The following is a 574046-nucleotide window of genomic DNA, read 5'->3' as shown; positions in this document are numbered from 1 at the left end:
AAAAAAAAAAGATATGCGAACCAAACTTTCCAGGTATCCAAAGTTGCAAAGAGCGAGATGCCTACAACTGCATATCCAGGCCTAATCACAGGAGGCTGGGGGGCCGGGGGAGGGGAGGTACTTGGGGTTTTGAACAGACCTAGAGTTTGATGACATGTCTGCTTGTGCAGAGCCCTGAGCAGGCCAAGCTGAGGGCTGGGCCCTTGCCCTGGGGCCTTACAATCTATGGGATGATAGGAATCAGCCCTGAGGATGCCAGCTACACCTCCGTTATTTGCACAGCTTGAGAACCCACAAAGGGCCTTGGGACAGCCTGTCACCACCACCCCCATCCCGCGCCTGTAGTGGTCAGCACCTTGGCATGCATGTGGGCACCCCAGGACAGCCCCCACCATGTCAGCTGGATTCTGTGTGCTGCTCTAAGAGCCTCGCCCAGGCTGGGCTGGGCCCCTACTGAGCTGGGACAAGTTAACCATTGACTGGGGCGGAGGTGGAAGAGTGGAAGGGGGTTGAGGGAGCAAGTCAGCTTCTATGTCGTAAGACAAAACCCAGGACCCCCATCTCTCTGCAGGGTCCCTGTGGTGCTTCTTCACTCTGCATAAGACTGCGGTACCCTGGATAGGACAGGGAGATGTTCCTACCAGACAGCCAGAAATGTCCTCCAGGCTGGAGGGGGAGGAGGTGGAAGGCCCCAGTTCAGCAAGAGTTAATAGTGAACTGCTCTGGAGTGAAACTTTCCCAGAAGGAGCTCTGCTGGAGGCCTGGATTGACTCCAAGAAGCCAGTGGGATGAGTTGAGCTCTGCCTGCCCACCTAGGGGGAGATGGGGGCCGGCAAGCATGCCTGGTTCCCCCTTCCAGCTGGGCTTGTCAGCCATGGAGGCAGAACTGGGTGCCCTGACAAGTCTGTGCTTTCTTTGGTTTCCCCACCTGCCCACCCTCCGCCTGTACCTGTAATCCCGACTGCTCCGGGCTGGAGGCGAGAGCTTCCCTAGAGAAGGAGCTGAGTGTAGGAGCTGCCCTGGAGGGAGACTTGGGAGGTGGCAGTGCCTCCGGGGTGCCGCGCCAGGCAAGACTCAGGCCAGGACAGCTGGGTAGGAGCAGCTGTGTGGCAGGTGCAGGAGAAACAGGTGCAGGAGCGGTACCTGCTCTGTTGCAGCTCCAGGAGTCAAGGTGAACCTGAAACCCAGCCCCTCCCGGCTAAGTAAACAGAAGCAGGAGCCGTCTTGGCTGATGAATATTCATCACCCCAGAAATCCAATCCCAGCGCCCCGTACCCACCCAGAAGCCAGGGTCCTCCAGGGACCGCCTAGCCTGGAGGAGGAAATCCCAGGGGAAGTCTGGGGTGGGAGGGGGTTGCGGGGGGAGAGACGTGGGAGCCTCTCTCCTCAGTTTCCCCCCTCTCAGGTGCCTGGTTGCACCCCACCGCTACAGCCAAGGTCAGCCCCACCCATTTCATGCCCCAAGGAGGCCAGACCCCTTTCCAGCATGAACTGCCACCTGGACTTTGCCCCAGGCACAATTTGGAAAGGGTTAAGGGCCGCTGCTCCCGCTGGCCCGGGAAGGATGGGGTGCACTCAGTTCCTTTGAACTCTGGAGTCGAAACCGGTCCCTGGTTAAACTGGTTGGCAGACCGGTTCCCAAGCTGTCTGCTCCCACCCTAAGCCTCAGGCGGGTGCTGGGTGGGGGGCTGTGGTTCTCCTGACCTGAAGGGCTTTCCTCAAGATCTCCCGAGGGGCAGGGGCGGGGGCATCAGCCCCTCCTTAGGCCAGGCTCTCCAGACCCAGTACAACCTCAAGCACCCTCATCCCCTTCTTCTCTCTCGGAGAGGTAGGCATCGGGGGCCTTGAAATCTTACCTTCCTCCACGGACTGGGTATGTGTGTACGTGAACTGTGTCATGTGCCAAGCTCGGAGCAAGGCACTGGGGAGAGAAAAGACATATAATTCCCTTTCCCTGGCTCTCCCTCCAAGTTACATTTTAAATTCTAACTAACCAAGTCTCAAACCTGCCCCATCATCACCAAGCCTGCTTCTACCTGGCTCAGTTTCTCATGGCCTCTTAGGTTGTGTTTGCCTCCATCTTATTTAGGGCCCCCTGCCCCCCAGCCTCAGGTGGACAGTCCTTCAAAGGCTCCCCATGGTCCATACAGGGATCCACTTGGCCTGGCCTTTCTGGGATGGGGCCCCTCCAGCCTCTGCAGCCTCCTCTCCCAGCCCTCCCTGAATGCGCACATTAGGCCTTTCTCTGCCTTCCATCCTGGGTACAGAGGCTGCTGGAGAAGGTGAGATTAGGAATGGCTTCCCTACTCCCTGTGTAAATCAAGACAAACTCCTATTCATCCCTCAAAGCCTGAATCAATATGCCCCCTAATCCACCAGGAATTTTCTTGTTCCTACAGGGCTTATTCACATGCTTCTATTAACCATGCTATACACCATGACTGATGATATATGTACACACACACACATATATGTACATAGATAGTACTGCAATGATATAGTTGTGTATTTGCCTTCCTTATAGAATTTTAGCTCCTTGAGCCCAGAATTATCTATCAATGATTCAGACCTTACATAGTAAGCACTTAATGCAAGCTTTAAAACGCAAGTGAGAAACAACAGTATTGTCTTTAAGAAATTCTTAATGTAGCCAGTTGCCTTTGTCCCACTCTCCCTGGGGCAGGCAAATGTGAGAGAAAACCCATTTATTTCACTTCCTGTGGTTTTAGCTGCAGCAGACTTGCTATGAGGTTATCACCTCCCCGGGGGTCTATGTGAATTGAAGATACTGTTTTGTAAGTTTCCCCTGCCACTCTGAGAGGTATACACAGTTGTCCCAGGAAGGCACCCACAGCTTTCTAGATCTGTCACTTTCTCTGAAAGCCTGGTCTATCTGAGAGTGGAATGTCCAGCCCAGAAGACATCAGGAGAGGCTGAAAACTTACAGCTCAGGTCTTGGGAAGCTCCTGGAAGGACATTGGGAGAAGCACTAGCCCAAGGGACAGTAACCAAGGGCCAGCTCACCATTTCCATCTGTACAGGAGGGGGCTTGTGCGGGAAGCACTCATTCTGCCCACTCCAAAATGTAGGCCTCTCTGATGTCCACGACCCAGGGAGGGGCAGAATCCTGCTATCTCAGCTCCACACTTGAGAAGGAGCCCCAGTGGGCAGGATTCAGTGGACACCCATGTGGCCAGCCCTTCCAAGAACGTCACCAGGTCCAGGTGTGGTTGTGGAGGCGCCAACCCCCTCCCCGTCCTGGGAGGGACCAGCCTGGAAAGTCAGGCCCAACCCCTGACCTTTGGGAGATTTATTTCCTGGAGGAGCAGGGTTGGGAGGGGAGTTTGAGATAAGGCTAGAAACTATGATTATCCCTGAAACAGATTACCCCCACAAGGATGATTTATTGCTTTATAGTACTCTCCCCCTTTTAATGCACCTTCTTAAAACCAGCTCAAGTATGATATTCCATATACAAAGATGCAATGTGTGCATTTTCAGAAATTTGTCCTTGTTGAGTCAAGCAAGTAAAATACACCTGCGGGAGCCCCCAGGGACCTTGGTGCCCTGTTGGGGAACGTGGCCATGGGGCCACATTGGATTACAGGTCTAATCTGACCTGACAAATCTTTCCTATTTTACTGATCTCAGCTCAGGGATTAGATCTAATCTCCAGGGATATTTATTTCCCAAAGCAGGGGGAAGAGGGGGGCTGCCATTCTCCTCAGCACTCCCCCTTCTCTGGGAGGCCAGGCAATAGGAGATCCTGGGGGTCCCCCAGCCGGGTCGGTGATAAGCGAGGCAAGGCCAAAGATTGGTTTGTGGGGGCTACACCAGGTGCAGCTGGAAGGCAGGCAGAGGTGGGTCTGAGGTGGGTGTTGAGGCTGCCATTGGAGAGGTTGCCACTCGTCCCTTCAGGGAGCCCTCAGTGGGCAGTGGGAGTATAAACAGCCAATATTCATGGGAACTGGGTTCCAGAATCTGCTCCAAATGTTCCACACGTGAGAACTCAGATCCTCTGAGTGTGTTCACCACATTGCAGCCCGATTAGCAATCGTCCATTACTCTTTGTGTTAGTTACCTGTGGCCACTGTAACAAACTACCACAAACTCGAAGGCTTTAAACAACAGAAATGTATTCTCTCACAGTTCTGGAGGTCAGAAGTCCCAAATCAGTTTCACTGGCTAAGGCCAAGTTGTTAGAGGGGCCATGATCCCTCAGGGACACTCAGTTCCTTGCTACCTTCCTTGACTTGTGGCCACATCATTCCAATCTCTTCCTCCTCCATCTTCACATCACCATCTCCTCTTCCATGTGTCTAATCTCCCTCTGCCTCTCTCTTACAAGAACACTTGTGATAGTATTTAGGGTCCACTCGGATAACCCAGGGTGGTCCCCCCTCATGGCAAGATCCTTCCTTAATTACATCTGCAAAGACCCTTTTTCCAAATAAGGTCACATTCACAGTTTCCAGGGATGTGATGTGGACATCCTGGGGGGTGGCGGGGAGCATTTTTGGCCTGCCACACTCTTTGTTTTGACCATCTCTGTATTGTCAGAGTGTGGTAGACAATGAGTGTGCCAACCAGATCCCCTTTGAGGAGGGACTTGCTGCCTTCCTCAGCTGTCAGCCTCCAGCTGTCAGCAACTTCAGGGCCTGCCTCAGCTGCAGAGAGCCCCTCTCCCCAAAGCCTGCCCTTCTAGGGCAGCCTGCAGCCGGGATATGAAGTCCAGCCATTTCAGCCCCAGGAAGGGCACTTGGAGGGCCAATACTCAATCCAGATCTCCCCAGTAAACTCCCTGGCACTTTCTCAGGCCTGCATTACAGGTGGGTTTCTCCCTCTGCCCAATCCTACTTCTGTCTGCTTCCTCTCGTAGGAAGTGATCCCTAGTCAGCATCTTGCCCCCAGACCTTCACCTACCTCTGGTGAACATGACCTGAGGCACAGACAGGCATTTTAATACTTGCCAATATGATGGGAGCGAAGTCGTAATCTTTGTGCCTTTGTATTTGCATTTCCCTGGATTGAATAGTGTCCCCCCTAAATTCATGTCCACCCAGAACCCCAGAATGTGACCTTATTTGGAAATAGGATCTTGGCAGGTGTAATTAGTTCAGCTGAGGTTAGGTTAGGGTGGGCCCTCAATCCACGGACTAATGTCCTTATAGGAGGAGAGATACAGAGACACGCAGGGAGGACGCCATGTGACGACAGAGCGGAGGCTGGGGCGATGAAGCCACAATAGCAAGGGATTGTCTGCAACCACCAGAGGCCAAGCGAGAGGCACACAACAGACTGTCTCTCAGAGCCTTTGGAGGGACTCAACCTTGCTGACCCCTTGCTTTTAGACTCCTGGCCTCCAGAACTGTGAGAGAACACGGTTCTGATATTTTAAGGCACCTAGTTGGTGGGCATCTGTCCCAGCAGCCCTAGTTAATGACACACCTAATTTCTAATAACACTGATCATCTTTTCATACATGTATTGGCCGTCTGGGCTTCCTGTTCTCTGAAAGGATCCTTTCTCAATGTAGAAAGACTTCTCCACCTGCCCATAGGACGCAGTAAAACAACACAACTGCATTTATGGGTTCCTGGACTCTCTGCACAATTCTCTATCTTTCCAGGCATCTGCTGCCTATGGGTTGGGAACCCTGGTCTATTGTATTAAATTTCAACCCTTTGTCATGGACCTGAGGGTTTTTCATTGTCTCACCTTGCCAATCTCTTCAATCTAATTTCTCTCCACTCTTCCCATAAACATCTCAGACTCCCACAATAAACTTCTTCTGGAACAGCCATGCTCTCTCTCTTATCTATGTGCTTTGTGGTGTTATTTACTCCCTGTTTCTAGAATGACATCCATCACTTACACTCCGCCCCTCTCTCCTCTCCCTTCTACTGCAATCCCCTTCCATCCTACAAGAATCAGTTCAAGTGGTACTTCCCTCAGGAGCCTGCTCTGATGGTTTTCCACCCCCTTCCCACGCCTTTGCCCTGAAATTGAGTTGGCTACTCCTTCCTTCTGTTCCCTGAGCACTCTGAGCATACCTCGTGTTTTGTTTGTACTGATTTTTTTAAGCACTGACTTTGCATGAGCACAGTGCTGGGCTCTGGGCGAGCTGTCATGGGACTTAGAATGTGGTGAGCCCTTCACAAATCATACTGTCACTTGCTTTGAGGGCTGGGACTATGTTTTCATGTTAAGGTCCCCAGCATCTTGGCAAATAGTGCCTGGCAAGTGGAGAGTACCTAACATTGAGCCATATGGGAAAGGAGCTGATAGATGGAGCATTGGGCTGTGGACTTGGTTTCCCTCCCCTTGGAAGAGCAGATTCCCTCCACCTGCCATGATGGGAAGGATGAAACAATAAAATGCAGTGGCATCCTGAGAAGATGACATCTTGGACCCAATTCACAAGGCCACCCAGTGAGTTGTTTTCCCCAAAAGACTAACAAAGGTGAAGGGATGAGGAGAGCATGGCTGGCCAGGGTTTATGGGGCAATTATTGGCCCCAGAGCACAACCCAGCTGACTGGCCCCTCATGGGCTTTCTGGCCTGTGCTTAACTCATGAAGCCAACCAGCTCTAATGTCTTCACCTTGAACTCTCCCCTCTAGTTCAAGTGACTCCAAGTCCTGAGCTGTAGAGGGAAGGGTGAGGAAAAGAGCGGGGAATACATAGCCCTCTTCCCAGACCGAGTGATCATGGTCCTCACTCACCACTAAGTGCCTTCCTGCACCTGCTGCACCTTCACTCCTTCCTTCCTTTACAAGCATCCACCAAGCACCTGACACTCCATGTCAGGTGTCACGCCAGGTGCTGGAGTTACAGAGATGAACTCTGCCCTCAAGATGCTCACTGACTAGTTGGGGAGATAGACTGAAAAAAAACCACCCAGAGGTCACACTGCTAGCAGAAAGAGCCCCAGATGAGAATGCTGAGTTTCCAGAGCTTTCAGAGTCTCCAGCAGGCAGATAGATACACACACACACACACACACACACACACACACACACACACACACCCTACAGTCAGTGTGGCTGTCAGCAAACACACAGAAGACGTGGACCATAAAGTAATAAACATATGGATTATCTGAATGTCAAGAGGAAACTTCTTTTTTATGGCCATGCCAGGAACATAAGCCATGGGCCTTCTTGCCCTGAATGGGGCGTGGTAATAAAGAACTTTGGAAAAGGGCAGGGACTACAAGGGTGGGGGTTCTAAGTGCCTGGCCCAACAACACGGAGAAAGTGGGAATCAGGCTGAAGAGGAGGGAGGAAGAGGCCCTCGGGCGGGAGGCTGTGGTGGCTGAGCTGTGTGAATGGAGGAGGTGGGTCTGCAGGGGAAATCACATCCCTCGGAGAAGAGCGCAGGCTGGGGAGCCAGGCAGGCCTGAATTTGAATCCCAGCCTCAGCAACCACCAGCTATGATCTTGGACAAGTTAGTTAACTACCTAAGCTTTGGTTCCCTTGCCTTTAAAATGTGGCTAATAACAGTACCCACATTTCAAGGTTGTTGGAAGGATCAAATTAGATAAGGCTTGTAAAACATTTAGATCTACCCTGGCACGCGACGCATGACTATCACTTAATAAGCAAGTTAACAAGCACCACAAAGGATGGCGAGGCAGCCTGAACACATAGTACCCTGGGGCTCTGTACTTTCCTGTCCAAAGCTGCCACAGGCCTGCTCGCTCCTCCCCATCTGCCTCTGTGCTGCCTGCCCCTCCCCCAGACAGCATCCCACCTGCTAAATCAGCAGAGAATTGAGAGATTCCCAATTGGAAGCCCCCTACATCCTCTCCTTGCCACCTTCCAGATGATGGTGGCCCCAGGGACCTCGATGCCCTGGATGCCAGACCACTTGTGTGCTTATCTGCCCATCAGCCTTGAGGTGCTCTATGGCCTTGGAAAAGGACAAACGGTGCAGATACTGTGCAAAAACCACACTCCTATGCTCTCTGAGGCCACCACCCTCAGGCCAGCAGCTGGGCAGAACTGTTCTCAAACAGCCTTCTGTTCCACGTGAGTCACCCGGGGCACTGCCGGCTGGGGAGGTGGGTGGAGGTGAAGTGCCCGTGGTCTGCCTCCACCAACTCACCAGGGCTGGGCCTCCAGACTCACCCTGCCCTGCCCTGCCTGTTGGTTCAAGGAGGAGAGATGCACCTTGAGGGTGGGGCAGGGCCATGCTTCTTGGGATGTCCCAGGGAGCCAGGAGCACATAGTTGGAGCCCAGAAAGTGTTTGTTTAATCATGGGGGAGCCCCAGCAATTCCTACAGCCTGAGTCAGGACTCTTAAGATCGGAGCCAAATTCCCATGAGAGAGTCCTGAGGAGGCCCTTAGTTCTGCTCTATGAGCCATTTTTAGGGAAGTCTTTCAACCATTCTGTAACAATAATGATTAATGTTTCATACACAAACACAGAGTTTGCAAACAATGAGAAAATGTATGAAGGGAGGAGGGTATAGCTCAGTGGTAGAGCACATGCTTAGCACGCACAAAGTCCTGAGTTCAATCCCCGGCACCTCCATTAAAAAATAAATAAAAATGAATAAACCTAATTACCTCTCCCCCAAAAAACAAAAATAAACAAACAAAAAAGAAAATGTATGAAAGCATGCCATAAACTATAAAGAGTTATGTACATCTAGTATGTTTATTTATTTAAGCCTGTAAATAGGAATACTCTAAGATAGTCAGGGAGGAAACTGTGGCTGGCAGAGAGGTTATGGAAATGGTCCAAGATCTCACTAGGCAGGAATCTAGGTCTTCTCACTGTCCTATCACACCATGCAGCTCAATAAAAATTTATTGAGTCCCAAGTAATGCACTAAGGCAGAGGTGGAGGGGTCATTTGGAAAGAACCAGGCAGAGCCTCCTGGGGGAGCTAACAGCCTGGAAGGGGAGAGGTGCACACTGGCACACCCAGCCCTGGAGTTCCCCAGCCCATCTTCTCTCTTCACCCTACCAACTTCTTGCCCAATCTCACTTGCTCCCTCAGCTTCAGCCAGCACCTGGACCACAGATCAGTCAGCCCGTGCTCTCCAAAGCTGTATCCCCAACTCCATGGCTTCCCTGAACTCCAGAGCTATAGACCCAAGTGCCTCCTGCACACTTTTCACCTGAGGGAGGTCTCCCAGCACCACCAACCCTACAAGTTCAAAGCTGACATACCGTCCCCCTCAACCTTTGGCTCAGCACCCTGCATCCCTGTCTTAGATGGGGGTACTCCCATCTAACCACTTAGGTGTCATCCTTGCTGTCCCTCTCCCCCACCCACACAGCCGATTGCCAAGTCCTGTCCATTTTCCTCCAAAACATCTTTCAAATCCGGAACTTCTCTTCCTTCTCGTGCCTCTGTCCCAGGTCAGGCCCTAATCTAGCATAAAAACCTCCTGATAGTCTTCCTGTCTCCAGTCTTATCTCCCACACTTCCATCTTCTTTGCAGCCAATCTGTACAGGTCCCTCCCTACCTCAAGCCTCAAACCCTTAAACCTCTCCAGTGGTTCCTCTCTGTCTGCCAGTGTGAAGTCCAAGTTCCTTAATGAGGATATAAGATACGACCCTTCTGCCTTTAAATCTCTTCTCCAGTCACTCCCTACCTCATACTTTCCACTGGACAGAGGCTGGCCTTTCCCTGCAGGGTTGGCATCATGAGTGCCAGACCTATGCGTGCCCTCTTGAAATCGTTCATATTTATAAACAAGGGGCCCTGCATTTTCATTTGGCACTGGACCCTGCCAATTATGTTGTCAGTTCCGGCTGCTTGTTCCCTGCACCTCTCTTGCAGTCTGTGGTCTGCAAAGCTTTGTCTGTACTCTCCTCCACCCGGAACACCCCTCTCACATCGCCCACTTTCTGCAGCTCTTCCTTTAACACTCAATTTAGGTGTTATCTTTGAGTCGCCTCCCTTGACCCTCCTCCCTCCCGTTCCCTTCCCTAATCACACAACACGTAGCAGGTGCTCAACACTTGTCTATTAGATAAACCGAATGAGATGGCAATGTGTGACAAGAGCGACAAGAGACCTCCAAACTAAGATCGATGGACTGTAAAGCAAGGCTAGACAAGAAGGCGTTTCTAAAGACCTGCAGGTCGCCCAGCGAGGCGCCAAGACCCTGTCCGCAAACGCGCTAATCCTTGGCGCAGAGGGCTCAGTGCCTGCCAGGCTGGAAGCGGCAGGGATCGGCTCTCGGGCGCCGCCTGCCGCGAACACGCCGTCACTGCAAGCCTTTCCTGGCGCCCCTGCCCCTCCCAAGCCCTGAGCCCGCCTCGCGTCTCCCATTGGCTGTCTCCTTTTCTCCCGCCCCTCCAGGGCTCAGCCACTAGGAGCCCCGTGGTGGGTGGGGCTTGAGTCCAGGGGTGGAGCTCGCGCCCCGATTGGCTCTGAGGAAGCCGGTGACGTGGCTCAAAAAGGCCAGTCTGTGCCTGAAGTGAGGCTCAGCCACACAATCGCTGAATTGGTGATAGGCGGGGCAGGTCTGGGTCTCTGGCCGGAAGCGGAAGTGGAGGGACGATGCAGGTCGGGGGACAGGAGCTGGGGAAATGGGGGGCTGGTCTGGGACCCTCTGGACTGAGTTCAACCCGTCCGTCTTTGACCTGCTTTTCGGGGCTCCCTCCCGGGCTCAGCCTTCCCCGGCCGGTCTTGCTGGCCCCGCAGGGTGGCTGTTGGGTCGGTGAAATGAGCGCGCGAGTGGCACGTCCCTTCCCAGCGCTCAAGCCCTGTTCCCCGCCGTCTTTCCTGCCAGGACCATCAGCACGTGCCCATCGACATCCAGACCAACAAGCTGCTCGGTAGGAAGGGGCGCCCCCGCTCAGCCGACTGAAGGGGGAGGCCCGGTCCTTTGCCCCCTGTCACCAACAGCTGGAGCCCAGACATCCCAAGGTCTCTGTTGAGGCGCTGACCACTTGCCCTGTTCTATGCCCCCATCTGTGGCCCGACCTGCCTCTCTAAGAGGAGCGGGTCTGTACCTGACCTGCGTTTTCAGCTTCAACATTTATAACATGTGTTGTCAGTCATATCGTTCAGGCGCAGAGAGGGTAAGGGCTTACCTTAAAAATGGTCAGCTGTTGAATGATCTGAAATTAGAATCTAAGTCAGGCTCCAGCATCTTATGCTTTTTTGTTGTTGTTTAATGCCAGAAAGAAACCTCTTTTTTAAAACTTCCATCTCCTCTTGATTTTAGGAAGAAGAGGGACATAAAACCAGTTGGAAATAAAAGACTTTTTTTTTTTTAAAATAAAAAAAACTTAGTGGCCAGGCCATCTCCCTGCTGTCTCTATCTGGTTTTACATACCTCCTTCCCAGTTCAGAGCCAGGGAAGGACTGCTTGATTCTGACCCGTCCAGGGCAAGTACACAGCTCCTGGATTTTTAAATCATCATTGGATTAATTGATTTGATGCCGGGTTTGTCATTAAGGTTACATATGTTTAACTGCCTCATGTCTTTGCTTCTTCTGTGACATCTACGGAATTTTTCTTGGTGAAGATTTTAGAGGAATACAGCAGAGGGAGTAAACTGGTAGCTAGAGTGGGACCCCGGTGTTTGGCCAGTTGGCAGATTTATTAAGATGGCCCCTTAGTGAGCTCCTTTAGCTTCATTTCGAATTTGTCCCAGCCCTTCAGCAGATGTACATTCTTGATGTATGTGCTTGTTATTGGTCATGAAAAGGACCAATGGAACCATAATCATGCACTGAGGGTCTCCTCTGTACCAGGTGCTGTTTTATGTAGATGGCATTGTGAAAATGAGGATCACTTATAACTTCTTGAGCCCTTGCATGTGCCAGGCACAGTGCCCAGTATTTTACCTTCATTCCCTCTAGTACTCAGTATCTTTATCATACCCATCTTACACGTAGGGAAACTGAGGCACAGGGAGGTTGAGAGACTTGCCAAAGAAAGTTGATAATTAGAAGCCAGGATCTTCTGACCACAAAGTCTAGCTCTTAGCTCTCTCCTACTGAGGAAATGTGCAGGGTTCTCATCCACCCACACCCTCTACTAAAAACACAAATCTGGGCCCAGAATCCAGGAGGTCAGTCACGTTGGTATACATGTGTGCAGGATGGTGTTTCACTGGTAAGAACAGACCAGTGTTACCTAGTCTTTAGGGCGCTGAAGGTATTAGGGGCTTTGCAGGCGTTCATTCATCTGGTCCTTGGCATAATCATCTTGTATTTTCCATTGTCATGGTTAATCCCAGCCCTGAGGAAGTGGAAGTTGAATAGCATTCTCTGTCAGTAAGAAAGATATAATTACTCATAGAAGCAAAAATACTGTGGAGAATTTAGAGTGGTCAAAAGTGGCACTTTGATGTCAGGACGAATTTAAAGTTTTTTTTTATCCCGGTGTCGAGGGAGTTGCTCTATAAAAGTCACACGGCGGATGAAGTCAGGTTGCCAGAGTCTGTTTAGCCCCAGGCATCCCTTTGGGTCTGTCTTCATTCCCATCCTCCTGTGACCCCCCGACACCTTACCGGATATGAATATAACTCTTAGCCAATGTCTTAGCCTATTTCACTTGAATCAGTGATGAAATTTTGGTCACGTGAATGGGAATGCGGTGATTTGGGTGTTTCTCATGCAGACTGGCTGGTGGACAGAAGGCACTGCAACCTGAAGTGGCAGAGTCTGGTGTTAACCATCCGAGAGAAGATCAATGCTGCCATCCAGGACATGCCGGAGAGCGAGGAGATCGCCCAGCTGCTCTCTGGGTCCTGTGAGTGTTTAGGGGCTACATTACTGGAACCCCCCTCTTTCCTGGGGTAGTATGTATCAGCTGGGCTGCTTCCTTTTGTTTAGCCACAGGACTAACCCCTAAAGAAAGAGGGATTTTTACTTGGGGGTATACGCGCTGGTTTCCAACACAAAGTAAGGAAGGGGAGGGCTGTGCCTGCCAGAGTTACTGGCATATTCACGAGTCAGCCATGTGTGTTGGCCAGAGTGGGTGGGGAAGAGACTGTAATCCCCAAAGTCTTTGCTCTTCCTTGCTTTCCAGACATTCACTACTTCCACTGCCTAAGAATCGTGGAGCTTCTCAAAGGCACTGAAGCCTCCACAAAAAATATTTTTGGCCGGTACTCCTCACAGCGAATGAAGGCAAGTGTGGGCGACAGTGGTAATGTGTAGCTGGAGACGTCTGGACCACGGGGTCAGAGCCCAGTCTGGTCTCTCTGAAGATCCACTGGAGATGCCAACGTGGAATATTTCCTGAACTTTCTCTGTTTCTCCATAGTTTATGCCAAAAGCAGGTCCTGCCCCTGGGTGTACATTTTCAGACCTGCTGCTTTGGGGAATCGCTCATTGGTGCCACACTCTTAAAATAAAGTGGGTGGTCCAGCCAGAATTATGAAGAAGGGCAAGGAGTTTGTGCCTGATGTGATGCAAAGAGTGGGAGAGCCTCCCCAGTTGGGGGATGGAGCTGGGATGCGGCTGCTGAGTGCTGTTCCGGCTCACTTCCCCTTTCTTTTCTTAGGACTGGCAGGAGATTGTAGCCCTGTATGAGAAGGACAACACCTACCTAGGTAAAGTGGCCCCACCTGGGAGGCCCAGCATCCATGGGGAAACCCACTCCCTGAGTTCTGAGACCCTGGGCTTCTGGGAGGCACAGTCCATGTCGGGGAAGAGGCTGGGGTGTAGATGATTGTGAGGTGGGAAAAATAAATCCCATGAAGAGTGCTGGGAGGAGGACCGCCACCGGGCAGGTGGCATTTGCCGAGCCTGACCGAGCAGGTGTAGGGGGGTCTTCCACCGCTCACCTCTTGATGACTCACTCCCTCTGCTACCCTGAGCCGAAGAGGCACGGGTTGTCCTGGGGGCCATGTCAGATGCCTGAGAAAGTAACTAAAGGGCCAGCTGCAGTTTGGGTTGTTTTATAATAGTATAAATAATTATAGTAGTTAATATTTACTGAGCACCTACTAAATGCAAGGAATTGTACTTGTGTTTTATAAGGATTCTCTTCCTTAATCCTCATGATACACACTATTGTCCCTGTTTTATAGAAGAGGATTGGGCCAGAGAGGTTAAATGACTGTCCTGGGATGCACAGGCAGGAAGGGGAGGAGCTGGGAGGCCAACCCTGTGCACTTTGTCACCACGCTGGGGAATATTTGTGTGAGTCCTTGGGGCATGCCTGCCTTATGATGTGGGAGCCTGGGGTGAACTTCCTGGGCCCTTCTCAGTTGAACTCTCCAGCCTCCTGGTTCGGAATGTCAACTACGAGATCCCCTCACTGAAGAAGCAGATCGCCAAGTGCCAGCAGCTGCAGCAAGAATACAGCCGCAAGGAGGAGGAGGGCCAGGCGGGGGCCGCTGAGATGCGGGAGCAGTTCTACCACTCGTGCAAGCAGTACGGCATCACGGTGAGCCCCCGGCATCATGGTGCGGGCATCGCGGTGAGGGCGTCCCAGTGAGCTGGCATCATGGTGAGCCAGTGTCACGGTAAGCCGGCATCACCGTGAGCTACCGCCGGGGAGGACAGACACCCGGGGCCTCTGTCTGTCTTCCTGGGCCCAACTCCTTTGCTTCTGGAAAGGGCTTCCCTCTCAGCCCGGTTGTGCCCTTCCTGGGCCAGTTTCTTGCCGATTGCTAGTCTTCAGGCGTTTTCTTTAATCTATTGGTCTCTGCTTCCCACCACCTGTGTCTGAGCCCACCTCTTCGGTCCTCTCTAGGGGGACAACGTCCGGAGAGAACTGCTGGCCCTGGTGAAGGACCTGCCGAGTCAGCTGGCCGAGATCGGGGCGGGGGCCCAGTCCCTAGGGGAAGCCATTGATCTGTACCAGGCCTGCGTGGGGTTTGTGTGTGAAAGGTAATGAGGGCTTCAGTTTCTCCTGAGCCAGGGGAGAGTTCACCTCCTCCCCCTGTCTGTGCTCTCTTCTCCACTTGAACCTGTGGCAGCCTTGCCCACTTGCCCTGATGGCCCAGGCTGAGCCCAGCGCTGGCTTCACATGTGGGCGGCAGGAGGGTCACTCGTGTGCTCTGTTGCAGCCCCGCAGAGCAGGTGTTGCCAATGCTGCGGTATGTGCAGACGCGGGGCAACTCCACGGTGTATGAGTGGAGGACCGGCTCGGAGCCCTCGGTGGTGGAGCGGCCGCACCTTGAGAAGCCTCCTGAGCAGGTGGAGGACGACGCGGTAAGACAGGCCGAGTGAGAGCCGCTTCCTCCCCTCAGACGTGGTCCAGGTCCAGTTTGAATCCAGAGTCCAGAGAGAAGAAAGGGGTATTCCTGTGAGAAGGCCCTACTTCTTTATTTTTCTGGCTTTCTTGAGACCAGGGAATAGATGAGCATTGAGGAGGGCCAGCAGGCGGGTGGGCTCTGAACTGGGATCGCTTCAGTCCCGTGAGCTCTCTGAAGATGGGCTATCCTTTGGGAAGCTTGGAGGCCGTTCCGTTTCCACAGTGTGCTGGTGCTCCCTGCTGAGGCGGCCGAGGCCTAGGGGAAGGCCTCGGGGAATTGTTTTCTGTGAGCTAACACTTCTTTCCCCTTCTAGATTGACTGGGGCGACTTCGGGGTGGAGGCGGCGTCTGAAGGGGCTGACTCTGGCATCTCTGCCCAGGCTGTGGGAATTGACTGGGGCATCTCCCTGGAGTCCGACTCAAAGGTTAGCATGCCCTCTTGGTCCACCTCTCTGAGGACTTCCTGTGGTTGCTGCTTTGGTGATAAGAAAAGTATTATCTGTCTTTAAAGGCATCACTTGAAGTTCATAGCTCTCAGACCAGGTGTAGTCCAGAGGGAGACAGAGTTTCCATAGTGACAGATCAGTGTTTTGACCTTTCTTCCAGTGTTTGGGGCAGGTGTGGGAGGATCGGCAGTTGGTACCCACAAAGCAGGGATGAGGGTAGCAACTTGCGTGGGCCCACACTGCCATCTTTGCCACTTCCGTCAGGGCTGCAAGTCCTTCATATGGTTGAAATGTGCCATCACTGAACTTATTATTGAGGGCTTTGGTTTATTCCAGCTCCCTTTGCTGGGAGTAAGTTCTCCCTGCACCGCTGGGGTCCTTTGCTCTTTACCTAGGAAACAGGGGGTGATGAGATAGAATGGGGAGATGATGCCGCTGCTCTGCAGATCACAGTGCTGGAAGCCGGAACCCAGGGTGAGTGCACGGTCCCTGCAGCCCTGGCAGGGAGTGCCCCTGTGTCTCTAGAAACAAAAAATGCACTGCTAAGATTGGACTTCTTGAACATTTACCTGTTTTTTTCAAACTCTCGTTGATGATGGGATGGAGGGGGATGGAGAGAAGGATGGAGAGAAGTTCTTAAAATTAAGTCTATAAACCCTCAACTTTTTGGACACTGAATGAGGGTCTGCTGTTCTCTGCCGGGGGCGGGAGGCGGGGGCAGTTTGCGGGAGGTGTTTCCAAGTGCGCTGACCGACCCCTCTCCCAAGCTGAGAGGCTGTAGCCATGATCGCAGCCACTAGAGGGCAGTGCAGGACGGGACTTCACGCTCACCAGAGGGGAGGAACTTGCCATTCTTTGGAGCTCAGCTCTGTGGTCCTCCTCACAGATTGGGGTCAACTCTAGTGCCTGATTAGGGCTGAGACATGTGGGAAAGGGTAACCCCTCCGACTTGGGTTGGAACAGGAAGTGGCTTTAGTGCAGTCTGTGCCCATGTTCACCCACCAGGACTTCTCAAACTTAAGGGTCTTCTCCAGCCCTCAGCAACTTGATCACTTCTCTCTCCTCCTGGCAGCTCCAGAAGGTGTTGCTAGGGGCCCAGATGCTCTGACGCTTCTTGAATACCCCGAGACCCGGAATCAGTTCATTGATGAGCTCATGGAGGTACCTTTGTCCCCTGGGTGACGTGGGGGGAGGCCTGGCACCAGCATAGGCAGCATCACTCCAGACACCTGGCCTGACCCTTCCTGTATGCATGAAGGACGCTGAATGCTTTCCTTGTTCTGGAGCAAGGGCTCACATATCAGGATGCCCCCCTTCCCCGTTTGTCCAACAGTGTTAATCACGTACCTCCTAAGCCCCTGGTACCATCTGTAGGGGCTGAGCAGCGAACAAGACAGTTAGAGTCCTTGGCCTCATGGAGCTTATACTCTAGTGGGGAAGGCAGACAAGAAACAACACAAATAAGTAAAATATGTAGTATGTTAGGTGTTAACATCAGTGCTACGGAGAAAAAGAGAGCCAGGGAGGGAAATGGGGAGTGCTGGGAAGGGCTGTGGTTTTCTCTTGGTGGTCAGAGAAGGCTTTATTGTGAAGGTGATCCATAAGTTGAGACCTGCAGGGGTGCATAGAGAGCCAGGCCCATGTCAGGCAGAAGAGCTTTCCAGGCAGGGGGCCTAGCTGCAGGGGCATTGAGGTGGCAGTCTGCCCTGCATGTGTGACGAATAAGGAGGTGGCCGTGGCTGAGCAGGGGGCTGGGGGAAGGAGAAGAGCTCAGAGAGATGAAGGGAGTCGGAACTGTGGCTTTTACTCTGAGGGAACTAGGAGGTTTGGAGTGATGTGTTCTCGTTTGTGTATCATCCCTATGGCTAAGATGTCCTAGAGTAAGAGGCCAGTGTTCTTGGACCTTCTTTGTGGGACTGGGAAGCTGGGGGCCTTTGTTAATCTCTGGGTCTTCTCACTCTTGGTGGCCTGCTGGCTGGGGAGGCCTCATGAAAGGCCTTGTCCTCACCAATCCAGTCCAGTTCCCTCTCTTTCTGCCCAGCACCCCCACTGCCAGCAAGGGGCTAGGACGATAAAAGGGATCAAGTTTCTATGGTCGAATAAGAGTGACAAGACATGTGGCTGGTTCTGATTCTTCCTAGCCTTTTCTTAATCCAGGGCTTCTCAAACATGGACTCCTGTTCCCTAAATCTCATTCTTCCTGTGGAGAGAAAATATCTTCACTGGGGCAGAGACAACCCTTTGAATCTCTGCATTGTAGTTATCTGACCCACAGGCTGGGAGGAAGGAGAGGGGTCTGTGGTGTGGTCAGGCCTGAGATAGCAATGGGGGACTGAAAGGTGGCAGGGGAGGCTGCCCCAAACTCCCATGTGATAATTGGTGAGTTTCCAGCAATAAAAGTGTTCAGAGAAAGTAACTCCACAACTAGAGGCTAACACTCAGCTTATTCTTCATTTTGAGCAGTCTGAGGGCCTAGCTTCTGAGTTCTTTTCTCGGTTTGAATCAAATCCTCTTCTGTCCTCAGCTCGAGATCTTCTTGTCCCAGAGAGCAGTGGAGATGAGTGAGGAGGCAGACATCCTGTCCGTGAGCCAGTTCCAGCTGGCTCCAGCCATCCTGCAGGGCCAGACCAAAGCGAAGATGGTCACCATGGTGTCGGCGCTGCAGGATCTCATTGGCCGGCTCACCAGTCTTCGAATGCAGCACCTGTTTATGATCCTGGCCTCACCGAGGTCTGGCTTTCCCCTTGATACTGGGCTGTTTGAGGGCAGGACCCTGCCATCTTGGGCATCCCTGACCTTGTCTCCTCCTCTCCATGACCCCTTAGACCTCATCCCTGCCTCCCATAATGGCATCATCCCAACCGGGGATGGGGGTTCTCTTTGGGGCAAGGTGGGATGGTTTGATGTAGGCAGACAGAACCTGCTTCCCAGGTAGGATAGGGAACCGGAAGTGGTTTTCCTTACAAGAAAAGATTGAAGGATGCGGAGGCTGAGAGCCAATTAGACACTTGGTTTCCTGGGGCTCACCTTTTCTAACAGTTGGACAGGGACGCTCAGGTTGCACAGTGACACCAAACACTTACCTGAGTGCCACGCCCAGGTATGTGGACCGAGTGACTGAGCTCCTCCAGCAGAAGCTGAAGCAGTCCCAGCTGCTGGCTCTGAAGAAGGAGCTGATGGTGCAGAAGCAACAGGAAGCGCTTCGGGAGCAGGCAGCCCTGGAGCCCAAGCTGGACCTGCTGCTGGAGAAGACCAGGGAGCTGCAGAAGCTGGTGAGCAGAAAGGCAGACCTGCCCGGTCCCCACAGAGCGAGGCCCCCTGCCTCTGCCTCCCGCCCACTCGGTATCACTGTCTTTCAGATTGAGGCGGACATTTCCAAGAGGTACAACGGGCGCCCCGTGAACCTGATGGGAACCTCTCTGTGACATGATCCCCGTTCTTCCTGCCAGTCTTCTCAGCCTTCAGGACAGAGGAGGGACTGACAGCCAGGGACCCCTCCCGACAAGAGGCCAGGCCAGCTGGAGGATGGAAAGCCCCTTGATGGAACCATCACCCAGATGGTGACCTTGGCACTCGCTGTAGTCTCTGCAAGAAGCTGTCTTGGTTGGTCCTGTGGCCCATCAGCCTGAAACCACAGCTTCTGCTCCTTCTCGTTATCTAGTTGGACTTAATAAAAGAGGAAAGGACCCTTGCTTCACTACTGATAGTGACCTTCGCTGGGCCTGGAATTGAGGCCGTGCCCACATTTCATGGGGTTCTTGATCCTGTGGAGTCTCAGGTTGGAGACTTTTCCTCTCTGCTCCTGGTGACAGGGAGGACCCCAGATTAGAATCTACAAATGGCTCAGCGAGGGACTCTGGGGTAGCTGAGTCAGCTGGGCCTCATTCTTTCCATAGCCAGGCCCAGACTGCCCCACTCAGGCCGGAAACCCAAGGGGAGCAGTCAAGTGGCAGCCTCGTTGGAGCCAGCAAAGCTGTATTTTCCTTTTAATCACAGCTTACCTCCAGGCAGAGGGAAAATGCGGTTTGGGGAGGAAGGGTCTGATAAACAAGGTGGAGACACGGGTTGTCACCTTCGCTAGCTGCCTGTCCACTTCCTCCCCGTAACTGCCTGCTCTGTGATTGGGTCGAGCCCACCCCAAGCTAGCACCCCTCTCTCCGGCCACCTACCCATCCCCATTTCCCAGGAAGGGTAGGGGTTGGGGGTGGCCGGCAATTCGATTTTAATTTCATAGCAGAGCAGTTGATTCATGGCTCTTTGTCGCTGGCGTTGACTCCCGTAATGACTTTCCATCAAAATGAAAAGTGGAGTGACACCACTCATTATTCCTGCTGCTTGTTATCTCAGTTCTGGGGAGGGCTGCCCCCTCCCTGCTGCCTTTCAGCCGTCCCGGACAGTGAGTGATGGCCCCTATTAATCACCGACCCCGCGGACTCTGGCGGACACACGCTATCCAGAGGAGAGAGAGATAAGGCAGCATGAACTGCTCGGAGCTGCTCCTATCAATTAATGTCAGCCCATCGCTTCCCCCCAATCTCTGCCCGTTCACCTCCTTTTGGGGGCATTGGAAGTCTAGGAATTGAAAGAGGAAAAATATTGGTGTGGAATGTCGAGGTAAAAGTGTCCTTGGAATAGAAGGGCATAAAGGGGCCTGAGTGGGTCGCATCCGGCCCTCAGCCGCCGTGAAGGCTCCTGGCCAGGGGAGCTGTTCCCGTCTCTGAGAGAATGTCTGCTACCTCCTGCCCCACCTGTTCGGCTGCTGACTCCACTGGCCTTCTGGCCTGCCTCTTGGAGCCACCATCCGCTCACCGAGGCATGCTGCCCTTGCCCGCTCGAAGGTCCCTCATCCAATCACCAGCTGTTACACAGGCTCTTTGCTCACTGGCTCAGGCTTTGGGGAGAAGCCCCGTGGTCATGTGACCATGGCAGGCTGGGTTCGGGCCTCCAAAGCTCTTGCTCCTGCCATTTCAGAGGAGCACCTTCCCTGCCTTCTCTGCCCTTCCTGGGGCCGACGGGTGACGTCAGGTGCGCTGAAGTTTGGCCATCTTCATAGGATGAGGAGTGGTTTATATAGCAGGTTTTCTCAGCAGATTTTGGCCACCTTGGGAAGGATGTGGCTAGAGGGCTATTCTTCAGAGGGATTAGGCCCATTTCACTGCTTATTTGGTGCGATGAAGGCCCACCCGGCCCCTAGGTTCACATAACTAGTTTCAGTCTTTTTGACTCTATATAACATTGGGTTTGTTCTCCAGAAACTTTAGTCCCATTTGCCTTTGACCCCGTGCTTCGCTTCCTGGGTCCCCCTCTCCTGACCACCCTAACACACTGAAGATCCCGACTGGCTGTTTGACCCCAAAGGAGGGCAGCTGTCTATTTCCCGTTTGCTCCTGGATTTCCACGAATGTCACTCTGATTAGGTAGGTTCCTGCTTGCTTTTCTCAGAATTGCCTCAGAGGTCGTTGTGAGAATTAAATGAGTTAATAGACACAGAGCTCTCAGCACCTGGCACAGAGTAAGCGCTCACTGGACAAATGTGAGCCATTATTTTTGGTTTGTGAAACAGCGATAAGGACTCTCCATCCTGGTCTAACTTCCCTTCTTGGAAGAGGGAGGCGAGAGGCTCCTTGTGGAGCTTGAAGACCAAATTATGAGCAGTCATGTTTCTGGAATGGAAAAAAATAATTCAGGGAGAGAGAGAGAGAGAGAGAGAGAAGATGGGCCCAGATTATACCCTCAGAAGCTGTAGCTTGATGCAAGCTGTACTGCCAAGAGCACACTCTACTTTTATGTTAACTTCTATTTCACCTCTTTCCAAAGAAGATTTAAGGCTCTCACTACTTAACTGAGTCATTACCTGCTTCAGGTAAGCAAAGAGTCACCTTTCCAAAATCCTCTCACCCAGCTAAATCCAGCTGCTGGCCACGCCCCCTCTCCACGTCTCTGCTCAAATGAAGCCTTCCTGCGTAGACTCTACCCTGTCCTTCCGAAGTGTGCTTCTCAAAGTGTAGGATTCCTTTGCGCTGCAGCCTGCAACAGCTGACCATGAATGTGGGCTCGGAGTGCTAATGATTGCTCTTCTGGGTTCTGGCCACCCACTAAGGGTTTGCCTGGGAATGTGGGGTCCTGGACATCTAGGACTAGTCTCCCAATGCCAGTGCAGGGCAGGGAATTATCCACATCATTCAGACTGAAAATCTCACTCATCCAAAGAATTATCTGCTCCAATCATACTAAGTGAAGTAAATCAGACAAATATATGACATCAGTTATATGTGGAATCTTAAAAAATGATACAAGTGAACTTATTTACAAAACAGAAAAAAAACTCACAGACATAGAAAACAAACTTATGGTTACTAAAGGGGAAAGGGTGGGGGAGAGATAAATTAGGAGCTTGCCATTAACAGATACACACTACTATACATAAAATAGATAAACAAGGACCTACTAGATAGCACAGGGAACTATATTCAATATCTTGTAATAACCTATATTGGAAAAGAATCTGAAAAAGAATACATATATGTATCTGAATCACTTTGCTGTACACCTGAAACTAACACAACATTGTAAATCAACTAAACTTAAAAAGGAAAGAAACAAAAAGAAGTTAAAAGGAATTATCTGCTCCAGAGAACTGGCTTGAAGCTAAGACCAAAAGAAAACACTGAATCCCAGGCCTTCAGGAACAGGAGCTAATCCTGCTGGTTCGTGTCTCTCTGTCTCCTCATTAATTCCCCAGGTCCTGCTCAGTTTCTCTAGAAACACGGATCCTGTGGTTCTTCCCTGCCTTTTTTTCTTTGCGTGGCAGGGGAGGTTATTAGGTTTGTTTACTTAGTTTTAATGGAGGTACTGGGGATTGAACCCAGGACCTTGTGCATGCTAAGCACACACTCTACCACTGAGCTACATACCCTCTCCTGCCTTTCTCTGCCTTTTTATCCACACCTGCCTGTCCTGTTACTAATTCCTGTTTCATCTTTTAATTGCCACATGTTCACTTGTTTATTCTGCTCTCCTCCCCATTCCCATCCCCTCCTCCCACCCCCACCCCCACCCCGCCCCTGCCCAATTTAATCACAATAACCAGAAGACCACAGGCAAAGCAATGTGGTTGTGATTAGCATGTTCTCTAGGTCTGGACTGCCTGGGTCAAATCCAGGCTCCACTCTTGTGCCTTTGTGATCTTGGGTGAGTCCCTGGAACTCTCTGCACCTCATTTCCTTCACCTTGAAATGGGGCCCAAAATGCTGCCGACCTCAGGGGAGGTAGCTGTGGTGAGCATGTATAGCCCCTAGGTGATGCCTGGCACAGGAAGACTCAGCTGTCAGTTAGTGAGAGGGTGGAGGACTGGAAATATCCTGAGGTTAGAACCTTGTGTTCGGGTCCTGGTTCTGTATGTCCTAGACATCCCAACATGTCCCAAACCAACTCCATTGTCATCCACATCCCACACTGCATACCTCTCCGATACCTCCTGTCTCTGCCCCCAAACTGAGCTGCTTAAGGGCAGGGAATGGGTCTTACTCATTTTTGTGTCCCCTTTGGAAAATCTCAGACTTAACTCTTCTGAACTTGAGTTGTCTAAATGATCTCTCAGTTGCTTTTGACCCCTAAAACATTATGATCACATGGCTTACAACTTAGCAAAAAAGGGAAGAGTCCCATAAAGCACTAAAACTTTGGGAAGAAAACTGGGTTTCTTTTTCTTTTTTATTTTAATTGAAGTATAGTCAGCTTACAATATTGTGTTAGTTTCTGGTGTACAGCATAGAGATTCAGTTTTATATATATATATATACATATATATGTATATATATATATATATATACACACTCCTTTTCGTATTTTTTTCATTATAGGCCATTACAAGGTATTGAATATAGTTCCCTGTGCTATACAGTAGGAACCTGTTGTTTATCAGAAAATGGGGTTTAAATAGGCTTTTTAAGTGAACCCGTGGTCAGACTAAAATCCGATCCACAGCTGTTCAGCGAGAGCGCCTGCTCTGAGGACCTTCTGGGCCTGTCTGTCCTCTCTGCCTGTTTGGGTGAGGGCTCTTCCAGGGGGGAGAGGACTGCCACCCCCTCCTCTTGCAGATTTCATTGCTACATAGACCCAGGTCTGTTGCCGAAACTGGGGTCATCCCCGCTTACTGACGGGCACCCACATGCCAGGCTCTGTGAACAAGCTTGTTCTGCACCAGGAGGAGTAATCAGGCCCTGGAGCTGCCATGCTGCCTGGCAGATCCCGGGGCCCCGCAGGAGGGTGTCGAGCCTGCCCCAGGGCTGTGGAGCCCGGGGTGCCAGCTGACCGCAGGCAGATAGATCTCCGTGTCCTCCAGATGCCCTTCTTCTCATCAGTGGGCAGGGCCCCTCTGGGTACATCGGCCCTGAGTAAACTCTTACCTACCCTGCCTGCCACCCTCCTCTCATTCCCCAGGCTCCAAAGAAAACCAGTTTGAATATTTAAACTTCTCCTGTGTGTCTAATAAAAAGTTCTGCACTATTTAACGCCCCAGCTATCCATTACTGTCGGGAGCTGCCCTCTCCCTCCCAGCCTTCCCCTCCCTTCCTCTCGCCCAAACCGTGCACAGCAAAGCCATTTGTCAAAGCGCTCGCCGCAGGCTGCGCTTGGCTGTGTCTGAAAGGACAAGCGCCCCACAGGGGGAGGCGGGGATGAATAAAGGGGCTATGCAAATTGCTGCTTAATCTGCAGAGAAACACCCAGGCTTTGGGGAGATGCTCATTACTTCTTTTAACTGTGATTAACGGGCAAATTAAACTCAAGCCCTTAACTCTCTCCTGGCAGAGGACTCGAACGCAGAGCCCTGGGCCGGAGCTGGTGGAGGGAGGCTCTTGTCTGTAGCTGCAGCCCCGGGGACTGGGATCCAGAAGCATAAGTCCTGTCTGTTCCTTATCCATGGTCCTCGTCATCATCAGTGGGGCAGGAGGGAGGGGAGCCCCAAATGAGTGGAAGCAGATCCAGCACAACTTAACACGTAAGGATGGGAGAACTCTGTGCCCTTTTGCTTTTCTTTCAGCCACTCGAGAAAGAGCAAGGTCATGGCCCTGGATTTGCTTCCCTTCTTTGCCCAATCGAAAAAAAAAGTGAGAGAACCCCTAGACCTCACCTACTGATGAGAACCCCAAGACTTACTGATGGTTTGGCCAAAGTGGCTTTAGCCCCAATTCTGGGGCTGGAAATGTGTGTCTAAGGAAACTCCAGGTGTTCAACTCCAAAACTGACAGTGGGCCCTGGGAGGCAGGAAGAGGCAAAGAAGCAGGAGGTGGGCAGTGGACTGTTTTTATGGGAGTAGAGACCCTGGGAAGAGTCTTGCTACAGGTTATACAGGTTATAGGTCTACACGGTCGAATACCCAGGTTAGAAGGGATCAAAGATCCAAGGAATTGCTCTCTGTTTCTTACTCAATCCATGTGTTTGCACCTGTGTGTGTGTATGTGTGTGTGTGTGTGTGTGTGTGTGTGTGTGTGTGTGTTAAGACATCTGACCCAGCTCATAACTTAAAGTTTACCACTTTAACACTTTTTGTGGGTACAATTCAGTGGCATTAAGTGCCTTCATGTCGTAGTGCCACCGTCCCCACCACTCATCCCATCTGACTTTGCAGATTATCCAGCCATCCTTCCAGACCTATAATCACCTCTAACGAACAGCAACAAGTCTACTGACGCAGAACTCAGTAGGTAGAAGAGTTCTGTTTGAAATCAAGAAAATCGGAGAACACCAGCCGGAGTGCCAGGCTGTTGAAATGGAGGAGGGTTGGGTGGAAATCCTGTAGGGACTCCCCGTTAAACACAGGTCCCCCAAGCCTGAGTGATTAGGAGGTAAAAGATGTCATACAATGGTGACAGGCTGTCCGTCAACCTGACGGGGCCGAGGAGAGACACGGCCTCGTATTTTATTTTGTCGTTGAGTGGATCAGTAGGTCTGTCATAGAAACCAGGTCTGACAGCTCGCTCGGCGACCAGCTCTCTTCTCTTAACTCCCGCAGCCCAGCTCCACCATCTATTAAAACATTCTGGGCTGTCAGGGATATTAAAAGGCTCTGTCACTCCTTCTTAAAACAGTCATAAATACAATCTGGACACGAGCATTTGGGCAGGAGCCCCAGTGCTGAATGGGAAGAGACAACAGTGGGTATGCCTGCCTTTCTTGACAGCCGAGGCTTTGGTGCGGCTCAAACAGGGAGCCGTGGCCTCATCTCCCTTCTCTCTTGAATGCAAGAATCAGGGCCGTCTCCAATATCTGCTGAGGCCTGGTATTTGGAAACAACTGTTCTTGAGTGTAGGATGTGGCCTTGGGTAGCAACACCCCAGCCTCAGCTTACCTCTGGTTCCTGGTGCACGAGACCACACCTGTTCTGTCTGCCTGTGCAGCTGCTCCCTAGGCCTCCCCATGTGGTATAAGGATGGGGGTGGACAACAAGGTAATGACAGGGCCCCAAGTTCCTCCTCTATGATAGAGTTTGCCTCCTGTCCCTCTTCCCCCCTCCCCCCTCCATGCAGCCTCGTGACTGACCCACGTTGGTAGGCAGAGTCTTCAAGGGGCCAGAGGTGTCCCAGGTGGGCTCCTCAGAGTGCAGGCTGGAACTTGTAATGTTACCAGTTGGAGAACCCCGGTCCGCCCCAGATCCTTGAGTCTCTCCAAACTATGGGATCACAAATCTTCCTGCCTGGGAATCTCTAGCTCTCAAAGAGGCTGTTCCTTTCTACATCTCTGATAAGAACACAAGGTCTCTGGCTGCTGGCTAGGAGCTGGCCCCTTTTCAAGAGCATCCTCTTTGGGATAAAGGACGTTTCTCCAGCTTGCAGCAGGGATGCTGAGGCTTAGAGCCAAACACCAGCCACAATCTGACAGCAAATTCTGACTCTGGGTTCTACCTGTGTCCATTGGTCTGGGTATTCACCAGGTGCCTAGTTTACTGGAACATACAAAGGCCCTTTGTTGACATCAGGGCAGTGTGACATCGTGAACTGTCCTGTGTTCTGCCAACTCAGTGTTCAGTGGCTGAAATCACTTCCCACCCCAGCACTTCCAGTTAGCTTTGGGTATTTTTAAAACTACAGGCTACATTTTTTTTCTCGACAAGATTAACTTCTTAGCAGGTTTTTCCAAATATTTCATGTCAAGAAGTATCAGATTTTTATCCTTTCTTTCTACAATATTTATTAAATGCCTACCTTATTCTGTTGTGCAGCCACAAAGGGCAGAACTAGGCCTGTGTGTGGAGGGAGGGGGGAGGCTAGTTTCTCCCTAATATAAGGAAGCCCTCTCTGACAAAGGCGCCCCACGGGGCTCAGGTGAGGCAGCTCCCATCACTGGGAACCTTAGGCTGACACTGGCTGGACATGGGTGGGGACACTGCAGGGGATGGGAGATTGGGAGGAATGACTGAGAGTCAATGACTGGGGGCACTTGGTCTGTCCAGAGGCTGGACAAGGCCTAGCAGCTGTTTACCAGCTGCCTTCCATGTGGCCATCTCACAATTTAGTCCCAGATGGTCAGACCCCTCACCCTCAAAGGTCACAGGGCCAGCTGCAGGGTAGTGGGCAAACCCTTCTTTGCCCTGGTATCCCCCAGGCAGTGTCTGTGACCCCGCAGGCAGGATGTGGAGAGGAAGCCATGAGAGCGAGCCCAGCAGCCACACAGGTAGAGAAAGGCTCAGAGCTCTTCCCTTTGGCCCGCTCCCCTCTTCCTCCTGCTGACTTCCACTCCCACCCCCTCCTGCCGCCATCTCCTCCCATCTTCACCTGCCTTGCGTTCCCCCTCCCTCCTTTGCTCTCTTAACCCCCTCCCCTCCCCCACAGCCTCCCTCGTCTCCATGGCGATAAAAGGGGAGGTGGGGTGGGCTGTGCCCTGTATTTTGAGTCGCTCCATAATAGCCCCTTTCTCTGGAGACACAGGGGCTGCCTGTGGAACTAATCTCCCCCTGCCTATCAGCTCACAAAGGGCCAGGGAAGCCCCTCCCTCAGCCCGGCCGCCCTCGGTGACCCCGAGCTCGTTTCCGGGTGCGCTTCCAGCCCTCCGGGGCCTGCAGCTGGGCCTCTCTCACGGGATCCTGCACACAGGCAGGGTCACCCCGGCTGACCTCCCCCGAGGACAGAGGTCAAGCCCCCTCTGGGGTCTCTGATGTGATTGGAAGGGAGCTGAGGCGGAGGGAGGGGGAGGGGCGCGGGTGGGGAGGGAACCTTCTCTTTTAATGTAAAATTAAAAGACTCCCTATGCCTTCCTGTCTGTGCCTGTCTCAGGCTGGGTCCCCTGGCCTAGGACCCCACCCTTGGGAATCTGGGCATCTTAGACATGAATTCAACCTCTGGCAATGGGACTTTATCAAACCTGATCCAGGAGTATTAGAATCATAAAAATCCTGGCGTGGCCAGTGGGAGAAGCTGTTTGTATAGGGCAGCCGGGGTGCAGAGTCAGCCCTGGTTTTGACTCTGGCATTTGCTTGCTACAGTCTGCCTTTAGCTGCCTCTGGGCCTTGATATGCTTATTTGCAGAATGGAAACGTTTATAGCACCAACCTCATGGGTAACATCATAAGTGAGATCACGCACACAACATGTTTCTTAGCACAGTGCCGGGCTCAGAGGAGGTACTCTGGGTACCATAGCTGTGACTGTGTTAGGCAGGAAGGAGTTTTCAGGCTTTGGGAATCATCCACTTAGCTTAGGCCAGGAGATCCCCGTCTTGGACAGTTAAAGATGGAGGAGGCACCATCCCCAGAGAAGAATATTCAAGGCAGCGTAGCAGGTGGAAACAGACTGGGAAGTTAAAATGGCTGGGGCTGAGTCCCAGCTCCACCACCTATCAGCTACAAGACCTGACTTTCCTTATATGTAGAATGGGATAATAATAATAGTACCCATCGCCCAGGGTTATTATGAAGATCAAATGGTTTAACATATGCCAAGTGCTCAGAAGGGAACCTAGCTCGTCCACGCTACATAAATGTTAGTTATGAGAGTTATTGATGTTACTATTATTAGGTCTCCATGGACCTGATTTTCCAGAACAGTGCTTATTTCAAATATTCTAAGCCTTTGGCCCTACAAGTCCCCTCTCTTCCATGTCACACAGCATGTTCTGATTTCTGGCAAGGAATAATATATAGTCCCTCTCACTTGCTCAGCTGATGAAAAAAAAAACGCATATTTTGCCTATATAGACAGCAGCTCTAAACAAGGGACACAGCTAACCCAGAAGGGAGTAATTGGCCCCTTATAAAACAAAGCCAAATGAAAGATAGGAGTTCAGAAAGGTCGAAGGAGGTCTGGTGGGAGATCCTGACAGCTCTCCTAACCTGCCCAACTTATTACTGGAATCATTTCAAGAGATAATTTAATGTTTCCCCTCGGTGGCCCTGTTTGCTCCTGCAGGGAAAAATAAATAAATAAACATACCCAACCATCTCAACCAACACATGCTTTATGAGAACATCACTTGCTAGTTTTTAATGACACAGTTATTAATATAACTGTCCCGGCACCTCCCCTACATCTGATCACTGGTGAATTATGGGCCTTGAATTCTGATGGCTGCTCCCATGATTGCAAACAGTTCCACCGGGTCCTGACAAGAAGGAAGAATCAGCCTTTCCCACGCAGGGGGAATTCCGAGGTTGGAGCAGGGGCCTGCTGCCCCAATGTTGGGAGCAGGGAAACTTGGGGAGCGTGGCTGAGGGTTGCGGCAGGTGGGTGGGAAAGAACTCCCCCAGGCGGGGCAGGAAGGCACCTGTCGGGTGTGGTGGTGGAGAGAGCCCTTGACTGAGGGTTCGGAGACCTCACTTGAGCACTGTCCTCTGATCTGGGATCAAGCCCAGTCTCCCACTATCCAGGACTTCATTTCTTCACCTATGAAATAGGGATTTTAAAAAATTCTTTTTTCCCTTTGCCATTTTAAGCCATTTATAATGTGCCAGGCGCCGTGCTAAGTGCTTTAGGTTAGTATTACCTTTTTTTTTTTTTTTTAACAAATCTTCATAATCAACGTATATGATAATACTAGTTTAACACCCATGTAGCAGATAAGGACACTCAAGCTCCCAGAAATTCAAAAGCTTGCCCGAGGTCACACAGTTGGAAAGCAGGAATGCTGGTTTGCAACCTCAGTTTGTCTGAGTCTAAGGCCCAAGCCCCTAATGGTCGGCTACCCTGCCTTCCTGGAACAGTAATGCCTGTCCTCCCTCCTGGCAGGGCGAGGAGAGTCAGAAGCACCCATGGGAGTGGCAAGGCGCTGTCAAGCGCACAGGTGGTGGTGTGAAAGTCTTCCTCAACAGAAGGCAGGAGAAGAGGCTGGGGTGGGATGAACTGAGACTGGAGGCACGGACAACCAGAGGAAGCTGGCAACATCCCCAGGAGACTGAATTTAGCAACGAGCAGGCCACATCATAGCAATACTCACTTTGGAAGAAAGTGTGAGAGTTGATTTCATTTGACAGTTGCGGATAGGCAATGGAAGGGGAGGATATTCTCATGTTCTGAGTCTTCCCACCCTTATCAAGGGATTTTTTATCCTGGCCTTGCTGGGTCATCCTCAGAGGCTCTGCACTGCGCAGGGCTCTGGTCCAGTTGAGCGGGGCAGATGCTGCGGTTTCCTGCTACCCAGGACTCTGGCACCACAAAGAGCTGAGAAGCCTGGAGAAAGTGAGGCCCCCAAGGAGAAGCCCCCCACCCTTAGGCCCTGGGAGTTCAACCACAGTAGGGAGTTGGTGGAGCTGGGATGAGGGCACAGAGGTGGCCAGGGGCTGTGGAGAGTGGGGACAGACTATCCCCCCCATGCCCTTTCTGGCCTGGCCTAGGTTTGCCAGCCAGGAGGGGCAGCTTCAGGCCAAGACCAGCTGCTTAGTATTCTGCTCAGGCCCCTGCCTGGCCTCCTGGCTCCCTCTCTGCCGGAGGGGCCTCCTCCCCCAGCCCAGTCCAGGCCATGCATTATCCTTGCAAGATTGAGGGCCTAATGGAGGCTATCAGCACGGGGGAGCCACTCCATCCAGGCTTAGGAAGGAGGACAGAGACGTGCTGGTTGGTTCCTTTGCCCACCCTGAGATCAGGGTGCACTTGAGGGGGCCCCTGGAACTAAGGAGGGGCTCCAGGCGCCTGGTCTGGGCAGGCGCTGGACAACTTCAGCCCAGGAGGAGGCACTGCAAAATCCCTCTCCTCCTTTCCATAGGATACCCTCGACATCCGACATCCGGGGCCCTGTGGGGAGACCCCAGCCACTGCCAGCTCTCCTGAAGGACTTTCTGCATGCTTTCGGGAGGGGAGGGCATGCTCCCACCCCGATCCCACCCCCTCGCCTGACTGCCAGCTGGCGGGCGTTGGAGCCAGCCTTCCACTGCCCATTGTTCCTCAGCTCTCCTCCCACAGTGGGAGGTGGGGGGCTGAGCCTGCCCCCCCCCCCAGGTCAGGAGCTCAGGGCAGCCCCTCCCCTCCCTGGGCTTCAAAGGCCCAGAGCGACTAACCCTTGCCACAGTGGGGCCTCTCCTCTGGGAGCTGTGGAGGAGGCAGCTGCCCCCAAAGCAGCAGTCAGCAGCTCCTGGGAGTGAGTAGAGCAGGCCAGGAGGTGATCTTGGGCATGTAGGAGGTCAAATGAGGAGAGGTCCCAAGGCAGAGGACTGCGAAAAGCCTGGGGATGGAGGAGAGGCTGCAGAGGTGATAGCAATACTGTAACAATACATCTGCTATCAAGAGCAGCTAAAACTTTGTGAACACTCCTGGTGGACCAGTTCCTGTGTTTCCCATGCGTCATGTCCTTTCATCCCAACAGGAGCTGGTACTACTAGATCTACTTTGCATAGAGGGAGAAAATCAGGCTCAGAGAGGTTGAGTAACTTACCCAGGCTCACACAGGGAGGATCTAAACAAGATTTGGACTTACGTTGTTTGAATCTGGGACCTCGCTGCTAACCAGTGCTGGGCCACTGTCATAGGCAGCTGGGAGGGAAAACGGAGTGGGTCACAGGCATCCACCACAGAACACATTCCTGACTTCATATCAGCAAAATATGTGTTTCTTGCCAATCCAGGGATCCAAGAGGCAATTTTTTTCACTGAGCCAAATAGGTAGGGACTCTTTTCCTTCATTTTCCAGCCCTTCTCCTCCTTCTAAGCTTCTTTATTCCTCCTCTACTATCCTTTACTCTCAGGCTAACAGTCTCTCCTCCCACCATCTGCTCCCAAGATGGCCGACACTGCCCACCTTGCTTCCCCGGGAATGGATGGGTCCAGGACTCATCCCTCCCCCAGGTGCTGTAATTTGAGGGGCTGCCCAGCTGGAATGGACGCAAGGCCTCCCCAGTCTGCCCTCCCGCCACTGTGAGTTAGCTGGCCTCTGCCCTCTGCCCTCTTCTGCCATTAACCCTGTCACCTGCCGGACATCAGCCCCCAGGCCCAGTCTGTCAACCGTGGCCAAAGATGGATGGGGGGCGGCTGGGAAGCATAAGCAGCGACCCCTTAATGAGATCTGGTGGGGGAGGGCTGGGCTCTGTCGGGCAGCAGCAGGGCCAGGTTGGCGATAGGGGCCCTTGCTGGGTGTGACTCATGTTCCTTCAGTTGAGGGAACAGTGGAGTGGGAAGCGGCAGGACAGGCTTGCGGGCCACAGGATTCTGTTGCCACCTCCCCCCACCCTCCCTCCACCTCCACTGGCAACCAGACGGGAGCGGGAGAGACTGGCAGAGGCTGGGAAAAAAGATGATCCCTCCACCTCTCATTCCTTCTCCTTGGCACCGTGACCCCAGCTCCTCAGGAAGAAACACAGACACAAAGAATCGCTAGGAAACAGGAGACCAGCTGCCTGGCTGGGCGGCCCCAAGGCAATCCTGGGAGACTTCACAGCTCCTATCCATATACAGGGATATCGGCAGGAGGGAGCCTTTGTGGGGTGTTGTCTATAGAGTGGGGAGCATCTTCAGGTGTACAAGGAAAGGGCCCTTTTGAAGCAAGCAAAAGAGTGGGACAACGGGGAGGGGAGGAGAAGCAGCGCCATTGAGTGGTGTCCTACACGTTTTCCCCTTAGTGATTCATGGAATTTTAAAAGAAAAAAATGCTAGAAAGCGTTGATCCTAACCGTTCATCATACAGACGGGGAAACTGACACCTAGAGAGGCGTAGAGACCCACCCAAATGAGTAGCAGAGCCAGAGCTGGAACCCGGGTTCTAGAAGACCAAGCCCCTTTGCTTGGCCTCGCACCACTCCTTCCGTGCTTCTTACCCAGTAAGAACATAAAGCAGCTGCTAAAATGCTCATCCCCGGGCTTGTCTGAAAGGGCCACTTCTCCCCCAGTTCCTCCCCCACCTCCCTCACCACACACAATACGTTGCCCAAGGGCTTTCAGCAGGTGTGGGAGGTAGACTGACTTGGAGAAAGGGGGTGAGGGTGCTCCCCTCGTCAGTCACCCCAGGTAGGAGTGAGGAGTAATTCATTCCCTTGAGGATGTGAATGAGGTTGGTTGAAAATAGGGCTCTTTGAGTTTGAGGGGCTTTTGATTTTGTTTTTTTTGTTTTTTTTTTCCCCACCTCCATGAAGACTAAGAGGAAGTTTAGTCTTTGCTGGGTACCCAGCAAAGGTTGGCCGCAAAACCCTCTGGCCACTATTTTGACATTTTCCGTCCCAAGAGCCACAGTGCCTTGGTGCTGCCTGTGATGATTTCTGGTTTCCCTCCCAGCTGCGTAGTTCAGGCTGCGTGGGACTTGTGGTGCGGCATCAGGAGGCTTGGATTCGGGTCCTGGTTAGCTGTATGACCCTCAGCAACTCCTTGAATATTTCTGGGCCTCAATCACCTCATCTTTAAAAAGTTTTGCTAGACAACGGTGTTCACACTTCTTTGAATAGAAGGACCAGAGCTTGTGCTGTGACTTGCTGACTTGAACTGGCTCCCTAGAGCTCCCCAACCTGTTATGTGCATTTCCCAACTTTGCACTAGGTGACTTCCAGTTAGTAGCTTGAAATGGGCTTTGGTGGGAGTATTTACACCACAGAAATTGACAAATGCTACAAACTGGAGCTTCTCCATCCCACCCCAGTGAGAGCCAGCTGTTAAACTTTTACCAGCACGCTAGAATTCTAAGATGTTAGGTATTAAAAAAGAGAAAAGAAGAACTGCTTTGGCTGAAGCCGAAGTACTCCATCCCCACCAAACTTTGCCCCAATCCAGTACTTGAAAAAACTGTCATACCAGAAGGCTGAGATTTGTTCCAGCTCTAAATTCTGCAGGTAGAAGTAACAGGTCACAGAGGGAGAATGAAGAACAATCAAGAAGTTTGGGTTTTAGGACTGTATTTAGCTAATCAAGACCTGACTGTTTGGGCAAGTCAGCCTTGACGAGTCAGGAAGCCACTCCTGGAATCGCTTAACCCTGCAGGTCCTAGGCCTTTGGTGGCCTCTGGAGCAGTCTGGCACCAGATCTCTCACTGGGAGGCTGCAGGATGAGACTGCTATAGGGGAGGGCACGGCACCCATCCCCTCTCCCTGCCTCATCTCCCCACCGCTGTCCCCCTGACCTCCTGGGTGAAAGGAAGTGACGTGCCACTTGGGTGCATCCAGGTGCAGGGAGAGCTGGAGCCTCTGGGGGCTGCCAACCAGGAGAGGTGGAGACCAGAATTCAAACGGGTCTCAACCCTTGGCTCCTGCCGTCCTGATCTTGACAAGTTTTGCATTTCACTACCATTTTGTGGAATGGGGCTGCTCAATTAAACATTACAATCATATTCATTTAAAATTTGGTCTTTCCAATGGGGCAAGTAGAGGGTGGTCAGCAGGGACCTGAGCCTCATTCAGCCTGTGGTGAGAGGGGCCCACTTGACCAGCGGGCTTCACGCCTGCATTTGCCGAGGCTCTGTGAAGAATGCAGAAGTAATATTCCCAAAGCTTGCTTTCTTTCAGGCCTCTTGGAATCAGCCAGACTGATTCATTCTTGCGGGGGTAGAGAAGCAAAAGAAAAGAAAAACAAATGTTTGTAGCTGAAGGAATCCTGGCATTTAATCTAGTGGTTCCTAAATCTACCAATCATCAGAATTACCTGGGAAGACTTTTAAAATACAGTTTCTTACCCCTGCCCCTAGGCTTACTGATTTAAAAGTCTCCAGCGGGGGAGAGGTTCTGGTGTTTGGTTCACTCTCAAGAGGGTCACTCTCTTGGCTGCCTGCAGTGGAGACAGAAGGCTGCAATCAGTGCTGACCATCAATTAGACTTTGTGTCTTTCTATTTCTAAAGGAGGTTTCCTCATTTTCCCTTAGCAAATACAGAAAGATTTTTAAGGTTCTTCCCTACAGCTAACCTAAATCTTCACTGTGTTTCTAGCTCTCTCATCTGTGTAACAGCTTTACTGATGACTTTTGGAGTTGGCCTGCATGCAAAATGTTCTGGATTTATTTCTTCATTCCACAAAAATTAATTCAGCACCTACTAAATGCCAAGTCCTATGTTTGGTGCTGGGGAGACAGTGATGAGTGAAATGGACTTGATCCTTGGTCTTTGAGCTTACAGCCTTGTGAGGGAGTCAGAATTAAACTAGCAATGTTGGGATGCGGGGTAGGAGATGTTGGGTCTGGGGAGACGGGGTGGAGGAGAGCATCCTGAAGAAATGAGAGGGGCTGTGGCCTTAGGATAGTCTGAGAAGGAGGATGGAAGGTTGGGGAGCATAGTTCCTGGCAGAGAACAGCATGTGCGGGGCTGAAGGTAGGACAGCAGCGTGGGCCTCCAAGAACCATACAGCTGAACCTTTCCGTCATTTCTATGGTGCTTCCCAGAAACCTCTCCAAAGCTCCTCCATGACTCTCTGGGCTCCATGGAGTCCAGAGCAAGACAAAGAACTTTTGTCTCATCAGCTGAGCTATAATGAGAGACTGACCCCCAGGTTCTTTATTTATGCATCCGGCTCGGAGCTGGCTTTTGTAAGAGCGGCACTGTATTACCCGCTCACAGTCAGCCATGCATTTTACAATAATTCCACATTGTCTGCCTTGGATTTTATTTGTGCCTAACTTCCCTTTCAGCTTTCTTTTTAAAAGCCTTGCCTCTTTGCTCCCTTTTACTCATCTCTTTCTTTGAAGTGGAACACATCGAGAACATGTGGGTTTCAGGGAAATCTGCCATCCCCAGGGTCCTTCTCCAATGAAATGCAGGTCAGACTGAGATTTGGAGTTGAAAGCTGATTAGTCTAAATGCTCACATCTTAGAAAGTCTAACCAATCTGCCTATCAAGGCTGCTGATCCCATCCTGTCTTATTTGCTGCTGAGGAGCTGGGGAGGTGGGGGCGAGGCAGGGGAGGCGCGGATGGGCGCAGAGTCAGCGTCAGACAATGATGTGCCAGGCAGAATAGCATCTTTGCATAGTGCCTCCTGGAAGGAGGGTGGTGGGGAGGGGGCATGGGAGCCATGCCAACAGACGGGTCCGCCTGGGTCCCTGACTAAACCAACTAACCCTTCCCAAGCCGATCTGCCTGCACGAGGGGCCAGAGCCCATTATTCTTCCCTGAGATCTTAGTGAAGCAATAGGGGCCACGAAGGAATTCACTGGTCAGTATTAGTTTGGTGGGTGGGAGCAGGGAGGTCAGGAGGGGCAGGCTCGGGGGTGGGTTTGCTTGGATGAGCCCGTGGGATCTGAGCCAGCCCAGGCGGGAAGAAGGGTGGTTTGGCATTCTCCTGCAGTTACCAGGCCTCCGCTCCTGCCAGGCTGCTGGTGTGCAGAGCCCAGCCCCCTCCCCAAAGAGCCCCAGAGAGGGGCCAGGAGAGGGGGGAAGGCCACCCGTGGCCTTGTGAGGCTGAAGCACAGGCTCCTTCCTCAGCTGCCAGGGAAGAATTTAATTACCAATTAAAGCCCCCTCCATCTGTTTCGGGCCTGCCAGAGAGCTCTCTCTACCCTTTAATTACATCTCTGACAACAATTTAACTCAATTAGCTGGTAAACACAGCAGAATGCAGGCAACCCAGGGCACCCTCTCGTCCCTGCCATCTGTCTGTCCGTCTCATGCTTTCCCCCCTCGCTCTCAGTCTGTCTGTCCTGTCCCTGCATCCGTATCTCATTTTGATTCCCCCCTTCAGTTTTCTCTTTTCCTTCTGTCTATCTTCTCCAGCACCTCTTGTCTGGCTTACACCAGCTGGGTTTTTTCCCTGATCTTTGTCATTCCATCTTCCTTTCCCATCTTTTTGTCCGTCCCTTTCCCCTACTCTGTCTTGCTGCATTCATTCCAACTTTCTCCCCTTCTCTGCAGGCCAGTCTCCTTGAGCCCTCTTTTTCTGTTCCTTCTCCCAAGCTTCTTTCTCTTGCTCGGCTATCCCTTCAGCAATTAAGTGAATCCATCCCTTTCAAAGTCTCTTCTTTGAGTCTCCCTCCTGGTTGGTTTCCCTACCCTTTACCATCTCCTTTTGTTTTGTCCACTTAACGCAGACAAATGTCAGCTGGAGGATTTAGCCAGTCACTGGCTCAGAGCTTTATGTGTATTATTTGGTCGAATCTTTACAAAAATTCTGTGAAGTAGGTATAATTATTCCCATTTTACAAGTGGTATAATTGATGCTCTGAGAGATTTTACAACTTGCCCAAGGTCACCAAGCTTGCAATGGATAGAACAAGGATTCAAACCCAGGTCTGTTAACTCCAGTGCTGAATAAGAGAGATGGCCCCTGTGAGGGGGGCAGCTTTGTGGATACCAGGGGGAGCCTGAATATTGGGGGAAAGGCCCTGTGTTGCTGAAATGAAGGGCAAAGCAATTAGGTTCCCAGTTAACTTTGGGTGAAAATTAGGGATGATTTCTGAGAATCTAACTTCACTATGTCTGCGGAGGGAAATTTCCAGATTCTAATTTGCCACTGTATTGAAGTTTTCCAGTCCCCTAAGAAAGTTAAAAATGTCTAGGACCCGAAGGAGTAGGAGAGAAGGAGAGAGAGAAACCAGTAGGCTATAATTATCCTAGCAACCCTCTCCTGGAATGAGGCAGGGGGAGGGCGGAGGAAGGGCAGCCTGATCCGTCTTGTGGACAGGCAGGGACATGATGGAGACCCCAGGTCAGCCAGGTAGTCACATGGCTGCGGTTCAGGCAGACCCCAGCCAGATAAAACTCATCTGCTTTCTTCCCCCGTCCTTCCTCAGCTGACTAATCATTCTTCCTGTGATTAAAACAGAAAAGAATTGGGGGGAGACTACAGCAGAGAAGGGGAGCCTATTTCTTATCTCTGTTTTTTACCTTCCTTTGGTTTTAAGATGTGCAGTCCATCCGCAGGGGTTAGGGTCACTTGGGGTTTAGAACTCACACACCTCTACCCATTTTCTGCCACCTGAAGCAGGAGGGCTGGGATCTCAACTAAACTCCTGAAATGTAGGACGTGTACTCTGAAAGCAATTGGAAATACGGGTTAGAGTCAGCCATGGTAGGGAGACTGGTACATCACCTAAAATTTCGTTACAGATCTCTCAAGGGAGGTCCCATTCTGTAGGCAGACATGAAAAATTCTGGGCAGAGGCAACCAAGGCATAGATGGGGGACTGGAATAGAGGCAGGGGTAGAGAAGCAGAACTCAGAATGTGGGGTTCCTTATCCAAGCTTCCCAAGCCTTATACAAACAGTGGGTTTGTAGGCAGATTATGTAAACATGGTATAATAAAGACCACAGAGTAATGAGGTTGGTGGATTGTTTTTTTCTAAACAGACACATGATTCCCTAGAATTTCAGAGTTCAAAGTACTACAGAGGTCTGTCTAACCCAGAGTCCTTCCTGTTGCAAGAATTCTTATTACAGTAGCCATGATAATATCTGTCTTTGAATACTTCCAATGACAGGGAACTCACTACCTCACAAGGTAATCCTTTTCCATTTTCAGACTATTGTAACGTTTAGACAATTCTTTCTCATATTAAGTCTCCCTGTAATCCCCATCCTTCTGTCCTATTTTAACCTTGTGAAGTAATGGGGAACATGTAAACTTTTCCTCCTCAGTTCAGTGCCAATCCAATGTCTAGAAGGCAACTGATAGGAACCTCAGTTCCTTCAGCTATTCCTCAAATGCTCTCATTTCAAAATCTCACTATTCTCTTTCTCTGTCTACCCCTTTTCATTAGCAAGTTCTTTATAAATACTGCCGCAGGCCTAAACTGAATGCTCTAGATTAAGTCCAATGGGCACATGACAGAGAAATACTATTACCTCCCTTAATCTAGATATTGTATTTTTCATTAATGCAGCTCAGAATCTACAACTTTTTATGGCGACCACAGATCATAGGAGCCTCTGTCACTATCAGCATTTTGAGGTTGCAGTCAACTAAACTTGTTTGTTTTGGTAAATGCCACCCTTTGGGCTATGTTGTCCCCATCTCTACTGAGTTAATGCTTTTAGTGATAAACATATAACTTATTTAACCCTTTTATCATATTTTGGGGGAGGAGGTAATTAGGTTTATTTATTTATTTATTGAAGTATAGTCAGTTACAATATGTCAGTTTCTGGTGCACAGCACAATGTTCCACCCACACATATACATATGTATATTCCTTTTCATATTTATTTATTTTAATGGAGGTACTGGGGATTGAATCCAGGACCTTGGGTATCACTCTACCTCTCTACTCGCCCCCACTTCATTTAATCCTTTTAAATTTCACCCGCTCAGTTCAATTTAACTAACACTGATGGAACATTACCATGTTAAACTAGGTTCAATTTGGGCCAGGGTTTCCATCCTACTGAGGTCTAAGACCCTGAGCCTGTCACCCAGAATATTAACCAGTCCTGTATCCTCCACAGATCTGATGAGCTTGTCTTTCATATCTTCATCCAACTTCCCATAAAGCTGGAAGAGGTGTGCCTCCTAAGAGGACTATTTTGAAAGGATCAATGTCTAAATGAGTCTCTCCTTCAAATGGAGGATAGAGTTGGTTTTTTGGCTTTAATTTTGGTAAATTTCAAATAGAGAAGAATATCAAAAATAGTACAAAGAACTCCCATTTGCCCTTTATCCAGATTCATTCACTGTTTACATTTACCTCCATTTGCTTTATCCCTTTCTATCCACATGTTTACAAATGCATATTTTTTCCGAGCTTTTTGAGAGTAAGTTGGAGACCCCATGTCCCTTTACCCCTAAATACTTAAGTATGTATTTCCTTAGAACAAAGGCATTCTTTTTTTTAAACATTTTTTTATTGAGTTATAGTCAGTTTACAATGTTGTGTCAATTTCCAGCATAGAGCACAATTTTTCAGTTATACATGAACATGCATATATTATTGTCGCATTCTTTTTCGCTGTGAGCTACCACAAGATCTTGTATAAATTTCCCTGTGCTGTGCAGTATAATCTTGTTTATTCTACATATGCCTGTCAGTATCTACAAATTTCGAACTCCCAGTCTATCCCTTCCCACCCCCCTCAAAGGCATTCTCTTATACAAACAACCTCAGTATAGTTATCAAAATCCAGAAATTTCACATTGCTGCAAGACTATTATGTAATTCACACTCCATATTCAAATTCCAGCAGCTTTCTCTGTAATGTCCTTTATAGCTATTTCCACCCCCACCTCCCTCCACCCCCAGTTGAAGAGCCAGTCTAGGATCCCGCATGGCATTCAGTAGTCAAGCTCTTTATAGGAGGCTGTGGTTTTATTTCAACACTTCGCTAAAAGCAGTTTGGAAACTTTTTTGAAAAATGCCAACCTAAGAAAAACAAAGCATCCCACCTTCCAAGGATGAAGATCTAGTACCTCTGAGGACAGCAAAACAAATGTGCCGCAGACTCTGAAGGTAATTCCCATGAAGCCTTTTGCAAATGTTTTAAGCAATGGAAGCATTTGTAACAAGTGCAGCCACCTGGTGAGATGACTTTGGAGGGAACAGCCTCAAAGAGAGGAATGACTCCTAGAGCGTTTGCTTATAAATTTGCCTCATGATTTGATAGTCAAACTGCACACAACTTTAGAGTTGCAGCTCCCAGAGAACAGGGTCCACACATTCTTCCTGGCCCATTTGTTAAAAGTACTGGGCTGCTGTAGCTGAGCCCCAGGCTTTGCCCCCCAAAAGGGCTATTTATACTTGCCAGAGGATGAACCCTTAACCTCTAAGGTCAGTCATGAGGGAGGTAGGTGGGCAAACGAAGATGTACAGGGTAATCAATTCCCAACAACTCAAAACACATGTCACACTGATGGAGGATGGATAACACTGACTTCCCACCTACTCACTCCATAATGGACACACAGTAAATATGAAAAGCACATCAATGAGCCCGTGGCAGCAGGCTGTACAGTGATCTGCTGAATTAAGGCAACTTGGCTCCAACCAGAATTCAAGGTAATGCTGACCAAACAATGTTTCTGTCGATTTCCTCCCCTGCGCCCATGTTCAAAGCCTTAGAGCTTAGTGCTTAATGAATCTCCTTCTCCCTGTCTGTCTTTCTAACATCCAGTCAGTTACCAAACTTTTTCACATTTTTCATATTTACTCTTTCCTCTCCATTCTGGTCCAGGTCCTACTTTACCAGCTCCTTGGTCTCCAGTCTCTCTCCTATTGATTCATTCTATGCACCATCACTAGATTAATCTTCTCTTAAATATATATATATATATTACACACACACACACACTCACACATATATACACATATCTCCCCATATCTCCTCAAGTTTCCATTTCAGATCCAACCAAACTCACTCATCAATGAGCAAGCCTTCTTCTTGGCCTTTGCTCTTGCCATCCATTCCCCTCTCTACCCCATTCCATCCTCACTTCCTTAGAGACTGGGCTCCATGGCTCTTTTTGCGGGGGAGGGGGGGTCCCAAGCTCCAAGTCCTGCGACCCTTCTCTCAGAGCTGAGTGTTGAAAGCATCTGGCATTTATACTACTTTTTTGGCACTTGGCACGAGTGTAAACTCTTCAAGAGCAGACATCATATTTATCTCTCTTCCCATCTTCGAGTTCATGTAATGCTGCCATTTGCATAATTGGAACACAATGCATGTTCAGTGTTGGTGATCATGGAATTTGTTTGAAAAGGGTCAATAACCAAATAATATAACAGCCAACATGTATTGAACACATAATAACCATCAGTCACAGTACTATACACTTTGTGTGGATTATCTAATTTATCCCTTCCACAACCCAGTGATCCAGGGACAATTATAATCCTCCTTTAAACTGGGGATGAGGAAACTGGGGCTCAGAGAAGCTAAGGAAGTTACCCATGGTCATCCAATTAGTGAGAGGAAAAACCAGGATCCAATCCAGATGGTCTAATTTCAGAGCCATGGCTCTAAACCACCATCCTTCAGCCACCAAAATGGTTACACCCTCACCCCAAGACTTTAAATAATAATAATTGTGATGTTGATAAGAAATAAAAATCTTCCAAGGAAATTGAGGCTCTGATCTGCTCACACAGCTTTTTTAAGTTTAATAACTTTACTCTTGCAAAGCTCTTTAGGCATATAAATTCAATCCTATCTTATAAAAGAAAATGAAATGAGCTGCTAAGTCACATTTAAATTTGGCCTGGGCTTTAAAGGACTACATTCTTCTTTTTATTTTGCTTTTTTTAGGCAAAGAATAATAAAGAGAAAGTCTACATTTTCGGACCCGCTCCTGTGTTTCTGAATCTATAATTTTCAACTTCCCCCCACATTCCCAGTGGGCTGGGGCTGAGGAGGATTTGGTGGGGAGGATGGAAAAGGAGTAGGGCTGTGTTTTCTCACAATTCAGGTCAAGTTTGGGGTTCCAAAGGGGCTCTCAGTTCCCTCCACAGAAGAGACAAAACAGAACGCATTGTATGTGTTCAGACTATTCAAAGAAGACATCTCAGCAAGGCAGATCCTATCACAGACAGCTGATGTCACCAAGAGAGGAGGGGAAGATGGAGGAAAGAAACAACAGAAGAGACAAAGAGAAAGGAGGGAAGATGGAGCAAAAAGAGAAGATGGGAAATAGGGCAGAGAAGGTGAGAGCAAAGAGAGAACAGTGGAGGAAAGAAAGAAGGATTTGGAGCCATGCTCCTTTCTCCCATCCCTGAACCCTCTGGTGAAAGCTTCTCGGCCCTCCCTGTAACCCAGAGGGGACATACACCCTCACCCTCCACCCTCCGGTACTGTCCCGGGGCCCCCAGTTTGCAAACAGGGAAGACTTGTAAACAGTTTGCAAAAATTTCCTCCGGTTTCTCCAGGAGTTGCCTGTTTCTTGGGGCCATTCCTTTCCCTGCAGCCCTCCGGGAGTTTCCTCCCCGCAGACCCCAGCCAGACTCCAGCAGCCCCCCCACCTCTCCTCCATTCCCCCAGCTCTCCGGAGGGGCTTGCGTCTCCCTGATGCGCTCCGGTCTCTGTCTGAGCCATCCATCAAGGGTGGCAGGCTGAGGGAAACATGAAAAAGAGCCTATTTGGCTATTAACATCCCCTCCCGCTTTGTTGTCTCTCTCCTCCCCACTCCCCTTCCAGCCCCCCACCCCACCCCTCCCTTTTCCCTTTTGCGGGAAACAAAACCAGACTGACAAGCTGAAGACTCAAACATTAATCAAACTGCGCTCCGGAACAACCTTTCCCTCGCATTAATAAATACATTTGCGGCCCCTCATTGGACAGTTGGCCTAATTTGTTTCTTTTTTGCGGGGTAGGGGGAGCAGCCGCGCCCGCGCCCCCTGGCTCCCAGCAGCCCAGTGCAAAGCAGATGTTCCGCCGCGGACGCGGAGCAGCGCCGAGCCGCGCGCCCCGGAGGCCGCGGTTGCCATGGCGACGGTCGGGCCGCCTGCTGTCGCCGAGCACGCTGTCTCGCCCGCTCAGTGATTACCTCCATCTCCGCAGCGTTCGCCATACGGCCCGGATTCTAATCAGATCCCCTCCCCCTCCTCCCTGCCGCCTGGCGGCGCCCACCCTCCTCTGCCCAGCCCTCTAGCCCGCCGGCTCCCACATCCTTGGGACTCATTAAGAACTGCGGGTGCATCCCTCATAGTGCTGAAGCAAGGGGGGTGAGAGTGGGCGAGCGGCCGTGCACGCCCGTGTTTAGGAATGACTGGCCCCCCTTGGGAAGAGGTTCTGTGCACCTGAGGCCATCTTTGGTGGCACTGGAACCCCAGGGTCCAGCTCCTAGTACTGTCCCCTGGAGATTCCTCCTCCTTCTCCTTCTTGGTTATGTTGAGGCAGGTCACCCGAGGTCCCCAAGAGAGAGGTGAGGCAGGCAACCCTAGTCCCTCTCCACCTGGGCAGGACCCTTCCATTCTGATTCTGAAAAGTGCTAGGAGTGATTTCTTCTGCACAGACTGTAGGTGAGGAAGTTTCTGGAGCAATCAGAGCATCAGTCCAAGCTGCGCTCCTGTGTTAAACCCAGTGGTTTCTCAGACTAACAGGAGTGGATACGCACAAGTCTGTTACTCAAATATTGCAGGCCTGGCCTGACATAGGTCCATGTTACTTTGACTCTCTCTCCATCACATACACAGTGTGCTCTCCAGGCTGCCAGGCCTGGTGGTCTGTAGGTCTATAGGTGGTCTCAGCTACACTCCCAGCCCACAGCCTTACAAGCAGTACACGTGTACCTTCTCCAGGCTTGGCAGTGGTCAAGAGGCAGTTGTGAGGCCTCAGGGCCTTGGGGTACTTGGAGATCTCTCTGTTGGGGGAGGAGGGTCCTCTTCCTCAGACTTTGAGACTTTATTCCAAAACCCCAAACATAGCCCCCTTTCCAAGCATCACTGGCTTCAGGAGAAATAGGGTATTAACAGAGGCCACAGGCAAAGGTGGACACACGTGGGCACAGGGGCTGGGGATGAGGCCAGCATGGAATCAAAGCAAAACATGTGGGACAGAGGGCAGAGTCCACATTCCAGGCTAAACCACAAGCCAGGAAATGCAAGGTGGTTAGAGCAAAGACAATTTTCCTTAAAGGAGGGAAACTCTCAGAGTGTCAAGAAGTGTTAAAGTTCTCAACCACGCTAGGGAAAGCTCGCTTAAACACTCCCACGATGTTCAAAACGCCAGTGTCCCCCCAGGGTTTGCCTGCAAAGTCCTGAACAATATCAGCGAATAAGAAGAAATGCTACTTGAGGCCCTGTCTCCTGAGTCGACCAGGAATCCTCATGTTAGAGCCGGAGGACTTTTAGAGATCTAGAACAATCTTTATCTGTCAAAGGATGAGAAGACATAGACAGAGAGGGGTCATAACTGGCCCAAGATCCCACAGTTAGCCAAGAGTGGAAGCAGTCTCTGCTGTTTGCCATGGGGGCCCCTGGTGCCCCCCCCCACTTCCTCTCTCAGAGGCAACTGGCTGGGAAACTGGTTTCCAAGAGGCACAGAGAGAATCCCAAAAATCTCAGGCCCTTCCAAGCCCCACGTCACCCTGTCTCCTGAAGGCTTGTCACCTGAAGGCAGCACTACTGGAGTGACAGCTCCCATTGGCTGGCTAGCCCAGGGCCCCTCTGGGGGTGGTGGGTGGGGAGGGAGCTTTTGTGGGGCCTCCCTCAGTCGATTGTCTGCAGCTCTGTCTTTGTCTGTCACTCAGAAGTGAACCGGTTGGGGGAGAGGTCAGGCTGGTTGGTGGATGGGGAGAAAGAGACCTGTCCCTCTCAGAGAGGGCTGGGGAAGAAGAGGGTGATGGGGGGCAATGCAGTTCCATCAACCTCCTCATCCCCACGCCCTCCAACACCCCCTGCCCCCAATCCCCTAGGGAACTCCAGACTGCTCATTTTAGGACCAGGGCAGCAACTGCCCACAAAGACTCTTCTTGCCATGTGAAATCTTGGGTCCCCATTGGAGATCTACTCCCTTACTCTGCCCTGTCTAGAAGAAGGGGCTGTGAGGGAGTCTAACTCAAACCTACTAGGAGGGGGGTTCCACTGTGCCCCCCATTCCACACAACTGCCTTTCAGACCACTCTTGTGCTTGCCTGCCTGCCTGCCCCTGTTTGCCTCATCATGTTCCCCAGGTTCCCCCATCCCGGCGCTGTAATTCTGCACCGATTCATCCCCTGAGAGCCCGTTTTCAGACTGCCCTAGCTTCCACTGTACACTGCCCCATCTCCCCAGATTGTGCGGTTTCCAGGCTTCCCTTGTCCCCCCTGCACATGAATCTGTCTCCCCAGATTCGATTGTTTTCAGGCTTCTCTCTCTGCCCCCCTGTACACGAACTGTCTCCCCAGATCCTACTGTTTCCAGGTTCCCCCATGTTTCCCAGGTACACAAATTGGCCTCCCTGGGTCCAGCAGTTTCCAGAACCCCCTTGCTCTCTCACTAGGCAGTTCCATCTCCCTAGATTCAGCCGTTTTCAGGCTCCCCTCATTTGCCCTGTACACGGATTCCTCTCCCAGGTTCTGCTGTTTCCAGGCTCCCCTATTTCCCTTGTACACGGATCAGCCTCTAGCTTATGTTGATCCCAGCTGCCTAAGGGATTCAGTAGGTTTAAGAAGAGTGGAAGGAAGAAGAGTCAGAAAGAGGAGGAGAAAGATTGTCATCAGGGAGGCTCCTTATTTCTCTTGCCAGCCAGAGATCTAAGCAGCTTGTACACAGCAGCCTCTGAGCCTCTGACTCTACAAATAGCTCCAATGAGCTGATCTGCCCTGGGACACCCCAGTTCCCCCCTCCCTGCTGCTGCCCAGGGTCTGAGCTTTAATCTAAGCATCCTCTGGAGGGGATGTTGGAGGGGATGCTTGTGCGTGCACGCAGCAGGGCAGGCAAGAGGCTTCCCAAGCCCTGGGCTGTCTCTAGCCTCCCACCCCATCTCTCCCCTGCCACTTCCTCCTTGCCTTCCTAGCCCCTCTTTGTCTCTTTCCTACCAGCTGCATCTTATCTCCTCTCAATTTATTCAGCTAGAACTTAAAGGAGACTCCAAATGCAACCCTAGGACAAAGGAGATACAGAGCTAGAGACACACACTTTTTCCCCCCCAGCTTTTCAGGATGGAGTAGTATTAATCTCAGGTCCAAAAATTCATTCTGTGCCTGGATTAGCATCCTGGCATGCTTCTGCAGCCTCCATAAACACTTGTTTCATCCTTGTTGCTTGGAGACAGATGCCCTGCATCCTAATTCTTCTTGAGAGGGAAGGTGGGAAGGGGGGTTGGCACAGTGTTCTCCAAGGCTTTCCAGGATTCTTACCTTCTCTGATTCATTTCAGTATTGCCCCCAAAGCTTCTACTGGAATCTAGGGAAGTGTGTCTGATTCTCCATATCTTTCCTCCGCTCACATACCCATCCACATACCCGTAAGCCTAATCCCAGCCATTTTGTCAGTCATGGTGCTCCATCTTGCTGGTTCCAGCAAACATTCTGGGTTTACTGGGAACAAACAGGAAGGCAGGCCTGCTGGGTCCAGGGCAGTGCCCTAACAGAAGAAAGATATTTCTTCAAAGTAAAGCCCGTGGGACTTCAGACCTCACTGCTTTTGCTTCCAGGACCAGAAAGCAGCTTCAGTTTTCCCACCTGTCAAGTGGGGATGACATACCAGCCTACCTCACAGTGGTAGGGAGTTTAAATACAATTACAAATGTGGAGGAAACAGAATTCTTTTACAGAACTTGACAAGTGTGAGTTATTTATATTAATCCTATTTAAAGAAACCTGTGCATATTCTGCCTTTTGTGTATAAGTTCTCCTTTCTTTGTTTGAAAATAAATGCAGTCAATGACATTCATTTATTAATTTCATTATTTAAAAAAAAACACAATTGAGTTGCTGCACCTTGAAACTGTATGAACCTATAGACAGGTGTTAATACTCACTGAAATGTAGGTTTAAAATACATGGATTTTAATGTATGTAAATTGTACCTCAATAAATCCGATTGAAAACATGAAAAGAAAATGTGAATTGGGGTTTTGAATGAGTAAGCCCCATTTTTTAAAAAATTGCCCAAGAAGGCACTCCTTGTCCTGAGAATTCTATGTATAAATGTTAGGTTCTGATGCTCTGCAGAGAGCATGGGGTCAGTGGGGCATACGGAAGTGAGCAGGGTTTCAGAAACCCTCATTGCTGTCCCAGCTCTGTCACTTGTTAGCTGTGTGACACCTGGTAAGTCATCCTTTAAGCTTCACTTTCCTTGTCTGAGGGTCTTTAGCTTGTTCTCCCAGGATCACCCAACTTCCAAATCTGAAGTGTTCAAAAGGGTGGGGGTGGGGTCTGGCTTTCTTGACAGTGTACTCATCGGAGGCCCTGTGTTCTCAGCACAATTGCCCCTGCCCAGCTCCTAGAGAAGGTGCCCCACTTCTCCCCAAACCCTCCCCCCAACACCACCAATCCCCCACTTCCCTGGCAAGGTTCTGCTCTGTGGTCTAGGGGATCTCTAGGAATGGACTCCAATACTCAGCCCTGTGGGAATAACTGCCTCCCGTAGGTGGTAGAGATGCCTGCTAGAGCGAGTTCTTGCACACCCTTCCACAGCCCCATCCTGATCCCAGCTTGGCCAGGAAGGAAGTGGGCTTGTCTTCTGGCGCCATCTCCTGGGCAGACCTGTGAGAGCCCATTCTATTTACAGTCATTCAAAGAATGCTGATATTTCTTGGTTTTGGAAGTTTTGTTTTGTTTTGAATCTCATTTGCTTCCCCATAACCAAGAGTTCTGAATTCTGGACTTTCCCAGCCACTTCTTAGGAGAGAATGTTCCAGGTGCCCTCTAACCATCCACAGGGCTGGACCCTCCCGCGTGGTAGGGATGATCCCTAATCCATGGAGACCTAGGAGCAGCTGGGTCCAGTCTCTTTCAATCATTCCATCAGTGAACCCATGTCTCCACATATGTCCCCATATGCCCCCAACATACCCACCCTAGGAACCCCTGTCAATCACTAAGAAGCTGTTGCCTGGAAGCAGGGGCATAGCCTCCATGACTTTCAGAGCTTTCTTCCATCCCCAAGTTTTCCTGGGTGAGGGCCCATTGCAGCCATGAGAATAAGATACATATTTTCAATGCCTTAAAAATCAGGTGTCTCGATAAAGAGAAATTGTGGGTCTGGTCAAATGGAATCAGATCTCTCTTGTTATTTCTTTTTCCTTTATTTGATCTGTGTGTGTGTGTGTGTGTGTGTGTGTGTGTGTGTGTGTGTGTGTGTCTATTTTTAGAATGAGCATAAGTGAGGGTGATAAGAGGTCACCAAATATATAAACTGTAAAGTGGATTTATTACTTAAAATATTTTTATTGAGGTGTAGGTGATGTATAATATTATAGGAGTTTCAGGTGTACAACATAGTGATTCACAATTTTTAAAGGTTATGCTCCATTATAGTTATAAAATGTTGGTTATATTCCCTGTGCGGTACAATATATCCTTGTAGTTTACTTATTTTACACGTAGTAGTTTGTACTTCTTAATCCTCTAACCCTATTTTGCCCCTCCCCCTTCTCTTTCCCCACTGGTATGTCACTGATTTATTACTTTTTAACATACTTTCAGAATGTAAATGTCAAATCATCTTCCCTAACAAAGTGGTCTCTTTTTTTGTTGTTGCTGTTTTTTGGAGGGGAGCAATAATTAGATTTATTTGTTTATTTGTTTGTTTGTCTATGGAGGTACTGGGGATTGAACCCAGGACCTCGTGCATGCTAAGTATGTGCTCTACCACTGAGCTATGCCCTCCCTCCAAAATGGTCCCTTTGGAAGCCCTGTTGTGGAATGATTGCCTGAAACTATCTGAATGAATTCAAAAGCACTAACTCTTCAAACTCTGAGTGGACTTGATTTTTGCAAGCTGTTTGGTGACAAGATGCACAATCAAGCTGGATGGCACTGTTTAGATAAAGAACGAGAAGTGATTATAATGAAAATGATTGTCTTCTGTGTGTCTTGCCCTGACCCTAAATTCTTATTTCCTTCTTCAATCCACATTCCACGTTGCTGGCAGAGTTCTTTGCAAAACGCAGAATCGATATCATGTAACTGCTTGAAAATCTTTAATGCTCCCTATCACCTCCAGAATACAAACCAAGCTCTGTGGTTGGGGCAAAGAGCAGTAGGCAATGAAGACAGACCAGTTTGGGTTTAAAAATCTCACCTGGGCCCTGAGGCAAATTATCCAAATTCTTGGGCCCTCAATTGTAAAAACAGGGCTAACAGAGTCCATTTAGTTAGGTTGTTTTGAAGACAACAGTATTTCTAAGGTGCACAGAGTAGTCAACTCAGTAAACAGCAGATTCTTTAGCATGGCATTCAGTGCTCACATTGATCCAGTCACTACTTGTTGAGGGAGAAGCTTTATGTCTCAACACACCCCAGCCTCCCACAGAGACACACATCCTCCATTTGGGCTGCCTGCGCCTGCCTGCAATTCCTGATGGAGATTCTCTCCCTCTTTGCTTTGCTTATACTATCTCTCCCTTTGTAGTGTCTCTTTCCCCAACTTCCTTCTATCAAATACTACGTAACACACCATCTCTTCTGTCAATGCTTATGATTTCTGCATATACAACTTTGTTCCCAGTCAAGTTGTGACCTTGTTGGGTCAGGAACTGTGTCTTCCAATTTACCTTAGAAGCTCCCACCAACCCCCAGCAAGGTGTCTGGCTCAGAACAGCCAGTTAGTAAATGTCTATTGAAATAATTTATTCCAAAAGAAACTTTATTTTACTACTACTATTATTGTTTTTATCAACACTGCTTTTCTTTACCGGAGAGTCCATTTTGAGGGGCAGCACTCGTCTGTATGTACAGTATAAAGTCTACATGTATTTCATAATCACTCATTTCTTTGGATCCTCATCTGATATTTTCTGGTTTTAGTTGATAGAGATAAAGAAGAGATTAGGAAACAGATGAAGACCATACAAATGTTGACCGTCGAGTAAAATTGGTGGCAATTTGATTACTTTTTTCTTTTTTTTAATTGAAGTAATGACTTACCTACAGGAAAGAACATATGTCTTAAGTGTAAGCTCTGTGAATTTTTACCACCACTTAGAGCAAGACAAAGAACACCATTTGATTTTTAGAAGGTATTTCTACCTTGAAATAGTCCTTGAATCTCTCTCCTTTCAACCTTCTACCCCTACCCCACTGCCACATTTGGGCCCAGTCACTTGCTGATCCATCTCCCTCCCTTTCTTTCCCTAATGCCTGGCTCCTGGCAAAAACTCGAATATTTGAATAAGTGAATGAATGAATGAACAAACGGAGCACACGAATATTGTTACACGAATGATATCCAGTTAAGAGGGAAAGGGAGGTCCATAGAGTTGTGCCCAAACTACTTTGGGTAAATTATTCACCTTTGCCTACATCAGGTTCCGGAGTTGAAGGATGTCTATTAGGCATCAGGGGTAAGATTTTTTTCTCAGTAGCGTTCAAAGGGAGATTGAGAGCACAGAAGTTTGAGCCTTAGGCCAGCCTCCAGCTCATCCTCCACCCGCTCTCAGGCCTGGTTGGTCCCGCTTTAGCCAAAGCAGACGCCCTCTCGGTCGCGGTCCGTTCAGCGGGGAGCCATCCATCACTGTCCGGATGCAGGCCAATCCGACCAGCTCTGCCTTCCTGCCAGCCAATGGCCGTTAAGCAGGGGGCGTGTGGAGTCAGAGAGGGGGCCAAGGGCTCAGGGTGGTAAAAAGGGGGTTCGAGGGCTTGACGTTACTACCTTTCTGTCCCCAGCCCGGTCTAGGTGTGGCTAGCGTTCCCCGTGCACCCGAGCCCCGGCCAGTGCTTCGGTGTACGCCCTCTGTCTGGGCCTGAGCCTCTGGGGCTCTTTCTGAAGTTCCCTGATGCCAATTCAGCAGGAGGAAAGGGGGCGCCCTTAAGCCCTATTCCCCACAGATACTCGAGACCCACTGAGTCGTCCACTAGAGCAGAAAGGCGGGGAGGGGCCCCGGGGTTGAGAGCAGACGGGAAGGCAGGCCCCGGGGGCCTCTCCGGCCCGGAACCGCCAACTGCCCTTCCCGAAAACCGGTCGCGGGCAGACGGCGCCCCCGCCGGCGCCAGCTCCACGCTACCCTCCGCGCCCGCAGGCTCGCGCCCGAGGCCGCGCTCATCAGACGTCGGAGGGGCGAGGGGATGGCCGGGACCAGCGGACAGAGCTCGAGGCAGACTGCCAGGCCCTCCTTTCTGGCGGCTCTGCGGGGCTGCGGGCGCCGAGGAGGGGCCAGGGGCGCGTGGGCCCTTCGCCTCAGTCCCGGGAAAGCCGGGCCTGTAAACTTGGCATCCCCGGGAAGGGGCGGCACCCCTGCCCTTCCAGGCTCTCTGGGTCTCCCCGCGATTCTGCGCAGCCCTCTGCGCTGCCCTCTCCCCGCCTCCCGGCGTGGGTTGGCTGCTTCGCTGCGGCCACCTTCCCCGAAATCCTTGGCCACAGCTGGCGGGGACAGCTCTCTGGTTGCCTCTCCCCACTGCCACGCCCCCTCGGCTCATTCCTCTTAAGCCGGTACAGTCCCTGTGTGGGCGAGGGGTTCGGACAGCCCTAGGGCAGAAAGTGCGGGAAACCCACCCCTCTCAGCAATTCCCCCTCCCAAGCCCGGCTCTGAGAAAACTGTTGGAAATACTTTAACCTTTCAGAGCCTCGTGTGCCCCTCCATAAAATGGGGATAGCATCGCATAATCCATAGGATTCGGTGAACCATTTTGTGCAAAGCGCCAGGCCTTGCCAGTCTAGTCCCTGCACAATTGGAATTGCAGAACCCGGGTGGGCGCGGCCGGGTTCCTAGGAACTGAATTTGCCCCTCCGGTTCTCGCAGTTGTTTACAGGAGGTGGATGGAGCCGGGCACCGGATGAGGCCGCACTTTTGCCAAAGTATTTCTGGAAAATTTCTCATTTCCCGTCGCTACACTGGCTCCTGAACTCTACAGCATTTAATTGCATACTTTTTTTCCCCCTTTTGGAGTTGCCTTTTTACATTATTTACTGGAATGGTTATGTACGCAGTATTTACAATCTATTTGTTTACATAACTATATCTTTTTCATTTCCTCTAATTACAGAAGTAGTCATGCCCATTATAAATATCCAATCCTGGAGAGTTTTATAATGTAGGATGTGATAACCCGCAGTGACTGCCTCTATTAACACCCAGGGTTCGCCGATTTTTTTCTGCAACCGCTGGCGGAAATTCGTGAGCCCGAGCTGGCTGGGAGCTAGCAGGGCGGGTTCAGCGTGCTGGTTGCTGGGACAACGCCCTGCCACGCGGGTGGGAGACCAGCGATTAACTCGCTGGAGCTAGGGTCGGTCCCGCCCTGGGGGCGGAGTTAGTAGGGGGAGAGGGACCTGAGGGAGCGCTTTTCCCTCTAGGTGGCGCTATAGGATCGCGGATACGGTCCTGGGACGGCGCTCCCCTTGGCGGTGGGCAACATCGAGGGGCGGAGCCGGGGGCGGGACGTGGACCCGCGGCTGCAGAGATGGAGGGAACCGAGCTGAATGGGGCGGAACGTTAAGACACTCTTGCGGACTTCTGTACAGGATGCATAAAGTGTACGTGTCAGAGAAAGGGAGAGGTTCTGGGATGGAGAGAGAAGGGGAGTCGTGTCGCCCCGAAAGTCACTCCATTCTTCGCATTTGCCCCTAGGATCCTCCTCCGCCCGTCTCTCCCTCTGAACCTGCAATTCTTCACACCCTCGGGCGCACCGGGTGCTCTGGACACAAATGCACGGTGGACCTGGCCATTGCTTCCTCGCCCCTAGCATCCGGGCCTAGCCATGGCGAGCTTGCAGGGTAATTGCCAGCATAGGAATTCCGCGGTCCCGAGAATGCCAAGAAAAACAGGCGTGCTGTTTCTCAGTTTTTCTGGAGGAAGCCTTCCGCCCTTCCCTTCTGGAGGCTGATAATGGAAAAAGTGACTCAAAGAATCCCTAGCGGGGCCACCATGTCTGTACCATCTTCTGTTCTCCTTTTCCCCCCAAATACACATTCCTCCCACCATAACTCTTTTATCATGTCACACAATCATACCCAGCCCTCCCCACCACATATTGGGTCCGAGTATCAGTGTCATACCCCCTCACTATGTTAAATTGTTCCCTTTTCATTGACCCACCCCTCTCCCCAATCACACAACCACAAGGATGCATGGTGCTGGGCATTCTGAAGACAAGCCACGCAGAGTGCAGAAGCCCTTATCGGAACACGCACACACACTCTTCCCAGGCCAAGAGAGAAGGAGACCACTGGCAGGAGATAAAAGCAGGTTTATTTGTGCTCTGGGGCCAGGGATGCCTAAGGTCTGAGTAAAGGCAGCTCAGCTGGTTCTCACGGCAGAAAGGGCAGGCCAGGGCAGTGAGAAGGCGTGACTCAATGCTGAAGCCAAATCTTTGCATCTCAGAGTCCCTGGCCAGAGACCTCTGGAGTCAGTTCTGGGAGGGCCCGGGGATATAGAGGGGTCTCCAGTGTCCCCTGGGGTCTTTGTGCTTTTGCCAGGATTTGGGGGGGAATGATCTGGGGGTAGGGAGCCTTGAATGCACAGCCTTCATTTCAGTAACGACCATTTAATTTGTTCCTTGGCAGACTGAAGAACCTGGGTGGGGTGGGGTGTGGAAGGTTGAGAGAATTACTAGGGGGAATGTCAAGTATGTTAACAACTGCAGTGAGGGGGAGGTCTACAGCCACCTTCTCTAAGTGTCCCTGCAATCCCCGGTCACTAGGTGGCAGCAGCTCACCTCTGCCTGGTTTCAGTGGGGACAGGCCATCAAGACTGAATGAGCAGCTCACACTGGCTGCAGCCAACCACCAGTCCAGGCCAGAACCTGCCCAGCCCTCCAGTTCCTGCATCTGCAGCCAGGGTGTGGCAGCAGCCCTGTCTCCCCCGCACCAGGCCATGCGAGCTCCCGCCCACAATGCCACATCCGGGCAGAGACGCCCTGGCCTGACGCTTCCTGAGCCCAGACACCTCAGCAAACCCCTAGCTCTGGACTGGGCTGGCAGTGTATCCTCAACACCCCACCCAACCTGCTGCTGATGTGGCACAGCTGGCAAAGGGTTCCTGGCCAGAGTCTGCCGGGGGACACCTGCGCTCAAATGTGTTCACTCTCACATCCTGCTGAAATGGCCTCAGTCCCATGTTTATACAAATCCATGACAACATGGTGGGGACCCCAGGTATGTCCCTCAGATGGCTCCTCCAGCCATCAAGCCTCATTCCTTTCTGAAGAAGGCCCATCCCACACTGTGTGTCCCTTCCTCCTGCCCTCTCTTAGGGACAGCTTAGCCCTGGGGTTCTCCTTCTCCCAGCTGGAATCTAACTTTCTCTTCTTTCCATCTCCCATTCACTACCTGCAACTTCCTTGGTTTTTACTCAAGAATTTCATTTAAAGTGCTATGTCTTCATTCTTTCTCCCTTTGGAAAATAGGATCTGTGCTAAGAGCTTTCCATGTATTAGCTCATCTAATTCTCATAATAACTCTGTGAGGAATGTCGTGTGATTATGTGAGGCCCAGAGAGGTTGAGGAACTTGCCCTCAGTGACCCAGCATGTAGGTGATAAGGTCGAACATATATCCTGGGATGACTCACGCCAGCAGCCCTGTTCTTAACTGCCCTGCTCTTTGCTCCTTAACCTCCTTGGCCTGAGAATTGCCACAGGGCTGCATTCACCTCAGTGGGGTAGGAGGAGGCATGGGGAACCGGGAAGGGGAGAGGCAGAGTAGGCACAAAGGGCAGTCACCGGACAGTGGGCACCACTCCTGGGGCTCCACACGGGACGGCACAGGCCCATCTCGGCCTGGGCCACCACAGCAGGAGGAAGTTAGTGCCAGGGCAGGAAGCTCCATAAAAGCAGGGTTAGTCTGGGCAGAGAGACCTGCGGGCAGACAGAATGGAGGCCAAGCCTGACAAGCAGGAAGTCTGCACACTGGGAAACCAGTCAGGCCACAGATCCGGAAACCTCCCCCCTGCCCCACATGCACCCCTCAGACAGGACCACGGCGGGGACTGGCAGGGGTAGACTTTTCCACAGTCAGGTCACTCGGGACAAGGTGGCAAGTGGTGAGGATTAGACCCTGTCATGGGTCTAAGGGTCTCTTAACAATCTCAGTGTTCACCTTAAACAGCTAGGGGTGAGGGTTTGGAGGAAAACTCTCTTTGGTATCTTCTCCGGTCTGGAGGAAGCATCAGAAGCCTGAGCTCCCAGACTGCCTTGGGGAACAAGTGACCCAGCTCTCTCCAGGGTGGGCTCATCCTGGGTTTCAATCCAACTACATCAAGCCAGAGATGAGGTGAGCTGCTGGGAAGTCATCCATCATTTATTAATACCCAGCTCCACATCACCTCGGGGACCCTAGAAGCCTCCAATGACTGTCTCTAAGAGGTGGCCTGTCACTGCCTCATCCCTCCCCCCCTGCACCCCTGATTTCTCAGCTTTGACAGCCCCCTGGGTCCCCTCTGGGATGCTCTGCTCTCCTCTCTCTAACCCATTTCTGACCAAGGCAGACAGAGGGGGCCTACCTGGGCCACGCTGTGTTCAGTCAAGCCGCTGTCATCTGCCTGCAGGGAAGCAGAGTCAAAGGTGGTCAAGCCAGGGCAAGGGTATTGGATGAAGAAAGAGAGGCGAAGGAAAGAGGCTTGTGGGGGGCAGCGGTGAGGGGAGGCAGTGATTAGAGGATCACAAACTGGATGTGTATCACACTTAGTGGAAGTCCTAGGGCCTGTCATTTAGAAGCCAGGACCCCCAAGGCCGTCTATGGTGTAAGGTGGGCAAGAGATTGATGGGGGAATAAAGATGAGAGGAAAGGTTTCATCCAAACATGAGAAGCCAAACTAGGCAGGGAGATTCCATCTATACCCCAACTCCAGCTCCAAGCCCAAGGCAGCCACCTGGTGTCTCTGAGGACTGATTTATTTCCCCAGTCGGTGCTTTCCACCAGGGAGGATGGTGAGGTGTTTGTCTCTCTCTACAGGGGGAGAGGACAGAGATCTCTTTTACTAACCAATACCCCCCAGACTGCCACTCCCCCTACAAATGCATCTGCTTACTGGTTTCTTCTGCTGGAGGAGCTTGTACTCCCACCATCCGGGTCCTGCAGCCCAGACACAGGGAAGACAGGAGGTGGGGAGGATGGGAAGGGCAGCCTGGGGGAGGTGGGAGTGAGGGGGGATACAGCGTGACTCTTACCCTAAAATTCACTTTCTGGATCACTTGCTGGGGGTCACTCTCCAGAATCACACTACAAGATGAGAGAAACCAAGAGGAAAATTAACCACATGCTTCGCCCCTCTGCCTCCTTTCCTTGCTAAGCCCTTCCCTCCCTTGCCATATCCTGCAACATCCTCCCCTCAAGGTACCTTACTGCTGCTATTGCTCAAGTTAGAACTCCCTCACCACGGAAAGCCTTCAGCCCAGATTCTCACACACTTGAGCAAACACTTAGAGGTCAGGTGAGGGCAGTCCAGTCTAGAATGATCAGGTTGTCAAAAGCAGGGGTTCAAAAACTCAAGAGCTCTAGAAAATTCACTTCACCTCTGGGTCTAGGGATGGATTCAGGTACAGTGAAGGGGGGGAGGCCCCTCTGAGGTCTCTATCTTGTTTCACTATTATTTTATACCATGGAACTCCCAAAATCAGAACCTACCTTCCCTTTTGATAGACCCAAACGTGGAGGCTTTTCTCAGCTAGTTGGCAACTCTCTCATGCCCTGGGGGTGCTCTGGGGCCATGTGTGGGTATGTGCAGGGGTGAGGGCTGGTCACTGTGGGGTAGGGCCCATGGGGACTGAGTGAGGCTCCTCCAGGGCAGAAGGAAGTGAACAAACACTTCTTGAGAGCCTCTTCCAGGCTCCTCACAGGGGCACTTGCAGCCCCAGGTCCCTCACCAGAGGTCCTTTACACAGACATCCCAGGCCGAGGCTCCAGTTCAGCTATTACCTCCACTAACACTTCCCTGATTTTTTTTTTCCATTTAGTAATTTTTTATCTACTATTTTTATGTATGTGTGTATATATATATACACACACACACATATGTGTGTGTATATGTGTGTGTGTGTCTGTGTATATATACACATACACATTTTTATTGAGGTATAGCTCCTGATTTTCACTGGGGGGAAACTGTGAGTCCCTCAGCAGGCAGAAACTGGGCCTACTAGGGTTACAGACCAGAAGCTGATAAAGTTTACAACCTCTCTTGCAAGGAAGGGCCCCTTTTAAGGCCCTGCACCTCATTTTGTATCTGTAATTGCGTGTATGTGAGTTTTACTTAAAGAGGTTCCACGGAAGTGTATTCACAAATCGTATATTCCACAAGACCTGGTCTTATTCCCCTCACTGTTCAGTCCTAGCAGTTAGCACAAGGCCTTGCAGTAGCAGGGGGTCAACAGCTACAGAGCGAAGGAGGGAGGATTCCACAGTACCCCAGCCCCAGAGCCTCTGCCCCCCCGCAGTGTGGTATAGGGCCATGGAAAGAGCAGTCTCTCAAAACACGTACATGGCTTTAAATCTCGGCCCTGCCACTCCCTCGCCACGTAATCTTGGGCAAGTCACTTGAATCTCTGAGCCTGTTTCCTCATCAGTAAAATGGATGTAATGATAAGAGGCATGTGGATGTCTTCAAGATGAGCAGTTTCCATTATCCTTTGCCCCAGAGCCAGAACTTTTTTTTCTCCCTGAATATTGCCCCCCAAGGAAATTCACTAACCAACCCTTCTCATAAGAGCTCCCAGCTTCCTAAGGATATAATTGTATACCAACAGGAGGAAACGTTTATAGAAAGAGAACCATGAGCTTCACCTGCATAACCTCATTTAACCCCACACCCTTTGAGGTGGTTCCTTTATCATCACCATTTGAAAGATGGAGAAAATATGGAAAATAAGGAACTGGCCCAGGTCATGCATCTAGCCAGTGTTGGAAAGGTCATCTAAGAGCGGGAGGTGTGGTGGTAGCAGGGCTCTGCCTGAGTGAAGTCTTTCCAGGAAGGGGCAAGTTTCTGTGCTGCCTGCTTTTCCTGGGCACTGGAGAGCAAACCGTTCCCCCCAGACCCTGCCTAGTCAACAACCAGCCATAGTTTGACATCAGATTACTTTCTTGTGTGCTTGACTTTGGCCTACACTGAAGTCAGTCTCCAAACTCATGAGTGGCATGGGGGGATGGGATCACCGGGAATATGCTGCAGGAAGGGAGGGAGAAGTTGGCCAGAGAGCCAACAATGTGCTGGGTGCAATCGAGAGCTGATGACCCCCAAAGGCACCTCCTGCTGTGAGTGTCCCTGACCAGCCCCTCTCTCCCCACTCCTCACCCGCCATCCACGATCTCATCCAGCACCAGGAAGGCTCCGTCCATGTTCTCCAGCAACCAGCGCTTCTCCACGTTCTTCCTGAAGGCAGACACAGCTTCAGAACCTCCCCGCAGTCAGGAGGAGCTGGGTCCCCGCCTAGGTGGGCAGACCCTCTCTCTCCAAAGATTGCCTCACTTCCCACCCTGCCACAACAAGCACAGGAAGGAGAATGTCAAGGGCAGTGAAGGCAGCACCTGTGCAAGGGATTCCAGCACAAAGGCTCTGCTTCTGTCAGCTCCCCCTACCCAACCTCCCACACTTTGGTCACTGACCCTATGCCCACCCTAAGGTATTTCATAGCAGTTCAGTTCAGCTCTACCATAGTTAATTGTGTCGACTGCGGACATTTATCGTTGGGTTATCCGAGTTCGGCTTGCCCAGGCTAGATCACTGAATCGGGGTGGAGGGAAAACCACCCTGAGCTTCAAGTCAAACCTGAATTTGAATCTCTGCTCTGACATAAATAGCTTGTAACCTCAGGCAAATCACTTAGCTTCTTTAGGTCTCATTTTCTGGCTATAGCCACGTGTGATCAGGTAAAAGGCAGGGGCCTTGCAGTAGGATGCTCTGGCTCCAGCCTTAGTCTTGTGGGGACCTCAGGAGAAAACCAGGTAGGAAGGGCCCTGCCTCTGTGATGTATCAAGGCCTAAGGGGATGGGGGCCTTGGAGGACAGAGGACATCACTTACATCACTCACCTTAACACGTGGTTCAGGGACTCAAACAGGCAAGTGAGCACAGACATGAGCATCAGCTGGGGGTGGGCCGACACAGGAGGAGGAAAACAAGAGACTTGAGTTTGAGAAGGCCGAAAGGGAACCTCAGAGCCTATCTGTGTGGGCAGTGGTGGGCAGCTGTCCCTTTTCCCATAGGACAGGGCTGGAGCCTGAATGCAGCCTGACCTGAGAGGGCGCCTCCCCGTGTTTGGGTTGGGAAGCACTGGAGTGCCCACTGTGGGAAACTGAGTACATCCTTCTCCAGTGATGTTTAAGAAACAAAGTGAGGTCCTGGGTTCAGTCCCCAGTACCTCCATTAAAAAAAAAAAAAAAGAAAGAAAAATAAAAAGACAGAAACAAAGGGTCCCTACAGAGGACTTCATTTCTGGTACCCAAGGAATCTAAGGGGCATCATGGGTATGAATTATTCCAAAAAGAACCATTCTGGCTGCTCCCAGTCCCCCAAAGCCTAGAAGGAGAGGTACCAACAGTGAGCCTTCAGAGCCCAGCTTCTACCCCAGACTCTAAGCCATTCCCCCACAGACAGACCCTCCTTGTCACCCCAACCTCCTGAATTCACCTCATTCTCGGAGGATGAGCCCACCACATACAGGAAGAGGTCAATGCTGCTCTTGTAGACGATGGTCATGCCCCCCAAAAACGCAATCTCACCTGGAAGTGAAGGGAACTTTCAGTCTGGTCACCTCTGCCTGATCCCTTGTCCCCATCTCCAGCTCTGCACCTCTCCCTCTATTTCTTTCTTCCCTTTCCAAAGAAACTTTAGAAAGCCTAGAACCTTTGGAAAGACGAGCACTAGGGACACCACCATTAGGCTACTCTGTGTCCCTTCCCCCAAGACTCCACTCCTTTTCTAGCAACTGACTGCCTCATTCCGAGGAGTCAACAAACCCCGTTCAAGGTCAACCTTCCACCCCCATATGCAATGCCTTGCACCAGCCCCAGGCTGGTGGGGGACCCACAACACAGTTGTCCTCTTCCACTGAGGGAGAGGTTCAGGTGTGCTGGAAGGTGGGGGGGGTTGGTTTGAGAAGAAGGGGAGTGAAGGCACACTGGAGGAAGGGAGAAAAGAACAGCTGGGAAGGAGAGAAAAAGCACCTCTGAAGAAGAAAGAATGCCCTGTGGGTGTGTGAGGCCGATGGGGACAGATGTGTCCAGATGGAGAAGATGACGTTGTGCATCTGAGGGTTCTGGGCGAGGAAGAGGCGGACACTTACTGTCAGTCCGGCTGGTCTTGTTGAAGACATTTTTCTCGAAGGCCATCTGCTCCTTCATGGAGGGGAATGTGTCATCATAATACTATGAGAAAGGGAAGGAGAAAAGGTGACAGCTGTTCCACAGGGCCTGGATGGATGGCAGGGAGTGGTGGGTGCTAGCCAAGCGGGACTCTGTTGCCGTTCCCCGTCTCCTCTTTACTGCCCTCTTGGTCCATCTGCTCATTGTTTCCCCATAAATACAAATTCTGAGCAAAGAAAGTCATAGAAAAGAGAAGAATTCTGAGGCCTGCTTTTGGAGTTCTCTCCTGATTTCTTGGAGGCCTCTGAACATTCAGCAGATGTGCAGTGAGCTAAAGACTGGCATGGTCACTTGGTCACAGTTTCTACACTAACCGGAGTTTGCAGGAAAGATGGCAGAGCCAGGGGCCCTTTAACACAATAACAATCACAACAGCAACTTTATTATCCACATTATAGAGATGGGGAAACTGAGATGTGAAGAAGTCAGGTAGCTCCCCTGACATCTCACAGTTGTAAGGGGCAGAGCTGGGTTTCAACAGCAACGATGGTCTGACCTCAGACAGGGTTATGGTGAAGATTAAATGTCTAAGGAAAAGTTCCCAGCACACACCGCCTAAGTTAATCAATGCCGTTTTGTTTGGGTTTGCTGACTCTCTGACTCAGCTTCTGCATCTGAACATGGATGTGAGCTGCTGGGAGGAAGCCCTGGTATTGGTACTGCTGAGCTACCTCGGACCATCTGCTGGGGCAAGGGATGCTCAGCTCAGCTTTCAATCTCCTGCATGTGGATTTTGCCACTTAGGACCCCATCTGCAAAATAGTAGTCTCCCTGCCAGCCACTGCTGTGGTGAACAAGTTCATTTGAATGCCATGAAGACAAAAAGTTTCAGCCTCAAACAAATGAAAAATCTATAATGCATTTCATAACTAGTTTAGGTACTACAGCTCTACTCTACTTAATTGTGTTGATGGTAAACATTTATTTTTGGATTATTCTAGTTTGGTTTATCCTGGCCACGTTCACTAGGATAGAAGCAAAATAACTGTGCAGTGAACTGCAGTGAAAAACCGCCCTACTAAGCCTCAAGTCAAAATACCTGAGTTTGGACCTCTGTTCTCATATTAGTATCTGTGACCACCTCAGGCAACTCACTGAGCTTCCCTACACCGCATTTTCCTCATTTGTGAAATGAAAGTTGGATTACATAGTCTCTAAAGTCCTGTCTGGTTCTAAAGGTTTAGTGGTAACCGAGCTGTAGAAGAAAAGTGGAGGTTGCTTGTTTAGAATTTGGGGACTAGAACTCCTGGGTCCCAGGCCAGTGGAAAGGATGGGGAGAAGACATGGTAGGGAACATGAGTAGAAAGAGACTAGACAGGCTTCCCCTTCAGGGACCAGCAGTCTGACAAGGCAGGAGGATGGACAGGATGACCTTTGGAAGGGTCTCAGCTGAGATGCTCTGAGTCACAGAGTCTACAGTGGGGTCTCTGTGACAGGAGACAGAAGAGTCCCTTCTGTGCTTGGGGCTGTGGCACAGGGTCTTCAGGGGCCCTCCGGTGAGGGCGGGAGGTTACCTTGGCCAGCAGGCGGTGTCCGTCATTATCTAGGATGAAAACAGCCTTGATGGTGTAGAGGGAAGGTTCCTGCAACTGACATGGGGGAAGAGAAGAGCTCCGTTGGCCCCTGACTCAAGGCAGACTCCCTGTCATTGGCTCTATGGGATCTGCTGGCACCAGGAGTCCATCCTCAGGCACCAGCAACCCCAGCCACAAAGGTCCACAGCTGGTTCCGGCCCAACCCTGTGCCACGTGGGCCACTTGGGTGCCCTGCTCCTCTCCCAGGCAGATGTTCCACTGCAGGCCCGGATTGGGCGCTGTGCCCATGGGGTGCAGAAGGTCCTTCCGGGCCCAAGTTCTGTCATGCACTGACTGCTCCAGAGCCCGAGTCGGAGTGTATCACAGAACCTGGGCCGGGGGGGACAGCGGCGCCGAGCCTCCTCCTCCTCCAGCGGCCCTCGGCCGAAGCTGGACCCGCGCTCTCCGCGCGCCCCCAGCCCCCCGGCCCAGGTGGCCTCCAGAAGCACGCCCGACAGCCCACGGCCCGGGACGGCCCCTCTGCTCCCGGGACCTCCGGGAGAAGCGCAATCCAGCTCGGCCGAGCCGTGCCCCAGCCCGCTCCGACTGCGGCAGAACGTCGCCCGCGCGGACGCAGACCGGCCTCCTCGAGAACTTTTCTGCCTGTGCGGGCGCCGCCCCTCCCCGGCCCGTCCTGGCGGCACCAAGTTCCCTGGCGTCCGGCGAGCGGCTCGCGAGCTGGCGCACCACCCCCCCCACGCCCCCAGCCTCTCTGGCTCCCGCCGCCCGCTCCGTACCCGCAGCCCCGCGGGATCCCCGGCTCGGACGGGCGGCGCCGGGCCCCCGGCCCGGGCAGCCGCGGCCCCCTCCCCCGGGTGCGGACGTGGCCAGGCCTCCGGCCGCTGCATTCCGCTCGCCGCCTCGCGCTGACAGCGCCGCCCCGCCCCGCGCCCGCCGCCCCCCGAGGCCGCCGCCCGCTCCCTCCCCGGCGGCCGCCGGCCTCGCGCCCGCCCCCCTCTGCCCCTCCGCGCGGGTGCTTCCTTTCCCCGCGGCCTTTTCCTCCTCGCCCCCTCTTCCCGCCCTCTCCGCCTGCGCCCACACCCCAGCCCTCCTCCCCCCACCTCTCCTTTCCCTCGCCCTCCGCCCCTCAAAGCCCAGAGCTCTCGGCATCCTCCGTGTCCCAGGACCGGCCCCTCTTTCCCCTCCTAACTTCTCTCTGGCTTGTGGGTTTGGTTTGCATCGACGTCCGCAGGCTGTCGTGAGGCCAGCAGAAAACACGGGCGAAGTCCAGTCTGTCTTTTGACTCCTGGTAGGTACCGTGGGGACAGATGTATCAGGTCATCCTTTGGGTCTCAGAGACAGCTTCTAGCAGTGGGAGCCGATGAGGACAGTTCTAGAGGAACCCCTCTGTGCAGAAGAAGTTCTCCCACTCCTCTCACACGACCTGGGCAAGGGAGCCATGGTGCCCGGACACCTCAGCAGAATTCTCCCAAGACACAGGCACGACAGGACACAATCTGAAACGAGACAGATGCCTAGCAGCATAAATGCTCCACCAGTGAATGGCGTCAGGCTTTCCCATGTTTGGGTGCCTTTGGTCTGAGTATACCAGAGGACAAGCTTTCCCTTCAGGATCCTCGAGGCCAGTGGCAGATTCACACTTGAAGGGTACGGAGTTCACAGTACTTACCCATTTACCCATCACAACACCAGGCGTGCATTTTACACTTCAACACTATCCCATACATTATCTAAGAGGGCTCACACCTGTGAAGTAGGTGGTCTCACCCCCATTTTAAGGAAAGGGAGGCTCCAGGTTTATGTGACCTTTTCAAGACTGTTTAGCTAATAAATAGTTGCATGGAGGTGGAACCCAGGTTTCAGACTAAAAATTTCCTCCCTCTTCTTCTCTTCAGGTCCTCTTATGCTGGGTGCCACACTCCCTCATCCCAGATGGCTGGGGGATGGGGTTTTCCTCTGCTGACTAGTACCAAGTCTTCTCATTCTTCATCTCAACTTCAGTGTCATCTCTAAAAGGCCCTCTCTGACAAGCACCGAATCTAACTTCGTAGGTCTCTGCTGTCCCAGTTTCTAGCTCAGCACCCTACATATTTCTTTTATTGTACTTTTCTTAATCTCTAAATATCATTTTTACTAATTTGCCCCAGACAGAGCCTGGCACGTAATAGGTCCGACGAAACCATATTTTATATGCTGGACAAAGTCTGAGTGCCGTGTAGCAGGTACGTTTTTAGCCACTGTGATGGAACAGTAGCCAACATAAGATCTTTGCTCGCATGGAGCTTATTCAAGTGTTTGTGTGTGCACGAATTTCTGTGCAAGACAGAAAATACACAGGTAAATGAATAAAATAGATATGTGAGCTGGTGATAAGTGCTATGAAGAAAAATAGAGCAGGAATGGGTATCAGGAATGTAAGGGGTGGGGAGAGGCTGGACAGTATGCCAGTTTCATGAGGGTCATTTGAGAAAGCCTTCAAGAAGGTGACATTTGAACAAAGAGCCGAAGGAGGTGAGGGAGCGAGCCACACAGACATCTGAGGAAACATCTATCGCACCTCCTTTTGTGATGACTTAGAAGGCATCTGAATCTTCCCTGCAGGCTACCAGAGCTATAATAATGAACATTAATCAGCGCTACTTGGTATAATGAGGGGAGAAGACACAGTACTTTATTTGTTTGGATTCCAGATCATCAGAAGTGATGTCAGTGGTCATGTCAGCTCAATATGTTATTAAAAATACTGATTTGATTATTTTGATGCTTTAATATTTCTGTGAGCTAGTCCATTATTAGCTCATATTTACAAAGACAGCACCAGAAAGCTTCCAGTGGCATTTCCTAGCCTCTGTGTGGCATATGGTACCCACAGTGGGAGAGGGTCAGCTTGTAGAAGAAGGGAGGAGGAAGACAGGGGACCTAGAGAGCTGGTGTGCTCTGCAGAGAGAGGTAGGTGGGTAGTTAGTTACAGGAGAGTGGTTGACAAGACACTGGAGAGAGGTAGAGGGGTGGGGGGTGAGAGAAGGCTGGGAAGGAAGTTGAGGACCTACAAATCCTCAGCACCACCACCTGCACCACCTGGGTTGCTATTGTTAAAGTCACCAGGATCTCTTTACAGCTTAAGTGCAGTGGTGACTAAGTAAATTCAGTGTGCTCAAGTAGAACTTTTCAAGGAAGAGATTTTTCCCCAATGATGGCTCCTCCCCAGTCTCCCTCAACAGAGACCCCAGAACTCCTTTCCCTCCTCTGGGCCCCACTTTGATGGGATTCTGTGTAAAAGCACAAGGTCCATGTGTAGTGTCAGGACAGTGTCTCCCATGGAGCATCACCCCAAAAGGACTTAAGTGTAAGCCTGGCAGCCCTTGAGAAGCGTGTAAGTGCAGCAGAAGAGAAGACCCTGGAGAGCCTCCCGGAATGAGGAAGCCAGAGCTGGGTTCAAAAGCAGTTTCCTTGCTGTTTCTCAGCTCTCAGCTTCCTTGGGTTGGGGTGGGGGAGCCCAGGGGGGAGGTGCTGTGTGCAACTCTACCAGCTGGGGTCTATGGAGGAGCTGGACTCAGAATGTTGCCAAGTCCAAACTTGTTCTGCTCGCTGCATGCCAGGCCAATAAATCGGGAGACAAGGTGTTGGGGCAAGGAATAATGACTTTATTCGGAAAGCCGGCAGACCGAGAGGATGGCAGACGAGTGTCATGGAGAACAATCCGACTCCAGTCAGAATACAGGCTCCTTTTATACAAACAAAAACTGGGGAGGAGGTGTGGTTCGTTGTTGCAAACTTCTTGCTGCAGGAATTCTTTGTTCTTGTAGGTGTCCCTGTGGGTCAGGCCATGGTGTCCCTGTAAACCTCCAACAAGCAAAGGTTATTCTCTATTTTGCAACTTGCCAACTCTACATAAATGTAGAAGTGCTAACATCCTTAAAAGGTCAGAGCCCCTAGAATAGGCTCTCCTGTATATTTCAGGCTAAAGGCAACATTGTTTTACAAAAGGTGCACAGCTAGCAAAACAGCCTAGAAAGCAGGGCACAGTGGTTAAAACTAAAGGAACAGACCCAATATAGTCAGATTTGTTCTCCTTTATTACAAGAATTGGTAGTAAAAACACATACACATATGTCTCTGCCCTTTGGCGTCTCTAGGAGCCTAGTGATTCAAAAGTGTCCCCTCTGGGCCTTGGTGTATCTTGGAGGTGAGACCATCCCATTTCCTCTGACTCACCCGCCTGCTGCCGTATTCTGTGCTGTCTGTCCTAGGATTTTAGCATCTGTTCTTGTGTGAGAAGAAGAAACAGCTCCCTCGGGTAACAGCCTCTCTCTATCCTTCCTGCTATAATGTCAAGAGGGGGAGGTGTGTGTGTAGTGTGAGGTGTGTGCTTGTGGAATCCTCCAGAGAGAAAACAAAAGCTTCCCTGCTCTGTCGGCAGGATGTTTCCAGTTGACCATTCTAAGGACAGCTCTCATTTCTGCAACATGTTTGGCTTTCTCTGGGATAACGTTGTAGAGAGTTGAGTGAGAAAGGGACCTCACACTTAGCTCTACCCATGCATGAATGGCTTTATACACAGGATCTGATTTTTAAATGTGAATATGTACATTGTCATCTCCATTTTAGTTTAGGAGGGCCCAAATAATACGTGGCAGAGCCAGACTTGAACGCAACTCTGAATCCAAAATATCCACTCCTCCCCCCAGTAGTACCTTGCTGATTATGACATGCCGCACTGAGAGCTATACAAAGCAAATTACCCAACATTGTTTGGGACAGTGTGGTGAGACGTACGGGATGGCCGAACCCAGCTTCATGAGATGTTACACCAAGGCATGAGTGACCAATGAGGCGTTTTCATTGGATAGGTCCAGGAAGACAACATGTTACGACTGAGAAGGAGGACATCCTAAAGTCAGGTGGTGATTCTAGTCTGTGCTTGTGCATTATCGCTGCTGTTCTTTTTTACCCAACTTGGATTCCTGCTCCAAGCTAGTGATTCTCTACTCTGGCTGCACATAAGAATCACCTGAGGAGCTTTTACAAAATCCTGACGCCCCAGGCTGCTCTGAGAGACTGTGATTTAATTGGTTGGGGGTGGGACCTGGGCACTGATAGCTTTTACAAGTCCCCCAGGTGATTCTAATGTGCAGCCAGGGTTGAGAAGCAATCTTCTAAGACAGCCATGGGAAGAGTGTACAGGGAAGAGGCTAGCTTGCAGAAGAGCTTTACCTCTTTTGATGGTTTAATGGTAACAAGCTTGCTAATGATGTTTACCATGTAAGAAAGGGGGCCAGATGTCTGAATTAGTTGGAAAACTAATTGATTTCCTTGCAAAACAGGGTAACGTTTAGTATTGACAGGATGTAATCCTAGAATCTCTCAGAAGGGCGGTAAGGAAATCTCAGGCAGCCATTTCATCCATTCTGTTGGAATACTTGCAAATTGGAGAGTGAGAGTATTTATATAGACTAGGGACATTTAAAAACATGTTTATGCCGTCTGAGATGGCCTGCACTCTATGGAGTGTGCAATCTCCCTGAATAGATCTACTTTCATCTTAAAAAAATAAAAATAATTTTAAAGAAAGGAAAACTAATGGGCAACCAGAATAGCAGAAAGATTGGGTTTGCCCTTGGGGAAAAAGCAATTTCTGCCATTCCACAAGAACTCTGAGCCGCAGCCAGCCTGCCTTCCCACGTTCCCTCCTCTGAGGGTTTCCTGGCAGGTGTCATTCTCTCAGGATGACTGGAGGATGGATGTGCCTGCTGGTGGCAGCAAAAGCTTTTCCTGAGGAGGAAGGTGGGTCAACATATCAGATTTCAGTGTAGTTAACTGGCTCTTTTTATGACCCTAAATCCCTGTGTATTAGAACTAACCCTCTTTCTGGCTTCCCACTGCCTTCTCTCCTCTCCTGAGCAGCCTGGAGTCTCCCCGTCAAGGCCTGGTTCTACTGATGGCTCTCAGCCTCTCCCTTAGGGAGCAAGTGCATGCGCTCACTTTTTCCAGTGGTCTTCTCCCTCTGACTTAATGGATAAACCAGGACTGATGACACATCAGCACGGGATCTTTCTTTTGCTTCTTGGGTAATTGTCCTATTAACAGCTGTCCCAGGCAAAGAGGGGGGAGGAGGAGTGTTGTGGGGGAGGGAGGCGGGTAGCTTCCCCGGTGAAGATGGATACACCCTGGATTTCACAAGGTTAATCAGTGGGTTCTGCGAAGGAGGTTTGCACCTGCTCAGTTCAGACTTGACCTGGAACTCTAGACAGAGTAGAAGACAGTATTTCAATCTCCACCCTCCAAGGAAAATATTAAATATCCTGGACACCCACACCGTGCCAGGCCTAACCACCTGCTGCTGAGACTTTATTTGCACCTACATTCTCCTCAGCCCTTGCAATGGGCCAGAAATTGTTTTCCCCTTTTTCTTCCCATCTTTCTGTAACTGCTGAGCAGGAAATTTTTTCAAACTACCCTGTCGTTCTTTAATCCAATAATACAGTTTCTGATCCATCTCTCTCCCAGTTTACACTCACTTATTATACACATTTAAACACAGTCCCTGAAGCTGGGAGGCAAAAGAAAAGGAACAGGATAGTGTGGGCAAAAACAAAAGACTCTACACCTCTCCCAGCCCCTTCTCTAAGGATTAACATGGAGCCCCTCCTATTCTCAGAGCCTGCTGCTCTCTCCACAGCCAGGACCCCAGAAAGGAGAGAAAGGAAAGGAGAGGATGGACAAGAGCGCTATCTCAACAAAGCTATAAGCCATTAAAGTGACCAAATGAATTTAGGCTTTCAAAGTGTCATGAGAGTATCACATGTTATCTCCCCAGTGTGGCAGTCCCACCCACAAATGCCATTTCAGTGAATATTTATCTTGATTCTTGTAAGTCTTATATACACTACATGACTTTATTTCTTATCCCAGGCAGCTGGTACCCAGCTATGTAGCTCAAAAGAAACTTGGAAAATACAAATGGACTGTCCCACTGTTGGTGCTAAGGTTCCCTGACTCCCCATATAGGATTGCCCAGTTGTTGCTTTTTCAAAACTATGACAGGGTTTAAAATTGTTCTGTATTTGCTGTGTCAAACAGGTGGCCACTTTTAGTATGCAATTTTTCCTTCTGTCTTCTTAAAATAGTCTTGTATTTAAGCCTGGTAACTTTAGTCTACTCTTGATATCTTTTAATGCTGTGGTTTTAAAATATTTCCTTTTCAATCCCGTTGATACATTTTTAGTTACCAATCACACCTTAACTTCTTTCTTATCCAATGGTAGTATTTACCTTTGTGGTCTTATTCAGGGGCTGAATGATCAACCATTTTCTTGATAACATGCCATATTCTTCAAAATCACACTTCCTCCAAGTATTAGTTTCTGATTTTAACAGGAACTTAATTTTTTTAAAAGTTTACTTTTATTGTAGTGTAGCTGAGTTACAATGTTAGCTTCAGGTGTGCAGCAAAGTGATTCAGTTATACATATTTTTCAGATTCTTTTCCATTATGTTATTATAAGAAATTGAATATAGTTCCCTGTGCTATACAGTAGGTCCTTGTTGTTTATATATGGTAATATAATAGGAAATTTAAATCACAGGCCTACCTGCTTGAGTTCCCCTTCAATTAGTCAGCAAGTATTTATTGTGTCTACTAAGTTGCAGGCACTGTTCTAGGTGTTGAAAACTAAATAGCTGATGCACAAAACTCTAGTCCTTATGGAGTTTATATTCTAGCACTCCCTGGGAGACAAATAGTAAAATGAAAAAAATGAAGCACATTCTCTCTGAAAGGGTAACTGGCTCAGTTTTCTGACGATTCAATTAATGAATGCTGCTGTATACTTCTACATGGTGAAAGTCCTTAGTCTGTGAACTAACCCAAATGAAGCTGCCTAACTCTCCAGACACGTGATGGGCTCGATGTTCTCATCAAATGAGTTACCAGCTGGCCTTGTCCTTGGTTGTACAAGGACCAATGACTTGCCCGCTAGATTACGAGAGAGTCAAGAATTTGAGCCAATGCCTCCTTGTCCCACAGCTGGGAACAACAGCAGATTCAACATACTAAACTCAGTGACTGCCTAAAAGTGATCTCCGCACCAGCAGCATTAAAACTACCCTTGTGGTTTAATAAACAGTCAAGTTTATCATGCTGCCACCCCAAAATAAGGGTATCAGAATCTCTGGAGCAGTGCCTCAAAATTTGCCAGCTTCCCCAAGTGATGTTGGGGGTGAAATAATACTTGAAAAATCACAAAAGATGTTGCCGAGGTGAAACTGGAGAACACTAGAAACTGAGGAAATTTCCTGAAAAGCAAAACTAAGCTCCATGGGAGCTTGGCAGGGGAGACTAGAGAGAGGAAGAGCTCTTCCGGGTGTTTCTATCGTGACAAAAACACTGATTATGCCGTATCTCTTACACTCCCAATGTCCCACTACTGTCGTGGCAACCTGCCCGCAGGGCTGCTGCCACGATGCGACCCTTGCTCCAGACAAATAGTGCAACGGTCCCTGCCTGGCGAGGGGCGATATGCCAGGCCCGCATGGAGCGGAAGCTGGGGGAGCGGGTTCCGCTGCCAGCACCCAAGATGGCGGCACGGGCGTCCCCACATGCGAAACACATGCTCTGTGCCCCACCTCAGCCGCTCAGGTCTCACAGGACTTTTGCAAGTCATCGTGGGAACCCTCAAGGGGGGATTCCGCGCTCCGACGGCGATACCACCTCTTATTACTGGCCGTAAGCCCTTATACCCCCGCCAAACGATGCACTGGAAGCGCTCAGCTTGTTTCCTTTACTACGCGCCCAGCCTGTAATACCTCCTGCGGCCGGCGGACGGAGGAAGTCCAGAACGCCGGGAGACAGGCCCTTCGCCCCTTTTATTGGCCGGCCTACGCCGCGGGGTGGGCCTATATGTCCATTGGGCCGTGGACCTTGTCAGTCTTGGGAAATTGGTATAGGAAGGAGGAGGCACACTCAGCCCATTGGGCTCTCTCTGCTGTCAATCAAAGCGACATCCGGCGATGGCCGCGGTCTCGCCTCGTCGATTGGAGGAACGTGTTCCTGGGACGCGGAGGGCGGGCTTCCGAGTGAGGTGGAAAGAGGGGGCGGGAGGGAAGCAGAGGCTGGCGAGCTCTAGGCCGGCCGGCTGTGGCGGCGGCAAGGCCTGGACTCGGGTTGAGGGCCTGCTGTGGCGGCAGCGGCGGACGCCGAGCTCAGCAGCGGGTATCAGGCACATTCTTTTCCCTGACGGGAGGGGCGCAGCACCGTGGGGCAGAGGCTTATGGGGTGAAGGGCGGCGGGGTGGAGCTGAGGGGCAGGAGGCGGGAGCGGGCGGCCAAACCGAGTTCGTGTCGAGGCCAGGCCCTGGCCCTGGCGGGGAGGGGCCCAGAGGCCGCGGAGAAAGCCGGCTCCGGCGTGGGTTGGACTGGGGAGGGCTGAGGGCCTGAGAAGGCGTGGTGTTAGGCCCGGGCTTGGGAGCGGGGTGGGGCCACAGGGGCGGAGGGTGGGGTGGGGTTTGGCTGTAAGGGAGGGTCAAGGCCAGGAAAGTAGCACTTGTTCGCTGCTGTTCCAGAAGGCTAGAAGCCGAGGCGCCAGGAGCGGCATGGCGACTTGGTCCCAGCCGGACTCGGGTATCCGGGGCAGGGTGGGACCGGGCTCAGACCTGGCCTTACTCGGTCTTTAAGAGACCTTGTCCGGTTTCTTGTACTTAATTAGCTCTTGGGAGGTTTTAGTAATAAATTGTGTGAGAACTGGAGGGTAGCGTAAGCAGGAATTCTGGGTCGCAGTTGTGTTTACTCTAACCAGATAAGGGTGTGTGTGTGTGTGTGTGTGTGTGTGTGTGTGTAGATCCCACTTTAAGGGGGCGTGTGTGTGTGTATGTGTGTGGGTAGACCCCTCTTTTCCCTTTAGGGTTAAGTTGGTACATGGGTCACAACAGTGAAGACGAGAGAGCTATGTCTTAGTTTCTGAGGGTAATGGAAGCTCAAAAGTAGAGGCTAGAAACTGAAAGGCAGATTTACTCCCTCCCCACTTGGCTATCTGGGTTGAGGACTGGGTCATATCCTTCTGCTTTGGCTCAGAAGGTCAAGTGAATAAAAATAAAATTTGTCTATTCCAATTCAGGACCAAATAATCCTGCCTTAGGGCCCCCTCATCCCTGTTAGTACCCCTCATTTTTTTTTTTAATGTGAGTGATCGGAAAGGGAAATCAGATTTCAAAGTTGGGAAAACAAAAAGGCTTACTGTGATGTGGTGGTTGTCCTCTTGTCCTTTTACACTCTCACCCATTAATCTCCCTCCCCTTTAGAACTTAAAGGGACAAGAATTGTAGGCAGTTTTCTCGCGAGAGATGGGAAACTTTCTTTCAAGATAGGAAATGGACTTCTCAAGCTAAAAATAGAAGTGGGTAGTGTGTGTATGGGGTTGGGGGAGGGTTAGTAAATCAGACATGTAAAATATTTTGGATGCTCTGGGCATTATCAGCTTATCCAAAATGAGCTACCTTTTAAGATGTTGCAAGATTAATATCTAGAAACTAAGACCCTTTGTGAGCAATATCTTCCTTTCATAGTTGTCTGTAACAGGTTTTTGTTTTTGTTTCTCTGGGAGTATAATAATTGACTTATTTTTTAATAAAAAATAAAAGTGGCCTTTTAATGTGTTTTCTACCTTTTGCCTTGATCATGGCATGAAAATTATGGAATCTTATTCTCTTGCTTTTTTGATTGCTATTGCAGGTTTCTCTGGAAACCCCCCTGGTAAGTGTGGAGGAGGCGGGACACTCTGACCCAAGACAAAAGGCCTGTAGCTCCAGCCAAAGAAAATAAACCTTAGGAGGGAGAAGGAAAAAAAAAATCCATCAGCTGTTCCTGAGAACAGCCTGCATTGGAATCTACAGAGAGAGGCCAGCTAACGTGAGTGAGGAAGTGACTGTATGTGGACTGTGGAGACAGTGAGTCACGTGGGCCCTGAGGGCCTGGACTGGGTTAGGAACAGTTGTACTTTCAGAGGTGAGGTATCAAGAAGGGAAAAGTGAATGTGGTCTGGAGTGTGGCCTTGGATCCAAGGGGTGTGCTTTCATCTGAGGCCATCAAGGAGCTGCCAGGGTGGGGTACAGAGTTTGGCACTGAGGCGGGTAACTTGCTGGCTGGAGCAGCAGAGCAGTGGCCTTGATTTATCTTTTGGAAGATTTAAAAACCAAAAAGCATAAACATTCTGGTCCTTCAGCAATGCTTTCTCTGAAGAAATACTTTACGGAAGGACTCCTCCAGTTCACCATTCTGCTCAGTTTGATTGGGGTGCGGGTGGACGTGGATACTTACCTGACCTCACAGCTCCCCCCGCTCCGGGAGATCATCCTGGGGCCCAGTTCTGCCTATACTCAGACCCAGTTCCACAACCTGAGGAATACCTTGGATGGCTATGGTATCCACCCCAAGAGCATAGACCTGGACAATTACTTCACTGCCCGGCGGCTCCTCAGTCAGGTGAGGGCCCTGGACAGGTTCCAGGTGCCGACCACTGAGGTTAACGCCTGGCTGGTCCACCGGGATCCGGAGGGGTCTGTCTCTGGCAGCCAGCCTAGCTCAGGCCTCACCCTCGAGAGTTCCAGTGGTCTCCAAGATGTGACCGGCCCAGACAACGGGGTGCGAGAAAGCGAAACGGAGCAGGGATTCAGTGAAGATTTGGAGGATTTGGGGGCTGTGGCCCCTCCAGTCAGTGGAGACTTAACCAAAGAGGTTAGTGGCTACATGGAGGGATGGGTGGGAAGGATCTGTGGTTGGGGGGATGGGCTGGTCCTGAAGGAGTGTGGTCATAATACTAACCCCTGTAAAGAACCAGAGAGGTTGCAGGGGGATTTCAGGCGTTGTTCTTTAATAAGAATGGGCTGAATTGTCTGATGGATTGGGGGCTGGGAGCATTTTCCTTGTGTTGAACCATTGACCTACCTCTAAATGTACTGTCAGGGCAGTAGGAGGTTCCTAGAACATGCCTGTGTGTTTACTGCTTAGATTTCAACATGACTCCTGGAGGCCTGGTGTGGGGGAGGGAATCATGTTGTGATGGGCTTTGATGCAGTGTGTATCTGTTGCTAAGACACAAATATTTTGTGGACTGTTGCCTTGTACCTCCCCCCATATCAAAACACACATATGTATCCTGACGTTCTCCTCCTTTGTGGTCAGGCCTGTTGTTGTAAGGTCCTGATAAGTCGGCTCTCCTGGGCCTGAGCCAAGGGGTAGATTTAGATAGTTATTCTTGGCCAGGAGAGGGCCAAAGCTCCCTTTTTTTGCTAAAGGCTCACTGCAGGGCATAGGGATGGGAGCTAGAAGAGAAGCTGCGTTCTGCTGCTGAAGTCAGCTTGCTTTGAGCTGTTAGACATCTTAACTCCTTACATGTGGCTGGCATACTGTTTTGGGCAGAAGGTGATGCATTTGTCTTTAATGATGTTAAATGGCGTCTGCTTTCCCTGCCCCACCAATGTAATAAGACTGCTATGAGCTCTGTGTTTGGCCTTGGCTTGCGACTCAGTGTTAAGAAACTTCAAAAAAGGTCCACTGTTCTTGCCTGTCTGTTAGGGAAAGAGGAGGCTGGATTGCACTGGGCTGGGTTTTCCAAAGCTGAGTCTTGTGTGGGGATGGGGTAGATGTTTGGGAAGAGGGGATGTGGAGGTATTTAAAAAGTTTTACAGATGCTGTAGAACTTGGCTTTTTCTGCCTACCAGTCAGACCAGATTTTGCCCTTCATCCTGTGTTCGAGCCCATTCCTGAGCTCAGTTCTCAGAATGTTAGTGACTGTCAGTGTGTGACTTCTCTGGGCCAGTGGTCCTTAACTGGAGGTGACTTTTGCCCCTTACGGGACATGTGGCAGTATCTAGAGACGGTTTTGGTTGTCACAACTGGAGAAGGTGCTGTTGGCATCTAGTGGGGAGAGGCATGGGATGCCACTAAATTTCCTAAAAAGCATAGGACAGCCCCCAGATGAGAGACTGATCTGGCCCCAAGTGTCAGTAGTGCCAGGGTTGCTTTATGCTCAGCTGGCTTATACTGGAATTACTTTGAGAGAGACTAGAATCACCTGAGTATGGGAGCCATTAACAGTCCTTACCTTTCAGTGTGTCTATTCTGAGATTCTAACAGTGCCCCTGGGAACTTTACATCTCTTCTGCTTCCTCTGTTCTTTTTCCTTCAAATGGGCCCCAGTCTTGGTACAGTGATCTGAAGAAGTATGCCTTCCAGCCTCCTCTTCCATCCTCCTGCCCCATGGTAGCTCCTTGAGGGGCAGGTATGACTGGGCTTGGGAATCCTACTTGTGGACCTTCATTCCTCTTCCTGCAGGGACCTCTCCTGGGATAGGATGGGATGTTGTGAATATAATTGTTTGGGGTGGAGTCGGATGGGATGGTACTTCGACCTTGCTTCCCTCTGTTTGTTGGCCTTTTTGAAGGTTGTGCTTTGACTGACCCCAAGTCTTCATTGCTCCCTGTGAGGGCTGGAGGTAGGTCAGCATTAGGGGCCCAGGCTAGGTATGGGGGAAGGGAGGATTATTATGTGTCTGGAACAACATTTCCTCAGCAACTCAGGGATAAAAATACCCAGGTCCAGAGCATGTGACAGGCACTGCTGGAGCTGGTATTATCCCCAGGGTGGCAGCTCTCCCCTGCTGCCAGGCCTGTTCGATGGACAGCTATAGCCCAGGCCCTTGTCAGGGATAGGATTCCCCTCGAGGTTGGCACTCTGCCCAGAGCAGGGGGGTGGCCTGTGTACAGCTCTTTGCAGGCGAGGGGGAGCGCTCTGCGACCGAGAACATACTGTCCCTGACCTGACCTTAGGCTCAAGGGGAGCAGCAGTGAGGATGGGAGCTGGAATTGTGACCTTGCATCTGTCAGGGGCTTCTTTCCTGCTTTAGAGATGTGAGCCAGGGCTCAGGTAGAGAGTGCTCATGAACAAAGCGTGGGGTAAGGAGAGTGGGGGACACATTTGTGTCCAGGACGTTGTGGAGCACCTGTCTCCTTCAGTGCTGGCCTTCAGGCCTGTGTCGCCTTCTTCTTGCCTGGGGCTAGACCTGGCCGGCACTGTCACATCGCTGCATGTGGAAAGATGGCTTTCCCTCTTCCTCTCTTCTGGCCTGTTGTAGGGTGACAAATCCCCTGGCTCCTAGTGGATCTGGGTGCACTGGGTTCCTGCCCAGCTTAGCTTTGATCCTTGGGCTTGAGGACAACTGGCCACAGCCCTCCTGAGGACTGGGAAAACTACTTCCACTTCCAGGGAAGAACTTAGATTCCCGGAGAAGCTGTGGGGAGGAGTGTCTGCCCAGTCCTGAGTGGGCTGGGTAAGCAGGATGCGACAGGAGGGAGAGTGGCACCCCTTCCCCCCAGGGCTCTCTCACTGCGCCACCCCGGCTGGCTGACTGGGCTGGGTGGGGCTGCCCGCCCCTGGGTGCGTCTCCTTGAGGAGACGGAGGCGGCCCAGGGATGGGCTGGTTCCTTGCGGCAGCTTCTCCAGCTGCCCTGGTGCAGAGATTGGCTCCCGGCGGCAGCTAGGTAACAGGCGGTGGGAGGGGATTGGCTCCTTCCGCATCTCCAGCGGAGACTTGGGGGAGGAGATTGGCTCTCGTCGCAGCCTAGGTAACGACAGTGGGAGGGGATTGGCTCTTTCCGCAGCCCAGCTGCTGACCTGGGGGAGGGGATTGGCTCTCTGCAGCCTCAGCAGTGACCTGCGGGGTGGGAGGGGGAGGGGATTGGCTCCTTGCTGCAGCCTAGGTAACAAGTTTGGGGGGCGTGGGGAGGGGGAGAGAGGGAGGAGCGGGAGGATAGGCCCAGGAGGGAGCTTGCTTTCCTCTGCAGCTTGAGCACGGAGCATGGGGTGGGAGTCCCATCTCACTGCAGCCTCTGCGGTGAGCTCAGGGTGGGGGCTGCCGGGCGCCTGAGTGGAACTGGGGTTGTGAGGTGGGAGGGGGCTGCTTCAGGATGGAGGAAGGGGGCTGGGCTGGGCCGCCCAGGCAGCAGCACGGGTGGGGCACCCTCCTCAGGCCCCTCGGAGCTAGCAAGGGGCCACCCTTCCAGCCTGGTGCGCTCCCTGCAAGCCAAGAGCTACTTGCAGCCCCCTGTTCGGCTGCCCGGCACCGGCTGCCCTGGGGCTCACCTCGCAGACCATGACCCGCCTGGACCGAAGCTCTCACAGTGGTGGGGACCATGCCAAAGGGAGCCGGCCCCTTAACTCTTTGGTGGCTGGTCACCGGGTGGCCCAGCCCCCCTCTGCTCCTGGGTCCAGGGCTTCTGTTCAGGTTGGTGTATGTGGGGAGACTACAGGGAGAGGTACATCTGGGAGGTCTCAGGATCAGGGAGGGTTATGGTGGGAAAGGGATACCTGGGCAGGGCTAGGGAGGTGGGGCTAAGCTAAGGATTTTGCTTTCTGGAAAGTATGTCTTTTAACCTCTGAATGGAAGGCAGCAGTTTACGGTTTCTTCAGCCACAGCGGGCAGCATGTATAGGAAGCCCAAATGTCTCTTACTTATTGGGGTTCTAGGCTGGTGGTAGTGGGGGTGGCAGTTGGAGCAGGAACTGATCAGGAGCTGCCAGGGTAGAGTAGGAGGAAGGCATTTTGGTGCCCATGGTGGCAGTTGTGGCTGGGCGGTGATGGGGGCTATGTCCTTGAGTGGGTTGACTGATGGGAGTCAGTGAGTCCTGGGGTGTGGTAAGGGAGTGAGCACTGGTGTGAGGGGACACTGTGGGGCTGGCCTTGGCAGGGGTGGGGTGCCCAGTGAGGATCATCTGACTGCCTGAGGCTCTCCTGGGATTGAGGCAGCTTGCTGGCATCAGCTGAGAGTGGGCATTCTGGCAGGGATGGATCTTGAGGTGAGCCTGGGCTTTAGTAGTTGTGGGTGTTCAGCCTTACTCCTGCCTCAGCCAGGGAGTAGGGAATGGCTGTAGGAAGGGCTGGAGACAGCCTGTGGTTGTCATTGGTTGCATCAGGTGGTTGCAAATGCAGGGATTTTCCTCTCCAGTCCACCCCACCCCTTTATGCAAATGAAATGGCACCATAGGCTGATGCAAGCCTGGCCACCACGAAGCAATTCTGCGTGACAGTTCCCCCTTGCTTGCCATGGCCAGCTTCCTACAAATCAAGTTTTAAGGGATTCCCGTTCCTGAAATGAGAAGTGTCTCCTGATTCTCCCTTCCTTCTTGAGCAGTGGTGAGATGGCCCTGCCTTTTGGCCTGGCTGTGTCTCTGGTCCAGATCTTAAGCCCACAGACCTGTATAGTGGTGGTCATACTAGTGGTTTTGCTAGCTCTTTTTTTTTCTTTTTTGGAGGCTGGTCTCTGGAAATGGATGAATGAAGCCTTGCTAGTATGGAGGGGCCAGGGGCTAGAGGCTGGCAGGTATAGAATGGGAGGGGCCTCACCCCGGAGTAATCAGAGTGATGCTAGGAGGGACCTCTGAGGGAAAGGACAGGGAGGAGTCCCTAGACCCCAGAGCTAAAGTCGCGGTCATCTGTCTTTCAGGACATAGATCTGATTGACATCCTTTGGCGGCAGGATATTGACCTGGGGGCTGGGCGTGAGATTTTTGACTACAGTCATCGCCAGAAGGAGCAAGATGTGGATAAGGAACTGCAAGATGGAGCAGAGCAGGAGGACACTTGGCCAAGCGAGGGTGCAGAAGCTCTGGCACGAAATCTGCTAGTGGATGGAGAGACTGGGGAGAGCTTCCCTGCACAGGTACTCCCAGCTCTGCTCACTTCTAGAAACTTCTTTTTAGAGAAAAGTTGTGTCTGTGAGATGGGCCTGAATGTATACGTTGGGTTGGGTCTCTAAATCACAGTGAGTGGACTGAGGAATCGGGCAGGGAAGAGCAGCAGAAGCACAGGGGCCACGCCTCGTAACGAACTGCACGCTGGAGGCAGAGTGCCTAGCAGCTTTCTGCTTGCATCAGGACTCTTCCTCTCACTCTGTTCTCTCCTGAAGTTTGGGACTCAGGGCTAGCTGATAGCCTAGGAACAGAGAGAGAGTGTAGGCCTGCGACCACGCAGGTCCTCCTTTAAGCTTCCCTTTGGAAAGGCTGGGAAAGAGGCTTCAGCCCACAGGCAGTCAAGGCCCAGGTCAGTCAGACTTACAGTTGCTGTTGCCACAGGTGCCTGGTGGGGAGGACCAGACAGCCCTGTCCCTGAAAGAGTGCCTTAGGCTGGTGGAGGCCACCTGCCCCTTTGGGGAGAATGCTGAGGTGAGCAGGACTCCAGGGAGAGCCCACTGAGCCAGCAGGGCAGCCTGCACATGGTGTGTCTCTCTGTGACTGTCTAAGGGGCCAGCTCTTGGTGCTGGCCTCCTCCTGGCTGCTGGGGGTGAGTTCAGAGGAAGGAAGGATCAGGACCTTAAGTAGTCTCTGGGAGGTGAGCAGAAAGTAGTCTTTCCTTCTCCCCTGTTAAACCCTCTGTGTTTTGCCTTAGTTTCCAGCAGACATTTCCAGCATAACAGAAGCAGTGCCTAGTGAGAGTGAGCCCCCAGGTCTTCAGAACAACCTTTTGTCTCCTCTCCTGACTGAGACTGAGTCGCCGTTTGATTTGGAACAGCAGTGGCAAGATCTCATGTCCATCATGGAAATGCAGGTAGGATTATCAGGACTGGGCACAAATCTAACTCCATGTGGGGTATCTTTATACTCAGTTGCTTTTTCACTTTTATGAAAAGAGGAGCCTCTCTGATGCATAGGAAAGTAGGGACTCTGGTAACTGTCCAGGCGTCTCCTTGGGGCAGTAGGGCCTGGGGTCAGGATTGGGGTCTGGGTTAAAGCCCCAGGGCTGAGCTTCTAAAGCAGGTGCACCTTCTTCCTTTCCCTTCAGGCAGATTATCACTTGGCCGGGTGCTTCCAAGGTTTAGCATTAATAAGAGCTGACATGCCTGCAGTGCCTTACAGTACAACCCTTGTCATCTCACTTGGCCCTCACAATCATCTAGTCAGCCCTTTATTATTTTAAAGGTGAGGACATTGAATTTCAAAGAGAGGTTGAGTGAAATGCTCCTGGTCACACAGCAAGTGGTGCAGCTAGGCTTTCTCACTCCAAGGCTGCGTGTTCCTTTCACTGTGCTGATTTTGTAGTAAAGAGGTAGTCAGTATTAGGTGTTTTCTTCTTCTCCCTCCGTTATGGGGGAATCTGGCCAAACATGACCTGGAACTGATCAGTCGTGTGTTAGGGTAGGATCTGCAGGGAGGAACCCGACTCTGCCAGGCCTGACGGATCAAGTGGGGCCAGGAGCTGATGCCATGGGCTCTGGTTTCCAGTCTCCTGCCTTTACTCCCATGCAGCCATGCCAGTGTTGGGTGCCTGCTAGTGTGAGCCCCCAGCCACACCTGAGTGAATGGTGATGCTCTTCTCCCCTCCCAGGCCATGGAAGTGAACACATCAACAAGTGAAATCCTGTATAATGCCCCTCCTGGAGACCCACTGAGCACCAACTACAGCCTTGCCCCCAACACTCCCATCAATCAGAATGTCAGCCTGCATCAGGCATCCCTGGGGGGCTGCAGCCAGGACTTCTCACTCTTCAGCCCCGAGGTGGAGAGCCTGCCTGTGGCCAGCAGCTCCACACTGCTCCCTCTGGTCCCCAGCAATTCCACCAGCCTCAACTCCACCTTTGGCTCCACCAACCTGGCAGGGCTCTTCTTTCCGGCCCAGCTCAACAGCACAGCCAACGACACAGCAGTCCCTGAGCTGCCTGACCCGCTGGGGGGTCTTTTAGATGAAGCCATGCTGGATGAGATCAGCCTGATGGACCTGGCCATTGAAGAAGGCTTTAACCCCGTGCAGGCCTCCCAGCTTGAAGAAGAATTTGACTCTGACTCAGGCCTTTCCTTGGACTCCAGCCATAGCCCTTCCTCCCTGAGCAGCTCTGAAGGCAGCTCTTCCTCCTCCTCTTCCTCTTCCTCCTCCTCCTCCTCCACTTCTTCCTCAGCCTCTTCCTCCTTTTCTGAGGAGGGTGCCGTTGGCTACAGCTCTGACTCTGAGACCTTGGATCTGGAAGAGGCCGAGGGCGCTGTGGGCTACCAGCCCGAGTATTCCAAGTTCTGCCGCATGAGCTACCAGGATCCGTCTCAGCTCTCCTGCCTGCCCTACTTGGAGCACGTGGGCCACAATCACACGTACAACATGGCGCCCAGTGCCCTCGACTCTGCTGACCTGCCACCACCCAGTGCCCTCAAGAAAGGCAGCAAGGAGAAGCAGGCTGACTTCCTGGACAAGCAGATGAGCCGGGATGAGCATCGAGCCCGAGCCATGAAGATCCCCTTCACCAATGACAAGATCATCAACCTGCCGGTGGAGGAATTCAACGAGCTGCTGTCCAAATACCAGTTGAGTGAGGCCCAGCTGAGCCTCATCCGTGACATCCGGCGCCGCGGCAAGAACAAGATGGCGGCGCAGAACTGCCGCAAGCGCAAGCTGGACACCATCCTGAACCTGGAGCGCGACGTGGAGGACCTGCAGCGCGACAAAGCCCGACTGCTGCGGGAGAAGGTGGAGTTTCTCCGCTCCCTGCGGCAGATGAAGCAGAAGGTCCAGAGCCTGTACCAGGAGGTGTTTGGGCGGCTTCGGGATGAGAACGGGCGGCCCTACTCGCCCAGCCAGTACGCGCTCCAGTACGCCGGGGACGGCAGCGTCCTCCTCATTCCCCGCACCTTGGCCGACCAGCAGGCCCGGCGGCAGGAGAGGAAGCCAAAGGACCGGAGAAAGTGAGCCTGGGGAGGAAGGGGGGTTGACGCTCACCAAGATGGAAACTGGAGAAGGGCTGGGCCTGGACCTGGACCTACAGCGGGGACTTTAATGCCTTCTTATCCAATAGATCTTCTCAGATGGGATGACTGCGGGTCAGCGGACAGGAAGAGGCAGGCGCAGGCGCTGTCTGGCTCAGCTTCCCCCACTGTGGGAGGGGGTGGAAGTGGCCAGACCATTTGGGTGGACAGGGTCCTCGCCCCTACCCGTTTCCTTTGAGGGAAGGGTGGTGCTGGCATTGCTGGAGGCCAACAAAAGGGAAGGAAGGGACTTGGGAGAGGAGAGGAGGAAAGTAGTAGAAAGTCTCATTCCTGGAAGGAAGGAATAAAAAAAAAAAAAAAAAACCCAAAAAATCAAAGCGGGAGGAAAATCACAGGGCAGGTTAAGGTTGGCTCTCGCCAGGATTCCAGGCTGCAGGTTTTAAGTGGGACTAAGTCATTGATGTGAGTAAACCCCACTTAACCCCAGCGGAGGGTGGAACACGGTGGGTTCTGGGAGGTGGCGGGGCTGTGAACTCTTTCTGTTCCTGCACTTTGGTAAACCTGAAGGGAGTTCTTGGATATCTCCTGTGAGGTTACAGTCATAGGGGAGCCACTGGGACCCAACACTGGCTTGGAGGGTTAGGGTCAAAGGTTAGAGTGAACAGGAAAGGGTCATGAGGCCCCGTGTTGCAGCAGCCCCAACACCAAGCATGTCACTCACTGCCCTGCCGTCCGTCTTACGTGCCCAGTCAGCCCCGAGCTGAGGCTCCCGCGTCTCCATCAGAGCCTGCATGCGAACGCTGTTCCTTCCCGCCCACGTGCCCCCACTCCTCACTGGCTGCCTGGAGCTCTTCTGCAGCTGGGTTGCTGGCAGAGCCCCTAGTGCTGGGCCTGCAGCCTCTTGGGGGCTGCTCTGAGGCAGGGGGATGTGGAGAAGCCAGGCAGTATTCAGCACAACACTGGGGAGTGACCCTGCCCTCAGGCCTCCCCTACCAACAACTGGGCTTGTCACTGGAAAAAAGAAACTATGAAACCCAGCAGCAACAACAAAAACTAATTCTCTTAGAGTTTCTTGCGCTTTGATTTTTTTAGGGCTTGAGCCCTGTTTCACTTATAGGGTCTAGAATGCTTGTGTTGAGTAAAAAGGAGATACCCCAATATTCAAAGCTGCTAAATGTTCTCTTTGCCATAAAGACTCCGTGTAACCATGTGAACACTTGGGATTTTTCTCCTCTGTCCCGAGGTCTCCGTCTGCTTTCTTTTTTGGGTTTCTTTCTAGGAAAATGAGAAGTGCATGTAATGGGGGCTGAGGGTACCCCTCCCGTAGGCTCTTGGCCACAGGCAGTTTCTCGGCACCCCCAGCTTAGTAAGGGCTCCTGGAGGACTGCCTAGGGGAGGCAGAGAGGGGAGTGCCAAGATGGCCAGGTGGTTCCAGGACCACAGTGTCTTTATTTCTGTTTGCCACTGCTGCCCCTACTCGTGCCTGGCTCTGGAGCATTGTCTGCCCAGATCAGCAGGAGTGAGTTGAAGTGGGGGAAGCACTGATTCTTCTCCCCACTGCGGGGGTGGGGGGAATTCTAAATGAGCAGTAGGGATAGAAGGCATGAGCCTGGAAAGTGCTTTTATAAATTATTTTCCTTGTAGATTTTATTTTTAATTTATCTCTGTGACCTGCCAGGGAGAGGAGAGAGAGAGATGCTGTGAGCACATGACAAAATAAAATAAAATAAAATGGATGATTCATTCTCAAGTGCAGTTTTTCCCTACTTTGAATTTAAGTTGAGAGTAAAGGAAACAGGCCCCATGAGGGACAGGACTGGTCATTGTGTGGCTAAGGCAGAGCTCTCTTGGGAAGGTGGGTGGAGAGCAGGGGAGGTTGGCAATGAAGAATTTAGAAAGGCAAAAGAAAAGGTTTAAATAGTGTCAAACCTTCCAATCAGGTGTTACGTACCTTTTTGCAGGGTTTGCCAGCTGAATCCTTTTAGAGGAAGGATTCAGAATCTTTTTGGCCTTTCTGATAGGACTAGGTGAGGTGGGTGTTATCACCCAGCCCAGTTCCTTACTTGTCCACCCGCGGCACACTGCATTTTTAATATTGATTGTGCAGTTATTTCGCTGGTGGCCGCACCTCCCAAGGGGGTGCATAGCATTGGAGTATAGTCACACTGAACAACTGTGATGGTGAAAACCTGAGATATCTACAGAACCAGCATATGACAAGCACTTCATGGTAACAGCAGGACCATGAACTAGAGAAGCAGAAAGCCAGACCTCAGGGTTTAAGGCAGTGGAAAGCTACCCTAGCTGAGCTGACCAGAATCTGTTCTCCCTCAAAAAATGAAAAGCCTGTGAAAGTTGAATGCTTTAAGGTACTGGGTGGTTGCTGGAACCTGCCACATGCCCACCTAGGGGTAGATGCTTAACAAACGCCCAAGTACTGAACACTCACCTGACGGTCTCTGAGATTGGACGAAGTTTAGGACCAGAAGCTGTGAATCCCCATCATGGAACCTATGATCTTGAACTCCCATGTACCACTGTGTGACCTGGCTCAGCCTAGTCCTTTAATGATGCTACTAGAGTATATCCTAAGGGCTGGAATAGAATTCTAGGAATAATATCAAGCTCTTAACTTGTTTCAGTTTATAATGGCTTCCCCCCCTCCATCTAGTTAGAAGGGGTTGGTCCTATCAAACGAGATCTTTCTTAATTAGTACTTAACTTATGACTGCAAGCCAAATAAAACTAAGATTCTTAAAGGAGGGGGAAAAATGGCTAAAAGTTAAGTTGCAAAAACTTAATTCATGCTGTTAAGAAATATTATTTATAGAAGAGTAAACTGACAAGTAAAATCCAGAGTAATGTTTTTGTATCCCTTCTAGAAATGTGTATATGTATTTTTGTTTACTACACAATTAGGCTATAACTTTTCTCTTGCAACTTTTAAAACAGATTTTAAAGATTTTAAAAGAAAAATTCCTCTTACCCCTCTTTGCTAGTGTTGCCTCTGATCTGAGAGTCTATTTTGTTCACCCCCCCCTTCCCCCATGTCCCCTTATGGAGGGATGTACAGTTGTGTCTGGGAGCATGCTGATTAGCTGGGGCTTGGGGCCAAGTTGGTCAACACTGTCGTGGGACTGACCTCTTTTTGCTGTTGGCAGGTGGAGTGGGTGTTCTAGCTCAAGGCTTTTTCTGGCAGTAAGATATGAGGACTCAAGTAAGGTCTGTGAAAGCTGCTGCACCTGGAACAGGAAGTGAGGGAGGGTGATGCTTATCACAAGATGAGCAGGCCTCAGGTTTAAGTAAGAACCAAACTTCAGGGTGACCTGACCTGCTTGTGTGGGGGTTGAAGGCTTGTTTTGTCTTGACTTTAGTCAAGACAAACTGATTTCCCTACACATCTTAAATCATGTAAGGCAACGGAAACAGACCCATTTGTTTCAAGCTCTGCCCTGCACACATCTCACTAATGAAGCCAGGCCTATTTCAGTATCAAAATTAGAATCTAGAACTGGGGGTGGGGGGAATAGTAATCTAGAGACATGCTCAGTGTTATCAAGACCTGGCCTCCACAGCTGACTCCTCACCCTTAATAGGAAAAGCTGAACAGCAAAGAAAAAGCCAGTGAACGGGAAGTACTTTCCATGAGTCCTGCCTTCGTCAGGCTGCCTTCATCCCTGCTTTTACTACCCGCAGCAATTACCAGACCTTGCTGCTCTTCAGGTTTGTTTGGCAAATAACTGGGAAAACAAGTGCCTTGCAGAAAAAAACCCTTCTTCCACTTTTATTTCTCACACACAGGTTGGGCATCCTCCTTGCCTCTAGTTCTGAACTTTGTAGTAGAGAATAAGCATGTGGGGACTCTGGGATACATGTGAAACTTAACACCTTATTTGGGTTCTAGTCCTTTTTCTGTCCAGGACATATTTGAAGTTCATGTCTGCCTGAATTAGCTGAGAAACAGAATCTAGTGTACAAGTTGTCTCCAGTGGAGGGAGAGTAGGGGACCTTGCTGAACAGGTGTGTTTTCATCAGTTGGACAGAAACCCTTGTCTTCTTTATTGAGTGTGCAGAAACACCAAAGAGAGTCTTAAAGCTGGTTCCTTTCTAATCTAACTGCAGAGTGCAGTAGGTTGCATAGTATTTACTTAATTCCAGATGCTATTTCTACCAAGAAAACTTCTAAATCACTTGGGGAGAGGTGGAGAAAAGATCAAGAGTTAGTGTTCTGCCTTTTGTTTTAAACACAAATGTAATGAGGCTAATTGAGTTGCCTTTAGCCTTCTAGACCTCACTAGGGGCTGACGCAGCAACGGAAACTGGGCCCATGTCCCAGAGCCAGGCCCCAAAGTTGCCCAGCCTGACCTGTGGCTGTGCAAACAGTAAACAGGGCAGGAGTGGTCAAAGTCAACTAGGATTTAAAAATCCACGTGGGGTAAACAGTGACTCTGGTACTACCACAAACCACCATGTAAACCAACAAGGTCACAATGCAGACTCAGACCTGCTGGTGAATTAACACAAGTTATTGAATGTAAGCAAAAACTGGTCAGCACATATTATAAACTTCGCGTTTCAGCCATGCCTCAAGAGTCCTGCCACCTCATGGCCTAAGCAAAAGTCTTAGAAACAGACTCCTTGCTCTACTTGCCCCACAGAGCAGGGCTAACTATGCTTTTCATCCCAGGATGATTTTATTTCAGATTTACTTTCAGTATTCAGCAGTTTTCAATGGGAAGCTCTGAAGGCCAAGGTCGATTAAATGTCCTGAGCAACTCTGAACACACTGGCCAGGAAAGCAGTAACTTTGGGAGAAAACCTCATTGCTGGACAGTCAAGCCACAACTGTGCAGATCAGAGACTGACAGTTGTCTGAGGATCTTAAGCTCCCTTATCAGACGTCCTTAACTACCCACCAGAACACGAGGATGTCTCTACCTACTGCTAAAAGGCAAGGTGAAGCCAAGACTCCTTCCTCTACTAAGCTGAATGCTGGCCTGGTTGCAGTAATTTGTTATTTCAATCAAATTCTACCGAAGGGAAAACACTGAGCCTGGACTTAGTTCAGCCCTATCATTTCTAAGTTTTAAATGAGACTGTCCTCATGAGATGATCCAACTTGCACATCAGATTAATATGAATACCAATCAGATGACTTGATCAGATAAATTTGATCTCAAACAGAACCCAGCTCCATACATAGTTCAGGATTTGGAAGCCACTGCAGAAATTAGGATTTCAGAGTTTCAATTCCACCAAATTATTTTGGAGTAGCAATTTCTTCTATAATTTCTCTTTCTCTAGAGGGAAAATAATCACTTTATAACACAGATTCCCAGTGCCACAGGCCATAAAGATGTGCTGTGTACATGTGGTCCCAGTGGCTATGGGTTAAAATCAAATTGAGCTGAGCCTTAATCAGTTCTAGAATGTCAGATTTTATTTGAAAGTAAGTACTTAAAAACTTAACTATTAAAAATTCAGAATTGAGAGTCAAAACTTTCAAATGCCATTGAAAAGAAAGTTATTCCTGAGCATTGTCAGTTGACAGTATTTCTGTGGTCATTATACTGTGTCCATTTACTGACTTGAAACTCAACTGAAGGCAGTGAAGGAGCAAGGTATTTTCTTTGGCTTTGCCACTTCTGATGATTCTGTCACCAAATTAGTAAACTCTTGTTCTTTTGTAATGGTAACAAAGATAACCCATCTCCTCTTCAACTCCTGGTCTACAATAATGCAATTTCATTGAAGCCGTCCAACGAACATTTTTTGCACTGCCTGAAGAAATGCTCTCCAAATACTTTCTGAAGCAGACTTAAGATGTGTTGTGCCTATTATATATAGAGAGTATTATTTTTGCATGCACTTGTGGCTTCAACAATCACTCAAGAAAAATTTGTCCTTAAACTTTGAATCTAGAAATGTGAATATCAGCTTTTAAAGATAACAAAATTGTGTATCATCTTCACTTCCATTTTCATTGCATGCATTCAAATTCGGTGTCTTCCCTGGGGAAGAATGATACGGTTTTACAAGGGCTCCAGAATGCCAGCAGTGATAGTGAAGTCGGTTCCAAGGGTTAAGGCTAAGGCTGAATAGCAGCCCATTCTGGACATACACTAAAGCTGAATGAAGGCTGATTTCAGTCTATCTGATGCAGAACAGAACCAGAACATATCTGTCCACCCCAACTCTCTAAACTGGCTATAAGATTGCTCTGCCGCTGGACACACTCAGACCTCTACATAAAAAGGTCTCCCCAGTTCCACTTTACTTATGTCTCCCAAAACTCCTAGCAGGCTTTTTGAAAAAACCTATGTATCTACACATCAGTTTATCTGGAACAAATGCTTTGCACTAGTGAGCAGAGCTGAACTAATCTTAATGGAAATCCCATTTCCCCTTTTATAAGTGACAAGAATCTAGTCCCATTTTGGCTCTAGAATTAAAGGCAGAAAACAATGTTAAGAAAATGGATGATATTTCAATTCATTGATCAAACATGGGACCAATTTCTGAAAAATTTGGAGAAGTAGACGTTCCCTAAGGCCACACAAATCTATGAAATACAAGAACCAGGATCTAAACCTAACTCAAAATGACATGTTTCCAAACATCACAGTTTGGAAGTGCTGTCAGGTCACAGAGTGCAAAACAAACTTTGAACAATATGGACACAATGATATGACAATCTTTATAAATCTCTGTAGCAACTATAAATGCCCAATGAGCATTTACTAAATTAATATGGTAGACCACTCAAAGATTCACACCAGGCACCAGATTTTCAAGCCTATAGCATTTAAGAAATAAGACCATCCCAAGTGTCAACGTTGTTCCCAAACAGACCAAATCTATAAGGTAATAAAAGGCAAGGAGGATTTCTGGCAAGACAAGACAAAATCAAGGATTATAAATCTATAGTTTTATTAAGACAAAAACTGACAGTGTTGGTATGAAGTTTACATTTAAACAAAGTTTTCACAGAAACCTAACAACATGCCTAAAAAGATTTAAAACAGAGTTCTAAATGCAGGTCTAGATGATGTCAAGAACCGATGGATCTCATAATGAGACAGCATTTTGGGTATTAATTCTTAGGATTAAAAAAAATTTTTTTTTTGTTTTGTTTTAAAGTGAACCACTGCCCCAGTATGAAAGTTTAATCTCCTCCTGAGACTAGGGCTTTTGAAATCATTCAACTCTTGAAGTGTGATTCAGTGAACTTGTGCTGTCAGTGACTAAACTCTGCAACCAATGGTTTCAGAGTTTAAAGTTCAAAAAACAGAGGGTGTAATAGTTTTTCACCCTAAGAGCCCAGGCCCTTGTCTTTTTCCTACTCTCCCACCTCCTTACTACCCTCTGCTCCTCCCCAAATACCTCAGCCAGTGGCTTGGATGGACAAGCTAGTATTTGTAACTTCATAACTGGAAAATAAAGGATCTTCTTGTCAATTTCAAGAATTAGCACCTCTAAGACAGAATGATCTCCCTGTGTATACGCTCCAATAGGACATTTCCTCCTCAGTTTCCATCCCCCAAATGGCAGCTTTGGTAACTTCTTAACTGGCTTAGTCTTTTGCTGGGAATAGCATTAAGCTCAGGCAGGGAACACCTTGGCTTATAGGTTTCAAGCATTCACAGCTTTTAAATAGTCTCTCACAGTCCTCATTTAGGTTGCCAATGACATTTTTGGAAAAGATAAAATATTTGGGACACAGAACCGAATCATTGTTAGTTGCTCCTTCTTTCCTTTGTTTCACCATTTCCCCAATCAAGCCCCAAATTTTAACAAAAATGATCCTACTCATCTCCCTTCCTTCCCCCCCCAGCCCTCCCACCCCCAAATAATACACCAGTAATAGCCAAAAACTACACACATGCTACGCTGTAAAAATGCAGTTAACACTATTGGGAAGAAGGCTGTGGGTTGTGGAGATGCTCTTTGAAGATCTACAGTTATCTTTTGCTCTCCCACACCTCATTCTGCAAGTTTTGTCCTTCATAGAAGGCCCTCTGCTTTTCTCAGCAAAGTGCAGAACAGGTTGCCTTAAAACACTGACCCTCCTTCCCCTCCACCGGGATGGGTGTGCAAACTATACAGCATGGAACGGCTTAAAGCACTTGGGCTGCTGTAGGGCACAGAAACTATACTGGCTCTTCAAAGGACATCTTCTCAAGCCACCTCTATGGTGTCAAGACAAGTAGAACTCCTTCTTTCCCCGCTTGAAACCCACAGTCAGATGTGACAGGGGCTGGTACTGAGGAGAGTTAATTCTTGTCATCTTTTTTGTCATCATCCTCTGAGGGGTAGGAATGCCACGTCAGCCTTTCCTCATAGAAGGATATGACAACCTGTGGGCACTTGACATTGGCTTCCTTGGCAGGGACCAGGTCAGCCTCATCAGAGTTTTTCCTGTAGAACAAAGCAGAGAGACTTTGAGAGCAGGTGCTGGTGGTCTCCTAACTTGGATCACCCAAGGGATTAGACTTTAAAAAAATTTATTCCAGAAGAGCAGGCCAGGGAAGGATAACAACATGGCCCAAGCAGCATTTAGTCAAGTGGCATCCTCAGAGCTCGCATTGAAAATGCCCTCTGGATGTCTTTGTTTTTTAAAAGTTAACTCTTATCTATAACATCTGGAACCTCTAGGAAAGGCAAAAACAAAAACAAAGCAAAGCATGACTCTCAGGTTCTCTGAGAGAATAAGAGAGGCTACAATGCTCTTTTCAAAGCCATATCCCAGCTGCTAAAAGCCCATGAGAGATGCTGGCTTTGTAATAGGATTTAATATCATGTTAGATAATAAGATTTATTACCAATCTGGCATTGACCATAGCCAATGCAGGTGGACACTTTCTTGCTGACTCATAATCATACTGTTTAACATCACCAAACACCATGCTCACACAGATATGCTACCACTCCCAGGTGCTTTGAAATGGTGCTTCAACACGGGAGGCAGAAATAAAGGGATTGTCACATAATTCTCTTATTTTTCTGAATTTTAAAATCCTCTCAAAAATTGAAAACCACATACATACTACAAGGATTTAGGAGTAAGATCTATCTTCAGATCATTGGAAATACCCTAGCCAGAAGCAGTAGGATAGGGCAGGCAGCAGACATGCAAGATGGGATCTCTGACGAGGCACTACCCCAAACTTGGAACCCCAGCAACAGGTAACCCAAAGCCACACAGCCCCATGGAACCAGAGAAGAATAAGCCAGTAAGGTATGTTTTCGAACAATGGATTCAACAGAATGGGAGGGAAAGGAGTATAATAGTATGGGAACCTGAAGCAGGCTGCCCCTTGCTGACAATTCAGCAACACCCTTCTGAGGTCATTCAGTCATTTCACTACAGAGAAATATTAGTTACTTTGGGAAATGAACAAGTATCTCCACTCTCCAAGAAAATCACTTTAAAAATGAACTTGGTTTTATAATCAACATCCAATCTTAACTTGCAGAATTACATTCATCTATAACCTTCACACACACTAGTCAGTCAACCAAAGGAGTGTAATCTTATGCAATGTGGAGATACTACTGTTGTTCAGACTAGTCACAAACACAGAGAAAGTGTATTCTAATTGGAATGAATTAACTCCTGGTATTAATTCTTTTCCCCCAAATGCAGCTCCTTAAAAATGAACTTTTCTCATACAGGCTAGCAATAAATCAGCTAAAAGAAAGTCAGATTCAGTAAACACCTAAGGAATGTATGGGAAGAAAACAGAGGTTTAGCCAGTTGTGACATAAGACTTAAGTGTTAAGTTAGGTCTCTCCCGCTAGAGAGGAGAAGAATTAGTACAGAGTTTCAGAGAAGGTCCTAGACTGACAAAGGATGAAGCCCTCAGAATGCTGCCTTCCTTAGCAAAGGCTTAGAATTATTCACTCCTAATTTATATTTTAAGGATAATGATTGAGCTCCACTTTGGAGCAGGGGTGGGGGGAACACAGGCATTTCCAAAAAGCAAGAAAAAGGGAAGCCCTCCTTTTGGATAGACAGAGAATTTGGGGTTAATTAGAGTTCTTAAGATTCTCAAGACAACTGGTTTGATTATGAGGTTTCATGAAGTATTACTACCATTGGTATCTACACTTAAATGGAAAAAAGTAGGCTTCTCTATGCTCATTAGAGTAAAAGGGCCTTGCTGACCCCTGCTGGCAGATCCTGCAACTGTAGAATGTGCACAAACTGGAAAGGATGTAACAGTCAAGGACAAAGGAAGAGCTACAGAAATTCTTTCCTAACCCTGAGAAGTTGACAGAATTTTTGATCCTGGGGCCAGCCAGATCTTTATTAAGGAGGTGACAGAAGGGAAGGGTAGTTCAATCACATTTCTTCATGTACAGAAGGGAAATGTGATTCTTCCCCATACCATTTACATTCTAGATTTTCTCCCACCTCCTAAAATAATGGGCAAAGATCTGAGAATCCTAAGGGCCCCTACCTATAACTCATGAGTCCAGGCTGGCAGAGAGGCCAAGGGTCACTATCGAAGGACTATGCCATCTTAAAGATTCCACACCTGGGCAACTGGAATTTCAAACGTCCAGCCCTTTTTTCCTCTGGCGTGGAACAGATGGGGAGAAGAAAAAGACAACCACACAGAGCCACTGGCAGCCACTCACCATTTCATCAGGAACATGAGTTCTCCACTGGAGTCTGTAGCTCCAATAATCCGCTCCGGCTCCAAACCCCGGGCAAAGCCTCGTGGCTTTTCAGACTGTAAAAACCAAACAGATGGAATAATTTTAACTATATGGGACTGTTCCCCAGACTGGAGCCACTCCTGTTTCTCTGATAATGTAATCAAACCCTTTTGCCAATATTTCACCATTCTTTTGGCTCTAAGTCACAGGTCTTTTAGAATCCTGAGTGATTATGCCATCAAGGTCTGAAGTACTTGAGGTTTCCTCATATGTAAAAAGGGACATACATCTCAAGCAAAATGTATGTTCACCACTGTCTCTTCACCTTCAAAAGATAACTTACTTTAAGGTATTGAATTGATTAAAACAGCAACCTCAAACCTGTAATGATTAAAACATTGAAAGCAATCTACTCAGGAATGAATTCCCTTGCACTTATTGTTCTTAAACCTCGGATAAAATAAAAGTAGATTATGTGGCTTCACGAGAGTGAGCTCCCAAACACATTTTAAGCATTAGCCTATCCAAGAATCCAAAAGGACTAAGATGGCTGCTGAGATCCAAAAAGCAGCAGAACAAAAGTGCTTAAACTATCTGGCTCTCAGCTTCTTTGACAGCAGCATGAATTTTGGGGTAGTAAGAATTCTTACTTCTAGCCTTACCTCTTCTTTCTTCTTCTTTGGTTTGCTCTCCTCCCCCTTATCTTCAGAATCAGAATCGGCTTTGCGCTTGCCTGCCTCTGATTTATCTGTCTCGTGTGCTGTTTTCTGTGACTGCAGAAACTCCGCAATGAGGTCAGGGCAATCCAGGTTCTCTTCTGGCTCCCATGTGTTGTCCTCACTGAAACCAGAGGCACACGAGTCACACTTTCCGCTCAAAGTTACACATTCAGAGTAACGGTAAGCACAGGAGGGCAAGAGCTGGTGTCCTTGGAATAGAGGAGCTAATGATAACAAATAACTAGATCCTGTCCAAGACCAAGAACCTGACAAAGCTGAAATTTCTTGGGAGATGGTAGGGACATTTTAGTACAAACTGAAATCTTAGAATCTTGCCTCCTTCAAAAGAAAGTTATTTTCTCTTCGCAAACTTGGATCAATCTAAAGCCACAAACAAAACTGCTTCTCAGAAATCACCGTCTTGTGTAAATAGCACTTTGTATATGTAGGTCATTTTCCTAATTAGACTAGAAGCCGTGAAGGCCAGGCCTGAGTAACACTGTACCCATCAGAGCACCCGAGCTCTTACACGTTACCAGTCTCCTGAGAAATAGTTGGTGACCAAATGAATGGCTTTTCCTGGGGCAATGAAACTCACTCTGAGAATCCCTTCCACTTTAGGAGGTACTCCACTTTGCCCTTCACCACTCGACGGTCAAGAACTTTCTCCACCACATATTCTTCTTCCTCCTCTTCTAGCACCTCCTCCACTTTCTTCTTGTTTTGTTTTTTCCCCATAGTGCCCGCCAGCTTTCTGGTATAAAGGGTGACACTGCTAAAATGATAAAAGGAAATAAAAAGGACACTAAGGCACACTTTTCTTAGGTGAATATTTGGATGGTAAGAAAAGCAAGGATACCAGAGATGACTTTAATAGTGCATGCTGCTATGTTTTGGCTATTCATCTTCAATACACAATAATTTTGATATGTTCAGCTAGAAAGTTTCCTACAACAGCTCCAACTAATCTGACAGCAAAACTTTATTCCTGCATATCCACTTGAAACTTTTACACCCATTCTAAGTCATAAAATCTCACAATACCTTTACTTATGGTATCTAAAATGTTACATTAATTCAAAAGAAAAGCAATCCTCCTAAAAATCAGGTAGGTACATACATCAAACCTATATACATATAACCTCAGATCCATATGTTCTCCTGTTCTCTGAATGTTTTCCAGTTTCATCATAATATTGGATTTGGTTTTTTACTGTGTGAAATGGCACATCCTATTTATTAAACATCTAGTTTAATTTTCTCTTTTGTATACGCACATATATAATCCAGTCTTCTGCATTGTTAAAACATCATCTCTTTTGAGTCCCTTTAAGGTTCTGTATGCAGTCTTCCTGAATGCCACCATTAATTTATAATTTGCTAGTTTCTTGTTAACTTTTTACCCTACTTTTTACTTCTAAGGCTGAGAAAGATCCATAAAAATGCCAGAATGACCATGAAATTCTCTAAACTGGAGCACCAAAAGAATTTGGAAGTAAGTAGGGAGAAAAAAAAGGTAGTTACCACAGATAACAGAACCTGAATTTATTCTTCTGTAAAATACATCATCAGGCTGGGAACTTTCAACCTTCAAGGGTTTTTCCAGTGCTAAAATTCCAGTCTCCTATAAATCTATTTTCTTTAGTCCTTCATATAACTATTTTGACTGCTGGGAGGCATAAAGCCTTATGATTACAGATGTGTCAATAGGTGGCGCCATAAGATATCAATACAACAAAATTGATCTAAAAAACTGGCTGAAATCTACAAATTGATGAATCAGTTCCCAAGAATGAAATACAAAGAATCAAGAGTAAGGCAGATGATCCAAGACAAAAAAGTAGTTACTATTATGTTTCATGTCTGAATTTAAGGCAATGCCAATTTGGGATTAAACTGGTTATCCCTAGCATCCTTAAGAAAAGAAATCTTACTTAGTGAAAGTAGAAACTCTTCTAAATATTTTTAAACTGACATGTGTAGACACAATGTATTTTAGAAAGAGTTCATCTACAGACTATACGAAATATAACAAATCTTTCATAAAAGTCAGGCTCACTGTTATCTACAGATAACAGTATCTACAGATGCTTAGGTTTATATTCTTGAGATTTTTCTTACATCTGCATATATAAGCAATACTGACTTACAGAAACAAACATTTGTTTGGCTACTAAAAAATCCTAGATATTGCTGAACACTGGAGATTCAAGAGAATAAGCAATGGTCCCTGCCTTCCTGAAAAAAAGAAAAATTGGTAAGAAAAAACGTAGATACCTCTTCCACTAACGGTATTCCAAACTTCTGCTGAGTGGCACAAACAGATGTTTTCTGAGGTGATTTTAGTGTGGCCTAAGGCAACACCCAAGGCCCCACACACTTCAAAACCAATTCTGTGCTAAGATTCTTTCTCTCCATTTGCATACCAAAGACTGCTTTCCTTCCTCCCCAGCCCCTCTGTCTTTTAGAGAAAGTACCCCATGAGTTTTCCTTCCCTTCTGTTACTGAACAGACTAATCAGTGGATTGAATGGTAACTCTGGCTAATTATTGGCTAGCTTCACTGTTCTCTGACTCAGAGGCCGTTGTTTCTTCCTGGAGGGAGATGCTTTCAGGTTTTCAGAATTCTGATTGCCATGACAAGTGTTATTTAATGAGAAGAAAAAAAAATCTAATTTTCCTTTTGGATAAATGCAGTAGTGCCTGCTGCCAAGAACAAGCGCTACTCCCTGCTTGCTTCTTTCACTGTCAGTTGAAGGGGTAGCAAGATTCATCAAGAGTCTGGTTACAGTGCAAAGAAAAATAAACTGACACCTTTAGATAACAAAGGGTACCACAACTCCCCACATTAATTTGGACTTGGAAATTTGAAGATACTCCCTTTCTCAACAGCCAGAGGGAAACAATGGGTTACAGACAATCCAAAACCAACAACTGTCCCCTAGTAACCCCTTTTCCAAGTAATTAAATTTAAGAAAGTAAAGGAAAGGCATTCTATCACTCTGGCTTCAGAACTGAGACCTATTTAAGGCTCTGTGTTGTCTACATTAATAGCTATATTTGTCTTACAAAAAGAAACCACATTGAATACTGCCCATCTGATCCTGCTACTGTGGACCTAAAAGGTCAGGACAGCTCCTAGCTTATCTCTATCTACTGCAGGCCTCTCCTCCCCTTACTAAGGAGGAAGAGTCACAGAAAAGAGTAAGAATATGATTTAATCCTCTAGTTTAGGCAAAGAAAACCCCCAAATAAGGGAAATCTAAAGTAAGGCCTCTTGATTTTCATCTTTACTCACTTAAACTTACTGTCTTAAGGGAAACTCAAATGAGAAGTGAAGAATGCAGAAAACAGACTCCAATTTCTCTGAGTCTTCTTAACTGGTCAAGCACCTGTCTCCAGAGGTTGGATTCTTTATATTGGATATTCCGAAATCAATGTGAGTTTTTTCCATATTCATAGGTACTTCTTTGGGGTCCTAAACAAACCATTTGTCAAACTCAGTAGAGGATGGGATTAAATACAAACCCCATTCTTCCTATAGAATCTAGCACCTTCAAATGAGCCAAGAGCCCCCTTAAATATTATGACAGGCCAATTATTTGCATATAGTTTCCAAATGGATTATTTCAAGAGAAACTCCCTCTCCCCAAATATGACAATCTCGAGATATCAGGAGGGACATCTGGAAGGAGGGCTCTCAATTGGAATTGTTTGACAAGGATATTTTAAAGTAACTCAGATCAGCACACTAGCATAATGGAGAAATGCCTTTAGTCAATGCTATTTGCCACTCCCCCTAAGCATCCTTGCAACCAAATTATGGCATAGAAGTGCCATGATCATTGAATAAAGGGTCGGGATATATGCTAGAACATCACAAGGTGTACAAAAAGGCAAACAGTTCTAGATTAGCTCAGACATACTACATCCTTCTTCTTAAGGCTCATCATGATGATGCAGACAAAAAACCTGGTTAGTTGAGCTGCTACACTTTTTATCTAAATACTGAGTCTGCCACATTTTAAGATGCCTAGAAAAATAATACTTTACATTTGTATTGCACTTTACAGTTTACTACCATGTTATCTCATTTGATCCTCAAAACCATCCTGTAAAACAAACCATTCAGATGTTACTGACACCTCAGATGTAGATGAAATAATTCTTCTAAGGTCACACAATCAACAAAAAGTACAGCACTTCAGTATGGACGTCTCCTGGCAGGGCTGGGCTAATGGCCCTGCTGCATACACAGAACTAGGAGCGAGCTACACACTTACATGGAAATTTCCCTCCAGCCTGTACAAGGAAAGGACAGAGAGGTCTCTTAACTTGGCTTCTCCCTACAATTTGTTATCAGTAAATGACAAGTGACTGATAATTTCTTTCAGAAAAGACCTTGGAAAGTATATTAAAAAAATACTGATTTTTCGTTACTGGAACGTGAAGGTTTTCTTTGCTAATTAAATCAGCAGGCAGTAACAAAGCTTTGGTTTTTAGGGTCCCAGCAGTCGGCAGTAACAAAGCTTTGGTTTTTAGGGTCCCAGCAGTCTTCTGAGTCTTTTAAATTGACAAGTGCTAGATGGTGTGGAATTTTTTAAGTTAAGCACCTAGCAAGTAGGCCAGAGAGAACTACTGAGAAAATGCCAATTTTAAGAACCCCAAATTCTTCTACAGTGTCAGTGTCATGAAGAGCAAGAATCATGAACTCATAGCTCTTTTAAGAGAAAAAAAAAAAAAAAAAAAAAAGCAGTTGCGATTCTCCTGGACACCTCCACTCCTGCAGTTAGGAGCCTGAAAATGAAAAAGAGGAACAGTGCTACTTTGCAGGCAGAAGGTAGTGAAGTATTAGACACAAGATTAGGCATTGCGCTTCTAAATACAGGCATACTTCCAGACCACTTTGATAAAGCAAGTCTCACAATTTTTTGGTTTCCCAGGGCAAATAAAAGTTTACACTATACTGTAGTCTATTAAGTGTGCAATAGCATTATGTCTGAAAAAACAATATACATACCTTAATGAAAAAATACTTCCAGAGGGAGGATATAGCTCAGTGGTAGATTGCATGCCTAGCATGCAGGAGGTCCTGTGTTCAATCCCCAGTACCTCCACTAAAAAAACAAATAAGTAAACCTAATTCCCAACCCCCCCCCAAAAAAAGTAAGTTAAAAAACATTTAAAAAAATACTGGTAAAAATGCTAACCATCCATCTGAACCTTCAGCAAGTCATCATCTTCTTGCTAATGACTGGTCTTGCGTTGATACTGATGGCTGCTAATTGATTAGGGTTATGGTCTCTGAAAGTTTGGGGTGGCTGTGGCAGTTTTTAAAAATAAGACAATGAAGTTCTGCCATATCAACTGACTCTTCCTTTCACGAATGATTTCTCTGTAGCATTCAGTGCTGTTTGATAGCATTTTACCCACAGAACTTCTTTCAAAATTGGAGTCAGTCCTCAAATCCGCTGCTGCTTTATCGAATTAGTTTATGTAAGATTCTAAATCCTTTGTTGTCATTTCAACAATCTTTACATCTTCGCCAGGAGTAGACTCCATCTTAAGAAACCACTTTTTTTTTTTTTTTTTGCTCAACAGTAAGAAGCAACTCCTCATCCGCTGAAGTTTTATCATGAGGCTGCAGCAATTCAGTCACCTCTTCAGGCTCCACTTCTAATTCTACTTCTCTTGCTATTTCCACCACCTGTGCACTTCCTTCACTTGAGGTCTTGAACCTCTCAAAGTCATCCATGAAGGCTGGGAATTAACTTTTTCCAAACTCTTATTACTTTTGCTATTTTGACCTCTTCCCATGAATCACAAATGTTATGGCATCTAGAATGGTGAATCCTTTCCAGAAGGTTTTCAATTTACTTTGCCCGGATCCAACAGAGGAATCACTATCTATGGCAGCTATAGCGTTACAAAATGTATTTCTTAAATAATAAGACCTGAAAGTCAAAATGACTCCTTGACCCAAGAGCTGCGGAATGATGTGTTCACAGGCACATGATTTAGCACATTTATCTTGTTGTACATCTCCATCAGGGCTCCTGGGTGACCTAGTGTGTTGCCAATGAACAGTAATATTTTGAAAGAAATCTTTTGTTCTGAGTAGTAGGCCTTAACAGTGGGCTTACAGCAATATAACTTTATTGTGTGCAACCTGTTTCACACCAAGTACTAGTTTTTCCATGTGAAATAAGTTAAGATTTAAAATAATAAAGTTAGAGTTAAGGACTGTTGTTCTATTGTTAAGCAACAAAAAAGGCTGAAGAGAGTTTTTGTCTGAAACTGGAAGACAGAACAGTCTGGAAAAAAGATACGAGGAAAGGACCACATGTTGCTAAAACTGAAAAAGCAGTTTTGGGAACCATGCTGTAAACTTCATGTGCTGTCATCCAGGCTTTGTTGTTACATTTACAGAGCACAAGAGTAGATTGAGCATAATTTGTAAGGACTCCAGGATTTTCAGAATGGTAAATGAGCAGTGGCTTCAACTTAAAGCCACCAGTTGCATTAGCCCTTAACAAGAGAATCAGCCTGTTCTTTCAAGACAGGCACTGACTTTTCCTCCCTAGCTATGAAAGTCCTAGCTGGAATCTTTTCCCAGTGGGAGGCTGTTTCATCTACATTGAAAATCTGTTTGTTTAGTATAGCCAAACCCATTAATTGTCTCAGCTAGATCTTCTGGGTAACTTTCTACAGCTTCTACCTCAGCACTTGTTACTTCAGTTGCACTTTTATGTTATAGGGACAGTTTCTTTCCTTAAACCTTATGAACCAACCTCTGCTGGCTTCAAACTCTTCTGCAGCTACCTCACCTTTCTAGGCCTCCACAGAATCGAAGAGAGTTAGGCCTTTTCTGGATTACACCTTGGCTTAAGGGAATGTTGTGGCTGATTTGATCTTCTATCCAGACCACTCAAACTTTCTACATAGGAGCAAGAAGGCGGTTTTGTTTTCTTACCATGTGAGGCTCACTGGAGTAGCACTTCTAATTTCCTTCAGTAACTTTTCCTTTGCATTCAAAACTTCGCTAACTGGCGCAAGAGGCCCATCTTTTGGCCCATCTTGGCTTTCAACGTGCCTTTCTTATTAAATTTAATCATCTCTACCTTCTGATTTAAAGTGAGAGATGTGCAGCTTTTCCTTTCACTTGAACTGTAGAGATCACTGTAGTGTTATTAAGACTTAACTTCAATATTCCTTGTATCTCAGGGAATAGGGAGGTCTGAGGAGGGAGAAATGGGGGAACAGCTCGCAGATTAAGCTCTGCCATCTTACATGGGCATGGTTTGTGATGCCCGAAAACAATTACAATAGTAACATCGAAGGATCACTGATCACAGATCTCTATGGCAAACATAGTAATAATGAAAAAGTTAGAAATATTGTGAGTATTACTAAAATGTGACAGATATGAGCAAATGCTGCTGCAAAAAATGGCACTGATGGACATGCCTGACACAGAGTTGTCACAAACCTTCAATTCATTTTTAAAAAATGCAACATTTGTGAAGCACAGTAAAGCTAAGTGCAATAAAGCAAAGTATGCCTGTGGCTAGTTCCAGTGAAAGGATATGAGGAAGATCTGAGGAAACAATGTGAGTGTAGCTCCTGGTTGCCATCATATACATGAATTATAAAGATCCCAGCAACTTCCATAATGATTTCCTGCCAGCTTGAAAGATCAAACTCCAGGGCGAAGGGTATAACTCAGTGGCAGAATGTGTGCTTAGCATGCACAATGTCCTGGGTTCAATCACCAGTACTTCCATTAAAATAAATAAAAATAAACCTACATTAAAATAAATAAAAATAAACCTAAGTACGTCTCCCCTACAAAAAAATACAATAAAATAAAGGGATTGTTTCATACCCTATAAAATTAAAAAAAAGAAAAAGAAGAAGAAAGATCAAATTCCAGATGTGAGGACAAGACAGGATCCAGAGACCTCTGAAACCAGACCAGTAGGGATTTTTAGGTAAATGCTAAGGTGAAACATTTAGTATGTTGGTGTGATGAGGTAACCATCTGTACTACAGAAGAATTCACAGGAGAACAGACCTTGAGTAGAGAACTTTCACATATATGAGAATCAGAATCACCTCTGGAGTTTATAAATACAGATGCCCAGATTCAATGAATCAGAAAGCAGGGTGTGTGTATGTGTATTATTTAAAAATTTTTTTTTCTAATTGTCATATAACACATGTATTCAAATTCAATTACAAACATACTTTATGTAGGAAGTTCCCTAGCCCCAAACTTGTCAAGGCCTGTTTTTGTTTTTCTATACATAAACTGACCAGATGTACATATGTGAAAATAGATATTTTAATTCTACAGTCTGCCTTTTTATGTAATGTAATGTACCTTTGACATTGTTCCATAAAGATCTCCTTTCTTAAGCTGCATAGTATTTCATATTGTATGGACACACCATACTCCAACCATTCACCTAGTGATGAAAATTTGGGTTGTTTCCAGTTTTTTATTATTGCAACGCAATGCTGCTTTGACCATGGCATTTGCATCTTTAAAAGCTCCTTAGGCGATCTAATGCACATCCCTGGATAAAAGCCATTGCTATAAGAGGACTGGCAGAAACTACATTCCTCAGGTGAAACCACACACACTATTTCAGACATAAATCAATTCTCACAGTTAAAGGGAGGTGAACATTCTACTTTCTCCAAAAATTTAGAATAAGGCTGGAACAATAAAGTAATAACTGATGTTCCTGAAAACAAAACCTTCTCTATATCATATTCAACATCATTCACTCTAGACCTTTGCTGCATTAACAATGAAACTGGAAGACCATTGCTTGAAAGATCCACATAGTTTCTTTCACCAGAAGCTAGTATGAGCACCAGAAGCATATCTTTCCTGCCCCTGACCTCTCAAAACAACTTTATGCCTACAGGGGGTTAAATATTTACTGCATAATTCAGTTCCCTCATCTGTAAAATAGGTGTAAAAACCCTCCTTTGAGGCAAGCTTTTATGATCTTCTGGCATTCATTATCTATTTATATATTCATATATATGTCCTAATTATTAGATTATTTACTGCTTTAAGCATAAGGATAACTCTCTGAAATCCAGTGCATTAGGAACTCAAAGAGAAAATACCCTTTTTGTTCTATGTATACTGGCTGAAATTCGTGGCAAAGTTTTTCTAAACAGCAGAGCAGCTCCAGAATACACTCAAGGAGGACCCAAGTCTGGCTGGTATGAATGAACCAGTAACTACAAAACAGAGAAACCAAGATCTCATTTCTGGAAGACTGAGTCAGAAGAGCTGCCAGAAACTGAGAAATCACATTTCACATACCCAAAGCGTAGGAATTTCTTATGTTCTTCCTATTATTTTGCCCAGGCAGGAAAATAAAGTAACAAAGCCCTTTAGTAAATGGCAAAAGATAAGTAAGAAAAAGGAAGCAAAAAGGATATAAACAATGGGAAATTTCAATAGAATTATTTACAAAAAGAATTTTAAGGTATCTGAAGACCTGCACCAATACCAAAAACCAGTTTTAAAGATTCATATGGTGAAGTTCTATAACAAACTTCAGAAGTTGTGATTTCAGGGTCTGATTTTACAGATATACTTTTAAAAAAAGCCAGTCCCCCAATTAAATGAACAATGGTCTAAGAATTCATATAGCTTTTACTGAGTTCAAGACAAAATCATGACAATCCTTGATTTCTCTCCACCCATACTCCATATCCAGTCTCTTACTATACCCTGTTGATTTTATATCTTAAGTATCTTTCAATTTATACATTTTTTTCTGGTTCCACTATTACCATCCTATTCCAAGCAACCACCATCTCTTGCCTGGATAACTCCTAACCCAATTCATTCTCGATACTAGCCACTGACGTAAAAATGCAGACCTCTTCATATCATTATCTGTGGGCATTTGAGCTGAAGACCACTGTTCCTAACCTATCAATCACAGTTACCTTGTCCTTTGCCTTGTACTTCATTTGACCAATTCCCTTAGCTAAAATGTCACTATCAGAAGCTTAACTCTTCCTATGAACATGCCCTTAGAGTAATCATTCATTTAACAGTTATCTATTGAGCACCTATTATGTGAGGTGCTAGAAAAATGGGGTGAACAAGACAGACAAAACCTCTGGTCTCTTAGAGTTTCATATATATATATGTAGATATATATTTATATTCATTTATATATATATATAAATGTAGATACTGGGGATTGAACCCAGGACCTCATACATGCTTAGCATGCGCTCTATCACTGAGCTATACTCAACCCCCTCAGAGTTTATATTCTAATGTGGACAAAGAAGTGAGCATGAGAGGGAGTGTATGCGTGTACATATGTGCAGAATACAGCACAGACAAGAAGCAACAAATCATTAGTGATAAATGCTATAAAGAAAATATCTTCAGATTAAGTAACAGAGGCCTAAATAACAAGGGGACAAGTCAGCAAAAATAAGAAAAACACACCAAATTTAGGGAATAGTGGGTTCAAAATCCTACGGTGAGAAGAGCTTGCTTTATTTGGGAAAAGAAGTAGAAAGAGTTAAATTGAGGGAGCAGCAGATAATGATAATTACTGTGCGTATCATTCCCCACTTTGCTCCTTCTTTCTTCTAGCTCCTTTTTCCATTCCTTGTTTTCTTTAGCCCTCTTTTGCCTCTAGCTTAGGTTTAAGACCAAGTCAGTTAACGGCTATAAAAGTTTATAACCACAGCTCTACTAGCTTTTAATACCATCTATTAAACAATCAAATCAATAAGCATTTGCTAAGAGTCTGTGTGGAATAAAGGGCGACCAATTCACCCCAGCTAAAGCACTGAAAGCTTCTGAAAGTTCCACATCTCAGGAACCCCCTCAGACCCAGGCAAATGGACCTGTCTGGCCAGGCTAGAAGGATATGCTGACACACAAGAAGTACAGGCTTTTGAAAACCCCATAAGGGTAAGTAAAAACACAATAATTTTCATTGAATACTTAACACTTAATGCATAGAAAAGCACTTAATTGAATCATCACAACAACTCTATTAAGCCCATTTCACAACTGAGGAAACTAAGGCTTTCTGAAGCAAAGAAAATTTCCCAAAGTCTCCCAAGGGTAAGACACAGAGCCAGGACTGAAAGACAAAAACATACAAAAAAGGTAAACAATGCAACTAAAATTCAATGAGAAATGACAGGAGTAGGTAATAAGTAAAAGAAATATAAGCAGTAACAAGTAACCACAAAAGCACTATTTGGAGGAATGGCTAGGGTGATTAGGAAAGGTTCTGAAAAGTTGGGATTGCAGCAGGGCTCCAACAGCATTTGAAAAGGTGAACTAGAGGGAGGCAGTTTGGCCCAAGGAACAACTGTGAACAAAAGCAATGAGGCACTGCTGAGGTAGACTGTGTAAACAATTTGGGTGGGAGTAGACTGAATAGGAAAGTGAGAGGTAACTGCTAAAAATTTTTCAACAAAGTCTCCTTCCTTAAAAGGACAAACTCCTCAGTATAAAATCTAACACCCTTTGGTTCCAACCATTCCATACTCCTACTTCCCTCCAAAACCTACAGTCCTGTCAAAACAGAGAACTATAACCTGAACACATCCTGCACATTTCTTCCATGCCTGGCTTTGCTCATTATTAAAAAGTATGTTCCTGTCCAAGACCAGTAGTCAAAATCCTACCTATCCTTTAAGACTCAGCTTAAATGCTACTTCTTCCATGAAGCCTATCCAACTTAGCCAAATATTTCTCTTTTTCTTGTGGTTCCCAAAGCATTCTGTTTCTATTTTCAACTCACTCAATTAAAAGTAGGTCTAGGTCTGGTGTAAGGTGTTGAACTTTATATGGGTCATAAGGATGGATGGCTCAGACTCAGATAACCAGGGAAAAAGCCCCAGCTTTTTAGGGAATGATCAGCAAATAAATCGGATCTACAAGACCTAAATGGAAAATAAGGAAGAAAGAAGTATCTTTGCTGAGCATTAGCAACTACATATCAGTCATCAAAAGGCAGGTGAAGGCATGTGTAGTATATTCACTTTGTAGTCCTGACTCATGTTTCTAAACTGCTTTTAGTTTGTTAGCTGTAGCTGTTTGTGAGGCAAATGCTTTCCAGATGGAAAACTTTACGGAGCAGAAAACAAGAACTTGTGCCACATACCCAGTGAGCAGGAGCTTCATTTTTAAAAGAATGCCTGCCCCTGAATTCCAGGATCTAGGACTAGAATACCGGTGTGTGAATTTTGTCTGAGACGTGTCCAGAAACTTAGCTAACTTCTTTTCATTGTGCTGATGTAAATGAAACTATAGATATGGCTTGGGTTGGGAGGCCACAAGGATCTGCAAATATCAGTAAGACACAGTGATACCTGAAGCAAATCTTAGTTTCAAATGAAATAAAAACAATCATTTTACTGACACTAATCTCTCAAACACCATAGTTCTGTTAAGCCCTCAATGTGTTAGCTATTATTAAAGAGAAAGACACAATTTCACAAATTAGGTTGCCCCCTTTTGGTCAGCAAATCATAAAAGCTTAAAGGCAAAAAGATTTATTCAAGTTACTCAACTCAAATACTTACAGGATCTGAATTTTTGTCCTTATTCAAATAACTTCTCTAGTTAACCTTGGAAACGCTATTCAATTTCTCAACAGACATCGCTGTAAGTACTATATATCTTTCTGTTGAAACCCAGAACCTCGGTCCTCTCCTAGTCCCTTGTCTAAAGTATTTAAAATTGCGACCTGCACAACCTGCACACCTTTTCTGTGTTTAATATGAGGGTAAGTATATTAAAAATGGAGGCTAAGACAAGCATGTCAAGGGCAACAGTTTTACTCTGCCAAACGTCATAGAGTAAAAACAGGTAAACTGATTACATAAATGTACATCAAGTCATTCTGCTGACTAACACATGGAACTCTTAGAAAGGATCTAAAAGCCCTATCCATTTATTCAACAATATGAATGGTCAACTATGTGCCAGACACTTAAATAAACAAGAAGCACGGCCCCATGTTATGTAAGTCCATAAACTAGCCGTTAGCATTTTATTCCAAAAACTCTTCAGAGAAATAATCAATGATGCAAATTTATCAAATCTAATGCAAAATCTGTTATACCATCAGAAATAGTACATGAAAAAGGGAGAGTTCGAGGGATAAACTACTAGAAAACGACAAAAATGCATCAATTCTTTTTCTCAACGGTGTGAACTGAAAAAGAAATTTTCCTAGTCTCTAAAATGGGCACAAGACATAATGGTTGCTTCTTTTCTTGAGATGTATGATTAGAAAATTAGCATCCTGCAGTCAAAATGCAGGGTAGGGTACCCTTACTTGGTCTCCTTTACTCAAGAACCTAGAAGCACCAAGCTACACACTAGTTACATGTTTAGTGAAAAACAATTTAGAACATAGCAACCAAAGAAAAATGGTACCACAGGGAAAACTGGAAATGACTGAACATCCTGAACTGCCCTAAAGGTGTGACCGGTTCCAACAATGTACTCTTCAATCTTACCATTTTCCATATAAATGTCTGAAAGCACCTTGGAACACAGGCGGTAATTTCCCAATTGTATTAATGCATCTATTCCAAAACCTTGGGCCTTTCAGAACTATTCCAAAATACCGACCTGATTCTTAACACAATTGTGGAGGATATCTTACCCCTGGCCAGGGGTTCTAGCATACTGATTTTTTTGTAAATACCACCAGTTGAGACCAACCAATACATGTTTGAATATAAAAGCAATCCAAGAAAAATCTTCACCAGAAGTTCTGAAGAAGGGGTAAAGTATTGCTCCCTTTGTATTCAAATTTTCCAGCAAGGACAAGCTGGCTAAAAAAACTTTTAAGAGCCCAAGGAGGGAAAAATCTCACAAACTTTCCCTGTCTCCCAATTTCCCACATCATCTCACAATCTCTCACTAACTTACTTCATTCCTTAAATATTAACTCATTAACATTTCTACAATTCGCTGCCCTTTGTAATCAGTAAAAATCACAGATAAAAACTTATTGAACTAATTATGAATCAAAGCAAGAGCCACACTTGGACTTTTTAACTCCCTAAAGGAATCACAGAGTGAAGGTAGTAGGACACCTGGAAAAGGGAAGAAAGTGTTCCGTCCTTTCTCCACACATTATTCCTACAGCCTACCCATCGGGAAGCAAGGGCGGTCGGTTTTCCCCTTTTCTCTTCACACCTCACAGAAATACCCTCGATACCTCCGTCCCACTTGCCCCTGTAGCAGCTCCTCCCCTCTAGAGCCCAGCGAGGCAAAATACTACTCCTCCTTCTAGCCCCAATTTATTCAACAGATCTCCTCTCCTGGTAGCACACTCCGGGCTGCCCAGCCCCCTCTTAAAATTTCCTCGAAGTTACGCTCCCTAGTCCTGCTAGCGGAATTCCTCTGGCAGCCCCGGCACGACCCAATATTCTCAGGTTACAATTTTTAAACCGCGGGTCTCGCAGTCGTCAACCCACCCCACACTTGTCCAAGCATCCAGGCCGCCCCGTCCGTCTCCTTCCCAATTTACTCAGTGTTTCCTCTTCAGCCCAATCCCGCAGCCGCCCACCCAAAAAAGCAGCATTGTCCAGGCCCGAAGAGCGACCCGCAAGTGCTCGGCCCACCGCGAATCGCTTCAATCTCTAGCTCAGTAGACGCCGCCCCGCCCTCTCCATCCTTCTGGCGCGCGTCGCCAGACCCCCCAGCGCCCCGCGGAGGGCTCGCCGCGGGACGCGGGCGCGCTCCCCGCTCCCAACCGCTGCCGCGAGCGCGCGGCCCCTCACGAAGCTCCCGCCGCCACTGCGCGCCTTCCCCACCGCTTCCCCGCCTCTAGCGGGCTCTTTACCTCAGAGCAGCGCCCACGAGCCCGAGAAGAATCGGTGCCGCGCTACTGGCGCGTCGCGTCGGGCCGGCCGGGGGAGTGGCGACCAGGAAAGCAACAAGCCGGGTGACCGCGGTGGAGCCCCTCACTGAAGCGGCGTACCGCAGGCCCCAGCCAACGGCCCTCCCCTCAGCCGAACAAAAGAGCCTCGCACTCTGCGCTGCCCGCCGACCGCACTGCGCAGGCGCGACGACCCGCCGCACAGCACTATGGGATTTGGAGTCCTTTGGAGACTACAAGACCCGAGGTGCTGCGCGCCTTCCACGCCGTCACGCACAGTTTGCGAGGGTTTCAGGCAGTTTTAGTTCTTAAACTCTTAGTGTCGAAGGAGCTGTAGCTTAGAAGGCTGCAACCTGGAAAGTTAAAGCATGTAGTTTTACAAGGGAATCTCTTGATGCCTAGTCTGAAAAATCAAATCAAGTCCTGGACAGTAAGTAGTTCACATCCTCGAAAAATCGGAATCTAACAGGTTTCTCATCGGAGCTTTATCAAATCTCCAATCTGTGTAATCCTCAATTTACGCCTCCTCAAATCTCTGTAAGACGCCTGCTTCTCAGCGTTGGTTACTTCCCCTTCGAGTCCTTCCCTGACCCCTTAGACTCGGTTAGGTCCCGCTGGTAGGTGTTATCCTGGCACCCTGAACTTCCCCTTTCTCATGGCTGAGCCAATGTGTGGCTTAGTGCCGAACCCTCTAGTCTCCATGAGCACCACTCCTTCACCTAGCCTCCCCAAAGAATCAGAGAAATAGGGAAAACACATGTTTGTTATTCTTTGTGATAAATGTTCCAGTTCTCCTGATTCCAACTGTCGCCAAAAATGTTCACATGGAAATTCGGTCTCTCAGCATAATATTTACCCCACTTTACTGTCATTAGCTAATGTCTGTCTGCTCTCGTCGACTCTAAACTCCACTCCAGGAAGGGCAGAAACCTTGGCTCAGTACAGTCAAACAATATTTGTTGAATAAACGATTAAGTGAATTAATATGTTCTATCTCACAGAAAATGGGGGTGATCAAGCTTTCCTTCGTGACTTTAATTCACATCAGATTCGTGGGTTTGTTTTTTTTTTAATCTCTCCCTTACTCCTCTTTTCCCTATCCAACCAGGAACAAAATAGATAGAATTTCTACCAGAAGATGTCTTTATTGCCCTTACTTTGATATTCTACTCAGAGGGGAAAGAGAAAGGCAACTAGTCCACCGCACTCCACCCCCCCCCCCCCAGAATGCATTTATGTAACAGTTTTGCTGAGCCAGGTACTGTGCAGGGGTTCTGGAGAATTGCCATGTAAGAAACCCGTCCCAGCAATATCATAATAGAGTTTTGCTAAAAAGGCTGTAAGAGCAGAGACGAGGGTGGTTCTTCCTGAGACATTATTGGGTTGAATGTCTAGGAAGAAGCAAAAATTTACCCACTCACTCCCTCCTGAAGTGTCCTATTATGTTTTTTAATAACTTTAATGATGAGACAACTAGTTGTCATAATGTTAGCTACTCTTTGCCCCAGTGCTAGGAATTTTGAGTCCTTGATTAATCTTATTTAATCCTTACAACTCTGGGAGGTAGAATTGCTATTTCCATTTTGCAGAAAAGGCTCAGAGGCTGCATAACCTGTCCAAAGGCATTCGGCAAGAAAGTGGTGGAATCAAGATCTGACGTTATTTCTAACTCCAAAACCATATTCCTGCCTGCATAAAATGCTGCCATCCCCAATTCCTCACATTGAGCTGGATTCTGCTTCTCCATGTAAATGCCACCTATTCCCCTACTTATGGCTTCTGCAGCAGCACAGTTCTCTTTCTGTTAACCTAATTCCTCTTTCATATCGTCCTTCTAGTATCGAAATTCAGCCTTCATGTTCCCTAAGGTCTCTCTTTTCTAAGCTAAATGTCACCATTTTCTTAAACAGTACATCAGAGCACAAGTTTCAGATTTAGCCCATCCATGTTAAATTCTGCCTCTAATGTGCATATTTCAAGGCAGAGGGAGCCAACACGGCCCTGTTGCTTTACACCATTCTTGAATTAAGGGAGTCAAAAGTCACCTCTTTTTAGGTAGCAGAGCACCACCGGTTTATGCTAATCTGCAATCAACTAGGAGCTCACTTGTTAATCATCTATTCTGGAATTCTGCCAGGATGGTTGTCAAACTCTCAAGCCTAAAATCGCTGCATTAACAACATCTTTTTTGAAAGTCTTTTGGGGTTAAATGGGTTTCGTTCTTGTCTCTTCCCGTAAGAATGATGACATTTCATTTAGTTCATACCTTCAGGGGTTCTTTTCTTTCTAAGGATAATGGCAACTCAATCATAATCATCTTACTCAAGACAACATTTGAAGTGACACTGCCTCATGCCCAACAGGAAATGTGTCTGTCACACGAAGCTTCCAAAATCACAAGGAATATGGCGAAAGGAGGAAGTGTGACGTTGCAAAAAAGAACAAGGACTTGGTATCAGGCTGAACTGGATCCAATTCTCTATTATTTGCCTGCTGTGTAACTTTGGACAAGCTGCTTAACTTCACTGAGCCTCAGCTTCCTTGAAAATCTAAAAGATGAAAATATTATTTAAGACCTACCTTGCAGCATTTCTGTAGGATTAACAGTAATGTGTAAAGGGGATGGCACCTTGCTGACACTCAGTAAACAGTAGTTATGTTAAGTACAGTAGATAGCTGCTTCTGAGACGTGATTTAAGCAGCAGAAGTAGAGGACTTTTAAAATATTTTCCTCTGCACTGTCTGAAATTCTTTGTTTCATTTCCCCCAATTTAAAAAGTTGTGGTAAAATATATAAAACAAAAAATTTACCATCGTAACCATTTTAAGTGTACATTCATAGTTGTACGTCCATCACCACCATCCATCTCCATAACTTTTCTCATCTTGTGAAACTGAAACTATACCCATTAAAGAATAGCTCCCTATTCCTTCCTTTCCCCAGGCCCTGGCAATCACCATTCTACTTTCTGTCTCTACAATTTTGACTATTCTAAATACTCATATAAATGGAATCATACAGTATTTGTCTTTTTGCGAGTGGCCTATTTCATTTAGCATAATGTTCTCAAGGTTCATAGGGACATATGGTGTAGCATATGTCAAAATTTCCTTCCCTTTTAAGGCTGAAGAATATCCCATTTTTTTGTATATATCACAATTTGCTTATCCATTCATCTGTTGTTAGACACTTGGGTTGCTTTCATGTTTTAGCTATTGTGAATAATGCTGCTAAAAACATGGATGTACAAATAATCTCTTTGAGACCCTGCTTTCAATTCTTTTGGTTATATTCCCAGCAGTGGAATTGCTGGATCATATGGTAATTCCATTTTTAGTTTTTCTTTTTTTTTAGGAAATCCACACTGTTTTCCAGTGGCTCTATCATTTTACATCCCCACCAACAGTGCACAAGGGTTCCAGTTTCTCCACACCTTCACGTTTGTTGTCTTCTGGGTTTTTGTTTTGTTTTTTGGGTTTTTTTCTTTTTTTGATAGTAGTCGTCCTAATGGGTGTGAGATTCTTTGTTTCATTTTGACTACTACTTGAAATTCTATTGTTAAAGATTTTTATTCATTTGGGGTTAACAAGTATTCTCTTTTAAAAGGCAAATATACTTGAGAGCTACCTGTCTCTCTTACCTCCCCAGGTCAGTCTGATTCTCACATGACTTCCTGGTAGTAACTGGACTCTAATTAAAACCTATACCCCTCAAATCATGCACCCAGAGCCCTGACATTGATCGGTATTTTTTCTCAAGTGAAGAGATCACTGCTTGGAGTGCTGTGATTTGCTAGCGTTTCAGGTACAGTACGGATTGGCCCCATCACCAAATGTTAGAAATTATTGTTGAAAAAATAAGCTAGAGATGGGGTACTGCCTGTTTGTGAAACCTGTATTACATTAAAATTATTTAATGGAGGGGAGGGTATAGCTCAAGTGGTAGAGCGCATGTTTAGCATGCAGGAGCTCCTGGGTTCAATCCCCAGTACCTTTAAAAATAAAGAAATAAATAAACCTAATTACATTCTCTCCCCCCTCAAAAAAAAAAAAAAAAAAACCCCATATAAATAAATCACTCTTCAAAAAATATTTTAAAAATTACTTAATGAACTTATATAAAAACACTTATTGAGTAATATGTTGGGTAGTGAGGCTAAGCCCTTATATTTCTTAGGATATAAGCTCCAACAGTTCAGGGTATTTTTCTGTTTAACTCACTGCTTTACTTTTTTTTTTTTTTTTTTTTTTCTTGGCGGCTTAGGTGTATTTTATTGGTTTTCTCACTGCTTTACTTTTAACATCTAAAACAGTGCCTAAACCATAGAAAGGGCTCAGTAAGTATTTGTTGAATGAGAGGATACATTCTACAGATATAACCTATGGTTCTCCAAGTGTAGTCCACAGACTCTGGGAGTGCCTGGGATGCTTTCAGGGAGTCTGCATGGTCAAGACTATTTTCATAATAATACTAAGACATTATTTGCTCTTTTTCACTGTGTTGGTCTTTTCACTGATGGTACAAAAGTGGATAAAACTGCTGGCATCGTAGCATGAATCAAGGCAGTGTGGCACCACCTTGTACCAGATTTGTATTCTTCATTGTCACACCTATGCAGTAAAAGAATTAAGAAGCCACTTTCACTTAAGAGTATCCTTGATAAAGCAGTACCAATGATTAATTTTATGAATCTCTCTCCTAGAGTATACGTGTTTTTAATGTTCTATGTGCTGAAATGGAAGATGTACACAAAGCATTTCTGCTGCTTACTGAAGTACAGGATTGTGCAATTGTTTGAGATGTGTGAGCTGAACTAGCTGCTTTTTTTCATAGAATACCATTTTTATTTGAAAGAATGACTGACAGAAAAACTGGGTATTCAGACTTGGATATTTGAATGAAATGAGCCTGCCACTTCAAGGAAAATCACTGAAGGGAAGTATTTCTGCCAATGATAACATTTGAGCTTTCAGGCAAAAATTATAATTTTGGAAAGGGGAAATTTCACAAATCTGAAGTTTGTGAAGGGGAGCAGAATGTGCCACCCCAAAATATGCTAATTTGGCATGTGGATTATTTGAGCTAAAGGTAATAACACCCAACAGACTCAGGACAAATTTTCACCTCTCCCAAATTACCTAAAAGAATTTAGTTAGGGGGCCTGTAGCAAAAAGCTATTGCCAGAGATAACTTTTTTATCTGAAAGATCTGTCACCGTGGCTGGGCAAACTTCTAATAACCAAACATATGCTCTTCTCGTTCAGTGAATTGCCCTCGCAGCTTTGAAGCCCAGGCCCCTATCCCATTCTTCAGCTCAGGATGGCATGTATGTCTCAATTGCCTTATATGGGTCTCATTTTTAGGGGGCTCCCCTAAGTATAAAATTGGTTTTTCTCCTGTTAGTTTGTCTTACGTCTCAGTTTAATTAGTAGACCAGCCAAAGAACCAGAGGGAAGAAGGGAAAGTTTTCTGCCCCTACATGAAAATGTGGTATCCACCAGTAAGCTTAGCTTCATAAGACTGATGAGATCAGTGATGATTTTAATATATGTGATTTTAAAAATATTGAATAATAAAATGCACCCACATTTGGAAGATCTGTGTAACTCAGGAAACCAATATTTTCCAAATGGTTTCAGATTTCCCACTGCAACTAACCTTTAAGAAACTACCTAATTTGTTGAGTTTTCCTAGTATCAAAGAAGATTATCCACAACTATCTGAGAAGGTTTAAAATACTCCTCCCTTTTCCACCTATGTATCTGTGTGACAACGTACTTTCTTCATTTCCTAGTCCAAAACAACAGCACAACAGAGAGAATGGGGAAGCAAATATCAGAATCCCAGCTGTTTTCTATTAAGCCAAACATGAAAGATATTTGCAAAATTGTAATATAATGCTACTCTACTTAGCAATTTTTGTTTTGGAAAGTGTATTTATATTTCATAAAATATATTAACATGTAATGGTTTATTATTATTGTTTTAGGTGAATAAAAATTTTAAGAAATTTTAATTGTAATATCTGATCTGGTGACTATAGCACATAAACCAAAGCTCTTTGGGTTCCTTAATCATTTGTAAGAATGTGAAGGGATCCTGAGAGCAACAGTTTGAGAAAAGCTGCTTTGAGGTACGTGCACCTTACCTTATGAGGATCTCTACCTTACAGAAGAGGAAACAAAGATTTAAGACCAGTTTAAGGCCGACACGGTCAGTGTAGTACTGGGTAGGTATTGTACTCAGGTCATCTAACTCCAGAGCTTGCATCTGTTACCTTAACTTTTTCTTTGATATTACGTTTACTAAAATTATCTTTATGCAGGTAGTTAACAGATACTTAAATAATGTTAAAGAAAAAAAAAAAAGCCCTCATCAACAGATTTTTCTTTATTGCTAACTAGCTGCACGATCCTTCCTTCGGCTTGTTTCCCAAGTGGAACTGGTGTGTGCTCGCCCGTCCCAGTTCGCTCGGACCATCTAGTTTTCCAATCTGGCTTGATAATTCCGCTGGGGAGCTGCAACCTACGAGGCTCAAATGGGAACTCTCTCTGGACTTAGCGAGCCCCCAGTGCTCAAGATCTCGTACCTCTCCCTCGCACCTCTGGGCCCTCTTCCGGACCTTTAGGGACGCCCCTGGTCGCTGATTGGCTGGACCTGACAACGATGGGCGGGACGCGGCTCTGGATTGGACGTTAGAGGCCCTAGGCACCTCCCTCCGCCTGCGTGCACCCTGCAGCGCCCCTAGTGGCGGGGAATCCGGACTCCAGCCCGGGCCCGGGCAGGCCCGAACGAGCCGCCCGGGCTCGCGCCTGCCACTGAGAACCCCGGCCTGCGGGGGCGGGGTGTCCTGGGCACCCAGGATTGGTGTGTCAGCAGCCTTCTCCCGTCGTGCACCGGGGCATCGGCCGCTCACCCGGAAGGAGAAGCCCAGGCTCTGACTACATGGTGGGGCGCTGGCGGTGTCTCTGTGGGCAGTGGGCGCTGCTCTCAGGTGAGAGGACGTGGGCGGGGCCGCGGGGAGTGGGTGCTCTCAGGTGAGGGCCGCGGGCTTGAGCCGCAGCAGCGGCGCTTGGGCTGGGACCTTGCTTGACATCCTAGGGAAGGAGCAGTCTCACCTCCCGGGATGAAGGCGGGTGCTTGCTCGGCATCCAAGGAAGGAAACTTGGCTTTCCCATTTATTTTTAAAGTATAAAGTAGCTTTCCTTCCCACTACCCAAGCTTAGTCGGCAAATGAGAGTAAGGACTATATGGACCTTTTTGCTCCTAGGTTTTTTAAGAATGCAGGGGGAGTGGCTGGAGTAAAAGAGTTTGGGGACATTTCTTCAAACGCTAGGACTAGGAGTAATGGCAAGTATTTTACGGGGACACAGGAGGCACTTGCGCTAGATTGTGGTCGCCTTTCTATTCTTAACTTCCATATGGAAAGAGTGGCGAGTTACAAGTAAACAAAAGGATGGAGCAGAGCTGCTTGATTGAGAACAGGTAGAGCTTGGTCAGACGGGAGCTGCTTCTACCAGCTGTAGGTGTTTAGGAAGGAGAGCTTATTGAGTTGCCATCTGTAGAATGGCGAAGAATGAGTAAGAAGGGATGGGAGTCTCGGTGGCTCTATATACTTTTATCATCTCATTTGTTTTTTAATGTATCTTAAGTATTTTGAATGAGAGGGGAAATGGTGGCGCTAAAGCCTTGGATTGTTACCTTGAATTGTTAAGACTTTCGATTGTTATGACATTCTTTTACAAGGAATCTACTTTGTAAACAGCAAACAACTGGGTTTTCCCTGGAGATATGCTGCTGGTACATGTGGAGAAAGAAAACTTCAGATGTGATTAAAAGGGCCCAGGAAATGTAGCTAGTGCTGAATGAGTTGCATAAGTAGCTGAGAGGGTCACTGACTCTGTCCTTATTTGGATGACACATGGATCCATCTCCCAGATTATATAGAGAGCTAAAATTAAGAACTTCCTCCTTCCCCTCCAAGGGCAGAAAGGCGCTTCAAATGAGGAGAGGCATCTACAGGGAGGAAGCTGATGGAGAATAATAGTTGCTAGAAATTATTACTTGAAGTCTAGGTTTTTGTGTTTGTTCCAGTGTTTTAAAGGAAACTCTAAATGAAACTTTCTTAGAGGCCTTTAGATGTAAATTATTCAGTATTTTGGGTGTCCTAGGATTTTTTTTCAAAGCCAGTTTATAGCTATTTGTTTGTAAGTGGTATGAGCTTCAAAGGAGAGAGGAACTCGCCCTCGGACGTGGTGCAGAGCCCGCGACTGATGAGCATTTAGTTACTAAATTATGGTCCTGAATTTGGCAGACCTTTCAAGGCACAGGAGATGTGAGAGCTCCACTGAGAGTGTGGATGACGATGATTTCCTTGTCATCATCTTTCCTGTCATTACTTTTGTGAAAAGACACTTTAGTGTATTTAACTCTCTGCTCCTGTGCTGGCAGTTTACCAAATGCCTGAAAATAGAAAAAAAAAAATCCTGTTTTAATCCAGAGTGGTTAATTTGCTCACAGTAAGTTGGCCTGCCTTGTTTTGTCACAGGCATTTGCCTGCTTACATCCAGGATGTTATACATCAGTTGTTACAGAATTGGAATTTCTTACCTTTCAGTTCAGGACCCCTTTGTGGTGGATGACTGCATCAGATGAAAAATCAAAATGTCAGCAAGAATACTGTTTAAGATGGTATTGCAATCACAAAAATCTCCAGTTTGCTAGACGGTGTAGTCTGACTTTGTCCTGTATCACGCAGCCTCGTCTCTGTGTGCGGTGTCTGTGCAGAGAGACCTTTTGGTATATTGGGAAGGACTGGGAAAGCTGTGTGCTCTTCTAATTTTGTGGTGTAAATGAGTTCCTCTTCTCTTGAAATGTTAGCCTTGTGTTAGTACAACATAAAATAGAAGGAAACTCATTACACGCTCTTCTAATGGTAAGGCAGAACTAATAAGAGAATGTGTTTAAAATTAATTGTGGGACTGTAAAAATGAGTGGGTGTGTGAATGGGCACGGGGTGGGAGGAGAGGGAGCGCTTAGAGATAGTCTTGTTTTCCCAGGAGCCAGCCTGGATCGTTTGTTGGCAGTACATATTGGCTGAAGTCAGTTTTCATTTCAAGGTAAATTGGAAAGGGAAATTAAAGCTTATTGTTCTGCACTTAGGAGAAGAGGGTGGAGGCAGCAGCCAGAGTGGATGCTGCTGGTGTGGTTCTAGGAGCAACAAGATTAGTGCTGTATTTTAACAGAAGGTGACATCATGGGCCCCTTTGGACTTGAATAACCCTGTGCTGCAGCCTTCATGATCCCCTTGTCGGAGTGGGCGATGTCGCTGCACATGTAAACTGCCACACTGGGGGAAATCAGTGGCTTAGGCTTTAATGAATCTTTGCAAAGGAGCGGAAAACATCCTGAGTCGACCTGTGCAGCTGTGGGGTGCTTGGGCAGAGGTACAAACTGGGTGGCATGTCGCAAGAGAGGAAATGATTAGACCCATTGGCTTGGGTTCCCGAGATCGGATTAGGTAAGGTCACAACTGGGCAGCCCACTCAGGTGCCCCTGGAACTCTCCAACTCTGAGGTTTACCTCCGAGGCAGTGACTGTGCTTAGCAAGACAAAGAGAGATTTAGGTGCACTGGTGTTTGTGGGGGCCTGGTTGTCTCTAAGCATCCAGGAGGGGGCGATGTGAGGCTCCCTGGCAGAGCTGTGCTGTGTGTGCCCATAGACACTGCCTGCCTGCAGTCCTCAGGAAGAAAGGTTTTACAACCCAGACTGCCTGTTCTGGCTGCCTGAGGCGACACTGTGCAGACCTGAACGTGTTTTGCCCAGAGGTGGTCTGGTTCAGGGTCCCCGCTGCTGTGGTCTGAGAAGGGAGGCAAATCCCCCAGGGCTTTCAACTTTGCACTGAGCTTAGGTGGGGGAATTTTTTGCTTCCTCTTAAGTTTTACACAAGAACAAAAAAAGGTGCCTGGCTTTCCCCGGGGGGGGGGGGGGGGGCGTGTCGATGACAGTTTCAGGGTTTTGCCCTGGCAGAGTGATAAGAGCAGAAGCATACTAACAGTGACGGCCCTGTGTCTTCTGTCCCTCCTCAGGTGTTCCCTTCCAATGGGCTTTTGGTGTAGGATGTTGGAGAACCAAGAGCAGGAGGTAAGCATGTGGTCACCAGGAACAGGTGGGTAAAAGTTTGAGGGGATTTGGGAGATTTGAATATTGCTTAGCAGTGTTCTTCTGACAGTAACACCCAGGTGGTTTTGATGAGCTCAAAGTAAAGCCAGAAGGAAATAGTAGAAAAGGTGTTACTGGGAAATGGGGTTCCATTTTCACTAACTTTTCCATTCGTTGGAATGTACTAGAATGTAAGCTTCATAAGGGCAAGGATTTTTGTCTCTTCATGTTCTACGCCAGGTGCCTTAGAACAGTGCCTGCCACCTAGAGGGTGGTCGGTAAATATTTGTTGAATTGAATGAATAAATGAACAAATGAACGAGAGTTGAGGCTGGGTGGAAAAGTCTGGCAACCTGTGTGTCAAAGCTGCCTTACCGTGGAGCTGAGCTGAAGCTGAAGGAGCGTTTCTTACCTCCAGGAGGTGATCACTGTGCGTGTTCAGGACCCCCGTGTGCAGAATGAGGGCTCCTGGAATTCATATGTGGATTATAAGATATTTCTTCACGTAAGTGCATCAAACTTCAGTATTGGGGTCAACGCCGTCCAGGGCTGAAGGCCAGTGCTGAGTCAACCTATTTGTGGATGTTTTGACAGAAGAAAAGGAGGAAGGAGAGGAAAAAGAGCCTGGAGTTGCCTTCAGGCTGCTTGGAGCCCCTGGTCAGGACTGTGGCTTGGTGGCTTGGGTCCTCAGCCAGAGTGACTGGGGGGAGTTCATGTGAACTTGGACTTTTTCCACTAAACCCTTTTCGTGTGCTTCTGCCTGTAGACCAACAGCAAGGCCTTTACTGCCAAGACGTCCTGTGTGCGTCGCCGCTACCGGGAGTTCGTGTGGCTGAGAAAGCAGCTGCAGAGAAATGCTGGTTTAGTGTGAGTTTGCTCTTGCTTCCTCCTTGGCTCCGACTCTGGCTTTTTAGGTGCTTACTTGGCAACTGGAATTGACGATGAAGAAAACTTGGCATGTACTAAGGAAATTCAGAAATGTGCTCTTAAATTATATTTTCAAGTCAGTGAAAAAAGTAAAGACAGAGGTCTTATGTCTGACATTTTGACCTAACAAAGCCAAACAAATAACAAAAATCTTTTTCTTGTTTTATATCATGGGACTAAACAAATGTACTGCTAGCTTTTTAAGTGTGCCTATTGCTGGTTGTCAGGAACTTTTTAGTGCCTGGACTATTTTGACAGGTGGTGTTCCTGTCCATTTGATATGTAAAAATTGTTTGTTTGTTTGTTTGTTTTTACTTTTTTGTGTGGGGACCTTTATCCAGAGATATGAGACTGAGAGCCTCAGGAAAACAGTGTTGTTCACTCCTCACTTACATCCTCCAAATAGTCCTAAAACCATGGAGACTGTTTAGAACACAACTCCACCACAGCGTGGGCACTCAACGCTCTGGTGACTGTTGATGACCAGGCCAGTTAGTTAACGTGTGGGACTGAGGAGGCCACTGTCATGAGTCAGGCCCTCATAAGCCAGTAGGCACTTCCTCTGAGCAGATCCTGCACCGTCCAGTCTGGCTTGTTGTTGTTAAAGCATGTGGCATGCATGCTTCATCGGAGAGGCTAGAGAGGCTTAAAGAGTTTGCGGATGATTTGCTGCAACTCAGCTACCTCTAGAAAATTCCAAGCATGTACCTTCTGGGATTGGAGAAGGTGGTCGTAATTTACACACAAGGACTCAACATTCTGCATGTCTCCATGTCCAAGTTTCTTCCTTTTAAAGTAATAGCTGATGGTGGGAGTGGGTTTTGTAACCAGTGTAGTTTAGCAGCATGCAGTTTTTAAGTCAGAGACTTGGCGTGGATACCAGCTCTGCTGCTTGCTATGCTGTGTGACTTTGGGAAATTTACTAAACTTGGGTTCTATTCCTTAACACTCAGATGGGGGCACTGATACCTTTCTTGTGGGGTTTTGGGGAGGATTAAATGAAGTGAGGTTTGTAAGCCAGCACGGTGCCTGACACACAGCGTGCTGTCAGTCGGTGTGGGCCCCCTTCCCCTGCCACCTTATTAAGTGCTATTTGTATTGATTTGTGCCTCTTTTTAGGGAATTTGCTTGATCAGGGGCTGGAATGACTGTCTTGGATGATACGCTTAACTTGGGTGTTACATTATGTGATCTCACAGGCCTGTACCAGAACTTCCTGGGAAGTCAACCTTCTTTGGCAGCTCAGATGAGTTCATTGAGAAGCGGAGACAAGGTCTGCAGCACTTCCTCGAAAAGTGAGTGTGCTTGGCGGCCTGGCACTTGCCTCCTGGAGAGAGGGCGGGGTGTGGGGAGGTGCTGGGCCGGGCGGCCCCTGGAACACGGAGGCACGCACGTGTTAGGTGCTTTTGTCGCACCCTCATGCCTTCAGTGCTCACTCAGGCCAAAGCCCTTCAGAGGACAGAGCTGGGGAGAGCCACTGCTCAGAGTGATGCGCTGTGTTGCCCTATCTGTGTTTGGCCCAGAGTCCTGCAGAGTGTGGTCCTCCTGTCAGACAGCCAGTTACACCTTTTCCTGCAAAGCCAGCTCTCGGTGCCTGAGATAGAAGCCTGTGTCCAGGGCCGAAGCCCCATGTCCGTTTCCGACGCCATTCTTCACTATGCTATGTCAAACTGTGGCTGGGCCCAGGAAGAGAGGCGGGGCTCTTCTCACCTGGCTAAAGGAGACCCCCCGCCTAAGAGGTAACTGCAGACTCTTTTCTGAAGCACCAGGGGCTGGGGATGCTGTGACCTGGGCCCATGAGGTATCCACTGGTAGAGAAAGTCATGTCACAGGGCTGGTAGCCTTTCAGAAGAGGCCCGTGCACATCCCATGTTCTCTCCCACGCCCAGGGTTCTGTGGGGGCTGGGGGCCCATCCCTGGGGAGCAGGCTCTCCTATTGGAACCTGGGGAGAAAGAACAGAAGGCTTTCTTATTTGTTTTGTTCTTTATCCACTACCCCTCACCCCCGTTTTCTTTAAAAAACAACTTTATTGAAATACAATTCACATACATAAAATTCACCCTTTTAGTGTACAGTTCAGTAGTTTTTAGTTTATTCACAAAGTTGTGCAGCCATCAGTCACCACAGTCAACTCTAGAACAATTTCATCACCCCAGAAGAAGTCGTGTACTCATCAGCAGTGACTCCCCATTTTCCCCGCCCCCCAGCCCTGGCCACCACTGTCTACTTTCTGTGTCTATGGATTCACCCATTCTGGACATTTCACACAGATGGAGTCCCATGATATGTGGTCTTTTGTGACTGGCTTCTCTCACTTAGCGCACTTCCACGGTGCATCCGCATTGTGTGTGTGTCAGCACTTTATCCCTTTCTATGGCTGAGTAATACTCTGCCATGTGGCTAGACCTCCTTTTGATGTCCACTCACTTGTGTTTGTCCTTTCATTTTTGTTCATCTGTTCATGCCCTTTGTTTCCCTTTCCCACTCTTTTCCAGTTGCTGCTTTCTTCCAAGATCAGGCAGGAGGAACTCTTCCTCACCGCCTCCTGGGGAAGAAAAGGACCACTTCGAGGTGTGGACTCCTGTTGTTGACTCTGAGGCGCCTTCCTTGGAGAGCCCCCCGCTCCCGCCGCCCTCCTCCCTGCCATGCTGTGGTTTTGCAAGACCTGATGAGGGAATCTCTGCTCCTCAGCCTGTGAGGAGGGCCGTGGGAGGCGACCATGCTGTGCCTTTGGACCCTGGTCAGTTGGAAATAGCTTTAGAAAAGTGAGCTCTGGTCAGAGCACTGGGTTGTGCTCTGAGGTGGACGAAGAAGACATGGGCAGGGAGACTTGCTCAGGTGGGGCCGGGCACAGGCAGGTGGTGGGGAGGCTGGGCTGCTTTGTGTCTTCCCGTTGCCTCTGCTCGGGATTGGGCGCGTGGAGGGCGGTCACGACAACTCCTCAAGCTTCCTCCATAGGAATAGACACTGTGCGGATGCTTATAAGTTAAGCACAAGGCCCAGGGGTTGTTGGTTTTGAACTGAACTCCATATTTACTCTCCTGGAGCTGAATTTCTTTAGAGGTTTGTTAATGGGCCCAGGAGCACTGTCTCAGGTGACCGGTTTTGGGGATCTGTAGGTGGCAGGTTTTAAGCTGCCGTATTGAATATTGTTCCACCAGAAATGCTTGTGCACTGTATTCCCACTGGCTTTGTTTTTGCTGCAGCCCCTGGAGCACTTTGTTTCTGGGAGGCTGGCCCCTTGCCTACCTCCTTGCATGGCAGGGGGGTGAATATTTATTCTCCCACCTCCTTGCTTTCCCTCCACTAACATCACTGAACGGAACGGTGCTGTGAGGCCTGTCGCTGGGGTTTCCTGTGCATCCCAAGACCTCAGCCTGGCTGTGTGGGGCCTGAGACCCATGAAATAGCTCAAGGCCATCCATGAAAGACAAGGGGCCAGAGGAGAGGGAACGGCCCAGGGGGCTTTGTTTTGGAAAGGCTTCCCTGGGCTGTCACTGTCTCTCTGGTTATAAAGCAGAGACGTGACTGTCTTCTCTGCAGGGTTAGCATGGGCTCCTTTCTTTTTCGAATCCTTTTCTTCTCCCTTAGTAATAGCTCCCTGCCCCCAGGGCTTCAGCCACCACGGTGTCCCTCTGCTGTGATGCAGGGAGGCCGTATGTTCAATCCAGTGGCGTGCAGGGGCTTTGTTTCTGCCTGGAGAGAGGGCTCTGGGGATGGAGATGAGGAACAACACGCCTTCCTTCAGACAATGAGGCATTCTGCCCTCCTGCTGCCATAATTCTCTCCACCGAGAGCCAGAGCTGCGAGGAGGTGAGTGCCGCTGGCATTCTGCCTCGCTCTGCACTTGGGTTTGCGTGTGTGGTTCTTCTTCTCGCCCGCTCCCCCCTCTGGCCATCCCACCCTGTCCCCGGGCTCTTTTACTGCCAGCCTATGCTGTGGGACTGTCATGGCATTTAGTTCAGAGTTGAGGGGCTTTGGCCTGAAATAAAATTCAAGTATTTAAGACTGTTGTGGCAATTGGTGTCTAACAAGCTGTAGCAGTGGAGGAGGGAGTGAGGGCTTCCATAAATCATGAGTTTATCAGCGTGGAAATAATGGTTCAGAACCGTGCGTGGCAGCTCTCCTGCATTGTGTGTGCAGCTCAAGTTCACCATTGGAGGAAGAATTGCCTTCCAAAGAGCTAGGATCCAGCTCTTCTCACAGTTCTGGGCACGAACCTTGTTAGGTGTAATTTACCTGATGCCGCTTCCATCCTCGCAGCCTGTCTGCGGTGCCAGGTGCTGAAAGAGAAATAAAGTTTGTCAACAGGCAGATGCAGAGTCCTGGCTGGGACGCATCTCTCTTTCCTGCCCGCCTCCCCTGGGTCTCTCCTTTATATGATGCAGCAGAGCAAGGCGAGGATAGAAAACCCACAGAGGCAAATCCAAAATGTCAAAAGAAGTTCATTTAAAAGGGGAAAAAAACTCCATACACAACCCTCACAAAAACCCGACAGATGCTAAGCTAATGGCATCCGCTCTGCCGATTGGTGGGGATGACTCATGAATATTAATGAGTCCAATGCTCCAAATGGTGCAGCTGTGAACCCAGCTGTGCCTGAAGCTCTCTGATCTCGAAACTTCCAGACAGGAGCCGGAGGTGGTCTGTGTCAATTCCCTACTCAGCCAAAAAACAGCAAGCTGGGTTGGCCTTCTTCTGTTCGCTCCTTTCTTCCTGGAGTTGGTGCTCAGCAGCTCGTTCTGCCAGCAGGGTAGGCTGCTGGGACAGCAGGAGCCATTCAGAGACACGGATGCGATTTTTCTGACTGCCGGCTTTTTTAATGATCCATTAACAACCGTGCATCCAACAGCACCTCAGTTAATCTAAGGCCAGGCACCATCCCCTCACTGTCTTGCGCAGAGTTGAGTGTAGGCCATGGAAGGAGATGTCCTGAGGGGAAGAGTTTTTCTAAGAACACAGGCCTGGAGTTACCAGAAAAATAAAGATGGATTTTCCTCTCCATTTAGGCAGTACCATCTGCTCACGTTTTGCTCTGTCCCTGTGTGTACTGAGGGCTGGCCACCGTGGTTGATGGCCTCTGTACGGAAGATGGGGGGTGCTAACGGGGGAGGGGTTGGTCCATGGAGCTGCTTTGTAGAATGGAAGTATTTTTTGTTAGAATTTAGATTTGAAGTAGGTTCTGTGCCTGATTTATAGTCACCTTTCTTCTGACAGCTCCTTCCATGGCCCAAGTCTAGTCATCTGTTACCCAGGATAAGTGATTCCAAGCTCATGGGTTTTGTTTTGTGGAAGGAGGGGTGTGTGTGTATGTGAGTGGAGGAGGGGGTAGGTTTTCATGTATGAAAGTAGTAAGTTTCATACGCATCGTTTTATTTGACCACAGTGCCCAGTGAGGAGAGCAGGCAAGTATTAAACCCATTTTCTAGCTGAGGAAACTGGGCTGAGCATGGTTTTTAAAAGGCATGTTTTTAGATGGTGGTAGAATATACTCATGTGAGAGGTACTTCCCAAATTCTATAAAATAAGGTGTTTTTTTACCCCCCAAAAAACTTAAAAAAAAAACCCCGCCACTACTTGAGGGAAAAAAAAATTCCCTCTGCAAAACTTTTCAGAGTTGTTCTTAGAAATCAGAGCTCCTCCACAATCCTCAGTTTTCTGACCGTTAAAGCTTTAGAGCCACACCCCCAAGTCCTAGGTACCCTGTACCTCCTCTGGTAGCTTTGCCTAGGAGATGACTTTTTAACAGTCTGATTGGACACTCAGCTCCGTGTTTGTGAATTTGTTTATATGCCTCAGCTCTTGCTGATTATTTTTAACACCTTAGGGGTTGGGAGGATGCAAGGTTGGAGGTAGGAGTGGAAACAGACCAGCTCCTGGCCTGCCTCGTAGAGGTCCCAGGAGTGTTCATTAGGGGCTCGTGTGGCATCTGCGGATTTGTGTGGGAGCCGCCAGCTGAGATGCAGCTAAAGCCAAGCAGGTAGCCACTGCAGCGCAGGATGGTGTGTCCTCAGTTGTACCTGGGCACTGATCATAAGCCGCCTCTCCTGGGTAGCCCTCTGCCAGCAGGTACTGAGCCCTGTAGAGGGCGCATGGCCTGGTTCAAGGTAAGCTTTCTCTGAACTGTGGATGAGCATCCCTCTTCCTGCTCTCTTTACCACTTCTTTCCTGAGGGTTTCCTCAGTCTGCGTTGGAAGCCCCCACCCACCTCCTATCTCTCGTCTGCTCCCTGCCCCAGCTCTTCTAAGAAACTCTTTTCAGGAACTGCTATGAAGACCAGGTATGCATATGGCTTACCACAGGGCAGGGCAGCAGGGGCCAGTCCTAGCATCTTCTAGAGAAATAATTTATGGGGGAAACCAGTTCCAGCACAGTAATGGCTGGATTTGGAGCTTAGAAAGCTGGAACCTCAAATTTCAAGATAAATAAACATGGACCATTTCTGTTCAAAAGTATAATAAGAGCCACACATTTTAGGAGATGGCGCGCTCCTGACTCAGTGAGCAGAGTGAATGTACTTCCATTTAGGGGAGACCTGGTCCATTTCCACAAGCAAAAGAGAAAAACAAGGGGAACTGACATTGCCGTGAAAGAGGCAGGAAGGACGAGCGGGGTGAATGAGATGCGAAGCTAGTGGGAGAACGAAAGGACTCCCCGAAAGTCTTCAAGGATTTTTTCCCCCTGGAAGAGCAGGAACACGAGACGCTGCTGTTATCTTTGGGTTATGGGAAGCTGCCAGTCAAGACTTCTCCTCTGTGGCTGTCAAGTCCCTTCTTCCTGTCTTCAGCCAAGCACTTTTTCCTTCAAGCCATCCTTTCAAATCTAGTTACATCCCTCGTAAGTGCTCTAGCCCTGTGTGTGTCCCTTCCCCTGGTGGCCGTGTTGGTGTGAGAAGCCAGGCCACTAGCAGCCTGACCGAATCCCTCCAGCAGAAGGCCCAGAGTAGTGAGAGCCCGAGGTGGTTTGCTGGAGGCGATGCAACCTGCCTGCTATGAGCTACGAGACTTAGATATATTCTACCAATTAGGGCACATCTGTTAGCAGCGCTGAAAGGCGGGCACTGTCTCTTTAAGATCCATCCCACTCCTCTCCTTGAGTGATGAGGGCTGGGATCACAGGGGAGTCAGATGCTGATTAAACAGTCCTACTGCCGCGCTCTGTTAGAAAATTACTGTAATTATGATCTAGTCCCAGCAGAGGGATGAGTTCCAATCCTGCTAATAACCCTTCCAGGTGCCTCAGACTCAGGGCCCAGGGGAGGCAGCACCGACAGCGCTCTGGCTGGCATCGGGGCCAGCAGTGGCCCTCCTGACCGGCCTCTGCAGGCAAGGACGACAAAGACACTGGACCCCTCATCTCTTGGGTTTTGGTGGTTTTGCTTTATTTTTTCGATTCTTGACAGAGCTCCTAGGAGTCTTTTTGTATGAGAAAACTTTCCCCTAAGCTAACACAAAGGACCAGGAGAATCACAGCTGTGAGATGACAGTCTGTCCTGACTCCCCACTTCTGCCCTGGATCTGCCGTTGGCGCTGCACCATCCCCAGCGCGAAGCGCAGGGACCTGGCGCGGGCCCTCGGCTGCAGCGGCCTGCGGTGCCCTTTCTGTAAACCTGTTTCTTGCTCTGAAGTAGTACACAGTGTCCAACTCCGTCCTGGTCAAGACTTCCTTTTAGACTTCTGCCACAGAAACAGGGAAACAAGGATGGTAACCTCCGCGCTCCAAACAGCAGGGACTGGCTGTGACGGAGCTCTAAATCATCAAGTACTGGCTTCTCCATTCAAGCACCATTCTTACAGTGCAAACCTGCAGCCCTGCAGGCCAGTAAGTCTCAAAGGCTCCCGTGGAGCATGAGGGCTGGCTTGCTGGTTCTTAAACCCTGAGGAATTCATGGCATTTAAACTCTGTGTCTTCCCAACCTAGCCATAAACTTCCCCCATCACACAGTCCAGTGACTAAAGTTAAAACTTCTAGAAGGCAGGGCAGTTTCTCTGTGCTTGGCCCTCTGCACACCCAAATGCCCTGAAGCAGTGGTTCTCAACCAGGGGCGGTTTTGTTCCCAGGGGACCTTGGACAATGTCTAGAAACATTTTTAGTTGTCAGAATGGGAGGGGGGACTGGAGGGGCCAGTAGTACTGGCATCTACTGGATAGAGACCAGGGGTGCTGCTTAACATCCAGCGGTGCCCCCAGGAACGTAAAATTATCTGGCCCAAATGTCAGTAGTGCCAGGTTGAGAAGCCTTGTATTAATGGAGTGAAGTAAGCTCCAAGTTCTCTCCCACAAACCTCCACTGCACTGCCTTGGAGATGTTGAAGAAATGCTCTCAATTCTCCAGATGCTAGGTGTTTTCCGGAAGGAGGAAGATATTAATGACAGGCCCAGCAGAGCGCCCACCCACCGGAGGCATCCAGTAAATGTAGGCAGGGGTGCATGTGCCACCCTGGTGATTCAGGGCAGAGCAATGCCAGTGCCTGACTGTGGGCAAAAGGGAGGAGTCTGTAGCCTGTTTTCTGTTCCATGATCACGTGTTGGGGATAAAAGGTGGCCAGCTGCTCACCATCAGGTTAAGAGTGTCTACAGTGGAACCAGATGCCCTCTTTGAGGACCAGCACTAGAAGAGAAGCCTCTTGGAAGTCACTCCCATCCCTGGAGGCAAGGACTTGGGATACAGTTGCCCAGAGCCACAAAAAAGCTTCCCTCCGTGGCACACTGCCAAGTGGCAGGGTGGTGGGCTGTGATGGGTCCCATGAGGGAAATGAACACACACAGCTGCTGACAGCCAGTCAGCCCCACAAGCAGCTCTACACCAGAGATACCAGGCCTCTCAGAACAGCCTGGGAATCAGAGAAAGAAAGCCTAGTTGGCAGAGTTTGCCTAGGAGCCGGGTCTGCTGGGGAGAGGACTTCGTTAGAAGGGAGGTTCCCAAGCGTTGTACCGGGAGAGCCAGGTCATCTCTGTCTACTGTGCCCTCCTTTGCTGACTTGGCAACCCATTCTGCCATAGTTTTTAAGTGACCACTCATCTCAGTTTATACCTGAGGTCATGGCATCCTTATTAATAACGTCCCCTTTCAGTCTCAAAAATGTCTCCATTTGGAAAATTATATAGTTGCTCTATTAACTGTACTTTAGTTTCCTCTAACACTATAGGGTTTTTTGGTTTTTTTGGGGGGAGGCATTATATTCATAAAAGGTTTTGGTACAAAATGGGCTGCATCTTAAAATATATCATTATTTGAATCTCAAAAGCACTGCAAAAAGGTGGTCATCAATTCATTCTAACTGAAAAAAAAAACCCTCAAAAAACAAAAGCACGTTTTCTGAACAGTTAGTTTTGGATAGGAAAATAGGGAGAATAATTCAAATCCTTTGAAGAAGAAAAATCTGTTTTAGTTGTAAGTTTCAAACTCCCTACCCAATCTCTGTAAATTCTAACGGGAATGAAATAGCTGGGCAGGAGGGAGGGGCAGGCAAAGGACTATGGTAATCCACAAACTAGAAAATTAGTTTGAGTCACTGGGCTGGGTAGCAGGGATCATCCTCTGTGTAGACAGCTGCTTTCTCTAAAGTCAGCGCCACAGATTTTTGCTGATGGCTCTGGGGATTAGCAAATCAGTGCCACTCAAGATTTATCCTTCCAGACTTGCTCCTGGTGGGGAGACCTTCAGGGAAAGCTTCATTTTGGGCAAAGATTAAAGCACCTCTGTCCCTGGCATCTAAGAGTTTTATTCTTAAAATGAGAGAAAAAAGTTCAAAAAAGAAATAAAAATTTAAAAAAGGAGAAAAAAGAACAGTGGTTTCTGTCTTTTTTCTTTCTTGCTTCTCTTTAACTCCTTTCTCAGACAGGTTTTTAAAGGCAGGACTGTGTCCCGCGCCACCCCACCCCACCCCGCCCCCGCGTATTATCTCACTCTTTGCATTGACACCACTGCTTTATTGTGATGTAAGCGGCTGGTGTGAAATGTGGATTTTGGAAATGTGTCACTGGAGGTGTCTCACCACAATAGAACTCAAGTGATTCAATAAGCAGAGCAGCAGACTGAGATTTTCAAGAATCCCTAGTTTCATTTCCTCTTCGAAAGCAGATTTTGTGTGATTTTTTCTTCAAGTCACCACCTTTCAGATCCTCAGTTTTGCCACTTGCAAAGACTAACTGATTACAAATAAGGTGGTGCAATCAAGCAAGCTAAAGTGCTAAAAAACAATTAATGATAACTTGAAATTTAGGCTGTTCCTTACATATTACATTTAGATAAAGTATCTGTTTCTAACAGGAGGGAGGACATCTAGTTGGCACCACCCTTTGGCACTGCTCTCACTTTAAATGGAATCAAACTGTCTGGGTTTAGGGAATGAGACAATAGGAATTCTCTTCTCTTTCCCATTTTTATTCACCAGAGGGAAAGATGTATTTGGATTTGAATTAAGTACAGATTTCTAAGAGATGTAACAGGCCATCGTATGGGAAAATTTAATACTGAGATAGTTGCAAAACAATGTGCTATTTTACTATATGGATGACAGAGGAAACACACTGGAAATGTATTTTTAATGAAATGTAGCTGAAAGACTGCTTTCAGAGCATTTAGTATTCTCAGATCTCAGCCTGGATGATGCAGGCCAAACTGTATCAGCCTCAGGTCAGATTATCCAATGGATGCCAGTAAGCCCTGTGTAAATTATTATTTATCTGTAAAAGGCAGCTACACCTTTGCTTCTTAAATATAGGATCTTCGCTTTCTTGCTTTCTTATTTTCTCTCCTTTACATAAAATCAAAGAACGGAAAAAGCCTTCCACTCTTACCCTCTCCTGTTTCATGTGCCAGAGCAATTAATGGCTGTTAAGAAGCCATCGTACGTATAATGTGGTTAGTTAAGTGGTCTAATGCCCCAGTTATCCAGTTAGTCACAGGCAGTAAGGTGGGGATTTGGTTAGTGGAGTCAAACAGAGAAGCAGTAATCTCATTAGCCAGTTGCTTTCTGAGGCTGTTGGCTGAGATGGTGGCTGTGGAATTGAGTAGGGGAGTGGTTCTGCTAGGTGACGTTTAGCTTCAGGCAGACTGTAGGAATCTGCTGCTTCTAAAAGGTCTCCTTCAGAACTTTCCCCTGACAAAGAAGACCCTTTGTCTGTAGATAGTCTCATTAACCCTTTGAACTGGCTGTGTCTTTTCCAGCATGTAACAATGTCTGAGATAGCCAGATGGCTATGGACTAGATTCCCAATTAGTCCATTTGTTTGTATCTTTCAGGGCCAATCCACTTTACTTTTTCTCTAAGGTTTACAGCTAGAAGGGCCAGAAGTCTGAGTGTGGTGCAATGGATGGAGATGCCAAAAGCCCTTTGCAGTTTGGCAAATGGTTGTTTCCTTAGGTCCACGGATAGAGAAGGAACTACTGCACTAAGGGGGTTTTGTTTTAAATACTGGAAGCCAGCGGCCATGCCACTGAGAGAGTGTTGCACTGGGTAGAGAGTGGAGAAGTACCTTGACCTTGCTCCGCTCCACCCGCCCCCGCCCCCAGATAACCTGCTCTTCCTCTTCTGGTTTCCCCTTTTCTGGTGTCTCTGTCATAGAAAAGTGGCACAATGGTGTTTGTTCTCTCCTCTTAGCCACCAAGACTTCCAGACTTGGGTCCCTGAGGGTTCTCCAGGGAGGGGGCAACCTGGGGCACAGAGGTGCTTCTGTTTGCTCCCTCTGTTAATCACTTTAGAACAATGCCCATTGTCTTTACCAGTAGGTTGGGATTGGTGCAAAGCTTCCTAAAACGGAAGGCAATTGGTTCCCTTTGGCTCATCTGCTCATCTGCTGCCACCTAGTGGTCACTTCCCCTTTGGCACCCTGTGTAAAGTGGAGGGGACATTATGGACAGTTCTGTACTGACTTTTATCTCACTTTTCTTTCCCTCCCAGACTTAAATTGTCCCCTTTTCTTACTTCTTTATCCATCACATTATACAAAACACTTCCTTCTGTTTTACTCCTGGGTCAGAAAAAACTGGAAATGGATAGCTAGCATAGGATATTTTGAGAAACTTGGAATCCACTGACAACATCCTTTTTTGCTCCCAGTTTCTTTCTTTGGTGATGTGAAATGATCTTACTGCAGGACTATAATATAGTTGTTACAGAAGTGAGGCAGGCTCCCACCAATCCAGGAGTTCTCCAAATAGGCAACTGTGGAGATAAAATTTCTATAGCTGCTAAGTTGTCCATCTCTCAAAATTTCTCTTGTAGTGAGTCAGGCAATAAAAATAACTAAAACTTATCGAGTAGTTACTACGTGCCATTAGGTGTTCTAGGTACCTTATATATCTTAACTTCTTTAGTCTCCTAATGACCCAGTGAGATGGAGTACACCCCTTCTAAAAATGAGGAAGTTGTGGCATAAATGGTCAAGTAACTTGCTCTAGAGAATATATGTAGTAAATGGGGAACTGGGATTTATTCCTAGGCTATCTGGTTCCTGAGTTTATGTTCTTTTTTGTGGGGGGGAGGTAATTAGGTTTATTTATTTATTGTTTGTTTAACAGAGGTACAGGGGATTGAACTTAGGAACTCATGCATGCTAAGCATGTGCTCTACCACTAAAGCTATAGCCTCTCCCCTCAGAGTTTACGTTCTTAACTATTATGTTTTGCTGCCTCTTCAAGGCACAGATAACCCATAGGTCATGAGTTAGGTATGGGCAATAGGAAAAGGAGACAAGCCCTTCCCAAAGCACTTCTTGGCCTACAGGACACAGTGGGGTTGTTAACTGAGGCCCCAAAAGGAACTCTCCAATGTGCTGACTACACACACACACACACACACACACACACACACACACACAACCAAGTAGGCAATGAAAGGAAGTCTGAGAAGCCAACCAGAGGCTGGGCAAGCCTGGGGTGTGGAGATGGTTCAGCCCCTAAAGACAACTGCACGTCCTCCTGTTTGTCTGGGCTTTTGTTTTATCTCGACGCTTTGCGGGTGATGAGAATGCCCAGAGCCAGCATTCTGATACCATTACAATAAGAAACACAACACCATCACACATGGCAAGCAGCCAAATCTGAGGTTTATTCGTGCTTTTCAAGCCAGCCAAAGCAACCAGCAACTTCCTCCTCCAAAGGTTTCCTTCTCTCACCTTCTCTGTGACAAGGCTGTGGAGAAGGCAGAAGTAGATGTGTGGACATGTTTAGAGATGGGCTCAGCTCTGAGGAGGCAGGTTTAGTAACAGGTCTGCTGAACGTGCCTCTTCTCGCTTGTCTTATTGGTGGTTTACTGTTCCTGCACGTGTCGGAGGCTTCAGTCTCTTCCCTACAGAGAAGAGTCCACGGTGTTGGTGGGCTGGCGGGGGAGGGAGTGGGAGCTCTGGATGAACAGTTTCTTCATAAAGGCAGGGTGGAATGAAGGATATATGTCCTAAAGAAGGAAAAATACATACATTTGCTTTTATGATTTGAAATATAGACAGTATAAAAGGGCAGAGAGTAAAAGGTGTCTCCCTCCTACCCTGTCTCACAGTCATGCCGTTTCTCCATCCTTGGAGACAACCAGGAGACAATCGTCTTTCACCTTCCAGTGGTATCTCATACATAGAGAAGCAATTGCAGACTCCCTTTTTAAACTAATGGAGCAAATCAGGCCTTCCTTTCTTCTCTGTTTCTCCCCTTACCAACATATCTGAGAATGTATTCCATATGTGCAGAGAGCATCCTTTCTTTCCTTCTTTTTTTTTTTTTTATTTTACTGTTGCATAGTATTAAATTCTATGAACTACTCCAGTTACCTGATGAGGCCTCTATTGAACAGTTAGGTCACTTCCAAACAGTTAGGTTTGCTATTACAGACAACCTTGCTTGTGTATCATTGTGCAAGTGCAGCTGCAGGATAAACCCCTGGATGTGGAATTGCTGGGTAGAGAGAACGAGGAGATAAACAGTCTGTCATTAAATAAAAGACTGAGTGAAGGAGGGTGAATTTATTTAGATTTGACAGGAGAATTCCAACTCTTCTGCCCTCGTGGCCCGGAAGTGGAGTCCTCACTGGGGAAGTCATAAAGTCAGAACTTGAGCGAAAGGCCTGAGCTGATGGTTCATGCGTGTACACGGGCATCGGAGAGGACGATCGCTCCTTCTGTATATTCCTAAATGAACCACTCAGCTGCTGCTGCACACTCGCGTGGGCCCTGGTCTGAAAGATTCTAAGGCCCGTTTGTATCACTGTCACACATGTCATCCTTCACCCCCAGCAACAAAGGCTGCTTCCTTTTAAGGCGGGGAGGTGGAGCTAGAGACATCGTGCTAGCCTTGGGTGCCCTCCATCACTAGCCTAATTCTAGTCCTGTTGTTACCCCACTCAAAGCAAACACTCCACTGTTTTAAAGCATGATGTGGTTCTTGCTTAGAAAACGCAAGCCATATTCTTTTTTTAAAAAAAAAAATTTTAATGGAGGTCCTTGGAATTGAACCCAGGACCTTATGCATGCTAAGCACGCACCCTACCACTGAGCTATACTCACCTCCCTGCAAGCCATATTCTTTATTACCTAAAATTTAATTTGATTATGTTCCCTAGGAATCCTCATACTGGTTTCCTAGTCTTGGTCAATCACATTGCAATACATGGGCATCTGGGGGAAAGGGTGCCCTGGATTTGAGAGCTTTGGATAAAGAGTCCCGACCTATCCTTGTGGTAAAAATTTCGAGCTGTCCTCCAATATCCATTCTCCCTTTTTAATTTGTTAATGAACACCTCTGCCCCGCACCTCCACTTTTAAGCTGGCCACAGGTTCTACCTAGAAGAAAGCTGTCTTTGCAGCTTGATGTGTCTGTATGTCTAATTTCTGGCCAATGGGATGTAGGTAGAAGTGGTGTGTGCAACACCCATGAAGTGTCCTTAAAAGGAGAGGGTGTGCTCTTCTCCTTCCATTCTATCTTTCCTGCTGGGTAGGATACAGACGTGGTAGCTGGAACTGGAGCATCCACCTTGGGCCTTGAGGTAACCCTGGGAATGTTGACCACATACAGTAGGGCAAAAAGAGAAGGTCCCTAGGACCTGGATACCTTGGATTACTTACCTCCAGATTTTTACAGAAGATAAAAATGAATTTCTATATTAATTAAATCGCTGTTGAGTCTTCTGTCACATGCATTTGAAGCTAATCCTGACTGACACAGTTCCCCAATTTAGGACAAACAAATACAGTGGTGTTTGTTTTTCTTATCTTCTTTCAGTGGTGAATTACTAGCATCGCTTTTGGAAATGAAGAAAAACGATCTCACTGGGAACTCCCATGCTTCACAGAGAAACAAAGGCGTGGCCAACAAATTCGCTGACAAAGTTGTCATACCTGGGCCTCATCTTTCCTCCACTTCAAAGGCGGTGGTGAGATAGTCCTTTGGAACAATCCCAACGAGGCTGTTCAGTTCTCCTACCCACCAGCCATACATGTTATACTCCTGAAAAATGAGAAGATGATGGTTTCAGCTGGAATTTGTCATGCTTCTGTTAATCTTTGCTAATCTGTTAATGGTTGCGTAGGAGATCCTGTTTCTTTGTTGATCGTTAACACCCCAATGGGATTACTAAATTAAAAAAAGAAGAGGAGAGCAAACTCTGCTTTCCTTTTGCCATCTTTCTGTCTACATTGTAAATTTAGCTCATTTGGGGCCCTTGCTGAACCTAAAAGACATGTCTGTTATCAAGCAGAGTGGAATAGCTTCTTCAGGGAAAGTTGGGCACACCCTAAAGTGCCAGACCACCGAAAATATTCAGGGAGTCAGGTCATAGTTCAAATCAATAATATTTACCAGCATCTTCTATGTGCAAAGTGCTGTCTGAGTTCCCATGAGACAGATAATGATGAATCAGAGCACTGCTTACTCCCTGGGAGTTTACAGCATAGAGTAATGGGCTCTGGAGTCAGACAGACTGGGATCTAGTCCCCACTTGGTCATTTAGTAGCCATGTGACCGGAGGGTCTCCTAGCTTTAACTTCCTCTTTTGCCAGAGTAGGGATACTATCACCCCTCCCCTGTGTCGTGGGGATGTAAGTGACGCACAGACGTGAAAACAATTCAAAGCGTCTGATACGTAGGAGGTGCTCTGAACATCAGGTTCCTCCCCTGGAAGGAGTATGTCAATAACGGCGGGACAGAAGAGCCACAGAGAGGAGCAAACAAGAAAGGGAAATGAGAGGGTTTAAAAGAAGGGCAGTCACAGGGCTGAGACCAGAGCTCCCCGAATACAGAAGAGCTTCTCAAAAGCAGAGCAGATGCTGGCATTATGGGATTATTCCTGAAAGCACCAGAACATGTTTTCCTTCTTTGAAGGAAGTGACATTTAGGAATACGTGGGAAATATATGTATCCCAGTTCAACTGGATTTGGGTCCCATGGAGCTGTCTGCCTTTTGCACACCTGGCTGCTGAGTTCTAGGGAAAAAAGGAAGACCACCAGGTTGGTGACACAAATTACGAGTCAACTGGTTATTTGTTTCTTTTTGATAATGTATCTCCCCTCCTCCTCTCCCCTTCCTCTTAGCCGCTGACCTCTTTTCCACCTTCAAAGAGGAAAGAGCAGCCATCAGATATGTCAAACTTCAGTCCCCCAAACAGGAACTTACCACCCTTCTTTCCAATAAACTGGAGGAGGTGTCCCTCCCCTGGGTTAAGACTGTCCCTCACAACACGCACCTGTAACCCTTCACTTTCCTTCTTTCTTAGAGATGACGTTCTGAGAAGTCTGACCTCTGCCTCTAATGTAAATGGCTCCTTCCATCAGCACTGAAATGTGTTCAAGTTTCCTTCATCTTTGAAAACAATTATTAGATAGTCCCCACCACATGTCGATTTCCCATTTTGACTAGTCTATGCTGACTGTCAATTCACAGTCCAATTTATGGAAAGAATTTATTTCACTTACTGCCCCAACTTCTTGCTTTCTATTCACTCTTCAAGCCACTCGAACTGGGCTTCTGCTTCCATCACTCCACTTACACTTCCTCTCAGTGGTCTCCTACAACCTCCTTACTGCTCAGATTCTATGGGTACTTTTCAGTCCTTACCTTACTTGATCCCCCAGCAGTGCTGGTACTATGTTCCCTTCCTGAGGCATTTTCTGCTCTTAGTTTCTATAATTATACTCTGCTGGTTTCCCTCCTCCCTCTGGTTGCTTCTTTTCATTCTCCTCATCTTCCTCTATCCCTCCTTTTAATGTGGTTTTCCAGGGTTCTGTCCTGGCCTTCTTCTGACTTGATGTGCTTTCTTTGAGCAATCTTATACATCTCTGTGGTTTGGCCACCATGTCTGTGGGAAGGACTCACACCATCGCTGCAGCCCAGATCTCAGAGTTGGATCCCAATACCCAAGTGCATGTCCATCAAGCTGCTCAAACTCAGTATGTCCTAAATTTAACTATCATCTTGCCTCTCTCTCCATTCCCAAACTATCTTTACCTCCTGTGTTCTCCATCTCAGTGAGTGGCACCACTATTCACTCAGTTACTCAAGCCAGAAATCCAAGAGTCATTCCCGATTCCACCCTCCTCTTCCAATCAGACCTTGAGTTCTGTCAATTCTCCTTCCAGAATATTACTGGAAGCCACCAACTTCTCTCCATTCCCACTGCCAACACCCTAGAGTCACATCACTGTCATATCTCGTGAGGACTACAGAAACAACCTCCAAGTTGCTTCCTGTATCTCCATTCTTGTTCCCCTCCAATCTATTCTGCATTCTGCAGCGAAAATCTAAAAGGCACGCTGATAATCTCACTGCTCTGTTTGAAGCCTTTATGTGAGTTCCTACTGCCTATTGTCAACTTCTTAAAAAGATGGACAAGGCTCTGCATGACCTAGTCCCTCTTACTGCCCAGCATTGTCATTTGTCCCCTAAATCTAGTGACCCTTAGTAAGATAGTACTTGTCTCCACTACTCTCTCTCACCTTGGAGCCTTTCCTCTGCCTGTTTAGCCTCTACGTCCCTCCTCTCTTTTTGTGGGGCTCACTCCTAAGCAGATTTCAATTCCTGAGTCTCTCTAGACTCTCCAGAAGCCTCTCCTCACCACTCTCTGACTGTGTGCGGGCCCAACTCTGTGGTCCACAGTGCTGTGCCCTGTGCTTCCCTGGAAATGAATTCATCACACTGCCTTGTATCTGCCTGCCTCTGCCTCAGTGCCAATCACTAGGTGGAAAGTTCTGTGAGAGCTGGGGCCTTGTTGGTTTTATCTGCGCTTGTGTTCCCAGGACTCAACATGGTGCCTGGCACAGAATGGGGCCCCTCAAAAACCTTGTTAAATGAGGTTATGAAGAAATGAAGGGAGCAGTGGGGATTTATACTCTCAGTTGAGCAGATTTAGTTACAACCAACTCCAAGATAGTCCCTGGTGACTGAACTGGTCGTGGCAGTAAGAGAGCAACTGCCTTTGGAGACAGTTTCCCCAAATGGCTCCCTAAGTATCATGAAGAGAGCCTCAGACGCCGTAAGAAGTGAGACGACTGAGTTGATCCTAAAAGGAACAGGGAATCACCTTTTAAAAATCAGTCTTAAATAAATGAACGCGCCCACCTCCTCCTCCCACTGTCCTCACCACACCTTCTCACTGCCTCCCTCCCTCCCCAGGAGGCCAGCTTCCCCTACGGTCCGGTCCGCACCGCCTAGTGGGAGATTACCCAGAATTCCTCAGCCTGTGCCTGTCGGGACATTTCAAAGCTGCTCCTGGTCCAAGTCACATTACTGTCCATTTCCCAGCACTGATGTTAGGGCAGTTTCTGCCTGAAGTTTTCTTGCAGTGTTGCCCTGCATTAGCAGGTCGCTGCAATGGCTGTGTCTACAGGGCCTCCCTGTGCTGGGGAAACGCATACTCTGCCTTCCTCTCTCACTCTGGCTCTTAAAAACTCTAGCTTTAGCTCTTCTGCCATTTCGCTGGCAAGGGGTGGGCACAATGTTGTCTGACAGTCTTTAGCTCGAAGTCAGCTTGCTTCAATGTGTGTGAAGTGCGGTCTTCCACCTGCCAGATGCTGTCATCTTCATCACCTGAGGGGCTCAGACAGGGTGTTCTCTCCCTAGGGACTGCTCAAGACTTCCTGCTCCGACTCACACTTGGCAGCATCCCCCTTTAGCTGTAACGCCAGGAGCAGGGACCGAGCCTGGGGAAGGTGCTCTGCCAACTCGAAGACGGTGCAAATAAGAAGCAGATGAGGCACAGCAGGACACCTGCAAAGGCCGGGCTCCCAGTCAGCGCGCTCTTGCTGGAGGGGAACACTGACCCTGCCGGTTGCAGATGTAGTCGGCTCACCGCAGCGGTGAGAACCGGAATGAGGGAAATCAACTCTCTGCCCTTCAAAACAAAAGAGCAGGCGTAAGGAAGATGGTACAGTCTCGGAGACCACAGGATGTATCCTGCTGGGGTAGCCCAAGAGCTTAATCAAAGGTCTAGGCATCTGACTGTCTTTCCAGATTTCATCCCTTGGCTGGATGCTCAAAAAAGGCTGCAGGGCTGAGATGTTTAAAGCATGAATGGAAAATTTCTAGCCTTCTCTTTCCCTCTCACCCCCCATGCATTGCTCCAGCCCAGTCTGAACACCACGAGGTATTTTAAAATAATTTCTACTTTGATGAATTGCTGGGGAGTCCACAATTGCTCATAATCAAAGGGAGAAAAATGCAAATGAGATCCGGCCGAGAACTATCACCACCAAACGTTTATTTCACTGCACAGTGCCAAAAAGAATTAAAACAACATTAAACTCACAGCAATCATGTTTAAGCCCTCGTTTCCAAGTGCCAAATTGCACCACTCTGGATCATACAGATGTTCGTTAATTATGCTAATTTTTATTAAACTATTAAAATGGAGAGAGTACTGGCTCAGCCAGGCAGACCCCAGCTCTGAATGAACTCTGCTCTTGTCTAGAGGTGCTAATTTACTGCATTTTTATTAAGTTGCTGATTCTTGGATTTTAGTTTTGGGATGGCAGAGAACTGAATTCCTGGGATCAACATTTTCAGTAAAGTTTGACTTCTTTTTGCCCAAATGTTTGGAAGGATCCACAGGAAAAATGCCTGAGACGCTCCCAGGAGACCTGAAACCCTCAATGCGGGAGTGTTTCTACCTTTCGGGTGGGGATGCACACCTGTAAGTGACAATTTGTTAGGGAATCAGAATTATACAGGCTCCCCATTCTCTATAAGATGGTAATTATACAAAATTGTTAATTGAACATGCTTTAATAACTGTAATAAAAAGTTATTTTAAAAAAACCCCAAACCCTTTACATAAGTGCTTGCTTCTTGCCACAAAGTCTTGTAAAGTCCTTCACTCAAAAATAGTACAATGTGTGATTTGTCCTCATTATGAATATTTCTAGGCTTGATTAAACATCGCTTTCCTCAACACCAAACCTGCCCTTCCTCCTTGAACCCTCAAACGGAGTCTTAAAAATGAAAGTTGGTTATTTGGACTCCGTTATCTGGTTGGAGATGCTGTTGGCCTGGATGAGCAGAGTATTGAGGGAACCTGAAACAGACACAGCACTCACCATCAGCAACAATCAAAAGTGTTTATGGGGGATTGAGCACTGCCATAAAAGGATTTATGCTGCTAATCTCCATCAGCAAGGAAAAAAAAAAAAAAACCAACAAAAAACCCCATACCAAACCTGCCATAAAAAGAACAGCAAATTCTATAAACAAAAAGCAGTATGGCCACCAAGCACGGGCACGTTGCACAGCGTGACGCTGCCTCCAGTGGTTTCCTATTGCTGTTTATAGTTTCAAGACTATCATGGACCTCCTCAGTGCTCCTCCTGTCACAGGGCCCTGAGTCCCTGTGTGGTGCTGCAAATACCCTGTCAGTAGGTGTCAGGGGATATCAGGGGGAAAGCCAGCAGGCGCCTATCATAAGCCTTAAAAGAGATTAAATACCCCTACTCCATGATTGCTACATTTTAATTTCTCTCCTCCCTGCTGGTTCCTATTTGTATAAGCTCTTCCATGGCTCCCCTGGAGTAGCACAGACATGACCTGGAATGACCATCCCGTCTTGGGATGAGAATTCAATTTCTAGGCTCAGTGAATCCTAGGCTGTTCCAACAAAAGGAAATCACCATCCTCTAGGGCACAGATTCTTAAACTGGAGACTCTGAACCCCTGGCCCGTCTGTGGATGGACATGAAGGGATCTTTGAACTCTTTGAAACTGGTGTAAATTTGTGCACATGGGTACATGTGTCTGTCCTTGGGGTGAGGCTCAGACCTTTCAGCAGATTCTCAAAGGGTATATGAACCCCCTACAGTTTACCAACCAGCACTTTAGGGGGAAAATACAATGATCCTTATGGCCTGGATCTGCACTTTGGCCAAGTGAGACCATCTCCACCCCAACCCCCGGCCCCTTTTACATATAGTGAAAGCAAACCAAGAATCCTGCCATGCTGGGTCTCCTAGGCTTCGGCCCCCAGCTGCCGAGTCTCTTCCTTCCTCCAGGGCTGACCAGACTTGCTTATCCCTTCTAAGGCCCCATCTCTTTAAACTGCGACTCAAAAGTTGTGTTGTTTCCTCAGAGCTTCCATTCAAATCTATGTGATGGCTTTTGGAGCAAGCTGCTTGACACCTCACTGTCAGTTCCCCTGAGAATGTTCCTGATGGAAACGTTCTCTTTTCACTTTGAATTGGGCTCCAATAAGCCTCTGTGGAACAAGATTCCCAGAAAATGTCTCATACTTTTGTTCTTTTAACTATCAAACTTCACTATATCAATGCCTGTAAACAAGAGAATTCCCCTTCAAGAGAGCAATCAATCAGCCCCTAACATGAAAGATCAATAAATGCTTGATATATGTATGGGAAAGGCCAATCAATCACAGAATTATTGGTTTATGATTGCTTATTTCTCTTATTAGTGCTTGTGCATCATACATTATCATTAGTAAAGATGGAAAATTTGAATTCCTAAGCAGAGTAGATGGTAATATTCCAAGGCCAGCCAAAAACAATATATTTTTACTCTGGATTGACCTACAATTTCTCTACTAAAATCCAGCTTTGGAAATGTAATGCTTTCAAAAGTTATTAAGTAAACTGAGGGCTCTAACTCAGCCCCCTTCCAACTGCTGAGAAAAACAGGGCTGGGAACAGGAATTGGTCACCACAAACAGGTTCCCGCTTTTCAGGACAAATGGTTTTATGAAGAGATTTTGCTGAAGGAGAAAGGAAGTGGTCAGTTGGGTGGACAGTAGATTAGTGCTGTTGGAACCCGTGAAAGGATCAGAGCACAATGCTTGGCGGCCTCTCTAGGTTGTTTCACATCGTGTTTTAAGTTCTTGGCAGTCATTTTTTTTTCCATTATTTGGAGTTTTGGTCTATAAATTATAATAAAAATGAACCATTAAATTGGCCTCAATTGAACCAGTTTTATTAATTGTTAACATTTCAGGGAACCTGCTAACTTGGAGGCTGATGAGCCTGGATCTGGGGCAGGGGGGCAGGGAGGCATGTGAATCTAAGAAAAGGACACGGAAGGGCTGGGGGTCAACAACAGCGGTTGGGGGGGGGGTGGCACATGGCAATAACTTCACAAAGCTCACCCCTGGCTAGAGCTGAGAGTTCTGAGGAGAGGAGAAACGTGTCAGCTAGATGGAGGGTGTGGGAGCCCTTGAGTGCAAGGCACTATTCAGCCTCAAGTCTGAACTGATGACCTGCACTGGGTGTGAGTGGATAATGACCAAGTCAAGGCCAGGGAGGGGTACGGGACCTGTGCACAAACTGGACATCGTTGGTGACGGAAGTGTGAGCCAAAAAAAAGGTGAAATGGGGCTGTGCGGAGAAGAGAAACGAGAAAGAAACACACAACCTGAACTTTGCCTAAAGAAGAGAGAGAGGATAAAGGGAGGGTAAACTCTTTGCAGACAGGAGAAAGCAAGGTGCCAATGCAGAATTCAGGAACAATAGAGACAGCACCATTCCGGAGCTGATAGAATTGTGATACCATGTGAGACCGGCGTATTAATATGTATTCCATAAACTGAGCAGCTCGCAGCTCTGCACCGCTCTGTTTTGCTCTGACCGCAGTACCAGCCTCAGGCACCACAACACAATTTGGAAACAATGTGACGGAAATGTTTAATCTGCTCGGCCCATCTGTGCTGCGTATTTCTCCAGATCTCCCTGAGAGAGGCGCCTTGAATCTCCACATTGCCTTTAATATTCTCCTAAATCACCTCCCCACTGCACTTCAAGGGCCATTGCTACAATATCACAGGTTCATCTAAAGTGCAATGGGGGGGGGGGGGTTTGGGGGGAGGCACAGGCCAGGGTATTTTTTATTTTAAAATAATTTCCAGAGATCATCTTTTTTGTTTCCTTTAAAAAAAGAAGAAAAGTTATTCTACTGTTGCCGTAAGGTTATTGAGGTTGTTTGGTGCAAAACAGGGTAGGATAGAGTGGAATCATTCTCCAAAGAATTATTTTTATTAATCTCAATCCTCTCAATTGGACATGGGAGAGGGTGAGCAGATGCTCGTTTTCTCTTACCTTTTTTCCTCTTATCCCTGCACCTTGTTGGGTGATGTGTTCATCTGGGGCTGGTGTCTCTGTGCTTTATGTTCTCTGCATCAGGTATCAGTTTGACCCTACCCTGCTCCAAATAAAGCCATCTTGTTCAGGACAGGTGTACATTTAGTCCCTGGTCACCATGCCCTCATCAGAAAGGGACACTGTCTATATCATTAATTTTAGCTTAAAATCTTAGATTTTCTCTCTTTAAGTACAGATGGTGAGCATCAGACTTCTGCTGCCTTTCCCCTACTTGATTTTGCCAGATTCAGTGATTTGGGGCTACGATGTAGGAAGCTGGGGTAGGTTTCAGAGAAAGAGGGGATAACAAGTCACTATGCTCCAGACCTAAGAGAAATGGAAGAGAGTTGCGTATCACCAAGAAAATTAGGATTCCTTTTGCTATGTGAATTAAAGAAATGAATAATTTAATCTGCAAGATTGTTCCGGCGAGGGAAAGGCAACGTCCCAGTTGCGGAGCCTACAGCCTGTCGGTGTGTTACATCATCTGCACACATAGGCGTTTCCATGACAACCGCTTATAGCTTCATTTCCTGGATCCCTCTAGGGGGTGTCACAGCCAGATCCACCTGCTTTTCACCCTACCCTCGGTGGGGTCATGGTAAGGTCGCCAGAATAAATGAACGCGGGTACTAATGATCTGTTTACTGCTGTTTATGCTCTGTGTGTGTCAGGGGCACGCACATTTAGAGAGCTCATTATGGTTGCAATTAGAATGCACCATCGCTAGATATTTAACTCCTTTTTCTTTTAAATTAGCATTTTAATAACATTCTTTGAGCAGAGAAACAAAATGACCATTTTTCACGGACAAACTTCTAGCTGTAGGTGCAACTTTAATGGCAAAGTTGTGAAGGGGAAAGAAGGGAGGAAAAAAGGCCATTTTTACTACTTTCACCCTCCTCCTTACCAAAAGGATATTTTTATTTGCTTTCTAACACACTCAATTTCCTAAATTTGTTTTGAATCCAATTATTTTGGGTGGTTTAAAGTACCGCACTCTTGTTGGACGGAAATTAGCAGCGATTGAAATTAACTTTCTATGTGACTTGTGAAAGGGGCTAAAATAATTACAAGTGTGTGTAAGAATCCCTTCTCCAAAAGACGCTTGCTGTGGTCCACAGGAACCGGCTGTGGTCTGATGCTACCATTATCAAATATCTTTATACAGTCATTGCAAGAGCTGTTTTCTTTAAAAAGGCGATTGCAGTTATTGTTTTTGTTTTATAATTCTTAGGATAAATGATGACAAAACTTGTTATTATAAACAGGATAAATAAGAAGTATAAAGAATGAAAATAGTAACACGGCATCATTTGCCATTTAAAAATAGCCAGATCTTGGAGCTTCAAAAAGCAAGACAGAGCCGGAAAGATACAATGTAGAGACCCACTGGGTCAGAACGTTCCAATAGGCATTGCTTTTTAGTAATCAGTGAACACCTCTGCTAGGTGTTTATAGATACTCTGTGGAAAGTACAGTGAAAAATAACAATTTGAATGTTTCGATTATCTTTCCCAGTCTGTTCCATTTTCATTATTTATTTCCTATAAATCGGGACCTTGCTGAACATAATTCTGCAGACAAGGAGGTGGATGGGACAGCCAATGTGAACAAGGAGATAGATGGTGGATGCGTGTAAGATAGATGCTATGCGTTTATGAAAAGGAGCAGTATGTCTGCATGTGAACATCCACAAAGTAGAGCAAGCAAGCGTGTAAACTATAACGGGTATTTATAGGTGGAAAGAAAAGTGCAAGGAAAATTGTATACGAACAAACACACGGAGCCTGAAAAGGGTTTGCTTTTCCCCTACCCTCTTGAAATCCACGTCCAAGTTCCGCTAAGATGTCCCGTGCTTGCTGTGGCTCCTGTGAAACCTCACAAGCCTTTCCATGACAACAGATTGGGGATTTCACTGCCAGAAGACGCGGGAGGTCAATAGTTGAAAAGCAAGAGTTAGAGAGATCTTTACCGACATCAAAAACAATCCCACTGAAAAACCCCTGAAAGACGGAAGGAGGAAAAAAATTCAAAGACATAGCAGGAAAGAAAAAGAGTCTTTATAAAAATACAGGTTTAAAATGTTTATGCTTTTGTATCAGCCTAGTTGCACCTTAGACTCTGCCATTTCATAAATAAAATACGGATGGCATAGACTATAATTTGGTGATAGCTACCCCAGGACATATCTAGATGCACTTCTGTTATTTTAATTAAATACTGCATTATGGTTTGTGACAACTACACAGCTACAGCGTAAATGAATTTGGAATTAAAGTGTTACTTAGGCATCCAGTAATTTTTGTTTCATTCCTCAGTTTTACAAAGCAAATAGCTATAAAATCAAGATGTTTGTTCATTTACAGATGGAGCCGGATTGTTGTCGCTGTTTTTTTTCTCCTTAATCCTCATGCACAAAAAGAAGACAGAGCTCAGAGTCTGGCTCCCAACACTCTTAGCTTATGAGCCACATCACAAAGGAAAACACATCCTCCTGACTATAATGTGAAATGCTGAATATTAATCGCTGGTATTACGCTTATCTTTCTAGCCGGGTTCTGTCTTTTAACAATTACTCTGATGGGCTGCAGTCTTGCACTGCCAGGAGATTTTTCTCTTTTGTTTAACAGTTAGAAACACGTTTTACTTTCTTTTATTTTACTAAAAAAATCTCAAAGTTCATAGTCCTCCTTGGAAGTTTCCAGTTCTGGAACTCTTGCCAAATACAGAATATTAGAGGGAACAGAGAAACCGCCGAAGCTTTTTGCTGAAAAGATGATGCACATTTCTGCATCTAAAAGAAAAAATATTTTTCATTCTAGCAATATTAATGTTTCCTTAATGAAACTGGAGAGGGCATTACAATCTGATATAATCAATTGGTCCGTTTAAATGTCACTTCACTAGCAAATCATGAGAAAGGTTCAGAATATTCTCATCTAACAGGCACAGATTTTCACTCAAAATTTATACGGTAGAGTAAAAGGATTTTTATTCAAATCTGAGGATTTAATTGTATCTTCAATGTGTCATATTGTCAAGATGCAAGTTTTTAAATAGCAAGTTTTCTGAAACCATTGTGTATTATTTCTAGTTTGAGAATCAATACAGTCTTTTTATTAGCCTTAAATACCACACGTTCGGCAACGTCTATTAATTCCAGCTTTTTTGTGTTCTAAACAATTACCCCAAGCCCCCCATAACTAACCCTATAAACTGCATAGAAGTTACTGCCCGGTATATTTGCAACGAGGTTATAATTTACTTCCACATTTCGCTAGTTTGGTTGGAGAGCCGGATCCACATACTACCAAGAAACGCTGGCAGACAGAGGTTGGGAAGACTGAGTTCCTTTTGAGAAAATAATTACACGGAAACAAAGCTTTTGTGACTCCTTTTAAATAGAGCATCTCACTGAAATGTCATCCAGCCTCTTTGGCAGATTAGTGAGGAGTTTATTACTAAATCTCTGTCTAATATACGTGCAGTTGACTCTGGAGGAGCTGCTTGTTATAATACTGGCAGCGGGGAATGGAGGGAATGTCACAGTTAAAGACACAAATTTTCCCCATAATATATTCGAATGGAAACCTCTGAATCCAATACTACATGGGCATATCTAATAAATTCACAATATTTCAGTCTCAACAGCCTTCACCGGTTAGTTTTAAAGATTTATGTGGTAAAAAATTACTCAGTGATGAATATGGTTTATTCTGTGCAGTATTGGAGGTATAAGGAATTAAACTACCGTCTTTAACAGTGAATTTATTATTACCTCTGTCAAAAGACGAAGACTTTAACAGCATTTGTTATAAATTCACAGCAAAATAAATGGCTGGAATTTTTTTGCACTGGAGTTTGCAAAGCACCGGGCGATTCTGAGTATTAAGCTAACCCTGCTATGGCTTATGTGGTTCTAGGTAAACATTTCTGTCTGGGTCTTATGGTTAATTATCTGATCTGGGACTTTCCACCTGACTGAGGTATGTGTGCGTGTGCGTGTGTGTGTGTGTACAAAGTGAAGGGTCCTGTCCAGAACAACAGTTCAGAAGTAAGATTAAAGTGGAAAATGCCAGTTTTATTCTTTTTTTTTTCAATGGGTTTTTATAATAGATGGCCAGGGTTTAGAGGATAGGGTTGATATGCAGTCGGGCCTCTTGTTAGTAGGTTCAAATGCACGCATATGCACACACACACACAAACACCCCTCTCCCTTTTGTCCTCTCTTGGAATGGGTGTCCCTTCATTTATAAAAATTACCTGGAAGGAATGAGGCTGCCAGGGTTTGTTCTAGACGATTGGTTCCTGTCTGGGGGAAAGGAATGGCCTCTACTGAATTTGACCGGTGTATGACCGTTGCCTTCCAGCTGACCCCAAATCCCATTCCCATCCTCCTAACTCTATGGCCTCCCACAGGGGTTATTAATGAGAGAAAACACCACCACCATCATCATCTTCGTCATCACGGCACAGTGTTGACCTGCTTGTTAACATGAAATGGGGTGATGGGGACAGATTCTGCTTCTCTTTTGTATCATCATAAATAAGAAAAGATATTTTCCAACGGTGCCCCCCTCACCGCCCCCTTTGGTTAGGTCAGAGGTGAATGATAGCTCTTTGGCAGGCATTGATCAGTTTCATCACAATGTTTGGGCAGCCTGTGCCCCAGGCCTGTATTCTCCCCACTTCCTACCCCCGAATCACCTCCCAAATTACCCTGCCCATCCCCCACTCAGCTGAGTAGAGGGTAATGGTGCCTGAGGAAGTCCTAAATGGACACTAGATGTCACCAAACACCTCCTTTCCCTCAGAGCCCTGAAATTTAAAAAAAAAAAAAAAAAAATCCTTCATTTAAAGCAATTGAAGGAATTAACTTATCTGTTTTTATGAGGGTTGTTGTCACATTCAACTAAGCACACTTAAAAGAGGAAGTACTGCTGCATCCAGATAATTTTTACAACATACAAATCTCTTTTGGAGGGGATGGGGTCAAGGGAGGGGAAAGGTCTACATTCTTTAAGTAGTCCTTTGAGGGACTAGGTGAACACTGGGCTTTAAAAAGCTCATTATAGCAGACATGGTGTTATGTTAACATAGTGCAGGTGTGCCGGGACAGGCCTGTTGCATTCAGATAAGTAGGAGCTGGCTTTGGAGCCAGGGTTCAGCCTGAATTTAAGTAGCTCCAACCCAGCGCCGGAAGTTAATGTCACCCAGGAATGATGAAGTCAGTCCATCCTCATCCACATAGGGCCCCTGGCCATCTGACAGCATCATGTGTTCAGTGTGAAACTTGACTTTGCCTGTTAGGCTCTCTGTTTCCATATCAACTGCACCAGCAGAAAAGACAACCAAAGCACGCTGTGCTGTGTTTGGGTGGTGAGAATGTCTCCCCACCCCAGCTAAGCCATCAGGTAAGTACAAGCCTTCTGTGGTGCCCAGCTTGCGGCTCCAAGGCTGACTTCCGCGCGAGTAAGTAGCTAGACAAAACTTGGAGGAGCCCAAGGCAAACTCACGAGGCGCACAACAGAAGCCCAAGAGATTAAGCCTACTGACTTGGTTTACCCTAAGTGGAATGCCTCATTCAGGGACCTTTTCTCCTTTCCAGTCAATTGAGAAAGAGTTTCTCTTCTCTTTCTTTAATTCGCCCTTATCTCCTGGACAGCTCATGTTACCACTATAAATTACTTCTGAAGCAGGAGGCTTAATTTTTAAATGGGCGTTTATTTAACTTATCTCGAATAGCAGAACAAGCACCTTTATTATTTAGAAAAAGTTTCCCTAGTGAGAAAGCTTTAAGCCAGGAAGACAGTCACTTCCCTGAAAGCTGGAACCTGTGGCTTGTCTTATCCAAATAGAGATGTCTTACCTCCCTTTCTCCCACTTACAATAAATGCCCACAGCAGTGCTGGTCCACAGAAGGGCCTCATGATCCTCAGATAAAAGGAACTAAGCCAGGGCTCAGTGTTACTGCACGGAGGGAGATTCAGCACCTGTCCTGTCGTGCCTGGTGCCCAGGCTGAATGGATTTTTGGAGTACACCTGTTGTTGAACCCCTGCCAAGTACTGATGGCCACTAACCCCCAAATCACTTTTCCCCGCTGTTGATGTTTGGAATGTCAGACAGGACTGAGCAGCAGCCGGCGTGTATTTCAAACACAGCAGATGGATTTTTATATTAGCTCCTATTTCATGTTCAGGCAGAGCGGCCGCCACACTAAAACCACAGCCTCAATGCTGCCGAGTTTGCTTCTGTGAGATTAATTCTGTGAAATTAATTGGGACAAGATTGAAAAGGAAATTAAAATGCAGCTGAGTGAACAGGCTTTTCAAATACCTTTTTCCTGCTCTATTCAGACTTGAATTCTGCGGTGGTCGCAGGCATCGTGGGAAGTAATTTACGGGAGGCAGGCTCTCAGGAGCCATCGGTTACGTATGAGGAGACCTGCACAAGCGCCACAATCTGGAGCCACTGAAGAGCGGTAAACACCCCGCTGTGGCCTGAGCTGCGTCCCTGCCCTGGGCAGAAGGGGAGCTCGGTCCCTGCTCCAGAAAATGCTGTTCAGAAATATCTGGGCCCGAAAGGAACACAGGAACATCCGCTGGATGCACAGATCTGCTTCGTTATTAAAATCTCCCTTTAATATATTTTAAGACTCAAATTGGAACTCTGCATTAAGTGGGCATACAACTGCATGGGGCTTAGGAATGGATGGATGTGTTAAGGGAGGTTGGCGGGGTCCTGCTGACTGTGCCATTGGCTACTGTTTCAGAGCTTGGATACATGGCCCGAGCTTCTCCTCAAAGAAGCTTGAGCAACTGATCAATTCTGTGACAAAATTTCTCAGACCAGGAAAGGCACACAGCATTTCCACGTATGCCCCTTCATTGGATGGCCTTTTATTTCCAAGTAAGGACCTTCTATGCTTTCAAACATCTCTGTGAAGAGTTCTTGGCAGGACAGGTTACCTTTTTTTTTCTTCACTCAATTCACCAATAATTTATTGAACTCCTAGTATGTAGCTAACATTGACCCCCAAAGTTTACTTTATTGTTAATGGAAAAGGGGAATATAATAATCAGTAATCATTTCCTAGATGCCAGGCACGTCTTTACACAAATCCTCTAATGTAAGTAACAGAACACCCTCTGAATAGAAGTTATCCCAGTTTTTACAGATGAGGGAACTGAGGATTAGCAAGATTAAGTGACTTTGTTCTGGGTCATGTAAGTAACCCATCTTTGATGATCTGCTTCCCTAAGAAAAGCATAGGTGATGGACATTTGTTTATCTATGGGGTGCATCTTTCTTACCCAGCCAAACATCCTCTCTGGATTTTTTTTTTTAAAGGACAAATTGCTCTCTTTCTGGGATCATTCCTGCCCAAAGGCCCTTGACTCTAACAAACTCTCCTGGCCTTAGGATTCTAGGATTCAAGTTTCGGTCATACTTGGGCAACTATTAAGAAACAGCAGAGAGCCCCAGGAGCCCCAGAATAAAGTTACTACATCCCCAACTCCTGACCCATACCCCCATCCTGTTCTCCACCTGCCGCCCCCTCTTCAGAATATTTCTTTTATTATACAGAGAGGGGAAAGCCAGGGGCAGTGATAAGGGCCAAAACCAAAAGAGCTTATAATCAGAATTTATTTAATCTGAATAAATAATTAAAACTAAAACACATTTTTGTGTGGAATTTATCTAGCAGTTTTCTCATCATGTTTGTTTAGAATGGGAATGTTTGAGGTGGAAGGAAGCTTACAGCTCATCCTATTACAACTCCCTCATTTTACAGGTAAGGAAACGATCTGGGTTAGCTGAGCTGTACCCAGTTGCATCTTGTCTTGTGTTTCTCAGGGAAGTAGACTTCTCCAGGTTCCTAAGCGGCAGGCTTTTCTTGCCTGATGAAAGTCCTACTGGCCAGAGAGAAAAGTAAAATGGAGATTTTGAAATACCATTTTTGTCTGGACTACCCTCAACTTGGGTCAGTTCTGCCCCTCCAGGTGTGAGAGGCAGGCTGCAGAGTGTAACTGAATCCAATAAAGGAAGCCAGCTGGGGCGAAAGCGAAATAAATTTAGAATCCATATGAGGGAAAATTCCAGAGATTAGGAGTTACTGAACATCTGTATAGACAGACAGCTTAGAATGGTAGTGGAATCTCCTTTTCTGTCTAAATTAGTTCATTTATGCTTCTTAGAGGCAAGGGAATGGATTGGGTGGCCTTTTAAGGTTCCTTCCTGTCCAAGGAGTCTTATTGAGTTAAGTAATATAATAAAGGTAAATCCAATCTGAAATGCTCCCCAAGCCAACGTTAACTGGAATGAAGCTTTATGAGGGAAACTTCAGCTAAGCTTCTAGCTTCTCATTTCTTCCTCCGACATGCAGAGATTAGCAACATGCAGAAAGGAGGCAGCTGGTGTAGCTTTTGGGGGGAGTAAAGAAATGTGTTACTACCATGGTAAGGGATGACAGTGGACTCAGGACCTTCCAGAAGATGGAGAAAGAAGCCCGAGAGAACCAGGGCAGCAAGATATTTATTCCCAGTGAATTAGACTCTGATAGCTTTTAGTAATGCAGGACGGGAAAGGAGATTGATTAAAAAAACCCCAACAACAATGAAACAGGTTAGAGAGGTTCCCCATGTTCTTTGGTTTCTCTTAAAAACACAACAGCCATGGTAATCACAGTCAGCTCTCTAGTGCAGGGCAAGTTACCGCACAGTCCCTTCCAAGTGGAGGAAAGGAACCCCCCAGTGAGAAGCCATTAACAAAGGCAAAAGACATGCAAAACAAACAAAATAATCATGACCGAGAGAGAAGGCCAGCAGACAGTCTGGCTCTGTTCTCTCTCCCTCCTGCTGCAGGCACCTCAGACAATGTAAACAGTTAATTTGTTCACCTGCAGGCTCTGGGCAAACAGAGGCCTGGTCACACCTGAGTGGATAACTCGATTACCCCTGTAATGCCAGTGTGGTAATGTACACAAATTCTATTACACGGCAAACCTTGCTTTCGGGCATTTGAAATACCAATCAGGCCAATGTCCACTCCCTTCTTTGCTTGCAATTTATTCTTGGTGTATTGGAGCTGCACCAGAATGGTACTAGTGTGGTACTGTATTAGGAGTCTGGAAGAAATCACCAGAAGATTGTGATCTCACTCAGCAGGACTTGCAGGCTTCCTACTCTCTTGCAAAAGGTTGGGTCTGAGTTTGGTCCTAGTCCAAAAGGGACTTGGAACCGCTTGGGTCAGCCCTGGTCTGTTTCATAAGGAGTTTATGGTACATATCAAACCAAGACAAACCCTTGGTCAAGGTAGTGACATTCACAGAACAAAGATAAATGGCCAATGATGGGTTAATAACACAATGGGTTTTCAATTTTCCTCTATGGAGTTTATATGCTCATCAACTAAAGAGCAAATTGTGCCATTTCAAAAATGTGTTTGTAGATATTGACTGCCTCATAGAGGGAGAACTTTTTAACACATTTTTTTCCCCCAGAGACAGAAACTGAGCCCACCTATACAGAATATGTGTGTAATCTTTCTTTACAAAGATGATGCTACTGATCCCTCAAACCATGAGTTCTGCATCTTCTTCATGTTGGTGATGGATCTGCAATAATCTATCCTTTTTTTGCCCAATTTTTTATATTCAACACCACCATTTGTGAGATGGTTAGGTGGGGCTAGGGGTTAACTTTGTGACTAAGGGAGAGAATAAAGTTAGCTGGACTTTATGGGTTGATTCACTGTCTTGGCCTTGTCAGTACTTGCTCAAACCAACTGAGCTAACCAGCTCTGACTCCTCCCCCCATACATAATTATACTACAGTCTTATTTATCTATACGTGAATGAAGACGGCTGACCTAGCCAGAATATTTTCAAGAGTATGTACAAATTATGTACATGGTGATGACTTTTGAGCACCACAAGACCCTTTAAAAAAAGATCGAATTTTGATTGGCATAGTTTTAGTATTGTGTCTACTTTATTGTATTTTTAAATGTGAAAATTGGTTCCTGAAACTGAATTTTCAATTAAGAATTTCCCTGACAACTATAAACCAATGGGAATTTACTCTATGTGTAAGGGAGCTATGTGATACACAGAAGAGAAGTATAGGACATGGAATAATTCTGGTTGTGGTGACTACATCAGCGAGAGTGAGAAGACCACCTTTTGATCCCAGCCCCACACTCCAGTCCTCACCTTGCTCAGAATGCGGATGAGGTCACCCCGTTGGAAGGACAGTTCGTCTGGCTGGTCGCCATGGCAATCCCATAGGCCCTGGTAATAACTGGCATAGTCCACTGATCAAAGAGAGGAGAAATCAAAGTTAAAAGAACTCTGGCTTTTTCTGTGGAGCCCACAGTTTTGCTGCAAATAGAAACCAAGGTTCTGATATTACCCCTAGGAAACCTAAGATATAGGGTGTTTGGGAAGAGATACAGCCGAACACTCAGCATGAGCAAAGGACTGTGGGAAAGGAGGTCATTAAGTAACATTAAATATTTATATAACCTTTAGTCAGGTGCTATTCAATCATATGATAAATATATTCGTTTATTAATAAAAGAAAATCAGGCAGGTAATTTTTTATTTGGTAAAGTAAGTAAGCAGCACAAAGAGATTTCCTGTCAGACTTTCTTCATCCAGGGCATCCAAACTATCCAGTGCCTCTCTGTTATGCATTTGAAGTACTAAGTCTCCGACTTCTGCCTGTTACAAGAGAGGCTGAGTCAGCCAGCACAAATCTGCATCACAGCCTCACATGCTGGCCTCCTCTGTTACACAGGAACTTCATCCTAGGCACTTCCCACCCAGGTACTTACTACACAAGGTAATTACCAATAAATGTGGAAACGAATAGCCCAGTCTTTAAGTGGAACCGAGGGGGTGTCATCCATTACAACTAAATTCTGGGTGGGCTGGCCCTTCTCCAGCATCTCATTTGTAGACCCTGAACATGTCTGCCAAGATTTATCAGCAGGCCCCCAGGGGAACAGAAACCAAAGTGATCTGCATTAAAAATGAAAGCAACCAAAGACGACAAACCAAGCTTTAGAAACAGCCGGAGAGATTTACTGGGCTTCTCAGCAAGACTAGATGGCAGTGATGCCACAGGACAGTCATCGATTCTTAACAATGAAGAATTTGTATTGATCTTCTACTACCCGGAAAGGTTAAACACTAGAGTACAAAAAGGGAGAGGATCTGGGGATTTGAATGGCAGGAGAGCTAATGCCCACTGGACCAGGGATAATGTGGCAGTGCTCCCCGTTCCTTAGGATGCTATGTATGAGAGCTGTATGCGAAGCACCTACCAAAGATGACATTCCTATTGATCAGGAGTCCTGGGCGCTAATTAGAATTCAAGTGATTTTGGGGAAACTTATTCTACCAGTTTCCACCTTTCCCTTCATTTGTCTTGACCCTCCCATGAGGAGTGATGGGGCTAGTTGCTGAGGATGGGAACAGATGGAAGGCAAGCAGGCATTGAGGGGGACAGAGGTGCTGGCTATACTTTTTCCCTCTCTGTTCTTGACTTATGAGCAATTCAAATAATAAAGACACAGAGGAAGAAAATCCCTATATGTTACTGGAAAAGAACTTTTAGTAGGAATGTTAAAGTGTACAAAAACAGAGGTGGGACAGAGTTGTTTAGTTAAGATTCAGCTATTGCAAACAAGGAAAAATGTTAACCACATAAAGACTCGGGCATGTTTTCTTTACACAGGAAATGTTTGTATATGCAGTCGACAACAGAGGGCAGCAAACAAGACAACTACACTGGAAACATCCTGCCACAAAGTTAAATTCAGGGAAAAAAAATCATTGGGGAAAAATGCTAACTATTGCAAAGACAAGGTATATATTTTGGGGGGATATCAGTGCAGGAAGTAACAGAGAAATATCAGTCCCCTGAAAAGTGAAAGTCGTTTTCCCAGAGAGTATATTAATGTGTTTTCAGTTGTAATGGAGTTGACTGATCACTTCAGGATTTTGACTAAGTTTAGGAATGAAAAGTATATTGACATCAATATTCTTCATGGATCTATATATGGCAAAGAAAATCATTTGATAAAAATAGATTTTTTTTAAAGAAAATGTAACTTGGTATTTCCAAATAGTAAGACTGACAAAGTGATCTTGGCTTTTTCTGGCCTAGCAGATGGTCACTGTGGGGGTACTGCTCCCCATGTGCCTGGAGGCGGGATAGCTCCTGAAATTATGAGTACTTTTCGGGTATATATGTAAAACATGATTTGATATTGGGTATGTAAGACACCTGAGGAGAACACGTGGAAAAAGACCTATTCTAAAAGCACAACAGATCACAGGGAATGCCAGAAGCTAGGAGAAAAACAAAAACCTTTCAAGAAAAACTGAAGATGGAAGATGTCTTCAGTTCTTCATAAGATAAAGGCCAAAAGAAGAAAGAGCTCAGGAATCCAGGGGAGGGTTTAGCCTACCCCGAGAACTGGAATTGTCAGAACCATAAGAAGACAGTTCCGGAAAATAAGCAAAATGAAAGGCTAAAAATAGGGAAAAGGTTGGACTTGCTTCTAAACAGAAGTATTCTGGTTTTAAGGAAATCAGGGAGGAACTCCTTCACTGGACAGTACTGCAGACTCCCGGTTTAACGTGTGTGATGGATATTTCTGTGTAAGTGTGCACACTACACTGCATTCATTCTTCAACTTTCAACACGCACGTACACAGCACCTACTAAGTGCCGGGCACTATGCTAGACATGGGGAATTCTGCGTTGGCCACACACACGGTCCCTGCCCTTAGGGCTGCCATCAGCAGGGGAGGCAGCAGGAAACAGTCACACACCTATCTAGCTATTTATGATTATGATATGTCTGCAAAGAAGTTGAGGGTGCTGCATATAAAAGGGAATCCAACCTAGTCTGAGGGGTCAGGAAGGCTTCCCTGAAGCGTTAGTTGTAAAACAAAAACCTGACCTGGAGTGGGCGTTATTCAAAAACCTTGCGGAGGGGACGAAGAAAAGCGAGGAGCTTTTTTCCCCTGAAGTTGGCCCCAGGAAGAGCTTGAAGGCTGAGAAGTCTGCTGGGCCAGTCTGGCTCCTCCCTAAACCTGCCCAGCATACCCGATGAACAGAGAAAGCATGAGGAGACTTTGATGTCTTTAGATCAGTAAGGAGTTGGGAGCCTGAGAGGGAGGATTGCCTCTGTGGGCTGAACTGAGGTTCCGTTAGGTTTACACTACTCTGGCAGCAGTCGGAGATCAGAAACGGTGCAGCATTCTGACCATTTAATTAATTCAAAACATTGTCATTCTCATTTTGAGGACATTATTCCATCTAATTATTTTTTTTTCCAGTCTGTCCATTTGGAATGAAAAACAAAAGAATAAAGCTTAATGCCAGCATTTCTCAATGTCTCTCCAAAAAAATGTAACTCTCCACTAAATACAGCCTGGTAATTCAAAAGCAAATCACTAATATATTCAGCATAAAACAGACAGAGGACCTAGAGCAATAATGACACCACTAATAACTAAAACAGTTATAACAATTAACAACAATTACAATGATAGAGAAGCTAATGGGTATGATCACGGCATTTAAATTGCTAGCAGAGCTGAGAAGGACTTTTCTAGAGAAAAAAAAGGGCTGCATCTTATTTTCTTTATCCCACGTAAGAGGAGCTATGCTCCAAGCAAGCAAAATGTCACAGAAGGAAAAGCAACAGACCAAGTCAAAAAATATATTGTTTTTCCTCTTTCCTAGGTATTTATTGCAAAGCATTTGTCATTCCACACCAAGTCTTTATAACCAGCGACAGCCATTTCTCCTGTAACTGAGGCCAAGTTGGCGCTACTATTGACAGAGTCAATATTTGAAAATGAGCCTCCATGAAGTGGAGAGCTCTAAAGTGGAAAGACCAGGACATCTTTCTGCATTTCTCCCTCCTTAGGGACACAGAGCCTGACAGTGTTCTTTCCAAGGTTCATATGTCCTTGGGCTTTTGTTTGAGGGATTCTGGGTAGCTCCAGAATTCAAGCTGTGACCAAGGAAAAGAGGCTAAAGGTAGGTCAGCATGTTGTTTATATTTTCTTGATTAAACAAAAGGACCATGCCAACGAGGCCCTGGGTACAGATTATGGAAAAGAGACAAAAGGAGAAGACAGATAAAACCAGTTCTTGCTAGAGCATGGGGTGGTGAGAAATGGACAGACAGACAAAGCAGTGGCCCACTGGGGGGGACTTGAAATGCTCTCTAGGCCAGGCCAGAAAAGGCCACCATGTTCAGTCCATTAAAGGAGACTCAGCCTGATTAACCTTATTAACTATTTCAGAAGGAAAGGCATAAAAAATTGGCCAAGCTCCACTGATTACGACACCAGAACATGAAGAGTGACTGAAAATACAATTTGCTTGTTTTCACAGCCCTTAATTTAATCTTTGAGTTTTGAAATTACTATGATCCTTAATGTTATAAATATGATCTTGCAGTGGGGAACACTTACAGATCCAAATTTTCATCTCCTGTGCTCTTTTTATCGAGCCCAAATCATAGCTGGCTGACGGTCATCTCATGTTTGGTCTTGGGAAACAGGTTTCAAAAAGTAAGAGCTGCAAACACCTCTCTGACTTCTCTCTGTTTCTTTTATGTAATAGTTCACCCCACTGGCGACCACTAAAGTGGAAAAAGTATTTGGGGGCTGGAATGCTCACCAGCAACCATTTTTCCGCCCTGCGGAAATGACTGAACACGGGCTCCCCCTTGGCTGAGTTTGCCCACAATTTCAGAGCGAAAACGACCTGTTTCAACAACTTCCTTGGTCAGAGACTTGAGTGTATCAGCACGATTTGGGCCTCCAGCTCTGCTTTTTATTTGATGTGGCATACCCCCGAAAATGGCCAGTAGTTTTCATAGCTACAAGCACAGAATGAGTTGTATTTTTGGTTACCTGGACATGCCTTCTCCTGGTAGGGAAGGGAAATAAGCTCTTATCACCAAAGACACTTAGTGTTAGACCATTAGGCTAATGGGTTGGAATTTAGTGAAAATCTGAGGTGTTGAAGAGTCACTCATTAGAATAACCCTGTTACTAACAGTCAAGCTGTAAACTGAACTCTTCATAGATTGAACAATCAATACTACAAGGCTGTGATAGATTTTCTAGGTAACAGTATAAAAATAAAAGAAATTACATCTTACAGGGTCATTAACACCCAATCAGGATAAACTGAATTCCTCCCCACCCCCCACTTCTGATAAGATCTTAGTTGGGCTTTAAAAGTGTTAGCAGTTCCATCAGGGAAAAGCAGAGCATTCCGGGAACAGGATCCCTGGAATAGTGAAGAAAAGTATGTGGATTTTAAAGGTACCCTGCTAGCCACAGCACCTTTTAGGAGAAAATAGTTTTTCCCCCTCAAAGGGCACATGACACCTGAAAATAACTAAGTGAACCAAACTTGTGCAGATTGCCTATTACAGAAGAACTCCCACCGTCCTGGGGCTCCCTGTCTTTTATATGCCTACCCTTCCCTCGGACCTGTATATCTTACTGTTATAAAGCTAAGTGATGACATTTGGATGTTACATATTTGTCGCTGTTTCTATAGCTCCTTTGTAGGAAAGGCACTATATAAATTCAATAAATAAATAAGTAAACACAAATAATAAAAATTCCTGCCTCAGATTCTGCAGAGAGCATGAAAAGTCTTCTATTTTTTAATCGCCAAGTAAGTCACCAATCATTTTAACTGGTGGGAAGTATAAACCATAGAAACATATGCAGAGCTCACTACACTTTAACAACATCTATTTTGGAGGCAGGAAGCATGAGGAATAAAGTTTTTTTTTTAAACCTATTTGAATATCTTATAGTAACTTATGGTTAAAAAGAATATGAAAACAAATATATGTATGTTCCTATATGACTGAAGCATTATGCTGTACACCAGAAACTGACACAACATTGTAAACTGACTATACTTCAATAAAAATATATTTTTTTAAAAAAACCTACTTGAATTATAGCTGCTGGAACAACTAAGAAATAAATCTTCCCTCATCCTTCAGACTGAACCTTAGAAAGAAGAGTAGAAGGAAGAAATGAGATGAGGGAGGAGTCCCAAATTGAATTTTAGGCTTTTGCCAGAACACTGATGCTTCCTGAATGGACTTTAATATAAAGTTGGCCATGGGAAGCTTCTAGTTATTCCACCAAGCTGTCCACATGAAGTGCTTCTTTCCTGTACCAATGAGGGAAGTTGGTTGAGAAAAGACACATATGGGACATGAGTTGGTCAGGAAACAGATTTTTTGGTTGGAATTCTGTACAACAAGTGGAACAGCAAAGGTAAGTTTCAGAATGGACTTGAGGACAGGTGTTAATTGTCATGAGGTCCTTACTTGAAACTACACTAACATTCCTGTGTCATACTCGCCTAGGTTCTTTCTCTCCAGCTTTACACGTGACTTCTGATGCTACCTCTTTGCTGCCTTTTCTCTCCTTGAGAGAAGGCAGGTGTTTAAGTCGGGTCCGTAATTAAACCTGTTACATATTCACTCCTGTGGAGAATGCACCAAGGAAAGGCTTTGCTGAATGGATAAGGAAGAGAAGAAAAGGCACGAGGAGAGGAAGAGAGAGGAGAGTGGGAAGGAGGCGGGGTGCACAGAGAGAGAGAGGGAGTAGGGAGGAAGGGGAAAAGAACCCCTAGGCTCAAGGCTTTCACAGACTCTCTAAGAAGAAGTCAGCCAGTATCTAAATCAGCCACAGTTCAGGCTCTGTCGACGGAATAAATGTCCTTGAGGTGGCCTTTGCAACACGTATTCCTTTACAGACAATGACAGACTAGGTCCTTGGTCCACTTAAGGAGGCTTTAGAGGGGCATCTGACCTTAGGAAGGATGGGCTCACTAACAGACTGAAGCATGGGTAACAGTATGGGATGAGTAAGATGTACTTTTGTATTCAACAAACCTGTTACATATTCATTTCCAAATGTGCCTGGAATCAAACCAGGCCACCAGAAGTCAGCATCACCAAGCAATTCTATCCTTCACCCTACATTCACTTTTCAGATCTGACACATTTCCATTCCCTTCTGAACTTGTAATCTCCAGGCCTCTCAGACAGGAGACATTTCCATTCTTTCCATTCTCAATCCTCCGATCTCTTAGAGATGAGGCAATTCTATTTTCACTATACTGATTTGAGAAATACTTATAGGAAAAAATAAATATCTGGTTTGGCTTCCCACTCTCTCTAGGATAAGTCTTAGCCGTCTGGGAACATTACTTAAAGTGAATGGGTGGCTGCTTTTAAAGTTAAGATATTTCTGTCTCTAGTTATCTTTTCTGGGGCTGTTGAGGTCAACACACCAGCACCCTCTTGATTAGGGAGTCCAGTAATGTTTGTAGTCTGAGAAAGGTGCCTCCTCCAGTGGGAAGAAAGCCCTCATACCTCCTTTCTGTAGGGTGTCACTGTCATCCTCTTCTAGGTCATGCTCTTCATCTGGGGGGATGAACAAGATCGGCGTTAGTAATTAGTGCTCAACAGTCTGTTATTTGTACTGATGGGTCTCCTTTCCCTGAGTTCATCACACTCTCTTCTTTAAGGCAATAATGACCATGTTCTCTCTCTCTCTCTTTTTAAATCATCTCTCACCTTCAAACTGGCCTTCTCTTCTTTCCTCCCCCATTCATTCATTCATTCACAAACATTTTTAAGTGTTTACTGTGTGCAAGACGCCGCCCTGGGAACTGGAGATGCAGCAGTGGACAAGATGGCCTGGTCCCTGCCTTTGAGGAACTTCCAGTCCATTGGACCATTTAGACGCCTATTACTAAAATCCTAATCCTCTTCCTCAAACCCTATATTCCTCTTCCCCTTCTAGAATTCTCTTCAAAATGTATTATCTCCCCATAAGCATCCAGTGTGTGTGTGTGTGTGTGTGTGTGTGTGTGTGTGAGTGTGTGAAGATAGGCACGTGTCTAAGCCCTCTGTGATTAATTAGTCCTTAATGTATCAAGCTTTGTTCAGCTGTAGCAGAAGCTGGTCACGTACATAATTTTATGTTCTTAGTACTTGGGGCTTGTAGTTATCTTTTTACTGTTGTTATTTTAGCTTGCCTTGTTCATGAGAGTGTAAGCTCCTGAGGGCAGTTGGAATGGTCTTTTAATTAATTGCTGCAGGTGGATGGATTCTAAGTCAATGCTATTGTCTAACTCTATCCAAGTGTTTATATGGTCAAAGTCACAACATGATTGGCCTAACTTTCTTACCACCATCAAACTGTTTCATCTCAGACTTCATATTATCTGAAAACATGGGAACTGGGCCTTTATCAAGAAAGCATGAGCGCCAGAATCATATTAAGCTATTTTACACGTGGGGTAAAATGTGCAAAAATACACTTGCTGTTCTTCTTTTCATCACTACCACCTACTGGACAGAGCACAGCTACACACACACACACACACACACACACACACAAAATGAATGGGGCACAGTAATCAACATTTTGAAGGCTGGATACTGTTTCTTCTGGCTACATGTACTTTCCTTTCTCTCTGTGGGTCTTAGGGCACTTACTTGTCTTGCTTCCCCATAGTTAGGCCACTAAATGGAACTTTTAAGGAGATGGCCTGTGACAGCCCCCTCTTTTTTTAAAATATAAGGTTTATAGGGCAATATGAGTTCTGGTATGTCAGACGAGGGGAAGTAAACTCTAAGTTCGTAAGTAAGAATAAACAGCATAAAAATATGTTTAAACACTATAGAACATTCAAGAAGTAATTGATTTTACATACAAAATGATACGGTTCCCCTGTAAAAATTAAAATTAATCTTTTATTGGGATTGATACTCTAAGAAATGTCACCAAGATGACCAAGATTAAAAAATATTTTAGTATTTACCAAGATTAAATGTTACCAGGATTAAAAAACATATGATATAAATAAATAAATAAAAATATATAAAATATAGCTGCCCTACAAGATTCTGTGGGAAAAGGACTCAACCCCTCTTATCTCCATGTATGGCCCAGAAGCACATATCTCCTACTCACCACTTGTAGTGCTGCCCCAACCTCACCATGAGGAATAACGACGTGAGATAATGGAGGAGTGAAATCAAGTATTGGAAATAGATCACATGGAACTAAATCACGTTGAACATCATTCTTTGCACATTGTCTTCTTATTACTTGCCCACTTCCTTCCTTCCTCTGCTATGATGCTTTTCCTTTTGGATGTGGGACCAATTTCACAGGATTGAAAACATTAAAAGAAGAGTTGGTATGCCCTCAGTTTTAGAGATACCCAATAATCTGGACACAGCACAGCTCTTTTGCTGATATCAAACAACTTAATCACAGAGACCAATAATTTGCTGTGCTTAGCCACTTTTGCAGAGAGGGTTTATTCTACCTCTGCTGTCTGTGCGCAGATGTCTCTTCCTCCCAATTCTAATCAATGTAAATTGGGTCAGATCTCCGCTGTGAATTACAAATTGGATACGAAGTTGGAGGGTCACCGTGCCTGCTACTCCACCTCCTTCCCACCACCATTAGATGGGAAGCTACACCAAAGATCTTTTCTAAATAAATCAGACTTTATTGTAAAACTCGGCCGCTGACGAGACATAACCTCATTAGCATTGATTTTAAAATAAATTATTGAAAGTGGCTTGCCTGCTTTTTGCATTTGTAAAATAGGAGAATGTAACGTATTTGCAATGGTAAAAATGAAAACTAAAACTTGATTCCTTTATCCTTTCAGGCACCAGCACTTAATCCAGTCATGATACAAAAATGGAAAAAATAAAGATCTGTTTTATGCAGCTCTAGAAACAATGATTTCCATTATGCCTCTGGAGTCACCTAGAAAGAAACAGAATGTTGGCCCTAGATCTTATATATCATTCACCACCAGTACTAGACGCGACGGTGATGGATGTGAACTGGGAAGCTCCAGTCTCTGTATCTGTTCTGTCTAGCGCTGTCCTTTCCAGGGTGCTGAAAGTGAGCTCAAGTCAAGAAGCCCAGCTATTGATGTGAGAGGCTGGGTGTGTGCCTCTGTGGCCTTTGAAAGAGTGAGTATGGGGCCCCAACACATAGTGAAGGGAAGTGCCCCCCACAGATGGCTGTGAAAGGCACACGTCTCAGCACCTTCCCAGCTTCCGAGGGCACAATGCACACAGAGAGGTGCTGAGTTCACCTTGGATCCTTCAGTGAAATCCAATTGGTATCTCTCAAACTCCAAAGTCAAGGAAACTGATTATATGGCAACAGAAAAAAAAGTCTTTTTGCTCACAAAGGGAGCTGTTTACAGCCAAATATGTCATTTTTTTCATCTATAAGGTGAGGCTTTAATTTTAAAAAGTTTATTTTTAAATTAAAAAAAATTAGGCTAAAGAGCTTGTTGAACTTCTTTGTAAGAATGTTATTAGGCATTTTAGTATTTATATCTATTGAAATATGTGTTCATTTAAGAAAGAATTAAAATTTATGTGCTAGCTCAACTTTAAACAGTAATAGATTATAATGGTCTTTGCTCCTAACAGGGCACATGGGAACCCAATCTTACATAGACTTTAAACAAATTAACCTCTGAAGATTACTGTCCACTTATTACATTAAATGCTCTACTTGATTCCCAAATATCTATCTCAATTGGGAAAACAGTTGAGGAAGATTCTGTTAACTATGCGAACATGTAAGAGAACCATGGGGTATCACAAATGAGCATCAGTATCCAGAGAGTTGATTTTCAATCAACACTTTTGGCACAATGTCAGGAACACTAATGAGAGGCTGAAAGGAACAGGACACTGACTCCACCTCAGAGGCACAGAGAGGAGCCAGCTTCTCATGACATCTGGCTCCTTTCGGAAGTGCTGCTCTGACGTCAGCTAAACCGAGAATAAAATTCAAAAATGACTAGATAAGAAAGAGGGAAATCACTTCTCCCTAATAAAGCAAAGTGACAGAAGCTTCAGAAATGCCAAATGTATCAATGTGCAGCCAGATGTCAAGGTACTCTGGTGACGGATGCAGCAGAAATACAGATAGACTGGAAATGCAAAGGGAACATGCAAAATATGGAAATAGAAACCACTCCCCGGAATGCACAGGTATGATATAAATCCAGGGAGGCTACAGCACCTCTTCAGACAACATGGCAAATGTGCACGATGCTAATAGCACATTTAATTCTCTGTTGTACAGTTGGTAATCGCAACTGTTACCTAAAAGTACTTGCATCCTATCTCCGTGGCATGGGCTTGATGTACAAGATATTAGACTCAGTTTGTGCTAATTGCAACACTTGGAATGCACTGAATTAAATTTCACAAATAATAATTGAGCACCTACTAATTGGTGAGAAAGACCTGAATACAAATCACTGCAGTTAAAGGCTGAAAAAGAGCTCAATTCCAGCTGAGTCTCCTGGAGGCTGTCACTGAGGAGACATAGTTGAGCAGACCATGTAGGGTTTCATAGGCTGAGGGTGAATATTCTAGGTAGAAGAAATTGCATGATGCCTGTTTCGGTGCTGGCCCAAAGACAGAAAGGCCGGGAAGCTCGGAGGGGGCCAGATGGTGGCCTTGACTCTTCTTTGGTGCTCCCCTCATGGAGCGTTGCTTTGCTGTGAAACTGGAAATCGTTTCATCATAAACTTTGTGTTTCTGGTGTCTGCTTTCTTTCCTTAGACCTCCTACTCTCACCTTTCCCATTTCCTGTGGGTCTGGACAGTTGTACAGGGGGAAGGATAATTCCACAGAATGCTTGTTTCCATTTGATTCAAATTAAAAAAAGAACAGTTAAATGCTTTATTATAAAGCAATCTGGTTTCTGGGTCCACAATAGCCCTCCAGGGCAGCATGGGCAGCACTGGAATGTACACAGAAGCTCCCGGGGAGGGCTCTTTGTCCCTCCTTCCGTTTGCTCCCCTGAAATCTCTCTAGAGAACACAACCAGATTCTGTTGCCACCCAAGGCCCCAGTTACAGCTCTTCAGTGGTCTCAGGTGCCTTGCTGGATTCCAGGCTTGAGGCCCCAGACAAAGAGAAACCTGACCAAAGTTGTCCTTCTATGGAATCTCGACATGAAACTGGGCTTGTGTTAGGCTGTAAAATAATTTTGGGGCAGGGTGAGAGAGGGCTCAGAAAAGCCTCCCATTTTCCACATATTGCTTTAGCATTTCTTCGTTGGTAGTCCCCTACAGTTTAATCTACTGCAAATGAGATCTTAAAAATCAAGGGCCTCCATATTCTCATCACGGATGTTCAGAAACCCCACTGGTTACCAACCTTGAAACCATATCATCCAGGACTAACATTGTGGTCTTGGCTGAAAACCTCGAGTGCTCTGGTTTTCCCTCAAGGGAAGGAGAGTGCTAGCCATGTAGCAAATGCTAATTATCTCATGATTAATGTGAGGCAGTGCATTTAATTTGATGACCCATACATTATTTTGATTAGGAAAAAACATTTTTGCATTGACTTGGTATGTGTTACAGGCACTTTTCTTTCAACTAGGAAGCCTGTCGAAATGATATTCTGGAAGGGAGATCTCACTTACACGACCCTCCCTGTAGAGACAATGAGGCTTATGTAGGCTCCATCCCAAAGAGGAAGGATGAGCAGAACTGGCAAGGCTGAATATTGTCCACAGAGCACATTTACCTGTTATCTTGAGGCACATGTTAGAGGCCCAAGTCATCTGACTATGGATGGGTATGCAACGTAAGCGCAATCCAACCTTACTGCCGGCTGGCCCTCCACCCAGCACCTGAGCAGAAGGCATGATCCACATTCCATCTGCTTAGGATTTTCAGTTTCATCTGCTTCACACACACAGCTGAAAATGTCCAACCAGACTGTCTCAGGTCGGGTTGGTGGAGGTGAGGAACGAGCCATCTCCCAATTCTTCAAGGAGGTAACATGTCCTATTTAAATACCAGCAAATGAATAATAGCCAGTAAATAAATACTGAATGCTCACTGTATGCCAGGGCTAAGGCTTTACACACATCACTTCCAGGCTTCTCACAGCATCCCTTTGCGATAGTTACTATTGTTATCCCCATTTTATGGGTGGGGAAATCACACAGACACAGGGCAGATAACTTGCTCCAGGAGCAGATGGTGGAGCAAGTCCATCCTGAGACAGCCATGCTGGGTCTCACAGGCCCCTGCTCGGTGGGTGGTCTTGTGAGATGGCAGCAGAGGGGAGACAGTGTCAGGCTCCCTCACATTCCCTCGCAGTTCCTCCAGGACTGGTAGTGTGGCACAGGCAAAACTAACAGCAATTTCAGATGCAACAAGCTAAGTGGCATGGACAGGAAGCTGGCTGATGGAGACTCGTGGCTGAAATAGTCATATCATAATTAAATGCCAATATATTCCACCTTCAATGCTGTCTCTAAAAACTGTGGTGGATAGAAGGTTTTGGGAAAGAACCTATTGGCTGGGTACAGCACTGTCCTCTGGAAACTTATACATAAGTTGGATGCCATTGTCCCAACCTGCAGAAGGAGACCCTGGGTTTCCTACTGTGTGGCCTTCCCCACCTCCAAGGGACAGTTGTGAGTGTAGGGGAAGTGGTTTTCCTCAAGAAAGCAGACCAGTCTCCACACCCTTGGAGTCCAAACTGCTGTGAACTTTGGTGTAAATTGGCCTGATACCCTGGGCAGTACCGCAATGGCTGAGGGTGTGATTTTAAGAGTCTGGGGAAGGATGGCTGGGAAGAAGCCAGTCATATATTCACTGACCCACCTGGGGTAAGGTGAGGGTCTCAGACTCATCTGATTTCCTGAGGCCTCCTTCCCTTGACTCTCCTTTGCTCTGGGTGTCTGAACATCAGCCCCCTCTCCCGCCTGCTCTTTTGAGAGCTTCCAGAAGGCTGAGTGGTTCCGTAAGGTTTTCCCAGCTGTGACCCAAGTGGAGTGTCACCCAGATATTTCCCCCAGCCTGGCCAGGAGTGAGTGGAATGTGAGCTCCAGAGGAAGACTCTGGTCAAGTTGGGGAGTACATCTCCTTTTAGGGAGTGCTGTGAATCAGATCCATTTCTGCACCCTGCTGTTGCAATGGAGCAGACTGTGAAAGGGAAGATTCTCAGAGGAGCTGTGTTTTAATGTAGCAATTTGATTCAATTTTCCACTCTATAAAATTACCCATCACTGCTCGTTGCTTTCTAACAGACACCTTCACTCTTAATTTAACAATCCTATCGAATTCTGCCAGGGAAATTGGAAAAATTTATCACCTGTGAAATTTTATTTTCCTTTGGTTGTATCTGTTTTTGTAAAACTTCATTAACGACGATGACTTGCTGAGGAAATTATCATTTTTTTTTTAACTTCAGACACAAGAAGTGGCTCGACCTCAACCAAGATATCATTTGCATAATAAAACACAACAAAAAGGCTGGGGAACCTGGGACCGGCAGAGGCTGGAAGTGCTGGGAGAAGAAGCAGGCTCTCCTTGTGGTGGGCGAGGTCTCAGCAAGATCTGTAGCCACAGCCCTGCTCCTCGACTCAGGAAGCCATGACGTGGCCTCTCCCCCAAGGGAGAGATGAAAGTGGCTTTGACAGGGCTGGACCCTCTTCTTAGGAAGCCTTGAAATGCAAGTTGCTTACTGACAATGCTTTTTAGCAACCAGCCCTGTCTTCAGGGGCCTCAGTGTTAGGCTCACCTTAGTTCCTAGGGTTCATCTGGGATTGAGGCTTAAATTGCTATAAATTTAGGCTTAATTTGAATTTCTCAGCAGAGCCCTGAACTCCTGGCAAATTTCCACAGGAGCGATCTTTCTGAATGGACTTGAAGATTCAGCGTTCCTGTGGTCTAACTACCTCACAATTAAAAGGCTCTGGCTTCGTTTTTCCACAGTGTGACCCCCACTGTGCTCTGCACCGTTCAACAGCTGCTGTTATCCACACGAGAAGTGGCTGTGCGGAAGCAGTGATGATTACACATTTTTTGAGATCCAGTTATCATGCCTTTGGAAAAAAGAAATACGTACAGTGGACCTGCTGTAACAGTGGGCAGAGATCACACGTTAGGCTTATTAGTAAGAGATGCGATTTGATTCGTGGTGTATCTGAAGCAGGCAACAGTGCGCTGTGCTCTGCCAGGGTTTTACTGTGTTACTGAAAAGGGTTGTCCAGCATTCATCTATATTTCTTCAGTCTTTTCATATCCTTCATCATTTTGAGGCAACATTCCATTATTCCCACAATTACATAGAAAAGAAGTTCAAACTAGAGAGTTTTGATGACTCATCCCCAAACTTGCAGTAAACCAATGAAAACCAACATAAGTATTGACTCTTTAACCTGTTGACATTTGCAATAAATTACTTCACATGCAGAAATGAGAGATGCTCCCTGATCAACCTATCTTGTCCCCAGAGCAGGGGAGGCAGCGTCTGTGCTGGGAATCACAGAAGCTCCACAGAAACTTCCCTACAAGTCTCTCCTTTGGAGGTTTGGCTTTCTCTGGAGTTGTCAAAATTATATACTTCTACCAGGTCAAGAGTTTCTAAACTAGAGGAAGACGATTAGAAGATGAAATTTCTCACCTGGTAAGACTTCGTAAATATCTTCATCTTCTTTCTCCTCCGTGGGCTCTTTGAGCCCCACACTCCCAGGCAGAATAATGGGTCTGCTTTGGGAACCAGAATTTGGGGCGTCAAAACCATCAATATCATCATACATCTCTTCCTCTTCTTCTTCCTCCTCCTCCTCTTCATATGGAATGGTTAAGGAGCTCAGATCTGCCAGGGCAGAGATGAGAATGAATCAAGATAGGGAGAAAAAAGGAATACAGCAGGGAAGGAAAGAGGGAGAAGGGGGAGGAGGGATGAAAATAAAACATGTCAAAAGAAAATGAAACACTAGGTTAAGTGCTGTTATTTCTAATGCGGGCCGTGGTGGCAGGAAATCTACAGAAAAGGCCAGACTAGCACTGCGTCAGGTTTAAACCATCAACATAAATCCTTCCTTGCAATAAAACTTGATCAGGACGAAGCAGCCCTGAAAAGTATGGGTGTGCGAATGAGCACACGAGGCGAAGGGAAGAAAATAGGCCAGAAGAGGAAATGCCAGCGTGCCTCGCGCTGCTCGTCAAGTGGAAAACTGGAAGGGTGAGTGATGGCCTGTGGTTCTCCAGGGCGCACAGAGCCTGGGAACTATGGTGGCTTCCGCAGGGGATCTGAGCTGTCACAAGCTCCTCTCCCCTGTGAGCTCATGCAGAATTATCACAGGTTTGTTTGTAAAGAGAAAAGCAGGCAAAGGTGGAAGAGGAAGAGAAAGTGGGATGTGGAAAAATATAACAGTAATACAAGACCAAATGGGATGGCTGAGCGATGTGGTTACCATGTCCTTTTGCAGCTGTACGGTCTGGCTGACCTTAAAGTGGGTCACTGCATAGAGGATGTTGAGCCATTACAGCACTGGGGAGCACAGGGCAGGAGAGGGAGATTGGTTTTTTATTTTAATGGGGAACTGGGAAGGTTCATTCTCTGACATGTAGTACAGAGTGCTCTCTGAAACTCTGCTGAGGGGCCTCTGCAGGATGGGCGAGAGCAGTCAGGGTGCTCTGGGGAAGGAAAGGATGGAGAGACATCCGACATTCATTTCCAAACACAATAAAACTGTTCGGCTTGATTAGGCTTTTAATAAAGATTTCACAACTATTTTCATCTCAATTCTGATGCCACCTCATATGAGGAAGGGATCAAAGACACATTTGTGGCTTAAACCATATGTTATTATTTTGTTTGTTTTAAAATAAAATGGAATGAATAATTTCTTCAATGTGGGATTCTGAAAGTACCACAGGGTACAGCTCAATAAAGCTGCTTTGAGTTTTATTGAGGTTTACACACTTAGGGGTATATTACACGCATAAATCCAAGGCACCTAGATGAGAGTGTACCCTGTAGTCTCGCCATCAATGTTCATGTTTGCCTAGTTCTAGTCTATTATACGTGACGCTCTTGGTAGATGCAATCGTTTGTTCTTGTGATAGCAAAGGCATAAACTGAGTAAAATTGGCAATTGTAATTAAAGCTCTGGTGCTTCCTTCTTTTTATCCACAATAAAAACTTATAGCAAAATAAAAAAACGGAGATGAAAAGGCTTGATGTTTTTAGGCTGATGCACTTCTCCCTAGGTCTTGGGCCATGGATGAAGTTGGTGTTTCTGCCTTTCTTCAGAGGCAGGGTCCTGCCATGGTGTATCATGAGGGTTATCTGATGCCAAGCGGCAGACTCAAGGTTGGCTGCTTCTACCTGCCAAGTCGCTCCCAGACAAGGCTTCCTGGGCCACTGTCACTGCTGTGTCTACAGGCTGGCCAGCAGAGGGTACTCTAAGAGCAATCATTTAACATCTTCAGGCAAGATTCTTCCCATCCAAAGCAAGGAACATTTTATTGTGGTTTGGGAAATTGCAATTTGTTTTTAATGTCTGATGTTCTTGAAGGCCACCTAGATGTGTTTAGATTTCTATTTCCCACTAAGACTAAAACTAGGAGGTTTTGGACCTACACCACATCTAGATGACTTAGGTATCACGAATTTCTTTCCCAGAATACAATGGGTTAGGGGACATTGAATTAAGCTGAACTGGTTTTCAGAATCTCCTTTTCTGGTGATTACAAATATTACAGACTTGCCTGTAGGTAGGTGGATGAGCAAGAATGATATTAGAGGTCATCTCCAGGCTGATGGCTTCTTTTCCTTCTGATTCATACATGGTACTATTTGTTGTCCGCACATGAGGGACATGGTAGGCAGAATGGACAGATAAATAAATACTGAAGCCTATGGATTATATTTATGCAATATAACTTCAACCACAAATGCTCTCAAATACTGTTTCTGTAATAATGATACTTACCCTTTAATAAGAAACTTATTTGATCCACCCAGTCTCTGGCTTCAGCTGGATTAGAGGCTGTAAACTAGAGAAAAATTGGTGAATTAACTTATCACTTTCACTAAAATTCCCATGAATCCTACAGGGAGGTTCAAGGGGAGGAACTTTGTGAGTTGAGTTGCAGTTAAGTTGGAAGCTCTGAATATGGATTTTTTTGCCTGCTTAACACATAGAAAAAAGATTAAAATCTCTCTCAAATTGATTTTTTTCCTTCAGCAATTTTGCATACCCAATGTTGACAGCTGGATTTGAGTCCAGAATTCATGCTCATGTGCATTCATTCATCTGATTACCCACTCATTCATTAGGCATTTGTTGAGAACAGTTTACAGGGAAAAAAAGGCAAACCCAAATTCCTGACTTCAAAGAATAATGCAAATGCATCAGTACTGGAGACGACATACACTCTTGATATGGGGACACTACAAAGTAGGTACATTGTTAAAAGCTGGATATTGAGAGAAGACAGAGAGTACTTATTGTTGCCTATGGGAAGCCAGGGAGGCTTGTTAAAGTAATACTGTTTTGGTTGGATTTTAAAAGAGTTGGTGGAAACTGACTTGTGGAGGGAGCGGGACATGTCAGGTAGGGAGAACCAGCTGCCAAAGATTAGAAATGAGAACACCATGCATAGTAAAGGTAGGCAGACCAGCTTGACTAGGTAACAGTAACAGATGAAGCTGGAGAACCGAGATCAGAGAAGAATTGATGAAAGGGTTCTGAGTACTAGGAATTCAGATGTAAAATGTAGGCAACAGGAAGCCACTGTAAATCTAGCAAAAGGAGTGGGAGATTCTTTCATTAGTTGTGAGTAGGAGAGAATAAAATAGGGAGAAATTAGAGAGAGAAGACCAGCTAGAAGACTTAACTAGTCTTCTGGGTGAAGCGATAGGGACTTAACTATTGTGATGGCTGTAGGAATAAATCAGAAGGGAAAGATTCAAAGGATATTGTAGAGGAAGAATCCACAGACCATGGTGATGACTTGGATTCAGTGGGCCAAAGAAAAGAAGAAGTAAACAAACTCTACATTCTGATTCACAAAACAGGCCAGTCAAGCATCAAGCTTTAGTAATTTTTTCTTTTAAATGAATCTATTTGAAATGATTGTTCCTGAAAAACCTTTTTATTATCTGGCTATGATGGTAAGATAAAGATATGTGCTGTATAGGAAACCTAGATTCCTGCTTAAAACTTATTAATGGACACGGTCATTCTTGATTTCTTAAAAATATATTTCTATAAAAATGTCTAGGGAAACTGACTTAGACTTACATAAATTTTACTTGGATGAGGCACAATCAGAACTGATAGAAATCACGTAGATACACACCCAGTGCATACATCTGTATTATATATATCTATAAAAGACTCTATAGGAAAGTTTAGTTTAAATTAAAAAAACCTTTTTTTGGAATTGCATAATTAAGACCTAGGTCATTTATTGAAGTAAGTGTTAGGATACTGTAGAATCATAAATGGATGAGTGCTGAGAAAAATTTGAAGAGGCAAAGGGTTATTCAAGTAGTTAATATAAACCTTAGCATGGCTTTTCTCTTTGTCATAAGTTAACCAAAGTTTTTCTAAATTGCTTTAGTAAAACTGTGATAAAAATACCCAATGAGCAGGAAACAATAGGCGTATATACACATGTAAAAGTATATTTTTGGTGAAAATCACTATATTCCCATAGTCAGATATTTGTTTTGTTGCCTTAATTAATTTTATAATAGGTAATAAATGCATTACCTATTATGTTACTTTTTATAGTATATCAAAATATATAAAAATGAACACAGTGAAGAATGTCTTTCTCACCCGCACTCAGGTCCTCTTGTTCCTCACTTATCACTCTTTCTACTCAGTAATCATTCCTGCCAGTATCTTAGAAATCCTCCAGAGATGTGTGGTGCATCTACATACAGGAAGATTATTTTGGAGAGCAAGATGAATATGGGAAAGTAAATTATTTTTCACTCTACAGTCAGATTTCTCTTTTTCTGGGTTTCATGAAAGGAAGTGAAGATAACCAGTTGAAAAATAAAGAGAGTAGGAGTTAAAGTCATGAAATTAGACTATGAATAAAGAATTGCAATAGACAAGACTCTCACCTATGGGGTGAGACTGAGGTGGTGGGGGATGAAGAGACGGACGCCAAGCAAAGACAGTATCTGAGATGTAGGTGGCGACAGATGGGTGGGCATGGCATGCCAAGGAGAAAGCTCTTGGTAAGAAATGAGAGGTAATGGAGAAAGGATGGAACCCAGCATAGCAACCACGGCTCACATGCAACATGGAGTGAAACTGCAACACTAATGAGGATCTCCATCTCCTCGGCTCAACCTACCTCATAGCTGCGCCTATCCTGGGAGGTCAGCTCAAAGCAGGATTCTTTCTTGGAATCTTTTCGCAGGTAGGGGGCCATCCGTACACTGTAGCCCTTAATGAGAAAGGTCCCTTTGGGCTGCTTGCCTGCAAGACAGGAAAGCTCTCTGTATCTCTAGAGAGATGCAACTGCCAAGGGAGGGCATCTTCTCTCGTATGTAAAATCAAAGCACAGAAACAGCTGTTACATCCCCGAGGAACCACAATAGTCAAGGAAAGGTTATTAAGGGAGCTTAAGAAGAGGCTACTGCGACAGTGAGGCAGATATCACTGCCAAGCTAGGGAAATGCAACATGAAAGGTTATTTTGCCAAAAGAGTACAACAGAGACAGAGAATTTATTAGAATGTTAAGAGATCTATAATAACAGAAAGAAGGAATTATTACAGCAGGGAGAGTGTGGCTGTAAACGGGAGGCTCTGGAAGGTGATTATAGAGCTGAAACATTATTATCAGGGCCAGCAGAGCTCACATTTGAGGGGAGGGACAGCTGCGCAAGGGGGCATTATAAGTTCCCGGGAACTCCTCCTCTGCCCTGTGTAGCTTTTGGGCCAGACTGCTCTCCCTCTCCTGCTGGTCAGGAGGGAATTTATGTTAGCAGGAGAATAATGAAAACTCAGTATTTTAGTCCCCTTGGCAGAGGTCAAATTGGGAAGAAGCAGAGAACTGTTGAGTACCATTACCTGATGAGGAAGGAGATAAAAGGAAAAGGACCCTAAGAGAGGGAAAGGATAGACTACTCTGCCTGTCACTCTCTTTAAAAAATATATTAGAAACAGGAAAAGAGGGGGGTGGTCTCCAAGCATTCTGTGCCCTTATGGTGTGGTTCGGGCAGAGCATGTAGAATGGAACCACAGTGTCTGGGTGATGCTTTCTGTCCTGGGTCATGTGGAATGAGTTGCTTAATAAGGGCTTTTTGATGATGATGATGAGACAGATGGCAGTGGGAAGACAATATTAAGAGAAAAGAAAAGAAAAAGAATCTGTCTTTACCTGGTTGAGCTAAAAGAAATACACAAACACTCCGTACTTACTAAGAAAATGTTTTGGGCACAATAAGGAGTAACTGGCGAGAAGGGAGCCATGCAACAGTGCTTTTTGACACCAGAATCTTTTTTGTTAAAGTATCTGTCCTTGTTCTAACTGGCCACTAAAACGTTTCGTTGTTTCTTTGGTCACTGGATTTTATTTCACTCTGATGGCAAAATGGTCAATAAAAGTCTCCAAGCCTCTCGCTCTTGCTCTCCCCCCTCACCTTGAGTAGAAAGGATTCTGAATGAACGAATGTGATAACGGGTTTTATATCCAGATATGCCAACCATGTATATAAATGCAAGGGAAATGGTGGACATTTTATTTTTTTTACAAGGGCATAAATGTTATGTTAGTTTGAAGGTTTAAAATAAGAAAATAACACCTGGTTGGCTTGTATGCCTAGAATTCAGGGGAGAAATCATAGTTGCTGGATTTGAGAGTGGGCTGGAGGTTGGAAGGATGCAGGAGACTTGTTACTCAGGTTTTGAGCAATGCTGCTCTCATTTCCAAGTAGGGCTTCACACTTTACCCCTCTGTGGGAAAGGCTCTGAGGAATCGTGATGTTGAACCCAAGATGAAGGTCAGTGACATCTGTTGCAGGCAGAGAGGCAGAGTGAGGTAACTGCCTCGAAAGCCAAGGGGCAAATTCCATATCACTTAGCAAACTTGTTCTTTCTGCTACCTTAGTGTTCAAGGTGCAGGAAGTCCAAAGGCAGCTGGGTAGATACCTGATTATTCTCTAGACTGGATATCCAGACATTGGGAGAGAAGTAAGTCCAGGAAAGAAGGAAGGGACGAGAAACAGAAAATTCTTGGAGGGACAATAAAGGATCTCCTTTGGATCACTGGCCTCTGTAAGAAGGTGGCAGAGCCTAAAGAAATCCCCCGCAAGAATTGCTACTTTACTTTATCTCCCTCTTGCTTTGTAGAATTACTCCCGGGGCTGTCTAATTGCAGGAGCATATCCCCTATTTGAAAGTTTGCATCCACCTACAATGTTAACTTTTATCTTGTATTTATTTGTAGCCGCCTCCAATTTGTGCTTATATCCTCTGTTCCTTCTCACGAGCTGAGCAAATGTGTTAAGCATGGATGAGAGGTCTTCTAGGGATAGCTCATGAGTGCTGTGCTTGACTGAGTCAGTGGTGGCTCATTAAGAAGCTGCTTCTGGCTTGAGTCAACACTTCGCTGCTGCTGCCATCTGGCTGCAGGGTGTCTCCTGGGCTCAGCAACCACCTGGGTCTCAGTACTCCACAGCTCTAGGGATGTCCACTGGATTACTTCCCAGGAGCCAGTAGGATAAAGTTTGGAGCATGCTCTTAGAGAGTATGGGTTCAAGGGTTCCATTTCTGGGTCATTGGTAAGCTGTTAAAATCTTCCTCAGAATTAATTTTTTCAATATTTTAACTATATTATTAATGCCCATAAAGTGTTAGAGGTTTTCTTTTAATGCCAAGGTGCTCAACTTCAATAATGTGTTGTTATTAGTCATAATAAAAGGTGACCTTTTAATATGCTGACCACACTATCCTAGAGTTTAAAGGGAATGTAATTTCTAAATTGGCATCTGAGTTTTTGGTGATGAGCAATGTATTATTTACCTAAGCTTTTTTCTTTCCCAAGCATGTTCCTTTATGGGTGTTAGTTAAGGACTGCTAAGTTGAGATCTAAGTGCTTGAGAATTTACGAAGGAGTGAGATGCTGCTGTGCAAATGAAGAACACTTACTTTTCTCATTAGCATAGTAGTAGAAGAGGCCTCTGCTGACAACACACCATCGCTTCTGCCACTCCGAACCAAAGAAACTGTGATCTAAACGGGACAGCAGTAAGGGACATAAATTCAGGTAACTACAATCACTGAAGAGTCCGTAAAATCCAACAACACACAGTCCAGTGTATTATTGTTTTATTTCCCACGTTAATGGACTGTAAAACCCTCCCTTTCACTCCCACAGGTTATCCCATATTGACTCAGAGTCCAGAGGGCTCACTCAGTTAAAGGTCCAAGTTCTAAACAGGTTTTGCCTGCTCTGACCCCTCACAGCTCTCTCTCTATTTTCCCTTTATGTCTTTCAGATTCTAATCTCATCCTGTACTTTTAAAATTCTCCATGAGATCTTTATGTGTTGCCTTTTAGCAAACCAAAATGATGCTCCAGGCCGTGGGCATAAGAAAGGCTTTCTTTGTGCTAAAGTCAATTTGCCCAAGTATTACACCTGGTATTCCAACCCAAGTAGTACCTTTTCTAATCAAATGCATGAAAGCTGAAGATTTGGGCTTGTCTGAACCTTGGAAGTGGGCCACTTCACATATGATATAAAAACTACACTCTTGGCAACCTAGTTTCAGTCTTTATGGGAGCACACTGAGAGATGAGAACAAAATATAGTCAATCATTCATTTATTCAACATGTATTTGTTTAAGCATCTGCTGTGTACCAGGTGAGTGGAACCAATCCCTATGCTGGTAAAGAGAAGATTTTGAACCATCTCTCGTCAGCCTACCCATGAACACCAGACTTCTTTCCTTTTCTTGCCTTCCTTTTGCCTTGCACCTGCCTGGTACAGTATTGGGCACAAGAAGGCACCCGCCCATGCTAGCTCTCTTTCTCCTCGTTTCCCTTCTTTTCTTGGAATATTCTGAGATCTGGGGGTCTAATCAGTACCTTTGCTTTTCTTCTCTAAGTATCCTTGCTTGATGATATTATCAAGCTCTTGAGCTCCTCTTGTGATGTCTTCCATTCCTAAAAGGAACAAAAGCAAAATGTTTTGTTGAAATCTGACAGAATTTTCATTTATTTGGGCCACTTGAGATAATCCAGATTAATGAAGGGGGGTTAAGAAGGGCTATTGCTTAAATACGACGCAAAATAAAACAATTTCCAGATGACTTGGGTTGGGGAGTAAATTTTCTTTCTTCCTAATTATATCTAATGTTAAAATTGCTTAAAATGATCTAAACATGCATTAGTTTGTGCAAGGGGAGGTAGCCTAAATATGTATGGACTGACAAGAAAAGGACTCCAGAGAGTTAAGAATTTGCTTAAATAAACCCACACTCACCTTTTCCTAACAAGCAGAAAGCTACCTTAGTGAACATGATTTTCACCAAGTTCACACAAAGAAGGGCTATGCAAAGCTGAACTTGGCCATAACTGCCAAATCATGGTTTTGTCAAAATAAAGGAAAGAGTCTAGGAATGGTAGAAGCCCTTTACACAGAGAAGATCTGGAGCTGACATCAGCCTTTAATCGTACGCCGCTAACATTTGTGGCTTTCAATTAGCCTGGTTAGGTGCAAATTTATTGAGAAGTCAAGATTCCAATCTATCTCCCCCCACTGGGGTTTAGACTCATTTTACAGAAGGGAGGGGCAGAGGATAAAGAGGAAGAAATTTATTCCTTAAAAAAATAAAATGAAACAAGAACAAAACAAAACAAAAACAATTAAAAATGCAACTCTATATTTCTTAATTAGGAGAAATGAAGAGAGTGAGCTAGCATAATCCTAATATTTATTCTTTTATTTATTCCCCAAACTCAAATCTCTTTTGGTTTGTCTTAAAAAAATTTAGAAAGCAAACAAAATATAAACCAAATTAAGGTACAACACATATGAAATGACGGGAGCATCTTTCCAATATCTGGAAACTCTTGAGTGGAATAAGTTTTTTTCAATCACACATTTGTTTTCTGAACAACTACAACAACTAACATTTATTCAGTGGTGGCTATGAATGGGCACTTTGCTCAGTGCTTTACATACTTCTTGTTTAAAAATAACATTTAAGACAACTTAAAATGCAACGAAAATTACCTTTTGCTTCTAAGCTGTTTCAAGTTTAGTTTTAAAAATGTAGATCAGGGGAGCTTCTCTTTTTCTTTTTTAGTGTGTCTAAGTGCCTGATTCTTTATCCTATCCATCCTTACTGTCAACTTCCTTGTTCATGGACTGTTTTCATTTGTGAGTTTTACAGTTAGCAAACTCTGTGACTGCTATAAATCCTACCAGATGGGTCTCAGGGTGCACACATGAGATGAACAGCAGCAAAGGAAAGTTCATTTGGCTAGAATTCTTTCATTTCTTCCACCTCTCTGAAAATTCTAATATCTCTTTGAAAATGCTCCCCAAGAAAACAGAAGCAGATCCTACTGAGGGTGAGGACCTGGTATGGTTTAGAAGGCCCTTTGAAGGAGAGCCCATCCTCTCTGCAGCGCTGTCAAAAAATTGCTCCTAGAGGCCCAATAATTAAATGAAAGACACAGGAAATAAGAAAATCAGGATCCCCTAAACCCTAAATCCATCTTTCTTCCTAGGTTTTTTTTCTTTTTTTAAGGTCTTGTTAAACTTAGAGACACAGCTTCTTGTTAAAGATGCCGAGAGTCTGAATCATAAAAGACATGTTAAACGTTCTATTAGAATTCAAAGCTCCTTTTTTAATGCAAATCTAAATGCCATTTTATGGAACATCTATAATTATGAAAATGGGAAGACATTGCCTTGTGTGTGGGGAGAGTCTGTGAGTATGAATATTACATTAATGTGCCCACACCAGCTCACTGATCCTGCTGGCAGGAGCATAAAAAATGCTTGAGTGAAACTTTTATTTAGATGTTAAGACTCTAGGCCCCAGCGGGGTGACAGAGACAGTCCCTGTGAGTTGCCATCAGAGAAAGAGCTTGAATTGAATTACCCAGGGGGGAGGGAAGTAGTGATGAGCACTGCTTCGCTTATTTAATTTCATTTACTTTCAGTACATTATCAGCATGAGGCTTTTTTCTCCCCACCAACTGAAACCCAAGAATGCCACCACCAAGAAAACAAAGACATAATGCAGCAGAGATGTTTGAATTCCAAGTCACTAATTTTAGGAGACTAGGGACAGCACCATTACCACCTTCTCACCCCAAAAGTCACACTTGGTTTGCTAAAATTGGGCACTGAATGAGCCCAATTTTGCTGAATTTCTTCTCTTGGTCATTTACCAACAAGATTCTTAAGAGTAAGAGAGCTGGGAACACAGTATTTCATATGCTATGTTTTTGTAAAAAGTGTTATGCTGCTTTCTTATTAGAGGGAATCTGTATTAATGAGCTCTCTTTCCTGGTTTCCCTTACGGGCAGTGGAAAAAATGGGATTATAGATGAAGTTTGGAATGGCTCTGGAAAAAATCAGATCAAATCAATCTTTAGTCTATCGATTGTTTTCTATGTACAAGGCACTCTGTGGTGAGTACAGTAACAGAATTCTCATGTAAAGCTGACCCTGAGCTCAATGTCATTTGCTCCACAATCTATCAGATTAATTCAGATGGGATCCAGATCTGTCCCAATCCTAGATGGGAAGCCGCTGTGGCAATCAAGCTATCTCCTCTTTCAGTGTCAGCTGAGGGTCCCACTGATGAAGAACTGGTGATCTGGAGAATACACATGTTAGCCACGGTCCCGGGTGGTGAGGCAGGAGGAGTCCTGTATGCCTGAATTCACACCTACTGGCAAATGAACCAGATCAGCAGAGCTCCTTAATGTGTAATAGCAAGTATGTAAATACTTTGTAGGATGGTAATAAAAATAGGAAGAAGCTACAAACAATTGCATGAGTTACTGTTTTAATGCAAAAACATTTATATTTAAGTATACAATTTTTTAAAAAATTGAGGCTTTTTGTCCATTACCTGAAAAAAGATGTTAATTTAAAAAATAGAAATGATTTAGATTTATTGGGAATAAATGGCCCTTTGGAGAAATCTAAGGGGGTATCATATTATATCTGCACAATACAGAATTATATCAGTGTCATAATCTCTCTCTACCATGGCACTTAACTAAATCTCTCAGAACGGCCCATATAAAGAAAAAATTCACCTAGCTGAAGGATGTGGGGCCATACAGATACGATCAACAGAGAAGCGTGTTATCCAGAAGTGATGGCCACCCAACTTTTATGGCAGGTGAAGATAAAAGAATTTCTCAGTCATCTTTTTCTCCTCATCCAGAGTCCTTTAAACTCTTGTATCCCACCCATACCAACTATGCAGTAAAAAACGACAGAGTAGGAGTCCATCTCTCAGCACTAAACATGACTCCTCAGTCAGCCATGCACAGCGACAACAATGGGGACCCTTTGGAGTGTGATACATTTCCGTAAAGCAGTCAATAAAAAAGACACGGGAGCTTATGTGAGTCACGGCCTATTTAATCAGCAGCATTCTAGCCCACTGAGAAAAGAGAATTGGAGAAATCAGTTGGCACCACCACAGCACAAGGCTAATAGCATGAGAGGCCACACAATTTCTACTGCAAAAAGGTTGCAGCCCCTACAGAACAAACCAGTGCCCACAAACTTTCACTATAGGTAGCTGGCTTGCTCTCTTGCTCAATTGACTTGAAATGAAAATCAGTGATTAAAAAAAAAAATCATTTGTTCAACTCTTTCCCCTCCCTAAATTGTGGGCTTCTCCCATCCTCCCCTTTCCTTTTAATATAAGTTTCTTTTCAGTTGTTTGAAGAAGGGGCCAAACCAACTCCACCCTAGAGACTGAAGCTAACAGGTGTGAATCAGACAGGGTGAAGTTACCAGGTTCCTTCGTTAAAGTATCCGTGATAAAGGATAAAGGGGAGTTGGGATGGATGAGGTTGGAGAAAATCTAATATTTGAAGGCTGGGAATGGTCAGGTTCCACTTGCGATGCCAATTCACTCACAGATCACTGGTGTGTGTGTGCATTTGCAAAATGACACACAGACACTTCACAGCGCCGCCACTGGAGAAGGGGAAAGGGGGCACTGAAGGTAGGGTGGGTGGTGTAGTTTTCTCCTGTTTGGTGGATGCTGATCCCCAATCTGTTCGCTAAACCCTCTCTTTTGTATTTGGTTTCTGAGCCCTTCTTCAAAAGTTCATTACTGTTTCTCCTCAGCCTCTTGCATTTCTGGGTTATTTTTTGCTTTTTTCCCCTCAATTGTTAGGAACTAGCCAATAAATGGCAGTTTGAGGTATCTGGTGTTCATCTTCTGCACATGATGCCAACAGGGAAGTTGGTTTCAAGGACTCTTCCTTCATTAGTACCTTGGGACAGGTTTACATAATTCTTAAACTTGTGTGGTTCCATTCGATATCTACTTGAGTCTACCCTCACTCCTTATACTTTTCTGTCTTTGTGCTTCACTTATTAAGGAATTTAGACCAACACAAGTAAGGTGAAAAATTCTAAATCATTAATAATAGGTAGAAGATCTAAAAGTTTCAAAGACATAGAAGCCACTCAAACAAACAGCTTTAATTTCATGAAGAAATAAACTGGGTAGCAGATGAAAGGAAGGAATTGAACACAATGTACTTTCAAGAGGTCAACAGATACAGAGGGCAAAAATAAAAAAAAGTAAGAGAGTGCAATAAAAGGATATGCAAGGTAAAGGAAACACAAGAGGAAGAAACCTGGAGCTCTCAAAAATTTGCTGCTTGGTGACCATTTGTAAGGCCTCTTCTGACAAAAGTGATGTTTAGAAAAGAGAAGCCGGTTCCAGGGTAGGGCTCATGCAGGAGCCTTGGTCGTGATTCGTTTACTCTTTAAGGAAGAAGCCCTGGTGTAAAAAGAAGATTTTTAAGCTAAATATCCAAAATGGTTTCTTTTCATAAAACAGTCCATCAATAATGCCAAGCTACAAGGTAACATATAGAAACCATTAATATTCATGGTGTATGAAGAACCTTCTTGTTTCCACAAAGAGGCACCACACTAACTACCACAGAGGCCTGTGGTCTAAGGGGTGCTCCTCTTCCATGTCTTCACTTTCTGTGGGATTTTACTCATAAGAAGTGAAAGTATTGGGAGAAAGCCCCTCCAACTCCACGTATAACTTCACACTAATTCTAACACCTAAATAAATAGGAAGATAAACAGCATCTGGTAGGTAAATAGTTCATTTTAAAGAAAGACTAATTCAGTATAAAAATCCATTGATTCTTAATCATGGTATCAGGACACATTGGTGTCCTTTGATCGGTTGAAGGTGTTGATCTAAATGGCAGAGATTTTGAATAATTCACTTTAAGAATAAGAATGGATTTAAAGTTTTTGTATAATAATACCACTCATTTGCATTCAATACGCTTTCTTAAGGGGAAAAGTCAATTAAAAATAACTTATAGCATATCTTATTTATGCCACAGTCTATGGTGATTAAACACATCTGATGTACTATTGTAATTGTGGCAATCAAGAATTCCCACAGAGCTTTATTTCCTTGAAAAAAATTGTGTTTCTTCAAAATCGTGGGTGTTCCTGGAAGTGGGTTGAGCAAATGAATGTTGGAGGGCATGAGTTATGGTGGGAAAAAGGCTGCGAATTCATGCAATCTCCAGACAAACTGTTTAATCCCAGGAAGCCTCTATGTCTTCTGAGTTGATCGATGACATATCTTTTACTGAGCACCTTCAGCTTTATTTTTATCCTAAGAATCCATCCTTAATATAGAATCACAAAGATCCAAACGACCTGAAGTCTTTAGTAGCCAAACCACAGTCAGCGGCAGCAGACAAAGTGAGGATCCTGAAACAAGCCCAGACAGCAGTGCTTCAAACGGCTTTGTGATGCTAAATAGGAGGAAAGGACTGAACATGCCAAACTGTCTTTTTACAAACCTTGAAGGATCACTGTATTCTCCTCTTATCCTGAGGCAGGTCACTTTAATACATATGTCACTTGAGAGCATATCTTTAAAAATGAATGACAAAATATCATTTCCAAATCTATTTACTACTCCACTGGACTGTGATAAGAATGTGGAGAAAAGGGCAGAAGAAGAGAACAGCCTTGCCTGGGTTTGCAGTCACTTGTTAACTAGTTTACCTTCTACCTGTTCACCATATCCTGACCGGAAATCATCTTTCTGAAACATAGATCTGGCCATGTCATACATGCTTTAAGCCTTCAATGGTCCTCCCTAACCTATAGGATGAAACTCAAACTCTCCAGCACACAAAAACTTTAAAACTTGGTCTCACGCTACCTTCCAGTTTCATTTTCTCCCAACCCCCATACTTCCTAATACCCCAGCAACACTAAGTAACAGGCTTTGCCTTCTGGAACGTGCCATGCCTTTGACACTGCCAGGGCTTTGCTCATGCTTTTTGTCCTGGCTAGGAATTCCAATCACTCTATCCCCATTTTCTGAAGAGGAAGGGCTCCTTTAAGACTCAATTCAAATGTCATATCCCCTCTGAATCTTTCTCTGTTTCCCCGTGTAGAATTGTATCCTCCCTTTTCTGTGCTCTAATACCACTTTCTGTAGGGCACTATGACAGCACAGTCTTGGCTCCCAGGGACTCTAAACTTTCCCCCTAGTACTCTCTCTCCAGTCTTGCCTCTTTGCTGAGGTTTACATAAGATCTTAGTTACTATATCAAGCTGCTAGAAACCCTGAATAAGGAAATAGAAAAGGGACTAGTCCCAGGGAAAAGAATGTGGCCGTGGATCTGGGTAGAAGGCAATAGGAGGGATGGCCTAGAAAGGGAAGGGGGGGGGGGGTAAAAACAGATCTTGTGTTCATAGGTAGAGAGATATCACTAAGAAAAAAAAAAAAAAAAAGAGGGCAGTACAATTCATTATTCATATACCTGTTTCTCTCTGTATCCCCAGAGGCCTAGTACACACAGTAGGTGCCCGATAAACGTTTGTTAAACTGAACTGAAACCACTTCCACCCTTACGGGACTTGTGGTCTAAGAAGGCAATATGGGAGTGAATATTTGTTACATAAATCATTTTCACCTAAGCCACAAACAGTAATTTTTGTTCTGCTGTATATTCACTATTTTAATCTTAGGGTTGGTAATGTAAAATAAGGAAGTAAAAAAGGGAAAGAAGGGAAGCTTAGCGAAGAAAGCCAGGAGGAAGGGGCAGGGGTGGTGTGGTGCAGAAGTCAGGAGGAATCACAGTACTGAGAATGATGGGAAAAGGGAAAAAGAGGATTTTGGAAAAAAAAAAACCAAAAAACCAGCTAGGAAAAAAATGCCATGAACCTCAACTGGAGAGAACAAAATCTCCAGCTAATTTCACAGCCTCATTGAGATATCAATTCTCTTCACCCTAGAACTTATCTTCAGGATAAGATAGCTTCAGGAAAGCATCAAAGGATGGTGGTCCAGAGGAAGCCAAAAACAGACAAAGACTGAGCTAAACTGCAACAACTTAACAAATGGATACTGAATTTGCTTCAGAAAACAGCTGTTGATGGCAATTTCTGAGCTACAGGCTTTGGCTAAGAACTTGCCTCTTCTTTCCCTAGTCTTGTTCTTTTATTTCTCTGAAAAAAAAGGTGTTTTTCTCTTTGAACATCCACAGGTGTATTTGTTTGCATCCTGTAAGCAAACATGCTATGTGTGTGTGAGCACTCAATCCTGTTGAGGGTGAAAGCCGTGTGGGGATTAGTGCTCCATTAGTAGTCTCTATTTTAGTTATTTTCCAAACCAAAAGATTTCAGGGAGGAATCAAATGATAATTTTACCTTCTCTGTGTCTCTCTAGTAAAAAACATTCAGATATCAGAGCACAGCATTGAGAAAACTTTTAAAGCAAACAAAGCAGAAAATAAAAAAGAAGACTCAGGAACTAATTATCGTGATTCTCTGGGGGTATTTCAGGGTGGGTGATCTAATGAGAACTCTCACACCCCATCGGGGAGAACTTGATGGGAATGCAGTGATCTTAGCACTGTGGCTTTGACCTGGTATGCATCATCTACTGGGCGAAGGGCCACTCCCGAGCTGGACCTCGCTCCCAGACAGCTCCCTGGGTGTCACTGTGCAGCAGTCTGGGATCGGAGATGGAAAAATGATGGCTATGATAGGAACCTTTAGGGCAAAAATCACCTCCTTTTCTTTGAAGTTACACATTTGAGATTTAAAATCTTTCTTGATTCTTCTATTTTATCAGACAAAACTCAAGCAAGTTTGAAGGAAGTCAAACTTTGCAAGGAAAAAATTAGGGAGGGGAAAATGAGGGTAATGTTTCTAGACCCCAAAATTTCCAACCAAATCACCAAGTCTGTAATTGCAAAATAAAAACACTAAATCTCAATATCTATTTGCACAGCTCATTAACTAAGGGCTCACACTCAGCAAACAAACAAACAAAAGAAAAAGAAAAAAGAAAAAGAAAGAAAGAAAAGAAAGGAAAAAACCTTCAGCACCAAATACATTTGGAAAGTTACTGCGGAGACCTGTCTTTCCTTAGGATCGAAACCATCCTGCTGTCAGATGTGTCCTTCTGTCTACCCTCATGCTTATTTAGAAAGCAGCAAATGGAGAGGAGGGAAAAGCATCTTTTGTCAGACTGTGCTGGGGAGAAAGAAAGAACATTCCTTTCCCCACTGAGTATTATGAACATTATGGCAGGCGCTCGACCTGCTCTGCTACTGGGACAACATGATTTACAATGTGAAAAGGGAAAACCTAAATCACCAAGTAATGAAAACATTAAAGTTAATGCATCACAAGTGAGGAATTTATTACCATTAACTCCAATAAACAGTTATAAAACACTCGTCCTTTCCTGTCCATGCACAGGGACACAGACACTGGACTTCATTAAGCTCAACTTTCTTTTCTTCTTCACTAGACTAGTCATGTGTGTTTGAACCAACCACCATTTATTGTTAAGTGGACTGGTTCATTTTCCAAGACTGTAGAAAGCTGAAGGCACATCCATTTTGTTTCACGGTGCTTGGTATAGATGGATGAAATAGCAAAGTTTAGAAGACATGCAGCTCAGTATTGCTATATAAGTTTATTTAAAAGTCCCTAAAATGTATGTCTGATAAAAGCAGAGTAGCTCTTCCGAGCAGCCCTCCTCAGAGGCAGGTGTATAAGTAATACTGCCTGGCGAGGAGGGTGGCATATTGCATGCCAATGCACGTCAGGGGCGTTTAGCTGAATAATCTGTCCCTTGTTATTGTTTGGTAGGGCACCTTAGAAGCCTGAGATGGAAACCCATTTCCTTCCAACATCTTTCTCTGTCACAGGGGCAGACCAGTTTATTACCTTCAGGTTGTTCACGAACAAAAGAGGCTGCACATATTGGATGGCTAAGGTAGATTGGTTCTGGATTCATTTGTTTTAGAGGAAAAAAAGAACGAAAGTGTCTTTTTGGAAGGCCAACTCTAATCATGAAATTGCCTGGGTGTTACAAAGCAGACAGAAGAGGCAGCATGAAATTCAGGCTTCCCTGATCAAATAGTTACAACAGTAACAGTGATAATAGTAATACTTTACATTAGGATAGCACTCTATTTAGTGTTTGTAAAATGCTTCCTTTTAAGGCACCTCCTTTATTCTGATACAGACGGAAAGACCTCAATAGTCTAGCTTCCAGGAGTTGAAACTGAGGCTCAGAGAGGGTAAATGACTTTCTCACACAACTGGCAGGAAGGAGAATCAAGACATAAACTCAGTTTTTTTTTTTCAAATCTCCAAATCCAGTACTTTTTGGCTTCACCATGCTACAATAAACATTTTATGTGATGAATAATGTTATAGTCATAACTATAATCTAAAGCCAAGGTGAAGAGTATTTTCATCCTAGATTTTTTAGCCCGAAGGGTTTATAGGAGCCCTTTCTGCTAGGCACGCCTGCAGTACCAGCACCGCTGGACGGAGCCGGGGGATTGTCCAGGATGCTCTACTCCAAAATGGAACCCGACTTGTGGCATCACCAGGGAAGAGGCAGGTACCTGGGTTATCCTCCTGTTTGAAGTTCATAGGGACGTTGAGCACCACCCCTCCTCCCCAACTGAGTGGAACTGCTGGGTCTCTCATGAGAAAGCTGTACAGAACATATGCAGGAAAGGACTAGAGCGGCTTTGATGCAGGTCTGAGCTGCACACCTACGTACATTGCCAAGGCTACGATTCCTGTTAAGAAAGGCTGACTGTTAAAAAGTAGCGTAATTTAAGGAGGTAGTAATACTTGTCAAAGAAATTCTTCTAATTATCATTTCATCACTTACTTTAGCGTTTCCATAAGGTACCCTAATGAAGAACTCTTAGATGAGGAGGTTACAGGTCTCTCTGGAGGTCAATCTATGCCACTCATTTTGCACATAGAGAAATTAAAGCCCGGCCAGCTATGATGTCATTATGTGACTCACTCAGTGATGCCATTATGTGACATCACCCAAGGTAATGTGACTAATTTGTTGTAGAGTTGAGAAGACAAATAGAGTCTTCTGACTCTAGCTCAACATAGTATCACTCTTTTACTCCCACAGTCAAGAAATGATCCTTCTCTAACCCTGGCCTGGGGGTTTAATTTCTGTGGGGAAACTAAACCAAAGAGGTCCCAAGTCTTGGGACACACAGTCCAGTGGAGAGTGAGAAGCCACCCTGAAAACAGGTGAATTAAGTAATAGTCTATGCCCTGAACACTGAGGCCCCTAGCCTCCTTTTACTGCTCAGTTCCAAAACCCCTGGTATTTGTGAATAATGGTACCACCAGCATATCCATGGACGCTTCTCTGGAAAAAAACAAATGGCCTCAGAGAAAAGAGCTGTAGATACTAACAATGGGGAGACCCCAAGCAAAATGGCTGAGTCTTCCCATCACTCTCAACTTCAGGCTTTCTAAAGTGAAGCCCCTCAGTTGATATACTCCACCTTGGCACACAGAAGTTTCAGTCTGCATTTTAGTGCGTCATTTTTAAATGACAAGCAAGAGCTGAAGATCACCAGACATTTGCAGAAAAGCTTCCAACATGATAGACAAAGACCAGAACATATAACAGATAAAAGGGAACTCGGAGGAAACAGAGTTAATTTAGGGAGTAGAAAAGAAAATTAAAGACCAAAACAAGCAAACAAATAAGCCATCATTAATATTCCCAGAGGGATGAGAAGACACTGAATTCATGAAATAAGAGGCTTAAAAAGAAACAATCAGGAAACAAGGACAGTCAGAAATTAAGTATATGATAGCCAAAATTAAAAGCAAAATCAACAAATGAATTGGCAGATGTAACTGAGAAATCTTAAAGAAATAGGGCAAAAGGATCAAGAAAACAGAAAATAGAAGAGAAAAAATATTAGAAGAGAAAATAAAGGGAAGGAAATGATCAAAGAAACGATCAAATTTCTCAAAATGAGGGATACAAGTCTTCTGATTGAAAGGGACCTCCATACACCCAGCACATGAATGAAAAGAGACTCACACCTTGGGAATCACTGTGACATTTCAGAACACAATGGATAACGAGAAGCTGGTAAAAGCTTCTGAGTTGGGGGAAAAGTTGGTTATACAGAAAGAATCAAGAATCTGAATGGCAATGAACTTCTCCATAGCAACACTAGAAGCTGATATGAAGCCACACTTTCCAAATTCTGAGGGAAAATAATTTCCATTAGTGTTTTTACATCCAAACTATCAAGCAAGTGTAAAGGTTGGATAAAGAGGTTTTTTGACACGCACATTCTCAAGAAATTTACCTCCAGGCAGCCTTTCTCAGGATGCCACCAGAGGATGTGCTCCACCAAAGTGAGGGTAGGGTGTCCACCAAGAAAGAAGGTGATGCTGGATTCAGGTGAGGCTCTGACAAAAGAAAGACGCAAAGGGAAATCCCAGGGTGACGGGTGTACAGCAGCTCCAGAGCAGCCAGCCCAGAGTAGGGAGGAGGACAGGGGCCTTCAAGGGAGCTGCTCCAAGAACAGAATGGACCTGATGGATCATCTGATGTGTGGGACCACGTGGAAAATAGTCGTCTGAAGAATATTACAACTCTGCTACAAAGTTTGGGAAGAATTAGGGGTAGGGACTTAGAAAACCAATCAAATGAAAAAGCCAAGGCATTTTCCCACTCTGGAAAAAAAAAATAAAATTTAGTTATAGATATTTATAAGGGTTGGCAGTAAGTAAAATTTACATAGTTAAAATCACGTAAATCTTAAAACTAAACTAACTAAAAATTATGATATAATCATGTTGGGAAGATGAAGGCAGGAGAAGTGAGGACTGGGATAAGAGTGTTAAATCCTCCTTTGCCATAATATGAAATCAATAGTTAATATCTGAAATTGAAAAATCAAAAAAATAGCTGTATAACAATATTATTTAGAAATGTGGAAGTACACACCAGAATTGATGAAAGAATTGCAGGGGCTGCCCCTGGAGAGCAGTACTTGGGGATTAGGAAGGAATGACTGCCTGTAATACTATTTGCTGTTTAAAAACGATATATCTATATTATTTCGATGGAAATAAAAAAAATTAGAAAATATAAAAAATAGTTTTACAACTATTTTACAACAAAGCCATATGTCTCCATATTACATAATGATGTTTATTCTGAGTGGCTAAATATACAAAATTCCTAAGCTTGGTATGAAGAATATATGGCAAAGGAATCCAGAAAAGAAAGAAGTCAGTGCAGAATAAAGAGAAACAATTTTTATTAAAAACACACAAAGCTGTATTTGAATTAGGTATCATTTTAAGAATATTTTAATAATCTGTAGTCTTTGTGCAATTTTAACATTCATTTGCAATTCTAATATTGTACTTTGTACCATAGGTTCAATTCTGCTTAAGCTCTTCCTACATTGTAAGAGCACCCACGAATAGGAGGCCTCTTTCCACAGGAGATCTGTTTTATGTCACAGGTAACAAAGGAGTATGCAATCCCATTATGAAATTTGGGGGCAGGAAGCCCAGGGTATAAACCTGGGCTGCAATTTACAGTATAGCAATGTATTATGAGGCATGACCAGAATTGGATAAAGTTTATTTGGAGGAAAGGAAAGGAAAATTTATTCGGAACCTAACACGTGGGAGGTATTGTGCCAGAGAGCACAGAATTCCTAGGACGTCCTAGAAAGACAACTTCCGATCAGTGCAAAGACACAGGGGGCAGAGACATGATTTTAATTTATAGGGTTGGAAAGGTACAAGGCCATAAAACAAGACACCTGTTGTCCTGCATTTATGTTAAAGGTTTCGTCTTTTTAAAAAATAATCAGAAACACATAATCATTATTCTTGACATAAATTACACTTTAGATTGGGAGTGGAAGAAATCATGTTTTAAGAATAAGGAAGGGAAGGAAAAGTAAAACCAAGTGCATGTAATTTTTCAAGTGGAAACAATGGCAATATGAAGATATATGGGCGTCAGCCCCACTGGTAGAGGAAGGAGGCTGTGCTCTCTTACCTCTTATGGTGTCACTCCTGTGACCTCTACCATTTGAAATGCTTTGATTCCACCTTGCCCAAGGGACCCGTGAGCAACGGGAAAAGGGATGAAGGATGCCTATGCCTGACCTCACCTTTACATTGTCTAACGACTGAAGGTATAAATCAGCTTTCCCCTTGAAGACCTGAGTGTCAGAGCTCATGTGAAATGCTGGAAATATTAAATGATGTCCCTGAGGGTTTTATTGTTACTTAGTTTTCTCCACTAACGGGGAGAGCTGTTCACATGAAGGATACTCTCCCCCAGGACCTCAATTTGTATATAAAATGAAGTATGAAACTCCAACAACTTCTTGCCACTTTGGAAAGAAAATAAACAATTAGTGGAGGTTGCCCTTAGCCTGTTGGTCCTCTGCCTATTCCCAGAGAACAGGTCACACCAACAAAGGGGGGATACCCTCATTACAAATCCTTATTTCCAGGGTAGTAAATCTGTAACGGTTAAAAAAAATCTCTATAGACAATTCAATGTGTTTTTGTAATGGGAAAAAACAAAAACTTTAAATTTTATCCTAGTTAGCAGAGGACGTGAGCTAATAATTACAACGGAGGATCAAGTGCTGGGCTGCCAGGGCTCTGTTTCTAGCTCATCACTGTGATCAGGGGCTGTATCTGCATCTCCCTTCCAAGACTCTTCCTATAGGATTCTTAAAATCTTAGACTCTTCAGTCTTCTGATACACTTTGATTCATTCATCCTCACTGCTACCTCTATAATAAGCATAATTATCTGTAATAAGAAAAATGATCATTTTTCTCTTGACGGAGAAATTACAGTGACTTGCTCAAGTCTCCCAGTTAGTAAGCGGACAAAGCAGGAACAGAAATAAGGAATCCTCATGCCAATCTTTAGCATCAGTCTCTTGGCATCTCTCAATGTTTCTCTCTCCTCTCTCCATCAAAGATCTGAAGTACTGACACATAAAGAATAGATTCCCTATTACAGAAACATAACTATACATTTGCATAGAGCTTTAAAAATTTCAGAGCATGCTCAATCCTCTTATTTAGTTTGATTTTTATAATAGCCCCATGAGGTGGGTATTTATAGGATCTGTAATGAAAGGATAAAAGTAAAAAGAAAAGCTTAAACAGCCAAGAAGAAAAGCCAATGAAGTAGTAAGGATTACCTAAAACATTGTAGAATCTTAATCACACCAGGCTTGTAAGAGATAACCAGATATATGAAAATATTGATTAGCCTGTCTGTTTCTGGGCTATAATAGAGGACTGATATCTGAATGACCTTCTGCTCTGTGTTCTAAGATCCTATTCTAGCCATGAAAGGATATTCAGACTAGTGTAATGCACTCTTTTAACACAAGCTTTCTTGCTATCTAACTATGGTGGAATTAGGGATGAATGACACTGCCTCTCTAGGGGACGAGAGAAAGTGTGAGGGCTGAGGGGGATTCCAAACAGGATCCAAGGAAAAACGAAGAACCAAGGCTCTTCTTTTCCTCAGAAGCCTGATCTTCTGAAACAGGACCAGTGATTTAAAAAAAAAATCAACTTAAAAAAAAGTAGCACCAAATAGAATTGGTGCTGCTTAACTGGTGTGTGTTTAAGGGAACTGGCAAAGGCTCCCTCTTCCAGAACATCTTCTCAACTGACTTCCTTAATTCCTGAAATTCCACCATTAGAAGCCCGTTCCCTTAGATGAAAGCATTATTCCCTACTGAAATACAAATACCTCTGGGAGAGGCAGTGTATTAAGGGAGGCATTCTCCTCCATAGTGTGATAAAGTGGTGGCAAGGGAGGGGCCGAGCACCAGCTCTCCCAGGGACAAGGCACAGCCACTTGCAACCATTCAGTAGGCCACTGAGTAGAGATAACTGTTAGAAATACATCCAGCAGTGACTCTCTTCCATGAGGTCTGTGCAGTTGATGATACTGCATTGAGCCATTACCAGTCATTACCACCTTAGAGCAGTGGTTCTTAACTGTGGCTGAACATCAGAATCACTTGTCAACTTTTCAAAAAAAAAAAAAAGTCGATACCTGGACTGCACCCTACATTTGCTGAATTAGGATCATCTGGGAGTAGGGCTGAGGCGTGCTTATTTTTACAAGGCTCTAAGGATGTTCCGGGGCTGTGTCGGGGCTGAAAACCACAACCGCAGAGTGAATTTGTGTATTAGGTCCTTGTCAACCTGATGGCTTGCTGGTGGGCCTTGGTGACGTGGGGCCCCGGGTCAGGGGCCTGGGCACTGAATACCAGAACAGGTGGTGAGAGGCAAGAGAGGTGCCATTAGGACAAACTAACAGAAGATGACCTGGAAAAGAACCATGACAACTTGTCTACATCACAGTTTTGACTGACCATCTGGAAGTAGTATAACCGAGATATGAAGAAACAATATTAATCTATGAAAGTTAGGACTTTGCATAACACCATTTAAGAAACGCCAGGGGAATTATTACCTATGCTCATATAATGCAGGTTTATGTCATCCTTTCGATAGGCTGAAGAAAGCCTCTCGTGGTCTTTTCACCACTGCAATACCTCTTTCCATCCCATTGTTTGCAGTCACTTCCCTAGTCTTGCCCTACTTGTCCTGTCCTTGGTTATCCTCCAAAGGGAGTCCTTACCAGGTGAATCAGTCAGTTAGGATTAGTTTGGTCAATGTGACAGAAAACCCCAAATAATAGAGGCCTAATAAAACAAAATAATTTCTTTCTCATGTATAATAAGGCTGGAGGGAGGCAGCTTGGAAATGAGATGGCACTCCACGTGCTCATCTCCTTCTAACTTGTCTTCACCACCTTTTGCATGTGATTTCTTCCACATGGTCCAAGCTGGCTCCAGCTTGAGCCAGCAGGAAGGGGGAGAGGGACAAAGAGGGGAGCATCACCCTCCCCTGACCTGCTAAGGACACCGTATATGACCCTAGAAGTTAATGTCCCTTTTATATCCATCAGCCAGAAGTTAAATCACACGGTCGAATCTAGTTGTTAGGGAGTTAAGAAGGCAGGGAGTTGTTCTGGGCAACCATGAGCCCATCTACAAAGGCAGAAGAAGGGGAGAATGGATGCTGAGGGCAGAAGAGCAGTCGCAGCCGCACCGGGAGCTGCGCACACAGCTAAACAACTACTGGCAGTCACCTCATGAACCTAGCATACCCCACTGGAAGGAGAGCAAATGAGTGTGGTAAGGGAAGACTGGTGTTAATTCCAGGTGTTGGGTACTTTGCGGTGATTAGAGGAAAGCATTTTCCACTAACGAAGAGTGAGAATTTGTTGAAAGTAGTTTATCTGTGGTGCTGGAGTCATAACAGAGGCCTCAAATAAATGAAGTGCTTGCTTTGACTTTGGAAAGCTCACGTTTCCTCTTGGAATTATGTGATTCAAAAGTCCACCTCTTGCCTAACGAAGGACTGGAATTCGGTCCTTCTTGCCCGAGTCACTGGAGTCAATTTCTGTAAACTGTCAGGAGCAGAACAGCATACGAGACCCTGGATTTCCACACTAGCCGCTGGTACTCACAATGCTAATGTGGAGAAATACTACTTTCACATACAAATTCTGCTTAGATATGCTTTAAAACGATTCTAATCAATAAAAAGGCATCTTATTCCCTGACTTTAGGGTTCCAAGTGCATATCTCTAGGGTTCCAGATATGTCAGTACCTTCCAGTCAGTGAGTGGCCTGAGAGTACAACCAGAACTATGCTGCTCTAGAAGCATGTGATCTAAAATACAAGAAATCTGCTCAACTCTATGGCTGTGTTTGGACTGCTTCATTGACTAGGATGGTTTAAAAGTAAAGCGCCGCTTTGTTTCCCATCGGATCTCCCTAAATCAGCCAACAGACTTGTTTCCTTTCTTCGTGTTTCTCATTTGTCCGGCTGATTGAATTGTATGGCCAGTTAGCTCAGCTAGACAGGGCATGGTACTAATGAGACCAAGGTCACAGGTTTCATCCCTAGACAGGCCGACGGGTGTGCAGAGTAAAATTCTGTTCCATGTCTAGTTGATTGCTTCTCTCTCCCTGGCTAGCTGTCCTGAAGAACGTGTGCTTCTCAAAAGGGGGACTGAGTAGTGAAGAGCGAGCTGTCTTAGCAGAACTAAGGTGTAACTGTCGGGAAAACCCTGCAAAGGTCCTTATACAGATTTGATGGACCAGAAGTATCTCTCTACAAAGAGGAACACAAAGTAGTTTGGCTATGAAATGGTCCCTCCCACAGTAAGCCACCCTACTTTCAGGAAACTATGACCTAGAAGCATGGAGACTGAACTGTGACACCAGGGATGGAAAAAAGAAAGCCAGAGTAGCAAGAACAATTGTCATTTTCATAGGCTGGGATTCAGAGCTCTTGTTTCCCGCTTCGTGTTTGATCCAGGACATTCAGACCACATTCTGTCTCCTATTTCTAACCCCATCTCAGAATTCCCCTGCTGGTGGTGAGTTGTTGTGATGCTGTGGAAGAAGGTCATATCCAAAACAGGAATAAGATTTGCCATTGCTTTTACTTCTTCTAGATAGAAATGTCATTTCTCCCCAAAGGAAGGCTTTTTCCCCCTCTTATCAAAAATCTGTCAATCTGTCCACACAGCCGGGAGAACAAATGTGTTTTTTATCCCTCCATGAACAAACGAGACTCAGCACCTGCACTGCGCTCGAGGGTGGCCGGCCCTTGTCCTCACTCTGAGCCGGCTGCTGCTCTCGGGGAAAGAAAGTAAAAATGATTGATTCAACATCTTAATTAAGATAAACAAACAAAGAGGAACATCAAATAATGGACCTGACAGTTTGAAACAAACTGAAAGTACAGCTTAGTATTTCATACAAGAAAAAGCGTTTGATGTGAGGATGGCAGTTTAATAATTTGTAAATATCACTGGCTTGGTATTATAGCTAATCCAAATATTTTCATTTCTCATCATAAGTTACTCTCTACTGATGGCTTGTCCTCTTCAACTTACAGCTTTCACCCTGGAGCCTTCAACAGGGGTGGAGAGGAGAGGAAGAGAAAGGGTCACAGGTTCTCTGTGGAATGTGAATTACATCGTCAACTTCCTTTCTACTTTCAGATATTCCCTGGAAAATATCACCAACCAGCCTCAAGAATTTACTGCTGTTTTATTTACCTTCCGTAAAAAAGTATCAAAATTTAATCATTATAGCTTTCAATTAGCTTCTGACTGTTTTTACTAATTAAGAGAGTTTGAGGTTTTCCCCATTCCTAAAATGTAAAGAAAGAGGAATTGAAATGACCATACTTAGTATAATGTCCACACAATGCTGCTTTTATACCATAATGAAGTAGTCAGCTGTATGATGAAAAGGTGTTTTATGGCCTTAATGTCCTACAAAGAAGGGTAGCTGGGATAAGTGTCCTTGTTCATGCCTGTGTCTCCCACCAAAATACCTCTGGGTGGGTGCTGAGGGTAGGCAGGAAGTTGTGATGGCAATCATAAAAAGATGAATGTGGGAACCTCTGTGTTAGCTGGAGTATTGCAGTTTAGTGCTTGTGAAAAAAATTCAGAGAAAGAGTAGGCAATTTATTTGGAATCCAAGGGTGCCAGTCAGACACAGGTCTGTGACAGCAGAGCTGAAGGCATACAGTTCGGCAGACAGAGGCTTGGGGCTTTAAAAGGTATGTAAAAAGGGAAGGGTGGGGATGCTGGCCTGTTAGGTTACCTGTAGTCAGATATACACGTGGGTTCAGGACATGGCCACTCTCTCTTGCTTTTTCATCTTTTTTGCTGAGGTTCTTAACAGCAGCATTTTTTCTTTTCTTTTTTTACTGCTGTCAGATTATACCAAGCCCAGGCCGGAGACCACATCGGGTGGGTGTGACAGGCAGGGGCCCACAGAGGGAAGCTGCAGTTCTGGGAACTCTCCACAGGGAAGCAGTATGAGATCAGGGTTTAGACAGAGGTGGCCCCAGCCCCACCAGCTTTCCCTGATTCTGAGTGAGACTGTCCTTCTCTCCTCTCCTTCCACTGTCTGCGAGACGAGCAACAGTGCGAGCTCACGTTGGAGAGCCCTGCTTCACCACCATCCTCCACGTAGTCCTCCACTCCCAGGTCTGTTCCTCTGCACTTGGGCAGTCAGTGCCCAGCATACTGCCTTGTCCCACTCTGCCACTGGCCTGTGCATCATCTGAGGGCTGCCCTCCTTACTGAAATGGCCTTATTTTAGCTGCTGGGTTCACATCACTGCCACAGGGAGGAAACCTGCAGAGGGGTCCGGCATGTGTTTTTCTTGGGCAGTATGAATTCTGGGAACCCTCTCAATGGTTGGATAACTCTTAACATTTCTCAAAAAGAAATCAGTTCCTGTCTTCAGCACTCTGAAGAAAATGGTGCCAGCAACAACTTGATTTTGTTTGAGTTATAGAAAGCAATACACCGTTATGGTCAAAACTCCTAAATAGAGAGTTTATAACTTGGGTTCTATCTTGACAATGTCTCACTGATAGATTGTGTGATAACAGCAAAGCCACTACTTATCTTCCTTGCTTAAAAAATAGAAATTAAACTTGACATATTTCTCGTAAGCCTTAAAAACTATATATTCTATGAGGAGTATACACAAAGTACCCAATACTGTGGATATCCTTAAGACAGAAATATCTGTCCTTTCGTTTGACATTCTTTAAAACACACTTACTTTAGTTGACAAATTGGTAAATATTATATGCATCAGATTTAAAACTTCTTAATAATTTAAAATCTTGAAAGTTCTTCTAATACAATGAGCAGAAATTCCATTTTCGGCTTTTCACGTGATGAGAGTGGAAAGGAGGTAGTAAGAAAAAACTGAGGTCTGGGTTTCCTAAAATATATGTCAGGTAACCGATCTCTTATCACACATTTTATTTCTTTACCGGAACTTCAGAACTTAAGTGTTTCTGTCAAGTTTGAGAAGGGTGTGTAAACACGTGGGTTCAGGACATAGCCACTCTCTCTTGCTTTTTCATCTTTTTTGCTGAGGTTCTTAACAGCAGCATTTTTTCTTTTCTTTTTTTACTGCTGTCAGATTATACCAAGCCCAGGCCGGAGACCACATCGGGTGGGTGTGACAGGCAGGGGCCCACAGAGGGAAGCTGCAGGGATTGACTGTGTGGGATTGACTTCTTCACACTGGTCTCATTTTTTCCCTTTTATAGTCTATCCCAAACCATTTTCTGCCCCCTAAATTGGTTGCCTTTTTTCTAGGGACAATCAATAGAAAGCAAGTGGGAAGCTTGGAAAGGAGAGTGAGATCTGCCCTTTCAGTGGTCTTTCAGGTGACTTTGCCTCCCAGACAGGCTGATACAAAGAGGAGCAAAAGAGGAGTTTCTGGGCAGATCTCTAGCAGAGCTGGGGGATCAGCTGCAGTGGTGCTAGATAAAAACTGGACGTGGCCAGCTTCATCCCTCTGGGGCATAACTTGGGCCAGAGAGGTAGAGACTGAGACACATATATACAAAATGGAGAACACAAATAAAATATTGATTTTCTTTCCTGTGTTCTATCTCCAAAAGATAAGTAAACCAACAGCAGTGGGAAAAATGCTATTCTCATTATACCATGCCATTTAAATTTTTCATAAAATGCAATCGTGTGCAGTTAATGGTACATATTTCATGCTCTCCCTTTGGATCTAATACGACTAGGAATTTTTAGACGTTTTAGGTGATGCTATGTCCAAATGAGTTTCAATGCCAAGGTTAGATGATGTTGCTAGGGTCTGTGTCACCCATGATTCTGTGTCTGTCTAGAAAAGATTAGGCAAAGGTAAGAGAGATATGGAGCCCATTGAAACATCTCTTATCAAAGGGAAACTTGTTAAAGAAGGGTTTTAACAGCTCAAACTACCTTGGAGGCCAATAAAAGCACGAAACCTGATTATTAGACCATGATCTGAGGTTAGAAAAAGGACTCTGGTGCTGACTGATTGGAAAGCTATTGGAAATAAATAAAAAGGCTACATTATGTGAAATGGAGGGTCACAGCACGGGAGCATCTTGAGAAGCTGTAGGTGCACTGATTACATTTATCACGACATTTAGTGCATGCTTTGTGTATGGCTTGTTTCTTTGCAGGCCTTTTGTATGAGATATTTTTAGATAAACTGATTTCACAGAAGACGAGGAAGGTAATAAGTGTCACATTGTGTTAATACACAAGCTCTCCACCTTTGGGATCAAATTTGGTGCAGGGCATAAGTGAAATGAGTTTGGTGGCCTCGAGCGAGGCCACCATCGATAGTTATCCTTAAACAAAATCACAAATCATTTGCTGGCAGCAGAGATCAGAGACCTGGAGCTGAGGCAGCAAGAGTGTTACAGGTCAGGAGGAAGACTTGGGAGGAGAACCAGCCATTACTTCTGGGTCTCCAGCCTGGCTTCAGCTCATGCCATCAACCAACCCTCCTCATCCATAAACACTAACGTTCAAACTGATTTTATGACTTCTCTTTGCTTGCCAAATCCAACATCGATTTTCCCAACAACATTTCATGAAACCTCCCTTTATCTACGTCCTCATCACTCAGTCAATTCTAATAATAGTAATTTCATAGTCACTATGAAAGGGAGTCCTATTTTTAGAATGCTACTTGCCGTGAGCAAAATAATGGAACTTGTTTGTTCCAGTGAATTCTGAATCTAAACATTGCTTGCTTTCTCTCTACTTAGTGAAGGGCTTCTGTGCTACTCTGATGAAAACACAGAGAATTAGAAAACAATGACTGCGTGAATGACATGTACAGAGATCTCATACTGGAAAGGGCACAGTTTATTGTGACTCTGTGTCAAAAGTGTAGTTTCATCAGAGGACAGGAGGCAAAAGAAACAGGCAATCAATACTTGGGTCTCTGATATCTGAACTGAGAAAGAAAATCATTATCCTGTTACTTTTATTGTGGCATGATGCTTGAAATACTGCACTTTGTTTCCATAATAATCCAATATTTTGGGGGTTGCAGATTAAAAAACCCTCACAGGGGTAGCCATGTGAAATCAGAACATAAAGCAGAAAGGACTGCATGCACATACATTTTATGGTGGGAACTTGGCAAAAGGCAGATTGAGAAAGAGAAAAATTAACTTTCTGAAATTTAGTAAGCCAGTTTCCTGAATCTATATATCTAATAGCTATGTTTAATTTCTCAGTTTCCGCAATCATCAGTAAAAGAGTCTTTATTTCTAATTTTTGGGCAAAATACACAGATTTCCAGTAGATAAGTGTCCCCTCCATATTAACAAGATTATTTGGGCAGTATTTGCATCTCTGTATTTATTGAAAATTTTGTTCCATTGTTAAGAAACTAAACAAATCCAAGGTAGGAAGTATGTAGAGTTTGATACTTGATTTTAAAGCTAGCTGTGCTATTTACTTCTCATTGGCGAAACACTGGTCTGACCAGACTGAACTTGAATTTCTTGCTGACAAAAGGAGAGGAATTATCATTCACAAACCTTTCTGAAACTCTTAAGCATCCAGCCTTAAGTACTGCACCAATTCTGCCCAACTGCTTCTAAATGACTGTTTATTGGTTAATATTTGCAAAACACTTCAGGATATTTAACCTTCCCCTCTCTAGATTTCAGCACCCAATTTAAATCTCTATCTGAATATATATTATGGAGAGTGGGATCATGCCAGTCATACATATACTGCGAAAACAAGCACAGCTGTCCTCGACCTAACTTTTGTAGTTCTGTGGGTTGGTTATTTAAATTCTGTTTTCATTCTCTGTTTTTATTGATGAGATTAGCATTATATAGTCATGAAGTCACGACCTGCTTTTCCAGGCTGTCTGTTGCAGCCTCACAGAGAGCTAAGTGCATCCTTAATGAACAAGAAAAGGTTATCATGGCCGCATGTGGTGTCTCCCAGTCTGCTCTGGCTAGACTCTCCAGCAGCCACAGATAACAGTTCAAAGTCATGCAAATGAGGGCCACTGGCTACCACTTTGTTCCTGTGATCTGCTGGCCAACACACAACAGCAGTAGGAAAAAAGGATGTTCTCAGAGACCTAATCCAGCTGGGCAGCTGGTTTATTTCAAGTGAGCAAACTACTACAAGCCACCCACAAGAATTGCTAAAATTAAGAAAAAAATAACAATACTAAGTACCAGTGAGGATGGAGAGCAACTGGGATTTTCACACACTGTTGCTGGGAGTGTAAATTGGTACAAACCCTTCGAAAAACTGCTTGGCAGAATCTATTCAAGCCGAACCCTCTGACATCTCCTAGGTATAGATCCAACAGAAATGCCAACACAATGTGCACCGAAAGACAGGTATAAGAATGTTCCCAGCAACATTAATCATAATATTGCCAAAGCAGAAAAAACTCAAAATATCCCCCTACAATAGAATGAAATAAAATGAATAAATGAAATACTATATGGCAATGAGAACAAAGGAACTGATGCTGCATACAAAAACAGTGACAGTTCTCACAAATACAACGCTGAATGAAAGAGTCCAGACACACAAGTGTGTATATTGTATGACTGTTCATGTGAAGTTCAAATACAGGCACAATTAATCTGCTGATAGAAGTCAGAGTGGTAGTTAACCTTGGGGATGACAATAACTGGAAAGGGGCACAGAGAGAAGCTTCTAGCATGCTGATAATGCTCTAAAACTTGATCTGGGTTGGGATTACATGAATGTGTCCACTTTGTTTTAAAAAATGATTGCACTCTATCCTTACAATTTGGACATTTTTCTGTATGTATAATATACAATAAAAAGTTAACCAAAAAACTATTAGTATAGTTATTAATAAATGCATGTGTTAACTTCTGAAATGCTAGGAAACAAGGGAAGAATGACTAAGGCAGTTTCCCCTTGAGTGAAATTTACTATAGAATTATTTTTTTTAAAAAACCCCAAACTTCAGAGAAATTACATAGGCAAGAAAAAAAAATTGTTTCTTAGCCTGAAACTCTCATAAGGTTAAGTGGTGATTTGGTTTATACCTTCAAGTTCAGTATAGTGCATCATATCAGAGGTTTAATAAGGAGTGTGCTAACCAGCTATTCTGCTTGTGCAGCTAGAGGAAATAGGCTTAAATTGAAACAAGAATAATTTCAGCTAAACACTAGGAGGAATTTCTAAGTCAAGAAGTTAAATGATTCTGGAATCAGAAGTGCTGGATATCTTCAAGAAAAGAAAAACATCTGGCAGATGGACTGATCATAAGATCCCTTGAGATGTCTTTCAGCAATATTCTGTAGTTCAACAGTGGAATGATGGAATAGTTCAAAAATTTGCTCTTCACAGACCTTAGTATAATGCCTGGTGAGAGTAAATGCTCAAAAATATTAGCTCCACAGTTTGTATTGTTAATAATATCTACGGAGAGCACGTAAGTTTAAGGGCTCTAGCCCTAAATTTACTTATTGACAGTGAAACATTCCCAACTCAGTTTCTCTCTCTTTAAATCTCTGTTGCCTGCTCCTCCTGATGCTAAAGGAGGGAGAAAGCACAACTGGTTAACATCTATAAATTGTAGTGATTGATGAAATATGGTATGTAAGTATAAAGAATTATTATTAAAACAAACCTGGCCAACTGCAACATTGATGGTGCCAGAAGTGTCAATTTAAATGCTAACTTGGAACTTAGGGACACTGGCTCAGGAATTAAGTAGCTACAGGCACCCATGGGCTTTGAGAAGCGGAGGGAGTCACCAAAGGGCTCTTAGGGAGCAAAGCTGGGGTAAAAGGAGATAGGTCTAGAGGAAACCCTTAGCAAATGTGAAATGGGTTTCATAAGCAAATATAAATCAGTCATAGGTTAGCTATCATCTAGAGTTTTCTAGAAGTTTCTTTCCCATTCATTATCTTCCTCTCTACTCCTACACTCTTTCTACCACTAAGAAAAACCACATTTCAGAGATGTAATTCTAGACACTTTTTTTTTGGTAGCTGAACAATATACTTAGCTAAAATAGGAGATGCATATAGAAGAATATTTTTTTTTTATTGAAGTATGGTTGATTTAGCATATTGTGTTAGTTTCAGGTATATAGCAAAGTGATTCAATTTTTTTTCAGATTATATTCAATTATAGGTTATTATAAGATATTGAATATAATTCCCTGTGCTATACAGTAAATCCTTGCTGCTTATCTATTTTAAGCATAATAGTTTGTATCTGTTAATCAGTCCCATACTCCTGATTTGTCCTTGCCTTCTCCCTCTCCCCTTTGGTAATCATAAGTTTGTTTTCTATGTGAGTCTGTTTCTGCTTAGTACATAGATTCATTTGTACTATTTTTAGATTCCATATGTAAGTGATATCATACAGTATTTGTCTTTGTCTGACTTACTTCACTAAGTATAATATTGTCTAGGTCCATCCATGTTACTGCAAATGGCAATATTTCATTCTTTTTTATGGTTGAGTAATAATCCATTGTGTGTATGTATATGTGTGTCTCTCTCATATTAGAAGAGTATTTTTAACGCTTCCTAAAATGTCCTCTTGAAAGGTGTATAGTTTGAAATCAAGCCCTGCAGTGTTAAAGTGCTATCAGGTTTTTAGTTCAATTCTCGTGTAGTTTTGGAAATAACTGGCATTCTAAAACCTGCTGGTTCTTGCTTGGTTAATGGAAACAGAGTTATAGCAACAAGGTCTGAAGGACCAGAAGAAGACTTACACTTCACAGAGACCTATATAAGAGAAATAATTATGTGGAAATTTAAAGCCCTTCCAATTTCAGGTTTCCAACTTCTCCAGAGTGGCTTTCTGGTACATCAAGGCACTGGTGCTCAGTTTATAAGCAATACCACAGGCCTCTGAATTATATGACCAATTATATGACTTTATCTTCTGGATACTTGCTTGGTTACTGCTAGATTTCTACATTATATGCTGCAATTACATACTGTACAGTATACGGCAATGTCCTTTTGGCATGTACCCACGAGCTGCTGAAAACCAAATGTCAGGTGAGTGTCCTGAGTGCCTCTCTATCTATATAAGCTAGGCCACAGAACCATGCAGTCAGTCCAAGAATAGAAACTTCTGCAAATTCCACAAATCAAGTCTAGAAGAACTGTCACATATATTTGATAATTATGTAAAAATAAGCCGATGTAGCCAGTTTTTATGAGCTCATAGTGACCCATGGTTAGCAGTTTGCTTGGAGTTTTTCTCATTCACTCGCAACTTTATTGGCATGTTCTATGGGTACAGGTATCGTGCTAGGGACTGAGAGAAAAGGGCAGACGGCCTCAGAAGGTGGCCATGGGGTGGTAAGGGGACTATGTGAAATTGTAACAACACAAGAAAATACATGATCAGGTGTCAAAATAAACATGTGAAGTTTAGAGACAGAGGTGCTCACAGACTGTGGAGGAGGGTACCTTGAGCTGGACTCTGAGAACTTTCGCTGGGTGTGCATATATGGGTGCGTCCTAGGAAACAAACTTGGCATTTAATCTCTGAGCCTGGGACTAACAATGAAAGAGTTCAAAGTTCAAGCTAAAAAGTTCCAATAATCTAGTTTTCCTTTTAGTTATGCAAAGTCATTGAAAGGTTTTAGTCAGGAAGTAATAATGAACAAACCGGTGTTTTTCTAGCAGTGGAGGTGATTTAAATGAAGTTGTTCTACAACTATTCTATTGACTAAGCTATTCCATTTTTCAAACAGAAGAATACTTTTTAATAAATAAATTAGTTCTTGCCTTAGATTCTTTCTGGAACAATGTGGCATACCTAAACCCAATTAATGGATAAGAAATGTCATCAAATTAAAATTTTCTCCCACAATTTTCTCTTAAATCTTGGGTTATCTTACCACTTTTCTACAGGTGGCCAAAAAAGAGCTAGTAAACAATCACACAGTGGGAACTTTCTGGAGACTACATTGATCATGCTTAGTTCAGCGGTCTTTTTGGGAGGAGAGATGAAATGGGTATACTCCTGGTTGAAAGTTTATATTGCATACATATAATATGGCCATATTTTATGTTAGTAGAATTGTTTATATAAAGAAATCAAACACATATTCAATGAAGTTTTGCCAAGTCTGCTAGAACAGATTTGAAAATTACTGCTATTCGATTTTGACAGATTTGGAGAGAACTATAAAGAACATTGTCTTTACCACACAGGAATTTATAATTTAGTAGACCACTGTGGCCTCTGGCTGATTGGTAAAGTGGAATAGTACTTATATCTCTAATACATGCATGTAAATTCTCTAAAGTAAAATAACATATTTTCATATGCTTCTCCCTTACTAATATTGACTTAGAGTTAAGTGGGATTGAATGAGTTAATGGCTGCCCAACAGAGGCTCTCTGTATTCTCAGCTCTTGACACACACAGTAGGTGCTTAATAAACATTCTATAAATCAATGAATTAAATGTCTTCATGTATCAGGGAGTCAGAGATTTTAGGCCCCATTATTGATTGTGTTGTACATTCATTTATCAAATAGATTAAGGTATATATACACACACACACACACACACACACACACATATGCGCTCATTTTTTTCCCTCTGTGAAATCAAGATGATAAAACTTCTTTTACAGAAATGTGATGCTTCAGATACTGTGTGCAAAATGATTTGTACTCCTTGCAGAAAGGGATCTTATAAATAGAAGGCATTGTTCAGGTTACCCACAGCATTCAAATTTAATTTGTACCACATGGAATATGTGGAAGGTCTGTGACCTCAGTAATGAAAGCTGCTGAGCCCTCGATGCCCATGGAAGAACGTGTTTTCTCCTTGTCTTTCTGCCTGCAAGAGAGTGGCTGCTGTTTCCCCTGTCAGTCTGTTCTAACTACGATGCACTTATCTTCTGCCTCATCCCAGTTTCTCATTATGAGCAGGTCCTATAAATTGGAGAGGGTAGAAGGTGCGTATACATCTGAAAGAGCAGGAATAAGGGCCCTCAACTTGAGAATGAAGAGTTGAGAGAGATGGGTAACGAACACTGACTAGACGTGCGAGAAAAGACAGATCAATCCCAACGATTCATCATGCCAGGAGCTGTCCAAATAATCAAAGGTATCAGCCAGGGTGATGTATAGCTGATGTCACTGGGCGAGACCCTTAACAAGGCAGCCAGTACAACAGCTGCTGCTGGTCAGTGAGTATCACAGCACATGCCAGGCCCGGGCAGGGGAACACAGACCATCCATCACTGACCCAACTTAATGGCTAGGCTTATTAGTAAACATTCTCTGTGGCTGACAGCCCGTAATAGTACAGGATGTTCCCCTACTGTCCCCCAAATAAACTGGCCCACCTGACAGACATGTGAAATCTGTGGTCCCTCTTCAGATTCTCTGAGTAAGTATATATTAATTCTATTTTTATCGATAGAGGCAATAGTAAGTCTTTAGGAAAAATAAGAGAAGCCCCCATTTAGCAAATGCATTTGTAATCTATTCTGCTCCCAAGATGGTTTTTCTCTTCTTTACTGTAAATCAGAAAAGTGACAGTGCATGTTGACACACATGCATTATTCCATAGGCACTACTTTAGGTGAGTTCCATCTGTATCTCTCCCTACTATGGATCAGAAATTCCCAAAGTGGAAATAAAATCCACTCTCTGTACTAAAGATATCTAAGTCTACTTTAACTACATTATGTTCTTGGAGGGGATATCTTAATGGACTAAGTAGGAGGTTTGAAATATCTAGACTTCCTGGAACCGCAGGTTCAATTCCCAGCTGAATCGGCTCAGTCGTCCAGTCTTCACTGGCAGATAAATTAAGATATTGAGAAGCTTACTGTGCATAGATCTCTTAGATGAGCTGTGGCAGCCCATAATTTCATCTTTTTTTAAAGTGGACACTAAACTTGGTTCTGGTGTTTTCGGCCTCATTAAAAAGTTCTATATAATATGCATGGTCAATTTGATGCTTGTCACTCAAAAGGGATGTATCTTCCAGGGAACAGTGCATCCTCCCCCAAATTTAGAAGTTCTTGAGCATCTACCTGGGCTTTGATATGGGCAGGTTATCACAATTCCAATTACTCTTTCCTAACTCTTCACCTTTTGTTTGCCTGGACTTGAGCTGTTCTGCCTCACCCTTTAATGCATCTTCCTCTTGGCCTTGACCTTGGCTTATCTTTCTAGTTTTGGCTATTGACCTTCCTTTGAATTCTGGCACAGGCTAATTCTTCAAGTCCTACTTAGCAACTTGCATTCTGGATTTTCCCCTACTCTGACTTCCAAGATTGGAGTGAACCTCCAAGTCTTACTTGAGTTTCTGTAGATGGGGAAGGAACATGGTATAATGGAAAGAGCCTTGGCTCGCAAGAAATTAAGACAGTTTCCAGCAGGACTGTTTCCTCAAATGCTCCTATCCATTCTTGTCCTGTGCCCTAGTCCCAGCTCTGCTGCTAAGTGGTTCTGTAATGGTGGGTCAGTCATTTGATCCATCTGTATTTTGATCTGTAGAACTCGTGGGCTGGACCTCATGAGTACGTGGCTCCTTCCCAGGTCTAAGATTCTTGGATCCTTCTTTGTTCCTACCTGGGACCCCTGTCACCTGGGCTTCAGCTCAATAGAGAAAGGGGCTGGAAAAAGTTTTAAAGCTTAAATTGTATGTATTGTCATTACCACTAATAAATGCTGATTGAGCACTAATAATCTGTGTTAAGAATTTTAGAATTTTATAGAATGCAGAGTGTTGGCATTTTGGAAATTTATATCAAGAGAAAGGAGAGTCAATAAAATAGCTCAGAAAAAATTATTATGTTTTTATTGTGAGGACTGGAAGAAGTGAAGTTTCTGGTCAATAAAGAGTCTGGGTGAAGAGCATGGACTCTAGAGCCAAATGGCCTGCTTTGAATCCTGGTTCTGCCATTTACTAGCTGTGAGACTTGAGTAAATTGCTCTCTGGGCCTCAGTTTTCTCATCTGCAAGTTGGGGGTAATGGTAGTATCTACCTTATATAGTTGTTATAGAGGGAAAAATGAGTTATTATTTGAGAAGTGCTTAGAACTATGCCTGACACTTAGGTATTATATAAATGTTGGTTAAATAAAGACAAATACTGAAGCTATAAATTCTGTCATGCATTTCAAAGTGTGTTCCTATGTATCTCCTGAGCATTAATGAGTAGCAGAGATATAATGACCCGTATTTAATATCTAGAATTAAGCTGTTAGGCTTATGTGTACAGAGACATTGATGTGATTCAGTATCATTATGATTGCTGGAACTACCATTATATAAGTTATGAGTGTGTATGTGTGTGTGTGTGTGAGAGAGAGACAGAGAGAGAGAGAGAGGGAAGAGAGAAATATTTGTAACTCACCAAGGAAAAGTCTGTCTGTCTCTAAAATATTTCTAATTTTTTGGCTAGTGTATTGTGTCTAACTCAAGGACAGGATATAGAACATTTGTGTTCTTAATGAACCTCCCATAGAGAGCAATGACACTTGAATAGCCCTAAATGTTTTCTGACATCTGGCCAGAGCTAGTAACAGATGCTTCTATAGGTTAGTTTCTGCTTTTGGAGCATTATTAAGATATTGCTGCAAGACTGTGTTAGATTCCCAAATCACACCCAACATGTAGATAAAGGTAGGCATAATTTAAACCTTGAACTAGGTACTTCGCTAGAACTGAGGAAATAGCCTGGCTAACATTTATTAGATTCCACTTATGTGCCAGCTGTTGTTTTAAGTGCTTTACATGTATCAACTCATTCAGTTTTTATATAACAACCATATAAGGTAGGCACGCTCCCACTTTATAGATAAAGAAACTGAGGCACAGAAAGAGTAAGTAATTTGTCTACATTACACAGCTAGGGAGTGCCAGAGCTCACTGCCAAGCATTTTAGCTTACTGGTTGGGGTTTAAGGCCAGGTTTCTGGCACCTGGGGAGACAGGAGGGAGAACTAGGCACCACACACCTGAGTTGAAGGAGAGGCTGGTGTGGTGGGATTCCTAATAGCCCCTTGTGATTCCTGCCCAGGGCTTCCTACGTGCAGGTGGGGTAAGGGCTGGGACAGGTAAGGAAAGACACCATGGTTTAACATCTGATGCTCAGCTGGAAGAGGACTGCTGCACTTCTTAGCACTGCCCTCACCCACTAGAGCTGTGTTCTTGTCCTCATCCCCAGTGGTAAGGTCTGAATCTTATGCTCTTTATCCTCAGCCTAGCACAATGCCTGGCATGTTGTAGGTACCCAATAAGCATGTGGAAAGAATGAATACTCTTTTCAGCTTAGGGAGTTCTGAAGCCTTATGATGAAAAATTTATTTCATTTTTTGTTTTTATTACATAAACTTGGAAATGTAGCAAGAATAATGAGTATCAGTTGTCTGGAAGGATCAAAAAGGCTGCCAAAAATAAACTTTTTTTTTGTTGTTGTCATAAAACATTTATAGTTTTTTACTCACAGGTTCAACTCACCACCACAAATTTTTTTTTCCTCCTTAAACTTGCCTGATGCTGAACACCAATGTTATGTTCCCCAATTAAAACACCAGGAAGACATTTTAACCTAAACACTATTCTTCAGATTAATGAAATCCAACAGCAACTCTCTCACCTCTGGGCTATTCCAAAGCAAGCGCTAATGACCAAAGACCATTCCTCATCTTGTGCTTGGATAAGGAGCTCTGAGAAATGAGTTTTGGGCTCTGTCCAGTCTTTAGTGGAAAATATACACATCACAAAATTTCATTTCAAAATTCGCCTGCTTGCTGACAGTCTCTGTGGGAAGACGGAACACCCAGCCTCAGACCTGGCACTGAAAAATCCTTCTCACTTTTCAACAATGCCCCTTTGGGTTGGAACGCAGGTCAGGCACACTTGTCCAGCCATGGCCACTACTGGGCTGTCTGCTCCAGGGCTAAAAAAAGATGCTGATTTCCTGGAATATCTGCCCTGCAATTTTTACAGGAACAAGATTCATTAAATTAAAAATAATAAACCAGGCAATTTTCTTGTTGAAACCTATTTCTTAGAACTTGCTGTCTGCATGGGAACCTTCCAGGATGTCTCCTTAGGTCCATGCCAGGTTAGGGCATCACTAAAGCTTGTTCTGTGTTAAACTTGAAGGTCTTTTTCTGTAGATTCTTCTAGAACTGCTGGATGGGGACAGGGAAGATGATGCCCAGCAAAAAGAATAATTTGCTGATTGACTACTCAAACACATTTACACAAATAAAATAAATCATCTCTTAAATTTGCTCTATGAATGAATAAACATGTATGACTACAAGATCCTAAACTTTTATTAGACAAATATATATCAAAATGGAATAGAATAGAGGTATAAAAATATTCACTTGACTGAAATTTATATAAAAATACACACATAAAAAAGACATTGGGTAGTCCTTTATGATAACAGTGTCTTACATGTATCATCTCATGTGATCCTGATGATGGAGGGGGTAGATGTGATGCAGATGATGAGGAAAGAACGCTCTGGCATTTAAGTCGCTTACACAGGTCTCATGCCAGTTAAGGGGCAGATGCAGGCAGGGTTTAGGTCTCTCTGTACCAGACTCTTTAAACCATTTAGTGTTCTCAAGTGAGTGTGCACAGTGGTTTTCAGGCCAGCTGCACTTGCAGCAATCACCTGGCACCTTAAAGATACACTTTCCAGAGCCTCACCCCTTGTTGCTCTGGATCTCAGGATGAATTTCTGGTTGAGGTCATTGGAAATTTACATTTAAAAAAATAACCTCATCTAAACGATTCTATCCTGCAACCACGTTTGAGAGGCGTCTTGCACACTAGTTCTTTCAGACCAGTACTTACACTTTAATTTCAGAAACAACTAAATGCAGCGGGGCTTATTGCTATAGCTGCTGTGAAAGCACGTGTTGCCGAAGGACATGCTGAAGAGGGCTGAGTGCAAAACATGACAACTCAGGTGCAGAATAAAAGCAAATTAACTTAACAACCGGCGTAAGTTGAGGAAGGCTACTACACAAATACGTACGTGAGAGAATTTCAGAAAATGAGTTAACCAATGAATAGCTTAAGAAGGCAAGGAATTTTATTTTATTTTTTAAAACTAATTAATTTATTTTTTGGCTTTTTAAAAATTTTAATGGAGGTACTGGGGATTGAACCCAGGACCTTGTGCATACTAAGCACACATTCTACCACTGAGCCAAGTCTTCCCCTTCAAGAAGGCAAAGAGTTTTAGCCTGAGATGTAACTGTCTTGAAATATTTGCAGGGCTAGCCATATAAACTGGGAGTAGTAGGAGTACTAGGATCTGTGAGCAGAAGCTAATGGAAGGGAGGGTTAGGCTCAGCACTAGAAAAACCCTTCAGACTCTGGAGAGCTGCCCTAACCCCTGGCCCTGGGGAGCAATGGTAGCCCTCAGGCAGGAGGCCCAGCTCACTGTAGGGTTAAGCAGAGACTGCGATCTCATGTTAATAGACTCCTATACTGACTGGGAAGTTGGCTTTATCCTCTGTAATTCCTTATTTTCTTTATACTCTCCTATTCACTCTTCTCAAAATACCCATGTGGAATAAATAAAGGTATATTACTGCTACGGACTTTACAGCCAGAGAAATTGAATCAAGAAGCTAAGGTAAGTCGTGAAAAGTGATGCACTTGCTAGCAAAGCCGAGGACAGCTCTGGCCTTCTTGGCTTTCGTCCCCCTTGTCCCTCCTGCCCTACCCTATAAACCACTTAGGTGCCTCTTAGGAAGTCCTAAAGCACCTTGAAGTATAGCCTGAAGACTGCTGTTTCAAGCCAGTCACCTTGAAGCTTAAAATGCAGATTACTGGGCATCACCTCAGATAAGCTGAATCACAATCTGTGGGAATGGGACCCAGGAACCTGCATTCACAGCTAAGTTGGGGCACCACCACTTTAGACTTCCTTCTGTCTGAAACAGAGGACAGGAAATCTGCTAACCTTGTGTTGTACATACTATCCTTTGTAACTGCTGATCGCTTTCTGTAAGTCCAAAAACACCACCAGGTGAGTACCTTTCCACATAAATGTTTCATTGTCCTTGCTTTATATTTACATAGGCACGGACTATTTATACAACAACCACGAGTTTATGTATTTGCAGAAGTGGCAGATGGTTGTAAACGTGATACGAGTGTATTCGAGTCACCGGTTAGGGTTCCCTGTGTATTTACAGACCTGGGTAAATGTCAACCTTTACTCAAATTATAGCGGCGCAGAGTGTAAGGATAAGGGAATAGTACAGAGTTAGAAAAAAATTCCCTGTCCTTCCCATAAGCTCTGAGTAAGTATCCCATTGGATTAACTGGAGTCCACTTGATTGCTACAGTTTCAATAGCGTGTTCAGACATCGATCGCTGTCATGTCACCAGGAGAAAAGGATTAATAATAGGGTGCTCAGGTTGGCTCGATACTGCTGATAGTGCCTGACAAAAGACCGTTAGTGGGACTCCCATGGGGACACTGTCTGCGTAGGAAAGCTACAAGCAACATCATTCAGGATTCTGCAGAATAATGATTAACTCCAGAACTTCAGCCTACAAAACCCAACCAACAGTTTCTATTATTTTCACATAAATTCGCTCCCTAATCTTCCTTTTCTTAGGTTCACAGGTGATCCAGAGCCAGATTTCATAGTGGACACCCACATCTGTGATCGTGTCCTTGTGTAAGTCATTGTGCTTTGATTATTTCCAAGAAATGCATTTTTTTTTTTTTTTTTTTTTTGCATCCTGATCTTGGGAAACAGTAAGAAACTAGAGAAGCTTGGTTTGGTGACTGCCTCGTGGGTAAATTTTACAGAAGAAACATTCCACCTCCACTGGGAACTCGGCAGCTGTTGTGGCTGTGGGTATCACAGTCTGGTGAGGCCACTGGTTCTGGGCAGCCCATTTAAAAGAAACCCTATTTCAGCTACAGAAAATTAAATGGGGCTACTTTGCCACAATGGGTTTTAATGTTCAGTTGGGATTCAGATGAAGGAGGATATTAAGAGGAAATAGTTTTGACTCTTCATATCAAAAGAAAAGTGAAAGAACTGCGATGCTAGAATGTGTGGTTTTGCTGGGCCGTGTCTTCCCTGTTTGGCCAAGATTTAGACAAAGGGACTAGAAAGAAGGGGGAAAATTCTGACTTCTAGTACAAATAAGAACAGCTTGTAATTTAAACAGATCAAATACTATAAAATTTCAGCACAACAACTTTTCTCTCTGGCTCTCCCACCCTCACAGGACAAGAGTTCCAGCTGTTTGGTTACTTGTTTCTGGTAGTGAAAGGTGTTAAGGGCATTCGTCTTCATAGCTAGCAATTTAATCACTACATGACTCCTTATTCAAGTGCATTTAGATAATTTTCTGAGTTTTCATAACAGCTTTATTTATTTATGCTTTAATGCCTTTCCTCTTAAGATGCTGGTTATTTAACATTATACATCCAGATACGAGGATTAAAAAGGCATCGGGTGCCATATTGCTGTCCCCAGTGACAGCGCTACTAAAAATAACACAATTAACGTGATGTCAGCACTCAGCTTGTTCTTATATATAGGTTTCTTAAAAATACCCAGACTACTTTAATTAGAGCCACAGACTATTTTAATTATTCCTAAAAGACTGAGTATACTCCACCGACTACAGCAAATATATGAGATAGAAGACAGTTTTCCAGGAACTTATATATGCTAATGACTGTGTTCCTCAGTCACATTCCTGGGAAGAATTGTTCAGGATGAAGGGTATAGAGCTATACATGGACAGTTGCAAAGACAACTGAGGCTCCACATGTCACCTGGCATGAGGGAAATGGCATCCAGAGCCCAAAACATTAGAAATGCAAAATTCTGAGATTGAAGGTAACTGCATTGTTCAGCTCAACTCAATTGTAATGAGTGCCAATCCAATCCTGTAACCTTATTCAGCGTCTGTTATGTGTCAGGTAATGTTCTGAGAGCCTTGGGGGTACCAAGATAAACAAGAAACAAATATAACTTTCAAGAAATTATTTTTCTGGTAAGAAAGACAGTCAAATGAATAACACAATAGATGTGATGAATAAAAGAAAAGAGTATAGACGTTATGCGTTAATACGAAACAGATAAAGCAGATGAGTAGTGGTGTGATATGGTAGAACATGTATTAGTTTTGAAGTCATGTGTACCTTGGTTTAAACCCTAGATCTTTCAACTGCTTGCCATAAAGCTTTGGGGAAAATATTTTAACTGTTTTTAGCCTTGGTTTTATGTTTTGAGAATGAGGATAATAACATCTACTTTGAAATGCTTTGTGAGGCTTAAACAAGGTAAGATTTGTAAAAGTATCAAACATAGTTCTTGTTATGAGTTTCCTAGCAGGAGATCAAGAAATGTTAGTTTTTAACGTGTGTGTGTGTGTGTGTGTGTGTGTGTGTGTGTGTGTGTGAAGGCTTCACAGAACAGACAAAGACTGAACTGAGTTTAGAATGATGAATAAAATTTCTCTAAGAATAGAAGAACGATCTATGGAAAAAAAGATATACAAAGTGAGGGCTATCTGGCATTGCTGCTGTATAAAAGGGGGAATAAGCAGCAAACGGAGATGAAGTTAGGGAGGTGGCACTGGTTTACAAGGAAACTGAGAAATGAACAAAAATGTCTATAGTTAGGAAGTATCACAGAACGTGTGAGTGTGGAGCATTAAGCATCATGACAGCTGAAGGTCTAAGTAGTGGATTGTCCTAACTTGCCGTGTAGCTCCGAAGTCTGAACAGTCTCAAAAGTTAGCTTTCATTCTTCTAGTGAGTTCACCAGTGACACTCACAGATTTCATTTAGCAGCAACTTCAGAACAAGATCAATTACAACAAAACTCTGGAATGCAGAATGCAGGCATTTTATCCTGTGCTGAGGAAATAATGGCAGAATACCCAAGATGCTGCTGTGCGATGTGTTCAACTGGGACAAGCATGACCAGAGAGAGGTTTAACTGCCCATAAAGTGCAGCTTTTAGCAGTGCAGCAAAACTGAGGATGGCTGGGAATGTTGCTGTTCACCTCCCAAATCCAACTCATGGCACTGAGAACATTCTTTGCAAGTGTAGAGGATATTTTATTCCCCAAATAATATCATCCAAATAACATTCACCAAAATAACAAGTCTCATGTGTACTTGGACCAGAAGTAAAAGACGCCAGAACATACTAAAGATCTGTATTTCTTAGGACAGTCTGGTATATAGCTCAAATGGCTCAAGTGACCTTCCTTCCTCCCTCATGCCCCCACTTCCCTCCTTCTTTCTCCCTCCCTTCCTCCCTTCTTCCCTCTCTTTCTCTCTTTCTCCCTTTCTTCCTTTCTTTCTTAGAAATAAGATGATCCATGGACTTGAGAAACCACCCTAGGTTTTTGGATGGAGCAGCAGATGTAGTTTGAAGGATAAAATTCATGTGGACCCACCAGAAGAGATGTTCAGCCTTTTAAAAACAGATACACTGGCATGGGATGATGGTGTCCTTTCAAAGTCAGGGACAATACAATCAACCATAGAGTTAACAAGGTTCATTAAGCTCTTTAAAGTTCAGAATGCTTTCTGATATTCCTTCATTTATTCAACAAATATACACTGAGCTTTAGGTACTAGAGAGACAAAAACGAGTAAGATAATTGTCCTCAAGGAACTCACTCTAGAGAGGAAGAGGACAGAAGGCAAACAAATAATTGTAATAAAAATTATCATTTGTATTAATGCTTCTACCAGATTCCATGGAATGACAGAAGAGAGTAACTAAGTCTTCCTGAGTACTGAACACTGCCTTATTGTTACTGGAATACACCCTATGCAGGGGGTTTATGCGTCATAGTAGGTTCTCAACAAATAGTCACTGAATTAATGAATAAAACGTGATAAAACCTCAAATATAAATTTTTCTATAACATTAAGTTTAGTCACTTATTGAGATTAAACAAAGAAATTAAACAAGCACTTATTGTGAGTCTGGCCATCTATAAAACCCTAGGGGACCACGGAACACAGTCTGCCAATGGGGGAGGAGGGAAAACTAGGGATGTTGGCTGAGACTGTGAAGTTTGAGCTGAGTCTTGAAGGAAGAATAGGAATCCACCAGATACACAATTAGAAGGAACAGATTCCAGGCAAAGAGGAAAGCACGTGCCAAGGTGTGCCCGTGTGTTTTGGTCCAGGGGACCACTTGGGTACACCTTAGTGTATCTCTGGACATAGGGTGCTTGTAGGGGAGTGAGAGGAGATGTGACCATGAGGTCATTGTGGTTACTGTGTGCCAGACGCTGGGCCAAACACTTTATATGTGTTATATCATGTGTTATATCCTGAAACACAATGCTAAGAGGTAGGTCCAATTATTATCTCTATTTTACAGAGAAAGGAAATTGAATTTAGTGAGAATAAGCAACTTGCCCATGACCATATAACTATGAAGTCGTGAAGCTGGATTTCAAATCCAGCTCTTTATGACTCCAGAGACCATCATCAGTTCTTCCTTACATATTAAAAAGATATTTGCTATGCCTCACCAACTCTAGGTTCCCAAATATAGTAAGAGAACATCACAAAGCTTTCAGGACTATAGTAAAATGAGAAAAATAAGAAGTACAAAGTGATTTTTTTCCCCCATAAGTTACATAACTACTCAAAAAGAGAATTTATTTTGAATTTGTGTTCTTCCTACTTTCTGACATCAAAATATTCCTTTTGTGAAATTATGTTGATGGAAGGTGAGAGTTTTTTAAAAAGATATTCTTGTCAAAATTAAAAACTGGCAATCCCATGACATCCTCCAGGTCTAGGAATCACGGCTCTAAGCTATGAAGCTATGCTGCTTTGCTAATGGTTGCGTAAGTTATGGACAGGATTTAAATTTGTCTTGTAAGCAATGGGCAGTCACTTAAATATTTTTAGCAATAAAATTATACAATTGCATTTTAGGGGAATTATTCTTTTATTCAAGCACTGAGGATGGCTTGGAGGGGGAATGATGAGAGTGAAGACAGGGAGATCCGCTGGAAGATGATCATAACAGTCCAACAAAGAGATAACGAGAAACGTGACGTAAGACTAAGGCAAGAGATGGAGAGAAGGGGGTGGTTTCGAGATACTGAAGAGGTAGACTCAGTGGGCCTTGGTGACCGATGAAATGTTGGGTGTGGAGGAGAGAGAGAGAGAATCTAGGACGATTCCTAAGTTTCCAACCTATAACACTTTGAAGGGTGGTTTCTCCTGTTTAAGTTTTTTTATACAAAAACAAGAGTGGGTTGGTGAGGGGAGGGACAGATAGTAATTTCAGTTCAGACATGTTTTGATTTCAAACATAATCAGATGAGCATGATTTTTAAATACTGATTCCATCTTACCAAGCTTCTGAAAAAGAAAAAAAGATTAATATAGTCATGAAACTCGACATAGGTTTCAATACTCAAGGTCTAAAAAATAAATTTTGCTACATGAAGTAACAATTTTAGTAAATGTACAAAATTAACCTCAGGCAAGGGTGTGGAGCTGTGTCACATGACTACTGTTATATTGTGAGCACTGTCACACTTCACTGTTAAGCTGAATCAGAGAAACGTTAGTAAACTGGCAAAATGTCTGGAAGGCTAGTAGGTTTTTTTCTGGCCAATTAGAAAGACTAAAATAATGATCACAAAGTGCTTTGAAATCCTCATTTGAGGATGCCCAGAAGAAGACATTATTAATGTCGGCTATAAAGATGTAGAAAAAGGTATCTTTAGTTACCCAGAAAAGCCTGTAGATAAAAGACAATGACTTAGTAACTCAGAAGCAGAAATGCCTGATATTATTTCTGAATTTCTATGAAGGTAAATAGTAACAAATCAAATGCACCCTTTAAAAATATGAACACTTGGGGTGACAACAGCTTCCTGAAGACAGAAATGAATTTAACACAATTTCCATCTCTGGACAATGAAATTCACATCCCCTCCTCATGCCACCCCAATTAAAGGGAAAGAATCTCGGCCTGACAATCTGCTCTTCAGTATCGCAGACCTGGGCTGAGGGCAGATCTGGTGACCTCCTCCTGAATAAAAAGGGGAAGGGGATTGGGCAGTAAATTCTGTCCTGGCGAACATGAGCTCGGCAGTAAATCGGAATCCTCTCCGTGCCCTCTTTATTATCACATTCACAGCATGAAGTTATGAGCTTCCTCACAGCTCCTGCTATAAAAATGTGATGGATGGTAGGGAAACCTCAGGGAGTTAATCTATTCTTCCATTAAATTTTACTTTAATTGGTCTGTGAGTCAATCAGAAACTCACTAGACAGTGAATTAAGAAAGAAAAGAATGAAATAGAAAAAGAGCTTTCTTTTGCAGTTACTATATTATAATGCAGGATTATTCTTCCATTGAAAGAAAAGGGAGATTATTGGTCCATACAAATAATCCCTGGCCCTGTAAAAAAAAAAAAAAAAGAGAGAGAGAGAGAAAAGCAGGCGACTATGAATCCTGCTTACTGGTGACATTAATACATATGACATTTACACACATTCACACATACCCCACCAAGAAAAAGCAGGCTTCTCAGACACCCCTCCACCACCATCACCATAATTAGAACGAGACGGGGGGGGGAGGTGGGGGGAGAGAAGGGGGGAGAGAGAGAGAGAGAGAGAGAGAGAGAGAAAGAGAGGAAATGAACTTGAATTGCCTCTAAGAAAATTAATACAAAGAAAAATAAGCTTTTAAGAATCTCTATCATCAGAAACAGAACTCTGTAGGTACAAAAGAAGGTAGGTGCTAAAGACCAAGGATGGATCAGCTGAAATTTTCATGGGTTCAGTTAGTAAAATGTTTGTGTAGTATTTAAGACCATAATGGGCTCTGATAAAGATTCTCAGAATCTAATAATGGCCTCTCTGGACTTCTTGTCTAATTAGTGGAATAAGAAGCGAGCCAGCTTGGAACTGAGCATTGCTTGAGATGAGGAAGAGGGAAAAAAAGCCAAGGCTGAAAGAAAAATAAACCAGAGTGAAGCAGAAGAAAAACAAGAGCAGCCAGGGCTTTAAAAACTGTGCTCCTGAGCTGACAACTGAAGTTTATGCCTTGAAATATATGATAATAAGGTTTTATGGGAGTGAGCCCCAGGGACCCAAATGTCTCTCTGTAAACAACGGACTTCAGGGAAAAGCCAAGTTTTGAGTAATGTACTCAGTCTCTACTGATGATAAAAAAAAAAAAAAAAAGGCAAAAAGCAGTGAAGACAGGAAATAACTCCCTTTATTCTAACTGTAGAACCCTGAGTTGCAGCAAATGCCCTCTGAGGGCAAAGCCAATTGACAACCAGTGTAGAAATACAGTTGTCCCATGATAAGACAAGGAATTAAAGTCTCAGCTGCCTCAAAAACCTGAGGTTGTATGAACAGAACCTAGTAAAGTGCTGCCTGTCCACCCCTAACTCATGGGCAATCTATGTCCAGGGACCGAATGGTTTATCGTGCAGTGCGGTTCCAGTGGAATTACTGGAGGCATGTCAGAATGATCGACTCCTCTGAGCATGTACTCTTTATCCCCAGTGCTGCAAAGGGTTAAGCCTGAACGTGCTGCCTGTTCCCACTGGTCCACATTTCAGGCCAGGTTACCTACAGGGATATTACCAGCTGAAACTCCAAAAGCAGTACGATGATTTCCTTTGGAGACTAGGGTCAGGTAAAGCTCAAAGGTAGCCTTAAGCAACAGCTAAATGATCAAAGTCCCTGGTGTACTCTGAGACTAAATCAGGTTGCCTTTAAAATTCTTCATCCTCAAAGACAACAGCTCTCTCTTCTTCATATAAATGTAAGGCCATGAGACAGTGAGGAGCTATTTCTATAGGCATTAGTTCCACCTTATATATTAAAAAGGTATTTGTTGTGCCCTAATCACTCCAGGTCCAGGATCATAAGGGACCTCGTTTCTTGGTGGGAGGCTACAGTGTGAAAGGTTACTCAGTCTTCACTAGCCTCTAGCGATGCTGGAACACCACACATGGGGCTCCTCAAACAGGAAGTCAAAGCCAGGCCTGACCCCTGGATGAACTCAGTGCATTTTCGGGCAAGGGGCCTGATGAATCTCCAGGGACAGTGCAGCTCTGTGCCTCCGTGTCTGTGTGTGTGTGTTTACTCCTCTGTGTGCGTGTGTGGAGGTGTGTGGTACTGAAGGGAAGGAGGGTGTGAAGGTTCTGGATAATTATGAAAATTAGATCTTTTACAGCAGGCTTCAAGCTCAATTTGGGCTGACAGCTCATGAACAGATCATCTGAAGTCTTAATAGGCCAATGCTGGTTCAATAGTTGTGTGGTTAAATCATGCACATTTGTGCCACAGCTGACGCAGAAAGCAGACCCACATGCCTCAGAGGGATCGTGCGGATGAGTCTATATTTACTGTTCTTTCTCTCCGGGGCAGGCCGAACAAAGCAAAACAAAACACATCTAAAATCATGCCTACAACTCTTGCCACCGAAGAAGTATTTTAACATTCTTTTCACTATAAAACATCTAGTAGTAGAAATGATACATGATTAATAAAGCCATTCTAAATATACTTAACATTGATGTCCTTCCAAAATATTTCTGAATCCAACAATAACAGATACTATCTTCTCAATCAAAACCAACTGGCTGGGTCAAGGTGGGAAATTTTTTTTTCTACTTTCTAGTTACCTGTCCCCAAAGCACGGACTCCCCTGCTTTCATGCTCCAGTGGTAGCTTTGTAAAATGATGTCAAGATATCCAGGCCTCTGACACATCCTGAATTCTACAAGAATGTGTTTCCTGAATATTCCTGATAATGGGCTTAGTACTAAAAGCGTTAATGAGTTTGGGTAAAACAGCATTTCCTGCTTAAAAGGAGGAAAGAGTCCAACATTAGAAGCATTTTCTTCTTATTTTTCTGTGTTTGCAGTAACAAGCTTCTCCTCACAGCTTCACACGGGGGAAGGGATAAAACAGTATCACTAACCTGCCTGGCATCTGGCTTCCAGCAGAGAGAGAGAGGCTCATCCACCTCACCCCTCAGGCTTCTTTAACTGAATTAGCCGTATTAAGTGCCTTGGTAGCCCAGGGAATGAACGTCGTCGATCAGTGCCTGGGAAGGCATGTTTGGAGGGTATAATTCTGCCGGAGGAGAATGGACTCCCCAGCACATGGGCCTAAACTGCAGAGAAACAGAGCCCTAAATCTCCAGCTGCAGATTTACAGCCTCCATTCTCCTTCTTTACTGCAAATACAATCCGGCAGTAATGGTCTAACACAGCAACACCATCACCAACTGGCTGATGGCTCGCATAAAAGCAATGTCAACCAAAAACTATGAGTTTATAAAAGGGAACAAACCCTCAACAGTGACAAGAACATGAAACCCATTAACAATTTAAACACTCTCCATTTTTTATTTCCTACCTTGAAGCTATTATTGCTGATAGAAAGCTTCTCAGTGGAGTTAACCACTGCAAGGGAGGGTTAGGAAGCTAGCTTAACTCCTAAGACAGGAGGTTATGTGGTTTGAACCATTTGATGGTATGGTTTGAACCTTTGCTAATAAGAATGCCACCTGGTAACCTGTAGCTCAGAAGAAGGTCTCAGAAAATTCCAGGTGTGATAGGATCTCTCCTAGCAGGCCTATCAAATTATTCTCAGGGATCACACTGAATAAATATGGCTGCATTAGACTTACTGGTCTATTGAACATACCAAGACTTGGGCCTGTACTGTAGAAGAAATGATAGAATGTTTTTTGGAGAAACTTCTGTAAAATCAAGGATCAAATCTTGGCTTTATGATAGTCAGTGCTTATATGAGGTTTTATTTCAGTGATAGCTCTAATTCCTTGAAGGGACATTGCCACCAGAATATTTCTACTTTGTGAATTGACTATACCTGGGCTATGATGTAAAATGCAACTTGTCATACACTATTACCTTCTAGGCTTTAAGTAATCAGGTACAAAGATTATAACCAATCTGCCCAACTTAACTACAGGACTCTTCCATTAAAACAATATTACTATGGAATTCTCTGGGGAAAAATGCTTGAGCAAGCCATCTTCTCCCCAACTCCTTCCAACCAGTGAAAATGAAGATAGGACCTTAAGGAGGTATATAAGCCCATCATTGGGTGACTCACCCCAAAACAAAAATTCTTTCCTCTGTTCTTTAAATGACTAACCCAATGGCAATAGCAAAGCCATTCCTTTTGTAATTTTGAGCTTTTTGTGTATGTAATTTGGTAAATAATTCATCTTTTGGAAATAGAATTGTAGCACTAAAGAGAAAGAAAGCTTGTTTTTTGCAAAGAAAAAATGGCTATGTTGAATATGGTCACATATATTCACACAAATAGTGCCAATGAAGTTAAAGCTCCTGATTTACATATATTGTGCTGATTATTTGAGCAATTTAAGATAAAATTTAATCTGTACTAATGGGCCTGGGGGAAGTACAAATAAAACTGAGAAATAAATACTTACTTTGCAGTAAAATGAATACCATCTATATATATATAAACACCAGTTTCAGTGATGCACTAGATATTGTATTGTAAGAATATTCCCATATTTTTGGCACTTTTGAAATGCATTACTTCACAAAGAAATGTCAATCTATCTGCAAGCTCTCTTAACCTGGGCTAGTTTTAAGAAAGGGATCATGCTGCTTTTGCTACAAGTACATAAATTTTGAACTGAGCAGACATTGCACCTGTTGGTTTTAAGTGTCTTCTTCTCCAAGGAAAGGAAAGAAAAGAAACGTTGAGAAGGAAAATAAGAAAAGTTAAATAAAAGACAAGAAACAAGGAACTAACATTATAGAAGTTATTTTCCCCCCCAGTGGGAAAGGAAATCAAGCTACAGTAATTCTCATTATAATAGTGTTATAAAATGGTTAGCTTTAATGCCTGTTAATGACCAGAGCTAATATGGTTCTGCTTTCAGTGTGAGTAACGCTTAGGAAGTAGCAGAACGCATGGCAGCTTTCTGGACCTATACGATCAACTCCAATGAAGCCTTTTCTCCAGCTTGAGTCATAACCATAAATACCACCCCATCCCCACATTCCAGTAACAAAGTCCTTCCTTCCTCCCGCGCCCCTAAACAAAGGGGACAACAGTGTGTTCGGTGGGAACATCTTGAAATAAGATATCGCTCCCCAAATGGAAGGAAGTCACAGGGGAGATTGACGCCATAAAGGCAGTTCTATCCTATTGAAACGCCAGCAGATGGGGTCATAAACATTTCCTTCTCCCCTTGCTAACAGCCACCGAGTCAGCTTCATCTTTATCTTTATCTTTATCTTCCTGTCAGGTCATAAATACCTCTCACTCAAGCCTCATGCACAGCTGGGCCATGCCTGGCAAGTTTACTTCCTGTTAAGGGTTCATTTCAGCAAACATTTAGAAGTAAGTGGCGGGGAAGAAACCTGAAAACTCTACTGATGACACAGTGCAGTAAAGGAAACTTGGGAACCTTAGAGGATTTGCTTAAACTAAGAAATGACCAAACTGCCCAGCAAAATGCATGAAGAGCCACTTAAAAGAAGATACTTTTACAGGGAAAATGTCTCAGTAATCAGTTAAAAATTATACTTGTCACAAACAAACCAGCAGAAGAGCTGAAGAGTGTCAGTGACATTTGTTATTTGTTCTAGAACCTCAAAATGCTGCATGGGTTCTTTCCGTTTTTTTCATGGGTCTGGAACATGGACCATAACTGTACACGATGGGAACGGGAGATTTCCGATTTCAATACAAAGTCCTTACTTAGCCAGAGGTTAGAGAAAGAATGCACCCCTTTACGTACAGAAGCTGGGCACATGGGGAAGGAGAGACTTTCTGACTTTCCTTCCTTCCTAAGGAGAAGTTTTATGCTTGGGAAACCTGAGGGACTCTTGGCAGCTCCAAAATAGTGGAATCTAAAATGGTAGAACTCTGGAAGACAGGGGTTATCTTCCTCTTCAACTTGGCTGGAGAAATTGCCCCTCTTGAATTTCTGGGATATTTGTGCTTTTCAAAAATGACTGTCATTTTTATAAAACACAACCTACAATCTGATTTTTAAAAAGCAGCATTTTAATGAACATTTTCTGATAAAACAGTTGTTTCCTTAAATAATGACAGGCTGCTGTTATAAGAAGTTGTTTCTTGCTCACACTGGAGTTGGGTAAAAGTGCCTTCATTACACTTTGAGAATGGCTGCTCTGTGTAACTTATTATGTAAAGAGAGAAAAATGAAGATAGCATGAATAAGTTTTCTAAATAGCTGTAACAAATGGGTTTGACTACTAGCCCTGACACTTTATTTTCTGTGTAAACTTGGGAAAGTTACTTAACTTCTCTGTGCCTCAGTTTTCTCATCTACAAAATGGGTTCAATAATTTTAAATGGTTGATTTATTTTCACTAAAATCTATTTTAGAATCATATTTTATGTTCATCTCATTTCTTATACATAGGATTTCATAACTTTCCTATTTTATTCCATTTCAGTTTCTTTTCTTTCATTGTGTCTAAACTACTTTTCTTCATATTCCCTTTCTCATTGGGTTTTACAAAGATAAAATAAACTAACCTATGTAAATCACTTGGGACAGAGCCTGGCACATTACAGTATTAACTTGCAACTGAAATGGAAGGCCTAGGTAATTTAGTCACCTGGATGGCATCTAAAGCAAAGGACAGTGATTACATTCTTAAAAAGCTTCAATTAGACTGAATAGTAGGCCTCAGACTGGCATTCAAAGTTTTCCATAAATCTGGCTGATTTACCTTCCAGTTCTCTCTCTTTTCATCCCCCTGCAATTAAGTAAACTCTGTTAGCTTGGACTGGCTGTTTCCTGAGCACAGCTCACATTTTCCCCACTCCTACACTTTTGTAGATGTAGCCCCTTCACTCTAGACTTTGCCACCCTCAATTTTATCCTCCCTCATCTCTACCTATTGAAATTCTAGTATCACAGAATTTCTCTCACTTTTTTTTCTATCCATCCTTTAAGGCCTGACTCAAATGCAGCTACTTCATGAATCATGGAGTTTTAGAGTTGGAAGAGTTTTAGAGATCAAATGATTTAATTTCTTATATTAAGACCAGAAGAGGTTAAGTGATTTGCCTAAAGACACCAAGCTACAGCTCAGACTGACTCCAGTTGAAGCCTCCCAGCTGTGCAAAGATCTCTGAGCAATTTCCGAGCCTCTTGGTCCTCCTCATCACTCTAATCTTAACCTGACTGGTCTCCCTGGAGTTGCTGCAGCGCCTAAGCACTCATCACATAACCTCCTGAATTGCAGTTATTTGGGTACATGTCTTAACTTCTGCCATGTCTCATTCACCTTTGACACCTCCATTTCTATCCCCAGAGGGCTTAGAACAGAGACTATAACGGGAGGAACTTGGTAAGTATTTGGATTAATGTATGAATGAATGTTTAAAAGGAAGGAGTTGAACAGTCTTTTCATCCCATTGACCCGTATCTCTCATCGCCTCAAAGTTCTTTCCAACCCAATGATCTGAATTGAACTATCAATTCTAGGCCACAATAAATAAATACTTCCATATTTGCAGAAAAGTTACTGGAAATTAATTGTCATTATATCTTATACATATGCTCTAATTCACTTGCTTCGCAAAAGTTTCTGAGCATTCACGTGCATTTCACTGTCAGGTGTGCACAGGAGATCCTGGAGTGATAATTTACCAAGGAAGTAGGAGATCAAACCCTACTCTCTAATTGGTTGCAATCCATTGGGAAGAACTATATTTGACACAACTAGAGATGTATGAACTAAGCACCTCAAAAGCACATATGTGATAATGAAGGCCATGGTACAACACAGAGGTCCATAGAGGCTGGGGATCAGTAGTTACCAGAGGAAGCTGCTGATACCATGTAGCATGTCTTATGTTGTCTCTTTTATGGGCCTCCAGTTTGCAGACTAAGCCCAATACTTCTGATTTGTTTCCCTATGTCACTTATTTTCCTTACTCAATGATTTAAGAGTAAGTTTTTTTTCCTTTTCTATGAAAGCTTTGGTTGCTGAGCAAGGTTTGCCTAAATACCATTACATGTGTACTTTTCCCACTGGGAACAGTAATAGTAACAGTACCTGAAACACTTAAAAAATTTCCAAGTGCTTTTATATGTCTCTTTCCATCTTTTTTTCCCCCCAACAAACTCAGGAGGGAAGTGTCAAGTGTAAACTATATACCACAGATGTAGATGTGTTGTATAACAGCTGTACATCACTTTGGCAACGTTTTTCTGCTTTATTTCTGGAATCCTCTCTTCATGAACTTCCCCAAAGGAGGAAAGACATCTCTCTATCAAAATACTCTGCTTACTTTCTTAATAACTCTAATCACAACCTGTAATTATTTTATTTATTGGTTTACTTCTTTATTACTAGTCCCCCCAATAGAATGTAAAACCCCATGAGGACAGGAACTTCATCTATCTTGTTCTTTCATTGTAGGCACTCAAAAAGAAACTGCTGAATAAATAAACAAATGAATCATCAACAATACTGTTTCTATTAAAGCAAATAGATCATAATGATAAAAGAGGCCAATGAACAGACCTCCTAGTGTAGGACTGATTAGCTATATTTTTACCCATTTATTTTCCAGGAAGGATGATGGTCTACAGAGGAACAAATAGTTCTCAGTTTTTAGTTTTTCCAATCCTTTACCAAATAATTAATTACTGAATGTTTTCTATGTATAGGGTACTGCATTAAGAACTGTAGGCAATAAGAAGTTTAAGATATAATCCTTGTCCCCTAGGATCCCATGTGATCACAACAATACAATAGTAATATAAGACAGTAAAGACATTCAGAATGAGTGGTGCAGTCAACATGTGTTCTGTCAGAGAACGATGAAACTGCCTTAGATTGGTGTGATCAGAAAGGGCTGTGAGGGGCAGGGGAAGGGAGGTTGAATTGAAGATAAGCTGAGTTTCCATCAATGCAAAGGGCTCAATAGAGGGCCTTTAAAAAAATTCTGTAACTTCAATATGCCTCAACATACCCCACGTTTAGGTAAGTTTAATTAAAGAACAGAAATAATCTGAGATTCTCCAATGGACAGTAGCTTGTCAATGTAAAGCAGTTCCATTAGACTATTGGGCTGGCATAGCAGGTTTTTAATGGCTTTATGTATGTTTAATCACACTTACTTGGTCTATCTCTCTCAGCTTCAGTCCCATTAGAATTTAAAAGGTCAAGTTTCAAAAGCCTAAAAAAGTGATTTAGAATAGAAATGCCAACTTAACCTTAACCAGGGCTAAACTAATGCTATAATAGTATTGAAAGTCGTACCTCATATAAAATACATGAGTGAAACAGGAACATTAAAAAACTTTAGCATTTTTTTCCTGAGGTTATATTAGAAGAACAGAATTTTAGTAAAATTCAGAATCACAATTTGAATTTTACTAAAAATACGGCTCACAGGTAACTGTTGACACATATTGCTTATCTGGGAGAGCACAGAGGCCCCATAAGCAAGTGAGAAAGGAGACCAGGTAGACCTAACGGCACGGAAAGGGAGCAATCTTTTGAAAATGACACAGATTTGTTATAGCCCTGAAGGGTAAGACAGGACCTGAGGAGCTTTTTCTAACACTTGCTGGTTGGAGCTGTTGCTTTTTTACCTGAAGCATCCCCTCGCCTTCCTTGGTGCTGCCGTTTAAATATCTCTTGCCTTTTCTCACAAAACATTACTTGATTATAACTTTATAATATGTTTTATATTAAAATGACTCCAAACTGTTATAATCTATTATGATTTGAAAGATGGTATCTTTTTTACCCCCTGTCCTGGAAAGAGAGATGATTTCTTTAAACTGCCCCCTTTTACTAAGAGAAAAGGCAGAAATTAGCCAAAATACGTGATTCTCTCCTTAAAAAAATAATTCTGTGGTATTATTATTTAAAATCAGAATTCTGTATTTTTATAATCATCTCTGTTATATAAATGCCATCTTATCAGGAATTATAGTTTCATTTCTGATATTTCCACACCTGCAGATATATAGGAGATTAAAATGTGGCTTAAGAAATGTTACCATAAAGCAAGCAAAGTCCTGAGGGAGACGGCCTGGGCGACAAGTGACTTAGTATAAACGGAAGGTGCCAAATGGTAATAAAACCAAAATGGGAAATCATGAAAATAAAATAACTGTGCATTAAAAATATATTTGGACCAGCTCCTCTGTGCTGGCATTTTGTAATATTAACTGTTTAAACCTGCTTAAAATGAGAGCTTTGAGTTCTCAAAATCCTTTAATTTGGTTAAACATCCGCTACCCTGAAAGGGCTCCACAGAATCCCATAAAACATTATTTATCTGTGCGCGTTAACTGCACGATACTGTAATTTCCAGAATAAATGCTGGGTGTAAATTGTTGTTTATGTTGGATCCTGACTGTCTTTACGAGAAACAAAGTGAAAACGGAATCTTCCCAGCTTTATTTCTTCTGTTAAAGTCTATTCTGCAGCAGGAAACATGCCTAGTGGAGTTTCTTAATGAACACTTATAAAGCCTGTTGGTTAAAACCAAGTATATAGAATCACCTCCAAATGTATACCCTCTTTTATTCCTCATTCTTTTCATTTAAATCAAGTTAAATTAAAGTGAAAGTAGCACCATTCTCATTGTTATAGTTAAGGGTCTGTCAGCATTTTTATGCAAAGCCTGTTGTCACAAGCTTATAACTTGGAAAGGACAGGAAGAAAATTAAAAAGAATGCAAAACTTTAATACAGAGGAGCTTGGTCTGGAAATGAATTTTTATTTATCTTTAATGACTTTTAAAAGTCCATCTTGGGCAAAAGATACAGACATCCCAGTAATTTAAGACATTTGGTTGGGATTTCCTTGGTTTTCAAAAAAAAAAAAAAAGAAAAAGAAAAAACCAAAACTTTCAAAGGCATTTGAGCTACAAAATTGATTAAAACATGAAATTGTCTGTGTCCTTGAATTTTCTAAAGAATGTTAAATATTAGAAATTCCATTGTATCACCTTCCCACCTCCTGCCACAAACACACAACACATAACAAAAAATTTCCTCCCCGTCCCCTGACCTTTTTTTGCAGACAGAAACTTAAGCAAGGGGAAGTTAGGAGGGTTTCAAAGTCAAATATGGGTAGGGCTATATAAAATTTCAAGGTCCTCTTTTTGATTCTTTCCCTGAACACTTGGTAATTTTTTTCTTCCAAAACATCATTGCTAAATTCTAAACAAGAGCACACAGTCTTTCACCAAATGCATTAAGCATTCATTTAACATTTCTTCTGGAAAAAAGTAACTGCACAGATTTTAAGCCCAAGAATTTACTGTGCCTGTGCAGCAGCTGCTCTTACCTGATAAAATTGCGATGATTCTTTCTGAGCGATTATGACTTATCAGGTCAGTGACCAACAAACTATAAAATAGATTCTAACAGCCCCCAAAGGGTTGGTACAGACTCTTGAGTAAATAATATATGTAAGAGAGAAAGGACGAGAGGGAGAGAAAGAGATGCAGAGAGAAAGAGAGGGAGAGAGAGGAGAACACAATTATGAGGGCCCTAGTTAGTTTGTGTAGTTGATATAGGACAGGAGGACAGGATCCTGGATTTTCATCCTGGTTTTCTCACTCAGCAGTACTTCTTGAGACCAAGAAGTCTAGGAGACAGTGGTGTTTTCAGCAAGAGCAGAGGTCCCACAGCAGCTCTGTAGGATTTTCCGGTGTATGCTGTTTTGCCCTGGATTTGATATAAGCCACTAACTAGTTGTTACTTTGCCTGTGTTTATATATGTATCTGAAAAGACAGCCATTAACTCCTGGGAAAATCTACCAATCTTTATAGTGAACTTATAAAGAATAAGAGAAGGAATACAAGCATAGAGCATTACCATTTTTATGTCTTGTTCTAATTAAGACCTTAATGAATAGAACTGTTACTCAAATAAGTTTATATTGAATTTAAAGGAAATCAGGGAACTTTAACAAAGAAATTAACATATGATGATAAAAATGACCAAAGCTCTAAGACAGTATGTGTGTGAATGGGTACATATCTATGTGTGTACAGATCCAGCTACTTACAACCGCAGCCAATATAAGGGAAGAACTTTGATCTATATACTGTACTTAAGTCAAGTTTTCCTAATTGCATCAGCTTCCCTGGAGGTCTCTCTTGCTTTATTGCTGGCACTTCTGTCCAGTTTAATGGCATGGTTAGAGTTGTATTTGCTTTTCAGATCTTGAAAACTTGATACAAATTGTTTCTTAGATTTTAAGACCACAGATTTGAATGGTATCATTCTGGTCCCCTGTGGGGACACATCCCTGTGGTCACTCCTCATTTAAAGAATTGCAACATGAAGTAAGCATGGTAAGTTTTAGGTTGTGAGTTGCCCTAACTAAAGGGAAGTCTCTGAGTCTTTACCCCTCTGGAGTTTTGCAAGGTCAGAGTAGAAAGAGAGAGGCCTGAGGCTGAGGCATGGATGAAATGGATCCTCCAGTCCAGAGGATTCTTATGAGTCTAAGTCTCAAAACTTTAGGGACTGTACTCTCTTTTCTAGGACAGAACTTAGGTCTTCAAGTAGTGGCAAGGCTAAGAATGAAAGACTATGGAGAAGGAGAGGGAGGAAGGAAAGATAAATGTAAAAACTGAGATGGTTTTCCAGAGATGAGTGTGGGATGTTTGCCAAACAACCATCACTATTCTTGACTCAAGACAGTGCTAGAAGTTTTATGAGCAATGGCTTCATTTCCCTCTAAAATTACACAAGTGGCATTTCTTGGTGTGATTTTATAGAGATCATATTATGGTTGCATTTTCTCCAAGGGGACACAAATTAGGGATGGGTTAGGATGTCTTCAGGAGACTTCTCTTAGGCGTAGGTGCCGGACTCATCTCTCCCCACCTAGCCAGGACCCTGCTGTGTTCTGTAATGAGTCCTCCTCTTCTAAATGACTATGGAAGGGACCAGGGCCAATGCCGCCTCACACCTTCCCTATCTGCCCCCACTCCCCTCTAGAGATCAAGAGATACGTTGGCTGCCACCAAGGGGAGGCAAAGGAGTCAAGTTCAGATAAACTTTTGATAAAGTGCCATAGCAACCCCCTCATCAGAAGGTACGAAAGGTCACACAGTTAAAAAAAAAATAATAAGAAAATATAACTGCTTTCTTATGAGGAAAATATTATGAGTTCTTCCCCTTTTTCAGCTTTTATGGAAGGAGATTCTGCCAGTTCTTTCAGAAAAAAATAAGAAAAAGTAGTTTTAAAATGAGATTATGCACCTTCAGGGTGCCATTAGGAAGTTTTACTGTACTGAGATGACATGAAAGCTCTGGAATTAATATCCCTGAGATGCTTCAAACCTGCAATAGCAATTATTGTACTACGTGTCCCTGGATAAATAATAGGGCCATTCAACTAATTAGCTTCAATGATTTCAGCTCCCTGTAAATTCTCTCTCACTCGGCTATAAAAATAACACTAGGAAAACTTTTGGTAAGAGAAACTTCTTTCAGGAAATGTTTTCTTTTCTTTTTTTTACCCCTTCAGTTCATGACGCACAATGTGTAAAGTAACTTTCATTCCTAATCCCAAAGCTAGAATGGAATATACAAAATTTGTACACTATTAATTGCCATTTGCTGCTACTAAACATACTGATTTAACTAATTCATGCCTCCCATATAAGATATAAATATTTTGAGAAGCTTAAACTAGTTTCTTGATACACAGTATAAGCAATCATATGTGAACAGAATTTAAACCCTAAGTGCACATATACTTTAATGTATTAAAGATAAAAGCACAAGTTACTTACAACTACACTTTGTTACATTATCAATATGCTATTTTAGAGAACTTTGACCACACGCTAGTACTCATAGCACATTTATTCATTTTTTCATATTTACTGGGTGCCTACTAGATGCAAGACATGGCGTTTCTTCCGCACGTCTTCTTGGAAGAAAAGTAGGTTTGCTTAAACTTGGTATTATACCCCTTAAAGTGACAAAGTTTCCCCTATACTTCTGTCCCCTACAAATATCATTAAATTCTATACATTCAAAAGGATAAAAATGTGACGTTCAATAACACAAGCAAATATAATTCTAGTATCATCAACAATAGTCTGAAAAGTCTATGGTACAACCCCAAGAGACCTGAATTTTCTTAAAGCTTCAGGTTTTGTTTTTTCTTTTTCCTTCGGGTAAGCTGTTGAGGTTTCTCCTTTCCCTTTCAGGGAAATTTCTCTACACATTGAAATGAAACTGAAGCTCCTCCCCACAATGGGCTGGTACTCCCCCTTCAAATGCTAAACGTCATCATGCAGAAGGACTAGTGAGAGGCAGGCGATGATAAGCTTCGTCCTTGGTGAAGAAATGAAGAGGAAAAGAGCCTGAAACTTCTTGGGCTTATCTTGTTTTTAATTAACAAAATATAATTAAAATTAAAGCCAGACAAAATGACTGGATCTTAAATCAGAATTATGTCTAAAAGTAGAAACTGCAGTCATCTGTTTGCACTCATTAGAGGTGACCTACGCTACTTTCTGGGTCTCCCATTTTGCTCCATTACTTATAGGCAAGTTCTTTTTTTATCTTTTAGCTATGTTGAAAAAAAGATTTTTCTTCTTTCTTACTAAATACATCTATAAAGACAGATGTACTGGACATTAGGATGAAGAATACAGTAACAGATTTTAAAAAGTCATGACCTTCCTCTGAAGCATTATGCAATGATTAAATTCAAAACAACTCCCCTAAAATTGGTAATTATGTAAGCTGACAAAGACTAACCTTTTAGCCAAAAATCTGAATGTTAAAAATTTTCCTAACTTAAGCAAAATGTGGCCAGAGATGATAGTTTTTATTATACAACTATTCTATGTTATTCAAACATTCTAGTCTCCCCATTTCAAAATCTACACCCTAAGAGCTCCCGAGGAGGTTTGTAATATCAACCCTCATAATTTTTCCTTCGAAGAGATCTGCAGCCTCAGCTTATGAGAAATGCAGTCGGTTTACCCTAGGAGAATATAAGTCATAACGTTTGTTTTAGAAATCTATTTTACCCAATATTTCTCAATGAAATAAATTGTATAAATGAAATAAAACTGACACCACAATATTTACTAAATTGCTACCGTCTGCTCTCTGCTTAACACTCTGTTTACCACTGGTTTCTCGTTGTTGAGTTAGCAGGCAAAAGAGCAAAGGAAAAAGGCGTCTGCAAAGAATGCATTTTTCAATCAATATAAATAAGGTTGTCAGACTTAGCATGGACTTTCTTCATACCCATGTATATTCTTCAGTTTACCAAAAGTTGTATGTGTGTGTGTGTTAGGAGTTCACACATGGAACTAGGTCAAGAAGATCCAGAGAATAGAGGAAGAGAGAAAAATCAAGTAAATCAATCCCATATAAACAATATAAATGGTCTGGTATTATATGATGAAAATAAAACTGTAAAACTAGTTAACATTCACAGTTGAAAATAACTATCGATGAGAACTGAATATTTAAATATGAAAACACTTAGCAAAAAAATTAAAATTTTCAGTATCAAGTGTACATATAAAAGGAAATAAAAATATGTGAAAGTCCCATAACAGTGTATGTTTCTTTTGGTCTGTGTCATTACACAGTCATACTTTTTTTTGCATTGATGGTCAAAGAAACTAGAGCTCAACCAGCATCCCAATCCTCCTCCTTTTCAGGACAGCTGTAAGGCAGTGTTCTCAAAGCCTCATAAAAAGAAACTCCCCTGTACTTTTTGGAGATGCTTTGATTTGTGGAAGAGCAGAATGGATCTATTCATCAGTGCTCAGAAAGTCTTCTAAAGGACAATGATTATCATTTGAGGGAAGGAGGGTAAAAATGGGGCAGGAGGCTCTGAGGGCTCCTTTGGCAATTGGAGGTGGGGAAGGAAGGAGCCAAGCTATAAATAAAAAATATTTCTAGAAATGGTATGCAGTTGATGCATTATTAATGATTGTGAAATATATCTCAACACGGAAGGGAGAGTGACCACATCTCAGATGGAATAGAGCCAGTATCACAAGACACTCGGTCCAAACACTGCTGGCAGTCTAGTGATTTTAGAAGGATTCAAAATTCCCCCTAAAGTCAAAGAGAGTTTTATTAAGTGTTCATAAGTCTACTTGATTAAGCACAAAGATGATAGTAAAGAACTGATATGTAATAAGGGGATGAAAAAACACACAATGCCATTTTGACAATCACAATTTTTAAAGCTACCAGCAACTGTATGAAATCCTAGCATATTGCAATTTTAAAAATATTTTATTGCATTTTAAAATCTCTGTCTTAAAACATTTTAAAACAAGTTTCGTTGTGTACTGAGTTTGGAAAGTATTGCAGCTTGTTGCAGGTCATAGAACACAAGGATTCCTGATATAACATACCCTGTATTAACCACTAGCTGTCTTCTCCCTTAATACATTCTGGGGCTCAAAAATGTTTGCCTTCTCTAATTTAATTGCACTCACAAATATGTATCCAAATAGTATCTAGCCATTTTATTACAAACACAAATCTTATATGTAGAGTTATGTAAAAAGTTACCATAATTATAATATTAATGTAGATATGGGTAAAGATGACCAAAACAGATGACAGATGGTCACAAACTAAAGATTTACAATTTCAAAATGTAGTTTCATTTAGAGGGATGTATTTATGGTACATCCATGGGCATTCATAAAATTTGTTGGGAAGTCACGAGGGAGGAAGAGGAGTAGAAGGTTGATATACTCTTTTCTTTGCTTTTTCTTTCCGTTTCTTTTTTTTTTGCTATCTAGATGGGAGATGTAGTCCTGCTGACTGCATTTGAGGGTCTCTCACACTGCTCATCTGAACAATCAATTTTTACTGCTGTAGAAGATAATAATGGTAATAACACCATAGAAAAAAACTACCATGACCCATAACTGTAACTTATTACAGTCTTTTAAAAAATAACTGTAGTGTATGGAGCTTCTTCATTTCTTGAAGCAGAAAAGGAGCTGACAGTTGGAGCCTCGGAGACTGCCTATAGATCTCCTGAATGCGTGCAAGAGGCTGATCTACTCACAAAGGGAGAGCTGCTTGGCGTGTGGGCCACGTGGATGAGAAAAGTGACCCAACACTAGAAATTTGCTGAGGATAGTCACCTTCTGGCCTGCCTGTCTTCTTGCACCAAGTGCCAGCAAAAAGCTCTGTCAGTGTGACAAGATAGTGCTTTATCATCCTACACCAGGAAAGCCAGGATTCTTGGCCACAGTTATGTGCTTATGCAGTCAATCATCAGTATTCCCACCAGGACTGTCTTCTGTGGTGCTTTTGATACTGAAATTTCAAAGATCTCTGTTCACCTGTGTAACAACCATAAACAAAAACTCTTATAAAGCCTACTATCTATTATTACATTTGTCAGAGAGGATGCAAAACATAAAGCTTTATTTCATCCAAGTGCACAAATTTCCCCATACTTAACCAGAATTTACCTGGTTTCTATATAATGTGAAAGAATTGCCTTTATAAGACAAATTATATTCCAGACACTTTCAAATGAAGTGGCTTCACCAAGCACACCGTTTATCTTGAGATCTGGAAGCCTTCCTTAAAGCATGACTTTGCAACAAAGGAGTTTTAATGCCACTCCATTCTGTAATGCACTGCATACTAACAAGATTTATATACATTACTGGTGCCGTTAAGGAAACTTGAATGACTTGCAGTTTCTCTAGATGAGATTTAAAAAGAAAAAATCTTAAAAAAGGGTGTGCAGCATACAAATGCAATCAGATTACATTAGAAGTTGTTTAAAAGTACAAGCATAGTACTGCTTGTGTACCAGCCAGGGAACACACAGCAAAGATTTGTTTTAACTTCTCTTAGACAACCATTCTACAGTCACCGAACATAAACAACCATAAAGTTACAGCTGCTTTTAAAATGTCACTTAGGGACAAACTGTATAGATGGGAAATTAGATAGTACAGAATGGTTTCAGAAAAGGACTAGCCCTATACTCTGAACTGCCAGCTCTGCATTCATGAGAAATAATAAAATAATCCTCATCACTAACTATATGTTTTCACACATAGGTACATACATCTACAATGTGATCCAAATGATTTCTCAGAGTAACAATGATTAACACTTTCCAAAATGTTCTTAAAAATTGAGTCTAGTTACCCGGTTTGAAAATTGAGAAAAATGAGGTACGTGAAGTTTGGGAGATAATTAAAAATTTAGGCAGATACTTGGATGTCCATAATTTTTTAAAATGGGAGACTCTACAGAGCATGCTGCAAAAATGACTTAAGCAAAGGTTTCCAGTTAAATACGCTAAGACAGGGCAATATACTTTTAGTAGGCTGAATAAAATGTGGAATAACCTGCATTAAAAGAGCACATAACAATGTCAAATCTTTAAGCTTCCATCCAGAGGATTTGCAATAAAATGAAATCATTAGGCAAAGAGTGGTCACTGCTATGACGAGAAGAAAAAATAACTCAAAATTCTCATATCTATTATTATATTAGAATAGTTCACTTTCTTCTCTACATAATAACATTGGGCATTAAAGAGCCATTTATGCATACCTTATTATTATTTATGAAATTACAAGTACACACGGTGTCTGATAACTCATCTCTCTGTATTAAATAGGAACATCATACATTGTTTTTTAAAATGTCTGTCTTTTACAATGTGCTAGGTAACAGCTTTCCATAGCATAATCATGAATGCATTATATAATGTGCTTTATAAGAAGTTATTAAGGATTATGACTACAGCAACGTAAACCTAATATAAATATGAATAAAGCATTTAGGAATGGTATTTTCACTTAGACTGTTACCTACATAATTTGTAGCAATACAATTATCATAGGAGAAGACATACCACATTTAAAGATAAAGCTGTTTCCATGAATGTTAGTAAAAAATCTTATAATGTAGCTTTTTTTTAAAAGCAATTTCACAAAACCCATGCCTTTAAAAACATGAGAAGAATCCACAATGCCACCTACAGTATTCTAGACAGCAATCTTGCCTTGCAGGAAAACAAAATCAGCTTTATTTGAAAAGCCAGGTGCATGTAAATTTCCAAACTGCAAGTAGGTGGCAGTGGAGACATTTCTGGATGATTTTTCTCAGATGGAAATGTAAAAGGAGGAAAAAAACCTCCTTAAGAACAAGTTACAAACATATTAAAATAAATAATGCCTTAAAATGTAACCTTCCATTGCAGATCACCATTAAGAGCTAATAAAATATTTGTCTTTAGGGACCCAAATCCTACCAATCCCTAAATGAAGACATTCATAGCATGGAGAGTGAGCAGCACAAATGACGAAATTAGGGGAAAATGGAAAGAGAGAAGGGTTAGACAATTATTCCCCACAATTTCAGAGTAAGAATTAGGAATCTGATGTGGACAAAAACTCCAAGGTTGGCAGCATGAAATATATAAATTTAAAACTAGTAAGTTAGCAATTTTAAAAGCCATTAAGAAATCTGTTTGAATGTAAATTCAAGAAGAAGGTGAATGAGTTCATTAGGCTCTGGTCTTTAATGAAAAATATCAATTGAATCCATCCAAAAACTGTTTACAACAAGAGGTTATTAAACAATGTAGACATATTTAAAGTGTGCTCAACTCTAAACAAACACCGAAAACATTAGAATAAAACCACCTGAATTGTCTTTCAAGGTTAATGAGTAGGCAGTTAGATTCATTCCATTCTCAGGTTTACCTGCAAAGACAAGCAGGATCATTACCTTGTATTATCAATTCAATCTAATTGATTTGACTTGTGGAGATCATATTAGAAACTGGAAAGTGCCCAAGAATAAACTCTGGAGGGGTGTGTGTGTGTGGGAATATAGATGGAAAGAAACAGGTAAATGGACTGTTAGAGGAAAAAAGAAAGTTAATGATGTTATTTACATAGAATCACCATGTGAAAAGAAAGGAAAGTAAGCATCCAGATCAAAGCTTTTCACACCATGGTTATCTCAAATCAGCTTTTCTCCTTGCCTTAATTGGTTAACCATGCAGTTAACAACAAAGGCAACCAAGAAGTCAAGGGATGCAAGAAACCTGGTGAAAACAAATGTCACATTCTCAATGCTACTGTTCCCCCTGCCTGGTACATTCTTCTTCTATTCATCTTTTAGGATTCAATTCAAAATCCACCTACTCCAAAATGCCTTTCAGAATCCCCCATGTGGAATTAATCTCTCCCACTCCAATAGTATTTCTTTTTAAACTTCTATTATAGTAATTATCACATTCCAGGATTAGAATTATTACATCTGTGCTTGGGTCTGGATGACCCCCCAACGTTTGTAAGTCTCAGGAGGGAAGGGGTCATTCCTTGATAATTTGGGGAAGATTTTTAGTGCCATGCTAAGACGAGAATGCTCTGTATATATTTATCTGAATTAATAGAAAGGATTACTTAAAACCGTATCTCAAAAAAGGACCTGTTTCAAAGCTGCAGATAGTAAGAATTCCGTGTTCTTTTGACCTAGAGAAGGGTGGCTTGTTCTGAATAGATCCTTATAAAGCTGAAGAAGAAACGTGGCACCAAGCTTTATCCTCTCCTTAGATAGAGAGAAGTCCTAGGAAGCGCAGGTCTGAGAATCATTAGTGCACTGGCCTCATAGGAACAGTAGGGGGCGCTTCACAGCTGAGTATCCTGCTGGAAGATGTGCTCAGACGGTGCGATGGGAGGAGCCTGCAGAAAATCTCGTCATTGTTTTGGTAAGCAGCAGGGGACATAAGTCAGATCTCGCAGCAGTGATCAGAAGCTTGGGGTGGGCGGTGTGTGTGTATGAAAACTCTAAAAGCAAAGGTCACTCTGAAACCAGAATTTTCAGATTAAGGTAGAAAGTTCTGAGTTAATAGGGTTTGTTACTTAGATTTCCATCATCAAAAGATTTGGTATGGTTCTTCATTACCCTCTTCTGTTCCTCCCTCCCTTATGACATTAGAGGTTGCTCTTGTTTTATGGTTGGCAGTGCGGGGTGGGGGAAACCTCACACATGATGAAAGAATATTGAAAAAGTTCTGTAAAATCTCCCGTGAGAGAGCAAAATCTCTGGAAGTCATTCTTACTCTTGAAACAGTATTGGATCAATTTCATTCTCCTCCAGATAGCGCATAAAACTCAGCACCAGGCTATCTAAGTACAACCAAGTTTCAGTAAGGCTTCATTTCTTTCTGCCAAAGACCTACAACTTCTAATTGCCCAAAGTATGGAGACATTAATGTTGCATACAACTAAAAATATTAGGAGTGTGGCTGGGTATGCAGAAGGCAGAGGGCCTAAAGGAGGTGTCAGAACCTCTCACGTTGGAAGAGCGAAGAGAACCATCCACCTGCAGGACAGCCCTTAATTGGTAGGTTAGAAAATCATATTTAAGAAGGAGGAATCACTGGTTGAGTTTGGCTCCAAACCAATACATTTCAAATCGTCTTACTAGATACAAAGAGATAATAAAGTGACCTTGCTAAAGGCATATATTAAAACTGGACCAGGATGCAGTTTTAAGAACGATAGGAAACGCTAGGAGCACAGCTTCAGAATAAAAACAGCACACGATTTTTGGTTGGAAAACTGCAGTTTTGGATTACCTTAATCCACAAAATGTTGTCATTCACTGAGTTGGGCAATAGTGACATTGGATTTTTATTTATTTTATTATAAAGTATGATAGTATATTTCTGTTTGATGAGTAAAGATTTGAACAACCAAAAGAAACAAGTACATTATAATACCATTGCATAAAGATTTGATTTTCCTATTCTATTGCACATTAAAATTTTCTTATCCTGTTTTAAAAAACACACATAAAACAGATTTTGTGAACATATGTTTTATGAGTCAATGCAAAATAAGAGTGGTAAATCCCTCAATCACAGACATAATCTTTAAAAGATGACAGTTACTTCTCCTGTGGATTTTCCATGCTTTCCTGCCCCTCTTCCTTTTCCATATTTTGATACTTCATTGCACATAAACACTTCTTTTAGAAAGTGGGCAGACAAAAGAAGTAAAAGAAATGAAACTCAAACTTGATGATATGGATACTTTTAACATCACTTTGAAATGTTGTGAGGAGGGAATAAGAAGTTGAAATGAAAAGATAATTAAGAATTGGTATTAAATAAAAATAATTAAAGCCTAGCTTTCGTTTCAAAAAATATTCCATGTGTAATTTTTTTCCAATTCCTTTTTAAAAGTTTTGGTAAATTAATTGTGGCTAGGATGTTTCAAACTAATGCAGTAAGTATATTTTCACTTCAAAAACTTATTTAAAAGCATTTAAATTTCATTTAGTATTGACTTTTACATTGATTCTTCAGCAAAGTAAGACCTTGTCATTAACTACCAGCAGGTGGTGGTATTCACAAACAGGGTACAAGAAATAGTGGAAGGGCTGTGAATATAACCAATATGTGGTTCAGATTTATGGATTATGGATTTTAAAACATTTTTAATGGAGTTGTCAGCACTCTGAAATCACTTCCATTCCCATCTGTTCCACGTGAATGTAGAAACTTGGAAGCTACCTTAAAATACGGGCCTGTAGACGGTTTCACACTAAGAACAGATCTCTTTATAAAAGAGAAAATATTTTTTATTTTTAAATATCTAAAATGTCTATACAACAACACACTCCAAACAAGCACAAATATTCAGACTCTTCCAATATTTTGGGAGCGTCTAGGTTTAGAATCTGGTCTATTGTCTATTCAGGGCAGACGTGTATCAAGGAGCACTAACTGTATACTTCAGCCAAACTAACCTGAGCCAATGCTGAATGGCAGGCGCTGTGTACACACAGTTGCTAGGGAGAAAATATGTACGTTCTTGTCTCCAAAAATAAAACTCCCAGGTTTCAGAGGATACAGAAGCAACAAGAGGCAGTGAACGCCAGTCATCGAGTCAACAGCTTTAGGGGCTTTAGGAACAGGCTGAAATTATTTGGTTTTGACCGCCAGATGACCTCCATTGCTGCCCAGTCTGATGGACAGTTGGACCATTAGTTCTTTCAACACACATTCTTTTCTTGAAACACAGACACCACTCTGCATTCGCACAGACTAAGAGAGGAGAGCAAACGAGCGTCTGAAAGGGACAGACAGAGATGTACATCCAAGGAGAAACTTCTGAACCAGCCACAACCCTTCGACTGGCCTAAGCCCTGGGGCTAAAGAAATTCATTCCAAGCAAAGAGACATCAGATAATTTTTCCAAAAAATCCTACTTAAAAATCTGACCCTAGACTACAATTAAGCAAGATTCTACCTAATGTGTGTCTAAAACAAAAAACATGGGAATGCTTAAAAGTGATTTTTTGGGTACTTTTCTAAAACAATTTGATTTGACTTGATCTTGAAAATCAGCACTATTACTTTTTTAATATATGGATCAGAAATGAAACTCTTACTATCCTACCCAACGTTAGTTCAAGCTTAATGCAATATTATTTTCCACTGTATGCTACCTACTTCTTTGTAATCCATTTAATGAGTATAATTCCCAGGCCACATCACTGTGGTGTACGAGATTCAAAATAACATTTTCTTTCTTTCTTTCTTTTTTTGGTATGCATGTATTTTGATGTGTGTGAATAGGAAATAACTTTTGGTCTTACTGCTCTTGCAGAACAAATCAGGAACTAAGCTTTGCTCTCAAACAATCTATTAATCCAAAGCAAAACAGAAAAGCACAAAGATTATATTCCAAAGAGACCCATCAAAGATACTGTACTTTGCCAGGAAGACGGGAGAGAAAAGAAAGTTTAAAAAAAGGAAATTTAGGCAGAGGGTAAAATTCTCTACAGATGAATCTTCCTATCTTTAAATAAAGCAAAGTTTAACCTCACATTTAATCAGATTTAGAACACACACAAACACACACACAAATAAGCCCTCTCTCAATCTCCATTTTCCTGTGGCTTGGCTGACAGAATCGCGCTTGTCCCCAGCCTCTTCTGATTTTCCTCTTGGGATAAGTGATGAGCTATGCTGCAGTAAACGAGGAAACATCTGTTTGACTTTCCGAAGCTGGCATGGGGAGCTGAAGTCTGAATCACAAATGCCACTTTCACAAACAGGTCTCCCACAGGAACCCTACTAAAAACATGACTCTACTGGGGTGAACCACGGCTCCGGTGAGTGATGGGGAAAGCTGCTCTCTTCTCCAGCTATTTGAAACAATACATACCCTTTATAGGGTTTGTCTGTGGTGGGATTTAATGGATCCCAATCCGTTAAAGAGCAAAAGTACTTGGATCCAGTTTTAATTTGGAAAGTCAGTTCCAAAGGACTCTAAAATGAAGTTGGCTTCTAACAAACGAGGAGACTTTTATTAGCAAGAAACCTATGAAACTGGTGTGTGGTTACTTTCTATTCAGAAAAGGCACGCAAAACCTCAAATTATTTTTAGGTATATTGACACCATAGTTAAAAGTCAGCACACTGTTTTTCCCATTTTATTCTAGTGTTGTTGCCATTAGCAGTGTGACTGACTGAGGAACAGCACTCTGGCTAGACGTGTGTCTAGCTCACTTGGACTGTAGCCTTTTCACTTTTTTCTCTCAAGCTAGGGAGTTGCATCTGCCCAAAGTCAGACTCCTGTGGCAGGTGGGACATGCTGCTGGCCATACTCCCACATGCCTCTTCCATTAGAATCTTACCATCTGCACATTGTTTTAGATTGTTCAAGTTTCCAGTTAAACTTATTTTTTTTAAAAAACCTCTTTTCTTTAGCTTAGTGACTTTCCTCTTTATGAAAACTGACTGCTTGCTGTTTGATTCCTCTCTTGGGATATTTACTCATCTCTCTCTTGAACAGGGCTCCCATTTCCTTGTCAGTACTTGATTTGGCTGACATCATAGTGTGATTATTAACCTGTGAGTGAGCTGGAAGTATTTTAGGGACAATCTAAAAAAAGCTAAAACAAAAACAAAACATACCTGGTTTAATCAACTGAAGTATTTACCAAAAACAATAGACTTTATAAGATAGACTCGAGGAGGTCTTCATGTAAATGATGGACTGATGCAAACACCATGCTGCATATTTCTACTTAGCTTTCAAAGGCAGAGAGCATTTGCGTCAGAAAGGAATTTCTTTCTTACTTAAAGGTAGTTTCCACCTATCCAAACAGGTGGATGGTTTTTGCTTATGCCATGTACATCAATAAATATAGTATTGAAATTGTTAGTCTGAGAAATCAGGTCTATAGCTAGAAATCAACTAAATTTTAAAAATTCTGGTTTCTTTTTATTATATCCCTCTTCTCTTTCTGTTCTTAAATTAAGAATAATATTTCTACCTTATAATTACTAGAGAGAATTCTTAAGTGGATGAAGTAGAAGTGTTCAAATATACATGAAATTGTCTTTCTTCTAACTAACAATAACCATATAATGCTTTCACTGCTCTGCTCTATGGAAAGCCCTCAGAGAACATAGCAGATGAAAGGATTAGCACACTGAATATTATTTTACCAAGAAAAAAATATGATGGAAAGCAATCAAAGAATTATATTTCTCAAATTTGTTTTCCAAATCTCTGCCCGTACTCAGGGCTCTATAACATCAAGGATCTTCTTTAGAAAAAATTTCAACCTTTGAATTACAAACGCTAATAAGTCTTCCCTAGGATAAAATGAAATTAAGATATAAAGTAAATACATAAGATATTAGGCCTTAGAAAAAAATAAAATTAAATACTTCTCAACATACACAGTTTAACCTAAACAATGCCTAATTTTACTTAGTATTCACGATGAGAAAATAATATCGAGCCTAAGAAGCAATAGTTGGAGAATTCTTCCAAAATCAATTTTAATTAAACACACACGCAGACTTTAATGTTGAACCTGCCCATTTAATCAACAATTTTGGCTCTAACGTGAGATGATGAGTACTTACACTTAGAATTACTACTTGGTACTAATAGACATTCTATATATAAGCTGTTAAGATTGACAACCAAATTATTACCCTATATTAATCATTAACAACTTAGAAGATGAGAATTTTCTAAACCTTGCTTATTTTTCTAAAGGATGAGTATGAACACTGGTTTAGCTTTGTTTGTTATTATTAAAATGATTGTGATTAATTTAATATCAATTTAATACTGGATTGCTTACAAAATTATTTGCTCTGTTTCTAGTCTTTCCCGATTTGGTGTTAAGTACCAAGCCATAGGAGAAATTTAGGAACTCCCTCAGGAAGGTAATTATGGAAACAAGGGCAGGGAGGACTGACAGAATAGATATTGACAGATAAATGGAGGGAACGGAGAGATGGAAAGGCACACCATTTCTTGAGTGAATAAAGAGAGACTGTTTATAAGTACACTTACATTACTACCTCATGAATGTATTTATTATGCCCATTGTATAGATGAGAAAGTTTAAGATCAGAGAATTATAAGTGACTTCCCTGAGATCTTACAGGTAGTTAAGGTAATAATCATTCTAGGGTTTGGAATCCTTTACAAAATGAATCCTTGAAAGATAGATATTACTCTGTAGAGTTTCAGAAAAGAAAACTTGAAAACGTCTCCAACCTCATACAATAAGCCAATTATAAAAATGGGAGGAGAATGCAAAGCATATTGGTCCTGGATAACCTAACAATTAGTAGTTAAAGTTCAGAGTGGCAGACTGAAATAATAAGACATAGGACTACTTTAAAAAAACAACAATCTGCATTACAGTTATGCAGTAGGTGCTTAATAATGGCCCCAAATGTCAGGTTTCTAATGCATAAATTTTACATGAAAGTAGGCAATCCCTGCCTTAGAAACCTCTGAGTTAACACATACAATATATATCCATTGCTACGGCTGTGACTGGGAGCCTCTGAGGAAAATACTTAGGAGACTGAAAATAATTGGTTGGTATGAAGTGAAGAGATTCAAGTCAAGATTTAAGTTTACTGCTATATGGACTAAAACCACAATAGGATTCGTAAGGCACTTGACAAAAATAATTCTAAAATCTACAGGAAAAATAAAAGGGGGAAAATAGCATTTTGAAAAAGGAAAGTAATGACAGACGCAAAACAATAATTAAAACATTACAGAGCTAATACAAGTCCTATAACTGGTGCAAAAATACTGAGATCAATACGACAGAATAAAGAGCTCCTTTTAGACATAATAAATTAATATATGATAAGGTACACAAGTAAAAGAGGGTGACTCAATAAATGATTTTGAGAAAAGTAGCAATTTGGAATAAAATCAATTTAGATTTTCATCTCACACTAGATACCAAAATAAATTCCACCTGAATTAAATATAAATATATAGAACCTGAATTATAGAAAACTGGGAGAGAACAGAATGTTTAACACATGTCTGGAGATAAAAATAGTACAGTCTAAGTTAGAAATAACAAAATAAGTAAATCAACATGACCAAGTTAAAAAACAAAATAAAAACATAACTTCTGTGTGTAACAAGCATCCATCTATAACAGAACTAGAGAATGTTGCACAAATGGGAAGTTTCAGGAAGATAGTCCTGAGGGATATACATTCTCAGTCAGGGTTAATCGGTTATGGGGTCATATTCTTGTCCAAAATTACCTTAACCCACACTGTCCAAATTATTGTGCTTCAGTGTTCCCCTACCTTGACTATCATTTAGAGATTTATGTTTTGAGAAAATGAATATGTTTTGAAGGATAATGGAGACACTAATCACTCACAGATTGGTACAAATTAATTCAATCAGCGCAACTCCTACCTCTAGCTGAGATATGCCACACTGACATAAAGTTTTGACTGGTGGGGAGGGAATGTAAGTAATTTGGGAGTTTTGAACACTTTGTACTACTAAAATAAAAAACAACTTTACTATATTTTCTGAGTCCTAAAATAATGGAAACACATAGTAAGCATTTAAACAATATAGAAAATATAAATAAAAATCACCATTTGCGACCTTTCTTTCAGATATCTCCTTTGCATATACACATGTGCTCACATATATACAAGAAATTTTAGGAATCTCAAATTGTTCTTTATATGATGTTTTATAACATGCTTTTCACCTTCTAAAATGTCATGACTATTTTTCCAAAATAAGTAGACTGTTGTCACTGTGTTTAATGATTACAAACTATGCCTAATTTGGATACATCATCATTTATTTAACAAATCTCCCATTGATGGACACTTAGGTTGTTTCCAATTTTTCACCATAATGATCAAGGCAGCAAGTGTAAAGTATAGGAGGTTTGTTCAGTTTTGATTGTTATCTACCATTAAAGAGAAGCTTGGAATTTGGTGGAACCAACCACACTCCTTCAAGTCAGCCAGCCTACTTGGAATGGAGCTTCTGTTTGTTTCTACTTCACTCTAGAACCATTTCACCTTCCTGCCTACTCAGCCTAGACCCCAAGGTCAATCACCTCAGTCCTTTGTCTCCTTGAGATCTACCACACTCACTGTGCCATTCCCAGCCTCTTGGATCAATCTGAACATTTGCTTTTTCACTCCTCCTGGGCCACCAAGGACAGAAGAAAGAAACAGAACACTTCAGGTAACTGACATCTTTAAATTTGTTTGTTATTTTAACCTCAGGTAGGTTCTTAGTGTTCTTCAGGATTCCCTTAATTCATTTTTGCTAGGTTCTATTTCTTGTTTCCCACAGGGTGCTGTACCAAACTTTTAACACTCTTTAGCTCCAACTCCATTTCCACTTCTGTATTATCTCTATTAGTGATTCTTAAGTTTTAGTATGCGTAACTGTCACCTGTAGTTTGTTAATAATGCACATTCAGGAGCCCTGTCCTCTGATACTCTGATTCATATTTTGACTAAGTCTAGGATAGGCCTGAGGACTCACCATGTTTAATAAGAACTCAGGTGATTTTAATTTGCATTTTACCTTTCCTGTCCTGTCTTCAGAGAGGAAGAGAGTCAACCCCCTTCCAAGGCTAACTGTTCCACCTTGTTACAGTTTCCATCGCCTACTTTCTTCTCTAAGAAAATGTTCGATCATTTATCCCTCCGCCACCTAACATTTTCAGTCTCTCTTCCTACACAAGCTCTTCTGCCTGAGAAGGCTCAGTTTTTCTCTAGAGGAAAAAGTCCTCTTTTAACCCTAAATCCTTTGCTGCTGCTTCATCCCTTATCACTTCACTAGACTTTCAGTTAAAATAGTCTACACTGCTGCTTCCACTTGTCACCTCCATTATTTCCTTAACCACAGAATTTTGGCTCCTACCTGAAAAGCTACTCTAAACCTCTTCTTTCAAAGTACCAAATAACCCACTGATTGCCCATCCCAATGACTTCTTCTCAGTACCTATTCTGTCTGATCTCTATGTAATATGTGATATTTCTGGCGCCTCCTTGAGATTATTTCCTCCCTGGGTTCTCCTTGTGACTCTCTGGTATCCTTTTAGTGCATCTTTGCTATCTCCTCTGTCTGCTTTTCAGATGTTAGCAACTCCCACAGTATCATCTCTGTCCTCTTGTTTTCTTCCTCTATAGTTTCTCCCAGGGTGATCTATCTCTTGGGCTTTGAAATAAGGAATCTCAAACCCATCTCCAGCTCTAAACAGTCTATCATTTAAAGTTCTGAACCTATAGTCCTAATTTCCCAATTGTGTAACTCCTTGCACTTGAATGATGAATTTGCTTTGGGACACCATTCAGCCAGGGTTCTTCACTGCAAGCCACAAAGTGATTCAAGGCTGGAATCAGGGGAAACACAAGAGGACAGAAACCACAACAAAAATCCCACAATACACCAACTATAGTTGCTGCTGCTGCTGCTGCTGCTGCTATGAATATGACTGCCAGATGTGCTCACCTCTTGGTATCACTGGACCAAGATTCAAAGTCTTCAAAGAGGAGAGTTCACTTGATCAAGCCAAATGACCTTGGCAGCACCAGATTTTGTTGAAGAAGGATCTGATAGTGGAAGGGGACCATCTTACTAATATCACACATAATAGGTGGTAACACAAAAAGGGATAGGAGAGTTGATAGGAAGGGTGAGGAGTTGGCTGCAGATGGCCAAACAGTGAAACATGCCCACCACAAAATACTAAGGTTGATTGCTCCCCAATGTCTTAGAAAATAAAGTCTAAACTATTAACAGGAGGTAACAAGAGTGGATCAAAAGGAGTATCCACATTCTTCACAACTAACCCTAAACTACCCCCCAGCCATTCTCCCTATCATATTCTCCAACATGCCAAGTATTTTCATACAACTTGCTTTTGTTTCCTGATATTTTCTAATTCCAAAATATCTCTACTTTCCTTCTTTACTTGGTTAAATCTTACTCCTCCTTCAAGACTCAGCTAAATATCACCTCCTCTGTGAAGTCTTCCCTAATTCCCTTGGGCAGAGTTAATTTATTTTGTTCTCCCTCCACTTAGCACTTTGCTGAAACACTAATATATCTCAATGATTAGGGTTAGCTGTACACATCTGTTTTCCACTGGATTATTAGTTCCTTGAAGGCAGGGACTGGGTCTTATTCATCTTTATATCTTCAGAGTCTACATCAGTAGGCACATTTTAAGGAAGAATTAGGAAGCAGAAGAGGTGATGTTGCTATAATGATGAGGTCTCTTAACTTATGGTTTATATTTTTCAGCTTAATTTCTTTTGTTCTATACACTGTACTTTCCTAATCATTTCAAATGAAACAGTCTACAGAGTTCTAGGTCAACTTTACCCTGGGTCAGGCAACTCTTCTTATTTCTTATTCTTTAGCCAATGGAAACAGAGAGTAATGTTCCCATTGCTCTTCACAACTGAGGTTTCATCAGTACTTTCAGAGGTCTTACAAGCAATTCAATTTTTCTTAATTGATAAATGCTTCTTTCAGAAGCACAGATTGAGCTAGTTGCATGCATTTCTTTGTATCTCAGACACTGAGCTTAAAACTAAGAACACTAAAATACCTTATGCAATAATAAGTTAATTGAGATCCTTAAGTGACAGACTTTAGGCAGGGTATTATTTCTAGCAATCGAAATAGTGTCTGTGGCTTTTAATCAGTTTCCCTATGGTTAAAAATGCTTCTATGAAATGTCTGAAGAATAATATGGTCAATAAGCATCACAGGCATAAAAAGAAATTTAAGTTTCTCTTTTAAGGATATTTATTTTACATTATAGAAATTATCTCAATTGCATAATGCATTTTACAAAAATTAATTAAGAGAATGCTTTTGATTATCCAAAAGTTAAAAAAATAAAATATAATCAGAAGACCAAATTTTAAAGGAAATTGTTATTTAAATTTATCAAATGAACATTCAGTAGCAACTGAGTATTAAAGTTGCATTTCTAGAAAACGAGATATTTCATACCAGTCTGTGCTTTAGGCAGGCCACAGAGCCTTAAAGTGACAGGTCTTCTGTCATTTGTGGATAGTCTAAGTCCTCTGTACTGAAATTAAATTTTAAAGAAGGTCTGATTTACATGATGAGTATATGGTGCATTCTTGTGAAAAAGTCAGTTAAAAAGACTCAAAATCTGAAGATGTTGAATTGATTTCCTTTTAAGTTGATTTTGACCATTTGGTACAATCAACAGCTTTTTAAATTTTCTGGGATACATACTTAAAAAAAATGAAAATCTGGAGATTTGGCCTGACAAACAAGTGGAAAGATTTTTAACAAAGGTGACAGAAAAGTACTTTTCATGAAAAAAAGGGGATGTATCATCAGCTTTATTTGTTCTGACAGAAATTATCAATAGCTAGTAGTGATTATATTACAATGATGTGGGAAACTATTATGCACCCTCTACAACATCTAAAGGACAATTCTGCTTTGGGTTTGTATTATACTCCTAAAATATTTTCTGGCATGAAAAATCTAACTAAAAATCACACACTCACACCCACGCACACACCCACACACTCCTATTTATCCTCCCAGACATAATATCGTCACTGTCATTGCAGAGGTTCCTCTGCTGTGTCAAACACAAAGCTAATCACTCTCTCTGCTCTATTACATTTTGCAGTTTTAAATCATTTTCTTGTATCTCTATCCCCCATTAGGCATTGAACTCATCCTAGGCAGGGACCCTTTTCCTTTCATATTCTCAGCACTTGCACTATGCCTGACACACTAAATGCTCAATAAATGTTAGCTGAATGACTGAATAAATGGAAATGTAAGTTACATGAATAAATCCTAGTAAACAATACCCAAGAGGAGTGACATGAGGGTGGAGAAAAGAATGAAATCATACAGAGTCTTTTTGGATGTATTAGTGATGTTGAATTCAATTCTAAGGATAACAGAAATCATTGAATAATGGCAGCATGGTAACCTTATTAAAAGAAGCTAAGAGTGATTTTGGGAAGTCCAGTTGAATGATTAGTAGTCCAGATGAGAAATGGTAATGGCATGGGCTTGGGCAGAGATGGTGGGGATGAAGAGTAATGAATGTATCAGAGAAACATTTAGGAGGCAAGTTCATAGGATGTGACCGCTGGATGTCGGGATGGGATGAGCAAGAGCACTGGTTGGTCAAAGAAGATTGTACCATTTTCCAAGAGAAAGTAGAAGAGGCACAGGTATGTGTCGGAGGGAAGGAAGTGTCAGGCATGTTGAATCTGAGGCGCTGGCAAGACATCCATGTGTTACTATGAGGGAGGAACTATTCCTATCCTCCCCCATTACACACAAGGCAACTGAGGCTGAGAGAGTTTATTTAACTTGACAACTGGCAGAGCCAGGAGTCCGCCCTGGACCTGCCTCCAAAGTGAATGCTGTTAATTCCCATGCCACCTGGCATTATGGTCCTTGTTTAGAGAAAGCACCAACACATAGCAAGCAGAGTTGCATTGCCGACTTTTTTCTTCTCAAGGCCTAAGTGTCTCAATGGAGGAAAACCTGCTGCAGGGTGAGGCCACGTAACAGCTTCAGAGCAAAGCGGTGGTATTCTTAAAGCCCTCCTTCCCACACACGTCTCTGCCTAAACAGATGGCAGTAAAGCCATAGGGCATTTGAGAAAGACATGGAGCAGAGAAAAAATGGAGCATCCTCAGGGCACTGGTAGCAGTGCAAAGGTCTTGTTCAGGTGAAAGGAAATGTGTAATAAAATTCACCGGTTCAGCTGAACAGGCAATTACAGAGTTAATAAAACAAGAATTCCTGACACAATAGATTCTAACACTGCCATGAGTGTCATAGTCACTAAGTGACTTTTTAGTTTGCTGATCATTGATCCACTAGACACTAACAGCTCCAATCAGATCAATGCAGGATAACATATGGGGAGGACTTTTGCATGTTAAAAATCTACTGGAAATTTTACATGAAAGAGTTCATTATCTGGGTAATGTGACCTGTGTCCAAATGATACATGTGGACCATTTGTCAGGTTTTTTAATGGCAAAAAATGAATTTTTTTCTAAAAACAATTATGTGAGAAATTCCACTGCCGAGAAATTGAAGCCACTTGGGTGTCATGAATGTGTAAACATGTTAATTTGAGAGCTGTGACACCTAAAGAGGTACATTTCATCTCACTCTCTCAGCTTCCCTTTCCCCAACAAGGCCACCTCACCCCCTCCTCCTTTCCTAGGGCCAGCCAACACTCTGGTCTCTGTCTTCCTCTCTCTGTAGCCTGGGCCAGCTTCACTTTCCTTAAGTCCCTCTCTCTTGGGCTTACAGTTCCTTCTGGGAGCTTGTCTTCTAAGACCAATATTTAACTCAGGGTCCCTTTTGCTATCTTTATCCCCCTGGGGCCCTGTTGTTATAGTTTTACCAGAAGATGGTAGATATATAAGAGGATATACATGTGACAAAGAACTCGTATATCCCTTGGTTCTAGAAAGACATGACCTTCAGCAATAACAAGAGGCTTGTTCACAGAAGCCAGACAAATCAAAAAGGGTTCTGGAAAATGTATTTTATATATTTGATTTTGAATATTTTATTGAGATACCATTTACATAAAATAGAATTCTTTTAAAATGTACAGTTTAATGAATTTTGAAAAAAATACATTGTATATTTGTATAATCATTACCAAATCAAGATACAGAAGATTTCCATCACTCCACAAAGTTCCCTTATGCCCATTTGCAGTCAGTTTACTCCCTTCATCCCTGGCCCTGGCAACCACTGATCTATTTTTCTATCTATAGTTTTGACTTTTTAACAATGTTCTGCAAATGAAATCATATGGTATCTAATTTTTTATGTCTGGCTTCCTTCAATTAGCATAAAATCTTTGCAATCCATTGATGTAATTATGTGTATCAGTAGTTTATCACTTTTTATTGCTGAATAGTATTCCATCATATGGATATATCAACGTTTGTTTATTCATCAACTGATGGATACTTGAGTTGTTTTCAGTTCTGGGCTATTGTGAATAAAGCTGTTATAAACACTCAAGATAGAATCTGTATTCAGATCAGGCAATCTAGATTCATAGCCCAAGTTTTTAAGCACTCCACTCCACTGGTGTCCAATCAGGAACCATGAAATTCATCATGGCACCCCTTCTAACATTCCTGACTGCTCCTGGCTCCTGTGATGCTCTCCAACTAGAGGCTGCCTGCTCCTGTATCAAACATTACTCATTAAGACTGGTGGACAGAATCAGTATGACTTCAAATTGTGCTTTAAAAAAGGTCCTTTGTAATTCCAGACTAATTAAGGAATTTATTTGTAAGGAAATCCTCTAATTCAGATATCTTTAAAGGGAGGACTTAGAAAACAAGAAAATAGCATTGTGGCCATTATTTAGTGGTCCACAGCTTAATTTCTACATGGCACTTAAAACCTCTTTTTCTTAAGTGTTGATCTGGTTATTTATTATCTTTGTAACAGCATAAATTTATTTTAAAATAATGGAAAAATACCTGCCAGTGGTGTGACATTTTTTATTTATAAAAACAAAACTGAAAAACCGACTTATAAAATGAATATTACTATCCACTAGTCTATGGACAGGTAAGACAACTGAAAAAACTTCTCATTTAGCCTAGGTATATATTTTTAGCACTGTAGTAATAGAGAAAACCTGAAGAATAGTAGCTAAATATAACGAAGAATATATATTCTAGGATTTTAAAAATTACAGAAGCATATACTTGATTCTTTGTGCACCAAGGGATAAGAATGGCAAAACACCCCTGGTATCTAACAATAGTATAAATTTGTCTCAGCTAACAATGTCATTTAGAAAATTCTTGGGTTTGCCCAAAGTCAAACTGTATAATTTTTCTTTCTATGTCTTTCTTCTTAATTTTATTAGATTAAACATTATCATAAAAAGTTCAAACATGTACAAATGTAGAGAAAATAATATAACAAACCTCTTGTACCTAACACCAATTATTATAGCTTCAACAATTCATGGCCAATTCAACTCACGGCCAATCCTATTTCCTCTATTCCCCGTTCACTCCTCACCTCTACCCAAATTAATGGCTTAAAAAAAACTTTTAATATGATTTTAGGTTTTTCAGGAAAGTTGCTAAAATGGTACAGAGTTCCTTCATCAGCTCCCCTCAATGCAAACACACTGCAAAACCACACCAAGAAACTGGTTTTATTTTTCTGTAAGAAAAACTGCATAATTTTTGTGCTCCTCTGCTGCGTGCAAAACCACCCATTTGAGGAAACAATAACTATAAAACACTATCCACCCTTAGCATTTTGTAATTCTTTGTAATTATTTTCTTAATTTGGCTAAAAAAGAGCAAGTACTGTAAGATCTCTAAAGTAGTCATAAAAGAATGAAATTTTTAGTTAACAAGATGTTTGGGAGAGTCAAGTTCCTATTTTAGGGACAGAATATGATCTAATAATTATCTAAACACAGAAATACCAATAAAGTTTTGGCCCAGACACATTGGCTGTTTTCTAAAATATAGATAATTACAATGTCAAGAGACTCCTGCTCCAAGCAAATGAGTTTCCCCTACCACCCAAAATTCCATTGTTAACCATGAAACATAATGAGTTATCCAAACTGTCAAATATTTGGGATCCTTGGCTTGAGGACCTTGCAGGAGTAAGTCTTCCTTGATTCCCCTGGACAGGGTGCCTAAAACAGCACTTAGTAGACCCTTAAGAGCTGGTGGGTTTCGCATGCTGTTTCTGTCTGTAGCTCCAGTAAATAAGTGAACTATAGTAAGAAACACATCTGAGACCATTTTGGAGCTCACAATTTTGTCAAGGTCATCAAAATAATTATGTATCTTAAATGACTTGAGAAGAACTCCAAGGCAGCATTAACAACAGTGAGAAGTAAAGAGTTTAGACTCTTTAGAGAAAATACATAACAGATGAGAGGACACAGAGAAAAACTGTGATTAGGGTGGACTACGATAGAGAACAGAGGAAGTTTCCGAAGGGAAGCTCTGTTTAAAATTGTATCTAAAATTTAAGTGCATATGATTAAGGTAGCATAACATAGTGGATAAAGCCAGATTAACTCTGGAGTCAGACTACCTGGGTTCTAATCTCAGTTCAAAGCCCTGTTGCTCTGACTTGGGGAATGCTTTTTTTCTTAACCCTTTCAAACTCAGCTTGACTATAGGTGCTTATAATAAGATGCAGCAGGCATGGGATACTAAGACCCACATAGAGGCAATCAAATGTTTTTTGACTTGGCTGACTGGTGATAACTGAAATCTAAGGGCAGGCAGGGGTGAGGTCTCACTGGTTCCTGAATACACTCATCCACAGTTGCAAGTGAGGGCAGGTTACAAGCTGCTGCTCCCTTCCATTTCCCTTAGGGTAGGGAAGTAACTCAGGTGTCAGGAGGACAGTGTGCTCTCTGTCTGCCTAATTAGCCCTCTGTCTGGACTTCTTGTACCTAACTAGCTCCCTATGGGCTTGACTCCAGCCAGGGTAGAAAGGGGACTCCAGCCAGCCTCCTTCTCTAAGACTAGACTCCGCCTCCCCCCATCCCACATGGAACTACCAGGTGAATGCCCTAGACTCGCACCATAGGCCTTTGAACATCATTATTGAATCTATTTTGATCTTCTAGGTTGAACACCTTGAATGTAACTTTGAAATTGTTTGCCCAGCTCAAACTCAGCTCACGGGAAAACCAGCTGCTCCCTCCCTTTCACATCCCTATATCTTCCTGTTACTTTTCCCCTGCCTTCTGCTTCTGCTTAACTAAATCCAACATGGTCCATTCTCCTAGTGGGAGCTACCAACCTGTTGTCTAGCCAGCCCAACACCATTTATGGCAAACATTGGTATATGCTCTGATTTTAATGAAGAGATCTTTTATATATATATATATATTTTTACAGTAGGTCATTTATAGGTCATTTATAACTGCTAATAAAGATAAGGAATAATTTGTGGAGGTCAGTTTCTTCAAGACATTCTAAGTCAAATAGAAACTTCATGGTGAGTTTGAAACACTGAAGCAGACCACTCATGGGTAGTTGTCCGAACATGCAGGAAAAATTTTTTGCCATCTTAGCATAGGTTATTTACGAAATAGCCATTCCTTTCAGTGTACTCAGAGGCACATGGGCCTATGCAGGGCTCTGCCAATTCTGGCAGTGGTCATCTGTGAAGCAGGCTTGAATGTGAATACATAGGTGACTTCTATGTTCAGATGTACTCTATCACCATGATCAGAAATTGCTTCTGAAAAGCACAATTGGCCCAGTGTGGGGAAAAACACACTAATATTAGATATGTCCCTTTTCTATAAGTAACTCAGGGATTCAGACATTGTGACAATTTCACTCTCACCTTACACTAGAGGACATGATATCTGTGTCAACCAGTATATATTTTAGCATTTCTGGAAGCTTGGAAATCTTAAAGAAAACTGGACTTTAGTCAAATCTGGGAGGACCTGGCTTTCATGGGCTGCCAAAGAGTTTGGCACAGACACACATGATATATTGAAAGAATTTGGGTTTGTTCACAACTCAACAAAAATCCCTCACAGTAGTCATTAAACTCCGATCAAGTTACCAGATCAGTAGTTTTCAGCATCAGATGGCGGGCAGCGCATACCGAAATTCTTAGTTGCTTGAGATTTATGGAAGTCATATTGCAAGACATGGAGGTATGGATTAGCCTGCAAAGCAATTAAATGGAGAGTTCTCTCCTAGTAAGCCTGAGGCCTCTACTGACACAAAGGGAGGGCCATTTTTTATGCTTTTGGTATACTCACACTCTAAGCTCTCCAAATCTTCACAGCCATCTCTGAATATTCTTTTGGAGTATTTGCTTGATTTTACAATGTTATTAGGGACGGGAAAAGAAGCATTTAGCAAAATATTCAAGCCATTTCTGAGTAAGTAGTGAATAAGATGGGAGAAGTGATTCTAGGAGAGGAGTGCAAAGGCTTATTTCCACCTACTTTCCTTTTTTTCCTTCCAGATTTATAGAGATATAATTGACATATAACATTGTGTAGGCTTAAGGTATACAATGTGTTGATTTGATACACTTATGTATTGCAAAATGATCACCATAGTAGGTAGCATTTTCTAATATCTCCATCACATCATGTAATTTCTATTTCTTTTTTGTTCTGAGTATACTTAAGATCTACTCTCTTAGCAACTTTCAAGTATATAATACAGTATCATTAATTATAATCACAATGCTGTGCATTAGATACCCAGGACTTACTCATCTTCTAACTGGAATTTTGTACCCTTTGACCACCCCACCCCCAAGCCGCTGGTAACCACCATTCTATTCCCTGTTTCTATGAGTTCAGTGTTTTCAGATTCCACATATAAGTTATTATATACTTGTATATAATGTCTTTCTTTTTCTGACATATTTCATTTAGCATAATGCCCTCAAATTTCATATATATATCTTTCACATCTTTTATCCATTTATCAGTTGATAGACACTTAGATTGTTTCCATATCTTGGCTATTGTGAATGATGTTGCAATAAACAGATAAGTACAGACACCTCTGTGTGATACTTTTTTCATTTCCTTTGACTATATACCCAGAAGTGGGACTGCTGGGTCATATGGTAGTTCTATTTTTAGTTCTTTGAAAAATCTCTATACTGTTTTCCACAATGCCTGTACCAATTTACATTCCTACCAACAATGATCCATGGTTCCCTGTTCTCCACAAACTTGCCAACACTTGTTATTTGTTGTCTTTTTAATAATAGCCATTCTAATAGGTGTGAGATAATATCTCACTATGGTTTTGATTTGCATTTCCCCGATGATCAGTAACGTTGAGCATCTTTTCACATACCTGTTGGCCATGTGTATGTCTCTTTTTGAAAAATGTCTATTCAGTCCCTCTGCTCATTTTCTAATTGACTTGAGGTTGTTGTTGTTGTTGTTGAGTTGTATGAGTTCTTTATATATTTTGAGTATTAACCCCTTATCAGATGTATGGTTTGCAAGTTAACTAAATGAATTAAAGATTTAAACATAAGACCTGAAACCATACAACTCTTAGAAGGAAACATAGGGAAAAAGCTCCTTGACATTGGGCTTGATAACAATTTTTTTGGATATGACACCGAAAGCAACAAAAGCAAAAACTCAATAAGTGGGACTATATTAAACACCTACTCTCCTTTATATCATGCCAACTCCTTTTGCTGGTCATGCTGGGTCTAGAGAGAAAAAGGGAGCCCATATGTCAGCATTTCCCATGAGCCCTTTTGATCTTTTGGCCCTAAACAAATGCTGTGCTTTTATCATTCATCTTTACTCCACCAGAAATCATAAAAGCCATCAAGAGCAACTTTATAGTGATAATGGGAGACAGGAATTCTGAATGTCATTCCTTACTCTGTTCATCTTCTCAGAGATCTACTTTTGGAGTCAGATGTAAATTAACATTCCTGCTTTGCCACAGCTGAGTAATATGGTCTTGGAAAAGTTATTTACCTTTCCAAGTCTTAGTTTCCTCATCTGTAAAACAGATGGGTTGGTAATATCTAGCTTAAAGAATTACTGTGAAAGTTAAAATGAGATATTATATGGAAATCAGCTGTTACAAGGCTTAGCACTAACAGGGCTCTCAAATGGTTACAATTTGCGTGTGTGTGTGTTTGTATTTTTTTTTTGGTGCAATTTTAATTTTTGATAATTAGTAGTTAAATAGCTTGAGTAAAAGTCTTCAAAAAGGTGGAGAGGGCTACCTACCTCAAATGCTTGGTGGAAGGAGGAAACATAAACAATTAATTAAGAGAAAGACAAAAGAGGCATTACTTATGTTACCTTATTCAGAAAATTTGCTACATGATGCTAAATTTCAGATATTTTTGGATGTAGGCCTATTGTTAGACCATAGCAGGGAAGTTGTTTCAATTATATAGGGAGGCATATAAGAAACCTGAAGCCTGGAGTACATCATAAGACTTATTTTCATAACCTTCAGTGAAAGGCATTATGCAAGTAAATTATACACTTTCACTTTTGTAATTATACCTAAACCACATATTCCCAGAAGATTTCATTATGTAATTCTTCAGACTTAACTCCATTTTCTTTATAAAGCAATGCGCCATTAAAAAAAAATTTCGTAAAGGAAATCATTACTAATCACGTATTTACTATATAAAGAAAAAAATGCTTCTCTAAACATTCATATTTATATTGCCACATTAGCTACTCTGAAATTGTTGTTGGACAAAACGAATCATCTATTCAAGGTAGGTAAAATATTTATAAACATGATTCAAATTACCTACATTCAGAGACTTCATAAAATCTTTTCCCATTAAACTTTCCTCTAAAAATTCAGAAATATATTAATAGCCATTAAATTGTATACATTGTGGGTCACTTGCCTCCAATTTTGGCTCAGAATGGGGATTATGAAAACTAGTTTTAACCTCAAATTCTTTCCATGTCCTGCTAAATTTTTACAAGAAGTTCTCTGTAATACCACCTTTGTAATGGCATAGATATGACTTTTCAAATGGCACATGTAGGATCTCTAAATATTTGAAATAGAAAAGCAAAGATAAAGTCTATGAATTCCACCCAGAGGCAAACAGCCAACTAGGAATTACCAAGTGGATCTAGGCTACATAGGCATTCAGTAGGCACACAATATTTACAACCAACATCTACAATATCCCCATAACAAACACATACACTTCTTCCTCAAGAGCAAGAATTCTTTTTGGCTTGAAATCAGCTTAATAATTGTGCCTCCCCCCATAATTCCTCTTCATACGGCTCATCTCAATTAGCTAGATAATTTTAATTACTTCATCAAAGTCACCTGGCAAATTGTATCAGTGCCACAACTCAAACAGACTCTTACCACCTGGTTCCACATTTTCATTACCTGTAGTCAGCAACATCCCCCAAATGCACAAATTTCACAGTAACAGAAAATGAAATATGTATCCAATAAGCAACTTACCTTTAAGAGAATGGCAGGGTAATTATATTTATTGAGTAGAAACAAAAGTAAGACTATTATATAATATTTTGTTCCAAGATTCTAACTAAAAGAGTGTACACCAAATATTAAACTTGAAGATGTGAAGGAAGTGATACATGGTTGCTAATAACATGGAATAATGGTAAAATTCAAAGCAGAAATATAATTTCTACTACACAGAAGTTTTGGTAAGAAAAGAAAAAAGGGAGCATTTTCTGAAAAACAAAAATCCCAATATATAGCATACTTTTATAGAAACCCCTCAGTGCTCATTTTTATGCAGTTTTTGACTATGAAGTACTAAGGCAAGGTTAAATTGATTAGTCTGTTTGTTATCAGTTATCAGTTAAATGCTCCTCAGATTATAGGGATCATTAGTTATCAATCAAATAACAGCCAGCTGCACATAAGGTCTCAACAAGAGACCAGCTTGTTTATCAACATATATACACAAACTCCAGTAAAAAAGAAACTCTATTTTAAAATGCACATCTTGAATTGTCCACAATAAATATTTGACACAGCTAACCAAAATGTCTTAGCACACTCTTAGACCTTAAATAGCAGCATGATAAAAGTAGGTAATAGAACAATTCAAAGTAGACAAAACTCAAAGCTATGCCATAAACTGACATTAAAAAAACAAAGTAAAATGTAAAAACAGACCTAGTCAAGAGGGACTGGTATATCTTTAATTTAACAACTGTGTATTTAGTAACAGTGGTATTTAATTTGACAAATACTCAATTATTTTACTGATTGTTTGCTAGTCTGTCTGATTTCTATGAATTCCTGGGAGAGTTTAAGCCAAGTGGTAACATTTAACAGAGGCATGTTCTGATTCATTATCTCTGAGTGATCTGTCCGACATACAGTGAGTTATGAAAGTTGTCAATGATTTCCCCTTATTTTTAAATTGCAATAACTCTATGTAAAAAGTTATATTTTAATAGATTTATCAAGCTATAACTCTTACCAAAAACAATGAAATACTCGCTAAGATTGTATCAAAATTGTGGCTGACTACCAGACTGAAAATAAATTTAAACGTGTTAGCACTTGAGGCAGACTGCTAAGGTGTCTTAGCCAACTTGTTATCATAACTGTGCCTACCTAAAGGCAAGCAACAGGAATGCTGGGAAATAGCACAAAACAATGATTTTAAGAAAATACAAAAATGATATACACATATAAAATAAAAGTATATAAACTTGTGCAGTGTAATATAGCTACTTTTAATGTAACGTGAACAGTGTGGCTTCAGGCAATCGAATAGAGAAGTGAAGCTGAACGCTGCTATACCAACCAAATGGCAAATGTGACACCTGATAATGTAAAACAGAGGCATCCCCAGGGCGCCGTGTAAAATTATTATAAAGCGGTGAAATAACAATATAAAGTTAATTTTATTAAAATTAACAATACTTCCCATCAGCACGAGACAATCTATATTCAAAATTAAAACAGTAGGAATGTTTATCCATTTAAGCATTCTGATAGGCTAAATATTGTTGACTGTTAAAAGAAATAAAGTTTCCAACCCTCTTTTTTTCTTATACATTCATAAATACTCATCCTTATGAGCAACACCACATTCAAAGGCCTGAAATTAAAAACATGTTTCCTTCTGAAATTTGGTATATCTGGCATGTTGCTATAGAAATGTCCCGGTGTACTATTTTTTAAAAAGGAAGTTTGATGTCTTCGAAATTAAAAATGGATAAATTGGTCAAATTTTGCACGGCACTTTTCAAGTAGCACAATGAAATAGAAATAGGTAAAATTAGTAATTCATGGCATTATCTAAATCGTGATGCTTGCTGATTTCTACTATCTTGTATTATCTGCAGAACTGATCTACATAAACTTGCCAGCTATGAGGTTTTGTGTTAAGTAAAAATATCAATTTTTAGGCTCCTTTAGCTTTCAAAAAATGAGAATTTTTTATTACAAAAGGAATTCAAGGTTATTGCAGAAAAAATTAAAATACAGAAAAATGCAAAGAAAAGAGTAAATATTATCCTTAATATTATGTTATAAACTGTAGCCATTATTAACACTTTGAAACACAGCCTTTCAATATTTTTTCTATGTAGCAATAAGCACATATATTTTTGATTCTTAGTATTTAACCAAAGATAAACCTGAATGAAGACTATGCCATAATACAAAATGAATTTTAGCTTTTCACATAAACTAAAGGAATATTTCACAGAGTGTACTATGTTCCATCTGAAGAGCAGCTGCAGTTATACGATAAACTACTTCTGGTGAAGAACTGAACATTAGTTTAAAATCCAGGAGTTAGTCAATAGCAGCATGGAGTGGTGTGGGGGATATGTTTTATAGATTAAGATGAACTTTGTCATTACGGAACAAAAGGGTTAATTTATGAGATGCTGAAAGTTTGACGAATATCTTATATTTTAGATACTTGGAAAATCTGTTTTATATATTTAAAAATCTAAATCCACTGAATCTACTATGATAAAGATCCCTGTATGAAGCTAGTTTCATGTCCTTTATATCTAGAAACCAGAAAGTCTGGATTATACATGGTAAAGCAAGGGAAAAAGTTAGGAATTATTTCTAATTAAAGATGATATGTTTTTTAATACTATTATCAAAGGAAAGAAACCAAACCATAAAAAATTTATGTAACATTATTAAATTCAATTTAAGCCAAGAAAATCTAAGCTTACACTGAACTCATTACAACTATTTAACTCTGGCCACTGAACTAAGGCTATAACAGCAGGTGTAGTATTAGACAACTCACCAGAAATTTCACAAGATCGATGAAGTTGGAAGATAAATAAGAACTTTCCCAGCCTCTTTTATTATTTCTAGATGGTCTCTTTTATGCTTTTAAAGGGAACAAGGCAAATCTTACCCTCCTCTTAGCACATGGTCTGTCTTTCACTATTCCATTTCTCTCATATCTTATATCATTTATTGCCCCCCTTCCCCTGGAGGAATGTAAACTCCATGAAGGTGGGGTTTTTACCCTAATACCTAGCACAGTACTTGGCACATAGTAAGTTTCCAATAAGTATCTGTTAAAAAAAATGAGTTTTCTTTAATTGGATACTTTGAATTAGAAGTCAATTTAAATCTTCAAAACAAAGACATTTTACAGATACTTCTGCTCAGAGAACTTAAGATTTCTCTTTACTTTGGAAACGCAAATTTTTATAACTTTTGGTTTCCTGCATAGGGTTATTTTGATAACAGTCATTACTAGAGCCCACTTCACTGAAAACTTATGAATTCATTTAAAAAATTTTCTGAAAACACCACTTTTTAAATCCACTAGTGCTGGAATAAAAAATGACTCTCTCTGTTCCCTTTTTCGTAAAAAAATACAGTACTAACCACCCAAATCCAGGTAGCTGCCTCATCTATTCTCCTGCTAAGGAAATTCTGTGTTCTGTATTCCTACTGAACAATAGGACCATTCTGAAAAATTTTCATACTGGGAATCAAACCATTTTGCAAACAGTAATGCAGATTCCGATGATAAGATGAGTGAGTAGGATGCAAGAACACCTTAAAGATCACCTGCCGCACTTGTGTTTGAGGTGCTCAATGGCTGTTTACACTAAGTGCCATCTGGCTCTATAGATATAATAACAATTATTCCATCGAGGTGTGTAGCTCCCTAAATCATATTAATATACAATGATTCCACTAGTCTTATAGGAGTTGATGTCTTTGTGTGCTCCCATTTAACCTGGGTAATGCGCTAAAACAAGTCTGCCTCATCATTAAGAATTGATTTTTTATTTATGTGAATGTCACTGGCAATCCCATGATATCCCTTTGTAATTCAGCTGAACAGGACTGCATACTAGCGTTAATCTATTTTTATGGCATATCTTTAAAAATTTGCAACATCTTGCTACATTTGGATATTTATACAGAGATTTGTGTTCCCACAGAAAGCTGTTGTTAGCTTTGGAGATCCATTTCGTACAGCAATAGGGCAAGTATCTAATATACTTCATTAGCTATCTTACATCAGATAAAGGTTTATTTCCTTAAATTATTTAACCTTGGTAGAACCTACTAAGATCACATAAATTACAAATACACTAATGAAAATCATTAGTTAGGCTACTCAAAAACAAAACCAACAGGAATAAAATTAAAACATTCTAAAATCAGCCCTTTGGAAACATGTTATAAAAATAACTTGGTGCATTTACCATGGTCACCATTTCTTAACGTTGTCATTGGTCACTTATTTAGACATTGACATCAACAACTATTCTGATGTGCTAATATTTGTAAAAAAGCCACACTGTGTTTTCTGGCTAATTTAAAATCTGATTTAAAAAGTCATAGTTATAATTATTTATAAATGTGCCTTAATGACTTTTGCTAATTTAAAAAAATGTTATAATAAAAATAATTAGCAGTAATAAAGAAAAAGTATTTTTAAATACTGGGAAAAAAAAACCACTACACTGCAAAAATTACACTTTAAATAGAGTATTCCCGAGAGAGTACTTACAGGATCATTAAATAATTAGCTCATGGGGTCAGAGCACCTTTCATATTTAGGTGAGTGTTAACAGACTTAGAATCTATTTAGAAAGCAAGAGAGAGCTTCTTCCAAAAATCAGAAAATTTGGGGTATGGGGAGACTGGTATGTTAAACATGAGGTTCTTGCCCATTTTATACTGTTGTTTTAAAGGCAGGCACTACTGAGAATTTATCTTATACAATTAGTGATACCACAACTCATTAGGGAGGTGAACAAGTTTCAAGCCATCCAAAGAAATGAGGCAATACTTCTTTTAATCTAGAGGACTTTTCAGAAGAGTGTCACTGAAAACTGTAAACTATTTTAAGATTCTTGGCCTCAAAAGGTCTCTTGTGCATTGCATGGATTATTTAGACAGTTAAAAAAAAAGAATATTAGGTTAAATTCATTATTATAACTTGAAAAGATATGTCCTAAAACTTAATTAGGGGCTCAAACTTAAGAAAGACATTCATAAAAATCTACGTTTGAGTTAGAACTGTGAAATCAATATAGTTTTCAGTGTAACCCACTAATATCTGTACTTTTTTTTTTAACATAAAAAATGTAGTATAGTCAGTTTACAATGTTGTAATTTCTGGTGTACAGCATAATGTTTCAGTCATACATATATACACATATATTTGTTTCTGTATTCTTTTTCATTATATGTTACTATAAGATATTGAATACAGTTCCCTGTGCTACACAGAAGAAACTTGTTTATCTGCAGTTAAACTGTAATTTTTACAAATATATTTCCTGAGATCTGTGTGAATGATCTTCTTTATATATTGTATATGTCATAAATAATAAAGAGGCAACTGTGTGCTTTTGTAGTCAATAAATAAATACATTTAATGCTCAGACATTTTCACTAAATAGAGGTCCACAAAGAAGCTGGGAACATTTTTCTGTGCTCTTCAGAACTATGAGTGGTGACCAATTATCAGGAATAACATATGTGTCAGTTTCTGAGTATAATATTACTTCTAAACATTATTTTAAAAATCCACTCCACAAAGATGATAAAAGGTGGATTAATCACCTAAATGCCCATAAATTGAGATTTAAGGTCAGAGATACTACCTTCACTCACCCTGTTGTCTCACACGGGGTTGGTTGGTCACACATCACATCCTGGTGCGTACGAGGTACACACTGTGGCTCAGAGTTAATATTGAGGATATTTGGTTCACAGGGCTCACAAGTCAGATTTTAAAACATAATAATGGGAATGTCTATGATACTATTTAATGATTCTAATGCTTCATTTTTGTTAAAATAATTATTTATTTGAGGAATAATCCAAGTAAAGGGAGAAAAGAGTCAGTTTGAAATCTACTTCAGAGCTCACCTCAGTCGGTGAACAGTGAACGTTCTGACAATGACATTCACAATAGCATCGCTGCTGGGTGTTGCTATAATTTGCTCTCTATGATTGTCCCTTTAAACAAAAAGCTCTACACTCAGCATGCAAAGAAGTTAGAAGTGGGGAAAGGAGGGGGAACCACACATATAAGAGGAGAGAGAGGAAAAAACTGCAGATCAATCATTTATAATTAACAAAAATCCGATTGGTGCTTTAAATAGAGATCAATGTGTTCCAGGCTGCCTGGATTGTGGGGATGTATTCACCTTCTCGTAACTCTCCAAGCAAGCTGTCACACCTACAGAATCACCATTTGTTTTCTTAACAAAGCTTCAGGGGGCGCCAGGCTCTCATTGAAATTTCATTAATCTAATGGAGTAAAGTCCTATAGAAAAAAATCAAATTCTCGTTGGACGAGATGCTACCTGGGAAAGATAACCTCTGTTTGAACTCTCAGACTCGGATCGCTCTGCTATTAGTCTGAGGAAACAGACAGCAACAACGCTGATTACAGCCACCGGCCTCAACAATTTTTTTTTCTAACTAGCAATTTCGAGTGCAAGTGCCACAGTGTCAGCTAAAGAAACACAACTGCGGGTTTTCTGCAGAGCGAAATGGTTCTGAAATGTCACTGAATAGCTCACAAAGGACGCCAATCTACAACAACAGAGACATAAGCACATAGGAGAAAGGGCCCACACATCCTCCTTTCAAAGGTAGGTTGTTTACATGCATGTAATTTGTGAAACCCATAGCTATTCAATTCAGGGATTTCACAGAAAGTCTAAACCAAAATCTGTTCAGAAAGCAATAGTGAGATTCTTCCAGGAAGTACAGAATGTTGGGTGTGGGGAGACGATGATACGGTATACACGCAAATAGATACGCACATAGTGGGTGAGAGAGTCTTCAAGCTTCCAAGACATTAATTATAATTGTTACTTGGTGATCATATTTCAGCATCACCTCCAAGTAATTTGATTCACAAGTGTGCAGATGTGGCCCAAATGTATACATGTCAATGTGCAGTAGCAACATTTGAGAGAAAAATACGGAATGCTGATTCCTCAAAATTCCTTCCAGGAATGTCCCCATGGCTCATCTGACACTCACATGGCAACTGTATAGGATGGTAGGCACGTATGTGATAAAAGGGCCAAGAGGACTAAACTTGTATATATCCCAAACTAAAACAGTTTTCCATGCTGCTCATTTTTCCTTACTTAAACGTCAATTTTTAAAAAGTTAAAATGACTAATAGACCAGTGGCTTTAGGTACCCTGTATAGAGTCCAAAGAAAATGAAACAACCTGTAGAAAGCCCTCTGCTAGACTCCTATGTGAACACCATGCTTTGCAAGAAGCGACTGGGCAAAGGCAAATAGACTTCAATCAGGCAAGATCACAGTCAAGTTCAGCACTGCCTTCTGATTCCATCAACTCCTAAATCTGGAAGTGATTGTGCAAACTTTACTTGTATTAAAGGAGAAAACGAATCTTACTTTAAAGCAAAAAAGAAACTAGTAATTTGGATGAAAACTACAACTTGTATTTACTTTAATAAAAAAGGATTTAAAAATTATAGCATATAATAAAGAGAAAAAAGCAATACTTTGAAAAAAACATATGAAAGATCATGACATCCTAGGTAAGTGATTGAGATAGTTGAAAAAATTCTGAGTCCATCTTGAAAACAATATTTTTATTTTACAAAAAACTTACTGTTTTTCACCTAGGTCACGTAAAACTTTCTGCAGGTCAGGAAATATCTTGTTTCCAAAGCATCTCACAGGAGTGAGTCACTTCCTATGTTTTCCCATTTCTTTGTTTATGGGTAAATATTTTTCTACATGGGATAGATTTAATATTTTTTCTTCTGGTCTAAATTTATTCATAAAGATTTAGCTTATGTTCGTATGTAATTCCTTCAGTTTCCTGTCTGAGATCCACCTGTAGAATTATACTTCCTGCTCTCTATCTATATCCTGTTTAAAGATGCCACTGAAAGTATATCAATTTTATATTCTAAGCAATAGGAAAATGGATAAATAACACATTTATGTGTCTATGTATATATGCTGTTTATGTAAACATATATAATACATGCAAATCTATATACACAAATAAATTAGTTTACTCAAGTTAAGATTATTAAAATTGATCCTGGGAACAAAATAATACACCTTTTCCAGGCATTCATCCCTACTATAGAAATGGAGAAAGAAAGATTGTGAGAGGGAGACACACACATTCAGATGAGCCTTCAGGGAATTGTATGAACTTTTGAACCAGAGGCGGAGAGCCAGAGCCCAGCCTGTTCCCACTTTAATAAACATTTTTTTTCTTCAATTAATTAAGGTTTGGAAAGAAAAAAAACCACAGAAGAGAAGTAATTTAGCATGCAACGCATACTTTACAGATGGATCCTACCTTCGGATGCTTATTAAATCTATGCATGATTGCGCTGGAGAAAATTAATTGCATTGTTTCTCACTATTCAAAAGGGGGTTGCAAACAGCTCAAAAATAAAAAGGAAAATGAAGCAAGGTTGTTGTTGTTGTTGTTGTTAGAAAAAAACAGCTACAGTATAAAAGGAATACTTTCAAAGTCTTAAAACAAGTAATACCCACGATTGGCCTCAGAATGCAAAAGACTCCTTTAAAATTTTTTGCTATGTCAAAACACTGTATATGTTGCCAGAATACATATATCTACTTTAAGGTTACAAATAATCTGGTCTTACTAAAATTTCCTCTCAGTGGCATTTGAACTATTCAATTAAGTGGTGAGTTTTTGTTCAAATCCTGCTGTGAAGAAAGATTTACATGAGCAGCTGGGAGTACACACTAGCAAACATTCACTGTATCTTGGTTAGTGGGCATTTTCTCCATTCCAGTCTTTGGAAAAGGCGATAAATTCATAACTTTGGGGGGGGAAGAAAAATATAAAATATTATTATAAAATATTCAGAATATAGGTATTTGCATTTTTATTAGCTTTAATTAAAAAAAAAAAAACAAGCTTCAGAAACTCAAGCCATTTTTGCCTTTTCTGAAGTACCGCTGGTGGAAGTTGAACTGTAACCTCTCTCTTAGACTGTCCTGAAAATGACCTTCATCAAACTTGAAAGGACTACTCTCTGTCTAAGGAGTTAGAAGAGCCATTAATTTTCCTAAGTCATTCATTTCCAGATTTAAAAAATTCCTTGTGTTACTTCATTGCAGATGCTCCTTTTGATGTGACCCACCTTGTTGTTGACTTGACTAAGAACACTTCACTTAGAACTTCTAAACTTATTTGATTCCATGACCCAAATAGATGGTGGTTTTATTTTATTCTTCTTCCTGCTCCAAGTCTATAAATCAGTCTCTCTAATCCCTGGTTAATGTGTATTATTATTTTAAAGTATTTATCATGACACAAATTTGGCTAAGAGTAACAAACTAAGAACATATCATAAATAAATGAATCTGTCCTATGTACAACAGAGTTTGTAAGATATGGGAAAAATATAGATATATTAACATTGGGATTAGTTTATATAGTGCCTTTCACAAGCAGATCTCAAAGAACAATATAAATGACTTCATAAAGAATTATAGCTTTTATATCCCCAGTTAGGAATGGGACAAAACAAGATCATACGGTGAGACAGGTAGAGCAAAACTTCTAGGACAAGTATTTAGCTTTTATTCCCTTGCTTTATGTTTTAAAATCGGATCTACCACCCTGTTAGAACATCAACCAATTAAAAGTAAGGTCTCATCAACGATAAAAAACATCTGGCTCAATACACTACTTAAAAGTTTAGTGTTGATATAAACAATTAAATAATAATAATCTATCTAAAGCAGTTAGCACAGTGCCTGGCACATAAAAAAACAAAACAAAACAAAAAAACCCCAAACAAACAAACAACACCCACCTTCCCCGGTTCAGTCTGGGCACTACTCAAAAGAGAAAAATCCATGCTGCTCTGAGAAACTCCAGTCAAAACTGAGCCAATGCCTTGTGTTGCTAGAATTTTTCTAAATGCGACATAAAAATGTGTAGTACCTGTTTTATTGATTATTAAAGAGAACAAACAGAAATATATTGGCTTGGGTCTATAGAACTTTAACATTACAAAGGACAGTTTAACTAAGGTATTAAAACAGGGCCAGATTCAGAAATTTTGGCAGTCTTACTTAAGCCAAACTACACTGATAGGTATGAAATATCTGAATAATATAGGTGGGAAAAAGACCAAGAAGGGAGATTTCTTAGTTCAAGGCACCTCTTCTGTTTGCTGCACTTCAACCTTGAGTAGCCCCACCCCACCACAGGCTGGGTGCAGCCTACACTTGCACATTTGACCTGTTATTCTGGATTCTCACAGATGCTCTAACATTCACCTTTTAAGTTTCCCCTGCAACTGACGCAATCCTCCCCACCACAAACATGGAGCATTGCAAATGAAAGTACTGTATGTCATCCCTTGCTATGATTGGTCATCTAAAGTTGTGAGGCTCCCTCTATAAAGAATTTGTCACATTAGGGTACTTTATCATCTTTCTGCAAAAGTTCCAGAATGAGCACCAACAGGCAACGAGTCAGAAACTGCTGGCAAAACAGTTTTTGTAGCATGGGTAACTCAGGCTCTGCTTGGACCAGTTCTCAAAGAATATGTGGAAGGGTTTATCAAAATCAAGATACCAAAAGCACAAAATAATTCTAGGAAAGTAGATGATTAAATTAACTTTCAAGAATCCAAGAGTTTCAAATAAGTTTCAGATTTTGAGACACTTACTGTTAAAAATAAGAATAGTTAAAAGTTAAAATTTTAAAATCCTTACCTGACTTAGTCTTTATTTTATACTTCTTACACACCTTACAATGAGTACACTATTCCTTGGAGCAAAGAGCTCACCGATGACTGGGGAATTAGATTCAGGACATAACACTTTCATTTAGCAAATCTCTGTATTCATTTATTATACAGGATTCTGTTTTCCTGAAAGAGTTAAACTCCCTCTATAAGGTAAAGGGTTTAATCATTCTGGGATGAGATATTTTTTCTATTTTCCAATGCAATTACTCTTTGTCTTAAATCTAACTGAATTCACTTTCCATGTTAGTTGGGGAAGGGAGGTAGGTAGGAGAAATGCTGCATATGTTAGAGGACAAATAGTGTAAACTACAGACTTTTTGATACAAAGGATTTTTCAAAGAAAAATACCATGATCTGATAAAAATCTTAAGATATTCAGTGTTGTGGGGGGCAGCTGGGGCTTGATTTGGGCCATTAGTAACTGGATTTCATGTATAGAGAACATTAGAGAATGCATAAGGAGCATTCATGTTTATAATTTATAAAGTATCTTGGGATTCTCTGGATGAAAAGCACCATATAAATATGAGCATTTTCATTTCACATGGGCTATCACAGATTATTGACATCTCAGCATAAACGTATTTCAGCAGTGAACAGGATATAAACTCTTGTGTATTTGGTTTTTCTGCCATTTTCTCTTCCCTGAGTTGTAACACACACAGGGGAACATGTCCTTGTTGGCTGCCTCTTTTCCCTTTTCTCAAGTTCCTGACTCTCATTTGTCTTTGTAGTGTCTGCGTCCTGTCCAGCATTTGCCTTTGTACTCATACGCTATACTATTGAAGGAAGTGAACATTTATCTTGGACCTATCTGGGATGGTGTTTTCCACCTCAGTATTTCTGGTGTCTAAGGAAGGAAAACCTCCAGATACGGAAAATGGGGAGAGAGGGAGGCAGTCACTCTGTGGCACATTGAGAAACACTGTAGAACAAGACACTGCTATTATCCCAAGGTTCTCTGAAGGTTCCTTAGGATATGACAAATATATATATGTATGATCGTACTTTTTAAAGGTTCAATTTAACAGATACTTTTTTAATGTCTACTATATGATGAAACCTGTGAGAGATTAAAAAAAAATAATTAAGACGCCACCCTACCTTCTCGGAGCTCACAATCTTTTAGAGAAGCCGGCACACATTAAGTAATATAACAAAGCAAATGGTGATGACAGCTTATAGCATGGATACTCATCAAGTAAAACACAAGACAGGAAGAGGATGAGTCTGACTTGGAGCAATTAGAAAGCCATGTAGAGAAGATGAGCAGGATCTTGAAGGATCAGTGGATCACAGGGGGCTGGAGAGGAGGGGAAAGGCATTCTGAGGGGAAAGGCATTCTAGGGGGAAGGCACAGGGCTGGGTTTGGGGAATGACGAACAATGAGGCTGGAATTTAGGGCACAGGATTCAAATGTAGGAGGTGAGATGAAAGGTACGTTCAGAATTATAACTTGTATTTCAGATCATGGTATCAAATCCTCTTCACAACATAAGCTGAGTTCATGAAGCTGCAGTGTAACTAGATGACAGTTCTTAACAATGAGTGTTCCTAGCCGATAATTCTGTACACTCAAGGACTATGGCTTCACTGGTTCAGTTCCTTCCCAGGACTGCTCTCATCCACGGAGGGTTCTGTGATCCTCAGACAAGTGTCTTGGGCTTTTGTGATGCATATGGGGAGAATAAGGATGAGATAGGGGTTTGAAAGGACAAAGGGCACTTGGATAGACAGTAGAGAACAGAGAACAAAGCAGCAGTCTCCACCCTGTACTGTGGAGGATCAAGAGGAATGGGGCTGAACAGCCTGTTTGAGAGAGTTCTGGGGCAGGAGAGTGGGAGGCTCCAGGGAGCTATGGGGCTTCTGAGGAGGGGAAAGTTGCCTTGTGAGATACACTTCAGGTATTTTTAAGAACTGAAATGCTTACTCTTATTGTGCATCTGTGAACGTGACACGTCTTCAGGACTGGGTCCTGGTGTCAACAGGGACAATAAGTGAGCAAAGATTCAGGACCGCTCAGTGCGAGATTATATATGATCTTCTGTGCACTGGAGGCTGTGCCTCACTTTACACCGAGACAGAGCTATGAGGGCTGAGCCTGAAAATGAAATGGATCAGGAGCTTTTACCATTTCATTCCTCCACGAATTCTCCATTTGACGTTTTAATGTTTGTTGAATAGATTGAGATGGTTCTCACCGTATATTAATTACTGCTTAGCAGTATTTCTTTTCTTGACTCTATCATTTCTTAAACTAAAGTTTAGCTCCCCTAAACTTCCATTCTCCATTTCTCTAAGCCCTGGGCTAACCCCTACTCCATACTCTTTATTCTCAACAGATGGCCTCGCCCTCCTCTCCTTCCAGGTAAGAATATCTCTGCATCTTCACCCCTTTTATCCTTTAACTCCTTTCTCTAAGGAGTGAGTGCCTTGCCTTTTAGCTAAGAGTGATTCTTGAATAGTATTATACAACCCACTTCTACCTTTCCCAGGACTTGATTCTATCCATTATCCTTTCTTTTCAGATTGGTTCTTTCTCATCTTCAGGAAAATTGGCTCAGATCTACCCTCTCCTAAAACAAAAACAAAACAACCAAAAAAGTTCTTCTTCCCCGCTACCACTTATTTCTCCCCTTCTCTTCACCAACCAATCTTTTTTTTAAAGTGTCATATACCCACAGCCTCTAGTTTCTCAGTTCTCACTCATTCCTCAATCCCTAAAATCAGGCTTCCACAGTTACTAAACGACTGAAACTGCTCCTCAAAGGATTAGCAAAGAACTTCTTATTTTGTTTCCTTTATCCTTGCCCCTCCTAGCCCCATACTGAGAAACATACAACACAAAGGAGGGGGGGTTGTCAATTAACCACCTTTCTATCCCCTCAACACCTAGCATTATGCCTTGTATATGGCAGAAACTCCATGAGTATTTAAACTGAATCTGGATTTCTTCAGCTTTCCTCATTGTCCCCAGGATGCCTGATATCCTCCCACCATGTTAGGAACCTAGCAATGGCCTCAGATGCTACAACTGGTATCAGGGCATGTAGCTTTCTCTAAAGTGTTTAGAGAAACATCTCATCCTCAGTTGTCAACAACAAAATTATTTTAAAATTCTCATTTACCAGAGAGTATGGTGAAGATTGTGTTATTTTGCTTTGTTGCTAAAATATACAAAACCAACAACAGATACCCAACATGAAATGTATATCATGATGATCAATGGTGGTGATCAAGAACTCAAAGATGAAGAATTCGAGACACACTGATTTGCCAAACTTATCAAGTGGCTTCCTGTTGACCCAAACATTAACCACCCTGTAAGATCTTGTATATTTCTTAAGAGTTTCCCAAGAAAGCTCTACAAGTGGCTGAGACATGAGATAAAATAAAATATAGCCAGAAATTGAGCCAGTCACTATGAATACATTGATATGACATCTTTAATAAATAGGCTTCTTTTCTGCAGAGGGTATAAAAGCAAATATTCTGACTTCAAACCCAAATGTGTAAGGATAATCAATGGGATGTGGGAACACTTTTTTACTTCTGTATTTCCCTGGGATGTCTTCTATTATATATTCTATTCTATTATACAGAATTTCACTAACAGGAAGTGGAGGTCCCTTCTCCTGTCCCTCATGAACTCCATTTCACCAAGAACCTTTAGGAATAGTGAGGAACAGCTCAAGTATCACACAACTTCTTTCATTCACATGCATATGGAGGTTACCAGCCACTTCTCTATCTTAATTGCTGCCCAGCTAACTGCAAGCAACATGAAATGCCCAAGAAAGCCAGCAAAATTGGCTTGTTACAGTTGTTTACTTGCAGCATTCCTTTAGAATGGGCCTACCCACCAAAAATGTAAAGAATCCACGGATTCTGCACAATATTCTAATGCTTCAGTCAAAATCCATTCTCTTTGTCACTACTTGGTTCAACAGTTCAGGTCAACAAACACTCCGGGAGCACTTACCCTGTGACAGGCATTGTTTTAGGCCTTCAAGGAGTAAGAGTCCAGTGCAGGATAGAGATTTGTAAACACAGAATTCCAGTATAAGGATGGCAGGGATTTGAAGAAGTCAAATTACAGGGATTTAAAAAAAAAAAAGAAAAGGTGTACTATATTTTGGGCAATTCTATACTTTAAGACAAAATTCAAAGTTTATCTTGAAATATAGAATTGCCCAAACTTAAAACCTAAAATGCTAATAAAATAAACAAGTACAAACTAAAAGAAAATAGAAAAACACTGATCAGTCTACTCACTGAACAGATTCTTCTCAAAATAAAGTTCCTTAAAGGCAGTAAACATTTTCATACAACAGTTGTTGGGGCAAAGAAATATGAGAGACTCACTTCAACCAGCAACTTTAAATCTGTCTTGTGGTTATGCTAAGAAGTTACCAGGTGGTGGGCCGTCCAGTGCCCCTGTCCTGTGACACTGTTTGTAGGGAAGAGGATCTCCTTGTTACAATACTGTTTTCTCTTTTTAAGGCTCTCTTTCCCTATATATTTTCCGAGATAACATCGTATTTTATCTCAACCCCTTCAAATAACCTGTTAATAGTCTTCACATTAATCTGTAAAAACCTGCCTATGTAATCTGTTAAGAAGTACTCTGGAGTCTTAGAAATATAATTAGATGAACATTTTACTCTCAAAAAGCACTTTATTCATCTGGTCTCGCTACAGCTCTATGACCAAAGTTGTTGAGTGAGTACTCCAAGACCATGTTGAACACGCATATAAATGAGGCAGACTTTTAAGACAGACTACTTTCCTTCATGTACCTCCAATTTTGTGGCTACAGAACCATCTTATTTCAAAAAGCTCTATATGTGCTAATAGTTTTATGATAAAATGTCTATAAAGACACAGGCTTGGGAAAAGTCTTCAAAAATTTGACTCCAACAGCCATTTCTAAGAATAAAAACACAATTCTCTGAATTTATCATAGCTAGGATATACAAGGCTATTAGATAATAAGGGGCTACTTTCTTGCTATCTATGAAATAAACTGTCAATGTTTCGGAAGCTGCAAGGCATACAGCTTAGTAGACTATTCAGGAGTTTGAATGTTAAGGCTGTAACTGAGGATGTAGGAACACCATTAAATATGAGATTTATTATTTTGTTTTTATCACATTACTTCAATAGACACTAAGGGATCAGAAGCAAACTCTGGAATGGCTATGAGCTTTAAAGCTAAAAGAAAAATAAAAGAGTTTTAAATTTACAATCAGCTATAATACTTGATTTTAAAGGAAGAGATGATTTACTTCATATATCATAATTTTAACATATCATACAACTAAAGAGGTTATGAATTAAGCTTATGGATACCTCCCAAAACACTTATTTTAGGTAATAAAGACATTTATAAAAAATTTTGATATATGCATCTTTTGGAAAATCACACTTTTACACACAGATAAGGAAAAGAGGTCTCTATCTAGCCCAGGTCCTGTTTCTATCAAATAAGGGAGATAAAGATATTTTGGAAAGGATCCTTTGAACACTACAATAATAGCTAGGAGACAATCTACATGAGTAAGGAAAAAATGCCTGGGAAAAGGACGGGAGGTTCTGACCTTCAGTTGCAGAAAGTGATGCAGAAGTTGTAGGAGGTAGTGTAGAATTGTGTAGAAGACACAAGTTCATTGTTATCTCTAAAAAGGAGCACAAGTGGGCTTCCATGGACTCGTAAGGGACTCAGGCTAGATATTAGGACTACAATCCTGATAGGAACAGCAATTAATGTAAAATGGCTTGTTAAAGAAGATAATGAAATCTGTTTCTCAAAATACCAATTAAACAAATAATTATTCATCCTTCTGAGATAGTTTAGATAGTCCTTTCCAAAGAAAAGGGATAGGCAGGCTTGTTTTCCAAGGGAACTTTCAATTCTTTAGTTACATGGAATTGAATCCAAACTGGTTACCCTGTTTTGGAGCTAGAAAGTCGTTGAATTTAATGTTTTTTTGAACAGTTATAATTTTAGAGACCATCTAGTTTGACTCCGTATCCTACACATCGAGAGGCAGCATAGTGCAGTGTAGAGGCTGGCAAACTGGCCCAGGGGCCAAATTTGACCCACTCTCTGTTTCTGTAGGGCCTGCAAGCTTAGAAATTCTTTTAAAAACATTTTTTAAATGACAGGGGGGAAATCAAAATAATAGTATTTCATGACATGTGAAAATTATACAGAATTCAAGTTTCAGTGTCTATTAAAAAAGTTCTAGTGGAATATAACCACACTCATTAATCTGCATCTTACCTGTACCTGCTTTTGTAACTACGCTGGCACAGGAGTCACTCTAGAAGCTGTATGGTCAGAAAATCCTAAGATACTTTACTCTCTGGCCCTTCATAGAAAAAGTTTGCTGATGCCTGGTGCAATGGATGAAGCACATCAGGTCTAAAGCTAGACAGACTACTTGGGTGTGACCCTGGAAAAGTCTATGTGCTTCAGTTTCCTGATCTGTAAATTGGGGGGAAAAATGGTACTTACTTGATACGGTTGCAATGAGAATTAAGTGAAAGTGCTTAGACATTAGTGCCTGGTATAAAGCTAGAATTCAGTAAATATTAGATATGTTTGTTATTACATATGAAGAAACTCTGGCCCACAGAGACAAAGCCACAGAATTTGCTACAGGCAGAAGTACTTTCTGATTCTTCTTGCCCACACTATACTGTCTTTTAAAATTTTCTATATTGCCTCATAAAGAAAAACATTCTTGTGATTTTTTTTTTAACTACCTCAAAGCTACTCTAAATGAGAACTTCAGTTTCATCAGGCTGGTCTCCTACCAATCCTGTCACCTAAAGTCACCCAAAGGTAACTTGTAGAACATTTGGGATTTTCAGGTTTCTACCTCAAACGTCTAGAAATTAAAATTTTCTTTATGCTTTCTAAAAAGGACAATAGGAGTCCCTTACAAGCGACAATTAACAAGTCTGTTCTTTTTAAAATATTTGCTGCAAAAACTTCAGAAACAGGTAACTGAGGCATTCATAAGGACCTCAGGATTTGAAGAATAGCAGATTAGTCCATAAGCATTCAAGGATATTTGTTATTTTCAGTGTAACATAGTCCATTTTCTCTTGTCACTTTTCTTTCTTATCAACCCTTGCACATTACCAACACCAACCCAGGTTTTCCTTACTCTATGAAACCTCTGAAACCTAGTAGAATGTTTGTTTACTAGCCCTGGACAGCCACCTTTCTTCAGGGCTTTGTTCATAAGAGGCCTTTCTTCATTAAATCCACTCCCAAATGGTCACTCCATTATGCCATATTTCCTTGTCAGTTGGTATACAATTTTAAACAATTATACACTTGTCACTGCTAACTCTTCTTCAGTTTTTCTCTAAGTAGTACATCTTATCTTGCAGCAAAACTGGAATTCTTTAAGACCAGGCATACAACTTTTTTTTTTTTAATCCCCCGCAGTACTTAGTTGAAGTTGTTTACATAGTAGGCATTCAACAAATGCTTCTTGCATTAATAAATGAATAGCCACAAATACATCCTATGAACAGAATTTTAACTTTAGTGATGAATAAATAATACCTTTAAACTACTGGTAAGATTGTGAAAATGTAATTTGTTGGTACATGAATTTAAAGATAAATTGTCAAAATTAAAACAAATCAGAAGTATAAAAGTACCTTAATTAAAATAGAGACTACAACCCACAATAGAGAAATTAACTCTAGATCCTTAATGCTTACTCCTTTCAGATACATTAGCTCTATGACACTGGAAAATGTTAGATCTGACGTGGATACTGTGGACATTGGTAAAGCCTAGTCTAAATATTTTTTTTTAATCCTGAGATCCCACACAAGAAAAATTTTCATTTGCATGTATAACACACTTAGAGCAACATTACTTAATATATGAGTATGTGAAGTATATTTTATTATAATAGTAGACAAGCAAACTGAATGTGTCCCAGGAAGGGGTCTTTTCCATTAACTTTTATAAAGGCTTTCATTTCAAACTTTCATTAACATCTGACAAGCAAGCTGAAAAAGCTTTGCTTAGGGCTTGGGTTAGGGGCAAAATGCATTTTGGCAAAACTATTCCAAGATTACATTTACTGGCTGTGCGAGAATATACTAATTTGTTTTGTTTTGTTTTGTTTTGTTTGGAGTGTGGAGAAAAGAGAGAGAAAGGGTGAGAAGAGTCATGGACCCTACTTTATGGTTGCCATGGAGGCAAGGTCAGCCTTCCACACTTGGATCTACCAGCAGAGTTCAGACAGGTCAACGTGTGACCGGCTCAGGCCCTGGGGTTAAAAGTTCAAGCAGCGATGGAAAAACCAATATGTCCATGCAGGGTATGCTGTACAATTTATTTCAATTTACATCAAGCCATGCATATAAAATTTAGATAAATTCCATTCAAATCTGATGTTGCCTGACACACAATGTATGCAAACAGATGTCTGTGGGGCTTTTTCTGTGCTTTAGAAAACAACATTAAATTTAAAAATATGTCTCTGGGATTTCTTTATTGAATTACAAAATGAACATAATTTTAACTTAAATGTTTTCATTCTTTCTTTCAATTCTTTTTTTTGTGGGGGTCTTAATAATTTCTCAGTTCTCAATCTACTCTATGTCATATTAAAGAGGATAATGTATATTTACAACTACTGCTTCAGTATTATTGTAGTTATAGATTCTATTTATATCCCTTACCACTTTCCACAAATATTTAGTGATTGATATTTCTGATTTACCTTTGGCTTCTACTCTCATTTCCTTTCTGCTCAGAACACAGCAAGAGTCCTGGAGGCTGCTGGGTCGTCTTCCAGCCACAAGGTGGCTCCCCCCCACCCCTTCTTGCAGGCCAACAGGGTGTACACCTTTGCTGACTGCTCCAGGCAGACTAGGATTCAGAGGCTAATTATGACCTATAGATACCATTAATTTCATTGTGAATTGAACAGATCACGACACAGACCTGGTGCAAGACAATACAGTGCAAAACTGATCTTTGGAAACAGGAGAAAGAAAAGACTTCCGTGTCCTGCCTAATTGCTCTTCACTCATCCCTTCAAGGGTACAACTGACTAACTAACCTTAGGGCAAAATACAGAAAATAATAAAACACTCTAGAGGAACCTAATTTTGTTTGGAGTCATAGACTAGATAGGGCCAGTTTTTAGGATAGTACACAACTTCATCTCACTCAAACTGGAATCTGCATTTGGAATAAGAAAAGGGTTTAGATTTTCTGGTTCTGATAACTTCCTCACAAGGAAGTTTTCATGAGGACTTTGAAGTACTTTCTTAGACGTCCAACACCATGTCATAGATGAAGAACAGTGATCTCTAATACTGCAGGGCTTTCAAAGTTGTAGAAATAGTACACATTTACTTCTTGCTGCTTAGGAAACAAGGTCCATATTTCATAAATGTGATTTTTACAGAACACATCATAATTTTCTATAGATGAAAGAGGCACAGGGAGACAAGTCATTTGTCCTATTACATGGAAGGTCTTTCCAAAAGTCTGAGTCCTAATTTCTCATATTTTCTATTTTCTGTTCTGGGGAAAAGCTATTTGAGCAAGTTTCATTTTCCTCATCTGTAAAATGGAGATAAAAATAGGACCTATTCCTTATGGAATTTTTGTCAGGATTAAATGAGTTAATATATGTAAAGCACTTACAAGAGTCCTTGTACATGATAAGAGCGATATAAATTTGCCATTATTATCATTAATTTATTTTAGCTCAATACCTCCTCTTTTGCTAGTACTTTGTGACACAAACATTTGAGGAAAATGAACTTTCATGGATTTTGTAAAGACACAAAGAGTATAATTTTCTAGATACCTGAATGCTCTGATCAGTGATAACTTATGATGTCTGAGCTTTTTCCTCCTCAAGAAACTTAAAAAAATAAGCATTTCTTCCAAATTCATGATATTGCTTTCAACAGATATTAAAAAAATAAACTACTGATTTCCATCTCTCAAGCTTGTGTTACATAATACTTTAGCAATTGAGTCATTTTACTGAAGCAAACAACTGGAAGTGGTGGTTCTAATAACTTGGTTACAATATTCATGTTGTAACTTTTGTAATTTTAATTAATGTAATTGTAATTTTCTTTTTTCACTATATTAAAAAAAACTTCAGTATCTTACTCATGCCAGAATATAACTTTGTTAAGCTTTTTGTTAAACTTAGAACATATGAGTCCCCTGCTTCTTAAGTAAATAAACATTTCAAATTCCCTTGTAAGCACTGCCTTGACAACTCTCAAACAAATTTTCTAAGGGTACAAATGATATCCTTAACTTAAGGTGACCTACAATAATTCAACCATGAGCAAAAGTTTATGTGGACATAAAATCCTGCATTCACATAAATCCTTGTTTGTATAAGGAAGGAGCTGTATACATAGATGTAAATATATATGTATGTGTCGGTATGTATATATTACATACAGGTCCACATGTATGCCATCCATACCTATTCCAAATAGATGGAATTACATATTTAGAGACCAAGCGAGATAAGCAAATCAATTTTCAATAGCCAAGGGAAGGAGTCTGACATTTTTTAATACCTGCTATACTGTCATGCAACTCTTTATTCTTTATTATCTCTGTCAGCTACTACTAGGTGCCTAGTAGACAAATGCTAGTCCCAGTCCTGATCATTTATTTCTATTTGGAATTATTTCAAGCCTAACTCTTTGGAACTGCTTGAAAATGCTATCCTGATATGTTGGCCTTGCACCCTGGAGTGAGGACTGGAATAAGGGGCAGTGGAGAGGAATCCTTTTGCAGAGACAATTTGGCACCTTTCTTTGAGGGAAACCTGCCTTGGTTTTGCCCACATTTGCACAAATACAATTTTAAAAGATCCCTTTTCCATCCTGAGCAATATGTATGTGCAACCAGAAGCAGTGTCTTTTGTTGCCAGAAGTACTTCTTGCTGTATGCATCAACTTTCACTATATTCTTGGCAACTCTTTCTTTTATGCCAGTTTCAGACATCAGTTAACAGAACCCCTTAAAGAACAGATGTACTGAAGAAATGCATCAATTTGTTATTTGCTACAGTTTGGGGGTGTCTGTCCTATGGGTTTTCTAGCCAAGGGCTTATATGTTTCCCAAGAGAAATTTTACTTTCATGAGAGAAGAAAATTGAGGCAAATCACTGCTGTCAGACCCTGAAGTCAGAGACACTGGTTTGTGGTCCTTCTGCACATGTGAAGAAAAAGCCCACAGTTACAGAAACAGTCCTGTTTCAATCCATCTCTCATTCTATCCCAGTGTGAAAAATTGCAAATGAAACCAAATTTTTCTCTGTCAGTAGAATGTGTATGATTACAGCTGTTCATATTTTCACTCTAATGAAGGGCTGCACATTTAATTGTAAGATTTATTAGATACTGTACATTGTTGGGTACATGCAAAACAGTTAATCGACATCTAAAATGCTGGTTGTTTATTCTGACATTAATGATCATATCTCTTAATTTGAAACAAAAAGCATTTGGGGAAAATATATTTTGTTCCCTCCAAATAAGAAATAAATAAATTCAATGTAAGAAATAAAAAGGGCTGGGGAAAAAAATCATTGATTTATGTATGTGAGGCTAGGGAAAAAAATAAAGATGTTTGAAAAAAAAAGTCCATAATCCCCCATTATGCTGGAAACAAGAGAGTTGATTGCCAGCTTTGTTTGATTTCACAGAGATCTCATACGAGGCTGGGTTCATAAACAGGTGAAATGATGGAGTTTATTGCAACGCACATCAACACTGAAACTAAATAACTGTGTTGCCATCTCAGTCCCGCTGAAAGACGGATGGTAAACTTGACCTGCCGCTGGTACTATCCGATTGCCATTTTTTATTCCCCCTTCGCCGCCCCCCCAGGCTGAGCCACGTTGAGTAAATGCATGTGCACGGTCAGGTCAGGCCCCGGGATCGGGTGAAACTCGGTTCACATTTGCATACAGGCGGAGCCTCACAATGAAAGCCCATCTGTTCCCGTCTCGGAGTACAAATCGAATGTCACCCAACTCACTGCAAACGACAGCAGCATGGCCATTAGATGGAGGAACACTCAGCTCAGGTTACGGATATGGAACTGCTGATTTGGGTTTAAATACCTGATAACTGAAGACTTTTCATTATATGTGAACAAAGAATGAACTTTGAACTGCTCAGGAGATACCTTCTCTCCACATTGGGCACCCCTAGTTCTATCCATTACTAATACTTAACTGCTATATTTTACACTCTCTCAGTTTTTGTATAAAAATTAGCCAGGCTGAATGTCACAATGTCCTAAATAATTGCTTTTTTTTTTTTTTTTTTTGAAGGGGGAAGGGTAAGAGAACAGCAAAGGATGCTGTAAACAGAAAATGAACTCTGAACTCTATACGCCCTCAAAGGTCATTAGTATCATGGCAATGTTGTTCCTTGAACTTCTAAATTTTACTAGGGTAGAAATTTTAGTTGCTAGAGTTAAACTGGAGTGTGAACTGCCCCAGCCCTTTATCCTCCCCTCTCAAACCCATTCAGTCAAGTGAGGCACCTGTCTCCCAGAATGTTCTCCACTCACAGGCCTGTTTATTCCAAAATAGTTTATCCCCAAATAGTTTATCAATCACAAGCTGTCAGAGATTATTTTTCTGTTAAAACTTGGCAAGTATCTTAGAGTTTACAGACCAAAATCATGTATACTGGGACACAAAAAGATAGAGTTGTTCAAGAAGACACCCCAGGATAAGAAGTCCATCCAAGCATCAGATGTGATAAACACAAGGAAATTCATTAGCAAAAATATGGATAGACTTTCATCAAATGCCTTCTTGTCCTGTTTTATGGCAAAAGTCTACTTTGATGAAAATCTTTTTAGGGAGGACACAAGCATCTGGAGTTTGGTCACATGTTTATATTTGAAATATTTCTGTATTCTGTTACATGAATCATATTAGCTCAGTTTGTTGGGAGTCCTGGGGCATGTGTGGTTGCAGATCCACACACACCGATCCCTGCAGAATAGACAAAACAGACTGATGAGTTTTTCTTTCACCAGTTATGCTTCTTGGTTTCCAGTCAGTAATAGTGTCACTTTATGAGTTGAAAATGTAATACCTGATAGGGTGAAAAAATATTTTAAAAATATCTGCAAGAACTTTCTTGCTTTGCTTTAAGCAATTATGTATTTTTTCTTGCATATATTTCTCTTTCTTAAAACATTAAAACAATCTTAAAAATTTTAATGTATTGAGGTTACACATGGAATCCAGAATGTTTAAAGGGCATTGGCTTTTAAAGGCCATGTCCCTTCAGCCAGGATTTCTTTACCACTATGTGAAACTATGTTCTTATTGTTTGTCCTTTAAAAATAATACCAGGGTAGAGAAAAGATTTGAGGGCTTTTTCTTTTTTCATCCCATGCAAGAGCTTACGGTCAACCTTAATGGAAGTTCTACATGCATTAAAAGGAAGAATAGACCCTTTGTTTCAGAAGAATAACCAAGACAAAGGTGAATTTTGGTTCCACTTTGTCAAGTTTAAGGGGAAACTGAATTCAGGAAGAGAGAGTAAGAGAGAGTGAGAGAGAGTGAGAGAGAGAGAGGGAGAGAAGGAGGGCCCCAAACAACTTTCTTAGCTGTCTCCCTGTTACCTCCAATCTTAAACTTAAAATATTTTATTGTTATCTTGTAAGTCAGGAATTTGCATTAGGGGGCATGTGGCCATGTGATCTCTTGGAGATGGGCTATTTATTTGCATTCCATGCAGCTGGAAGTCCTGTGTGTGAGCAGCTACAAAGAAGAAACCAACAAGCAAGAAATATAATATTAGAGGTATTCTTTCTGTCCACGTCAGGAGAAAATGCCCTATTAAGGAGGTGTAACTGCTTTAATTCTGTATCCCTTAAGGGATATGAATAAGGAAGATTCTGCTTATTTCTAAATGATAAAATAACTTGTTTAGAGAAATACTGGTTGTTTGGTTTCTTACTATGCACTATTGGTGGGGACGTGTGAACAGGAACCAAACCTTGAACTTAATTTCCCCTTTGAACCCATGACCTTTGACAAGATTCCCCATGCGTTCCCCTTCAGACAAATTTCATCACAATTACAGTCCCTTCCACTTGAGTTAAAGATATATAATCATTGATTTGACCTAATTACCTGATACATCCCTTTCTTTGCAAGGTGAAAGCTAAATGTGTGAACAGAAGCTGACCCGTGAAGTTCTGATAACCAATTTTTATTCTAATTATCATAAAACACTTTCAGTCTTACTCTATTTTTCTCAAGTTTTCTTTTGGCCCCTTCCCTGAACCCACTATTCCTTCAAATTCAACAATGCCCCCTAGGTTTCAAGCTGCTTGGCAACAGACCTTCAAATGCATTATGCACTACATGTTCAAAGTGTCATTTTTAAACAAAAAACTAAAGACAAACTCTGCATTAGAAAGTCGTCACTAATCTCTGTCTTTCATGAAAAAGTCTTCTGAGGAGATAAAAGAGTGGAAGCTAGAAAGTTCCCACAAGATCCTAAAATTATCTGACTTCTTAGCATCAATCTATTGTGATTCTGACTCTATCCTAATAATTTACAAACTTCAGGTTATAAAGCAGAAAGAGGCAATACCAACAGAGTTAGTATAATCAATTTAAACTATGGGGGATTGTCTTTTTTAAAGGGAATGTGTGTGTGTGTGTTGGGGGGGAAGGTGTCCACTAAATTTAGTGCAATAAATCCCAAATAAAGACTTTAATAAGAAAACTTACATCATGGAATACATTAAAAAATTAAATATGTGATTTAAAAGCAAAATTAGAGTTAATAGAAACTATATAAATTGACTTTGAAAAATGTATTTGTATTTCTCTCTATCTCAACTTATATTTTTAAAAGGAATAAACTGAAACCGCAGTTTTCAGTATTTTGTCTTAAGACAACTGAAAAATAAAGATGAATTGCAAAAAGCTCAACAGCAAAGAATAAACAAAGAAGAAATTGTATCAACTTCTTTATGTCATAGTTTATGTTCAGGGGCATCATGTTCTCTCACAAATGAAATGACAGTCAAGTTTCCTTTATGTCATGTTTGTATCACATCACTCCAAACTTTAAGAGGCATTACAGGTGGAGGGGGACAAAAGGCCTGGAAAGAAAACACCTATGAAGTTGAATCACCTGTTCTTTTTGCTGGAGATACCTGAGTCCTCTCACAAGAACTAAACAACATGAAAGAAAAAGTAATCCTTCACCTGATCGCCGTGGTGGACCAGCATCTGCATTTTAGTCTCAGCAGTTAGTTTTAATTATACTTTGAAACCAAAGGCCTAAGCAAACAGGAAAAGAAAAAAAAAGTATGCGGGCAAACTTTCTAAGTAGGAAATTATCACAGTGTGCACTGAGGCATATCTTTAAAAGATTAACTTTTTATGATGTCAAGTGTAACTAGAATTGGATAGACATTGCAAAATAGACTGAAAGGTTCCCACGATGCTGGGCCATTAAGCAGAGTTTTCTAAAGAGGACAGGTCAAATCTGCTTCTTTATAAAAGCACAAAAATTATAAAGAACTTGAGGAATACTTGAAAAATGCCTGATTTCTACTCTTACTTCTGCCCAAGGGCTTGAGGTATAATGAAAGAAGTACAAAAGAGTGTCACAGAACTTCCCTGATGAAAGCAAACATATAGGCAGATGGCCGGAATCCATGTTAAAGTCACATTACTTATTTATAAAAACATTGCTTCTAACTTTTGTTTGGCTATCACAAGGACCTTTATCAATATATGTGAATACTGGTATATTAGGCAACACTCCAGGAAACAGAGAAGTGGGGTACCTATGCTGTGACAGAAATAACGTGTTTGCCATTATTCTGAACCTCCAGATAGATAATTCCTTGTCAAAATGGATGGATAGCAAAATAGAACTAAAAGAAACTGTGTTCACTTGCAGATCAGAATTCTAGACTTGAGGGGTAAATTAAAAATTTGCACTTTTATATTAATTTTAGAATTGACACAAACAGGGATAGAAATGCTGGATTAGAATGTTCAGAAAAAAGGACAAATGTTATATCTCTGGGGTGGAGTGTGTTGTGAAATGATCGTCTACAGTTGAGATTCTTAATGTGGTATCTGTGAACACCCTGAAATTATATGCAAATGTGCGTGTGTGCTTGCCTGTGCATGCTCATTTTTATGGCAAGAAGAACCACTGCTACATAGTGATAAGAAAACGAATAAAAGCGCACAAAAAATGATTATTACATTTTCAAAGAAAAGATGTTGGAAGCCAACAATAGCCACCATCATCTCTCCCTTAAAACAGTGGTTCTTAAACTTTTCAAAATTGATTGCCCCAATTGTAAATTTTTTATTGGACACAAAATATATCTATATTAACTTATAAATTAAATACATGTACTACCACTAATCTGTTAATATCAGAAAAGCTTAATTTCATCCACACACATATTCCAGTATTTTCTTCTCATCTGCTGTGAATCATCTAGTATACCTCACCCTGGTCTCTCTCTTTTTCCATTCCTATGCCCCTTCTAATCAATTCTATGAAGAGTAATTAGAGAAATCTTTTAGAAATGTAAATTATATCATGCCAGTCTCTGGCTGGAACTCACAAGTTGCTTCCCATCATATGCAAAATAAAATCCAAATACCTTACAATGGCTTCAAAGGCCCTCCAGGATTCAGTTCTTTCTGCTTCTTCAACATCATCTCCTCATTCTGTCCCACTCATTTAGCTCTAGCCACACAGGTTTATTAATTACTCCTTGAACCCTCCAAGATGGTTTCTATCTCGAAGCCTTTGCGCTTGCTGTTCCTTTTGCCTGGAATACTCCTCCTACGGATCCCTGCCCGGTTTGATTTCACTTCATTCAGGTCTCTCCTCAATGTCCCCCTCTGAGTACTGTCTCAGAGTCCCACTGCCATCCTTTTTCAGTCACTTTCTGTCTGTGCACTCTGGTGTTTTTCTGTTTTGTTTTGTTTCAGGGCACTCACCATGCATGGCCTGACATTATACTATGTATCTCCCCTAAGTAAAATATAAGGTCCATGTGGTGAGGGATTTTGCCAGTTTCATCTCTGTGTCCCCAACAACCTAGTCTAAGTTCTAGCACACAAGTCCTCAACTATAAGCATCAAAGCAACTGACAGACATTCTACCTGCTGTTCATTTGAAAACAAACCTCAAAAGAATGTTCACGTAACAGAGGCCACTACATTAATATGAACTATCAGCTGAAATTCAGCTCTCTCTTTTCTCAACTTCCTTAACATTAGAATCACATCTGCCTTATAGGGCCTATTTCTGTTTCTTTTGTACTATGCTTATTTGCATCTAGATCCTGTCTCCATTAGTAGCCTTGGCAGGAAAAAAAAATCCCAGTCTGACCCTTTATTTTACTCCTCACCACATCCAACATGTAGCAGGTGCCCAGCCCCTGGATTTTGGGTGGGGCTGACAGTCACATCCTGACCATGACAAATTGAGGTCCAGCTGCTCATGCAGGAGTGAGAGGTGACAGCCCCTTGGAGCCACCTTGAAAGATGATCCTTGACTACACTCAGATGGATGTTCATGGGCATTCATCTGTTGACAAGGCTGAATGAAGAAAAAAGACACATACTGGAAATGAATCTATGAAAAATCACCAATTCCTTGTATGATAATGGAGGGAAAAACAGTCCTAATGTTGATAAAAAGAACGATGAACACAGAGACTAAACCTAAGTTATCAGATAACCTTCATCTTTTTTTAGAGGTCAATTCCCAAACAGAAGTAGAAATATCATAAACATGGCATTTAAATAATAATTCTTAGCACAAATACTGTAGTGAATAAACTTAAGAAATAAAGTTATGCAATAGGAACAAGTTTAAGGATGATCAAATTAAAGTGCTCAAAGTTTTGGACTAAGCAAAGCATAATTCTATACTTAGACCAGTAGGCTGGTCATATAAAAAGCCCACAAAAATCTCCTTTTGAAAAAAACTCAGAAAGACTTGGACATGAATAATTTTTATGTACCAAAAATTAGATAAAAGTAGAAGACAAATGATAATAATCAAGTTACTTAACACTTCTGCTAACTTAGTATCATTATCTGTAAATGAAAGGAACTGAAATAAATAACTTCTTCATCTCTTCTTACTTGAATTATAACAATTCAATGGTTATAATCAAATAAGAAGCTAGTTGGGTTCTTCAGGGTGCTTATATTAAACTCTCATGAGACATTAACTTAGAAGGTATCACAAAGGTCCACAAAAACAGGCAATCAAAGGGTGGAGTAGCGGTAGAAACTGAAGTACTTCAAGAACAGAGTAAAATGGAATTTAATCAAGAAAAAACTGTAATCAACAGGTCTGGGAGAAAAATTATCCAAAATACCAGTATCAACAAAAAGGAAAAGTTTAGAAAACGTAATACCGTTAAAGATCTCATGGCAACAGAGAAGGGCAAATGACACAGCAGCAAAAATAATGATCTTTAGATTTCGTATACAGCATCATAATTCACAATGGCCTAAGAAGGCATTTATGTTTCTATACACTTATGCAGGAATTGCCATATTGAAACAGACCGGTGGTCCATCCCTTCTGCCATGATGCTCTGACAGAGAACAGATGTTTCAGAGGAAAGCTCTACTCTCACCAACCCAAATCCAATAATACACCTAATGATGCAATTCTATATCAAGAACATTATTTCTTTTTGACCTCAGATGGCAATTATCTTCTACCCAAAGCAGGAGGCTGCCTCATTTTGACTTCATGCTGGGTGGCCCACTTAAGAGGTCTCACTTAAAATTGCATCAAGACTGCTATCTTCATTTACTTGGCTTTTCTGACACACTAAACTAGTTTCACAAGTTGCTGTCTCCACCATCACTGTTAGACTCTCAGGAGTTTGGAATCACGTAGGTATAATACAAATGGTTTTATTTGTATTAGCAACTGATGATTTAAAAATCTTCGCTTTCTTAAAAATCAAGGTTTTCTATTATAAGCGTCAACATTTTCAAGACTTGAGTATTCCCAATTTAATATAAATGACCCTCTTGAAGTAGAGACAGAAAGGAAACACTAACCTTTAACATCTGAAGGAAACCATAAGTACACAGAGTGATGAGAATAACCTTTAGATAGAAATTCTCTGGAACAAATGAGGTTTGGAGCTTTGTTTTGATGGCTCTCTGACAGTGGAAAAAAGAAGACAGAAGTAGAGTGGAATGGCAAAAGGCAGGCAGACAATCAGGAGTGGAAACTAGAGCTGTGTCTCACTAGTTTCCAGTCCTTTACAGATTCAAGTGTCCTTCACGTGTTCAGAAGCACTTCAAGCATAGATCCCAAGGTCCTCTCACCTCCAGAGGAACCTCCTTTGGGAAAGATCTTCACCTGCTACATCCTTTCTATAGCCCTGGAGCACACAACTTACGGATAGAGCTAGAATGATATTTAAACTACTATGAAAGAACAGGTGAAGACTTCTCCCAACTGGGAAAATACTGACAAACGTGGAGAAGCCTATCATTTTCTCCATCAGGGTATTCTGGACATAAGAAACCACAGCAGATCATGGTGCTCCACAACTAGATCAGAAGAGTTATATTAAAATTCTGAATATTGCTTTTGAGATGATGCTTCTCCTTTAATAAAAACTGAAGCCTTGATAAGGAAGCTCATGACCAAGTATCTAAAATATCCCTTATATGAAACCATCTAACAAATGGACACATAACCAAAGTAATCAACAAGTGAAAAAAGCATGAGAAGCATGATTATCAGAATATTTCATAAGACAAGAGATTCAAAGGTATACAAAATAGCCCAGGAACAAAAATCAGGTCAAAAGGAAAGAAGGATGAGTTTCCTATCGATGATGTCGATTATACCAGGAAATAGTCTCTCATGAACCACAAACAAGTAATGATTAAAGAACATGTCATCAGGAAAAACCTGGCCTAAGTATGAATTAAATGAGGTCTTTGCATACCTTAAAGAAAAACCTATAAATCAATTCTGGGAGCTAAATAAATCAATAATATTACCATAAAATTAAACTTATATTTCTAGACAAGGATGTCTTTCAAAAGCAAAACTTTCCTTTATCATTTTAGAAATAAGGTTGCTATAAAAACCCGTAACATGGTGGAAACTCTTGTGCCCAGCAAACTCGTAAATGTTAAATAAAAATGAATTATTGGGGCTGAACTCTGTAACTTCTAAAAATAGTAATAGTTACTGTAGTATACAAAAGAAAGTAAGCTTCTCTTTAATATCTTCTTAAGGTAAAGGAAAAAAAGAAAAAATAGTGCAAATTTTTCTTTGCATTTTTTCTTATCAGCAATAATGGCTGTTAAAAGAGCAATAATAAAATGCAATATTATACTTGAAAGTTACTCAGAGTAGATCTTAGGCGTTCTAGCCAAAAAAGAAAAAAATAGAAAAAAAAGAGAAAGAAAGAGAGAGTTAAGTGTGTGAGGTGATGGATGTGTTAATTATCTTCATCTTGGTAATCATTCCTCAGTATGTATAAGAAATCATCATGTTGTATGCTTTAAATATATACAATTATATTTGTCAATTATTTCCCAATAAAGCTGGGGGGAGAGCAATAATAAATGAAATTCATAGATATTTGAAAACTCATTCAACTGTTATCATGCTGGCCAGGGAGAAGACAGTGAGTATTGAACTCACTACACATCTAATGTTTTCTGTTTCTAGTGGAAATCTATGTATTCAGTCTTAGGACACTCAAACCAATGGCAGGCATCCATTTAATGAGGACTTTGGCATGTGAGGTCTCAGAATTTCTCCAGGTTTTTTTTTTTTTTTTTTTGAGAATGTCATACTAATCAGTAATATTGTTAGCAGTCTACAACAGGATGGAGAGAAAAAAGCAAGAGACTTTGATAATAATCCAACCAGATTAGAAAAGGAGCTACGCATTTGTACATGTTTCCCATTTCCCCAGAAGCAGAAAATGGTCCTTCAAGAAATCATTAGGGCCAATTCCTTATCTTCCTAGATATAAATATGTAACATTCAAGATAGATGGTTAGTCACCCTACTTTAAAAGATTTTCAAGGAACAATATTCTACAATGATCTTTGAGATCCAATTCATCCTCCTCTTTCATCATTTTTTAAAGGTAAAATGCTTTCTCCAATCCATTTCTCTCCTTTCTCCCATACCAGTGACATGGAAAGTTCCTCACCGCTGCTCACCAACACCATGGCAAGAATCTCCTAACCTTGTCTCTAATGTTTCCTTCATCTCAAAACATAGATCTGATCATGTAAATTCATGGTTAAAAATTTTTTTCATAGCTGCCTACCACACAAAACAAACACAGTCTTCACAATCCATACCCAAACTATTTTTCCAGCCTTGTCTCCTCTTATTCCTACCTGTGCAGCATATGCTCCAGCCCAACTACCCAACTCTACTTAAGAAAGCCTCCTTTCATATCTTTGCCTGAAATTATCTTTCCTTCATCTTTAACTGTTGACTGTACTTCTAGGCCCACTACCTTCTTGAAATTTCTGCAGAATTTTCCATTCATGATGGAGCTTACACTCCTTTGTTCTCTTACTGAGTAGCAGAATTATCAGAGTCTACCTTCTATACATTTTCATAGAAAGCTATTTGTAAGCCGCTTGAGGGCAGGGATAGTCTTGCTGTTCCCTCTTTATATCCTGGCATGAAGCTTGCACAGGAAGGCACTCATATCTTTGCTGCATTATGCATATTTGTGTATGCATGTCTATTTAGACCCGTTTCATTTGAAGTGCAGTTCATTTGAGGGTAGGGGATGGGTAAATTAACACAAAATCTATAATAAAGGGAAGTTCTGTAATAATTACACTCAAGGTACAAGAGAAAGAGTGGCCTAAACATTTATGTTCTTCTAGCCTTGCTACTTACTAGCCGTGGCCAGGACAAGTCACAATATTTCTGTGCAAACTATATTTCAAGGCAACAAGTCTGTAATCCAGGCAGGAAGAAGGTAAAGGGACAAAAGGAAAAGCAGACAGGAGGGGCAAAGGGCTTCCTCAGCATTTTTTTTTTTAGAAGAGAAACTTCCGCTAGTGACTAGTTACACCTTCTCATGACGAAAACTATGTCTAACTGCATCTAACTGCAGGTCTGTCTAAGAAGGCAAATGTTTTCAGCTGAGCACATGACCACTGTGGACAAAATCAGGGTTCTGCAAGTAAGGAATAAAGTGAAATGGATGCTGATACACAATAAGTAGAGCCTCTCACAACTTAGCAGAAGGAAGACAGTGAAACCACTATGTTTTCAGACAACATTAAAACAAAGCTAGAGAAAATAAATCAAGTTCATGTGGACTAAGTGCAGAAAAGCCTCATAAGACTGCATCAATCACTGGGCAGAGAAATAAGTAGCAGATGAGCTCTGGAGTACCTAAGTGTTAGTTAATTTTTTTTACTACAGGGAAAGTATACAAGAAATTTTACTCACAGAATCCAAATTATACTTAGTAGATTGTGGATATTGAACAGTTAAAACCGACAAAAAGTTTCTCAATTAGATCATTAGAAAGTGATTCTTAAAGGCATTAGTCTAACGGGCTGCTCTGGGCAAACTGGACACAAAATTGGAAGCATTACGATAGAAAGCATTGTGATCTTTATTTTTTAATTTATTTATTTTAACATTTGTTCAACAAGCATTTACTGAGCATTCCTAAGTGAGAAGTACCATGCTAGATGCTAAAGGCTACAAGAGGAAGAACACCACAAAGTTGGATTAGGCATTATCACTACCTGCAAAACAGGTTATAATAAAGAGGGAGATAGACATGAAGGCCTGGACCAAAAAGAGGGATGAGAGGGACGATGCTCAGCGAGGGCAGGTTCCAAATGGGACCGTGGGTGTTCGGTGTCTGCTTCTCTAACACTGCCCCAGGGACAGGAAGTTTTCCCAGGTCTGGCTCGCATATTTTATAGGACATCTATCCTTCTACAAACACATGCTGTGCCTAATGTTTGCTCCTTATATGTACTCATGTCACTGTGGACTCTCGTGTATCCTCAGCTGTTAGTCGACTCTTAGTTAATGTCACAACTAACTGCACACTCATTTAAATAAAACAAATCAATGACCTTTAATTTTAAAAAATAACATGCTCAAGCCAGCAAACTTAGGAAATACAGAAACGTGCAAAGGAAAAAACCCCATTATATCATAACCCAGAGAAAGCCGCTATTAATATTGGTATATGCCCTTTCCATACTGCTTTGTGTCCCGCTTTTTCCCTTTAATATATCATGGACATTTTCCTATGACAATAATGACTCCTCAACTGACAACATGATTTTTAATGGTTGTACTGCAGTTCATCATATGGAGTACTGTAATTTATTAAACCGATCCCATGTAATTAGACGTTTAGGTTGTTTTCAATTACTTGATGTACTAGGAGCTATACTGGCTTATTTCCTTAGAATAAATCCCTAGAAGTGAAAACTTCTGGGCCTAGAGCTCTGCAGATTTTCAAGATTTTTGAAAAATAACTTTCATTGTTTATTTTTAATTCTAAAAATAATACATGTTCACTGTATAAAATTTAGAAATAAAAGTATGTTAAAATATTTTGGTGAAGAACATTATAGTGTTTTTTTCTATGCATATATGAAAAACATATATTTCAAAAAGTAGGAGCTTACTGTATGTGCTGTCTTATAACCTTATATTTTCACTTAAAGTGTAAACATCTTTCCATTGTCATTAAATATTCCCCTACAAACATCACTTTTAATGGTTGCATATATTCCATTGTTTGGTAGTAGATGTTTAACCTGTTTCAATTTTGTGCTTTTATAAACAAGTCTGAATGAACATCCTTAAATATCTTTATGTCCATTTATAAAGTACACTTAAAGTTGAATTGTTAAGTCAAAGAGCATTTGCAAAGGGTTTTTGTTACATTTTCCCCCAATTTACCTCTGGAAAGAGTGCCCTAAACAATATACCCACATGCAGGGTGTGGCCACTTCCTACACTTCTGTCCAACACTAAGTATTTTGACTTATTTCTGCCCAACCCTTGTCAGCCTAATAAATTCCAGTTGATCTTTTAAGACATAATTCAAATACCACCTCCTTGAGAGGCCTTCCCTGAGCTCTAGTTTCCTTTCCAGGTGTAGTAACTGCTCCCCCGACTCTGCTCTCATAACACCATTTATGTTCCTCATTTTCAGTGCTTTAGTGGTCAAATTACTCATTCAGATATTAGTCTTTCCAACCAGCCTGTGTGCTTTTGGAGGGAAGGGTCATGTCTTATTCACTGCTGCAGTCCCAGTGCCTGGCTGTGTCTGACACATAAGAGACACCAACAAGTATCTGCTGGATGAATGTGCAGATTACTGTCAGAACTTCCCATCTTTTCCTACAGAAGACGCTGCAAGTTTGCTTTCAGATTTCAATTCTTGATATAATGTGCTGTACAAGAATCCATAGGTGTGAAACAAAAATAGGAAGTATTCAAGATTTTTAAAGTATAATCTAGTAGGAAGGGTTCATTAGTAATCTTTATTGAAGGAAAAACAAAGCATGTATTTCCAAACTTTGACCTTTTATTTCAGAATTCTTGGCAATAATGCTCTACCAGATATCTATAAGCAAAAAAGTCTAAATAATATAAGTAGCTTTCATTTTAAAAGAGAAATTGCTCATTAATGCACACTTTGCATTGACAAAAACACACACACACACACACATACAGAAAATCTTTGTGTTCAAACCACTTAGATCATAGGTTCCAATCAAGTAGAATATGGGGAAACAAATACAATTGTGTTACACTAACGTTATAACACTCTGCAATCCTTCCAAGGCTGTAAAGCATCAATAATTCCATCTTTATTATAAACAACCCAAAATATGAACATACATCTTGCTCTTCCTACAACTGTCCTGATAATGGAGAGAAATGCATTTGTTTATATTAGTATGGGTCAGACTAATTAGGATGCCTGTCAAAATCTTCCTGTCCCATATTATTCTTGAAACTTTGATAAGTTTATTTGTTTCAAAGCCAGGGTAACATAGAAGATAAAAACAAAAGGAACCATCATAGCTTGTGGGAAACTTGTGGGTCAGATGACTCAGGCTCTTCAAATCTGGAGCTTTGGAATTTACTGAAAACAGTATCTGTAAGGTTGTCTCTCATTGGAATATTTTTTTTCTGCAAACTCAGCACCCCTGTGAGTGAAGAACTAATTTTGTTTTCAATGATTTATCTAGACCAAATTTATACACTTGGAAGTAACAGTTCACAGTATAAGTGCATTCATTTTGTGTTTGAAATCTTTTTTTTAATGTTTGTTTTCATTCTTATATTGATTGTAGATCAGAATTCAGAGTAGGACATTAATAGCATATCCAATAGTTTCTCCTCACTGTTTTTCTAGACTATTCCTTGTTCTGATGACCATAAACTTGAGCATTACCAAGATTTATAGAACACTAGGAACTTACAAAACTCTTCAATCCAAAATGCTTTCTTTCCAAAGAACCATTTTAAGTGATGACCACAAGGCGTATGGTAAGAAAACTGAATGAGCAAAGGGTTTATAGTCATTCAGAATGGACGATTAGGGTCAACACACAAAAGAGCAACTACTGTTTATTTCTTTTTTTTAAGAAAATATTTAACTATGTATTTTCCAAAGTGATTGTCAAATATTAAACTATTGGAATATTCTTTCAATTTAAGTACAGAAAAGCATAAAGTTTGAAAGACTAAGTGATAAACCAGAAAATAAATCACAGTTTTCAGACTGGGTTCTAGTACAACTACACCTTAATTTTTTCTTTTTTTAAATCTTACCCATGTAAAAAAAATTATGTCTTGTAAATCTTTTAATCCACATGTTGCCTTTCATCTCTTACTTTTCCTTATAATTTATCCGTTGAAAAACCTAGGATGTTTAATCGTTAGAATTTCCTACTGTCAGCACTTTGCTAACTGCGTACTTGCAGGGCATTTCAGCATGTTCTTCTGTCCTTTTTTTCCCCTGCAAATTGGCAGTTGGACTCAAAAGCTTGATGACTCATGTTTGACTTTTTTGTGCCTCAGTTTCTTAATCTGAAAAATGGAAACCCACACATGAAAGTCACACAGCTCACTGAGAGGTCTGTATGTATCATTGCGGAAGGGGTTGAAAGCTGAGAACAACCACGGAGAGAGCATTGTTGAAGAACTCAGGCCCTGCAATTGCCGGTTTTCTGGTCTGGGTTCCAGCTCTGCTACATGTGAAGATCTGTGATCCCAGACAAACCTCAAGCTCAGTTTCCTCACTTATCAAAGATACCACTCACCTTATGAGGTTGCTGTGAGGGTTAACTAGAGCGATGCATTCAAACAAGGTTTCTAAACTGTAAAGTGCTATAAGAGCATAAAAATTAGTGACAGCATCACTCCTTAGCAGGGGCTTAAATATTTTTATAGTAAAAAATTTAATGTCTTGGAGGATTAATTTCTTGAGAAAGGTTAGATATGGCATGGACACAAAGCAAGAAGATGATTCATTGACTTAATGAATACTTGTGGAGGAATAAATGACAGCCTCCCAACCCTGCCTGGAGACTTACAGCCCTGTGACTCAGGAGCTCTGAGTTCTGGAGGATGAGGGCCTGGTAAGCTTCTAGCATACACAAACATCACAGTACCATTTAAACAACTTACTCCAAAGCCACTCATCAAAACGTCGAGTAATGATTTATAGCGGGTGAATACGGGGAAAAAAATGCTGATTTTTATTTACCTTTCAATCTGTGCAAATCCATTAACTATGGATTCGAACGCTCTTCTTCAAAGCCTTTTGCCAGGTCACTTCCCTTCTTCCACTCCACATCCTGTTTTCTCTGGGCTTCTCACATAAATTTACTTGAGGGCCCTTCTGCCTATTCACCTACCTCACACCTCTGACCTCCTCAGCCACAGCCTAAGCCTAAGTCTTCCTTTCTTCTTTCCCTTGCCCACCCAACTTCCATCCAATCCATCTTTCAAGAAGTTTCTGAAATACTATTTCCAGGTTGTCTTGACTATCTAGTTAAGAATTATTCTATATCTGCATTTTCCAATATGGTATCCACCAGCTACGTGTGGCTATTTAAATGTATATTTAAATTAAGAAAATTTTTTAAATTAAAAAAATGTAGTCTCTCTGTCTCACTAGCCACATTTTCAAGGGCTCAGTAGTTACAAATGTAGTGGCTGTCCTATTGCACAGTGTAAGTATTACAGAACATTTCCATCACTGCAGAACGTTCTGTAGGACAGCGCTGTGCTACAGCCCCTTTCCTGTCCCTCTCCTCTACAGTCTTGGAAGACAATGTGGTATAGTGGAAGAAATAGGAGTTTTGAAATTAGATATCCTTTAGTTTTTGAATACTGGACTTAAGAGGTGACAATATGAAATTGTGTAAGTGCCTAGGACAATGCCTGTCAGAGGGTAGGTGCTCAATTAATGGTAGCCATTAATGCACTACTCCTTTCCCAAGTGACTCCAGAATCTCTAATTTTTCCTTTCATAAGTGTATACAAGTATCTGAAGGACCAATAACAAATGTTACTTCCTTTTCTGTGGGGCAGTGTGACATACTGGAAAGACTATGGGCTTTGGATGTATGGAGACTTACTCCAACGCTCCTCTGCCTCTTTTTTATTTTAGGACCTTGGGCAATTTAATCTCTCTGGTGCTCAGTTTCTTCATCTGTAATATGGGAGTAATAATACCTACACTGCACAATAGTAATGATGATTAGAGATAACATATATAAAATGTTAATGTCTGGCATAGGGCAGGCATTCAATAAATTTATTATAGGAAGCAGGTATTGTTAATTCACCTTACAGAGTGCCATGTATGCAGCACAGTTGCATGCTAAGTAATTGTTGTTGCTGGTAATGAAGGTCAGACGAGTAAATCTTTTGTAAGATGGTGTTATGCATTGTTTAAACACTTTTCCTAAGTAGGGCTTTCTCTGATATTCCAATAATGCAGCTAAACTAAAGGTCTTCTCTATGGTATTATCAATTCCACTCATAACAGTTCTCTTAAATTCATATGATATAGGGAAAAAATTGAGTATTCACAATTCATCAGACAGGCTTTAACTTACCATTACTCAGTATTATTATTATTATTTTTTTTACTACTATAGAAGCATTTATGGAGTGGCATGCTGGATTGGAACTGCAAAGACTGGCATAAAGAATTGTTACCATCACTATCACCAACTAAGGCTGCAGCTTAAAATTTTGCCTGGACAGCAAATCTGAAATTTCTGCCTCCAGAGCAAAATAAAAAAAAAAAATCACAATCTTCAAAAAACAACAACAACAACAACAACAACAACAACAAAAACCCCCAAAACAACACAGAGATTAAATGCATGCATGAAAAACTGGAAGGCTGGGGGAAAGAGAAGGGAAGCCTTTTTGCATCCTCAGACCCTCTTACAAATTCATGCTGCCAGAAGAAGGACAAACAAGTCTCTCTCTTGCTTCTAGTAGCTGGCACTCCCTAAGTGAGAGCCCATTTCCAGGAGTTGTTCTATTTCCTTGATATGTCTTGTTCCTTCATCTGCTAGAACGCTTGTGGGTCTTTTAAAAATATTCTTAGAGAAGTAGGTGAAGAGTGGTGAATCACCAATTTAGTATCTAGTCATTCCTTAGGGGGTGGGGGAGAAAGAGTGACCAAGTAACCAAATAAGGAGAGTTATGAGTTCAATAACTAGGATTACTCCATGGCAAGGATTCTGTTATCATTGAGCACAATTCCTTTATCTCTCAGAAACAATCAACCTTCAGCTAGGGGAGTGTAACCTTAAAACCTCATAACTCAATTTAACATAGTGTTAAAGTTTGGGGGGATATTTGTCAATGCTGGGGCTGATATAATCAGTCTGAGGGACCTTAGAACAAAGGAGATGGGTGAAGAGCGTGTCACCCCCGTGCACATTCGTTTCCTTGATGAACAAGGAACTATTAGCTGCAGAGAAGCGTGATCTAGGTGAAGAATGATTCTGATTGTTTTAGTTGCTTCTCCTGAAATTGTGAAGTAGAACATAGGGTCCCAGTGAATTAAGGAGCAGTTTTTGTTGCTGTGGTGCTGAGGATTTAAAAAAAATTAGGTTTAATTTGGGAGAGTATATAGATACATAGCTCTTCTTCAACACCAACCAGAAATCAATTTGAGACATAGATCTCTTTTTAACCTCTGCTCTAACCTCATTAAATCAAGAAGTTTTTAAATACACAGTCATATAAGACTTAAATAAGTCTATTTGGGTTAAACACTAGCTTTTATGCAAAATTCAAGGAGGACTTGTTAATAAAACATCTAAGGAGGGAGCTAATATGTTCATTGAGCATGTGGCTTTTTGAAGGGGCAAGCACCATCTTCAAAATTTAATTCTCAATAAATTATAAACTTTAATTGTGAACTTCTATATAAAATATTATTTCTAAATTCATCTTCCCAATAAAATTGTTTACCACTTAACAGTTTCTTCACATTATGCTTTGAATTAATCACTGCTCTCACAGACTCTAGAAGTGTAACCTGTAATGCATTTTTTTAAAACTACCTCATAATTTTAGTTTGCTCTTTAAAAACTACAAATATTTTAAATTACATTTTTTATTTTAAAATATTCTTAATTTTACCATTAAGTAGAGTTTATAATATTATTACAGCTTTAAATCACTGATAACATTTATCAAAGAATAACAATATTAATTCTTCTCTAAGTGCAGGTTTTCTGGATTTAGATGTAAAATTTTATTCTTATTTTTGCTGAATAGGCTTATTTTCATCATTTCTTTTTACATGTTCTCTGGAAATGCTGGACTATGGACAAATAATTAAAGTTAGTATCTTAGAAATCCAGGAACTTTCATGTAACAAACTTATTAAAATATATTTCAAAATCTGACTCAGACAACAACATAAAATATCTGCTTTTATCATTAAAAAAAAATGACCAGCATATTTCATTTTAAAAGGATAGCAGAAGTTCCTTAATCAAAAACTTCTCAGGAATTTTTTAACAAGTGGATTTACTGCAAACCTGCTGTATCTGCCAGGCCAGTAAACCTGCCAGTCTACCTCAGTCAATACCTCACACTGAGATGCCACGTTTTAAAAATCTTCCTGATCAGGTAAATATTATAGAATATATTCTTTTCTAACCCTGCAGATTTAGCTTTCATGGGGACATTTATGAGAGCTGAAAGGACTGAGGGAAAAATAAAACCCATACTGCTTTTTAGAGTTTTTAAAAAAATTCTTTATTGGAATTTCAATAATTCATTTAGCAGAGTGTGCAAAAATTTTATAGAAATCTCTTCTTAATTTTACACTTTTGCCATATATTGAAAATCATACCCAACATGCTCTTATATCACTTGGACTGAAAAACAGAGTATGTTAGAATTACTGTCAGTGATAACTTGGGTAAGAGTTTAAGGAATATTATAACTAAATCAGAACTCAATTTTTGCCTTTCCATGTAGGAAAAGTAAACTTAAAGCTGTGAATGTTTTTACCTAGGTCTGGCATCTGTAGAGCCAGATCTCTGCAATACTCTGCACAGAGATTCATACTGTAACAGTCATGACAGCAACGCTAGTAATAATCCTAAGTGAACTGTAAATATGCTGTAATTACTAACTCAACTGTTAGAATTTACTAACTAACCACTTGTGCAATTCCAGTGATTTCCCCTTAATTAACTTCTTAAAACAAATAAAAAGAATATAAGAAACAACAGAAATGCTGAAGGAAGGCCACCATTAGAAACAAAATGTAAACATCCTAAAAGTTTATAAATTTATGTGCCTTAACAAGTTAGTCTGCATTTATCTTCACTATATCTATTTAGTGGACTAATCTAGCCCTCCTAACTAAACGGGAATTAATATCAACTTTTCCAGTGTTTGTTCTAAATTTCTTTGCACCCAATATGCAAAATCATTATTCATATATGTACCTTTCTCTCTCATTTAGATAAAGCTGGGACTTCTTCTACAGCTGAAAAATGTTTTTCCACTGGTAAGACAAGCTAATATGTATTTCTCTTAACACGAAATGAAACATACCCTTTAAGAAGTGAATATATATTTAGAGTTAAGTTATATTATAATTTGATAATTTATCCATGGAACAAACACAAAAGTAGTAAGAAGTTGCTTTTTTGAAAAGCAGGATTTGGACAAATCAAAAAGACAGTAAGAAGTTTTCTCTGTTTGGCTCCATTTTAATGCATCTCATCCTAAATAAAAAGGGAATTTTAATGAATTTCAAATTAAGGGGGAAACACTTAAAAAAGAACACTATCAAATTTAAATAAATTTGTTATTTTTGAAGAAACAAATATGCAAAATGTTTCACATAAAGAGCTCCTTTAATTGCCCTGGTGTTCCTTAGGAAAATTCAGAAAACTTCTTGCTTTTTAGCCGAAGGTATCTGCACATACAGAGTGAAAAAACAAAGAAGAAAGAAGAAATCTAACTTACTCGTAGCTTCAATGATATAATATGGAAGATGGTAATTATTTATAACAAGATATTTAACAAGAACTCAGGTGTAGTTTTCTAGGAAAATCTCTTCTATCCTATACTTTGACAATGACCACGACATTCCAAAAGACCCTCTCTGACACCTCCTTTTAGCTACAAAGTCAAATTTTTGTAATTTCTATATTATAATGTTATTAACTGTAACCACCTAGGAAATCAGTCATTTCAATTTCCCTAATTTTAACACTAAAAGAAAGAATACAAAATCTTAAACTGGTTAATAGATTTGAATTAACAAATAATTTTTCTAAAATGAATCTTTTTCCAAAAGCCAAGTAAAGATCTATCTCTAAGTAAGAAAGCTACACTTAAAAGAGGTTTGTGAAAGTATATACATTTAATTTTAAATCAATAGTCAAAGAATGTATATTTAAAAGCAGTCACAATTTTTTGGTGACCAAACCCACTGAAATATATATGGTAGTAAATAGCACAGATACAATAACTAAGGGATTTTTCTGCACCTCTACTCATAAAGAATGTTCCAAAGTTATTACGAAAATCCACAATTTAGTCGATCTTATGAAAAGTGCAGGCTTAATGTGAAAAAAATCAGATCAAGCAGTTGCCTGAGAAACCTGACACAGATCAGGAAATAGGGGTATATAAGATCACCTAATCTGATTACAAATAAATTTCAAAAACATTATGTCAAATTACTGTTTTTATAAAGGTATAAAAATTAGACTATTCTTATGAAGATCCATAAATGCTTACTTATTAAGAGATTTCATCTTTAGGTTTGTTAAATTTTGTCTTCAGATGCACAGAGGAATGTCAATACTAAAAATTAATAAATAGCTGAGATTAAAATTTTATTCACAAATGTTAACGGAGAAGCACAAAAAGTGAATTAATTTCCCTATTTGAAAAAAATAACAACGATCATCCCTTCAAGTGGGGGAGAAAAAAAGAGAATCAGTCAAAACTACCAGTTTTCTATTTAATATTTAAATCATTATAATATTCTCACTTATTTCACCTGTGACCAAACTCTTTTCATTTTGTTCTTCTATCTATGCCATTCTCTTGCAATTCTTCAATTAGTGTAATATTTAATATTCTCTTCTGGAAAAAAATATTTGATATTAAAAAAGCATGGTCTCAAATTTATCTCTAGTGTTCTCAGAATTCGTTAGAATATGACTTGAGCATAAAGACAATCTACCTTCACCATTACTCAAGTTTTTCAAGTAGCTTAAAATAAAAAACTACTTAGAAACAGTGTCTATTTTAGTCTTTTCACTTCCTGGATTGCTGTGTTAGGCATATTAATAGCAACTCTTCATTGGTTCTTGTCTATAGATCAGTTATTCTAAGACAGAACAGAAGTGCTACTTTTAGTGGCCTACTAGAAAAACAAACATAATTTTGTGCTACATGTAGAATTTTTTTCCATAGGCAAGACACATGAAATCATTTGTATGCCAGTTCAGTCTTCCCTTCATCTGTTTGCTAATTACTAGTCATTAATGTATATCTAAAATTCATCTACCATAGAAGGAAAGCTACAATAATAAATTATAAAATGGGTAAAATTAATTTGTTATAGGAGATATAGGATATCTGTTTAAATCTGTTAGAAATGCTAATAAGTATTCATTTATAATGGCAAAGAAAAAGTATCTGCAAATTTGGTTTAAAGTTCATGTCAAAACCTCCCTTATTTACCTATTTAGGAACATATACTCCTCAAGATTACGGTTTTATTTGTCTTCTTCCTGACTTGGGTAATAGGAATATACTGAAATAATTGTTGTAAGAAAGTACTATCTTTTAGGTTTTAGGGCATTAATAAAATAAAAGAACAGGAGTTTCTCAGATACGAGTGTGTATATATGCTGGGATATATATATATATATAATTTTTACATGTGATAATATGTAATTTTTAAATCATTGGATTCATTCCAAACACTCAACACGTTGAGAACTTATGTATCTTAGCCTTCGTCTTTCAACTGAAACAATCCAGAAAAGCTAAAAAAGTAGTATTTTTTTCCACCACAAGAGGGGGCTAGAGAATTCTGATCTCTTCTAAGGTCTATAAAACCCTCTTAACTGCTACTTTATAGACATTCAATTACAACAGGCCATAATACATTAAGGCATTAAAATACACATATATCCCAACATATGCCAAAGCAAGCACTACACTGGCATGCCCACCAGATGATCACCAACACCAACATCAAGTAAACACTTAGGCATTTTCTAATGGTTTATATGAGGTTTTACGCTTTAGAGCTTGCTTCCCCAAAAGGCAGCTCTCTTGGTTAGGTGATCTCCTTGGAATGGAAAAGATCAAGGAATGTGATAAAATACTCAAGAACTGGAGAGTATGACAGGGGCAGAGTGAAGTAAGGATTAAGAGAACTGAAATTTATGCAGTTTGGAAAAGTGAAGACTCTGGGGATAAATGTTCACAGTCTTTAAATACCTTCTAAAGGTAACAATATAAATGAATTAGGGGAATTATTCAGTCTTGGAAGATGGTATAGAAAAGAGCAATGACCTGAAACTAAGGAAGGAAAAGTTTAGGTTAGACATGAAGAATAAATTAGTAATAATAGTTGGGCGGGAAAGATGTCCTGCAAAGGAAGGATACAGAGCATAATGGCTATATTTGATAATTAATTAAATGAGATATTAGTAAGAATGATGTGAATTCATTAGAAGGGCTAGATTAGATAACTCAAGTGATTTTTTTTCCTAAGCTGTGACAATCTCTAGGCCCAACTATGTTCTTGGACATTCATAAATGTCTTTCAGCGATGATAATGGTCATTTGTAGAGAGAGCGCTCATGATCCCAGTTAACCCTATGTTTTTTTTTTATTTCTTAAGCAATTAAAAAAAAGAAGTTAAAAAAAAAGAAACCTTATTTTTTTTGATTAAAACAAAATCTGGAGTACTATTATGAAATAACATAATTATAAAGTTAACCACGACAATAATGTTTATCTCTTGGAGCAAATATTTCATTAAAAATACCATACCATATAAGCTATAGCCTAACAGTTTATAGAAATGGACCTGCAAATAATTGGATAAAGGCTTTTATAAGTGAAAACTTTCCATGAAGGATCAACTCCCCTATAAATCCCAATTTTACAAGCCAGAGAAACCACTTTGTATAATCTTTCTTTCTCACTAGACTAATGTATCTGGGTTTAAGTTACTTAGGGCCCAACACAAAAACGACAATTGCTTAAAGTCAGAAAGGCAATCTAGAGCATAAGCGTAATTATAGTTTGTGAATTCAACAATCTTTCTCTAGTACACAATAATATTCTAGATTAACAGGTGCTTCAGTATTGTTTTAAACAGCATTACTAACATTTACTTTATACTTGAAAAGTCAGAGTTCTATGACAGGGCAAAAGAATTTATGGCTAGTAGAAAAACAAAGATCACCAAAGCATGAAAAATGACATACACACACACACACACACACACACTCTTAATATATATGTATGCTTTATGGACACATATATAAAGCATACATATATATTAAGTATAAATATTAATTTATACTTATGTAAATTAAGTATATGTGTCTATATACTAGGCCTGAAAGTTTTATGCCTAAACAAAATTCCTTCACATTTAAGTGAATATTAAACTTTGAGATATAAAAATGGTCAGTAGTTTTGAAGCTTGAGGAAGGATGGTCTGGTAGTTAAAAATCATACCTGAGAATCCAGAACTCTAAACTTTAGACATGAGTGCCCTAGGTAAGGCAGCTAATCCTCAGGTGATTCAGTGTTTATCTATAAGGCATATGCTATGTTTAATTATAACGTACTTATAGATTCTAAGAACAAAGTAATTAAGCACCGAATATAAGATTTTCTAAGAAACAGCACGCAAAGATATATAACCCCTCCTCACCTGGGACTGATTTATGTATCATTCAGACAGATATATTACATTAGCAACTAAAATGTGGCATATCATTATACCACCACTGTAATGACCACACTAAAAACTTCAAAAATTATATACTAGAACTTTCATATTACCATTACACTTATTGCCTAGTTTAGAATTTGGAGAGAAACGAAGAATACTTGAGGCAATATGAAAAAGCTAAATTTCATCTGCCAAGTCACTCGCTTAAAAATCAACTATTTGTGCTTAAAAATGGCCATTGTTATTTCACTACTAATTATAGTGGAAGCTCAATAAATGTTTGACATTTCAAAGAATGGACTTTTGCTCATACTCTCAGCCTGGAAAAGACTTCTAAAAACACTTTGGCCACAGCACAGGCCAAATATTATCTTGAATTTCTTCCAAACTACTGCAAGTCCAAGCAATTTTTTTTCCCCTGAAAACTCAGTCCCTGATAATCAGCACTTATATACCATATACTTCACTGTGGGGGTGTCTAATCTTCTCTCTTCCACTAGATTATTTACTCACTGCAGAAAAGAACCACATCTTATTCCTCTTTGTATCCTCCACAAAACCTCTAAATGTATGATTGAATAAGGGCATTCAATATAGGTATTCAATAACTAACTCTTCATTGGCAGTATATTAAAGTCTATAATGTGGTCGAAAGGGCCAAAAAAAAGATAACTAATTAGTTCCATGTCAAATCAATTCAGAAACTTATTTTATGTTATTCACAATTATAATCATTAGCTTTCATGGAGCCCTTTGAAATTCTCTACAAAATACACAGCTCCCAAATCATTTTGGGAAGAAGATAAGAACATACATAAGCCAGAGAGACACACATGTCTGAAGGACTTGACTGAAACTTGTGAAAAATAGCTTGAGACCACAGTCAGGCCTCCTGCAAAGTTGTTCAGGTCTGCACTGAAAAGCATGCTGAGATTATGCAGGTGAGGGGAGGCAGAGTAGGGGTCAGGGGAGGCCATGCCCAGGGAGGTAGCCTTGGGTTTCCGTTCTGACTCTGTTTTGCTAGCCATAGGACCTAGGTACTTAGCCTTTTTAAAATGTAGTTTCCTCTTGGTAAAACAGAGATTAGATTAGGTGACTACCAAGTCTCTTAATGCCATGGTTTTATACTAAAACTTGGGTTAAATTTGCAAGGAGGTTTTTCTAGTAAAATAAACAGTATGGAAGATATCCAGCCATCAACACATGTGAGAATACTTTACTGGGTGCTGGACGGAAGGTGAGAGTTTAAACACGCACTAAGAGCCCAACACACTGGGCTGAGGAATGAAAAATGGGTAGTTCATAGACAGATAATTGTTATTGTTTTTTTATTCTTCACAAAACATGTATAATCCTTGGTAATCATTTGTTTAAGTTATATAAATTACTGTCAACTTTGAAACCCAGTTTGTCATCTTCATCTGTGATTTATACCAACCTATATAAATGACATGATGTCTTAGATCTAATAAGACATTTATCTTCATGAAGGAGGCCACTGCCATCCTGAGTGACAGCTTACTTACCCTTATCACAGTTAACTCAACATCGAGTCCTTAATTTCTCCCAGTGATCTGAAATCTGATGGACTCACCTGAAGCCAACTGAAACTTGTTCAGAAATCTACCATGCTCATAAAAGTATGTGTTTTATAATAGGAATTTGTTCTTCAGTCACCAAAACACAGATGTGAAAACCAGTTTTTGTTCTTCCACAGTGTGCACTCTAAACACACAGACATAAGTTCTGTTAGGGTTGACAGGAGTCATGTGCCTTTATTAAAGAAAAATATACCTGCAAGCAACAAAGACGAAAGCAAGTGTCTGAAGAATAAAAGGAGAATGAGATAAATGATTGTTTGAATGCATGTATGTTTATTTACATGTTTATATATGAGAGGGACTATCTTGAGTCACTTTCATTATCATTATATCATAGAATAAAAAGAAACTAACATCTCTAAATATGTTCATATAGTTAGTTTACGTAATTTAAGAAAAATACACAAGAAGAAAGTAATTGGCTCTACCCTATCAGCGAGAAGGAAGCAAGTGGCTTGCTGTTTTTAGTCCATTAACTCTTTCATCCTACTAGGGAACCAATGACTGAGCCAGCAATAGGCTTCTAACATTCCAAGTAAAGCAGCCATAAAACACGCACATTTTCCTCTAAAGTTGTCAGTAGTATTCAGCCTAAAAGTTAACCTGATCAGAGAGGTCACTTAACCGCTAATCATTGCACCATTAATTCACACACCTCAGTAAAAACACTGTTAAAAAGTGCAGTTTTATTTATTCTGTGAAACAATATAATTAATACACTAAAATCAGGCCTTATAACAACTTAGAGCAATGAGGGTCTCAGACTGGCCTGTGAACAAACGTTTTTTAATCCTCATTGAGTATAAAGTCTATTGGGGGTGTTATAAGCAGATTAGACGGCAAAACTAGCTTAATTAGTGGAAGTTCTAGGGATAGGATTTCATGTCAATAAGAAGAAATCTTTTTAAACAATTAGAGTTCTTTACAAGTATCTAAAACATGACCTTGAAAATGTAAGACAAAACAGGGAAAAATGGATAAATCTACAGCTCTAACTGGAGATGTTATCATAAGTCTTTTGGCAGATAAAAAAAAAATCTAGGATACAAAAGATTTAAAGAATACTATTTACAAGTATAGAAATAGTAAGAGTGTATTCAATAAACACTTCAGGAACACACATAGCACATAAGCATAAACTGATCATTACTAGGCCACAAAAGAAATCTCAGTAAAGTCTAAAGAACCTAAATAATATTGATTATGTTCTTAGACTATTATGTAATAAAATTAGAAGTCAAAATTTAAAAGCAGATTTAAAAATCCCCAGAAACTAAAACAAAACAAATCAAAACAAAAAACCAGGAAAAAGCACACAAAAATGCTTCTAGATAACACATAGGTTAAAAAAGATAAGAGAAATTACAAAACACTTAGAATGAAATTATGAATTATAATGAAAATGGTACATACCAAATTTTGTACGATGTAGGTAAAGTAGTTTTTACAGGATAATTTTTAGCTTTGAATATATTTATTTTTTAAATAAATATTATAGTCAGTGAAATAAAAGCAGTAAGAGAATGATGTGCAAAGCCCATAAGAGTGGTAATTTCAGAGGACAAACACCCAGCTAATCAGAGCTCTTCAAAAAGCAGGTTTGGAATCTATTAGAATCCTACACCCAACCCTCACCTCCCAAAGATAAGGTATGTCATCCTTGGCCAAGTCATTTAATTTCTTTATCTGTAAAATGAGGACAACAGTTCCCTCCTCTCTGAGCTAGTCTGAGAATTAAGTGAGATAATCCATGAAAAGCACTTAGTACGGCATAGAAAGTGCTCAATAAAATGCTCCTGTTACTAGATGACCATCATCCTTTCCAACTCCCAGATTCCAGATTCTAACTTTGATACAAAGAAATTTAAGACATGCATGAATTCCAGCCACAAAAATCTAATCAATGTATTAGACCTTCATTTTAATTTCACAATAATAAAAGTTTTATTTAAAATATATTCTTCCTTTCCATTAGGGAAGATACTAAAATAATACCTTCTTCCTATTATTATTGGTATAGAAATAAAACAAACAGTGATTAACAAAAGCTTGTCTATTGCTATTCATAATATTAAATCCAAAAACTGAATTCTATTTCAGAACCAAATTGAAAACAGATAAATGTAAAAAAAAAAAAAAGTGCTAAAAATAAAGCCATAAAAAACTGATTTCTGTTTATTTTCAAAATATTCTATATGTTTTTTAATGTACTTTTCAGAAAAGGCATGGAGTTGAAAATGGCCACTATTGGTACATTAACAGGTCTGCAATTTCTTTTAAATCAAGTAGCATATAATAAACTGATCAATAACAGGCAATAGCACTTATTCATTTTTATTCTTCTCTAATGATGGTTATAGGTCTTTACTTTTCCAATTCTATTTTTCATTTTGCTGGAGAATAAGAACGTTTTCTAACCTTTAATATTCTGATGTAAAAATAAGTTCTAAAAACATTCTCACTTCTTAGATATATCTGCCCAATACCATTCATTCCCTTTTCTTTAGTTAGAATGCAGTAAAATATATTATACATAATCCATTATTACAGATTTTAGGTTTCTTCCTCTTATAAAATGATTTTATTTTTTCTTTTTCTTCCAGAAGGAGTCACTATACCCTTCTCTAGAACAATCACTTTCCCTAACCCATCTTTAAAAAAACGTATGTACATGGGAGGTTCTTCATTATACTAATGAAATAAATTTATAGACACGTTAAAATTCATTGTATATTTTAGATGATGAAAGTAATCAGATCATACATAATTGGCTATTTTTTTTGTATAGCTATTGTATTTAGTGTTTCATACTAATTTTTTTCCTTCAATATAGTAGAAACTATTTCTAGGTCTAGAAATCTAAGTGTTATCACTTATTAGCAAGTTTTCACTTCTGATGGTAGAGTTATGCTCATGTTTGTGGGTGTCTCTCAATAGGCTGTACAGCCTGACAGTCCCAGACTGAGGGCATTTACAAAGGAAAAGGAGAAGGGATTGTGACTAGGTAGCAACATGCTCTCATTTTTATGCATGGTTTAGCCTGTAACCTTGGTTTTCATTTTTTGCTGTGCACCTGGCTAGGTTTCTATATTCTTCTAGATCTCTTTGTAGTTTCCACAAAAGCACGACCCATACACGACATGCACCATGGTTATTGCTTCTCATCACTGAAGTTATGGGCGAATGGGTCAGACTGTGTGTCCTTTCATTACTGTACATTTAGGACACTGCTCTGGCTGGAGGCGGAAGGCAACAAAGCTGAAATATTTTAACAACGATCTTTCATTGTTCTAATAAGGATAAAAATTCCAGAAGTCTAAAATAATGTCACTACAAAGAAAGTTAAAGAATAACTTTTATTCCTAAAGGATCACTTTAGCTATCTTACCAGCAAATGAAGACACTGACTTTATATTTGTCCATTTGTCAACTTACTAATAGTGTGTTTTCCCAATGAGACAGTCAGTTCTGTGAGGACAGCGACTATGTTCGACTTTTTACTGCCTATTTCACTTACAGCTCAGCACAGTCCCTTGCTATTACCTTATAATATCTAAATAAGTACTTGCTAAAATAATGGATAAATAGCATATCAAGTGTTACTGTTCTCTATAATGGTGCAATCTAGTTAGGTAGGATGTAAAGTTTACTTAAAATTTTAACATCTTCATAAGATTCTCTTTAATTTCACAGGAAGTATATATATCTTTATTTTTCAGGGGAAGGAAACAAACATTTATTGTGCCCATTATGCATCAGGCACTCAGGTACTGTGTTAGGGTCAATGCTTTGCAGAAACTCATATGTAAACATTATCTCATCATCCTACAATCAAAATTTTAACACATAAACAAGTCTGTTCCTACCTCTGCCATTGATAGTGTGATTTTGGGAATTTTTTTTAACCTTTATGCACAGAACTGAAAATAAAAATCTATTAAGTAAAATATATTACTACTAACACAGTTAATTCCCCTCTTGTGGGGAACTATAATGGAACAAAGCTTCCACTTTGGAATTTTCCAGGTAATGGGTTTACTTCTTTCAAAGCTATTTCCTTTAATTTCAACTATTTTAATAATAATATTTTAAAACCTACTATATGTATCTGTATAGTCTTAACCAAAATATCTGGAATATGAATCCATCTTTTTTGATAACTCACATAACGATAGTGCTTTAAGGATAGCAGAATGGTTAAAAGCAGAGGTTCTAGAACCAGAGTGTGTAGGCGTAAATCCTGGTAATACTACTTAGCTGTGTGGTCTTAGATAAGTTAACTTCCCTGAGTCTCAGTTTCCTTATCTGTAAATTGAGGATAATCCTACTATCCACCTCTTAGGGCTGTTCTGAGGATTATATGGTGATACATGCAAAGTGCTTAGAATACAAATGCAAGGCATTATAGTAGGAGCTCAAAAAATGATAGCCAAAAAGTTTCACTGTATTAAGGTACTGAGCTCTTTGAGGAGAGTTTGTTCCATTTCTCTCCACAGTTCAATATGGTCCCAGACTGCTACTTCTTTTAGTTTGTATATAAATTTTGTTTTATTTATATATTTTGTTTTTGTATAGATTTTAAATTATTTTCCTGTTTCTTTCCTCAATGTTATTTGTTAATTAATGACTTTACGGTACTTTTCCCTCTAATTGGATGCTTTACTGTGGGCTGAGAAATCAAAACATTGTAATGGCTAGACATTTGTAAGAAGAGGAATCCCCAGTGAGGGCCTCAGGGGCTTTCCCAAGAATAAGGTACATAAATGTTAACCTGGGACTCAGAAACATCTATTTCCATTTAGAAGTCTTTCTGGTTTACTTATTGTGTTCTCAGCTGTGTTTGGAGAAGCTGGAAATACCAAATACCAAGTAAGTGACCTATGGATTAATGAAGTACTATTGTTCTAATGCTGTCAAGCATTAGATTGATCAAAAACAAATGAAAGGTTGGGTTTTTTTTTTTTAATGCTTTGCACTGTTAATTTTCTACAATTATTAATCAGCTACCAAGGTAATTATTAAACTTTCAATCCAAACAATGTTTTTGGTGTAATACCTGAACCAATAAACAGATCTCACTACGAGGTTCAATTCTAAACTTTGGGTGTTATTAATCGTGGTGGTATACAAAGCTCAAGCAAAAATAACCGCTTCTGTGTGACTGAATCTACAGCTCTCATTCAGTGGTTATGTATTCAATGAAAGGGAGAAAATATGAATCACCAAAAGGGCTAAATGAAGTAAGAATTAATGGATAAATTAAAAAGAGAAGAGGATATAGGGATTACGAATGCTTGGAAAATGCCAAAGTTGGAGGGAAATTTGGAAGAAAAATAAATAGAAAGATCACAGACTAATAATGAAAAATAAAGAGTAATTTACCAACTTTACTCCCAATCCCTAAGTGAATAATATGCTTCCAATTTAATATTCAGTTTAGTAGCATCTCTACCTTTTTCCCCCCACTGCAGAGGCACAAGAGAGACTTTGATAAGATAACCATGTGCATCAGTGATGATCAAACCTTCTGTTCAAGTGGCCAGATGCCAGAAAAGACACAGTGAAACTCCACTCCCGGGATGTCTGAGCCTGAGCCAGAAACTGGCAGCCACGAGGCCATTATTTTTATATTCATGTATCTTTGTATCTTAAAAATTCATATATATTTTGCATTACATATCAATGTGTTTTTAATATAAAAATAATGTTCATAACAGTTGAATTATTTAACTCCTCTCATTCTCAAACTCAAATAAAATAGATGCTCCAGGAAGATTTGCATTGTGGTTCTTGTGGCTTCCCCTTCCCCTTGAACAACACCAATATGGTTAAGAGCATGTGAAAGCATTTGTAAAAATGATATCTTATTATAATATGATACGCTCAAGGGTCTCAAATAATCCACAATAAAGCAATAATTCAATAATCATTAAATGAAAGCTCTAATTCTCACGAAACTCAGTGAAGCTAAGAAATCTGAAAGACTGGTAAGCTGGGCCCTGCAATCTTAAAATGCCCTCTTAGCTTTCCAGCTACAGTTCTTACAAAAAGGTCAATAATGATGTCTTCCTGCTCCAATATGGAATTAGTGTTTCCGTAAATACATTAACTTTAGAAGTACTGAATTACCTAGGAGGATCAGCACCACAATGAAACAAATAGTTGCTCTTTGCAAACTAATGATTACCAATACAGAGAACCCTGTGAAGGCTGCTTGATTCAGTATGACCAAAGGCAAAGACACCAGGACAATAGTACAAAGTATGGTCACCCTAAAGCCAGGAAGATGACACTCACCATCATCCTGATAATCTGACAAAAAAGGTGCATCTGATGTGAGAGACGGGCCATGAGGTCCACTGTGATTATCATCAGAGCTGTCCTGTCCAAGGTAATTTTCAGCGTGGTCTCCTCCTGAGGGCCCAAAGGAAAGAAAAGAAGGTCATATTTTTGATACCTTTATAAAGGTCTTCATAGATTCCTTCTGTTATTCAAATATACCAGATATACCAAAAAGATATGTCTTTTACTTGATGGATATGGCCACTATCCATTAACATAAGAGAAACATATAAATATATTCAAGAACCAACCTATCTGGATGGGAAATTTTCCATTCAACTAATTAGAACTTAGAATCTGTTAGTTAGCTTAGAGTGAGGAGACCTCTTGCTACCAGAGGGAAATTTCTCCATCACACTTAAAATGAAAACATTGCTAAATAAATACATAAAACTTATATATACTATGTCTCCATTAATTACAACTTTTACCCTGAATGCCTCTATTTCCAAATGAAAGAGAATAAATTACATAAAAGGTTAAACTTTTATACATAATATAATATAGCAAGGTCAATATTCTTTCCTTCTCTGAAAAATAAGGGAAGTAAAATTAGAGAGAATCTGGACTATTCTAGTTTAAATCACTACTTTTTTTGCAATCTTAAGGAAGTTTCCTCTTTATAATTCTAGTTTACAGCCTATGCAACCAACCTCTTAGGAATTCTAAAAGCCTTAAGAAGGTAATATTTGTTCTGTAAAATGGCTTTGATGAAAGGTAATGTATATACAATACTGAATTATGCAATTAAAACAATGCTAATCCCTTTTGGGTGTTTTCAACATACATTGGATTATATTTTGTATAAGTGGCCCATACTATTATGATACTTTAAAAGGTTTAGATGGAAGATGTTAGCTCATTCAGAAACCAGAAGAAAAGGCTCTGCACTGCAAATGGCTTTCCTTAAAATCCCCCAAACAGAGGTACAGTCTGCTGATAAAAGGACACCAACAGCTGCTCAGTTCATTTCACAAACATGAAAAGGGGATTTTCAACTGAATTTAATATTATCTCAAATACTAATTTCCAAAGGAAATCGCCAATGCTAATCTCAGTAAACAACTGTAGAGTTTTGGCCCTGGATTTCAACTAGGGAGCAGTGAAACCAAACAGCCTACATAGAATCTGTATTGCCTCACTTTAAAAGTTTATTTCCTACAATTAAACTAGAAGGATAGGGAGGATATAAAATGATTAAAAGTGAATCGCTGTAGCCTTCTCTTTCCATAAATTAGATGATTATATCTAGACTCTTCTATGGATGCTCAATGGTAGGTAGACGTCCATAAGAGAGTTGAACATCTGCAGATATAGGACTTCAAAAATAAACTAAGGAGTTTATTGTGGAGAAGAAAAGTAAAATTAAAACAAACAAATAAACAACCTCACACAACAGTCACTGGCTGGAGCCAGAAGAAATGCTCTCCTTTCCTAGGTAACTTGATCAGGATACAAAGCTTACAGTTATGCTTAAAGTAGTACTGTGAAATTTCTACTATAAGCAGAAAAATCCTTAAATACTGAACTGGGAGTTAAAATACTCAAATCTACATCATTGCAAATCCACTGAAATTACATTATCAAGATAACCTAAATGGACTGCCTGGCAGTGAGGTTAAAGGAATTAAAAATCTTTGAACCAAAGCAAAATCCATTTAAAAAAAAATTGTAGTTTGGGTTGCCAAGTAAAATTTAACATTTGTAGCATATACTAAACATTACTTAGCAACTATCACTCTAGACTCAAAGTTTTCTGCTTGCTTCAGAAATTTGACAAATTTACTCTTAGATGTAGCATTCCAGGATGTAAAAAAAAAAAAAAAAAGCAGATCAGGAGAGGCTTTGTTTTGTTCTGTTTTTTTTTTTAATGAACTTTTTATTTTGGAATAGTTTAAAATTTATTATAAGTATTGCAAATAATGTACAGAGAGTTCCTATATACTATTCAACCAGTTTCCCCCAATGGCAACTTGTTACATAACTAGCGTATATCTGTCAAAACCAAGAAATTCACATTGGTATATTGCTATTAACTAAACTACAGACTTAATTGGATTTTACTGGTTCTTTTCACCAGTGTTTTTCTGTTCCAGGATCCAATACAGTTGCATTCAGAGCTTCTGTTTTTAAAGTCTTACCCAAAATATCTGTCTGGATTTTGCATCTGATTTACTAACTTCAGAAGGAAAAGTCACTTCCAGTGATTTCTATAGTTTCTGAATATAGTTACCCAAGGTGGGCTTTTAACAGCCACTCCTGTGCCAAACACAAGACCATATCTCCGTAAAGTACACAACAACCAAGGTATATAACTCAATGCAGCAAAAACAGAGCCTAGGTCAGTACTAAAAAAGGCTGCAAGGAAAACATTTAAAAATATGTTTTACATCTTAGTGTAATTAGTTCCTGATGATGGAAATGTTGCTATAAGTGTTTTTAGTGTCATATCAAGTGGCCCAACTCCCTTGGGCACACACAGAAAAAAGCCTATGACACTATATGAATAGACACTCCCTTGTAATTAAAATGATTACAACTGCTCAAGATGCATGGGTGAAAAATTTTATAGATGAATCAGCAATTACTGTGATCATTTTGGGTTTGTTGAAGTTTAGAACATCATTTTTCCTTAAAACATAATTGCAAGTGATCTCTGGATTCATCTATAGCTCTTACAATCATAGTTCCAAATGGCCACAACTGTAGTCCAGTGGGATCAGACATAAATGATCACAATCTACAGTGACAGACATTTCCACCCAGCAGCTCTACAATTAGGGCTTAGAACTCCATCTGCTTAGAGTGGCTTTCTTGCAAGCAAGACCCCTTGCCACTAGAGACACACTTTCCCATTGCAACTCACTCAGAATCAATATATTTCTATACAGATATATATTCTAACACACAATATCTCCATTAATCACATCCACTACCTCCAGTCCCTTCCCTTTGTATTTCTAAACAAGATCTGGGGGAACTATATCAAGCGTTCACCTGCTATTAGCTGGTAATTTGCTCCTCTGTCCTAAGTGTCGTAAGAATTGGGCGCCAGATACACTCCTTAGTATATTCAATGGCAGGTTCTCCACCGAGTACTGTGCTGAGGGGCCTATAAGGAGGATGATTTCTCTATTGTTCTTTCCTTAAAGTCAAACTCAATTTCATTCATGCTCCGTAGAGTGGTAAGTTGGGAATTTCTGAGGGTTGGAGCAGAAAGATAAAGCAGCTTTGTGTCAGGTGTAAGGTAATTATTTGCTAGGGTTTCTGGTGCTATTTGTTTTTATTCCCTGTGTTTTCATTAACAGCTAATGAGTTTTCTGCCTTAATTCTGAAACAATAGCTTGGCCACTAGAAGTTGGCTTTTCTGCCATGGATTCAACCAGCTGTTGCTGCTCCATAAACTTTATGGAGAAGTGAATCAAACTGCTAAAAACTTTCATTTCCTAATTCAATTCCAAATAAAACAAGGGAAAAAATGAACCATGATGATGTTCCCCTTGTAACTATCTTGACTCACAGCAAACCCATCTGATGCTGAACTTGCAGGTACCATTTAGGGGCCAAAACAGGCCACAGTGATAATTTTACCAGAGAAATAAGAAAGAAGGAAAGAAAAAAGACAGAAAGCAGTTTAAACATAAAAAATGAGAATAACAAATAGATAAAACATACATATATGTTTGCTTATTCAGTAGGTAAAGGCTCAGTTTTTTTTACATTAGTATAAAGTCATCATCTTTTACTTTTCTTCTAATTAATTATGAGCTATATTATAAAGAATTTATTCATACCTGCAACCAACTATTTGTACAGAGTGCTTCAAAATTTTCTAGGGTTTTGCTATTCACCAAGTATCTTTGGATAATGTAAGGAAATTGAAATCAATGTAAAATTGCCTCCTTTTTTTGGTTTTCATTTTTATTATTGCCATTGGAAGGGAATACATGACTTCTGACTCTATTTAATATTTAAGAACACATGAGACACACAGCTCCTTCTTTAAACTAATAAATCCTAAATAAAATGCTACAAATAAAGGTCCCTGATCCAAATCCAGTTAGTTTTCATGCTTGAGAGCATTAAGATTGCCAGATTTTCATGGACCAATTTACTAGGAATGCTGCTCACTATAGTTTGTGATCATTTATGTCTGATCCTGCTAAGGTAAGATTAGCAAAACTGCAGCTTATTATTCCTTATTATAACCACTCACTTAAGTTATTGAATATAACACCAACTAAAGAAATATGTTGGGTACATATGTGCCCATATATATGAAATGTTATTCACATGTAAACATATTACGGAGCACATCTGTAACACCAAAGCTAAAGTTCTGTCAGCATTTCCGTCATAAATTAGATACCATTTTGCACATACTCATGCACTAGAAAATGTATGGTGTTTCCCACAGAACATCTTAGAGGCTTCACCGATTTCTAAATATCCATCTGGATTTGCGTGGTTAGTTCTTGTGATTAATCCATGTGTAGTGAAGGTCTCAAATTCTTCTATGTTCTATACAGTCTGACCCACTGCCCATCTTTTTCCCCCCCTCTCCTACATCTAGTCATAACTCAATGTATAAATATTCTTTTCCCCCCAAGGCCCTGGCAGTGAGTATAACAGTACTGAATGTCATTAAGTCTACAGAACAAATGATGGGCCAGGTAAAGAAAGCTTCCATTTATCATTCTTTTAAAAAGTTGCTCCAACTGAATCTTGAATGTATAAGAAATAAATTGAGCCTAAGACTAAGTTTTTTAGCTTTGGATACTGTTTACTAATTGTATAATCATGCTAACAATAACAGACATCTTAAGAAACTTTAGGGACCTCATTTGCAGAGAGTAGCAGTCTAAATGGTAAGAAATGCAACCGAATTGATTAGACGGTTATAGCAGTCACTACGCCTATGAATCCAACAGCCAAAAGGACAGCATAGCTTAATAATATTTACAAAATGAGCTACATCTGACAGTGGGGGGCTGGACAGGAAAATGCCCAGGGGAGCCAATAGAAAAGTTCTTTTTTCCCTCCTTCCTTTAAAAAAAAAAGGGTCCTGTCTGATGTAGTTTTTCATTTTGACCAGTAGGGTGGGCTGCAGTGTGTAGCATCATCCCAGTTCTTCAAAAAGAAAAAAAAAAAAGGTAGCCACCCTGTGAACACTTCTGCTCCTTCCCCTCCCCCCTCGAAAATGCTGAGATTTTTAACCCTTCTTAGGTGTCACATAAAGGCATAACTTCTGGACATTAACAAACTGGAGGGCTGACAGCAACAAATATAAACCAGATAATTGTATACGTGACAACGCACACTTCATAAATTACAGCTTGTCAGCAATCATTTTGGCTCTACACTAACACATTCCATCTACTACTGCTGCTGTTCAACTGGTACTAAAATGGAACCTGCTGAGTTAGAATATTTTCAATAGTAATGAGATTTTGACATAATTCAAAACATGTAAATACAGGTATTTCGTAGTATGTGGATAAATATACTGTAAAATGAATGCATTTATCATATAGCAACTAGGCAATCATAACCTGGAATCATTGGCTAATAGTTCTGTTTTCCACTGACTGTATTCTCAGTGTTTAAATCTTATTATGAAGCCATTCAACTGAATTTTCAACATGTTCTGACTTACAGGAAAGAGTCAGCTATAGTAATAACAAAAAATATAATAGCTTACTGAACTTTTACTGGTTACAGGCCCTGGGTCAAGACCCTTCATGCACTATCCCATTTAATCCTCAGCATAATCTTATGATATATTATTAACCCAAAGCTGCAGATGAAGAAATTGAGACACAGAGATTACATAACCTACCCAAAGTCATACAAGTGACTCATACCTGGCAGGGCCAGGCTTTGACCCCAGCTTGTCTGATTACTAAGCTCTTGTTCTGACCCACTGGGCTGCACAGTCTCCAAATCTGCACGCTTTATAAATTACAGTCATTACTCAAGGCACAGGATACTGAATGACAGCCAATAACTTGGATTTATGGCATGTGCTATTAATTAGTACTTTTTTTTTTTACTTCAGTAAAGTAAACCTATAATCAAAAGTATAAATTATTATAAATATTAGTAATACTAGTAGTCACATTAGGCATGGAACTAACAGATGAGGCCAAATGTTGATCCAATTCACAGGTTCAAATTTACTGTAGTAGTATTGTTGCAGTGATTTAAAAAAAAATACCACTTCTTAGCATAAATTTCATGCTTACCAAATTTAACACAACACTTTGGGTTTACTTAGAGCAAAATATTGAATTTTTCCCATCACTTTCTTGTTGGTTTTATTGGACCCTGGATATTTTGACACTGCTTCATAGAAAATGAGCCAGCGTGTTCCACGTGCAAATATACCTTTGACCTGGCTTAGTTAAAGAATGCATTTCCTTTCTGGCACCATCATGCTTCCAATCTCACAGTAGGAAAATTCTTCAAAAATACGTAGTTAGCCATAAATGTAGCAATTTTATTACTATTGGTTTATCTTGCTCTCTCTTCTCCTCTTATCCTTTCCTTTCTCTGAAATAACAAATTATAGTAGACCTTCCTGCCCTGACACCTTCTAGGATCTATCATACCCCAATCAGTTTACAACACTACTTCTTCTTGAGAGGAACTATAAAGCCAGTTGTAATTCCAGTATCTTCTCCTAAAGAAGAATGGGACTACATGAGCTACAGGCTACAGGTAGATAAAAGAAAAGTTTTACAAAAGATCAAGGAGTAAAAATAAAAACAACACATAATAAAGAATGGATTGTGGGTGAGATCAGCAGGCCTGAAAATGTAAAACAGCTTTTAACATACTGAAGAGAAGGTGAGTTTCTTTGTGAGTCATATAGACCTCCAGTACCACTAGAGCTGTAAAGGCCAAGGGTGACGAGATTCAGCCTCCCTGTGCCCCACTCCACCCCAAACAAGAACTCCTTTCATGTGTGAAAATAACATGTGTGTAATAACGTCAACAACCAAAATCTCTTACCATCCACAATTCTGTTCAATGTTTGGTCCCTTTTGGAAAAGGAGTTTCACGTGGAAAATTATCTCCTTATATTTAAAACTTATTTTTCCTTTTTATTGGGGTACCACTAATACAAGGAAAGTGCACAAATCTTAAGGAAAGTGGTATCGTCTTTCGAGTTTAGGAGAATACCTTTTAGGGGATGAACTGTGATCAAGAACTTTCTCGGGCTGGTACAAGTGCGTTAAACACATGTCAGCTGACAGGGACAGGTAGGTTCAAAGATTGGTTCTTCTACTCTTTGCGTCACAAGAGTTAGCTGTAACTGGAAACTTTATTTTACACACCATATAAATCCCCTTGTCCATGACTTAGCACTTCTTTTCCTGTGTTAGTGATACTTCAGCCATCCTGGGAAATGACAACTATTAAACAAGTTTGTGAAAGAAGTATGTGTTGATGGGAAGCAGAGTGAAAAACGAACGCTTTATAATAGAATCAGTTCAACCATCACATTATTCAGCCTCCAAATATCAAACAAATTCACCAGGCTTTAAGTCTAAGGGCTTACTCACAAAGAGTTTTAAGCAGAAACCCAAGAAATTTTATATTCAAATTAACCACATATTTCTCTCAATACTTCGTGTCTAGAACATGAAAATTCATCAGAGTCAGAATTCCTGAAGTAGATTAATTCTTAGGCCAAGATTCTATGTTCAGTAACTACTTACCCGGTTTTCTGTGTTGGTCCAAGGATAATTCTATCTAAGAGAAATACTTTATAAGTGTTTTTTTCTCAACAAAAGTTTCCAGGCTAAATAAAATAAACTTAAATCAGTCATTCACTTATCAATTACTTTATTTTCTTTGCCATCTACATAATGATAAAGAATCAGAAGTTCTATAAACTCTTAATTACCACACATGGAAAAAAGGAAGACTGGGGCAGGGTTAAAAATGTATTCTTTACCAGTTATCATGAGTATTATATGATACTATTTTATTATTTATTTTAAAATTCACTTTTAAGTAATGCCAACTCAACACACCTATGTACTACTGGTTCTCAAACACTAAACAACACAGAATTCTGCTATTTTATACCATCAGCAGGGTCTTCTCTATAAATTCATATGTAAAAATAAACAAATTAAGAAGGAAAAAAGTGAGTAGATATAAACCACCAAATCATGCTTCTACTGAAAAAGAGCTACTGTGTTAAATCAGGTTTTTTGTACGATTCTTTTTCTGCCCAATTCTATTGATCTATAATTGACATATAACATTGTATATTAGTTTTAGGGGTACAACGATGATTTGATACATGTATATATCAAGAAATGATTACTACACTAAGTTAAGTCAACATGCATCACCTCACATAGTTACAAATTTTCTTCTTAGGATGAGAACTTTTAAGATCTAGTCTCTTAGTAACTTTCAAATACACAATATAGTATTATTAATTACAGTAAGCTTTATTAAATAAAAAAGTTAAGTATGCCCAGAGCAAAAATTTCAAACTTACAAGAAGGCATGTAATGAAAGCTCATCTTCCCTCCCTTCTCTTGGTTCTTCTCTCCAGATCAACCATTGTGATGTTTCTTGGGTGTTCTATGAATTTTCTGTCTAAATATAACAAGTATCTGTGAGGGTAGTATGTCTCTCACTCTCTTTTTTTTTTTTTTTAACAAATCGTAGCATTTGTCTTGTTCTGTATCCTGCTTTTCCTCCTAGTCATTTATCATGGAGGTTGCTCCATGTCAGCACAAATAGATTTATCTCATTTTTATTTTAACTAATTTTTAGCTAAAAAATAATACACATGGTGAAAATTCAAACAGTAGCAAAAGATATAAATAATGATGATTCTGTCTTGTACTCACACCAGCACCCCTCTTCAACAAGGCTACCACTGTTAATAGGTTCATGTATATCCTTCCAAAAATATTCTATACATAAATAAAAGCAAGCACACGTGCATGCATGTTTGTGCACACACATACGAACACATACACAGAAATTATACACTGTCCAAATTACCCTCTTCAGTTACCAATATGCCTTGGCGAGCTCTCCATGATATACATATATTCTTTTAACCTCTATGTAGTACTCCATTAAATGCATGTAATATACTTTAATTTAACTAGTCCCCTAGTGCTGAACATTTAGGCTGTCTGGAGTCTTTGCTATTCCAAACAACGCTATAAATGAACATCTTTGTGTATAATATATTGTGTAGGGAATACAGAAGGCTGCAGCTTCTAATTCAAATGATTTCTTTCACCTGCATGAAAGTCAGTTCTTTTTCTTATGTCTTGAGATCATGTGCTCCAGGATAGGACATTTACAAAACACATGAAAATCTTAGAAAAATTTTGAAGTTAAAAAGAAAAAAAGTGAATCCTTTTATTGAAAAAAATCTTACCCTCTTTGACAGTAGTTGCAAAACAGTGCATTAATTTAAAAATGCACTATTGTATTATTCCACTCTTTAAAAAAAAATCAACCAGTAGATGTATAGGAAGTAAAATATTTGAAAAGGTATCAAAGTCAGCAATTAACTTCAAAAACAACGTCTATGTATATCTGCCTTCTACAGATTAATTTGTATAAAATGTAGCAAATAAGGAAAGAGGGGAAAGGCCCAAAGGAAGTCAACTCACAAAAGCAGCTGTCAAGATTGTTGATGCTAAAAGGTTGGGCTAAAGCCAAAGGCAGGAGTATTTGTCCTGTGTACATTTCCCTCTATTAAATCCCCAAAAGACATGGAAAACATTCTGGAAGATTTCTTTTTAAAAAGTAGTATGAGTTAGGGTATTGTAGGTTCATAACCAACACTTGTGTTTATAAAATATTAGCATTCCAGGAATAGTGATAGAAAGATACTTAACAATAAATTACAAATATTGTAAATTCAGACTTTTTCTTACATTTGCAAACACATCATAAATTTTGGCTATGTTTCTTTGTATAAATCCTACTTGTGACTGTGCTAAAACCTTTTGGCATGAATGCAAAGAGTATTTTCATAAATAAAACTTACTAAAATCACTGTACACTCCATTAATTCAAAAACACTTCTCTTCAACTTCAAAGGGAAACCCTTCTCTCCATTTTTTTAGTGCTAAGACAGTGTTTCTTTGCTGCTTTAATGGTTTGCTTCTTGTAGTTGTCATAACTACATGCTGCGAGTATGTGATAGTAAGAGACGAGAAGTTAAGTGACATCCATGCTTCGATTCAACATGTCTCAGACATTACAGAGCAATAAGCTCATAAATCTAACCTCTGAAGTGCCTACCAATAAAAATTCTGCACATACATCCTTTAAATGAAAACTTCACAAATATATACATGGTGAGTTACATGGCCCTACACCAGGGGTTCAGCTGGAATGGAAGAATTTTATGTAAAGATACATGAAGTGTACATTATCTAATTTCCATACATGGATTTATTTGCATAGCCCTACTTTGAAACATAAAAATAATACCTGCTATAACTTCACAAAGTGCCTACCAAGTGGCAAGCACTCCTCTGAGTTCATCATCTCATTATAATTCATTACAACTCATAACTGTGAAGTAGATATTATTAGCAAGATTTTGTAGATGAGGAAGTTACTTGCCATAGCTCACAAAGCTTGTAAGTAGACGATCTGGGATTCAGACTGAGGTCTGATTTCAAAGCTCATGCTCTTTCCATCACAAAACATTAAACTTAAAATAAAAACTTAAAAAAAAAAAACCTCACTAGTCTATGTATTTTGTGTCCAAGATACATAAAGTATCTTACGCATTAATGTATTAGGTTTTATAATAGAAATAAAAGAATATAACATTTTTTATTTATCTCAACCTAGATTTTTTCTTCTATCTTTGCGTTATGGAGAATTTTAAACATGTAAAAAAGTAGATAAAACAGTCTAATAAACTCCCATATATAGCTTCAACAAGAGTTAATTTATGATCCATCTCATTTCGTCCACACCCCTACCCCATTTATTTCTCCCTTGTCCGTATTATTTTGAGTAATATGTCAGAAATCTATTACTTTATCTTTAAATACCACAGCATACATCTCTCTAAGATAAGGATTCTTAAAAAAAAATAAACATAATGCTATTGTCACACCTAAAAAATTAACAGATTATTAACATAAAATATCAAGTCAGTGTTCAAATTTCTAATTTTCTCATAATTTTTTAATAGTTTTTTGACTCAGGATGCAAATAAGATCCACATATTAGTTGAAATTCCTTTCAAATCTCTTTTAATCTACAGTTAATGTGGCTTTATGATAACATTTTCTTTATTCACTTTGCTCTAATTGCTTTTGCCAAGATAATTTAATTTGACAAGGGATACAGACTTGGCATTTCAAAATAAGATTTTTAAGATTCATGCAGTAGGAAGTTTCATACTGAAATATATCAAATAATTTTCTCATAAACCCTCTATACCACCCATACTCAAAGAATCTGCAAGCTGGCAAGAAATTTCACTGGCCCATATTTACCACTATCACAAATGTGAGTGACCACTGGACAGAAAAAAAATATGACTTTGTTACATACATTTATAATATTTTCATGGTCTTTCTTAAATTTTTATTTAAATATTGTGTCATTTGTTTTAGACTCTGGGCCAATGGTGGGCAATTTTTCTAATATTCATCAAGACGTTTATTGCAATAAAATTTAAATTACACACATTATGTCTTATAATTGAAATTTTGATTCAACTATAATTGTCAGTATGCTGAATGCCATTAAGTGCTATTGTCACCACATCTAACAGGTAACACTGATACTGTTGTTTAGACACCTGACCAATATCATGTTTTAGAGATCTGATTACTGAAATGATAGAAGTTCCATGGCAAAGATTCCAATGAATTTTCTTGGTAAACTTAAGCGAAAACTTAAGCAGAAAAAAAGTTCTTAAAGTAAACAGGACTTGAATTATCAAAGGATTCTCTATCTTATTAAAAAATAAAAAGCCTTTCCCATGTTTTCCAACTGTATCTGAGCTCATTAAAAGAGCTCTTTCATTTCCGTTCCTTCTACATTAGAGTAATACATTATTTGGATTATGTTTTGTTTTCCCTATGTTTCATTCTTTTTTTAATGAACATCATTCAGGAAGGTGACAGTGGACTAATAAGAAAATTTAAGTGAAAATGTGAGGAAAAGAATTAGCACTAACACTATTATAAACAGAAACTACACTACATCCAGGTACCATGCTAGGGCTCACACATATTATTACTGATCCTTATAACAACTCTGCAGTGAGACAGTAAAATACAGCAATGAAGATACTGGGCTCTGGAACTACTAATGAGCATGAGGTTTCTTACTAGGGTAATGAATGTTCTGAAATTAGATATTGGTGATGCTTGCACAACTTAGTAACTATACTAAAAACCACTGACTTGCATACTTTTTTCCCCTTTGGAGTAGAGCAGGTTTATACTGTTCACAAAATTACACCTGAGTTGCAAAAAATTTTTTCCCTGTCTTCCCTCATTCAATCTGGCCTGTCACAATCAGACAGAAAGCACAAGGACTCTTTTTCTCTTGCGTCTGTAGTGGAAAACTTAGCAGCAGACAGTAACCACCCCAGGCCTGTCAGATAGAGGCATTGCCCTGTACACTTTTAAAGGGTGAATTTTATGACATGTGAATTGTGTCTCAATAAAGCTATTGTTATTTATTTTTCCAAAAAGAGTGAATGCTATGAAATCATACTGTCCGAGCTAGAATCCTTGAGGGGCATGACCTTGAGCAATTCTCTTAACCTCACTGTACCTCAGTATCCACATCTATCAAATAGGTGTATTAACAGTACCTATTTCATAGGGCTATTCTGAGGGTTAAATAAGACTTAGCACAATGTCTGGCACATCCCCATTTTGTAGATAAGGAAGCTAACGTCACAGAAATTAAGCAACTTGCTAAGGTCACATAACCTTTAGTTAAATGGTGTAGGTGGGATTTGAACCCAGGTAGGTCAGACTGTAACATCCACACTCTACCATGCCATGTTTCTTCTCCAGAACAGGGACAAAACTTTCCCTAATACTATTCAACAGTCACTCCTCCACCACATTAAACTTGGGATTGAATAGAATGATTGATAAGAAACACTTTGCTTGCAATCCTTCTCTACGTCTGGGCAGTCCACTCTTCCAAGCATCTTTCTTTAAAGGTTACCTTTTCAGTACATTGTACCAACTCATCACAGACATAACTAGATGTTTAAATGTGTGCTAATAAAGATATTTATAAATAAGAGATCTTTTATAATTAAGGACTATTTTCCTTCTAGGCACCAGACTCTGGTTTAGTTCAAATATCCTGAAGCACACAAGTGTGTACTTAGGCAAATGCACAGTTAATAAAATTCATCCCATCATCTTCCTGCACAGAGGAATCCTGCCATAGATAAAAATGCTAGGAAAGTTTGGGAATATCATTTCTGTCCTTTCTCACTCCCTTCCCAATACTCCCTAGCCTTACAGGGCTTTTAAAATTCTTCTGCCATCTGTTCTTTTTCTAACATATTTCTATTCTTTTCATAAACTTAAATTATCCTATAGTACCTTATATAGACCTGTTACTGCTCCCACCCACTCTACCAGTTTCTGAAGCAATCAGCTAAGATCTGATCAAAAGGGCAAGACAAAAGATACTTCTCCCTCTTCTCCCCACAAAAAAAGTGTCAGGGAGAGGAGCAAAGCTGGGGGTAAGACACATGAATATGGGTTTTTCTATCTGATCTTCACTTACATTTACTTTCAAATGAGCAAAGAATTTGCTACATATATCCAATCATTGTCAAGAAGCAAATACAGTTTTCTGTTCTAAATAAACTCTTTCCAACTGTCCCCTTGGCTGTCCTACCTCTGCCCTCTTTCTGAGAAAGTCTGTGTAGACGTTGCCCTATGCCGGAAGGTAACTGTACTGCCTCTATTACAAGAAGCCGGTAAGATGTGCCTTTTGTCTTTTTAGCCCCACATAGTCTCTTGTGTTAGCTTCCAAAATTATTTTCTCTTCTCAACACATTATTATATCACATCTCTGACACTAATTCTTTATTTCTCCTTTAGGTAATTAATTCTACCCTCACAGTTTCATTCATTTCTGCCAGTTCAAATTCATGTTCTGCCCTCTGTGGATTTTGGTTAACAACTGTTAAACCCTGAACTATAGGGCCATTCCCTGAATACTATATTTCACATTTTGCAAAGCAAACTGCGACATTATTACATATAATTCTTTATTCTCAATCTGTTTTCAGCCATAAGCGTTGTAGGACAGTGAATATACAGTAACACCACATGACGTTATTTAAAATATTATAAATGCTACAACTTTAACTTGGAGGAGTCAAAAAGCTTTAAAATGTAAGATTTTTATTTCTTAAAGTTTGCTTTTAAAGAAAACCTTATATAGACTTGAAATGCCCTAAAACAAAGTATGAGCTAGAAAGATTAAAATTTCAATAAAACTAATATCATTACAACTTGAATTTTTAAAGGTTTTACTGCCCACTGAGACTGGATATACTGACAATATTAAGAGAATAAAAGGAAAAGTTTGCAATTGGTTAAAAAAAGTTATAGAGCAAAATAGTTCATAAAGCTGTTTGCAAGCTTAATCTAAAACTGTGATTTTCTGAGAAAATAAAAACCCCCCATTTATATAAATTAAGATAATTAATATTCAGAATGATGTTTCAGAATTCTCTACCAGAATACCAAACACAAAGAATGCATATACTTTAAAGACATCGCTTCAAACTGAATTCAGAAAAAAATTCCAATTTTGAACCTTTAAAAATATGTTCGATTCCTGCCTTTTTTTTCTTTAATTTTGCACACAGCTGTCTGTTGTACTTTTCAGAATCATGCCAGATGCTGGGTTCATCAAGCAAAAGCAGGGAAACAATGGTTTGAAAGCAATTAGAAGCACTGAGGCTGCAGTGAGGCTCATATTAAAATGTGATAACACTGTTCTAGTGGGAATTTCAACACTACTCCATTTCTGACATTTCTCTGCTGCCAGACAGGCAGGCTGTGTAGAAGAACACTGTGATCGAGGAGGTAACATACCGGAATTTATTTCTGGAGCAAATTAAGGATTAGCTGAGTTGGAGGCCTCCCAAGGTTTTTATGATGGACTCAGCCACCATTTTATTTGAACGGCAGTGGATCCGTTGGCATCTAACAAAGCTCAAGGAATAAAAGCATATTAAAGCTTTGGTTCTATAAAATAATCTAGTCCACTGAGAGAGCAGAGCATCGGAGCCTCTTGTTGCTAAAAAGCAGGGCAGGGGAGCCCAGCAGGGTGAAGGTTAATTAAACACTCCACTGATTTTCCTCAGAAATGGCTAATGCCACTCTATGGTGAAGCTTATTTAGAAGAGATGGAAGTAAACACCACCATCTACACATTTTTACTATAAAATCATAAATTGTCGAAGAGGACTCACCTTGGGGCTGATAATCCCAAAAGTACCTGAAATACAAAGAAAAGAATGGAGATCAGTCAGACTTGTATTTCTCAGTCTTAGTTGGCTTTTGGTAGATACAGTCCAGAAGCTTCCTAAACAGTCAATAAATAGCCAAAGCTACTACCTACTCTAAGAAAAACCAAAGGGTTATCCCTGAGATTTGAAAGATTCTCAAAGGCTTTGAAAGGGACATTTAACTCTGTATCTCCTTTGGTAAGTTTGACTTTAGAGGTGGAAAGGTCCTAAGTGGTTAGCTAGCCATGGTCCAGCATTTCTCATCAGGAGTTCTGCAGGCTTTGAGCATGACAATTTGTTGTGACAACCTGCCCTGTGTATTACAAGACAAATCAGCATCAGTAGTCCTGGGCACAAATACCAGTGGCACCCGCAGTTGTTATGACAACTAAAACACCCGCCCAAAAAACATCCGAAATACCTTCAAGGCCTAAATTCTTAGTTTTATACATGAAGCATGAACAATTGACTCAAGGTCATCTAACATTTAAATGTCCAAGCCAAGTTGGGGCTCTTGCAGTCCACTCTATCATTCCATCTCCTCTTTTATTTTGGGAAATGATTCGCAAAAACAACCCTTAAAGTCTTAAAATTAATGAAATGGCAGTGGTGGAAAGGATCACTTGTAAGTCACTTATTTGAAATCTAAATTGCTTTTTCTTCCCCCCACAGAAACAACGTTATACATGGTGGCTACCCACAAAAAGTCTATCGTACTTTGGATTCCATTTCCTCCTCCCTTCACAGGAACCTTACATTATTCTATATCGATTTCTTCTTGTATATATTCAACCTTTTCCTGTCAATTTGGCCTTTGCCATCAGCATTTATGCTCACACAAAAATAAAGCAAACCCTCCTTCACCCCTTTCATATCCCTCCATCTGCTGTCCTCTTTCCCTTCACATCACAGTGAAATTTTCAAAAACATTGCCTAAACTTTATTTCCTCACCTCCCACTCACTCCTCAACATACTCCAATCTTGCTTACAGTCACCACATGTTAATTCCTGCTATGAACATAGTGACCTCCATGCTGCTAAACAGAAAAAATATTTTTCTAACCTCATCTTGACTTCTCAGGGTATGTATATAAGCGTTTTTTTCTAGGGAAAGAGTCCACAGTGTTTATCAAATTCTTAAAAGGACTCATAGTCCAAAAAAAATTAAGAAAAGGGGAATACATTGGTGATAATGGTGTGTCTTCCAGTACATACTTGATGAAATAAGGTGTGGCTACTTTAGGGAGGAACAGCAACCTGGTGAGTATCTAGGTTATCTCTTGATAAGATAAAAATTCAGAAAATGGAGAAGGAGATCAGTGGGGAGTATGTTGCTACAACAATCCAGAGATTAATTTGTGGGAAATTAGCAGAGTTGAGGAAGAGAAGGTAGAGAAGAAATATTGTGATTGACTTTTCTTTTCTTGTCCCTTCTCTTTCTCAAAACTGTTCTGGGCTGGCAATCAGCTGAAGGAATGTAAGATACTTGGGTTAGAGGGCAAGAAAAGTTTTGGGCAGCTTTGACATCTTCACTGGAAAAGGCGAGAGGAGGAAGGGGTGGGAATTAGCATGATAGGTCAATCTCCACCTAGCAGACAGTGCAGCTTCCCACTGAACCTGGCCACTGTGAGAAGTTTTCCATAAAACTCCTCTCTGTAAAACACAGCGAATCAAGCAAATTATCAAAGGGGTGAGCAATGTTCCATCTTCTGTTCCTATTTTTCCAATTTCTCTTAAGGCATTGCCTTGGCCCCTGATTCCAATCATTATGCAACCTCTGATTCAACAGAAATAGAAATTAAGGCATGAGCATGTACAAATCTGTGTGTGTGTGCGCTCCTCTTTCCAAAATGTTAACGATGGCAACAACAGGAACTCTGCTAGCCAACGTTGTTCTCATTCATTGAAAAATAAGAAAAAAACCCAGAAAACCAGAAAAAAACAAACCTAGCCGTGCCACAGCAGTTAAAATAAAATGTTACTAATGATTTCCACCTCTTCTTTTGTCCGCTCCCCACCCTACAATTCCCACTCCAACTCACACACATATATTCAGTTCTCTTCGCTACCTACTGTAAAGTGCCCTGGCTTCCTGGTTTCTCTTGTTAGTTAAGAAGATGTTGTAAGTTCATACATACTAAGATTATTGCTTCTGCCTATAGTAGCTATACCTGATTACAGAGAAAGAATTAAATATTACAGATAAATTAAATTTAATCCAACAAAGTAGCAGGTCTATTTGTTGAAGTAAAATAGCAGAATCTGCTTTATTCTCGATGATATTGTAATTAAATATTTCTGTCAATAAAAATCATATGTAGATCTTGATGTGTAATGGCATGAAGTGGAATGTTAGCTCCCTTCTTTCTTAGAAGGCATAACACTATCCTGATAACCTATTGCTTTTCCTTCTCTTCTTATTCTAAGTATTAATTACGTAATAACCCTAAAGAAAGTCTGTTAAACACACACACACACACACATACTCCCCCCTCTATCCTACAGCTCACAGAGGATACGTCTAAAAGGCAAGGCCAAAAGGTGAGCAATTTCATCCTTCACTGGAGGGCACCATGGATTATTCTCTGCTGGACACATTTAAGGTCTTGATCTTGTCTTGTTAAATATATCCTATGAATGGCCTTCACCACATTCTCTGGAAAGATGATTCCACACTAGAGAATTACACAATCTTTAGGAGGCATTTAGTCAAATCCTGCCAACATCTTCTAATTCTTATTCTTCACTCTGAAAACAATTATCCGTTAGCCAGAGACTCCAACAAGTCTGAAACTAGAAATTTTAAACCAAAATACAAAGACCACAATAGAAGTATATAGAAGAAAAAGCATGCAAACATACACACAGAGCTCTGTTTATTCTAAAAGCCTCTGAGAATTTCACATAAGGCCTGTGCAGATAGATAACAAACACTTCTTTAATCTTCTCTCTGAAGTTTCAGCTTCAATATGAAAGGGAAGCTATCACTCCTCTGCAATATTCATACTCAACATCATCAGGTCCATGCAAATAATATTTGAAACTGGAAGAAGAGGAGTACAGAATGAGCAGAGAGAAAATGTTGCAACCATATTGATGATGATGATTTTCACATTCAGTCAAAATAAATCCATCTCTACTTGTGGAAGAATAAGACTTCACATTTAGTCTACTCTACAGAATAAAGCCTTGAAAATTTACAGTTATATTACATGCAAGACAAATCTGCTATTTGTGTTTTTAAATTAAAGAAGTTTTAATTGAATTTTAGTTTAGGGAAAGATGCAACAAATAAAACAAGCCCACTGTATGGAGGGAGTCTTTTTTTAAATTTTTTATTAACAGAATTATTTTTTAGAACAGTTTCAGGTTCACAGCAGAACTGAGCAGAAAACACAGAGTCTGCACACAGCCCTCCCCACCCACACATATATACTCCTCTACCCTCAACATCCCTCATCAGTGTGGCACATTTGGTACAATCGATGAACCAATATGGACACATTATTATCAACCAAAGTCCATAGTTCACTCTTGATGTTGTACATTCTACGGGTTTTGACAAATGCATAATGACATGTAGCCACCACTATAGTATCATACAGAATAATTTCATTGCCCCAAAAATCCATATGAAAGGAGTCTTGAAGAGCAACTTCAACTGTAGTAGTAGTAGCAATTAGTTAATGACAATGACAATGCTAAGATTTTTGGAACATATTGTTGGGCACTGTTCTAAGTATCTCTTTTATATTAACTCACTTCCTCCACACTCTAACCCTATTATTATGCCCATTTTATAAATTAGGAAACCAAGGCATCAAGAGGTGAAATAACTTGCCCAAGGTTACACAGCTAGTAAATGAGGCAGACAAGTTTCCAGTCCTAGCAACTAGTTGCAGAACAGGCACTCTAATAAGAAATGAAGGAGGAAAGTCTTGAAAACATCATCTAACTTAAAAACACTCAGAAAAATGGATTATTTCTCTTAAGACATTTTACTGTTATAACAGAATCCAGTCACTCAGTCACCAAATATTTATTGAATGTCTTCTATATGGCAAGTCCTTTGCTCTGGTGTCATGAATAAAATAGTAATTTAAATAGATATGGTCAATTTACAGACATATTTCAGCATCTTTCAAACCGCAATCATGTTGTTCTAGTTTGCCACACAAGATTCAAAGAATACTAGATTTTTCCTAAAAATAAGGCTATTGACTCAATCATTAGGTTGGGGTTTGAGGGTGGGTATCAAATTCTTGACCGTGGAGCTAACAAAAAAAATGGCTATTGAGATTAAAATACTCCAAGCTTTAATCACTCAGCCAGCTAATTGGATAGATCCTGGTGAAGTAGATAAGACAAACAACTGTAACTATCCTCATATTATTGGAAACATCTAGGAAGGAAAAATAAATCCATTTCCTAATTATAATAAAACAACATATTCAGCACTTAACATATGGTAGGTATTGTGCTAAGTATATTTTTACATGTATTATTTTATTTAATCTTCATCAAAATCCTATAAGGTCAGCACTATTATTATCCCCATTTTACAGATGAGGAAACTAAGACTCAGGAAGGTCAAACAAACTGACCAGGATCACAGTTATTAAGTGCCAGAACCAAGATTTGTATGCATCTGTTTGGTTCCAGAGCCCAAGCTCTAAATTTCATATTAACTGCACTTCTATTAACTATAAAATAGAAAACAAATCTACTATGAAGAGAAGGTATAATTGTTTTGTCAGAGAGCCTAGTATCAGGGGGTAGTCAGATCAGAGGTCTTTAATTTGGAGTCCATAACTGAGCTTTGAGAGATTCATAAACTCCCAAAAATTATGGTTAAAAAGCAAAGTACGTTTTCTTTTTCCTTAAAGAAGAGTCCATAAACTTCATCAGGTTTCCAAAAATGTGAGTAACTCTCCCCTTCTAAAATGATAAGACCCTCTGGGTTAGATGAATAGGATTGTAATGGCATTATAAAACTAGCTATGCAGAAAGGGCAGCATCTGTAATGTTATAAATCTAGAACATTTAGATTATTTTTTCTGCAACCAAAAGTATTAAAAGTGTTATTTTATTTGTGACTTATAGAAATTTAAAACACATCATACATTCCCTGCCTTGGTAAACCACCTGTTAAAAAAAAATCAAATCTCTTCTTGATCACTTACAGATGTCCACATCTAAACTTCAGTTTTTGTACCAAAACAGTGGTGCCTTCTAAATGGATAGGCTGTCTGCAATACTCAGTGTCCAGAGACTTCTATTTACCCCTTGACCATCTCTGTTCTCTGGTAACCACTGTTTGCAAACAGACAGCAAAGACTAAAACTGAAGTGTTATCCTGGCATTAGAAATGAAATCTTAGAATTCCAATGACATCTGGTTGAGAAGGGCTTCAATGGCAAGTTAATAAGACCAGGAAAACCCTTGCAATTGACCTTGAGCAGTGAGCCACATGGTAAAGACTGATTTATACCCAAGGAAATGGCTTTTCTGAACAAAGCTAATAGTCTGTACACTGGATATTACCTATAACCTCTTTTTTCACTTGGGATGGTTCACTTGATTTCAAATTCTCTTTCTAGTACCAGTGTTCCGTCTACTACCTTGCAGAAAGAGTGGGCAAGTGGCAAAGGGTAATAGGGCATGACACCCAAGAACAGAAATGGGAAAAGAGCACCATCTGGTGGAAGTCTCAGGTGGAGGCATCAGAGGCCTGGGACCCAGGGGTGGGGTACCAGCCTTAGAAACAGTTGGGAAGGGATGGGAAGATTGCTGGGAATAGTGCCCTTCTAGTCCCAGTTCCTTCAATCCATCAAAAGTATAACACTTAGTGTCTGCCTGCAAGAAGCTTACAATCTAGTCTAAAAGATGCGATATTTACCTATGAAGAGATGTCAATCTAAAAGTAAATAACAAATACTATGGTAATAACAGACAAGCACATAACTCAAGTAACAGAAGGACCCGTCATAAGAAAGTCCTTGGTTCTTTTGAGGGATGTAACATTTCTGTGATCTTAAGTCTACATCCACAAATTTTCTGAACCCACTAGAAGAAGCACAATGCTCTCTTACTTACAAAACATAATGACTACAATTAAACTTTTACTAAATAATAAACAAGCAACATTATCTGATGTTGACAGTATTACTCACGACTAAAAAAAAATGTCTATTCCCAGACAATAAAAAAGAAATAATATAAAATTAATTAATTAATTAAATAAAACTCTATTTACACTAGTGTCTCATGTAACACTATCACTACATGAAATCCCTGCTATGGTCAATCCATTATCCACTCTGGTATTAACAGTAACAAATCCTGGCACTCAGTGATTATGCTCTTTCACTTCAACACTGGAAACCTACATTCTAGTATTTCTTCCCCTGTGTTTTAGCATTAACACTGCAAATTGTGGTTGTGTGGCTACACAACCCCCTATGTGAAACAGACAACCAAATATAACTCAATGAACTACTAAAGAAAAATGCTATCTAGGCATTTTGCAAAATAAAAGACCCTAAATTTCAGGTCAGAATTAAGTTATTTTTTTCTTTCTGTAGACAAAAAAAAGCAACTGAAGGGTTGGTTGGTTTGTTTGCTTGTTCTTAAGGATAGGGAATAATGTCCACTGTGGTCAAATCCAGCAGAAATGTGCAGCCTGGATGAGAGAGAGAGAAGGTGGGAAGCAGTTTGGGAAGCTGCTGGAGAGCAAGAGAAGGGACAAGAGATTTGATAATAGACATGGAGGCAGGTTGGGAATAAAGAGTCAGGAGGAAAGTCAGAGATGTCTTTTGGTTCCAAACTTGTGTAATGAGAGAAAAGGCAGAACTCACATACAAAGAACTCCAGCTGGTTCCCATGCTTCAATCTGTACTATCTTTGGCTCCTGCCCTGCCACTTTTGTCACTGTTGATGCTTAGAACTTAGTTTGTTTCATTTTTTGCTTGCTTCAGGTTAATAACTACTCTAGGTCTATCGAAACTGCTGATTATCTGATTGATGAATAACTGATAACTCTATGACAGTGTGACTGTGGACCATATACTCACTGAATTTTACAGCTTAAAGGCCATTTAATCTACTTTACAGATGAGAAAAACTAAGCATGGAAAGGTTACCTGACTGTACTACAGGAGTTTAAAAGTCCAAATTGCGGAGCTACCACAGTTTATCTTGTGCAGAATCAGGAACAGGTTCAAAAACATGATATTCACATGAAAATTCCTTTGATGTTTTTCTTGTTACGAACATGGTCACTTTATTCACCCGAGAGCAAATGTTACACACACAAAAAAAGTTAGGCTGGACTAGTTCTTAGAGCTCCTCAAGGCAGCGTGGATTTGTGAACATTAACAAGTCTACATACTCTTTATATCTCAAGCTATGAATACTGCATTCATTCTCTCAAACATTAATAAGTCTCCACTATTTGCCAGACACTCCACAAGGGACTGAGAGCATAGAAAGCCTAAACTGTGGGCCATTTTGGCTAGAATAGTGCAAAATTGTGCAAAACTGATGTGATTGGCCCAAACACACACGAAGTAAAAACTGGAGCCAGAAGAACCCAGGTCTGGCTAAGCCCAGAACCTGTCTTACTGCCTGCAGATAAAAGTTGCTGAAGGTAGATCCGATCAGACAGAGGAAGATGCCTAGCAGGGGAGGGTCACAGAGAGGTCAGGCCCAGGATGCAGAGGGAGGCCAGGCAGAAGCCCATCAGAGCAGGCAGCAGAGGCCCAAGGAAGACATGTTTGAGGAGGGGGCAGAGCAGGATTTCTGAGTGGGTTCTAATCTGAAAGTCTTTGTTTTATCTTGTGAAATAGGCTATGATGTTGAGCAAGAGTGAGAGGTAGTAAGGTAAAGACTGCTTAAGATTTGGGGGGGAAGAACACTGAGCAAAATTGGAAAGGTTGCTAGTATGCGGCATTTGAAATAATTGCTAGGTATCATTAAGGGGTCAGCTGAGGTTGTAGACTAAGATTTACTGTCGCAGTAATCCAATTGTGTAATCTTTCTCCTGCACTGATTAGCTGCCCAGGTATAAGATCAGAGAAGGTGGACAGCTGAACTGATGCAAGGTTAGAATTTTTCTAGGCTTGTGAGATGAAAGGATAAGAGAATAAGAGAAGACTAGAGAGGCACACCATGGAACTCAGGCTGGCCAGGGAAGAAACCAATGGCCAAAGACTTGACTATAGTGCCTGTACATATGAAATACTTTAAACAATCAATTAGACTATTCAAAAACAGGAGATATCATTCTTCTTCTCCTCTCTCTCAGGACTATCCTTTGTCCTCAAAGTCCCAAACCTCTCCCACCTCTTCCCTGCTCTTCACTGCTTCAATGGCTGACAGCTCCATCTACCCAACTGAAACTTGAGTCATCCTTTACCCTTTTTCCTATCACTATGTATATCCCATCAATCACCAAGACCTGGAGATTCTACTCCCTTAATATATTTTTAATCCATTTCCTCTCCATCTCTACAGGCAATGAGTTTATTCAAGCCCTCAAAAATGCCTCACTCAGATCAATATAACCATGTCCCAAGTGGTCTACCTGCCACCTTGCTCCTCTCTGACCCATTCTCCGCAGTGCTGATGGGGAAGGAAGTGCAGTGACCACAGAGGCCAAAGGCCCTGCAGACAAGTCTGGGCTGGAGCCCCAGCGCCTTCATCTTCTAGCTGTGGGACTATAGCTGCAGCCTCAGTTTCCTCACCTTTTTAATAGAAATAACAACCAGACCTGCCTCGTATGGTTTTTGGGAGGATTAACTAGGATGATACACACAAAGAACTGAGCATTAGAACTGGCACCTGGAAGTCTTTAATAATTCTCAACTGTTATGTCATTAGCGTCATCATTATTCTAATGACCTAACATGTAAACCCAGTCTTATCATTCCCTGACTTGAAATCCTTCAGTGACTTACCCAACCTGGTCTTCCCACTCTCACATGTCACTGCTCTCACTGCCAGCACACTTTTTCCTTTGCGCCCCTCCCCTAGTGAACCCTTGATGATGGTCCTGTGAGGCTCAGCTTAGGCTCCCCCAGCACATCTGTGGACTCCTTTCAGCAGCACCTGTGTACTGCACTACAAGCTTCTTGTCTTTGTCACTGAGCCCTCAAAGGGCAGTAGTACAGAGCCTGTGTTCAATAAACGCTTGCTAAATAAGTGAAAGGAGATGAGAAGCAGAAGGGCTGTCTGTGTTCAGCATGAGTGGAGCATAAAGTACATTTCAGGGGGCGCTGGAGACAAGGCTGGAGAGGCAGGCCGAAAGCAAGGCTCTCCAAGCAATGCTATGGGGTATGGATTTTATCCCAAATAAGATGGGGAGAGGTACCTTCATTTCTCCTTCAATTATTTATACAAAAGCAAGAGGGAAAAAGGAAGTCAAAGGAAGGGAGGAAAAGAATGATAAAAACAAGTCACCTTTGTTAAATTAAAACCTTCATCCAAGTGAAAAAAACATCCCCCTAAAGACTGGCTTCAAAGACTAACCACAAAATGACCAGGAAAATAAATTTCAAAAGACACAACTGAATACACATCACAGTGGCAAGAATCCAATATATAAATACAATCAATTTGTTTCCTCATTAAAAGCTTTCATGAAGAAAATGACTTAATACAAATGCTAAAGCTACTGACACAAATTAATTGAAAAATAACAATAGAATCCTAATTAAAGACATAATATTATTTTACTCATTCACACTGCACCAAAATCTGAATAAATATATAAAAACAGAATCTAGGAAGTAGGCCTCTACTGGTAACCATTCTAAGAGTTACAATGAATTAATGAAATAAAAAATTAAAAAATAATCCTACTCTTAATGTGTATGGTTTATTCCAGTTAAGAACTGAGATGTATACAGAAATTCAGAAATTATTTAAAAATTATTTCAGTTTTGCCGTCAACTTGACTTTTTTCTTTTTAAAAAATATTTTATTGAAGTATAGTCAGTTTACAATGTTGTGTCAATTTCTGGTGTACAACATAATGCTTCAGTCATATAGGAACATACATATATTCGTTTTCATATTCTTTTTCACCATAATTTACTACAAGATATTGAATAAGGTTCCTTGTGCTATACAGTATAAACTTCTTGTTTATCTATTTTATACATAGTAGTTAGTATCTGTAAATCTTGAACTTCCAATTTACCCCTCCTACCACCTACCCCTCAGTAACCATAAGTCTGTTTTCTAAGTCTGTGAGTCTGTTTCTATTTTTCTAATTGTACAAGATGCTATACTAAAATATCATTCTTTCCCATTTATTTCTTTGTACAATACCTACAGCAGTCATAAGCACTTACATAAGGTACCCAATTATCCAAATCATAAAGTAGGGAACTGACTTTGATCTAAAGGCTAATGACTATGTGACCAGTTCTACTCCTGTATCAATACAGGTCAGGGGTCGCCAGCAATTCAACCACAACAGCCAGTCAATCCCAGGACTTCCCTGACCCATCCTGGGGCCAGAACTTCTGGTTCTGTCCCACTCCAAGGGATTCTGCAGTGTCAGAAATGTCTCCAGATGTTGCCAGGCCCCAAGGAATTATGTAAGACAGCAGGCAAGCATCAGGACAAGGAAAAGACCAAGACTATTTGTTCTGACCGTGTTTCCATCCCTCATCCTAGAAGCTAATCAGGTTGAAATGTCAGCAAAAGCTGGCCCTACGCCTTGCTGGTAAGATTTCCATGTCAGTTATCCCCAGTTACATTGGGGGAGCTTCCTTACCACCCAAACCGACAGCCTACTCACACATCCCAGTCAAGTCTTTCTTCCTTTGTTCCCCTTCACTGTTAAAATTCAGTTTAAAACCAAAGTAGCGACTTACCTAAACAAAAATAGTGTTTTCTAATAAAGATTTTTATATATATTTGACTGATTTTAAGAATCTCCTGGAACCCTTATTGAAACATGATTCCCCAGGGTTCACCTCAGACCTAGTAAATTAGCATGTCCAGAGTAGCAACCTAAAAATCTGTATTTTTAACAAGATCCCCAGGTAATTCACATGATGGAGCAAGTTTGTAAAACACTCTAAAAGACATGAGTAGTTTACAAATGGTTGCCTGTTAAGGGGATTCTAGACTGACAGCTCCCAGTTCAAGTATAGACTGTATTCCAAAATTCATTGCCAGTTGTTTGAACCTTGAAATGCATTTTCCTAATGAAATGAAGTAATGGATAGTGGTAAGTTTTCTGGATCTGTTTCAAAAATCAATTAAATCTTGTTAACTTACCTGAAATATAGTAAATACAATCTTTAATTTACAAACCAATCACATTTCAAAAGTTGAAGCATAAAGTTGGCCATTTTGAATGTATTTTTTTCATTGACATAAAGTTCTGAAAAGTGGTTAGATTATCTGGCTATCCATAAAAGCTTATGAAGCTCATGATGAACCAAAGGCAGCTATGGAATCAAGGATATAAATATGAGCTCAAAGCAAAAGATGCTGGGAAGAAAAAAAGATTTGTCTTCTCTGGGCATAAAGAACAAACATAGGCAACCCCTCTCCCTTTGCAGCCATCTCCTGCCTCCCAGTGGCCTCAGCCAGGTACCAAGGATTCACATGATATCCATAATTCCCCACTAAAGCATCAGCTTACCCATCCCTGTCCCATGCTTTACTCTCCTAAATTACATACCTCTCCCCCCCAAATCCAGTCAAATCTCCTATTTCCATGATTTGGTCCCATCTTACCTTTTCAGTTATATCTCTTATTATTTACTCCTTATACCTAATAAACAGGATCACCCTTTCATTCCCAAACATGGCTAAACTTTTATCTCCTCTGCTTCTTTGCACATGCTATTTTTGTGTACAATGTATCTGACCAAAAAATCCATCCTTTTCAAACCCAAGATCAAGCCATGATGCCATCTCATCCATGAAGGTCTCCCATAGTCCACCAACCAGAGGTGATTTCTTTTTCTGGGATTTCACAGTACAATCTATGGGTACCTCTTTTAAAGCATTAGCCACAATACATGTTGAATTATACTTATTTGTGCATGCTTTTATAGCTTTCCCTTTGGGTTGAAAGTTTCTTGGAAATATTTTTGGGTATCTATAATGTAACACGCTTTATATTAGGCACTTTTATATGCATAAAAACAACCTTACAAGGTGGGTTTATTGTATCATTATTCAGTTTATCCTGCTCAAAAATAAGTTATAGGGGGACTAGAACCTGCCATACTCACCACAAAAATGCTTTGCACATAGTAGAGGCTCAATAAACATTTGTCAAATGAATACAGTGGTGTTACTAACTTGTTATGAAAAACTGAGCCTCAGCAAGAGTGCTGGTAAAACAATCACACTGCCTGGGTTCTAATCCCAATTCCAAAACCTAACAACTGTATAACCTTAAGCAAGTTGACTGCCTCCCTGAGCCTTAGTCTTCTCCTGTGCCGAACAGGGCTTATTATAGTATTCACCTCACACCTGTTGTGAGAATTAAATGAGATAATGTGTGTAGTGCCCTTGACTCTGGGCCTGGCACATGATGACTGTGTGACGAATGTTAGCTGTGACTGTTGCTCTTCCGTGGCAGAGGTAGGAATCTCTGAAGTCCTCATTCTTCCAGGGGAAAAGGATCCTCTGTTAATTTTATAACCCTCAGTGTACCTAGTATTGTGCCCTGCCATAACAGAGGTTCAACAAACTTATTGGCCACTGAATTTCCTCAGCACAATCATCTTAAACAAAAGTTAGAAGGAAATCATTAAATAGGGCTAATGCACATGAATGCACAATCAAAAATCCCTTAACCTTCCAGGAAAGAATTTATATTTTAAAAAAAGACTGTACACCCAAATGAAACTCTGTATGGTGAAACTCCAGGTATGTTACATACACAAATTGAAACCAGACATTTCAGACCGTCTGGAGAAGGTATCTGTGAACAGTGGGCTCCTTTCACAAGTCTGGCCACTCACTGGCCCAAGAACCTCTTGAAAAACAGGGCTATATCTTACATGACACTGTCTTGATCGCCTGGCATCGTGCCCAACAAAGGGTAAACAAGTAGCCAACACGCATTTGTTAAGTAAATTAACTGCTTCCGGTTTGTAATTCTCACCCTGCTTTTAGTTAATTCCATTTCTCTTCATGATCAACATACAAATCAATCATGGCGACTGATGTTTTGAGAAGGAGGAAGTGAATGGTTTACTTAAGTACCCTCACTTTGGAAAACTAGTCCCACAAACACAAATGTTTTACTAAATAGTCACACGGAGTGTAGATAATCCTTTTCTAATGAGGAATTCATCCTGTGTCAGTTCAGTGCAGCTCAGAAAGATAATATCTGAGAGATGGAAGTTGTTCATAGTCAGTGATACTTCATCTAATAAAGACCTTGAGAATAAACTTCCTTTATTAAAAAAAAACATTTTAGAAAAATCATCATAAATTACTCAAAGGACTGCTGTATTTCATATAGTTCAAAAATAATTTTACTTTCATGTATGTGTATATGTGTTTGTGAGCTTAGGCACAGAGTAAAACACCTCCAAATACAGCTGTTTATTTGCACAGAAGTGACCCAAGGCTACAATTAAAGCCTAATTTCCTCTTTCCACATCTCTCCCCACCACCCTCCCACAACACCAACTCCTTTCCCACCTAGAAACAGATATTCTTTGGCTCTTAAATCTCTGCCCCTTTTTAAAACAGGAAAGGCTCTGATATCAGTGACTTAAAATTAAATACATATTCACTGTAAAGAGTTGAAAATACAAATAAATAAAAAGGAGAAATTAAAAATCACTCAAACTACTTGCCAGAGATTACTATCATTAACATTTTTTCACTTACCTGTTTTTTCATTTATAGTATATCTTATCATTCTACATCAATGCACCTTTTTCTATAGCACGAATAATGAATGATTTTTTTTTTTTTAAGTTTGCCCTTTCAACAGAATGGAGGATAAAGGGAAGAGAAAGGAGAAGACAGATTTAGGATGAAGAATCGATAGGCTTGTTGATGGTTTGGGGAGTAAAGGGGAGTCAGGAATGACTCCCAGGACTCTGCCTTGGGAGCCAGGACCTAGTGAAAGCACAAATAGACTTTAGGAATGAGCAGAATATAAAATAGTGAGTTCAGTTCTGGACACTCAATCAGGATTCTTTTGGCTACAAGTAACAGAAAAGCTGACTGGCAGAGGCTTTAACAAGCAGAAGTTTATTTTTCCTTCAAAATAAGAAGTCTGGACACAGATGAATTCAGGGTTGATACAGGGGTGCAACAATGGCATGAAGGACCTAGGCCTCCCTTATTTCTGCTCTAACACCTTAGGGCAGAGTAGTATCTTAAGGTGCTTACTGCATTTCAATATTTTGCTGGTGTCCCAAGCATAAGATTGTCCTGTGAGAGAAGTTTTCTCCTTACATTTCTTTGGGCAAAACTGTATCTTAATGTAAACTCTAGACCAACCACTGGCAAGGCAGAATGGCTTTCAGATCATGAGTCATTCCTGGGCTCAAGGGATTCTGTTGTCTAGGAAGAATGAAGGATGGCTGCTGGGTAGGCATCCAGCAGGGTCTGTCCCAGCTTTGTGAAATTTGAGATATCTATAAGACACCCAAAAGGAGCCATCCAATATGTTGTGGTGCCTTGGAGAGAGAACGGCAGTTGAGCTGTAGAATTGGTAGTCATCATGTACAGAGAAAGCGTGGAGTTATGGGCATGCACGCAATTGCCTACAAAGAATGTGGTGAGGAAAGAGGCAAGACTGAGGGACAGCAGTGAAGAGGGCAGGATAGAAAAATGAGCTCAAGCAAGAGCCTAAACTAAGAGCATAAATGCAAAGAAGAAGGAAAACCAGGAGAGACTGTTATCATAGGGACCGACAGAGATTTTTTGTTTGTTTTTACTTTTTAAGGAAAAGAAAGCTGTCAACAGTGTCACATGCTGCAGAGAGACCAAATAAGACAAAGACTGAACAGTGTCACTTGGATGTGGCAACTGGAGAGTTGCTGGTACTTTGACAAGAGTAACTTGATAGGAGTGGAGACTAGATTACAGAGGACTGAAGAGTGACCAGAGAAGGAAACAGAAATGGCCAGTCTAGGCTTCTATTTCAGGAAGTGTGTCTGTAAAAAAAGAGAGAGATGGGACAGTAGCCAGAGAGGGAATCACTGTGTAGGAGGTAATGTTTTTTGTAGTATTAGGAAAGATGTGAGCATATTTATATGATGAATGAAGAGATGTAATAGGGAAGGAAAAGCTAGATTTAAGAAAGAGAAGGTCTCAGGGTCAGGGAAGGCAGTGATAACAGTGGAATGAAGATGACAACTCAGTCCTCAATAGCATGAGAAAAGACTGAACTCAAAAGATGACAGAAAGACAGAAAATTGTAAAGTCATGTAAACAAATCTCAAAAGAGAAGAGATTTGGGGTAAGACTGAATAATAAAAGTCTCGAAGTGACAGCAAGGATCTTAAAGGATGCCAACAGCACTTCTGGAAAATGAGCAAATTCTATTAAAGATGATCTCAAGCAAAACACTGTCCTGCAGGAGAGCCATGTTTTACTTAGGCAGAGATGGAGAAAAGAAGGTGAGGATATAGAGGAGTTTGATTACAATAGATCGTGGATTCTAGGAAACGCAGAGGAAAGGATTAGAAAAGAAGTCATCAGGAAAGATGAGAGATGGTAGAGACAAAGAACTGCAAAGCTTCATAGGAAGGATGATGACCAAAAGCAGAGGGCTCATGATGGATCACGGCTGGAATGACTGGTACCCATGATCCAACAGAACTCCAACACATCGTCAGTAGTCTTGTAAACTTATATCACAGAATGCTGGAGAAACGTTATCATAGGAGACATTTGAAGAGATGGACACTGTCTTAACAAATGGCTCTGTACCCCCTAATTAATGCTCAGTAAAAAGAAAGCATCCTGTCTCTGGAAAAGAATGTGTGGGGTTGGTTACTGAACAGTAAATTTCCTAAAAAAGAGGGTGTCTTGTTCTCAAGTTAAGCCTCAGACCAGAGAACACATTTATAACAGTTCTTTCCCATTTACTCAACTCACATTATTGAGTTTACACCACATGCCAGTACAATGATAGACTTTTTTTAAATGAACTTAAGACCATCCATACCTTTAAGGAGTTTATAATCTCCACAAATATGTATTCTGAGTTCTAAGAAACTGATTTTAAATGAATTTAAAAGTATGTGGTAGAGTAGTGCTTCTCAAATGTTCATGTGCATACAAACAACCTTGGGATCTTGTTAAAATGCAGATTCTTTTTTCTTTTATTTTACTGAGTTATAGTCAGTTTACAATGTTGTGTCAATTTCCAGTGGAGAGCACAATTTTTCAGTCATACATGAACATACATATATTCATTGTCACATTCTTTTTCACCATGACCTACCACAAAATCTTGTATATATTTCCCTGTGCTATACAATATAAACTTGTTTATCTATTCTATATATACCCGTTAGTATCTACAAATCTCACACTCCCAGTCTGTCCCTTCCTACTCCCCTCCCCCCGGCAACCACAAGTTTGTATTCTATGTCTATGAGTCTGTTTCTGTTTTATATTTAAGTTCATTTGTCTTCTTCTTCTTCTCCTTCTTCTTCTTCTTTTTTTTTTTTAAGATTCCACATATTAGTGATATCATATGGTATTTTTCTTTCTCTTTCTGGCTTATTTCACTAAGAATGACATTCTCTAGGGACATCCATGTTGCTGCAAATGGCATTATGTTGTCATTTTTATGGCTGAATAGTATTCCATTGTATAAACATACCACAACTTCTTTGTCCAGTCATCTGTTGATGGACATTTAGGCTATTTCCATGTCTTGGCTATTGTAAATAGTGCTGCTATGAACGCTGGGGTGCAGGTGTCTTTTTAAAGTAGGGTTCCTTCTGGATATATGCCCAGGAGTGGGATTACTAAGTCATATGGTAAGTCTATTCCTAGTCTTTTGAGGAATCTCCATACTATTTTCCACAGTGGCGGCACCAAACTGCATTCCCACCAGCAGTGTAGGAGGGTTCCCTTTTCTCCATAGCCTCTCTAGCATTTATCACTTGTGGACTTTTGAATGATGGCCATTCTGACTGGTGTGAGGTGATACCTCATTGTAGTGTTGATTTGCATTTCTCTGATAATTAGTGACATTGAGCATTTTTTCAGGTGTGCCTATTGATCTAAAATGCAGATTCTGATTCAGTAGTTCTGACTCAGTGAAGCCTGAGATTCTGCATTTCTAACAACATTCCAGGTGATGTTGATGTTGCTGGTCCATGGACCACACTTGGAGTATTAAGGAGCTAAAGACTCTAGCAAAAAAGATTTCTTGCTTTTCCTTTTTCTGTTTACACTGACCTATAAAGTCCTGAGAATTTTCCCTCTTTTCCTTGTTAACTCTCCTATGCATTCATTTCTTTAATAAAAAAAAAAGGGGGCTTGAGGTAGAAAACCTTACAAAAGGCCTTTTCTTCTAAGGAACTATTAGCTATACACACTACTTTCATGAGCATGTCAAACATCTATCTTATGTGATTAAATACTTTTGTGGAACCTCTACTATTTCAAACTGGGCACCTAGATATTCAGTAAAAGAGTAAGAGACTAGGAGCAGCAATTAATTCTAGTTATGCCATATGGCAGTATAGAACACTAGCTGGAACCTGGAAATTCAATTTCACAAGAGTCTTACTTATTCTGAATTTTAATCATTAGAGGATCAGCAAACATATGCCTACCAACCTGCTCCATTTACACAAAATTCTAAAGAATAATCACACTGCACACTCAAAAATGATTGGTTTTTCCCAAATGGACTTAAAATTTCTCTCCTACCAGATTCTCAAAATAAAGTAGCTGCTGACAGCTCCAGTTTAATCTCCCTGTTAAATAATATCTTCAAAGAGTTCTTTCAATGAATAGCATTGCTTGCTTTCTTACCATTTTCATTGTCAGCTCACAATTTTGCACAAGTATAATTTTCTCTGGATTCCTCAGCCCTGGGGCTGGTTTGGGTGCTGGCCCTCCTGTCCCTGTGTACTCCCTCCATTGTGTCTGTCACTGCTAAGAGACCCATCCCACCATATTCTCTCCATTTTACTTCCCTCCAGAATGAAGCCATTATTATTTTCAACACATACTCCATACCCTGTCTTCTTAGAGCTAAGATACTTTCATCTCCTGTACATCTAATAATTTCAAGGTAAGGACAGCAAAATCAGTTCTTGTTCCGTGAACTTTTGTCTCTGGTGCTTGAGAGACTATCCTAATATCCTCTGAACATGTTTTAGTGATAACATTTACTGCACCAGGGCCAAAATGATTTTCTGCCACTTTCAATTCTAGTTCAATAAAAGAATAAGAGCTTTGTTTCTAACCTCTGTCATTTTTAATACCATAAAATGGTTTAAAAAATGTAAAATTGAGTTCCATTTCCTACTGGACTACCAATCTCATATTAGCTTTCCTTTTATCAAATTTATGAGAAAAGTTAGAAATTGCCTTTCCTTGAAAAAGATTAAAATTTCCCACTCTCCTGGGCAAAATGTTTGAATTGAATGTCAGCTCTCAATAATTGCTGGTCTAGAAGTTTTAAAGAAGTATGAAAGTTAGATACTTAAAGTTAGTTATGTCAGAAATAACAGACTGGAGGATTACCCCTTCGTCTACCATCATTCTGTAATAATAAGATTATTCCTAGAAAATTATCATCCTAAAAAAATTACAAACATGTTTGTTATATTTCCAAATTGAGGAAGCATGTGGTTTTCTGAAACCACAGTGATTGAGGTCCATGATTTCTGAACTGCAAAGTGAAACAAATAATGCTTTTTGCAACATTACATTATGAAATATTTCAAATATGCATAAAAGGTAAAAGAACACCCACATATACCCACAACCTAGATTCTATGATTCACTTTTGTTGTATTTGTTTTGTCACATATCCATCTCTCTTTTTTGATGCATTCTAAAATAAACTGCAGACTTGGCTATACTCTACCATGAATATATAATTAATTAAACTTCAATATTTATTAAAAGAACTATAGTTCTTTTAAACCAATAATCTTCTGGAATATGCCAATTTCTTGTAGTGGTTTGGCCAAGTAAACTACGCAACCAATTAGAAATTCTATATTCTAAATCCGAATCTTTCCTCAAAAAATAAAAATAGACTTACCATATGATCTAGCAATCCCACTTCTGGGTATATATCTGGAGGGAACTCTAATGCAAAAAGATACATGCACCCCAATATTCATAGCAGCACTGTATACAATAGCCAAGATATGGAACCAACCTAAATGTCCATTGAAAGATGACTGGATAAAGAAGTTGTGGTATATTTATACAATGGAATACTACTCTGCCATAAAAAGCATAAAATAATGCCATTTGCAGCAACATGGATGGACCTAGAGATCATCATTCTAAGTGAAGTAAGCCAGAGAGAGAAAGAAAAATACCCTATGATATCACCCATATGTGGAATCTAAAAAAAAGAGGACACTATGAACTCATCTACAAAACAGAAACAGACTCACAGACTTAGTAAACAATCATGGTTACCAGGGAAAGGGGGTGGGAGGGGATAAATTTGGGAGTTTGAGATTTAGAAATGTTAGCCACTGTATATAAAAATAGATTTAAAAAAAGTTTCTTTTGTATAGCACAGGGAATTATGTTCGATATCTTGTAATAACTTAATAAAAAAATGGAAATGAATATATGTATGTAAATGGGAAATTGTGCTGTACACCAAGAGATTGACACATTGTAACTGACTGTACTTTAATTTATAATTTTTTAAAATTTTTAATAAAGCTAAAGCTCTAAATGTTCTTCAAAACAATGAACCGTACATACATATAAATTTTTAAAATACTTGCAGTATATTGTGTTTATGTATTTACATACAATATATTGTATATGTGCAAATTTTAACAATTCTACCTAATAAAACTGAAAAATGAAAAAAATCCTAATCCTTTGTTAATTCTGTTACTTTGAGTAATTTTTTATATCTCAGTTCTCTCAACAAAGGAACAAAGGCACTTGGTAGACACGGTAGAAGGTCTTGATTACCAAATTGTAAGATGAACCTTGTGGTTAATGGCAGAATTTATAAGCGAGAGACACTCACTAATATAACTAAAAGAAATAGCTAATTGGAGATTACGTGGGCATAAAGTTTTCTGTAAATTATAATGAGAACCTCAACAAGGCTCACAAACTCAAGAGGGAGCTTGAGTTTGAGCAATTAATGATAATGCATCTTATATCAGCCACACTGTATCTACGATAAGACAATTTGAGGCTGGATTATTGAAGACTGGGTTATTCCAAGTGAGAATTTCGTTAACAACACACTAGCATCAAATTGGAATTTTCTTGGCTTTGCAAAGCCTTAGTATTACTGGTTTGTAAACTCCCTATTAATTAACTACAGTAAGAGATGCCACAGGGATAGCTGCCCCTTTCTTAAAGAGCTGTTTGTTCCCCTACGCTGATTTTTTTTCCTTTTGGAAGACTGGCCCTGGAAGGGGCATCCTTTGAAGCCTGAAGAATCAAAGCTGCTGCAAAGCACTGCTGAGAGTTTCGAAAGAAATATGAAGGAACTACATTGGACCTGGGGCGATAGGCTGAGATCTTCCCAAACAGGTCAGCAGTTGGTCTATAAAATATTCCCATTGCCAAGGAGGCGGTGACATCTTGTGTAAATCAAAAACTAAAACCCTAAGATATCTCATTTCCATTTTAAATGCATGGGGGTTAAATATGGATATCTAGCACTAGAGATGTTCCTGTGGGACTGATTTTTTTCCTGTTTTCTCAGAGCCCTTTACTGAGCGTGGTAAGCAGGATGGCATTTCATTATCAACCCTGCTAGCACTGCACTTTGGGGAGACTAGATGAGGCCACACAGTGAGAGAGAAGATTCAGCTTCCAAAGAAGAAATGATTCACGTAGTGTGACTGTTAAAAACCACTTTAGGCCCAACTCATTCTCAACAGAATCATGAAATGAAATAAAATCCCAAGGAAATGAAATTTCCTGCATCATTTTGTAAATTAAAAAAAAAATCATAGTGATACCATAAAAAATCAAATGAAGGTTTCAAGGTTTGGTTGGTAATGCTTGCATTTTCGTACCATTTGGGGAAAAAAGAATGTTATTTGCATTTTGGAGGATGCAACTTAAAAAGAAAACACAAGATCACGGTTAGGAGAATCTTCCACTGAATCGATGTTATCGAAGTTAATGTCAAAACAGAGTTTGGCTCCTGACAGCTGACCCAGTGCTCTTGCATTTCTCTCCCCTTTGCTCTAGTTTCGCAGTAACACAGAAAGTGGATACAGGGTGGATCTATATCAGAAATAAGAGAAAACAGGCAAATTAGAGAAAACCACAATCAAGAAGGCCCCACGCCACAAGTTTCTGGAGATCCACAAATAGATAACACAGAAAGGCATTTTCCCCCCATTAGTTTTCTATAAGGAGAGAAAATAGTACAGCATTGGGACAAAAGACTAGCTCCAGATGAAATGAAACTTAAAATCAAGGCCAAAGTAAACTGGTAAAATGAAGACAGTAATTTCAGATAAATTATCTTTTCACACAATGTATGAATTAAGGGCACCCATTTATAGGCAAATAAAAAAGCTTCTAGTATTAAAAAATTGACACTGAGGATTTTCTGAGACCTTCCAAGACAAATCCATATTGAGTAGATAATAGGAATGTGCCCAGGTGATAATGATGGCTATAATTCTATCAGGAGTAAAGAAAATTTCAGCAACCTAACTAAATGACTGAAGAGCAATACTCAGCATATTATTCTAATGGGTCAGTCCAACCTGAAGGGTGCAAGTTCAGTTACCTGTCTGCCTCCTAGGTCTCATTTCAAGATTCTTTTCGCTCTTGATAGAACATACTATCTGTTTAAAGAGCTCAGTACAGGGAATTTTTAATAAAAAGGTTTGAAAGGAACACATTTATTAATCCAAGCTTTTTTTTTTAAACCCACTTATTACTTAGCATAAAAATACTAAAAAATTATTATATATCAGTTATTTGTATAAAATATTTATTTTATGGGATGCCCAAAGGGAGAAGCTTCTGATCACTAATACAGCCTAGTAAAAGAAAATAAAAGTGGATCAATTTAATCTTACAGCTGGTGCTAATTCCAAGATACTTGCACAAGTAAAAGAATAAACAAAATAATCTCCATCATCAAATCAAAAGGAGAGTTATACATTTCAAGGATGATTTGAAAGGACACGAGACTTGCTATGAAAGAGCATATAATAAAATGATCTTCCTTTCCAGGTTAAGCCAAGAAACCAACAGCAGGTAATATATCAGTCCCACCTGAAGAGAATTTCAGACTAAAAGAGCAATAAATATAACCCCTCACTGCCCCAATAAGTTTATCTTCAAAAATCTTTAACACGATTGTGAAATCTCAACATACACTCATTGAAAAACAGAAAACTAGTATAGAAATTTGGTATATAGTTGATCAGCTGAAAGACATGAAATCGTTTTGGGTTTTTTTTTTTTTTTTTTTGGATTAAGGATGAGAGGCAGAGATAGGACTGAAAAAGGAAGAAATAAATTGTTAACCTTCGAGATGTGGTCAAATTATTGCTCCGTATGATTTTGAGCCTTTTCAGAGCTCTTTAAACTTAGATGGATTGCACAAGTACTTTTTTTTTTTTTTGCTATGGATATAAGTAGCAAAATGAACAACAGGTTATGAGCAAATATCTAAATTTGCAAGCAACACAAATGTACCAACAACACATTCCACATTAGTTCTCTTGATAAGCACACTTCATTCCAATGTGTTTTGTTTGGGAGTTTTAAGCTCAATAACCAGCTCTCAGGAAAAGTAAAACTCTCTATGTAATTAATAGTAATGATATTTACAGTACACTACTTTGAAAATTGTGCTTCCAAGAGTTATACTAGACTAACTCCCTGTCTTTCTTCCTATAATACAAAGACATCAGAATGATATATTCTTAAACTAAATCCTGTTTTAAAGCTAAATCCATGTTAAGCTGTAAGAAAAACTTGAAGTTCCCCCAAAAAATTGGAATTATTTTTATGATATTTCTACCAGTGTATCATGTTTCATGCAGAGCTATATGCTAACCACCCACAATGAGACATTTTTAAAGATATTCTTTCAACCTGTACTTTAAATGTCCTGAGTTTTGTGGCTTTTGGGCCATAATCCTGTTACATAAAGTTATTTCTTTATTTCTTTCCATTTCAATATGCTATTAATCTATCTGTCTCATTTTGGAACTCCTTTAACTTTCACAAAAGGAAATAATATTCCAAGTTTGTTTCCATTGGCTCTGGCCTTCACTTCCAACAGTGAGCATAAATGACTAGCTGTTCCAAAACGGGCCATCAAGAGAGAATTTATCCCTACCTCAGTAATAAAAATATTCTATATTGTTCATCCCTTCCCCCATTCTCAATGTATTCTTGCTGTCAGATGGCCTCCCTTGAATCAAACTTCAGAAATGCTCAACTGTTTCTACAAATGCGTAAGAACGCCATCAGATGTCTGAGTGTAGATCATGTCTGCTTCATTCCAGGTGTCTCACATCTGGCGCTGATCCTGCAGTGACCACCGTAATAAAACAGGAGGAGCCTCTGCCTGGCTTTCATCCTAATCATTCTCTAAAGAGCTCAGTGAAAACTTGGATTCAGAATGTGAAAACCGTTAGTTTTTAGGGAGAATGTTTAAATGAGGAAGCAGTTTGAAGAAGAGCAATGAACATCACAGCTCAGGACATCAAATACCACAACAGGATTTCATTTCCTTGGAATCACAGAAATTACCATCCGTTTTCTATTTTGTCTTATATGGAAAACATTATACATCATCGGTAACACTTGTAAGCCAAAAAAAAACCCAACCCCATATGTAGATAGAAATACGGATACGATTTTATTTTTAAGTCTGAGAGGAGAGAGAATAATGAAGCTACTTGTACTGAGAAACAGATGAGCACTTGGAGGAAATCCATGACTTCTGACACAACTATCCTTTCCTGGGGTCAGTGACTCTATGCAACAAAGGTGGCAAATGGCACATAACAGCTATGATGGAGTCAGACGCTTTAATTTACAGCAAGACCACAGCCATGGCAAGCAGCACTGAATTCTGAGCCACCTTAAAAATTAGGGCCAAGCCCCTAGAGTTTACGAAGAATCAGAGGCAGTGCTATTTTCACTTCTCTCCACCCTTTTCATTCTCAGCAGCACCGTGCTGAGGAAAGAATTACAGGGATTCAAGCAAGGACACAAGATAGAGTAGAAAGTTTTGGGGCGGAAATATGTGTATATACGGTATTTATATTTATCTAGTGGCTTTCCCAGATTATCCTGCTAGAGATTTCTTACCTACCTTCCAAATAAACTCTGATGTGCCAAATTAATAATTTTAGATATGTTCCTACTCTCCCCAACAAATCTACCAAACCCTTAACATTTTATTGCTTTAATATGACTAAAGATAAAACTTTTTAAGTGGCTTTCAACAATTCTTTTGATGTTACTTGGCAACTTGCCATATACATTTAACTCTCAAGTTTGATGAGTTCCAAATTTCTTTTCACACCCAGCCTCTGGGAAAGATACAACTTCTACACAAAGAAAGTAAATATGGTTGGCCTTGTACAAGCTTTAATTCTTTGAAACTGGCATCAGTACATATAAGTGCATAATATTGACCAGCCATAAAAGGGGCTACAGAGGCAATGTGTCTATAAAAAGAGGATTCAGCAAAACAAGGGTTACATTAATGGGATGATGATTGAATAGGTAAATGTAAGACAATTTCAAACAGCTTGCCAAAGGGAAGCCTTGTTTTTCCATTTTCTTATACAGTATCTAATTTCTGGCTCCTCATTTCCTCTGTGATCTGATAATTATGAAATTCTAAATAAAGTGTCATCTTTCTTACAACAAATCAATGAACAGAAAGCTCCCATTAACAATGCAGATGTTTCCTAAAATTCCTGCTGGTTATTTCCTGAATGTCTGTCCCACAAACCACACAGCAAATTCTTTGAGAACAAGGAACCCTCTCTACCTCATAACAAATACAGCTTCTATGTGTGCACACATGGATATGAGTGTATGAGTGTGTGTGTATGCATTTAAAAAGAGGACTAAGAAATAATATGTACTGATAACAGCGAGTCACCACAAAAATCACCTTTTATTACCAATTTCAGATTGAAATTAGCCCTTTCCAAATGCTGTGGTACAAATATGGGAAAGGAGAACTCCTATTCATTGTATATTTGTCTCTACAGATGCAGTAAAATTGTTTTTACATTCCTTATCACAGATTTATACCACTAATAGCACCACATACACAATTATAGTTTGGGCATCCCTCTCCCTATAACATAATTTAAAATAATTCCACCTTTATTCCTCATGTCATCCTTATAATAATCCTATAGTATAAAGGTCAACTTTGTATTAAAAAAATAAAAAATTCTATGGATTATGAACTAACAGGTACACAACTAAGCCTAAATTTATCTAAATAAAGTAACATTACAGGGAAGTTTGTTTTAAACACTCTTTCAGGCTAATAAAAATTATAGATATTCTTACTTTTGCAAAAAGCTTCCATCTTCTGCATTCTGTTTGTTTCAATTATTTAGGGCAACCCAGGCTGATAATTACACAGTCCCCAGTTGCTGAGTAAAAGTGATGCTTAATTAGCCAGCAGGAAAGATCGATTAAGATCCAGCAGGGCATCTTGTGAGGTTCTCTCACATTCCTGGAGGGAATATATTCTGGCTGTGCCCTTCGAAAGGATAAAACTCTCAGCTTCTAAGGAGTTTCAATGAAGTTTCTAAAGTAGATGCCAAGATCGGTCAGCCACACAAATTAAATTCCAGTCATAACCCTGTAGATGTTCTCCCTTTTACTAAGAGTACTCAGTTCAAACATTCTGAATCACATGGCCACCAGGTTGGAAAAGGCTTAAAATAACACTCACTTATCCCCAACTCTCATTCAGTTAATTCAGTTACCACATTTTGAGCAAGAAGTGATTAGGAAATAAATTGTAAAGGAAAATTTTTATTTCTTCCTCTCCCAAGTAAGTGTATGTATCTGTCAGGTGCTCACATTCTAAAAGGCACAAATTAGGTCAGGGCCTTTAATTAAAAAAAAAATTAGTGAGCATGATATTCCAACCAGTCTGAGACTAAAACATCCTAATATGGTCATAGGAAAAGTATGGTTTAAGTTTTCTATTAGGGAAGGAGATTTGGATGTAAACCAGGAATAAAAATCATAATGAAAATTAATTATCTCATGTGGCTTAACATCCTCCCTTTTAGTAAATTGGACAAGCACAAATACTTAGCTTTTCACACATTTGCAAAAGTGTTCAATAAAGAACAACATAACAATCCAGAGCTAAAAGCAGAATAATTTTCTTAACATACATAGTTATCAAAATTTTCTATTTTGGTAAACTACCCAACTATGCCTGCCTCACTTTAATTCAATTCAGTAAACATTTATTAAGCCTCTACCAAGTGTAAAGAACTATGATGGATATGTCTTACCTTGCTAATTTATATACTGAAGTAGACTTTACTGATTATAAACTGTTTTAAAGCTTATAAAGAAGAATAATGGAACTGGTTGATACAAACCTAGCTCTGATTTGCTGAAAGCCCCGTAGGATATGGTCTCTGTGGTCTCTTGCACCAGCACTGAGGTTCTCATTCCGCAAACCTTCTGCCAGGAAATCCTCAGCATCTAAAAGAAAGGGAAAGTTGATCAATGAAAAAGAAAAAATACTAAGGAAGAAAGAGAAAATCTGAAAGACTAAGAAATAGGTATTACTTTCTCTTTAAAAATGTTAAAGTTGCAGAACAATGTGAATGTAATTAACGCACACTTAAAAATGGTTAAAATAGTAAATTATATGTTATGTATATTTCGCCAGAATAAAAAGTAAGTAAAACTCTACATATGCCTGTAGGTGACACTTTCTAATAATCCAAGAACTTTCGACGAATTTAGAAAGCTAATACATATATTAACCACAAAAATAACTATTTTCTAAACCATCTTAAAAAAACAGTTAAATGTTAATTATCACTGATGGCAGAGGATGGACTGTCAGTTTCATAAACATATAAACATTACAAACAAGTCATAGTGGGTCACAGGCCAATAGAAGCTAGAGAGAAATGTCAATAAATAGAACTTAAATTTAAAACAGAGCTGAACTGAAAAATCAAGAACAAAAAGAGCAGGCATTCAAAGAAGAAAACTAATTAGCAGATGCATCACCAATGAAAATGACAGTGCAACCAACTGAAGGAACCCACATGGAAAAGAAAAAACATACCCAAGAGAAGAAAACTGCAATTAGGGTGAGAATACACTACAAAATAGGGATCTGATAGAAATATATAATACGAAACAAATCATGTTATATTGAAAGAAACTGGGGAGGCATCTACAAATTTTTCAAAGACAAAAATACACTGATACTGACTATAATTGCTAGAAATGCTAATTACATACTCTATTATGCATAAAAGGGTTATCATCCCTAAAATGTATATAAATAATATAGTTAAAAGTTTCCATCTCCAAAAATAGTGCCTGTAATATGAAACTGTTAGATATACTACCAAAATAATGTTATGAATTTATATAACATTTGGGTTACATAGGACACTTAAAATTTTGTTTTACATTCATACCATTCAACACCATCAAACAAAAAAAATCCTAGATAGTCATCACCAGAACTTTTGATGAAGTACAAAGTTCTGGAAATAAAATTTCACAGAGGACCACCATCAACTTCCAAGACCTGCATCACATCTATTGCATATGTCATTTAATAGGTTCCGCCAAAGTCTTCCAGAGACTAAAGAATGAGAAAATGAGAAGTTGAATTAAAAGGTAAAAAATAAATGCTAGCTAAAATTAAATTAATGTAGTACACCATATTAATAGGATAAAGGACCAAGACCACACGATAATCCCAACAGGTGGAAAAAAAGCTTTAGACAAAATTCCACAGCCCTTCATGATTTTAAACAAACAAACAAGAAAATAAACATTCAACAAACTAGAAATAGAAGGAAATTTCCTTAGCCTGACAAAGATCATCTACCAAAACCCCACTAATGTCACATTTAACAGTGTGTGAAAATTAATAAACAGTATCTGCATTTTAAATAAAGTCAGGATGCCAGAAGAGGGAGCTCTCATTCCCTCCCCATTGATGTCAATTGCAGACCCAACAGGAAGAGATGTACCTTTGCATCTCCAACAAGAAGAAGGTTGGCACTTTACTACCCAGCAGGAGGAAGGAAAAATTTCTCCTTGCCCAGCAAGAGCGCACCCAATGAGAGACTGTTACACAACTCAGCTAATGAAAAGCTCCCAGTTTCCTCCAATGAACTCTTTGTTTATAACAGCCCCTCCTAACTCCTCCTTCTCCTCTATAAAAGAAAGTTCCTCTCTTCTATTCTCTAGACTTGCCTGTGGATCATCACAGACTGCATGCTCTGAATTAAGTCTTTGTTGTTCCCAAATAACCCCATTTTGCTGGTAAAATAACTGGTTGTTTTATTGTTTTAGGTCAACAAGTGAAAGACTGCTATCCCCTATTCCTAAGATTAGCAACAAGACAAGATGTCTAATCTCACCACTTATACTCAACATTGTACTGGGGCTAGCCAGGGCAATTGTGCAAGAAAATGAAATTAAAAGAGTCCAGATTAGAAAGGAAGAAATAAAACTATCTCTACTTGCAGATGATACAATCTTGTATATAGAAAACCCCAAGGAATCCACCAAAAAACTATTAGAATTAATAAATGAGTTCAGTAAGTTTGCAGGATATAAGATTAATATACAAAAATCAGTTGTATTTCTATATAATAGCAATGAACAAACCAAAATTAAATCAGGAAAATACCTTTTAAGAAAACATTCCAATTAAGAAAACAGGATTAAACACTTAGGAATAAATTTAACAAAAGAAGCACAGAACTTAAACTCTGAAAACTACAAAATATTACTGAAAGAAGTTAAAGACCTAAGTAAATGGAAAGACATCCTATGTTCATATATAAGACTTACTACTGTTAATATGGCAGTATTCCTCCAATTGATCTAAATCAATGTGATCTCTATAAAAATCTGAGCTGGCTTTTTTTGCAGAAACTGACAAGCTGATCCTATAATTCATTTGGAAATCCAAGGAACCCAGAATAGCCAAAACAATTTTGAAAAAGAAGGATAAATTTGGAGGATTCACAGATTTTCTGATTTCAAAACTTACTACAAAGCTACAGTAACCAAGACAATATGGTACTGGCATAAAGATAGACACATAGTTCAAAGGAACAGAATTGGGAATTCAGAAGTAAACCCTCATATTTATAGTCAATAAATTTTTGATACAGATGCCAAGACAATTCAATGGAAAAGAATAAAACTATAAAAGTGTCAGAAGAAAACAGGCATAAATCCTTGTGGCCTTGGGTTAATAATAGTTTCTTAGGTATGATGCCAAAAGAAAAAATAAATTGGACATCAAAAATGAAAAAACAGTGTGCTCCAAAGGATGTCATCAAGAAAGTGAAAAGATAACCCATAGAATGGGAGAAAATTTTTGCAAATCATACATCTGATGAGACTTATATGTAGAATATATAAAAAGCTCTTACAACTCAATAATAGAAAGACAAATAACCCAATTTTAAAACAAGTAAAGGATCTAAATAGACATTTATCTAAGGAAGATATACAAATGACCAATAAACACATAAAAAGATGCTCAACATCAGCTGTCATCAGGAAAATGAAAATCAAAACCACAATGAGGTACCACTTCACATCCACTAGGATGGTGACAGTCAAAAAGATGGACAGTAATGAGTGTTGTCAAAGATGCAGAGAAATTAAAATCCTAACACACTGCTAGTGGCAATGTAAAATGGTGCTGCCACTTTGTAAAAGTCTGGAATTTCCTCAAAAGGTTAAACAGAGAGTTACCATGTGACCTAGCAATTCCACTACTAGATATACACCCAAAAGAAATGAAAACAGGAGTTCAAACAAAAACTTGTACACAAATGTTCATAGTAGCATTATTCTTAATAGCCAATATGTGGACAAAACCCAAATATCCATCAACCGATGAAGAGACAAATAAAAGAAACTAAAAATAATCTATACAATGGAATATTACTCAGCAATGAAAAATAAAATGCTGATACATGCTACAATACAAATAAATCTCTGAAATAATTTCACCAACCAAAAGAAAGCAGTCACAAAGGCCACATATTGTCTAATTCCATTCACATGAAATATACAGAATAGGCAAAATCTATAGAAAAAGAAAGCAGATTAGTGGATGCCTAGGGCTGTGGGAGGGAGGAGGCAGATTGGAGAATGCAGGCTAAAGGGGTTCAAGTTTTCTTTGGGAATGATGAAAATGTTCTAAAATTTACTGTGGTGATGATTGCACAACTCTGGGAATACTATACTAAAAGCCATTGGTTCAGTATGCTTTAAATGGGTAGGTTGTGTGGTACAGGAACTATATCTCAATGAAGCTGTTAAAAAATATAAATGAATGAATGAATGACAACATTTAAACATATCCTTCTGAACTTTCAAAACTGAAGGAAAATGAAAACATCCCTCAAGCATACCAATAGAAAAAAGTAAGTAGTCTACAAAATAACAGAGTCAAAGTGGCCTCTCCACAAAATAAGCACCAGAAAATGAAAGTTTTATAGCATTTTTAAAGGAAAAATACTGTGCTAAAGAATTCTAAACATACTCAATATGTTGGTTATATAATATGAAGGAGAACAACAAAATATTTTCAAACTCTGAATTTCTACCACCTACATTCTTCCCCAAGGAAATCTTTTCAAGGATATAATGATCAACAGAGAGAAAGAGGTGGTGATGAAATTCAAAACAGTAAAATAAGTTAAATCTAGATAATTGTGGTTAAATATGCTTTAAAACTTCTATTTTAAAGTAATTCTTAAGACATTTATAAAAAAATGTAATAAGCATCTGAATCTCAGTTAGGAAAGGAATAGAGAGGAAGAAAAACATGCTAAATTACCCATTTTCATAGGGCTAATGGGTACTATTCCATTCTTGATGATGCTAATTAAAGTAAATGGGTTCAACTATGATTTTTCAAAACACTAATGTAATAAAAGTAGAACAAAATATTTTTATTACTCAATATACTAAAATATAGAAAAAAATAAAGTAGCATAAAAATAAAACTCATAAAATGATATTCACTGATCACAATAATTGTGAAAAGTTAGACTCCTCTATTAAGAGTAAGCTACAAGGATATATTGTACAGCAAAGGGAACACAGACAACATTTTATAATAACTATAAATGGGGTTAATCTATAAAAATTTTGAATCACTATGTTGTACACCTGAAACTAATATAATATTATAAATCAACTATTCCTCAATAAAAAAAGAAGAAAAAAGTTAACAGAAACAAGTGAAAAAGAGAAAAGCAAAGTCAGACTATGTCAAAAGATACAATTAATTTAATTACTGTTTAAGAGATACTCACCTGAAACAAAGTGAAGCTGAAGTTAAAAAAAGAGAGGTGTGCAAAAACTCCTAAGCAAATTTTCTTAAAAAGAATAGCAATAATTCACATCAAAGTTGAACTCAAACAGGCCAACAGAGTCATTTTATTTTATGTAAGGTTCAATCCACAATAGAAATGACCTGTTATGTGCTAAATGGCACAGTACAAAAATATATACAGTGAAAACTGAGAAATTTAAGTAGAAATTACTGAAAAAACAATTGTAATGTTACTACTAGTCTCTGATAGATCAAGTGGACAAAAATATATAATTATTATACAGGGCAGTTATGTCCAATAGAAATAAAATAATTACGCATGTAATTTAAAATTCTCTAGTAACCTCTTTCAAAAGGTATCCAAAAAAGAGATGAAATTAATTTTAGTAATATTTATTTTATTTAACTCAATAGATCCAAAATCGTATCATTTTAATATGCAATGAACATAAAAATTATTATTGAAATATTTTACCTGTTTTTGCATTAAATCTTTAAGACCCTATGTGCATTTTATACTTAACAACACATATCAGTTCAAACTAGCCACATTTCAAATGTACAATAACCACATGTGGAGAGTGGTTACTATATTGGATAGTGCAGATATAGAGGATTTAAGCAATATAATTAATAGGATAGATAACAGAAGTGAAATAACTATGTAACCTAAAAATAAAATGCACCCTTTACAGCTGGCATGGAAAATTTATGAAAATTGATTAAACACTGGATTACAAAAAACCAGTAATTTCTTAAAAACTAAATTAGAAAGATCTTATTATATGACCATAACAAAATAAAATCAGAACTTAATATTAAAAAAAGATATACAAATCTCTCCACACTTAGAAGCTGAAAATACACTCCTACATATTCTGTGGGCCAAAGAGGAAACTCAAAACTATAATTACCGCCTATTGAGAAAATATCCTGTGTAAAATATTATAAGATGTGACCAGCACTGCCAGTGACAAATTCACAGACTTCAATATTTCCAATATTAAACAAGAAAGAATGAAAAGAAATACAGTAAATGCTAAATTCAAAAAATCAGAAAAGAGCAATAAAACCAGTCTGTGGAAAAGAAGAGGAAGGAAACAATAAAGATATAAGCAGAATTAGTAAGTCAGAACAGTGGTTGTCTAACAGTACTCTCTGGAGTCATAAGTGTCTGATAAGAAAGAGGAGTTGGGGGTGGTGGTCAAGTGATTGAGACTCTGGGAAACTCCCTTCCTTCCCCTTACTCCCCTTTGCTTTAATCACAAGTGCTTGGCTTTTATCTATTTATACACTGGGATTTCACATAAGATTTTAATTTTGAAAAGGGTTCCATTGCACGATTTAGTGGTTAAAAACCACTGAACTTGAAAATGGTGAGAAAAATATATGTAAGAGCTGGGATTTTTCAGAGGTGAGGAAGAAATCCAATAAATTGATAAACCATTAGCAAATGCAATCAAGGAAAAAAGAAAGTACAAATATACATAAATGAGGCAGAAGAAAAAGAAGATAATAGAAAAAAATGTAAAGATAATGAAATATTCGATAAAGTTGGTGAGATTTCAAGTTATTTTAATTTTCTTCTTTGTGCTTTTATGTATATTTAAATTTTACGATAGTGGTTATCATTTTTACCCATTTAAAAGATTATTTTTAAAAATAAAATGCTATGTAAATAAAATAAAATACCGTATAAATAAGTGTGAAAATCTCAATGAAAACTTCTGAGAAAAATAACTTAATTTTTAAGTTCTAAAACTGAACTTCACTGAGAAATGGAAACCTTGATTCCTGAAGAGGCTAATAACCAAGAGACAAGAAAAGTTTGCTAAAAATGTTTTTTAAAAAAGTTCAGATTTGAATATTTTTATAAATTTTTCAAACTTTTAAGTAATAAATAATTCTCATTCTATATAAACTATTTCAGAGCATAGAAAAAGAGAAAGTTCTCAAATCATTTGGTGTAAGATAGCACAACCACAGTTCTAAAAGAACATAAAAATGAATCATTTTAAAGTTAGTACAGATACAAAAAACCTAAATAAAATACCATCAAACCTAGCAGTATATTGAAAGAATAATATAGTTTATCCTGGGAATATAAAAACATTTCAATATGATTCATGTATTACTTTTTATTTAATAGGTTAAAAGAGAAGTCTATATAAGCCTCTTGACAAATGATAAAACCTCTTCTGATGATACTTATTATCTATTTGGGACAAAACTATATTATATAGAGAAGTAAAAGAATACCTTCTTAACCTAAGGAATATTTATGTCACAAACTAGCACCATATTTGTGGCTGAAAAACTAAAGTCATTGTTATGAAAGGCTGTTTTGCCAGCTACTCCCGCTGTCAATTAACATTATTCTGGAGGTTCTAGACAAAAAGGAGCCTTAGAAGGAAAAAAATGTCATTAGGTGCAGGTATTGTGGAGTGGCGGGGGAACACCCTTAGGCAAAAAGCTTAGTGGACTGTGGGAAAACATCAAATGCTATCAACTTACATAAACTTGGGAGTCTCAGAAGAAGAGCAAAACAAGGATAGGACAGAAAATATACCAGAAGAAATAATGGTCAATATTTTCCCAAATTTGGTGAAAAATGTCAATTTACAGATTCAAGAAGCTCAGTGGACCTCAAGCAAGATAAATATAAAGAAAATTAAACACAGACAACTTATAGTCAAACTGCTGAAAACCAAAGATAAAGAGAAGAATTTCAAAAAACTAAAAATAGATTTACCATATGATTCAGCAATCCTACTCCTGGGCATATATCCAAGGGGAGCTCTAATTCGAAAAGATACATGCACCCCAATGTTCATAGCAGCACTATTTACAATAGCCACGACATGGAAACAACCTAAATGTCCATCAACAGATGACTGGATAAAGAAGTTGTGGTATATTTATTCAATGGAATACCACTAAGCCATAAAAAATAAAATAAAATAATGCCATTGCAGCAATGTGGATGGAACTGGAGATCATCATTCTAAGTGAAGTAAGCCAGAAAGAGAAAGAAAAACACTATACGATATCACATGCTGTCACTCATATGTGGAATCCAAAAAAAAAAAAAACCCAAAAAAGACACAAATGAACTTATTTACAAAACAAAAACAGATGCACAGACATAGGAAACAAACTTATGTTTACCAGGAGGAAAAGGGATGGGAAGGGATAAATTGGGAGTTCAAGATTTGTGGATACTACCTACTATATATAAAATAGATAAACAAGTTTCTTCTGTATAGCACAGGGAACTATATTCAATATCTTGTAGTAACCTATAATGAAAAATATTAAAACAAATATTAAAATATTAAAACAAAATATTAAAACAAATATGTATGTATATGTATGACTGAAACATTATGCTGTACACCAGAAAGTGACACAATATTGTAAACTGACTATACTACAATTTACAGCACAATGATTTGACTGACATACATCATGAAATGGTTACCACAATAAGATTAGTGAAACTCCATTATCTCATGTAGGTACAAAATTAAAGAAATAAAATTTTTTCCTTGTGATACGAACTCTAAGGATTTACTCTCTTAACAACTTTCACATTTAATGTATAGCAGTGTTAATTATATTTATCATGTTTTACATTACATTCCTAGTACTTATTTATCTTACAGCTGGAGGCCTGTACATTTTGATTATCTTCATTCAATTCCCCCTCCCCCAACTCTCCACCTCTGATAACTGCAAATCTGATCTCTTTTTCTATCAGTTTATTTGTTTGTTTTTGAAGTATAATTGACCTACAACACTATGTTAGTTCCTGGTATACAACACAGTGATTTGAAATTCTATACATTTCAAAATGATCACCATAAAGTCTAGTTACCATCTGTCACCATACTAAGATATTACAAAATTACCGGTTACATTGCCCACACTGAACATTTCATACTCATGACTCATTTATTTTGTAACTGGAAGTTTGTACCTCTTAATCACCCTCACCTATTTCTCTCCTCCTCCCACCTTCCTCCTCTCTGGCTACCACCTGTTTGTTCTCTATATCTATGACTCTGTTTCTGTTTAATTATGTTTGTTCACTTGTTTTGTTTTTTAGATTCTACATATAACTGAAATCATACAATTTTTGTCTTTCTCTGACTTATTTCACTTAGCATAATATCCTCAAGGGCATCCTTGTCTTGTTCCTGATCTCAGAGGACATGCTTTCAGCTTTTCATCATTATCAGTATTATGTATGCTGTAGGCATCTCATATATGGCCTTTATTATGTTAAGGTATGTTCTCTCCATACCCACTTGTTGAGAGTTTTTAACATAAATGGATGTTGATTTTGTCAAAATCTTTTTCTGCAATTATTGAGATGATCACATGATTTTTATTCTTCAATTTGTTAATGTGGTGTACCACACTGATTGATTTGTGAATATTGAACCATCCTTGCATCCTTGGGATTAATCCCACTTGATCATGGTGTATGATCCTTTGAATGTATAGTTGATTTAGTTTGCTAATATTTTGTTGAGAATTTTTGCAACTATGTTCATCAGTGATGCTGGCCTGAAATTTTCTTTTTTTGTAATATCTTTGTCTAGTTTTGGTATCAGGTGATGCTAGTCACCTAGAATGAGTTCAGAAGCATTCTTTCCTCTGAAATTTTTTGGAATAGTTTGAGAAGAGTAGCTGTTAACCCTTCTCTAATGTTCGGTAGAGTTCACCTGTAAAGCCATCTGGTCCTGGACTTTTATTTCTTGGGAGTTTTTAAAATATTAATTCAACTTTATTACTGGTAATTGGTCTGTTCACGTTTTGTATTTCTTCCTGATTCAATCTTGGGAGATTGCATATTTCTAGGAATTTGTCCGTTTCTTCTAGGTTGTCCATTTTACTGGCATATAATTGTTCATAGTAATCTACAAGAGAAATACTTTAAATATAAAGACACAGGGTCACACAGGTACCTCTTGTCTGTGTGGCCCACTGTTGCCTACAGCAACGTACCCTAATAAATTCCTTTTCAAAAAATAAAGACACAGGCTGAAAAATAGGAAATTACACTGTATGCAAATAGTAAGCATAACAAAGATGGCATGGCTATATTAATGTCTGACAAAGTAGACTTCAGGACATGGAATATTACCAGAGATAAGGAGGGATATTTCATAATGATAAAAGGGCCAAAACATCAGGAAAATAGAATTATAAACGTGTATTCACATAATAATATAGCTTAAAAATACTTGAAGCAAATTCCAACAGAACTAACGTGAGAAAACGACATATCTACAATCACAGTTGGGGATTTTACTACCCTCTCTCACAAATTAATAGAACCTAAACAAATAAGCAGCAAAGAAGGACCTGAACAACATTATCAACCATTTTGATCTAATTAACATTCACAGAATGCTATGTCCAACAACTGCAGAATATACATTTTTCAAGTGCACATGAAATGTTCACTAAAAGATACCTTATCTAGGCCATAAAATAGTCTTATAAATGCCAAAAGTCTAAAATCTTAAAGTATGTTCCCTGACCACAAAGGAATTAAGTTAGAAATTAATAACAATGAAATATCTAAAAAGCCTCAACAATTTGAAATAACGTAAATCAAAGAGGAAGTATTCTTCTTTAAATAAACTGAATGATTGTAAAATACCATATCCAAAATTGTAGGACACAGCTAATTCCATGCTTAAGGGAAATGTACAGCTTTAAATGCTTATGTTAGAAAAGAAAGGTTTCAAATCAATTATCTAAGTTTTCATCTTAAGAATTAGAAAAAGAAGAACAAATTAAACCCCAAGCATGAAAGAGAAAATAATAAAGATAAGAGGAGAAATCAATAGAAAGCAGAAAAAAATTGGTTCTCTTAAAAGACCAATAAATTTGATAAGCTCCTAGAGATTTTTATCAAGATTCATAAAACGAAAAAAGAGAAAATCCAAATTACCAATATCAGATTGAGAGGGGGAAAGGAAAAAAGATATTTCTCAGACTTTAGAAAATAAACACAAACAGATTTACCTTTCCCTCTAATAAAAAAGGTATTGCTACTCATTCTAGAAAAACTGGAAATAAAGAAATTGACTAAGGAAGAAAATTACAATTACTTGTATATAATCTCACAACTCTTTCAGTTTTTATTTTATGCTGACATTACCTTTTTATTTTCATTTACAAAAATGAGATATTAAACGTTCTGAATTTTTCCACTTAACACTGGTTATTGGTTTTATCATAGATCAGATAATGAAATATTACATAGCCAATTAAAAATAATATTCATGAAGAAAATTTTAAGGAATTCAAAAATTCTCACAGCATATTTTTAACACAATACTGAAGGAGAAGAGGATGAGGAAAGAGAAGAAGAAGGAGGAGGAGGAGAAAGGGAAGAGAAGAGGAAGAGGATGCAGGACGAAGGAGGATGAGAAAAGCTGAAGGACTGACATTACTCAAAGACTTACTATAATGCTACAGTGATCAAGACAGAGTAGCATTATTGAAAGAACAGACACAGATTAATGGAACAGAACAGAAAACACAGAAATAGACCCATACAAACATAGTTAATTGATCTTTGACACAGGAGCAGAGGGAATTCAATGGAGAGAGGGTAGTCTTTTTAACAAATGGTACTGGAACAACTAAACATCCATATGCAAATAAATAAATAAATAAATAGAATGACACAGCTCTCACATTTCACAAAAACTAACTCAAAGTATATCACAGACCTAAATGTAAAACACAAAACTATTAAAACCTTAGAAGATAACACAGGAGAAAACCTAGGTGATCTTGTGTTTGGCAGTGAGTTTTTCGTTACAACACCAAAAGCATAATCCATGAAATAATTAAGTTAGACTTCATTAAAATAGAAAATTTCTGTTCTGCAAAGGACAATATTAAGGGAATGAAAAGAGAAGCCACAGACTGGTAGAAAATCTTTACCAAACATGTGTCTGATAAAGGACTTGTATCTAAAATACTCAAAGAACTCTTAAAACTCAACAGTAAGAACACAAACAATCCAATTTAAAAATGGACAAAAGATATGAAAAGACTTCTCACCAAAGAAGATATCTGGATGACAAATAAGCACATGAAAAGATACTCAGCATCGTATGTCATAAGGGAACTGCAAATTAAAACAACAATGAGATATCAATGTGTACCTATTAGAACAATAAATTACAAAAAATACCAATACAATACCAATGGCTGGAAAAATGTGGAGCAACTGGAACTCTCAATCATTGCTGATGGGAATGCAAAATGGTATAGCCACTTTGGAAGATGGTTTGGTTTCTTACAAAGCTAAATATAGTCTTACCATAAGACCCAGCAATCACATTCCTAATATTCACCCAATTAAGTTGAAAACTTATGTCCACACAAAAACATGCACATGAATGTTTGTAACAGGTTTATTTATACTTGCCAAATCTTGGCTGCAACCAAGATGTCCTTCAGTAGATGACTGGATAAATAAATTGGGATACATACAGACAGTGGACTGCTATTCAGTGCTAAGAAGAAAGGAGCTACCAAAGCCATGAAAAACCATGGGGGAAACTTAAATGCCTATCATTAAGTAAAAGAAGCCAATCTAAAAAGGCTACATACTGTATGATGTTCCATCTATATGACATTCTGGAAAAGGCAACATTATAAAAAGACCAGTGGTTGACAAGGGGTTCAAGAGGAGTCAAGGAAGGATGAATAGGTGAAGCACAGGAGATTTTTAGGGCAGTGAAACTATATTGTATGATATGTTAATGGTTGACACATGGCATTATGTATTTGTCAAAACCTGTAAGACTTTACAACACAAAGAATAAGCCTTAATGTCTGAAAATTTCAAAAAATCATTTAGCAGGTTGGAGGAACCTCAGGAAAGAATGTAGACTGTAACAATATAATCTAACTGTATTACAAATATAGGAATTAACCTCACTGAAGAAATGGAGGAAAAGTGTAACCTGAGTAACATTGGAAATGGGTAGTCTAAAAGACTAAAGTCAATAGGAACTGAATAGTCAATACCACATGAATACTGGATCCTAGTCAATAAAGTTGTTTCCAATGGGTGTAGGGTTTACCCATTCTTATACTGCTATACATGTATACTCTAATCAAACAATAAATGGAGGGTGAGTGGTGGGAGCCAGGTTTTTCACTGTTGGAGTGAAAAGGAGAGGAGCAAGCAGTGTGAATATTAAGGAGGGGAGCTGAATAGACATTTTTCCAAAGAAGACATAGAGATGGCCAAGAGACACATGAAAAGACATATTTCAACATCATTAATCATGAAGGAAATGCAAGTCAAAACCACAATGATATATCATCTCACACCCATTAGAATAGCTATTATCAAAAAGGCAAGAAATAATAAGTGTTGGAGAAGATGCAGAGAAAAAGGAACACTCATATACTGTTGGTGTGAATGCAAATTGATGTAGCCACTATGGAAAACAGTATGGAGATCTCTCAAAAAAGTAAAAATAGAACTAGTGTATGTTCCAGCTATTCCACTTCTGGATAATTTATCCAAAGAATACAAAATACTAATTCAAAAAGATATATGTACCCCTATGTTTATTGCAGCATTATTTACAATAGCTAAGATATGGAAACAACCTAAGTGCCCATCAACAGATGAATGGATAAAGAAGATATGGCATAAATACCACAATGGAATACCATTCAGCCATAAAAAATGAAATCTTGCTATTTGCAAAAACAATAGATGGACCTTGAGGATATTATGCTAAGTAAAATAAGTCAGATGGAGAAAAACAAATATTGTATGATTTCACTCATATGTGGAATATAAAAAATAAAAAAAACAAATAAACAAACAAAACAAAAAGAAAAACACAGATACAGAGAACAAAGTAGCAGTTACCAGAGGGGAAGGGAGGAAGGTGAAATGGGTAAAAGGGGTCAACTGTACATGACACATAGAAACTAAATATTTGGTAGTGAGCACGTTGTCGTGTATACAGAAGTAGAAACATAATGTACACCTGAAACATATAATGGTATAAACCAATGTTAGTGCAATAAAAAAAGAATAGTAAGGAGAGGAGTCTAAAATGAATTAGAGTTGAAGACATCAGTAAGAATTCATGTTTAACTTTTTATAGACACAGAAGGCTATGTACAGAAATTGCTTATAGATATATGTATATGTGCGGTTACTACGCACACATATATTTCTTTGCTTTGTCAGCTGAGAGAACCTAACAGAAACAACATCCCAGTAATAATGAGTACATTTAGTGGCCATATCTTGGTTTCTAATACCAATCTTCAATAAAAAGGAACCTAGGCTTTTTGGAGAGATGGCTGATTCTAGGACCAGAGCAGGAAATATACACGATGAACCTGGAGCATCTTGTAGTGCCAGAAAGTAAGGAAATGCCCAAAACACTCTCTCTCTCCCCCATACACAACACACAGACGCACACACACAATTGATGGGGCATGTCAAAAGGGGCATAGGAGCCAAGTAAAAGAGTTCCCAATGGCAAAAGCTAGAACAATTTGAGCAACAAAGTTAGGTAATACTGGATTATAACTCAAAGTATAAAATAAGTATTCATTAAAAAATTAATATTCACGAGTCCACAATGATATAAATAAGTAACTGAATAAATTAATACATGGGGGGAGAAAACACAAATATCCAGTGCAGAAGAATTCCAAATAATATATATATCATTATTTTATATATATATAATTTACCATAGGCATAAAGTATACACTTTAACCATCGATGGATCTTTACATATATATATACACACACACACATATATATACATACATACGTACTCCACCCTAAAGAAAAGGGAGCATAACTCCCGATACTTAAGTGTAGGTTGCACACGGAGACTTCCTTCTGAAGAATACAGTATTAAAGGGGGAAATAAAGAGTAATTTGACAGTGGAGAAAGCAAACAAAAACTATAGCAGTCATATGATCAAGGTCAACATCAATAATCATAAATCATGTTGATAATATGTACGCTTGACATGTGATGAGAATGGCACTTTATTTCTGTGATCTTCTTTCTAAAAACCCATAGCCCTAGGCTAATCATAGGAAAAATATCAAATTCTAATATACGGCATTCGACAATATACTTGAGCAGTATTCCTCAAAGCTGTCAAGGTTACCATAAACAAGGAAAATTTGAGAAACAGTCACAGACAAGAGGAGTCCAAGGAACTAAATTAAATGAGGTATCCTGGATAGGATCCTGGAAAAGAAAAATGACGTTGGGTAAAAACTAACGAAAATGAAATAAACTACAGATCTTGGTCAATAACATATCAGTATTCATCACTAATTATAACAAATGTACCAAACTAATATAAAATGTTAATAATGGCAGAAACTGGGGGGAAGGGGAATAGGGGAACTCTGTTCAACTTTTCTGTAAGTCCAAAACTATTCTAAAAAAATTGTCTATTAATTTTTAAAAAGTGGTATATGGTATAATCTAAACATTTTGCACAAAAAAGGAGGAGGGACTGGGTTGAATTCATTCATTAACCCAATCTTCATTGAGTCCTTCCTAAAGGTCAGTCAGGTACTGTGATAAACACCAAAATATTAACAATGGTCACCTTCTTCATACTTTTCTATAATTTCTAAATGTTCTAAAAATGTGTTTTAGAATATGAAAAAATAAGTAAATAAAAATCACCATGCAAGCATAAGGCAGTTTGGAAAGAGAGACTAATTTTTCTCCCTCTTCTTCATTTCACTCAGTGATAGTGGACTGAGCTGGTTCATACATGTGAACATGAAAGGAGGCCACCTAGGCAGACAGAAAATGGGGAATAAAGATCCATCGATGGTTAAAGTGTATACTTTATGCCTATGGTAAATTACATATATATATAAAACATTATATACATATATAAAATTATATATATATAATTTTGAACTTCTACTGTCCTTACTAAACTCTTCTAAGTAAAATATCCTGTGTAATTATACTTGTACATACTAAAATTGCTAAAAGGGAATCAACAGGATACAATTATCCCCCAATGAGGATAATTTGATATTTTTATTATGACTTTTTAAGTTTCATTTCAAATTACTTTTTTGAAGGCTTCATTTCAAAACACTTTAGAGTGTTAATGTTAAGTACTTGTTCCTTCACCTGCAAGTGTCATCTACTCAGGGGAATAAAATGACAGAAAGACAAACTCTTCCATCTGTCTCAACATTTTTAAAAACCTGATCTAAAAATAGTCCCCCAACTCAGTAAATGAACAGATTTATAATGATGAAAACATAAATAAGTCAAAAGCAAGGGCTGAATGAGGGATTATATATCTAGTATTATATATACTGTCCACCTCATGTTATGAAGCCAGCATAACCCTAATGTCAAAACTTGATAAAGATATTAAGGAAATAAAATTACAGATCAACTTACAATACATTTGCCTTTCAATTTAGAAGACGATGCCACTTATAGTGATTATGACCTGAAAGTGGCTGAGCAACCCTGCTCAGAAACACACTACTCACCACTGAACAGGAAAGATATTTCCACCTCCCATATTTAACCAAGATCACCACCCTCTCTGGGTGGGTTTTCTATTAAGCAATCAACCTTGTACAAACAAGAACTCTTCTAATATAAACATCAAGTCCTATCACATCAGGGTGCCTTAGGCTCCTGCAACTGCAAAACGTAGTGTGAAAAACACCACTGAGTAAGAACACTCCTGAGGTGCCTCTGACATCACAGCGCTCACTATATACAATACCTGGTGTTACAGGATCTGCACATAGTTACCATCAGCTGGTGAGTGAGCAATACCACACATGCTGTAAATGTCTTCACACCAAAGAGAAAAGACAAAATCAGAAACATACCAATAAACAATGCCATTTTTTTCTAAATGCCTTTATTCTTCAACAAATATCCAATGCAAACTTATTACTTGCTAAGTACTGAGAAAGTGAACATGACCTAAACTCTATTTTAAGAGTTTACAGTCTAGCAAAAAATACAGACTTAGACCATTAGAATAAATTGTGACAAGCGTTATAATAAGAAAAGTGAGGGGGGCACAGGCCTGTGGTACCTAGTCTAGAGAGGAAAATAAGTCAGAGGAGATCTTTCAGAGAACTGACTTTTCATCTGAAACTCCCATATTAGCAGGTCAAATATGTATGCTGGGGGTGGAGAGGAAGAGGGGGGTTGGTAGAATGAGGAAAAGAATGGTACAAGCCTGGGAATATCATATGCAAAGGTCCTGAGGTGATAGATCTTAGTTTTCAGTTGGAGAAACAAAAAATTTCAACCTGGAGGGCAGAACATAAGATTAGGGGTGAGAGGGACAGTGATGGAAGATTATTCTGGAAGGCAGGCTTGTAGCAATATACAGTATTTTGTACTAAAAGTATTATACAATGATTTTAAGTCCCTTATTTAAAAGGTAAACACAGCTCTGGCAAAGATGCATCTTCCTATTAAAATTCACAGCTTCCCTAAAACATAGATTACCCCAGGCAGTTTACGGTATCTATTCCAGCAAACCAGAGTAGGAAAACAAAACTGAAGGACAAGGGAACAGAGGGTATGTGAAACGCTGTAGACAAGATACGATTATCACACCCTTGGGAGAAACCATTGCATGATCTAATGCCGGCTGAAAAGATTCTGACTTGACAGGATACACCTAAGATCACTAGGTTCTGTGGACTGGTGAAAGTCTCTGACATTCTCCCAAATCTCTGACCTTGTCCATTTATGAGGCTATTCTTGTTTATTTGGAGGAGAATGACATCTTATGGGTCACATTTTTCAAATTACTGAAAGATGCTTCCATCTGTTTTCTAAGTAATGTTCCTAAGATACAGAAAGAAAAAATTTTTAACTCGGTGTTCCTTAACAGTTGCAAATGTTTTTTTTTTGTTGTTGATATATGTTTCTAAAATTCAAAAGTTTGCCTCAATCAACCTTCTATTTGAAGGCTGGATGAATGACCAAATGCTGCTGAAAACAATTTCACCAAGCAAAAGCCAATCAAAATGTTCCTAGAGGGGATATTTTGCAAAAGTATTTGAACTACTAAGGCAGAACTCACAGTTCTGAAAAGAAGGATGCCATAAATTTCTGCCTATACTGGCATTATACATACACAAGAAAATATTTGAGATTTTTGTCTGTGTTCAAAAGGGTTGGCACAGGCTAAAGTGACTCACCAAATTAATTCTATTAAGTGTAACGCTGGGCAGTATTTCAGGCCCTCTCTTTAGTACCAAAAAAAAAAAAAAAAAAAGTCCCGAAGTACTTGCAAATACTCTAAATGTGTGTGGTTTTCCTGGCTGGGCACAATTACAGAAATATCCATTCTCTTGCTGCTGCTATTACCACTTCACTTCAACAAACTTCTGCTGACTTCTGTCATCACTCCTCACTCCATTTCAGAGCCCCCTCCTCTTATCATAGTACCTACAAGCCTGTTGGAAGCACACCCTCAATAGGAGATGGAGTTGGAGAAAAGGAGACAGGAAAGGAAGAGAGGGACAGGAGAGGAAATTCTGTTCTCCTTTCCCTCTGAGTCTCTCCACCAGCTCTCACCTCCCTCCTAGGTGAGGTCCATTCCCTCTCATTCTGGCCCATTAAATATTCTCTTCCCCAATCCTAGGAACCCCAACCTAGCTCTAACCCCAGCCCTGCCCACCAGAGTCACTCCCCAGGTCACAACATCACCATCAGAGCTTGGAGTTAGGGAACAGGGGATAAAGGGTGTGCTCCCACCAACAAAGAGGAAGCCAGTGGAAGGGGGTGTGGCCCAGGCTTCAGAACAAAAAAAAAGTTTTTGGAGTCTCAAGTTGGAAGATCATTCCCCATCAAAATATTATGTATATAGTATTCTCCTCTAGGTAAAATACTTGCAAAATCATTTTTTAAAAAATACATGTCACACAGTTAAGTTTAAAATCCGGATAAACAAATGCCCTTTACTGGATGAACATGTAAGTTGTTGACAGCTATCAGTTGCTTTATCTGGGAGTTGAGATAAATTTCCAAAATACATACTGAAAAAAATTATATATAGCTTCCAACCGTAATCTATGGGAACCATGGTCCTTTCTTGTCCAGCCTCAGCACCAATGCCCTCAAGAGCTTTATTAGAGAATACGTCATCTTAATTATCCATAAAATAGTTTTTTAAAGTGAGCTGGCCCGGGAATCAACCTTAAAAAATGGCTCTTTTCCCCATAAAGACAATGTTTCTAAAAGAAAATACCTAAGTAAACATTAGAAAACATTCCATCCACTGATTTTAAAAAAGAAATTCTAGGAGTTGGATGCTACTTCAGCTTCATCTCTTAAATTTTCAATGATACCTAGCATTTTTTCTAATTAAAAAGAAAATGTTTAATTTATCTTATAGATGCTTCACTCTGAACAGTTTGAAGGAGTTAAAGCCTTAAAGATGAAACATTACCCCTCCAGGATGGAGGTGGGAGCCTGTATGGGGAAGGGAGGGGTGCAGAAAATGTTGAGATTGTGGAGAAGAGAAGGGGAGGTCAAGGGGAGAAGGGACTCCTCCCAGGGAAACATCTCAGGAGTCCTCTGTCTGGATCAATGGAAGTAGGCAGGGAGTAAAGACCTGCATCATCCTCAGGACTTTCATGAGTAAACCACTAACAGTAAGACTTCCTTTCCAGTAACAGACTATGCCCACCCACTTTGCAGTGCCTAGCAAACTATGCCCGCCAAACCAAAAAAAATCTTCACCTTGAACATAGCAGAAGACCACATTTCATTCTAGATATCCGGGTATTCTACTTATCTGGGTATTTAATTAAATGTCACAACTACTCCTTTAAGTTACATATTGCTGCTTTACAGAAATACCAGCCTGGTTGCTGATCCAAATTCTATAAAGTCTCATTGACAGCTTCTGGCAGAAACAAACAAACAAAAGTAATTCCTGATTCCTTTTCACAGATATACTGAAGGTATCAGACCATCAGGATTTCTGCAGCGACTCTCCTAAATATCTCACTAAAATCAACCCTCTAAAACTTTAGTGTTTAATTTTCCTACTCTAAGAATAAGTCTTTTCTGTGAAGTAGTCTTCACAGAAACCTTGTCTTGCCTATTTTCATACCAATTAAATAAAAGTATCATAACAGGGACAAAACGACTTTTAGTTTGCTTAGAACTTGTTTTAAACCTTGCATTAAATTTTTGATCTAGGGGTAGGGTATAGCTCAGTGGTAGAGTGTGTGCTTGTCATGCAGGAGGTCCTGGGTTCTATCCCCAGTACCTCCACTAAATAAACAGACAGACAGATAGATAAACCTAAATTTTTGATCTGGCAATTAACTGTAATCCTTAAGGCATATATTTTTTGCTCTTTGTTAAGAGGTAAAACTTGTTGGCAAGGCTAAAATCATACCCACCAGCTTTGCTTTGGCTTGAAGGAAGTTGTCAGTACACAATAGAGAAATTGTCAGCATGTTCTGGTTGTGGTTTGCTTCAACTTGCTAATTGTTTCTGCCTCGTGACCCAAGAAATGTGTGGTGTTTATATTTTTAATTCTCCTACCTTCTGTAGGGGAAAAAAAATGACAATACCTACATACTCATGGCACAGAGAAAACAAAAATCAGAAACTAAAGCACAGAGAGTATTTTGGATTAAGTTTTAACTACTGACCAAACTACAAATCTAGGATTAACACATCTGCAATCTTCATTTGAGAGCCTAAGAATCTACCCTAAGGAAATAATTGCATAGGTACCACAAAGATGCACATACAGGTATGTTCTCTACAACACTGTGGAAATATAAAAAATTTGGAAACAATCTAAACATCCATCAATAGGAGAAGAGTTAAATAAATTTGGACACACTGTGCAGCAGTTTAAAAAGAATATATATATTTATATATAAATGAATATATACATAGATTCATATGGAAAAGTATCCAACACTGCTATGTTGAAAAAAATCAAGTAGTCTACTCACTTCTTTTTCTTCTTTTGTATTGAATTATAGTTAATGTACAATATTGTGTTAGTTTCAGGTATATAGCAAAGTGATTCAGTTATATATATAAATTACCACTATATTAACACATGATACTGAATATACTTCCCTGTGCTATACAGTAACTCCTTGTTTATCTATTTTATATATAGTAGTGCATATCTATTAACCCCATATTCCTAATTTACCCCTCCCCCCACACTTTGGTAACCATAAGTTTGTTTTCTATGTCTGTGAGTCTATTTCTGTTTCGTAATAAGCTCATTTGTATTACTTTTTAGATTCCTCATGTAAGTGATACCATGTAATATTTGCCTTTCTCTGTCTGACTTATTTCACTTAGTATGATAATCTCTAGGTCCATCCATGTTGCTGTAAATAGCAGTATTTTATTCTTTCTTTAATGGCTGAGTAATATTCCACTGTGTGTGTGTGTGTGTATACATATATATATATACACTCCACATCTTCATTGATTCATCTGTTGATGGATAACAACTTAGGTTGCTTCCACGTCTTGGCTATTGTAGATAGTGCTACTAGGAATATTAGTGTGCATATATCTTCAAATTAGGGTTTTTGTCTTTTCCTGATACACACCCAGGAGTGGGATTGCTGGATCATATGGTAAATCTATTTTCAGTTTTTAAGGAACCTCCATACCATTTTCCATAGTGACTGCACCAATTTACATTCCCACTAAAAGTGTAGGAGGGTTCCCTTTTCTCCACACCCTCTTCACCATTTATTATTTGTAGACTTTTTTATAATGGCCATTCTGACTGGTGTAAGGTGATACAGCATTGTAGTTTTGATTTACATTTCTCTAATAATTGAGCATCTTTTCATGTGACTGTTGGCCATCTGTAAGTCTTCTTTGGGAAATATATAGTTAGGTCTTCTGCCCATTTTCTAATTGGGTTGTTTGTTTTTTTGATATTGAGTTATATGAGCTGTTTGTATATTTTGGAAATCAAGCCCTTGTCAGTTGCATCGTTTGCAAATTTTTCTCCCAGTCTGTAGGCTGTCTTTTCCTTTTGTTTATGGTTTCCCTTGATGTGCAAAAGCTTATATTTGATTAGGTCCTATTTGTTTATTTTTGCTTATTTCTTTTGTCTTGGGAGACTTACCTAAGAAATTATTGCTACAATTTATGTCCAAGAATATTTTGCCTATGTTCTCTTCTAGGAGTTTTATGGTATCACGTCTTATATTTAAGTCTTTAAGCCATTTTGAGTTTACTTTTGTGTATGGTGTGAGGGAGTATTCTAACTTCACTGATTTACATGTGACAGTCCAGCTTTCCCAACACCACTTGCTGAAGAGACTGTCTTTTCTCCATTGTATATTTTTGCCTCCTTTGTCGAAGATTAATTGTAGATGTGTGGATTTATTTCTGGGTTCTTTATGCTTTTCCATTGATCTATATGTCTGTTTTTGTGCCAATACCACGCTGTTCTAATTACTGTAGCTTTATAGTATTGTCTGAAGTCTGGGAGGGTTATGCCTCCAGCATTGTTCTTTACCCTCTGGATTGCTTTGGCAATCCTGGGCTTTTGTGGTTCAAAATAAGTTTTAGGATTATTTGTTCTGGTACTGTGAAAAATGTCACAGGTAATTTGATAGAGATCACATTAAATCTGTAGATTGCTCTGGTAGTATGGCTATTTTAATAAAGTTAATTTTTTTCAATCAAAGAGCATGGGTTATCTTTCCATTTCTTTGAATTATCTTTAATTTCCCTTATCAATGTTTTATAGTTCTCAGCATATAGGTCCTTCACCTCCTTGGCTAGGTTTATTCCTAGGTATTTTATTTTATTTTTTGATATGACGTTAAATGGAATTTTTTTTTTTACTTTCTCTTTCTGATAGTTCACTGTTAGTGTAAAGAAATAAAACAGATTTCTGTATATTAATCTTATATCCTGCTACCTTACTGAATTCATTTATTAGTTCTAATAGTTTTTGTGTGGAGTCGCTAGAGTTTTTTTTATAGAATATCATGTCATCTGCATATATGACAATTTTACCTCTTCCCTTCCAATTGGGATACCTTTTGTTTCTTTTTCTTGTCTGATTGCTGTGGCTAAATCAATTAGTCTGTATGCTTCTATGTTGTGCAAATATTCTACAATAAAAATATACTTACCAAAATGTCTAAAAATAAAAAGACCACAATATCAAGTGTTGGTGAGGATATGGGGCAATTGGAATTCTCATATAGTTGGTGGGAGTGTAAAATAGGTACAATCACTTTGGGAAACTGGAGTTTCTAATAAAATTAAATATATTCATACCCTATGACCTAGCAATTCTACTTCTAGATATTTATCCAGGAGAAATGAGTGTTTATGTTCACAAAACAAGTTACACAAGAATGCTCATTAACAGGTATATTCCTAATAACCCAAAACTGAACAACTCAATGTTCATCAGAAGAATGGATAAACAAACTGTGGAATATTCACACAATGGAATAGTACTTAGCAAAAGGATAAAATAAAACTGATACACAGAACAACATGCAGAAATCTCAAAAACAGCATGTTGAGGACAGACACAAAAGAGATCATAATGATTTATGAAGTTCCAGAACTGGAAAGGAAACTTTTTTAGGGAGATAGAAATGTTTATGTCTTGATCTGGGTTGTAGTCACACAGGTATATAAATATATTAAAGTCATCCAGTTGTAACACTTAAGATTAGTGCATTTATGCATGTAAATCATACCTTAATAAAGTACTAGGAAGGAAGAAAGAAAGGAGGGGAAGGAGGGATCAGTGGATGAAGAGGCTCACAGCGTTATCAAAAAGGAAATTTTATTTTAGAGGTAGAATGATTTTTAAGGATGTTTATTATAGCACAGTTAAGAGATATTTTCTGTAGCTATCTAAGTATCACAGCATACTTCTCATACTTGATATATAATATACAGTACCTTAGTTAATTCCAACTCAACTACAATATTGGTTTAAGTATGTATCAATATGTGCCATTGGATACATTTTAGTGAAGCTCCTATTAAGTGAATAAAAATTTTATTCCCCTATAATATATAACTAATATTAGAATGTCAACAATGTTAGGAGGAGACCCTAGATGAGAATTTAAGTAATTCATAAATGATTTTATCAAAGCCATAAGCCTTCAGGAAAGCTTGCTCTCTGGATGCTAGGACCACTCTGTTTCTGAGCCCACATCTGTCCTATCTTCCATGTAAAAGCTGGATAGTAAAATTAAGCAGTGGAACTCAAAGACTCCAAACCTGAAAAGCCATCTGTTATAATCACCTAACCTATAAGGCAGCACTGACAAACCGGAAAAGCAAGCAATGAACTTGGAAACACAGGAGAAATAAATATGAATAAATGTAGCAGAAATTATAGGATTTCTGTACGGTGTAATGGTTTATAACGTGAAAAAATTAGATCTATGATAGGTATGTCAATATGTTAAGATTCTCAGATGATGGTAAAACTTGAACTTACTTTTCCTGTATTTAAAATGATTAAAAATTTTTTAAGTATTACATTTACGTAATGAGGTAAAAATATTATAATCTGGCCCTTGGCACCAGAATTCCTCTTAGGAAGAGAACTACATTGTTTGGGAAAGTAACTTGTTTCTCTGTGTGTGGGTGTTGGTGGGAACCTAAATCACTAGACAGCTAAACTGCCTTTCCATGTAACAAAGGAAAAAAATTTTTTTTGGTTTTGTTTTGCTCCAAATAGGATAAAGGGAGAAGGAGCCACTGAGAAGGCATAAGGCTGGGAACTACATTAGGTGAAAGGCCAGAGGGCACCGTCTGATGACTGGAGTGGCAGAAGGGAGTTTAGGAATAGAAATGCCTAATACTCAATTTGAAATCGTTTGCATTACTGAAATGGAAACCCCTCCTCCCTCTCCCTGCACCCTCTGAATCTCCAGTGAAGTCATCTACATTCACAGGGGCTTCATGTAGGTAGGCTTTTGTAGAACTTGAAGACAAGAATATGTTAAGGCCATGGTTTCTGAACTGTGGCACTACCAACATTTTGGGCTGGATAATTCTTTGTTGCAGGGGCTGTCCTATGCATTGTAGGAAACTGAGGCTCATCCCTGGCTTCTACCTACTAGGTGCCAATAGCACCCTCCCCTGTTGTGACAAAAGAAAATGTCTCCAAGTGTTGCCAAATGTTCCCTGAAGGACAAAATTATCCCATTTGGGAATCACTAGTTTAGGCTTACAGACAGCATGCATGGAAGCAGGAGACCCTGAAGGAAAGGTGACCCTCCAAATGCATGGCCCTTGAGAATTACCCAGATCTTGAGGAGATGTTTGAACTTCCAAATATGGGGAGTAGATCTTGCCTAGAGTTCAAAAGGTCTGGGCAGCCCATCTAACATCTATAGGCTATACCCACAATGAAACTAAAATATATCTACCAATTAAAAAAAAAAATTCTGTTTGTTGAAACAGAAAGAGAAAAGGGGGAAATTAAGCCTTTACTTTTTTTTTTCAACTGAAAAGTAACGCAAAAATACTATTTTACACAAACACACACAAATACAAAGCATTCTGTAACAAGGTAAGGAACACGTGTCTTTCCTAAGTTAGTGAAGTTAGTGACGCTAACTTCCTCTATCCTTCCTCCATGAAGTTTTTCATAGACATGACGACTGGCCTCTGAACTAAAGAGAGAAGAAAACGGAGAAGATCCTAAAAGAAACCATACAAACCTCCCCTAATTTAGAGTAGCAAGGATGAACCACCAACCCAAGAAAAAGGCCATGTCTAGGTGTTTTCCTGGGGCAGGCAACTGCAAAGAGAGATCAACAGGACTTTCTCAAAGAAAAAAATTTTTTTTAATTTTATTTACCAAACAGATGGTGTGTAATACATTCCAGATATTATTCTAAGTTCTTTTCAAATAGTCATCCCTTTATTCGTCATATAAATTCTATGAGATGGCTACTATAATTATCGCTATTTTACAGCTGAGAAAACTAAGACCCAAAGTCGAACAGGTAGTAAGAAAGTGGCAGAGTCAGGATTTGATTTTAAGTAATCTTAACACAAAGAAAATATACAGGGTCTATAAGAAAACATTAAAGTTCAAAAAAATTTTTTTCTTGAAGAACTAGAGAAAATATCTCTTTCTGAAGTAGATTTATTATTAAAGAATAGAAATGTTTAGAAAATTTCTAATCATATTTTCAATATCCAAAAAGGCATTATGTCTATAAGCCCAGATTTACAGATATAATGAAAATAAAACAATGAGTGATGAGGAAATACATGGAAATTTTAAAAAAATAAATAAATGCTGAATTTAAAACCATAATGAAGTCAGTGACAGATGAGTCAATAAAAGAGATGAAACACAGGGAGTAGATCAGGAGCCCAATATTTATAACATAAACCTCAGTATGACAGAATAAAACAGATGGAGTAGAAGCAATGACAATAGAAAAAAATGTTCCCAAGTTAAAGATCTGAGTTTATAATCAAAAGAGTTCACTATATACCAGGCAAAATTATTAAAAAGTCTAAAACCTTAAAATTATCCAGTGACATTTTTGAGAGCAAAGAAAAATATCCTATGAACATGCAGTCAGGCAATAGGAGGAATGGGTTATAAAAATATACATATCTGGCTGGCATCAGACTTCTCCTCCACAAAATTGAAGACCAGAAGATAATGGTAGAACTTCTACAGGTTGAGTTGGGAGGAAGGGGAAGGAAGGGGAAGAGTATGACCCTCGAACCTCATGGCCACAGCTAAGTTTATATGAAACTAGACAGACACACACTCAAACTTGTAGGGGTTCAGTAAGTGTAGTATCAAAGTACCCTTCCTCAGAAATTCAGCATTATATTCTCGAACATCATCTATTAGGGCTTTATGCACTGTTCCCTACAGTAGCCACTGTGGCTACTGAGCAGCTGAAATATAGTTAGTGCAACTGAGGAACTGGTTTGTTCCATTTTATCTAATTTTAGTGAATTTAAATTTAAATAGCCACATGTGGCTAGTGGCTACTGTTTTAGCACAGTCTAAATATTGAAGAGATAAAGAGTTCAAGAATAAAAAAGCCATGGTACAAAAAGTAAGCAATAAACAAGTTATAAAGGAAAATTATTATCATAGCTATGGTTTTAAAGTAGTATGCAAATATCAAAAAATAATTCTTATAATCTAATATATATAATTAAAACATTAATAATTGTCTGAGTCTAAAATCTCAGATTATATCAGCAATTTCACTTTTCACACTAGAGGAAAGAGTCAGAAGACACCGTTTCAGTCTCAATGTTGCTAATCAAAGGGACTTTTTTTTTTTTTAAGCTATAAGGGTAAAACTACCAGTGGAATAAAACCAGGATGTATAACTTAAAGACACTCAAAAGAAAAAAGAAACTTAGTGATCTAAGAAAATGCTCAGGAGACCATAGCAACACCATAACTCAAGACTGTAAGTGGAAAAATAAGTATACAAAACTATATATACAATATGCCCCAACTTTTAAAGTATGTACAAATAATAATAACTGAAAGAAATACATAGAAATTTAACAACTGTTGACTATGGGTGACTATACATCATTGTGTTTTCTAAATTTTCTACAATGAGCATTATTGCTTTTATAATAAAAATTTTGACAAAAAAAAAAAAAAGAAATAGAAGTATAGTCATAGTTCTTCCAGAATTCAACTGAACAGTAACCTCACCTATCTAACAGGTAACCCAGCATCAAACATCAAGCAAAAAAGATTCTGAGCAGCCACAGTGCATGTCACAAAGTAAAGGCCTAAAGGTTTGGGTACTATGTTTATCACAAGAGCCCTTCATACCTTCTTTTACGCATCTTAATTCCAACAAACTTGTTTATCTGATGTCCCAATAGCACTGGGGGTACAAATACACTGAAATGAGGGCAAAGTCACAGGCCTGGCCTAACAGTAGGGGGAAAAAAGACAAAAACTAAAATATAAAACAGACATAAACATTCACAAATCAGTCCAGGGGCAGTTATGGCAGAAACATCCATAAACAACTCAATATATTTCCTTAAAGTATGATAACTGATATTCACTATAACAACTCTTAGTTAAAGTGTTCAAGTGAGGTCCCTTTGAACAAAGACCGGTTGGTTGAGGAAGGGTGAAAAGTTCCTAATACATTTGAGAAAAAAAAGAAAAAGGTCACAAATGTTTATAATAAAAAGTTAGAATGCTTAAAGAGAATATCCTCAGCTATCCAGAGCAACTCACGCCTACAAGTTCCACGGAGTTGGAGTTTTACTATATTGAAAAGGATTTTATGGTTGGCTACATCGACCAATACAAATCTGGAAAACAATCTAGAAGGAAATGATTAATGACTGCTGCTTTCCAAGGAAGTTTAAAAATAAGTAAGCATAGGCATATCAGAATCAGTGTTAATGCAGCAATTGCTACTAAACGCAGCTAAATTGTGGATGTTATTTTGGCTTTAATCCATATTCTGTGCAGGATTTAGGTCCCTTGTAGATAGTTGGGACCCATTAGCTATTAGAGTAAAGTTAGTACCCCATTCCATCACACAGGACACATTGTGAACTGAAGAAATATTTAGCCTGCTTCCATCACACTTGCCTCATGTGCTTCTGACTTCAAAAGTGGGGCTAGAAAGACAAGGAAGAAACTGATTATGTTTGTATCTGTGAAACACAGATTATGCAAACTGCCAGCACTCCATTGTTTTTGTTTTCAGAGTCATTATCACAAAACAAAACCAAAAAGATAACTTCCACAACTGAAGCCTGATTATTTGAAAACAGACCTGAATATTTCCTCCTCTTTCAATAAGGCAGTAAATGCCCTTCATTTTACTTATCTATAAGGTATTTATTGGCTGATATGGACTAGTTACTATTTCTATATGAGAGCTTGACAGTCTATCTGAGGAAGCTGTTTCCTGAGTTACTCTAGAAACCTGTCATTGCCTTAACATTTGCCCCAAATCCAAGAAAGCGTTTAAAAAAAAAATCCCCACCTTCCACACATCACCAGGGCTAACAGGAGAAAAACATAATCACAACCCTAAATTCATGGCCCTTTCAAACTCTGACCTCTCCAAGCATTTATTTGTCTTTTGTTCCTTTTCCTTTTAAACAATCTCACTGGTTGCCTTTTCCTGATTACAAAAGTAATACATGGTCATCATCACAGCTTGAACAACACAAAGATACATGAAATAAAATTAATAATCTCTCTCCCACCCTTTCACTCCCCTCCAAGGAAACCAGTGTTAAGAGCTTAGAGTATATTCTTTCTTACTCTTTCCGAGGCTTACACAAACATATATAATATATGGGTTTTTGGAGGATTTTGTTATTGTTTTCAAACAAAAACAGGATATTATATATACTATTGTGCACCTTGCTTTTCAGCTTTAAAAATACGCTATGGACACTTTTCAAGCCAATATATACAGATCCACCACAACCTTTTTAATGGCTGCAAAATATTCCATAAGATGGGTAATTTACTCATACCACTGCCCCACTTTTCCCAACTCATGGACATTTAGCACAGATCTTTGTATATATATCTCATGTCTTCTAATTTCAGTAACACAGTTTCCTAGAAGTGGAGTTTCCTGGTCAAATGAAACATTTTCAAATGTTTAAAATTTTATCCTTAAACAAAATTAATTTTAGACCTTCAGAATGTCTGCTCCCTTCTTCATTATGCAAAATTTGGTATAAACTTTTCACAGCGCTTTGCATATTTTATTTTTTAAAGCACACACATTATGTCAAAAAACGCCCCTGTCATTTATGCTTATGTAGTTATAAATAAATAAATGCTTAAGTTATGGCTGTGATGGCCAGCGTTAAATCACTGTGCAAACGTTTATGCCTTGGTTTATGAAAGTAGTAATTCATTGTGGAAACTCCACCCCCACGGCCTGTGGCAGCACTAAAGTGGCAGATCTCTCACCCTGTGACTCCCTCCACTGCTTGACGATATAGAGATCAAGACCTATATATTTTCTCATTGTCAAAAGTTACCCTTAAAAAGTGTGTGTGTGTGGGGGGGGGACAAACAGCAACAGATGATAAATTGATAGTCATTATGGGTTTCTAATATCTACAAATTATTTGTAGTACAATGAATAATTCTGCTGGTCAACACCAGAGAATGTGTTCCATAATAAACAAAACCTACAACCAATATGTTGCTATGATTACATGAACCTTTCAAAAGCACATTCTTCAAACATTTTTCAATAGAATTATTAGTTGAATCCCACTTTCACAATTTTTTTCTCTACTTCAGATGCAGACTCTAATTGCAAACTTAAAAAAAAAAAGCCTTAAAGAAATACATTAACCAATGAAGCTCCTTAAAATGTAATCTCAGACTCCTCTGTACATTCTAAAGACCTGAGTACCAACGAACAGAGATTGTTAAGACACAGCAAGTTTGATACAGAAGTATGTGACATGCAATTAATCTCCATTCATACCCTGCTCTACTTGTCAGCAAACAAAGGTTCTGCTTTAGGAGGAGATCTGAAGACTTCAATTAAAAACAGTCAGCTAACAAGAAAATAATCTAAGCTAAAGGAAGGTGGCAGGTGCAGAAATGAGTTGTTTACCAAAGTGTCAGTTTTAAACAATAAAGAACTGCACATCAAAAATGCTGAAGAAGTGGATTTCATTGCAAGCCTCTGAAAATGAAAAGGAATTTTCTACCAAGGCTACACACAAAACGGAAATACAGTTTAACGAATTTGTAAAATAGGTTTCCTCTCAACAAATGACAGATACCAACAAAAGGAATCAGTTTATACCTCTAACTGCAAGGGGAAAATGAAACTTTTTGCCACAGTTCCTTTTCTCCTAGAAACCACTTAGAGCCTCTCTTTACACTTCAAATTATTGAACCAACAGCAGAGGGGAAAGGCTGGGTTGCTGCTTCTTAGAAACCCAGATGATGCTCTTTTACCCTGCAAATACTTTTCTGTTCTGAAAGTTTAGATTCACTCAGGTCATATGTAAAATGGGTTTTGGAAACTTCACCTCAGAAGAAATACCTAGTTGACAGCTTTTACATAGAAGCAACCCAGAATGGAAACAGTCCTACAAACAGAGACCAAATGGACTTGCCAAATATTTGATTATGAAGCATTTATACCACGATAACAAGGTAATGGAGATATAAAACCAATTAAATTGAGAGAAACTGGAAAAAAAATTACTGCTTGCCAAAAATATGACCTGCCCAAAGCAGGCCATCTGTTAAATATGTGTCAAAACTGTCACATGGATGCCAAAAGGCTTAATTCTGAGCAGTTTCCTCCTGGGACCCTTATGCAAGCACAGATTCCAGGTCCCCATCCTTCCAGAAAGGTCAGTTACAGGAAAAGCAAGTTACTCTCAGCAGAAAAAGTGTGAGTGGAGCAGATGACACTGCCCATTAGCAAAACGTGTCTCTCGAGTGTTACAGAAGAGAGTGTTGAGTGTTGGTGAGTACGGCTTTAACTCTTACAAGAACTGCGAGGGCACTACAGTTTGAGGGTGAACACACAGCAGTGGGGCGCTTCTGGAAAGGGAAGGGATGTAACACTGGGATCAGCCCGCCCCGGGTGCACGAGTGGCCCCGGTGAGTCCGCAGGCGGGTGAAGCGGGCCTGGGGTCTGGGTGCTGAGTCCACGCCCAGGCCTTGGCTGGCGGGAGCCCGGGAGCCCTTACTGCCCCTCGAGGTCCGGGATGGCTAAGCAGGAAGGTCCAGGTCCCCTCGTGAGCGGGACAGACGGAGTCAGGGCTGGGGAGAGACGGGCGCGAAACCCACGGACGCGAGGCGTCCCAAGGAGACAGGCACAGGGCGAAGGCCAGCACGGAGGCCAGGCGACCAAGAACCTGGCCCGAACTTGCTCAGAAGCCTGGAGGTTACGTGGGAAGTGAAGGCGCCCTGAGGAAAAAGAAAACGTGGGAAATGAGGAGAGTGAGAGGGACCCTGAGCCGGAGGATGAAACGCTGGCTCTCCAGAGTCAGGGCTCCGGCAGCCTCAAGGTTCTAGAAGGTGGCGGGCGAGGGAGCTGACGGGGAAGGCCGGCCTTGGGAGCCGCTGGCGTCTCGGCTGCTGCCGGCTCGGCACGTGCGACTCCCGGCGGGGTCGGCGGCGCCCGGGCCGGCGGGGCGTTACCTTCCAGGAGCCAACGGATCTCCTCGGGGAGGGCGGCGGCGGCCTGCATGTGGCGGGCGGCGGGCGGCCGGCGGCCGGCGGCCAGGCGGGCGGCGGGCGAGGGCTGGGCGGGCGGGCGGGCTGCGGCGGCACCTGGCCCTCTGCTGCCGGCGCCGCGGGCCGAGCCGCAGGGCGGGGCGCGCTCAGGAAGCGGCGCGCGGCGGGCGGGGCGCCCGGAGGCAGCGACACCTGTGCGCGGGGCACGCGGCCCTTACGCCTGCGCCCGAGGGAGGAGGCGGCCGTCCCGCGCCTGCCCCCACCCCCCAGGACCCCCCCCCCCCCCCGGCCAAAACCAAGAGGCGACCCCACCCAAGGCAGCCTGCTCCCGGGAGGCTCCCCATCCTACGCCCCAGGGACGGCGGGCCTCGGGGGCAGAGTGAAAAGCCACCGTGAAGCCCGAAATGGGGCGCGAGGAGGCGGAATCGGAGGGAGAGGTCAATCCCCGCCAAGCCGGACAGCCCTCCTTCCCGACCCAGCCCACACCTCCACGCCCAGAAAACCAGGGCAGAACGGCTGCTTGTCAGGCAAACCAGGATATTTAACGGAAATGACCATAAATCCCCATAAATAATCTCAAGACGCCAACATTTGGGAGAATCAGAGCCGCCCGGCTGCAAGGGGCACAGGGAGCCAAAGTGTCCCATCCTCCTTAGGCTGAAAGGATGAGAGGAAAAGAAGGGGTAACCCGGGGAGAAAGCTGAGGGAGAGGAACTGAGCCCTTTCTCTCTAAGGTGACAGAGGAAAGGGAAGCGCAAGCTCACAGAAGTGTGCTTCCCTCTAATCCAAAGCACACAGGTGTGGATGTCCTGGCTGTGATATGGTACTACGGGAAAAGTATAAAGTGCCCTGGATGAAAAATGGAGGGAGAGGAGTATAAGAAAAGGAGGGAAGTGCAGGTGTATGTGTGTTTATTGGTGCTTGTGGCATTTGAGATGGGCTCTGAACACATCAGACTTTGAAGGGGCAGGAGTGCTTTCCAGGTGGAAGGACTGGAGTAAACAAAGATGGAAAAGCCTTCTCGTGAGGAACAGGGAAATAACCCTCTCTTACTGGATGGTGAAGGGAAATTATGGTTGTCAAGAAAAATTGAAGCTCTATTGTGAAGGGACTTGAAAGTCAGAATGAGGATTTGAACTCAACTGAGGAGACACTGGGGATCCTTTGAAAACTTTTTGAGCTGGGGAGTGAGCTAACCTGAGCCCCTGTATAGTATGTGGTCTTGCACATCTCACTTCACCTCTACCAATTTCCTTCTGTGTTAAAAAAATGGAGTTTCTATTTTCAGATTCTACATACAGAATATGTGGAAGGATTGGGAGTGGTAAAGAGAGAGGAAACAGAGAAGATGGGTACAGTGGCTTTTACAGCAGCCTCAGAGAAATAATGACAGAACTATCGGTGGGGGGATGGGAACAGCGAGGAGAAACTGTCCAAAAGGACTCCTGGTAGCAGCACCTGCTTCCTGGCATAGTTTCCCCTCCTGAGATACCGTTTCAAGGTTGGGGGCTTGATCCTTTAAGGGGTGCAGTGGCTTTGAGCCATCTTTACGCATCTGAGTCCTGCAATCTGAAGAGGAATGGTGCCTTGGAGTCAGGGTCACATGACACCCACAAGTTGTAGTAAATTGGGGTGGAAGTGTGGGGAATGGAGGCTGGCAAGAGTCTCTGGGGAATCAGGCTCCTTCTTGCAAGGCCTTCTTGCCCTGGGAAAGTTAGCAGTGGTCAGGCTGCCTCCTCCAGGCTCCGGAGCAATACCAGTTCCCCTCTGGGGCATTTTTACCACACTCACTGCTCCTTCTATAATGTCACAACTACTCTGGAATCATTTTTGAGTACTTATGACATGTGTTAAAAAACAAGAGAGGAGACATGGAAACTCTCTGTACTACTGTTGCAATTCTATAAATCTAAAACTGTTCTAAAAAACAACAAGGGAAACAGATCCCTGCTATATATAACCAAGCACTTGGCCTTGTTTTCGTCTCAGCAATGGGAGGAAATTTGACAACCTCCTCCTCTTCTTCAAGGATATTTGTCAAACGCTGATACAGGCTACAAGTTAATGGATTGTTTGATAAAAAGCAATAAACTCAGGTAATTGCACATCCTATCAGGCCTCACTGCCTGTCATAGCTTCCTTATACCGAGAGAAGCAGCAAAAACTCGAGGCAAAGGTATTCTACATCTATTCTGGGTTTTAGAGAGACAGGGTAGAGAGAGGTGCAGCGTTGGGTAGTGTGTGGTGATGTGGTGACTGGCAGATTCCAATACGCCATTGTCATCTTGCATCAAGGTTCCTTATTGCAGACAGAAACCTGCCTCCACACATGAGCGCAGCCTCTTCTTAATCATCTGAGGACCCTGGTTCAGCAGTCAGCCTCACTCCTAATGACATTCTGTTAAATGGACAAATTCCTTTGAAGCCTTGTCCTTCTTTGAAATCCAATTTTGCAGGAAGCCAAATCTGATTGGGGGTAGCCATGGAAACCACACGGAGGAGTCTTAGAGGAGGTGGAGAGAGGCAAAGCAAAACGTGAGAGTCAAGAGTCCTTTACTGCTCTGTCGGAAATATCAAAGGGATCTGGAGAGGTTGGCAACAGACAAGTCCCTGACCGGGTCCTGTTCTGTGTGGCTGGGTACCATGTGGCTGTCATGGAAGTAAGTAGCCAGCTGTCTCCACATACAGGCAGGGGGATGGAGCAGAATACACAAATCCCAGGTCTGTCTGCCTTCCTCTTCTTCCCCTCCCCCCAGCCCCAATTCCAGCAAAATCTTAGCATCCCCTTCTTAACTGTCTCCCAGTTGAAGGCCAACAACAAAAGAATGACAAAGTTAAAATACAGGGCCCTCACAGATAAGAGGTCCTTTGGAGCAAAGGCCATGAAATTATTCTGAAATTCCTTGTAATTAGATAAGATAAGGGCATCTAAAGAGACGCAGAGCAGCCAGGAATGGAGTCCGCAGCACAACATGCAGAAAGTATACCGCCTGGTCCACCGGGGCCCGTCACACACTGTCAGCAGACGGAAGACACAAAAAACAGGGCCCATGCCAGCCTCTGGGCTGCTTGGAGATGCCGTCTACATGTTCTCATGCCAGGTGGGCACTCACTAAATATGCATCCATGGGGTGCCCAGAGAGCTCAATCAGGAAGAAACAAAAGCATCTGGCACCCAGAAGGCATGGGGTGGGAACAACTGCAAGCAAAGCAGGAGCTGGCTGGCACTGCTCTGCCCTGGGTGAAATGGGTCTGGAGAGGAGACTGCAGAGGGCAGCTCTTGGGCTTTATCCCGAGCTGGTTATTGATCCCTGGATGCTGGGTCATGACACGCGGCTGATCTGATGTCTGCCCTGTGGATGTGCGGCCGCTGCATCTCAGCCCCTTGGTCCCAACCCCATCAACTGGGTTTATTGACTCTTTTATTGACGATGTTGAGGCCTAATGAGGACAAGAGCTGCACACTTCATTAAAGGCCGTGGAAGGAAAGATGATGCATCCTGCTGGTGCCAAGAACCAGGCTCGCTGCATGCTTGGCAAGGCCCCGGAAACCAAGTCTCATGGCACCCTTGAGGCAGCGGAGCTGGACATAAGATGCTTGCTTCGGCGCATCGCTCAGTGGCCTTAAATTGCAAGGTTTTCACAGCATGCCAGAAGCCTTACACTTACTAATTAGCTGACTTTTCGATTAGGAGGGTCCTAACATATACAGACTCATACAAATGCACTTTGATGGCGTCCCCTTCCAGCTCAACCTTCCAGATTCTTTGCACTAATACATGCAACAAAATAAGCAGGTACTCACATCATAACAGGGAACACTCCCAAAGCAGGTTCTCCGTGAGACAGTCTCGGAACAGAATGAGGACTATTAAAACTCAAAAGAATCTTCAGGGTGATCAAATTTCAGATGAGGAACTGACCCAGTGCCCTGCCCAGGGCCACCCAGCTCACCAGGGGCTGTGGTGGCATTAGAATCCTGGTCTTCTAGTGCTGGTCCAAAGCTCTTATAGAACTGAACACCTGAGATGGATAATTACAGCCCAGGGATCACTGAGCAGCCCTGTGAAACAGTCCTAGTTGGTCCCTCTCCATCTAGAGAGTAACATTTCTTTCTTTGTTCTTTGTCTCATATTCCTATTATTTTTTCCCCTATATTCCCCAGTCACTTTTTGTGTGTGTCTTCTTTGCCTGTGCCCTAGACCACATTAGACATCCCCCATGGGCACTGGCTGAGCCGAACAGGGGCCTTAAAGACCAAAGAGGTTGCTGATTCTGACATTCTCTGTCTTTGATTGGTTCTCTTGGGAATCTGAAGTGGAGGTGGGGGGACACACGAAAAGTGTCAGCTAAACCCAGAGGAGGGTGTGCACTCTGAGTGAGATGTGCAGGCAGTCTATGGGTTAATCTGCATGGGAGGCAGGTGGGGCCAAGGCTAATTTTATAGGCTAAATATTTGAAGATATGATAATTTTGGAAAACAACGGAAGGAGTAACCCTTTCTTTGGGGGGTGATTAGGAGATTAAAGGTAAATAATAGAAGGAAAGCAACCTAACAAAGGTTGAACTGGCTTTCTTTGGTTTCTTTTCATCCATTATTTCAAGAGACAAAAGTTTAAGCTCCATAAGCCCCTTCCTTTATTGCTACCCTTTCTTCTCCCTCACTTTAGTAAAAATCTTAGAATTCAGGGTTGGGGCAGGGGGATTCAAGGTGAGAGAAGAGAGAGAACAGTTATTTAGAATCTGATAGTGCTGCCTGCACAGCACGGGTGCACACACACTTGGAGGAATACACACACTAAGAGGAACTGATGTAATTTGGTCAGATTTACCAATATTCACAAACACCAACAGAAGCACTACCTGGAGTCACGGATACCACTAGCAGTGGGTGATTATTTCAGTGCACGAAAGTGGGAGAAAATACCCTTCCCCTAATAGACACTCTATGTGTAATAACCTTTAGGTCCCCGAAATACATTCTTTCCTTTCCTTCAGAATTGTGTCAGTGTCTATTTTGGCTTTTTCCTTTCTAAATGCCTATTCCTAAACATCCTTGTCCTAAGTGTCCTAAACATCCTTGAACTTTCCTTCTGGCAGCATTTTCTACCAGCTAAACAACGTTCTTTCATATACAAGACAGCACCATCAGTTTTCGTTGTGCTGATTTTCAGACTTTACTTTTCCTTGCTTCTAAAGGGTGAAATGTCTCTCCGAATCTTTTCATAGACTTCATGATCCCACCCTCTCTTACCACCTTTCAGACCTTCAGTCTCACAATCTTTTTCTTATTCAGTCTTTCCTTCTGTCTGCAAACATCCTTGGTCTCCTCTATCCTAAAAACAAAACAAGCAAACAAACAAAAACCTTTCTTCAACCCTGCTACCTTCTCCCATCTCATCCTTTCTTCTCCTTCCTTTTCTCCATCAGATCTCATGTCCTTTCTCCTTACCTGTCAGTCTTTGCACCACTGAAGTGACTCTCTCCCAAGGGCATTGATGCCCTCCTTCCTCTTAAACTCTGCTCAGTCTTTACCAACTTCTCTCTGCAGCCTGGGGGCAACACTGGCCACTTGCTCTTGCTTTGGGCACCCAGCTTCCTTGGCACTGCCCTATCCTGGTCTTCTTCCTGTCTCTCTCTTTTTTTAAATCTTTTTTTGGGGGTAGGGGAGATAATTAGGTCTCTTTATTTATTTATTTTATTGGAGGTACTGGGGATTGAATCCAGGACCTCATTCAGGCTAAGCATACACTCTACCACTAAGCTATACCGTCCCCCCACTTCTCTTAACTGTTATTTCTCTGCCTCCTTCTTTGGCTCTCTTCATTTCACCTTCTAGTCACAGGTATTCACCAGAGTTTTACACTTGCCTTTCTCCTCTTCCTCTCCTTTTTTCCCTTGTCCCCAGTGGTTTCATTCTCCCACTGCCCCAACTTTCCTCTTCATGCAGATTACTCTTCTAATTTTTACCTCTGTCCCACATTTCCACCTGGATATCTGAACAGTTCCACTAACTTGATATTTTCTCTTCCCTTAATCCTTGTAATGGCAACAAAGCTCAGTGAAAATGGCATGAGCTTATGAGTCAAAAAGATAGATGTGAGTCCCAGTTCTGGCTTGGCCACCTACAAGAGAGCCTCTGGACAGAGCTCTACAAGCCTCAGTTTCCTCATCTGTAAATTGGATGTCATAATCCCTACCCTATAGGGTAATTGTGAAGCTTAAATAAAATGGTATGTGTAAATAGTACATGCTATATGCTCAATAAACCGTAACAGTTATAAAGAAATTGCTGGTGTCCAGTAACCCAAACTCAAAATGTAGGACTCATCTTGGACCCGTCCTCATCCCCATGCCAAACATCCACCAAGCCTGCCGATTTTATCTCTTTACAATGGCTTTTGAATTCTTACCCTCCTTTGTTTCCAAAGTGTCACCACTCTAGGTTGGGTTCTCATTATCTTTGTTGAGAAGTGATATTGAAATGCCTTTCAGTCCAGGCTTCAGCATCCAATCTCCCCTTTATCCCATGCCAGTCTTCATCCATGTTCCAGACTACACATCCCAAAGCACAATCCTGACCCCACTGAAGAGGTGATAGGCCCTGACGTCAGATAGCCCTGTGCTGAAATCTGCCACTTACCTACTGTGACCTTGGGTAAACTACTTATCCTCTCCGTACCTCAGTTTCCTTATCTGTAAAATGGCAACACTATTAGTATTTTCAAGGTGGTTGTGAGGATTCAAAGAGCTAATATATATAATGTTTATAACTGCCTGCAGCATGGTAGGTGCTTCATATATGTTAGCAATTATTATCATCTCTGTAATTCCCTGTAACAACTGGCCCCTGGGAGGTGCTTAATGACTGCATATACTGAATCATCCATAATCTCTCATTTGAAAGATATATTTGAGGAGTGACTGGCTGAGATATGGGTGTCATTGGTCTCCAAGGATGAGAGTTTTTCTTCTTTATGAAGCTAACTTGCCTTTAAAGAGATGGAAGGAGTGGCCTTGGCTTCCTTGGCACAGGGCTGTAACAAATGGGGATAATCAGCCTGCAGATTCTCCCTGCCCACCTCCAAAGATTTCCTCCCTGCCCTATCTATTCTGGGATACTTGCAGTGCTTCCAAACCACATGGGGAAAACATTCATCTGGAAGGCATGAGATATTAACTCCTCTTTTCATTCATTGTGGCAGAAACCAAGTTTCCACTATAAATACAGGCCCCAGAAAGAACCAATCAGAAGGCAGATTATATCCCAGGAGTGGCAGCCTCTTCAGTCTGGAGGGCTGCCAACGGGACTGAGCTCCACAGAAAGGGGGGTAGGTGACAGGGAGGGGTGATTTGCTAAGGATAAAACACTCACGAAAGAAAAAAGGAAAAGAAAAAAGCGAATGAGATACTGGATGAAAAAGTGAAGAAATTGAGAAATAGAAAAAAATATATTGGAAAAAATGAAGAGGTTCTCATAATCTGGAGGATTAGAAGCTAAATCAAATAGACCCACTTATCTCCCCGGTTGTAATTTCAGGATATACCATGTTCCTCCCCCAGGGACATTGAGCAGCTTCAGGGAGTGGCTGTAAATTCCTAAAGAAAAGTGCCTTGTGGAGATTCAAGCCATTATTATCTGCTGCTGTACTTTGTAGCACATGTGCTCTCCACACGATGACACGTCTTACTGAGTAATACATGACATTCCACATCGTGAGACTATTGATGCAGAATTTCCTCTTTCAGAGCTCAATATTCCAATCAAAGCCTGTTGCATCACATCATTGAGGCCATCCACTTAATGACAAGTTGTAAGATGCATATTGCAGAATAGTCATGTTCATTTTATGCTCACAGTGCTTAAAATCTCCTCTAAACAGCCTCTGCTCCCAGCCTATTAAGGTGCTGGTGTTATCTACACTCCATTCAATGGTGTGGAAATAATTGTCTTGAGACTAAAGAAAAAAATTGATGGTCACAAGCCGAGTCAGCACTCGTGTTCTTTTCTTACTTGGTTGAATCAGGTGTTATTTACCTCTTCCAACACCTGGGACTCCTGATAAGTCACTCCCTTGGTAGCTTTTTCCAGGACAGTGCTGTGGGGTCTTTGCAAGAAGCAGGAATCCTTCATGAACAGTATTGTTATCAGCACAATTCACACAGCTACCAGATGTGCAAAAATCAAAACCACCAAGTGCACTCAGATGGAGGGGCCTTCCCAGCTCCATCTGGCCACTCTGAAATGTGCTCATGACTTGGAGAAGTTACGGGGAAAGAAGGGCTCCACTTAACACTGGGCTCATGTGCCCGTGAGAGGATGCTTGTATTCTGACAAAGTCGGGGTGCTTTCTGGTTCCCCCACATCAGCTATCCCAGCACCTCCATCCCACAGCCCTCCTCCCTGCAAACCTGGCTCTACTAAAAAGGCCTGCCTGTTAGAGACAGGTGGGTCCTTTTCTCCAGCTCTTCTTCTTCCTCTTATCTCTGGGATGAAACACCAGGACTCGGGCTGGTGAAGGAGAGCGATTGCCCCTGGCAGCTGATAGTTTCACAGTGGGGGCCCGTGACTTTGCCTTTAAATATCAACCACACACACAGACAACACACTGGCAGCATGAGAGGTTTCCATGGTGACAGAATGCAGGCCACGACCTCTGTAAATGTAATCAGAGCACTGGGATTTGTATGTGAGACAGGTTTAATTTCTCCTCCAGCGGAAGCTCTGTGGTCCGGGCTGTACATGGGATTCATACATTGACAGACAACCTGTTATCTTCACCGGGGCAGCTCTGCATATGGCAACCCCCACTGTCCCAGAGCTGCTTCCTCTGCAGTCTGAGCAGGCTGCAGGACATAAAAGGTCACTGGGGACTGGAATGGCAGTCACATCAATACCTGGCCTCCCTTCCCAGTATCCTCAGGAGGTGCGACTCTCCCTTTGACATATTGCAGCTGTGGCATGGTCCAACGAGAGCCAGACTAAGGACTCGGAAGATGGGCTGAGGTTTTCATCTCTGCTCTGCCACCACCGATGTGACCTTGGGCAAGTCATTTAACCTCCAACTTTCAACATCTTGCCCCAGGGAGAAAACGCCCGGGGAAGAGAAGGCCGAGAGCTTCCAAAATCCCCAGGAGAAGATGGTACCCAATTATGCTTAATAGGGGAGAACTCTACAATCCCCAGTGGAATCCTGCCCCAGGAAGTGAGTTTTCATCTCACCAGTGCTAGTTACCAGGGCTTCTAACCCGAATTCTATGGTTAGAAACAGAGAGCACAGGGATTGCCATTGGAGAGCCTCAGCGGGACTTCCTTATCTCCATCCTGAATTGGAAACAAAACTAGGATCCTGTTCCTTCTGAGCTGGCCCAGAGTAGGAGACCAGAGTTTTGTGCTAAACTGATGGAAAATAGAGGCTCGGAGAGGAATATAGCAGTATCAAAGGCTGAACTCCACTCAGCCTCGGCAGTGAGCTTCTCTGGCCATTTTGATGCTAGCATCCTCTGAGTCTACTTGCAAAATCACATGAGACACTGGTAGACTTCAGTTACTAGTCACCTTGCTTCCTTGATTTCTTTCACTGTTTCAGTATAGTGCTCTGAAAAAAAAAAAAAGTTTGGGCTAAGAAGAGATTCATAAGGCTGTATGACACATTTTTCTTTCCAAAGAGAATTGGTCCATAAGATTTTCCTTTCAAATCTCAACAAAGAATCTCAGAATTTCAGAGCTGGAAAGGACTTTAGAAACCCTGTAACTAACAGGGAAAAACAGAGCCCCAGACTGGAGAAGTGATGTACCTGAGTTACAGCAAATTAACGGCAGAACCAGAAGGGTGTCAGGGCCCCACTCAGCTCAGCTGAGTACTAATTTACCTCCTTGATGCTTTTGAACCTCAAAGTGAAGCAGAGAGGAAGTGGGGGGAGGATTCAAAAGTGGTAGTTGAACATTAGAATCAGGAAATGGTGATTTGGCTGAATCTGCAGATAATAGCATTACCACTTCCTGCGTTAGCTGATGCCAAATGAGGGAAGATTCTGGAGAAGAAAATACATAAGTGACAGAACTGTGGGCTTCCACACAATCGCCTCCACCCAATCTACACTGTTTTTCTCAGGCCACAGAGGGGAGCATGAGTCTGGTTGTTCAGGGACGTTATTGGTTGGTGTCCAACACAGAATCATGAAATCAAAGAATAATGGAGTTTATAGGAACTCCAAGAGAATATCTGGTTTGGCATCATGTCTTCTAGGTAACTAAATCATCTGGGACAGGCAATTTGATTATCTTTTCTTTTTATTAAAGGATCCCTTTCCTCAACTGTACATGAGGAAATAAGGTTCCTTCCAACTCTGACATCCAGAATTATGATTCTAAAAGACTTCCCAGCCTTCTGCAGTATCCTTCTGTAGTGTTTGCTTACTCAAGTGGTGATGAACATGTAAAGTAACCCATTTTCCTTGCCTCAAGGTTAGCATCATCAGTGTGGCAAACACAAGGGTATGTTCAATTCCCAGGGGTTACCATGGGCTTCAGGCCAGAATTGGCACTTGCAGCAAAGCTCCTTTAGTGTTTGAAGGAGGAGGAGGAAACCTGTTATGCTTTACTCTTGCTGGACCAAGGTGTTAGTACTTCAGCTCGTAGGATCACTTGAGGCAGGGCCATCATGTTGTTTGGAGTCCAGGTTACAGATTTAGTCCTCAGTGGATTCATCAGCTTCACAAGAAAAGGAAATAGGAAACAAAACACAGCAAAATATTTCTGTTCCTTGGGACTGCCGTTGACCTTAACTACAAAAAGACCTTGAGTCTTTGGTTACCAAGGAAATTGGAATGCCACTGTAGGTTCCTTCCTTCCTCCTCTCCTTCCTTCCTCATTTCCCTCCTGCCTTCCTTCCTTTCTTCAACATTTATTGAGCCCCTACTATGTTCAAAGCACTAGGACACAAACATGTAGAGACAATATGGCTGCCCTCAAAAAACATACAACCTGATAGTTGTTGAATATTTCCATTCTCATGATTGGACCCAATCATGACCTGTAAATGCCATGTAAATAATATCATCTTCGTGTCAAAAAACAATGTGATATTCTTTAGAGACCAAAATACTTGCCTGTTTAATGCTCTAGTATTAACTGAATGCCCAAAGATGTTCAGTGCCAAAACAGAGACTCCCAAAATAAATACTCAATTAATGTTTCATGTGGAACAAGTTGCAGTCCAAGTTCCATCCTAGACAGAGCCAGGATGGACAACTGACCTCATGGTGTGATTTGAGGAAGGCTGAAAGTCCATCTGCCCCCAAATATCTGATGTGCCCCCACTCTGATGTGCCACAATACTTATAATTTTTACCATGAGTGAGGGTCCTTAATTTTGAGTAAGGTATTGTCTCCAGAATGTTTGAGTAAAAAGAAGCATACTCCGTTAATTTCATTTCAGCAGACATGAACTGAATACCTGGTATGTGCTTGGAACAGTGTCAGGTAATAAGAATTCATAAATAAATAAAATATGAATTACCTGGCAGGGCTAACCTGTTGCTACATTCTCACTCTTTATCCCATTAGTACATATCAGTTTATCAGATTAGTAGCTGTCCTAAAAGGCTGATATAGGATACAGGCTGGTAAATTTTGATAGCACATGAAAACAGGAAATGTCTGGGACCTTAAGCATTACCCAAGAGAATTCAGGCCTGGGTGAATATTAAAAAATAATTAAGTATTAATATTAAAATCAACTTGAGGGATTGGATACCACGGAAGGATGGAAAACAAAAGGGATCTGAAGGCAAGTAATACTTATTTCATAATTTTTTCCCGAGGAGCTTTGATCATTGACCTCTGGAATCTTCCATCTTTGGTCAATCTTACTAAATCTTTGGCTCAAATCTGGGCTTCCTCAGTGGCCTCCCTTTGTGCTAATGAGTTTTAGTGTGGGCTCCCGGCTACTACCAGGTGAGATCACTTTTGCAGTATGTCTCTAAGACTGCTGGATCAATAGCCCCCATCTCTCAAATGCAATTATCTCAGTCCTTCTTTCTCCTTTCTTATGTCTTTCTGGTGTTTCCAGGGTTATGTCACAGATTTGCATCACTTCTGCCTCTGCCAACCCATTGGCCCTTGTTTGTTCTCTTGGCTCATTTTGTAAAGTGCCGTCTCTTGCTATGCCGCCTGTGAGGTGTGACCGTGCTTACCCTTCACCTGACAGGGACTCCAGTACCTGCAGAGGCAGGGTCGGGAGGGCTTAGAATAACCATGTGCTGCTTTCCACTCAAGCTGTGTCACTGAGTGTGGCCCATCTGCCAGCTCCATCCTTACTTTTGTGATTTTCTTTCAACAGCCTTCTTGTCCTTTCTAACAACCCAGCTTCCTCAAGGGCCCTATGTAGTAAGACTCTTGATTGTGTGAGACAGAAGCCCAAATCAAATAGCCTTGGGCAAAAAGGAAAATTAATTTATCACCAAGATTCCAAGGAAGAGTTGAATAACTAAACATGGAAGGGCGGGCCTTAAATGCCACTGGTCCAAGAGCCCCTGGATTCCATTATTTCTTAGGCCACAGAGCAGGTTCTCACTGGCCAAGCCTGGGTCAGTCGTGGCCATGGGGGCAGCGTTACGTAAGAACATAGCAGCTCCTACAGAAACCAAATGGGTGGAAATGGGAGAGAAGTAGCTCTAGACAACATGTATTGCTGTTTCTAAAAGTGAGTAGGGTTGTTGAACAGAAAAGGCAACCTATCCACCACAGCACTTTATTCTCCAGAATTGCCTGTATATGCCTAAATCATTAAAGAAAAGGTTCAAAGACACAGGACTTCTGGGCCCTTGAAAATCAGGGTATGGTCGGGCAGGAGTTTTGATCCTTACTTCATTCACCACTGGAGCCTTAGTTCCAGCCTGACTGGGACTCTGCTTTACTAGGTGTTACATTTTTTGGTTGCGAAATGTGCAAAGTGAACCCAGATTTCACAGAGGTAACAACTCTCTCCTTCCTAGCCAACCCTCCCTCTCTTCTCGTCTACCCTCGGTCAGTAAATTGTACTGTGGATAATCCAATTGTCTAATCTAGAAACCTGGGGGTCATTCATTCCTCTTTCCCTCTGCCAATTCCACCTGCTAAATATCTTTCAAACTATCCACTTCTCTCCAGCCCTGCTGCCACCAACCTAGTCCAAGCCACTATCACCTTTCACCTTGCAGCCCTCTAGTCTTATATCCCGTCAACCTGTTTTCCACCTTATAGCCAGTGATCTCTCTTTTTAAAAAAAAAAAAAAAGTCTGCTCATGTCCCTTCACTAACTAAAACTTTAAAGCCTCCTAATATTGTACTTCCTAACACCTCCATGTGGCTAATACGCTCCCACCCCCACCACGCTTGACCTCTTGCTTATCTCCCCTGTCCTGCTTTCCGTGGTGCCTGTATTCTCTGTCATTTTCAGTAGCAGACTTCTTTTAGTTTCTTAATGAGACACACTCACTCCCACTTTCATTTTTTTCACATGTGCTGTTCCCTCTCTTTGCAACACTCTTCCCCCTACCTTTATTCAGCTGAGCCCTACTCATGCTTAAAGTCTCAGCTTAAACATTTCCCCTGGTAATCATCCTTAGCTCTCCAGGCTGGCTTGCTTCCCTCTCATACATTCCTGTAGCATTAAAACCTGCCATTCAAAACTCAAATCCCATCTGTAACTACCTGTCTACCACCTGTCTTCCCCTCCCAACTGTAAGCCCCTTTCCTATCTTGTTCACCACTGTATTCCCAGCACCTACTGGGTCTGGTGCATAGTAGGTCTTCAGTAAATGTTTATTGAGGAAGTGCTGCAAGGTAATTCTGTTGAGTCTTTTTTATTTTGAATTAATTTTAAACAAGAAAGAGTATCTAGAATTCTTGTATACCATTTGCCAAAATTTATCAATTGTTACGTCACATTTGCTTTATTATTTTCTATGTATGTGAATTTACATATTTTTCTGAACCGTTTGAGAGTAAGTTGCAGACATCATGCTCCTTTTCCCATAAATACTTCAGTAGTATTTCCTAAGAATGAGGGTATTTCCTTAAATAACACCCAGTACAATTATCAAAATGAGGAAAGTTAAGAAAGATACATGAGCTCTAATTCAATTTTTTTTTAAGGGCAGTAGAAAGTACTGGAGCTGGGTGGCGGTCCAGGATTAAGGGCAAGCATCACAGGGTCGCCTCCCTTTCTCCATCCTCTCTCTCTCTCTGCCCCTGTTCAGAGTTTTCTTTGAAAGCTGAAGCCATGGTCAGGAAGGCAGTGCCCTACTGAGTGTGTCTGTTGTTCCTGCTGTGTCTGCCCTGGCAGCAGCAAATTCTCTGCACCTATGTCCATACCTCTCCTCTGCCCTTAGTCCTCTGGGGGGAGGCTGGAAGCCCCCTGAGCAGGATGGCTTTGTTCTGCAAGGTCCTGGAGAGAGGAGGAGTCCCAGTCCACGGGAAGTGGGAGTTGGAAGGAAAGGTGAGTCCCGAAAGTGGGAAGATGCCTCCTGGGACCCACAATCATGCATCGGGCCTTGCAGGGTCTCAGAGCAGGGAAGAAGACAAGCGACGGGGGGTAGAGTAACATTTGCACACCTTGGGTCCTGGGACCATCCTGCTCAGCTGAGTGGAATACCAAACGAGGGTGTCTTGGAGCTGCACTTCACCTCAGCCAGGCAATCGACAGGAGAAGCAGCGAGCGAGACCGACAGACTGTCACTGGCAAAATGAACTGTCACCTCCCATTTTTCAGAGGCACGGTGGGATGAATTGCAGCCTTGAACCATGCGGCCCGCTGCTGATTGAGTTCCGCTGTCTTAGAACCCCTTCGAACAAGGCGAGTTCATTTCAGACTGACGTCCCACCGCTTATCAATTTAGGAGCCAGTAAAATTAACCGCTTCGGAGCTGATTTGCTCCCTCCCACTGCTTGGATTCCGCATCCGGAAAAGGTCACCAAGTAAATCTCTGGGTCCTACTAGCATAATATGCAGCTTGGAGACAGGGTCTCAGAAGAGGAGACTGAGCCAAAACATAGCCCAGGCTGGAAAGGTAGCCGAGGACCCCTCACAGCCACTGGTCCATGGCGTGGTGTGACAAGCCAGGCCTTTGCTAGCTCTGCTCCCACTGAATCAACTTCTGCTCTCAAGAGATCTAGGGTTGGGTAGAGTTGGGTGGCTGAAAATGGAGATGCTACAGAAGACCCCTTAGTCTTTCCCGGAGACCTCTGTGGATGGCTTAGTTTCACATCTGCTATGGACTGAGTGTGTGTGCCCTGTTCATATGTTGACCTCCAATCCCCAATATAATGGTATTTGGAAGTGGGCTGTTGGGAGGTAATTTGGCTTATATTAGGTTGTGACGGTGGAGCTCCCATTTTGGGATTAATATCCTTATATAAAGGAAGAGATAGTGAGACCCTTTTTTTTTTTTTTTTTTTTTTTTTGCCAAGTGAGGAGGAGACAGCTAGGAGACAGCAGCCAGCTATAAACCAGGAAGAGGGCTCTCACCAGGAACCTGACCACGCTGGCACCCTGATCTTGGACTTCCAACTTCCAGAAGTGCGAGAAACAAATGTTTGTTGTTCATATCCCACCCAGTCTGTGGCATTCTGTTACTGCAGCCCAAGCTAAGTCAGACATCCTCAGGGCCTTACACATGGTGGGTGCCGGATAAACATCTATTAAACCAAATAGGACTTCATTGCTTTAGCACCAATAAGTAGTTTGCTTGCACAGGAAAAAGGGATGTTTGTACAGGGACATCTCTGTCCTCCTCATAGCTATTCCTTGGGCCTAGCCCATGCTAGAAACCCACTGACAAGCTGAAATGCAGCAGAGCAGAGCCCTCTGTCTCCAGAGGAAAAAGTGCCTCATGCCTCTCCCCCCACCCCATACACATCTACCCTTTTCCTGCTCACAAAGGCCTGTCCACTGAGGCCTTCTCCTCTCCTCTGTGTCTAGGACACAAATGGTTTCCTCGACCCTCTTTTGAACCTCTTCTCACCACAGGAGACTGTGGCAGTGTTTGTTTCTGGAGATACAACTGAATTGCTCTCAGGATGATTTTAAGGTGATTTTTATGAAGGCCAGATGATGTCTATGCCCCAGCTAATATTCACCAGCAGGCCAAGTTAGTGGTTCCTGCTGCCCAAAGAAAGTGTGTTCACATTCCTTTTCTCATACTAGTGGTTTACTTCTGTATTTTCATTGGGGACTTTTGGCCCTTCACCTGGAGTGAGAAGACCTAGTTTTCAAATCTAACTCTACCTCCCCCATCTAAAGGACTTGAGCAAGTTACTTAACTTGCCGAAACTTCATCTTCCTCATCTGTAAACCCACACAGTAGTTAAAAAGCTCAACGTCATGGATGTGAAAGCCTTAGTAAACTACAACTATGTATAAATGCTGGGGTGTATTCATTCTGATCTCAGCAGCAAAAGAAAAATAGGAGAATAAATGCCATACAGTATCTCCAAATTTGATCCAGCAATTCTACTGCTAGGAATCTGTCCCACAGACACGCTCTGCTCGGCAAAAGGATGTTTGTGTGAGGAATTTTACTGTAGCTTGTTGATAAATCAGAGATAACCTAAATGTTGTCAATAGAGGATTCAGTAAATAAATTAAGATGCATGTATACTATGCAGCACTGTGCAGTAGTAAATACAATAAGATAAAGTAAATAAAAAAAACCTCTTACAGTTGTTATAGTCATGCATCAGTGTCAACTTATATAATTTAACAGGTGTGGTTATCACATCATTAGATACTTGAGTCATGTGTGGTAGAAATATACATTCAGCTAAACCTTAAGAAATAACCTAAGCTTTAAACAAAATGGGATCATCCCACATATAATGGTTGTGTGTCCATTTGCTATACCCTGGACATCTCCTTATGTCAGTCCATTTTCACTTTTATAATTTAAAAAAATTACATAATAAAACATAGGCCATGGATTATTAAGGTAGTTCTCTGGGTTAAGCATTGAGAAAAGAAAGGAGATTTGTAGGTAGCTTAAGGGTGTTTTCAGGACTACAAATCTACAATGTTCTAGTCGTGTAAGAGCAGCCGCTTGTTATAAGTTGAAACAGCCCAGCCCAGGAATCAAGTATCCATCACTCTTGTCCCAGCTCTGCTATCAACTTGCAACATGACATCAACCGAATCACTTGTCTGGGCCCCAGTTTCCACATCCAGAAAATGAGAGCGTTAAAGTACATGTTCTCTAAGGTCCCTTCAAGCTGAAAATTCAGTGGTTCTATGAAGTCACTTTTCAAAGATTCAATAAAGGGTTTTTATATATAATAATAGTCTCTGGTCATTTCTGGCACTAACAGGAAGACTTTAACCAGATCTTAACTACTCAACATATATGCAGAGCAGTACACTAAGAATTTTTTTTTATTTAAACAAAAAGGTTCTTGCCTTCCAGGAACCAATAATTTAGAAAAGAAAATAAGACAGTTGAATTAATAGAAAAACAGGAAGATCAAGTTTTACAAAAGGAATGTACAAAGTAAGATGGTTGTGGCAGATAAGTATAACTCAAATTTATGTTGCTAGAAACCCAGGGCTCCTCAGAGGGGTCTCGGACAGGGCAAGAGGGTAAGGGAGTAAGTGCTTCCTCCTCCCCATCCCTGGTTTAATTGAACTAGTTCTGCATCGTGCATCTAGGAAATCTAAGAAAGACTTCTAAAGAAATAGGGCTGCTACAAAAAAATTGTGAAAAACACTGGCCTAGATGATTTCTAAGGCCAGTTCCATCTTTAAGTTTTCACAATTTTGTAATTCTGAGATGTCTGTAAAATAAAGTTTTATATTCTGCATTCAATTTTGCATGTACATAGAAATCAACTTTGTAAAGGTTAATTCTCCTGTAAAACGAATAATTATTTTGTGATATGGATAATGAACCCTAGGTGTATCTGTTAAACACACTTAGATTTTCCTGTCCTGAATTTTCTGAACATGAGGCATGGTTGTATTTACAAAAGAATTGGATGGGAAAGGAATTGGGTGAGGCAGGCAAAGGGTTATAAAAAGATTCACAAGATCCCTGCACCACCATGGAGAATCTGTTGGTTTCATCAGTGAGACCAAAGATACTGAACTGGAGCTAGAATTTCTGGGCTCTGCCATTGAATTAGGTCATTTCTGTTTCGTAGAACACATCTCAGAAAATACCTGGTAACAGACACTATTGCTAAGTGCTTTCCATGCATTATTTCATTTAATCTTCCCAACTCCATGAGATGGGTATTATTTTCTCCCCATTTTACAAATAAGAAAACTGGAACCAGGGGTGGTAAGTGCTCTGTTCAATGTCACAGAGCCAGGGCTCAAACCCAGGGAGTGGGGCAGCAAATCCCATGCTCTCAGCCCCCACGAGTTCTGCTCTATGTTGCTCCTGGTGACCGTCAGACACTAGGCAAGCACCTTGCCCTCCAACCACTGAAGGAATCAAGTGGAACTCTGCCTTCGATGCCTCTATCAATTTATTTTGCTTCATTATCCAATCATAAAGAAAACTTTTCACTTCCCTGATCCAGGCTGGCCCTAGAGAAGAAGTTACGAGGAAGCTGTGATTGTTCACCTTCCCTCCTGCTCTAGTGGCACCTCCTTCTTCTCACCAGGAAGGAAAGCAAGCCCGCCTCCATGAAATTTGCTCCAATGCCTCCAGGAAGAATGGACTGCTCCTTCTTTTGTGCACACACCAGGGACATATACTGTATATAATACTTTCTTGCTCATGTTACATTTGGTCCTCCCCCTCCTCAACAAGGCTCTACCTGCCTTAGAAACCAAGACTAAATTTATTCACCTCTGTATCCACCACACCTAACACTGTGCCCAGCATATAATGAAGTCTTCACACATATTTATTTGTTTGAATGAATGAATGAATGAAGCACACTCGTGCTGCCGCCAAGTTTCCTAGTGTGTCCCCTGTGGCACCTCCTCTAGCCTTCTCCTCCCTAAGGACCCCTTCTTCCATTCGGACTTTGCCAGTCCTCCCTTTCTCTTCCAGATCTGCTCTCTGCCCTCCAAACTGATAACTAGTTAGCTAACCTCATGCGTAATAAGTGTGAATGAGGTCAGCTTGGGTTCATATATTAATGTACTACTTTTGATAATGTAGCTTCACTTTAGCTAGAAACAATTCCTTGATCTAACAGAGCCATTTCTAATGGTGAATGCCAGCATTCAGGGTCGGGGTGGGAGGTTAGGAAATAGTTGGCAGGAGGGTTTTAAGAACTCCTATTTAAGGCCTCTTAAAACCTTGTCACCTGCCCACTTGTGAGGAAGAGTCATAGAACTTAAATGACAAAGCACGTGGATACTAACACAGAGTATATGTGGTCTCTCCCCTGAGCAAATGAGTTGACCAAAGACATGAACTTTGATCTGCCTCAGGATCCCACTACCTTCAAGCTGGGTTACGGTCACCTGTATGGCAGACTTTTCCCAGGAGAAAGAAGTCAGCACTGTGTTTGGTTGGCAATTGGCTAGGCTGTCAAGGGGACAAGAGTCATCTAATAAATCCCTTTTGCTGTACAGAGGAGGAAGCCCAGACCCACCAGAGAGGTAGGTGAGATGTTCAAGGTCACAAAGTCAGATTTGGAACTAAATACTTTATTTCCTTGAGCTAATATATGGTAAACTTGCTTTTTAATTTATTTAAAGCACTGTACATGTTAGTCATGTTAAGCCTATTATCTGTCACAGTGCTTAGTAGTCTTAAGAATCTAACCCAAAGGGACTGTGGCTTAAGGCTCCTGGACAGCAGCAGACAGCATCTTCCAAATCTCAAGATAGTGCATTTAATTAGTGGAACCTAATTCACATCTAGAATTCTAACTGGAAAACGTAATAGTTAGCCTTCCAGCCTCTGCAATACAAAAACAAAAACAAAACCAACCAACCAAACAAACAAACAAAAATCACACCAGAAACAGTGGGAATAGAACAAGTGCTATTGATCTCTATAATTTTTAGAACCTTCTCAGTTAGACTTCTGTCAAGTTGAAAGAATTGGTATCTTGTCTTGATATATATTTACTAGATTATTGCTAAAGAACTTTTAAAAGTGCATCTATGGGCTTTTGTATTCCTTCTTTTGTAAATTACTAGTTCTACTCCTTATCCATTTATCTTTGGGGTACTTATCCTTTTTTCCTTATAAACTTGTAAGAACTCTTTATATATTAAGGGTATTAATTCCTTAACCAAAGACTGTTTTCAAAATGTCAAATTTTGCCAGAAACCAGCCCTAATCTGATCAACCCAGCTAAGGGTTCCTTTGTTTGGCATCCCCTCAATACTTACACATTTGGTTTGTTCCATGGATGTTCAGCTTTATTCAGTGTATGCACATACCTCTTTTTCACCCCCTACCCTCCCAGTAGCAGAATTGGGTTTGTCTGTCAAGGAGATAGGACCACTAGAGAGCTCTCAGATGTCAAGGACAAACACCAGTGACTGGCGATCTGGAGATGAAGGCACAGAGGCTAAAAAGTGGGTGGTCTCCCTAGTTCAAGAGTACGATAAAGGTCTAAGTGCCATGAAGGCAGTTAGCAAGATGGGGCCGAGGAATAGGATCGCAGCAACAGGATTGTGCTGTTCAGGAAGACATTTTTAGTCACATCATAAGTTAACAAAACACATCTAAATGGCCTTGATCTTCTTTCATACTTCCTGCCTAGATAGGAGGATGTGGTCTCACGCGCTAGCACCGCGGATATGAATAAAAGGCTTTAGCTGCTTAAGGAAGTAGTATGTATATAAAGTAGCAGATGCATTTAAGTCCCTGACTGTTGTTATTGATATTTGTGTCTTATGTTACCAAATATATTTACTGCAGTTGGGCAGATTCTTTAAATAGCTTACCCAATACTCACCCTTCTTTATTTCTAGCAGAGCTGTCTCTCATGATAGAGGCTGAAAATACAGATTCTTGCTTTCCCAGGTTCACTTGCTGCTAAAGACAGCACCATGAGTAAGTTCTGGCCAATGAGAAGTAAGAGGAAGACCACACTGGGAGATGTCTGGGGACATTTTTCTTCTTGTTAAAAGGATGAGTATGCATGAGGCTCCTGCACTTTCCTTCATGCCTGTTAATATAGTTGGATGAGGACATGACTTCTTCAGCTATGGCAACCACACAGCAACAAGCCTAAAGACCAAGAGCCAACACTAAGAGTAAAGAAGCAAAAGGATAAAAGAAGCCTGATCAGTTGTGGCATTTTTCAGCTGATGAACCAAAGTGGCATTTCTATGCTTCTGACTTCGTGAGACAGTGAAAACTGCTATTGAGGCTTTTTGTTAAGTATTTGTGTTACCTGACTCTGAAAGCATTTTGATATATTCAAAATGCAAAACAATACAGAAACTGGAATTGTAAATATATAAAATATGTTAATATGTGGATAAGGACCAGGTGGTATAATGACTGATATCAGGATGTTCTACAGAGAGGTGGGGAAGAAGGTGAGCAGGGCGCGCTCCTGGACATTCTGATTTAATTGGCCTGGGTAGGACCCAAACACTGGTATTTAAAAAAAAAAAAAGCCTTCTAGATGACTTTAATATGTACAGGTTTGAGAACTTCTGATCTAGTCCAACTCTTTATTTTACATTTGGGGAAACTTAGAAACAAGCAGTGTGACTGCTAGAAAACATATGCAAAGGCAAGCCAACAGAGGACTGTGCAAAAGTCTTCAAGGTCACTTCTTCCCCTTACCTCTACCTTTAGTGTTCCTCCAGCTGAATATCTGGTGACTTCTAATTCTTGACTGCACTGAGCCCCCAAATATTACACCATCCTGGACAAAACCCTGTGCCCTTTCCTAGGCCCCTATCCTGGTCAAAACTCTCATTCCCTCACGGATCTACTGGGCAACTAGGAAACTAATCTTAAATGAATTCTAGCCAAGGTGTTAATGACTGATAATAGCTTACTGCATTATTCCTCCCAGATAACATTTCCATTTTAATAGAAGCTTTTAAATGCCTAATCCAAAGGAAACAGACTGAAAAGTGCAGAAACTGCAAATACCTGGCACCTTTGCCCTCTTTCTGTCCCTGGAAGACATCTCCAAATTGTAACCGAGACTTTCTGGGAGGTCCACAGGGCTCTGGACAGCCTCTACCAACCAGCGATGGGAGTTATGGTGTAAGATGCAATCCATCTGCCAACACTATTGTTGAGCAAATATTTGTCCAGGAGTAAGGAGACTTGAACTACTTTGGAGCTTTGACATTACCTGGATATGTGGCCTTAAACAAACTATTAAACCTTTCTGGGTCTCAGTTTCCTTATCCATAAAATGGTATTACAATCAGACTTCTTCAATGAGTAGTTCATGATCTGCCAGAGACTCTCAAGGCCTGATCTGATAGCTCTTCAAGCTGGTTGCTGCTACCACGTAACTCTTCCCATTGCTTCCCACTAAGGAGGGAAATTCACTTGAAACAGGGACACCACCTTTCTAGCTCTACTGAGGACTTTTTCTCCCTAAGATGCCCTGAAAGAAATAATGTAAACTGGCATTTGGGGCGACTGCCAAGAAACTCAATCTTGTGACACTTGGAGTCCAGTCGTCTGGTTCAGAGAGCCCAAGAGTGGCCCAGTGGAGAGTATTGTGTCAGCCCGAGGGGCAGAGCCTCTGCATGTGCGAGGTGTGTCAGGAATGGGTGTGACGGGTCCAGAAGACACATCAAGCGGGGAAAAATCAGGTGTGCAGATAACGTTTTGTAAATGCCTTTCTAATTCTCAGTGCTCCAGGAAGGAATCTCAGAGATTAAATTAAGCTGTTAACCCTCTAGGCGCTCCTGTCGTTTATTGTTAAGGAATTAATAGGAATGTGGGAATGCAGATGGCCTGGCTGTCAGCTCGGAGAGGCGATTTTTTCTGATCTCCACGGACGTTTCCAGCATCTTTCATTAAGCGCTCATGTACCAATTTGTCATTTTAACAGAGCAGGAAAGAAACTCCCACTGAACTCCCTGGCTCAGGTGCTGGGAGTTAAATCCTCCCACGACAAGACCTACAGGGTTGCATCCGCAGGGGAGGCTCCCGCTCCCAGCGATGGTGAGTGGCCTCTGATGGAGATGGGCTGGAGCGGAGCCATTCCAGGGAGGAAGTCGGGATCCCCAGACCTGGCTGTCCTGGGAACAGGTTTCAACAGGAGACCCGCTCTAGCAATCCTAAACAGAGCAGAGATGAAACGAAACAACTTCTTTCAACTTCCTCAGGCGCTCCAGGGCGAGGGTAGCGTGCTCAACGAGGGGAGGCGCCACCTACAGGAGAGAGGAAGCCATGCAACCTGGTCTCGAGATTTCAACCAGTCTTACGGCAGGCATTGATTGGGCATCGCCACACCTCCTCATAGTAGTAGCCGTGACATTTATCGAATGCTTTTCTCGAGCCAGACACTGTCCTAAGCGCTTGACATGTGTTAACTCTTTTAAACTTCACGACAACCTATGAGGTAGGTGTTATTGTCGTCCCCGTTCTGTAGAATAGAAAACTGCAGCTCCAAGAGAGTAACTTGCCCAAAGTCACACGGTTAATCAGTGGGAGGCAGGGATCCCAACCCTGAGGGTCTGGCTCAGAGCCTGGATGCTCGACAAGCATTACCCTAAGAAGAGTGTGTCGAAGTAGAGTCAGGCCTGACTCCCCCCATGATTCACAGTGTAATTTAACTCAAGGGGCTTTCAGTTCTATATCTTGGGATTCCCATATTTTTGAGACTCCCTTACACGCCTGGAGAGAAAATTGTAGCTGAGGCAATTGTAACCTTGTATAATAAGAAAGGGAGGGGTAGGGATGGTAGAGATTGTGTAGCTCCCATGTTCTTTAGTTTATAGACGAGAATCAGACAGATATAACTACATTCTCCGTCACAGGGCAAGAGCTAGAACCCAGGTCTCCTGACTCCCCATCCTGTGCTTTCGCCCCATACAACACTCCCTCTTTAATCACTCATAGCCAGGACTGGCTCTATATGTGGAAGAAAGTTAATCATATACATTTTGGCTTCAGAGGCTCCAGGTCCACCCTCTGACCAAAATATACTTTTTGTTTTTTCAGTCTGGTGGCTCTTACCTGGAATCCCACCGTTAGTGACTCATTTCTTTCACTAAGATGTTGATCCTATCCTCTCAGGACCAGTAAGGCTTTTACTGTTGGCTGTCATTTCATGTGTATGTGATTGAGTTCTAAAGCAGTGCTACCTGAAGTGTGGTCCACAGACAGCAGCATCAGTGTCATCTGCATATTGTTAGGACTGCAGGTCATGGGTTCCACCCGAGACCTACTGAGTCAGACCTACCTTGGTTCTCAGACTTCAGTATGTGTGCATAAGTTGTCACCTGAAGAGCTTATTAAAACAGTTTTCTGGGAAAACCTCTTCCCACCCCATTGCCAGTGATTCTGAGTCAGCAAGTCGGGGGGAGGGGCCCAGTAGTTTACATTTCTGGCAAGTTCTCAGGTGATGCAGGTGCTGATGATCTGCGGACTATACTTTGAGTAGCACCTAAAAAGTTCCTGATAGCAGATACTGAGAGGGGAGGAGAAGGAGAATAAGCATTCTGGGCCAAAGAGAGAGAGAAAGGTTATTATCAAAGGTAGAAAGGGTACAGAATAGGGAACCTTGAAGTAAAAAACTGCTGAGGGTGTGGGTTTGCAAATGTGCCTGTCTTTCCATTTGAGTAAGTTCAAATATTAAAACCATTAAGTGATTTAATACAATGTATATATGTTTGGAAACTGAATTTATCTAGCCACGGTAAAAATCTACTCTTGCCTCACCTTTTGCTGAGCCCTGCCTCTCTCGGTTACAAATGGGAATCTTCCCAGTCCCCTCTGACCATCAGTTAGCTCTCCAATTTCATTCCAGAGTCAACTGCACTGCGGCGGCAGACAAAGCTGGCCTGATGGCAGGAATACTGTTCCCTGATGGCATCAGAACCTCTTCTGTATTTATGTTTGCTGTGCGACTGTCACTTGTATACAATCACATAGAGACTCTGATAGAGACTTGGGCTGCAAATCACCCCCATGGCACAACTCTGGTGGAGAAGGAAAAGGGGCTTCAGTGGCAACCAGATATCAAACACGAATTACATTGCCCTTGTACCAAAACAGACATCTTTAAGAAATCATGTCTTCTGGTCCTCCTTTGCTATACTTCAGGTAATATGGCACCCAGAGGAACCCAGATGGATAACAATCTCTTCTATTTGTAAAGACCACTTGTGAGGGAAACTCCATAACCTCCCCGCAGTGGAGTGTATTATTGTTCAGCAAATATTCACTCTCCTCTATGCCCTTCCATGGGGGGAGAAAACTTCCCCCCTCCACGGATGATGGATTTAGCCATGTGACATGCTTTGGCCAATGGAATGTAAGGAGAGATTCTTAACTCTACTTGCTTGGCTTGGCTTGGCCTTTTCCATTTCTATCCTTGACCATGAGAAGAACATGCCCCTGTCACTTTGGCCTGGTACCAAAATGAGACGGTGCACAGAATGGACCTGAGCAAGATCCACACCTGGAACAGAGGCACTGCAGCCAATCTGCCAACCTGTAAGCAAGAAATAAGTATGATAACCTCTGACACTATTTGTTAATCAGCACTAATTAGTAAAGTTGACTGATACACCCCCTCGGGAACCTGTTCCACTGAAGTTTTGCTGGGAAGTTTTTCACCACGTCTAACCTGTATCCCTCATATATTAAGGTAAAGATCCATTCCATCTGCAGTCCAAACAAAGGGTCACTGGATTATATCCTTGACTCTAAATGTCCAAGAAATGTAGCCTGATTTGCTTAATATCTATTTGAGCTACGAAAATAGAGATGCACTCAGGGAATTCTTTGTTTTACAAAGTATTAGTTATGCTTGTCCTTCCTTATTGGAGCTATTAGAGGGTGAGTTCCCAAGAAGTGATCATATCCTGCAGGACCCAGAGAGGCAGCAGTAGGAGAGATGAGAGTTTAGAGACCTGATTAAAATATCATCGAATTCTCTCATTCTCTCTCAGCTCTTTCTTAGCACTTAGCACAGTTTGCGGTTATTTCATTTACTTGCCTGTTTCCTTTTTTCACTTGTTTGTCTCCCACTAGAAAGTGTTTCCATATGACCAGGGACAGTGCTTATCACGCTTACCACTTTATCCTCCTGTTCTCAGCAGACTCTGGCATGTAGCGGTAGCTCAAAATTTTTTTTTCCTAATGACTAAATACATGAATTCTAATTAGGCATGTCACTAGACCAGGTGAGGGGGGCACAGTGAAAAAAATGCATGCGCTCTGTAACCTAAAAAAATCTGGCTCCAACGTTATGTAATCTTAGTTCAACAGGCACCTAATTATGAAAAATTTGAATATCAGTAACAATAATTATAATAATGTCAATAGGGAGCCAAGGAAGAATTTTGAACTGTAGAAGAATATGATCAAGACAGCATCTTGGGATAATGGATCTAACTGCCATGTTTGGGGGCAGCAGGGGGGTGGGGGGGGGTGGTTCGCAGAGAGCCCAACGTTTCAAAGTGGGGGGGATAAGGGCCTGAAGTAGGGGTGGCAGTAGAGGTTAAAAGGAGTGACATTGGGATGAAAGAGCCAATGACCCCATCACCAGATGGGAAAAAGAGGCAGCAGAGAGGGAGTTTCCATGTAGCAGAAAGAACAGAAGTGCTTTTAACAGAGAGACAGAAATTTGGAGAAGAGGCCAACTGTGTTTGGGTGAGATGATAGGTTAATTTAGACACACAGAATTTTAGACAGTGGCTGGTTATCAATTGAAAACGCCCAGCCCCCAGTTAGAAATTCAGGACTGCAACTTGAGAGAGAGGTCACAGCTAGAAACTGCACACGGGCATTAGACTCATGATGGTAACAATGTAGGAAGAGAATAGCCAAAGACAGAAACCAGCCTCGACGACTGACTAGTTACAAGGGGCAGGAGGGTGAGGAGTGGCTGGGGAAAGGGACGGAGCAAGCAGGACCAGCAAAGGGTCTCAGAAGCCAAAAAAGGAAGGAGGGGACAGTCCAGCCCTGTCTCTTGGGGGAACAGCATTGGCTGTCAGACTTTGTGAAGCTCCTTTAGGAACAGAGGGGAACATCCCTCAACCTGACTCCCTTGCCTCTAACCACCTGGGTGGCTGGGGGCCTCCAAGGCTCTGTGACCCTTTGAAGAAAAATCCAGGAGAGGAAGATGGAGAAATGCAATCAATAACAACAAGCCTTTTTTTTTTCCACTTCGTATGCAGGAAGCAATCCAGGGCTTTAGCTGGTGCTATGATGGGTATATTGTGGATGTTCAAAAGGTCATCTGGCGTGGAGACAGGCTAAATTATGGCTGGAGTGTATGAATCTGAGGAGGTTCTCCATTAACATTTATTAGGAATTGTCATCGCTTCAACCCGAATGGGCCCCAGATGTGGAAACCCTGGCTGCCCCAGACTTCTCTTCGGGCTGCAATCTCTCTTCTGATTTATTGTTATTAAACATGACCAGATTTTGTAGAGGGGAAAATTGAAGAAAGCAACACACACATGGGGAACTGTTGGGTGGAGGCTGCCAAGAGAAACAAGTCATTTTATTCTATCTGGTGACAGTGGGAACACATGGAGACACAAACCATCGTGCCTCTTTCCTAAATCAAAGACCCGCAGGTCTGAACCTCTGGGCATCTGTTCACGGGGCAAATGTGAACACTCTGAGGATGAGCGAGGGATAGTTGAAGGTAATGAGAAATGCTAAGAATAGAGTCTGTGCATAGAATTCTAGAAGCCATGGCGAGGACACTCTTCCCCCAAATATATTACCTCCCAGGGCAGATGACTTTCTGGGAGTCGGTCACACCCTCTGGATACTAGATCATTTTTTTTATCAATAATATTTACTCTTCGATGGTGTAATTATTGTGAGGGATACCAAGATGTCCAAGTTAGTGCCCCACCTTCTGGTGGCTCGTAATCAACTTCCTTTATTCACTCATTCAATGTAATTTTATTAAGCACATACTATGTGTCAGACATTGGTAGGTGTTGAGGAAATATTAGTAAAGCAGAGAGACAAAATTCTGTCAGGGTACTTCATATCTGTAAGGGAAAAATCCGAAAATACCAACAAATTAGCTGCTAGACAAAGAAGAGTGTGAGAAGGAAGACAGTGTAAAGGAAGGCTATTGTACTAGGAAACCTGAATGCCAGTGCTGGCTCCACCACCTAGGCGTCTTGTGCCCTTAGGTAAGTTATTTCACCTCTTGGAACCTCAGCTTCTTGTTTATAAAATGGTGATAAACCTGCCTTGCCTTATCCCATAGGTTTCTTGCAAAAATTACATGAGGCAATGTATCTGAAGAGTTCCTTGTAAACTGTAAAGTGCTCTATGGTGTCAGGAGTCTTTATGATAAGTGCCAAATAAGTGAGACAGAGAGTGTGATGGGGCAGTATGTTCCCTAGCCGGGAATCTGGGGACTCAGCCTCTTCCGCGTTCTCTTGGGAAAAGGAGCAAGAGGACTAACCCCAGGCCTCCGGACACACGTCCTTTAAGGGGTCTTTTACCCGTGGGGTCTGGGTATCTTGATGATCTTACTAACAGGCCATCTCTGGGAAACCCTCACTTCACTCTGCCTTTCTTAGACCTGTGCAGGGAGGTTATCCTACGTAGCCATGGTGAGTGAATACAGGTAATGAGGAAAGCCTCAAAAGGTAGGAGGTCTGATGACCTTTGATGTTTCACTGTCCCTCTTTCAGATTATCTAGGTTCCGAGGAGAAGGAATTGTGTTACGCCATCCTGATCCAGCTTTCCCTTCCTTGGCCACCCCAGTGAACTTATGTCACTTGTATAAGCTAGCACACACACCTGCATCGTATCTGGAATTAATGGGGATACCCCTAGGGCCAAACTTCCTTATACCAGGATCTAAAACCCCAGCTGCTTCCTCCCGTTTTGGAACGCAGCTGACAGCATGGTATCCTTCCTAAACCTCATAGGCCATGCGTCCTTGACCTACAAAGAAGGAAGGCTTAACCTGCTTCCTAGCACTCATCACTAGCTGAGTGAGGGAGGGTTCCCATTAATCCAGGAATGAGAACATCTCTGGCTTCTGCATGTCCAGGAATGGGACTACTGCCCAAGATTTTTCTCCCGGTGGCCATACTTCCTACACACAAACACTTTTGTTTATTCAGTTTTGGGGGTTTGTGAACTGTTTCCAGAGCTGTGCCTTCAAAAGGGCTTGCATTAGGTGCCAGGGATGGAGCAGGGGCCTGAATTACAGCCAGGGCCTCAGTAATGACACCCTGGCAGCACCGGAAGTGGAATGGCCATTGGGTTGCTGTTCCACCCACGGGAAAGTTCTAACGGGGAGTGGGGGCACTTTCCCCTATCCCATCCCAGGGCTTGGCTGAAAGTTTTTTCCTTTTGGGAAATCACTGGCTTTCTCGAGCAGCTGTGACTGTAGGGGTGAGGACAAAGGAAAGAAAACGTAAACGGGGTGGGGGGGGTTGTGGGGAATTAGGAATATTCTCTCAGGGTTTCCTCCAGTGGAGAGGCCTGCTTTCAAGTGCAAGGGGGCTGCAGAGCCACCTCCTGCTAGCTTGGCCTTGGGAGAGTGGGAGGACAGATTTCCCAGTTGTTGATGGATAGCTGAATCGCACCAGAGAGTATCTGAAGAGAAGGAAAGGAAGGGGAGGTATGAAGTGGGAAGGGAATGATTAAGGGGTTTTCAAAGCTCTGATTTTCCCTTAGGTAGACAAGCCCACTGGGGCTTGGGGGTGGGGTGGGTATGGCCTAAGATCCTGTTACCCAAAGGCTGGTTCACAGGCCTCAGCATCAGCCTTACCTGGGATCTTAGGCCACAGCCAAGACCTAGCGAATCAGAAATTGCCTGTAATCCCTAGATGGTGAGTACACCCACTGACGTTTCAGAAGCATGAGCCTGGGGTGCTGGGATAGGAACGACTTCTCCCAATGAGCCCCCAAGGACCTGTGCTGCATGATCTCTCTGCCCTTCCAAAGCCACTCTCCATCCTTTTCCTCCCCTGTTCTCGGTGCTGATGCTGGGAAGTGATCTTTACGAGTTACTTCAACAGGCTCCCTTGTCCTCTGACTTCTGGTTGGGTTCAGGCCATGGTTAATGCTCAAGAACAGTGACTTTACCTGAAGTTTTTAAAGAGGAAGGAGGGCATGTTTACATCATGCAGCAAATCACTGGAGAAGGCTGTAGGTAGGGGGAGCTAGAGATGGGGGTCCTTATTCTCCTAGTCCCTGCCAACTGCCAGTCCCTCAACTAAAGGCCACAGCTCCTGGGGGGCACCCTCTCCTGCAGCTCTCCCCAGACTCTGGGAACTGTTCCTTCCCCAGCCCTTCAGGTCTAGAGTGCTTACAGTTCCCTACTCTGGCTAACCTCACCATCCTGTGAATTGCTATGACTCCTGCCCACATCTTTAGAAATACACCTTCATCAAACTCTTCTTAAACAAACCCTGTTCGAGTGTGGATCTGTTTCCCAACAGGACCCTCATCAACACGGGATCCTGGAGACCAGACTCCAGAGTTCTTGCTCATGGTTAGGGAATGGGACAAACGAGCACTTCCAATTTAAGAATCTTCGAAAAGAATTTGAAAATGAATATATGTATATTCATGTATGGCTGAAGTATTGTGCTGTGCACCAGAAATTGACACAACATTGTAAACTGACTATACTTTAATTTAAAAAAAAAAAAGGAAAGAAAAAAAAAAAGAATCTTTGAGACAGAGATAGCCATTTTCAATCTAGGGATCCGTTGTGTGATTCTTGTTTCTGGAATAGAAAAATATGTCACAGGAGCACTTGGCACTCTCTCCAACATGCCTTCGCTTCCAGGCTACACTCTGTCTGTTACCGTGTACACATGCGAGTCACACGGGGGCAGACTGAAGCTGCTTTGTGAGCACTGGTTTTTAAATTTTCAAGAATTTTGGCAACAGTTGTTTTTTTAAAAAAAAAACTGAAATTAAATAAAGTTACCATTAAATAAATTATATTTTAAAACAAAAATAGAAAATACTAAAAACTCCTCCCTTCTCAGTTATTTTGCTGAATTTTACCATATCCTAACCTTTTGGAGTTACTTATGTCTGTTGTAGCTATACGGTAGAAATACTACATAATGGTGCCTACCTCTCTTCCCAATTCTGCACTCAGTGATGTCACAATGATAGTTTGAAATCAGGCATGGTGGAAATATTTACACCAAGGAAATTGGCAAATGCTATAGATCAGGACAGGAATTTTTCTGGAAAGCTGTTTGTTAAACATTTTCTAGCACATCGTGGGGTTAGTCCCTACCTTTGGAGGGGGCTGGAGAGACAAACGGGAGGAAGGGAATCCTTTGAGATGGGCACAGTATTTGGATTTGGACACTTTTAGGGGAGAGCTATATGCTCGGTTTCTGTGGAGAGAAAGCAAAGTGGAACAGACTTGGCACTTGACAAGAAAAGATAAACTAAACAGAGGGGGAAATGTCCTCTTTGGCACCTCAGGGCAGGGTGGATTAAGCAGGCCTTTTAGTATGTGAGATGTGGTATTAATAATAGCTTACTTTCACAATGGGGATGTTTGTTTAAAAGCTCTCAAAGTACTTTACATCTATTACCTCTTTCATCTATCAAATATTTGAGTGAGCAAGGGAGAAGCAATAGAGACATTTCTTCTTAGAGATAGAACAACTGGGGTCCAGGGAGGTTAAGCGACTTTTTAACCTCAGAAAACTGAGGCCCCAGGAGCAACACGGTACAGTACCCAGAGCTGGACACGGATTAAAATCCCTTCCTACCAGCTGCCACTTGTGTGATCCTGAGTGAGTTATCCAAGTTTCCTGAGCCTCCATTTCTTTATCTGTGGAAAGTTACAGGAGGAATAAATGAAAGAATGTGTGTACATCACTAGATGTATGTGGCCGGGGCTCCAAGAATGGTGAGTTTAATAGATAGACACCCCTGACTTCGCAGGGGCACAAGAGGAAGAGCGTACAGTACGCAGCACAAACACCTGATGTGGGCACGTGGGTGTCATCATTCTTAAAACACCACTGGTCAATCCCATCAGTATATAATTTCTCTGGCCTCTTCACCATGCCTGGTCTCTATCCTGTTGGAGCCTCACTCCCCCTCCTCTTTTCTCTCCTTCTTCCTCTCTCTCATCAAAGCAATACTCTCCCTTCTCTAAAATTTTGGTAAGGGAGGAGGGTATAGCTCAGTGGTACAGTGTATGCTTAGCATGCATGAGGTCCTGGGTTCGATCCCCAGTACCGCCATTAAAATAAATAAATAAGTAAATAAACCTAATTACCTCCCTCCCAAAAAACCAAAAATAAATAAATGAAGACTAAAAGAAAAGAATATGAAAAAGAAAATATATATGTATAACTAAATCACCATGCTGTACACCAGAAATTAACACAACATTGCAAACCAACTATACTTCAATAAAAATAATTATTTAAAAGAAAGCAGGAGCTCCAAAGAGCATGTCATTAGAGAGAGGGTATAGCTCAGTGGTGGAGCACGTGCTTAGGATGCATGAGGTCCTGGGTTTAATCCCCAGTACCTCCATTAAAATAAATAAGTAAAAACCTAATTACCGTCCCACCAAAAAATAAAGTTAAAAAAACCTTTTTTTAATTATAAAGTCTGGCAACATTTGCCAGATGATAAGCACATATTGAGGCATTTTCTAAGCAGAATTTCTTTCCTAAGAGAAATTCTATAAATAAAACTGTTTGCAGTATAACCGTATATTCCGTTATAGACTATATTCCATTATACATATACAGTCATTTGCAAAGTGTTTTCCCATTCACTTTTTCTTTGAACCACAGAACCACTCTGTGGCAAGAATTACAATTCTAACCACTTTACGTTGGGGGAAACGGAAGCCCAGGGAGTTGCCCAGGGTCCCGACTTGTAAGAGACTGAGTCAGGACGTGAACCTGGCATTGGACACTGCACAGCCCCGTGCTGCAGGTGATTCCTTCTTCCTCAGAGCGGGCATGTTCTAGTCTGCCTTCTAGAGGGAACTTCTAATTCTGCTCTGTCATTCAGTTAATCCATCTAGACTGAGAGCCTTTTGTGGGTAGACTCTCATCCTACCAGGAACTGAATGAGAAGTTAGGCAACCCAGGCTGAGGCTCTGATTCCTTTTCCAACTTGCTAAACAGCCTTGAGCAAGAAGAGTTGAGAGGCGGGAAGGTACCTTGCTGTGAGCGAATGCTGCCTTCCAGGCACTATGTTTAGGAAATTTACATCATTACTTCATGCAGTCTTCCCTACAACTCGGTGAGATATTATTTTAATTTTAAAGATGTGGAAACTGAGGCTCCAAGAGCTTAAGACACTTGTTCGAGTGTCATCTAGGTGGTAAGTGACAGAGATAGGATTTGAACCTATGTCTCTCCGATTCTGAATTCCACCTTCACTTCCTGTACCACCTTGTCCCTCTAGATCCTGGTTTTCTGAGGCAAATCCAGGCACTGAACCTCTCTGGGTCCCAGCTCACACTTCCATCAGCTGCTGGATTGTGTTCCTAATCTGGCAGGAGGCACAGGACTGGGAAACTTTCATGCCATCATCAATCTTCTCCCCAGTTCAGAGGTCAGAGGTTAGGGGTTCTGATTACTCCAGACCCCTCCTTCACCTCTGGGATGATGCCACATTTCACTCGGGGTCAGCAATCACACCTCTTCAGTTCTGCAACATTCTTCAGAATGTGGGCTCCCCACCCACAACCCATATCTACCCCAGGGCAGACTGTTCATTAAGGGGCAGGCAGAGAGGAGGCGAACCAAGGTAGCACTGAGATCCATCAAGGTGCTGAGCTGACAGGTACACATGCTTGCTTCCAGCCAGAAGAGCTAGTGGCCACTGGAAACCTGCCTTACAGGAGAGGGCTTTGTCTAGAAAGGGAAGGGAGGATGGAAAAAAAAGAGAGAGAGAGAGATCAGATCACTCTAATTATATGGCTGTAAATCACCGAGAATCTTGGCTCAAACATCCAAGTGGTGGAGGATGGATTTTTCACCTTGACTCCTGCTAATTTTCATTGATTTATGTGGCTTAAAAGCCTTTATTTTCTGCTTATAGGCAGCCTACTCCTGCTGAGGGGGCACGGGACTCCCTAAATGCTCTCACCTTGGAGAAGCAGGAGGCAGAGGTGGGTTTCGGGGCAAAGGCTTTTTCCTGCTTGGTTTCAGTTGCTGCCTGAGAGACACAGGGCTTAGTGGGAGCTGCTGGCCTGCCGCCTCCCCACTCCTGTCCCCAGAGCCTGCCTGCTTCTGGTCACAGCTCCTTGAGTTTAATACTCCTGGCAGCTTAGCACTCTGGTTTTTATGTGCTAGGCCATAATATTTGGTGAGCTGTGAGATGAGGTGGGAGCATTTGCAACTGGCGCTTCCCTTCCGGCCCTGCCCTGTGATTCGGGCCAGTGGTGTGACAAAGTGAGGCGAGCCCTCCTCCCCACTCTGGTTCCCACCTGTGGCTATTTGGCGCCATGTCCTCCCTCTGTTTTCTCCTCTTCCTTGTGATCCCACAAGGAAGACTTCCTCAGCTCTTGGCTTTTGAAAGAGGGTATTCGGTCCTCACATTCTAAATCAGGAGCCCAGTTAAACATTTAAAGGATAATTCTGAGTCTGCTCAGGGCCACATTCCACAAGGGGAGGCATGAGTGTCAGGAGGGAGGCTTTCTAAATGTCAGAGGCTATGTAAAAATCCTGACTGATGATGACAGACCGATGAGAAAGCCAATGGGTCAGTAGGTGAGGGTCAAGTTTTCTTGGGCGTTAGAAGCCTAAGAAAGCTGTGCAGACTGAAAATCCCACTTCCTCTATCAGAGGCTCATGTGACAAGTCACGTGGGCACCTCTGGTCCGTTTCTCTGGGTCTGGGGTCCCTGAGCTCTCCCTGCCCCTTCACCTAGCCCAGAGTCAGAATTCAGATGCCTGTGGGTCCCTCCAGGCACCCTCCATCTACAGCTGTCTTATTTTCTGCTGCACCTTCCCCCTACCTGATTATTTTAGGTGGGGGGTGGGATAGTTTTGAGTGTATATGGATCGACAGCTTCTTAATAAAGTTATTACCAGAAGATGACTCTGATCCAGAAGCAGACCCCGCCTTCAAATACACCAGGAGCAGCGGAATCTCCTAACGTGTCTTCCACATTTGGTGCTGTGGGACATAGACATAGTGGGGTTGGTAAGAAAACTTCTGGACTCCTGAGGGACAAGCAATGCAAATAAATAGTGAGGATAAAACATTAAACTCTTTTTCAATAAAGACGTCCCAAAATATAATGGCTCAACAAGATAGAGGTTTATTTTTCTCTCACAGAACAGTCTGAGTTCTAAGTTGGCAGGAAGTTCTCCATGCTGTCATTCAGGGACCCAGGGTCCTTCATTCTTGCTTTTCCAGCATCCCCTAGGGTGGCCTTTTGTCTTCCTGGTCCAAACTGGCTCGAGGGTACTCATGTTCTAGGTTCCAGGAAGAATAAAAAGTATAGAAGAGGCATACCCATTTGTCAAGGTCCCAGCCCACAAGTGGCCCACATCACTTCTGTTTACATTCTCTTACCAAGAACTTAGTCATATGGTCATCCTAACTGCCAAGAAGACTGGGAAATACATACATATAGATATACAGCCATATGCCCAACAGTTTAATTATTCTAGAAGTAGGAAAGAGTGAATTTTTTATAATCTCACTAAATCAACCAATATGTGTTCCAAATACTAAGAAATAGAGAATCTTCATTTATCATAAGCAATTAGGTCAGAGTTTCTGTTAAAACAGGAAACCAGAAAAGTGTGATTCATAGAAGACATAAGGACACAGGGTCCCTCTGAGCAATGAAGCATGTCCCAGGGGCTTGAAGAAAAACCTATTTGATTTGTTTTTCCAGATATGAGACTTCGGGGCAGTGAGCAGCAGGCAAGGGTGACTGATATCCAGAACATTGGTTATCAAATGCTTTCTATTTGAATAGTGATTTATATTTTATGAGGTCATGTATACACATTATCTGATTGGATGTGAAAACATTCCAGATTCAGGAAGGCCAAATTCACAAAGGTGAAGGGTCTTGCACTAAGTCACTCAGCTCATAAGATGCAAAGGTGAGCTCAGAACCCAAACCTTCCAAGTTCGAGTCCAGTGCTTTTTACACAACAAAATGCTGCCTATTCATACAACATCCCAGGAGGGTGACTAGTTGGCCATCCTGTGGGGAATCAGGACTTTACTTTTGTCTCCATGTGATTTCGATGCCATGATTAAGATATCAAGAGTCATCTGAAGAATAATACTGCTAGTGATTACCTGTCAACCATATATTTTATCTACACCTCATTATGGCCCAGGAAGAGAGACATTATTATTCCTCTCTTACAGAGGAGGAAGCTGAAGAGGCTTGGTAACTTTCCCCAAACACATGGCTAATAACTGGTTGAGCCAGGACGTAAATCCAAGTTAATCTGTATCTTTTCTTTCTGTGTTGCCTTGAAGGATAAAAGCATCTGCTGCTTAGGCCTCAGGAAAGGACACACAGGCAAGGTTGGTAATCTCAAGCTTGAGTGAGGCCAACTTATTTAAGCATGTCCCAAACTTCTGACCTCCCATTGGGTATTCTAGAAACGGACTCTGTAGTCAGGTCTTCACTGGCCATGACCTTTAAATGTCCTTGTCCATTAGGCTCATAGACATTTATGGTGTCAGAAGTGGAAGGAAACAAAGTTCCTCTGGTCCAACGTGTCCTTTTTGCAGATGGTGAAACTGAGACCCACAAGGAAAAAAATAATTTGTCAGTGGTTTCAGGGCTGATTCCCAGTAAAACTAGCACATTCATTTGATTCTCTGGGCTCCAGGCCCACGATGACCTCCTGGACTAAGAGCTGGCCTCGCCTGCCACTTGTCAGAGGTTCCTTCAAGTGAGTAAACAGAGGGGCAGAACTCAGCGGGCTCCACGCAGCTATGGCCGGAACGGTCCCTTCTCCCTACTCCATCCCCACCCAGCTGGGCGAGCTTGCAGTTTTTCCGAGGCAGGGCCAGCCTGTCCTGAGCTGCAAGATGTATTAATCAATTTGATGAGGATGTTAAAGCTTTCTCTTTGCAACTAATTATGGCCTGATTTATAGGCCTGGCCTTGGTTTGATAGAGCTCTCCTCCTGACAGGGATGAATGCGGTACTGGCATGAACCCCTTCATCTCTTCCATTTCTCTCTCTTCCTCCCTCCTCCCGCCTCCCTCCCTCCCACATCTCCTGCCTCCTGCCTCTGCTCTTGGTTCCCACAGGAACACCCTAATGACATGTTGACAAGCTGGTGAAGCATAGCTCCCTCTCTGTTGCATCTGCCTCTAGCACCACCATTCCTCGTGCATCCTCTGACGTGGGCAGATGGAGGCCCTGGCAGGCTCCAGCCACCACCCAGGTGCTGAGCTAGAGGAAGCTCTGTACACTCCTTTCTTCTGGAAACCGAGACTAATAAAACTATTTTGGGTTAACACAGCCTCTTCCTTCCCTAACACTTCAAGAGCTTCTTGAAACGAACTTCATCCCCAGTTGAATTGGGGATGCGTGGAAGCTTTCAGACAAGTTTTAATTCTTCTTATTTTACAGATGGGAAAACTCAGGTGGGGAGATGAACTTGCCTGTGACTCCATACACAGTAGAACAGTAAAGGGGGGAGTGGACTGGTGTCCTGACTTCCAGCTGCAAGAGCTTCCCACTGCAGGGGTCTTAGAGTCGCCTTGCTACACTGTTCCTAGGAACGCCTGCCTCCAGGTTGGCTTCCCACCTGCAGCAATTTGACAGAAGCGGAGCCCTCGCAGATACATTGGTTTCCTGACCTTAGGCGTGAGGATCTTTGTGACTGTAGTATCCAAATAGAATATGAAATAAGATATAAATCAACACTTGGTACCTGATGAGTCAAGCAGTATTATTCTTACCCAATAAATAAGACACTAAAGCACAGAGATGTTAAAGGTTTTGCCCAAGACTCTGCACACAGTAGGGCAGCAGGAGAGCCTAGCCAGATGGCTTGATTCATCGTCTAGTTTCTACCCTTTTACCCCATCTGTGACCTCAGTCACTAATATCTCCCATTTCCTCCCATTTAGTGCAAATATCCAAGAATTCTCAATTTTTTTTTTGTAGAATGTGGAATGACATGAGGAGTGTGTTCAGGGTTTGAGAAGGGGAAGCAAAACCAGTAAGGAGTGTGGAATGAGGAATAATAATCTAAATGTCCAAGTGCTCAGTGAAAAGCACGTTTCAAAGCTCCAGACCTGAATGGCGGTGACGGGGGGTGGAGAGAAGGCAGCCAGGGAGGCAGGACCAGGTGAAAGCCCTGGGGGATGGGGCTCGGGGTCAGGACGGAGAGCTGGCAGCGGGCAAGGAGAGGAACTAGTCTGCCTCAGGAAGAACTAAGGACAGTCTTGATTTCCCTACATCTTTCCTTACGGAAGGTCAATGCCCCCTTTTGGGGCCAAAACATTCCCAGGACTCTCTTTCATGTGGAAACTGGAGCCTTACGTCTACAATCCCATGAGCATTACAGAGCAGAGTTTGCTCAGATGGGCATTAAAAAAGAAAGCAGTGAACAGTGAAGGATGAGCGGAAACCCAGACCAAAACTTGTAAGCGTGAGGAGGAGCTAGTTGGGAAGTCGCAGAGTGAGTGAGCCGTGCTGAGTCATGCTGTCCTAGAATGCTGGGCCAACCAGACATTTAGAGATCAAATATAAAGGAAAGAGCCCTGGGCTAGGGCCAGACCTATCTTTGAATCTCATCTTTGATGCATTCTTTACACGAGTCACTTCCCATAATTTCTCTGTCTGGAAAATACGAGGGTTGGACTAGTAAGTCCCTGCCAACTTTGACTTTCTAGAATTCCTGACTTCCCAAATAAAAACCACCCTGTGCATATCTTTTTCTAATTCTGCCTTCCCTCCGCACTCCCCACTGGGCACTGATTTGCATGTCCTATTGGATTTGTTTTCTAGGGGTGGGAAGGGTAGAAGTCTCTGGATTCTCCCATTAGACACAAGCCTCTGAAAGACGAGGACCGTCTGGAACTCCTAGTCCTTGGCGCCTCCAGTGTAGCGATTTGCTGGCCAAAGAGGCTCCGCAAGGTCCCCAGGCAGGGATGCCTGTCCCGTCACGTGGACACCCCTGTGTCCTGCCCCCAGGCCTCAGGGCTGTCTGGCCAGCAGCAGAGGATGCCGGGAGCCCCCCACAGCAGCACACTAATCCTGCTGGAGTTGCAGGCCCCTCCGCCTCGAGGAGCTGATGTTTTCTTGATGAGAAGCCTGGCTGCCCTGAGTAGATGAAAAGTTGCCTTCACAGTGGGGTGAATTCCCTCAGACCCCAAAGCAGCTGCTCCTCAAAATCTCCAAAAACAAAACTCCTCATGAATAAATATTAGTAAGAAATGGGGTTTCCCAAGAACAAAAGTGGAGTTGAGGAAGTTATTGAAAGAAGTTGGGATCTTTCACCTCACAAAATATGTCACTTATGTGTCGCCCCAGACACCCCCAGACACCCTCTGCCACCCCACTCCCATTCCACTGATCTGGAGCCACATCCTGCTTCTCCTTCACATGGAAACAGGCAGCACCTAGGAGATCATCTGCTCAGACCTTCCTTCAGAGGAAAAGAGAAACCACAAACAGCTGCCCCACGAGCCCTCCTGCCAAATTCCAGCTCAGACAAGGGAACCCGATGACCTCATCGGCATCTGAGCTGGAACTGACTTCCTCAGAGACAGAGGAGCTGCCAGCATCCCTACAGAGTCCCTGGCAAGAGAGGAAGATGTATGGTGGGTTCACACCTGGGCCACATGTGGAGAGGTGTGCCGAGATCTGCACCCAAGCAAGGCCTCAGCCCTGGGCTGGGCCCTGCTTTCCATCGGCAGCTGGAGTGAGTCCTTCCCCCCACCTCCACCCGACCCTTCAAACAGCCCTTTGCTTCTGCAATCAAAAGAAATCCAAGTTAGAGCCTCATTCATTCTCATCTGGATCCCAGTGGAAATGCAAATACCCTCGGGAGAAAATGCACCTGTGTGTGAATGAACGTATCAGAACTGGTCCAGAGTAGTTTTGCCAAAAGAGAAGGTGTTAGAGAGCAGGAGGACCCTGGGGAGGTAGTGGAGTGAAGAGGTCAAGGGTTCAAAGTTCCTCCAGGGCCAATATTGAGGGGGAGCTGCAGGCACCATGTAGAGCAAAACCCCTTACCTTGCAAATGCAGAAATCAAGGCTCAGAGAAGCTGTCTCTCCAGGGTCACGCAGCAAGTTAGTAGCAGAAGCTACAACTCAAGTCTCCTGACTCTTAGCCCTGTGCCAGCTGCAGAAAAGGAAAGCCCGAGGCCTGAAAATAAACTTTGCCTGCTTCACAGGTTTGCCAGGGGCTGCCCTCTCCACATCTCTGCCTTTATAAAACTCGGTTCCACTAAGAGTGATCTCGGTTCTTGGCTGTGAGCAGTTGCAAAGCAGCATGTGTGGCTAGAAGAGGGTGGATGAGATTGGGGAAGTGGGTAAAGATCTTTCTGAACAAAGACTTTGAGAAGAGAAGCCTGAATCTTTAACTGCATCAGACTCTGCAAATGTTAAATCTTGACTTGGAGTGAGGCTATTGGCTAGTACCTCCTTCTGGCCCCAGTTGCCCAAAGGAAAATAGTGATGTTGTCATCTTTGGATGCAAAGGATGACACGTTAATAAATGATTCCTCGTCTGGATTCCTCTAAGGATGCATTCCTTTCCCCCTTATCTTATAGTTGTTTTCGTAGTGGAAAAAAATGGGACTTTAGAATCAGAACTTGGATATGTGGCTTAAACTTAAAAAAATTTTTTTTACTGTGGTAAAATATACACAACATACAATTTACAATCTTAATCATTTTTCAGTGTACAGTTCACTAGTGTTAAGTATATTCACATTGGTGTGTAACCAATCTTCAGAACTCTTTTGATCTTGAAAAACTGACTCTATATCCATTGAACAACCACTCCCCTGCCTCGCTCCTCCCAGCCCCTGGCAACTACCGTTCCATTTTCTGTCTCTATGAATTTGACTACTCTGGGTACCTCATATAAGAGGAATCATACAGTATTTGTCTTTTTGTGACTGGCTTATTTCATTTAGCATAATGCCCTTAAGGTTCATTCAAGTTGTAGCATAGGAAATGTAGAATTTCCTTCCTTTTTAAAGGCTGAATCATACTCCATTGTATGTATATACCACACTTTGTTTCCTCATTCATCTGTTGGTGGACCCTTGGGTTGCGTCCACCTTTTGGTGATTGTGAGTAGTGCTGCTATGAACAAGGGTGTACACAAATCTCTTTGAGACTCTGCTTTCAATTCTTTTGGAAGTGGATTGCTGGATCATATGGTAATCCTCTTTTTAATTTTTTGAGGAAATTCCATACAACTGGCTTAAAAAATTGGGAGTCCTTTCCTGGAGATTATCATACTAGGTGAAGTAAGTCAGACAGAGAAAGACAATTATCATATGATATCGCTTATATGTGGAATCTAAAAAAATGATGCAAATGAACTTATTTACAAAACAGAAAGAGAAAACAGACATAGAAAACAAACTTATGGTTACCAAAGGGAAAAGGGGGGAGGGATAAATTAGGAGTTTGGGATTAACATATATAAAGTAGATAACCAACAAGGGCCTACTGTATAGCACAGGGAACTATATTCAATATCTTATAATGACCTATAATGGAAAAGAACCTGAAAAAGAATATATATGTGTGTGTGTGTGTGTGTAAAACTGAAGCACTTTTGTTATATACCTGAAACTAACACAACATTGAAAATCAATTATACTTCAGTTTAAAAAAATTGGGGCTCCTTTGTTTTCTTCGTCTATAAAATAGGCTCAAGATTATTATGAGTATTATAAACATAATGTGCATAAAGTTCTTAGTTTGAAGCTTAGTATGTAGGAATTTAAGAAATGGTTGTTTCCTCATGGACCATTGACAGGCTGTGTTTTATTTCTGTACCCCAAGCATTTAGCACAGTGCCGGTAGAGGTTCAATATATGACTTACTGTGAAAGAGTAAGTAATCAATAAATGCATCCTGGAGTACTTGGAATAATTCCTGTACATTGTAAGTGCTCAGTAAATGGAATTGAATGAACGCATGTTATTTTTCCAGTAGAGGCCTATTTGTCCTGTATCCTACTATATGAGATTAAAAGAATTTGCTCACATCTCTAAAGGCAGGACAATTCAGAATCAAGTCTTTGGCCTACTGCCACTTATGCCAATGCTGACAAGAACTCCCACTTTCAAAGGTCCCTCCCTTCCCTTCACCCAGGGCAAGTGAATTCCTTTGTACAAGGTGGGTAAAGGAGGAAGATCTCCATGTAAAAACACTTCCAGGCTGCACTGGGTTTGCCAGCGTTTCTCTCTTCCTGCCATATTCGTAGAGCAGTTACCGTGAGCTCCAAGGCGCATTGCAAAGCCATGTTGAATCCTGTTAGTCCATGCAACTCAGAGAACTTCGGTTACTGGGCCTAAGTCCAATAGAAATCATCAGGTCCCACTTCGCAGCAGCATCTCCATTCTGTGGCTGTCTCAACCCAGGAATGCTTACCTGCTCTTACAATGGAACCCAAATCTGCTTTTCTTTTCACAAGTCTGGCTTCTGTTTTTCTAAGCACTGCCCATCAACACATCCAACTTTGTAACTACTCAGTTCTCGGTGTCCTTTCCACTCACGAGTATTTGGTCAAATCTTGCCCACGATGGTGACTGGAAATGAGACCAAGAGGAAGGGAAACTCCCTCCTGGGTGTAGGTGTATGGATTGAGAACTCACTTCGGACATCCTTAACACCTTACACAGGACCTGTCATACAGGAGGAGCCCCATAAATACCTGTTGAATGGATAAATATTGATTTAATATATCATATTCCCAGGTGGCTTTCTTTACGCCATAAATTCCTCAAGCATGGAGTTAAGAAACTTGTCTCTCCTCTCAGACAGGTTGCCTCCTAATCCAGAGGCACTATTTCCCTGTTACATGGGGGCCTTCTGAGGGCAAATCCTTGCCACCTCCACATTCTGTGAGGCCCCAGAACTTCAGCAAGGACATTGTTATGATGATATGATGACTTAGACCAGGGTTTCTCAACCTCAGCCCAGCTGACATTTTTGACCCGATAATTCTTGGTTGTGGGGGGCTGTCCCTTTCTCTGCAGGATGTTTAGCAGCATCCTTGGTGTCTACCCACTAGGTGCCAGTAGCAAACCCTTCTCAACCTAAAATGTCTCCAAACAATACCAAATAGCTCTTCTGGTTTTTTTTTTTTTTTTTTTTTTTTTTTTGGAGGGATGGGGGCAAAAGTCACTCCCATTTGAGAACCACTGGCTTAGACTAAAGCAGAAGATGAAGCAATTTCTCTACTTTTTATTGCCTTGTGGGAATGGAAACTATTTTTCTAGTAGAGGAAAAGTTGCATATTTATTAGATAGAGAACCAATGAATAATATACTTCCAAGCCCCAGGGCTTTCTCAGAATTGAAACTGGGAGCACTCCAGGTGAGATCATTCCTGCCCGGGACAAAATTTCCATGTTAGGTCATTGGGGTGCAGAATGAAGTGACAGAAAAGGGAAATAGAAAAGTGCAAGGGCATGCCGGATCAGAAGTTACTGGAAATGGCAGTTACTCTCCACTCCTCAGATAGGACCTACCAGTGCCCTAAACCTGGGGTCAAATACATAAAAACCCACTCTGGTTGGATTATACCTGTCTACAGAAATTGGAGCTCAGAGAGACTGGGTGACTTTTCTGATGTTGCACAGCACATTAGAGACAAAGCCAGGACTTAAACTCCCTTTCAAGTTGGACATCTGAAAGACAAGGGGACATGTGCACCCTCAGCTGTCCAGGCCTTTTCTTTTGTCTGCCCTAAGCTGACTGTAGAAGCACAGACTAGACCAGAGAGAGAGGAGACAAGCATCTACGTGTGATCTTGGCTTGGAGGTGGGAGTGAGGTTGTGAGGACCGAACGGTTCACAACAGCAGACCATTTCCCAAGATGCTCTGGGGTGGCTGGCTTCTGAGCCCACTATCTCACTTTTCTTGTTGCTGCGTGGAGATAAGCTATCAGCTCCTGCGCAGGATCAACTGAGGAAGTCGAGAGGGAGCAGAGGCTTTGGCAGCTGGCAGGAAAGAGCTGGCAGGGGGAAAAAAAAAAAAGCAAAGAATCCTGGGGACAAAACTGCTGACTGGGATGTTCAGAAGGAAAGAAAGAGGGAAGAAAAGAGAGACTCAAGGCAAGGGGAGAAAATAGGAACAAGGGAAAAAGCAGAGAAAGACAGAGAGACCCACAAAAACCAATGAGACTCCAGCAAAACAGAACACCAGGAGAGAGTCCTTCTCTTTCTATTAAAAATGTATTTGCTCACCAGTCTAGAGACCTGCGACTTTAAAGTGTGTTTTCCTTCTGTCTTGGCCTTCAGAGTTAATGCAGACCAAATCTCCTTACAACTCATTTGTGATCCGATAAACAATCAAGTCTTCAAAAGTAATTTACTGTGTGACTTCAGGAAATTCATTCAACTGTTCTGAGGCTTTATGTGCCCCTCTTATTTAAAAAAAATGCAGAGAGTTCCCCTCCTGCTATAGGGGGAGGCCTCATCGTCTAACACACTCAAAGTGCTAAAGAGCCGTTCTTTCATCTGGAACTACCTAGGGAGAGATTTTCTTACCATGAGCTTTTACATCCTCATTCATTTGAATTGGCGCTCTGGGAGCCAGGCAGGGAACAGGTATTTTTATCTTACTGTAATGGATAAGCAGTGGTATAACTAGTAAAAAATGGATCTCTCCTCTGTTACACCCCTCTGCATACTATGGCAAAGGCCCTGATTTTTCTCCTTTGAGCAGGATTCCAAGACTTGGCTGAGCAGACTAGATTTGGGAGAGACGGAGTTCCTGCGCTTTGGGGAGGGGAGGGACCCACAGACTAGCAGAGAGGCTGCTGGTGTCATCAAAAACCTTGACTCAAGAGCCTCTCTTCTGAATCCAGCTGCCAGAGCCCCTCACGGTTACATGGGTCCACGCATTGGCTGCTCTGGCTAGGTTTCAACTCTGGAACTGAAACAGCGGGGGACTACATTCCATAACCCTCTGGTAGAACAAGTCAGGGCTGAGTTAGGAAGCAAAATCAGGATTAAAAAGACCCGGGTCTGTGCTCTTAGTGAGCAAGCAGAGTTACTTCCTCTTTGTGTTCACTCCCAGTTTCTCTTTCCTCAAGGTCTCCTCTCCATTCCCTTCCAACTGGTAGGTGGCAGCCCTTTCTTTATTTATATCCTTTTCCAAAGCGCACATCCTCCAGGAGGTCTACTCAGATTACACCTGCCCTTGAGGAATCCTTCCTTTACTTTGTTATTAGATCCCCAAATTTGTCTACAAGAACAAGACCCTGCATACACAGAAAGACAACAGTAAATTAGGAGTGAGTTATATGTCTAGTGTAATGTATATGCTAGCGTGTAAGTTAATACCACATGGATGAAATCCAGAACTGTCCCTGGGTGGATGCACTGCCTTGGACTCTGAAATTGCCATTTTTAGGGAACTGGTTTTTGCGGAGTTGAGGGGACTCTGATTCCATTAGTCATGGGTTGATTCCCCTTGGTTATTAGAATAACTGAATTCTTTTGCTATGTCAAACACAGCCCTGGCCCTAAGCCCCACCTCCCCAGGACCAAGCTGAAGAGGGTACCCCACTGGGGAAGGGTTTCATCCAGAACCACCCTATGATATCACTGTCCTGGGTACTATTGAAGTACCTGCCTCTCTGCTTCGACATCCAGGACAGAAGAGTCTCCAAAAGCAGGAGACCTCCCACATGCCAAGGAGGAAGGGAAGTTCTGAGTTCAAGTCCAGGAACAGTGGTAGAGAGTGGAAAGACCATCCAGCAGGAGAGCCTTTCCCTCCCAAGGAGGACACAAAAACACCAAGGAGCAAAAAGGTTCTCCTTCTTTCTGTACCCTAAGTGATACCAAAGACCCTCCCCGGCCTTTCCTGATCTAGTAAACAACAGAAAGAGCCCCTTTGACCTTGCAGGAGTCCCCTGGGCCAGGCTGGACCTGGTGAACTACAACCGAAGGAAGCTCCCAGGACAGGGAAAGAGTAGGAACATCCACCCAGGCCAAGGGTCCTCTCCAGCTCCTGCTGCATCTGGATGGGGGCGGCAAGCAGGTGCGTCTCCAGGCAGGATGGAGATGGTGCCTCTGCTCTTGACAAATTATTTTCAGGAACGTGCACTCCTGGGCCCATGAGTGAGCGCGAGAAAGAGAGAAACGGGACGGAGAGAGGAAGGGAAGTGGGGGAGATGAGGGGCGTCTGGAGGGAAGCAGGGCAGGGCGCCCCGCGCCGAGGCCGGGAGCCCGGGGCGGGCGCGGAGACAGCCGCTAGGGTGCAGCTGTGGGCTGATGCGGGCGCCCGGCCGCGGGCGGAGATGGGCTGGCAGCGATGGCCGTGAGACTTCGGGTGTTGTGTTTCCACTGTAACTATAATTAGGCAGATTCTGTGTTTATTTAGGCTGAGAGCTGTAAGATAAATGACAGCTTCGAAGATGCTTTTCAGCACTTCATAAATCACCCACCGGCCCGGGCAGTTTGCTTCTGCCACGTCTAGGTTCTTCCTCCCGCCCTCCCCCCCACCCTCACTCACGGGGAAGAGGACACACCCGGGTCCCCTCTGGCCACAAAGGACAGAAGAGCAAAGGGGAAATAGTGTCTGTCCTCCCCAAAGCCGGCGGCACGGGGCAGCTGCCGGGAAAGCTGTCTGGAGAGACGCTGCCTCCTGAGGTGGTCCCCGCGGCCTTGTGGGGCTCGCTTGATGGGCAAGCTTGCCCTCCTCCGGGAGAATATGGTCTCTAATCGGCTCTAATTCAAGCTCTCTTCCCTGTGCCTCGCTGACACGTCTGGAGATTTACAGGGGACATTTGAGAAGTATTTATAGTGCAGGGAACTTTTCTTCCCGTTCCTGTGACTGTCTGCACCTCTCTTGGGAGCTCAGGGCGGAAAGCTCCGTGTCCTTTCCCATGGGAGAGCACATTCTTGGAGAGGGGTTGAAGACAGCAGGCCATCTCCCAGTGGGAACTTGGAACTCCCCGGGCTGTTAGGAAGGGCAAAGACCTGGATGGCGAGCCACCCTGCCTGGCCAGGCCTGGGTTGGGTCAGTTCCCTCCACAGGAAGAGGGAGTGGCTGTAGGGAGTCAAACACTGGGCCTCTGGAACTTTGACTAGAAGCATGCAAACAGCACACCCAGCTGAGAAACCCAACAGGGAAGTGAATACGGTCTGGACCAGAGATTTCAAGTCAAAGCAGACACTGCAGGATCTGCAGACATCAGGCAGGGCTGGTGGCATGAACCCTTCTCCCAGTTTGGGAACATAGATTGGGGAAAATTGGCTTTGTGTAAAAACGGCAGGTTAACCTTCAATAGGCAACAAGCCTCAGTAATCTTCTTATGAGACCCATGCTGCCAAGCCTAGGTCATTCATGGGTTAGGGAGGTCCAGTCAAGCCACCAGGAAGAGGAAGGGATTCCTGGCTCCAGACACCAAAGTAACAAGGAGGGATGCTGGACAACCACTGCCCCCTTCCACCTGCATGGCCCTCCCCTAATAAACGATCTGCATTAAATCACAGAACAAAGGCAGCTTCTCATGTGGGACGTTGTACCTACTGATATGCCAGGCGCCACAGCGCCTGGGTTGGTAGAGCCCATCCTCACTGCCAGTGCCCTACTGGACTGCCAGAATGCACCCAGCGAAGGGATAATCGACCAGACACCACGCTGCAGAGATTGGAAGATTATTTACTGACATTTCTGTTCTGTAGGGCATGAAAGAGGCTGCTCTTTCTCCCACAAGGAAACCAAGCGGAAAGAACAGATGTAGTGGCCCAAGTCCCCAGCTCAGGGACTCTGAGTAGTTATGCTGGTGGTGTGTAGCCTTGTGAGCTCTATCAGCATTGAGTTTATCTACTCACTGATTCAGCATTTATTAGGCACCTTCTCTGTGCCAGGCACTGTACCAGGTCTTGGAAATTAAAAGATGAAAGACATACAACCCCTTCGCCTTCTACTGTAGTGGAAGAGATGGACATAAAAAGAAACCATTACAAGCCCCTATAGTAGAGAAGTGTACAAAATAAAACGGAGACTGGTACTTACTTGATGGGACCGATTCCTTTTTTCATGCAAGGGCACTCAGTCCTTCATAGTGGGATATTGCTTAAATCTGAGTAAAGCTATAAAAATAATGATTCAGAGCATGGATTCTGCTGTGGGACATAATGAGCTTAAATTCCAACTCTGCCACTTACTAACTGTATCGTCTTGGGCAAGTTTAACTTCCTGAAGTTCTTCTATAAAAAAGGAAGAACAATTACTATGATGATGATTTTATTAGGCTTACCTCATAGGGTTATAGTGACGATTAAGGCAGTGGGGGGGGTGCATACCAAAGTGCTTGGAACATAGTAAGTGCTCAATAACTGTTAGTAATGAGAGAGAGAGAGAGAGAGAGAGAGATAGAGAGACAGAGAGAGAGAGACAGAGAGAGAGAGAGACAGTGAAAGCAGGAGGAAATGCTCAGGTCCCCTGAAGAAGAGAGAAGTAATCTTGCACAAACACTATCATCTTCTCCATAGTTTTCAAAACATTTTTGTGAATTGGAAGGCTCTAGTTCTAATCCGAGCTGTTCCATTAGCTGGTGATATGTTCTTGTTCAGTCTCTGAGCTTCCATCCCTCGTTTGTAAAAAGAAATGGGTGAACTTCCTTCTACGATCTTTTCACCTTTGACATTTTGTGGTTCTGTTCAAGAATGCACAACAAAAAATGAACACTGATATGTGTATCGATAACTTTACAAATCAATTAACAAGGTATTGTTACAACAGTCTCTAAGCAATGTTCGATCACTGATAAATGTCCTTTGTGGCACTCAGAATGATGATATATTAAAAGCCGTCCTCAGCCCTGACAAATAGCTTTGTGACGCTATCAACAGCACAGCAACCACACCGAGACTGTAGCAATGTCAAGGTTGACAAGAGCGAATCTCCAATCCCAGCACCATTTTGGAAGTTTACCCCAGGCCCAGGCTACTGAGAAGAAGTTTGATCTGTTGTTTTTCTTTCTAAGTTTTGGATCTCTCCAACTGATTCGTCTTTATCCTTTCTACCTTCCTCGTTCATTCAATTTAAGCAAATATACTGAATATTTCCTATGTGCCAGATACCCTGGTTAGATGCTTAGGATAAAGACAAATACAATGCCTTTCCTCAAGATGCTCATTGTCTTTTAAGGGGAGATACAGGAAAATATATCAAATAAATGCAATAAAATGCTATAAGTACCGTGACAGAAGTCTGAGTAGGGGACTCTGGGGGTGGCAAAGAGGAAGTGGTTGATTGTCTCACATCCGTTCTTGTTGGATGAATGAATCGACCCACAAATAGCTTAGAGCAGAAGATTTCGGTGGGGGGTGTAGCAGGGAGGGAAAGAGAGCTACCTACCCCCCAATAATGCCATGAGACAAATCAACTAAATCAAAGGATGTAGGGATGGGGTTACACATGTTGGAAAACAACCCCTTGAAGCTAGAAACAAATATACCCTGAAGCTGCTGCTGTCTTTCTGATCCAGCTCTTAGAAAAATCCCAAGGCTGGAGATTTCCTGGCCATAACAAACTGAGCAGAGTAGGGGCAAAGAGGGAGCTTCCTTCCTCCTCCCCCCCAACACCAGAAGAGCTGAATCTCCTCCTCCCCAGATTGTTATGTGGAAGCAAAATAGTCATGGTGCTGGCTCCTAAGGAAGTTGGACGAAGATGAACTTAGCCTCTTTAATCTTCATGTGATCAAAGGCTATGTTGCATCTTGTTGCATCTGGGGCTCACGTGCTCTGTAACTGAGGACCTGATGTGGGCAAAGGATAGCAAATTATAGGTTTGTCTGTCTTATGGTGCACAGATTTCACCAGAAACCGAGAAGGCTGGGTGAGAACACACAGCTGGGGCATTTCTACCAGCTGTATCTGGGCAGAGGAACCCCCCAGATACATGCCCTGCTCAGAGAGGATGAGGATTGACAGCTTTCTTGGAAAAGACAATATATTCCCTTCCTTTATATTTTGGTGTGAGGTGCGAAACGCAAGGAGCAGTGGAATAGCTGTCAGGTTTACTGCTGGGATCCATCTTCATAGCCCTCGTCTTCAGAAAACTTCTCACAGTATAATAATTCAGCCCTCCTCAGAGCTTTGCTTCATGTCTACTCTCCTGGGGGAGCCATCAAAGAAAACTAGGCATTTCATACTCAGCCCTGAGTCAATTTATATGCACTGAAATCCCCGGTGTGGTTAACTTTAGGTTTTTCCCATTGTCAGCGATCTCAGCCAAAGCCTCAAAGACTGGCCAATGTTTACAAGCAGATCCCAGTTACTGTCACCCAGTAATCTCTTTCTCCTGACCCCTGGCTTCAAACTTGGCTCAGCCAAGGCTCTTGACTTTTCCCACACTCTCCAAGCTTCCACTCAAAGAAAATGCAGCAGAGCCTGTTTCCCAGTGTGAGTCCCTAAATTCCCTGCTCATCCACTCTGGGCATTCACAGCTCTCGGCTTGGGCCCTCCTCAGGAGACAGGTAGACATGAATAATGGAACTTGCTTTTAAAATCTGCCCTTCAGGTTAAGAAGATAGTGTCCCTAATTCCTGTCAGGAGGACGTGTAATTTGAATGTTTCCCTAGGACTACAGAGAGGAGTCACAGAGACCCAGAACACCGCTTCACCAGTGCACCTCGGTAATCAGCAGCTGAGAGCTTGCGCTAATGCCGGGTAATTCTATTTGGCTCAACAAACATTTGTTGAGTGCCTACTAAATGCCAGGCACTGTGACAGGTGCTGGCAATTATTGCTAACAGCCTGCACTTGTGAAGCAGTTGGCCCGGGTTGGAAATGCTGTTAGGTGGCTGCGAGTGGAAAAAAAGGACTGAAGGGAGAACTGAGCTCAATGTCATAGCACCACTACTTTCAAAGAGCATCTTACACGTGGGAAAAACAATCAGAAGCACACAGGGGTCAGGTCTCAGGATAATTCATTTGCATTAAACCAGCCGCTGGTCTCTCCTTCTTCTGAATCCTGGCATAGTAGACAGAGCTTGGAATGTGGAATCAAAAGACCTGGGTTCAAATTTCAGCTGCTGCGTTTAGTTGTGTGAGCATGGGAAACTCACCTGACTTCTGAGTCTCAGTTTCCACTGATATGAAGTGGAAATAATAATAATACTTGCCCTGCCTATCTCATAGGCAGAAGATCGGATGAGGAAATGTAGTGCTTCTCAAATTCGAATGTGCTTATGACTCACCTGGGGATCTTGTTACATTGCAGGCTCTGCACAGCACTGGATGTGTCTGAGATTCTGCACTTCAAACGGGCTCTTAGGTGATGCTGTTGAGGCTGGTGCGTGGATTACACTTTGCGTAGAAAGCTCTGCACTGTTTGCTAGTCAAATGGAAAGGCTGATGATACTGATGAGCATCACCAGCTAAGTAAACATCCAAACCTCGTTTAGAATTCAGAGGAGCCCTACTAAGTGATTAGCGCCGTGCTGGACAGCAACTGTGTGGGCGACAGAAGAAATTTATGATGCGTCTTTGCTTCCTTAGGCAAAATCGTTAGAGAATAACACCAATCCATCCAAACTTAGCAGCTGGGTCAGCAAAAAAAAAAAAAAAAAAAAAAAGTGGAATTCTCCTGTTTCCTTCAGTCAAAAACATCTACCCTGGATGTAAAACACTGAGATAAAAATCAGAAGTTCCTTGATCCCACTAGATCATATCCTGCACATTGTAACAATCTCCTGCCAGATTTCCATGGAGTCTTAAAACTGTTGGAACAGATATGTTTGAGGTTAGAGACCTCATATCCTCCCCAGTCGTGGCCTTGGGCCTTATCCTAGTGTTCAAAGACCCATCTGAGGTCATCTCAACCTGCTTCTAGGCACTGACGTTGTCCCAGATGAGAAACATCTACTTCCCTTTCAGATGCCTTCAGAAAATGCTTCTCCATTTCCCTAATGAAAATGACCGTTTTCTCACACCCTTAGGAATATTAATATTCAGTTAACATTTGTATAGCGCTACAATCTCATGGGGTTATCCAACAGTGTGCAGCCTAGAAGAAATGAGCTTGAGTCTGCTTGTCCCAACTACCTACAGAGAGATGATGCATTTCTTAGAACCTGCATGGCCAGGTCTGCAAGGGCCAAAACAAAGCATCAGACTGAGGCAATTACTGAGATAAATAGGAGGTGGAAATATTATAGTGAAATAGTCTTTTAGTCTTATCTTTGTCACTGCCCTGTTGATCTGGGATGGGACTGTCAGTATCTCTAAACAGAAGTTACCTATTTGTAATACCTCTTCTGTGGCTAGAAAGAATTCGATTCAAAGGAGATATGAAGGGAAGAAGAGTAGTAAAAAGCAAAAAAGCAAAACACACTGTTTTTTGTGGTTTTGCTTAAAGAACAGAAATTTATTTTCTTACAAATCTGGAGGCCGGAAGTCCAAGATCAAGGTGTTGGCAAGGTTGGTTTCTTCTAAAGTCCTTCTTCTTGGCTTGTAGATGGCTGTCATCTCCTTGTGTCTTTACATGGTCTTCCCTTCGGTGAGTCTCTGTGTCCTAATTTCCTCTTCATATAAGGACACCAGCCGTATTGGATTAGGACCTACCCTAACGGCCTCATTTTACCTTAATTACGTCTATAAAGAACTTATCTGCAAATCTCAGTCACACGCTGAGGTCCTGGGGAACACATTTTTTAAGTTAACACTCCCCCTGTGGTTTTTATCTATATTTTTTTCCAGCAGTTGCTAATTTTCTGCTTCCCTTTGGGCCTAGAGAGTTGGACTCATCTGGAGCTAAGGGAAATCAAACAAGGTTTTAATCAGAACTCCTGAGTCTCCACTCTCTCCAGAACTTCCCTGCAGAGCAGCAGGCACTGGGCCCCCAGCTCCTGCTCCAAGTCTGCTGCTGATGCAAAGCAGGGAGTCTTTCCTGGAGAAGAGAGGGCTGGGAGGAGTAAGTGGCGACAGTTTATCTGAAGCTGGCGCTGGGTTCATTAAGAGGCCTGGTGCAGTTTATCTGCTTCTTGTCCGCAAGACTCAGCTGCTCTGAACACCGAGCCCAGGGCCTGTCACCATCCCAGTCCTAGCGGCGTCAGGTTGGAAGAGTGTGAAACAGAGCATCCCCTCCCTACCCCACCCCACCCTCCCCTTGTCTCCAGCTCTCTGTCCTCAAGGGGTCAGATAGGAGCTGCAGTTGTAGGAATGAAGCTTGAAGGCCTTCTGTCAATGCTTCCTGCCCCCAGAACAATGAGGTCCTGGGAGCTGAAATGGCTGCTCCAGTAAAGACTCCCAGACTTCAGCCAAAGGAGGTAAAGGGAAAACAGACATGGACTTACCTTTATCAAAGCCACCTTGTCTTGAATGTAGGTTATGCTTATTTTAAGTGGTCCCATTTGTCCTTGTCCTTGTCACAGGCTAACAACAGGGAATGGGACAAACTTCCTTGTTCTAGAAGAGGAGGTCGAGGGATCATGAAGCCTCTTTTTTAATGTCTCACAGCAACTCAGTGGTGGAATAAAAAAATGAAACCCAGACCTCCTGAGTCCTGGACCAGCCCTTCCTGGGACTGAATAAGGACTTCAGTCCTTCTCCACTCAGTTGCAACTATTACAATCAGCTTTGAAAGTAAAGATGCTCCAGGACTGTCTGATAGCCAGGGACGTATCATACTGCACGATCCACACCCTCTTGCCTCGTTCTCCAGCATCATCAGTACAACAGGTGCATCTGTGGGGGCTTAAAGGCCCAGTCCGCGAACAGGAAGAAGATCCTTTCTCTGGCCAGATCCAATGTTCAGCCAATACAGGGGGGAGGGGGAGGGTGATGACTTGCCCAAACAACTCAAAACACCTGTCCTAGGAGGGAGGCGACACCTTTGGAGAGGGTCAGTGCATTATTCAACTATTGGAAATAGACTCCCCAAACTGAGATTATTAACTTCCAGCTCTATCCAGAGTACCGCCACCTGTATCTACTATTGGAATTCACGTCCAAACTTTTCCCAGGAAGGTGGCTTTATCCAAGCCAAAGGGAAGCAGTTATTTTAATGGAAATCTGCTCCTTCAAAACCCTTAAAGCTGCCAGGAGCCCCGTCTCCCGCCCCACTCCTAATTCTGCTTCCTGGAGTGGCCAGTTCACACTTGTCCCGTGCTATCTGCTTCCTCTAACCCATCACCTAGATTTGCTTCTTCACTCCAGGTTCAAGTACCAAAGTTATCACCAGGTAAAACCAGGCACTCAGGTTCCTTAACACACATCAATGGCCACGTAACTCTGTACCCTCACGCTCAGCATCCAGTGTGTCTCTCAACTACAGCATAGTTGTTAAGAGCTTGGGGCCCTGGAGTTGCTCTTCCTAAAATAAATAACAATAACCCTCCCCAAAATAACAATAACCAAAAAAATTTTTTTTCTATTAAACAACAGCAAAAAAAAAAGAGTTTGTTTCTGAAACCAAATTGCCTGGGTTCACAGCATAATCCCTATTTGTTACTAACTTACCGTGTGGATTAGGGGGTGTAACTTATCCCCATGGAGCTTTAGTTCCCTCATCTGCAAAAGGAATAGTAATAGTACCTATTCCACTGGGTTAAGATAATTTAGTAAGAAATCAATGTAAAGTTCTTAGACTAGTCCTTAACACATACCAAAAAAAAAAAAAAAAAAAAAAAAAAAAAAAAAAAACCAGCCTGGGGCCCTGGAACCAAGCTATCCTATGTTTAAATCTCGGCTCTTTTTACTGGCTGTATACTTAATCTCTCTAAGCTTCTATTTCCTCATATGTTAAATGGATATAACAAGAATATTTACCTCTTGGGATTAAATGAGATCAAGTGCTTAGCACAGGGCTTGGGCGCACGGTAAACACCCCATAAATGTTACTTATTATCATGAATGTCTATCTTTAGGGGCTTTAGGGAGGAGGCTTCTGCAGTCTTCACACCCAATTCCATCCTTCCTGAATGCAGTGTCTGTCCCAGTGAATCTTTCTCTACTTTGTCTACCCTCGTCCTTCATAAAACAAGGTTGTCTCTGATGTCCTTTCCCCAGCGGATATCCTTTCTCTCTTATTCCCCTGGAGGCAAAAAGGGCAGGTGGGTTATTTGGCTACCTATTTCCAAATCTATAGACAGAGAAAGAGCAAAATGGCCTGCCCGACAGATCGCTGGAATCAAGACCCACTTGACCTTCTATTTAAACCCTCGGCAGCCTCTGCCTCATCTAGTCCTGCTGCCCCTGGACTCGGGTAGGGGTCTTGCGAGAGGTGTGTAAGGCCTGTAAGTGGCTCTTCCCCAGCTGCTCGGAAAGCTGCTTTATCAGGGAGTGAAACACTGGCCCAAGCCTGCCAGGACAGCAGGAGCTGCCTGAGAAGAGAGGCCGAGATAAATGAAGGCTCCTTCATCCCCGTCAGCATGGGCCAGACAGAAACCAGGTGCAAAGCAGCGAGCCTTCATCTTTTGTAAACAATCTTCCATCGCCCACTGCAGCAGCTTGAGCCTGAGATGGGGATTAGAAGGACGGCTTCTGCAGGCCTGGGGCCTCTCAGCTGGACAGCGAGTTAAAGGGCAGCACAAGATAACTGGCTGCCGGGAGAGATGCTTGAGGAAACACAGCCATTCGTCAACGGGGGGTTCGCTTGACCTGGCAGGAGAGAATCTGATATCTAAACAGTTCCCTGCGTCCCTGAAGCGCTCTGAAAGTTCTCCAGCTAAATATTTGATACCACACCAGATAACAGCCCAAGGCTCTTGCCACTAGTGGGAGACTCGGCTGCCGCTGGAGAGAGAGGCCTAGTCAGCACAGGCTTTAGCTGAAATCAGGCAGCAGGGGCGTCCCAGCTATGCCGGTTTTGGTGTCCTTTAACCTTGGCCAGTCTACCTAAGCGCAAAGACCTTGCCTGCCAAAAGTTGGTCCTCTGTGAATCCACGAAGAGACATGGAACCTAAATCTCATTTGAAGGCATTGCCCTTTCTACACCCCACACCACCTGCCTCCCCACTTCTTTGATAGACCTTTCACTTGCAGGAACTAAAACAATAACGGTGACCCCTGTGCTCGGATGGTAGATGCCAGCTTCATCCATCTGAGATTACAAAACAATGTTAAGCGCATGAATCCCCTCAGGGAGGTGGGGACAGACAGGCCTGGCTGAATGGAAGAGATTTTCTGTTTACCAGTCCTATCTTTCCAACAGTGGGGATGAGAATGTCTCCAATTCCTTGTTCAGAGTCTCTTGTAAAATTCTGAGAATACAAGCACATTTCAAACAATATTGTCTCCAAGAGAGGGATGACCCCCCCCCTCCCCCCGCCTCTGGCTGTAAGGTAGGAAATAGGAGTTAGAGAGCAGGCTTTCAGATCGACCAGGCCTGAGTTCAAGTCTCAGCTCTAGTATTTACTCCAGTGCTTCTTGTGATCTTGGGCAAGTGATCTTGGCAAGTTCTGTGACCTCTCTAAGCTTCAGTTTCCTCATCTGCAAAATGGGAATGGTAGTGCCCAGTCATAGAAGAGTTGTGAGGATTAAATGGTGAGACATGTGAAAAAAGCACTTACCAGAGGGGTACACTAAATCAGAGAAATACAGTAAACACTTGTAATGGTGGCCATTATCAGTATCGAGATCTCAGCCATTAAAAGAAAAATTGGAGACAGGAAAATGAAAATTATCTGAGATTAGTTTGGAAGGAACAGGATTTGAGCACAGAACACAGGTTGATTCTTTTTTTTAAAAAAACTCTATTATAAAAAAAAATGTCAAACATATACACAAATGAAAGACTAGAGTGGACTCCCATTTACCCAACAATACCCAGCTTCACAACTATCAGTCAGGCCTATCTTATATCGTCCATACCCCCTACACAGGTATAGTCTGTTTTAAGCTAACTATTTTGGCCACAAGTGTAGATAATTTTCTTAGAGGAGAAGGAATGTGGGATTTAGAGTCTGGAAACATGTTCCATCCTTAATTAGCTGTATGACCTTGGACAGGTCACTTAATTCATTTGATTCTCGGTTTTCTTCACTGTAAAATAAAATTGATAATAATAAAATTTGCCATACCTACTTCCCAGAGCTCTTGCACACAGGAAATGAGATGTCTGTGAGAGGGTCGTGGAAATGGAAGTGCTATGCCAACAGTATCGGTTGTTATTGCCCCACCTCTCACTGTGGGGGGACAGCAAGTATGTGCTCAACAAACATTTATTGAGGTTGTGTTCAGTGCTAGGTCATGTCAAAGAAACCTGCTCTTCAGTCTTAGGTTGCATCCCTGAGCCTAGCAGGTCACTAAGGCAACATGGATCACACAACGTGTCCCATGACCCCCAGAGAAGCACATCCTTCAGTACGCACATCCTGTTGGACTGAGAGTCACTTCTCATATGACATATCCTTGTTCAATGTCAAGGCCTGGAAAATGTCAAATCATCCAGAAGTCTCCAGTGCCATATCTCCATTAAGATTCAGAGTGAGAATTACAGGGACAGCAGGCAAGACCTCAAAATAACATTTTGAAATAGAAGCTGTGGAGAACATAACCAAAATCACCCTTTCAAAACTGATTTGGGGAGAGGCCTTAGATCCAGAATTTAAATCTGCAAAGGGAAACCAGAGGGGGATGCCTGACCTAAAGGTTGACCCTAAAGCTATTTTGGCTATGGCTGGAGAGATGTTATTTCTCTCTCGTTGTTCTTCCCTTAGAAAGAAGAGAATTTCAGAATTTCATCCTTGCCCCAACATTTGCATCTTGGTGGCCCATGAAAACAATATTCTCCTGCTCAGCAGGGCAAAACCTCTTATTTCCTGCTGTTGTTTTCCCATCTTCCAGCTCCACACTGAAGTCCTTGCTGTAGACAGATTTCTCTAGCAAGCTATTTTCTCATCGCTGAGCCCCAGCTGTTTTGCATCCCTGGAGCATGTCAGGGCCAGAGCAGAAATGAAAGGACTGAGCAGTGTCAGCTATAGTGGGGCCCAAGTCACTAGTGATCAGATTTTTTTAATGAACATGGAGGCCAGGGACTTGAAAGGGAGGTTAGGGTTCACAGAAGGGTGAGCACAATATGCGTCTAGATTATTAAATCCTGAACGTGTAGACATTGATGTTCCTCCTATCCTCCCAGGAGCACTGAGAAGTTAGGGCTCCTAATCTCCTGGAAATCTTTGACTTCGTGCTGTCAGAGGAGTATGAAGGACAGAAGACTTTGGTTTCTACTCTGATTCTCCAGTTTGCTGACTTCTCCTTCTCCTAGAAAGAATCCAAGACCAAATTTTCAAAATGGTTCCAGGAGGAGGATATTGCTTACAGATGGGAAGTCTTGCTCAGAAGTCCTCTCTGGTCTGTCCCTATTGTAGCTGTTTCCCTTATTCCCATTTGATTACACCTTTGAGTTTTGGAGATCTTGATTTCTGGGTTCCGATTGGAATGAGGGCTTTCTTAGCATTATAATCCTAAGCATCATTGGGAGGAACACATTTCTTGGTGGGAACCAATCTTTATTTCTTCCATGTCAGAGTTGTTTTCTTTATTTGCTTCTAGGAGCAAGAAACAATCCACTCCCCTATAAAGAAGTGATGCCCATCTTTGGTGGTGGTTGTGGTTAAGACCATGCAAATGTTCACAGGATGAGATATGGGGGAAGACCCAAAGGGAATCTTAGAGTCTTTAAGAGATCTCAGGGTCATCTGGTCCAGACTCCTGCCCCCAAACCTTCCCTAAAACAAATCCCTGTCAGATGGTAGTATACTGATGCCTTAACACCTGAAGTGATAGGGCACTGATTAGGAAGCTCAGTTCAATTTTGAACAGCTTTTATTGTCAAAACGTTCTTCCTATTCCCTTCCTAATTTCATTCATAAAAGCAAAACACAATGAATGGAAGCCCTTTCAAGAACCCCATGTGACATTCCTTGAGATCTTTAAAAATATCTATAATATCTGCTCCACGTCTTTTCTGCTCCAAGCTAAGCACTTCCAGTTGCTTCAACAATACCCTATACAGGAGAAGAACAATGAACTGGGAGTGAAAAGACCTGGGTTCAAGTCCTGGCTCCACCAGTTACTAGTTATGTAACCTTAGGAAAGTCACTCAACTTCTCTGAGGTCCACGTTTTCCCTCTGTAAAATGGAGATTAAATATATTTACCTTACCTACTGTTAAGAGGATTAAATCAGATAATATAATACCACAGATATACAAAGGATCATAAGAGACTTCTATAAACAATTATACACCAACAAATTGGATAACCTTGAAGAAATGGTAAATTCCTAGAAACATACAACCTACCAAGACTGAATCATGAAGAAAAAGAAAATCTGAACAGCCCATTGACGAGTAAAGAGATTGAATCAGTAATCAAGAATCCCTAACAAAGAAAAGCCCAGGGCTAGTTGGCTTCATTAGTAGATCCACCAAACATTTAAAGAAGAACTAATGCCAATCCTTCTCAAACTCTTCCGAAAAATTGAAGAGGAGAGAACACTTTCAAACTCATTTTACGAGGCTAGCCTTACCCTGATACCAAAGCCAGACAAAGACACTACAAGAAGAGAAAATTATAGCCAATATCCCTAATGAACATAGAAGCAAAAATCCTCAACAAAATACTAGCAAATCAAATTCAACAGCACATTAAAAGGATCATACACCATGATCAAGTAGGATTTACCCCTGGAATGCAAGAATGAGTCAATGTATGCAAATTAATAAATGTGATATTCTTATTAACAGAATGAAGGATAAAAATCATATGATCATCTCAGCAGATAAAAAAAAGCATTTAATAAAATTCAACATCCTTTCATGATAAAAAATGCTCCATAAATTAGGTATAGAAGAAATGGTCTCAACATAGGAAGGCCATATATAACAAACTCATACCTAACATCACACTCAATGGTGAAAAGCTGAAAGCTTTTCCTCTAAGATCAAAAACAAGACAAGAACATCCACTCTTATCAATTCTATTCAACCTTGTACTGGAAGACCAAGCCAGAGCAATCAGGCAAGAAAAAGAAATAAGAGGCATCTACATCAGAAAAGAAGAAGTCGTCTCTTATTGAAGATAATAGGATCTTATATATAGAAAACCCTAAAGACATCGCCAAAACACTGTTATTACTAATAAAAGAATGCAGTATAGTTGCAGGATATAAAATTAACATACAAAAATCAGTTATATTTCTATACACTAACAATAAATGTTGAAAAGGAAATTTTTTTTAAAAAATCCCATTTACAATAGCATTGGAAAGAATAAAATACAGGCAGGTGAAAGATCTGTTCACTGACAGCTGTTAGACACTGATGAAAGAAACTGAACAAGATGCAAATGAATGGAAAGACAGCTCATGTTCATGATTTGGAAGAATTAATATTGTTAAAATGTCCAGACTACCCAAAATGATCAACAGATTCAGTGTAAACCCCATCAAGATTTTAATGGCATTTTTCACAGAAATAGAAAAAAAAATTCCAAAATTCACATGGAACCACAAAAGACCCTGAATAGCCAAAGCAATCTTAAGACAGAAGAACATATCTGGAGGAATAACACTTCCTGATTTCAAACTACATTGTAAAGCTCTAGTAATCATAGCAGTATGATACTGGCATGAAAACAGACACATAGACCAATGGAACAGAATACAGAGCCCAGAAATAAACCCACGCATATATGTCAACTCATCTTTGACAAGGGCACCTAGAATAGAATAGTTACCTTCAAAATAAAAAAACAAAAATAAAAACAGACAATAACAAGCACTGGCAAGGATGTGAAAAAATAAGAACCCTTGTACACCATTGGTCAGACTGTAAGATGGTGCAGCTGCTATGGAAAAGAGTATGGAGTTTCCTCAAAAAATTATAGGAATTATCATATAGTCCAGCAATTCCATTTCTGGGTATATAGCCCCAGAGAATTCAAATCAGGGTCTCAGAGAGATTTATGAACCCACATCCATAGCAGCACTATTTACAACAGCATAAAGGTGGAGGCAACTCAATGTCCATCAACGAATGAATAAACAAAGTGTGGCATATACCACAATGGAATATTATTCAACCTGAAAAAGGACGGAAATCCTACATTTCCTGTGTTACAACATGGATGAAGCTTGAGGACACCATGCTAAGTGAAATAAACCAGTCATGAAATGACACATATTGTATGATTTCACTTATATGAGATATCGAGGGTAGTCAAATCCATACACAGACAATGGGGTGCTGTTTGCCAGGGGATGGGGGAAAAGGGAGCAAGGAGTGGTTGTTTAATGGGCATAGAGTTTCAGTTTTTCAGGATGAAAAGAATTCTGGAGTTGGTTGCACAATAATGTGAATGTACTTAACACTAGTGAACTGTATTAACAGAATGAAGGATAAAAATCTTAAATAATTGAAATGGTAAATTTTATATTGCGTGTATTTTACCACAATTTGTTTTTAAAAAAAGATATTTTGAGAAAGTTAGAGAAATTCGTAATGGACTGGGTGCTATTGCTAATTTTTTTAGGTGTGATAGTGGTACTTTGGTTCTGGAAGACAATGTCCTTATTCTGAGGAGATGCACACTAAAAAAGTTAAGTGTGAAGTACAACCTGTTTTGAAATGCCTGGATGGAAGGATGGATGGATAAATAAGAAGTTACGTAAAGCCAACCTGACAAATGGTAACAACTAAATTCAATCACGCTATTCTTTTTAATATTTCCTCAATATTTGAAATTTCACATAATAAAAATTTGGAAAAAATCTTTTTCATCACTGTATGAACCCAGGTAGAGAAAATAAGAGTAAGCCACCATATATACAAAAAATAATAAGATATTTCAATATGAGTTAACTCTAGGTATGACTGCCCCCAAAAAAGGAATTCAACAAAACAAAAAATAACTACAGTTTTAGTAGAAACTTTGTATTTTTAGTGTGACTCTGGACAATTTACTTACCCTCTGTAAGTCTCAGTTCCATCATGTACAAAATGGGAGAATTAAATGAGACAATGTATGTAAAGGACTTGAAACAAAAGCCAATATTCAACAGACTCTCCATAAGTAGCTGGTGGGACTACAAGAATGAGGAAACTATTATTGTCCTAATCAATTTCTATGCTGGTGACACCATGTAGCAGTTTATACTCCGCCCCGGGAGTTGTCAGAGGATATTCCTCTGGTTCCTTGGGTGATGCCATCATGTCATCCAATGAGCTGCTGAAGGATAAGGGGGTTGTTTTGCTCAGAGTAGAAAGAGTGAGTTGAGGAAGGGATGATGACTGTCTTCTGACAGCTGAAGGAATAGCACTAGGAGCAGAGAGTGAAATTTGCAGTAAAGCGAATCTCCTCTTCAACAAGGAAAAGTGTCCAAGTGGTTTGAAGAGAAAATTGACCATCTCAGGAAGTTGCAAACTCCCTGTCTCTGGTGATGGGTAGGCTGCCATCCAAGGCTGGATGGACAACCACCGACGAAAACATTGTCATGAAAAGGAGATTGGACCAGATAATCTTTATGGTCCCTTCCAATCCAGAGAGTCTAAGACACTCTTAAAATTTGGCACCTGGAAGTGAATGCAATGCTATAGATGTGAGTTAATGAGACAAATACCTTCCTTGGTCAAGTTCCTGTTATTTAAATCTTGAAGATCTTTATGTTATGCAAAGAAGAGAGAAAATCAAAAACTAAATACATTTGTTAGATCTGTCAGCTGTTAATATTATGCCATCTATGCCAAATGTTGGCTGTCTCATCTTTACTCTTACATTCATTAATGTATCTTTTCAATATTTCATATATGCTTACAAGATATATTTTTTCCTGGGTACTAAGGATACAAAAATGGATAGACATAAAGACAAGTGATAAGTGCAACATGGTAGGTGCCCAGCAGTGGAATTAAGGAGACATGGGCAGAGCAAATAAGGACAGAGATTCACTCTGTCTAGGGAGGGTAGGAAGGCTTCTTTGAGGAAGTGAAGTATGAGCTGCATCTTGGGAGATAAACAAGGATTTTCCAGACATAGAATGAATAGAAAATCATTCAAGCAAATGGGAGAGTTTATGAGAAGTCAAGATAGAAAGAGTGCCATGTTTTGGCGAAACAAGTAACCAGGTAAGACTGGATCTCAAGGATATATGAAAAGCCAAGAAGATTAGGAACACGGATCGCAATTCTAACAGGAGAGAGAGAGAGTCACGTAAGCACCCAGTCTTCTCTTTCTTCGCACTTTTAGAGCTCCTTTCCTAAAACCCAGTATCTTTTCATTCTTTCAGATGGTGACCTCGTTCATACTCTAAGTTTTTAGTATTATCTCTCCTCCCAGTTATCCTTGTATTTAAAGAGAATTTGCAGATATCACAACCTGGGATTAGTCTCTTCCTGGTTGTACATTTCAGATATTTGTCCCCCTTCAGATATACACCCCACCTCCTTACTCTACCTTTCAATGGGCTTGTCTTGGCTCTCCCATCCGAAGCCTCTCTGCAAGCTTTTTGTGTGTGGAGAACTCTCAGGTCCCTCCAATATTGCCTCCAATTAATTGAAATTCCTTTGTCCTTCATTTCTATGGCTAACAAGCAGGGCTGATGATGGGAAGGATGAAAAAGAGTGGAAGAGACCCATGAAGACTTAACTTGACCTATAAAAAGAATTCTAATTCTATCCCCCTGCCCCCACATACTCTCAGTGCTGTTTAATGATTTTTACTGATCCTCAGCAAAAGCTGATATTCCCTTTGGTCAGGGGCTGAGCGACTATCTGCAAAGTAAGTGAAATATAGCAGGCCTGGAGTCCCTTAGTTTATGAAATTACCAAGACCCAGTGTGGTTGTCTCCAGGCTGACTCCAACATATGAAAAAAAGGACTGGTTAGATGCCTGGCTCCTGCCTTCCTGTAAACTGTTTAATTTGTTTGACACGTCTTACTGGTAAAAGCTCAGGTGAAGGGATACTGAAGCCCAGCGAGGGCTGGGATCTCTAAATATGTTGAAAATGTTATCTGTTCTTTCTCAAATATGTCTCTCCCCTTCAGGTATTTGCTCTGTGATAGCCTTTTCCCTTGGCAGCCGTTGAGTCTCTGTGCCTTGTATTTCAAAACCGATAAGAAAAGGTGAGATCCATGTGTGACGTGGGCTGTGTAGCCTCACAACCAGTGCTCACCCACCTCCCCTTTGTTGTGCACTCCTTTCTCGTCTAAAGAGCAGAAGGTAATGGAAAAGGAGAAAATAAATGGGGTTTCTCTGAGGGACTCACACATGCACTTTCTCTAGCGATCTCCTTATCTGCAGACTTGGCAAATTCTTTACAACATCTGATCAAGGAAGGGCTTTTTTGATGTTTCTGCATGTTCTCGATTTACTGCCTTGCTGCTGGGATATGATGAGATGCCCTTATCAGAGCCCCTTCAGAGCTTTCCAGACGGGTTGCAAAGTCTGCGGATTTTTGAATAAACAGCAAACTAGTCCCAGAATGTGGCTTCTTTGGGGCTAAAACGACATTTGCATAAAGCAGGAGAGTAGATGCCAGACTCAAGTGACCTACTGCCCCTAGTCTGGCTCCATATCCCTCTTCTCTCCTCTTCCTGTTAATCCTACTGTCAGGGCCACACTATAGGTCCCCAGGACCTGGGCTGAGTTATGTGATGGGAAGCTGCTCATGGCCTCCAGGTTTCTGCCTTCCATCTGCCCTGTGCCTGGATCTGCAGACCAGTGCCGGGAGCTCACAGGTGGAAGGGGTTGGAGCTTTGGACTTTCAACCTGCTTATTCTCAAAGTCTTCAAAGCTCTGATCTCTATGTCTACCATGACCAATATCTCCAACAAAGTGGTGGGATGTGGTGGTGGGGATGGGAGGGTGGAATGTGGAGGGAGGCTGATTAATGTGAGAGCAGGCACCAGGGCAGTGCTGAAAGCCCTCACTCCTTATCCATCCCTGTATCATGCATGGCTCCCGGTACCTAGGAAGTCATAGCATCTGCACACCCATCATAAGAATTTGGAAAGATGTGTCCCCAAAGAGAATCCCTTCCCGAATTCATGTTAACAGCCCTCTTCCCATTGTTCTCAGGCTTGCTGTAATATACCAAACCTGAACCCGTCGACATCAAGCTCCATCATGTTCAAAGTGTCTACATCTTTCCCTTGGAGAAGACATCCCAAGTGGAAGATCCTTAAAGCAAAATCTCCCATAATGGTGAAACCCTGGACAAACAGAGGTTTTCACAGAATCTACGAGTCAACCAATAGCTGACTTGGACTCTATTTGGAGGAATTCTCCATCCGTAAGGGTTACACAGAGAAGGATAGTCTGTAGTCAAACCTGGTAATCTTGACTAGTTGGGTAGTCTCCTTAATTTGTCTTTTCCAAAAGGAAAGAAGCAGTGACCTCAGACCCTAAACAATGCCTGGTAAGATAGGGGTAAGGGTAGGAAGAGGTGGAAGAGAGGCTGACATCCTAAATGCATTGCATATCCCAAATATGTGGACTTATATATAAATTCTTGAGGGCCAGAGGCAGAAAAAGGAAGTGATATGTTGCTTTTCAGATTTGTGATCTTGGGTCCATTATTTATTTTCTCTGAGCCTCGGGCTCCTCATATGTGAGAATAATGATCATACTAACCTCCCAGAGTTGTGATGAGAAGTAAGGGCCCATAGCAAAGTGCTATGTAAATGTCAATAACAACAACGATGATGACAGAAGAATAGCAGCTGCCACCAAGGAGGGAGGGAGGGTAAAGCGTTGTGCAGGGAGTAGAGTTACCTGGACGACAATGAGGAGGAGTAGGGCCGGAGTAGCTGCTGTAGCCTCAGGAAACCTGCACTTCCTTCCCTTGAGATAATAAGGCTTCTCCTTCTCACCTTGCCCGTTGTTTCTCTAAGCTAATGCTCCTTTCCCTTCTCACAAATCACACAAACTCTGCTCAGCAAATGTTTGTTCCCCACAAATGGCTGCCAACCTGGCGGCTCCCTCACTGAGCTTGGGGATTTGTCTGGACCATGGTATCAGTGACAAATGCAGCCCTAGAAGTCAAGCCGATGGACACAACTTGAAAGAGAGAAGGGATCCCTCCCATTTCTTCCCAGCCACCAGCCATCCTGCCTGTACCAGCAGAAACAGAGCGCCCAGATCAAGAGCTGTGACACTTCCACTCTACTTAGAACTGACCCAATCACACTTTATGTTTTCTATTCAATTCTGGACACTTTGTTTTGTAGAAAGAGCAGAATGGAGAAAGATCAGGAAATCAGGCCTTCGGGGGAACAAATTAAGGAACTGAGAATGTGTATTATTCTAGAGAAGGAAAGACCTAGAGAGACACATGGCAGGTGTGTTCAAATATTTGGAGGGGTAGCATGTGGAAAAGGAATTAAGAATCATTCTGATATGGGAGGGTATAGCTCAAATGGTAGAGTGCATGCTTAGCATACACGGGTCCTGGGTTCAATCCCTAGTACTGCCTCTAAAATATAAATATAAATACAAATATAAATATAAATACAAATATAAATATAAATACAAATATAAATACACCTAATTACCTCCCCCCAGGAGAAAAAAAAAAAGAGTCATTCTGTTGGCACCAGAAGGCAGCAAAGAGGTAAGATCAATGTGTGCAAGTCCCAAGGAGGCAAACTCCTATTCCATATAAAGACGTATTTTCTATTATTTAGAGCAGTCCAACACTGGGGGAATCTTTCTTATAAATAGTCATCTCCCTGTTGCTAGAGGTGTCTGAGCCCAGGATATTGTAATAAAGATCGGGTGGGGGTATAAAGGATAAAGTCTTTATATGCTTTCTATCTCCAAGCTTTTAGTTGTCTTTTTGCTTTGATTTGTCTCACCTTTGTTCTCTAAGTCCATCTCAGGTGGGCACTGGTGAGGTTGAGAAAAGTAAGAAATCCTCAACTTCAGCACTGGTATGTCTTGGAAATTCACTCACCTAAGGAGAAATAAAAGGCCCTTGGGTTATGTTCAGCAGGTGCATGGGTAAGAGAGAAGGGGATGGAAAAGAGTGCAGCAATGCAGTTTCCTCAGTTCTCTTTATGAGCAAAGAAGCAGCTGGATGGTCATCAAAAGATTAAATGGTAATGTTGATCTGAAAGCTGAGGCAGGAATTTCTCTCCACATTTGCCAAAAGTCAGAAGAAACACACCTCTCCTTTTTGCCAGAAGCAGATTTACAAGGAACTCCCTCCTCCTCTGTCTACATTCCCTTGAACAACAAAACTCCTCCATTAAGCTTGTAGGGCTGTGGAGTGTGTGTGTGTGTGTGTGTGTGTGTGTGTGTGTGTGTGTGTGTGTGTGTGAGTGTGTGGGTGTGTGGGTGTGTGCGTGTGTCTATTTGTGTTAGGAGAAGAGGAGAGTCCATTCTCTCCAGGTTCTGTGTAGAAAGATCTGCTGTTCAGATCCATTGGGGACCCACGCACTTTCCCCTCTCCTCTCCCAACGAAAGGCTTCAGACCTCATCAGAGAGTGGACCCTGTGACTCAGGAAATCGCTCTCAGTTCCAAGCTGAAGTGGGAAGGGGCTCTGGGGCTGCTGAGTGAGACCCTCTTTGACTGTAAGAAAACCATCTGCGTCTGGAACTCTGCCTCAGTTGAAAGGAGAGGCTGGAAGAGGGCTCCTGACCCAAGAGAAGAATGTGAGTTATGTCTCAGCAACTGAGCAAACATTTACACTTGTCACCAAAAATAAAACTGAAAACTAAACTTAAAAGTTCTGGGGAGGAAAAAAAGAGGAAATCAGGTCTTTTCTTGTTCTTCAAGGGAGGAATCTGACATTGGGAGCAGCTCAGCACCTGGACAATTCAGAAGACATGAAAGCAAGAAGTTTATGTGCTGATTAAATGAAATTCAAACCTAAGGTCCTGTTTATTCCTGCAAACTGTGTGCAAGACATCTGGAGGAAGAGAAAGAATAAAGCAAAATTTGCTTTGAATTTTTTCCAATCTCCGTATCACTTTGACTTAGAATAAAGAGACAGAACACCTATTGCAGATAGCCCCCCGTTCTTATTCAAAGAAAAGAATTTAAGAAAAAGAAAACAGATTTTTCTCTAGTGAAATAGAGGGAGTTTTTCATAAAGGGGGGATTTCGGAACACACAGATTACCTTTGGTAGATTTATTTAACAAACTTTTGAAAGTTTTTTTTCCAAAATAGAGTGTTGAAGAATCCAAAGTTATGATTGGATCCCCCAAATGGATGCTGTTTTTCTTTATTTTTGTATCTGTCCCTCTGTTCTTCATCATTAAATTACAGGGATAAGCATAGCTCTTTTTCTTTTTCCTACTCAAGGTGTGAAGGCTCAGGCAAAGCCTACCAAATTCTGGGTCCAAATATAACCAGAAAAAAAAAATCAGCTTTCCAGATCTTTCACATTCTGCGAAGGAAAAGTTGGAAATTAGTCATGTTGGGGATTTTTTATTTGTTTTGCTTTCTCTTATTTTTTGCTTTCTCTCTGAGTGCACAGCTACACATCACCCAACACAGAGACACTGGTGACACTCTATTTGCCTCCTTTCTTTTCATTTCCATTCCGGGAATTCTGTAGAATAGATCACACTGAGGGATTTTTAGCAAAGGATCCCCTTCCTTTTCACCTCTATGCCAAGAACTCTTTTTCCATTCACACTGCTCAGAAGTTTATTTTTGCACCACTTACAGTCAAAACATAAACTCCAAAGAGTGGAAGAGAAAGAAAGAACATTTCCACACGGGCAACAATACCTGTCTCCCCAACCTGAGTTCTCTGGTTGTTGCAGAAACATCTGCAAAACTGTGTACAAGGTCAGTTTTGGCTGGTTAGAGACACAGTAACAAGGCTTGTTCATAGATAGATCTGTGAACAGGTGAGGGAGGTTGGCTCTTGGGGAATGTGTCAAAGTGTAGATTTCAGTGGGTTTTCAAACGTTCCCCATGGCAAGGTGGGAGCCTGCAAGCCTGCAGACCTTTTCAAAGGGATCCTTGCAATTCCCCATTTCCAATGCAGCCAAACCACTGAATTTGAACTGCTGAATAGAGGCCGCCTGCTGGATTAGGAACTTGCCCCATCCTACACGACACCACCCATCCTCCAGGAAAAAGTGTCGCCTCCCTGCCTTCCTCTAACTCTCTAGCTTCAGCTCCGGGGTAGTGTCCCTCTTTCCAGGCCCCAAAGGTAGGGACTGAAAATTGAGCCCTGGAAAATGACTGAATGTAAATAGGAGAGACAGTGGAGTAACTGAAGGTGGTAGAGGCAGAAAGGAAGTTCAGGGCCGGAGAGGAACCTGGGACAGCTCTTTCCGCCAAATGCCAGCCAGTTTCTTTACATACACCTTGAAGGCTTTTCTTTCGCACAGCTTGTTGTCCAGCCTTTGCCTCCTCAGATTTCTCATCCCAAAAAACAACAGCTCCTGGCCAGAGGCTGTGGGCCAATCCGAAATGGGGAGTCAGAGAGAAATGTTAGAGCCATGCCCAGGACCCTTGAGCCTTCAAGATTTTTCAGGCCCCTGCTGAGGTATTCCTTCCCCAACTCCATTCTTCCTAGGGGGCCCTTGATCTGGAAATCTAACCCCAGGGTGGAACAGGGGTTGGCCAGTGACTGTCCCTTTTCCTTGACAGTTTTCCCTTCCCTTTTCTCACTTAAAGTCACGTTCCTGTCCCTGTGCTCAGGATCCACACGTGTAAATCTATGGTAGGAGTAAGCAAGAGGATGTCATCAACTCCCAACAATTGCCAGTGATCGTAACTGAACCACGCCAGATGGGGTGATCTTCCCAAGAGTTCTGGGAAACTCCCAACAGGTAGCCATCCTTGCCCTCGACTTCCATTAAGCATTGAAAGCAACATTTCCCCTCTCTGTCTCCTTTCAGACCCAAACAAACTTGAGCACTTCCCTGGGTGAATTTACTTTATTGGCCCTAGAAGGGCCAACCCCAAACATTTTTTAGAAAAAAAGAGAAGAAAACTTTGGTCCGTTGGTCTATAAAGGACACTAGACCCTGTAGGGCTGAGTTGGGAGAAGGAGAGGAAAAAGGAAGGCTCGTCTGTTGTGGGAACACCTCGCTTGGTTCTCCCTGCAGAAGGGCGACTTCTCTGCCCATCTTTCACCAACCTTTCTACCAATCTAAAGATCCAGCTGGGCTTTCAAACCCTTTGAATTTCTAAAGTTGAGTCTTTTCTTGAGTTTACACTTGCTAAAGTAAAAGAAGCCCAAATAAAACAAACGAAAGCTCTGTAGGTACACCGTGGGAGCAGACTCACTCTGAAGCTGTAAAAGGAACTCTGTCATTTGCCTGAGATAAGTACCTTTAACTAAGGGACAGAAAGTCAGAGAAGAAGAAAATGTCTCCCTAGTCCCCTTCCACCTCTAACTCTACTTTCATCATCTTCATGTGAATACACTGATGATGCTAACACTCTTGGACATCTGAAACTGACATCATTTCAACACACCTTTCTGGACAGGAGACTGGCTTCCAGACAGGAGAAATTTTGCTTCAATATTCACTTGTTCAACAAATGTTTACTGAGTGTCTACTATGTGCCAGGCATTGTTGAAGGCACTAGAAATGCAGCAATGAACAAAACAAGCAAAAATCTCAACCTTCATGGATCTTACATTCCAGAAAGTTAGGAGGTAAGAGAGTATTTTCATATACGGTTGCTGGTATCAGGCCTGGCACTTCTTTATTGTGTTAGCTCTTTTAGTGTCTCTGGAAAGAGAGTTCAAACGATTACAAGTTTACCAAGTTTCTCTCCCATCAGACATAGTTTATAACACTAATAACGTGCAGATACATGGATGGCCCTTTGCAGTCCCAAATCACCTTCCTAATCCAACAGTTCCATTTTAGCCAATCTCCATGCACCTCTTCCCCAAAAAGACAATCATCTGCTGAGTTGCCTCTCCTCTGGGAGGCCCAGGCGCTGGTCCAGCAAGAGTGGAGAGACCAGGGCATGACCCCACGACCGGGACCCTTCCCCCGCCCTCTGGCCTCAGCAATCCCCTGGACAGGCAGCTCCTCCAGGGCTGGGGGGTGGGGGGCTGCAAGCCATTTCAGGGCTGAACTCTCTGTGAACCAGGAAGGGAAGGGGGTGGGGGCAGTAGAGCAGAGTCACAGGAGCTGGCTGGGGAGGCCAGGCTTCTGGGCAAACCTCTCTGGCTGAGTAAATATTGTGCTGCCTCACCTCCAAGGTGGGGGTTGAAATGGAGCTGTCAGGCCAGAGTAAACTGAAGGGAGCTTCAGGCCTCTGAGGAGCAGAGGGCGCATGCTTTGTGGGGCTCCCTCCCTCCTAGATGCCCTCTCCAGGCAGAAGGGGCTACAGGGCTCAGAATTGTCTGGACCTAGGCCCATGATCTTGAGAGCCTGAAGGAAATTGACTGGGGGGTCGGGTGGAGGAGAAAATAGTCATTTTAATTGGCTTTAACTAGGCCAGGAGACTACATCTAACAGGAAGGTCCCCTCACATTACCACCCCCCATCCCAGACCAAGTTGAATATTCTTATTTACATCAGAGGAAAAGATAAGTAAAGCTGCAGTGGGATAATTCAATTTATATTAAAGACTGGGAAAGCAGGCCCAGAGAGGTTAAGTGACTTTTCCAGGGACACACAGGAGGCCCTTAGTAGAGGAAGCTCTGGTCTCCTGACTTTCTACAAATTCTTTCTTCTCTGATCCATTTATTTCCTTGATGAAGAGATCAAGTGAAGTGAGCAAGGGCCAGGAGGTCCTACTTTGAGCTGAAGTCAACAGCTACTTGTGTCTCTCTGTTCTCCCACTCCAATTTTTTTTCCGTCTCTCACTTCTGTTCCAATCAGGATTCACTCCGAGGACAGAAAGCATTTAGAGAGTCTGGGAAATAACAAATGCTGAAGCATCTGGAATATTGTGGTTGAGTCATGTAAAGGAGATCACACAGGAAAGTTCTTAGAGCCAGGACTGAACTATCTGAAAAAAATCTGGTACAACTGCAGGGCGTGCCAACCTCGTGGATCTCAGTGAGAATGTGCTCCTAGAGTTACATCGTGAGGCTGTCCTGCCAAAAGCGTGTCTCATTATGATACTACACCTACTGTAAAACTAGTATTCTGTGGGACTACCCTGAACCCTTTCTTTCAGAATTATTTTATTCCCTAGCAGCAAAGCCCATGGTTATGGTACCAGCTGGGTCTGCAGGTACAGTGCTGGAGGATGAAGGCTGGAGGATGTCTGCTTCCATCATGCAAAGACCAAGAACAACTCGGGATAGGAAAGTAATTTTTAAAAATATCTTACATGAATATAGAAAACAGAAAATCTCTACTGAGCCCCTCCAGGCAACGTTCTAAGCATGTCTCGTATATCTCACTTATTCTTCAACATCCTCCGTCTTACATCTGAAGAAATGGGATCACAGGGAAATTGACTAACTGGCATAAGCTCACTCAGCCCATACAAGAGGAACCACATGGAAAACTAAGTTACACTTCAGAATCCTTGCTCTCCATCACTCTAAATCAGAAACTTGAAGTGTCTCCCTTTAAGACTTCCTATCCACCCTCCCAATGGAGAGGGAAGCAAAGCACGCAGGAGGCCCAGGATAACTCTCCTCTTCTGCAGGTGAGGGGAAGTGTTCTCAGCTGCTAAGAAGGGAATCTCCTCTACCCATCCTTAGCCTCAGAACCCGTCTCTAGTCTCTACACCCATCTGGGGTCAAACAAGATATGAGTGTGAGAAGTGAGATTGTGCATCCCAAAGGGTCAAAATGTGTCCCAGAATTGATTAGGGATTATAGAAAGGCGAGAGGACATGTCTCCCTTAAGAGTGATATTATGGCTCACATTTATTTATTAGGGACTGCTCCAAGCATTTTACACATACTAACTTATTTAATCTCAGCACCTACCCTATGCAATAGGTTCTATTATGATGACCATTTTGGAAAAAAAGAAACTGGGGGCAAGGAACAAGGCAACCTGCCCAAGGCCACAAGGCTGTGAGAGGCGGGGCTGGAAGGATTTGAACCCACACATCTTGGCCATCTCCCTGGCTCCTTGGCCTTCTTTTCAGGTTCATCTGGGTCAGTCATCCAGAGATGCCCCCAACCACCCCCATCTACACCCTCTTCTATTCCCCATCCTGCAAACTCCCTGCCAGCAGCCCCATGGTATTGGTACAAGGAATGTTCATAACAAAGAAACCCACATTGAAAGTAAGAAGACCTTTAAGGTTTTCAAAATCTCTTTTTCTTGTCTCTCTCGTCCAGAAGATCAAAGGGACTCAAGTTGGGAGAACAAACGCTGAAGAAAAAAGCAAATAAAAGAGGGAAAGTTCACACTTTGGGCTGAGAAACAGATGGTGCAGAGGGTTGGGTGGAGTGCAAGCCCAATTGCTCCCCCCCCACGGGTGGGAGGGGCCAGGAGCTGCGCCTCAGAAACTGACAAACTTTCAACCTGAGTTCTCCCTCCTATGAAGAATCAAGGGGCAAAAAAATCTCTCTTTTAGGATCTTTATTTTCAGAACAGGAGACTTTTTGGAGATCTGGTAAATGGAGGTGTTGGAGTGGAGGGCTTTAAATTTTACAGAAAATATACTTTCAGATCTTCTGGGAAATATAATTCCCTTCGTCCTCTCAAGGGCTATGAGAAAAACCACCAATCTCAAAGGCACGGAGGAGTCTATGAGTGAAGCAGTTTGGCATCTATTTGGAAAAGTTTAATGCTATGTTTTTGTTTGTTTGTTTTTACCAACCTTCCCTTTGTAGTTTATGATAGGAAAATACAGTGTGCTTTTCTTTCTGCAAATAAATGCCTTCTGTATAGACCAGTCAGGGGCCTCAAATAAGTGGGATTTTTGGAGAGCACAAAATGGGAAAGGGGTTAGGATCAAAGGAGATGGGGGCCTTAGATGTATTGTGGATTATTTTGAGCTGCCCCTCTATTAAAAGAGGATTGATGAGCCCCTCACCCCTCCCTGGGGGACTCTGATGGTTCCTTATGCTGTGACCAAAAACCAAATGGACCAGCCTCCCCTGTCAGCCCCAATCTGAGGCCCAGCTTCACCATCCTTGGAGTCCTGCTCTAACCAAAGCTCCTGCCTCCTCCCAGATTTCCTGCCCACTGGTCCAAAGGTTGCAGGATCCAGAAATACACCCTACAAGAAGGCTCTACCAGTTTTGTTTCCACAGACACTTGCTCTGTCCCCTCTGTCAAGGTGACCCCTTTGAGGAAGCCAACTTTGGTGGCAATTTCAATTAAATGTAGAAAAGCAGTTAATAGATTTTTTTTTTTTTTTTTTTTTAAAGACAGAGGGCAAGACAGCCTCTAGGAAAGCTGGGCTTCCTCTTGCAACACACTATCTCTCCAGCTGGGCTGTGCAATTATTGATAACGTTGCCTTTCCTGTAATAGCGCCAATTTCATTAGGAAGCAAATGCTCAGCATTTCGTGCATATACTTTTAGTCCTTTTCGCTTCCTGTCTTCCTTTGAGAGGTCAAGGATTCAATAGATAGAGTGGATTAGCTGCCCCCTTGGTCCTGCTGCCCGCCTCCAGCTGTCCTGGCTCCAGGGCACTGGGGCTCCCTGGGTCACCGGAATCAATAAACCGGGGCCGGAGCCCGCAGGCCCGCGCCCTCTCGATGGCACTGCGGGGCGAGAGAGCGCAGTTGGTTTGGCAGCCGTCGCGGTGCTGCCTGAGCCAGGCCCCCCGCCTCCGCCAACCAAAGATTTGTCAGTGGGACCCGCCAGCAGACAATAGCTGCCCCCGCGGGCGCGCTGTCGGCTTGTTTGGAAAGCCCGGGGGCGCTTCGAGGTAAAAAGGTCAGCGCGGGACTGCGATTTACCTCGGCCTCCTCCGCCCACCCCAGCCCTCTGCGCCCCGTCCCGCCCCCTCCTGCGGCTGCCCTTCCTTCCCCGCACCTTGCCGCCCCCTCGGCCTTTTCGCGGCCCCGTCCCCGCCGTCCAGGGCCAAAGACCCGGGCGGTCGCCTTGAACCGGGTGGACAGCCTTCGCAGGCGGCGGCTGGGGCTGCGGCCGGAGTCTCCCAGCCCTGAGCCGCCCCCTCCGCCCCCGACGTCCCCAGCGGGTGGAAGGGCGCTGGGCGGGGTGGCGGGAATGGAGGGGGTAACCCAGGTGTCAATCTTGTTTGTTGACGACCCATCTCCTCCGATTTTCTTTGAGCAAGAATCGCCGGGGAGGGGCACGTTACACAGCCTCCCCATCCCGCTTCGCTCCTTCTGCAAGTATTCGCCGAGTATCACTCTAGGCCTGGCCTTGCTCTGGGCGGGGGCGGGGAGGGGCAGGAGAGGGACGGGGTAGAGAGCCCTTCGCCTTCCCCTGCACTTCCTCCTGTTTTCACACCCTGTTCTGTTCTCTCCAAACAGATCGGTCGTTCTCCTTTCCTGCCTTCCTTCCAGGACCCTTTCAGAACTGTTTCCTCCCCACCACCTTTTCCCTCCAGGTCTTTGCCATGTTCCTCCAATGACCGAGGACTGACCAGGGTCAGACCTGGAAACCTGGGGCCCAGTTCTGCTTAGGCCCCACCCAGTTAAGTCCTTCCCTTTATCTAGCTGAAATCTTAAAACTCAGCTCCTGCCAGACCCACCAGCCTGGGCCAACTCTTTCCTCACCTCTCCCCCAGGGATCTTGGAGTATGAAGCCTCCTGTACCCCTGGGTAGAAGAGCAAAAGCAGGCGGGAAGAGGGGAGAACACAGACTTTATTGAAATGAGGTAGTTGAAGGTACAGAGAGAACCTGGTTGCTTGGGGCTCAGGTTTCCAGAAAGAGTGGTCCCTCCACTGTCTCCAAGGTTCAGAGAAATGCTTGCAGCTGGTAGGAGCTCTCACTGCACCTGGGCCTCCTGGGCTGCCCCAGGGGAAGGGGAGGAGATGGGGAGGAGGGGCCTGGCTTTTCTGGGAGACAATAAATAGGGGAGGAACTAGTGGGGGCGTGCCTGCGCCTTCCTGGTAGAGGCTTGCTGGGGGCAGGCCTCAAACAACATTCCAGAAGTCTCTGAAGTACCAAGTTCCAAAACACTTTGGTAGCTTAGAGATGAGGTCGCTGGTGGGAGGAAGCAGGTCTCAGAAAACAACCTCTGGAGGCTGCATTAGTGCAATACAAATGTGCCTGGAGGGGTTAATGGGGTTAGATGGGGGGGCGCTTTTTGGTCTGTCACAAGGCAGCTGGTGCTATTGTAAGGTCTGTGGCGACTAGCGAGATTAAGCATTGGTAATCTGCCTACACCCAAACACCTCCCACACAAGAGACATCAAGGTCTTCTCTCCATCCTGGGTGGAGAAGGGGGAATTAAGATAGGAGTGCGTGAGGAGAGTCCTCGCAGCTCAAAGGCACTGAACTGAACCAGTCGAAATTGGAAGGGAAAGGAGAAGCCGGGAGGCTGGGGCTTGCTCCCACCCCACCCACCTGCGGATCCCCTGATCAAAGGCAGAGGGAAGCCCTTCCCTCCACATTTGACAGGTGCGGTGTCTCTCAGGCCTCTAGTCATGTACGGCCCCCAGCCATCAGCACCCTGCCCAGACTGGAGAAAAATGTTTCCCCGTTCCCTGCAAAGGCAGTTCTAAATTGGCGCCCCAGCCTCGGTGAGGATGGCCTGAGTAGTGAAGCCGAGGCAGGCCGGGATTAGGGAGAGCAGAGGAGAGGGCTGGACGGCAGGGCTCTGGTGCTGGGGAGCCCCGTCGGTTGGGACGTTTGGTTCAGGAGGTGACGGAGCTGGGCGAGGCTTCCGGGGAGGTGCACGTGGACTGGTCGGAGGCGTCTCCAGCCGCCTCCCTGGGACAACCTGGAGGGGCTAGGGGCAACCGGCCTCCCTCCCGCTCACGCTTCTTCTGCTTCATGCGCCTGTTCTGGAACCAAATTTTGACCTGCGTCTCATTGAGCTCCAGGGTGGCGGCGATCTCCACCCTCCGGGCCCGGCTCAGGTACTTGTTGAAATGGAACTCCTTCTCCAGCTCGGTCAGCTGCCGCGTGGTGAAGTTGGTGCGGAGGCCACCTGGTGCGCCCAGGCCCAACTCGGACACCTTCGCTAGGGGCGGGGCGGGAGAAGGGCCACGTCAGTTCTCTCACCTATTTCTCCCTCCTCTCCCCTCCCCCTATTCACCGTTCTGTCCAACTTCAGCTCTTAAAATTCCCGTGGATCACCAGGCACCCCTCCAGGTGATCTCCAAATCTGCAGCAACCTCCCCACATTCCCATCCCCCATCCCTCCAACGCACACCAGGTCCTGAGCGCATAGATCAGGAAGTGGGTGTGTGTGTGGAGACTTACTCTTTAGGGTAACCGGGCACTCTGGATAGGGAGACCCCACCTGACCTGAGACTGGGTGGAGAGCTCTTACCTGCCTCTACCAGGGCAGCTCAGAGAGAGGAACCCAGCCCAGACCCAGGACACCTCAGTGCAGAAGCAGCAGAGCTGCTCTGAGCTCCGGGGAGGGGGGCCACGCCTGAGCCCTACCTGTCTTGGGTGGGTTCCTCTTAACCTTCATCCAGTCGAAGGTCCGGGCTGTGGGGGTGCTGGTTTCTGACACGCAGGGCGATTCCTTGTCCTCGGAGAGGAGATCAGCATAGGCTGGTGCAAAGCTCGCTGTCTGCTCGGCCCCGTACGGGGGCTGTGGTGGAGGAAACGGCCCAGGGCCCACTCCACCGGTTCCATAGCTGTCAGACAAGCCCCCTAACTGGACCCCATAGCTTGAAGGATGAAAATAACCCCCATCTCCTTCCGGCTGGCCCAGAGGGTAGTACTGAGAAGGCCCATAGCTGGGGTTGCAGGCAGCTGGGGTGTACCCCGAGGTCGAGGAGCTGGGGAAAGGCACCCCCAATGCCGACGGCGGCGGCTGGGCCGGATAGCCTGAGCTCTGCTGGAGTGCGGGGCTGGGCAGCCCCCCGCCGCTGTAGCGGGCCTCGCCTGCATAGCTGTCAACAGCCGGAGCCGAGCTGGTGGGGAAGGAGGTAGGGGCGCTGTGGGTGCTGTAGGCGCTGGGTCCCCTGTTACAGAGTGGGTACTCTAGGAAGGAGTTCATCCTATTATAGTCCATGCGTCGAGGCCGCTGGAGGGTCGGCCCGTTTCGGGGAGACACCCTCTTGCCCTACAACCTTTCGGCAGTATGTCACAGTGCTGAAGCTTGCATCCATGGCCTAGCCCAGCTCGCCTGGGCCGGGGCTCCCCCAGGAAGGGGGTAGGGAGTGGGGGTGGAGGGGCGCATGTGATCTCTCCCAGGCCAATGGGCGCAGCGGGCCAGAGTTTGGCAGCCCCAGCGCCCATCCATCACCCCCCAATCATTAGCATGACAAAGACACTTCAATCACCCGCAGCCCATCCATCTGAGGGTGACGTGGAAGCGTCAAAAACATCTTTCTTCAAAGACTTTTGGAAAGAAGGGACCAGAGGGAGAGGGGGGGAAAAGTTAGAGGAATATTCAAGACTTTCCTCCCCTCCCAACCCCCTAGGCCTTCAATAGGCTCCTGGGTTATTAGATTTGGACAAATTCAACCCAGCTGCCCTTCATTCTTCCCACCCCCCACCCAAAGGAGCTGTCCCCCCAAATCTGTAGACCAGGAGATGGGGAATCTATCCTTTGCCCAGAACTCCCATTCTGAGTTTCTTTCTCCCAATTTGTCTTGGGGTGATGGGCTAGGACAGCTGGGTGAGGTATGTTATCTGGGGCCAAATGGATGACTGTGAAGGAAGGGGTTGCAAAAATGCCTAAGGGTGTGAGGCAGGGTCTAGAATCCCCAGGGGAAGGATGCATTAAGTGAGGGGTGGGACACTGGCATTTCAGGGAGCAAGACAAGCTGACAGAAATGTGGAGAGGAGGATGAGAAATGCCCTATTTCTCTCTCCATCTCTCGGCATAACCACTCTCTCCTCATTCACACATCCATTTCTCTCCCTCAGCTTCTCTTTATATTCTCTCTGTCTCAATCTATCTCTCCGTTCTTCCATCTCTCTCCATATTTATACTCTTTCCTTACCTATCCATCAACTCATCTCTCTGGATGTATTTATCCTCTCTCTAGCCATCCAGAGCTCTATAGCTGGCTCGCTCACTCAGACTCACATAACTCCCCGTATTTCTCCAGAGAGCCACAATGAGCACAGAGCTAGGTGATGTTTACTTACAGGTGAAGAAGAGGAAATTTTTATTCTCTCTCTGAAGTGTTTAAAACTAGTGTAGTGCATTCTTCCGGTTCCCTCCTACCCCATTCCCCCCTAAAAATCCCAAGCCTCAAATCCATAAATTCAATACCAATTACAGCTTAAAAATTACTCAAATTTCTGACAAACTTTCTAAAATATTTAAAAGGAGTTTGCTTAGAGAATAGGAAATTCAGTGTGGAGGTCCTGAGGCTCAGGAGTGGAGTCTGACCCCTTTCTGCTCTGGGTGTCTGTTGAGTTAGGGTTGAGGGAGGGGAGGGGAACAGGAAGTGACTCCTTCACTCTGTTCAGGCGGGGATGGAACTGGAAGGGAAGCTCTTAGGTAAAGCCCATTGATTCTCCTCCTCCAGACTCCGAGGACAAGAGCTTGGCGCAATCTAACACCCACGCTCATTTGTAACCTGTCAGGGTGTCTGCCTGGCCGGAGGCCTGGGGCCGGGGCTAGGGCAAGTCCAGGAGGGCAAGAGTTCAGGGGAGGATCTCTGTAAACAACTGAGCTGCGGAGAGGAAGGGGAAGCAGGTGGGACTGGTCCTGCGAGGACCCTGAAAACTTCTCAGGTTTCCCCGCCTCTAAAAGGGCAGGGTGAGTACTCATCCCTCTGCAAGGAGGGCCAAAGTTGTCTCTCAGGCTCTGTGTGGCTCCCTCTTTCTGTTTCCCAGGCCTGTACCTTCTATCTTGAGCACCAGAATCACACTGCCTTTCTCTTGTCTTAATAACTCTGAGCCTTGCTTAGACCCCAACTCTGAAAGAGCTCAGAGCATTTCACTGGACCCCCGCCTCCCTCCCTCTCTCACGTATGCTCTGCTTCAGACCTTGCTTCAGAGCAGGACAAGTTGGGGGAAGGGGACCAGCTGGCAACTCCTTTAAGAGAGATGGGAGGGGGCAGGGTGAGAGAATCACCACTGCAGAGGGATGAGGGCGAACAAAGGAACGAAGAGTTGAGATGGGGGGGGTGGGGGTGCTGCAGAGGAGTTGAAGAGAAAAAGAGTGTTGAGGTGAGAGCAGGCATTTCTTTCTGTTTCCCCTTTCTGGGTTCGTAGATGCTCCCGCTGTTTCCCTCTCACTTTAAGATGTTTTCCGCAGAGGCCTTTGGAGAAGAAGGGTGTAAGGAACAAGGGTTTCTCTTTTAACCCCAAACCTGAGCTAAGCCCATATCTGACCTGGCTGCCTTGCTTCTAAGAGACTCCAGACTCCACTTTCCACCTTTCCCTCAACCCAGGAAGAACCCCCTCATCTCATCCCTCACCCTCCTAATTAAGGGAACAATTGGAGGTCTAAAGAAGGAAATAAATTTCAAATCAGTGTAATAAAGGAGCAGAAATCATTCTGGGAGTTGGGGAAATGCAGTCTCTCCAGTAACAGCTAAAGTCACCAATAGTGTATCAGAGTGAGGAGCCGGAAAGGGGCGGAGCAAAAGTGCCTCAAGTTATACTGTCAAGTGCAGTGATTGCTTTGGCCTCAGCTCTCCAAATTCACTATGCTCTCCAATCCATCCCTCAGCCTTGCTACCTCGTCTGCTGTAGCAGAAAGATGAAAACTTTTCCGCTTTCCTGCTGGCTCTCCCAGCCCCAGCAGAAAGGACTGAGAGAAAAAGCCGCTTGGCTCCCTGTGTTCCCAAGTCTCTTCCCCCTTAAAAAACAACAACAACAACAAAAACTTCACTGGCCTCTGGCCTGAGGAGAAAGTCTGTGGAACTTGGATTCCTTGCTAAGCCCACAGCTGACTGCAAAACAAAACAAACAAATAAAGAAAAGCAGTCCACATCTGGAGTAACCTATAGCGTATAGGATTTTCTGGCTGACCACGTGAAATTCACCAGCGAAGGTCTGGGTGGACCCAACACCAAAGCGAAAGATAGTTGATTTCTTCTTTTACATCATCTATTTAGACAGATAGGAGAGCAAGGAGAACACAGGCATGTTTAGAACTGAAGTTATCTTTGAGAGGTGCTGGTCATTATAGCACTAAGGATGCAGGCAGGGGGACCATTCTAATCAGAATGAGAGTGTGTTAGGAGTTTACACATGATTCTGGACTTTTCTAAGGAGGAAGCTGCTTTAGCTGGGTGTTGGCAGGAGCATTATGAACAGTTCCTTCCTTAGGCCCTTAAGTGCCTCTCTGCCTGCTCTCCCCAGCCCAGATCCCGGAGGCTAAAACCCAAGATCAAAGATTGGAACTTAAGAAGTAAAAGGATATTCAAAGTTACCATTTTTTCTCTATAATAGAGATGGTTTCTTGTTGCTGTTTGTGGGGAGGATGGAATCTGAATTCAGTGGTGTTTCTTTTAATGCAGGTTAATTAAATTGTCACAAATCTGGTTGAAAACCATGGACTATGAGTGGTGCATATCCTAATGGGAACACTGCTGGCTTGGGGGCCAGAATACTTGGGTTCAAATCCTTGCTTGGCCATTTCTTAGCATTATAACCCTGGACAAATTTCCTGGTTTCTATGAGATTCAGCCTCAGAGAAAAAGAATGGGTTTAATACTACTTACTTCCCTGCATTGTTAGTAGAATTAAAGCAAATAAGAAAATATAAACCATAGAGAACTCTATAAATGTGTGATATTATCATTACATGCACATTCTGAAATAGTATGAGTCAGTCTCCTGTTTTTAATATAACTAGCATATTAAATATGGAAATATGTGATAGGAAAAGAGCATATGTGCTATATTTTATGGAACATCACCATTTACTATACAATATGTACTTTATCGTATGCAAATTTCATTGAGAAGTCAGAAGGTTGGCTTTGTTTAGGCAAAGGATTTTTTTCTGAACTGAAGAGTTTTTTTTTTTTTTTAAGTAAAGCCTAGTATTATACAATCTATAAAGAACCCAAATGATTAAAACTGTAGCAGAAAGGTTTGAGGTTGTGTGTTAGCAAGAACTTCCTGATCTTCCAAATATTTGGGCAGAGTTTTCTAGGGAGGATATTGTCTCTCCTCCCTTGAAGGATTTAGCTTAGAAACTGTCCTAGGGCTAGGCGTTGAACCTGACTCCTGGGATGTCAGAAACAGACGTAAACTTTCATCTGGAGTGAAAAGTAAGTCAGAGAATTAGGATTTTTCTAAAAGGAAAGATTAAAGTGACACAAAGCATTGAAATAATTTTCTTCTTAATTAGGTTTATCCAGGTATGGTAGCTGTGGCCAAACTATCCACATTTTGGAAACCTCACCGAACACTGATCAAGCTGAATTTGTAACTAAGTGACTACATGAACTGTGATTTTTCTGCAGTGGTTGAGAATTAGGGAAGGTTTTAGGAGGGCTCTTTCACTGTTGACTCCCCTCAGAGGAGGAAGCAGTGTGTTAGATCGCCTTCAGGCACTAAATATCTGCCTCACCACTGAGTGTGGAGGGGCTGGGGGACAGGAGGGCAGAGATGGGCTGGAGAAGTCAGTGGAGGATTTGGGCCACATAAGCCACAACAGGTGAAGGGGATGATGTGGGACCTTTGAGTCTACTTTCTGCAAACTGAGGACATGTATTTGATAGAGCACATTTCAGGAAGATGTACAGTGGGGGCACTGGGCCACTGAGTGTTTGTCAGAGATTTAGGGGACAGGTGGGCAGGGGATTCAGCAGAGCTGTTAAGGGAGGCCCAGAATTTGTACCTATGCTCAACTCAGCAACCAGATAAACCTGACTACAGGGGACTTTTAAAGTCTAAAGAAGAAGTTTGATGGCTCTTTTTATATAAAATGTCCTACTCTTTTTCAGACAAGAGTGAACATAACCAAATGTTGGGGAAGGTGGCAGAGAATGAAAGCCAGAGGAAAACTTGGCTAGGACACTTCTTAATACTCATATTTATTGAATACCTGACACCTGGCACACAGCACTACACCCAGTCACATGCTCATTGAAAAGATTTCTCCCCCTTTGAGATTTGTAGATACTGGCTACCACATATAAAATAGATAAACAACAAGGTCCTACTATATAGCACAGGGAACTATATTCAATAACTTGTAATGGCCTATAATGAAAAAGAATATGAAAAGGAATATATGTATGTGTGTATATATATATATATATATATATATATATATATATATATATATGTGTGTGTGTGTGTGTGTGTGTGTGTGTGTGTGTGTGTGTGTATAAATGAATCACCATGCTGTACACCAGAAATTAACACATTGTAAATTGACTCTGCTTAAATAATGATTGGGGCATGATTGTCGGAGTAAAGATACAAATTAAAGTTTGTTAAAATGGTTCTACCAGATACTTGGGAGGTGGGTTATTACTGAACATCAAGAGTCACCACCTCCATTTAAAAGCACATGACACCACAACCAATAAATATTTACTATTTTGTTTGTGAAGACTGATGGATAGACTTTTGGCATATATTGATGCAGAGGACATTAGGGCCATTTAGTTCTTCCATTTATTTTACAGTTGGAGAAACTGAGGTCTAGGAAGGCGAAGGGACTTATCCAGGCATAAGTTAAAAAAATTTTTTAATGACTCAGGGTTATCGTGATTGCAAGTAATTCCTCAATCTAATGGTCTTTTGCTTTTACCATATTAATGAATCATTCTTCTTAAAAGAATGACTCACCAAGAGTAGGGCAGACTGACCGGGAGCTTTCAGGACTGCACTGAAACCTTCCCACTCCAACCACAGCCAGTTTGAGTGCTACAGACCACTCAAGAGGAGCCCTGCCCGGATCAGGATAGGATAAGTGAGTGCAGCCACCTGGCATTGCCCTCTAACCTGTCATCACTGAGGGGTCTGCTGCCTTATCTGACAACCCCTCCTCTTCTTCCTTCTCCAGAGCCAGCCTGGAAAACTTAGGTTAAAGAGGATGACCCTAGAGATGAAACAAGGAAAAGGAGCTAATTTGGAATACAGACATCCTGAATCCCAGTCGTTTATGAATCCCAAATTGCCAGACATTCCTTTGAATTTGAAATTGGATGAGATTGAAAACAGGAGTCACTTCCTTTTGGAAATGCCTTGCCTCTTTGTTCTGCTATGGTGGCATCAGAGGCAGTGAATTTTGAGAACATGGGAAAGGAGAGAGAGAGAGAGAGAGAAAAGCTCTGTGTTGCCTGTAAAAAGATTTCCAACTCTTCTCTAATAATCAGCCAAGGGAAATGCTGGGCCTCCTGGTTCCCTGGATCAGATCAGTTGCTTTTCACCCTCAGGAAATACAAAATATCTAGATCTAAACAGGTAGACTGAGACTTTGGCTGGATCGTCCTGATCCCCCACTCACTTTGACAGGAAAGAATCAGGAATGATGCAGCCTCAAGCAGGAGTTGAAATTCCATGCCCTTGGGCCACTGGTCTGTGTTGCGGAGGACTGGAAGGCAGTGACCAGGTAAAGTGGGTCAAAACTTCTTAAGCATGGGAGAAAGGCAGGAAGCAAGGTGGCACTATGACCCAGCAGTACTTCTCAAACTTTAATGTGCATATAAATTACTTGGGGATCAGCTAAATTGAGATTTTGATTCAGTAGGCTTGGAGTGGGGCCTAAGATTCTGCATTTCTGGTGCTAATGCTGCTGGTTCCTGGAACAGCAGGCTTTTAGAGAAATGGAGACGCCCCTGTGAATTGCGGACCAGGCCATGATCCCAGGATGTGAATTCTCTCCAGCAGAGCAGATCCTGCATCTTTGGCATTGATGAAAGGTGTTCTCCTTTTGACCAAAGAAAGCTGGAAGGTGGGCAATTAGCAAGATCCTTCTGGTATTCTTGATCTTTGTTACAAGCTGAAAGAGCATTTTTAATTAGACCAAATTATCTAGTTTGGCTGTCCGTGGACATCAAAGCCCCAGCTGAAATGTCTGTTTTATTTTGTGGGTGTAGACATGGCTATGTGCTGTGATTTTTAAGGTGTTAAACACTGCCTATGGGCATATTTTATGGAGAAATAAACACACAGCCCAATGAGATGTACAGTGTGGTTTTAATATATTGTATATTCATTTATTTATGGGGAAAATAAACACATAAGCCAATAAGCTGTGTATTATTACTTTAATATATTGAATTTATTTCATACCTATATATTTTATGAGGGAAAATAAACTAAGATACACGATATTATTATAATAACACATCTAATTGTTCTATATTAATATATTTATGAGAGAAATAAGTGCAATTTAACATGACATAAGATTATTTAATGCAGGAGATGAATTCTATATTAAGACAGTTTAAGGGATTAAATTCCAGCTGAGTAAGATGTGTGTACCTCCCACACTGAGGGACCAGGTGAAAAAAATTGCAAGGGCCTGTCTAGTCCTATGTGTCACGACCTATGTTGGCTCCTGGCTTTTCCTAGACAGTTCTTGCCTCTCAGAGCCTAGTACTTCAAGTCCCGGTCCTGCTGGTCCAGGGGAAAGTCTGGGAGGCCCGGGAAATAAACTGCCTTTAAATAATGGCAGCAGCTGCTGGGGAGGTAGCCTGGCGGTGTCTGTTTCTGAGCCGGAGAAATATTAAATAAACCTAAGGAGGATGGATGGCTTTCCAGGGCCCTTTAAATCTCCACGTTCCTCGGAACAAACGCGGAGGCAGATGGGGAGATCGATCCTTGCTTTTCGCTTACCGGGTTTGCAAGCAGCCGGGCAAGGTGTGGTGGGGGATAGGAGATGGCAAATGAAGTTGTTGGCAAAGACAGGTAGGTCTGCATTTGGAGAAAGCTCTGGCCGGGCTTCAAATCCCAGAGCGGAGGCTCAAAAGTCAGATTCGGCAAGGCAGACCCAGGCCTGCGAGACCTGCGGCTCACCCCCTCCCAATCCCAACCTCTCACAGACTCTCGGTCCATCTCGCGTCCTCAGCATCCATTGGGCTCATTTTTAAAACAAAATGAAAACTAAAAGGATGCTCCCTGGCTCCCTTTCTTCACTGGCACGCGGATGATCCGGACAGGTGAAGGTGGGTGCGTGAACGATCCCTGGGGCTGGACCCTGCGCATCCCTAGGCGGCTGTCATGGCGGCCACAGTCTCTTCCTTCGCCCTCCCTGCCGCCCGGCCCCAGCGCCATTTTGAGCATCTTCCTTGCTTCCCTGTCTCCCTCCCGCTCTCCTCGCTCCTCCTTCGCTCCCTGCAGGCCAAGAGCCTCCCAACGCTGCCCAGGCTCTCCAGGCTTGTTCTCAGCATCTCCTCGGACCCTCCTCCCAAACCCAGGAGCCCTAGGGTGTCTGCGGAGCCTGAAGAGCGCTGGCGTTCGTCCCGCTACATTTTCCAGTCGGGCTCCTTGACTACTTGGAGCCCAGTTACCATCCCTGGGTATGGGCCCTGCTTCCTCAGAAAACCCCTGACTCCAATCCACTTCTCTCCACTCCTTGGCCCTGCCTATGCTCCCAGGCTTCGGGTCCCCAGGAACCTGCATTCTGGAAAAAGCCCTTCCACCCCTCTTAGGGCACAGAGGCGAGAAGCCTAGGAAACCCTGGCACCGCTCCCAATCCAGGTGAACCTCCGCGCCTCTCTCCAGGACTCCAAAACTTGTCCCCGAGGCCTCCTCTCCTTGCATCCTCTTCAGTTAGCAACACACTCTCTCCTCCACCTTTATTTCTAAGCAGGGCCAAAGGCCCTCTGTTAGGGGGTGGCAGCAACACCCCCACTCTTCTCAGAGCTGCGGGTGGAGAAGCGGGAGGCCAAATAGGGCTCCTTTTGTACCATCCGGACTTAGCCCGCCCAGGGCCAGACAAACCTGGCACTGGCCCTGAGGGAGTGAGGACCGGCCTTAGAGGGTACAGGGGATAGGGGCTGGGTCCCAACACAAACACTTATTCGTTTTTGTATTATAAAGACATTTATTTAATCTATGAAAATAATGTACAATAAATACTTTCCCCTTTTCCTATTATTAAAGAATTTCAATAAATAATCTACGGTCTAAAACTTAAAAAAAAAAAAGAGAGAGAGGAAAATAGGTTCCTCTAGTTCTTTTTAAGAAAGCCCCCCTAAAGTTTAATTATTCCTGAGATTTCGTTGGAAGGACTTTACCAAACGGAATTTTTCTGTGTGATTTTTTTTTTAAAAAATGCCCGAGTGCCCAATATTTTAGAGAGAGAAGAAAAGAAGTGGATTAAATGCTAATTCAGTAATACCTGAATTTTAGCAAAACAGATAAAGGAGTCTATACGGCTTGGGGAGGGGGATCCTCGGGTTTCCCATAGGCAGCTGAAGAGGGCTGGGGTCGAGGGCCATGGGGGAAGAAGCGGGTTATTAGGGGAACTGCAGGTCGATGGCACAGAGGGTGCTGGTGAAGAAGTCCAGCTCTTCCTCGGAAAAGGGAACCAGGCTTTCGAGCGAGCCCTGGAGGCTGGGGGAGAGGCCCCCTGACAGCTGGAGACAGGAGTCGGCCGCGAAGAAGTTGAGGTCGGGCAGGACAGGCGAATCCTGCCGCTCCGGGAAGGCGTCTTCCGACAAGGGCTCGGGCTCCCGCCCTCCGGCCCCGCGCAGCGCGCCGCCGGGGATCCGCGCGCCCGCGCCCTCCACGCCAGCGGCCAAAGGCCCGGGGTCCGGGGACCCCGGTGCGACCTCGGGCGGGTGACAGCAGGCTTCTCGCGCCGCCCGCGAGGCGGAGGGGCGGCCCGGACTGGCCACGGGCTCCTCGGCGAGCTCGCTGGTGTCCTTCGGGGCGGCGGGGCAGGCCGGCTCCCCGTCGGGCGGCTCTCGGTGCTGCGTCTGCCGCTTGTGCTTCATGCGACGATTCTGGAACCACACTTTGACCTGCCTCTCGGTGAGGTCCAACAGGGCCGCGATCTCCACGCGGCGCGGCCGGCACAGGTACTTGTTGAAGTGGAATTCCTTCTCCAGTTCGAGCAGCTGCGTGTTGGTGTAAGCCGTGCGCAGCCTGCGCGCCCCGCCGCCCGCGGCCTCCGGCGGCCCCGGGCCATCTGCAGGGAAAGCAGGCTAGGCGTCAACGCGGCCCGCGTCCTCAGCCCAACCTCAGCTTGGCTGAAATAAAGACTCCCCCATCTGCCCAACAGTATCAGCAGCATCCCCGGCCCTTCCCGCCTACCAAAGCTGCTCTCTCTCCCTCTCGGCTCTTCGGTTCTTTCCCGCCCCGCTCTCACTGTCAGACCCGGCCCCGGTCAGGGCAAAGCATTCAGAGAGCCGCCGACGGGCCACGCAGTGGGTAAGGAGGGCTTCCTTTCGCCCCAGAACCTCAGAACCCCCTCCCAAGTCCTCCGAGTGGACCCTTCGATTCGTCACTTTCCAACTCAGCCTCGGGAGAGGGTTCATATAGAAAGATTGTTCCTCGCCTTCTTTCCTCCCTAGCTTCAACCCCCCCCCCCCCTTAGAGCTGCAGTAGATGGGACCGAATCTTCTCCTGCTTCCAGATTACAACACATTCCCAGCAACAACACATTCCTCTACACAGATAAAGGCGAAAACCTCAATCGAAGCCTTTTCTTCTAGCACAAAAAAAAAATAAAAATAAAAAAAAAGTCCTCCTCAACCAGCTTCCAAAATCTGCTGTAGAAGAAAATAAAATGCTAGCAGCGAGAGGCCAGGCCTGAAACCCATGGGTCTAGTCTGCTTCCTCGTCCCTGCAATCGACGGGGGCAAGGAACCCCAAAAGGCTCACCACCTTTTCTACCACCCCCATCACTCCTTCTCCCCATCTCTTTCTAGTTGCCCCTCACCCCACCCCTGCCCTGCTTACCGACCTGCGGGTGATCCGACCCCGGAGGCCGGGACGGAGGAGGCGGCCGGGGGAGACGTGGCGGATTGGCTGGGTTTCTTGGCGGATTTCTTCTCTTTCATCCAGGGGAACTCGGGGGCCAGGGGAGCGGCGGGGAGCGGCGGCGGCGGCAGAGCAGGCCCATCTTCGGCTAGCTTTTGGCTCCCGGGTCTCTGAAGGGTGGAGGCACCGGGCTGCAGGCTGGGGAAGGTTTGCTCGAAAGGAGGAGGAGGAGGAATTAATGTCGACTCCTTGATTGATGAAGTTTGAAATGTCTCCAAGACAGCGGGGAAGGAAGTCAGACACTCGGCGAGCGATGGCTGGCTGTTTATAAACCCAATCTCCCTCTCAAATTCAAAATTCATGGCTTTCAATGGTGGGGGAGGGGGCCTGCGGGGGGGGCGTCAGGAGGGAGGATCGGAAGGGACCCCCCCTCCTGCCCCCCCCAGGTTTATGTGATGGAGCGATTTGGGGAGGGGAAGATTTTGCTCTTTCTTTCTTTCTTTTTTTTTTTTTTTTAATTTGGGGTCTTTATAATTGTATATTGCTGATAAATACAAGCGTATGGGGACTCTCTCTATTAAACCCAGGACGCCGGCGAAATTGCAGGGAATTCATGGTCACGGGACCGGCCTTGGCCAATCGCTTGTCTGGGCCTGGTGGAAAACAGAGAGCATTATTTGCTTTAATTGATTCAAAAACTCTAGAGGACCATGACCTGGACACCATGAGCCCCCCAGTCCTACACTCCCTCTCTAGTCCCTCCCTTTCTTCAGAATAGCTAAAGAACCTCTTTCTCTTATCCCCTGCTGAGGATGGGAGGGTCTGGAACCCTGGGAAACAAGAGAACCTAAGGGAGAACTCTTCCTCTTTTCCAAATAATTTAATAGAGTAAATTAATGATTTCATTACAAGGTCAGCATCATTCCCTTCCCTTCCCCTGACCCAAGAAAGAAAGCTGAATGAGGATTTGAATGTGGGAGGCAGAGGTAGTAGAACGAGGCTTTCGCCATTTGAGAAAGGTCTGTGTTACCGTGCTGTAAGGAAGAGATTTACAATCATCAGCACCACTATGTCCATTCCCCCCCCCCCACCCCGCCAAAAGCAACAGATAAATCTTGGAAAATCGACAAGCACTCCTAGGCTGACACAGAGGAGTGAGATAGATAGTGAGAAGCGCTTTTGGACCTCTGGCCTACATAGCTGTGTGGTCTCAGTTCCCATCTCTGCCCAGTGTTTGTAGCACTGACCCTGCTCCTCTGTCTACCTGCCCTCCTCACCTGTCCTGCACTCCTCTATGACACCCCCAACAGATGAGTTTAAGATACACATGCACCCACTCAAGCCTCAAGCCTGTATCTGCATCTATATCCAGGGACAGGAACCAGAACCAAGGTTACTGATTTAACTTCAAGAACTTTCAAAACTCAGGTCAGTGTATGGGGAGTGGGGAGCTTTCCCCACCTAGGAATACCTCTCCCATTTTTGCTATCATGCAAACAAATAAAACCCCTGGCAAGGTAGAGGAGGGGGTGGGAAAATAATGAACATGGAGGGGGTGGAAAAATAATGACCACTGAAATGGTATTCCATTTCTGGCCCCTGAGGGGAATTTTTTTTTAATGTATATTCAGAAGATCAAGATAGTATGAACTTTACAAAGTGCTGTAATTTACTGGAGGGAGGGGACACAAGACTCAGGGCCCCAGGCAATTGGTGGGAAACTAGATCTCAAAGCAGAAAATGAAAAGTCGATCAGGGGGAAGATTTTTAAATAAGTGGGTCAGAGGGACGGAGAGGAGATGAGGCGATCAATCTTAGCCCCCTGACAGCTCCCTCCGATGGCATCAAAGAATTTGGCTCTTTGGGAAAGCAGAGGGAACAGCCGAAATTCCACATCCCTTTAAAAAGCCTGGGGGTGGGGGGTGTTAGCAAAAGAGAAAGGTGATTCTGGGAGAGCAGGGAAACAGATGGGAAATGGGGACAGGGGAAGGGCGCTGCGTTGGGTGGAAAGTTTGTCTGGAGAACTCCCACGGCTCTGGCCTCCCCTCCCCCTCCCTGCTCGTGGCCGCCCAGCAAGGAGGAGAAAGCTGGTTAGCAGAGAAATGGCAACTCAGCCGGGAGCTGGAACTAGAAACTTTCTGTCAATGTAACAGCCGCGTGGGCGGTGGTGAGTATTTAAAAAGGACAGAGAAATCTGAGGAGAAGGGTGGGGGTGAAGGAGAGCCAGGATGAAAAAAAGGGGAGTTGGAGGGGGGGAGCTGCAGGGACAGGGGGGTGGCAGGTTCTGGAGGGCTCAGATCCAAGAGAGCTGCTCTGAAAACTGGGCAAACTAACCAGAGACGGTTATGCCCAACTCGGCTCCAAAGAAAGTAATTTTTGCCATTTGGAGGTGCGGATGGGGGTGGGGGTGAGGAGTGGGCACGGAAGACTCCGAATAATTGTTGTCTGGAAGTTGCGCAGGCAGGCCTGAGAAAGGGTTCTCCCTCCGGCCACCCCCTTGAGAAGCCCTGGAAGTTTTTTCACAGCCTCTCCAGCTGCCTGCAGGGTCGAGCGCTTCTCTCGGCAACAACTCCGGCTGCCCCTGCAGGAAATACGGCTCTCTCTAACCTTGCTGACAGATTTTACGGCCAGATTAGAGAACAGAAGAAAACTTGGGTGTTAAAAGGGGCCAAGAGAGCCCTCCTTCCCAGAGACACTGCTTCCCCTCCCCCTGTCGTGCTGTGAATCTTACAGCCCAGATATTCCCGCCTCGACTTTGGCTGCTTAGCTAGCTCCTGAAATCTCTCAGAGAACAGGGTAGGGGACATCAAGCCAAGGTGGCCCTTATTTTTCTTGTTGGCAATTCCAGCTTCAAGCCAAAGCTCTGTTTTTCAAACTCAAGCTAGATTCTCTGACTTGGCCTACCTTTCTCCTGCTAGATAAATAATCAATCCGCTCCACCCTCAGAGCCAAACATGGTGCTTCATCTAGTTACATCACTCAGAAAATGTTATTCAGGAAAGAGGAAGAGAGAGAGAGAGAAAGAAAAACCCTTGAGCGTTATTTGATCCCGATCAAACTTTGCACGCTCTTATGCCTTTAAATTATAGCCTGACCCAATGCTAAATTGCTTGCTGCTTGGATGAACCTAGTCCAGTTAAAATCCTACTTGGTGGTGGTGGTGATGGTGGTGGGGAGGGTGTAGAATTCAGGTTGCTTTTTTATTGTTATTTATTGTTGCATAAAGACTGTAATTACTAACCTTGGACTGCCAGGATGCAACATAAAAATGAAAATCAGTCCTGGCTTTAAGGCTGAAGGCCTGGAACGATTCTCACCGACACGCCCCTCCCCATCACTACCACCAAATATATGCTCCTAATTAAGCAATGCAGGCGCATTGCTTACAATTAGAATTATGCAACTCTTCAGCATACAGCCATCGCTTCTCTTTCAACGAATTAGCTCCATATTTCAGCCGTCCTGTCTCCTCGCTCTTATCGGCTTCAGTGACGCGGTGGTGACATTTCATCTTTGACAGACCCTCTCTATCCTCGCTCCAGTGTGATAAAACTTTTATGGAAGCACGACTAAGAAATGAAGTTTTCCCAAGGATCATGGAAACAGAGCGGCACATTAGCCAGGGGACCATTTTATTTACGCTTGGATCCAACAGCTTTTGCCACCCTCCTCCTCTCCCCTTTCCCTGGCAGGGGAAATCAAACGCGCCTCCTCTCCCTCTGCCTTGTTTTATTTAGTGATTTAATTTCACTTTAGTTTTAAGGTTTGACCTGAGAAGTCTAGGCCTCAGATTTTTTTTTTTAGATTAAATCATTTTCCTTTGTTTTCATTTTAGACCCAATGGTGGTTGGGCTTCAGGTCACGTGACGACTTCTTTGTAGCTCCGGAAGAGAACTGTGAAGTTTAGGTTGCGTGGAAGAAACAGTAATCGGCCAGATTTTTTTGTTGTTGATGGGGTGGAGGGTGAGAGGGGTGAGGAGGTTGTGACCAAAGGAGCAAAAAGACAAAAGGTCAATGAATGAGAAAAACTGAGAGGCAAAGAAGCCAAACAGAAAGACCTAGAGAGAGCACCCGAGTTCCCCTTACCCTCAACTTGTTAGTTAAATCTAAGCTAAAGAAGTTGGCAGAAGGTTCCAAGCTTGTGTGTAAGAAAAAGCACATAAACCTGAGACACAGCAAGGGGGAGGTAGGGGCCTGAGCAGTGGACAAAAAGGCCAAGATAGGGTCTTCAACGTCCTTCTTCCCTTGGGAGAAATTTGGCAGTCAGCAGCCTGCTCTGCTATCTAAATTGGACCACCAGGACAAGATAAAATTGATAACAGAAAGTTTATTCAAGAATTGTTTGACAGACAACCCTTTTAAGTAAGGAAAAAAGTAACTACAGAAGAACAAAGAAAGTTCCAAGAGGGAATTAACTCTAATTCTACAAATTCAGGACTATACAGTGACAATTAGGAGCTGAGTTCATGCCTTTTAGAACTAATTACAATTGCTCATAAGTACGAGTTTAACATAAATCTACAGCTCTTTTCTAGAGTACAATAATAACTAAAATAGCTGGTTTTACATGACAGGGAACACAACGTCTTTTATAACAAGTAAATACTAAAAAAGTACAATTTTTTCCTTTTTCCCTCATATAAATACATAATGTAGGGGGATAAATAATACAAAAAAGAAAATATTTTAACAGGCTATAACCAATAAATATATATGAAAATGTTCACTAGAACACACACTTTTTGAGCGATGCTAGACTCCTGCAGGCCCAGGCATCTCTCACAGTTGTTTTTATATCCATTAAAATGTAAACTCTAAGTGCAACAAAAGTGTCCTGTCCAGGGTTGAGCAAGGCTCAAAGGCCCAGCTGCAGCCCCTGCCTGGGACAGACAGTTTGTTAAAATATACCCTGTTTTCACGTTAAGTCAAGAGAGCAACAGGAGAAAATAAAAGTGTAGAACCTCGTGCTGCCAACTGCCTTCTGTGGCGAGAGGGGGATGGACCTGGAGCTGAGATGGGAGGCAGCGGAATGGGCAAACCTTCAGTCCTGACAACTTGCCTGCCCTCACCTCCCAGATTTTCCATAAAAGACAAATATATATATATATAGACAGCTCTGATTTTCAGGATCTCTCACCCTCCCTGAGCCCTCTGAAGACTATAATTGATGGGGGCGGGGTATAGATATTAATGTCCTAGAGCAGGAAAATGTGTGACTAGAAATGGAGGCAGTGCCCAATCAACCTCAAATAGATGTGAAGAAATTTGAAGTTTCAGGAAGGCGGGAGGGGGACGTGTTTCGTGCCCTTGGGTTTTTGAAATGTGTTTTAAATTTTTTTTTAAAGGAGAATTGTCAGGAAAAAAATCAAGATTTGGAAGAATTAACCACAGAGACACAGAGATGGAAGGTAAGTTGGCTGGTGATGGCCTAGCCATCTTGTCTGTTTTTTGAAATGTGCTTCTCTGCCTGTTTCCCTATCTCCTCTTCCTCTGTGCCATTCCCGAGGGTGGAATTCCAACTGGGTATTGCTGGAGGCCTGGGGTTGATGGGGTCATCTCCAATCTGCTGTGGATTCCTTTCCAGTGGGTTGGCAGGCAAACTGACCAAGGGCTGCAGGACAGTTTTAAAAAGCAACCTCTCAGGCCAGGGGGAGGGGAAGGAGCCCCAAGACCCTTTCTTCCCAGAAAGCCTGACTGCCACCTCCCTGCCCCTATCTTTCAGACCTCCAGAACTCCACAGCCTCTGCCCCTCCTGGGTCTCCCCTACTCCAGGACCTCATCCCTCAGCCCTCCATCTCCCATCACAGGTGTGTTAATTTGGGCGCTTCTTGGATTCTACCCTGAGGAGGAGGCGCATGGTGAGAGGAGAGGTCTGTGTAGGTGGGGTGGGGGTCGCAGGGTCCGTGGTGCTGGCTGGGGGCCATAGGGGGCCCCCCGTTGTAGTCCAGGTTCCCCGAGGGGTGATGGGAAAGGTGGTTGAGGCCGTAGAGGGAGGGGCCGGCAGGGGGCGGCAGCGGATCCGCGTAGCCGCCCCCGCCCACGTAAACCGGGCTGCCCTGCATGGTGGGCGTCCCGTAGGCGCCCCCGTTGGCTTGCAGGACGTGAGGCTCGTAATCGGGCGCCGGGGTCTGGGGGTACTTCTGCGGGGCGCCGCAGCCTTTGAGAGGGGGCTGGTAGTTGGAGGGCAGCGCATAGGCATTCTGGTGGGCTTTGCCGAAGGCGGGCGGGGACGGGCTCTCATAGCTGGGGGTCATGGAGTGCAAGGCGTTCATGAAGCCGGCGGTTGACTGCATGGGCTGCGGAGGGCTGCCGGCGGGGGAGGGGCCCCCCGAAGACGAGGCCAGGCCCTTGGCCTTCTGGTCCTTCTTGTACTTCATGCGCCGGTTCTGGAACCAGATCTTGATCTGCCGCTCGCTGAGGTTCAGCAGGTTGGCCATCTCCACGCGGCGCGGCCGGCACAGGTAGCGGTTGAAGTGGAACTCCTTCTCCAGCTCCACCAGCTGCGCGCTGGTGTACGCCGTCCGCGCCCGCTTGGACGCCGCCGACCCCGGGGGGCTCTTGTCCCCTCCCCCGCCGCCGCCCCCGCCGCCCCCGCCGCCTCCTCCGCCTCCTCCTCCTCCTCCGCCACCGCCGCCGCCGCAACCCTCCGCTGGATCCGAGGGGGAGGGGTGGGAAGGGGAGAAAATGAAATAAAAGATAATTACTGAACACGCCGAAATTGAATGCATCGTTTCTTAATAAATCCAGGCCTGGACTCGGAGCCCCCGCCGCCCTCCCCTTCGCGTCCCCGCCTCCTCCTCTCCCCCCACCCCCACGCCCGTCGCATTAGCGGACACTCTATAATAGTGGCATTTATTAAGAGACCTGTTCTCCTCTCGCTGCCCCAGCTTATGAAAATTTGATCATGTCACGCAGACAGAGCCGCATGGCCATTTATTTAGGGCTGGATTTTCTCGCGCACGCTCTCCCCACCTTATCCCCAATTTTAGGTGTGGTAGACACCCTTCCCACCTCCACCACGCCCCGTCCAGTGGACAGGGTAGGTGCCTGAGAACCCTTGGGGGGGTCTGGACATTCTGGGCAGGGCACGAAAGTGTGGCGCGAAGAGGTTGCGATGCCTGGAGGCCGGGACCCAGGGCCGCCCGAGCGATTGTGATTAATACCCACAGTAATCATACTTAATAATAATCAATCGTTGACGACTCTGCGTCTACTGGCAGCGTTTCGTGGCTCTGCGGCCTTGCGAAGGGCTGAGGCTGAGCACCTGGCCTTCTGGAGCCCTCAGAAACTCAGGTGGAGGGTGGCAGGAGGGAGAGGGAGTTGGCGGGGTCAGGGGTCATCAGGTGGTGGGGGGCACGGGAAATGCGCCGCTGCCGCTGCCGCCACCTGATATTGTTCCCAGACCGCCGCCTGGGCGCCTAGGGGCTGGGTGTTAGAATAACACTGACATTCCTGGCCCGGACAAAAGCTGACGGCGAGGAAGGCAGAGAGCTGGTACCTGTGCCGGGGGAGCTGTTTTTCAGCTTGGACGTTTGCCTCGACTCTTTCATCCAGGGGAATATCTGTTTGGTGAGGGTGGAGTTGGAGCCAGGACCGCACTTGGGAGGGCCGCTTTTGCTGGGCCCGGCCCCGTTACTGCTGTTGCTAGTGGTACTGGTAGGTGCGGCGCTGGGCGGGGGTGAGCCGGGCGGGGCGGGCAGGGGCTCCGGGGCCAGGCCCGGCCTCATGCAGCTGCCGTTGAGCTCCTTGCTCTTGGCATGCGGGGCGGCATTGCCCAGGGACTGCAGCGAGCACGCCGAGCGCTGGTAGTCGCCCTCCAGTTGCGTGGCGGCCTGGAAGGGGGGTTGGGGGGGCCCATCATAGCCGAAGCCATTGCTGCCAGGGTATGAGGAGTAGCCTCCGAAGAGTGCCGACGCGGCGTTGTCGTAATAGGTGGCTTTCTGCATCGCTTGGCGAGGCCCGGGCAGTGGGTGGCAACTTGCAAGGGTCTGATACCCTCACGACCGGACATTGGCACCCCTGGGGGTCACGTGGCACGCCGGACCCCCCTCCCTGTTCTGCCCCCCTCCTCCCGAGGTCTGTTCGTAGCTTTTGACCTGCAGGGTGAGAGAAGAGACACAGGGGGAGAAGAGGACTGGGGCTCGAATCCATCTTAGGAACTGAAAAGGGAACTGACATCAATAGGGTTTTTTCTTCTCCCCAACCTAATGTCTTCCCAGCAGATGCTGAGGCCACTTTCTTGACCTGAAATAGATTTTTCTTATTTCAGCCACTTTAATTTTAAAAGAAGAAGCCCACCAATTTTCATTTCCACTTAAAAAATAAGGACTCTACTCCTTTGGGGACTGCCTAGATATAGAATCTTATATATTGCAAGGGCCATTGCTTCTCTCCTGCCTGCACACTAGCCCCTGACCTCTCCTCCTCCCTCTCCCTACCCCCGCCCCAACTCTGGGATAGGGTGGCTCAAGTTTGGGGGGGGGGGACTAATAGGCTCCAAAATAAAAGCGTCATCAACACCCTCCTCTGAGCTGAGAGGCCTCCTGCCTTTGCCTCCATCTAGGTCTCTTTCATCCAAGCAGAGTCTAGCCTGGAGAAAAAAACTGAGGATCTCCAAAAGAGGCAGGAGGGAGAAACAGGTTGAGCAGGGAACCTTCTGGTGTGAGCTCTTCTCTCCCTCCCTTCCCACCTCATGAAGACAACCACAGCCTGACTTAGAAACTTCCTGAAGATTTTTAACCTCCAGAGCTAGTGGAACTGGCTCCTCCATGGCCCTGCTACAGGTACCACCACTTCCCAGTCTGAATCTTTGCTAGCCAAGTCTGGGACCCCACAGCCAGCAGCCTCCATGGGGCTCCCAAATGGAACAGGATTGTTTCCATTTCCCCGACCATTTGGCCTAGGTTCCCCCCACCTCCATTTTTTTTCCATCAGACTCAATTTTTCCCACACTTTTCTTGACAGTCTGTTTTCTTTGATTTCCCCAAAAGAAGAAAAGAAGAAAGAAATTGGATAACTGCTGGACTTTTCTACCAAGAGATGAGAAAGTGCCTTCTGAAAGAGAACAAGTTTCCCTAGGAAAAAAAGTAAACAAAGCAATCTGAACAATATTATTCTCTGGGTTGGAAACAGGGAGCCCCTGTTTACTGAAGTTCTCTGAGGCAAAAAAAAAAAATCATTATTTTAATGCAAGCTTTAAAAGTGTGCTGGAAAAATAAAGGTTCAAGTTTTCATAGGATTTTGTGTATTTCTTCTGAAACTTCTGACTGCATCTCACCCCCACATCTGTCTTCCTAACCTCTCCCTATCACTTTTCATAAAACCTCCAGACTGACCCTCTCTTCTGATATGCGAGTTTGAACTATTTAAATCTCATTCAGCCCAGCTGGTCAACTCCAAAGAAAACTAAAAATAGGAAAATAAAAGGAGTACAGGTGGAGGAAGTCCCTCCCACACATAAATCCCTTTCTCAATGGCACAGATTTATACTCAAAAGGGAGCCCAGTAGCCCTGAGTTCCTATTGGTTTCTGGGAAGAATTTGTTTCTGGGAAATACACATGAGTCTGCAAAGCAGCAAGTCCTTTCAGGGAGGAGAACCAGAGTTCAATTGACCAGGCTGACCCAATCCCTTTATTATTATTACCATTATCCTCTGATGATTTAACCAAAATTAGCTTTGGAGCAGCCCTGGCTGAAGGGGGAATTAATTAACAGGCATCAGTTGAGTTTGTTATTAATAGATAGGAGAATGAAATAAAAACGTTGGAGGTGGTTGGATGGCTGGCCCTGGCTTTATTTAGTCTAAATGATTGTTACAGTAGTAATGATGTTGATGATGATGATGATGATGATGATGATAATAAAACAATAATTCGACTAGACGCCTGGGGCCGAAATTCCTGTCGCTCCCCCTCCAATAAACCCACAAACCATCGCAGGACCGAGGCAGGAGCGTGTGGGAAGCTAGAAGCCAGAGACGTGATAGGAAAGAATGGAGACTCCGCCGGCGGCGAGAAAGGGCCAGGAAGGTTTGTGGATGGAGTTAGCCTCCGGCTGCCGCCGCCGGGCTGTCTCAGCCCTGGGCGACTACCTATGTTGGCCCAAGGAGGCGAAGAGAAAGCGTTTAGGATGCGGAAACGGTTAGCGGCGGCAGGTTCCAAGCACACTGGGCGAAGGGCCGAGCCCTAGGGCAGCAGCAAGTTTGGGCTCTGGAGGTAACCGAATTAAAAGGCGCCTTAGCAACTCCGCACCAGGACTTTGCCAGGCCGTGCTCGGCTGGAGGGCGCAGAGGCCTGGCTGGTGGGACAGTGAGAAGAGGGAAAGATGCGGAGGGGATCCGAGATCTGGGGATCTAGGAGAAGGGGGGTGGGGAGCAGCTCTACCAAGCCAAACATGTCTATTTCCCTTGCCTCCATGTTGGAAAAATCCAGGCTCCATATGGCTTCTCAAGAGAGAGGGAGGGAGGGAAGGAGACGGTGGCTCCCGGCTTCCCCCCAGGGTCTCGCTGGAGAAGGGCGGTGAGCCACCCCAAGAAACCCACCTTTCCAGGCACACCCCCGAAAAGCTGGGGAGAGTAACAATGGCTAGGGAAGCCCCAGGAGAGGGTCTAGGCCACCTTCCAGGACTTCAAAAAATAATTAATAGAAGGAAGAAAAATAAAAGAAAAGAAAGGAAGAGAGAAAAAGGTTAGGCACTTCTTAGCAGCCGGGCAAAAATTCAGCCCAGAATCTGGCTGCTGAAGGAAAAGAGAGGAGAAAGGAGAGAAACAGGAAGAGAGAGGGAGAGAGGGAGAGAAGGAGGGAGGGAGGGAGAGAGAGAGAGGAGAGAGAGAGAGAGAGTCGCTGCGTGGAAGGAAGCTTAAAGCTTGTGAACTCTTCTTGAACCGAGATTGGAGTCATATGGGCCATAAATCATTGAGACATACTCTCCGCCATTCACAAACTGATAGCCTATTTCAGTCCAGCTTACCTTAGCCACCGACGAGGGGAGAACAGGCAGACATAATATATATTCACATCGAGCCCCAGCGCGAGCGGCAGGCGAGAAATCTCCCCTCCTTGAAGGCAAAGGAAAAAAAGACCACTGTTTAAAGCTGCGTCGCCCCCCCCACCCCCAATAGCCACCCCGGCTGGGGAGCCCGAGGGGCAGACCGGCCGGAGGAGCCGCGCGGCGTCCGCTTCAATTCACTCGGCTTAGGAGCGGGGGTGCGCAGGAGGGAGGGGGTGGGGGAGCGGGAAAAAAATAGAAGAAGACCGAAAGGTGCTCGGGCGGCTCAGCTCGCGGAGAATCCAGCTCCGGGCTCCGGCACGGCCAAGCCGCCACAGTGTGGTTGCCCTATAAGACTGGTACGCCCTACTCTCCGTAACAATGGCCTCTGCTTTTGCACAGGGAAAAAAACCACACAGACACACACACACACACTCACTCACTCACACACACACACACACAAGCTCACACACACACCCCCACCTCTCCCCCTTTAGCGAGCTTAGATGCCTGATAAGGAAAGAAGGTGATGGTGGTGATGGGGGAGGGGGGATTTTTAAATATACCCCCGCCCCCGGCAAAAAAAGAAAAAAAAGAGTGAGAAAGAAAAGAAGGTAGAGATTTTGACTTCTGTTTTTGTTTTTTAAGAACAGGTAAGTTTTTAAATTGAGGGTTTTGGCTGGGGAGGAAGAGGAGCGCAAAGACTTGGCAAAGCCCGTGTAGTTCACAGCTCCTCTGCCCCATCACTAATAAACCCTTTTTAGTCTAATTGGGGAAGTCGCTTGGGAGGCCTAGTCAAAGGCCCTGGCCTCCCCGGGGTGGGGTGGGGGTGCTGGGTGCTCCTCCGCATTCATTCCAAGTGAGAACACTTTTTTTTCCCCAAGTTGTTTCTCTCCTCCGGGACTGGTGGCGGGTCTCCCGCCCTCCCGCTCTGGCTCCCTCCTTCTGAGTCTCCCATTCTCTGTCTCTTCTCTTCCCTACACCCTCACTATTCCTCCTCTCTCCCGGCAAATCTCCAGGCCCAGTTTCCAACTGGTAGAGGGGAAGGCCAGACCTTTTTTTTTTTTTTTTAACATCCCCCCTCCCCCCATTTTTGAGAACAGACAACAAGCGGTGAGTGATTATTTTAAAAATCCAGACCATCTTGCAGGGGGAGGGGGATTGAGGAGAGGGTGACAAAAGGAGGACTCAGTGTTTAGCTTGAGCTCCAGACTCGGCTGGCAATAGAAGCTGTAAGAACTTGACTAAGAAGTTTCTGTTAAGATTCTCACCTCTAGATAGGCAGAAGAAGCTAAGAGGTGATAAGGACATTTGTACTTCTAAGATTAGAAGAACCAGCAAAATGGCTTAATTTTAAATGCAGTGGCAGAAGAGATGGAGGATGGTTATTTTTATTATTATTCAGAACAAACCTGTTTATTTCTCTTAGGTCTGCAAGATTTTAGGATTCTTGGCACAAGTGAGGAAAACTACAAAAGCTAAACTTTTCTTAGGGTGTGTTTGAGAAGGGCAGGAAAAGGCAGGAGGCCTGTAGGAGGAAGCCAGGAGGTAAGAATGTAGGTGTCTGCAGATTTGGGGTGGGGGTGGGGGAAGAGCCATTCCTGGTGGAGGAACAAGACAAAAAGAGCACCAGGACATTTCCAAAAGCAGGAGTGTTTGCAACTGCCCAACTGCTGACTCTGGACTTAGGGGGTAAAATAGAAGGCCGACAGTCTCTCTTTTCTACAAAGGCAGCTTGGAAATCTTGTTCTCTTAACTCCGCGTAGACAGAGCCAGCCACTACCCTGTGACTTCCTGGTTAGAATCTTTGGCTTTTGCCTTCTCCCATCTGGATGAACCAGGAGAGATGAGACTGGGAGAAAAAGGTGAGAGATGGTCTCCAGCTATTGTCTTCCCTCCAGGAGAGGGTGGCTGTGTCTGGCAAAGCCTCCTTCACATCCTCTGGCACCTCACTCACAGGCTTAGCTTTGGGCTGAGAAAGGGTCCTGCTCTCTTAGGGAGTGGTCCCTGGCTTCCTCTGGCCCCCACTTCTTCCAGGCCCACCAAGTCAAGCTTCATGGACTGAAGCAGTTTCCTGGGGCCCAGATGAATGAGGGTGGAGGTGGGGACCCATGGCCTCCCTACCTTCCAGCAATAAGAACTGCCTGCCTGAAGAGCCTCCCACTGTGATGTCCAGAGGATCCTACCACCTGCCTAGAGAGCTGGGAGTTGGTGGCTGAGGGAAGGGTGTTGGGGAGGTGAAGATGGAAGGTGGAAGCCATTTTTCTGTATTTATTAGTATCAAGGAAAGAAAATGCCCAAGTCAGATCCAGTGTTGGGGCTCAAGCCAGGAACCTCAGAGAGAGCAGTTAGGGCTGCCTGAGTAGTGTCTGCAGAGTCTGTCCTGAGATCTGGTTAGAGACCTGCTAGGTTGGACCCTATGTTTGGGGCTGGTGGGTTGCCCAGGGAGGCTTCCAGAGGTTTAAGGGAACAGCACCTCTGGGTCTTTTCCTTCTTAAAATTAAAGTCAAGAAGGCATCTCAGACCCTCCAGCTCGCCTAGCTGTTGCTACCTTTAGCTAGGGAGGGTCACTAGGAAATTAAGAGAAGAGGTCCTGGAAGCCTGTGGGACTGCATAGCTTTGCCTCAAGGAATAAAAAGAGTACCCAGAGGGCACCCAGCCAGCCACGGGCCTGCAGGAGGATTGGCCTGGAGCTGAGCCGAGGGTAGAGACAGCAGTGGACCCCTCCCCTCCCGGAGCCTCAGCTCATGTGGTCCCTTCTGGCTATACAAGGAGGTGGGGTGCAGTGGTGTGGGAGTGAAAAGGAGGACTGGGAACAAGAAAGCTAACGTGGAGAAAAATCTCAGAGGATAAGCGCCCACAAATGCGGTAGGAGATGGAGTGGGGGGCTTCTTTATTCATTCTGAGAGTAGAGTCAATTTGAAATGCTTGGGATGCAATTAGATCCCAGTTTGTTTTCTTTCTTGCCTTTTTATTCCTTTTCTTGGAGATTTGTGGTTCACTGATTGCCCCTGTTTGGGGCTGGGAGGGTCAGGAGCAGAGAGTAGAACGGGCAACCCCAGGGCACCCAATTTGTTTGAGGTGTCGCTTCAGGCTAGGGACCCTCCAAATTTCAGGGGACAAAGGAGGGGCAGTGAGGGGCCTGGGCAGGGACCTTAGGGTGGGAAACACCATAAGGGTCTGAGAGAAGACATTGGGGTCTGGACAGTGAATTTGTGATTTTAGGGGCAGACTAGAGAGAGGAGAGGGAACAGTCTTTTCCTGGATTCAATGGAGGAAACTTGAGCAACTTACCAAGTGTGGGAGAGAGAAATTGAAAAAGAAAAATTGAAAGATTAAGACATAGAAACCTTAGTGTAAGCTAATAAGGGCAGGAATTAATAATAAAGGTAAAAATTAGAGAAAATGTCCCCCTCTCTGATTCAGTTTCCCCAGAGCCAGAGCACCCGGCACTCCCCTCCCCACCTCCTAATCCGTACCCAGTACCGGGGAACCTGGAGCCCTTAAAACCCCCTTTAGTGGTCACTGGCTGCCCACCCTTCCAGGCCTTAGGGGGATCATGTCTGTTTCTCTCTCCCCCCAAAAAACCATCAAAGAGCAAACGAAAATTCTCCTCTCAGTAAGGACAAACTGGCTGGCTCCTTTAAAATCGATTTCTGATATCAGCCTTGGGGCGACCAAGGATCCTGCCCCCCGCTAAGGCAGCCCCACATTCGCCTGGCCCTCCGGGCTCACGGAGAAGCCAGGACCTGGGAGTCCAGGGCGAGGCGTTTAGCGATCTCTTTCATTCTGGTCCTTTCTGGGTTCCCCGTCCTACACTCTTCCAGCTTCACTGCCAAACTTTGTGGCTGTGGCAGAGTCCTGAAAAGTTCACACATGCACCCGAATCTCCATCTCTTTGAAATAAAGATTTAAAAGCTGGGGGTTGTAAAATGGGAATTGCTGCTGAAGACTGCTCTCGGTTTCTGGATCCCCAACTCCCACCGCTGTAAGATGCCCTAGCTGGAAGGAACAAAGGGGCGGAGAGGAAAGAAGCCCCACGCCTCTGTAGACCCGGCTCAGCAGAAGCAGAGATGGAAAGAAGAAAAAGGCCGCTAAGGTTGGAGAAGAAAAACCCAAGATGTACTCCTCCCCCACACCAGGCGTCAGAGCGGGAAAAGGAGACAGGACAAAACAGGGCGGCCACGAGGGTTTGCAAAGTCTGCTCCGCGACCACGGAAGCCGCCCTAACGCGCTGATAAGCGGATGGTGGTGCTGTGGGCCAAGTCAGGGCAGGTGGGCACCTTGTTGGCATCTGAGCCCCTCTGAATCTGGGGTCCATGTCATTTAGAATCTCAGTCCCGGACTGGCAAACCCCACCCCAGGGGATGTAGAGACAAAGGTGGACAGAGGGAGAATCTTGGACAGCTTGGGGTGGGGTGGGGGGGGTTGCTGGGGAAGGAAGGGAGAATTTAGCAAGAGAGGAACAGGGGCCCAGCCTGCTGAGAGGGACTGTGCAGGTCTCTCCTGACAGATTGGATGTCTCTCTCCCCGTGACCTCTGTTTAGCAGACAATAACTCACCGGATTAATGACCAATCAGCGGAAGGCCTCCCAAACTGCCTCCAAATATAAAACTCCAAAGTCAGAATGGGATAGGGCCAGAGTCAGGGCCTGCTGGCCCTTTTGTTTATTCCCTTTCTTCTCTCAAAATAGAGTTTGAGGTAAGACTTTAAGAAGTAGATTACCTGGCCAGAGACTGATTTCCAGAATCCCAAAGATGAATTTGTTTCCCATCTCTTCCATTTTCTCCATCAGAATTCATATCCCTGACCACACTTTTCAAGGCAGTCTAGAAAATTCCCCTCCTCTGCTAGCCTCATATCCCTGGTCCTACAAGAAATGTCCCTTCTCACAACCATGTAACATTTGAGAAGCCCCACTTCTTTTGAATTTTATCATTTTTCCCCCACTTAGGGGAAGATATGGAAAATAAAATAGGACAGGGGCCATCTACCTTGCAGGCCTTCTGTCCTGGCTGCCCTGAGAGGAGACCTGGTATAGTGCTGTGGTACCCTGCGTGTGCCCTCTCACCAGAAGGAAGGGCTCAAAGACTCGGAGGTCAGGGCAGTGGTGGCCTGTTGTCACAGAATCTAAATTCTGAAACCACAGTTCAGTCCCTGGGCTGGAGTAGGAGGAACTACAAAAGCTGCATTCCCAGAAACTCCAGCCTCAGCTCCTGGCAGGGAAAGTGCCTGCTCTGTGAAGCTGAGCCCCCTCCTTCCTTAGCCCCACTCCAAATGTCAATCCAGCCCAACCCAGCCAACTAGTCCCTCCCACTGCTTTCTGTCTCCTCTGCTCTAAGCCTGGGCTTCTCCTTTGCTGAGAATAAGGACACTTTCAGAATGAGGAATAGTCCAGATTCCAATGGATTTACTAGAGCCAGTCAGAGTGAGCAACCACTGCTCTGAAATATACAAACTCCCTGTATATTGCAAATATGCATGCAGTGATTTCTATACCCAGATGCAGGAGCTGCTCCCAAGCACTAGAGAGTCACTCAAGGTCAGAACTAGGAAGAACTCAGGGAGGGCCAACCCTTCCATTGTTACAGATAGAGAAACTGAGGCCCAGAGCCAGGGAGTGACTTGTCTAAAGTCATACTTGGGATAGCCTTGGGAATCAGGAGGCTCGGATTCTAGGCAGTCCAGATTGGCTGTGGGATCTGAAGCAGAGAACTCACTGGGCCTCAGTTGTCCCCTTCTGTAAAGCCAGAGCATATGTATGGAGGGGAGGGCTTGGGCTAAATGATCTTCCGAGGTCCTATTTTGGGCTGACAGTTTGTGGTTCTCTGTGCGTACTGATATGAAAGTGGGCAAAAATAAGCAGTAATAAACTGAGTCAGACAATGGACACCATCTCAGCCAAACGCAAACTATTTCCTCCTAGGAGTTAAATGCATACATTCCCACTGCTGAGTCCCAGTCCAAGTCCTGGACCTCCTGGTCCCCACAGAGGCTGGTGCACTGATTTTTACTGCTCTTCAGTGTTGAGGGTGGGTTGTTTTCCACCCTCAACACCAAATTGAAAGTGCTATTTTTGGACACAGCATCCTGAGCAGTAAATAATTAATTTGTGTAATTAGAGGAGGAAGGCTTCAACCTGGCAATTTTTAACCAGGAGTCAATGCACCCATTGTACCAGCCTGGCCTTCTCACCCGACCCCCAACTCTGCCCACACACCTACCAGCTTCTCCAACAGTCTCCCCCCACTTGGAGACCAGCATTCCCAAGACTGTCAGCAGGGTTCATAGAGTCAGACTCTGCTCTCTCCCCGACAAAGTTCCATTCTCTGCCTTGCTCCCCTACAGAAATTGGTCTGCCTGCAGCTGCCCCTCACAGCTTGCTTTCCTGACCCCCTAAAGCTGTGCTGGGCTCTGGGTCCAGGCTCTATGCTCTGGGACACATGTAATCTACCTCCTCAGCTCAAGATGCCCCAACAATGCGGCGAGTTTGCATTTCAAGAAACTCCCATTAATATCAATTTACTTCACTGAAACCTCGAGTTCTTCATCAAGTTGATGATTTATGATAAAATCAATTAAATTACGGCCACTTAGGGCCCAGCCGCTTCCTCTCAGATTTCATTGGTGCGGGGCCCAAGTGTCTGGTGGAAAAATGCAAGTTTAGCTGGAGGCGAGGAAAGATAATTCTGTGGCTGAGAAAATTTAATGCAAAACAATTTCCAGGCAAAGCCAGGCGTCTGGACAGAAATGCAAGAGCCACCAGTTGGCCTGCGGAAATAACAATCTGGGGGTCAAAATATTTTTCTCCCCACCCCCCTCATCCTGCATGGCTCTTTTGCTCTGTTCTCCTTTGTGCTCACTCGCCCCCTCCCAAACAGAGACTTTGGGGGAATTTGAGGAGTATTGGTGGAATCCAGGCTAACCTCAAGCCCCCCTACCACCACCGCAGGCCTTTTTCTCTTCTCCCCCACTCCTCTCCGCCCAGCTGTGCTCACTAATTCCTCAGTCTCCCATGACAAAGTTAAAGGTTCAAAGTGAAGATCAGGCGGCGTGGGCAGATGACACAGGGGCCAGGGACCAGGCCAAGTGGGTACTGCTGCATGTAGCTGTGGGAGGAAAGAAAGCACAGGTAGGACGGAGCACTACCCCATGGCGAGAGCACTGGGCAGCAGTGTGTCCAGAGCTATCCCATCCCAGAGCACCAAGGCCAGAGAATGCAGAGTCCTCTTCGAGCTCCCTGTGTGCCCACTTGGAAAGTGACACTGTACCCGACAAACCCCAGCCTTAGCACACAATGTGCAAATCACTCAATACACAAAAACACCTACACATGTGCATGCTTGCACACTCTCCTGTGCCTGCAAACGGACAGTTCCCACCATCTCCCCACATCTGGGAAAATAAATCCCAGCAAATCAACCTGGCATCGCCTCTCACTCCAAGGAAAGAGGCTTCTCCTGCCTCTGCTCTGTTTGGTTTTTGGTTTCCAGAGCAGGCAGGGAGTAAACACAGCTTCTCTGAAGCCATAAATCACCCCCTCTCCTACCTTCTCAGTTTAACACCCGGCCTCAGCGCAACCCCTTGTAGTTTCAGCTTCAAATAACCCGCGAGGTGCTAAAAGGCTCTGGCCATGGTGGCAGCTGGACTGTGGGAGCAGCACCCAGCCGCCCTCCATCCCAGCAAATGCCCCCCACATTTCCCTCACAACCCAGATCTCCCAACTCCCCCTGGAAACCCCCCCACACAGCCTCCAACACCCTTCCTGAGCGGGAGCGCTCTCCAGGCCCTAACCGGGTCCTGTCTGCACACCCACAGCGGGCCGCATTCCTCCACACCGCCCGCATCCTCCGCCCCCACCGCCTTTTTAACTTGCTCCCATCTCTGTCTTCCACCGTTCGGAGCCGTCTCTTTCCGCACCCAGGCCTGGGGTCTCAGGCACCCTCGCTCTCCACCCCAGCCGGCCCGGGAGCCCACTCAGCACCCACACCTACCTGTGCGACCTCCGCTAGGGCGCGGGCAGCGGCGGGCGGCGGGCCAGGCCCGGGTCCCGGGACCCCGGTGGGGAACGAGCGGCCGGCCTCATCCCGGCCCCGCCAGCGCGGGGAGAGGCCCGGAAGCACGCCCCCCGCCCGCCCGCCGCCGCCGCCGCCGCCGCTTTGTTCGGCCCTCGAGGCGGCGGGCGGCCGGCGCTCACGCGGCCCGCACTGGACAGCAGCCGGGGCGCCCTCTCCGCGCGCGGCGGCCCGCGTGGGGCTGCGGGAGGTGGGCAGGCCTGGCGCGGAGCCGGGTGGCGGCTTCGCTCCGCGAGCGGGCCGAGCGGCCGGGCGGAGGAGCTGCGACTGGCAGGGGCCCGGCGAGGCGCGGCCCGGGGAGAGCGGGGGCGCCATGGCGGAAGGAGGGCGCGCGGCGGCTCTTCAATGTCACCGGCGAAATGGGTTCCATATGTCCCGCCTGGCGGAGGAGGGAGGGGAAGGGAGAGAGTTCTGGGCAGGACGGGACGGGCGGATGGGGGACGCGATGGTTGGAGGGAGCGGAGCTGCGGCCAGTGGGTGATGGGAGGAATTGGAGAAGAGAGAAAGATTTGCGTTTTCCATTTTCCCTGGAGTTGTCTAAAGCTGCTTAGGCTGGTGGCAACTTTCTTTCCCTTTCTCCTTTTCTTTCCTGAAAGATGGGGGAGGGAGATTAGTCAGGGTAGCATCCGTTTGTTCAGGCTGGGGGTTCAAGGGAGATGTGGATTGGAGGTGAGAGGGAAAGTTCTTAGGCTGCTGGAAGATCAACTTCTTCTCCCTGTCCCTGAAGAGGGAAAGAAGCAACCAAACCCAGGAGGAGGAAAGAGACCAGAGAGGATTCTGAGGGTCCGGGTGTGAGAGACCCCAACCAGCAGCCCGCCCATCCCATCCTAAGGTGGAATTCTTTTTTGGGAGATTCCAATCTCTAAGTTACTGATGATGGTGGTGGGAGAGGAGATTGAAGTGCCCAAGACACCCTGGCCATTCCCAGACACTTGAGTTCCTACCCCTTTTGCCTCACACCTGATTTAGCACCCCCAGGACCTATTCTAGGGACAGTTTCTTCTGGAATGGCCTCGGCTTTGGTGCCTTTAAGAAGGCACAGAATCTGGAGGAGCTTTCAGACCCTAAGCCCTCTCCTCAATCTGTGCCCCCCCCCCAAGGGGGATGTGCTCTTTCTCCATCTTTCTGTCTCTGTTTTTCTCTTCTCTCTCTGCCTTTTCTAACCATCTCTGTGGTCTCTGTCCCTTCCCAGTTCCGTTGTCTTCTCACATTCTGCTTCTATCTTTGTCTTAAGTGAATTTGAATTGAGCCTTTGCTAAGGACTTAGGAGCGTCTCCAGAAATCACTTCTGGGCTCACCTATTAGGCTGCCCCTCTCCTTGGGGAAATGTGGAGCCCTTCGCCTTAGGTCCTTGTCCTCTGCAGGGGAAACTCATCCCTCTGCCATGGAGATGTCTTTTACAGAGGAGAGGGCAAAGGGAGTGGTTTCCTTTCCACTTCCCATCTCACTTAACTCTGATTGTGTGTGTGTGTGTGTATGTGTGTGTGTGTGTGTGTACCCATCCAGGTTGTGGGGCTCCCTTTGCCAGGACAGCCTCCCAGCCCCTCTGACTGGCCTTAGCCTCCATTCTCCCTGCCATCCTCTCCTTGGCTCTGCCTTGACTTCCCACCTCAGAAAGGGATCTTACTGCTTGGTCTCTCTCTGGGGCCTCCTCTTTTTCCTTCAACCTCTCCCTCCTCATCGTTCTATTTAACTCCTCTGGTTATTAAAGCATTGGCAGCCCAGCTTAAAGGCACAGGGATAAACACTATAATTATATAGAAAAAGTGGACATTAGCAGAGTCTGGAGAGAAGATAGAGTCAGCAGCATTCCTAAAGCCCTGCCGTCAAATGCATTCTATCCCATCTCCTGAACAGCACAGAAGCAAATGGGGTGTGTGTGTGCAGAACTGGTAAGATGCAGGGTGCTTTATGGCTAAATGAACCAAATGTATGTTTTAAAAACAACAACAACAAACCTGCTGAGTTTGGGGGGTAGGCCTATATGCCTGGATGGAGGGCACCAGGACTCACATTCGGTGAGGGGCCAGCGACTGACTAAAAGATAATGGTGGAGGGATGGTCTCTGTGCTTTTGTCTCCTGGGGAAGAGTCTGTGTGTAAGTTGGGGAAAGGGAAGAGGAGGGGGTATCCCCAGGGCCAGAAGAAACAAAGACCTAAAGGGGGCTGAGAGAATGGAGAGGAAGGGGGGGGGGTTAGATCAGGCCTCCATGTCACAGGCGAAGGCAGCAGGGGGAGGGGAGATGAGAAGGAGGGAGGAGTTGGAAGCACAGGAGCAGGGGCCTGTGGGACTGGCTCCCAGCTCTCCCCACTAGCTCTGGGCTGTCCCAGACAGCAAGTCCTTCAGCCTTCTCCTGCCATTCCCCATCCTCCAAAGCAGGTTGAATTCACAAGCTTCCGATATCATTCTACCCTCTTCCTTCTCCTTCATGTCCCCTTTCCTCTCCAAGGAAGAAGTAATCCTTTCCCCATCTCTCAGAAATTCCAAGACTTTGGCCTGAATTCTGGAGCACTAGATTGGGGGTGAACTCACCCACTCCACATTTACCCCCCTTCATTTCCCAGGTGAGGGAGAAGGACATACTTGCTTCCCACACTGAGTGTGGGATTCTCCAACACTCACAGATGGGGGGCCTGCAGAGTTTGGAGCCCCCTCTCCCTCAGGTCTGCTGCCTCCAGCCCCATCAAAGCTGCCCCTGAATCCAGACTCTTCCATTTATGTAGGCCAGGTAATGCTCCCACCTATCCCAGACTAGGGTCTTGACCTTCTCCTTCTCTTTCTCCCTAAACCCTTTTCAACTCAGACTCCCAAATTGGGAGGCCTCACCCATTACCCACCCAAAATAGCTGCCTGTTAACAAGGACAGGGCTCAGTGCCCACTGGGAATAGACCATGGGAGTGAGCTCCTGGATGTGCCTGGACTGGGGCCTAAGCCGCTGCTCCACTGCGCAGTTGATGCCATGAATAATTAACACCTGGGTGCGGCATCACTCTAATTTTCTTGCTCAAAGGTTTACACTAGCAGGCAGAGTTAAGTATCACAGATAATAGTGGCTATAAAGTCAGTTGGCCAGGCTCCAGCCAGGGAAGGAGAAGCTAGCAGCCTGGACCAAACTTGGCAAAGGCTCTGGCCCTCTGGCCCTCTGGCCCTCATCCATAACAACTTTGGGGCACAACGAGTAATATCCCCCAAAGCCACCTCTGCCTTTGCTCTCCACCAGCAGACCCTTCCCTGTTGGGGAGGGACTGAGACCTCCAAATGAAACCTACCGACCGCAGAGGAGAGGATAGTTACCAGCTTTCCCCCTCCCAATCCGCACCCTGTTTGCTCCCTCTTTGGATGGGGGCTTAGGGAGAGGAACACACCCCACATCCTGGAATACTCTTCAACTTTCTGGGACCACCTGATTCCTGGATTTCCTTTCTAGAAGAACTTAGAGAACTTCTCCCTGCTTTAGCCTCAAACACACATAGTCCCTCGCTGCTGAGGAAACTTTCTTTGTTTCAGGAGGTCGAAGGAAGGCTACTGGGGTGTGAATTCACTTCCTTGTTTTGTTAGCCAGGAGGGTGGGGAGCCAAAGCTTTCAGCTTCCCTCCCTGCCCTTCAACCTCTGCCTCCATTGTCTCCCCCAATTTGGGTACCTCCTTCCCCACCCTCAACACCCTGTCATACACATCAGTCCTAGAGATTAAGCTTTAATACTGTAACTTAATCCCTCCAGCCCCCTCTGAATGCAGAAGACTTCTATTTGGTCCCCATCGATTACAAAAAGCTTTGCCTTCAACTCCGGTAATTTCTTCCTCTGCCTCCACCTCTCTTGCCCCCAGGCTCCTTCTGCCTTCAGAGTTGGGTTCTTTACCCCCGGTTGGCTTCGGAGCAGCCAAACTCCTGAAGGGGAACTGCTGAAAAATGAAGCTCTGTCTGCTGCTGCAGGAATGTTGGCTCTCTCAGGCTCACAAATATAATTTTTATATTAGGTCGTGGTCTTTGACTGGGTTTATATGCCAATGAGGCATTTCTGGTTTACCAAATTTATACAAATCTTGCCTTAATTGATAATCACAGATGCTGTAATTTAAGACCTCCAGCTATAGAGCTTTCATATTAACTGCTGATATATTACTGTAAATCGTCTGAAATAACCAACTCCTGGGAGCAGAGCAGAGCAGATCGAGAGGAAGTGCCTGCGAGAGTGACTCTCTCCCGGCCGCAGAAATAGCCCAGCTTCCACATCATTTTCTGTGAGAAATGATTTATCAAAGACATGGCCATAAACAACACAACTCGCTCACAAACACACGCAGATGCGCGCGCACACACATACACACACACACACACACACACAATGGCTGGCACGCCGGCCGAGAAGCTGACACCCATATTGCTATAAATCAAGAAAAAGGTTGGAGGAGAGGGAGAGAGAGAGAGGGAGAGAGAGAGAGAGAGAGAAGAGGAATATTCCTAAAATCTCTATGCAATGCCTCAATGGGTATAAACACACAGAGCACCGTGTGAAGAGAAATGGCAGGAAATGAAGATGGCTATTTGTCACATTTTACGACAATAACATTAATAACAAACAATAAATTTACATGGACATATAAGACGCGGTAGGTAGTGAGAAATCCCTTCTACTTACAATACCCCAGCCCGTGGTGTGGCTCCGGCTGCGGGGCTGTTTTATTGCTGCCTCCCTCTCTTTTTCTCTCTCTCTCCCTCTCTCTCCCCCTCTCTCTTTTTTTTTCTCGGGGTACAGGCTTGTTTTTCAAAGGACAGTTGAATTGCACGTCAGAAACAGGGAGACCGAGCCTGCGATTTTCCTGACGAATACATATCTATTCTGCAACCTCGGCATTAATTATTTAATGAATCACGTGACCAGGAGGAGGAAGGGGGTCTTTCGATTTCAGGCTCAAAGGACCACTATGACCTTCCCCTTCAGGAGGAGAAATTTTCCTGCAAAATAGGTTCCCCCCAACCCACCAATGGAATAGTAGCGAGTTCTCCTCTCTCCCGCAATTGCATCTGTACCTGCTGAACCTACACTCCGTAACCACCCCCCAGACACACTTACCCACGGCCCACCTCTCCTGTCTCCCTTCTCCTCCTGCTTCTGCTTAGTTCGTGGAGGTGCAGAAATAGTCTGCAGGGGGCATCTGGGGGGTGGGGTGGGATGGGCTCGGAGCCCTTCTCCAAGCCCCTGGATTTCTCAGCTGCTAGTTTCTCTCTCTGCATCTTTTAAGATCAAGATTCCCCCCAACTCTATTCTCTCCCTCATTCCTAGAGTGTTTATCTTAGTGGGACCTACTCCCCCTCTTTCTTAAATAACTAACAATTTCTAAAGGAACGAATTTCAAAAGAAATACTTCATAAGTCTAGATTATATATGTATAAAGAAGGGGTTTCTGGCTTTAACTCCCCTTTTAATCTTTTGTGGTGCCTTTTGAAAGGGCAGGAAAAGGACAGGATAAAGAGATGGCATCGGGAGCTTCCAAAGTTGAGTGTAACCACAAGGGGGACTTTTTTTTCCCGTTGTGTTACTATTACAGGGAACCAAATTCTACTGACTGACTGAGAATACACTCTAGAGACAAAGACCTGGACTAAGGTTCCTACACAAAAGAAGTGGACACTCAGTCTCTGTATACCTATGTAACACCCTGCCCCACAACACACTAGTGAAGACAACTGGAGATGTGAAATGGAGGGGAGGGGAAGGAAAGGGAAGAAAGAGGCTTTGAAGTTGGCCTGATCTGTCCCATCCCCATTTTCCAGGTGTTAGTACCCTGAACTTCCAATTGGCAGACAATGGAGACTGATCAATTAAAAAGATGGGGGCTGCATATTAAAGGGTTAAACACCGGTGATGATAGGAGAAATCCATTCCCTGGGCCTAGAGAGAGAAATGTACAGAGACTTCATCTCAGATGTAAAAAAACAAAACAAAACAAAACAAAACAAAACATCCCTCCAAACCTTCACATACAGCTTGGTGCCAGAAGGAGCAGACCAGTTAGGATCAGAATCGCAGTCTTTGGCCACAGTGTGGGATGGGGTTGCAAAGGGAAGCAGAGAAGACATTCCTGCAGGAGCCCGTCGGCCACACTCCCAGTCTTATCTTCAGCAGCACGGGGGCAGCCACGGCTGCAGGGGCAGGCAGACCGGGAAAAAGAGATGCCATTTGGGGGGTGGGGGATGGACATGGGGCCGAGGGGCTGCCAGTGGTTTGTTTGGAGGGGTCTGAACCAAAAGCAACTCAACAGGGAGAAGGTTGAGGACCCAGGTGCCCCAACAACCCCCGAGAAAAACAGCCACCCCCATGTGGTATCCGGTCTGGCGGTAGCTGCAGCGCTGCCCCTGCCCAAGGCACCGGGCCGGCCTAGACCCCTTGGAATCCCGCTCCCAACGCTCGGGTGGGGGCGCCGGCAGGCCCGGGCTCTGTAGGGGGGTGGTCGGCTTTGATTGTGCAGAGACAAAACGCAGACTGGTATTGAATTCAGCCCCGCGCCGGGCTCCAGCAAGGGCAACTCGCTGCAAAGTCCTGGCCACAAGTCCATTAAAAGTGGTCCTCCAAAGAAAAGCACTTCGCTAAGGTCTAAACGAAAAATATGAAAGGGGGTGGGAAGGAGAGAGAGCAGGAGACAGAGATGCTGGAGCATGGGAGGACAGCAGTCTCTGAAATCAAAAAATTATTTTTAAAGGACAAGAAAAAAGAACAGCAGATGACGCAAAGGCACGCTGGACAGGTTCTGTTAAAATGCCCACACTCTTTTCGGATCCTGGGAATGTCCATGTTCAAATAAACAAGTGCCTGAGCGCGAGCGGAGCGCTTTCTTGCTGCCGATAAAGCGAACGTTTATACTATGAGAAAGGCGAGATTGATTTACGAATCTGAACGCGCCGGTTTTATGGCCGATCACAAATCCGTCAGCGCTCAACTCACGCTGGGAAACTTCCCAACTCCGTTTTCCAACCAGACCCCCCTCCCAGGCCACCGCTTCCCAGGGAGACCCACCACCGGTGCTGGGGCTGCTCTGGTGGTGGGCTCTGGCCTGACTGTGGGTTCCCAGTCTGCTCAGGTGGGTGGAAGTAGGAGGGAGGGTGCGGAGGGCCGGAGGGCCAGAGAAATGGAGAAAGAGAGGTCCAAATATTCAAAGAACTGGGATGGCCGCTAAAATCGAAGAAGGTGAGCCCAGGGGGCTGGGGAGCCTGCCCTCAATGATGGGCTCTGCAGAGGTTGAGATCTGGGAGTGAGGGAGCCAGAAGATCCCGCAGTTCTGCCTGTGGGGCTGAAACCCTTGAAGGAACCCCAGCCTTCCCTTTCCACTGTTTCTCCCTCTTTCCCTGTGGTGGTCCTCTAATCCTCACATTGCAGAGAGCAGCTTATAAAGACCCAGGTGACTAGATATTTGTCACCTGGGTCTACAGAGGGCTCACAGTTGGTTATCTGCACTTATGAGTAATGGGCGCACAGATCCCCTGAGCCCCAAATATTTTCATTCCAGGAGCCATTCTGCTTGCCTTTCTGCTCACTCCCTTTTTTACCAAGGCCTCCAGCTCCAGCATTTATTAAGCCACCCAGGGACAAAGGAGAGAATGCCAACCAATGCCAGTTATTCCTTGCCTGAAACAGAGTCCCCAAGATACAGGAGACAATTTTCAAGATGCAAACCAACACCTCACATATACCCCAGCAAGGTTTTTTTCTCCTAGTCTTAACTCAAGGGAACATTTCCTCTTCCCAGTTGGAGTCTGTCTGTCGTCTGTCTGTCTTTCTCCCTTTGTCTCTATCCCCTCCTAAGAGGATGGTTGCTGGTGTAGATTTTCAGTCCAGCCAGTAGAATGCAGATTTGAAAAGGCTCTGAGTTCACTTCTTAGCAAGTCCTCCACGCATCTCTCAAAATTAAAAGTTGCTGGAAACTTTGGTTAATGTGGCACAGCTGTCCCTGGAAATGGCCAGAATAGACTACACTGGCCCTCCTCCCATCTCTTGCTCCTCTGGTGGGGAGGTACTCCATGGGCTCCGTGAGTAGCTAGGGTGGGACTGGGGATTAGGGGAAGGAGGTGAGAGTGATTTTTAGAAATAGCTTCCTAAACAAAGGAACTTCAGAAAATGGGTTGAGAGGCTGTGGATTTGGATAACAGACCTTGAAACAGTAGCCATAGTAGGAGCCTTCTCCCTCCTTAGGACCCAGGGTTAGTTTCCCTAGCTCTCTGAGGCCCCTGGACCTCTCATAGCTGCCCCCCATTGTCTTTCTTCCCTCAGCTCCCTCCAACGAAACAGGAAAGAAGGAAGGATGAACTGGACATGGGTGGGGGTGGAGTTTGGCTGAGGGAAGGAGGTCTGCACAGAGAGACAGACCAGCACCCAACCTCCCTCCCTGAGCTGTGCTCAAAGTTTTATTTCTTTTTTCCCCAGTAGACAGTAATAGGAAAACAACCCAAAAATTCCAAGATAGCAAAGAAGGGATTGGGGGCTGGGGAGTGGAGAAGATGGGACACACAAGGTCCCCTCCCTGCAGAGGTGTGACTTTCCCTTCTGGGCAGGAGGCAAGAGCCAACACAATGTCCAGTCTCAGAGAGGTCAAGGGGCTTCCGAGGTCATTTTGTGGTTCTAATACTGAGCTAATCGCCTAGAAAACGTGGCCTCTCCATGAACTCTCTCTCCTGCCAGCCTCCTGCTTCCAAACTCTCAGTGAGCCCCGGGGAAAAGGGGCCAGTGCATTCTGGTCTGAGGCAGAGTCCACTGGCTCCTTCACCCTCAGAAGCAGGGCCCCAGAGAGGGGAACAGAGCCCCCAAACCAAGGAGCAAAAGGAAACCAAAGCAAACTCTGAGCCTCCAGGAAGAAGGGGGGCAGAGTCAAAGAGGAAGATTCCAGCATTGACGAACCTCCCCTGTGAAAGGAACAGTTTCCTGCTCCAGAGAGTTGCAAATATTTGTCTAGAATCCCAAACTAGACAGGAAAAGTAAAAACGAAGACATCCACCTATATCCAGCACTGAGGTTGAGGCATTCCATCCAAAAACTGCATTCCATTTTTCCAGGAGATGGCAGTGACAACAGCCCACTGGTAAACAGACATGTGGGACACCAGCCTCCGGTTTAGACAAGCAGAGTCACAGAATACACCAGCCCCATGTGCACCTCGCTACAGACACACATGCACACACGCCAGGGCTCCCCAGGCCCTCCGGCATTTTCTAAAACCAGAAAAAGCACTTCTGAGCTGCCTCACAAACAACATTTTCTGGGGTTTTTCAGGAGCTCTGACACCTCAGTCCCAATCAGTTCAAACACCCTCCAGGTGTCAGTTCCCTCTCTCTCCCCGACTCAAGCATCAGTCATCATAAAAGGCATCAAACCTGACCAAGCGTCCACCATAAAAACCCTGCAAAGATAGTTGAAAAAGAAAAAGGAGGCGAGAGAGTGCTGCTTCTTTCCCTTGTAAAAAGAGCTCATAAAACGATCCAAAAAAAAAAAAAAAAAAAGCCAGCCCAGGCGGGGGCTTTGTTACCTTTGCGCCTCTCGCCTCCTCTCGCCTGAACTCTGCAGATCCCTTTCATGACGAACGGCTTCTTCCAAACTGAGAGAAAAAAGTTTTCAACTTTATGGTTCCAAATTTTTTCCCCCTCGCAGATCCGGGAGTGGCAGCTAACACTTTTTTCCCCCAACAGCCGGTCTGCGGAGATTTGCTGTTGAATAATAACAAAGGAGAGAGGATACGTATTTAAAGAAAAGAAGTGATTAATGGTTTTCTGTATAATTCTCACATTTTTCTTAGCTCTTGTCTACACAGAATGGCTGTGAACTTTAAGCTCCATAGAAATCTTTTTTTATTCTATTCATACCTTCCTAAGAGCAGCTTTGATTTGGTTCTATAGAGACATTCCTGAGGGGGTGCATATGCTTTTTAAGAACAGTTCCCCCTCTGGAAGGGAAGGGAGGCCGCATCCCCTGGAAGCTAAACATCACACCGCGATTCCACCGAAAACAAAGCCCGCCGCTCTCATCTTCCAGGTCTGGGCAATTTGCTAGGAGTCTCCCTGCAGCAGTGAAATGGGCATTTCAAACGCCCCTACCCACTTGGTGAACCCCGGCCCGGTCTGACCCAGGCCCTACCCAGCCTCAAATGCCCAGGCACTACACTCCAGAGCAACACAAAACAAACAACAATAAAATGCGCTGGTGGAATTGGCTATTTTTATTTTCTGAAGGGAAACGGGACCAAAAAACGACTTTTAATTGCATATACTCTCCGGAGCCTGGAGTTTTTGGGAGGCAGGATGGCTGTACCAAGGGCTACCACAGGACCAGAGTGCTGAGGCTGGAGACCCCAGACCTTACAACTTCTCTTGGGTGCTGTCCCAAAGCGGCCCAAGCCTGACAGAGCTTCTGAGGGTCACCTGCACCCCCATCCCCTTCCCCCACTCCATTCTAGGGGTGACTGGGACCTCAGAGACAGAAAGCTATTTGGTCCCCAGTCGTACTTTCGATACTTTCTATGAGAAAGAAAATGAAAATTAATACAGGAGCAGGGCTTCACAAAAGAGGCCATTTGTCTTCTTGATTATCTATTTGCTTGTCAGAGTTTGAGCTATGGCACCGGCTAGCTCCTTTGTAATATAAAAATACTCTGAAAACCTGCAAACACCCAGAAACATCTGTGCAAAAAATTAGACTCATTAAAACCTTAAACACCTCAGAGGAAAGCGATACCTTCTTACACGGGAGGAAAGAGGCTGGCCACGCAGAATCCTCTCTCGGAACTTTAATAAGCAAAGAGCCGTCTGTCTAGAAGGAGACGGCTTAACCGCATTTTATTTGCTTATGACAAATAAATCACAATATGAAAGCCTTTGCCATACTTAAGCCTCTTGTGTCCTACAATGAAACATTTCCCCCCCATTAGGGATTGGAATCAGCCCTCCCAGTCCTCTCAGTGCATTTTTGGACTACAGGGAAAAAATTAAAAGCCCCAAACAAAGCACATCTACCCAAAAAGGAAAACCAACCAGCTACCACGATTTGGAGTCCTCTGAGATAGAAATTCCCATTGGACCCTTTGAAAAAATTCCTCAACCACATACAATGTGAGGCCGAATGGGCTGGGGTGCTTAAAAATATATGCTGGGTGGCATTCATCTGCATCGTTACAACAAGGTTTCAACAAAAACACGCCGTGCTGGTCACAAGAAACCAAACATTTATTTCTATTGTCACTCTGTACAGGACACACATTTTCACACCAACGAAGGGTTCTAGACTCACATGGCCCCAGAACTAGGAAGGGGCCTGGTTTGGAATGTCAGAAAGAATAGGAGAGAGGAAGCACATCACATAAAATAATAATAATAATAATTAATAATAATATAATAATAATAATAATAATCATCAATGCAACAACGATAAACTATGGGAGAGGTCTCTGTAACATCATCTCCCAGATGGGAAGAGCACATTTTATTTCCTAGTTTCACATTCATTTCCTGTCTAGGAGAAAAGGCCTCCTCCCCTGTACAACTCCAGACTGGCAAGAGGGTTGTGCCCAGCTCCCAGAACTCAACTGCCCCGTCAGCCCGCCAGGAATGGCTTGACCTTCCAGAGGAAGGCCCCCTTGTTCTCTAGGTCTCTCTCTTTCTTTCTCTCAGACTCAGTTGCCCTGCCCTGCCCTGCTCCTGCGAAGCCAAGGCCGCCCCCCGCCTCAGCTTGCCCCCTTCCTGCTGCCCCTTCCCCAGCCCCGCGTGCAAGGGGTGAGCGGTCAGCGTCCCCCTGAGAGGGCACGGAGTGGGAGGGAGGTTGTGTGCGTGTGTTACCGTGGCCAAAACACTGCGCTATCTGGCAGTCAGAGGGTGCTTTCGCTGGGTGTCAGGAATGGGGGACAAAGAAAGAAAATCCAGGCTGTCTTCCAGCAGCGGCGGCAGCAGCGGAGGCGGTGGCGGCCGAGCCGGGCCTCATTTGTTAGCCGGGTGTCGAGGTAATGGTCGCCACCGAGGCCCGTCCTCTCCTCGGCAGAGTAAACAAGACAGATGGGCCTGGGCCTGGCGTGATTAAAGATGAAACGTGGATCCATCTTCGCCAAAGCTGAAAACGAGGAGTGCAGCCTCCTCCTATTTCTCTTTCTTTTTCTTTCTTCCTTCTTCTTCTTCTTTTTTTTTTTTTAAGGAAGAAAGCCAGAGACTTGAACCTTGCTTCTGGGGGGCCTTGTCCGGCTCCCTATTGTCATTTCTATAAATAAAGCTTCCCCTCCCCCCTCCTCTGCATTTATTCGTGTAAATAGACAAAGTGGGGGGAGGGCAGGTAGGCTTTTCCGGGCCCAGGCCCTAGGGTCCCCTCCCGCATCTCCCCACAAACCCCCTCCCCGCGCACGGAACCCACCCCCGCCCCGAGGTTCGCGGCTCCCATGCGGGGGGCACTAGAGCGCAGGGGGGCCTCCGTTGGGCCGGCCAGGGGGCCCTCCGGCTGGGCCTGAGGTGCCACCCGAGCGGATCTTGGTGTTGGGCAACTTGTGGTCTTTTTTCCACTTCATGCGCCGGTTCTGGAACCAAATCTTGATCTGGCGCTCAGAAAGGCAGAGCGCGTGGGCGATCTCCACCCTCCGGCGCCGCGTCAGGTAGCGGTTGTAGTGAAATTCCTTCTCCAGCTCCAAGACCTGCTGGCGAGTGTAGGCGGTCCGAGAGCGCTTGGGCTCCCCGCCGGCGTAATTGGGGTTTACTGGACACACACAGAGACAGGGAGAAAGAGAAAGTTTTATTGCCCCGAAAGGGAGGAGGGAGAGCCCTTTCTTCCAGCTAACACAGTGTCTCCCTCCCTCCCTCCCTCTCCCACCACCTCTTCTTCCTCCGGAGAGGGTGGGGACGAAAGAGAAAGCGGGACCCCAGGAAGAGAAAAAGATTTCTAAGTTTTGGAGGGTTGTGTGGTCTCGACGTTGTTGTTTGGGTGTCTGGGGTGGGGAGGGGGGAGAATCTTCAGGAGGTTTCAATCCCTCCTCTCTCCCTCCACTTGGCTTGGAGCCTGGGATGGGAGAATGAGGGGTGAAAAAGGGAGGAGGGCTTCACTAGGGCTTTCTTCTGTTAGTTCCCACCCTCTCTGCTCAGATTCCAAACAGTGCCTGCCCCCAGTAAAAACTTTTGCCCACTTCTCAAGCCAAGAAGCCAGACTAGAGGAAAGAAAGGAAAAAATAAATACTGGGAGTTGACTCAACTCTCCGCTTAAATACAGATTACCTCCTCCCCCTTCTCCTCCCCTACCTCTACACCCCTCCTCAATTTCCAACTTCACTGAGACTGCATCTCCCTGGTGAAAAAGTCGCTGGTGGGAATGGCAAAGAGGATGGGGAACCGACTTCAAAGGCGCGGGGCCCACCCGGCCATAAAAATTTATGGGGGATGTAATTATGTGACTCTGAAAACAGGCGACCGTAAATCTCCGGCAATGGCGAGTTTATAGCGGGGACAATTGGCTCTCCCCCCAACCCCCGCCCCATGCCTCCGAGGTCCCTTTGGTGTAAAAGCGTTGGGGTGGGAGGGGGAAAGGGTGCCCACGCACTCACCCGTGCTCACGTGAACTTTGCGCATCCAGGGGTAGACGACGGGTTCTTTGCACGCGGAGTGGGACGGGCTGGGGTGCAGGGGGTTCTGAGCGCAGGGAGGCGGCGGGGGGCTGCTGCTGACCGCCTCGCAGCGCTGGCCGGGCTCTGGGAGGAGGGCCCCGGAGGGCGGCGGTGCAGGAGCCCGAGGGGACAGGCCGGGCGGTGGCGGGGGCGGCGGGGGCGGTGGCGGATGCGGCGGGGGCCCAGGGTCCCGACAGGCCGCGTAACGCTGCACGGTGCACGCCGCGCGCCGCCCGAAACCCGCCTCCGGCTGGAAGCTGCTCTCTCGCCTCTGGCCGCCAGCGTAGTACCCCGGCGAGTGGTCGCTGGGTAGGTAATCGCTCTGTGAATATTCCTCGCACGGAGGGAACTTGGGGTCGACATAGTTTGAGTTGATCAAAAAAGAACTCATAGCCATTAATTTCTGGGAATTGCCCACAAAATATACTAAAATTTATTCCGACCCCTGACTCGTTTTCCTGTTTCCGAAAGCCCTCCTACTTACTGTCAAGTGAACAAAGTTAGGGGCCCACGTGATCTTTGGAGCCAATGGCCGCCCCGCCTGCGATTCCCGGATAAGGAAATCTGCTCACCCGGACCCTACTCCAGCCAAAGAGGTTTATTTCCCCTTCTCTTCCCCCTCCCCACCCACCCAGCACCAGGATTTACATAGGGCTCCTGCGGGGCGACCGCCTCCACGCCTGGCTTTCCCGGTTCGGGGGAAAAGGGAGGGAGTGAGAGAGAGGGATAGCGACCAAGCAGGTTGCCACCCCAGGGCCTGTTGGGGCGCTGGGCAGAGCGCCATCCCTGGATCCCCTCAGAGGTTGGGGCTCCGGATGTGACCCCTCCTGTCCTGTCTCCCCTCCGCCGGGCATTCCCTGCCTTCCTTAGGCCCCCAGGCCCTCCTCACGACGGAAGGGAGACACTGCACCCGGCGTCTGTGCAGGGAGTTAAGTGAGAGGTAGACTAGGGGCTCTGCCTGGAGAGGGGAACCCACACGGGGGAGAGGCACTAAGCGTGGGGCTTTTCTCTGCAGCCGAACGGGGAGGGGTAGGGAGTGAGAGAGGAGGCGTTGGAGCAAGCAGGCGGGTGCACAGAGGGACTTGTCAGAGATGAATGGAACCGCGGGCGGATCGATAGGAAATTCATGCACTAATTCGGGGAGACCTCGCCTTCCAAATCGCATTTAGCTGCGCTATTAGTTTGACTGTGTCAGTCAGTCCGTCTGTTCCCCTCGCCTATCCACTCCTCCCCTTACCCCACGCGGCCCAAGCCAGAAGAAACGACTTGGTTCCCCACACTGAACATGAGCGCTGGAGTGAAAAACCTCCAACTTTTGAGAGCACATTGAATAGCAGTTTGCTAATTCCAGAACCGCTGGAGTAACGCTAACCACGGCATCAGGTCGTTCTAATTGCCGCTAATGCAGCTGCCTCCTGAGCGGGCAGAAATCTCACATCCTTGTGATGCTGGGGAATAGGATGGACGGGCGACCCCCACACAGTAACACCCCTTGATAATCGCATATTTCCAGGGCATCTTGTTCTGAACCCAAACGGAAAGGCGACCTCGGCATCCGTTTGAAAAGCGAATTTCCTTTGCTTGGACACGCTGAAGACAACCGTCATTTTTACCGGATTTTCGGTGAAGTCTCCCTGAGCCCCAAATAGGGAATAGGTGGGTTGGAGGGAGATAATAAAATAAAAATCATCAGCAACAACATTAACCTTTTAAGAGAAGTGAAAAGAGACCAAGGCTGCCAAGGGCAGGCATGGGAAGATTTCGGGTAGATGATTCCTTCTTCTCTAACCAGTTGAGGGAGGAAAAGAAAGAGGAAGAAAGAAAAAGGAAGGAGTCTTCGTGTGGTCAGTCACTGGATGGTCCTCATTTAGAAAAAAATTTTTTTTTCTTCGAGGAAAAAAATGAGCGGAGTGTTTATGTCAACTACATATTCCCCTAGATACGAATTTGTGACCACAAAATTCCTTACACAAATTCGGATCTACAGGGTATATACAGAAGACAGATAGATCTTCTTGGCCCAGAAATTTTCCAGTCCTCCTACTTTCCGAGCGTTCTTCGTTTGGGATGTGGTTTGAGTGCTTTGATTTTATTTCGTTTTGTTCTAGTTTTGAGCTCTGGGAGCAGGAAAAGGCACTGCGGGTCCATTCTTGGGATCACGATGTTTTCAACCCTCTTTCTCTTCTATTAGAGATAGAAGCAGCCGGTCCCGAGAAGGGGACGCGAACCTCTGGGCCGCTGCGCAACTCTCCGCGGCGCATGAATTATGAGATGTAAACATTAGCTAAGCACAAAAGGAGGAAGGGTCATCCTGAGGCTGCGGAGGGGCGGTGTAGTCAGAACCAGGCCCTTCTGGGTGCCCTCGCGCCCCTCCCCTCCCCCCAGGACTTTTACTTTTTTTTTTTTTTTTTTAAGAAAAACAAAACCCCAATCGGCAACTCCGCGCCTCTCGAAGCCTTTAGTTTGCGATCAAACGAATATCTAGATATTTTCCAAGGCGCCTCTCAGCAAAGGGAAGAGAGAGAGGTGGCTGGGTGTGAAGGGGGTGTCATAAAAGTCCTTTTGGAAAAATTCAATGGTAAAAAGAGAAACAGCTGTAAAGAAAAATGCTAGGAGACCAAGCAGATGGGGCCCCGGATATTTAATGACGGGCAATTCCGTTTACAACCTGAGAAAAAGATCAAAGGCATTTCATTTCCGAATGAAGGGCGATGAGGAACCATAAAAGATGCAACCAGATGATAGTCTAGCCCCTCCCAACCCCCAATACCTCCTGGGACCAGAAAAAGGGGATGATAGCCAAAGTGTGAGGAGGAACCCCATTCCCCCCCCCCCAGCTCCAGGCTGGCTCTCTGTCTAAACTTGCTCACCCAGCCACCTGCTAGGGTTGCTGGCAGTGGGACCAAAATGGGGATCTGGGAAACCTGGGACATTTGGGCTTGTCAAAGAAACATCCTGAGGCTCCCAGTAACCACTGAATTTACTAAGCTGGGAGACTGGGGATTGAGCTGGAGGGAAATGAGTCCTAGACTGAAAGCTGAGGGCCTTCACAAGGTGAGGGGAGACTTTTCGCCACCCAGATTCCCCACTCACCTCTTTAGATCTGAGAAATACTTGCATCCCTAGTGAACAAGTCAGGATAATATCAATTTCTTTAACAAACACATCAACAGTACCAAAAACAACCCTCTAACCACCATACTCCAAAGGTCTCTGCCTGTCTCCAGTACTGGGACCCTTGCAGGTGGGTAGGAGGAGAGCTTCCACCTGCCAGCAACTTAATCCAGACACCTTCTAATTTTCTATCCCAAAACTAGATTGTTGGAAGCCAATGTTGGCCTCCAGGCCTGATTTCTAACACCAAACCAGGCTGGACTCAGAAATATTTTTTAAATCTCTCTCAGACACAGACACAGACACAGACACAGACACACACACACACACACACACACACACACACACGGACTATAATACCATAGTTATCTTTGCCAAGAGACCCCTATTCGGTCACTCAGGGTGACTGGCACCTGGCCCTGGACCCACAGACCAAATGTGTGGGTCGGACCCCCATCAGACCCCCAGCCTCAAGTAGGGCCTTCCAAGTCTTGTCAAAGGTCACTTTATGAGGGGCTCCATGACCCTTTCCAACTGGCGAGGCTCCTCCCCACCAACCCCATATCTCCTATCCTTCTAAACTCCTCTGCTCCCTGAAACCCGTCCAACTCATCGGCTTTTTGGAATTTGAGGAGGGCCGCTGGGCTGGCCACCGGGCCTCTCTACTGCTCTACACTTCACCAGAGATGCAGCCCAGGTGCCCCATCACTCCAAGTGAGAGGGATTGGAGGCAGAGCCTGGAGGGGTTGCTGGGTATGACTGAAAGTGGAGATTTTCTCTTTTGCGCGCTGGGAGCCGCCACCTGCCCATCCTACCGAGGCACCGCACCGCCCACCCCAGCCCGTCCCTCCGAAATGGGTGGACAATGTTTATCAGCGACTCCCGAGAGACGGGGTCCACCAGAGCAAGAGGCCGCCTCTCCCCTTCACCTCCGGAGAATACTATCATCATACGCATGAGAGTAAAAATAAAAAAGAGCCAAGGCTCGGCGCGCGCCTACAGAGCCACCTCCCAGGCGCTCTGGGTGGCTCGCTGGCCCGCCGGCCACCTTCTCCGGCAGCCACAGGTTGCTGGAGTGACCTCTCGCTGCTCGGCCCCCTTCGCCGTCCCGTGCTTGCCCAGCCTGCGCGGCCTCGGCTACCTTTTGTCGGCGAGGACGGAGGGAAACCGCAGGGCCAGGGCCGAGGAGGCGAGCCCCGGGCCGGGCCACACCGGCCGCCGGGGAGGAGCCGAAGGCCGGGAGGGGAGCGGGAAGGAGTCCTCGCCCGGCCGCTCCCCGCGCCCGCCCGGCCGCCGCCGAGCTCGCCCTGGTCCACTCTTGTGCATCCGGAAAACCGAGCCGCGGCGGCGGGCAGAGGAGCTGCGAGCCCCCTTGGTGGCCGGAGCAAGACTTTTTTTGGGTTTTTGTTTGTGAAGAGCAAGTTTTCGTATTAATCTCATACTCTGGCAGTCTTTGTTAAACAGCTAGACACGTCACGAAGCTCTCGAACATTTTAATAATTTTTAGACGCCGTGACCTGCGTTTCACCCCTCTCGGGCCTCCCCCACGAGCAGGCAGTTACTATAATACGCTCGCGCAGTCCGTTCGGTCATATTGAATTTTGCGCAGGTCATTACTTGGGAGAAAAATGACAGAGTAAGGAATTTGATTCAGCTCATCCTCTCCAGCTCTACTTTTTGCCAGAACCTTCTCTTTCCCTTCACCCAACCCCCAGACCCTAACAGTCCCATTCGGATAGGACTCAGCCCGGCCCCGCCCCCGGTTTGATACGCCATCATTCCTATATTTTTTGTCAGCTCTGGTTCCCAGACAAAGAGGGAGAGGGTAGGACATCAAAGAGTTCCCTTTATGGCTGGCACCTGAAGAAGTGGAAATGTGGGGATCTGGGTTCCAGTGAGCAGGCCTGAACCAGAGCCCCCTTCCCTCCTGCCTCCCCTATAAACGGCTGCACTGGCAGAGCCAGTATTCCCACCCACACTGTCCACCCCATCTGCTTTATTCCCTCCTCCAATGTCAGAGAGACACCCCTTTCTGCCAAAACTTTGGAGGCTTCAGGGCCCCAGGAATGACCGCTTCACCTCCTGGCACTGAGATTTGGCCAGCAGGTTTGGGGAAGACAGAGAGGAGAATCCTGAGAGAGGGACTGAACTGCACTCATCAAAGCTGGGGACTTGGCTGTCAGAGGTTTTAATTCTACTTTAAAAATCAAACAACATCCTCCCCACCTCCATTTTTGCTTAAAACGACTTTTCATCTGTACAGTAACTCCTTTGCTTACCCCAGCACCACCACAAGGAAGTTCAGAAGCAAACCAAAAAGGTGTTAAAAATACTTGAGATTTTCTTTGGTTTGTCCCTCCAGTATTAGAAATGGGTGGACTGCCAGCAACACATTTCCCCCTTTCTCCAACCTCCAAGGAACCAGCAGAATTAGGTCAGGTGACTCCCCTTCCACCCAGTTCAGATCTAGGGAGTGTCTGCTAGGGGGTATCCCTCTAGCACTGGCAAGTCTGAGACAGCGTCTCAAGGCACCCAGCTTGGCCTGGGCTGGCAGAGGACTCCCTTTCCTCATTCTGAGGCCCCTCCAGCCCAGGGCCTTGGGCTGTTCCAGTCATCCCACAGAACCATTACTTTGCTAATATTCTGTCCTGGAATGTAGGAAAAAGAGACTGAGTAGGAACAGAAAGAGATAGATTCTCTGGTTTAGGCTTTGACCTCTACCTCCTCTGGACCCCAGGAATTCCTTACTGGCCTGACTCCCCAGAAGAATTTGCCAACTGAATAGAAATGAGAACTCTAGTTGTTTTAGTCGAAGACTGGGGTCAAATTAATTTGAAATTTGACATTAAACCATGTCTCTTCTGGGCATATTTCAAAAGACATCTTTATGAAAACTCAGGTTATCTTTATCCTGGAAGGACAAACACCCAGAGTGTACCTCCTATATTAAATGCTTAGAAGAGAGTATGATGACATCTCATAATGCAACAAACAGTCATTTAAAGCCCCCAAATAAGCATATGCCCTGGTGTTATAATTACAGAGTCTCTCTAAGCATTTTACTTATGAGCTAAGCTTAATGCATGGATTCAAGGTTCATTTCAGGTCGCCTGTTTCAATTCCAATTACAAAGATCTCTGTGAGGCCATTCAGTATTTTTCCTTCTAATTTCCCCTCCCTCCTTGAAATAGGAAGAGAGGGAATCTGGATGAACATACAAATGTAGGTTGGGGAGACAGCGAGAGAATTAAGCTAACCTTTCGATATCCAAGTTCTTAAACCCAAGCAATTTGGAAAGAGGGATGGGAGTTTTTAAACTCCTTCCAGTCCTGGCCCACGGTCATGGGCTCCAGCTGCCTGGACACAGCCTGGGGGTTAGGAATCGCTGAAAAACAGGCCTGTCTGAGGGAGGGGGAGTTGGGGAAGCCAGATGTTTGGCCCCTTTAGGGGAAGCCTGGTGGAGCTGATGTTGGTGGGAATCAGGTCTTCACCTTGGAAGACTTCTTTGGCCCCACCAAACGTCCTGCAAGGACGTGTGGGTAATTGGATTTTTTAAATGCGTGCGGCTGGGTAGGTTTTAATTAAATTTTATATGGTGACTCAAAGGTTATCTTTGGGAGAGAAAATTGCGCAGAGGTTTGACCATGCCCAGAGCTCTTCCTTTTCTGCCAATCCCCACCCCACCAGAGCCGGTTTGGGGAGGAAGGTTTCTTCCTCTCTGTTTCTCCTTCCCCAGATATCAGCCTCTCCCGCTCCCCAGTTCCGCTCCCCCACTGCCCGAGCCCACAAGTCTTCCTTACCTCGAGCATCCCTTGCTCGCTCTCTTCTCTCTTCACACACACACACACACACACACACCGCCTTCTCCCCTCCCTCTCCCACCCCGCCCCCGCCCCCGCCGCTAGACGCCGCTGCGGCCGGCTCACGCACGCGGTAAACTTTTGACCCTCCAACTTTGCGACCCCTCTGGCAATAACGCTGGCCTCACCGCCCAGGGTCTCATTCTGCTGCGCCGGCTGCAGAAACCCAAGCGCAAAATGCCTTCCCTGCCCTTCCCCCCTCGCCCCCCTCGCCCCCGCCCCCCACAAGGGCCTTAGACCTGGGGAAGAGCAGTAGGTTTTTTTTTTTATTATTATTATTATGAAATAACTCCTCCTCGGAAAAAGATGCTGACTCCATTTCCGGCTTTTTAAAAACCACTTCCCGCATTTCCACCGGTCTCTCTTGTTAGGTTGCTTGGAAGAGCTTTTGATGACGCACCCCTCTCCATTCTTGTCCCCAAGAGTGGGGCCGCGGTTGCTGGGCGAGAGAACATATGGGAAGCCATAGAATGGGCTGACCTGGACAAGGGTGTTTCTGGGGTGAAGAGTGGAGAGAGCTTGGATCAAGTGTTCCTTGGGAGCGGAGGGGGCCACAGGCGCCAAAAGGCTGGAGAGAGAGCTCAGTATCCAGGCTATGCGAGGCCCAGCGGTCCCGGGGCCACCTTGCGCCGCCGCTCGCTGGCGCCTCGGAGGCTCCAGCCTGGCTGTGAACTTGGTCTAAGGCGGACTCTACTGGCAGCTCGGGGACGTTACAGCCTCTGCCTCTCGGCCAGCACAGCGGCCGCGGGGCAACCAGCGCTCTTTCGGTTTCCCTTGCTCCCAAATACAGCCTCCCAGGCCCCCACCTCTCACAGGGAAGGATTTCGTTTCTCCTGCTCTACGGTCGCTTAGGGGTCGGAAAACAGAAAAGAGAGTGAGTTAGAGAGACATACTAGAGAGAAGGGGAGACTGGAACAAGAAATGTACTCCATCATGCCTCCAAGCCCCAAAGAGGAGACACTTCCACATGCTGAGACTTTCCCTCTTCTGCTCCCCTAAAAGCTTCTTTTCAGGCTGAGTCCTCTCCTTCCCACCTGGTCTGGGTCATCCCCTAGCTAGGCAAGCGGGACGGGTGCCTGCGAGGTAACTTTCCTCCCTAGATGCACTCATCCCTACTCTGCAGCGCTCCGAAGCCAGGGATTGTGGCAACCAAAGCCAGTTGCCTCGCTCAGAGGCCACAGCTCTGGCGGCTTAGCCCGAACCCACTCAGAGAGCAAGGCCAGAGCATGGCCATGCTGCCTGGGAGATGTTTCCAGGGAGGAGAAGCTAAGGGATGCTGCAAAGAGCACATTTTCCTCTCCAAGAGATTTAGGGAGAAGAGACAGGGTAGACAGTGCCTAAAAACATAGGAGAAAGAAGGGAGAGAGAATAGGATTAAAACTTAGGAAGTGTTGCTATTCAGGGTCTGACAGGTCCAGGATTGCTGGGAAGTCCAGTTCTCTCCTGCCTCCTAAATCCCCTACTTCCTTTTGGAGCCCAAAATTTGGGTCTCAGTAAATTCGACAAAAGAAGGAAAAGTAGGCTTAAACCTGTGGGCCTGCCCCCAACGGGCAGGGAGGCAGAGGTGGCAGCGGTGGCCGGCGGCGCTTAATGTATACGGCAGGCTGAGGCTTAGAGCCCCAAGTAGGCTGGCGCTCCGGCCCCGTCTGCTGACCTCTGCGTGATCCCGGACTCTATGAATTATTGATGAGATATGAGCGTTGATTTCCCCTTTCAGGATGCAAACTCCATTATATTGTTAAAATGGCGATTTAATCGTTGAGAATAGCTTTCGTGTGGGTTTTTTCCCCCAACTCATTTGCGCCTCCTTCCTTTTCATTTAACTCTCTTAATTAAATCCTTTAACAGATTTTAATCACTTTTTGGAGGGAGGGGCAGGAGGAAAGGGAAGGCTATCACTACCACCAACAACAAACACTAAAAACAAGCTGGAAAACCATAAAAAGTTTCTACTTTGGGGAGTTGAAAGGAAGGTGGGGAGGAGGCATTAACCCTTCTAGAAAGGTCCTGCTGAGAACATCCAACCAGCAGAGGATCCATCCATCTGAGTGCTGGGGCAAACTCACTCTGACAAGGAAGTGTTGGGCCTTGGAGGTGTTTAAAGACGTGTGTGGAGTCAGACTGTGGAAGAGTAAGTCACGCTAACCCTTGCTGAGAAGTTGAGGAACAAGGAACTTGGGGAAGACACATGTTTCTTGTGGGGATCGATTCTCCAATCTGGGCCCCAGGGGCGCCTCTTAGGGAGAAATGTCCATTCTCCTTAAGGGCCCCCATTTCTCCTCTCCCCCTCCCCAAACAGCTTGGTTTCCAGGCGGTGTCTGGGTTAATTAATATGGATGGGAAACAGTGCTCCAGCAATCGATAAATCCCGCTGTGGGCAGATCCTAGCCTCAAAATCTGATTACTCTGAGAAACTCCGAATATGGAGATGGTGACCTGTGGGCTCTCCCCTAAAAGAGGGGAGGGGTTCTTGCTAGCCCTGTCCTCCTTGGTTGGTGGGGTTGGGCCCCAAATTGAGAAGCCCATGCAGGCTACAGCCTTCTCTGCTCTGTCCTGGCAGGAGCTGAGTTTGGGGGATTGTGCTAAGCAGTGTGTTCTCTCCCTTGCTCTGAATCCTTGGCTTCCACCCCAGCAACCAGATTTCAAGGAAGCAGCCTGAGAGAGGAGCTTCCACTTGGATCCTGCCCCCCCCCACTCTGCTCCCCTAACCCCGGTGAATACGTCTCACAGCCAGGGAAGAGTTAAGTGTCCCCGCTGCAGTTACGGAGAGGAAGCCGATGAAATATGGGCACTTGGAACTCCAGGCCTGGCTGGCTTTCCTGTTTACACTTCTTTATACTTCCTCCCACCCGGCGGCCTCAGAGAAACAAAACAAAAAACAAAACAAAAAACAAAACCAAAAAATAACCAAACGAAACCAAACAAAATTAAATTGTCCATTGAGTGGTGGTCAAGCTGGCCTCAGAGGGAAAAAGTGCAGTCTTACCCTCTAGCTGCTGGCTTCCTGCGCCCTGCCCCAGGTGAAGGGTCTGGAGGGATGGGCGTAAGGGCTTTGGCCGGCCTGCACCTCAGAAGGCTGGGGCTTGGACTCAGCCAGAAAGGGGAATCTGATAGAGAAGGAGAGAAAGGAGCAGCTTTACCGCAGATTGTCTTGGGGAAGACAGGAGAAGAGGATGCCGGTCTGGGGCAGAGAGGGTTCCTTTGCACCAGAAACCATTTGGAAACTCTCATCCCCTCCCCCATTGCATCCTGGCTGCAGTTCAGGGGAGACATTGCCCAGAGAACTCGAAGTGGAGAACAGGAAAGCCCAGCTAGGGCGGCATCTTCTCCAGGCAGGATCGCTCAGAGCCGGAGAAGACCCTTCCAAGAATTGTGGCTTCTGCAGCGGAAGCCAGGGGCTGCTCTTTGCCATTCCGGAAAATCTGTCTAGATATGCCCAGCAGATGTCCCTGGGCCGCTGGCCCCACACACTGTTTATCAGACTTTGCAGAACTAATGTGGGAGGGGGCCAAAAAAATCTTCAGGGGCAAGCCTTGGGGGGGTGGTCTGAGGTTTCTCAGAGAGAGTGGCAGCATTAGAGTGAGGCCAGGGGCACAACAGGACTGGGGTTTCCCTGGAGGCCCCAGGTCAGATTCTGCCCCCACTGCACTCTTCCTTTGCACCTCATTCAACCCATTTGCCTTGTCCAGAGAGGAAGCCTGCAGAAGTTGTACCTGCAAAATTGATTAGAATTATTTTAAATGGTGCTTGACATCCTTTGGGAGCTGACTAGAGTCTCCTTCCCAAGGGATACAAATACCCCATCATTCTTGGGGAGTTGTGTCTTCAAACCAAGGTGAGGACCCCAAGCTCTCTGTCCTCTTTGCACTCAAAGCCTGTGAAGGGTCTCCTGCAAGTCAGATCCCGGCAGGGATTGGAGAGCTCAGGGAGCAGAGAGGAGATGGGGAGAGAGCACAGACTTTCTTTACTATGAAACAGAAGGCATCTTGTGACCCTCTCCTTGTTCCACAGATTAGAAGCCCCTTAAGGTGCCACATGTCCAGTTCCAGGGACAACGGGAGTTGGTGAACTGACTCTAGAGATGGTGAGCTGGCAAAAGTAGGAATGATATCATGGTTGACCCTCATATGTCTTAAAATTTGCTGAGGAAGATGCCTCTGGCTTTCAGAAGGAGGGTGACTTATCCTAAGAAAATAACGGACCTCCTGGGGTCAAATAATGAAATCCCTCTGGTTTGTGGTGCCACAAAAACGAAGGGGCCTTTAGGCTCTGAAAGGGAGAGAAGAAGAAAGGAGAAGAGAGGAAAGAGAGCACCTTTCCCATTTTCTCTCCCAGCTCCTAAATCCCCCCCTTTTTTCCAATCAGTTGGGGTCTGTGATCTTCAGCACATTTATTTTTAGAGGGCTTGCCAGGGATCTACTTAAACACCTAACACCTCAAGACAAAAAAGGAAGCTCTCCCCTTCTGCCTGCTCCTGGCCCAGAATTAGGTTTTGGATTTGAGGGAAATGCCCCCTCTGTCTGTTCCCCACTTGAGCCTCAGGACCCTACTTAGAGCCAAGCCGGAAGGTTGGCTTGGGACCAATAGGCTGAAGTTGGGTGCAAAGGTGCTGCACTCCCTGTCCCGGACAGCCCTGATGAGGTCATGGAGAAGAGAGGGTGTGTACCCCCTTTTCGTGGGGTTCAAAGATCCGAAAGCCAAAGAGTGCCCCAGCACAAGGCAGCCCACAGCAGCTGCTTTAGCCTTTCGGGTGCTTTTTCTCAGCTCAGATGAATCCAGATAAAAGTGCCCAGCAGCGCACCCCCTCACACCCCTGACAAATGAATGTCATAAAGTCTCTTTCCTGGGGGTGGAGAGATGTCTGTCTGAAGATATCTAGTAGTGAAGTGGCCCCCCACATGGGGGTCCTCCTTTCAGCAATACACACCCCTCCTTTTTGCCCCCTAAATTTCCAAGGTCACTGAAGGGACCCACACGAGCCTTTTCCCCACAAAGAGTCAGACGCCCCCGCAGATAAAACCAGGCACCCCCGACCTCAGAGGCCTTATCAAACTGAACTGAGTGCCCCCACTTCAGACACCCAACTTGTCAGAACTTGGTATAAAAAGCAGACTCAACTTGCCCCACTTATCACCCTACAGCCCTGCTGGAGGTAAGATTTCCTTCCCCCAATTCCCAGCCCCACAATCGCGAGGAGAAAAGCGAAAACTGGAAGCGACTTACTGCGGGAGAGCTGGGCCTGGGCTGCCGCCACCGCCTTCTGGGCTGGGAGAGCGCTCACCTACCTCTGCCCCCTTCCCCACCACGGCGAGCAGTTAAAGTGTCACTTAACATTCTGGAGAATGTGAAATATACCGTGCGGTGTCAACTCCCCAAAACCATAAAACTAACTTTATGGACCTCACGTGACTTTCTCGAGCCAGTGAGGGGTATCTGTCTGACTTCTCGGCGATTTTTACGATCTAACTTCAAGATAAAACCCCTATCCATTTGACATCTAAATGTCATAGCGACTTTTGGGATAGTTTGCTATGGACAAAGGGGGACAAAGTCAAGGGGTGAGGAGGAAGGAGGGCCCAGTAGAGCCTCCACAACCCTCGGCTGCCTCCTCACCAGTTCCCCCTCCCCCCAAGTCCTGTAAGAAGTTGGGCCAAGCTGGAAGGGATTGACCGGGTAAGTGTCCAGACTTGACTCTTGTGCGCAGGGTGGAGGCTGACTTGGACAGAGGAGGACTGGGCCCTGGCCCTGGGCCAGTCCAGCTGATGGGGGAACCAGGGGTTTTCTAGGATGCGCCCCAGCTCCTAGTTAAGAGGGGAGGTCAGTTGGACCCCTGGAGAGAGCAAGCCCTTAATAGGTGTAGAGAAGACTGAGGGTGAGAGGAAACCTTTGAAATCGAGCTGATTTTTTGTTTGTTTGTTTGGCCTTAGTGGGTGGCAGAGCTGAATTGGGATTTGGACCAGGGGACAGCTAGCGGGGTTGGGCAGGCCTGTACCACTCCCAAAGGCCAGGAGCCTCCTACTCAGGACTTAGGCCCAAATTACTTTCCCTGAAGAGGTTTCCAGAGGCTTTTCTCGCCAGCTGGTGGAAGGCCACGGTAGAGTCCAGCTCAGCCTTTCCCCTGCCCCAGCCTCATGTGGGGTTTCAGGGCCTCTCAGTCCCCCAGGCATGAAAGCCTGTCCCCTGGCCCAAGCACCGCTGACCAGGCAGGGACTTAGGTGGCTGAGAGTAGCTGCTGATGAGCATCCTGCTTTCCCTTCCCTGTACCCCAGATCTATCAAAAATGGTCTAGGGTGTGCCCAGTGATGGGAGAGACAGGCCACCAGAGAAAAGACAAGTGGAAGGGCAATGGAATAGGGGAAACATTTATTTGACTTCAAGGAAAGCTACAAACAAATACCAAAAGCGAATCACTGAGACAGGCCCGGCAAAGACAGATTTCACACGGAGCACAGCATCCACTTGCTCACTACAAATGGTCTCAGAAGCGAAATGGGTGGGGAGGAGGGGATGGGTCTGACCCAGACTATCCCCATATTTACAAGCTTTGGGCCCTCTATCCCAGACCCATCGATTCACAGAGAAATACACAAGACATTTTACACTGAGGATTATTTTTGTTTCCGGGTGCTCCCAGACCAGGCCTTGCGGGGCCTACCCAGGCGGCAGGAACTTCAATCTCACTATTTACCTTCCCTCTTCTCAACATCACTCCTTTGGTCCTCCCTGGCCCCCTTTCACCCCAGGACCAAGCCACTGGGAGACTTGGGCCTAGGAGTGGGGAGGGAGGAGGAAGAGGATGGTGGAAAGAGACACAGTCATGGACTGCTTCTCTGGAGGCCAGCTCAGCTGGGCCCCGGTGCTGCGGTATTACCCCACCTCAACTGCCGCCCCTTTTAGAGAAGTTTCAAGCTGAAACTCAAAATACTGCGATCATCTTTTTATAAATAAGTTAGAAGAACACAGATGGGGAGGGGAAAGTTCACATTAAACATGCGAGTTTCATTTTTTTCCTGGGGAAAGGAGTGCAACCACAGACACGAACATTCAGAAACACTGGCAGATTTGGGGTGAGCGGAGGGGAGTGGGGACCATGGAGGGAAAATAATAATTATCATTATTATTAACAATAATAAGATTAACCAGTCCAGGAGAGAGGGAGCCACAGGAAGACCTAAGACCAAACGAAAAATCGTAACACAGGGCCCGGGCGAGGCAGGCTCGTGGGAACCGGTCCCCAGCGGGCGGCGGCAGCGCGGGGAGGCTTGGAGGGGCCGGGGCTGGGGGCGGCACGGGCTCTTGGGCTGCCCAGGGCTCCTCCCGGCGGGCTCAGGGCTGGAAGGCGCTGCCGGCTGTAGCCAGGCTCATACTTTTCAGTTTGTTGTCTTTCTTCCACTTCATGCGCCGGTTCTGGAACCAGATCTTGATCTGGCGCTCGGACAGGCAGAGCGCGTGGGCGATCTCGATGCGCCGCCGCCGCGTCAGGTAGCGGTTGAAGTGGAACTCCTTCTCCAGCTCTAGGGTCTGGTAGCGGGTATACGCGGTCCGGGCTCTTTTCCCGTCCGGCCCGGTCATATCTGGAGCAGACGGAGCAGAGCCGCGAGGCAACGTTATTCCGGTTAAGGGAGGGGGCACTGGGTGGGAGGGGGGCGTGGAGCGGGACCCAGGCGTCCCCGGCACCCAGCTCACCGCAGCTCCAATCCTCCCCACTCCAGACGCCCGAATCCGAGCTCGCTCTCTGCACCCCCTTCCCTGCAGCCCCCACTTCTGCCGGCAGCGAATGCGCCCGGCTTTGTCTCTTGCTCCCTCCTTGTGCCTCACCCTTCGCTGGGCTCAGGCGGCCGCTCGCCCCGGGAGGGAGGAGAGCGGTTGCACTTTTGCCCTGGAAAGCTCGTTTTGCTGCTCGCCCCTCCTCTGCTAGAAGCAGTCTCAACATTTCGGGGGGCAAGCAGAACCCTTCCCCACGTTACTTAAACCCCATCCTTCATCCTAAAGCTAGTGTAGCTGGGCGAATAAAACCTAAGGCGAATCTGGGAACAAATTATTAAAAAATACTCCTCCCCAACCCCCCAGCTAAAGACCTTCTTTGGCTCTATCCCCCGAGCTGTGAGGACCCTCTTAGAGACTTCTCCCCCTCTGGAAAAAAATAAATCTATATTTGAGGAAAAGCCAAGCTCTCCTCGCTAACCTCCCCCTCCCCAAACGCGGAGAAGGAAAGCCAAGAAGACAAAAAAAGGGAGCGAGAATTACCATGGCTGATGTGAAGCTTCCTCATCCAGGGGAATATCTGCGGAGTCTGCCCCTCGGGCGCGGCTGTGGAGGTGGCCATGGGCTCTGGCTGCGCCCGAGCTAGGCTCGGGCTGCTTAGCTGGCTCGCCGCTTCCTCAGGCTCCGAGGACGCGCTGGCCTCATCTATTTCGGTGAAATTGGCGCTGGAGCTGGCCTGGGTCGCCTGGTCGGAGGGGGACGAAGCAGAGGGCTTGGCGCCGTGGCTGTCGCCGTTGGTGCAGGGCAGGGACTCGGGCGAGGACAGGGAGCAGCTCGACGCCGCTTGCCTGAAGCGGGGCTCCTGGGCGGGCGCAGGGAAGGCGCGCGAGCTCTCGCCCACCGCCCCAAAGTGGCTGGAGGAGGCCGAGGAGCGGTTGACGCTGAGGTCCATCCCATTGTAATTGTAGCCGTAAGAGCCGGTGTGCATGGCAGCGGGATCCCTGTAAGAGCCGCTCAGAGAGCTGCCACTGCCATAATTTAGCAACTGATAGTCCGGGCCATTTGGATAACGCCCCGAGAAGGAGTTTACAAAGTACGAGCTCATTTGGGTGATTTTGGAGGGCTTGATTTGTGGATCGTGGTCGTTATAACCCTGTGCTTCACGATTTATGATGTATTAATGAATTATAGCGATGCACTGTACTTCGTTTTGCTATGTATGCGGCCAAATATGGGGGGGGGGTTGGAAGGGGGATGGGGGGGCGTTAGGGAATCACGTGCTTTTGTTGACCAGTCGTAAATTCTCGCTGATGACCTCAAGAGGTAATTCATGCTCTATGGTTACAAATAATGACGATCCGAGAATCGTTAGGGCCGATTCAATGCGAGCCTCGGAGAGAGGGGGAAAAAGGAGAAGGGGGAGAAACGGAGAAGGTTGACGGCGGCCTCTGAGCAGAGCGCGCCACCTCCCGGCGAACGGCGGGAGCGCGGGCCGCAGACCGCCATGGCGGCGACGGCGACCTCCCTGCTGTCTCTGTGCTATCGCTCGGCTAAAAAGAAATCCGGCCTAGGCTCACCCGCAGGGTTGAATCTTTTAGAGGAAAGACCCGATTGAGCCTTTACCCACTTATATGGAAGTGGAATTCGTCTCTCTGTGTCCTTCTCCCTGTCATTATTATTATTATTACTATTATTATTTTAACTCTGGATAAGATGATCAAAGATTGAGTTGCTCTTCCTTTACTGGGGCTTTGCAAATCTCAAAGTTGGGGGCGGAAATGAGAGGGAGGTTGGAAGATGTGTGAAAAACAATTATTGCAACTGGTTTCCTTGTGAGCTTGGCCTGGCCTGCTTCCTGACCCGGCTGCAATGGCCAGTCCACAGCATCCAGACTGAGCCGGCAGGGCTAAGCCAAGGGTTTGAAGGAAAAGCTTTCACTTCTCCTAATCCTCTTAGAAGTCTGGAATCCTCTTCCTGACTTCCTCCCCATCCTTAGCCTACAACGGAGGGGTGGCAGAGCATGACAGGGACCCCAGAAGACAAGCCCAGCTGGTGCTAAGTGGCCTCATTGTGAGAAAAACCACAAGGTCTACAGCGTCGGGGATTGGGGTCTGGGTGTAAATGTGGCTCTCAGAGTTCGGGATCAAGGTAGAAACCTTTCACCTCCTCACCAGATGCCTGCTATTGCCTTGGGAAGCTCCACTCAAGGTCCCATTCTGGTGGCTGGGTAGTTTCAGAATTTGTCGAGAGGCCCACTCCTTCCCCAGAAAGGGGTTCTGAGGACCGGCAGTGCCTTCCTGAGCACTCTGGGCAGCCAGAGACCGCCACAGCTGGGCCCCTTCTGCCAGGCGGCTATTTTCTTTAAAAATAAAAAAGAGAGCGAGAAGGAGGAAGAAAGGAAAACAGTCTCTGCAGCTTGCTGCCTGGGTGAGGGGTGGGGTGGGGATAGAATAGGTCGGTTTTGGTTGATGGGATGAGACCGAACTGCCCCATCACCTGGCCTCCCGCCCTCAGGTCTCCAAAGAGCAAGAGAAAATCTTGTCCTTTACCCCGTGCCTGCCGATGGCTTCACATTCCCCTACTTGTCACTGAGCTACTACTTGAGACAGGAAGGGATGCCTGGAGCCTTTAGCTGCTGGCGGAGAGATAAATACCCAGTGGCCCCAATTTAGTCTCCAGAGCCACAGGCCAGGAGCAGAGGGCCAAGGCCGGCGGAGATCAGGCCATGTGGGCAGGCCAAAGACGGCGGGCCTCAGCGATCATGCGGACAGAACAGTGCTGCCGAGGCGCAAGACTCGCCTGGCTCGGTCTCTGCAGGAGCTCCTGGCTAAGGGACCTCGGTGGTGGTCCTCGTGCCACGGACAAACGAGGAAATGCTAGAGAATGAGTCCCCCAAGTCTGCACCAGGAGAGGCCGTTGTGAGCCTCAGTACTGGCGGGCGCGGTGCTGGAGCCTGGGCGGGACCGCTGCAGCCTTTATCTCAACTGTAACTTCCGAGTCTCGTGTCCGGCCCGCTGGGGCCGACCAGGGCTCCTGCCTTTGCTGCTGAGTTTCCGGCACGGGGACGCAGGGGTGGCGGTGGGGGTGGGGGAGTGGCAGGGGAGGAGCAGAGGTGACTAAGCGGCGAGTTTTTACATCTTTATTATTATTATTATTATTATCATTATTAATAATATTAATATTATTACCGAAGTATTTCACGTCCAGAACTAAGACAAGACTACAAACACAACACATAGAAAATTAATAAAATAGAACTTTGTTTTCTTCTGAGGCTCCTCTTCTTACTTCTAGGTAGTATGTGCTCCTTCCAGTGGCTTTGGGGAGGGGATGGGAGAGGTCTGGGGTCAGGGAGTCTTCGAGCCCCCCCGCTGAGGGAACTGCGAATCTACCATTGAACCGTGCACCGGGGACATGGAAGAAATGAGACGCGACACGGACAAGAGCATTCTGCTCTGCTTCCAGGAAACATCAAGTGAGTCTGGTCCTCAGTTCTCACGGGGGAGCCTGTTCAGGCTGAGGCGGTTCCGCAGGGATGGAGGGGGCGCTGGGGTGCTGGGTGGGCTCAGGCAGCACGGCCTCCCAGCACCCAGCGACAGATCTGCGGGCGGGGGTCCGGGAGAGCGCTGGGCCCCGCCTGTTGGGCTCAGGAGAGCAATTCCCCAGGCTCCCCCGCCCGCAGAGCCTTCTCGAGGCTCTCGGATGCCCTCGGCTCCCCAGAGGCCTCTCCCTTTGCGTCCCCCACAACCACCACCCTTTCAGCGCCTTCATTCGGCTGGCTTTTCTTCTTCCTCCTCGGCACTGAGCTGAGACGCGCTGAGCAGTTTGCTCTCCTTTTTCCACTTCATGCGCCGGTTCTGGAACCAGATCTTGATCTGCCGCTCGGTCAGGCATAGGGCGTGCGCGATCTCGATGCGCCGCCGCCGCGTCAGGTAGCGATTGTAGTGAAACTCCTTCTCCAGCTCCAGCGTCTGGTAGCGTGTGTAGGTCTGGCGGCCGCGCCGGCCGCTGGGCCCAAAGGAGGAACCTGTTACGCAGAAAGGAGATGCTGAGGCCTGGGGTCACCAGGGCCAGAGCCCCCTCCCCCACTCGACCCTCAAACGTGGACTGTAGCCTGTCCCGGGATGCCCTCCACTCTCCCTGTTCCCTGTCCTCCGCAGCCCCCTTCCTCACTCCTCCAGCGCCCCCTCCAGATTCCCTCGGGGTCTCCTAGGCTAATGCCTTCTGTCTAGATTCTTGGTGGGGGATGGGAGGAACAGTTTTAAATCCCACCCGAGCCTAGGGGGAGGGGCTGGGGAAGCACTGGCCAGGTGTGTCTCTTCCTAGCCGCATCTTTTCCTTCCATTCATCTGGCTCCCCCACCACCTTGTGATAGATTCCGGCCCTTAATCCGTAATGACGTGGATCGATCCACAGTCGGCATTAACGGCTCCTCACTTTCGTGTCCCGCTAATGGACATCAATTTGGGACTTAAGGCCGACAAATAATCCAACCTGAGACCCAGGAGCCTGCTTCTCCCTCTCTCCGCCTCTGCTCGCTTCCTCTGTTTCTTCCCTTTATTCTCCGTCCTCTGACTACAACCCCTTTCCTGGTGCCTCATCTTTCCTCAGCCCCTGACCCCCAGGGAAACCTAGTCCGGGACAGACACAACTCTCTCTCGCCAGCGTCACGCCGCTCCCCTTCCCATGACGCACTCCGTTTTCAATGAACAGTCTTTGGGTGGGGACCCGACTAGAGCTGAGGGCGCCAAGGAAAGCCCCCATTGACTGCGAGGAGGGGGTCCTGCCCATCTCCATGACCCAGAATCCCAGCTGCGGCCTGGCGCTCCGAGAGAACCCACTCGCTCCCCCTGGCTCCGAGTGCATCTGGGACTTTGCAAACTTTGCAACTCCTGAGGACGGGAGAGAAGCGCGGGAGACCCGGTGCAGGCGCCCAATCGTCCCTTAGCTCCAATCGAGACACCAACCCAGCACCCTGTGGGAGAATGGGGGCGGGGGGGTGTTCCCTAGTTCTGTCTCCGGGAGGGGGGCCCGCAGAGGTCAAGGCGGCCGCAGCAAGGCTCACTCACTGTTGCACGAATTCATCCGCTGCATCCAGGGGTAGACAGGGGTGGAGCACTTCTGCTCCTCCGCCTCGCCGAACACGCTCTTGTCCTGCGCGCAGTCGGACTTCCGCGGCTCGGGGTGGAACGGGGGCGGCTCGTCGGCGCCCGAGAGCGCGCAGGCCGACTCCTTCTCTCGGTAGAAGGCCGGCGCCGGCCCGTAGTCGCAGGGCGCCGCTCGGCCGTAGCCGCCGCCGGCCGGCGGGTAATAGGAAGAGGCGGCAAAGCCCTTGTCCTGGCCGGGCCCGGGCCCGTAGGGCGCGGGGTAGTGCCTCAGCGGGTCCGCATAGCCCGACGAGTAGAGCGGGAGCTGGCCCAGGAAGGACTCCTGCCCGCTGGCCAGAGTGACGGGGAAGGTGGAGTTCACGAAATAGGAACTCATTGGGAGGGGAGGCGCGCACGGCCGCTGCTGCTCCGCCGGGTTTATGATTTGTTGTGTTTTATAGTCCGAGCGCCGCGCCTATTAGTAGTATATCTGAGATTGGGTTTTAGCTGAGGGGGGATGGCGAGGTGCCAGTGAGGGCCAGAAGGAAATACAACCATCTGATCCAACACTGACCAATGGCAGAGGCAGGAATTGTCAAATAGCACCCAGGAGGAGCGCAGCCCGCGCGAGGGACCCGCGCACAAACCTATCAACCTTTTTCCCCCCTCCTTCTTCTCCTTCTGCTTTCTCTCTCTCCCCAACAGCACAACGCTTCCCCTTCCACCTACGTAGGATCTGCGAAAGAGGCGTCTTGCGAAAGGAGGGAGCATTTGGATTGAGACCACCCCATCCCCCAGTGATTAAATATATCCCTCCCCTCCCCATGCAGGATAGGGAAAAGTTAATTGTGTTTTCAGAAAAGTTAACCCCTGCGTTGCTTGAGCCCCTTCCCTCTAGGGAAGGTGGATAAATATATCCGAATCTCGAACCTCAATCTCCTTAGGAAGGAACTAAAGGAGAAGGCTTGTTTCTCGGGTTTTGTGTTGATAGAGGAGAGATGAGTTCTCCGTTGATTAGCATCGTTTTCAGAAAGAGACGCGAAGAAGATGAAACCCTCTCCAAGGGTTTTGAAAACCGTTTTTCCTGTTTCTCAGATCTACTGTGTCTCCTCCAAGCCTGGGTTTATTATTTCTGCTTCTCCACAACTCTTAAGGTCTGAGGGGCAGGCCAGAGTCTGCAGCCCAGAAGACCCAGAAGGCTGAGAATTGGGAGGAGGGTCTGAGCCCAAGCTTCTCTCACTAGCTGTGTGGCTAGGCCAGGAGCTTCTGGGAAGGCTACGGCCACTGCTGCACAAGACATCTTACCTGGTTCTAGTATGTACTGCTTGGTCTTGGCACAGGAAGGGGGCACTGGGAAGAGGGACTAGTCCTCTCTTCACTTGGGGATAGGGAGAGGAGGGGGAGGGACATCCCCCAGCCTAGGTTTGTCTGATCCCTATCTTGCCTGCAACCCTCACTCCATCCCACCTCCTTCCCCAAAAGACATTAGAATACCCTGGGTGACAGGGTCTTAGGAATCAAAGATGTTTCAGTAAGTCTGGGTACAGGGAAGAAATTTTTCCCTCTCCAGTTCTAGGTCCTCAAACCCTCCTGATATAGGAGGCAATCAGAGACCACAGGGAAGAGAGGGGGCCCTCACTCCTTTTCAGGTCTCTCTAGAGCTGGCAGTTCTTTTTAAAATTAATTCTTTCTCAAGACTTGAGTTTTGTTCAGTTTTATGGGGGGCGGGGCTCCTGAGGTCTCAGTAGGCAGCTTACAACGTATCATTCTGCATCCCCTCTCCAGATACTTGCCACCCTTCTGTATGTCTCTCAGCATCTCTGCAACCCCTCCTATATCTCGTGTTTGTATCACCAGCTTGCTGTCTACAAGCTTTGGTGCAAGAGAGGGTGTGCATCTCCGACATTCTCTTTCTCCTTCATCTAAGGAAAATGAGCATTAGAGCCAGGCTGGAAGCCTGAATCACGGTGTGGTTTTAACATTATAATGTGCACATGGAGGCCAGGCAGTAAAGGGTGACAACCTTTGGACCTGGGACAAAGAAAAGGCCAGGGTGTGGGACAAAATCTGATGATGAAAGGGCTAGGCTGACCCTCCTCTGATTGTTCTTTGGGCTCCTTTTTGTGGGCCAATTCTGCCCACTGAAGATGGCACAAGACACTAGGAAAAGTGGTAGAGGGCTGAGGTTGGTGACCAAGGGTGGGAACTTGGTTGCTTGCAAAATGGCTTACAAAGCTCCCTGAGCTTAGGACAACTTCTGGGCTGTACCTTCATGGCTAAGTGGCTATTCCTGGTTGCCCCATCAACTACTTCCTACCCTGACTCTATCGGGATTTTGTCAAGATTTAAGAAAATAAACTCAAGCTTCCTAATAATGGAGAGTCACAAGTGTTCCAATCTAGCTGTGATTAGGCCCACTCCTAGAGAGGAACAGGAAACTTTTGGGCAGGAGGAGCAAGGTGGGGAGAGAGCCTTGTGTATCTCCCTCCTCCTTGCCACTGAGGCCGGGCCTTAGGCCTCAGCCCACCCTGCCTCCTCTCTGGCTGTAATGTCTTCATACTAAGACTGAAAGGTGTGGGCTTTCCTGTGAAGCCTGGATGACACAAGATCCAATGAGGGAGGGGGATTTTCCCTGTGACAGAAGCATGAAATAATCTCCTTATCCTTAGAGCCATACCCCCAAATTAACCTCACCTCTGCAGGTTGCCTGTCATGAGATGGAGCCGCAAAAGCAGGGCCTGGGCGCCTGGAGTCCAGCATGAAAGGAAATAGCGCCTCATCGCTCTTATCTAAGCCCAGAGGTATTTATGAGCGTTTATTCGTCTGATCCGTTTGTTTGGGAGAAAGAGCAGGCAGGCAGGGCTGAGCCAGAGGCCGCCTGGTTTCTGGAGCCAGATCTCTAAGAATCTGTCTGTGGTTCGATCCACTGCCGTTGTCGATCTGTCTTCAAGGGGAAATATGTAAATACACAGCAGGCGCAGCCACCAGCTGGTTCGGGGATTCTCTCCCTGCTCAAGGAGAAAGTGTGTATATGGAGAGGTGGATATAAATATGTACCAAGTCTGGAGTACGCACAGGAGGATTGTCTAGAAACCCCATAGGCAGGATTTATAATTGTAATTTTCTGAGCTGTGAATCTGTGGTCTTGTGGAGGTACACACATTGCAGCTCCCAGGGAAATGTCTAAGTTGTGTTCAGCTTGGGAGTAAAAGTCTCCTTTACTGGTAACCTCAGGGAGGGTATTTGCCAGTAGGTATGTGTAGGGGAGGGGGGATTGAGACATTGTCCAGGCTTTGTATTTCCTCTCATCTGCCATGCTCCCACCCCACACCCAGCTCTTTGGACTGTGGACACCTTCCCCCACCCCACTCTCAACCCTGGCTGGGGTGGGGTGAATTAAAACATCTCAACCTAGTTCTTCCCCTGAATTCTGTGTGTTTCTCTGGGTTTGGGGAACATTAATGTTCCCAGGGGAGCAGTGTGGCCACTCCCAACCTTTGAGAGCTGTTTAGTAGGGACATTGCCTTAAAATCGGCTGGTCCAACTCGCGGTACAAAAGCATCATTTCCATTATGCAAATGAACGACATCGTCTCTGTTCCGGGAAGCAGTGGCGCTCTGTTCCCTCTCCCTGGGTCCACCGGCACCAGCACCATAAGAGCTCTGAAGTGTTTCATCCCTCTGTACCAGCCGCCTTCCCCTCCCTACCTGTCCTTCGCTTGCCTGCAAGAAAAAACCTCCGAGGGGCCCAAGGCTTTTCAGGCGTGCTCCCCTGGGGCCTCTCGCAGTGGGCCCGGCCTTCTAGCCGCCAGAAAATCATTCTCTGCTGAAAAGCTGAAAGGACTGCTCCTACTGCCCAGACTCTCAGGGCACCGAAGCCTGGAGGGGTCGCAGCCCCCGCATTTGCTCCCAGTACCGCTGGGCCCCTCGACCTCGGCAGCTCCTCCAACTCCGAGCCAGACCCTAGTAACACCTCGGCCTGCCTGGCACCGCAGGCAATTTCCTGGATCCCCCGCCCAGGAACTGGGGCCACAGCACCTTGAAAGGAGCGACCAGAGCTTCCTCCTGCGGCTTGAAAGCCCGAGCTAATCAGTAACCCGTGAGACAGGGGCCAATATTCAAAGGCAGCGGCAGCGGCGCGTACCCCCGCCCTCGCCACCCCCTTCTGGGAAAGCAGTCAGCTTAAGCGGGTGTGAGGGGTCCGGCAGGAACGGAAATTACAATGGTTTGGTTCCTTAATGATTGATCCCCACTCCCACTCCCCATTTTTTCCCCAAAGCATATCTGTGTCGATTTCGCCTGAAACGATCGGGAATGGGGAAGGGGACTCACACTCACTTGCTTACACCATAGTTTCCCGAAAACTCAGCTCAATTCCTTCACCACAGACTCACCGGCCAAGAAACTGGCAAGACCCACTAGCCAACACGGAGAACACAGACCCGGTTTGTCTTTTGACAACCGAGTGGAACTGCCGGGTTCGGCGCCTCCCCTGCTGGCCCCCTCCCTTGGCGGAAAAGAAAACCAAATAAACCTTGAGCAGTCTTGGCCTGGTATCTCCCTAGCGGCCCTGGTGATCCCCTCTTGCGCTTTGATGGGGTAGAGGGGAGAGGGCTCTCGATTCTGATTTCCCCTCAACCCTTTGATTCAGGGCCCCCTGCCTGCCCGCGGGATGCAGCATTAGTCCTTTTAAAATATACCCTAGAAAAAGCCGCTTCCCCTAGCCAGCCGCTAGGTTTGGCTCTGGGATGCGGCTGCCAAGGGGGAGAGAACATTTGTTCTTGAATCCACACGCGGGCAGGCGAGAACCAAGATCCAGCAGAAAGCAACAATCTGGGCCGAAGCCCCCAGAATCCCGCCGAACCCGAGCGGCGGGGGCTCCGGGTTCAGGCAGTGTCGCGGGGCTTGCGGCGCCAAAGCCGCATGTCTCCAAACGGACGGTAGATGGCAGCAAACCGCATAATTTGGGTCAGAGCAAACTGTCAAAGGGATGATTTATGCCCCGCCAAGACTACAGGAGAAAAAGACCTTTAGTCTGGGTGGGTTTGCGAAATTTTTCGTTTTGAGAATAGGCTCTGAGTGCCGTGGGTGCTGACCGAGAACTTCTCTCGATACACAGCCGAGGGGACCCTTCAGGCACCCATTCCGGGCCTGCTTCGAGGGCAGCTACCTGTGCCTCCAGGGTCCCCCCTTCCACGCCACAAGTGGCTGCGTCTCTCTCTTCCCAGCTCAAGACTGAAACGTCCAGGATCCCTCTACACACGCCCAGACCCCACAATCCCTAGGCAGACAGAGGCCCGAGGCTGAATGCTCTGCATCTGGTCTTTAAAAAGAGAAAAGCAATCACCTATTCCTTCAAACCAAACTAAATCACAGTCTCTCCTGCCCTTGGCACCCAAATACACTTATCTCTAGACTCACAGCTTCCCCAGAAGCCCTCTCACTCTATTTTTAAGTCCTCACCTAGCAGCTTACACCTTCTTCCACCCCACCAGCTACTTTAGGAATCTCAGCCTCCAGCCCAAAGGTTCTTCTCCCCCACCCCCCAGGAGGCCTGGCTGGGGAATGAATCAGGCGCCGAAGGGACAGGACTAGGTGTCTGAGCTCAGTGCCAGGCAGCTTTTCAGTCTGGATACATTCAGGTCCCCTAATGGGATTTTCTTTTAATTGTTTTTTCTCTCTTTTTTATTTACAAGCCTAAAACAACAACATGCTAAACAGCTCCTTCACAATCACCACATTTAGATCCAGGAAAGTTTGAAATGTTTCCATATCAGATGCACACTTTTCTCCTGCACCGAAATCCACACACCTCATACCAATAGACACAAGTATTAGAATCAATATTGCACAGAAACCAACACGCTGTAACCTACCGCATTAAAAACCACAAAATTGTCTCCCTGCAGAGCGAGGCTCCCTCCTGTGGGAGTGGCGAAAGACCTGGCATTCTCAGGAAGGCTTCCTGGGGGGCTCTCCTTTTATTTGGGTGCCTCCACCCACAGCCCTTTAATTTCAGAAATGTCTCCGAAGGGAGATAATGAGTATTTCTCTGTGAATTGTTCTTTCTGTGTCTCTCTAGCCACCTCCTCACCCTCGCTGGCCTCTGCGGAGATTCCAGGCCCTCCAGAGACCAGGACATCCCTTAGCGCCACCGCCCCTCGTGCCAACGCTGCCGGGAAACCACTGATACGATACTGGAAACTCGCACCGGGCAAGAGAGCTGCATGGGGGCAATTGGGGGAGGCCGGAACAAGGGAGGGGTGGTGGGAGGGGGAGGGGGCACAAACCCACAGAGGCCATAGCAACCGGATTCTACCAGCGCCCCAAAGCTCAGACACCCCATCCTCTCTTTCTCAGCCCCCTGGCTTAAACCTCTCCTCCCAGCTTAAAAAGGCGATTTAGAGCTCGCCTCCGTGGCCCCTTTCGGTTCCTCCTCCCGTCTTCCCTGCCTTGCTCCCCCTCCTGGAAGCAGCCACCCCTCTCTCAGCCACCAAATTTCCTGGGAAGCCTCTCCCTGCAGCGCCCAGAGGTGGGGTTCAGTCCCGTCTTGGGGGTGGGGAGGAGAGAGACAAACCTAAGCCCCACCCCCTACAAAATCGAAGCAAAAATATAAGAAGAGAATTGTAGAATATCCCTTACCTTTGCAGACCTTGGGGTTTCTTTCCTCCGATTGAAAGAGGTGGGGAGAAAGAGGAGGAGAAAAAAAAAAAAAAGAGCGTTCGGTTTCTTCTTCATCTTCCAGATAATATTGTCCCAACCTGAGAGCCGTTGTTTCCCCTTCTCAGAGTTGAGAGAGAGGGTGTTTCGCTTTTCTGATATTTGCATAGAAAATGGAGTAAGTTCTGGCTTTGAAAAATGGTATCAGGCTGCAGTCCTGGGCAGATTGTCCATTTACCCTCCATGATGACTAAAATCCCAAATCAGCAAGCAAATTAAGTTAGAAATTAAAATTATTTTTGGTTCTCTCTTTTGTGTAATTCCCACCCCTCCTTCTCTCTCTCTCTCTCACTCCCTCTCTCTCTCTTCTTTCCTCTCCCCCTGTCTTTTCCTCTCTCTCTCTTGCTTTATCGAGCTGATACTGAAGTATAAAAATATCAAGAGGCTGGAGCCCTGAAGGACGACAGTGCTCCGACCTAGGTGTGGTGTCCAAAAGAATGCTGCATTATAACCACCAGGGAAATGATAAAAAGTTCATGTTCACGATCGCCCGGCCACATGACCGGCGCTGGCCAATCGCTGGATTCAACCACTCATAAACTTCTATCACAAAGTTGTAAATTTTCATAAAACAACAAGGAATTTATTGCATTTCTTCATGGCTGCTCCACCAGCAACCCTTTTCTCAGTCGCCATCTTCTTTTCTTCTCCTTCTCGATTTTTGGGGAAACCCCAGTCTGAGGAGGGGTGAGATTTGGGGTGCAGGGAATCAGGCGGAGGAGCCACAAACATCCATCTGGGAAGGGGGGCTCTTTTTGGAACCTCTCTATTCTCACAGGAGCGCTGTCCTCCATTCTAGTAAAATTCACCCCAAAACCTCCACATAGGGACTGTTCTAAGGCAATTTGGGAGTGAATCTGGAGCAGCACCCAGTGTCCAGGGTTGCCACTTGTATTAGGGCAAAATGAAAGCCTCAGTGCCCCCTTTCCCCCCTGAACATCCCCTTCATTCCCAGTCTTATAAATGGTGGGCACCCCACCAGTGAGGCTTGTAGCATTGCGGGTGTAGGGGCTTTAGATCCCCTAGGGCCTAGTTTTTGCTCCGGGAAGAAAGGTGGCCCCAATGGAGGCCAAGGCGAACAGTCTAGCCACCAGATTGTCACCCCTGCACCTCAGAAATTGGAGGGACCCTGGTCTCTCCCGCCCAAATGTCCATACACCCACGTTCTCAGGGATAACGCCCTGTGCTCTCTGGGGGGTGGGGTGGGGGTTCAGTGGTCATTGACGGGGGAAACTGCAGGTTTTGGAGCCTTTTACTTGCAAATTCAAATTAAGCATTCTCCTTAAACTCGCTCTCTTCCCCTTTTTTGTCTGGTCGCCTGTTCTTTAAATTTAAATAATTCAGGGTTTATAATCGAATAAAGACTAAAAATCAGCTCTGCAGGTCTAGCTGTAGGCGCCATCCTCCTGGTTTTTCTCCCTCGATCAAGGGGATGTTTTAGAGCAAAACAACGGCCACCAAAATTCACCCCGTGTTTCCCAAGTACCCTGAATACTCCCGTATTTTGAATTGGGCTACCAGTGCCCAAAAGCAGGAAAGGAAATAAGCTCCCCTCTTCCAAATGTTTTTCTTTTTTCTCTTTCTCTGTATTCCGGGGAAGATCCCAGGTTGCCGGCAGCGCGGACAGCGAGCGGAAAGGCGCGGAGGAAGCCGGCGCAGCCCTGCGCGGCCGGGCGGCCCGGCTGGGAGCGGCCGGGATGCGGCCGCAGCAGCCGGCTGACTCGCACCGCTCGGCCTCTCGCTCTCGGGGCTCATTTCCTTCCTTCCCCCCATTTCAAGTTTCACTTGGGTCGCTGTGTCAATTTAGGAGGAGATAAATTAAAATAAATGAAAGTAAAATAAATTGAAATAAAATTAGCGAATAGTTCTTGCGGAAAATGTTTGCCGGCTGAGCGAAAAGCCGGGAGCGCCTTGGCGTCGGAGGCCGGTGGCCGGGAGCTTTCTGCACGGCGGCCCGGCCTCTGCCCGACGCCGCCCACCCGCCCTCACGAGAAGAGCAGCGGGAGTGGATTTGGGTGGTCACCTTCCCTTTCCTTCCGCTCTTCGTTCGCGCGGGGCCTAGCACTTTGGATTTCAGCTTGTATTTTTGTATTTGTGCCGAGCGGCACAGCCACAGCCTGGTGTGAAGGCCTGGTCGAGGAAGAGTTTGTGAACTGCCCGGGTGGTGGTGGTGGTGGGGTATTTGGTTTGGTTTGGTGTTGTGAGTATGTGTGACGGGGCATGTGGACTCAAGGACGTGTTTCCTTGGGGGCAAATGTGAGTCTGTGTGTTTATAAGCTAACGTGTGAGTGTACATTGGTATGTATAACGTGTCTGTGAGTGTGAATGTGGGTTGACTCGTGAGTGGGAGCGAATGGTGAATACATGTGTTCTGGGCAGGAGTTGGGATATGTGAATGCCTGTGTAAATAAATACACGTATTATTTGTGAATATAAGAATATGGATGTTTGTGACTGTGACAATGTATATTTATGTGCAATGTCAGCCTGTAAGTATGTGTGATTGTGTGCCTTTGTGTGTCAATGTGTGTAAAAGAATATGAAGGGAATGTGTGATATCAGGTTCACAAGTCGGCAGCCCGCAGAGCAAGGGGCACCAGAAAAAAGAGCAGACCCCAGCACATGGGCAGAAAAAGTTGGTGCAGGGGGCCACTGGGATGCATGGCTAACCCTAACCCTCTTCCAGCCTTAGGGAGACATGGAAAATAGGGCATCTGTTTATTTTTAATTGCTTTTTATTTCTCCATCCTTCAGATACACATAGAATGTAAAGAGGATCACAGGGGCTGGCAGGGGCAAGGAGCAGCCAGCAGGCCATGCACACAGAGGGGACACTCGAGCTAGTCCGTGGGTCCTTGGGGCTCCCTAAGGCCCCTTTAGTGCCCCTACTGGGAAGGCGGGGGCTCAGGAAGGCGAGGAACCACACACGTTAGTCCAGACACACAGAGCACAAAGACAGCATCAAAGAGGGGGCTTACAAAACAGCAGGATTTTACGAAGATCCTACAATTAGCGACATAGAAAAGAGGAGGCAAATTCCAGAAAGCTACAGAACAGGTAGATGATGTCCTTCCCATACTGTACAAAACAAACCCACCCGACAGACTTTCCTATAGGTAGTATCTTTTTTTCAGTGTTAAGAAACCAGTTTCACCTTCTCTCCTTAAAAAAATTTTAACTGCTTTGCCTTTAAATAGTTTTTTTTTTCTCCCTATTTGACTTGAGTTTCCTGGTTCAGTTCCCAGAGCTGGGCTTCTCGCTCTCTCCCTTTCTCATCTCTCTCTTGCTCTGCCCTTTCCCCGTCCCTCACTCTTCCTCGTCCTCCTCCACCTCAGCCTTGTCCTGGCTGGTGGCCCCGGGGCCCGAGGTCTTGTTCTCCTTTTTCCATTTCATGCGCCGGTTCTGGAACCAGATCTTGATCTGTCTTTCGGTGAGGCAGAGCGCGTGCGCGATCTCGATGCGCCGCCGCCGCGTCAGGTAGCGATTGTAATGAAATTCTTTCTCCAGCTCCAGGGTCTGATAGCGGGTGTAGGTCTGGCGGCCTCGCTTGCGGTCAGTCCCTGTGCAGAGATTTACAGGAGAAAAACAAGTGAATGCGGAAAGAGCCATAAGAGTGTTCGCTTCCCTCTTCGACCCTGTATATGCTCTTGGGTCAGTAGTTGGAAAGCCTATTTTCCCGCTAAACCAAATTGTCACTTTCCATACCCTAGCCCATGCCCCCTCCTTCCCTCAACATGCAGACCTCCCAAGGCAAACATTCCCATCTTCCACCCAGGAAGTCTTCCCAAGGTCTAACTGGCTCCTGAAGCCCTGCACCTAAGGGGTGCATGTGGGATGAAGGGCAGTTGGTTAATCCTTCCATCACCCTCAGGACCAGGAACCCCAAGCCTCCCCTTTTGGATGCTGACTCTGATGGTCTTCAGAGTAAAGGATAATAAAAACCATGCAAGTAACCCTGGAGTGGGGGCTCTAGGCCTGGCCAGAGGGCTTTCCCCCAAAAGAATAGGAGACAAAGAGCCTCAGAGGTCCAGTCCTCTCCCCCTCCCCCAGCCTGTTGTGGAATGAGAAGTTGAGAATTTGCAGATTTCCTTGGAGTGTGGAGTTGGTCTAAAGGCAGCTGCCCTCTGATAACTATTTTCCAGTGATTGACTGAGGTTCAGACAGGGCCAGGCTGTCCTGTCTACCCACCTGCCCAGCCAACCCAGCTCTCCCAAGCAATCTTTGGGCCTCCAGGAAGGTACAGGGGAAGAGAAGAGATAGCCACCTGGGTTGGGGTGGAACATTCAATATCTGGGTGGTAGGGACTCAACGGCAGGGGAGGGCTTCCCAGTTTAGGCCCAAAACCCTGAGGCGGCTTTCAGGAAGTTGTGCTGGTGCCAGCCCTCCTGGGAAGGAGATAGTGGGAGGAGGGGCCCTAATTTCAAGTCAGATAAAAGCCAAGCTGAAATGTTCATGAGCAGAAAAATTGAGGCTTTAATAAATCAGCTGGAAAGGCAGTTGAATTATGGAGCAGATAACGGGGACCATGACCACTAATACTGATGGTGGAAGACATGGACTTCTTCTGGCCCTCAACTCTGGCTGGATTGGGACCCTCTGACAAGTCTTGGGTCTTCTGGACCTTGAGGTTGGCCCCTGAGTCCAGGGAGAATTAAGAAGGATGTCTGGGACAGGCTTGTCAGCAGGCCCCATGGAGCCCCTGGTCTTTCGGAGTTTCTACAGAAGCCGCCTCAGTGGCCTGCACTCTCTCTTAATTTGACTCCTTGGAGTCCTAGTCTCTCCCCCAAGAGGACATTAACCCTTCTGGAATGATACTTGCAAACTTGTTAGCCAGTTCTCCAGGGATGCTAGGAAGGGCACCTGAGGAAGCCAGCTGTAATCTCCTGAGAACTCTGCCTCTTTCTCTAGTTGTCCTGCCTCCCCCTACCCAAGTTCACTGGGGGGTCAGGAGCCTCATCTCTCTTGGCCTCAGCCCCACTCTCTCCACCTGCCTCCGTGGCTGTGTGTCCCTGGCTGGATCCTCATCTCCTCTCACACTCCCTCCTCCTGCCAGGCCTCTAGAGCCCACCTCTAAATGTCCAGAAGGGAATAATGGGGGAGCGGGGTTGGCTGGGTAGAAAGGGGGAGGGGAGAGCTGCTCAGCGTTGCGGCCCCCTCCTCAGACCTTATTCTAGCTGGGGCTGGGGGACACACCCAGAGTTGAAATCCCTGGCTGGGGAAGGGAGAAGGGAGGGGGAAAACCCTAATGGCTATTCTCTGCAAACCCCAGCCTTCCTCCGCAAGACAAACGGCCTCGTCTCCAGCCCGTGCCGGCGCGGCTGATAAATATTTAAAGCTAAAAGGCCAGGAGGAAGGGTGGGGGGTGGGCTGGGATCTCAGAGCGCCGCGGCATCGGCGGAGAGGCGGAGAGGGATCCGCCAGGGAAGCAGAGCGAGCCTGAGAGCACCAAGCAAAAAATGGGAGTGGGGGCGGCGCGCCGGGTCCCGGCCCAGGGGGTGCCGCGTCCCCAAGGGCCGACCTCCTGCCGGGAGCACTCTGGACGCGGAGAAGGGCACTTGGCCAGGAAGGGGGCGCCTTCCGGGGAATGTGCCCGGGCCACTGCGGCTCGGGACGGTTCGGGACGGCTCGGTGCGCGGCGTTACCTGAGCTTCGCATCCAGGGGTAGATCCGGAAGTTACTCTCGGCCGCCAAGTCCGAGTCCCTCTGCTCCTTGGCGCCCGCCGCTTTGGCGGAGTCGCCGGGACACACCCCGGAGAGGTTCTGCTCAAAGGGCGCGCAGTGCATGTTGAAGGAACTCGGCTCGAGCCCGTAGCCGGCCGCGTAGACGCCGGCTGCACTCTGGCCCGCCATGCCCCCCCCGCCGGGGTACAAGCCCTGCATCGAGGCGGCGAAGGAAGCACCCGAACCAGCTCCATAGCCCGGGCGCTGGGGGTTGGAAGCAAACGCACAAGAAGTTTGTTCGGGGAAGGCTCCGGTAGCGAAAACCGAACTTGCGGCTGGATATTTAGAAAATAAAGCATTCGCATAATACAATGAACTCATAATTTGGCCGGATGATTTGTAGGCAGGGACGTTTTAGTGTCGGTTTTACGAGATTCCTTGATATATTACAGAATTAGAGTCCAGATTTACACCAAAAAGGACCCCCTTTTTCCTCTCTGGACCACGTGACCCCGCCCACGTGACGCCCCCTCGGCCAATGGCTGGGCAGCCTCCCCACTGCTCCCGGTAATGTGGAAAAAATTGTGTGGCGTTGGATTTATAAAATATAATCAATAATGAATGGGAAAGCCAAGCCCTGTGGATTGGGGCTGGGGGGCTCAAGGGCCTCTGTCGACCCCTGTGGGCTGGAGGCAGCTTGCAGGCGAGATTTGGGGAGGAAGGGATTGAGTGGAAGGGAAAATAAATACCTCCGAGAGCGATCCGTGTTGTCACCGCCTGCCCCCCACCCATTCTCCCCAGCCCGTTACCCAGCGAGAAACAAACGCAGGGATTGCACATAACCGGGTGGATGAGTAGGGGCAGTTCAGGTCTTTATTAATCCGGACCGATTCAGCCTGGCTGGGCCTCTGGGGGAACTTGGTCCAGACTTGGTCCGTTTGTCCCAAGGTGAGGAAAGAGGTGAGCCTGGCCTCACGGTTCTCTCCCTCTCTCTCTCTCTGCCCCAGACAGACAGGCAGGGATGGAGTGAGGTTTCGTGGGTGCTCCCAAAGTCGCGGGATCCAGCCCACAGGCATGAGATGCTGCTGTTTCTGGTGGCTAAAAGAAAAATAAGGTTTGAAAATTTAAAAAGGAAGGGGGTGGGGTGGGTGGGAAGAAAAAGGAAGGGAGGAGGGCAGCCCGGTATGCTGCTCTCCTGGTTCCGGGAGGCGGATGCCTCAGTCAGCTTGGCTGCCAGAGAAGCAAAGGGAGCAAAAGGAAGGAAGGCTGCAAGCCACCACCTCGGAGCTGGGCGAAGGTGGCCAAGTCTCAGAAAGGGAGAGGCAGGGAAGGGCATCTCTCTTCTCCTGCTCCCCCCACCAGAGTCCAGTAAAAATAAAAGTATAAGCTTGTTTAGCAGCCCAGCACTACACCTTTACCAACCCCTACGCCCACACACATGCAGGAGAGGGCACACAAAAACAAAGGAGGAAGTGGGAGGATACAGCCACCAGCCCAGGCGCATCTCTCCAGCGTGGCCTGGGCGCTAGGGTCTCCGGGCCCGGCAGCCTTTGAATGAGAAGGGAGGGGGTTTCTCTTGGCTCCCCTCCCTCGTTCCTCTCTCCTCCAATCATGCGCAGCCGCCTCCCTCACCCCCTGCGCCCCTGGGCCAAGAGACTGCACCACCTGCCTCCAACCCCCGCCTCCTCCTCTCCGCGGCCTGGCCTGGCCTGCCCTGGCGGGCGCAGAATCTCGGTGACCGGCTCCCCCCAGCTCTTCAAGGCGCCAGGAGCAAATGAGGAGCGCGGGCCGGGCCAGTCTCGGGTTCTCGCTTGTAAACTTTATTGTAACTCTTCCGCCCTTTTCAGGCGCAGACAACAGAACAAAGTATAGAGGAACAACAAAATATATAATTAGCCCTCCCTCCCCCCAATAAAGCAATTCACGGATACAGGATACATTCTCTTCACAGTAAACCTAAGAACACTTTAACAATTGCCCACAGCGCGCATGCTAACTAAAGTAACCTCTTTTGAGAAACACTTAAGACGAAATTGTCAAACCAAAGCGGGGGTGGGGGGGTGGGAAAAGAGAGAAGCCAGAGAGAAAGGCAGCGAGCTAGGGAGGGCAGCGGGGAGAGGGGGTGGGAGGGGGAAATGAGGACGAGAGAGAAAGAGAGAGAGAGAGAGAGAGAGAGAGAGAGAGAGAGAGAGAGAGAGAGAGAGAAGAGGGAGACAGAAAGAATTACGGCGTGAATAGGCAGTTTCATGTTGTTGGGAGAACTTAGCAGAAATCAGTACCTCGGTCATTACAAAGAAGCACGTTCAAAGGAAAAAAAGACCATTGCACAAGGAGGCTTTTTACACGGGGCGGGGGCATGGGGGGTGCTCAGCCAGGCCGCAGCCGCTCACCCTCGCAGGGCGAGGGAGTCCTTGCTTGAAATCCTTTTTTTTTTTTTTTTGCCCCCCGGGCCCCCAAGAGAAGGGAAGGAGATCCACGGTAGCTCACACACAGAAGCTATTACGAGATACTACCACTAGCGGGGACTGGCGCGGCGGGGACGCTGCGGTGGGAGGCCAGGCTCCCGGCCCCGCTCGCGGGGCCAGAGCTCTCTTGGGCGGGGGCAGACGACGGCGGCGCGGTCGGGGGACCTGCGGACGCAGGGCAGCCGCGGCCCTGGCAGTCCCAGCTGGAGCCTACTTCTTGTCGCCCTTCTGCGCGTCTCCCTCGTCCGCCGCCTCCGGGGCCCGCTCCAGCTTCTGTTTCTCCAGCTCCTCCTGCTCGCATTTGCTGCTGGGGAACTTGTCTTTGTTGTTCTCTTTTTTCCACTTCATCCTCCGGTTCTGGAACCAGATTTTGACCTGTCTCTCAGTCAGTCCCAGCGCATGCGATACCTCGATCCGTCGCTTGCGAGTCAGATAGGGATTAAATAGGAACTCCTTCTCCAGCTCCAGGGTCTGGTAGCGGCTGTAGGTCTGTCGGCCTCGCCTGCGTCCGGCGGCTGCTGGGAATGGGGGAAAGGGCGAGACAGAGGGGAGGGGAGGGTGGGGGAGGGGGCAGAGACGGAGAAGGTTGGAAGATTCGTGAACCAGCCTAGGAGACCAGTATAATAAGGGCAGGGGACCTTCTACCCCGCGCAGGGGCGGGGGCGCTGGGAGGCCGCGGTCAGCGGAGGAGGGGGGGGGGTGAGGGGGATCAGACACCACTGAATCTAACGGAGCCAGAAAGGGGAGCCCCCTCCCCTGGTAACCAGCACCAGAGAGTTGGGCGGGGATGGTTGAATCTATTAAAAGTGCCATAAACTTTAGAAGGAAGGATGTGAAGGAGGGGGAAAAATAAGAATAAAAAAGCTGGGATGGGGACGAATGGACCCACCTTGAAAAGCCCCCAGAGCCTCTGCCCCAGAAGAAAAGTTTCTTCAGGGTAATTAAACTATAAAGCAATTGAGAAGTGCAAAAGTTGAGCGCCCCCACTCCCACCACCCTTTCTCCACTACCCCCCATAAAACAGTAAAAGGGGAAAAAAGGAGGGGAATAAGAAGAAAAGTCAGGCAGGGTGAGGGGTTTATGGATTCAGGAAATGTCGCTTAGCGACCTCCTTCAAGGGAAACAAAAAAACTAGAAGGGAAGGAAGGAAAGAAGGAGGGAGGGAGGGAAGGAAGGAAGGGAAGAAGGAAGGAAGGAAAGGAGGGGGAGGCTATCTGAAAGGAGCAAGCAGGTCTTCCAGGAGCTGGAAGAACCGCTCCCGGCCTGCCCGGCCCCCTGCCTGGCCTGGGCCCCTGGTCTCCCTTGCCCCCGCCGGCCCCGACGCGAGCTCACCTTGAGGGCGCATCCAGGGGAAGAGCTGTGTGGGCGACGGGCTCTGCTCCGAACCCTCGGCCTCCTCGCCCAGGCCGCTGGCGGCGGCGAGCTTGCAGTCGGCGTACTGCACCAGGTCTGGATCCTGCGCACCGAACAGGCTCTGCCGCTGCAGCGGGTCGTAGCCGTAGAAGTTGCCGGGGTCCCCGTGGCACGCCACGGCGCACGGGTTCTGCTGGTAGGGAGCCGTGGACAGCGACGACGGCCCGTGGTAGAACTCCTGGATTTGCGACGGGTGCTGGAAGCTGCCGCCGCTGCTGGGACCGTACACCACGGTGGGTCGGCCGCCCAGGTCCTGGGCGAAGCCGCAGTCATAATAATTGGGGCGCAGGGACTCCCCGGTTTTGTATTTGGAGAACAGTGAGTTGACGAAATAAGAGCTCATTTTATTGAATTTTGAGGCGGCGGCGGCGGCGGCGGCTGTAGTTGGGGGCTGTTGGGGAGGGGGTGGGGAGGGGGAAAGGGAGGGAGAGAGAGAGAAAAAAAACGCGGATTCGCCGGCTCCTAGTCACCCTCGCCAGGAAAGGAGAGGGAAAGGGGGGGGGGGGAAGAAAAGAAAGAAAAGGCGAAGAAGATCTCGAAGCCACCACACTTTTTGTGATTTCCAGGAATAGAAAAGGACAGCGAAGCCTCCAAAAGTCTAAGCTTGCATGGCAGCCGCGGCTCACTCGCCCTCCCCCCACCCCCCACCCCCCAAACAAAAATATACCGCCACTTAAAGAGGTCCTCGCTTTACATTTCGAAGAAGGGATGCCAGTTCATAAACAGTTTTCGGTGATTTACTTCCCTGCAAATGAGTTGTTTCATATTTTGCACTGTCTTTTCATGATCATTTGCATCCATTAGAGACCCCGCATCCTATTGGCTTCTCCGTACTCCTCCCGGACAGAACGCAGAGCGAGGGTGAGAGCAAGAGAGAGCGAGCGAGAGAGAGAGCTAGAGCGAGAGAGCGCCAGGGAGTGAGGAGAGAGCGGAAAAAAAAAAAAAAAAAAGGAGGGGAAGGAAAAAAAAAACACCCAGGGAGAGAGAGGGGGAGAGGGGGAGAGAGGGGGAGGGGGGAGAGAGAATGAATACGGATTAAATCTGTTTAACTACCTACATTAATGAGATATCTTTCGCCTCACAACAAATCAAATACCTTCGCAGACCACCCCCAAAGAGTGATGTGGGGGAGTCACGGAAAAAAACACGCACACACATACACAACGCGCCAGGCGTAGGCACGCTGTTAATTTCGCGATTTTAACGAGGCAGTTGGAGTTTTTAAATGTCAGGGTCGCTTCGGAAAAATGTAAAAGAACACGGTTTAATTGCGCCGAGTTTTAAAAGGTCCTATAAATGTAATTGGTATTTTAATACAAGTTATCAAATCATACAGCTTCCTCTCCTAAACATATTTTCAAACAAACGAGGTAGTCATATTTAAAGCTTTAATGATCAATTTCCTTATTATTGATAAAGGTTTAACTATCGTGTGGAGGGAATTGGCTGGGTAACCGGCCCCCAAAAAACGGCTGTAAACTCTTTAACAAACTATAAAACGCAATAAAGCCGAGTCTGTTGTTGTTTATGCCGCAGCGCATAAAAGCTGTTAGCATTTTACGAGTTCTTTCCTCTACAGCTATAAAACTGCAGCTTCGATCGCCCCCGCCGCCTGACTGCAGCACGGTGGGGGTGACAAAGCCGAAATGAGAATGATTATGAGTTTTTTTCGGTGCAAACGGTGACTTTTGCAAGATTTTCCGCCTCCTTCAGCTCTGGGAGCACCTGCCCCCACTCCTTCTCCAGAACCCCCAAACTGCCCCCTCTCAGGCCCACCCAGGCCAGTCACCAACTTTCCTTCATTAAACAAACAAACAAGGATTTTCTTTGGAGAAGGGGTCCTGGAGGGCATGAAGAAGGACCCAGAGAAGGAGATGAAACTTTCTGCTTAATGGACAGAGGTGAAGCCCTGAGCAAAGCTTGCCCTGCAACTGTGATTCTGCAGTTTTACACAACCTCAGGTGGCCTGGAAGGGGCGTTGCTGGAATGGGAAGGGGGTCCCTAGAAGGGGACTCAGCAAGCCTTTGGGAGACCAATTCTGTGTGATGTGTGAGGGGCCTGATGCCACCAGCAGAATGACACCTAGTTGGGCTGCCCCAGTTCTGCACCCAGGCCTTGGGACCCAGTCACCATGCCCAGCTGGCTCCCAATCTTCCCAGGCCAGTCCTCCACACCTTCCAAAGCACCCTTGGGTGAGGGCCACTGCCAGGCCCATCAGCACATCAAAGAGAAGAAAGAGCAATGGAGGCCACTGTTGGAAACCAAGGACCTGGTGCCTGGCCCTGGTGCCCACTGTCCTGTGCCCTCCTCTGCCCTGAGCAGTGACTGCAGAGTGTGTACCTTTGGGGAAGGCCATCTTTTAGCCTTCACTGTCCTTTGAACTACTGTCACTACCTAAACTGACCTTGGGGTAGAAGGGATTTGGATGCAGCAAGGCCACTGAATTCCCCTTTTTCTCCCCTCTTCCCTTGGGAACTTCTAGTTAAACCCTGCTCTCCCTCTAGACCTGAGGACCTAGGGCCTGAAACACAGACTGTAGGACCCAGCTGACTGGGTGCCACACTCTCATGCCAGTTGCCTTTCCTGGCCTTCCAGCCTACCAGGCCTAGAGGCGATGGTGGCCAGGCTTTAGAAGGCCCCAATCTGAGGGTCCAAACCAATGACCTCCTGGAGTGACTCACTGGCCAAGAAATAAAAGAACAGGACAGAAAGAAGGAAGGAAAGGGGAGAGAGAGAAAGAAAATTTCTAATAACAAAGGTGGAGGCTCTACAGATACATTCAATTCATCCATTGTTTATTCACGAGAGAGTTGCTTGCTTTTGGAGGGGTGATTTTTGGGGATCCCACTCACCCCAATATTTGTAAAAATGAAACTATCACCTTTTCCAAGAGGATGCTACCAGTGGGGACACTTGGTCCTTCAAAAGTGAATCCGGAGAATGGGAGAGGGGCCGAACGGGAGAGAGAAAAAAGAGAAAAGGAGGGGAGAGAACCGGAGTCTTGAATTTTCAGCGCCAGGCTGAGGGGGCGGTGAGGCAGCAGAAGTCAGCGTTAAGCTGTTGTCGAAGCGAACATTTTTATCAAGTGCCGGCGATTTTATGGTCATGATTTGAGGACTCACCGGTGAGGCAGAAATTCAATGGCTTGTTCTAAATCATCCCTGCACCGCGCCAGAAATTCCTGATGGAAGGAAAATGTTTCTATTATAAGAAAAAACAAGAAAGAGCGAGGAGATAATTTATAAACACCCAACGGAGTGCAGATTTATTAGAGAAACTCAAGTTGAGAAACTCCACTTTCCTCTTCGCACCCGGTCCTGGGGGAAGAGAGGAGAGGCTGGCGGTGGGGCTAATTTTAAGGAGACAGATAGCTATTTCTGGCGCAGGTTTGTCCGGATGGGGGGCACGGATCGGGCCGGGCCAGGAGGAAGTGGAGTATTTGGAATCCAAGGGGCTATGGGCAGGCTGACAGCGCACCGGTCTCAGAACGAAAATTCCCGGAGTCCAGGCCTCCAGCTGCTAAACTGCGAAGAGATCGGCGTCCCCAGGCTTGCCTGGGGCCGGGCTGTGGCTCACGGAGCCCTGAACTCTCACCTGAAGCCACGGGACGCCGGGAGCACCGAGCCCTTGCTTCCTGCACCGCGCCTGTCCCCGCATCCATCCGGAAAGCACAACACTTTTTGGCGGCCCAACTTGGAGCGCCCAGAACAACCGAGGAAATAGCCGAGCCTCCCCGCACCTCGCGGTTCAAAGGAAGCCCCTCGCCGAGCCTGGGTCTCCCGGCGCCGCCCCGCCCAGCCCCGGCCACATACAAAGGCTCCAGAGCCTCGGTTCGTGTGGAGCCGCCCGCTGGCTCTGGGCACCTCCGAATCCCCACCAAAGCCACGGATCCGTTTCTCCCAAATTGCCCCCAACTCCACCCCGGGGCTGGCTCACCCGACTCCCTCTCCCGCCAGTCCCACAGCAGGTTGGGGCAGCTTCCTCTCCATCCGACCTTCTCCTGCCCGCTCGCCCCTCTCACCTGACCTGTTCACCCGCATCCGCAGACCTTCCTCTCGCCCCCCTCTCCGGATTATCTCATTTTTTTCCGAATCAATTCTCCTATTTAATTTGGACCCACTATTCATGTTATTATTATTATTCCCCCTTTTCATGCATTTGTTGTCCCATCAAATACAGAAACAAGATGAGAAGCCCTGAGCCCTCCTCCTGGGAAAACTGACCATTTGAGGAAGAGAGGGGATAATACCACTATATTTGAAGTCTATAAAAAGTGGAGAACGGCCATAATGAACCCTATATTTTTATTACGCGCAAATTATTCATGACTTCTGATAGCGCTCAGTTCGTAGATTCAGGGCCGACTGAGGTGCGAGGTGCAGCCACCCGCGCCCGGCAGCTGCCGCATCGGGGCTTTTCACGTGGAGCAAGGGTGCCATCTAGCGGCCGTCCTGAGAAAAACTAGCTACGCCAGCCTCTCGGAGAGCCAGCCGCCGCGGCGACCAGCGGAGAAACTTTCATTATTAGCAGAAGAAGGGGAGGGAAATGAGAGCAGGCGAGAAAAAAGGCATCAGAAATCAGGAAACGGTTTTGAAATTGTGCAGATAAGCTAAAAGATTTTTTTTAAAGGCGAGGGAGTGGGGAGGGAAAAAGAAGCAGTAAGCTCCCCCGCCCCCAGCCCCTAATTTCTGGCGGAGACCGCCGAGCAGTGCGCCGTTTATGGCCCGTAAAAGGGGGAGCTGAGCACCTTTCAAATCCAACACGATTGTTCCAAATTCTGAGGAGAAACAATTGGGCTTTTTGTTGGGGGAAAGGAGGCCTGAGAGAGTGGGACAGGACTGTAAAAGGATCAAGAGGCTGCCCGCGCCCAGACGTCTGGCCCCGCCGGTCCTGCGTGTGTGTGTGTGTGTGCGCGCGCGGGCGCGTGCGGGGGCTTCTCTTTATGACGCCCGATTTGAGGGGGTGCAAAGAACAAAGACGGAATCCCAGTTGCGTTCCGTGAAGCATTTGTGACAACAAAGTGTTCTTCCCTCCCCTCTTCCTCCTCAGCCCTCTTTGCCCCCTGGGGCCCCCGGAAACCCCGCGCCCCGCGTTCCGGGCGGGTGAGAGTGGGGGCGGCCCAGCCAGACCCACCCATTCTCCAGCCAGGCCCGGAGCCCAGGCCCAGCTGTGGCTCTCTCAGCTCCGGAAAGTTTCCCCTCACTGTTTGCTTTGCTGCTGTTTAGTTTCTTAACCTTCAGAAATTTATACGCTATAAACTTTTATAGCGGTCATATTCTTTTATTGCTGCGCACACGGCATTGAATTCCTCTCCCGGCTTCTCCTTGTCTCGCACTCTCCCGGTCCCCCTCTCTGAATCTCTGTCTCTTTTATGACAGCAGATTTCCCCATCTCCGGCTTCCGAGCCTCCGCATCTTCGCCTTTGTTTGTCTTTAAAGAAGCCACCCCGGGCTCTGGACTCAGACGTCGCCGGAGGCTTCCCCGGGCGCCCTTGCCCCTGCCCCGCAGCACTCCGTACAGTTCCTGCCTCACTTTTTGCGCTTCCTCTTGGCGGAATCCGGCCTTCTCCGCTCACTCTCAGCACGGGCTGGCTCCTGGGAGCCCAGGACGGGGAGGGAGCCTAGTCTACACAAGCTCTAGAGGCAGATTCATTTTATATACGGAATGGAACCCTCCTTGGAGGCTGCGGGTCTGGGCCCTGCCATACCCAGGAGCTTCGATTCTCCAGCCTCCTGCTAGCTCTCCGAGTGGTTCATCCTTCTGTTCGCTGGAGAGGGGTAGGCCCATCCTTTTTACTTCCAAGCTCCTTTCCCGCGGGTCATGCTTTGTCCCTACTTCTACCCCAACCTCAGGGTCTCCGCGGACTGCAGCGCCGCTGGGTGGGCCCGATGGGAGGCTCAGTCAGGAGGCCAGCTCCCAAGCGCCAGCCCGTTAGAAGTGGAATCCCAGCGCCTGGATGAGAATGACGGGGCTGCCGAGAACAGTGCTCTCCATATGAGGCTCTGATGGGGACACCATAGTCTGAGAGGGACAGAAAGGTGCACTTTGAAACCGAATTTAGTTCTGGGGTCCGACTGGGAAGGGGATTTTTTTTTTCTCCTGAAGCATTTCTGTTTCATATTCAACCCTCACTCCCAGCCTGTAGAATCTGCCTCCCCAGGCCTCCACCCCGACCAAACTCTACCCACCTTACACCAAGGCTGCTACCCTGTGGCTCAAACTGGAGCCTCAAACTCCAGGTGGGGACTGAAAACCCGAAGGGGTTCATTCTTTTTGAGCAAAAGAAAGGAGAGCCTGGCCTCCTGGAGGCCTCTGTCTACACCCAGTCCCTGTGCTGCAGGGAACAGCAGAAGGAAGTTACCACCTTCCTCACTTGCATGATATTTTAAAGTGGCCAAACCAAGGTGACTTTCTCAGCCAGGTAAGAGAGGACCTGCTTCCAGGAGTGGCAGGGCAGGCCTTGCCTTCCCTCTGGCTCTGGAGTTGGTAGCAAGCCTCCAGTGCAACTTAGGAGGAAAGTCTCATTGCTCCCTGCAAACCCAGATACAGATCCTTCTCCAAACCACTCATCTATCGTTTTCTGACCCTCCAGCCTCCCAGCTCTCCTGTTGGAAGGCTCTTGATCAATTTAAGCAGTGATCTTGGGAGCTTGGGTCTGGACCAGCCCTCAGCTCCACCAGGAAGACTGCCTGCAAGGTCTAAGGAGAAACCTCTTGGGCACAAAAGTCACTCTTTTGTCCAAGCCACCCTCTTCGAACCAAGATCTCTACCTCTGGCCAAGTGAGGAAAGCCAAGATGGAATAAGACACAAGCAGAGATTTATTTCTAGAGTGATATATATTTTTTGATCTTTTTATGTTTTTTTCTTCCAAAACAACAATCAGAGCTCTAAGCCCCTCACCCACCCCACTCCCACCCACAACCCTCCCATATAAGCGACAACTGAAAACAGGCGAGACAATCACCCCCAAAGAAATCACAAAACACAGCACAATTTCACGAATGCCACCAACAAAGCAAAAAAAGTTCTACTGGAATGTCCCCTTGCAGGGTCGGGAGAAGCAGGAGCAAGAGTCCACGGGATTGGAGGGGAACGGAGAAGTGGGGTAGGGGTGGGGGAGAAGCTGAGCATAAACTCCGGCCTAATGCTTAGGTGCGATTTTGCCTCTTTCCTTAGCACGCGGGACTGTTCCCCAGAAGCGTGCGCGCAGCAGCCGCACAGATCGCCATCCAGGCCCGAGACTCCGCAGGTAAAGCCCGGCCCTGGGGCTGGTTTCTGCGCTTCTGTGCTGGGGTAGCAGCTGCCAGGCCCGGGGGCTCCTCCGCATGGGTTGGACTGAGCAGGACGGGAGGAACGTTGTCAAGCTCTGCGTGCCAGGGAGCCTTCGCTCCTCCCTGTTCTCCATAACTTGCCTTTGGAAAGGAGCCGGGAATCAATTCACAATAAATTCTCCATTGGGTTCTCTTGACCAGGCTTTCCTGCCTATGGAGGGGTAGAGCTAGCAGGGGATGGAGGGCGGAGGGGGGTTGCTACGGGGGCGGCTTGACTCGCTGGTGCAAGGTGGATTGGCCGAAGAGTTGATTTCAGAGCTGGGGAGGATGCGGAAGAATTCAGGGCCGGTGTGGAGCAAGAGAAGCTACAGTCTCTGTCAAGCGGGGCACAGATGAACGGGAGGACGACATTGTCAAGGCTCACGACCCACGATTTGACCTCCTTTTGTTGGAAGGAGAGGAAAACAACATGCAGAATTAAACATTTCCTGCAGCAAAATGTGTGTATGTGGAATACCACCGTAAAACCTAGGAGACTCTTATAAGACCACCGCTGCCTTTCCTCGCCCTTTCTGGCCCACCAGTTTGGGAGCTGAGTTTACCCCATTTGCCCTTGAGTCTGTGGCTGAGTACAGTTAAGGATTCCATGGGGATGGTGGTGAGACATGCTGAGCCTTTTTGAGCTGCAGCGCCTCATTCAGGAGTGTGTCTCCAGACCCGTTTTCGGTGTGTATTGCATCAGAGATAGAGCCTGGACTTGTCTGACGGTGTGTGGGCTGCTCTGCCAGATTTGGGGGTGTGATGGTCTGTATTTGAGGTGTCACTTGATTTGAGTGTTGACTGTGAGCTTTCCCCACTAGTACGGAGGGCTCTGGGCTTTAGGCATGCGGGTATCTGCTGGGCTGTGTGCAGTTGGAGTGTCCCTGGGTGACTCTGGGATAGGTGCGGTGGTGGGGGGTGGGGGAGACCGGGCAGGCTGGAAGTGAGGGGCTGGGGCTTTCCAGAAAAAACAGGAGGAATTCTGGGGACTCTACTAGGGGCTCTCTTTCCTTATGGCCCATCACTTTCTTAGGAACCAACTACATCTACCTTCTAAATCAATCAAACTTCCTCCTGAGGCCCAGGGAGAAGAGAAGGATGGGTAAGAGCAAAGGAAAGGAGTGAGGCTCTAGATGCAGAAAAGGACTTTGAAGAGAAAGACTCCCTTCCCCATTCACTTGAATACACCCCAGACAGCACTGGCTTTGCAGCCATCACTTATAAATAAGCGTGAGATGGGGAAGGGCTGGGGAGGGCTTGAGGGGGGATCTTTACTCTTTGCCCTGTTCCTTATTCATTTTCTTCATTTTCATCCGCCGGTTCTGAAACCAGATTTTGACTTGTCTCTCACTCAGATTGAGGAGTCTGGCCACTTCGTGCCTACGGTCCCTGGTGAGGTACATATTGAACAGAAACTCCTTCTCTAGCTCCAGCGTCTGGTATTTGGTGTAGGGACAGCGCTTTTTCCGGGAAGAGCGAGCGTGCAGCCAGTTGGCGGAGGGGTTGGCTGAAAGAGAAGCAGCGATAGAATCAAAGAAAGGAAGAGGGGATGAAGGGCCCCCATGTTCTCCTTCCAAGAGGGCGCACCCCTGGTCTCCACTTCCCATCTTGCACTGGGGAAAGGGGCACCGGGGCCTTCAGATTCCCAGAAGAGTTCCCATAGATGGGCGAGGAGCTGCTATAGACACCTTCAGGTGAGAGTTATTTGGACAGGATGGAGCCAAACATGTACCAGACTTCTCAGCACTTTCAGAGCTTCACCCACCTCAGGTTCTCTCTCAGTCTTTTTCTCCATTTGGGTCCGAATTGGTTAGGACCCGGGTCAGAGCCCAGCCTGGCTAAAGTCCCCCAGCTACCCTGCTATGACACTACCAGAGTAACTAGGGGTGGCTGACTGAAGGGTTCTGGCTCCAGGTCTGAGAGGAGAGACAAGGATTGGGCTAGGGGAGAGGAGAGTGGCTTCTGTTCAGCCACAGCCAAGAGACCTCCTGGCCCTCCAGTCCAGTTTGAGTGCACCCTCATGCCTCGATCACAAGCTTGTGTCTCTTGGCCACATGGTAGCAGGCATGTGTCTCGTAGATATCTTGCCGTCTCCCCCCGCCCCCCGCCACACACACCACAAATATGGGTTCACATTTAGAGACGCAAACATCTAGCACACTCCAATTCACATGCAACCCAATTGCAACCATTTATCAACTCCAGCCTGTGGACAAGGGAGCGCTGGGGGCTCACAGATAACTTATGGTTGCAATAGTCTCCTTTTCCACTCCTGCTCAGCTCGCAGTTTGGTTAAAGCAAGTTCAGGGAAATTGGGAAACAAGATTGCTCCAGACACAAGGTGGGGAGTCATGGATGATGTGGGGGTAACAAAAGTCCTTCACAGCACACCTAACTGCAACTGGCTTCATGCAGTGAGGGGGAACAGAGAAAGGGGTGATTGAGTGGAGGAGGGGGAAAAGAGGAAACAAAAATATATACAGGCTTCTCTTCTCCTTACCCCTGAACTCAGAAAAGTTACCAAATAAAGCAGAGCCAATTAAAAATAACAGCCACTACTCTGCTAGATTCCTTCTCCCCAAATGAAAAGCACTGATTTTTTTAAAAAAAAAAAATCTGATTCATCCTACACTAAGTACCGTGTCTTACCAATTTGCAGCGCTATTTCCTTAATGTGATTGCCTGGGCTGGGACCCGCAGCCGCATTAAATATGAAAGAGGGAAAAAACTGTTAATAATTGATCCTAGCCAAACTGCTGCCTTGCAATAATGGACTTTCCAAGCAGAGTTTGGGGGTTTGAGGTGGGGGATTTGTTTGGGTGTGAACAGGGAGGGTTTGGGAAGAGCCCTGTGTTACCCAAACACCAGCTCCTGTGATTCAACCTGGAGGGATGGAGGTAGTGGGACCTCACAGAGACCTCAGGGGAGGGGGGCAGCTCTCTACCCTCCAGCAGGCAGAGGTCCCCCAAAGGGCCTTTGGGCCACTCTGCTGGTGGGAAATCCAGCAGGGCAAGCAGAGACCAAAAAATCTGACCCTCACTCTCCAAAAAGAGTAAGGGGTAAGGGGTGAGTACTTGTCCCTACTGACCTGAAGGTTATCATTTGGGGGCTGAGCCCCCCCCCCGACCAATTTACCCTTCTCCACCTTAAAAATGAAAAATACTAGAATCCCCCCACCCCCTTATGTAGCAGAGCCTCCTGGAAATTAGACAGACTTGGGGTGCTGGCAAGGGTGCTTTTGGAGGAGTAGGGGATGGTGGGAAACTACCTTCAGAGGATAAAGTTCTCCACCTCTCCGCAAGCCTCTCTCCTCCCCACCCTTCCCCTCCCCAGGGTCCTTTCGGGATCTCTCCTCCACGACGGCGGTCGGGCCCCTAAGTTCGGAAGCGATTCCGCGACTCCCCGCGAGGCGGACAGCTCCGGCTGGGGGTAGGGAGCCCCGCGGAGGGCAGCAGGGGCCGCAGAAAAGGAAGCGGCAACCCGAACAAGGATGCCAAGGAGGGGAGGGGGCGACCAGAGGGAAGGCTCCCGGGGAGGGGCCGGCGCATCCGGGGAGGGGGCTCAGTCACCGGGTCCCGGGCTTCCTCCGCCCCTCCCGGCGCCGGCTGCGGACACTGAGCTGCTACTGAGGGAGATCTGCTAGGAACAATCCTCCGCCAAGCTGTTGCATCGCAAATAAAATCCTAATGAGCCCCCTCCCACTTCCCCTTGGCCGGCTTTTACGGTGTGCGCGTGGCGCAGGGAGCTCTGCCAGCCGCGCTGTGCCCGGCAGCCCCGTGCGCTCCCGCCCTGGCCCGCGCGGGCTCTCGGCCTCGCTGGCTGCCTCCCGGGCCCCACCAGCTCCTCTCGCGGCCGGCGGTCGTCAGCCTCTTCCCGGGCTTTCAGCCCAGGCCTCCGGGGCGTGGGGGAAGGAAGGCCGAGAGAGCGGCGAGCAGGTCCCGGCGCTCCGGGTCCCTCCTGCACTTGGAGGAGTGGGGGCGGCGCTTCTCCAGCGACCTCAGTCTCCTCTTCTGGGGCACCCAGCTGCCTCTCTTCCTTCCTCCCTCTTCCCTCCGCCCCAGCTCGCTCTCCGGGCCACCGCCACGGTTTCCCTTCACATTGTCCGCAGTTTATTGCCTCTCCCCTCCCCTCCCCCTCGCCTGGCCTTCGGCCTGGGTATTTCCTCACTTTTTATAACTTACTTTGATCCGGCCTCTCTTTGTCCTCGCTTCCTTCGCAAATTTTATTGTCCCCGTAGCCGGGTCTTTGATTAGACAGGACGGCCTCCCTGCCGGCCGAAGTTTCCAAACTGTACTCGGGCGTGCCCTGCTTGAGCAGCTCCCCAGGCGCGCCCAGCAGCGGCTCCGCCTTCACCGCCGCCTGGCCCTGCCCCGGAGCAGCTTCGCCGCGCGGCGCCGGCTCCAGCCAGGTGCGGAGGTACCTGCTCTCGGCCGGCGGGACGCCCTGGGGCTGGATGTAGGGGTGGTAGACGGACGGCAGGCTTCCGGACGCGTGCGGGCTCAGCGGCGCCCAGGAGGCGCCGAACACCGGCGCTTTGGGCTGGAAGCTGCACGAGGGAAACTCCAGGTGCTCCGCGTGGCCCGGCTGCCGGGGGCTCGCGTACTGGCCGGAAGGAAACTTGGCTGGAGGCGCGTCCTCACTCTCGTGACTTATGATCGAGTCGACATAATAGCTGCTAAGCGTCCCAGAAATGGACATTCTCAGACATTATCCGGGCGCTCGCAGGGGGAAGGGAAGCGCTCGCGCGCGGCGCCCAAGCAGGGAGAGGTGGCACCCAGACCGGTGTGAGGGCTTTCGGACGCGACCCCCCCAGCCCCCCACCCTCCCACCCCCACCCCCTGCTCAACTTCTCAGCCAACAAAGTACAGTGGAGCAGCCCGGCTCAGCGCTCCTTGCAAAATGATTGGTCAAAGTTTTTCCGACTGCCTGATAAAGCGTCAGCTCCGACATAAATCAATCGGGCGAGGGGGCTGCGCTCTCGCTGTCATCCGTCCGCACCGCATTCCATATCGAGGATGGATTGTTTTATGCTGATGCAATGTGCTATCACGTCAGGGCTTCGGCGGCCACGTAACCTCAGCCGGAGCTGCCGGCCTCCCGTCCCCCCCTCTTTTGCAGGAAGGGGGGCAGTTCTCGACGTGGGGCGGCGGGGGCGGAGGAGAGGCGGAGGGGAAAGCAGCGGGCTGCCTCGGGAGGGACGCTGGCTGCGGAGCCCTCTCCCCAGGAGGATCCAGGAGGGAGAGAGGGAGAGCAGGGCAGAAGGAAGGGGACAGCCCCAGCCTGGGGAGCAGCCAGAGAGGCCCACAGCATAATTAAAGAGGAGGTGGTCCTGTCCCCACCACAAACACACCTCCACCCCACCCCGCCGGCCCTTGCTTCCTCTTCTCTGTCCCCTTGACAAAAGATGTTAATTAAACAACAGTGCACCAGAAAGCCACTGGAGATGAAGTAAAAGGGATGGGGAGAAGTTGGGGTTTTACAGAATGCGTCCGCTTTGGAGGGGGCTTTCTGTAACTAGTTTGGGAGGTTTACAGGCCTGGGAGCTTCTCCTGACCCCTCAGTAGCTGAGGGAGGAGAGAGGGGAATAAAAGGACGTGAGTGTCCAAGGATCTTGTCCAAAAATGTAGCTGTCTTGAAATTAGAACCCTCATGAGGTTAAAGGGATTCATTAGGTCCTGGAAAGTTGAGCCTCTGAAAGAGTTTTATACAACTAGCTTCTTTAAGTTTCTTGAGCCTCTCTCTGGCCCTGGTCAGTCAGAGGAAAGAAGGGAGGGGGGACACAGCCATTTCTCCTTCCCTCCTCTTAAGAGCGGGCCAGGCCCTTAAAATTGCCCAGATGGGGGAGCTGAACATCAGAAAGGATTAAGGAACTTCCCTAAGGTGTCAACAGAGCAGAGGTGTGGGAAGGGGTCCAGAGTTAGCGCCCTTTCCATCCAGTGGGGAGGGAGGTGAGTCCGAATTTTCGCCTCTCTTGCCGGCTCCTCACGCGGTATTGCGCCTTAGAAGGATTTCCAAGTATAGCTCTTGGGCACCAGCGTAGACAGAGAGCCTTGCAGGGTCAGTCTCCCACCCTCCAGCTGCCTTCCTTCTTGCAGACTCTCACTGAAGCTTCCAAACAGCCTGTTTTTATTGATATCTGCTCTGCGGCCCTGTGCTGAGGCTCCCCGGGGACCACCGGCTGGCTTCCTGGCCCATCTCCAGAGGTCGCTCCCCCGGCTTCTGCCCTGGGTGCAGTCGCTTCTTGTGGTGTGGGTGCTCAGGGAGATGCGGCCCCTGGACAGCCCAGATTCTCCTCCGGTCCAGTTTAGGGGCAAGGCTGGGGCCAATTTTCTCAGCCCACTCCGATCCTGGCCCTTATAAGACAGGCCGCCCCAGCCCAGTCATTTTAACAAAAGCGAGACCATTCTATTTTGAGGTTTTATCATTTTGGCCATGTACCCCTCTGCCGGGCAGAAGGCTGCGGATCACCTCTGCACACGCACAGACACACTCCCGCCCGCTTTTCTTTCCAAATGAAGCCATCTCGTGTCATTACGTGTGAAATACGAGGGCAAAGCGCCATATTTCTTCACATTATGGCGATTTCAAAATGATTTTTTAAAGATCAATGCCGGCGCCCAGCCGGCCCCCTCCTTTTCCACCCCAGCTCTCCGAGGGCGACAGCCCAGCAGATCCGGAACCAAACAGCGTGAAGATCTGCTTTTTCCATGGGACCCAAGTGGGGAAACAGAAATCCAATGCAAATTCTTCTAAGTAGTGGTTGGACGCTTGGGAAAGTCAAGGGAGCTCCCTGGACTCGCCAGCAAGAAAGCTGGGCGCCCAGCGAGTGAATCACAGTTAAAGCAAAGCACCTGTTCTCCATTTGCCAGACATAGGGAGTCTGCTGTTGGCTTTACCTGTAATAAATATATTCTTCAGGGAAAAAAAATCTCATCTCCCGCTATAAATAACGGTGTTGTGAAGCATGGCGGGCTGGGTATATGACTTTCTGTAGTATATAAATTAGGGCCCAAAAGGACATGTGGACTGTGGGCAGGGGCTTTTTTATTTATGGCAAAGTCACAGCACCGGGCTGCTCTTAAGACTCGGGCTGTGTAGGCGCTGGGTTCCGACCGCAGCCCTTCTGGTTCCCACTCTGGCCCTGGCTTTGCTGCCGCTTCTCTTTGCAGTGAGAGAGAAGTCTAGAGAGCCACTTAGTTGAGGGAGGAGGTTAGAGGGAGAAGAACATTGGGCTCATGACTTGTGCCTTATAGTGGTGGCATGTCCCAGCAGACAGGGTTCAGGTTCGTGGGTCGCTGTCTGGTGAGCTGCCCTAACCCCTGGGGGCTCCTGGGTGCTGGGTAAGAAGGGGACCCAGGCCTCTTTTCTAAGACCAGAACCTAGCCTTTGCTCACAAACAAGCTGGGGGTGGGGAGAATTCCAAAGTGACAGGTTTTGGAGGGCTTAGTCTTCTCAGGAGCGGTGGCTCTGAAAGGAGGAGAATGAGCCAGCACCCAAGCCCTGGAGTCTGCACCCGCAGCTCGTCTCCTCCAGGTGAGGATCCAGAAGCACCAGCTAAAGAGTCCCACCGCAGCCAGGCTTTCTAGAAAGCATTGTTCCCCCAAATTGGGGCTCAATTCCAGCACAGGCAAATGATTCAAGGGTCCTCTGAGAGGGAGACCCTTGTTTGGGTGCTCTCCCCAGAGCCTATGGACCTCCCCCCCAACCTTGTTTTCTCTCCCAGACAATGGTACCCACCATGAGGGAGAGAAGCAAACAGGATTTGGGCCCCTGGAGCCCAGTTTCTAGGGCTTAATAGAGGGGCTGCTTGAGTGGGTGTCACTTTATCCTGAGAGAGCAAACTGCTCCCCACTTCTCCTCAATCCTAGAGGGAAAGAAGGAAAACCCTCTAGAAGCCTCTTGCCACTCCCTGCACAGGAGCCACGCCTGAGGGTCAGTGGCAGATAGCTCCGGGAAGGGCAGGCAGGGAAAAGCTGCAGCTTCTGGCCACAGTGGGGCCCAGAGCAATCAAGAATGAGATCGAAGTGGGGAGAGCAGAGGCCAGCCCTGGCCAGGACCAGCCGGTGAGTGCCTGTGGTTTAAGGGCTGCTTTTGGAAGGGTCCTTCTCTATAAGGAGAGAGAGAGAGATAAAAAAGAGAGAGAAAAAATCTGGACGGAGGGAAGGAAATTAAAGTAAGGAGAAAAATAAAGAGAAAAATGATAAATGGAAAGGGGGAAATTTTGATTTTAATTGATAAGCTAAGCTGAAATTTATGCATGCTGTATTTGAATAGGTGTGTGTTTCCTGTATGCATATTTCAAATCAATATTTCTTTATGGAAACCTAGTGTGCTGTGCTCTATGCTGTGTATAGAATATGTAATAAATAAATCTGCCCAACTATAATACTGAATGCATTTGGGCATTTGTATATAAGATCTAATGGTACACATGTGGATGCGTGTATAACCCCTGCGAATAATATGGGTTTACAATTCTGCTGTTATCAGAAGACCTATGACCCAAAATGTATGTACATTTTTATAACCACCACACACTTATAGAAAGGGCAAAAACTTGAGTATTTGCATACTGGAATTGTGGCTTTATAACATTAGCTAATTCAGAAGCGTCACTTGAAAATCTGCCTGTTGACTCGATATTCAAGCAAAATACACAGTGTATCCACAAACACATGTGACTTAAACCTGGATTCTTTTACAGCTTCCTTCTAAAATATTTCTCTGGAAGGTGAAGAAAATGCCTCAAATTGGCCCAGAGGAGGTCACGAAATTTTGTGGCTTTTTTGTCTGACCATGAAATCCTTTACTGCGTATCTTACCCCAAACCGCAGGGATAGCATACATCGTGTGATGCTTATTTCATGGTAGGGATGGACATGGGGAGGAAGGCACTGTTATACATGCACAAGTGTGTCCCACACAAGTGTAAATCTGACCAGTGGACAGAGATGAATTGAATGTGAAAGCTCTCAGGTAACTGTGGAGATCATAAAAAAGAACTGCTGTGTACAACGAAATTAGCAAAGTCCCCATGTCTCTGTCCCCAAGCACCCAGAGCTATTTCTTCTGACCCAGGATCAGAGTGTAGCCCCACTGTGAGAAAGAACAAGGTGTGGGGTCACTTGCTCCAAGTGGGAGGGAATCAAGGTCCCCAGAACTTTACCCTTCCATGCAACAGCCTCCGAAAGGAACCACATCGAATCTGAGCACAAGGGTTCAATCCTTGGTGCTTCCACACCCTCTGAGTGAGGATTTTAATTGTAAAGTAACGAAATCTTCTCCCAAATTCCTTCCCAGGATGTTGGAGGTGAAAGGAAGGACGGAGAGGTCAGTGGCCCAAGCAGACTTTGAAAATCTTCTTACCAACTATGAGCCCTCAGGAATATGGAAGGCCCTGGGGGCGGCTGACTCCTGGGGAGGGGGCATCCAGGAGGCCAAACGGGGTGGGCGGTGGGCGGCAGGCGGGGCGGAAAGGAGCTGAGCAGGTAGAAGGTTATTACGGAATTGCTTCCATAAAACCTGTGGCTGTTGTAAAACTCTCTGCTTTCCAAAGACTTTATTTCTTCCTTTCTCTCTAACTTCCCCCTTTTTTTCATTTTACAGCGCTGTTCCTGGGAGGGGGTGGCCAAGGGACGCCAGAGATGGAAGACAGTCAGGCTCCAGGTGGCGGGGCAGGCTTGTGAAAGGCCAAGGGAGAAGTAAGGTGAGGCAGCGGAACATGCCAGACCATCTTCCCCCAGACCGGGGGACAAGAAAACATCAAGGGACAGTGTTGCTGGACTTTGCTCACCAGGACAGTGAGTTGAAGGCTGCATTTCCTCCGGGGGCTGAGGGTGGGTCTCCCAAGGGCCTCCTCCACCCTGGAAGGGGCCCCTTATTCAGAGACACCCTTCACCCTCCAAGTCAGCCTGGCGCCAGAGCCCCATCCGGTCGGGCCTCTTCCCCCAGGCCCCTTACTACATTTCCTCTGCCTCAAGCAGGGGGAAAAAAGTTTGGGAACAAAAGTTAGCTTATGCTTTGGACTGTCCCCCTCCTTCTGCCAGCACTTCTAGTTACTCCTTTCCTGGGCAGAGAGCCAGCAGCCTGGAGAGGGCTGGGGTCAAAGAGGGTATCACAGCGTTGCCCCTGCCCCCCCCCCCCCCGCTCCATCTCCTGTCACTCCATCAGTCTGGGCTGAACTGTCTAACAGAGTCTGGGGTTCCCACTAGCCAGCAAGACAGGCCCCTCTCCATCTCCCAGGGTGGGGGTGGCACTCCAGACCTAAGTAAACCCACAGCCCAGCCCAAGGATCTACAGGAAAGTCTTGGCCACTCAGTGGGGAAGAGAAATCACTGAGGGATTAGGAAGGGGAAAAATTTTTGGACCTACCTTTGTCCCACTAGGGGGCCCTAGAAAGGACCCTGGGGGTCTGTGGGCTGAGGCTACAAGGGATCCTGATGTTTCCCTTTCAGAATGGGACAGATTGAGCCCTCTCCAAGGACCTGAAGCTTCCCGTTAAAGTGGAGCCCTGTCCACCCCGCAAAGAGTTACAAAGACTTCAAGGACCCCCTGTGTCTCTGTCGAAATCAAGCCTTTGCCCAGTTGGCGAGACTTTCTTTGCAAAGTCTGAATGTAGAACAGAACGCAAGACCCCAAGACAGGAAGCTTGAAGTCCTAACTAAGACCCTTCTGGCTCTGTAGAACAGCCCAGCAAGGTCCCTTTGGAGAGTGGAATTCTCCCCCACTTCCCCTTTCCCTCCCAACACCCACTTAAATACAGAAGTGGGAAGACACCCGAGAACATTCCACATCTCTGCTCTGGGGAGCATCCTTGCTGCTCCTGGGTAAGGAACCTCAAAGCACTTCACCATTTTGCAAGGGTGATACAGTAATCCTGACTCTGCTTCACTATGTACCCCACCCCAACTCCTCCAGCTAAGCGAGGAGCAGTAACTGCCGTGAGTCGGGTGGTTTAATGTCGTTGTGTTCAGAAATCCAGGCCCAACAACATGAAACTACCTAATTCACTCAGCAGTTCCAGTTCAAGCCCCAGGTCAAGGGCTCACTGGGGGCAGGCCCCTGCAGCCATTTTGTGGGCCTAAACGGCTGGCCGGCTAACTTCATTTTCCTCCACCTCTTCCCAAATAGAACACAGTTGCTAATAAACAACATATCCAAAAACTGGAGGCAGAACTCCAGGCAAAACCATTTTGGAGCTGGTGCTGGCAGCTCCAAATTGATCCAGGAGCTTTTGCTCTCTCCCAGGAGCCCTGGTCCGGGGCAGGGTTGTGGGGGGCCTAGGCCCAGCCTCAGGCTTGGGCTGGGCCCTGGGCATATACCTGCTTGGTCACTGCCTCTCAGCCTCTGTCTCAAGCTGGAGGTCTCCACAGCTAAAACGATTTCCCTCTCAACTTCCAACTGTTTTCAAGGTACGTCTGCAGTCGCCATCTGGCTAGTGCCAGCTCCAGAGTCACCCAGGGTAGGTCTGAGAGGTCAACTCTTCAAGCCCTACACGAAACCCCAACTTTGAAATGCGAACAGACAGGAGAATGGAGAGAAAGAATGCTGAGAAAGTGACAGTCGGAGAGGGAGCCGGAAAAGCAGAGTGTGCGAAAGCATCCAGAAGACTTGGGAGCAAACAAGCAACAGGACTGGAAAGGAAATTGAGGTAACCTGGAACAGTCGCTGGAAAGTCACCCTGCCCAAAATGTCCTGGGGCCTTGTCTCCGCAGAGGCTGAGCTGTCCCAGGTAAGATAATCCATTCTGAATTCAGATGAAACGGGGAAATTTGCTCCTTCCTTCCTGAACTTCAGCCTGGACCCTTCGTTCCCCGCCTCCCACCGATGTCCCTTACTGCCACCTCCGCCCCTCCAGACCCCACACCCCTCACAGGTGCCCAGGCATACACCCCGCACCCGGCGGTGGCCGAGCGGGCCGAGCGGCGCACTTACCTGGGCGACGGCGGCGGCGGCGCTGGGCAGGAGCGGCCGTCGGAGGGGGCAGGAGGTGCGGAGCGAGTGGTCCCGTCCGCCCGGCCCGGATCCCTCCTGGTCTCGCCCCGGGGGCGAGGGTCCCAGTGGCCACGTGTCCAGCGAGGAAGTCCGAGGGAGCGCAGGAGTCTGCGGGGCCGCCCGCTCCCCCTCCCGTGTATAAATCTTGGGGACCGGAAATACAATAAAACTTCACCGTGTTGATGAACTTCAAACGGTTTACATCCCCTCCTGTCCTGAAAAGAAAGACGGCTGGGGGAGGGTTAGAGGAAGGGGGAAACAAATTTACGAGCCGCGGAAGCACCCGCTCGGCCCTTTCTTTCCCGGGCGGACCGTGTCCGCGTGGAGAGAAGCGGCCTGGCCCTCGGACTTGGCTCCGCGCTCGGGGCGGGGGGGGGGGGGGGGCTGGAGGCCGCCGAGGGCGCTGAAAACCCGCCGAGCCCACGCACGTCCTCCGCTCGGCTGCCCGCTCTTCTCCAGGGCAGAGTCAGGCGCCCGGTCCTTCCTTGCTGAAGCCCTGGCTCTGGCAGCGCCCTGACCTCCGTTCTTTGCATCTTTCCGCTGAAAGCGGGTTTTTTCCTTGTTTCGTCTCTAGGCGCCATGATCTTTGCCCTGCCCCGCCCCGTTTATTGCCAAGTACTTGCTAGAAGGGGAGAGGGGGTCAGAAGGTCTGAGGGGGCTGAGCTGGGCAGGGGTTCCCAGAGGAGAAACCGAAGGCCGGTCTTCGTGGAGTGGACGGCCAGCGCTGAGTGGTGTCCAAACTGGCCTCTGCCGAGCTCTGCCATGCTCTCCCCTCCGGCTCCTTAAAAGCTTCAAAAGCAAACAAAAATGACCACTACCCGGACCTCCACTGCCCTCTCTGTAGTTCTTTTCTGCTCTGGGCTGTCCGGTTTGTTTTGTTTTGTTTTTTACAAAACTTTGTGAAATCCGGATTTGGAATCACAAATAGACCATGTGAACCAAAACCAAGAAACATCCCTTTTCGCCTTGGGCTCCAGATAACTGGGAGTGAAGCTGTTGATTTCCTATTCACTTTGTGTGCAGGAAGGGTCTGGTTAGGTGCCCTCTGGGGTGGGAGAGCAAAGGAATTCCATCATGCCTCACACTTATTCATGAAACAAAACAAAACAATCAAGGCTTCGGTCTAAGAGGCCCAGGCAAGGCTTGGGTACAGGACTGAGGCTCAGCTGCAGACGCAGGTGGGGGTTTGGTGCACTGACTGTCACCTTCCTCGCACAGACACGCAGGTGCGGCCCTGTGTGGCCAGCCAACTCCACCACCTCCCCTTCCAAGAAAAGACCCCAAAGCACTACTGGGGATTTTTAAAAAATGGGATGAAAAGTGGAAACGAACAGGGAAAATGCTAGGCTGTAGTTTACAGTTTACAAATGTTCTGAAAGGCTAACTCTGCTGCAGGCAGTTTCACTTTGCCTCAGCTGGGGAGGGGTGGGGAAGGTCCTTTGGCTCCTTCCTTCCACCAGGAGGAAGGAGGGAGCTCCCCCACAGCTGGAGGACAGGAAGTAGCTTGTTTATGCCAACATTCATATTCAGGATACGCATGGGGAGGCCCCTCCAGCTCCCCTTCTCATTCATTATGTGCCCCAGCTCCCTCACTTCACTTCCCCATGTATTTGTTTTTACTAAATAAAATAAGTATATGTTATTCAGCAGACTGGCAGTCAATCCTTCTGTCAGGGAGGATTTGCCTCTGCGAGTTGTTAGTGACAGGAGGAGGGCAGAACTGAGGGGCAGCAGTTTCCACACCATTCAAGAGTGTTATTGTCCACCCCTGCTCCCCTAGGGACCTGGTCTGGGCCTGCAGTAGGGACAGGTCAGTGTGCTGGCTCCCTGCCCATTGCTGACCTGGGTCTCTGGAAAAACTGAAGAGACCGCAGCCTGAGAATGACACACCTGTGCACACACACATTTTGCACACTTTTCAGGGGCTTTGTGGCTTCCCCTCACCCCACCTCCAGAACCCAGGCTGAGGCCATGGATTCCAGTTTAAAAAATAAAACTCTCTGTATGGAGCCTCCAGCACCTGAAACCGAGTCCCATAGATGCTGGGCAGCCTTTTCATTCTGAGTTCGCCTGGCCCCAGAGTCAACTTTCAAATGCTCAACACAGACACCCACCGACAGGGGCGCTGGTGCCAACAAGGACCCTCCTGAATGTCACTCATACACTAGTTGATGGTCACTCAGTGAGTAAAGGCCATTTAGGCAATGTTTCTTTTCACCCTCAAAAGCTTTCCAAATACTTTTCCAAAAGCATGTCCATCTCCAAATTATTCAGAAAACTGAAAATGTAGATGACCAAGCTGTAAGATTGAGGGGCAAATTTCCCTACTCCCTTCCTTTAAGATAAAGCAAAACTCTAGCATAATTGGAGGGGGTCGGACAATTTAGATGGTGAGAGGAGGCAGTGCAGACAGAGATGTACAACACAGGATCCTCAAAGAAATCGAAATTGAGACCCCCTTCCATTTAGTGGGAGTCACAAAAATCAGTATTTCTGGACCTTCCAGGCCCGTGTCCCTTCCTAGAGTTCATTAAAGGCGGGGGTGCTCAGACAAGTCAAAGGTGCCGGAAGTGTTCCTGAGACCTGAGCTGGATTTCCCGCCGCAATTTCTGGCCGAGGCTGGGGAAGCAGCTCTGTAGTCGCCGGTGGATAAGGCTGAGGCCGTCGCAGGCCTCTAGGTGGCGCCCTGGCGTTGAGTTCGCGTAGAAGAAGATCCTCGCGCTGCTCGGTGTCCCGCGCCAAGTGAAGGGGGCCGGTTCCTGCAGACGCACTGGGCTTGGCCTGGAGCTGGCCGCTGGCGTGTCGCCTTTGGCGCCCTCTGCCAAGCAAGAGAAACACGGTTAAACGAGTGAGGGCTGGGAAAGGAATCCACAGCTAATCATGGCTCCATTCTCTCCCCACCCCCTACCCCATCCCCCGACTCTAGGGAGCCTTCCACAGCCCATATCTCCTTTGATCTCTCCAGAAGCCAGCTCAGGGGCAGCGCCAGAATCTTTTACTCCCTCTCACAACTTGCAAAAGAAGTCACTGAGGCCCAAAAAAATTAAACGTGGTTAGCCCAAGATCAGAGCAGCTATTCAAAGTGGTGAAGCAGGGCTGGAGGACGTGTCCTCTACTCCAAGTGGAATGTTCTTCCAAACTATGACGACCTCAACAAAAAATGTCTTTCTTGTAAGCAAAATTCATTTCCAGAAAGACAGCCTTTTGGAGGTTGTCTATGTTGGAATTTTGGTGTTTTCTGGATTTAAGATTTGGGGAAGTACATAAGGGAATTGGAGGCAGATATAGGAGCCGTCGGTTAGGACTGGGAACCAAGACAAGTCCCGCCCCCTCCCTTTCAGAACATAGTCAGCTCAGTGTTGCTTATAACCTCTCTAGCTGTGTGTGATCATTGGCAAGTGATTTAGGCCTTCAAAGGCCCGGATGAAAATGACCTACTGGATAGGGATATTGTAAGGTTTGAATACTTTGTAAAAGAGACCCTGATGACAAGAAGAGTTGTCTGATATATGACTGTCCCATAAACCCCAAAGAGAGGGACATTTTAGGGCAGGCAGTTGGGTCACTTTCCTAGGCTTGGATGGGGCCAGTAGAGTTATAGAGTGGCATAAGGAAAAAGAAGACTTGTTGGAGACTTTTGAGTCTGAGCTCAGAGACACTAGAACCTGAGAAGGGGAGGTTAGGGGAAGGCGGGATGGCTCTTCCCCATCCCCCAAGGCAGAGATAGTGCAGAGTCCTCTAGGAGAAGTTTCTCCAAAGTTATTCTTAGGACAGAGGTCCTTGAGACTCCTTCTCGGGAAAGGAAGGGAAGAGGAGGGCAGTAGGAGGCAGGTGCCTACCGTGGGGGCAGACTGTGGGCGCAGCGCCTGCCCAGGGCTGGGCCCCGCGAGACACTCCTCTCCCAGCCGTGCAGGGACTCTCGCGGACGCCTAATTACCCAGCGCACATCTGGAGCAGCTGCGCCCTACCCGGCCTCAGGCACATTATTCCGCTCCAAATTCTATTTTCATTCCCGAGGCTGAGTCATAAAAGACTCGGAGGCAGGATAAAGTCGGGTCTGTGTGTGTCAGCATTCCTCTGTGCGTGTGTGAGTGTGTGCTTGTGAGGGTGTGCGAGTCGGGCCGCGGCTGTGCGTCTCCCTGTGATTGCCCAATCGATGCGCAAAAGTTAGGGGGGGGGGGAATGGAGCAACATCAGGCGAATTCAACAGCGAACATACTGTCGGCCTCATTATCCGCCCATTTCAAGGGAAAGCATTTGGGGCTCGGAATTAGCCAGTTAATTGCATCACTTCTTTGTTCATTTTCAGGCAGGAGGAACTCTCTGCATTTTATTAAAACATTCTATATTTCAAAAACTTGATCTTTTCGTTGTCGAGTTTATTTCCATCCTTGTTATGCCACTTGAGCATTCAGATCTGCCCATATCATATCAACATTATTTTACACACACATACACACACACACACACGCACGCGTGCACACATGCACAGGCTTCATGCCTGGAAGAGTAACTTAGTTTTTGCGTCTGTAAAATCTGGGTATCCTAACTCTGAGGGTTGTTGTAAGGATTAATTAATGCACAATGTGTCTAGGATTTAGCACAATGCCTGGTGAACAGGGAGCACTTAGTAAATAGTAACTATTAAGAACTAGGGGGAGGAGAATTGAGGTGGAGGAGGGGGAAAGGGGAAGGAGGAAGAAGCCTGCTTTGTTCCCAGAGAACCAGTCTAGGTTGGAGGGTGTGCATCTCAGCCTGTATATGTATAATGTATTCTGTTGAATTAGAGCCATGTCCATAAAAGTAAGGCCCCTCGAACCCCTTGGCCTGTAACTACTTCTTCAATGAACAGAGAATTGGGGCAATTATCTGGCTCATTTCAGGTTCAAACTCCCTTTAGCCTGAAGCACCTGGATCTGGTGGGGAAAAGGTCTGGGGAGTGGTGGGACATTCTCATCCAGCTTCTCAATGAGCCTTTTCCCTTTGCTGGAGTGATCAAGAGTCTGCCTTAGAGAATGGGTAGGAAAGAAATAGGGGTCCCAGAGAGCTGAAATTAAAACAGAACATCGGAGAGATGCTTGAGAAAAACGAGGCCTTGCTTATTTCCATGTAGCTTTCCATGCACCAGCCCCAGAGACTCCCCAGCCAAGCCACAGACCTTTGCCTGGTGGGAACTTTCATTCCACATTCAATAAACATTTCCTGAGTGTCTACTGTGTGCCCAGCACTGGGCTGAGCTCTGGGGCTCCAGTGGAAGCTGCACCCCACCAGTTAGCCCTGCTGACTTGCTTGCAGCCAGTGAGAAGCCTCTGCTCCCAGAAACTAGTCCAGAGGCCCGGGAAGGGGGATAACCCTGCTGGGCCAGAACTTCTGGCCAATGGCAGCATTTCCTTTTCAGGGCCAAAGTCCTGGTGCAGGGGAGGAGCCAGATGGTCTAAGGGCATCCCCCTCCCATTGTCTGTCAGAAAGAGGCCAACTCCATGGTGCGGATAGCCTTGTGGGGGGAGGGGTGGGGCGTAGGGGCGTGAGGAGGGGAGGAGAGATGACTACGGGCTCCTGACCCTCAGTAGGAAGTTCCTGAGAACACCAATTAGCTTTTTTTTTTTTTAATTAGTAAAGTAGGGAACAAATGGGCATATATTTCTTCTGCTCTGATTAAAAGCATTTAGGTCAGGTGTTCACAGCCAGAATTATTCAGTTTAAGTTGTCCCAAGCAGAAAATTGTTTATTTTTTCTTCTTATTTTCAGGCAGGGGTCTGAATACTATTAGCCAATCATGGGCTTCTTGTTACAGCCCAGAACTGGGGCTGGTAGGGGAGGGGTGCCAGCTCAGAGAGGGGCAACCAGAAATGGGTTGGGGTCTTTCCTGCCCCTAGTCACATTTGCTTGAAATGTGTAAGCAGTTGAGGACCAGCGGGGGCGGGAGGTAGGTTTGGAGTGCATGTTGGGGGAGGGAGGGTGTGGTAAAAACATAATTTCCAGTTCCCCTAATTTGTCTGAACATAGTCCAAGAAGAAGGAAGTTTCTTCACTTTCCAGACCCCAAAGAAGCCTGGCTTTTCTTCTGGGAGATCTAGCTTGGTCAGCTTAAAGGAGTGAGGAGAAGGCCAGGAGGGATTTACGAGGCTGTGAAGAAAGAGTTAAGTCTAAACAAGCCGCAGCACTGAGGATGTGTGAAACCAGGAGGTCCCCCAGGCTCGCCAGGGGCCACCTGCTGTTTGACTACTACTAACAAGGTTGCAAAAATGTTTGGAAGCAAATGTCCTCCCCTTTTAGCCCAGAGTTCAGTATCCCCCAAGCCTCTAACCTTGGCTAAGCCCCACAAAGAGCTGGGGTATCTGAGGAAACCGAATAAGTAGATCAAACACAAAAGAATATTTTATTGCTTGATCCCCATTTGCCTGGCTCACAGCCAGCATTATCTAAGGGGTTGTTGCCAGATAGCATAACCTTCCCAGAAGTTCCAGTGTGTTTTTTGATTTCCTGGGAGGCTGCCCAAGTCCTGTTTCCCTCCAACGGGGCTGGTCCTACTCCTGGCCAGTCCAAGATCAGCTTTCCCCCAGCAAAGATCTTCCCACTTTTTCAAGCTTCCTGGTCCTAGGAAGGGAGGAAAGACCAGTTCGCACTGGGAACCCAGACCCCACTAGTACTGGTGGGGAGAGGAACACTGCTGCATGGGTGTTTGTAAAGGTAAAGGCTGGCCTGGCAAACACCAAGATATCAGCCACAGGGGTAAAAATGAAGACCAGCATTAACTGACTATATTTGGTCTCAGCATTTTCCAGACACCAGCTTCTTTCATCCAAATAGGAGTTCTTAACTTGGGGTTCAAAGGGTCTGAAACCCTCTGAAACTGTGGGATTTGGTGAGTACCACATAAGTGCATTCTTTTTTCTGGGGAGGAGGGAATCAATAGCTTTAATCAGATTTCAAAGTATGCATGAGTGACCCCCAAAATGTTAAGAACCTTTCATTCACTGTTCACATACAAATACCACAAATGTGATGCTGAGGGAGGCAGTGAAACAGACTTAGTTACCCTGACAAAAGAGCGGATGAACAATTGTGTGTATTACAATGTCGCATGGATATTGTCACCTGGTCCTCCCCAGAACAAGGGCCACTTGCTCACAGGTGTTGAGGATCCAGAACTGAGAGGAGGCAGCCCAACACACCCAGTCTGGCCTGGTGCACCCTTACCCAGGTAGAGGAATGTGCAAGGTCTCCACATCTCTAAGAAAAATGAAATAGAGCTTTTCTCCACTGAGGCCTGGATCTTCTCCAGCCATTTGCTGCCTTGTTTCGAATTGGTCCATACCGAAAGAGGACCGAAAGTTTCAGGATCGGTTTTCCCCTCACAAATGCCCTTGCTTTGGGGGGGATGGGTGGGGAAGGGGAAATATTTCCCCGGATCTCCAGCTCCCTCAGCTCCAGCCAGGCCTCCGGTGCCGCAGCTGAGACCCAAGAGCCGAGACCGCCAGCCAGGGCCACTCACCATGACCTTAAAGTTCTCTAGGCCCAGGCTGGGCGCGGAAAAGGGCACGGGAGACAGCAGGACAGGTAGATCCAAGCAGACACAATGGGGCCCTTGAAGGCGTCCAGAGAGAAGGTGGAAAATGACAAAGAATGAAGAGAAACAGCCCGACAGGAGGCGGGAGCTGGAGCGAGGCGGGCAGGTGGAGCGTCCGAAACCCGCGTGTTGAGAAGGGCCCAGGGGGGCGGCGGAGGCGGCCAGGCGCGTCTCCCTTCCCGTCTCTACCGGGAGGCTAATGACCTCGTCAGCGCCCCCTCGGTCTAAACCGCCATTTACAACCCCTAAGTCTCCTTAAGGCTCTGATTAATTAATTAGCCGATTCGGGAGGAGAGAGGTGCCCTCCGCTGGGACCCGGCGGGTTTCTCCAGTTCGTTTGTTAATTGTGGGGAGGAAGGGCTTGAGGAGGGGGAATCCAGGGCCGGGAAATGGGGGCAAGTGGCGCCGGCGGCCTGGAGGGAGCAAATGCACTGTTCCTGGGGGGCAGCCGAGCGCTGAGACCCAGAGAGCAGGACCCACTGCCCCTCGGAGCAGAAGAGCTAGAAGACGACGCTACCTCGGAAAGGGCGCCCCGCCCCAGCCTCTCCGGCCCCTGAGCGCCGACATCCCGCTTGGGGCGAGGCGCTCCCCGCGCTGGCGGCTGGACGAAGCCCCCATCCCACCCCATCTCTTTCCATTAGACAGCAGAGGCTGCGCGTCTACAGGTCCCTGGTGTTGCTGTGTGCGAGGTAGGGGCACCTTGTAACTGCGACCTCCCTTCGCTTCTTGCGCCTTCCGGACACCTCGGCCGGGTTTGAAAGCCTCCTTTCTAATTCCTCAGCCAGACTCTCGCCTCCGGAGGGCCAGGGGTCGGCGCGAGGCCCTCTCAGGCTTCCATATCCCACCCTTGCTGCGCCAACCTGCGCCTGAGCTGTCGGCGATGCGGCTGGAGGCGCGCGGAGTCCCGAGGTGACCCAGACCCTTCTCCGGACGCCAACGCTGCGGCTTGGGCCCGGCCGGCCAACTCCCAGCCTGGAGACCTTCTTGTCCTCCTCCCCTCAGAAGCCCAACGCCTTGCACTGAAGTCTTCACTCCGTGCCCAGCCCGGAGGCGAAGGTGCTGATCCCCAGCCAAGCATCGCGGGGTGCGCGCCATCGGGGGCTGCTGCGCTGGCCCAGCGCAAGGGACCCCTAGACAGGACTTGGTGTGTTCCGCGCAGTCCCAAGCACGTCCCGAGTCTGGGGCCGAGGGGTGCAGCAGTCCCAAACCCCTCACCACGACTTCTTCAACCACCGGTAAACACCCAGAAGATCTGGTCCCAAGGCAGTGACACGGCCTCTCCCAGGAGTCGCGGCAGGAGCCACAAGGCAGGGACATCTCAACCCCCCAAAGGAACCTCATTCCCGACGGTCGACCCAGGAACCCAGGAGCCTGGGTCCCCAGGGCCAAAGAGCCAATGGACTGAGAAAGAGGTAAGAGGTTTACTGAGTAGAAATTTGGACCCTCTCCCTTTTTATTGTTTTAAAGGATGTCCCTGGCTATTGACTTCTCTCTCCACAAAAGATCTTTGGGCATTCTGACTAGTCCAGAGTCTGGCTGGGATGAGGGTTTTGGCCATAGCTTAAGGAGGAACTTTTCCAGATGATGGAGGCTCAGGAGTTCATAGTCATTTTTCTCATCATTATTACTTAATATCCAAGCTATTTCAGACT

General features: G+C 44.0%; 16 protein-coding genes, 4 long non-coding RNA genes and 2 other non-coding genes across 47 annotated transcripts in view; 7 read left to right on the top strand and 15 right to left on the bottom strand.

The window, feature by feature from the left end:
- The window catches only part of PRR15L (proline rich 15 like), a 4819-nt gene extending 3642 nt beyond the window's left edge, over nucleotides 1-1177 (bottom strand). Inside the window, exon 1 of the mRNA XM_011000749.3 lies at nucleotides 950-1177. The gene's annotated coding sequence lies outside the window, so the exon portion shown is untranslated. The remainder of the gene's footprint in view (nucleotides 1-949) is intronic.
- A 9259-nt stretch (nucleotides 1178-10436) lies between these two features.
- On the top strand, nucleotides 10437-19332 carry CDK5RAP3 (CDK5 regulatory subunit associated protein 3). 3 transcript variants are annotated; one of them, XM_011000750.3, is made up of 14 exons: nucleotides 10437-10532; nucleotides 10759-10804; nucleotides 12601-12732; nucleotides 13012-13112; nucleotides 13489-13537; nucleotides 14198-14376; nucleotides 14686-14822; nucleotides 15002-15146; nucleotides 15504-15614; nucleotides 16031-16109; nucleotides 16708-16796; nucleotides 18160-18365; nucleotides 18736-18907; nucleotides 18995-19332. In XM_011000750.3, exons 1-14 carry the CDS (start codon nucleotides 10527-10529, stop codon nucleotides 19058-19060), a joined length of 1518 nt encoding a protein of 505 aa, XP_010999052.2. In that variant the 5' UTR covers nucleotides 10437-10526; the 3' UTR covers nucleotides 19061-19332. The 3 variants fall into 3 exon arrangements, with proteins under 3 accessions (XP_010999052.2, XP_031324103.2, XP_031324104.2); XM_031468243.2 differs by lacking the exon at nucleotides 13012-13112; XM_031468244.2 differs by lacking the exons at nucleotides 10437-10532; nucleotides 13012-13112 and having other exon boundaries at nucleotides 10539-10804.
- Nucleotides 19333-53687: 34355 nt separating this feature from the next.
- On the bottom strand, nucleotides 53688-63596 carry COPZ2 (COPI coat complex subunit zeta 2). 6 transcript variants are annotated; one of them, XM_064495989.1, is made up of 10 exons: nucleotides 63538-63596; nucleotides 62328-62402; nucleotides 60735-60816; nucleotides 60080-60171; nucleotides 59482-59537; nucleotides 58746-58823; nucleotides 56626-56677; nucleotides 56328-56404; nucleotides 55959-55997; nucleotides 53688-54033 (listed from the first exon to the last, which is right to left on the bottom strand). In XM_064495989.1, exons 1-9 carry the CDS (start codon nucleotides 63565-63567, stop codon nucleotides 55979-55981), a joined length of 561 nt encoding a protein of 186 aa, XP_064352059.1. In that variant the 5' UTR covers nucleotides 63568-63596; the 3' UTR covers nucleotides 53688-54033; nucleotides 55959-55978. The 6 variants fall into 6 exon arrangements, with proteins under 6 accessions (XP_064352059.1, XP_064352056.1, XP_064352060.1 ...); XM_064495986.1 differs by lacking the exon at nucleotides 63538-63596 and adding an exon at nucleotides 63125-63265; XM_064495987.1 differs by lacking the exons at nucleotides 53688-54033; nucleotides 63538-63596 and adding exons at nucleotides 55251-55314; nucleotides 63125-63265.
- On the top strand, nucleotides 63444-65084 carry LOC105106960 (uncharacterized). Of its 3 annotated transcripts, none has more exons than XR_010384661.1 (4): nucleotides 63444-63636; nucleotides 64244-64395; nucleotides 64496-64570; nucleotides 64950-65084. It is a non-coding gene; the product is annotated as an uncharacterized LOC105106960 (long non-coding RNA). The 3 variants fall into 3 exon arrangements; XR_010384662.1 differs by having other exon boundaries at nucleotides 64244-64399; nucleotides 64500-64570; XR_010384660.1 differs by having other exon boundaries at nucleotides 64244-64399.
- A 6326-nt stretch (nucleotides 65085-71410) lies between these two features.
- Nucleotides 71411-83824, top strand: NFE2L1 (NFE2 like bZIP transcription factor 1). Of its 6 annotated transcripts, none has more exons than XM_064495984.1 (6): nucleotides 71411-71559; nucleotides 73074-74075; nucleotides 78874-79056; nucleotides 79469-79558; nucleotides 79782-79940; nucleotides 80718-83824. In XM_064495984.1, exons 2-6 carry the CDS (start codon nucleotides 73566-73568, stop codon nucleotides 82062-82064), a joined length of 2289 nt encoding a protein of 762 aa, XP_064352054.1. In that variant the 5' UTR covers nucleotides 71411-71559; nucleotides 73074-73565; the 3' UTR covers nucleotides 82065-83824. The 6 variants fall into 6 exon arrangements, with proteins under 6 accessions (XP_064352054.1, XP_031324108.1, XP_064352055.1 ...); XM_031468248.2 differs by having other exon boundaries at nucleotides 78841-79056; XM_031468247.2 differs by lacking the exon at nucleotides 71411-71559 and adding an exon at nucleotides 71851-71966 and having other exon boundaries at nucleotides 78841-79056.
- A 5165-nt stretch (nucleotides 83825-88989) lies between these two features.
- Nucleotides 88990-108557, bottom strand: CBX1 (chromobox 1). The gene is made up of 5 exons (XM_011000759.3): nucleotides 108344-108557; nucleotides 94064-94240; nucleotides 93409-93586; nucleotides 92726-92820; nucleotides 88990-90499 (listed from the first exon to the last, which is right to left on the bottom strand). The coding sequence occupies exons 2-5, from the start codon at nucleotides 94201-94203 to the stop codon at nucleotides 90355-90357; spliced, it is 558 nt and encodes a 185-aa protein (XP_010999061.1). The 5' UTR covers nucleotides 94204-94240; nucleotides 108344-108557; the 3' UTR covers nucleotides 88990-90354.
- Nucleotides 108558-115224: 6667 nt separating this feature from the next.
- On the top strand, nucleotides 115225-134820 carry SNX11 (sorting nexin 11). Of its 5 annotated transcripts, XM_064495983.1 has the most exons (9): nucleotides 115231-115374; nucleotides 117440-117499; nucleotides 118469-118523; nucleotides 118960-119046; nucleotides 119308-119408; nucleotides 120668-120763; nucleotides 120992-121207; nucleotides 121965-122209; nucleotides 134683-134820. In XM_064495983.1, the coding sequence occupies exons 3-9, from the start codon at nucleotides 118482-118484 to the stop codon at nucleotides 134694-134696; spliced, it is 801 nt and encodes a 266-aa protein (XP_064352053.1). In that variant the 5' UTR covers nucleotides 115231-115374; nucleotides 117440-117499; nucleotides 118469-118481; the 3' UTR covers nucleotides 134697-134820. The 5 variants fall into 5 exon arrangements, with proteins under 5 accessions (XP_010999062.1, XP_031324114.1, XP_064352053.1 ...); XM_011000762.3 differs by lacking the exon at nucleotides 134683-134820 and having other exon boundaries at nucleotides 121965-123475; XM_011000760.3 differs by lacking the exons at nucleotides 117440-117499; nucleotides 134683-134820 and having other exon boundaries at nucleotides 115225-115374; nucleotides 121965-123475.
- Nucleotides 132504-387864, bottom strand: SKAP1 (src kinase associated phosphoprotein 1). The gene is made up of 13 exons (XM_031469714.2): nucleotides 387763-387864; nucleotides 355544-355649; nucleotides 328727-328752; nucleotides 313186-313302; nucleotides 177043-177120; nucleotides 176103-176186; nucleotides 173304-173428; nucleotides 170918-170981; nucleotides 168598-168792; nucleotides 160475-160525; nucleotides 153237-153337; nucleotides 134799-134907; nucleotides 132504-132868 (listed from the first exon to the last, which is right to left on the bottom strand). The coding sequence occupies exons 1-12, from the start codon at nucleotides 387809-387811 to the stop codon at nucleotides 134806-134808; spliced, it is 1098 nt and encodes a 365-aa protein (XP_031325574.2). The 5' UTR covers nucleotides 387812-387864; the 3' UTR covers nucleotides 132504-132868; nucleotides 134799-134805.
- On the bottom strand, nucleotides 325744-325874 carry LOC116157998 (small nucleolar RNA SNORA31). The gene has a single exon (XR_004142228.1). It is a non-coding gene; the product is annotated as a small nucleolar RNA SNORA31 (small nucleolar RNA).
- A 32485-nt stretch (nucleotides 387865-420349) lies between the features above and the next one.
- On the top strand, nucleotides 420350-420421 carry TRNAP-AGG (transfer RNA proline (anticodon AGG)). Its single transcript has one exon. It is a non-coding gene; the product is annotated as a tRNA-Pro (tRNA).
- A 44200-nt stretch (nucleotides 420422-464621) lies between these two features.
- Nucleotides 464622-466027, bottom strand: HOXB1 (homeobox B1). The gene is made up of 2 exons (XM_010987969.2): nucleotides 465448-466027; nucleotides 464622-465019 (listed from the first exon to the last, which is right to left on the bottom strand). Exons 1-2 carry the CDS (start codon nucleotides 466025-466027, stop codon nucleotides 464691-464693), a joined length of 909 nt encoding a protein of 302 aa, XP_010986271.2. The 3' UTR covers nucleotides 464622-464690.
- A 1613-nt stretch (nucleotides 466028-467640) lies between these two features.
- On the top strand, nucleotides 467641-473060 carry LOC135323156 (uncharacterized). The gene is made up of 3 exons (XR_010384409.1): nucleotides 467641-467731; nucleotides 472402-472498; nucleotides 472698-473060. It is a non-coding gene; the product is annotated as an uncharacterized LOC135323156 (long non-coding RNA).
- Nucleotides 473061-473645: 585 nt separating this feature from the next.
- Nucleotides 473646-475047, top strand: LOC135323265 (uncharacterized). Its single transcript, XR_010384659.1, has 2 exons — nucleotides 473646-474059; nucleotides 474235-475047. It is a non-coding gene; the product is annotated as an uncharacterized LOC135323265 (long non-coding RNA).
- HOXB2 (homeobox B2) lies at nucleotides 474878-477435 on the bottom strand. Its single transcript, XM_031468255.2, has 2 exons — nucleotides 476807-477435; nucleotides 474878-476029 (listed from the first exon to the last, which is right to left on the bottom strand). Exons 1-2 carry the CDS (start codon nucleotides 477183-477185, stop codon nucleotides 475356-475358), a joined length of 1053 nt encoding a protein of 350 aa, XP_031324115.1. The 5' UTR covers nucleotides 477186-477435; the 3' UTR covers nucleotides 474878-475355.
- A 3700-nt stretch (nucleotides 477436-481135) lies between these two features.
- HOXB3 (homeobox B3) lies at nucleotides 481136-505518 on the bottom strand. 2 transcript variants are annotated; one of them, XM_064495979.1, is made up of 4 exons: nucleotides 505403-505518; nucleotides 487793-487880; nucleotides 484322-484919; nucleotides 481136-483472 (listed from the first exon to the last, which is right to left on the bottom strand). In XM_064495979.1, exons 3-4 carry the CDS (start codon nucleotides 484767-484769, stop codon nucleotides 482625-482627), a joined length of 1296 nt encoding a protein of 431 aa, XP_064352049.1. In that variant the 5' UTR covers nucleotides 484770-484919; nucleotides 487793-487880; nucleotides 505403-505518; the 3' UTR covers nucleotides 481136-482624. The 2 variants fall into 2 exon arrangements, with proteins under 2 accessions (XP_064352049.1, XP_064352050.1); XM_064495980.1 differs by lacking the exon at nucleotides 505403-505518 and adding an exon at nucleotides 487975-492196.
- Nucleotides 505519-507073: 1555 nt separating this feature from the next.
- Nucleotides 507074-510104, bottom strand: HOXB4 (homeobox B4). The gene is made up of 2 exons (XM_031468259.2): nucleotides 509438-510104; nucleotides 507074-508599 (listed from the first exon to the last, which is right to left on the bottom strand). The coding sequence occupies exons 1-2, from the start codon at nucleotides 509892-509894 to the stop codon at nucleotides 508301-508303; spliced, it is 756 nt and encodes a 251-aa protein (XP_031324119.2). The 5' UTR covers nucleotides 509895-510104; the 3' UTR covers nucleotides 507074-508300.
- Nucleotides 510105-522817: 12713 nt separating this feature from the next.
- HOXB5 (homeobox B5) lies at nucleotides 522818-525658 on the bottom strand. Its single transcript, XM_010987971.3, has 2 exons — nucleotides 524719-525658; nucleotides 522818-524045 (listed from the first exon to the last, which is right to left on the bottom strand). The coding sequence occupies exons 1-2, from the start codon at nucleotides 525278-525280 to the stop codon at nucleotides 523798-523800; spliced, it is 810 nt and encodes a 269-aa protein (XP_010986273.2). The 5' UTR covers nucleotides 525281-525658; the 3' UTR covers nucleotides 522818-523797.
- Nucleotides 525659-527300: 1642 nt separating this feature from the next.
- On the bottom strand, nucleotides 527301-536089 carry HOXB6 (homeobox B6). Of its 4 annotated transcripts, none has more exons than XM_064495981.1 (3): nucleotides 535904-536089; nucleotides 529245-529737; nucleotides 527301-528202 (listed from the first exon to the last, which is right to left on the bottom strand). In XM_064495981.1, exons 1-3 carry the CDS (start codon nucleotides 536087-536089, stop codon nucleotides 527943-527945), a joined length of 939 nt encoding a protein of 312 aa, XP_064352051.1. In that variant the 3' UTR covers nucleotides 527301-527942. The 4 variants fall into 4 exon arrangements, with proteins under 4 accessions (XP_064352051.1, XP_064352052.1, XP_031324118.1 ...); XM_064495982.1 differs by having other exon boundaries at nucleotides 529245-532270; nucleotides 535904-535988; XM_031468258.2 differs by having other exon boundaries at nucleotides 529245-529769; nucleotides 535904-535988.
- Nucleotides 536090-538698: 2609 nt separating this feature from the next.
- On the bottom strand, nucleotides 538699-542144 carry HOXB7 (homeobox B7). Its single transcript, XM_010987968.3, has 2 exons — nucleotides 541624-542144; nucleotides 538699-539541 (listed from the first exon to the last, which is right to left on the bottom strand). The coding sequence occupies exons 1-2, from the start codon at nucleotides 542021-542023 to the stop codon at nucleotides 539288-539290; spliced, it is 654 nt and encodes a 217-aa protein (XP_010986270.1). The 5' UTR covers nucleotides 542024-542144; the 3' UTR covers nucleotides 538699-539287.
- A 1843-nt stretch (nucleotides 542145-543987) lies between these two features.
- HOXB8 (homeobox B8) lies at nucleotides 543988-546252 on the bottom strand. 2 transcript variants are annotated; one of them, XM_064495977.1, is made up of 3 exons: nucleotides 546188-546252; nucleotides 545440-545911; nucleotides 543988-544625 (listed from the first exon to the last, which is right to left on the bottom strand). In XM_064495977.1, the coding sequence occupies exons 2-3, from the start codon at nucleotides 545861-545863 to the stop codon at nucleotides 544318-544320; spliced, it is 732 nt and encodes a 243-aa protein (XP_064352047.1). In that variant the 5' UTR covers nucleotides 545864-545911; nucleotides 546188-546252; the 3' UTR covers nucleotides 543988-544317. The 2 variants fall into 2 exon arrangements, with proteins under 2 accessions (XP_064352047.1, XP_064352048.1); XM_064495978.1 differs by having other exon boundaries at nucleotides 543988-544622.
- A 53-nt stretch (nucleotides 546253-546305) lies between these two features.
- Nucleotides 546306-557614, bottom strand: HOXB9 (homeobox B9). Of its 3 annotated transcripts, XM_010987965.3 has the most exons (3): nucleotides 557013-557614; nucleotides 554107-554338; nucleotides 552623-553234 (listed from the first exon to the last, which is right to left on the bottom strand). In XM_010987965.3, the coding sequence occupies exons 1-3, from the start codon at nucleotides 557527-557529 to the stop codon at nucleotides 553213-553215; spliced, it is 771 nt and encodes a 256-aa protein (XP_010986267.2). In that variant the 5' UTR covers nucleotides 557530-557614; the 3' UTR covers nucleotides 552623-553212. The 3 variants fall into 3 exon arrangements, with proteins under 3 accessions (XP_064352046.1, XP_010986267.2, XP_010986268.2); XM_064495976.1 differs by lacking the exons at nucleotides 552623-553234; nucleotides 554107-554338 and adding an exon at nucleotides 546306-546414; XM_010987966.3 differs by having other exon boundaries at nucleotides 552623-554338.
- A 9418-nt stretch (nucleotides 557615-567032) lies between these two features.
- LOC135323155 (uncharacterized) overlaps nucleotides 567033-574046 on the bottom strand; it is a 10436-nt gene continuing 3422 nt past the window's right edge. Inside the window, exon 2 of the long non-coding RNA XR_010384408.1 lies at nucleotides 567033-567643. This is a non-coding gene — a long non-coding RNA (uncharacterized LOC135323155). The remainder of the gene's footprint in view (nucleotides 567644-574046) is intronic.

Source organism: Camelus dromedarius, chromosome 16 (assembly GCF_036321535.1).
Source record: "Camelus dromedarius isolate mCamDro1 chromosome 16, mCamDro1.pat, whole genome shotgun sequence".
NCBI classification, from domain to species: Eukaryota; Metazoa; Chordata; class Mammalia; order Artiodactyla; family Camelidae; genus Camelus; species Camelus dromedarius.
The sequence above is the reverse complement of the archived record's forward strand: the minus strand, read 5'-3'. Positions and strand labels throughout refer to the sequence as shown.

Coding starts and splice junctions, on each gene's coding strand:
- CDK5RAP3 (XM_011000750.3), top strand. Junction 14,823..15,001: donor GTGGGGTTTGTGTGTGAAAG/GTAATGAGGGCT, acceptor GCTCTGTTGCAG/CCCCGCAGAGCAGGTGTTGC. Junction 18,908..18,994: donor CCAGGGAGCTGCAGAAGCTG/GTGAGCAGAAAG, acceptor ACTGTCTTTCAG/ATTGAGGCGGACATTTCCAA.
- COPZ2 (XM_064495986.1), bottom strand. CDS start 63,235: ATGCAGCGGCCGGAGGCCTGGCCACGTCCGCACCCGGGGGAGGGGGCC. Junction 62,403..63,124: donor GGGATCCCGCGGGGCTGCGG/GTACGGAGCGGG, acceptor CCCCCATGTCAG/TTGCAGGAACCTTCCCTCTA. Junction 59,538..60,079: donor GCTCATCCTCCGAGAATGAG/GTGAATTCAGGA, acceptor GCCCACCCCCAG/CTGATGCTCATGTCTGTGCT.
- NFE2L1 (XM_031468248.2), top strand. CDS start 73,566: ATGCTTTCTCTGAAGAAATACTTTACGGAAGGACTCCTCCAGTTCACC. Junction 74,076..78,840: donor GTGGAGACTTAACCAAAGAG/GTTAGTGGCTAC, acceptor TCTGTCTTTCAG/GACATAGATCTGATTGACAT. Junction 79,057..79,468: donor GGGAGAGCTTCCCTGCACAG/GTACTCCCAGCT, acceptor CTGTTGCCACAG/GTGCCTGGTGGGGAGGACCA.
- CBX1 (XM_011000759.3), bottom strand. CDS start 94,203: ATGGGGAAAAAACAAAACAAGAAGAAAGTGGAGGAGGTGCTAGAAGAG. Junction 92,821..93,408: donor CAAAGAAGAAGAAAGAAGAG/GTAAGGCTAGAA, acceptor TGGTTTTTACAG/TCTGAAAAGCCACGAGGCTT. Junction 90,500..92,725: donor CTCATGTTCCTGATGAAATG/GTGAGTGGCTGC, acceptor TTTGTTCTACAG/GAAAAACTCTGATGAGGCTG.
- SNX11 (XM_011000760.3), top strand. CDS start 118,482: ATGGGCTTTTGGTGTAGGATGTTGGAGAACCAAGAGCAGGAG. Junction 118,524..118,959: donor TGGAGAACCAAGAGCAGGAG/GTAAGCATGTGG, acceptor TCTTACCTCCAG/GAGGTGATCACTGTGCGTGT. Junction 119,047..119,307: donor ATTATAAGATATTTCTTCAC/GTAAGTGCATCA, acceptor TTCTGCCTGTAG/ACCAACAGCAAGGCCTTTAC.
- SKAP1 (XM_031469714.2), bottom strand. CDS start 387,811: ATGCAGGCCGCCGCCGCCCTCCCCGAGGAGATCCGTTGGCTCCTGGAA. Junction 177,121..313,185: donor GTCAGATTATCAGGATGATG/GTGAGTGTCATC, acceptor TGTTCCTTTTAG/GAATGGAAGACATCACAAGA. Junction 176,187..177,042: donor CTTAGAGAAGAAAAGCAAAG/GTACTGATTAGA, acceptor TGTCCCGTTTAG/ATCACAGTTTCTTTGGTTCG.
- HOXB1 (XM_010987969.2), bottom strand. CDS start 466,027: ATGGACTATAATAGGATGAACTCCTTCCTAGAGTACCCACTCTGTAAC. Junction 465,020..465,447: donor GAGGAACCCACCCAAGACAG/GTAGGGCTCAGG, acceptor CCCCGCCCCTAG/CGAAGGTGTCCGAGTTGGGC.
- HOXB2 (XM_031468255.2), bottom strand. CDS start 477,185: ATGAATTTTGAATTTGAGAGGGAGATTGGGTTTATAAACAGCCAGCCA. Junction 476,030..476,806: donor CGGGGTCGGATCACCCGCAG/GTCGGTAAGCAG, acceptor CTTTCCCTGCAG/ATGGCCCGGGGCCGCCGGAG.
- HOXB3 (XM_064495979.1), bottom strand. CDS start 484,769: ATGCAGAAAGCCACCTATTACGACAACGCCGCGTCGGCACTCTTCGGA. Junction 483,473..484,321: donor AAACAGCTCCCCCGGCACAG/GTACCAGCTCTC, acceptor CCTCGGATCCAG/CGGAGGGTTGCGGCGGCGGC.
- HOXB4 (XM_031468259.2), bottom strand. CDS start 509,894: ATGGCTATGAGTTCTTTTTTGATCAACTCAAACTATGTCGACCCCAAG. Junction 508,600..509,437: donor CAAAGTTCACGTGAGCACGG/GTGAGTGCGTGG, acceptor GTGTGTGTCCAG/TAAACCCCAATTACGCCGGC.
- HOXB5 (XM_010987971.3), bottom strand. CDS start 525,280: ATGAGCTCGTACTTTGTAAACTCCTTCTCGGGGCGTTATCCAAATGGC. Junction 524,046..524,718: donor GAAGCTTCACATCAGCCATG/GTAATTCTCGCT, acceptor CGTCTGCTCCAG/ATATGACCGGGCCGGACGGG.
- HOXB6 (XM_064495981.1), bottom strand. CDS start 536,089: ATGCAAATATCAGAAAAGCGAAACACCCTCTCTCTCAACTCTGAGAAG. Junction 529,738..535,903: donor AAACCCCAAGGTCTGCAAAG/GTAAGGGATATT, acceptor TACTACTAATAG/GCGCGGCGCTCGGACTATAA. Junction 528,203..529,244: donor GCGGATGAATTCGTGCAACA/GTGAGTGAGCCT, acceptor TCTGCGTAACAG/GTTCCTCCTTTGGGCCCAGC.
- HOXB7 (XM_010987968.3), bottom strand. CDS start 542,023: ATGAGTTCATTGTATTATGCGAATGCTTTATTTTCTAAATATCCAGCC. Junction 539,542..541,623: donor CCCCTGGATGCGAAGCTCAG/GTAACGCCGCGC, acceptor ATCTCTGCACAG/GGACTGACCGCAAGCGAGGC.
- HOXB8 (XM_064495977.1), bottom strand. CDS start 545,863: ATGAGCTCTTATTTCGTCAACTCACTGTTCTCCAAATACAAAACCGGG. Junction 544,626..545,439: donor CCCCTGGATGCGCCCTCAAG/GTGAGCTCGCGT, acceptor CCCCATTCCCAG/CAGCCGCCGGACGCAGGCGA.
- HOXB9 (XM_010987965.3), bottom strand. CDS start 557,529: ATGTCCATTTCTGGGACGCTTAGCAGCTATTATGTCGACTCGATCATA. Junction 554,339..557,012: donor CAAAGAGAGGCCGGATCAAA/GTAAGTTATAAA, acceptor CTTCTCTTTCAG/CCAACCCCTCCGCCAACTGG. Junction 553,235..554,106: donor AATAAGGAACAGGGCAAAGA/GTAAAGATCCCC, acceptor TTCCAACAAAAG/GAGGTCAAATCGTGGGTCGT.